General features: G+C 38.0%; 29 protein-coding genes and 4 long non-coding RNA genes across 39 annotated transcripts; 21 read left to right on the top strand and 12 right to left on the bottom strand.

Annotated features, from left to right (window-relative positions):
* The first annotated feature begins 86,812 nt into the window (after positions 1-86,812).
* rgs18 (regulator of G protein signaling 18) lies at positions 86,813-92,883 on the top strand. 2 transcript variants are annotated; one of them, XM_084120542.1, is made up of 6 exons: positions 86,813-87,025; positions 87,175-87,266; positions 88,168-88,260; positions 88,403-88,464; positions 90,013-90,179; positions 92,360-92,883. In XM_084120542.1, the coding sequence occupies exons 2-6, from the start codon at positions 87,214-87,216 to the stop codon at positions 92,600-92,602; spliced, it is 618 nt and encodes a 205-aa protein (XP_083976668.1). In that variant the 5' UTR covers positions 86,813-87,025; positions 87,175-87,213; the 3' UTR covers positions 92,603-92,883. The 2 variants fall into 2 exon arrangements, with proteins under 2 accessions (XP_083976668.1, XP_083976667.1); XM_084120541.1 differs by lacking the exon at positions 86,813-87,025 and having other exon boundaries at positions 87,084-87,266.
* A 10,785-nt stretch (positions 92,884-103,668) lies between these two features.
* Positions 103,669-108,353, top strand: rgs1 (regulator of G protein signaling 1). The gene is made up of 4 exons (XM_084120544.1): positions 103,669-103,732; positions 103,957-104,036; positions 104,664-104,830; positions 106,939-108,353. Exons 1-4 carry the CDS (start codon positions 103,698-103,700, stop codon positions 107,113-107,115), a joined length of 459 nt encoding a protein of 152 aa, XP_083976670.1. The 5' UTR covers positions 103,669-103,697; the 3' UTR covers positions 107,116-108,353.
* Positions 108,354-149,850: 41,497 nt separating this feature from the next.
* On the top strand, positions 149,851-153,321 carry rgs13a (regulator of G protein signaling 13a). Its single transcript, XM_084120543.1, has 5 exons — positions 149,851-150,134; positions 150,253-150,294; positions 150,398-150,459; positions 151,738-151,904; positions 152,014-153,321. The coding sequence occupies exons 1-5, from the start codon at positions 150,064-150,066 to the stop codon at positions 152,197-152,199; spliced, it is 528 nt and encodes a 175-aa protein (XP_083976669.1). The 5' UTR covers positions 149,851-150,063; the 3' UTR covers positions 152,200-153,321.
* A 13,165-nt stretch (positions 153,322-166,486) lies between these two features.
* Positions 166,487-166,924, bottom strand: LOC311087733. The gene is made up of 3 exons (XR_014607358.1): positions 166,874-166,924; positions 166,706-166,756; positions 166,487-166,586 (listed from the first exon to the last, which is right to left on the bottom strand). It is a non-coding gene; the product is annotated as an uncharacterized lncRNA (long non-coding RNA).
* Positions 166,925-169,351: 2,427 nt separating this feature from the next.
* Positions 169,352-170,981, top strand: LOC311086486. The gene is made up of 3 exons (XR_014607083.1): positions 169,352-169,516; positions 170,342-170,442; positions 170,848-170,981. It is a non-coding gene; the product is annotated as an uncharacterized lncRNA (long non-coding RNA).
* A 1,887-nt stretch (positions 170,982-172,868) lies between these two features.
* On the top strand, positions 172,869-173,891 carry LOC311086487. Its single transcript, XR_014607084.1, has 3 exons — positions 172,869-172,993; positions 173,268-173,332; positions 173,757-173,891. It is a non-coding gene; the product is annotated as an uncharacterized lncRNA (long non-coding RNA).
* Positions 173,892-174,908: 1,017 nt separating this feature from the next.
* On the top strand, positions 174,909-178,577 carry LOC311087566. The gene is made up of 4 exons (XR_014607302.1): positions 174,909-176,559; positions 177,477-177,651; positions 177,782-177,946; positions 178,143-178,577. It is a non-coding gene; the product is annotated as an uncharacterized lncRNA (long non-coding RNA).
* Positions 178,578-189,510: 10,933 nt separating this feature from the next.
* Positions 189,511-198,545, top strand: LOC311086681 (uncharacterized protein). The gene is made up of 18 exons (XM_084119681.1): positions 189,511-189,623; positions 189,741-189,807; positions 190,011-190,146; positions 190,253-190,342; positions 192,785-192,859; positions 192,966-193,022; positions 193,189-193,272; positions 194,252-194,344; positions 194,524-194,619; positions 194,710-194,802; positions 194,887-194,973; positions 196,304-196,408; positions 196,651-196,803; positions 196,911-197,018; positions 197,192-197,287; positions 197,460-197,546; positions 197,744-197,839; positions 197,941-198,545. Exons 2-18 carry the CDS (start codon positions 189,756-189,758, stop codon positions 198,008-198,010), a joined length of 1,578 nt encoding a protein of 525 aa, XP_083975807.1. The 5' UTR covers positions 189,511-189,623; positions 189,741-189,755; the 3' UTR covers positions 198,011-198,545.
* Positions 198,546-202,463: 3,918 nt separating this feature from the next.
* On the top strand, positions 202,464-243,778 carry LOC311086676 (structural maintenance of chromosomes protein 6). Its single transcript, XM_084119676.1, has 27 exons — positions 202,464-202,529; positions 205,658-205,795; positions 205,973-206,090; positions 209,257-209,362; positions 209,448-209,584; positions 212,053-212,114; positions 212,209-212,289; positions 212,379-212,480; positions 212,622-212,741; positions 213,360-213,458; positions 215,240-215,386; positions 217,623-217,711; positions 217,812-217,976; positions 219,923-220,101; positions 220,413-220,614; positions 221,593-221,707; positions 221,791-221,951; positions 230,455-230,590; positions 230,682-230,762; positions 230,839-231,009; positions 231,622-231,759; positions 231,843-231,988; positions 232,821-232,946; positions 241,384-241,489; positions 241,707-241,859; positions 243,241-243,338; positions 243,433-243,778. The coding sequence occupies exons 2-27, from the start codon at positions 205,667-205,669 to the stop codon at positions 243,515-243,517; spliced, it is 3,252 nt and encodes a 1,083-aa protein (XP_083975802.1). The 5' UTR covers positions 202,464-202,529; positions 205,658-205,666; the 3' UTR covers positions 243,518-243,778.
* Positions 243,779-246,777: 2,999 nt separating this feature from the next.
* On the bottom strand, positions 246,778-251,586 carry otol1a (otolin 1a; the record flags this gene model as incomplete). The annotated part of the gene is made up of 4 exons (XM_084121118.1): positions 246,778-247,953; positions 248,539-248,610; positions 250,960-251,049; positions 251,142-251,586. The coding sequence occupies 4 exons, from the start codon at positions 251,584-251,586 to the stop codon at positions 247,070-247,072; spliced, it is 1,491 nt and encodes a 496-aa protein (XP_083977244.1). The 3' UTR covers positions 246,778-247,069.
* Positions 251,587-256,327: 4,741 nt separating this feature from the next.
* On the top strand, positions 256,328-266,351 carry ppm1la (protein phosphatase, Mg2+/Mn2+ dependent, 1La). Its single transcript, XM_084119576.1, has 4 exons — positions 256,328-257,217; positions 263,314-263,488; positions 263,559-263,720; positions 265,193-266,351. Exons 1-4 carry the CDS (start codon positions 256,819-256,821, stop codon positions 265,540-265,542), a joined length of 1,086 nt encoding a protein of 361 aa, XP_083975702.1. The 5' UTR covers positions 256,328-256,818; the 3' UTR covers positions 265,543-266,351.
* A 4,118-nt stretch (positions 266,352-270,469) lies between these two features.
* Positions 270,470-271,325, top strand: arl14 (ADP-ribosylation factor-like 14). Its single transcript, XM_084119205.1, has one exon. The coding sequence runs from the start codon at positions 270,588-270,590 to the stop codon at positions 271,188-271,190; it is 603 nt and encodes a 200-aa protein (XP_083975331.1). The 5' UTR covers positions 270,470-270,587; the 3' UTR covers positions 271,191-271,325.
* Positions 271,326-271,939: 614 nt separating this feature from the next.
* Positions 271,940-276,716, bottom strand: zp3b (zona pellucida glycoprotein 3b). Its single transcript, XM_084119204.1, has 8 exons — positions 276,147-276,716; positions 275,251-275,366; positions 275,065-275,168; positions 274,816-274,996; positions 274,135-274,252; positions 272,709-272,794; positions 272,370-272,632; positions 271,940-272,292 (listed from the first exon to the last, which is right to left on the bottom strand). Exons 1-8 carry the CDS (start codon positions 276,549-276,551, stop codon positions 272,021-272,023), a joined length of 1,545 nt encoding a protein of 514 aa, XP_083975330.1. The 5' UTR covers positions 276,552-276,716; the 3' UTR covers positions 271,940-272,020.
* Positions 276,717-277,471: 755 nt separating this feature from the next.
* gng5 (guanine nucleotide binding protein (G protein), gamma 5) lies at positions 277,472-279,064 on the bottom strand. The gene is made up of 3 exons (XM_084119207.1): positions 278,889-279,064; positions 278,037-278,188; positions 277,472-277,952 (listed from the first exon to the last, which is right to left on the bottom strand). Exons 1-2 carry the CDS (start codon positions 278,967-278,969, stop codon positions 278,063-278,065), a joined length of 207 nt encoding a protein of 68 aa, XP_083975333.1. The 5' UTR covers positions 278,970-279,064; the 3' UTR covers positions 277,472-277,952; positions 278,037-278,062.
* A 3,143-nt stretch (positions 279,065-282,207) lies between these two features.
* Positions 282,208-292,290, top strand: LOC311086684 (uncharacterized protein). The gene is made up of 10 exons (XM_084119684.1): positions 282,208-282,259; positions 285,773-285,986; positions 286,359-286,499; positions 286,585-286,651; positions 286,922-287,151; positions 289,244-289,292; positions 290,653-290,719; positions 290,874-290,972; positions 291,186-291,283; positions 292,101-292,290. The coding sequence occupies exons 2-10, from the start codon at positions 285,840-285,842 to the stop codon at positions 292,172-292,174; spliced, it is 972 nt and encodes a 323-aa protein (XP_083975810.1). The 5' UTR covers positions 282,208-282,259; positions 285,773-285,839; the 3' UTR covers positions 292,175-292,290.
* Positions 292,291-292,514: 224 nt separating this feature from the next.
* Positions 292,515-300,133, bottom strand: LOC311086686 (uncharacterized protein). Its single transcript, XM_084119686.1, has 5 exons — positions 299,957-300,133; positions 298,322-298,591; positions 294,992-295,267; positions 294,334-294,500; positions 292,515-293,470 (listed from the first exon to the last, which is right to left on the bottom strand). The coding sequence occupies exons 1-5, from the start codon at positions 300,018-300,020 to the stop codon at positions 293,426-293,428; spliced, it is 822 nt and encodes a 273-aa protein (XP_083975812.1). The 5' UTR covers positions 300,021-300,133; the 3' UTR covers positions 292,515-293,425.
* A 68-nt stretch (positions 300,134-300,201) lies between these two features.
* On the top strand, positions 300,202-320,465 carry ipo13a (importin 13a). The gene is made up of 21 exons (XM_084119677.1): positions 300,202-300,559; positions 309,731-309,856; positions 309,945-310,561; positions 311,646-311,786; positions 311,936-312,077; positions 312,192-312,358; positions 312,956-313,076; positions 313,178-313,325; positions 313,580-313,761; positions 313,860-313,886; positions 314,687-314,821; positions 315,144-315,284; positions 315,417-315,497; positions 315,582-315,719; positions 315,823-315,919; positions 317,496-317,548; positions 317,745-317,811; positions 317,891-317,949; positions 318,143-318,232; positions 319,482-319,663; positions 319,770-320,465. The coding sequence occupies exons 1-21, from the start codon at positions 300,512-300,514 to the stop codon at positions 319,864-319,866; spliced, it is 2,859 nt and encodes a 952-aa protein (XP_083975803.1). The 5' UTR covers positions 300,202-300,511; the 3' UTR covers positions 319,867-320,465.
* A 519-nt stretch (positions 320,466-320,984) lies between these two features.
* Positions 320,985-339,167, bottom strand: fzr1b (fizzy/cell division cycle 20 related 1b). Its single transcript, XM_084119682.1, has 15 exons — positions 338,933-339,167; positions 338,270-338,414; positions 336,889-336,990; positions 336,698-336,761; positions 335,649-335,776; positions 335,407-335,483; positions 333,339-333,444; positions 331,827-331,904; positions 331,680-331,745; positions 331,482-331,584; positions 330,797-330,978; positions 329,076-329,309; positions 328,891-328,995; positions 321,525-321,617; positions 320,985-321,438 (listed from the first exon to the last, which is right to left on the bottom strand). Exons 2-15 carry the CDS (start codon positions 338,342-338,344, stop codon positions 321,397-321,399), a joined length of 1,455 nt encoding a protein of 484 aa, XP_083975808.1. The 5' UTR covers positions 338,345-338,414; positions 338,933-339,167; the 3' UTR covers positions 320,985-321,396.
* A 5,515-nt stretch (positions 339,168-344,682) lies between these two features.
* On the top strand, positions 344,683-345,678 carry LOC311087214 (serine/threonine-protein kinase pim-1-like). The gene is made up of 3 exons (XM_084120485.1): positions 344,683-345,102; positions 345,214-345,390; positions 345,607-345,678. The coding sequence occupies exons 1-3, from the start codon at positions 344,844-344,846 to the stop codon at positions 345,669-345,671; spliced, it is 501 nt and encodes a 166-aa protein (XP_083976611.1). The 5' UTR covers positions 344,683-344,843; the 3' UTR covers positions 345,672-345,678.
* A 1,824-nt stretch (positions 345,679-347,502) lies between these two features.
* On the top strand, positions 347,503-350,942 carry prdx1 (peroxiredoxin 1). 2 transcript variants are annotated; one of them, XM_084119386.1, is made up of 6 exons: positions 347,503-347,639; positions 348,359-348,470; positions 348,668-348,821; positions 349,541-349,663; positions 350,346-350,476; positions 350,636-350,942. In XM_084119386.1, exons 2-6 carry the CDS (start codon positions 348,365-348,367, stop codon positions 350,719-350,721), a joined length of 600 nt encoding a protein of 199 aa, XP_083975512.1. In that variant the 5' UTR covers positions 347,503-347,639; positions 348,359-348,364; the 3' UTR covers positions 350,722-350,942. The 2 variants fall into 2 exon arrangements, with proteins under 2 accessions (XP_083975512.1, XP_083975513.1); XM_084119387.1 differs by having other exon boundaries at positions 347,532-347,639; positions 348,362-348,470.
* Positions 350,943-353,505: 2,563 nt separating this feature from the next.
* zte38 (zebrafish testis-expressed 38) lies at positions 353,506-357,322 on the top strand. Its single transcript, XM_084119685.1, has 11 exons — positions 353,506-353,775; positions 353,862-353,925; positions 354,093-354,129; positions 354,213-354,233; positions 354,326-354,352; positions 355,332-355,399; positions 356,079-356,227; positions 356,363-356,601; positions 356,688-356,727; positions 356,805-356,848; positions 356,937-357,322. Exons 1-11 carry the CDS (start codon positions 353,694-353,696, stop codon positions 356,988-356,990), a joined length of 825 nt encoding a protein of 274 aa, XP_083975811.1. The 5' UTR covers positions 353,506-353,693; the 3' UTR covers positions 356,991-357,322.
* Positions 357,323-357,324: 2 nt separating this feature from the next.
* Positions 357,325-369,006, bottom strand: aldh9a1b (aldehyde dehydrogenase 9 family, member A1b). The gene is made up of 12 exons (XM_084119679.1): positions 368,635-369,006; positions 368,156-368,367; positions 367,845-367,990; positions 367,605-367,734; positions 367,195-367,329; positions 363,573-363,769; positions 362,408-362,548; positions 360,872-361,060; positions 360,681-360,768; positions 360,415-360,556; positions 357,954-358,066; positions 357,325-357,846 (listed from the first exon to the last, which is right to left on the bottom strand). Exons 1-12 carry the CDS (start codon positions 368,676-368,678, stop codon positions 357,752-357,754), a joined length of 1,632 nt encoding a protein of 543 aa, XP_083975805.1. The 5' UTR covers positions 368,679-369,006; the 3' UTR covers positions 357,325-357,751.
* A 1,001-nt stretch (positions 369,007-370,007) lies between these two features.
* Positions 370,008-377,566, top strand: uck2b (uridine-cytidine kinase 2b). The gene is made up of 7 exons (XM_084119687.1): positions 370,008-370,214; positions 372,037-372,196; positions 373,557-373,653; positions 373,745-373,887; positions 375,191-375,288; positions 376,310-376,358; positions 376,446-377,566. Exons 1-7 carry the CDS (start codon positions 370,107-370,109, stop codon positions 376,577-376,579), a joined length of 789 nt encoding a protein of 262 aa, XP_083975813.1. The 5' UTR covers positions 370,008-370,106; the 3' UTR covers positions 376,580-377,566.
* Positions 377,566-380,891, top strand: czib (CXXC motif containing zinc binding protein). Its single transcript, XM_084119688.1, has 8 exons — positions 377,566-377,709; positions 377,795-377,878; positions 378,418-378,474; positions 378,932-379,013; positions 379,181-379,212; positions 379,374-379,451; positions 380,495-380,560; positions 380,640-380,891. Exons 1-8 carry the CDS (start codon positions 377,704-377,706, stop codon positions 380,715-380,717), a joined length of 483 nt encoding a protein of 160 aa, XP_083975814.1. The 5' UTR covers positions 377,566-377,703; the 3' UTR covers positions 380,718-380,891.
* A 327-nt stretch (positions 380,892-381,218) lies between these two features.
* On the top strand, positions 381,219-404,493 carry scp2a (sterol carrier protein 2a). Its single transcript, XM_084119680.1, has 16 exons — positions 381,219-381,392; positions 382,284-382,338; positions 382,415-382,486; positions 386,648-386,779; positions 387,202-387,266; positions 387,338-387,464; positions 387,549-387,612; positions 387,714-387,800; positions 388,769-388,919; positions 392,394-392,541; positions 392,647-392,754; positions 397,226-397,379; positions 398,452-398,548; positions 398,974-399,103; positions 399,540-399,619; positions 403,763-404,493. Exons 1-16 carry the CDS (start codon positions 381,342-381,344, stop codon positions 403,856-403,858), a joined length of 1,617 nt encoding a protein of 538 aa, XP_083975806.1. The 5' UTR covers positions 381,219-381,341; the 3' UTR covers positions 403,859-404,493.
* LOC311086999 (uncharacterized protein) lies at positions 383,516-386,166 on the bottom strand. The gene is made up of 2 exons (XM_084120256.1): positions 385,355-386,166; positions 383,516-385,252 (listed from the first exon to the last, which is right to left on the bottom strand). Exons 1-2 carry the CDS (start codon positions 386,122-386,124, stop codon positions 383,641-383,643), a joined length of 2,382 nt encoding a protein of 793 aa, XP_083976382.1. The 5' UTR covers positions 386,125-386,166; the 3' UTR covers positions 383,516-383,640.
* A 1,758-nt stretch (positions 404,494-406,251) lies between the features above and the next one.
* On the bottom strand, positions 406,252-429,827 carry slc1a7a (solute carrier family 1 member 7a). Its single transcript, XM_084119678.1, has 11 exons — positions 429,432-429,827; positions 427,010-427,089; positions 418,137-418,352; positions 414,902-414,944; positions 414,097-414,328; positions 413,916-414,015; positions 412,660-412,893; positions 412,016-412,210; positions 410,484-410,618; positions 410,297-410,396; positions 406,252-407,552 (listed from the first exon to the last, which is right to left on the bottom strand). The coding sequence occupies exons 1-11, from the start codon at positions 429,564-429,566 to the stop codon at positions 407,283-407,285; spliced, it is 1,740 nt and encodes a 579-aa protein (XP_083975804.1). The 5' UTR covers positions 429,567-429,827; the 3' UTR covers positions 406,252-407,282.
* Positions 429,828-440,390: 10,563 nt separating this feature from the next.
* LOC311086309 (uncharacterized protein) lies at positions 440,391-445,225 on the top strand. The gene is made up of 3 exons (XM_084119121.1): positions 440,391-440,477; positions 440,846-440,961; positions 442,460-445,225. Exons 2-3 carry the CDS (start codon positions 440,856-440,858, stop codon positions 442,846-442,848), a joined length of 495 nt encoding a protein of 164 aa, XP_083975247.1. The 5' UTR covers positions 440,391-440,477; positions 440,846-440,855; the 3' UTR covers positions 442,849-445,225.
* A 134-nt stretch (positions 445,226-445,359) lies between these two features.
* Positions 445,360-448,982, bottom strand: tmem125b (transmembrane protein 125b). Of its 3 annotated transcripts, none has more exons than XM_084119118.1 (3): positions 448,806-448,982; positions 448,561-448,655; positions 445,360-447,230 (listed from the first exon to the last, which is right to left on the bottom strand). In XM_084119118.1, the coding sequence occupies exon 3, from the start codon at positions 447,194-447,196 to the stop codon at positions 446,531-446,533; it is 666 nt and encodes a 221-aa protein (XP_083975244.1). In that variant the 5' UTR covers positions 447,197-447,230; positions 448,561-448,655; positions 448,806-448,982; the 3' UTR covers positions 445,360-446,530. The 3 variants fall into 3 exon arrangements, with proteins under 3 accessions (XP_083975244.1, XP_083975245.1, XP_083975246.1); XM_084119119.1 differs by having other exon boundaries at positions 448,561-448,643; XM_084119120.1 differs by lacking the exon at positions 448,561-448,655 and having other exon boundaries at positions 448,806-448,925.
* A 1,436-nt stretch (positions 448,983-450,418) lies between these two features.
* On the bottom strand, positions 450,419-476,264 carry cfap57 (cilia and flagella associated protein 57; the record flags this gene model as incomplete). Its single annotated transcript, XM_084121123.1, has 22 exons — positions 450,419-450,629; positions 450,792-450,918; positions 451,202-451,345; positions 451,432-451,566; positions 454,236-454,352; positions 454,644-454,787; positions 456,120-456,278; positions 456,395-456,568; positions 457,438-457,628; positions 458,501-458,594; positions 460,470-460,625; positions 460,950-461,111; positions 461,210-461,386; positions 463,138-463,350; positions 464,649-464,762; positions 464,903-465,068; positions 466,097-466,236; positions 467,872-468,024; positions 468,112-468,277; positions 473,459-473,709; positions 474,804-475,114; positions 476,108-476,264. 22 exons carry the CDS (start codon positions 476,262-476,264, stop codon positions 450,469-450,471), a joined length of 3,612 nt encoding a protein of 1,203 aa, XP_083977249.1. The 3' UTR covers positions 450,419-450,468.
* A 1,846-nt stretch (positions 476,265-478,110) lies between these two features.
* On the top strand, positions 478,111-484,448 carry ebna1bp2 (EBNA1 binding protein 2). The gene is made up of 9 exons (XM_084119480.1): positions 478,111-478,301; positions 478,464-478,547; positions 479,276-479,451; positions 480,653-480,776; positions 481,531-481,620; positions 481,705-481,780; positions 481,903-481,990; positions 482,621-482,786; positions 483,942-484,448. The coding sequence occupies exons 1-9, from the start codon at positions 478,227-478,229 to the stop codon at positions 483,987-483,989; spliced, it is 927 nt and encodes a 308-aa protein (XP_083975606.1). The 5' UTR covers positions 478,111-478,226; the 3' UTR covers positions 483,990-484,448.
* Positions 484,449-484,770: 322 nt separating this feature from the next.
* LOC311086549 (uncharacterized protein) lies at positions 484,771-514,109 on the bottom strand. 2 transcript variants are annotated; one of them, XM_084119482.1, is made up of 4 exons: positions 513,905-514,109; positions 487,483-487,721; positions 486,260-486,377; positions 484,771-485,313 (listed from the first exon to the last, which is right to left on the bottom strand). In XM_084119482.1, the coding sequence occupies exons 2-4, from the start codon at positions 487,666-487,668 to the stop codon at positions 485,291-485,293; spliced, it is 327 nt and encodes a 108-aa protein (XP_083975608.1). In that variant the 5' UTR covers positions 487,669-487,721; positions 513,905-514,109; the 3' UTR covers positions 484,771-485,290. The 2 variants fall into 2 exon arrangements, with proteins under 2 accessions (XP_083975608.1, XP_083975607.1); XM_084119481.1 differs by having other exon boundaries at positions 485,149-485,313; positions 513,940-514,069.
* On the top strand, positions 491,965-571,124 carry LOC311086547 (low-density lipoprotein receptor-related protein 8-like). 2 transcript variants are annotated; one of them, XM_084119478.1, is made up of 18 exons: positions 491,965-492,104; positions 492,621-492,752; positions 517,724-517,846; positions 531,540-531,662; positions 547,091-547,483; positions 551,013-551,135; positions 551,581-551,703; positions 556,069-556,188; positions 556,710-556,835; positions 558,740-558,911; positions 561,542-561,769; positions 563,067-563,185; positions 563,324-563,463; positions 566,098-566,239; positions 566,586-566,738; positions 567,825-568,073; positions 568,684-568,752; positions 570,144-571,124. In XM_084119478.1, the coding sequence occupies exons 1-18, from the start codon at positions 492,038-492,040 to the stop codon at positions 570,473-570,475; spliced, it is 2,934 nt and encodes a 977-aa protein (XP_083975604.1). In that variant the 5' UTR covers positions 491,965-492,037; the 3' UTR covers positions 570,476-571,124. The 2 variants fall into 2 exon arrangements, with proteins under 2 accessions (XP_083975604.1, XP_083975605.1); XM_084119479.1 differs by having other exon boundaries at positions 491,972-492,104; positions 570,162-570,950.
* The last annotated feature ends 5,592 nt before the right edge of the window (positions 571,125-576,716 follow it).

Genomic DNA, 576,716 nt, shown 5'->3' with positions numbered 1-576,716 from the left:
TTTTCACAATCCAATCAACATCTGATGTATAAAATCAAGTCCTGTCTTACGATTTTGTTCTTGTTCACTAAGCTTCAGTCTGAAATAAGGAGGAGAGACTCAAGAGGACAATGGAATGTTTTTAAAGTACAATTGCTTAAATGGTATGATTTTTTTCACCAAAAACTTGGAAAAAAATGTTTAGCGAGTCTTTGCTGACACTCTTGAGGGTGTTCTTAACCATTAAATTGAGACACAATGTACCGTCAAAGTATTGGATTCACCAAAAGCGGATTTCCATATAGGAAATTTGGAAACATTTTAACTTGAAACATTTTTCACAGCTTTTGGACTCTGACCGTGTTAGTTAAGGGTATCAAGGTTTTCATGGCCACTTTTCCATGAAACATCTTCAGATTCTTTATTTAGGCACTCAACAAAATCAATTAATGCACTTTCACCGAATGACTGGGACACCAACAGAGCTGGAAGAAAGAACATACAAAGACTTGAAAAACAGCCAGGCGTCACTGAAAATCCTGCTAGGCTTATTCAGAAACTCATGGATCTTTTCTCAGCAGGTGGGTTTCTCTGAGTAGTAGATACAAGGGGACTGGTCCTAATACCACGCTGTTCTGGGAACAGTTTAGTCTCTGCTGGATTTAGATTACAGAATGTTTGTCTATAGTCTTTGCCAGCAAGACTGCAGCAGAACTGAGGAAATACACCTAATAATATGAGGATTACTGAGTTAAAAAACCTAAAAGTACAGTCTTATAATTATTGCCAAGGTAAAAGTTTCTTATCACATCCTCCATGGCGTCATATAAGCTGCCAGTTTATTTTACTTGCAGGCATGTTCTCACTTCACTTCAAATCTGAAGGACATGTCAAAGCAGAGTCATATTAATGAGTGATTTGTTCCCCAAGGCTTTTGCTGTTAAAGAGATCCTCTAAATAACTTTCAGTATTATCAGCAAATTAGTATGTTTATTATAGTGCTCACGTTATATTATAAGCATTAAGGAATAGTTCACTCCTAAATCACATGACTATCTTCTCAAACAAACATTTTGAAGAATGTACTTTTTCTATTTTCCGTTCATTTATAATGAATGGGGACTGTCAATGAGGCTGTCAAGCTTCAAAAAGTAGCATGAAAGCAGTATGAAATCATAAAAGTACAGTGTGACAAAAGTAGTTCATATGACTTGTGATCTAGTCTTCTAAAGCCATATGATAGATATGTAAAGCAAGGATAGAAATTTAAGGGCCAGACACGCTAAATCGACATCTGGTGATGAAAGCCGACTGAGGTGTCGCCTCAAGTCGTCTTTATCTTGGCTGAAAAGTTGAACTTGAACACACTGCAAAGACTTCAGCCAGCATGTCATTCAAAAAGAAAAACCAGATGGACAAGGACTATGGACATACAAACCGTAAAGAAAGCAGTGGTTTCTAACCATTTTCACATCAATCTTGCTCACCACTGATGGATTCGATGAAAATCATCACAGATTTGATGAAGATGAAAAATGAGAAGGGCCTTCTGTGTGCACGCTTGACTTCATGATTTGCTTACTTTTGGGATTTACCACTGATTCAACATGCTCAATTGATCGAAAAACTGCTGTTAAACACACTAGAAACAAAACTAAACCAAAAGACGCTCAACGCCCAACCGTCGGTGGGGTGTGTCACGGCTTTTAGTCACTGAAAACCCTGATATAAGTCAGATTGTATCAATGAAACATTTGATTCAGTTCACAAAACTGATTCAGACTTTCTCTCATGAAATTTGCTTCAAGGAGAGGCCGGATGTCAACATTATAATTGAATAATAATGTAAATTTGTATCTAATCCTCATACAAAACTATCCTTTACCTTGGAACTTGGAATATATGGTACAAGTTGCAAAGATGGCATTCTAAAAACGCAGTGCTCAGGTTAAAAAAAGTACTAATTAAAAACAAAAAACATGTCTCTAGACCCTGGCTCATTTGAAGCATTTGTTTCGGAACAAGGCATGTTTTTTTCCCTTTAGTTTGGTTAGTTTAGGCATTAATGAACATGGCAATTGTGCTCAGATCCGAAACAAATAAACAGTCTGAGATAGCCTAAATGAGGTGGTCTCAGCCTCATCTCTGGAGCTGTTTGGATGTGGTGAGAAAGCATTCTGACCCAGCGGACCAAAAAATCATAATTCATAATGGGAAACGCAGTGTCTGATTCTGTGGGTGAGCATATTAATTATGGCAGTTGAAAACCAAAGAGTGCCTCTTCATCTTAAAAAGTTAAGATGGTTAAGTCTAATTTCTCATCTCCGAAACAGGCGTATTGCAGGAATGCTGTCCAGACAAAGAATTGATTCCTGTTCTTACTGATCAATTATATATAAAAATGATGGCTACATTCGTATAGTGTGTGTGTGTGTGTGTGTGTGTGTGTGTGTGTTATGGGTTGAATGACTTCAGATTTTTTTAAGTCAACATTTACATGACTAAAGTCAAGTCGACGCTGACCTGTCACTGAATGAACAATAAACCTGAACCTCGAGCTGAGACTCGAATGCGGGTTGCCTTGTTCCTTGTTCTCCCACAAGGCTATTTCTCCTACATAACAGCTTATTTTTATCAGTTCTTTTGTCTTTGGGTCTTTATATTTCTCACAGATGTCTGCTCTTTCTAAATCAAATACAGATAAAGTAGCACAGTAAAGTTTACATTTATATGAATGCATTATGCCCAGTACACATTGTGTGATTTTGGGATGTCCCAGTGGAAAGATGACCAATTTTGGCAATTTCTGTGGCTGTGGCTCCTACACGGTGGTCTTGCGTCGTACAGGGTAGAGGTTCAAAGATGGCCTGTGATAATTGTCTGTCAGTGTCAGAAATGTAGCATGATCATCATGACACATCACAGTGTGTTTGCTGCTACGGCCTACGTCCACTGACTAGCCAATAAAAATGCATCATGAAATGCGAATTGATAAACGCGACAAGGCGCTAAAGTGTGATTCATCTTGCTCTATTTGTTTATCACTAGCGCTAGCGCATGCTGATGACATTTTATTCTGCTATACTAACTTGTGTCGTAGAGTGCGACAGGTGTCATCATCGTACAGTCTACATAGTATATGTATCCAAGTTTATTAGATCCATGATCAAGTGTGATTTGTAATGATCTTATAGAGATTGCCAAAATCGCACAGTCTGTAGCAGGCATAAGTGAGAGAGCGATTGCGTGAGAATTAATTCTGTGTGTGTGTGCGTTACAATGCAGCAGTGCATTCGTTTAGAATGGCGATTAACTTACCTGTACAATAAGCTGTTTAAAACGTGCATTCACCTGATCAATGTATGGTATAGAAAGGTATGAAAACACCTTAAATGATGGCAAATTATTAATTTCTGAAGGAACAGATCCTTAAGTGTCTTTATTCTTCCTTGAATTTCTGACAGTAATGAAACAAGATTATTTTGAAATAATCGTTTTAGGTCTCACTACCCAGCTACTCGTGAAAAAAAGATGAAGAAAATCATTTAAACCTCACACAGCTAATTACCTAGGTGTCATAATGATGCAGAATGACTCATACATTCCCTGCACTGAGTGAGAGTGACGGAATGGGAAATGCTGGAAAACAAATCATATCTGGTTCTTTATCATGCAGCCCCATCGCTCAGGTGAAGCGATAAAAACCTCACTCTCTCATTCTCTATAAAACTCCCTTCAGTGGCCTGGCCCACAGACTGCCGTTAAATCAAGCAAACAGAACCATGCTCTATTGCTGAAAACTCCTGAATAACAGTGTGCCAAGTCCTGGGAATGAGAATAGTGGCATTTAATTTGTGGCAGCCAGATTAAAATACACTGAGTAACCTGTTATTTAGTATGTAAAGTGTGACACTTCTATGCCACTTGTATCACCAAAAAATATATATAAATAATAATTTTCAAAAAGGTTTTCTCAGCACTTTTCCCATTTTCCATTGGTCAAAAACACATCGTCCTGCCTCCAAACTCACACCATTGGTTTGAGCCAATGTTGTAATGCTGTCTCTGTTGTCTCTACCCATTAAGATGCCTTAAGAGTATTTTAACACCAATAATACACACTTCAACTTGGAAAGACATATCCAAGTAATAGATAAATTAATATCTGTAATAGATGCAGTTCTGGCTGATTGAAAAGACTGCATTCTCATTACTGAAAGTCCAAATTCATCAGAATTATTGCAGCAGAAAACTAACAAACATGCAATCATGGTCTATTGTCATAACTTACAATGATAAATGATTAGCGATGAAACCCTTTCAGTTATTACCTTTTGTTCAAGGCCAGTTTCCTGTTGATTAATCATTACTTATTATAAGAACAGAATGAGAGTAAAAAAAAGAAGAAGAAAAATCTGTAGGCTCTCATAAAAAAACAGCTTTGCCAGAAGCACTGAATAACTTTTGTGTAACTGTCACTTTAGACTCTGAAATGGGGCCTCTGAAAAAGAAAACTTTAAGATGAATCAAGAGAGATCTTTCATTTAAAAGGAAGAGAAAAGCAAGTGGTGCGCTGTCAAATGAATTAGAAAATTTGACAACAAGAACAAAGGTAAAAGCAGTGAGCAACCCTCAGGGGTCGGCATACATCAGTTCCTCGCTTCGCTCTCTGGTGTTCTGGCGCAGGTGCTCCATAGGCAGACTGCCAGCGGTACGTCAGTCAACTGAGCTGTATTAATGATGGAGTTACACTCTACACACTTTTGGATGCTTTGGACAGATCTAAAAAAAATATATAAAAAAGCTGGTAAATTGCAGTCACATTTGCCTCTGCACATCAAAATTCCACATGCGAAGTGCAGTCATCACAATACGAATCCACGCCATGCGGAATTTCTTGTGAGGAAAACCATGTGGATTTTGCATCGGATTCAAGTTTGTTTACAAATTCGTCACGTTTACCAATAAAAACCTGCTCACTACACTATTAATAATGGACAATAGACCTAGTCTGGCTATCACCAGACCAAGCTCAATCTTTTAAGATTGAACATTAGTCTGGGGAGTCTGCTCTGTATTTTCTACTGCACAAGAGGCGTGATCAACGGGCATAGTTCAAATGACTCTGTATGCAATTGGATAGTCCTTCAACCAATCAGACCAATGTTCCGGGTGACGTACTTTGCAGTGAAAACTCCAGGCAGGAAACGTGTCAACAAACGTGTTGGTTTGGAGCATTGATCAGTGGTTTGCAAAAGCAGCAATGGAGTATAGTATAGTATTTACACCCACTCGAGCGATTTGTTTGCTAAACTAAAGAAGCCATTGAGCATCGCCGAGAGGTTAAAAGGAATTGGATTGGATTAAACCCGCCAATAAAGCGCCAGGTGGATAAGCCAGTTTGTGATTGGTATGATATTAGTTTGTAAGACCTTACGTAATCACGCATTCTGATTTTCGGAAAAGCAACATGATTTCGAGTGTGTACTTTTATACCAATTTTTTTCCAATAAACATGAAGGTAATATTGGCTAACTTACATTTTATGGCCAAATGTGCCATTTACTTTGTCTATTTTTGCACTATCAATGCAAACAGTTCCAAATAAAAGGTAGCAGAGCCCTTGCGTATCTCCAAGAAACACACAATAGTGGCATTTCCTGAATGAATCAGTGTTTTGACTGAATCAGTCAATTGTGTGAATAATTCAATGTCTCCTTCATAAAGCCAGCCTCTTGTTTTGTTCCCGAATGAATTGGGGTTTGGGAAGGAATAATTTGAATGAATGATTCAAAGACTCACTCATAAAGGCAGCCTTTAGTATCCTGCAGAGAGAGTCGCTGAAAAATCCTCACCGCAAATGCATAGACCAATAGTCTTAAAAACAGACAAGCGAATTCCCACTATATGCATGGATCTGTCTACACTACAAGACCATTGATATGATGGATTTCTATTTTTGATCAGCTATTTCAGCCATGTTATTTTCCCTGTTATTATAAAATAATAAAATAATTTTATTTACAAATGTGTGTTAATCGACTGATGTATTTTAGTCCTGACTCCTTATGTAAATAACTGATCATTACATTAAATGCCAGAGACTCACTTTTTGTTCTCTGAGCTGCGACCTGCCAACCTATGGAGAAATTGCAGTTCTCAAGAAATACAATTTCAGGAGTCATTAGTTCACTAAGCATGCAAAGCAATATGGATGAGGGAGAGATAAATTGCTCAACTCCTAAAAGTCTGTCTTTACAAATAACTATGCCAACTATATATAGTTAAAATTCATGATTGCAATGGTTCTCAAAGAATGGTTTTATATGTTTGACTGCACCCAATGGAGAACAACACTTGGCTAGCGACTCTCCGATAATTTGAGACCCTTTGTTGAGACTTACAAACATTACATTGTCAACAAAACAGTATGTCGAGACTTTTGAGAGTAATTGGCCACCTTGCAGTTCAAGCAGAGTATGTTGGAAAATGTGAATGGTTGTGAATCTACATTCAGTACAAATAAATGTTCAACCAACAATATCCTTCCAAATTTTGGCCCAAATTGCCTGTGGGGTGTTGCTGTATAAATATATATATATATATATATATATATATATTTGCTGTTTAGTTCAATGCAGTCATCGTTATTCTCTCTCTCTCTCTCTCTCTCTCTCTCTCTCTGTCTCTCTCTCTCTCTCTCTCTCTCTCTCTCTCTCTCTCTCTCTCTCTCTCTCTCTCTCTCTCTCTCTCTCTCTCTCTCTCTCTCTCTCTCTCTCTCTCTCTCTCTCTCTCTCTCTCTCTCTCGTTTTTCACTTTATTGATGTTTTTGTTGATGGGCACCGTTATTGAGGTTCATATGTTACGTGTTGAGGGTCTGTTTGTCTCTTATTAATAAAAAAACTTTTAAATGGAAAACCTCTTTTTTATATGGTGCTTTCTCTTTTAGAGTCAAACAATAATTTGAAACTGTGCCTGATGCAGACAACAGCAAATCAACGTTTCCTGTGTTGCTAATTGAAAAACCGCTGAACAAGACTGCTCCAAGAGTTTATTAGCTGGAGACATTTAACATTTATTGAACAAACAAATCCACACACAAAGTAGTGTGTTTAATATATTGTCTCACTGAATTTAATCAGACTTTCAGTTGCGTCAGAGGAAAAATAAAAAATGAAAAGACAGCACTTTATAAACTGCATGTGGAGTGCACAAACACAGCTCCCGAATAACAGTGGAACTGTATATACGTATTATGCGAGTTCTTAAACTAAAATATACATTTTGCATTTTGTAACATTATGGAATACTATATTGTGCTGCATAAATGTGTTTTGGAATCTCACTGCGGCAGTGAAGGGACTTAAACACAGTAGGTCGTATTGCATTTCATCCATCATCTTTTGGTGTTATTGACGATTTGGCGGGGTCTTATCACATTGACCAGACTATTGTTCTGTGCAGAGACAATCACTGTAATCTGCCCTGATAATCTCAGCGCCTGCATAAACCTTTTTCCTCTGTCTAAGCCTGAGAAACCCAAGATACTGTGTTCTGCTTGTGGAAATCCTCCTGGGCATTTGAAATATCCTCCTGTGCATACTTAGCTTCAGAGACTGTACAAAAATAAACCTGAGCGAGCTGGATAAGATCCCTATAAATGCGACTCGTTTTTGATGTTGGAATGGATGTGCTGTTCTGTGCATTTAGTGACTGCTATTAGTATTTTCTAACTGTTATTGTCTTCACCTCCTTATTTATTTATTTGACTGTCCAAGATGCTTCGTCACAGTACTCGGCATCTTTTAGATGTACTTTTAGACAAAAGCGCTGACATACTTTGAATTTGTTTGTACTGAAGGATGTAAAAAAGTGAAATATCCCACATCAGCCGACCAATTTAGTTTGGCAAATTCTTCATTCTTTTTATGATTTATTTTTTGCTTTGTGGCCAGAAAACTTGATAGGATATGTGATATAGGTATAAAAAAGCCATCCCCTTCTTCTTTTTTTACCTGCTTTGTCGCTTACTTGCCGCAGTAATAATTTTCTTTTAGAACTTGACTTCCTTTCAATTGGGCAATTTGGTGAATGCTGTGAGCCCATTTGAATGCTTTGTATTGTATCCTGCAGCGGTGCTTTAAAGGCCTCCCTGCTCTTTCATTACCCCTTTGATTCACCTTCCGGATCACTCGGTTAAGTTCTGGGCTAATTTTCAGGTGACACTTTCAAATATCAGCAATTTTTTTAAGGTGAGCACTTCAGTAAAGGGAAAGGTTGCCCTTTATTAACAGCCATATAAAATGTTCTGTCTCTAACTATAGCTATGTTGTTGTTGTGATATGTCAGGGACTGCAAAAGTGATCGAAAATCACAACTAAAGAGCAATTTCCACTAATGCACAACACATCTTGATGTAAAGCACAGTGGGAAACATTTCATTATCAACCATTTGTGGGAAGACATCACCGGATGCACACAAATGTCAGCTTTTCTCTATATTCCAAGAAAAGTGTGAATGGATTGTTTTAACACGTTCTTGTGTCCTATGCATATTTAAAGTCACCATAAATATTTTATATTTCCAATTTGGAGAAAACATCTTTACTGATGTTATATGGTGTTGCTTGAGATCATTTCACAATAATACTTATATAGTAATGCAATAGATAGTAATGATTTCTAAAATACTTCTAAAATACAGACATAATTGATATGACAGTGTATTTACAAGCAATTGTACAAAATAATTACATCCATTAGATGATGGATTTTACATGTTATATTATACTTACTGTATGTAACCGATTTAAGTGAAACCGTTTTATGGACATCTGTTCTGGGCTGCGTTTCCTGATAACGTTGTCTCTACGAAGACTCTTAAGGTATAACTTAACTAAAGATATACCATTTCTAGGCGTGTTCCCCGAACCATACCTTAGGAAGCTGCTTAAGATTTACCTTCTTACGTGCGACGTTACCGGGTGCTGTCCGTGGCGATGCTGCTGACGTGGTTGATATCTGTCAGGGAAGCGCAGGACACAGACAGGTAATGCACAATAGACTTTATTAAGAGCACATAGTGGATACGGCAGATGATAAACTGGAAGCAGTAGTGTAGGATTCGTGAAGTTCACTGATGGTCTTATCTGTATTTTGTGGTGGATGAAGAACCGGTGAGCCAGGAACCGGACAGACGAGACGGGGAACCAGATTGACGAGACGAGACACAGGATGAGACCAGGACCAGACGGGAACAGGATAGCTGAGCAGGTAAGTAGATCATGAGGAGGCGGGTATCTCGGTGAGGTATTGACGAGACCGGACAGTGAACTGAAGTGAGCGTGGGTCTTAAGAGTGCTGGAGATGATGGTGATGAGTGAGTACAGGTGATGAGGGCAGGTGATGACAATTAGAAATCCGGGGATAGTGAGCGAGTGGGTGGAGTGAATATGTCTGGAACTGGTGCTGACGAGGGTGTGTCCGTGACAATATCGATGGCTCGAGAATCAATTATTCTCTCGTGCAGGGGCTGCTTCACTGCATTATGTGAGAAAGCGGTGTTCTTTATTAAAGAAGCACTTCAGAAATAGTTGAAATTGCATTTATTAGGACTCATGGGATATTATAAAAAATAATCCAAACTATAATAGCCTAGCCTACATATTTTAAAATTGTATGATATATTGCTGCCATAATAACCATTTAAATTTTTTACGTGCTTTCTTCTCTTTCCCATTTTTGCTGGCTCAGGTGGAGCTGCGATGCAATATTGTTCTTGTATTGTTCTTTCCAGCATTCAGTAATAAAAGTGTACATCTTACATACGGTGCTCGGCAATGATCAAAAAGGTTTCAAATTTTGAATCTCTTCTTGTAAACTCAGAGATGTGGATTCAGACGGCAATTAAATTACCACACGACCTGTTTGTCAAAAAACAGTAGGTATAATTTGGCCAGGGATTTTTACACGGGTTGGGTGAGAAAAACACTGACATTATGGATTCGGACGGCAATAAAATCACAGACTTACCCCTGCAAATGTTTAAAATAGGCTACCGTACGAGCCCATGAGAAACAAGTAGCATCCAAATAGAACTTAAATGACAGTCTGGCCTTCACTGGCCTTCAAAAGCGCTCCGCGGACGGCGCCGTCTTTTAGAACAACTATTCGCTGTATCGCTGCCATAGTTTGAGCAAACTCCTTTGATGTAAACAACCATTCCCTTTAAATAGACTATTAAGCCTTTAATGGTTTGCCAGCTGATGTACCTTTGGATAATATAATTAAAAATCTAACAACAATCAGTGTAATGACAATTTTATTCTTTGCATGAAAACACTTGAATTAGCCTAATTGAACACTGTCTTGGTGTATTAAAACTTCAGAATTATATTCGTATAGACCTGCAACAGTGATAAGGTAAAGCTAAGAGTGGTCCAGACCAACCTTCCGAACGTATGACTTACTGAAGGTATACTTAACTAAGAACGTTTCGGGAAACACGTATTAACGATAAGGTACAGCTTAAGGTGTAACTTGAGAATGACGTAGCGTTGAGAAGGTTTTGGGAAACGCAGCCTTGGTCCTTACATGATGTTAGTCTGAAGAGACAAGCACACAGTTTGACAAATGGCATTGTAATCTTTGCATTGTATGCAACTTGAAATTAAACTGTGTGCCTGAAGAAAAAGTTCTGCCTAAGATAAAGTTCTGTATAATTTCCAAGTGAGTTTCCAAGCTTAAATTAAAAAATGGCAACGTGGCAGTTTTTGATAATGCTGGACTCACGCTTAAGTTTAATTATATCTCTTATGGATTTGGAAAGGATTTTCTTTGTGAACCCTAACTGACGATCGGCTGTGGGGTTGGATTTTCTTCTTCTTTTTTCTCAGAGAAATCTACAGGGAAGAGCCCAGGCTGACAGACACGGCAGGGTCTCTCTGAGGGCTGCTCTTAGGCTGATCTAGCTGAAAAACATGACACATGCTCTCCTCAGAGGCACACTGCCATTTTCTGTGTCACCTTCACACATATGGAAAGGTTTACATAATGTACAGGATGCAAAATTAGCATGGTGCCAAATGGGAGTAAAAATCAACGCAAGTGAATAAAACGTCTGATAACTTCTGGTCCGGTAAACAAAACTAGTCTGACTCTTGCTGTTTTTGTATCTGACATATAGGTAATGCTGGCAATTAAAATCAAAGACTGCAGTACAAATACTTTACTAAAAGCTCTCTAAATTTTGGCACTATTACAAGTTTATCTGGATTTTTTCCCCTTATTAAACTTTGTGACAACACACATTAAACACATTAAGCCACTGAAATATAATATTAGCAAAATCAAAACATATCTTCAGTTGCACTGCAGGACTGTACACACCAAAATACAACGGGGAAAAATGCGGTAACTTTGATAGTCCACTTCATACATTCTACTAACTATAAGTAACTTTGCAAGTACATGTCAACTTATCCCTAAACTAACAGTATACTTAATATACTACCATCTACTAATACTCTAATAAGAGTCAGTTGACATGTAGTTGACAAGTTACTTAGGCCTATAGAATGTCTAAAGTGGACCATCGAAATAAAGTGTAACCAAAAATGCTATAAAAAATGCGTTGTCTTTTATTTTACCATTCAAAAGAAGTCTCTAATGCTCACCAAGGCTGCATTTATTTGATCATAAATAATATTATTCCTGATGGCAAATCTGAATTTTCAGCATCATTACTCCTGTCTTCAGTGCCACATGATGCTTCAGAAATCAGTCTAATGTGATGATTTGCTACTAAAGAAAACAGTTGAAAACAGCTGCTTTTTTGTGTTAGATTGTGAGTCTTGTTTTTGTTTTTATGATTCTTAATAAATAATTAATAGAAAGATGAAAAGAACAACATTTAGTGGAAATAGAAATCTTTGTAACATTGTAAATTTATTTAGTTCTACTTTTGATCAATTTAATGCCTCCCTGATGAATAAAAATATTAATTTATTTCAAAATAAAATCTTACTGGACCCAAACGGCAGTGAACAATAGTGTGTATATACAGTGAGTAAAATAAGTATTTGAACACCCTGCTATTTTGCAAGTTCTCCCACTTGGAAATCATGGAGGGGTCTGAAATTGTCATCGTAGGTGCATGTCCACTGTGAGAGACATAATCTAAAAAAAAAAAGAAATCCAGAAATCACAATATATGATTTTTGAACTATTTATTTGTATGATACAGCTGCAAATAAGTATTTGAACACCTGTCTATCAGCTAGAATTCTGACCCTCAAAGACCTGTTAGTCTGCCTTTAAAATGTCCACCTCCACTCCATTTATTATCCTAAATTAGATGCACCTGTTTGAGGTCGTTAGCTGCATAAAGACACCTGTCCACCCCATACAATCAGTAAGAATCCAACTACTAACATGGCCAAGACCAAAGAGCTGTCCAAAGACACTAAAGACAAAATTGTACACCTCCACAAGGCTGGAAAGGGCTACGGGGAAATTGCCAAGCAGCTTGGTGAAAAAAGGTCCACTGTTGGAGCAATCATTAGAAAATGGAAGAAGCTAAACATGACTGTCAATCTCCCTCGGACTGGGGCTCCATGCAAGATCTCACCTCGTGGGGTCTCAATGATCCTAAGAAAGGGACCACCATTTCCAAGGTTACTGTTGGTAATACACTAAGACGTCATGGTTTGAAATCATGCATGGCACGGAAGGTTCCCCTGCTTAAACCAGCACATGTCAAGGCCCATCTTAAGTTTGCCAATGACCATTTGGATGATCCAGAGGAGTCATGGGAGAAAGTCATGTGGTCAGATGAGACCAAAATAGAACTTTTTGGTCATAATTCCACTAAACGTGTTTGGAGGAAGAAGAATGATGAGTACCATCCCAAGAACACCATCCCTACTGTGAAGCATGGGGGTGGTAGCATCATGCTTTGGGGGTGTTTTTCTGCACATGGGACAGGGCGACTGCACTGTATTAAGGAGAGGATGACCGGGGCCATGTATTGCGAGATTTTGGGGAACAACCTCCTTCCCTCAGTTAGAGCATTGAAGATGGGTCGAGGCTGGGTCTTCCAACATGACAATGACCCGAAGCACACAGCCAGGATAACCAAGGAGTGGCTCTGTAAGAAGCATATCAAGGTTCTGGCGTGGCCTAGCCAGTCTCCAGACCTAAACCCAATAGAGAATCTTTGGAGGGAGCTCAAACTCCGTGTTTCTCAGCGACAGCCCAGAAACCTGACTGATCTAGAGAAGATCTGTGTGGAGGAGTGGGCCAAAATCCCTCCTGCAGTGTGTGCAAACCTGATGAAAAACTACAGGAAACGTTTGACCTCTGTAATTGCAAACAAAGGCTACTGTACCAAATATTAACATTGATTTTCTCAGGTGTTCAAATACTTATTTGCAGCTGTATAATACAAATAAATAGTTAAAAAATCATACATTGTGATTTCTGGATTTTTTTTTCCACTCTCACAGTGGACATGCACCTACGATGACAATTTCAGACCCCTCCATGATTTCTAAGTGGGAGAACTTGCAAAATAGTAGGGTGTTCAAATACTTATTTTCCTCACTGTATATATATATATATTTTTTTTTTTTTATGAATTTACTTGGCAAAAATGAAGACACGGTTTATTTCTTTAGCAGGAAATGCAATAATTGCATGTTATTATCATTGTCTTCATACCAGGTTTAGACCTATTCAAATGACTATAAAAGATTAGTGAAGAGAAATTATTCATACAGTTAAAAGGTCATCATGTCTGGACAGAAGTCACTGAGGTGATGCTGAATTTGACACTGCAGGCTTGACACAAAATTAAATGAAAGCTAATATTATCTAAAGGTGACAAACTGCAAAACCATGGCATCCGACAGACATATTTTTCTGCCTCAAAGCCTTTGACTAATAAAGTCTCATCAGACACATGAATTTTACTGCCATCTGCTTCACCATGTCAGTGTGGCAGTAAAAACAGACCCCCTTCCGTCTCATAAATATGCTGCTGAGTTATCATCACAGAGGGACTTAGGGTGAAAGAAATGAGATTTGACTTGGACCGGAGCCTTATCTCAAAGAAAGACTGTGTATGCACCTACTGACATCATATCAGTGCCGGCGGAGGGGGATCTCATTAAAGATCAGCCCCCTGAAAGTCTTTTTTAACACAAGATCAGGGCTGCCGAGAGCCAAGAGACTGTTCAGAAAAGAATAGACTGTGGCACATTGTGTGGGAATCAAAGGTGTCCTTATTGACGCAAATGCTATCTTTTGTAATTTTGTTTTCGAGGCATGCCTATTAAAGTAAATGACTTCTTTTCAAAGTTAAATTAAAATATAGACACCAACATGAAATACAATTATAGCCTAGCTGCTATTGAGCCAAAAGTTATAAAGGATTTGCATATAGTGAATGCTTTAACACTGTACTGACTAATTGGCATCCAAATTAGTCGGTTTTATTAAGAGAAGCATCTGTTATACGTTCAAAGACAGAAATGAATCCGTGTTTGCAGGTGTGTTGGAGTAGTTTTGGCTTCGCTGAGCACATAAACCAAAAATGCCAACTGCAGTGCCAATCCTTGGCCTACTTTTCTTAAAGTTGCGGTGTCTTGTGAGTATTAACGGCCCTATGATTGATGCACCTATCAGTCACACCAACATTCAAGTAGGCCATTGCACACGTTTGCCCTTCATCTGTCACAGAGCTGGTGTCATTAGGTCTCCTGGAGCAGGGAGGGGATTCGGTTCCTGTCATTCTGAGGGGGATGCTTCCCTGGAGGATGAATTCCCCCAAGAAAATGTACTTACAGCAGCTAAACTTTACGCGGTAAAATGCATCAAAAAGAAAATATTTATTGTATGTTTTGGAACTGTTAACTGTGGCAACATACACTGATAAAAATGATTTTGTGGTGAAGTAAATACTACAGAAACATTTTTACATGAAAAAGTAAAATCTATATTAGTACTCAATTCAAGCATGTAGAAATGAAAGTGTAAATATCAACGTTACAAAATTAAGTAAAATTACTTAGTTCCCATCATGCACTGGGCCTTGAATAATTAATGAGGATGATTTTTCACTGTTTTATCATTGCTTTTGTTGTTAGGATTAGTAACTTGCCATTTTGTGTCATTTGGAGTTAATTTTCTACTCAAAACGACACATTTAAACACAAAAACGATCCATCAAATGTTACCGTCATTGAGTCTTGTCTACCAAGTATTGAGGTCTCTGCATTCACATGACAAAGAACGTCTGAAATGTTGATATGGTGTCTCACACAATATCTATTAAATTAATGACTTAGATATTTCTAAGTAAAGCATATACTTTAACAGTCTGGTTTAATTCAATATTATATTGTTAGAGTGAAATGTGTTGCAAAGGAAACTTCAACTAAATAGATATTACTCACCCTTTTACTAGCCAAGTTAAAATGACTTATTTTTTTTTTGTTACTTTCACTTAACTTAGTTAAGTAGAGTTTACTTAATTCCATATGTGAAATGTACTTAAAAAATATGCGTGTGAAATTTACTTGCCAAAGAAAAATTAAGTACATTTTACTTATTGTTTTTTAGTGTACGAGATGCAGCGGTTTGTTAAAAAATTATCCGCCCATCAAAATCCCTAAAGAAGTTCACGTTACACTTGCTCTGGAAAAATCATTCAAGGGACTGGCCATTTTATGTACCATCTAAACTGTTTTCATTTGCACAATTTAACATTTCACCTTGCTACTTAACATTATTAATTACCTGCAAATCAGCAACATCAAACGCTCAGCGGGAAGACATTAAGTTAAACCATCTACACAACAATGTCAGGTTATGTTACTCTCCTGGTATGACATTAAACTTCTGACCCATGAGCTGTTAACATTGTGTCCTTGAGCAAGACACTTGACCTCACGTTGCTATAGATTGATTGGTTAAATAAATGTGCTCAATCACTTTTTAGCTTCTTACAGCTGGTTTACAGATGTGTCATTTACTCAAGACATCTGAACACGATGATAGTGGAACATAATTAAATGTAAGAGAGTCAGATTTAATAGCAAATAATAGTAAGATTTAACCAAATCCCTCCATATCCTATTAAGCCAATTCAATATATAATCACTTTTTTTATTAAAAATACAATTATTAACTCAGTGTCCTTTGAAAGGTTATACGATGTTGGCCTAATCTGTCAGATGATTATCCGTACTCAAAGCCCATGAGGTTACCATGACTTGTGATGGTTTCTCCTCGATAAAAACCTGGATGACTGTGGCAGTGCAGGCAGCGTTTATGAGGCTGTAAAAGCTGCCATCTGTCATAGAGGTATGAAATTATCCTCTTTGGTGTGTTCTTCACATACCTTCCTGAATCTCTGAAATGAAAATGAGGTTCAGCTTCGCTGTGTCTTATTAGTTGTGTCTCCAAGATATCTATCTTTATTCCTACTTTAAAAGGGGGAGATCTCTTGAAAGAAAAAAGACATATACTGTAGCAAAGACTTGATATTGCTTTAATGAGCATAATCCTTTTCTCCAAATACCTGTTTTTTTCTTCAGCTGTTAAAGAACCTCATGTTTGCTCTGGGTGATATTTTTCAGTATAAGGGAACCATCGTTTTAACCACACAGGCAATGGTGCCTAGATTCAATGTTTCATGCAAGAAGTAAAATCAAAATAAAGGCATCTCCCCAGACAATTTCACAACAGAAATGCAAGGAAAAATGTGTGTATAATTATTTCTATTTATACCTTAAATTGTAACATCTACCTATATACTGTATATTTATACTAATACATTTTAATACCTGAAAAATTATATCGTAGAACATTGTGAATTATGATTTTGAATCTCTTTTATCATTAAAACTGACAGTATGAACTGATGAAAATGAATCGACTAAAGGAACACTGAAATGAATCGACTAAAGGAACTAACGATTACATTTCATAGCTATTTGAAATCACAAATGAAATCTGAAAACAAATCCATGTATCATTCTTTCAGTCGTGTTTTAAAAATAAAAAAAATTTATCATTTAATATGGAAAGAAGAAAAAATTAGAAAACAGCTCTTTTTTAAAGAAAAAAGAAAACCAAGATTTCAGCTCGATTTTTCGTTCAGGGGTAGAAAGATGAATAAACAGTTCTCTGCACGTTGCCGGGAATGAAACGTCGCTGGCCTCTGATTGGTCAGCCGAAGATCAAACCGTGCCATCATCAGTTGTTCCTCAGTTATACTTAACTTTGAAGTACACTAAAAGTGCACATTCAATACAATTGAGCCCACTTCATTTCATAAGGTTTTATGTGTAAGTCATTCAATTATTCACTTAATCAAGTCTTTTTAAAAAACACGGATTTGGTCAGGAACGAAAAACCATGTCGTTTAGAAATGTGACAGCTTCTGCTTAGCTTTTTTTTTGGCACTATTTTTGTTCATATATAACTGGCAATGCACTGTATCTCTTAAACTTTTAAAAACTGTGGGCCAGCCAAAATGATCTCTAAGATTCCACATATGGAACCAAGAATGACACTCTCTCAGTTCTCAAAAGAACAGCTGGGTGGTGTGGCACTATTTTCAGCAGGTTGTGGGTTGAGGTGCACGTCCTCCCACACCTGTCACTCATAGTGGGTGCAGAGCTCACTTCAAGCTGTCCTGAGGGGCGATCTACTTCAGGCCATATCTGTGTGTGGGTCGTATCTCATGCACATTACACGAAGGTCACGTCTGCTGCGTGTTTCTACCTAACACAAAGACCCACCAGATGGTCCCACATAAAAAAAAAAATATATACAAAAAAGAGAGAGAGAGAGAAATCATTTGCACTTAAACCTGCCTGCTGTTCCATATTAATCTTGTGTGAATACATGTTATATCTTTGGATTATTTTAGCTGAAAGGGATCAGAATTGAGTCAGTATTGGGTTTCATCCATATCTAAACATTGCAGTGGCGAAGATTTAAAAAGTGATGTGAAGAATTATTATTGTTTCCTTCTGGCAATCCTGCTCACAGTATGTGAGGATTTCCATATTAGCCTGCAGCAACGCATAGTGGGATTTACAGCATTTTCATTTCACTATCTAACACAAACACAGCAGACTAAAAGTGTTTGAGTTGAGCAGACTTGCCAAAGAAAACAACATGATATGGAGTTATGTGCAGTCAGCATACTTAAGTTTATCCCTTTTTATATACTTTGTTCATTTTATTTTCATTAAAGGCACAGCCTCTAACTGCTACAATTTAAAAAATGGATGACAGTAAATCTGCTCACAGAAGCTCCCTCAGATGATAAAAAACATTCTCATATACTCCTGTGTTGAACCCCTTTGTGTGCAAAGCTGTGTTTGTAGCTGCAATGCCAGTTTTGGGGCAATAGTCTTGTCTCGGGAACTGAAAAGTTTGGCAGCATCTGAGTCTTTGAAAAGTACAACCTTCTCTCTTTAAAATAATGGTTCTTCAGAGCACCTTAAGGAACAGCCAAGAACACTGGTTGGAAATTAAATAAGTGTTGCTATAAGGTTCTAAGGTCTTTTCACCTGACAATGCAGGAATTCATTAAGTAAAGTTTTCAAATTTGTTTTCATAAATATTCCTTATATTACAAGGGAGCTTACTTGTATGTCAAAGAAAGTATTTTTCTATGTTTCATTTGTTAGGTAATTTATAATCTTAAATAAATAAAAAAAGATTGACACATTTTTTTTAAAATCCATTCTGCAAAATTCGGTAAATTTTTTTCCTGAAAATTAGGGCAGAAAATGTATATATTATATTAGAATAGATATATTTGATATAATATATATATATACACACACACACACACACACATATTAGAGAGAGAGAGAGAGAGAGAGAGAGAGCAGCAAAGCTAATATAAATGTAAAAAATTGTGAATAAAATAGCCAATGTTGACTGATATGTACTGTGTCCAATATCGTACGTTACTGCTTACAGACAATGTTTGATATCATGGTTTTCTCCTATAGCATTACCCAGTTTTTAATAATAATTTTCAAAAAGTTGATCATTCCTGTTGGTCACTCCAAGTAATTTTTTTTAGAGCCACTGAAAGATTCAATTTAAATTGCTATTTGGCAACCAAACCATGGTCTGTCACTGTCATTTGAATCAAGACTACAGTAGCATCCATCGGGAGAATAAGAAAGGCCTGTGTGGACATTTGGTCACGTCCTGCGCCACCTGGAAAGAAGTCATAAAAAAGAGAAAACTGTCAAACGTGAATAAGAGAAAAAGACACATGGCGGTGTGTTGGCCAGCTCAGACACACAGAACTCAGGGAACACAATGCTATCACAGATGCTGTGAGTGTTCGGGGACACGAGCCTTTAGCCTGGGCTGTCAGTTGTGCTATCTCTTTCCCGCAGCTCAAATAAAACCTTTTCACCTTTGCTCTTGCTCCAGTCAGGAAATGTTGGCAATCTCAGGGGGCTGTACTTGAGGACACTGCAGATTTAGCACTGTCAGTTTGAAGACTGCAATTGTAGTTTTTGTCATTTCATAAAAGCATTTGGAAAGGCAAGCATTTGCTAGAGCTACCTTGTAAAAGTAATGTTAAAACCCTCCCGTTGTGTTAAAAATCTTGGTACTCCGTTTGCGTTGGGGTCAAATTGGTTTCCATGCATTTTGCCAGAAATCGACATTATGAAAAACACTAAAAACCTTGAAAAACCTTGGAATAAATTGAAACCTTTGAAGCTTTTCAAAGACTAAATATTTGACACATATTTGTATAGTGGTGGGAGAAGCAACATTAGACAAAGTGGATGATGTGTCAGGCCTTGGAGATAAAACGTCCAAAAGAATAGTGTAAATGGGGGTGAAAGTGCCCTCGCTGTGACTGAGAGTCGTGAAGGCAGGGAGTTTTTGAGGGGATTCGATCCAGGTAAGAACCTCTTCTTACCTGGGCCGAATCCCCTCAAAACTCTCTGTCCCAGTGGCTGCACATCATCGCCTTTCAGTCCGGAGAATGCGGGGCAGCAGCTTCTGTAGCAGCTCGGCTTCCCTGGGAACGTGGCATTTTAGGGGCAAGAAAGCCCGGCGAATTCCAGCTCGACAGTGTGTTGCATGATCCTACCTGGGAATTTGGATTGCTTTCATAATGTAGTCATGTGGACGAATGCGTTCGAATGGCCACAAAAGACGCCTACTCTCCGCCTACTGACTTAATTTGTAAACATTATGGGAAGCGCTAGACAGACGGGATTTTGTTTGGTTTGAAGATGAAAAACTTGCCAAGCACAATGTTCTCTAACCATTACTGATTTCTAACACGGACTCACTGCATTCAGGGTGATCTTGTGGCTGTCAGAGCAGAAAAGAAAGCTGATGTTCTCTGTATGTTTTTCAGTCGTCTCTGGATAAGTTCATATTTAAATTGCTCAAGCTTATTTTGTCCATTAGATCGAAACCCCCCCCAAAAAAATACACTAGACCCTCCCCTTGAAGAAATCAGGGCAGAAGTGGTGGAAAGTGGACAAAAGAGACGAATTAAAACATCAGGTATAAATGGGATTGTGTCTGCCTCATCTATTTGTGATTCGATCGACCAAAACGCATCTTAATACCAAGTGTAAACAGGCCCTTAATGAAGGATGGGGATGTTAAAAAACAATATTGGAGGTCTTTGTGACGTTTCCTCTTCCACTTGTTATCCTTAATTCTGATTTGTGGTCACTGTCACCTGTTGCTAATTAGTTCCTCATTATCTCCCATATTTTAGATCCTCTTGTATTCAGTCATTTGTCAGACCGTTGTTGTACATAAGTGCAGTGCTATCGTGACCTATTTTCTATTTTGCCTTGCCTTATCTTGCCGTGTCGTATTTTTCAGGCCTCAAGTGCCGTTTTGTTTTTGTTTTGTTTTTCCCGTCCTTCACTCCTTCTTGCCCCTCCAGACTTTACATCCTCTGCTCTCTGCCCCGGTGATTTCTGATCTGTCGAGACTCGGCTCCACGGCTCCAGCCCCTCTCAGCCACTCATTGGGGAATTCCGCGCTCACCACGATATTGTGCCACTGGCGACACGTGGACTCGTCGTCCCTCCTTTGCTGTGCTGTGCTCTCCTGGCCCAGTGGATGTTAGCTTGGACTAACATCCAAGTTAGTTGCACTCTACATTCGGTGTTCCTGCCACCTTTTCTGTGCTCATTGAGAGCAAAACTTTTCTGTTGTACCTGCATCTGAATCCGTGTCTCTCCCTGACAACTAGCCTACTGGTTATTAAAGTACATAAAGTGGTTAACATGTTGCTTGTGACTTGCAGTTATCTGAGGCTGACAATAAAGTTAACAGGGCATTTTCATTTTTATTTTAAGTGTATTTCGTATAAATTACAGATGCAGTATTTACTTCATCTATTAGAAAGCTCCAATTACTACATCCTAATGATGATGAAAATATGCACCCACAGAGCTTAAGCTTGATTTATTTATTTTTCATAAATGTGACTGGTGCCTCATGAAAATAAATAAATAAAAGGCTCAGACAAAGTGGTCATGAAAACTATAAATATAGCCTTAGTCGGACCTAGACTGACTAGATTTCCCTGAAGAGTTCAGGTACATTTCTTTCATAGATGTAGTTATAAATTTAATCTCATCCAAAATTTGCTTTCACTGCCTTTATTATAGATATATACACTTTTTCAAACTTTCTTGGTAAAATAACAGTTGGTTGTTACTGCTGCTGTAAAAATGTATGTTATATACATGTTACATATATGTTATAATAATTGTATCTGAATAGTGCTGACTTTAAAAAGAATAATTAATAACACTGTACAATAAGGTTGCTTTTGTACATTAGGTAACATGAACCAGCCATGAAAAATACTTGTTAATCTTAATGTTATTTACAATATTTCCTAAAACATCATTAAAATCAAAAGTTGAATCTGTTAATGTTATTTAATGGACCTGAGCTAACACAAACTAACAATGAACAGTATTTTCATTAAAACCATTACCAAAAAATAACAGTAACATACGGTTCTCTTTGAAGTTTTTTTTTTTTATCTCTCAGCGACCAAACTCAAAAACTACATAATATTCTGGGATATAAAACCTGAGCATCCCAGATCTTTATGAAACATATTCACTAGTTCAACAGGATTAAAAGATAAAAGAGGATATAACTACTGTTCAGTCTTGTGATGTTGCTTTGTCCTGTAGAGGTACTGTGGGAGTTTGCGTTCATCCTTGTATGACAGAAGAACAGAGGCACAACTCAGTCTGAGAATACTAGAAGAGCAATAATGAGGAGAGAGACTATACAGGTCCAGAACTACAGGGGCTCTGAGAGAGAGATGTGTATAACAGTAATGAGTCTAAGGGGAAGAGAAGAAGAGCCTGAGAGAACAATTGTGTGCTGGAGGGAAGAAAGGATAGCAAGAACAAGCAAAGAAATGAACAATTGGGTGAAAATAAGAGAGATGGAGAGTGAAACCTTGAGGAGTTGTAAGACACGGATATTGTCAGGAGAGCTGCTCCATTGGTGGAGTGTGAATGTAAGGGAAATGTTGTGTGGGAGATTGGGATCATGAAGGTCAACTTTGTGGTTATTAGACCTCACAGGTTAGCGGTGTGATGGGTTGGCTTCATCCTTGGAATACGTTTCGATGGCTCCCAAGAACCCAACCTTGTCGTGTATACTACAGGCATGGGATGTAATGCAATAAACCTGAAGCTAGAGAATGACCGGTGGAAATGTGTACTGATATGTCTTTCTTTAAAGAACCATATAGCTCTCCATTACGTTTTTTTTTTTTTTTTTTTACTCAGTGATACTAGATCTTTTAGTTTATTAATGAAAAGCAGTTTTACATAGTGGTAAAAAAATGTTTGTTGATGGAAATCGTTCAACCAGTTCGATTGACGTCGAGACCGGCGAATAGGAATCTCGCTAGAGAGGCCAATCTACTTCGAGTGAAACTAAAACGAGCCAATGCATATTGGCGTGCAATCGTTTGCATCAGCTGTTCAGCCACACAGCGCCGGTATATAATGAGCAGCTGGTGTGATTGCACTTTAGTTTTTTGCTGAGGAGCCGAGCCGATGAGCTGGCTGCCCCGGCGGGTCGCAGCAGATGTGGCGACGGCACGTGGCGTCTCCGTTCCCTCCTTCAGGGAACGAGGGCTACCATATGTAACCGAGATGTTCCTCTTCATTCGGTCAGTCGATGCCACGTCGAGACCGATGAATAGGAATCCCTACCAACGGGCCACAGTTGCTGCACCCCATCCAGCGCCCTGTGCAAGCCTCTACCCCTTCTTGCCTGGAAGGACGATATGAGGAGGCTTACACAGAGTGCATCTGTCACTGTTGTTCTGTGATAACCCATACAGTGAGGCTATTGGATAACACTGGGAAGCGTGCCCTTTCTGTTTAGGAAGGAGAACGCTGCGGAAGCCACTTCTTCAAAGAGTTATGTGAAAAATGCATATGGACTAGCCCGAAGGTTGTACATATAAAAATACTGGGTGACTTAGCCCAAGGGAAAGACACAGGCTTCCGTTTAGGAGCAGCCGTGGAGAATATACACATATGGGATCCCCATAGGGTCACACATATGGGGCCCAGCCTAGACCAAGGATTCAGTGGATAAAGGCCTGGCACCGGACGCTCCGCCATGTCTGGGCTGAGAGTGTTGGAGGACTCAACAGGTTTTGACTCTGGAGCAATAAGGGTGCACAGTAGGGTGCAGCAAGCCGACAGAGCCGGTACTCACAGTGCTTCTACCCGTTTAGGGTGAGAACACGGGAGGACACCGGCTCTACACGTAGGCTATAGTATCTAGCGAACATGTTAGGTGTCGCCCAGCCCGCAGCTCTACAGATATCTGTTAGCGAGGAGCCACGTACCAGTGCTCAGGAGGATGCAACGCCTCTCGTGGAGTGTGCATGCAACCTGAGCGGGCAGGGCACGTCTTGTGCTTGGTAAGCCAAGGCGATGGCATCCACTATGCAGTGGGCCATCCTCTGCTTGGAGACAGCCTTTCCCTTCTGCTGGCCTCCGTAACAGACAAAGAGCTGGTCTGAGGTCCTGACACTTTGAGTTCTGTCCATGTACATACGCAGAGAGTGAACGGGACAGAGCAAAACCAGGGCTGGGGCAACGCTTGCAGGTTCACTACCTGGTTTCTGAAGGGAGTGGTAGGAAACTTGGGCACATAGCCAGGCCGGGGTCTCAGTACGACACCCGGCCGAACTCTAGGCATGATTCGTCGACCGAAAATGCATGCTTGATAGAGGCCAGAGCTATCAGCAGCAAAGTCTTCATGGAGAGAAGCTTTAAATCTGCTGACTGCAAAGGCTCAAAGGGAGGATTTAATCGTCTCGCCCCCCTAAGGAACCTGACGACCAGGTTGTGCTTTCCAACTGTTTTGCCATCAATGTAGTCGTGATAAGCTGAAATAGCGGCAGCATGTATTTTGAGGGTGGAAAGGGTGGAGGGAGACAGCCTTCGCTCCAATCCTTGCTGCAAGAAGGAAAGCACTGACTCTATTGAACATCTTCGGAGGTCCTCTCGGCAAGAAGAACACCACTCGATGAACAGTTTCCACTTCAAGGCGTACGCACATCTCGTAGACGGCGCTCGCGCAGAAGTGATGGTGTTAAGTACCTCTGGGGGTAAGTCACCTAGAAACTCTGCGTCCCGTTCAGGGACCAGACATGGAGCTTCCAGAGGTCCGGACGCGGGTGCCATAGGGTGCCCCGTCTCTGAGTCAGAAGGTCCTTCCTCAGAGAAATGGGCCAGGGAGGGACTGTCACGAGGAGCATGAGTTCTGGGAACCAGGTCCGGGTGGGCCAATAGGGAGCCACCAGAAGGACCTGCTCCTCGTCCTCCCTGACTTTGCACAGTGTCTGCGCAAGTAGGCTCACTGGGGAAAGCGCATATTTGTGGAGGTCCCGGGACCGGCTGGGGTGCCAGTGCATCCGTGCCGAGTGTTCCCTCGGTCAGGGAGTAAAATAGCTGGCAATGGGAGGTCTCGGAGACGTACTGATAGGAACTCGAGGCAGTTGATGTGCCAATGCAGTTCTGGGCCCGTCCACACCCCTGACACTGCATGCCCATTGTACGTGGCACCCCAGCCGGTGGCAGAGGCATCTGTGAACACCACAGCATACCTGGACACCTGTTCCAAGGGGACTCCTGCCTGCATGGCTGAAGGTCTGGCGGCACTCCGGTGTGATTGTCACCTGGTGAGTGCCGTGATGCCACGCCCATCTTGGGACTCATATGGAGCAGTCCAAGCGGGGTTACCACTGCTGCCGCTGCCATATGCCCCAGGAGCCTCTGAAAGAATTTCAGTGGGACCGCCGTCCTGCCTTTGAACGTGTTCAAGCAGTTCAGGACCGACTCAGGACGGTCTGTGCGACCGAATCCAACTCCATACCGAGAAAAGAGATCTTCTGCACGGGGGCAAGTTTGCTCTTTTCCCAGTTGACCTGAAGGCCTAGCTGGCTGAGGTGCCTGAGCACGAGGTCCCTGTGTTCGCATAACTGATCTTGAGAGTGTGCAAGTATGAGCCAGTCTTCGAGATAGTTGAGAATGCGAACGCCCTGTTCTCTCATGGGAACAAGGGCCCCCTCCGTGACTATTGTTAAGACACGGGGAGACAGGGATAGCCCGATGGGCAGGACCTTGTACTGATATGCTCGACCCTCGAACGCACAGTGCAGAAATGGCCTGTGTCGAGGAAGAATCGAGACATTTATGCGTCCTTCATGCCGATTGCTGCAAACCATTCTTGTGGATGGATGCATTCGAAAATGTGTTTCTGCATTTATCATTTTTAACTGTAGCTTGTGGAGGCTCTGATTCAAAACTCGCAGGTCCAAGATCGGTCGTAACGGAGTCTGAGTGTGCTGAGCAACACTTACCTAGTTCCACGGGGCAGGAGGTGCAGGAGGCGGCTTGGTTGCGTTCTCGAACCGCACACTGCTGCCCGCTGGCGATAGAAGAGGCAGATGAGAGTGGTGAGGATTCTCTCCTCCCACTGCTCTCCTGGCCCTCTTCAGACCCAGGGAAGAGGAACTGCTTTTTTTTGCTTTTTTTTGTTGAAAATTTAGGTACCACTGTGACTCCAGTGGTGGAACAGAATTTTGACTCAAAAGATTTGTCTTGGGGATCTCCGGGTCACCCATCTCAGGGGTGATTGTTTCACCGACCACTTAAACAGCGGCTGAAATGGGCGGTGTCATCCTCCTGCAGCAGACACAGTAGAGCAGGCTGTGCCGGAGGGGGGGGGGTTTTGCAGGGGATGACACCCTTGGTGACGAGTAGACTGAGGGGCGGCCCACGAGGCACTCTGGTGGTACGTTGGGGGAAGCGCTTCAGTCTGCTGCTGACTGCGGAGAACTGCTGTGCCAGTTCTCAACAGTGTCGCCGAAAAGGCCACCTTGTGAGATGGGAGCATCGAGAAAGCATACTTTGACGACCTCTCGCACCTCGCACCAAGGTGGACATCGTCTGGCCGAGGGCCTGCGCTGTGACTTAAACACGGTCAGTCGACAAGTGCAGCTCAACCCCAGCTCAGAACTACCCTCGTGCAATAAGAGTGCCTTGGCCTCACAGAGAAAGACCCGGGAAATCATGGCTGTCAGTTCTGAATCTGATTCAGCATAAGCACACACTATTACAGTGGGAACTCAGCATCATCATTCTTAGAACGAAACAACCCCTCTCTTCGATGCAGCAATCGACTTCTGCCCTCAGCTGGAGCCCTGAATGAAACGCTAGGTTCCTCCATTTTTGAAGGACCAGCAATCCCATCCAGAAGCTGCACAGCTTGTGATGCGCTAGAGAGGGAGGGGCCCTAGTGGGTTGGTTCCAAGAAGGAGGAGCCATCAGCTCTCAAATCACCCAAGCCATTCTACTGAAGTAGACCTCTCCTGGTGGCCACCAGGGAGGGCGCTACAACAGAGAATAGACAAGAAGACCGTGCACCTAGAGCGCCGAGCGAGCGCTGGGTTGCCGTGACAACCCACGCTGTAGCCCGGCAGCTCGACGGCACACGACACGCTGAGGAGCGAGAGACCTGTCGGGTTTTGCCCAGCGGAAGCTCTCGCTGCTCTCCATGCTCTCCCAGAGTGTCGAGCAGACCTGCAGCTGTGCTTTTACACACAAGCAGCGGCTGGCCAACAGTGGGGACTCAAGCTTTCCAGAGAAAGAAGGGTTGACTGGCGTGCCGACGTGATCATGTTCCCGTGCAAAAACATGAACCACCTACGAACACAGTCTCACATGTTTCCCAGGCATGCGAGATAGTGATCGTAGCCGTCAGTGAGGACAGGAAACGACCGCAACCAGAAACACACGGATGGAATGTCATCTTTAGAAAGACGCAACTCACACCCATGTAAGCTCTTTCAGGGGAATGCTCTCCTTGGTACTGAAGCACGCAGGGGAACGGTCGCAGCGAACACAGACAGGAAATGTGCAAACTGTCGTGCGCTGTCTCTCTTCACGGTGCCTCTCTCTCTTTACCAGCCATAAGAACGGCGATTCAGCGCTCTTGGCGCACCGTTACCAGCTGTGAAAACAGCCTTTTTGTTTTGCTCAGTAACACAAAAACAAAAGAGAGAGAAAAAGAAAGTTGACCCCACTGCTGCGCTGTATTGCCCGCACCAGACACGAGAGATCATCTTGAAGAGCTTGCTCGTTGTCACTCAGTAGATTAAACAGCATCAAAACGCTCGGCTCCAGAGCAAAAAGCTGAAGTGCAATCACACCAGCTGCTCATTATATACCCGCGCTGCTTGGCTGAACAGCTGATGCAAATGATTACATGCCAATGTGCATTGGCTCGTTTTAGTTTCACTCGAAGTAGAGATTCCTATTCGTCGGTCTCGACATGGCGTCGACTGACCGACTGAAGAGGAACTACTTTACGAGGTGGTGATTTGAATTTGTATGATGTGAATTGTTAGAAAAAAGTAAGCATGAAGGTCCTCCCCTAACCCCACCCCCATACCTAAACCCCACCTATGGCTTAAGCAGATACGCATGAGATCATACAAATTCATACAAATTAGCCACCAATTCACCAAAACTTAAAATAGACCCAAAGGTTTGTTAGATTTTAACTGCTCCTAAATTTGTATAATTACTAAAAAATTAGAGTAGATAGAACTAAAATTCATAAGTAAATTAGCACAATTTTAGTGTTTGTATTATTATTGTGGTGATTGTGATTTCTGTTATGATGATAAATACTTAATTTAGAGGACCACAATGGAAAAAAGCCTTCGGCTTTTTTCTGTATATTATCTTCGACAGTTTTTCTTGAAATAAGGTATGATCCCTATTTGTACTTAATTTCTGATTTAACATTGTCAAATAAAGCAAACAAACAAATATATTCAATTTATGACCATATTTAATTTTATAGAAGTGAAAAGAAAAAAAATGTTGAGTGCAGTATGACAAAATTAAAATCTGTTTGATGGCTGTGTTAATTATTTTGACTGTGTAAAACTTTGTTTAAAGAATTTAATGTAAATGATGTATTCAAGTTTTTAAAGGTTTTTATTATCGCATTTCTTAGGACAAATTTGAAGCATTATATTTGTGCAAGACATTTCACTTCTCATTAATTGAGAATCTTTCAAAAGAAAGCCTCCAAACTCCCCAAATGCAAGATTCTTTGAAATGAAAAAAAAAAGAAGAAAATGCTCTGAATATCTCAGACAACATTAGGATGAAAATATAATGTGTTTGAAGTTAATTTATGTTGTTGTTGAATGCAGAAGACAAAAAGGGATTGTGTGCTTTGAGATTTTGAATGAAAAGGATTGCCAGGATCAAAAGTTTTCTTAAGAGAAAGTGTTGAAATGTGTCTTTGTGGATAATGAGAACTTGCACCAATTCACAGTCAGATGCTATTTCTGTGAAATTGCCGCATATAATACATAAGCATTCCATCTCTGATGCAAGAAATGGTAAAAAGCAAGGTACAAATGCATTTCGATGTTGTTGTTTTCTCAGAACTCTTTTCAAACCTTCAGACTCGTAGTGCGCTGTGTAGAAGGGTATTCAGATTTCCCAAGACAGGTATAAAAACCAATACGAGTTATGAGTGTGTGTGAATGATTCATGAACAGCAATCTTGAAATACAGAGAAAAACAGCTCTGTTCAGTATGACTCATTAAGTGTCTTTCTCCAGTTTCCTTCAGTGATCACTGTGTTTTTTTTCTTTTTCTTTTTTTTTTCTTTTTTCTCACAAAGTGTATTATGCATACATAAATACATGTACTGTATGTTGTTGACTGTTATAGAAGATCATTTTATGTTCCTTGTGACTGGCAGATCAGAAACCACAGCAGAGCTCAAGGATCTAATACCGGCAACATCAAGGCATGTGCTGTTGAATAAAATAATCTCTTCTAATTGATTTACAGGGTAAATAAAGAGTGTGTGTGTGTGTGTGTGTGTTTTTTTTGTTTTTGTTTTTTTTGTCAAATACAGATCACGTGTGTGGCAAGCACGACGAGGTCGAGGGCCGTGGGAGGACGGCGCGAGGCCGGTGGCGTGATTGATAATGAGCGACACGTGCGCGACGCACCGGTCTCGCATCTCTCATGGAGGAGCGGAAGCATAAAGGAGGAGCGACGACAGTGAAGAGCGAGAGAGGAACAGGCCTGTGTTTTAGTTGATGTTTTGTTTCTGTTTTTATTTTCATTTTGTATTTGGTTTATTTTTATCATTAAAATGTTGAATGTTCGCCAGTTCCCGCCTCCTTCTTCCCGTAACATCTGAACTCCGTTACATTGGTGCCGAAACCCGGGAAGAAGGAGGGACACGCTGTCGGAGAGCCCTCGCTGCTGGGGGGGATCGCGGTGCTGAGGAGGTCGGGCAGCACGAGGGAGCGATGGCCGCCGATTGCTGCCCGAGGCGATGGTGCTGGAGCGATGGAAGAACTGGTGGGACGGAGCTCGAGCTCGCTGCCGTGCTCCTGTGTCGAGGAGGGGTGGCTGCCGTCCGAGAGGGAGCAGAGGAGTCCCGTTCGCCGTGGGCCGGAGCCTGTTGCTGTCGGCCATGATGGGGGCGGAGCAGGGAACGGGAGACTCGCTGCCGGCTGCCCTCAACCGGAGGAGCCATCGCCGTCCGCCAGGAGGCGGAGGAGCGTCGAGCCGTTCCCCAACGGATGTCCAGTACCATCGCATGGCACCGTGAGTGACTCTCAGCTGGTTGAGGACCGAGCGGCAGTGTGTCTGGGAACCGGAGCAAGAATTTTTTTTTTTCTCTCCCCTCTCTCGTCTCTGTCGCTCCTCGTGCTTCCGTTTCCTTTTCCCTCACCTCGTCTATCCATATCCCCAGCCCAGGTACAGCAGCCGCCGTGATCGGTCCCCCCCAGGGAGGGGGGGAGGGGGAGTAAGCGCAGTCTCGTGGGTGCCCCCCGGCCTGCGAGGGGCGATTGGGGTATGTGGCGAGCACGACGAGGTCGAGGGCCGTGGGAGGATGGCGCGAGGTCGGTGGCGTGATTGATAATGAGCGACACGTGCGCGACTCACCGGTCTCGCATCTCTCACGGAGGAGCGGAAGCATAAAGGAGGAGCGACGACAGTGAAGAGCGAGAGAGGAACAGGCCTGTGTTTTAGTTAATGTTTTGTTTCTGTTTTGTGTGGCCAGCAGTCGTCCGTGAGGGGCTGCTGGCTTTTATTTTCATTTTGTATTTGGTTTATTTTTATCATTAAAATGTTGAATGTTCGCCGGTTCCCGCCTCCTTCTTCCCGTAACATCTGAACTCCGTTACAACGTGTATATAACCTCTGCATGCATTTATTCAGGTTTTGTCAGTTTTAAACATCCATCCATCCATTCAGTTTTAAGATTATTCAGTGCCATAAACTGCCTCATATTACACTTAGGATTTAAACAACAGTGGCCAGAAAAGTATTAGCAAAAATCATTTTAAAATGTGTCAATGCCATTATTTTAGATAAAATATCAAACTTTTCCAAACTAAATAGGTTCCAGCTTTGCTCAGAATGATCATCTGTGTGTATAAACATGGCTTTTACCTACTATCTACCACAAAGCAAAATTAAAAGGTTATTATATTTATCAAAGAATAAAAAACAGAAATATTTAAAATATTATATGTAAATATATAGTTATGTATTGTATAAACACTCAATGAAAATGAAAATTAAATACAAACCTTATATAGGCTATAAAAACAAAATACATCTCAAAATATGTCTTAGGAAATGTGTATGTAACTGATAAGGGAACGAAACGCTGCGTCAGTTGCGTCAGGTATGAGGGATGCATTCTTGTGGAAACACAGTGTCTGAGGCACGGTTAAATTCACGGCAATACTACAGGCCGATAGTAGTGTGTAAAAAGGGTGCCTGCAAACACATCATCAGATTCAAACTGTCTGAAGGAAGAAGAATTCCCAGCTTCCAGACTAATGATACAGGGAGGTAACAGAGAACGGGTCGCTGACCACTATACAAACCAACTGTCAGCCAACATTCGAGTGGCCTGTCAGGATGGGGGCCAATCCATACACAAGGAGCATAATCCTACTTCACTACCCAAAATGACAATTGGGGAGGATGACAAGCAAGAGAGTGGGAAGTCCCACACTCGATCCCAACTGCCAAGCTCTATTCATGCCAGCCCCTGCCAGGGAGCTCCACCCTACTTCAACTACCAGTCGATGAACTGGGGTAGGGATAAACTTGCTTAAATACCCGACCAGACAGGATGGGGAAGGTGAGATTTGAAACTGGACCACCAGGGAGATCCACCCTACTTCAACACCCTGTCAGTGACTGATTTAATCTGACAAGCTCAATCTAGGGAGGATAGCCTTAACCAAGTAGAATGGGAAGAAATTAGGCTGTCAAGGAATACTATCATATTTCAAAAAGAAAACTAGGGAGGGCAACAATTTCGTCTACCCAGCTGAACCCTGCAACCACCTTCAGGAGCGCAGCCTTGCTTAAAAACCTCAGTTGAAAGACTGGGAAAGGCGACAAATAAAAAAGTAGCTTTCGCCACACCTAGCTTTCATATATCATCTCTATCACCAAGGAGTATAATCATTCTTCATTACCCAAGTATTGGGGACGAAAACGAGTGAGAGAGTGGAAACAATACACATACCAGCTCACCCGTCTAGCTCTACTCAAGAAGATACATGGGTGGGGGTGGGGCAATATACTTTGTATGTCAGGCACTACCTTACAGATCTAAAACGGAGCTTAGCCTTGCTTTAACATCCAATCTGGAGAAGGCGACAGATAAGGCATTGAGTCCATCTGTACAGCTCTACTTTAAAAAAAAAATTAACCAATTAAGTATGGAAGAATGGGCCAAACCACAGCCTGGGCCACATCAACTCACCTACTCCATCTCAAGTCCCAATAGAGACTGGAGAGGACAGGCCTTGGGTATCAAGTTCAACCCAACAGATATCCACAAGGAGCATAGCCCTTCTTAGAAACCCAACCTGAAGGACACATCAGCTACAGCTTGACTTTGTAGTGGGTTAACAATAACTGGGATACTAAGGCCGTGTGTCCACCAAAGCATTTTTTCACGCGACTGGCGTGTTTTTTTAATTGTTTTCAATGGGAGCGCCGCGTTTTTATAACGCCATGAGCGTAACGAGGCGCTGAGCTTTTTCACGCTGAGCGTTCGGTGTTTTTTACAGGTCGCCGAGATTTGAAGAATGTTCAACTTTGGGTAAAATGCAACGCTCATCACTGTCACGTTTTACCCAACCGTCCAATCACAGTGGAGGAGGGGTGGGACTAATACCACACCGACCAACCGCCACATTCTGCTTGTACAACGTCAACAGATGACAACAACAAGCATTATAACGTAACAAAATTATTTAAACCAAGAGTTAGAGAAAATACATTACATGGTATTGACATTTTAATATAGAATCAACACAGATACAAAATATGTGTGAAATGAGATACTAGTAACACTTTCGCGGATATTCCGTATCATAACAAGCAAAGCGTCTCAACTGAAAAAAACGCAACGCTGGCAAAATGCTCTTAAGCGCCTATAGCGTTTTTAGCCAGCTTTGGTGGACACACAGCCTAAGAACAATAAATCTCACTCTATAACCCAACATCTGCACCAAGACCTCAACCTTGAAACTGGACGGAGAGACTGAAGCAACCGGGAAAGGAAACAGAAGGGCAAGAGCCCGTGTTTTACTTAGCTCTCCCTTCTTTCCCTTCCTTCTCGCCAAAATCACAGCCCTCAGACCTGATATCGGTTTCCTCCCAGCAGGACGCTTCTTCCCCATACTCCTCAGAGGAGGGGTTTGAACAGCCACACTTGCCTTCTGCTCCTCTCTCCAAGAACTCATTCCCGGAGAGGGGTCAAAAGACTTAGGGGGAGCCTGGACCTGACGAGGGATGAATTTTTTTCATCGAAAGGCGACTGACTGAGCTCTTGCCTCTATGACCTTTTCTACCACCTTCTCAACAGCAGTGTCAAAAAGTCTAAAAGACGAGACTGGGGCTTCAAGGTAGACAAACTTTTAACTCTCCTTAATGGCCAATAGATTAAGCCACATGTGCCTCTCTGTAACCACCATGGATCGGCCAATGGAAAGAGCCGTCTGCTTAGTGGCTCGAAGGGCCATGTCTGTGGCTATGCACAGTTCAGCGACATCTCCTTTCAGTTTTTCTCCTTTCTTTGTTATCCTTTTTTTCTTTTTCCACACACACTGCTTCTTTTACATAACATGAACTCAAGCTGTTTCCTGAAGACAATGAAGCTGATGACACGTTTGCAGGCGATCTTTTTATATGCTTGGGCACTCGTGCCTCAGACACCGGGTTACGCAAGGAGGTGTCCCCTATCGCGTCAGCAACTGATGCAGCATTGAGTTATTTTATCATTTAAAACCCAATACACTTTGTTTTGTGAATTAAAATTCTTTTCTTTAATTGTGGTTAAATAACAGATATTTCTAATACAAGAATAATCTAATTTTGTGGAGATTAAGCATAGACTTTGACATTATCAAAATGAAAGATAACAATTGGGTATTTGATTAAATGGATTTGTTTTGTTTCAGGGAGCAATTCTGCTGAGGTATTAAAGATGTTTTGCTTTTTGATTATTGAAGTTTGCCCTGTTGTTGTTTGATGTATTTTAAAAAGTCTCTATAATCCTAAAAGGCTTTCAATCAAACTAGGAATACATTTGAAATTAAATCCAGTGCAGCCAATGCACTAGATGCGAGTGATGTGATATACTGTATAGTTTCTTTAACAGAGGGTACTTTGGCCCTCTGTGCTTTAAATAAACTCTTTTAACAAAAAAACATTTCCAACAAAGTGTAAGTTCTACCACATCTTAAATAATTTAAAGGAAATTACATTTTAAAAATGAAGTACTTAAATAGCAACTTCTTTAAAAAGGGTACCTTTAGATGACATTTTATTTAAAAAAAATAAGATATTTAAAATAAAGATATTTTTAACAGCTCACAAGTAATATTTGCAAGTAATCTCTTTATTGACACTGCAAACTAGCCAACACTAACTTTTGGCAAAACTTTATTAAAATTATGTTAAGATTAATATAAATAATTAACACGATAAACATTGAACCAAGTTATTTCACTTTGTTTGGATTGGATATAATGTGTACGCTTAGATCCGATGAAGACAGTATAACACAAGGTTAAATAGATAAACCCAAATAGACAGCCAACATGCGAGACAGCGTGTAAACATAAACATAAACACGAACACTGAACAGAACACAGGAAGGAACTTAAATACACAGTGATGATTAACTAAAAAAGAACAGCTGTGATTAGTGTCCATGGTGACTGATGAGTGGTGGGAAACTACAGAACAAAGGAACACATGTGACTAATGAAAACAAACAGAAAGTCCATGAAAACTAAAGCAATCTGAACAAGACTGTGACATACTGATGCATGTATTTATGATGTATTGTCATTGTTCTTGAACAAGGGTACAACAATAAAATCTATAAAAGGTTTGTTAAAGTCACACAAAAAATAATAATGATGAAGATCTGGTTAAAAAATGTCCAATACAGTTTTAATGTGACCTTAACAAAAGAAAACAGTTGAAAGTTTGTTATTTTTAATAAAATTGAACCTCTAGGACAGGGGTGTCAAACTCAGTTCCTGGAGGGCCACAACCCTGCAGAGTTTAGCTCCAACCCTAATTAAACACACCTGGGGCCTGTACCATGAAGCCGGATTAGGTGGCTAGCCAGCTATGTTTCAGCTTAGTTTCCGCCAACCCTGGGTTTTAGGTACTATGAAAGTAGCTCGGCCTTAATCGGTGTTCGTTGCCATGGTATCTTACGCTGCACGGCTAACCTGCTCCGGGGCAGGTTATGTTCTGGATTCAAGATCTCAGACCGAAGTTTGACCAATCAGCTGAGAGCAAAGAAACATATAGGTGACGTAACTTATTCCAAGTGTCTGTTGCAATGACTTCACCTTTTCTTCCAAATCCGGTGGACATCTCAGCGCAAATTGTTTGACGAGCACTTCGTAGAGAAAGAGTTTTTAGCCAGACAAAATCCCCTTGCCTTAACTGATAGTTACTTGTATGAAAGATACAGATTTTCCGCGGAAGGAATGTCTTATCTTTGCGAACTTCTTGAGCCGCACATAAAGAATTTAACACGTCGAATTCATGAACTTACTGTACCGCAAATTGTATTACGTTGCATTTTTTTTTTTTTTTTTGCAAGTGGTACATTCTTGCACGGTGGGTGACGCATAGAAGCTAGGGGAAAACATATGTTTGTCGAACCATTCGCAAGGTGGTCCTCGCTCTGCAGGAGTACATGAAAAGTTTAATTAATAATGTTCCCCGGACATTTATCGACCATGTCCATAAAAGAGGGCTTTTATAAAATTGCCGGTAAGATATATTGATAGGGTGACATCACATGAACACTTTTTTTTTTTTCTCAAAAAGCAAATTTCACAAATGTACTATACAATATAATACATGTTAAGAATTATTTTGAATCTTTTTTATTATTCTTCTGATAATCTAATGATAGGATTCCCAAGTCATTGCAACATGTATGCAGTCTACTGCTCCAATCTCCACTGCTCTAGGGGAACATGAGGCAGATTATGTTAATAGGAAGTCCTATCACAGCCTTAATGTTCAGGTAGAGATGATGTGAATATGTGAGATGATTATTTTCTGTGAGATGAATTTTTAAATTAATAGTAACTTTAACAGATATAACAATGATCTACTAAACATTTCATCTGCAGACGACTTGTGGTCATGAACATATGATCAAGTTTGGATGCCAAATGGCCTGGCTCCAGTGCTTGTCTTACAAATTTTCCATGAGTCTGTGTTGTGTCAGCGCTTTGAGGAAAGCAAGTTAAATTTGGTACAGTACAAAACACTGTTCATTTAAACTGAGATAGAAAAACCTACACAATAACCCCCTATCATGACCCTCAGACAGGGCCACAGCACCGCTTCAGTGTGGCCCTCAGTAAAACCAGAGTGAAGATAGCGATGACCTTTGGCATCCTAAAGGCACATTTCAACTGTGTTCGGCGCTTCAGAGTCACCAGAGCGGGCATCACAGATAGTGGCTGCATGTGCCATTCTGCACAATGTAGCCACCAGTAGAAAGGAGTGAGAAACACCACAAAACCAGCTTCTCCCCGATGAAACTGACCCGATCACACTTGACCACCCAGCTGGTGCAGATGTAGATGCAATCACCATACAATATTACACTTAATAAAAGCACATTGAAACTGCAGATATGTCTCAAACTGTTTTATTGGTTTTGTGGGATGGGAGGGAGAAAGAGAGCAAGAGAAAGTTGCATTAATAAATATTCATACTAAAGTGTTACTTGGTTAAATAAGTTATACTAATATATATATATATATATATATATATACAGTGGTTAAATTGGGCCGGGGCTCTCCGGGGCTCAGCCCCGGCACATAAGCCTGCTCGTTTGCAGTCAGTTGCCTACTGGAAATTATGTCACATAAAATTTGATGAAAGTGATGCTTTTGAAAACATATTTCTGATTATAAATGAAAGATTTTGAAATGGCATGTCTATTTTGTCTCGGCGGAGCTGAGATGAGAACAATCGGGACACGGCCGTACTCTTGTTCAGCTGCTTAATCTCGTTGTCAGTCGACCATGATCGCGCCATGCGCATCTAGGTAGGCTACTACTCAGAACTCCGACATGGATAAATGTACGCAGCAATAATGAATGTTCCTGGGAGATCCGTAGTTGCGCGGGATGTGGAAGCGCGCAAAAGTTCCAGAACCTTCTACTGCTTTGAACAACAACAAAAAAAAAAACCCGAGCTGCTGGCCGCCGCTGCAGCAGCAGATCAATTTTGTCAAGTTCAGCTCAACGTTGGTTGTACAAAAAGTGCCCTGGCCTTGAATGACAAGGTAAGGAAAAAATGTTTGGCACATTGTATGGGTCACTATCATAACAAGGTAATACAGTGTGTAATCAAGCGTTTTATATTTAATATGAGGGAAATAGGCTACACATGCCGTGGCCGTGACACAAAAAATCTTTAACTTTTAGGTGGCAAAATATTTTTTTGTAATTCTATGAATTACACTGCAAACCAAAGTAATACTACCCACCGGATGAAGAAGGGTTGGCTCTCCACAGAACATAACATATTCATTTTATTTTATTTTTCATGTTCGCATTTATGAGGAAAAAACAATGTTACGGACGGGACCCCTCTGAAAGCGGCACTAATAGACTGTTTAAAACTTTCACTGAGACCTCAAACAGAAAACACAAAGCCTTTCTTTAAAATGAATTTCGTTTTGTATTAATTGTATCTTAATTTTAATCAATGTTTCATCAACATAAATAAGTAGTAAATATATATAGACAATAGATAATCACGACACGGACGCGCCGGCGAGTGAACTGGACTCTCGTCTCATAAATGAACCGAAACTCAGCGTATAAGGGAGCCTACTTGCCTGACAGACATGATAAATATATCTATAGAAAGCTTGGAAGGTCTTCTTTTAAACAGAACAATTCAAAACGAAAGAAAACAGACCGCTGCTTGTGTAGCCTAATCCGTATGAAATGTGCATTTCTCTCTGGCGAGTTCACTACTGCGAAGATTGCGAGGATAGCATCGTCAACTTCATCTATGCAGGGCACTGACACAGAAAACACTTGTTTATTAATAAACAATTAAAATGTCTCCTTGCTATATTTTACATATTCATAATCATTACTTTTGCCGGTTCTTTGTGACAGCTTTTAGGTGCTTTTTTGGCAGCGCCACCCTTACATGAACGCGTCACCACCGCATCAGCACCGAAAACAGGACATTTTTTCAATCCCTGTTTTGGCAGGGGAAAAACTGATCAGAAAATGTAACGAAACGTTATAGAAATGTAGTGGAGTAGAAAGTATAATAATTGCTGCAAAATGTAACGAAGTAAAAGTCAAAAGTATGCACTATTGATTCTACTTAAGTAAAGTAGGCCTACAGAAACGAAGTATTTGTACTTCGTTACATTCCACCACTGCTGATTAACAGTAATGTAAATGCTAAATGTCCTAATAGCCTACCTGTTGATACTACAACAATGCAAATATGCTCTTAACCTTGCAGTTTTTCACATATCATGTAAGACTCCATTTCTCCATTTCTTTGCACAAAACTCTCCAGAAAATGCCATTTAATAGTTTATTTTTCAAAAAAAATTCCCGGGGGGGCATACCCCCGGACCCACCTAGGGAGAGCCCCCCCACATAATAAATCCCAATTTAACCCCTGTATATATATATATATATATATATATATATATATATATATATACTGAGATCAGTTTTATCCAGCTGTTTGATTTTGTTTGGAGCCTCCTCAGCTCACAGTCAGCTCCTTTAGTGTGCAGTCTAGTTCAAGACTCCTTTAGTGTGCAGTTTAGTTCAAGACTCCTTTAGTGTGCAGTTTAGTTCAAGACTCCTTTTGTACAGGGCCCTGACTGAGCCTACTCAGAGCCAACTCCTCCGCCACAGTGTATTCTGGTTTTCTGAATTTAATTCTTTATTTCTGTTTGCTGCAAACAAGTGTGATAAAATGTTCACAAAAGTAATAAAAGGTTGTGGTAAATACTCTTTGAATTAACTCCTTGAAATAACCACTTTGAATTATATTTTTATATTTTGTCTTTATCTGCTGCCAAGAACATTTGGAGTTGGGGTTGCATCTAAAAATCAATGAATATTAATCTTTCTTAGTACATACATGCACATTTTTTATATATTATAAAAATAGGCTATTGGCTATATTACACGTATAGGCTACACATACATATATACATACATAATTTTACATAAATATAGAACGTATTTGTTTAACTTACACATTAACAATCAGCAATCGTTCTCCAACAGTCTTCTCTTGCTTTGGCAGCAGAGACCGTATTGTTTCGAGGTTGAAATACATATTTAAATTAATCGTAATTATGAATGATTATCTCTTGCTCCTCCGCGGAAAAATATATCGCTCTCGCTCTACCCGCGATTGGTTGTTCAGTGTCGACGTCACTCTTTTATGTGCACGCGCGCGTGGAGTAATCATAGCTTAAGGATCAAGCCTGAGTTGACAGAGAAAGTTGATGAGCTGCATCATGGTACCAATAAAGCCTGATTGCATCGGTTTGGTTTTGTCAACTCAAAACTAATCCTGTAACCCCGAGTTTGTTCAGCTACCTTCATGGTACAGGCCCCTGATCAGCTAATCAAGGTCTTCAGGATTACTAGAAACTTCCAGGCAGGTGTTTTTGGAGCTGGTTGGAGCTAAACTCTGCAGGGTTGTGGCCCTCCAGGAACTGAGTTTGACACCCCTGCTCTAGGACATACTCATTCCCGTAGTTGAAGAAAACCCCATATTCATTTTAATTGTGTCATTAATCAAAATGATCAGCAAATTAGCAGTAAGACATATCCTAACAGAATTCTATCAGTTAAATGTGGTCAAACAAATTAACAGCATTTCCATAAAGCTTTAATGTCACTGCAGTATCCACTTTAAAGAGCACTGTTATATAACACATTAAAAGTTACATTAAAAACCTGTGTGTGTTCTACTGAAGTGTGTTCTGTTGCCTATGGTTCAGAAAAACACTCACTTTTTACTGAGCGGCTCCTCATTTTCAAGCTGACCGCTTGCTTGCAGACTCAGAGGGAGACATTGATTGTCTTGCATTCACCATTCGAGACAGCTGTTCAATTTCATTGCTGGCATTTTGTAAAAGATGAGTGAGGCAGCATTGGGAAGATGAAATGCTGATATAAACCAGCAATATAGATAAAAGGTTAGAAAAACAAAAAGAGAAAAAAGTTGACTTCTGACATTCTAAAATCAGCAAACTCAAGTCACAGCCAAATTGAATCGTAAAATGTCTGAGCGCATGAAGTTCTTTTAAAGTGAGTTTTTAAAACATAATATTCTTCAAAGGATAAATAACATGGTGCTGTGCACTGACATGACAGCATTGTGGAGAACAAAAGAGGCTCTCCCGGAGTTCTCAGAGAATCTAAATTTAATAGGGAATTCAAAACTCGGTAATTCTTTGCAAAAAACATCGACTTAATCAAAGAAGTCAGCTTAAGGGCATCAGAAATGCTTAATTGGTGGACAAAAAAATCGTCACAGCTTTGCCTTCATCAGAAAAGGTTCCAGTCAATAAATCTCTGTGGTTTTTATTGATCATAATCCTCACGGCAGTAAACCGTTCTCCTGTAAGTGTTTCTAAAACATTTATTTATTTGTGTGAAACATCAAGCATTGTGGCATGTCTCGTTCCCTCCATCGGAGAACATAGATTAAAACAGTAACTGACGTTCCCTATCTGTAAGTCACTTCGATGTGGTGTTGAAGACTGACACTAGGGGCCTCAATGGAAAGCACCACAACAGCTGAATTACAAGCTACTGCGTGCTGGGTAACAAGTATCGTAACCTACCCCACACCCCATGTAAGCCATAAAATCCTTCATACCACTCGGGTACTGAAAGAACAGTACTTACAATGGGAATAGGTCTCTCCAGCCAGACTTCCTTGACCTTTTCTGGTCATTTTTTTTCCTTCTCTTTTTCTTAGGAAGACAATCAAAGCTGACCGAGTGCTGACGAAGATGAGAGAAAGGACATTACGGAGACCACATCCTACCCTAGGGGAGGTTAAAGGGATAGTTCACTTTGAAATTAAATTTTGGTATGTTTTAGCTTACCTCAAGGGCATCCAAGATGTAGGTATCTTTGTTTCCGCAGTAGTTTCAATTTTGATATTTTTAGGTCAAACCGTTCTTGTCTGTCAGTCATATAATGCAGGTCTATGGTCACTATCTCAAAGAGTATGCACAGTGAAGTCCAAATTAAACAATTCCCCATCGTAAGTACACATTGATGGCCTAAGACACGAAACGAGCGGTTTGTGTGAGAAAACGAACAGTATTTATATCCTTTTTACCTCTTGTACACAACCACATCCAAGTGATCTGAGGGCGCGCGCGCTTCCTGTTGTGTGACGTGTGCGCGCGTTCTGGCTTAGTCTGCGCAAGCGCCGGAAAGTGTACAAGAGGTAAAAAGGATATAAATACTGTTCGTTTTCTCACACAAACCGCTCGTTTCGTGTCTTAGGCCATCAATGTGTACTTACGATGGGGAATTGTTTAATTTGGACGACGGGGAATTGTTTTAATTTGGAAATTTAAATTTAAAAATTTAATTTGTGCATGCTCTTTGGGGTGGTGACCATAGACCTGCATTATATGACTGACAGAAAAGAACGGTTTGACCTAAAAATATCAAAATTGAAACTACTGCGGAAAAAAAGACACCTACATCTTGGATGCCCTTGAGGTAAGCTAAAACATACCAAAATTTAATTTCAAAGTGAACTATCCCTTTGATATTTGGAGAATACATCACATTGACTTACCTCCAGGGATGTAACACACGTGGAAAGAGTGGAGCACCTAGCTACAGTTGAATCAGATTCAAGAACCAGAAAGAACTGTTGTATAAACCAGCATATCCATCACAGCCAGCAACTTGATCAGCATGGTTTTGTATAACTAGTAAATCTTGCTGATTAAGCTTATAATGAATCATGTGGTTCTTGCAGGTTAAAACATTTGGACAAGCAGTTAATCCCTCTTCACCCCGACTCCTCACTCTTGGCTTGTTCTTTCACAGCCAGGAATACGGGAAATACTCTGGGTTCAGGCCGAACAAACAGCACGCCAAATACGCATTTATTCTATCTGACTTATTTGTAAGTGTGATCTTGTGAATCTTTGTTTAACCTGCCTGGTGGAATAAAGCCCTCCCCCAACATCCAAAACACGTCATATACCGGTTTTCTAGCAGACATAGTTGCTCACTTTACATGATATGATTTGCTTATGAATTATGCATTACGAAATGGGCCATTTTCCAACATTAGCTATTTTCAAAAAGAAAAATGTGTGTGCCATCATACATCATCAATGTTTTCAAAGCCTTGAATATTTCATGAAAACAACTAAACATGACAAACGTGTCTACATCAAAAGTCACAAACTTCACCAAAGCCTAATAAACATTTTAGATTTTCTGAAGAGCCATGGTTTATCCAGAAAACCTTTTTATAAAAAAGGTTGATAAAATGATTTTTTTTTTTTTAAAGAGTAATTTGCATTTATCAGTGATATATCACCAAACAATACAATTACAGAAGCAATAAACGCACTGAGAGTCCCAGGCGTGTTAATGCAAACAAATATTTTTAGGTCTAACGAGATTTTAAGCCTAATAATCACATCTCTCATAACTTCATCCTTATAAAAACAATTCTAAAACACTGTTTGGAGTTCATGCTTCTGTAAATACTTCCAGAATGCAATATTTCTGTGCCTGATAGCTTATGCACTCAGGAATGAATACACTGCACCAAATTAAGGAAGAAAGATGTTTGAAATTATGACCAAAATAACTGGAAGCAAAGGAAATAGAAGCAATCAAACACTTGACCTTCAGACAGGCGTTCATATCCTCCATGAAGTCAAAGAATTGCTTCCTGATTGTGAGTTGTCCTCACAATGTGCTCAGTTATAAAATACAATCTTTGTAAAAAATTTATTCTGTCTCTAATTAGTATTTCTTCCAGTTTAAGGTTGCTAATGATCGTCTTGCCGATAAACGAAGCTCTCCTCTGGCTGGATATGAAAGGTATTGTTGAATGTTGCCATACGATGCAATCGAAGTGGGTTAATTAGGGTAAAACCGAGAAAGCGAGGACTGCGGGGAGAGTGCTCGCGTTGATCTATTTCCGAGGTCGTGGTTTTTGAAGTTGCGTGGGTTTTGGGGGCTGACCTGAAGAACAACTTCAAAGTTTTGAGACACAAATGAGATTCTGATGGGCATGAAGATGCAGGCACATCTTGTTAGCGAGCGCACACACCCCGCACTAAGGGTCGATAACAATGAAGGAAATATCTAAATGACGTCAGTGCCTGGAGCTGCAGAATTCTTTTAGTTTAATCTTTTGCGCAAGTTTAGGACTGGGCTTGCAGTATATTGTGCAACTCAGGGTTGATATTGTGGATCCGATATGGTACTGTATGCCTTGAAATCTTACATTTGAGTTCTTAGAATTTGGGGGATCCCTTTATATTTAGAGATACTTGGTTTGCTCTAAGGATTTATGCAGGGCTAACGAAGATTTTGCCTAAATTAGTGTAGAATCAGTTCAGATAGAAATAATCTCTGTTTTCTTTTAGTAGCGGGAGACTCTATTGAGACTTAATGTCAGTGAAGGCAAACAAATTAAAACCTATAAACCAGAGGGGCAGTTACGTAATTACAAGTCAGTTCCGACATATTTATTCAAAACCAAAGTAGGAGCACCTAAACTCGAGTTTAAAAGACAGTTTGAGGACAACAGGCTGATAAGATTGAGTTGAACAGTGTCAAGGTCACAGGGCCCTTGATGACGTGAGGATGAAGCAATCGCTTGGGTTTTCTCATAGAAATGATTGCCACTGGGACTGTATGCTGAGGTCCCCAAAGGTGGAACACTCTATCAGTGCATATTTCTGCAGATGGGAATGCATATCTATGAAGCCCACGGACAGCATTTTGATTCGGTTCAGAGAGCATTTATACCTTTTTATTTTAGGGTTCCATGTAGGGTAAAAATAACAACCTTGCTTCTGTGAGTACATTTAGCCTACTGTATATCAACCTTGCAAAAGAACAACTTTCAAGGTTCATCAAAACAGTTTTTTTCTAGTTAGGATGTTAGAAACACAACTTCTAGCAGAGCCGCTTGAATTTCCAAAGCGCCACAGCATTCATAAAATAGTAGGCACAAAGTACCAGGGTGACCTTCTGCTTCCGGCAGTGTTGGGAAGATTACTTTGGAAATGTAATAGGTTACAGAATACAAGTTACTCATTTAAAATTAAAATTTATTTAATTCAAATACTTAGTAATAAAGATTTAAAATCACAACAAGAAATAGTTTAATGATAACAAGAAATAGTTTTATGAAACTGTTTTTGCAATTAATTCTTTGCATAGCTATGACAGGAAACACTGGCATCTAACAATGTCAATAGCATTGTTAGCCTTCAGTGTCAATACCATTTTAATATTGGCAAACATATTTTGCACTGAACTGTTATATTTGAGCCATTTTCTGATTTCTGGATGAAATTATTTTAAAATTTCCAGCACTGGAATGTATTTTTATCACTCGCCATGGTGGCAACTCTCAGACAGGTTGTAGCCTAAAGTTTCAGCAGCAATGTGGACTGATGTAATTGGCGGACATGGTGTGCTGCACATTCAAACAAGAGAAACTATAAAAAAGCTTCAGTAACCAACTACACTGTTGGGCATAAAATCACTTTAGTATGCTTTGCCATAATACTAAAATAGTTCAAATTGCAGAAAATTCTTCAGATTATTCACATACATATTTGCAGATACACTACGCTGTAGAATTTTTTTTTTTTTTTTTTTCACCAAACAAGTCAGTGCAACATATGCACAGCAGATATATTTACATTGGACTGAACAAAAACATGCTAAAAAAAAAAAAAAAAAAAAAAAACAGTACACTGAAAACCATGGTTCATTTTGTAGTTACTATGGCTTTACTACAAAAACGTTCTCAGGTTACGCATGTAACCATGGTTCCCTGAGAAGGGAACGAACGCTGCGTCACTATGACGACCTTTAGGGAATCCCTCCAGCGTCAGCGCTCCTGAAGTCACATGTACAACTTAGTCCAATCTTGATTGGTGCGACGTCAAACCCGGTGACGTGAGCCGGCGGAAAGCGGAAGCTATAAAGGGAGCCGGCTTCACAGTAGCTGTCAGCCTTCTGATCGACTGAAGCAAGCCGCTCTCAGGTGTACGGAAGCATGGCATAGGGACGCAGCGTTCGTTCCCTTCTCAGGGAACTATGGTTACATGCGTAACCTGAGAATGCTCCCTTTCGAGGGAACTACCGCTGTGTCACTATGACGACCTTTGGGGAACGATATGCCCACTTCGCCATGCTGACGAAAAAAGTCTGTCCCGATGTGAAATGAGGCACACCTAGGACATGACTGCTTGAGACCCCGGGGTCGCCGGAAGATCCAAACTATAAAATCTAATAAAGGTATGTGGTGAGGACCACCCCGCTGCATCACATACGTCCTGGAGTGAAGCCCCCGACCACAGAGCCTTTGAGGAGGCCATGCTTCGGGTGGAATGCTCTTTAACTGACAGAGGTGAGGGGAGCCCGCTCGCCTCATAAGCCATAGAAATGGCTTCAACAATCCACCTGCTTAAGGTCTGTTTAGTAGCTGGGCAGCCTTTCATAAGGGGCCCAAAGCATACCAAAAGCTGGTCAGATTTTCTCCACTGGTATGTTTTTCTCACATACATCTCAAGAGCCCTGACCGGGCAAAGCAACCTAAGCTTCTCTAATTCCGCCGACTCCTGAGGAGGATGGAAAGCCTGGAGGACAACTGGCCTGGCCACATTAGAGGGCACTTTAGGAACATACCCTGGTCTTGGGTAGAGAATTACTTTCACTCCTCCCGGGGCAAACTCTAAGCAGGAGGGAGCGACGGACAAGGCCTGCAGATCTCCAACTCTTTTTAGAGATAAAATAGCCAGCAGAAACGCCATTTTTAAGGCTAAGCACTTGTCTGATGCCGTGTCCAAGGGCTCAAAGGGTGGTAAAGATAATCCTTCTAAAACCACAGCTAGATCCCAAGTTGGGGTTCTAACCTGAGCCGGAGGCCTCATCCTCCGAGTACCACGAAGGAAACAAATAATAAGATGATGCCTTCCCAGTGAGGTGCCATCCAGCGGGGCATGGAAGGCAGCCACTGCAGCCACATACACCTTAAGTGTAGAGGGGGAAAGGCCGGCCGAGAAACGACCTTGCAGGAACTCCAGCACTGAAGCCACTGGGCAGTTAACTGGGTCCAGTTGGTGTTCTGTACACCATGAAGTGAATACCCTCCACTTCAAAGCATATAGTTTCCTCGTGGAGGGAGCTCTAGAGTTTAAAATGGTCTCCACTACCTCAGTAGAAAGACCAGCATTCAGGAACTGATCCCCCTCAGGGGCCAGACCCACAATTTCCACATCTCTGGCTGGGGGTGAAATATTGTGCCCCCGGCCTGAGTTAGAAGGTCCCTCCTGAAGGGAATCTCCCACGGGGGACCGTCTAAGAGGGCTATAAGGTCCGAAAACCAAACCCGGGCTGGCCAGCGCGGGGCTACCAACAAGACTCGATCCCCGCCCTGGCAAATCCTCTCTAGAACTCCCGGGAGCAGAGCGATCGGGGGAAATGCGTACAGCCGAAGCCTCGGCCACGACTGTATCATGGCATCCAGTCCCAGAGGAGCTGGATAAGTCAAGGAAAACCAGAGGGGACAGTGATTGTTCTCTTGAGACGCAAACAGGTCCACGTCCGCCTGGCTGAACTTCCTCCAAATTAACTGCACCAACTCGGGGTGCAGTCTCCATTCCCCGGGCCTCAGCCCCTGCCTCGACAGAATGTCTGCTCCCACATTTAAATGGCCCGGAATGTAAATTGCTCTCAGAGAGAGAATCTTCCCTTGGGCCCATAAGAGAATCTGATGCGCCAGTCTGCAGAGAGGGCGCGATCTCAGACCTCCCTGATGATTTATATACGAGACCACTGATGTATTGTCTGTTCTCACCAGAACATGATGGCCTCTGAGGTCTGGGAGAAAATGCCTTAAGGCTAGCAGAACCGCTAACATCTCTAGACAATTTATGTGCCATGATAGATGATGTTCTTTCCACAGACCCTGGGTTGAACGGCCCTCCATGACTGCCCCCCACCCTGTGCAGGACGCATCTGTCGACACTACTCTGCGCTGACATGGTGCTCCTAGCACAGGGTCCTGGGCTAAGAACCAAGCCTTTTTCCACATGACCAAGGAACGAAGGCATCTGTGCGTAACCTTGATCAGGCGAAAAGGGTTGCCCCTCGGGGAAAACCCCTTGGTTCTGAGCCACCACTGCAATTCTCTCATGTGCAGCAGGCCAAAAGGTATCACGTTGGACCAGTGGCAGCTCCAGACAATTTTGAATGGGGGGGCAATGGGGGGTCCTGGTCATTTCAAGAGGGGGTCTCATGAAAACCAACAAAAAATACAGTCGACACGGCTAATAACTGCATATTACTGCTACTAAACAACAAAAACAACAGAGCATATAAACTACTTTGTTTTTAATTAATTAATCAATTGCAGTTTGCAAACAATATGCTCGAACTTTAATTGCCATAGCCACACCCATGACAGAAAACATATTTACAAAATAGTAGGCCTATCTATTCTTTATGGAAGCTTGCTTCCGCCACTGAATAATAAATAAATAATAATAATTGCGACTTTTTCTCTCACAATTCTGACTTTTTTTCTCACAATTGCGATATATCAAGTCAGAATTGTGACTTTTTTTCTAAGAATTGCGAAATATGAAGTCAGAATTGTGAGATATAAAGTCGTAATTATGAGAAATAAGTCGCAATTGGGAGATATAAAGTCAGAATTGCATGATATAAAGTCGCAATTGCGTGTTATAAAGTCAGAATTGTGAGATATTTACTATTCTGAGGTAAAAAAAAAAGTCTGTCTTTTTTTCCTTAGAATTGGACTTTATATCTCCAATTCTGAGAAAAGATGTCAGAATTGTGAGATATAAACTCGCAATTATGTGTTATAAAGTCAGAATTGCGTGATATAAAGTCGCAATTGCGAGAAAAAAAATCAGAATTCTGACTTTAAGACGCAATTGCTACTTTATTTCACGCAATTCTGACTTTATATCTCGCAATTCTGATTTTTCAACACGCAACTGCGACTTTATTTCATGCAATTCTGACTTTATATCTCGCAATTTTGAGAAATAAAGACAGAATTGCGAGATGTAAACTCGCAATTGTGAGATAAAAAGTCGCAATTATCTTTTAAAATGTTTTATTCTGTGGCGGAAACAAGCTTCCATAATTCTCATACTCTCACCACCTTTTGATTGCCCTACTTCTGTCCAGTTTCCCCCTGGCATCTTCTCTGTTCCTCTTTTGTCCAGCAAAGCGATCCATTTTTAGCTTCAAGCTATAGCTGTAGCAGCTCTTGCGGGCTTGCGGCAGCGCCTTGAACGCAATGACGCAAGGCGCAACCAACGACGTTCATGGGGCGTCGCAGTGATTCTTATGTTTATATTTTTTTATATGTCGAATAAATTATTAATTATTATTGTTCTGCGTAGTTTGAAGAGAAACATTTTTAAATCTTTATCCCGGGTATATATATTTTTTAATCAGGAAGGGGGTGGGGGGTCAAATGGGGGGGCAAGGTAATTTCTGGGAGGGTCTTGAGACCCCCCAAGACCCCCCCTGGCGCCGCCGGTGCGTTGGACGCTGCCGCCATAAGTCCCAGCAGTCTCTGGAACTGTTTTACAGTGATGCGTTGGCCTAGCTTTATTCTGGAGACCATAGCCAGAATCGACTCGACACGTGCAGGAGACAGCTGTGCCCGCATTGTGATCGAGTCCCACACTACTCCTAAATAAGTTGTCCTCTGGACCGGAGTAAGCACACTCTTTTTCGCGTTGAGCCTCAGCCCCAAACGCTTCATGTGATCGAGCACGACATCTCGATGCTGTGCCGCCATTTCCTGAGACTGGGCCAGAATAAGCCAGTTGTCTATGTAATTGAGGACCATTACACCCTGCAATCTCAGAGGTGCCAGGGCTGCATCCATGCATTTCGTGAATGTGCGAGGAGATAGTGCTAGGCCAAATGGAAGAACCCGATACTGGTACGTTTTGCCCCCAAAAGCGAACCTCAGGAACTTCCTGTGTTCCGATAGGATGGAGATATGGAAATACGCATCCTTCAGGTCTATCGTGACAAACCAGTCCTCGGACTTGATTTGACTCACGATAATAGGAATCGGTAACATCTTGAACTTGTACCTCCTCAGAGATTGGTTCAAGTGACGAAGATCTATAATCGGACGTAACCCTCCATCCTTTTTCGGAACTATGAAATACCGGCTGTAGAACCCGGAGTTCCTCTCAGCGGGAGGAATAAGATCTATAGCCTCCTTTGCCAGAAGGGACTGAACCTCCTGCTCCATAACCTGCACGCACTCTGGGGCTACCATTGTTTCGAGAACGCCCCTGAATCTTGGTGGTCGAAACCCGAACTGCAGTCTGTACCCCTTGTGGATTGTGCGCACTACCCATTGTGATATATTGGGTAGTGTTTCCCATGCGTGCAGGAAATTCACTAACGGAATCAACCTCTCGGTGCTGGAATTCATAGTTTCTTGAGGAGCAGCTTCGGTGTCCTGAAGCGGTTGCCCGGCAGGAACTAACCGATTTAATTTTTCTACAGGCCTCTGTATAGATAACGAACTCCGTCTCTTTGGTAGCGCGGAGAGATAGATCAGTTGCTCTTCTTAATTCTTTGATATCTTCGATATCTATATTTTCCCTTTTATCTAATTTGTCCAGCAAATCCGCCTGATAAGCCTGCAAAATAGCCATTGTATGCAGATAGGCACCTGCCTGACCTGATGCTGCATAAGCTTTACCCACTAAAGAAGATGTTTGACGGCAGGGTTTAGAGGGTAATAATGGGGCTTTAAATGAGGATGCAGCGGAGGGTGAAAGATAAGCTGCCAAAGTATCCTCTATTTTAGGCATGTCGCCATAACCGTTTTGTTTCCGTCCTAAAATAGATGCATAATGATGTACATTAGGACTAGAAAGCCTAGATGAATATGGCTTATTCAAGGATCTCGACACCTCAGTGTGGAGATCCGGAAAAAAACGGTAAACCCCTGCGTGGTGGTTGTGGTACAGACTGTAAGAATCGTTCGTCTAATTTGCTTTTTGACTTTGATTCATGCTTCTCGTCCGGCCATTCAATATTCAATCTAGCAACGGCACGAGTTAAAACATCTAACAGCTCCTCATACTGTGGAGACTGGGCTGGCGAATCACCCATTTCACCACCCTCAACGCTGAGCACATCAACTTCCTTGGAAGAAGATAAACTCAGCGCGAAGCTCTCGTTCGGGGCGGAAGAAGCCGTGGAGCGGGCTTCCGGATCCCGAGCGGGAGAATTAGAACTAGGGGATGAGGGCTGAGAAGGGGCCGCAGCCGTCTCAACCCCCTCCCCTAGATCCATCTGTGATCCCCACGCGTGAAGGCGCCAGGTTGCCTCGGCAACCGCAGGACCCGCACCGCGTGGGGCGCAGAGCTGGCCGCTTTGATCCGCTTTCCGCCGGCTCACGTCACGGGATGACATCGCACCAATCAAGATTGGACTAAGTTGTACATGTGACTTCAGGAGCGCTGACGCTGGAGGGATTCCCCAAAGGTCGTCATAGTGACGCAGCGGTAGTTCCCTCGAAAGGGAACCATGGTTCATTTTATGGTTACTATGGTTTTACTACAAAAACCATGGCTAAACCAAGGTTATTGTAGTAAAACCATGGTTCATTTGTAGTTACTATGATTTGACTGCAAAAACCATAGTTAAACTATAGTTCATTTTGTAGTTACTATGATTTTATTACAAAAACCATAGTTAAACCATGGTAACTACAAAAAAAACATGGTTAAACCACGGTTATTGTAGTAAAACCATGGTTAATTTGTAGTTACTATGGTTTTACTGCAAAAAACATAGTTAAACTATGGTTCATTTTGTAGTTACTATGGTTTTACTACAAAAACCATAGTTAAACCATGGTAACTACAAAAAAAAACATAGTTACTACAAAAAAAACATGGTTAATTTTCATGGGAATGTCTCGTTATTCTCCTCAAATCCTCACGTCTCTTTTCAGGTTTGTTTTCACAGGTAAATGCAATTAATAATCTGTCAAAATGACGGAAATCACTTTGAAATAGTATCACGTAATGCTGAAGTTAATGAACATTTTTGATTAAGGCAACATTTACATAATACAGATATACCACAGTGATATTTAACCCGTCCGTTATTGCTGTGGAAAGACTCACGCTTTTGGGGTTGTTTGTTCTGTTGAAAGTAGCCTATACCTTGTTGATGCTTTTACACTTTTAAATTGGTTGAAGGGTGAGTAGATTAATGTAATTTCATTGTGATACTTTTTTTTTACGTATTGCGTTCATAGAGCGAGACAATTCACTGATTGTTTACAGCTTAATGGAGGTTACAGCATTCGCGCAAAGCATCATGGGGCGTAGATCAATTGATATTGATCAATAATATAAAATATACAAGTTTTTTTTTTTTTTTACAATTTATGTTAGGAAGCATAGTGTTAAATCATTTAAATAAATAAGCCTCCTTGACAATAATTTCCATGCATCAGGTGGGGTCGCGAAGCGCCAATAAAAATAAAAAACCCCCCAGCTGTTCCGACCTTTGGATGCATGTTCGAAGCTTCAAACCTCATAAATCATGTGGTATTGTCATTTCGATACAGGCTGTGTGTGATAGCCTACAATAGTGCTTTGAAAACTGCGTCGGAGCATCGGAGCCCTGGAGCCCAACCGTCCCATCACTAGTGTGAACTCTTCATCTTCGTTGTTGTGCGTTTATATGCAGTATGACCGTGAGTCATTGAATCATTATTCCAAATTATTATTTTGAAAATACAAGACCACTGTTGTTTCAGCAGCTCTGCTGTAGCTTTGTTTGGAACTATCTTCATTGGAGGAGAGAAAACAGCTATGGTAACTGACAATATTGTGTCTAAAATGTAAGTTAGTTAACATTAACTTTGTTTTTATTTGAACTAGCAACAGCAGATCCTGAATTCACGGTATCATTTTCTTGATTATTTACTTACATTTCCATTCAAATGCACACAGCCGAATCACAGCCACACTTTAATAATGCACAGATGAATTACCCCCCATAGGTAGGCTATAATACACTGAATAAACCATAACCACAGGATATATATGCATCCTGTAGTGATATGACAGGTCACATGACTTGACTTCTGTCTACGCTGAACTACTCATCTGGATTCTGTCATTTGTCTCTGTCTTGTGTAATCTGCAGCATAACGGATAACCTTTTCTTAAAAACATTACATTGTGATGCATGAGTTTTTAATAAGCTTGTATGTTGATTGCACTATTATCACAGATTATAAATATTTTATGTGTATAAATTTACGTATTATATGTTCCTCTGTGCAAGCTACCACATTGAAATTATTAATAATTGAAATAAACTGTCAGTGGTTTGCACGTATGACCTAGACACCCATCTGAATATATTATTCATACATCAAACATATTTGTGCTGATTATGCAGAATAAAAACTCAAGGGGTGCAGATGACACAAATCCCCTGTTTGAAGTCCATTATAGAATCAAATATAGAAGATGTGTCTTATACTTGTGTTTTTAATAGAATATAGTGCTTTTTGGATAGTTTATGATTTATAACAGAAGCCGATATCTGGCTTAGCACAACTTTAACATCTTTTAGACATCTATTTCATGAATTATTCTTCAAATATAACTTGGGTTATATTTATATATTATATATTAAATGTTTTTAATGCCCCCACAAAAACAAATTCAAGACCCTTATGTTAAAAGATTAGTTTACTCAGTAAATCAGATATATTTTTGGTTTGTTGCCTGTTGCCAAAAATGAATGGGGGGTGGGGGTTATGTAACCAATTAATTTGTTAATTAATTATTTAATTAGAAGGGAAGCTATATTGGATATTTTCTATGTCTTACGGGATACCGCAGAGTGTATGATTATGGCTCTGATAGCTGTTATTGACTCTAGATTCTCATAACACTGACAGCAATATTTCAAGTGAATAATGTATTCTCCTCTGTTCCATTAAACTGTTGGATTTTCTTGCAAGCGATTATATATCAAAGTTGGGGGTAAAGCTTGGACAGCTATGAAATATGGATCTCATGGATTGATTTTAAAACATCACAAATGCTCACTTTTGCTAAATTAAAGCAAGATGGGCAAATTAATTTTTGATAAAGAAATCTGCCTGCCACACAAATGTGTGAAAAATTAAATGTTTTTTCTTTTATTTGAACTGTCAATCAGTTACAAATTTAAATCAAATGAATTAACATAATATTGATCAAATAATTAATAATGAAATGAATATGATATTGGTTTACTTATGCCCTTTTTTGAGCACTTGAGCTTAACTGAGACTTGAGTGTCTGTAGACGTTTAAGAGGCTGTTGTGTCGATTGAAATATTGAGATGTTCAGTTTTATTTTAACTTTTAGAAAATAAACATGGGGTCGCTCTCCTCACAAATAAACTGTTTCTTGTTTTTCACTGGCATGTGTCTTAGGTGTTGAGGATTAGTCAATCTTTGAGACACATTGAGTTTTAAGTAAAATGCTTAAGTACTGTTAAAATCACAACCTCTAAGACTTTTACTCAAATGGTATTAAAAAAATGGTGACTTGTAATGATGTAATTTTCGTTGTAAGGTATCTGCACTTTTACAAGTATGGTTTTCAGGTACTTTACACCTTAGGTAGGTGATATGTTATGTTCAAACACGAAAGTACATTAAACTTTTAGCACCACTCACATTTTGCCACGATACATACAACAACCAACTTTGCCAGAATCTGTTTTGGATAAAATTGAACTTTTGGTTACACTTTAGTTTAGGGTCCAGTTTTCACTATTGACTAGTTTCTTATTAGCATGCATATTACTAAGATATTGGCTGTTTATTAGTACTTACAGTATAAAGCACATATTAATGCCTTATTCTGCATGACCATATTCTACATCCCTTAATCCTACCCAATATCTAAACTTAACAACTACCTGTTAATAAGCAGTAGAAGTTTATTGAGGCAAAAGTCGTAGTTAATAGTTAGTAATTGTGACAATCAGATCATAATCTAAAGTGAGGCCGAACATTTTGTTGGAAAAATTCACTCTTACCAGAATAGTTATTGACTTATGTGTATTTCAGTTAAAGCTGTCTCCAATGTGAATTTCTTTTCTGGGTTTTGATGGTGTGACCACTGGGGGAGCTCTGGGCATATTTTTGTATTCTGTTAGTTAGCACTGAAGAAGGGCTGTATACGTTTTGTCTGAACACTCAGTAAAGGAGGACACACTTTTTTGTTCTGTGCGTTTGACTGAAAAATGAGTACTCTGAGTCTTTATTAAAAACCAACACATTTTACAGCACATTTTTCAGCGTCTTACACCATGAATACAGGAATCCTCTGGTGTTGTTTGGTCATTTTAGAAAATCGCTACTTCATCGGCACGGTGCGAAACTCTGTGACTTTTGTGGCAGTTGCTATGTGACCACAAAAAAAAATCGTGGACTTGATTTGAAAAAGCTACATGTTTGTAAAACAAAGTTGTCACATTTGTGTTGTTCGCGGTCAGAAATGACTAGCCTGGTCCTACCAGACTCTCCTACATTTCATCTGAGAGTACAGAGAGTCTGGCCACTCTCCATTGACAAGCATTAACTTCCTTGAAGGCGGGTTCTCTGTTGAAGTTTAAAACTGTTGGATCTGCCCAGAGCCACTCTGGATCTGCATTAACCAATCGCTAGCGTTTGGTCGTGACGTAACCCTACAACTCAAACTAGCGCACGACCTCAACGTCATCGTTCTCAGCCACTCCCTCTGTTCGCTGATTGGACCGCCAAAAATTTGGCCGGAGAAAACCCAAGAATATACCGCAAACCCAGACGGAGTACTGAAGGAAAATGAAAATTGAGCGTTTTAATGTCTAAAACCAACTATAGAATTTAAAAGCCTCTTTATAGAGCTAAATAGGAATCCAGTGGTTACACCATGGTATTACAAATGTTTTTCTTTTTTTACTCCCATCAGATGACACTAATACACCTTTAAAAATTGGATTTTAAATGCCTTGTCTCTTTTTTTAACATGAAATCCCCAATTACAGAATTTGCATAAAAGGTAAGGTGAATTATTTCCTATATCTTTAATTGTACTAAAATAATGTTAATTTGACAGAATTCGTTCAGCATATGTTTGTGTTGTGTTAATACAGCCACCTTCCTCCTGTTCTTTCTTCTTTTTTAGGTGCCATAAAGTCAACAGAAAAAGGGATGTTATATAGGTGCATATATATCAAAGCCACGTCCCCTCAGGAGTTGCAGTCTGTTTTTGAGAGCCCTTGCTGTCTGAAATCACACATCAGAGTGAGGAATGCTATACCATGTGTCGGTTGACCTTCCTGATTTACATTATGGTCCAATGAGACCGAGCGCCTAGGGGTGGAGGCACGCAAAACACAGCACTAATGATCTATTTGTTTTCGTCTGGAGCTGTGGACACTCTCCTCACCCCTCTGCGAAGAGCTTCCTTTGATGAACCGATTCCCTGTGAGATGTCCATAATGAGCACCGGGTCACTCCGTGAAGCAGGTGATTTAATTCTCTATTAATTAATGTTTTCCGAGGGATGAGAACAAAGTAAATTATAATGCATAGGCAGCAGCAGTATGTCTCTTTTGTGTGTATGACGAAAGGTGTAATGGAGGAGGTTGCTGCCTCATGACTTTTTTCCCATTCTGCAATGCATGTGGAAATGAGGACATGGGGGAGGGGGAGTCTTAAAGTTTTATTCACTTTGTTTCTAACTTTTACCCTGCTTGTTAAAAGTAGCAAGATTTAGAATACTCAGTACACAAAGGATCTGATGTTTGTCATCAACAGACCAGCAGTTTGATAATAGAATAATGGGTAACACTTTAGAATATTGTTCCATCATTAATGAATAACTACACAGGAGTAACATTCAAATATTAACATTCTAGTTATGCTATTAACTAACAAGAAACTTTGATTAATTAATTAGTACGATTAGTAGATCTACTGTGTACAGTTTCATAATTAATGTGAATGATGCAAAATGTATAATTAATTCTAAAGTGAAGATCATGGCAGCCCACTAATAATAGCTTAAGTGTTACTGCATCCTTCTAAAGGTATACTAATTATTGTGAAAAGCAGAACTCTTGGTAACACTTTAGTTTATAGGGTCCAATTCTCGCTATTAATAGTTTCTTATTAGCATGCATATTACTAGGATATTGGCTGTTTATTAGTACTTATAAAGCACATATAATGCCTTATTCTGCATGATCATATTCTACATCCCTAATCCTACACTCTCAGAAAATAAAGTACATAATTGTACCGTTAGGGGTACAATGGCTTGTCACTGGGACTGTACCCTCAAGGGTACAATATTGTACCTTAACCTTTAAAAGAAACGGTACATATATGTACCTTTTAATGCTTTTTGACCCTCAACAATATGTACCTTGAGGTCCAATAATAAGCCCTATGGGTTACGTTAGTGTAGATTGTACCTTGGGGGACAGAAATGGACTCCTACTGTACACCTATTTCTGACAGTGTACCTAAACTTAACAACTACCTTAACTATTAATAAGCAGTAATTAGGAGTTTATTAAGACAAAAGCATATAGTTAGTTATAATTGTGAGAATTGTAATCATAGAGTAAGCTTTGGGGGGGGGGGGGGGGGGGGGTTTGTAAGGTTTTGGATAGTAGGCTAATTCCTTCTGATGGATTTGGTAACACTTGAGTTATTACATGAGTTATTATGATTTTCACTTTAAAAAAACTGATCCAAATAATTAGTAGTCCCTTTAGAATGATGTATTAACACTTGAGTCGTAACTATACAGTACTTTACCAAAAACCTCAAAAGCTTACAATGGCTTCAGTCATTACGAGTTATCATGTTTTTCACTTCTGAATACTGTTCCAAATAATGAATTCCCTATGAAGGATTTGGTAATACTTGAGTCATTACTAGTAGGTTACCATGATCTTTACTTTAGTGTTAGTTACACATTCATGCATTATTCATGTTAATTATGAACCTGTATATACTGTAGTAGTTCTAGTAGTATATAGTAGTATACTATAGTAGTATATACTGTAGTAGTCCTCTGGGAGGTATGAGGTATGTTACTGATTAGCTAATAGTGAACTACCTCTTTCAACTGAGCGCCATTACTTACTAATTAGTTAATCAGTTTCTTGTTAGTTATTAGCAGTAACTAGAATGTTAATATTGCATTACTCATTTGTTCCTGTCTAGTTATTCATTGATGACAGAACAGTATTAAAAAATGTTAGCGAATAACGTAATAACCCCCTTGTCATATTGTATGTATGTTTGTATGGACAGGTTGATGGCTAATTTCGCTGGTACTTGTGACTAAGTGACAATAAAGGCTACTACTACTACTACTATTAATAATAATATTTGCTCTTCAATAAGTGCTCCAGTATCCCTATAGTCTCATGTAAAGCATCTGAAAAAACATGGCTCTGTTTTTCAAATACATTATCAATACTTAAAATAGTTTTCCCACAAACAAGCTAGCAACACTTTATTATAGTGAAATATGTTATATTTAGCTACTGTATGTACTGTTGTTCATCAGTGTGTTTGAATCTCTTCTTTAAATTCGGTTATATAGAGTGCTGCCGTGATGATGAGTTTTTAGGGCAACCTGAAAGTTAGCATCACCCTGTTTCCCTCGACAAACAGCAAATAGAGTTTTGTTCCTCAAGATAATCTTCCCAAATGAACACCAATTTTTTTTACTAAATCGACAGAAGCAAAAAGCTAAAGTTAGGCTATAAGCAAACTACACCACGGTCGCAAGACTTCAACATCACCCAACTTCCGAAAATAGTATGTATTTAAAATCTACAAGTTGGAAAGTTTGAGAATAGTTTGCAAGAGTGCGAGTATAAACACAACGAGGCTGTGAAAGTGGACTAGTGAGTATATGAGTTTAGCTGTTCGGTGTGACAACCTCTGTAATCCTATTTAGCCATTGTAAAACATCGTAGAATGAAATGTGAAAATATCTTGAGCTTGTGTTAGCAACATAGTTTATTTCAGGCGTTTGACCAAAAACCCTTTCAAAAAGCCCATTGACTTTAGGAAGATTTAATGTTTCTGGGTTTTGCTATAGGCCTGTTCTTGTTTTTGGCATAAATGTCTAAAATGTATCTGTAAAAGTTTAAATCACCTTAACTGAGATCATTAATTCAAAACCCTCATTGTTTTTGTTGTTGTTATAAAAAAATATAAAAAATAGCTATAACAATTAAATTATATCTTTGGATAGTTCAGTGTTTAAAAAGATCCCTATGTATCTATCTTCACTTTAAAGTAGGAGCTGTTAGCTTAGCAAGCTACTCATCTAAAGCAGCTTCTCTGACATTGGTTCATAGCGAGAAAATGAGGCTGAATCATTATGAACGAGGCCTTAATGCGATGAAAGTGATAATGCACCTCATTATCAGTGAAAATGCAGTGAAATTCAGTGAAAAAGATAATGCACTGGTGTCTGCCTCTTGCGCTAATGCTGACAGCTTCTCTGCTGTGTCTATTGATTAGATGATGTGGTTTCTCAGGGAACAGGGGCTGAGATGTGATACTGTAATGAATCACGACAGTCGGTTTATTTTGTTGTGACCTGGTTTTGCTGCATGTTAATTTCGTTGCTCAGCACAGGCTGCAGAAGCAAGGGAATTTCAAAGATAACGGTCTCATAATGCTGATATGATGCGTTTAAAGAATTATGCTAACAAAGTTATGCATCTGACACTGGGGTGTATTGATTCTAAAACATTCTGTTCACTATGTACGATTATATAGTATAGGCTACATATGTGTTTGTGTGACAAGAAAATAGCTATGCAATTTAATATTAAAGGGATATTGTTCTCTAAGTTCAATATTTAAACTCAACCGAATGTTGATTCCCACGAAACATTTTTTTTTTCTGTTAAAAAAAAGAAAAAGAAGCAGCAAAAATCGAGGTTACAGTAAAGCACATACAATGGAAGTGTATGGAGCCAGTTTTGTTGGATTTAAAAGCAGAATTTTGAAGCTTATAATTTTATAAAAGCACTTACACAAATTTTGATGGTAAACCTTGTGCATTACTTGAGCTGTAAAGCTGTTTAAACTATATTTTTTACAGCCATTCTAGAGGTTGTGGCATCACTGTCATGGCAACTAAAAAATTGTTAGTAGGCTAAGCCATTTTATTTAATGTTTAAATAATATTTACGAATTGGCATTTACTTCTATTGTAGGTACAATGGTAACCCTGTAACCCAGATTTGTTTGTTTTTTAACAGATGGAAATTGTGTGACATTATACAAACAGTTCTGTTGATTAAGCTTAAATTGTACCCAGTATATTCCTTTTATATAAAGATTAGAATTTTTACATTTAATGAAAAAAATATTTGGTGTTTGCAGTATTCTGAATTTGTGTGGATAGCTTGCTATAGCTAAAAATCGCTGATCCATAATTTGACTATGAGGTATTTCTGTGCTAAGAATGAACTTATAAATTTGAATATATATTAATGGTCTCAAAGGCCTCAGAATGCGAGAAGATCAAAAACTGTGCTGGTGTGATTTTCAGACAGAGCTTTGATATTTGCAGAGATTTGATAATGATTATCTGTGTTTACCCAGATTAGTAATTCATATTTGACCAAGTCAAATAACCAGGTCCCTTTAGTGAACTTTAAAGCGTTGCACATGAGCTGAATCTGTGGCTTTGTTCATATAAAGTTTTATCTGAACAGAAGTTTTCTTCAGCATTCCACATCTTTTGCACTAGCGGCAAAGATCAAAGTGAATCACAATTCAGAAGCCAACAAACAAAGTAACATCCCTGCAGCAATTTTCTAACCCATAAATGCGAATAAGAAGCTATAAAACCAGAATTCCTATGAGACGTAGCGGGGAAAACAATACTCTGTAATATACAGAAACAAAATGAATTGCTGTCTGTTCTGCAGCATGCAAACAATGCAGATCTAAACCTGTGTGCAATGAGAACGCTCGATCCAATTATAAGTGCGTCTCGCAGATGTCCGTGATGTTTGTGGCTCAGTGCTCTGGGAACACCTGATGTAGGGTTTAAAAATTGTTACAATACATCATTACCATTTCTCTGGAGGGCGAGGATGTGTATTAGCAATTTTCACTTTAACCACGTACATTTCAAATGTCTCAGATGGGAGCAATTATGCACAAAAGGTGGTTTCAGTACTTTTTATTCATACTAAGTGCTTCTTCTGTGTGCATTTTACAGCTCATGTTCTACATTGCAGTAATCAAACACTGCACACAAAAAAAGGAACAGACATTGGGCTAAAATTGCCTTGTGTTCTTGGAGCAAGATTACACATCTTGTTACTGAGTGAGACTGGCACTCAGACTGGCGCGGTGAAACATCAGTCAGTTGAAACTGATCTCCCCTCATCATCCGCTCTGTTCTGGAGCTGTGTCATCCCGTCCGTCGCAAGCCCTCCCTGCTCGCCACCCTGTCCGAAAAGCGCTGAAGTGAAGCCAATTGCTGTCACAACTCGGACCGGCCATTTCATCATTCTTCAAAGAGGTGTGAAACATGGAGTGATGTCACTTTGCAGAATTGACCATGAGGACATCTCTGGGCGAGAAGATATTTCAGGTGTCAGTGTCTGAGGGTTTGGTTTTGTGCACCAGCAGTGTCCAAAATGATGAAACGGCGATGTAGAATGAAATTGTCCTTGGGGGAAAAAATGTAATACACATTTTATAGACTTTTAACTGGAGAAGATCATCTTTAAAGAGGACCCGTTATGCATTTTTACAATTTCTTTAGTGTGTAATGTTGCTGTTTGAGGATGAAAAATGTCTGATCTAACGCCATAGATCTAACGCGGTCATGGTAAAGGTGCGTGACATTTCCGAAACACGCTCAAAGCAGTTGACCAGTAAGAACACACTGATCCAGCCGACCAATCAGAGCACATTGTGCTTTTCAGAAGGAGGGGCTTCATAGAGACACTAAACAGAATGTTACTGACAGACTGTGAAGAGAGGTGCTGCAACAATTTCAAATATGTGAAAAATTATGTGGCTTTTGAACAAGCATGAAAACCTTATATAACCTCAAAAACAAAATCAAGAGTTTGGAAAAGGGCGTAATATGCATCATACATGTTCCCAATGCAAAAGTTATTATTGTTAACTAAAACCATAAAAAAGAGTTGTTTCTCTGGACTAATGAGGTGTACAACCTTATTCTGACTGATATAATCAAATCAATAAATTACAATTTTTAACTTGCATCCATGCATTTATTTCAGTTGTGCTAATAGGTCCCCTGAATTCCTTTGTAGAGTGTAGAGCATTTAAATTAGTCATTAGGTTCAGTGGTTTGCTGGTCCCCCTGGATGGACACTTGTTAGCTGTTCATGCTGGGAGATCAGATAAACCAGCTTTAACCAAGTAAGACCAGCAAGTCATTTTAAAATATATAAGATGTTTTTTCATGGTTGTTCACATTCTTATTCATTCTTCATTCTCTGCAAGATGTTGATTTGCTACTGATAAAAAGCAGGCCCACAGCTTGACGCCACCTCCACTCCAGCACTTCACTGCAAGTATGGTTTTTGAAGTATGAGAAAGACTAGTTTTGCACTGCATGGCTTTGAATTCTTTTAATCTAGACCTAACAAACTCCTTTCATGCATATAAATAACCACAAATGCTTTTTGGCAAACTCCAGTTGAGCTCACATAGGGTTCATAGGTATTTTATCTTTTCTAATTACTAATTCTAAATGTCACTATTATGCACTTTTCCAAAGTCTTGATTTTGTTTTTGGGGTCTACTGGAAGAGGTTTTTTGAATGTTGAAAAAGACATTATTTTTCATATATTTTACAATATTGCAGCTCCTCTCTTCCTAGTCTGTCAGTAACGCTCAGTTTAGGTCCTGTCTCTATGAAGCCCCTCTTTGCACAATGAAAAGCACAATGTGCTCTGATTGGTCGGCTGGATCAGTGTGTTGTGATTGGTCAACCACTTTGAGCGCGTTTAGGAAATGTCACACCCCTTACCATAACCGTGAGTTTCAACATGCGACTAACGCAACTCAACCAGGCCTCGCCCCTTTATTTTGCGTATGTCTTGGGCAGGAATTATTTAAATGAGGAATATTGTGAGGTGTACGTTTCTGGAAGAAAACTCAAGACTACAATGGAGGCGTTTCAAGGAGTTCAGAAACAGTGCGCACTGATACAGAGAATAACTCCCTTTGGAGTGGACTTTGTGTTTTGTAAATTTGTTGATCTTTTTCCTGCTCAAAAAGCAACATTTCACACTGAAGAAAGTTAAAAGTGAAAAAAAATAGGCAATAATTGGACCCCTTTATAAATACGAGTGGTGCTTGTCTGTGCGAAACTTGGCACATTGCGAACGTGCCTGGGTGTTGCTATTAGTTTCTAGGAAGTCAACCCAGGCTAATTGGAAACATTGTGGAGACATTTCTGAATTGAGTAGAGTCTTGGAACCGGAAGCAGTATTCCTCACATAACGACTTAACAAGTGGATGGAACTCTATGTGATGCAAACATCAAAATGTATTAGTTTACAAATCATGCACTATGGTAAAAGTGTTTTGAGGCCATAACATAGTGTTGTGTAAGGAACAAATAAATACAAATGTATCCATTCTATCATCAGCCTGACAAAAAATAGAAAGAATGAAGTTCTATTCATCAAGCCACACAATTTGAGTTATCATTCATGTTTGTACAAACAATACTAATTAGTAATAATAGGTTTCAGTACTTTATACTATTTTGAAGACAGCTTATTTTCAATGTATAATTTGTAATTCAGTACTGGTTAGCAGCTTGAAAATTTCATGAAATTTGTTTTAATGATAAAAAAGGGCTCTTTATAGAACAACAGTGCACATATACCACAATAAGCTGCTCTTGCCTGATGAGACAGTCCATGACCAATTAAAGAAAAAAGCAGAAAGAAGCATTCAAAAGAGATAAGGATGCTGGGTCTGTAATTGAATTCTCATTTTATAATGCAATTCTGAAGGCTTGCAGCATCTTAACAGCATGATGCATGGTTATGAATGAGGGGAAAATCATCAAAATTTAATTATGCATTTTCAATTGTGTGCCGAAACAATAACCATTTCTAGAGCAGCCGTTAGTCTTGACTTTTAAAATGCTTAAAAATACAACAACTGTGTGTCTGCTGAGTGCATCATCAAATATAGTCTATTTAAGGTCTGTTCGTTTGCACAAGCCGAAAAACTCTCTTAACACTCACAATTTAATTAGCAAGGATGTGCAACAACAGGATAATAAAACCCTAATTAGAGATGCATTGGAAACGTTGGTTTTATTGGAAGCTTCAGGCTCGTTTCTCAGTGTGAGATTTTCATGACATGTTCCAACCTACTTGCCCCAAAGAGCTGACCCACCCAGGAACTCAATTTGTGAAAAAGTGGCATTCAATTTCAGCTGGATGAGAGAAAATGAAGAAGGCTCTGTTTTAAGGGGAAAATGTGCATTGATCAAGGGAACTTGGCATGTAAATTCTGATTTGTATGGGTGCGCTGTCCAGGCCAGGGGCCTTTCGGTTGCAGGAATCCATCACTATTGGCATCTGTATCTGATTACCACAGGGACTGTGAAGCTTTCATAGACCAGTAATAGAGAAAACTGTCCCAACCTTTTTACTAGTGCATCACTCAGCAGGTCTGAAGAATGGGACACTGCTAAGTGACAGAGCGACCAGTACTCTGTCCTTTTTATGCAGACATCTCAGCTTAGAGCATCGGATAATGTGCTGAGCTCTCACTACCCTACATGTCTGCTTGTCCGGTGGAGATGGATCTGTATGCCATTCTCTACCAGTCTAAGTAGAATAAATGTACTTAACAAGTGCACGCTGGACTGAGGAGCTTGTTGTTAATTTAAGATCAATCCTCTTTCTTATAGACAATGTATTTAAGTGGCTGTCAGAATTCAAAATCACTGATTATGAGCATGAACCCTTTTCACAGATTGTGACGATGCATTTCTACAGCTTTTAACATTGTAAATCTGTAAATTGTAAAATTTTCAATGAAAAAAATGTTATGTATTTAAAAGACTATACTTAGTGTTATATCTGGGCTTTAAACGTCAGAAATCTAACTGTGATTGTGGCTAATCTAGGCTGTGTGGATGTTTTAAATACAATGGCTGAGGAAGTGACGGAAAATTCAACACTATCTCACAACCAATTTGTACAATTCATATGAGTGAGTAAAAGGTGGCCAATTCGTACGAATTTGTACGATTTGTCTAAACCCACATGATGGGTAGGTTTAGGGGCGGGGTCAGGGGTAGGTCATTCGTACGAATTCATTCGAATTGGGCAACTCGTAAAATATGTATGATGTAGCAAAAATCGTACGCATTCGTACGAGTGAGGTCATATGAATTCGTACGAATTAGCCACATTGGAAAATTTGACATCTTCTGACCAACGTAGTCAATCTCTCAATATTTTTTCTCCTTTGAAAAGTAATAAAAAACACTATTGTTGATTTTTATCTTTTGCTATTGGAGCAAATGGGAATGCAAAAGCTATATTTATTTTGTTGTTCCTATTCAAGGGAACTCAACGCTTCGTCAGATTGACGCTATGAGCCGGTGTCTGAAGCACGTGTGCCAACACACCAGTGAAATTGGCCTTTAAAGTAGTCAGGTGACCACAGGTTTCGAGCCACCTGCACTGTGAGCGTTTCACGCTGGAAAAGCTCCGCTCTCACAGGTCTCTTTTCAGTGATGATGGTGTCTATGCCCTATGGCTAAAGAGGCAGCTCGGCGATTAAGATCATGGCTTACTTCTCCAAGGGCAGTGTCGATATAGGGCAGTGTTGACTGTTGTGTGCACTTGGGCATCCTGCCCCCTGCCCCTCCAAGCTATGTTGGAGTGCCAGTGTAAAGTTTTATGCCTAGAGCGTCCTGCAGACTGACCTGCTATCACTGAATGTGACAACCACTTTGGAACCTTCTACTATTTGTCCTTGGCTGGGGCTTTTGAATGAGAGTTGTAGTGGTCCCTTGGGGGTCGGTGGTAAGAGCCTTTAAGATGACGCCCAGGGAAGGGCGATGGATAAAGGAGAGAGCAGTTTGATTGCTGCTCTCCCTGTTGCCCCCCTCTACCTCAATGGAAAGTGCTTTGGTTGACGCAACTGTAGTTGTAATATAAAGTCATATAAATTAAGGTGACTTGACTTGACTAGTTGACTCAGTTTCCACTTTCGCTGTTGCCCCCTTCAGCATTGTGAGCTGAAGGTGAGAGTGTGCTGTTCATGATTCCCTGTTACAGGAATGGCAGTAGAGTTAGAGGTGTTGCAATCTATGCTTAGTCTGAAACTTCTACTGAAGTTGTTGGCGAATGCAGTTGCAGCTGTAGCCTCCTTAGGGAATGAAAAAGGGAAGGCCCTTCTCAGCTACCCTTTCCTTCCTGGCTTGTTCATAGACTTGTGCACATCTTCACAACCTTTTTATTGACCGGGCATTTTGCAGTATGAGGTATCGACGTTCCCATATCGTCAATATGACACAGCGTTGAATTCCCTCGAAAACGTGAAAAATAAATACAATTATTTATTTGTTGTAATTTATTTATTTTTAGTTTCAGTTTTAAGAAATTCAGCACTTATTTTGGATTTCAGTTATTTGCTGTATTGAAACAAGTTTTATGTTTTTCATGTAATATTTATATTTTATATTATTTCTTTATTTCAATGAATAGAAACTATTTTTGAACAGTTTTAGTTAACAATAACAACACTGCTAATTGTCACCACATTATCTATAAAATATCTGCTGTATGTTTTGGGGTTGGTGTATTTCAGTTAAGAATTAAATGAAAGCATGACATTTTTAATAAGAACATTTTATTTTGGCATAATCTTTTATTTATCTAAGTTTTTTTTTTTTTTTAAAGGAATGAATAAATATTCATGATTTGTAATATTTTAAACTAGATTTTTCCTTAACATGGACGCACTTATTTGTTTTTGACCCTAAAGAAAGCACGGATCTTTGATGTCAGTCTCATTCTATAAACACCTCACATATTGAGTGCGTCATTTTATGACTGCAGCTTGAACTTGTCCATTTAGTTTAATATAGTGTAGTCAATCAAACGTAACACTGTTAGTCAGTATTTCACAAACAATTCATTTCTATCTGTACATTCACTTTTACATGGCCCTAGCAGACACAAAGATCCTTGTAATCAATGCCCTCTGTCTCTTTGGCTCTGAACAGAGACGACTAAAACTGAACTGGAATTCACCTCTGCTAGGATAATGTTGCTGTTATTTCAGAGTATTCCCAGTGGTATATTACAGTGGCACAGTCTGTGCTGAGAGAAAGACCGGATATAAAATGGCCAATCATCTCCATTAATCGCCCCCGAGTGAATGCACTGTTCGTGCAGCAGCAATTCAATGCCTACTGAACAAGAGAATCTGTTCTGAGAAAGAGGGACACCAGCTGTCAGTGAGAGGAAACGATGAGCTGCTGAAATGCTTTCCACTTAACTGCATGCTTTTAATGTGTTTTTCCCATTTAAACTCAATCTTTGATTGTCTGAGGATTGTCTCGGCTGATAATAACACATAAGCTTTCTCCATTAGGACCATTCTTATTAGTTTAGTTTCATAGAGGAACAGCAAAAATTGATCCAGCTATTATTTACTCTCCCTCATGTCGTTCCAAACTCGTATGCTGTTATTATTGTGTGAAACAAAACAGTGGATATTTTTGGAGAGCCCCTACTGCCTAAACAGCTCTATTCCATAAAAGAACACTTGAAAGTGACCATGTCTGCAAGTTGGGAAAAATAAATAAATAAAAACACCATAAAAGTGGTCCATACGACTCAAGAGAGAATTCATGAGAGAGAATTGTCAAGTCTTCTGAAGCCGTTCGATAGCTTTGTGTGAGGGACAGACAAATTGATGGGTAATGCTTTAGATTACAGCCCGGAAAGTACTGGGTAAGTAAAATTAATTTAATATGTACCTTTCGGTAATCAGTGTACCTATAAAGTATGTTCGTGTCAGTATAAGGGAACAGTGTCAAATTTGGGGAATATGGGGGTAAAGTGTTGTAAATTTGTTTTGAATTAAAGTCGACATGAAATCAAAATTTACCCTATTTACTTTGTCACGATCCATCACACGGGAAACAGAGAGAAGATCCAAAAGCAGTATAATTTATTAAGGGAAATTCGTTACTCAAATCCAGTCCAGGCAGGGGTCAAAACCAAAGAAGCAATCCAAAACATAAAACAATCCCAAAACAGGCAACAAGGCAGAACACGGAAGTGGTGTGATAATAGACAAGGACTCCGTGACAAACACTGAAACAGACAGGGTATATATATACACAAGTGCTGACAAGGTGACGAGAAACAGCTGAAAGACAATGAACAATCAGTGACAGACAGGATCATGGGAATTGTAGTGAAAATGCATAGAAACCGTGAAAACTGAGGACCTCTAGTGTTTAACCCAGGGAACCACCAGACACTGTGACACTTTGTTAGAGCATATCTTGTGGTGAACAATTAATCCATGCAGAGTTAATACACAGAAAAAAAATGGTTTGCCGTGGTAATCTTCAATGAAAATCTGAAAAGTTACTTCCGGTCTGGAATGGCGTTCCTTTTTTGATGACGTCAGTTTGACGGCTTGGGTTGAAAACGCTAAACCACTCCCCTCAAACCGTTAGTCTGCTATGAGCAGAGATGGAGAGGAGGAGCGTTAAAGTAAAACCCTGCCCTCTGTTCAATATTCCGTTTCACTTGGAAATACGTCACAACAAGTTGTTTGCTACTTCCGGTTCACCGGGACTTTAAGTTGTTTTTCAAATAAAGGTTTCAGAGTCAATGAAAACAGATTGTATATGTGTTTTTATTGTACTTACCCTGTGACTTCATGGAACTAGAGGGTAACAAACACCACTTTAATTTATAGCCCGCAATGTCACACTTACACTGTAACTACATGGAACAAGAGTATTTCCCCAGTATTTAAAAAAAGTAAATAAACTTGCAATAGTTTTACTTGGCTTGAAACACGGAAGCCAAAACTTAATCAGTGCACTTTTGCAATTAAAAAGAAAAAAATACTGTATAAATGCATTGATATGTACCCTGTAATTTAAAAAATGCTTTTATGTATTGGTACACTATAAATAAAAGCTACGCAGTCTATTCTCAATAAATTGCTCCTAAACGTAAGATTGTTGCCTATTATAGTAGAATAAGTACTCGTACATTATAAATAATCTGTTAGTTTTCCTGGTTGTTACCCCTTTATTCCCCAAACTTTACATATTGTTCCCTTATACTTACACGTAAGTACTTTATAGGTACACTTACCGAAAGGTACGCTGTAAATTTGTTTTACTTACGCAGCACTTTCTGTCACAGGATGAGGATGAAGGACTGAAGACAGGATCAAATTATTAACATTTTAATAAAACTAAAGACGAACTGGTGTAACAGTGTGTACTGCTCACACAAACAACGACCAACACTGAAGACTGAAAACAGAGAAACTAAATACACAGCGATAACAAAATAAATGATGAGCAGCTGTGGTGGAGGATTAGTGTCCATGGTGACTAATGAGGGAAAAATAGAACAAAGGAACAATGTGACTGTAGACAAACAAACTAAAAGTCCATGAAGGTGACGCTAACTGAACATAAACGTGACATTCTGGGCTGTAATCTAAAGCGTAACCAGTTTATGTTGTTTGCTGATAATATTCTGCCACTTTTGAATTCAAGAAGCTTCAGCGTGTGAATAACTAATAACAAATAAGTGGGTTAACTCATGTGAAAAAGCAGTAGCCTACTTACTATGGTAATAGTATACTTTAAAAAAATATTAAGAGTAAAATGCAATGTGTGCAATTAAATTACATTTTATTATAGTTAAAATGTATACTAAATGCAATAAGTTGAACTTAAGAGGTCTTTTTGACCCATTTAAGTAGGACTTAAATACATCTTTATCCCCCAGTTTCACAGAACAGGCTTAAGCTAGTCTCAGACTAAAATGCATATTTGAGCTGTTTTAACATGCACTAACATACACTCACCTAAAGGATTATTAGGAACACCATACTAATACTGTGTTTGACCCCCTTTCGCCTTCAGAACTGCCTTAATTCTACGTGGCATTGATTCAACAAGGTGCTGAAAGCATTCTTTAGAAATGTTGGCCCATATTGATAGGATAGCATCTTGCAGTTGATGGAGATTTGTGGGATGCACATCCAGGGCACGAAGCTCCCGTTCCACCACATCCCAAAGATGCTCTATTGGGTTGAGATCTGGTGATGTGGGGGCCATTTTAGTACAGTGAACTCATTGTCATGTTCAAGAAACCAATTTGAAATGATTCGAGCTTTGTGACATGGTGCATTATCCTGCTGGAAGTAGCCATCAGAGGATGGGTACATGGTGTTCATAAAGGGATGGACATGGTCAGAAACAATGCTCAGGTAGGCCGTGGCATTTAAACGATGCCCAGTTGGCACTAAGGGGCCTAAAGTGTGCCAAGAAAACATCCCCCACACCATTACACCACCACCACCAGCCTGCACAGTGGTAACAAGGCATGATGGATCCATGTTCTCATTCTGTTTACGCCAAATTCTGACTCTACCATCTGAATGCCTCAACAGAAATCGAGACTCATCAGACCAGGCAACATTTTTCCAGTCTTCAGCTGTCCAATTTTGGTGAGCTTGTGCAAATTGTAGCCTCTTTTTCCTATTTGTAGTGGAGATGAGTGGTACCCGGTGGGGTCTTCTGCTGTTATAGCCCATCCGCCTCAAGGTTGTGCGTGTTGTGGCTTCACAAATGCTTTGCTGCATACCTCGGTTGTAACGAGTGGTTATTTCAGTCAAAGTTGCTCTTCTATCAGCTTGAATCAGTCGGCCCATTCTCCTCTGACCTCTAGCATCAACAAGGCATTTTCGCCCACAGGACTGCCGCATACTGGATGTTTTTCCCTTTTCACACCATTCTTTGTAAACCCTAGAAATGGTTGTGCGTGAAAATCCCAGTAACTGAGCAGATTGTGAAATACTCAGACCGGCCCGTCTGGCACCAACAACCATGCCACGCTCAAAATTGCTTAAATCACCTTTCTTTCCCATTCTGACATTCAGTTTGGAGTTCAGGAGATTGTCTTGACCAGGACCACACCCCTAAATGCATTGAAGCAACTGCCATGTGATTGGTTGATTAGATAATTGCATTAATGAGAAATTGAACAGGTGTTCCTAATAATCCTTTAGGTGAGTGTATCTTAAGATGTGTCAGTGCCATTGTTTTGTCTCAAGATTCACACCAGTAGTGTTTGTTTTTTTTTAAAGCACGTTTATAGAAGCTAAAATGCCCTAATTGAACTAAGGCCTAATCCTGACTTAAAGGACAAATCCAGTGAAAAATGAACCTGGGGTTAATTAACACATGGTTACCGAGTTGATCGTTCCCTGCGATGCGTTTTCATGAAAATCGAATGTAAAGAGTTTTATCTTTAAAAACAGATTAGCTCATAACACTAGTATATGGGGCACAGAGTAAGTAAAAGTAAATCGCTAGTTAATACCACTAACAAGGCTCAAAATAGCCTCACACTAACACGGTAGCATAATGAGGGTCCCTACATGCAAACCGAAGCATTGAGAACTTTGTAAGTGTACAGACAGTTTAATAAGAAGATACTTTATAAAGACAGTACATTACGCGTTTACATGCAGGAGCCATCTTGGAAAACAGTCTCGACTAATCGAGCCACAAATGCCGTGCTACGTTAGATTTCACAAACGTAATTCCTATCAACAAACTCACTTAGCACGCCGTTCGTGGCTCGATTAGTCGAGACTGTTTTCCAAGATGGCTCCTGCATGTAAACGCGTAATGTACTGTCTTTATAAAGTATCTTCTTATTAAACTGTCTGTACACTTACAAAGTTCTCAATGCTTTGGTTTGCATGTAGGGACCCTCATTATGCTACCGTGTTAGTGTGAGGCTGTTTTGAGCCTTGTTAGTGGTATTAACTAGCGATTTACTTTTACTTACTCTGTGCCCCATATACTAGTGTTATGAGCTAATCTGTTTTTAAAGATAAAACTCTTTACATTCGATTTTCATGAAAACGCATCGCAGGGAACGATCAACTCGGTAACCATGTGTTAATTAACCCCAGGTTCATTTTTCACTGGATTTGTCCTTTAATCTAAGCCCTGTCTGTGAAACCGGGCCTACAAAGCTCACTTTTTACTTAAGTGAAGAAACGCATGATCACAAAGGATAACAAAAGGAGTCTTTCATAGTATTTTCAAATAGTAACACATAGGAGAATTACAGGGAAGAGGCTCAGGAAATAACCACGCTGAACATAAACAATACCGGACAAAGAAACTGAGGAAACTGAGGGCTTAAATACAAGGGAGAGTAATCAACTGAACAGAAACAGGTGCGTACAACTAATTAACAACCAAGGAAATAAGAATAGGATTGCCTTTATGATTGTCTCGTTTTGACCTTGACAGATGTCAATTATGTATTTGAAAATAAAAATAAAAAAACTTGTTTTGTGTTCCACAAACATAGCAGCATATGGTTTGGAACAACAAGTTTGCAAATAATGACAGAATTTTTATTTTTGGGGGAAGTTTGCTACTCAATGTTGACTGTGTTTTCTGGACTGGCAACAAGCCCAGACTACAGCTGAGTATCTGTAGCTGTTTAAGTGACTCACTGTGAATTATGATGTTTGAAATTATTCTCTGACCTCTTGGTAAGCGTTGTAAATGACAGTGTGGTGTCGCTGGCCTGTTCTTCACAACAGATGTTTGGCAGTGCAAATTAGAAACATCCTATTGACTCAGAATTGAAGAAAAACATTCATTTGAGTCTTAAAATATTACAATTTTGTTTGCTCTAGCTCTAAAAACTCTCGCTGTAGCACTCTGGGCCATCCTCTTCATCTGAGGTATAATTTGCAGCTGTTAAGGTGATCATTATATGCAGAAAAGCATTATATACAGATGATTTCACATCGCATATGAAAATTACAGAGCATTTTCTATGTTGCTCTGGATAAGAGGTTATGTTAAATGCTTTGAATGCAGATTTTACCAGGCTTATAACTGATATGCCTGTCATTTTATTTCCTTGAGGAGGGAAAAGTTGTTTTTGTTGTTTTTTCTGTGCATATAAGAATAATTTTCAGAAGAGTGAACATTAATGTGTCTCAGCTGTCAGATTAGTCAGCCAGAGTTGGTCTGGTTTTAAATATGGGAATGGATTTAAGTTGTTCATTACATGCTCTGGTCAAAAAAAAAATCTGACTTTAGTTATTCCAAATAATGGCATTGCTCACATCACCTAATTTCTTCTCTCTTACCTCTGAGCAGAAATTCCACATCTATATCTACAGTGTTTGTTGCGCTTCTTGTTGCCAATATCCATCTCTTGCTTCACAAATTATTCAGTGATGGTTATCACTCTTCGAATATGATATGAATTTATTTTAAGGTTATCGCCTATATACAAGACCCTATTTATAACAACCCTCTTTTTCAAACTTCTTGTGGGAAAGCAGCAGTGTTAAATCTTTTAAAGACCTTTTTGTGGTTCATGTTTGCAACGTTCAAATCAGGTCGTTTTATGCATTTTATTTCCTTATCATTGGTCTAATCCTGGAAAAGCCTGTTTAAAAATCAAATCAGCAAGGATTTATTTTCCTGTTGCTCCATAGAGTTTTACCATTGAACTACCATTGAAAAATTTGAGGTCGGTTATCTTATTCTCACCAAGGCTGCCTTTATTTTTGTTAAAAAATACAGTAAAACTGAAATTTGTTTATTTGTTCGTATTATATTACTGCCTTTTTACTTGTTTTTTTAATGAAAATAAAATTTTGCATTGAAGAAAAGTAGATTTTTGTTTGTAAAAGAAAGAAAGAAAGAAAATCGGAATGGGCAAAAATTGGTATCGGCTGGTCACACTTACAAAAAAAATCGGAATCAGCCAAGATAATTGCAATCTGTGCAACTTGTTTATAACATTGATTTGAATAAGTTAATTTTGTACCATTGACAAAAAAATACGAAGAGAAAGAAAAATGATTCCTTTTTTTGTTATGTTCAACATGAAGTGCATTAAACATTACATTATTGTCAGGGTTCCCTTCCGAGGGAACTCAATGCCGCGTCAGCTGACGCTATGGGACACGTCTCGCAGAACCAGGTGTCTGAGGCACGTGTACCAACACGCCGATGACGTCGCAAGGTGCGCCCCAGCTTATAAGAAAGGCACCTGAAAACATGTCATCAGCTTCATTGTCTTCAGGAAGCCGCTTGTCTGTGTGCTGTGTGCAGATTGCAGAGTGTATCAAAGGAAGAGAAGGTAAGAGAACAGAATTATGGCGAGCAGACAGTTCAAACAGCAAGTGGGGCTTATGACTCGTGCCACAGCCCGACAGAGTTTGGAATGGTCGGCTTGAAACATGAGACCGCAGACGGTCGTTTAGATGAGCGATATCTGCAGAGTCATAAGTGCACAGCTCTGGTGAGCCTTCCATTTCTTCCAGACCTGCACACTGAGGTTTCAGGTGCATGGAGATGTCCATACTCTGCTCACATGCCTCATCTGGTTTTGAATTATTAGAATGTGGAGGGGCTGAGCGAGTGGGGTTATGGGAGGATGCCCCGTGTGAGGATTTGGCGAATTACCTTTCCCCGGGGACATCCTCATCAATGAAGGCTCCCGTTTAGCCCGCTTTTTCATTCTTTTCTTCTTAGCATTCCTTTCTACAACCTGAAACATATCCTCCCTATCTCCTCCCTCCCCCTCTGAGGAGGGTGTTGGGGTACAGTAGGTTGTTTTTAAAGGATAGTTAAAGCCATGATATACTTTAAGCAAAATCGAAGAACGAACTGATAGACGTCATTTCGAACAAAATCAGGCCAAAATGAAGTTCGTTTTGTGTTCATTTCGAAGTGTTCGAAGAGTTCGAAGTGGCTTACCAAAGCGAACTTTCCGTGAAAGTTCGCTCCGGCTGGTAAACACCTTCAAACTCCCATTGGTCCGTGGCGATAACGTAATAGTTAGGTGTGCGCGGAGGCTCTGCCTTTTTTTAACGTGGATATTTTTCTGGTTCATTTCTCCTGTTCAGTCGGTCGAGGTCAGAATTAAACATTTTATACACTGGAGAGTCGCTTTTTAGTGGAAAAAGAAGTTGTACTTCAGATGAAATTCTAAATTCGTTTTACCCCTAAGCGAAGAACGAAAAATAACTTTGCCGTGAGTATATCGGGGCCTTAAACCAACAACTTGTTTTTAGAGGAAAATAAAATCTCGTCCCTCCCCTTCTAAAGAAGGTGTGGGGTACAAGTGAATGCTTTAGAGGGTGTTAGATGTGGTCTGGAAGGGGTTATGGCTCTCCTGGAGCGTGGACTGGACTCGTTGGAACTCCAATTTGAGCATGTGAAGCTAACGTCACTTTGATTACTGGGAGCAATGTTATGCAAGGTGTGTATCGCTCACTGGCTGACACATGATCTGAGGCCTTGGAGTTTCGGTGCCTGGGGTTTCAAAATGACTGACTTCGGTACCAAGTCGGTACTGAAATTTAAAAAATGGGACTATATACGCATTTCCCATTTTTAGCACTGTTGAATGGATTCTTAAACACCTCTGATATGTCTTGGATTGACTACAATGATCAACGCTTCAAAAACATGTTGTAAATAGACACTCTTCCCCGAGCGCTTACACAGATACACATGGGAGCGTTTGAAAGCAGGCGACAGATCCGCTGATAGACGCCTGCTTTCAAATGCTCCTGCCTGAATGTGTAAGCGCTCGGTGAAGAGCATCAAAGACGTCCATTTACAACATGTTTTTGAAGCGTTGATCATTGTAGCCAATCAGAGACATATATGTTGAGCACGTCAACACAATGGCCAATCAGAGACATACATGTTGAGCATGTCAACACAATGGCCAATCAGAGACATATATGTTGAGCGCGTCAACACAAAGGCCAATCAGAGTCATATACTTTGAGCGCTTGAACAAAATGACCAACCAGAGGTGTTTAAGTATCCGTTCAACAGCGCTCAAAATGTTTGAGGGAAATGCTGATATAGTCACATTTGTAAAATTCGATACAAGACGTGATTTTAAAATCAGTACTGAAGTCTGTACCGGTACCGAAGTCTGTTACAGTCGTAAGCTAGACGTTTCCCAAACCAGATTTAGGGAAGGAACTTCAGGGGGTTCGTAAGTTGATGAGAAGCTAATAATAAATGAAATCATAAAAAATATAAGAAATAAATCATATAAAAATAAAACTGATAAAAACGTTTATTTTTTTGTTGTTGCTGTTGTTTATGCTGTGTTTCCATGTAATTGTAGTCACCTGAATAGTGGCCAGTCTGTGTGTTCAATTCCATAAAGCTTTTGAATTACAAGTAATTACAAGTATTTCATATTTGGAATCTGATTATGGAATCCAGAATGATATACTCAGTTACTACCCAACACTGGCCACAGAGCTACAGTGTTTACACTTTTTGAGGGAATCAACCTACGCATGGCTTACAGTTTTCTCTGCTATTAAGCTGGGATAAAAGCAAGTATTGAAAACTGACACACATCACCTTTAACTCCTCTACAGGCAGATATTTTAGCACTTGAATCACTTTGCGTGTGTCACTTGAATGCTATACCGGATGTTTCTTATTCTCCTAACATTTTCCCAGAGGGAGACCTGAGCATTGTTTGACAATACTGATACATGAGGTAATACAATGTCAAGCTTTTTGACTTGAATAATTGTGTTTACAGCAAGTTTTGATAGCTGATTTTATGTTCAGAATAACAAATTTGAGACAAAAGATATTCTGCCGCTGTTGACATGGCAGATAAACACATTTTGCATGCATCTTCATCTGTCATCTAACACAGCTGCACAACAGAGATAAAAAGCATTACAACTTGAACATTTATGAAAATTTCCCTTCAACATTCAGCATTAGCAACCAAATTTATGTTGCTAGTAAGTAGAGGTTGAGCCACTTAGTATAAAGGTATACATTTTTTACATTTTGATTTTATTTACTTTTTGAAGTAGCAAGAAAAAATATGTGGAATAACATGCATCATAAAACCAGTGCACCACATATTAAACATGTACATTTTCATGTCATGTCAACTTTGGGGAAAAGCTCAGAATATGACAACTGCGAAGATGTGCTTTTTAAATTTTAATAACATCTTTTCAACTGAACATTTAAGAGTAATGTAGTGTTTAGGAATGATATTTAGTGATTCAGACACATAGCTGTTGTGTTGAAGATGATGAAGTGAAATTGCTAAGTTGTTTACTTGCTCGGGAGGTGAAGAGTGTTTTCTAGCAAACTGCTTCTGTGAAAGCTTTTACATTTAGCAAACAGATGAAAGAACATTTTTACACTTCCACAGTAGAAAGGTCAATAATTATAAAATGCTTTATGTGTTAGCCCAAAATTTTCATGTCACTTTTCAAGTTCAAGGAGGAATACCTGAACAAAGCTATCTGTTATCATTCAATAAAAGACCCACAAAAGGATGCAATTTGAAATTTTTCTCTCTTTGCACATGGGCACATAGCTAAATAATTACAGTGGAGCCACAGGAAAATGACATCATGACATGATGTTGACGGTGAAAAGTCCATTGCACACTTTTAAAAAAAGAGTTGGGAATACAGATTCCAATATTCATAAATCAGCAGACTGAGAAACTTGTGTCAGGTCAACCTGTAGTGGGCAGCAAAACTCTTTTCAAGAGGCAGAAACAATGGCCTTAAATTAACTAAATGAGACTAATACATTAAAATAATGGACATTATTCATGACATACTCAGTCCTAATTCTCTCATAATTGATATTTTACCTAAATGTGTGTTTTAATAATATGTATAATTTTTAATTCATATCTTATGAAGTTTTACTTCTCAAGGGCAGTGAACGACGTGAAAAAATAATATTTTTGGATGAACATTCATTTATTGTCTGCCTGTTTTAATGCACTGCATCGGTGTGTAACTGGAGGTTTTGTTGAAGAGTCCCTGACACATCAGGGTCCTTGCTAAACATCAGCCTGTATTGATGGTGTCAACCAGTCACATTAATAAAGTTGGCCTGTATTTGTCAAGAATTTGATCTGTTCCAGTAAATTAGCAAAAAGGTGTTTTTATCAGGTGTCATATCCCTGAAAAACCCCTACTCATGTGATATTGACAGTGGCTTTCATGGTGTCTTTTAAAAACATCTCTATTTTTTCACAGTTTTGTGAGAGAAAAACCCTGCATCCTGCCTAGTGCGGTTTTTTTGTATCCAAATCTGTCAAAAGTGTTGGTAAGGAAGTGATGTCACTTGAATTTGAACACTGTTGTTAAGCAGGTGTCTGGGGTTACTTTGAACTGCTAGGGAAATGAATTTACTGGAAGTCACTGCTTTCTTATAAGCACACTGAGGATCATAACACAACAAACTTTTTTCTTTTTTTTTTTTTTTAATCTGATGTGATAATATCTTATGTTTTGTTATGATTTTGCTGTAGCTGAATCAATGCGCTAACAAAAAGTACCTTAGCAGTACCATGGTTTTTTGCATATTGGAATATGGTATCCTTTGTAGAAACCATAGTAACGAAATATGGTAATCATTTAGTGCAATTTTAAATATCATAACATTATTTTATACCACTATAAGACATTTTTATAAGGGTATGGTGAGCATGAATTCAGTTTGACACATGTCATTTTCCTTATAGCTTTGTGTTGAATTGGAATGAACTGAAAAGTCCTATGTGTCTTTTGCAGAGAATCGTTTGTTGTTTCAGAATAATGAATGGCAAATAATATTTAAAGCAGCTGATGACTCATGAATGTAAATGCTCGAGATTCCCTCGGCCGGGGCTGAGCACCAGCAGTGAGACACATGCCCTGTTTGCCTTTAATCAGAATGTGCAACTAGGAGAAAGGGAATGCTAGAACAAACGTATGATGATAAAGCGTTGTCTCCTGTTATGGTGACAGGAGACAGTAGGAAGTCTATGATCACAGATGTTGTAGTGCCCTTGAGTAGATGAGAGCAGTTGGCCAGACTCTACCACATGAGGGTCCCTTTAACCACAGGCCAGTAACCATTCGGTTTGAAGCCACTTCTGCTCTCGGAGGAATGAAAGTGTTCCGCTGAGGATGAAGATCTGCTAATACAGAATTCTCAAGCTTCAATATTCCAACTTCAAGAATCGGCTTCCTGTCAATTCATGAATCTGAATTTAAATTTGAATTGGCTTTTATACACATCCAAGCTGAACTGGAATGAAAAGTAAATTACAATTCAAAATTTCAATCCAACACAAACATTAAAAGCTATTAAAACTAATAATAATGGTAATAATACTAGTAATAATAATCCAATATTATTATTATGCATATGTATTTATTTAAAGGTCCCGTATTATGCCCCTTTTCACAAGATGTAAAATAAGTCTCTGATGTCCCCAGAGTGTGTATGTGAAGTTTCAGCTCAAAATACCCAACAGATCATTTTTTACAGCATGTTTAAATCAGAAAAACGCGCTGTTTTAGTGTGTGCCCTTTAAATGCAAATAAGCTGCTGCTGCACGGCCCAGGGGGCGGAGCTTCATGAGCTCGCGCTCAGTCTCTCAGGACAGTTTCATCTCACGGAATGATGATAATATCAGAAACTCTCAGTAACGGTGTTCATTTCGAGTCGGACAATAATGCCTACAGAGTCAGAGTGCTGTATAGAGATGGAACAGGTATAGTTTAGTAGTTTAATTACGGTTATAACGTATTTGTCATCTGCTTGTATGTATCCATTATTAATAGCCTACAAGTCTGCTGTTTCGGATCAGGTCCTAATGATGATCAAACATATACTGAGTTTAATAAAGTTTATTGTACATCACACGAAAGATGAAGCGTCAGTTTTACTTGAGAAAATCACTGTAAGAGCTGAGTAAACACAGTAAGTTATAAGAAGTGCGCAAGTACATAAATGAATTTCGGTAGAGTTGAGGGAGCATTTTCTTTAAAAACAAAATAATTCCACCTCGTCTTCAGCGGCTGCCTCAGATTTTCCGAGTAAATAGAGAGAGCTATGTGGATTAATACATCCAGCCACACAACACCTACAACGCTATGGCTGTGAACTCGATGAGGGCGGGTCTATGTTGAAGCGGCAGTGTCTGTTAACACTCGTGGGCGGGGCCTGTGCTTAGTGACGTCACTAAAACAGCATTCTGAAAACAGGTCGTTGGGAGACACTGCTGATGATTTATGGGGATTAATAAAAAAGGAGTGAGTGGATTTTTATCACTATTGGCTGGTTGTGTACACACACTGCCAACACACATTTATGTCCAAACAGCATGCAAAAGTGAATTTTGCATAATAGGGGACCTTTAAACTGATTAACTTACCATACTATAAGTCCAATACTAACCATTAATACTAACTCATATTTAAATTTTCTCATGCAGCACCACAAAATGTCCAAAAATATTGACATCAAAAGTGTTCTTTTTTTCACCATGGTCTTTAGGTTTATTTATTATGTAATATGTCTCTATATATACAGTATATATGGACAAAAGTATTGGGACATCTGACCATTACACCAACAGATACTGTAATGACATTGTTTTCTAAATACATCAACAATAATATGGAGTTGGTCCCCATTTGCAGCGTTAACAGCTTCCACTCTTCTGGGAATTCTTTCCACAAGATTTTGGAGTGTATTTCTGGGAATTTTTGCCCATTCATCCAGTAGAGAATTTCTGAGGTCAGGCATTGATGTTGATGTTAGACGAGAAGGCCTGGCTCGTAATCTCCGTTTCAGTTCATCCCAGTTGTGTTCTATCCTATCCTTAAATCTTGTGGAATAAACACAAGACATTAGCTTGACCACTTTGTAATGGTAATATTCTCCCGCTTATATTTTTAGCGCGCCAGGCTACTGCTCACACGTCGTGGAGCAAACGTAGGTGTTTTTGTTAATCCTGTCGACATTTAGTTGTGAATGGGGTCTCCCACACTGCTTGATCCATGCCCGGCGTTTCTCCCCTTGGGTTTTAGGTTTCAGGAAGGGAAAAAATTCCACCCCCTGTCCGAACTTTTAGGATACCGAGTATCAGATTTGCACAATCCATACGCACAACGCTTCAGCATGTTTCCCTCGCTCGAAAGCTTGCCAGGCGTGGCTTAGCTACCTTACGGTTGCTAAGCCACGATTGGCCTGTGGTGGTTTTCGGGCGTGGCTTAGCGAAGGGTCAACTAAAGTTGACTGAAATTTCACAAACTGACTTATTGCAAAGGTGGCATGAGATCCTATCACAGTACCACGCTTGACTTCAATGAACGCTTTAGAACGACCTTTTTTTTTTCATAATTATGAAATTTAAATGCAAATTTCTATGGTTGGCATATCCCAAATTCTAGAAATTCCCCCTTTTGTTGCATGACAACATATATACATCATGTTTACGGGTAATTTTGTACTGAAAGGAAATATTATTAATTATATTATTGTTATCAATGTATAGCTGCTTTGAAACAATCTGTATTGTAAAAAGCGCTATTTAAATAAAGGTGACTTGACAGCAGATATGTAATGATTCATGTCTGTGTTCCTCTGTCGTGTTCCTCTGTCTTGTCCCGGGTTTAGCGGTTCCCCGTTATGTTGATTAGTCTCCCCAGGTGTTTCTGATTAACCACGCCCCCTTGTTATCTTGTTTAGCTTGTTTGCCTATGTATTGAGAGACTCGTTCCAGGCAACCTGTAACCCGTGTTTTTCCAACCTTATACCCGTGAAAGTGCACTGGAACGGCAGTCAAACCCGTGACTTCCCACCCGTGAACCCGTACTAGATCGATGTACTCCCAGTTACGAGTTGGAAAAACACGGGTTACAGGTTGCCTGGAACACGGCATAAGCCCTGTGTCTAGCCTCAGTCTTTGTGAGTTCTTGTTATTGTATGTTGGCTGTTTGGTTCCGGTGTCCCGTTTCCCTAGTCGGAGTTGGTCTAGTTTTGGGTTTATTTAATAAAGTTTGCTGCACATGGATCCTGCTTCCTCCTATCATTCAACCACAGCATTACAAGATATCTGTAATTCTTTGAATTTCAACCTGTCACGTTAACTAAAGAAAACTAAGGGAGAGGACTCAAGTGCAGAAAGAATGATTTATTAAATAAAAGAAACATAAAATGAAACAAAAACCCACAAGGGGGGAAAACATGATAACAAACAAAACAACAACTTCAAAAACAACACATACCTGGGTTTCACAGGAGAGCGGGAGACGTAAACAAGACAACAATCCAACAAAGACTGCAAACACAAAGGAACTTATAAAAGGGACAAATCAGGCAGGTGATGAGGGAGCAACAGGTGGGACAAATGAAACCAATAATGAGATAACAAGGAGGGTGGGGTCAAAACAGAGACAGGAACACAAACACCACATGTGCTACACAAGACAGGACAGGCATGTGACACAACCATTTTATTCCTACTTCCTTGAATTCAAATTTAAATGAATGCATTGTTTTTTTTTTTTTTCTGACTGAAATCAAATTCAATTCAGGATGTGAACTGGAATTTTGAAAGGCATTCATGATTCGCTTTTGGATAATGCACAATCCTGAAACTGCAAAACTCACTGCAGTTGGAATGAAAATCAGGTGTCAAAGGGCATTTGACAGTGTCAGTAGATGTATTTTCACCAGCGCTGAAGACAGGAAGTAGCTCTTCTCGTCAGCACATTTCAGTTTCAATTTCTGTCTCTCTCGCATTTCCCTTTTTTGTCAAGAACTTATGAGAATCTGACAGCTGAAACAAATGAATCACACTTGAGTAAAAGTTTGATGTAAAAGACTGATGAACAACATCCTGAGAGGAGAGCTTCTGAATAACTCCGTCTCAAGCATAAAAACACATTTCTTATGGTAATGCACATTGACAGATAAAAATGGTTCATAGCTGAACCATACCAGTCAAGTGTCAAGAAAAGAGATGTTCTCTTCACTGTGTACATAAACTTTACTTTGCAATCTTTTCTAAATTTGAAGGTGTCACTTGTCATTCACAGCTTAAATCTATTTGTTTTTCAGTTCCTCACGAAAAGCTGTTTTATGGTAATAGATGCTTTTAGCATGGAAATCAGGAAGATCTGACTGTGCCAAAAGCAGCGCATTGTTTAATATTTGACATGAAAGAGGAATATTTGCATAGCGTAGTATTTTCACATGACAATAAAATGAAACGCTGCAGTAAAACGTTTTTTTGTTTAACAATAATTTTACCAAAGAGGGTTTAAACTCCTAACAATAAAAAATAAATAAATAAATTATATATATATATATATATATATATATATATATATATATATATATATATATATATATATATATAATAAATATACATTGACCCAAAATTAAGATTTGAAAAAAGAAATGTCTTGCATTTTGAAGTACATTTGGGTATTTAAACAAAATATATGCACTGTTTACAACGTATATGTTATATTTGAATATATTTTGCCAAATATTTTGATGAAAGGGCTGGCCTAGCCTGGAAGCAAATAAAGATAGTTACGGTTGTCAACAAACAAGAAGTGTTTAATTCTGCTCATGCGTGAATGGTTGATGTCTATGTATGCAAATTAAAACATTTTACTAACCACTACCCAGAGCCTTTAAGTGATCCACTTGAGATCCTGCCCTCAAAAGGACACTGAGGATTGTGTGGTTTTGTCAGTGTGCCTCTACGGCGGTTGATTAAATGAAGATGTCTCCCTTGTCTCTGTCTGAGGACATTTCTATTCCCTCCTCTCATTTATAGAGCTGAAATGGATTTGTCCATCATTATAATGGCTCTGCTGAAGAAACAGCCACAGTAGGTATTTGGAGAGTGTCTTTCTCTTCAGTTTCTTTGATCCTTGAGAAACAATATTCACTCAGAAATTGGTCAATTTCAAAAATATAACAAAGAAATTTGTGAAATTTTGAAGTAGATAAAACTGAGATAGCATTTTCTTGTGAAACATTGTTTTATTTACAAATTGGAAACAAATCATTTTACAGTGTAGAGTTAGTTCCAGCTTACTCTGAGGTCTGAGCCCTCAGCTGCAATTTTCCATCCATCCTTCAAAAAAACGTTGCCGGGTCTGATGAGTCTTTCAGATGGTCGGGTCAGAATTTGGCATAAACAACATGAAAGCAGAGATTCATCCTGCCTTGTATCAACAGTTCAGCTGGTGCTGCTGGTGTTGGTTTAATGGTGTGGAGGATATTTTCTTGGCACACTTTGGGTCCCTCGGTACCATTGAGCATCGTTTAAACACCACAGCCTTCTTGAGTATTGTTGATGACCATCTCCATCTCTTAGTGTTTCCATCTTCTGATGGCCACTTCCACAGGATAACACACGTCACAAAGATCAAATCATCTCTGGTTTCTTGAACATGACAGTGAGTCACTAAACTCTCCACAGTCACCAGATCTCAATCCAATAGAGCAGCTTTGGGATGTGGAGGAACGGGAGATTCTCATCATGGATGTGCAGCTGACAAATCTGCAGCAACTGAATGATGCTTTCATGTCAATAATGTTTCCAGCACCTTGTTGAATCTATACCACAAAGAATTAAGGCAGTTATTAAGTCAAAAGTTGGTCCAACCCAATGGCCGGTGAGTGTATAAACATATCGGGCCCTATTTTAACGATCTGAAACGCAAGTATCAAACGTGAAACGCAAGTAAATTTGTTGGCGGATCTCGGGCGCTGTTGCTATTATACCGGCGGGATAAATGACTCTTGCGCCTGACACAAATCTAAAATGGGTTGGTCTTAAGTAGCTACATTACTCATAGGTGTGGTTTGGGCATAACGTGAAATAAAGCAATCAGAGCGACATCTCACATTCCCTTTAAGAGCAGGCACGCTTGTTCCATGGCGGATTGCTATTATAACGGCGGATTTGCCATGCGCACGCCAGGAGCGGTTCACAGCCGAGGAGACCGACGTTCTTGTCAGGGCCGTAAAACACAGAGAAGTGACATTGTATGGGGATGGGAGAAACCCACCAAAATTAGCTTCGGTTAAACAGGCATATAATAATTTTGGTAAATGTGTAAGCTAGATTTATGCCTATTTTTTCACATCTTCATAGACACCACAATGATTTCCCTCATGTGGAATATTTTTCCTTGTTATTATGTATGGTTTGCAGAAATGGCAAATGCTGCGTCTGTGTGTAGATGAGAGAACTGTATGCGCGTTGTGCACGCTACATTATGGCCAAGCATGCACCCTTAAAATAGTATCTGAACGTGCCACTGAAAACGCGCCACTGACTTTAGACTAGGTTTTTCCTGGTCTGTGGCGGAATTGTTTTCTGGAACTGCAAAATAGCACCAGGCAGCGTTTGCGCTGGAACACGCCTCCTCTTTTCACTGAACTGCTCCCGGGAGCGCAAGTTCATTCCCTAATTTACCGACGTGCTAGCCTGGATGCCAGCCGAACTTAGCCCCGCCCACAACATTTTTAGGTCGGGAAGTTCGGTCTGGACTTGATCCGTTGTGGAGCTATTATGCCCGAACCAAAGCTGTTCGGACCAATCAAATTGTCAGGGCGGGCTTTATACGATGATGGACAGATGATCAACAGTAACGTAATCATCCACGTCACCAACGAGCGCTTGGGTTGAATTCGTTTACAACAAAGATGACTGCCGCTGGAGAATTGAGATTTCACACTTATACACTTACAAATAAGTCAGATAGAATAAATGCATATTTGGCGTACTGTCCGAGGAGAGGGCTCCGGGATCGGTATTCGGCCCGAACCCAAAGTACTCCCCCCGTATTCCAGGCTGTGGAAGAACAGGCCAAGAGTGGAGGGATGCTGAAAACTGTCAAGGAATGTTAGGTGAGTTGACAAGAGTGAATAAGGCCCTGTCCCAAATGGCACCCTAAGCACTCGTGGTCTTCCTATGAGTCCACACTTTCGTGACGTAATGCCGCTTTGACTGTTGGGAAGTAGTCTGCTGCGGAGCCCACATCAGTGCGGGCTCGGCAAAAGTGTGCATCGAGGGCGCATATCGACCGCAAAGGGGGCACTTGCGAGCACCCTTCTGAGACCTAAAATGACAAATGGGACACCCTACGGTCTCACAGACTTAACGGACACGCGCACGCGGCAGCCATTGTAAGTCCACAAGACCGAAAGTGCATATGAAGTGTGCCATTTGGGACAGGGCCTAAATATATGCTTCCTCTCATGCTGATAGGGTAGACATGGTAATTGTTTGATGACAAGTTGATTGGATTGATTATTTGAACGTGCTCCTCCCGAACTTTGTTTATGAAACATCATGTGTAGATTCCACCATCGCGTCTGTTATAGAAGATATCGACAGCACATTAATTTTAAAATAGGAACAGAGAACCGCGATCAAGGCATTTGTCGTTCGGAAAGATGAATGAAGAACATACGTCACTTACTCCGTTGCTCTGATTGGTTGTAGGTCTATCCAATTGAGTGCAGAGGCATTTTCCTTCCTGGTTCGGTTGAAACACGTCCCATAATCAAAGCTCAATGGAGCAGTATCAGACTCACATTCTGACTAGAATCTGAGCATGACGACGTCAGGCTACCGACGTGCGTCTGTGGAGGGAAAAGTCCACTGTGCGTCGGGTGCAAAATAGGAATGATACATGAGTCCGCTGTGCGCTGGGTGCAAGATAGGGCCCTTGATAATAATTGTATCACGATTTTTTTCCCCTTGGATTTTACCATTTGAAAGTAATATGTTTAATATAATTAAGACTGATAAGATATGAGTCACACTAAAAATGAGTCACATTTGACTACTTTTGCAACTAACATGAATATAATGCTTTTCTAAGAACAGAAAAAATGACTTTAACTTAGATTGTTTTCAGACATATTATTAGAAAATACATTTAGTACTACACCAATCCTTGTGTCTGCAATAGATAGGCAGTATATATGCCGTGAATAGAATAGAATAGAATAGAAGCCGGTTGTGATGAAGTATGCTGATTTATTATAAATCCTAAAACAGCCCTCAGTGTCTTCGGTCCTCCCCCTATACATCAGAAACCTCACACTGACCACATGGTGACACAGTCCACCATCCTGCTGTTGCTTAGAACATATTTAAGTAACTTTACCAAAGCATGTGCCTGAAAATAAACAAAAACAATACGTAAACTTTACCAGTAGATGGATATACTACAGCAAGAAAACTTGAGAGATATTACAGTAAACTGCGGGTAGTTTCCCTGACAGGAAGTCATCTTGACAGGTATGGGAAATGACCTCTTATCACACTTAACATACAAATATGAGCTTCAGTTTTTGGTAGTTTACACTAAACTGAGGACCTGCTGTGTTGATCTATGAGTGTCAACTAGAGGGAAGAGCATGAAGATTTTTGTGTTTCTGTTTCCTCAGTTCAACTTCTCGGCCCCCAAGGAGGAAGCATATTTCAAAATGCTCAGTGAGGACGAGCTGCTTGCCTGCGGAATGAAAGAGAACCACTCGAGGTACAGTTTTTTCCCCCTACACTTTTCTCAAATTAACACCGAAAGCATTGGAAGGGAGAGATGTTATCTTGCACATTCACCCTCTGGGTTTTTTTGAACATTCTTTTAGCAAGTACATTGAAATTAAGTTTGGGTAGGTTTTCTCTTCGTTGTGTGTGACTTCCTTTATTTATAGAGCTCATCGTTGTGAGCAAACACAACTCTATTTGTCTTTTATTATTGTAATTTCGCTCTTTTGGGATGTAGTAAAGCAACATTTTATTCACCTCAGTGTAAAAAAGGCGAGAGAATATCGTCCTAAACTAAAGATTGTAGATCAGTGCAAAATGCACCTGTTGTTGTGTCTACTTCCCATGTTAGACTTATGTACCTTGTTTTATAATTATATATTATATTAAGAATACTTGTGGTAATATCTAAACCACATCTCTGTCTAAAACCTTTTTTTTTTTTTTATCTGAGATGAAAACATGTTAAAAGTCAGAACCAACAGTAAAACTATTGCTATAACTAGAAATGCATGTAAAGCCATGAGAGTCATGTATAAAAGCAATATACATTTTGTTTGTCTGTTTTATGTTTTGCCAGAACTCTTATTTACTCTTTTATTTTACGGTTTTTCTTCATAGCTGTTGATCAGACTGACTTTTGTGCTATAGCTAGCACTGTGGTAACACTTCCCCTTATAGTTGTCATGTGTTGGCACGAATCTTCGTTTAGCATGTTCCTGGTGGAAGTAACACATGCGGTATCTAATTGCATATATATACATCTATGCACAATGCAATATGATGCCTTGACCTAATTTACTAATACTTCCTAATATCATGAGTTTGGGTTTGTTGTAGATAGAGATGACACACAGACAGATATTGATATATTTTGCTTATTCTCTTTGCAGGAATAAAAAAAGTCGACTCAGTCTTCTTCTGACAAAGTCTGGGTCACATGAAAATGTCAGTCCTGAGAAGAAGCCACCAGCTAAACCTAACCAGTAAGCCTTTATGATGTTTACACATTGATTCGGTATGGAAGTGTCACTCAGATAGGATGATTCAGATGTATCAATGTGACACTACTCATGATGAAGCACTTTTCTTTCACTAAAACACTTCACTAATTTGTGATTTTAACAGCATTGCACCGGACATGGCTATGAGATGGAGTGATTCATTTGAGGAGTTGCTGAGTCACTCAGGTATGATCACCTCATCTTAGCATTATACTGTAGTTAGCATATTAAATGCTTCTCAGTGTCATACTGTGTTAAAGAAGAAGTAAAGTAAAGTGGTGTGCATCCCATTGTAACCACATTATGCGAAAACCTGCTTGTGGCAACATAGTGTTCTTTCTAGTTTCCATGTGATTCTAACCAATGAATAGTTCAACACACACGCAATGTTTTATTTGTGCCACCTAGAATGTGTTTTGTCTGTGTGGGTGCATGTCTATGTCTACGACCATTGCTGTATAGATGATAATAGTAATCCAGTTGGACAAGATGTGCAGATTTAATCATATTAATACCAAGTTCTGTCATGAAACTCTAGATGGTGCAGACTCGTCCTCAATTTGGTAGCGATCGCATCGTCATCTACACAGCGTAGATGATTGGTTGCTGTTGCATCAGCGGCCAATGAGCTGCGGCTCAACATTCAAATACTGGTAGTGTTTCTGTTAGCAGTCTGCAGGGTAACACTTTAGTTTAGGGTCCAATTCTCACTATTAACTAGTTTCTTATTAGCATGCATATTACTAGGATATTGGGGGTTATTTCATGTATGTTATATGTGCAGCAGCATGTCTTACTTGCTTACAGCAATATCTGTGAATGTATTGGTAGTAGCAAGTCTCAGTACTTGCTCTGCAGCAGCAGCAACGTAGCAGATCTATTCCACCGAGACCAAATACATTAACATTGCCATATCCATTACAGTTAACATGCCAGTCTCTCATGACAGAACTGCAGGTGGTGAATTTATGAGAAAAACTTCAAAGGCTGTCAGGAAATATACCATTATTCAAAGTTTTACAATCACTGCAACCACAATTTTGTTGTATTATCATGGTAATGTGACAACGATTTTTAGAATGTTTTTGTTTCACCTTTTCAAAAGTGATGTAGATATAATGCCTCAGACTCTGAAAATCCATTAAGGTTTTTCTGGAAAATCATGTCAAATACCAACAAATTTTATATGTGACATTTGAGATTTTGTGCGAATTCTGTGCTAATTTTACTGAAAAACAAAAATTCATTAAATTATGTAATGCTGTAGTATTTTGCAGTCCTCCAGAATTACAGTGAAAAGCAAAGAGGCCTTACTTTTACAGTTATTCCAAAAAGAAACTAGTTTTTCTTGTGGTTTGTGTTCTTTGGCTTGTACTGTAGGTTGCAAATGTAACAACTGTAGGATGAACTTGAAAAGGCAGACATTTGATCATTGAAATCTGCATAATTCAAGGAATTAAACTATTTAGGCTATTCAGTTCAATAGTTATAACAGGGGTGGCCAACGTCGGTCCTGGAGAGCCACAGTCCTGTAGAGTTTTGCTCCAACCCTTTTGCTTGCTGTGGCTCTCCAGGACTGACGTTGGCCACCCCTGAGTTATAAGCAGAAACAGCAACTTAACACTTTGGTTGGTAACACTTTATTTCAGTAGACCATTTGCATGCGTGTGTGTGTGTGTGTATAAGTGTAATCATGCATTTAGCAATGAATATTTCTTTGGCATCTTGTTTCAGATGGGGTTGAAGTCTTCACGCGATTCCTGCGTTCTGAGTTCAGCGAGGAGAACATTGAGTTTTGGTTAGCCTGTGAAGACTTCAAAACCACTGAGTCTGCAACCAAACTGCAGACTAAAGCCAAACAGATACACGCCATTTTCATCGATAAAGAAGCCCCCAAAGAGGTATGCACACATTTGCATCATGAACAGTGGATACCATATTTAATTTTGCACAAATGAAAAAAACTTTAGAAAACCATGTCATTCCAAACTTTCGTGCTTCTGTGGAACACAAAAGGAGATTTGTTTTTTGAAGAACGTCCTGGTCTCTCTTTTCCATACACTCTTATAAATAAAGGCTCTTTACTGGAATCGATGGTTCCATGAAGAACCTTTAACATCCATGGAACCTTTCCATTCCACAAAATGTTCCTTAGATTATTAAAATGTTCTTCACACTGAGAACACTTCGTTCTTTTTAGAACCAATGTTCTTTGGGGAACCAAAAATGGTTCTTCCATGGCATCACTGTGAAAACTCCCTTTTGTAAACTTTATAAGTGTGTACAATTAAAATAAATTGAGAATGTAAGTGTTCAAGCTTCAAAAAGCACCACAAAAGTACCATAACAGTGCAACAATGCAACTTGTGCACGAAGTTCCAATTCTTAAGAAATTTCCTTTTTGAGTCAACTTATTTAAGACACTACAACACATTTATCAGACCCCACAAAAAATAAACCAGTACCTTTGTGGAAAACACCTTCTTGCTGGCGACGAACGACAATACGTTGCTGTTAGCAGCGCTTTGGGTAACCTCAATGGGGGGGTCATAATAAAAACAAACAAGGCTCTGTTAAATTATATTTGCGGTGTAGTGCATCGCTGCATCAGAGACCTACCATTGTGTTTGTGCAGAGGCCATTGTCAGCCCCCGGCCGCATGACTGGGGGCAGATATGTGACCGTGTGGTTTTCCTGCTTTTGGCTGCAAACTCCCCCTCAGACGCCCACACAGCTGAGAAAATAGACTCTGAAAAACTGAGAAGTGAAAATGAGGCAGTGGGACCACTCGCTCTTGTCTGACCAAAGTGACAGCGAATAAACAACTGAAAGACTGAAATGTAGCACTGCTGAAAGACAGCTTTTTCTTATCAGTGCTGGGAAAGGAAAACCTTAATATTGTATCATAAATGAGGAGCAGTGCCTGCATAAAATTAGCTTCTAACGCCCTATATTAAGATCTGAGAGAATTCACCACTGCAGAAGTGCTGTTCAACAGACACGTGTGTTAGCCTGATGTAGTACTTGGAGAAATGCTTTTTAAGAAGTAACTGTGGCCTGGACAAAGAGAGGGAGAATGAGTCAGTGGAATTGCTGTGGTCAGAAAAGAATAACAAATGAAACCGACACACTGTACAATGGAGTGCAAAAGCCTGAGACTACTAATTAAAATGCAGCTTTTTTTTATTTATTTTTTACATTTGGCATAAATTATATCATCACCACAGTATTTAAGTGTTAATTAAAAATGTGCATGTACTTAAGAGTGTCTTAGTATTTGGTTTTGCCAGTGGATCAATGACATGACACTCTTATTTTGGGCTGATCTGTTAATTTATCAAAATAAAATAAAAACACTAACAATGCATATAATAATTTGACATTTTTAGGCAAATCTAGTTCAGGTTGTAAACTGTCAGTGTCCACTCCCAAAAATGTAATCATATTATGAATTAATAATTTGAATAACTTGTGATATTATTTGTGAATTATAAGTAATTTTTTATATTAAAATCCTAAAATATATTGCTATTATTATTACTAATGATATCTTATGACTAAGATAATGTCCCTGTTTTTTATTTTTAAATTGAAAATTATTAAATTGAAAATATATTTTTTAAAGATTTTTCGGCAGATCTTTCAGAATTGCAGATCATCATGTGCCTTAAAAAATCACAAATTTACTTATTTGTCAATATCTTTTCTTTCTTTCTTTTTTTAACAATAAAACCTTTTCTTTGTTTTGTTTTTAAAATACTAAAACTTTTTCTATTTCCAGGTTTAGTTTTTTTTTTGTAATCCAGATTGTCAGTGTTACAGTAGACTTTTTTTTCACATGGAAAAAAAAACAACTGAAAAATAGACTTAAAGGACTGAAAGGCAAAACACTGAGAATCTCCTGCTCATAGCATTTTCATAAAGCAGAAGAAAACACAGATCAGCCATATGGCGAAATCCTAGTTGCCCCACAAAAATTATTGCATCACTCCAAATATGTTGTCTTTCATTACAGTGTGCAATACCTAAAAATTGAATTTTAGATGGCCTCATGTTTTACGTTTTGCACTTTACCCCTTAGATCAACATCGACCACTCAACCAAGGCCGCCATTGAGAAGAACATCCTCAAGCCGACTAGGTCCTGCTTTAATGTAGCACAAGATAAAATCTACAGCTTGATGAAAAGAGACTGCTACCCACGATTCCTCACTTCCAACATCTACTTGACCCTGACCAAGAGGACAGGCCCACCAGCTATGACCAGGAGAAGGTCCCGCTCCTTCGTTTTCAATGAGCGCCCTGACAGCACAGCGGCCTGGTAGATTTGTACTGTAATGCTAGTTATTTGTTGTATATTGTCAATAGCACTTGATCAAGTGACACCTTATACTGTAGCTATTTATTAACATTAGTTCCTATGGGCTGGTATTTAAATACTAATCATTCTGTTAAGATTGTCAAACTTTTGGTTCTGCTTAAAAGATGTCATGCCAAGCTTAATTTAATCTACATGTTTAAAATGCCTAATATTGTAAATATCTGTTTAATGATAACGGTCTGTATAATAAACTGTAAATAAATGTCATCTAATTATAGGCCTACAGCCAGTTGTGTCAGACTCAACGACAGTAAAGAGCAATAACTTGGAAGAATTGAAAAATAAAACCACATTTTAGAGAAAAATGTGAGGTGGAACTCAATGAAGTTTGATTCACATTGCCAGACTTTTGATTATCAACTTTGAATCTGGTCCAATAGAGTGCAACAGTCAGGTTCCGGAAGTAAAAACTCTTGTTCAAATTGATTTTAGTTTATAAAGACAAGACATACTGTGAGCTACGAGGTTGTTAATCCATTGTATTTGCATCTGATGAAGACGTCAGCCCACATTATTTCAGCGTATTTTTAAAATAATCGTGTTTAACAGTGGAATTCCTGGTGAAAAACTACATTACCCATGATGCTGTACAGAAAATTACACCAATCAGAGAGTCGAATGACATGATCTAGTCAATCTTCCTAAACTCTCAAAATACTTAAATTTGTGTAGATATATATGCATATTTTACAATAAATTTAAAATATATTTAAGTTTATATATGTATTTATAATCAACATTTGTAAATGAGTAGTTTTAGATTTCTCCATCTTTATTAATTCAATTATGCTGTTCGCAATGCTTCATGGGATTGAAGTTCTTTCTCTCACTAAAGTCGTTAAGTACAAAATCTTGTACTTCTGTCTTTTTGTTTTTAGTGTTATGATTCACCTCGTAGCTGGCTGGCTTTCTTCATGGCTTATAACTCTTTAACAAAGACTTTTTCTAAATCCCTATGGGAAAAATTAATGGAAAAAAATACTTCCGGAGCCAGCGTCGCTGAAAAGGGGGTCAGTGCTAATGCGCCTTATAGAGAACTGCAGTGATGATGTGTTTTTGTAGGCCAACCTGGAAGTTAGCATCAACAAAAACCCAATAGGATTTTCAATTGGCTTTTGGATTATTGCAGAAAATAAGCTCCGTAACTAACAAAAGTTTATGATTCTTGGTTTTGTTCATCGTGATCATGACCCTCTTGGAATTGTTCAGTTTATTATTATTCCACTTCTTCTTCTTCTTCTTCTTCTTCTTCTTCTTCTCCGAAATAAATCACATTTGTGAGGGCCTAAACATGCTCGAAAACGCGTCAATTTTAAAACTGGCGAAAATTTACATCTAAAATGGGTTTCAGAATAGGTGTGGCAAAATGGCTTGATAGCGCCACCTATAAAATTTCAACAAAGCACCCCCTCCCGCTATGTTTCATGTACGTGTATAAAATCCCGAATACCTATAAAAATGTATCTTGGAGCGAAGCCCTAAACGCAACGCGATTTTTGTGCCTTTTTTGCCATTTTCAGGCGTTGTACTTCAACAATCTCCTCCTAGAATTTTAATCAGATCATCTATAAATTTGGTGAGTATACTCATAAGGCCTTTGCGATGCTAAATTGCAAAGATCTTGAGTTTTGTCAAAGGTCGTGTCCCTGGTGGCCTGCAAATTTCGATGTTTTGCCATGAAGTTGCTGTAACTCAGGAAAACAATGTCCAATCTGCCCCAAACTTCACACGTTTGATAAGAGTCCTGTCCTGAACACATGCCCTTGCCCATATTCAGTTATAGTCATAGCGCCACCTGCTGGCAACAAGAATGACATGTTTAACACTGCTATGGACTCCTAACAACATATTAAAGTGTCAGCAAATGTTAAATAGGTTAGCAACATGCTAAAACTTTCTAGCAACATTTAGCTAAGTGCTAAAGCATGCTATTAATGCAATGAAATAGGATGTTACTGTAACTCAAGCATGCAATGTCCAGTCTGCCCCAAACTTAGCATGCAACATGCTAGAAATATGCTAAAACATGATAGCAACACTTAGCTGAGTGCTAAAGCATGCTATTATCGCCATGAAACAGGAAGTTGCTGTAACTCAAGCATGCGATGTCCAATCTGCCCCAAACTTCTCATGTTGGATGAGTCCTGGCCTGAAGACATCTACGCACCAAAATGTAGTTACGGTCATAGCGCCACCAGCTGGTAGGAAGAAGTGTGGCAAATACAAATGACTTTGACGCAGTCCTCCTATATTTACCTACTTAAATGCATATTGCCCACCCATGGTCTGTTTTCCTAAATCCACTGGGTGGTGGTGGCACGGGTGTGAGGGCCCTATCATCACTGCTTGCAGCTTTTATCTTCATAAATGTAATTTTGTGAATTTTGAAGGCTAAATACAATAACCAGAAGTGAAAAGCTAAATATAAAAGGAACACCACCATTAATCTTCTGACAGCTTTATATAAAAACATTTTCCCTAAAAGTTTGAGTTAGAATAGTTTGCAAGATCACAATTATGAACACAATGCAGACTAGTGAGTCAGTGTGATGATGTTTAATGTCCAATAACCTCTGTAGTCCCATTTAGACACTTTAAGCAAACAAGACAAGTAAAAGCTTTAAACACACACACACACACACACACACACACGCACACACACACACACACACACACACACACACACACACACACACACACAGGGGTTTATTGATGTATTTTATGTTAAAAATGTAAAATATCTTAACCACAGACCTGTTTTCAGGCATTTAAACAACAACAACATAAAAAAAAAAAAACACTGACTTTGGAACAATGCTAAAATGCTAATTTCCAGGGTTTGGCCTACATAAATACATCATCCCTGCAGTATTCTATTGCATCTCATTTTAGCCAAGAACTGGCTACTTTTACCAATGAACGAAATCTGACTGGAGCTCGCAGTGGTTTTGTGTCTAGTTTGTTTTGGGGCGGTGTGCAAGTGTGCCGCCTGAGGCTTCGACTAGTTGTGCTGTGCAAACATGGCTAACAGGTACTCAGTGTTTGCAATTTGTCCAGTGATTTATTCTTTCTTTCCTACAAATCATTTTCTTGGAGATGGCCACATCTACCTCCTGATGTGAATCATTAGAGCTCATGTCAGGCTTCCAGCTGTCTTCAGCGAGACCCACGTCTGCTCCACTGTCATCCTATCAAATCAGACTGCTAGTGTCTCATAGCAGATATCAATTATGCATGCGCAGACAGACTACTGGAATGCATAATGTCTAACTTTGGGTTCCACCAAGCAGAATGGAATTAAAAATATTTATATTCAACATTTTACTATACGTTTCTATTTGCAGCATGAATCTGCAGAATAATTTTGCAAACCATTTATTTTGGAAAGAGTGCATCATGGCCTCAAGTAAAAGGTGAATGCCAAATAGTACCAACCCGATCTCATGGGAAAAATAAATAAGCATGAAGACCCGCCCCTAAACCCATCACTAAACATAACTGTCATGGGGGCATACGCAGATCATACAAAAATGAATTAAATAATTCAAATTCATACAATTTACCCTTACGCTGTGTTGAAAGCCCTGTAACACCTTTGATGTTCCCGGTCAAAAATGACTGGCCTTTTAAAAATTGCTTGTAAATCGCTCGCTATGCTATATTATCACCAAATATTGGATTAAATCTTTTTGTCAACTTGTTTTCTTTCAATTAGGACAGGTTTTGTATTCCTTTTTGGAACTGATTGATCGTAGGCCTCATTGGTCTGAGGATAAAGTTCATCTCTGTGAAAAAGAATGTGCATGTATCCACACAGGTCCGAGGCCTTTATCTTTTGCAAGCACACATGATCATATGTGAACATGAACATGCTCCTGAACACTAAATGTTTCTCTTATTTTTTTAACGGATGGTCATTTTTGACTAATATAAGCTCAGATCAATGACACCTACAATCAGTCAGTTTCAAAAAGAAATACAAAACCTGTGCTAATTGAAAGAAAACAAGTTGACAAAAATATTGAATGTAATATTTGATCATAATATATAGCATAACGAGAGATTTATAAGCAATTTTTTTGTAGGCCTGTCATTTTTGCCGGAGAACACCACAAGTGTAACAAGGTGGAAAAAAATCCCAAAAAAGAACAAAAATTATCCTTAAAGTTTTAGTCCAATGTGATAACATTAACATTTTCAGGTTACAACAAACATAAGTGTTATTGTTGAACAGTGCATTTACAATTTCTACTTGTCCCCTATTAGAAGCTTAAAGAAGCTTAAAAAATTCCAAACCTGTATGAGTGTCTTTCTTCTGTTGAACAAAAAAGAAGATATTTTAAAGAATGCTGGGAACCAGACAGTTGACGGCACCCATTGACTTCCATTGTAGGGAGAAAAAAACTATGGAAGTCAATGGGTGCCGTCAACTGTCTGGTTCCCAGCATTCTTTAAAATATCTTCTTTTTTGTTCAACAGAAGAAAGACACTCATACATGTTTGGAACAACTTGAGGGTGAGTAAATGATGACAAAATTTTCATTTTGGGGTGAACTATCCCTTTAAAGATGCAGTCTATAAAAATTTTAAAAATCCTTAAGCATTATCAATCTTAAAGTTAATCAGACTAACACCATAAAACCGTAATGATAATAATTAGCCCTAAAATCAAGCATTTTGGTAGAACGATTATTTTAATAGCTATTAAAGTGAAAGAACTGAGGTTTCATGAATCATAAATGGATGTTGACTAATGAACTGTTTCATGAGCTGTGTGAGATCGGGCAGAAATGTGTCGTCAGTACATAAACAGAAGACTGATTATAGCTCAGACTTACCATAAGGTAACCTAAATGGATGTTTGCTCTAAGTGGCCATATTAAAACCAAAGCTTTTTTTTTGTTGCGTTCGAAAGTGGCAAAACTCTTGTTGTGGGAAGTGTAATAGAGAAGAGTGTTACAGTGCCATGATCAAATGTGTTGTTGTGTTTAACACCCCACAGTGCTACTTTTAGATACACCAGATGTTTCTGCAAAGCATTTGACCCTGACGGGAAAGAGAAGCTATACACTTAAAGTGATAGTTCACCCAAAAATACAAATTCTGTCATTTACTCACTCTCATGTCATTCCAAACCTGTTTGACTTTATTTCTTCCTTGTAATATGAAAAATATCTTAGTGTTTGTTTGTTTTTTTTCTCCATTAAATGTAAGTCAATGGTGTTGAATATTGCTTGGACCCCATTGACTTTCATTGTATGAAAAAACGATATAACATTTTTCAAAATATCTTCTTTTGTGTTGAAACCGGCATGAGTAAATTATGACAGAATTTTAGTTTTTGGGAAGAATGGGTTTCAGCAATATGACTTTAGTATGTATTTACTCCTCTATATGATGTTTAAACCACCATCATCTTGCTAGGCTGCACAAATGACAATGTGGAAAGGATTATGGGTGTTTTTGCTGTCATCCTAGAGCAGACTAATAAACACTTACAGCACTTCATCTCTCCATACCGCCATTATACAGCCATGCAACAGAATATAGTCAGTTAATGATATCTTTTAGCTGACACTAACAGAAAATCAACACACAAGAACTTGAACCTTATGTTTGTTTGTGTGTCACCATTACCAGACAGATGGCATGGCAGTGAGTGAAGATTTTTTTTTGTTTGTTTGGTTTTTTTGCCCTGATAACACAAATTCATCTCTGTTGATGCTTGTAAGAGTGGTGGGGTGCTGTGCACTGGGACGCTTACTGTGCAGCAGGTCAAGAGGAACAGAGAGGAGAGGAAGTTAATTTAGAAACCACAGCTCCCCCTGTTGGATGACAGAGTATGTACACTTTGACACATGACATGAAGGTTGTTCAAGTTAGCAAATACTAGGTAAACTGCGATAAACAGGAGTTAAATGGGATTTTGAAGTTGGGGAAATCCTTTAATCTGGTGGTGGTTTATACAATCCCATTTCCAGTAAAGTTAGGACATTTTGTAAAATGCAATAAAATCAAGAATCTGTGATTTGTTAATTCTCTTTAAAGGGATAGTTCACCCATAAATGAAAATTGTCCCATAATTGACTCACCTTCAAGCCATCTAGGGTGTATATGACTTGGCGGAAGAGTGACCTCTGACCTGACGGATGACATATTGACGAACACGGAAGCGCAGAGGATAGAGCAAAACAAAACACCGGTCACGAATTAGAAGTCTAAAACGAGAATTTTTAAAGAGAAATGTCGGAGTAGCTTGAGTTTGTTGCCCAGCCCTGTTTGTTTGAACCGCGAGAGGCGTCAAAGCTTTCGCTACTCCTACATCCTACGTCATACATCGTCAAGTGTTACTCTTTTGGCGTAAACTGACTTGCGTAGGCCATCTGCCGGAAGCTAGTTATAGTCGATAAAGTTTTAAAAATTGATGTTTTTCTTGCACGAACGTATCGCTTCGCTTCAGAAGGCCTTTATTAACCCCCCAGAGCCGTGTGGAGGACTTTTATCATAGATGGATGCACTTTTATGGACTTCAAAACAGAAACGGCCATTTACTGCCATTACAAAGCTTGGAAGAGCCAGCAAATTTTTTAATAAAACTCTTGATTGTATTTGTCTGAAAGAAGAATGTCATATACACCTAGGATGACTTGAGGGGGAGTAAATCATGGGCTAATTTAAATTTTTGGGTGAACTATCCCTTTAAGGTTGAGAAGTGGCTGGACTTCTGCGTTGGTCCATCTATTACTTTTTATCCATGTTCGTAGAGTTCGTTGATGGAGTAAGTATAGGTAAACTGTGTGTTTACACAGCTTTTTAAAAATGGCGGATGCTGTTTCGTATGGCATGCTTTCGGACAATCATTGTATACTTACATCACTGGTAGTTCCTATTGTGCTGGGATAGACCCTACTCTGAAGTAGAAGCTAATTTAGTTACCCCAAAACTAAATCGTTCCTAGCTTCCATCATGAAGATGCCAAAAAGTGAGTACTTCCGCCAATAGTTATAGGAATTATGAAAACGTTCCTCCGGTGTGAAAGCACATCCACTCTACGGTGTATATTGTCTAAGAAGGCACTCTGTTGTAGCATGTGCGAAATGAGGCTTGGCATTGTCTTGCTTCCCAGGAAACATGTCATCTTGATGGCAATATACTGTTCGTCTCCACGTCATTGGTACCATCACGCATTATGCAAGTCACCCATGCGGTTTGCACTAATGCACCCCCATACCATGACAGATGTTTGCTTTTGCACCTGTCGCTGATGAACAAGCTGAAATGTGGACTCATCTGACCACAGCACACATTTCCAACACACTACTGTTAGACTATCTGAGATTAAATATTGTGAAAAGGTTCAAGAGAATTAACAAATCACCGATTTTTGATTTCATTGCATTTTACAAAATGTCCTAACTTTTTTGGAAATGGGGTTGTATATGCATTACCATTCAAAATGTGTGGTTGATAAATTTGTTGTGAAAGATCATTTAATGAACACCTGGTTAGAAATCCTTCAAAATTGCTTTATGATGTACATCACCTGAACTGTTAAATAATAGTATTGGACAAAAGCTATAGATTGTTTATTTTAAATTAAAAATGTCCCAATCATCCACAGCTAGTTTATGTTTTGCAAGTTATCAACATATACCACTGTAGCCAATTAGGCTTTTAGCTTAGTCTTTTTAATACGCAAATTCTCAATTATACATTTGTATGCAGTTTTGTTTGATCAGGCATTACATATGGCTACCCCTGGGGTCCTAGACTGAACTAGATAGACATATTGAACATTTCATGATAGCGGATCATTCCAGCCCAACTTTACTTAATATTACCACCCAACATTTGGCAAGCACAGCTTGATTTTTATCTGGATTCTCACAAAGAGAATTCTAAATTTAGTTTCTTGTTTTCAAGCTTGCCAAAGGGAATACCTGATCTCCCTGACCCTGTCGAACACAAAAAACACACAGACGTCAGACACACACATGGGTTTACACAGGTGCTACAAACAAATGACTTAGACAAATGAGTGAGTCTCCAACAAGACACTTCACAGCCCAATGTAAATGTAATGATGTATTACAGTCAATTCTACCCAGTCTGGAAATATGAAAATGTGAATTATTAATGATGTTACAATTTCTGAAACTGTGCACATCTCAGCTTTCAATTTTGTGGATGAACCAGAGTATGAAAAATATGAACAATAGGGAGATGAGCACAAAGTAGACTGAATACAAAGCCAAGGGATAAATAAAGCTGAAGGTGTATGTTATTGTGTGTCAGAGTAAACGAATATCTTTGATTTCAGCAGTCAACACAGGTGAGCATGTCCTCACTCTTGCCAGCTTTTTTGGAAACCAAATTCTCATGGCCATGTGTAAGTCATTATGCATGCAAATCTGCCAGAGGATTTTCCATTGCTTCTAGAGATTTACATGGCCGCTGACAGACTGAGACAATATTAAAGGAGAGCTCAGAGGGGATCAACTAGAGATTTCTCTTTTTTTATGTGATGACATTCAGATAAAGGTTAGATAGGTGATTTGTTTGCAGTTGAGACACTTTGTTGTGTCCAAAAATAGAAGAAAAAAAAGAAAAAAAAAGGGACATTCATCTGTTCCCTAACCTTCAAATGTTGTGTTACCCATTAATCAAAACCATAACCTGTGGTAGGAAGTTTAAATACCACTTTTCCACTGGCCGCCCATGACCATCACTCATCTTTTCCTGTAAAAAAAAAAGAAAAAAAAATTTGGTGTAGCAACCCCTGATCCCACAGTATTCAAAATCGCAGCTCGTTATAGTAAACCAAATAGACACACGCAAAATCAAACAGAAATGATTATTGAACTGATTTCGGGCACCCTCAGATCAAGATGACAGTGGAAGAAGTAGTTGGAAACTACTAAAAAAAACTGTGAAAAAAAAAAAATTTCAAATTTCAATTTCAATTTGTTTGTAAATTTCAAAAACCGAACAAGTACACTTCTGCATTATTAAGCACTAAAGCATTATATAAAAATAAGATTGTTGTTTTAAATGATTAAACAATAAAACTGTTAAAAATGATGAAGTATTGATGAAGTATGTACACTTTCTGGATGTCAAACATTGGTGGATCACGTTCACAGTTAATGTGATGAAGGTGTGAACTTAAAGAGATATTTCACCCAGAAATTTAAAAATATAAAGCGATCGAGTCTCTTCAGAAAATTTGGACAAAACCACTCAATATATATGGATTTGTTTTACAATCTCTATGAACTTTTTGAATGTCAAAGTGGTAGTTGCATAGACTGTCAATGGAGGGACAGAAAGCTCTCGGATTTCATCAAAAAGAACTTTATTAATGTTCTGAAGGTGAATGAAAGTCATATGGGTTTGGAACGACATGAGGGCGAGTAATTGATGACAGAATTTTCATTTTTGGGTGAACTATCCCTTTAAGGAGAACTGACTTCAAACATCTACTAAAATCACACCGAATCCAGTTGGTTTCAAATCATCGCAAAAATGGCTTGATTTACGAGAAAAGCTCCAGCATCATTTTGTTTGCAGATGCCTCTTGGTTTGGTGTTTTTGTGTCTAATGCAATGACTTTCAGAAGTGCTTCTCAAGTGTCCAAATACTTTTTGCATAACTGTGTGTTATGATATGATATTTGAGATGTCTTACGTTTTGTAGCTTTGACTATGGGGGAATGATGGAAAATTGAGCAGGAGATCCTGTATTCAGGTATCATTGACAGGATTAGATCATAAACAGGCAAATACTCCAATTTAGGTCTATTTCAACCACGCTATTTGATTATGGCAGGATTTCCATTCTGTGATTTCAATATTGTGGATATATGTGGTGATGACCTAATGGAGACCCACCTGGACCATCACACAGGCAGGTGTTGATGTGGTACCAACCAGATCCAGCGGTGGGCAAGTTCAAACTTGTGCGCTAGTATCTGAGCATAATTGAACTTATTTGAAACATTACCCAATGTTCAAATAAACATTTATGGATTACATTAATGAGCTCTTTGTGACCAATACTTCAGACGTTGAAATTTGCAGTCAAATACAGAGAATAATATGTGGATGAATTATTAGCGGCTATTCAGCACAAATCTAAACTGCTCTTTCCCACGTGTCACCCTTTGTTACTTTTGCATAGCAGGTTTCAAGACGATCAATCAATCAATCAATCAGAAATGTTACATCTTGAAGTATTAAAATGCATTAATTGCCCCTGACTAATTTTAGATACAGATACTGAATATGCATTATTTGCATATTTAAATATACTCTTTAAAATATTAACATTTTATATATTTAATACATTACAAAAATGATTTATTACTATTGACATTTACTGTACGTAAAGCAAAAGAAGCTTGAAACATCAACTAACATTTTTTTAAACTACACATTACTTTATGGAGGGCTTACGACCTATTACCTTCACCTTGGGATAGTTCACATAAAATTGTAAATTCTGTCATTATTTATCTTTGTGTCGTTCCAAACCTGTATGACTTCCTTTCTTCTGTGTAATGTAAAAGAAGAATTGTTTTTTGAAGAATGTCTCTTCTTTGTAATTTAGAAACTGCATCACCATCCATTTCCACCAAGAATTTTCCCTGCCTCTTATAGATATTTAATGTCATTTTAAGTATTTGATCAATTTATTATTTGTAAAAAGTGCCACACAGCTAAATGCTGAGAAACACGGTGAAGCAAGTTCATGTTTTTTTTTTTTTTTTCACAGATTTACAAATGAAAGCAGGTATCAACATAATGATGCTTTCTCATAAGCATCACTTTACTTGCCTTATCTCATAAACCACAGTTCATTTTTTCAGTGATGAGCAGGCCATCACCTACGTGGTGAATATGTTTTCTACATGACCTTACAGACTGAGGAGGTGACCCTGCCCAAAGCTTTGCATGCTGATTTCCATGTGTTCCATTCATGCCAGTAAATGTGTTTAGACCCTCCAGAGCCAGAAAGAGTCAGAGAGTGAAGGAGACTACATGCAGAGGACACTGCTGACAGAGATGGCCATAAAGTGAGTCCCTGCGTATTAATGCTATTTTTAAATGATATTCAAGACTGCTACGCCTGAATTTACTGGTCACGAGGAATTTCAGATTCGAAGGATTTGAAGTTAGGAATAATTGTGGCAGAATGCAATTGGTTTGAAATGCTAGGTGTTTTGTAATCAATATATTTGAAATCTGTATCACAATCAGCTTCACCAGTGAAGGATCTCCATGTAATTTTCAAGGGTAGATTTTGTTGCTTTTCTCAGGAACCTGTTGATGATGTTGACTCCTGGGGCGAGTCCATCGAGAAGCTTCTGTCCTGCAAAGGTGAGAAAATTCAGTTCTGAATATTGTGGATAGAATATCCTGTGCCATTCACAAGAGATCCATTAAAGAAAAAATCAAGAAAAATCTTAAATATTACTCTTAAAGGTTTTGATTTGTTCTTTATCGGCAATAAACAGTGTTCACATTTGTTTTTAATGGTTATCCCATAATAATAACATAACATATAAGACATAAAATAGAGCTATGTGATAAATATTTTGAAATACCTAATAATGTTTTATACAGGTAATATATTTAGAGAATCATTGCAGATTTATTACTTTTTGTTTATTGTCTGTATGGAAAGCATAAGAGGATACTTGATTATTATGCAGTTGATGATTGATGATTTTTAATGGCATAATGCAAATAAATAAAGAGTGGGTCGATTGTAAAGACTAGTCAAATCATGTTTGACTGAAGTCAGTGGTTCATGTTGAAGTGAAGTCATCTCAATCTCATTCCTGTATAAAGATGTATCAAATAATTGTAACTTATATGCAATTTAGCTCCTTGAATTGTATTCAAATGTTCAAACTTTTCAAATTTCAGTTTCGTCATATAAATTGGAGAACGAATACTTAACTATTTTCCATAATAAATTCTAACAATGGTATCATGCTGCAGCGGGACAGATGGCTTTCCAGGACTTCTTGAAGTCGGAATACAGTGAGGAAAATATTCTGTTCTGGCTGGCATGTGAGGAATACAAAAAGATCAAGAATGAACCAGAGATGATCAGCATGGCAAACCAAATCTACACTGAGTTTGTGCAAACGGAAGCACCTAGACAGGTGAATTACAGCCCTCTGACTGAACTGTGCTGAGCTCTTGTAATGTCCTACTGAAGAAATCTATTAGTAGGTCCTGCTGCTCAAAAGTTAGTTAGAAAGTCCTTTGCTGCAAGTATCACTTTCATCCTTTGGGGTTGCAAGAATTCAGCATTTAAAAGAGAGCATTCAGATAAAGGGATAGTTCACCCATAAATTAAACTTCTGTCATCCTTTACTCCCCCTCAAGTTGTTCTAAACCCATGTGAGTTTCTTTCTTCTGTTGAACACAAAAGAAGATATTTTGAAGAATGTGGGTAATCAAACAGTTGCTGGACCCCACTGACTTACATATAATGGAAGAAACTGTTTGGTTACATGCTGCAGGTTTCATTCTTTTGTGTTCAACAGAAGAAAGAAACTCATGCAGGTTTAGAACAACTTTAGGGAGAGTAAATGATGACAGAATTTTTATTTTTGGATGAACTATCCCTTTAATTACATAAGTCCCATTATATCCACAACTAGTGTTGGGGAAAGTTACTTTTCAAAGTATGACGTTACAATATTGCATTACTCCATAAAAAAGTAACTAATTATGTTACTTAGTTACTTTTTGTGGAAAGTAATACAATAATATTCCTTTAATTACATAAGTCCCATTATATCCACAACCAGAGTTGGTGTAAAGTTACTTTTAAAAGTAATGCGGTACATTATTGTGTTACTCCCTTAAAAAGTAACAAATTGTGTTACTTAGTTACTTTTTGTGGAATGTTATACTTTACTATCCCTTTAATTACATAAGTCCCATTATATCCATAACCAGAGTTGGTGTAAAGTTACTTTTCAAAGAAATGTGTTACAATATTGTGTTACTCCCTTAAAAAGTAACTAATTGTGTTAACTTAGTTACTTTTTATGAAAAGTAATACGTTACTATCCCTTTAATTACATAAGTCCCATTATATCCATACCCAGAGTTGGTGTAAAGTTACTTTTAAAAGTAATGCGGTACAATATTGTTACCCCCTTCAAAAGTAACGAATTGTGTTACTAAATTACTTTTTACGGAAAGTAATACGTTACTATTCATTTAATTACATAAGTCCCATTATATCCACAACCAGAGTTGGTGTAAAGTTACTTTTAAAAGTAATGCGGTACAATATTGTTACCCCCTTCAAAAGTAACGAATTGTGTTACTAAATTACTTTTTACGGAAAGTAATACGTTACTATTCCTTTAATTACATAAGTCCCATTATATCCACAACCAGAGTTGGTGTAAAGTTACTTTTAAAAGTAATGCGGTACAATATTGTTACCCCCTTCAAAAGTAACGAATTGTGTTACTAAATTACTTTTTACGGAAAGTAATACGTTACTATTCATTTAATTACATAAGTCCCATTATATCCACAACCAGAGTTGGTGTAAAGTTACTTTTAAAAGTAATGCGGTACATTATTGTGTTACTCCCTTAAAAAGTAACAAATTGTGTTACTTAGTTACTTTTTATGGAAAGTAATACGTTACTATCCCTTTAATTACATAAGTCCCATTATATCCATAACCAGAATTGGTTTAAAGGTACTTTTAAAAGTAATGCGTTACAATATTGCATTATTTAGTTCACACACTGCAAACAACGCCTCTGTACTTACTTCTGATTTCTCTGTCATTCAATCAATGGGAAAGCAAAGTAACTTGCGTTACTTATTTGAAAAAGTAACTCAGATATTTTGTTTTAAATTTTAAAGTAATGCGTTACTAGTTTCTTGAAAAAAGTAATCTGATTTCGCAACTCACGTTACTTGTAATGCATTATCCCAACACTGTCCACAACAATAAAAAAAAAATAATCACAAATTTTAATTTGATCTATTAACATTCTGAAATAATGATTAAACATCTTTAGCCCCATCCTGACATCCCAAACTCCAGCTATGTCTTTGAGATGGCTAAAATTGAACAATACACAATAATTTATTTTTGTTTGCTTGCTTGTCTGTTTAGTTATTTAATTAGATTAGATTTATTTGTTTCATCCGTTCGTTAACTCATTTTTATTTTTTTAAGAAAAAAAGAAAGAGGGGAAAAAAAGAAAAAATGTATTGCCGTTATTTTCAGGTCAACATTGATTCCGGGACTCGCACAAATATTACAAACAACATCTCGGAGCCGACCCTGAGCTCATTTGATACTGCACAGAAGATGATCTTCAGTCTAATGGCGAGAGACTGCTATCCCAGGTTTCTGAAGTCCGACATCTACCAGTGCATTCAGCAAAAGCGTGGAAAGAGCTGATTTCATAATGACTAATGGTACATTGAGTTTAACTATTACCAGCAACACATATTTTTTAATGATTTTATATTTGGTAAGCAAGACCTTTTTAGTTTTGGACTGCTCTTAAATAGCTCTATTTTCATCATGATGTTGCCATATAAGTTTTTTTTAAGGAAAAACATGTTTATAGTGTCACATTAGGATCTATTCTGATGTTCATGCACTGTTGCCTTTTGTTTTATTTCTCCTCTTTACAGAAAATCAAACCATTTAACTGCATCTCATATTGTACAATAACAGAAAATCATGCATCACAAAAAAATGTTAGGAATCATCCCATGTGGGATTCGAAGGATCTGTTATGGGCTTTAATGAATTCAGTAATTTCCTGGTTATCAGCATACTGTTGAGAAATCAAAAATCATAACACATTGAGAATTTGAATACTGCTTTCTTAACACAACTTGTACAGCCAATTTATCTACAATTCATAGTGCAACCTATCGGTCACACATTTTTTCAAACAATTTATTATTTTTATTATTAAACCTTATCCTCTCATCCCGTACCTATAACAAATCTTTCCCTCGCGGGTAAGAATGACCCGAAGCCCTAAAATTATTCTTATTAATTTTTTTGTGCAGAAAGCTTATATCAATTAATTTAGGTGTTTTTTTCTTCTATTTTTTAGTGCAGTTTTTTGGGAGATATTTTGTTATTTTTCATTTTCTGCATTGTAAATGTGTCCAAATCTAACCTAAAATCGAAAAGTGTAAGTGTGTGTGTGTGTGTGTGTGTGTGTGTGTGTGTGTGTGTGTGTGTGTGTGTGTGTGTGTGTGTGTGTGTGTGTGTGTGTGTGTGTGTGTGTGTGTGTGTGTGTGTGTGTGTGTGTGTGTGTGTGTGTGTGTGTGTGTGTGTGTGTGTGGTGTTCCAAGTTACAAGTCTAAGTACGACAAATCTCCCAAGGTCTTGGACCACTCCAATGAACACTCTTTTTAAAAATTAAGAAAATGAATGTCAGATCAAAATGACCTGATGGAGGATGATGATGTAAATCTTTTTTGTTATTAAAATATGTTTTGTTTAGGTTTTCTTATGACTGATGTTATGACCATCAGGAGGAAATTTGTCAAATGAATTTAAAGAACCATTTAAATATGACCACTTTATAAAGGAACATCCTGGATTCCTTATATAAAAAAAGTGAAAATATATATAAAAACATTTAAAATTTAAATAAATGAACATAAAATATGAAAAAATGTGTGAGTACTTTATTTATTTTTTTCATAGAGATTTTTTATATGTGTATTCTTTTATCTTTGCAGTTTTGTGGACCATGAGTAGATGGCATATTTAGTTTGACAATGAGGAACAAAAGTTAATGGGTAACAACTAAGGTCCATTCTTGACAAGAACTTAAGACAGAAAAAGCATAGACGGACATGTAAAGTGACCAACCACACTTAGTTTTGTTTTCATGTGATATTTAAAGGCAGTTTTATCTTAAATAGATTATACCATAATAATAAACTATGGAGCTTAAAATGTGACAATATGATTTGAATTTGAATTGTGTAAATTTGAATTATTTACAAGTGAAATCTAACAAAATTTAATTTTAGGTGGAAGTTTAAATAGTTCTGAATTTGATTTTTTTTAAACGAATATTGAACATTTGAAATTTAACAAATTGAAATGTTTTTATGGCTGAATTTTATAGACATGTATTTTCAAACAGCTAGGTTTTTTTTGTTCTGAATTCGTATACTGCAAATATTCAGTTTAAAAAAATACAGATTCAAGTTTTCAAGATGAAGAAATTCGGAACTTCAAATTCAGTTTTCTAAAATTCAATCTCAAAAATTCAAGTTCAAAAATTCAGATCTTACAGAAAGTAGGTCACAGGTCATCCACAGGGAAGAGTAAAGGATCTCAGATAAGTCCAACAGAGCATTTTGGCTGCACTGCAGTAGTTTTCTGCCGCAAACGCGGTGGTGGTTCAAGAGAATCCGTGTATCTTTCGTTCAGTTGTTTTTTTTATTTAATATTAAGAGTAGAAAAACGAGAAAACAGCTTGAGTATTAGATTTCTAATATTCTAGTAATAATAGTCCTCTGCAGCAGTTGCACGGAGCTTACAAAACGCGTGTATTGCAACTATAGGCTACATTTAATTTTCTCATCAAACAACTAGACTAACGAATGGCTCGGTACAACAGAATAGCCTAGAAAGGGCTTTTTCTCTGTGTAGACCAGCAGTTGGTCTGAATTTGCTATAACCTATAGCCTATTTTCTGGACTTTATAGGCTAAGTCACGTTTTTTCATGAAACACGCTGTGATTTATTTCAAAGTGACTCAGGCATATATAATGCATTTAACGTTAAATAATCTAAATGTTGACTTTCAAAAGTAGGCGCGCCAAGAAGGCTATTCTCTGTATTTTGGTTCATTTTTGGTGAGCGCCAGAAAGATCTAAAGAGACCGAGACGCGCTAAAGCAGCGCATCATGTTGTTTTATTTATTTTTCAATGACATGATATTTTGTAGTCATTTTGAATGTACACAAATAAAAATATACATTTTACTGTTTCGAATGATGTCATATTATCTGTATGACTATAAATAACAGAGTATTAAGTTATTTTCCAGCAGTGGAACAAATCCAAGTGATGGCGCTCGCGAATCGCGCTCTCACACAACATAGTAGGCTATCAGTTCTGGCGTTGCTTCATATCGCAGACTGTTCATTATCAAAATGAAACACAGTCAACCAAACAAATAAAAAGTTATTCTGCCTAATTTAATTGGTCTGCTGTACAATATAAAGGGCAAGCTGTGCGGCACACAAACATTTCCCTTGCTGTGAAGACGCTGATTTAGCCTATAAGTGTATTTTGGGACTCGACTGAAGTATGACGCCTTTTTATTTGCATTATAATATAATATATTAAAATACATAATCTTCTGAGTTTTATGATGTAGGCCTTGTGTGTTAAAAATGTATTATAATTTACATCTCAAAAGGATGTGCTTTGTGCATTCTCTGACATTATATTTATTTATTTAATTAATATTGAGTATCAATTGATGTTAAACAAAACGGTGTTATTTTCTCTGGCAACTAAACTTCCAAAAAAAAAAAAAAACTTCCAAAGCAAAGCCATTGTGCGTTCTCTCCGCGCTCCGCAGCTTTTACACACAGTTTTGAGAACGGCCAGCTAAAAAAAATAGGCCAAAGAAGTAGACTAACGGCTAGTGTCCGGGAAATGCGAGGTAGGCTACGTTCATATTTATAAATAAACATAACTGATTTTGTCTACACCTAAATACATTTCCTAATAATAACAGTGATTAAGCCCAAATGTGGGTGGGGGTAATGAACACAATATGTTTTTGGTTTTTTGCCCAAATGGTCTCCACTCTATGCATTTTGTAATAATACAGCAACATTTTTTAACTGACCATATTTGCCAGAAAATAAGTCGCATGCACATGAGTGCAAGTCACACCGGATCATGTTTAGAGAGAAACGCGTCATAAAAAAAAACATTTTAATATTAGCCTATTCAGCAATAGTGTAAAAGACCTGTAAATAAAATACAACATTTACATGATAAACACTGTTAACATGTAGGCTATGTGTTGCCTATTTTACTTTCCCTTACTGTATGACAAATGAATGCAGAAAACAACAAGAATGAAAAATAAGTAGCCATGTATAATAAAATAATATAGGCTACATAGACTATAAAAATAGCCTATACTGTGCCCTTTATTACAAACAACATTTAGCCTATTTTAAACGCCAAGCCTAAACAAATTTATTTAAATCGAAACGGTCGCGCATCTCTCATTCAGTCAAAAGTTTTCATATTTGCAATGTAACATGTGGATGCTAACTATTAATATAAAGAAGGCTTCATACTTCAGTCGAGTCCCAAAATACACGTATAGGCTAAATCAGCGTCTTCACAGCAAGGGAAATGTTTGGAATAACAAGTAGGACTGTGTGCGGCACAACTTGCCCTTTATATTGTACAACAGACCAATTAAATTAGGCAGAATAACTTTTTATATGTTTAGTTGACTGTGTTTCATTTTGATAATGAACAGTCTGCGATATGAAGCAACGCCAGAACTGATAGCCTACTATGTTGTGTGAGAGCGCGATGCGCGAGCGCCATCACTTGGATTTGTTCCACTGCTGGAAAATAACTTAATACTCTGTTATTTATAGTCATACAGATAATATGTTATAGCAAATTCAGACCAACTGCTGGTCTACACAGAGAAAAAGCCCTTTCTAGGCTCTTCTGTTGTACCGAGCCATTCGTTAGTCTAGTTGTTTGATGAGAAAATTAAATGTAGCCTATAGTTGCAATACACGCGTTTTGTAAGCTCCGTGCAACTGCTGCAGCGGACTATTATTACTAGAATATTAGAAATCTAATACTCAAGCTGTTTTCTCATTTTTCTACTCTTAATATTAAATTAAAAAACGACTGAACGAAAGATACACGGATTCTCTTGAACCACCACCGCGTTTGCGGCAGAAAACTACTGCAGTGCAGCCAAAATGCTCTGTTCGACTTATCTGAGATCCTTTACTCTTCCCTGTGGATGACCTGTGACCTACTTTCTGTAAGATCTGAATTTTAGAAAACTGAATTTGAAGTTCCGAATTTCTTCATCTTGAAAACTTGAATCTGTATTTTTTTAAACTGAATATTTGCAGTAGGCTCATGACAAATCATATTGTCATATTTTAAGCTCCATAATAAACCAGCATTTAAAATAATAATAATAATAATAATTCATTATGCCAGAAAAAGTCTTTATGAAGTGGGAAATCTGTATAGGCTTTATGGACCAGTGTCCTAAAAGTTTTGTATTAGCCATCCAATCAGACTAACTTGCACATTTTTGAAGTTCTTGTTTTTTTGTGTGTGTGTGAGAGTAATACTTATCAAACTCAAGTGTCTGAAAACAGTTATCGTTATGCCCTATATAATGCCACATACAGTAGGCCACTGTAGTGCACTATATAGTGAAGGAGTGAATGACCCAGAGAGGGCTCTGCACAGTTGTGAAACAACTTCACATATATGTACTTTAGTTTAGTGTACCTAAGTTTGTAAAATGATAATTATAAATAATAATATATTACTTAACTATACAATATAGTAACTATTCACCTTTGTGGATGGCATGAAAATAATATACATAATTTTTTTTTTTTTAACAAGCCATCACTGAACTCTTCAATCCCCGCTGGGAAATTTTCTGTACATGATTCATAGTCATGAACTTGTGTGGATGATAAAGTTCATGGACAGTTAATACTATAATTTATACGAATTGGTTTAAAACTATGCAGTCCCATTCGCATTGCATTAGGCCTGTAATACTTATGCAAGTGTTCATAGATGTTACACAAGGAGGTCTATATTAGGCTACCTGGGTAAAGCTGTCAGGGAGTAGTGCGTCGGCTCTTAGAGCCGGTTCTTTGTAGCGAACGAGAAGAGCCGACTCCCGTTCGCGGAGAGCCGAATCTTCAGCTGCAGGCAGCATGGCAGGCAGGAGCGGGACTTTTTTTGGGATGGACACACCATGCGGCTAATCACATGGGCAGACAGACTAGGATCATACCATTATGTGAAAGGAAGGGGGACACACGCTCCCAAGATAGGCCAGGTACACAGAGCGACAGAGAGAGGCGGGGGAGCCGGATTTAAATGCTAGCGCGTTGGGAGAGAGTGAAGAAATGAAAACCAAAAAAGAAGCAGCTTCTGGCTGCATTTCAATGATATTGGAGACCTCTCAAAAACAGGACAAATAATCACAGAGAGGAGAAATCTCATCAGCCCATCCAAGCTGAGGCATTTGATATTGAAGTTTTATTGAAATGTTAAATGTGTATTTTTTGTAACGGAAAAAATGCATAAAAATAAGGCTTTTATTAAAACACTGAATAAAAAATTGCTTACCAACACACAAATCATTCACAATTGCTAAATTATGCTAAAATAGAAGTCTGAGTGATACTAAATGAAGAGCCATTTGGCAGCCGTAAGAGCCGGCTCTTGTAAGGGAGCCGAGCCAAAAGAGCCCGGACTTCCCATCACTATCAGGGAGTGACAGCTACGGTCAGTGTATAGTGTTGGAGGTCTGAGACTAAGGTTAGAGCAGCAATTTATTTTTTTATTTTGCAAACTTATTGCATATACTTGACCACTTGGTGGCGACAGAGTACTACAATTAATCAGTTCTGTAATACAGCAACATCAAACTGAAATTAATCACACTCAAGACACCCATACACTGATAATTCACAAAAGTCAGCATATTTAAATAACCTGTTGTACCGGTTTACATGCAAACCAAATACCATGCAACGAGTTTTTTTTTAAAAGTGGCAACAACACCTAATCTTCATTTGTGTATGCGGTCTGCATTACATTTCACACACATGCGCAACTTCAATAAACCAACTGAAAACAGGTGTGTTTGCAAATTCGGCACAACACCGGGCGAAATCGGGGTAAGGGGGAAAAATCTAGCTGTGTAGATCGGTTTATGTTTTAGTGGGCTCGGATATGATTTTTCTACAGTAGGCCCGAAGAAAACGGGTGTTAGATTAAGAACGTGCATGTGGAGTTTTGAAGTTAAACTCCTAACAGTCTCATCCTAGCAGTCAAATTGTGTCAAATGTGGGTTCTTTGTTATATTTTCTTGCACTTTTAAAAATTCTAGCACAAACATTTCAAGTGGAGAAGATGCCCTGTTGGAACTAAAGGCCTGGTGCGTGCTATTTTTAGCGCAAATAAAAATTAGCTTGTTCGTTTCACCCATTTAGAATAAGATATCAGTAAGAGCTTTACTGCCATGCTGCTTGTACACACACACACACACACACACACAAGGAATTTACTTTGGTATTGAAGCTTCCATTACACACATATAACATCACGGCTAAAGGCACACCTTGTGAAGGAAAAATGTGCTTTTCACTATTCTGATGGTGTATGATAGCAGAAAAATATAGCTATATATGTTTGAACTGAACATTGATGGAGCAACAGATTTTGTGTAAAAAAAAAAAAAAAATCATAAAAGTGGTTATATTTTTGTTTGTTTTGTCTTGCAGTGAACCAAAGACAGTCTCAAAAACGCGGTTTGAAATCGCTGGTGTTTCTGACGTCACAAACTACCTTGTAACCAATCAGGTCAACGTGTGATCGTCAACGAGTGGATCTCTGAGCTGGTGTGAGTGAGTGAAGGCGGGGCTAATTTGCATATTCATAGAACCGCGTATACTAAATGAGGCAAGGCTGTAGACCAGTTACATTCAGGCTATTTTAAAGCATGAAGAAAAAAAATTTCAAGGAAAAAACTTTTAAATATGTCATTTTGGTGATCAAAGAGGAGTTTTAGGGATTACAATTATTGACTACAGGGGGACTTTAAAGAAATGTGATTCATTGTAAGGTTTTAAAATGTAGTCTCGTTTAACATTATGTAATCCTCTGAAACGAGTTTGCAGCAGAAGTCACGAACAGAGCGAAATGTTATTATTTCTTGTAGAAGAGTACTCTGCATTTAATAAATGCAAATGAAAACATGTCATTGATATGACCATTGAATACAATAGTGTCAAAACATTAATGCCAAGATTTTTATATTCATAAATAGGAATATATTTGTACATCAGTCAATAAGTTAATATTATACGTTTCAGTGTGTATGAAAACATAAGTAAATGTATGTGAGGTAGAACTACTCTTTACGTAAAAATACACACATATTTTCATGAGATCACATTGATCTTTCAGTAAGGCTAATGGTTTGACCTTGAGATTAGCTTTGTGCACAAGCTAATAAAACTCATCTTTCCATTTAAAGGAAAATTATATAAAATGATAAAGTACTACACAAAAAAACAATACATGTATCTCTTATTTGACATAATATCAACGTACTTACCAAAGAAATGGCTGAAAATTGCAGAAATGTGTTGATTTCTGAAGGGTCCCGAAACACCAAAGTTTTTGGGTGTCTTTGCATGAGGTCCCCTGAGACAGCATGCACATGAGTGGGGCTAACTCAACATTGCCAAATGTGATTTGTATGCAATAAAGAAATGTCAGGGAAGTAATAAATCACTGGATTGGTTAAAATAATGAGCAGCATAAAATATGATTTTCTCTTTTTTAAATTTGACTTCAAAGTTGAAAGTGGGCTTAAAGGTCACATGGGTTTAATGGGTACACTTACCCTATCATGTTAGCACAGAATCATCTTTGCGCTGCGGCCCCCGATTGCGTCAATAATCAGCCAAATTTTCACATGCATCTTGAAAAGCGGATGTTTTGGAAAGTGCTGAAGCAAGTTTTTGTGCCATCTAGTGGTTTAGAGGAAAGTAAAATCAAAGGCGCCTTTTAGCCTAAATATAAAAAGACGCATTATAACATTCAAGAATAACAAATATAAAGAAACTATAAAGACATGGATAGGTTTAGTCAGAATAAACATTTACAGATAATGAGCATATTTACAGTACGGTAATATGAATAAATAGGACTAAATTAATTTACACGAATGTTGCACAAAAAAGTGGGGTATTGCACTTGGAAGGCATTTAACTGTTCAAGAGGGAAATAGCCAGTGGGAAGAAACTGTTCCTGTGCCTAGATGTTCTAGTGCCCAGTGATCTGAATAGCCGTCCAGACAGCAACAGTTAAAATAGGTTGTGGCTGGGGTGAGTGGAGTCTGTGATGATTTTACCTGCCCTCTTTCTCACTCTGGAAAGAGTATAGGTCCCGGAGGGTGGGCATGGGAGCACCAATAATCCTCTCAGCAGTTCGGACTGCCAGTTGTAGTCTCCTGATGTCTGATTTGCTGAATCAAACCAGACAGGTATAGATGAATACAGGACAGAATATGTGACACTAACTGTGTCAGCAGCTTCTGTGGCAAGTTGATCTCCTTCAGCTAGGAAAGGAAGTACAACCTCTACTGGGCCTTTTCCACAATGGAGTCAATGTGATTGACCCACTTTAGGTCCTGAGAAATGGTGGTGCCCAAGAACCTGAATGACTCCACTGCTGCCACAGTGCTGCTCATGATGGTGAGTGGGGAGTGCTGGGCTGTTCCTCCTGATGTCCACAATCATCTCCACTGTTTTGAGTGTGTTAAAGCGGTGCTATGCAGTTTTGGCAATTTCTTCGCTTTTTGCTAGCAGGTTTCTCTATAGAGATCCCCCTACAGCTTCGGAATAGATATTTGACAACACTGTCGTAAAAACTCGTTGGCATCTCTCCCCCCTCCCATCTTTCTCCCTCTGGTCATGTGCATTTGTTTTCAAAGAAGCCGGCAAACGCAAAGTTGCAACGGTGGTTTTTCCACTCACAGGCGCTAGGGGGGTGTGAGAAGACCACCATTCAACCCGAAAAAAGTCATATAACCATTCCAATGACCCCGAAGCTGTTCAGTTAAGGTAAATTAAGCTAAAAAAAACCCTGCACAGTTCCCCTTTAAGCTTTAGGTTGTAATGACTGCGCCAGACAGCCAGTTCGACCTGCTGTCTGTAAAGTTCACACTACAGGATTTTAAGCCAGATTTAAGCCCGATTTGCAAATCGTTGAGCTCGCCGACAGGTCGGGGTGTTATCGCGTGCAAATCGCAGGGGATTAGCGGGCGATGAACGCTCGCCAATTTGTAACGGTGCGTGTCCATTACAGCAGCAAAACTCCGCTCAGTGCCGCTGGCAACGCTGTAACGCTTTTGGGTGTGTCTGTTGCGAGTGTGTTTAATCTAAGTTTTTTTCAACATCACCATTCTCTGTCCGCCTGAGCCCCGTGAAGAGAACCAGTTCAGCTTCGCTGAAGAAGCCACCATTCTCTGTCCGCCTGAGCCCCGTGAAGAGAACCAGTTTAGCTTTGTTGAAGAAGCCATCATTCTCTGTCTGTCTGAGCCCCGGTGAAGAGGAATAAGCCAGTGCAGTGTGGGCTAACTGCAAGAAGTCGAAGCACTCTTTATTTTTAATTAGTATTTTTCAATTAAATAAAACCTTTTTAAATATTATTCATTTTGTTGGTCCTTTGTCTGCCTGTGTGCCTGTGGTATCGGCTCCTCACAGTGGTGTCCCAAATTCAAGAGGGGTGTGGCCGGGTCATCTCCTTGTAGTTGCCCACCCCGACCTTTGACAGTAAAGTGGCGTAGTCGGCAGGGTACCCACTGTGAGTTGTAGCGGTGACGGATTCGTCATGGCAGACGAAGAGGTGAGAGCCGTAAGACCTCAAGTTATGCCGGTGTTTATGGGCGCCCCCTGGGCACAACGTTATGGAGGACCGGGATCTGAGTTGAGTCTCCCGGACTGGAAAACACAAATGGAGTACCTGGCAAGTCTCCAAGGGTTGAGTGACACACAGAAGACCCCGCATTGTCTTTGGAAGATCTCAAACAGGAGGCCTTGGCCTTAGAAATGGATCAAGGTGAGACGGCCGACCCACCAGTTTGTACAGCTGTTAGTAGTGCATGTGCTTTGACCCCCCCTACACCAGTCGACTGGAAACACGAGCTGCGGACAGAACTTCTGGAGGATGTTAAGGGACAGATGGTTGAATTGTCTAAAACACTCTTGGAGGAATTACGTTGAGGTCAACGTAGCAGCATGCCAACCACACGTGAGCGTTCTTACTCGGATGGGAGTCGAGAGCCCAGGCGTCATCCTGGACCACCAGTTCGTCTAAAGTTCCAGTGGGATGATCAAGGGTGGCCTATTTGTAACAGTTGTGGAGAATCGGGGCACATTAGTTGACTGTGTGGTTCCCGACGTAGTTCTCAAGGGGGTTTTTAGTTTCACCAGCCACTGTGGGTCAAGTGGTCGGGACCCCTTTGAGTGACCCCCTTTGTATGCCTACTCCCAGAGATGACTGGGTTGGGCATTGCCCCACTGTGGAGATCCAGGTTAACGGGGTGAAGATTGAATGTCTGGTGGACACAGGCTCACAAGTCACCTTGTTCTCCGAAAGCTTGTCCAGAGAGCTTTTTCAAGATCAGCGGCTCCAGGGAGCAAAGGCTTCGCGACTTATATTATGGGGAGCGAATGGACTCGGTATCCCTTACACTGGGTATATGGTCGTTGACTTCCACATCCAAGGAGTCCCGGTACAGCAGAAGGGAGTTGTCATTGTCAGAGATCACTGCCTGGGTACTCATCGAGCTTTGCTCGGTATGAATGTCATCTCTAACTGCTGGGAAGAATTGTTCAGGAACAGGCCGGCTCGGACATCCCCAGCATCCGAAAAACGAGAGTGGGAGCGTATTCTGACTGACTGCCGTAGGATTCATGCAGCTGGCCGCGAAGAGGAGCTGGAGAGTGTCGGTCGAGTGACCTGCCGGTACGCTCTATCTGTTCCGGCACAGAGTGAGACAGTTATCTGGGCCAGGCTGCCCACGAGGACTTATGGGCCTGACGACTGGGTTCTTATTGAACCCCATCTGGACTGCCAGTCCATTGAGGTGGCCCGAGGGCTGACTGTAGTCCATCGAGGTAGAGTCTCCGTACGAGTGCGGAATGTCAATCCTTATCCGGTTACGCTTTATCGCCATCAACGTCTGGCCCGAGTCACTGCAGTGCACTCCCAGCAAGTGAGGGAGGGTAAAGATGTCTGTTTTAGTCAAGTGAGCTCTGCGGTCGTGGAGGTGGCTGTTCGGCAGGTGGGACCGGGAATGGATCCCCGGGGGAACGGGGTGCCGGACCATTTGATGGGGGACTCCCTGAAAGGAGAGGGCTTGGAAGAGGGGCATCAACTCCAGCTCTGGGACTTCCTGAAGAAATGGCAGCATGTATTCTCTACTCATGACGAGGATTATGGTTGTACGGGGGTTGTGAAGCATCAGATCCCCACGGGTGATGCAGAACCCCGCAGAGAGCGATATCGACCAGTACCCCTCACTCTTTATTCTGAGGTTCGTACTTTGTTGAAGGAGATGTTGGATGGAGGGATCATCCGGGAGAGTAGTAGCCCTTGGGCGGCTCCAATTGTTCTAGTACGGAAAAAGACCGGTGCTTGGAGATTCTGTGTTGACTACAGAAAGTTGAATAGTGTGACCAAGAAGGATGCGTTTCCACTGCCGAGGATCGAGGACTCTCTTACCAGTTTGATGCAGGCTGCCTGGTACTCAACGTTGGATTTGGCCAGTGGATACTGGCAGGTACAGGTGGAGGAGAGGGATCGAGAGAAGACCGCCTTTACCACTCCCTTTGGGCTCTTTGAGTGGGACAGGATGCCTTTCGGGCTGTGCAACGCCCCCGCGACCTTCCAGCGGCTGATGCAGCGGTGCCTGGGGGGACAGTTAGTCGATACCACTCTTGTCTATCTGGACGATGTGATTGTCTTCTCTCCAGATTTCGCCTCGCACCTGCTCCATCTAGAGAGAGTGTTCCAGGCTATGGAAAAATACGGGTTGAAGTTACGTCCAGACAAATGCCAGCTGTTTAGGCGAGAGGTGATGTTTCTGGGGCATAAAGTCAGTGCTGCAGGAGTTTCCCCCGATCCAGAGAAAGTGTCCGCTGTCCAGAGTTGGGAACCACCAAGAACTGTCCGCCAAGTAAGGTCCTTTTTGGGCTTCGTGGGGTACTATCGACGCTTCATCAAAGGCTTCTCTGGGATCGCAAAACCTCTAAATCGCCTTCTCGAGGGCACGGGACACCCTCGTGGTCGAAGATCTCCATCCGTGAACTGGGATGCAGCATGTGAAGCAGCATTTCAACACCTCAAGCAGGAGCTTTTGCAGGCCCCGATTCTAGCCTACGCTGATTTCACCCAACCGTTCGTCTTGTACACCGACGCCAGCAATGCAGGATTGGGAGCAGTTTTAGCGCAGCGGCAACAAGGAGTTGAGAGAGTCATTGCCTATGCCAGTCGGAGCCTTCATCCAGCAGAACGAAACGCCTCCAATTACAGTTCCTTCAAGACAGAGCTTCTGGCAGTAAAATGGGCTATGAGTGAGAAGTTTAAAGATTACTTGTGGGGAGCTAAAGTGACGGTGGTGACCGATAATAATCCTCTGGTCCACCTACGGACCGCTAAGTTGGGGGCAGTGGAACAACGCTGGGTGAACCAGTTAGCCAACTATGATTACCAGCTTCAGTACCGGCCTGGCAGAGAGCATACTAATGCCGATGTATTGTCCCGATTTCCGGCGGCTGGTGAGCGTAGTCAGATGTCGCTCTCTTCTTTTGAGCCGGAGGAAGGACTGATGGTGGGGGTAGTAGAGGCCCCTGGAACCCGACTGGATGGAGTGCCCGCTAGCTGGGGATGGGACCCCGAGCAGTGGAAGGAGCTACAGAGTAGAAACGGAGATCTGGTAAAAGTGCGTTCTTACCTGCAACGAGGCTTCATGCCTGGAGCTGTGGAGAGGCAGGCTCAAACTATGGTGGTGAAGAAACTTTTGGGGCAATGGAAGAGACTCAGTCTACGAGAGGGAGTGATTTGTCGGTCAGTTCAAGACCCTGTAATGCAGGAAATGATATACCAGGTGGTAGTGCCAGAAGAACAGCTCCCGATTTTGTTGAAAGCTTACCATACGTACACTGGACAGCAAGGACAGGAGAGGACGTTGTCCTTATTGAGGAGGTACTTCTACTGGTCTGGAATGGAAGCGACGGTTGAGGCATTTGTACAGAGCTGTCCTCGATGTATGCTCTTTAAGAGAAGGGAGGCAAAAGCTCCGTTGGTCTCTATGCGCCCTAGAGTGCCGTTACATATTGTGGCGATGGATTTCTTGACGCTGGGTCGACCGTTGGACCGGTTTCAGAACGTCTTGGTGGTAACGGACTTGTTTACCAAGTACGTATGGGCCATCCCTACTTCAGATCAGACAGCTGTGACAACTGCAAATGTGTTGTGGCGAACAGTAATCCAGCCCTTTGGATGCCCCGAGACCCTTCACTCGGATCAGGGCCCTAACTTTGAATCTAAGGTCATCCAAGAGCTGAGCCGCCTGTATGGGTGCCGAAAGACCCATACCACTCCGTATCACCCCCAGGGCAACGGGGGATGTGAAAGGTTCAATCAGACCCTGCTGGGTCTATTGGGAACTCTGGAGGCCGAGCAGCAGAGTCAGTGGATGGAATGCCTCCCCTCCTTGGTACAAGCCTATAATAACAGCGTGCACAGTACAACGGGGTATGCCCCGTCATTCTTAATGTTCGGGAGACACATGCGCTTACCAGTTGATATGCTCTTGGGGACACAGCCAGTAGAGGGAGCTCAGAGTACGACGGAGTGGGTGGGCCGACATCATTGCCAACTCCACTATGCTTATCAATGGATCACGGACCAGCAGCAACCAAGTGCAGCAGCAACCAAGAACAAATGCTTGTATGATCGAACAGCCCGAGAAGCTCCTTTGTTGCCCGGAGAGCGGGTCTTGGTGAGAGATAACCGACGCCAAGGGAAGGGAAAGCTCAGTGACCGATGGGAGAACACGCCGTATGTGGTGGAACGGCAGCAGGGGCCTGACTTACCTGTGTATACGATCCGTCCCGAAGGAAGGCTGGGTCCGGAACGAGTGCTCCATCGAAATTTATCCGGCCTTGTCCAAATTATCCAGCACCGGTTGAAAAGGCCCCCGTAGTTCCTGTGGCTCCTGTATTCCCGCATATAGGATGGGCTGTGCTTCGTAGAATCCCTGAGCCTGAGGCAGTTGAAGCAGCCCCGCCATCGCCGGCCACAACGTGATACACGGGGTAGACCCTCTGAACGGTATGGTGAATGGTCTGAAGTTAACCGGTCCTAGGGACTAGAACCGATTGGTGGGGGGGGATGTCACGGGTGACAAATGAAGAGGCGGAACTTTTGTTCGAAAGGGCGGAACCTTTGTGCACGGTCATGATTTCCGGGGGGAGCGCTTTCGGTGTGGGACCCGAGAACGCTCTGGTTCCTGTAACTCCGGGCAAAAGCATTAACTGACGATTGATTCCAGGTGTGAGAAGAACGCAAATCAGCGGTGATTGGAAATCACAGTGGGAGGAAGAGATACAAAAGGGCTTCATCTTCTGAACAGAGCATTGGTCTTTCTTTTCGTGTCGTCTTCGAGGTTAGTGTTGGCTGGAAGTTGTTCGTTTTGGATCGTCTTCTGTGTGTGTTTTCCAGTGTGTGCTCCAGCCGTTTGCGTCTCCACCAACGTGGGTTCGTCAGTCGGGTGCTCCAACTAGTGTGTTTGTTCTAGATTGGAAGAAGAATTGGATACTTGGAGAGTGGAGATCGAATTATCAGTGGGAATTCATCATTAAGGAGAGATAAGTGTTATACATTGCTTAGATTGTGATGTGATGGATGTTTTGGAAGATACAATGGAACTTTATGACTTATAACTTATCTTTTGGAGAGGATTGGACACCTTATGCTTTATTGTGGATGTTAAGGAGATTGTATTGAAGAATTGAGGATTGGAAGTCCCTGCAAACACTCTAAGCTGTGAGTTATGAAGATTTGCAGTGCTATACATTGATGTAATCACGTGTGCTGTTCTGTGTGGATTGCAGTGAATCACGAGTGGGAGTGCATAGCGAAGGCATGAGGAGATCCAGCCCATTTATGAAAACAATATCTTTTCTGTCTCGGAATCCGATGAACGAGATCAACCAGTGGTGAACTCCTTTCCATTACTTCTTTAACTAGATAAGTCAGTGAATGGTTTTCTTTTCACTGCTTCCGGTATTATTATGTCTCCAGCAGTGTCCGCTTCAGCGTTGTTGAAGCAATGATATCCATTTCTGTCTGTCTGAGCCCCGTGAAGAGAACCAGTTCAGCTTCGCTGAAGAAGCCACCATTCTCTGTCCGCCTGAGCCCCGTGAAGAGAACCAGTTCAGCTTCGCTGAAGAAGCCACCATTCTCTGTCCGCCTGAGCCCCGTGAAGAGAACCAGTTCAGCTTCGCTGAAGAAGCCACCACTCTCTGTCCGCCTGAGCCCCGTGAAGAGAACCAGTTCAGCTTCGCTGAAGAAGCCACCATTCTCTGTCCGCCTGAGCCCCGTGAAGAGAACCAGTTCAGCTTCGCTGAAGAAGCCACCATTCTCTGTCCGCCTGAGCCCCGTGAAGAGAACCAGTTTAGCTTCGTTGAAGAAGCCATCATTCTCTGTCTGTCTGAGCCCCGGTGAAGAGGAATAAGCCAGTGCAGTGTGGGCTATCTGCAAGAAGTCGAAGCTCTCTTTATTTTGAATTAGTTTTTTTCAATTAAATAAAACCTTTTTAAATCTTATTCATTTTGTTGGTCCTTTGTCTGCCTGTGTGCCCGTGGTATCGGCTCCTCACAGTGGTGTCCCAAATTCAAGAGGGGTGTGGCTGGGTCATCTCCTTGTAGTTGCCCACCCCGACCTGTGACAAACACATCCAAAATAAAATCTTTAACATATATATAACAACTGCAAAGCGTCTAATTTGTAAACAAAATGATTTACGCACTAAATCCAGCATAAACTCCTGCACAATTTGCATATTTTTAAACTCGCACCGTGCCAGTGGACACGCACTGTAACGGTGCGTGTCCACTGGCACGGTGCGAGCGGAGCGAGCGTTTTCAATTCATTCCTATGGAAGTCGAGATTCACGCTTGCGCAGTGCATTTTGGGATTGACAGTGGACCGGAGAAAGCGTTGAGAGCGACCGAGAGCGTCAAAAGGTTGGGCAGTTCTCGACTTTATGCAAACATCAAGCGAAAAACGCGGTCGGCAGCCAATTGCTGTGAGGTTCGGGATGTGACGTCTGTTTTGAGAGTTTAAAAATATGCAATTTGTTCGGAGTTTATGCTGGATTTAATGCGTAAATCATTTTGTTTACAAATTAGACGCTTTTCAGTTGTTGTATGTTAAAGATTTCATTTTGGATGTGTTCATTGTGATTATATTGGCTGGGTTTATAAAAGTTTATAAAATTGAAAGGATCTTTGCTTGGTGCATTTGGAAACAAAGCTTGTCTATTTCTAAATGTAATCGCGTGCATCGCTGATTATACTGTCCGTGTGTTGAAAAAAACTTCGATTAAACACACTCAACAGACACACACCAAAGCGGAGACGTTACAGCGTTGCCAGCGGCACTGAGCGGAGTTTTGCCGCTGTAGTGGACACGCACCGTATGAAACAGCCAACAACGCATCAAAGACGCTCGCAGACGCGTCGCCGAGCCCAGAAAAATATCTAGCATGCTAGATATCCGGAGCTGTCGGCCGACTGTGGTGTCACGTGTCGCGACGAGCAACAGCCAATGATCAGCTTGTTATGACATTACATAAGCTCTTTGTATTTATAACCATCGTTGCCAAACCACAACAGGCAGCTGCTTTTTCATTATAATGTTTTACTCACTTCCAACTCTCTCTGACAGACAATCCCTGCTCCCCGCGTGTGCTTATCCATCCGTTCACCCATAGACCTATTCTTTTTTTTTTTTCGGGGTTCTAAACAGATCATTGTGCAAACAATACATATATATGTGTGTGTGTATATATATATATATATATATATATATTGATGGTACTCAACCAGAATAACACTTAACTAATAAAACAGTCTCAACTAATCGAGTCACGAACGCCGTGCTAAGTGAGCTTGTTGATAGGAATTACGTTTGTGAAATCTAACGTAGCACGGCGTTCGTGACTCGATTAGTTGAGACTGTTTTCCAAGATGGATCCTGTCTGTAAAGGGGTAATGTACTGTCTTTTTAAACTATCTTCTTATTAAACTGTCTGTACACTAACAAAGTTGTCAATGCTTCGGTTTGCATGTAGGGACCTTCATTATGCTGTTAGTGTGAGGCTATTTTGAGCCTTGTTAGTGGTATTAACTAGCGATTTAGTTTTACTTACTCTGTGCCCCATATACTAGTGTTATGAGCTAATCTGTTTTTAAAGATAAAACTCTTTACATTCGATTTTCATGAAAACGCATCCCAAGGAACGATCGACTCAGTAACCATGTGTTAATTACCCCTAGGTTCATTTTTCACTGGAGTTGTCCTTTAAATATGTATCTATTCTGTTTATTAAAGTCAAGCATCTTGTTTAATTATCAATTGTACATTACAACATAAATTTGCTTTAATCTGCTATTTTTTCATTTTTTTATTTTTTTTTGTGAATCATTCACGAAATTGAGATGACTGACAGACAGTGATACCCGGCCACAGCAACAGAAGACATTTTTCAAAACAGATCGAACAAATCAGAAAAAAATACTTTCAATACAGTATTGCTTTCAATTAAAAAAATAAACAATGAAATTTTAAAATAAAAATAAAATTAAGTTTGAAAACCCATCGCACATTTCAAGGTATAAATAAACTGTCGGGATAGTTTATTTATTTAAAACAGGGTTGCATCGATAGAGTTTATTCCCTTTGCGATGCAAAATAAGAAACACAGAATCTTATTCTTGCACCATTTTAAATTTCTATTGTCAAAGAAATTGCAGCTAAGTTAAAAAATTAAAACGGTACAAAACGAAGCAACATAAATTAAGAACAGGCGTTTTTCTTTGCCTCTCTCACGCGCTGAATCTTTTTTTAGTAGGCTAAGTTTCTTTTGTCTCCCTCACTGCGCGCGCCGGGTCTTTCTCGAAATTAAACATTTCAGGGTAAAAACACATCATACAGCTGATAATACTGTATATGTCGCTGCGTGTCATCCACACAAATCACAAAGGAAGAAACTGTAACAAATAGCCTTGTTGCTTCAAAAATATGCCTTGCTGAATTCACCTTAAAACGAGATTGATCGCGAATTAAAGAGCTCTGTATCTGCTAAATTGAAATTGTGTGTGTGGAAAACCTTTAAATACAATAAATAATTTAATAATATATAGGGCCTACATATAGACTTTTGGAGATTTATCCTTAAAATAATTTTGCCTTTGCCTGCTCATCAGGCTGCAATGCGACACTCTCCATATGAAAGACGGAACATTAACACCTCTTGTCCTGCACCCCCATGATAAAGCAACTTCTGCGTTCTCCAAACCCCCCACAGGCTATCTGAGTTTGAGACTGCAAAACAAAGAGTTTGCAATTCACACTTAAATCGCTGTTCTAGACATTAGCAATAGGCTATTAAAGTGTTGATAATGAAGGAATTAAATAATTTAGGCTATGTAGTAATTAGAAAAAATATTTCTGTCATAAATGTTTATTACTAAATTAATTATTTTCAATAATTGAAGAATTAAAACGCTCAAATGTTAAACTCAATATTAAATTCCACAGGGATCTTTGAATCCTTACAACCAGGGTGCGATTTGTGAATTAAAGTTTTTTCAAATAAATCTCGAACCACAGTGCTTCGATCTGCTGTTAAACTAAATAACATTTCTAGAATAATTATGAACTTAAATAAAACAATATCGCAACATTGACAAATACATTTATTTGATCTGTTTTTACAATCAATTAGAGCGAGATTTTCCCCCTTTCGTCCTTTCCTCATTGGGAAGCGCTCACATGATAGCTAAACATGTTTGAGTAGATCCTCTGTAGCCTACCTCTCGGTTTCATATGGATTTCATAATCAGGCTTTAGACATAGCCGATTAATTTCGTATCGTGACTGAGCTGAGGCAAGTGGCTTTCGGTTCATTTTTGTGACGCCGTAGTTCCAGGAGATAGACGAGCCTAATATGAATAAAGTTTACAGTTTTGAACGATGTAGGCTACTCTACTTTTATCTGTATGACCGAAATGTCACTAATAAAAGTACTAATAAAAGTTCATTAATTTGAACACTAATTCAATATAGGCCTATAGCCTATATACATATAGGCTATATATATATATTAACAGAACTGCTTTTGAAATTACGATTGGAATTATTAGGCTACATAAGTAAAGTCATTGTATATATTTGTTCCTTAGTGTAAAATGGAAATGCATGGTAATTTTATTTCATAAATAGGCTATAAGTAAAAAAATATGGTGTAACAGAGTTGTAGAACTAGACAAATCACTCTGCATCAATAATAGGCTATAAAATGCATTAATATAGGCTAATATAACAATTTCAGTAGTCCAAGTTGGTTCGGGATTTGAACCCGTGATGACGTAAGTTCTACCACTCGGCCATGACTTCTCGTTGCGAAATGCCCTAACGTTCCAATCTGTGTTCGCTCACACGAGCGAGAAGCGCTCTTCATTCAAATGAACGCGCCGCCGCGTTTGTCGAACACTAATTCAACATGCCAGAATAAAACCTGGCTTTAGAACAATGCATAGCGCGGTGTGTCCCAGCCAGGTCCGTCACTTATTGGGTTCCCCGTAAACATTTCCGTTGTGTTCTGTCCTGTTTGCAGCGCGTTTCTGTATTTGTTTGTGTTGTGAACTTTTGCAGCGCGTTTCTGTATTTGGTTGTGTTGTGAACTTTTGCAGCGCGTTTCTGTATTTGGTTGTGTTGTGAGTATTTGGAGCACACATGTGTTGTGAAACTGATGAAGATGTTTTCTTAATTTGCAGGTGTTTTTCTATTTGCATGTGTTTTCTTCAGCTGCAGCCATTGAGCTCTCTCGGCCACCGTAGCATAGGCCTACGCTGAGTTTCATTCATTTACGATGAGATGCGCACTAGTTCACAATACAATGCAAGTGAACGCGGCGCACTGGCGCCTCCATGTCACGGTTATTATATTGTCTATTTGCTTTTTATTTATTAAATACATGCAATTGGTTGATGAAACATTTATTAAAATTAAGATACAATTTGTACAAAACGAAATTTGATTTAAAGAAATGCTTTCTACAAACCAAAACTTAATGAAGTGGTAAAAATCATGTCTGACGATTTACAAAACAAAACTTCATTAAGTGGTAAAAACCCTATATATTGCGCATCTTATGATTCTATCCTTTATGACAATTGTTTTTGAGCTAAAATGTAATACACATCATATATACACACTGTATATGTTTCTTTTATCAAACATGTTTGGGGCCAGTCAAGGGGTAATTAAACTGCACGATCAGTTATCGGTAATGATACATTGTTTATTATTGCAAATGTTTATTGCTAATTTTTATTATTGCAAATGTTTTTCATTTGTTTAATAAATCTCATAATGATGGCACACTATATCATAATAGCTATATCATAATAGCTATCAAATACAGTTGGAAACGATGTAGACCAATAATAACACAGACTGTCAACAATTGTTTTTAATTAATATTTAAACATTCTCTATGATAAAAATATTTGTAAAAAATAATTTAATAACACGGTTTTGGCAGTTATAGAGTTCTAATGACGGTGTTCAACTCTAACCGTCACACCCCTAATATATATAATTTTTTTTTTACTGCCAATTTTGTCCCGCCGTCCATTTTCAAATAGACTATGCGCCATTGGAATGCGCCATTTCCCATTCCACTTCTTGCGCATGTTTTCGTGACAAAATGTGGTTTTGGGACCGGATAGAGTCGTTGGGTGACAGAGTTGTTGTCAGCTCGTGTAGTGTATAACCCCCTGTTGCAGAAGATTTACGTAGTGTCACATAGTGTGAACACCACAACGACTTCAAGACTCCAGAGCAAGTCATGTAGTCTGAACAGCACAGCGATCTAACGACGTTTAAAGTTGTGTAGTGTGAACTAGGCAAGCAGACTCGTCACCATCCTGGATAAGGCTGATGACAGTGGTGTTGTCTGCATACTTCAGAATCTTGACTGAAGGGTCTTTAGAGGTGCAGTCATTTGTGTATAGGAGAAGAGCAGTGGGGAGGGGAGGCAACCTTGAGGAGCGCCAGTGCTGATAGTGAGAGTCCTGGATGTGAGTTTCCTTGCATAAGTCCCAGGTCTGTCGATAGGTTGCAGGAAATAATGCAGTCCCATGTTGACTGCATCATCCACAAACCTGTTTGCTCTTTTGGCAAACTGAAGAGGATCCAGCAGTGATGTCCTTCAGGTAGGCCAACCCCAGTCTCTCAAATGACTTCATGACCACAGATGTGAGAGTGACAGGTCTGTAGTCATTAAAGGCCCGATATACTCACGGTGAAGTTCTTTTTCGTTTTTCGCTTAGGTTGTAAAAGAAGTTCGAAATACGTGACCAGCGATATATGGTTAGTGACCATCCGACACTGCCCACACTGCTGAGAGCAACGGTTTGATGAATATGTAAATGTGCTGTGCGCTTTCCTCTCAATGACAAAAATTAACACAAAACAAAATTGAGAAAACAAAGCATTTTTTAATAAACAACAGGAAAGCACCTGATAGCAAGGCGGATATGTTTGCTCGAGCTCTATGGCACTCTATTAAAGTCACGTCACGTTTATTTATATAGCACTTTATACCAGGGGCGTATAGAATTTAGTACAAATATATATTGTACAAATATATATTGCCCCTAAACATGAACAAAACGAACTGCCTCCTTGTCATTATTTGTTACCTGTAACATTACAGAATTAATTATTGCATTACACTATAAGCGGAGTAAAGTTAATAACTGCCTCCTTGTCATTATTTGTTATACCTGTAACATATCATTACATATTAATTAACATATTCAATGTTCAATTAACATAGGTCAATGTAGACTAAAAATCTTAATACATTATCCTATTAATTTCCTGAATCCTCAGCTTCCGGGGATGTCCCCACCAATCTCAAAATCAAACCTACGCCTCTGCTTTATACAATAGATTGCTTAAAATCAAGCAGCTTTACCATATTAAACATGAAAAACAGTGTCAATGTCTCGTTTCATCAGAAGTACAACTTCATTTTCTACTATAAAGCAGCTCCTCCAGTGTGTTCATGTTTTTGCTCACGGACGTCTGATCTCGATGGACTCTCGATGGACTCTCGAGGAGAAATGAACTGGAAAAGATTTCCACGTGGAAGAAGGCGTATATAAGGCGTTTTTTTGGGGGGTACCGGAATGATAGTGGAGTGTTTAAAGCAGCAGGGAACTTCACACAAAAAGCTTCAGTGATCTGTTGAAGATCTGCATGAAGATTGGGGCCATTTGGTCAGCGCAGACTTTTAAACAGGCAGGTGAAACACCATCTGGGCCTGAAGCTTTCGTGGTCTTCTGTTTTTTGAAGACCCGGCACACGTCCTCCACACAGACCATAAACGCAGGTTGAATAGCAGGAGGTGGGAGGAGGGGGGTTGCAGGAGGTTTCGGTGTATGTGTGAAATGTGCAGATCAGAGCAGGTGTGGGGTATGAAACTGGTCTTTTCAAACCTAAAACACATTCAGATCTTCAGCCAGTTGTTGATTCCCCACATATCGGGTGGGGAGGGGGGGGGGTCTTGTACTTATGGCGCTTTTCCACTACACAGTACCAGCTCGCCTCGGCTCGCCTCGGCTCGACTCGACTCGGCTCTGTTTGGTTTTCCACTGTGTAAAAGTTGTAACTGTACCTGCTTCCAGGTACTTTTTTTCGTACCACCTCCGGCGAGGTTCTAAGCGAGCTGAGGCGAGCTGAGGCGATACTAAAATGTGACGTGAAAACACTGCAGACTGCTGATTGGTCAGAGAGAATCGTCACTATTCACTGCGTCATCATTGCACACGCCAGACGGAGTATCCTGAATAAAAAAACAGCAAAAACAAAAACATCCAAAAACAGCATACACTCGATTTCCTCCATTGTCCTGTGTGTGTGGGTAGCGGGTGTGTCTCGCGCGTCTCGCGTAAAAGATTAAGGCTGTTTCTCAATTCCAAGAACGCAGAGAACGGACTTGTGTTCTCGTGGAGACCGGTCTTGCCAAGCTTCCTTGGAAGAACGAACTCGGAACCGGCCGCAATGACTTCTGGGACACCAGGCGAGTACTAGCTCAAGTCTGCATTCGATGCATCCTCGGTATCAAGAACACATCCGGGTTCTTTCATGCGTCCTCTGTACTTGCGTTCTTGAGAATTGGGTCTGAACTTCGACGGTTAATGATGACGTAAAACGAGAACACAAGGACGCAAGATCGCTGAAGAACGCATATTGAGAAACACCCAACGTCACGGCAGTTCCCTGCGGCGTCGCTATGACGACCAGGTACTATTGTGGAGGTACTATCTGCAATGGAAAACGGAGCGAAAAGCAAGCCGAGCCGAGCTGAGGCGAGGCGAGGCGAGTCGAGTCGAGCTGGTACTGGTAATGGAAAAGCGCCATTAGTGATGTTCCTCAGGCCTGTCCAGACTGACTTTTTTCAGCTTTTTTCAGAGTAGCTTCTTTTAGCCACTCTGATCTTCTTTGTTAGTCTGTTTCTGGCCTGGTTATACAATATTTTATCCCTACTTTTGTAAGCATCCTCTTTGGCGTGATGAAGCTGTTTCCCAGTAAACCATGGTTTATCGTTATCTGTTCAGCCAGCTGTTGCAGCGCTCACACATACATTTGGAGGGACGTAAACATTCACAAGAAGACTTGCATGAATAAAAGGCATGAAGACAATTGAATATAATCAAGAACAATGGTCACGTTATCAAACTTCCCTATTCTGATGTATTTTAGGAGAAAACAAATACTTGTTTACGTACATTTTTTTTTCTTTAATTTGCATTGGTTACAATATTGCATTGGCATGCAAAATATGTGGCTGTTTTTACATCAGCACACCTAAAGACTGCAGAACAGTCTCATATGAAACCAGCAACAACGTCATGTACTTTCAACCTAAAAAGAGAACATAACACCATCAAGGTATCTAAATTAGGTCCAAGTAGCTGGTGTTTCATTTACAACTTGCATGGTTTTTATGTTAAAAAGTAAGCAGTCTTATCAGAAACTTCCAAAACAATACTGCTGACAGTAAATAGGCCTGTGTATTTTAAAGGTCCCATTCTTCGTGATCCCATGTTTCAAACTTTAGTTAGTGTGTAATGTTGTTGTTAGAGTATAAATAATATCTGTAAAATTACACTGTAAATGATTTCTGTTGTTTTCACAGCATTATACTGTTTTTCTCAACAGTTTCTTGCTGTATAACCTATGTACAGTATGTTACTGTAGATTTAGTTGCTTTCACAGTATTATTTTGTATTTTCAGCAGTTATGTACTGTGCACACAGTTGACAGTATGTTACTGTAGATTTTCAATGCATTCTGGGAAATTATTAGTTACTGTAAATCTAAATACAGCAGTGCAAATTGACCGCGAAAAACACCACACACAATTCCACAGGACTACCCTTATATTACATAAAACATTTCCAGAACTGGGTGACCATTAACAGTCTTAATTTCTGTCAGTGGGGGGCATGAGAGCGCGTTTGAAAGAGTTTTTCTTTTGTGACTCAGTGCATCGTGTAGACCACGTCTTTTCTGCCGACCTGGAACTTCGTCATATGGCAAGTAATAAATCTTAATATTTGTGCATGGATTCTAGCTAATAACTTTAAAGTTATTTACCATGATTTCGATATTTAATTTATTCTCAACATTTTACTATAGGCTAAGCTGTGTACAATATGATAGGCTACTCTATGTTTCAATGTAGTTTGGGACATGTTACTGTAAATTTAAATACAGTAGTACGAAATGACCGCGGAAAATAACCACAAGCTGCCATTTTATGAATAAATCTTAAGTTCCCTGAGTAGCCTAACTTTGAGAGCGCAGGCCTTTGCGTCGCTGTGTCTGTCGGCGAAGTTTTCGCCATAGATATCTGGTTAGTGATGAATCTTTATATTTTTTTATGGAAACTAAATAGTAGCAGGTTAACGTTAGTTAGAAGAACTGCCCGAGGCTTATGTTCTAACGCCTCGTTTAAGTCAGAAGCGGATTTCCTTCATGTTGATAGCTAGCCTACTTGATTAATAAATGTGATTTTATTTACATATATTGCATATGTAGCCTCTTATAAGGTCAGAATGATCTAATAATTTTGTTATTTACCATTTTAAGTCGGTGGAAGCGCCCGCACGTTTATATATCATACGGTTGGGAATTGAAAATCGATCAATGTATCCTGAAATCGGATACACAAGGTTAGGATTCGGATTCTTGTTATAAAATTAAATTTTCAATTCCTCTTATTGATTTATTCGCGCTTATTTTCGTCTAAATCAGAATTTTCTTTTACACGTCTATGAGGACCTGACCTGGCGATCTGCCAGGACCTTGTGCAGTTGCCTCAGTCTATGTTCATTCATACACTTTTGTTACAAATTGATTTCTATTAGTAACACCAATGGGTTTTTATTTTGCACAAGTGATGGTTTAGAGCTTATCCCCTATTGTGATGTGACTTATTACAGATGATGCTACATATTGTGATCACTCTTGATTCAGTTGGAAAATATTTTTTATTTTTTTGTAGGTTTCTTGTCAGGATAAATCCTGAAAATTCGAAATGCACATCACAGTTCCAGGTGAGCAGAAAGAGTGGGAAGGTTGTTCGGAGGAAGACCATGGCCTTGAATCCACACGTTGCATCTTACATCAGGGACTTTGCAGAATATGATTGGCAAAATCATTAAGGTAAGAGTAATATTAGGGATGTGCAGTGGAGCCCATATCTGTAGAAATGATTTGTGTCTGAATCTGTATTTAGAAAAATCCAAAAAGGGTGGAAATGACTTAAACCATATATTTTTTCAAATTTATAGTGTGTTGTAAAATATAATTATGTTCCCTTCACAGTTTCCATTTTAACAAATGTGCCTTGTATAAGTCAAAGAATTCACATTTTTATATTATAATTGGAACATATCTTTAAATAGGTTTTAATTAAAACATGAAATGGTAAAAATAGGGTTGAGTGATATGGTCAAAAATCATCTTGATAAAATGTTTCATATCAGTCAGTGTTGATCATTATCACAATCAATGTCAAATATTTATTTATTTTAAGTCTTAAATGTTCTCAAACATACATTAAATAATGAAGACAACAGGTAAAGTAAAAATATAATGAAATGTAATAGGGGTGGGAATCGATTCTTGGGGTCACGATTTGATTCAAAAGAGGCGGTACTTTTGAAATTGGGAATTCTCTTTTGAATCAAATTTCAATTTGATATATGCGTAGAATAGATTTAAAATCTATGATTAAATCTAAAATCAAATCTATGCATATATCTAAATGAAATTTGATTCAAAAAAGATAATCGAACAGCAGAGAAATGAACAGCAGCTAATGTTAGTCCCAAATGAGTGGGAGTTATTTAGTTTAAATTATACACACCTCATATCTGCATTAATTTACTCTAACCCGCTGCCGCTCAGGTTCATATTCGCCTCTCACAGCGTGAGCTCGCGTACGTCTTTTTCATCATTAAAATGAGTAAGCATCAAGTCGACAGACATATATGAAAGGAACTGACTATCGTAAGCATCGTAAGCCTAAATTGATCGTAGAGACCATTGGTGGTAATTGCTCTATAAGGTTACAATGCTTTGGGGAAACGCAGCCCTGATCAGTGGCCGATTGTTTGGAGTCAGAGATATAGAATATGGGCCATTGCCTTCTCAATATTTATTACTTTAGCTTCTGATACAGGACATGTTCATTCTCTTTTATAGAGTATTTGTTTGTTACCACAGAAAACCGCTTGCGTGTCTAAGTTGAACGTGTTTCTTGTATGTAAAAACTAAAGTAGCCTACCTAAGCTATTTTCTGTGAATGTGCGAGACTTCCGGTTCATTACCCGCTATATGGAAATAACGAGATGCATAACAAAGTGCTGTAAATGATAAAAATATCTGTGCTACAAACTAGTGTTGACAATTATGACAAATTCAATACATCAAAATATCAAGAAGCATAACAAGCTTTTTTGTACTGCTAGAAATAACTGTAAGCGGATGACACCGGAAGCCAGACACATTTCATTTATAAATGGCCGTGCCCACTCTTCTGTGAAAGATAAGGTGGATACCATAGGCAAAAAAAATAATTCTCCTAAAAAGGTGTTGATAATGTGAGTTAGGTTTTTTTGATTATTAGTTGTATGTTTTGCCTCTGATTGATTTGTGCTTATCATTCCTTGCAGGATTATCAGAAATGCTGTCGCTCTTCTTCCACTTGACACCATCACTACCCTCCTCACCTGGCCTTCGTCCTCACCTGTCTTGCTTTCTTTCTAAGTTTCTTTTTTACCTGTTCAGGATCATTTTTGCATGAATTGAAATACATGAATTGTTCACTGATTTTAATTATTAATTATATATTGTTCATTAGTCTTCCTTTAAAACAGATTTTTATTGTTGTGTTATATTACATTATTATTACTAATGTATTGTTTAAAAATACACAATAAACCTTGTTGTGCAGTTAAAGCTTCAATTGTTCTTTTTTCTATTTCCCATTAACAGTTAAAATAATATTCCTATGGATTTTCTACCTATTCTAGGTTACACAGTAGCACTATAAAAGTCATAAAATAACATTTCATAACTGTACAATACTATACAGTATTATTAAAAATCAACGGTGTAATACTGTGCTTTAACATGGTAAAACATTACAGTAAAATAATGCATTTAATTTTACAGTATGCTTAACAGTACTGTATTTAGTGTTACAGTAATTTTACTGTTGAATGAAATACAGCAACTACTGGATAATTGTTGCCAGTAAGTTACTGTTGATTTGACAATACATTTTTTACAGTGTATAAAGCTCAAAGTTCAATGCCAAGCGAGATATTTTATTTAACAGAAGTCGCCTACATCGAACGGCCCGTTTGGACTACATCCCTCTACTTCCTTCTTTAATGACGTCACTAGAACCGTTTTTTGACTAACCTCCGCCCACAGGAATGCTCCCTCAACTCTACCGAAATTCGTTTATGTACTTGCGCACTTCTTATAACTTACTGTGTTTACTCAGCTCTTACGGTGATTTTCTGAAGTAAAACTGATGCTTCATCTTTTGTGTGATGTACAATAAACTTTATTAAACTCATAAGTATATGTTTGATCATCATTCGACCTGGTCTGAAACAGCAGACTTGTAGGCTAATTATAAATAATGGATACATACAAGCAGATGACAAATACGTTATAATAACCGTAATTAAACTACTAAACTATACCTGTTTCATCTCTATACAGCACTCTGACTCTGTAGGCATTATTGTCCGACTCGAAATGAACACCGTTACTGAGAGTTTCTGATATTTATCATCATTCCGTGAGATGAAATTGTCCTGATAGACTGAGCGCGAGCTCGTGAGGCTCCGCCCCCTGGGTCGTCCAGCAGCAGCTTATTTGCATTTAAAGGGCACACACTAAAACAGCGCGTTTTTCTGAGCCCCAAAAAATGACAATTTAAACATGCTGTAAAAAATGATCTGTGGGGTATTTTGAGCTGAAACTTCACATACACACTCTGGGGACATCAGAGACTTATTTTACATCTTGTGAAAAGGGGCATAATACGGGACCTTTAAGTCAGTGTTATTATGCATTAAACGGCATTTTTTATTATTGCCCTAATAGGCTATTTAGTCAACATGCTTTTAAATTGTTTTACGATTCAATCAAGATGAAAAAAGTCTGAGGCAACAAAAGCCTTATTCGCACAGGATAAGTATTACCTGGTGACATCATTTGTAATAATTGCGGAGGTTGTCTGTGATCTTAATCCCGTGCGAATCAGCCATGTCTGTAATTTGTAAAGTAAAAATTCCCCCATAAATGACCTACCATATTTCGCCGAACACCGAGGTCCTGTGATAATATTAGTCCCGTGTGAATCGGCATCTCTGTGATTTGGCGGGGTCGTATATAATTTTTTCAAGGTTTTTGTTTCCTGTGCGCTTTTTTATCTATCTTTCGTGAAGAATGGAGGCTGCGTTGGAGTGTTTTGATAGTATTTTGGGTGCTGGGTCATATCGCTATACACCATACAACTAGCCTGACAAGCCACACCATTGGCCGGGCTCAATCCGAGGGGCGGGATAAACGGTTGTCTTTCAAATTCCCCCTGCACGCAATAGGACAGCGCTACAACCAACCAGAGAGTTTTCCCATCAGCGGAGCTAGTTGATAGATTAAACTTTTGCCGTATCCTGTCGGCAAAACTCCGAACACATCTTCCTTTTTTTAAGAATGACTTCAGTGCCTATCTTTGTTCTTTTCTCAAAGAAAAGCTTAACTCCAAGTCTTCCAGAGTCGCGGCCAAAGCCGATTTGAAAGACCCATCTTCTTTGTTTTCAAGTTGCATGGAATTCACCCGTTGCAACTCTGCCGTCATTATGTTAAGCCCGCCCACCGACTCTTTACACAATGTGATTGGCCTGACTTGAGTTTGGTTTTTCCAGCTCGCAAGCCAATGGAGAGTTGCTAGACGACCCTGGCTGCAAATTACATTTGCTGTCGCTAGGGTGCGTCTAGATTTCTAGGCTACCATACAACTATACAATTTGCAGAAAGAGAAAGCCGAAAACCACCAGAAGAGCAAAAACAAAAAGAATGATTAGATCGAGATGAATGACTATGTATAGCAGCATGCGGTAAGGAACATTCTTTTGTTTATGATATATCATACAGCTAGACCTATAACGACAAGACTTTTCTAAGCAATAGCCTATTGACATCATATCCGGGAGATAAGTCAGTAAATTCGAGTAAAATCACAGGCTTTGCTTATCCCGTGTGAATGCGCCACACGGAAATTCAGATGTGGGTGGGTAATTTCTAAATCACACGTGGTCCCCAGATAACACTAACCAAGTGCGAATAGGGCTTAAGACAGATAAGTAAGGGTTTTTTCGTTGAGGGTTTGGGCAACGCTAAGTGGGTTTTGGTTTTCACACCTCTTTGTTTGCTCTTTTGATCTTTGGATGTCTTTGCCTCAGGTTGACATGGTAACAGACAGACGTGTCCATGTCCTTCTGCTTGTGTCACGGTTCATCAATCCGTGTGTTCATTTTGTGTATCTGTTGGTTGTTGTGGGGTCTGAGTGTGTAGTGCTTGTTTGTTGCTTAGTAACCAGCTGATCACTTAATCAGTCCGCAGCTGCAGCTAGTTACTTCTGTTGTTAGCTGCCTATATCTCATCAATCGGCTGCGAACAGGGTAGGTTGACAGTCGGTCACTAATTTTGTCCATTCCTTGCGATTGCTGGCAACTTCTCATAGTTCGCTCGCTGTTGCTGGTACGTCCTTATTGATGAGTTCGCTGATATATTGATGGTATAGCTTTCGTGCTCTGCCTCGACTTCTTTTGCCATGCCGCTGTTGTGGTGCGTACAAGACATACTTGCTGATCAAGTCGCTCTCATGTCTTCTTAGGCAGTGTCCTACAAATCTTAGCTGCCTCTGTTGTACTTGAAGAACGAGTTGGTTGCGGCCGACTCTTTCATAAATCTCTTTATTGCTTTTCTTGTCCAGACGCTTTATGCCAAGCATGATTCTGTAGCAGTTGGTGGCAAAACTGTTGAGTTGGTCTCTGAGTTTGCTGCTAAGGATCCAGCTCTCGCAACCATAGAGCAGGATTGAGATACACGCAGATTCAAATATGTTGATCTTGAGTGTAATTGGAAGACTTCTTGACTGAAATACGTTCTTCATCTTCCAGAAGGCCCCCCATGCTTGGCCTTTTCGTATTTTGACGTCGGATTCGCTAGAGGCGATGTGGGAGCCAAGATATTTGAAGTTCTTGGTCCATTCGATGGTCTGTCCATCTAGCTCTATGTGCTGATGATTGTGTATTGCCATGTCCAGACCGGCATATTCTTGGTTACTCAGTGCTTCTGTTTTACCTATATTGACTTGAAGGCATATACTGTATCTAGCGGGAGTGATTATTGCTTGGTGTCAGTTCGTCACTCTTGTTTGTGCTCTCTTACCCAGTTCCAGTGCCTGAGTTTCCTTACGGAGTTATTTCCTCGATCTCGTCTGTGTTTCCAGACTTCTGGAGATCGTTTGGAGTTCTCTTCATCCAGTTCCAGTTTGGCATCCGCGCTGGATTTATTCATATCACTCATCCTCTCCTGTGAATTTGTATCCTGGTCGCCCGCCTGCTATACGTGGTGTTTTGAGTATAATCACTGTTTCAACCTGTCTTCAATAAACTGCTTGCTTGCATTTGGATCTACGACTCTCATTCTGACAGATTGTGTGTGTGTCGTACCCTCATGTGTACCACAGTGACTTCCTCTTCTTTCTTTTTTTTAGTGTACGCTCATATCCAAAGAGGAAACGTTCGCTTCATCATCATGAGAGCAAGTTGTTTCAGTAGATATGATGTCATGCGTGCTTTTTCCTGTGTCCTATTTTTTATCAGTAATATTCATAGCATTGTCTTTTGGCAATGGCACATTAAACTACATTTTTACACTAAGTTTACACATTGTTTTACAGAAAATGTGAGCGGTACTTGATCCACCACAATGCTAGGGTGTTGCAATGTGTTTGCTAAGGTTTTCTGATTGATTTTTTTGTTTAGTTTTTCAGTGCAGTTGCTTGGGTATTCCATGGTCTCTCTATACCTGTTATGTTGTCAATGGTATTTCACAGTTCCCTTTTCAGCTGTTGCACCTTGTTTGAAGTTTCAGGGATCTCATTTTTGAATCATTGAAAATGTGGTGATGTGCAATGTATATTATGAGAAAATGAAAGTGTTTTTTGACCTTTGATGCATGTAAACCTATTGTAGGAGACCTCCAAAACAAAATCAGGAGCCTTTAAAATAGCATAATAGGAGCACTTCAATGCACAGCTAGCCGTGGACTATCCCTTACTTATTTGATAGTGTTCATTTAAAAAAGTTTTTTGTCAATTATAATTATTTATAATTATCTTTTTTTAAATCTCAAAAAAAACCTCACAGAAACTGTAAACTCTTGCCTACCCAGATTGATCACTTTTCCTTCCAGAAATAATAAATGTGAAAATAAAATGAAACACATATGGTGTGTATTTTGTAATGTGCATTTTTACAAATATGTAATCATAGAGTCGCGACTACTATTTCTCATTTGATAGTGTCAGTGCAGTCAAATTGATAATATTATAAATATTAAGTGTATTTTAAACCCCAAAAAAGCAAGCCAACGGCGACAGTGGCACAGAACCAAAACTCTGTCGTGACAAAAAGAAGAAAAACCACTGGGAGACCAGTTTTCTTCTGGCCAGTCGAACATGGTGTGATTTATGATTCCAGGCTGCATCACAAGTCAGATTTGTGGATTGATATTATTCAAACATTTTCCATTCAGGTCTTTCGGCTTGAAGATCTGGATATGACTGACCTACATTAGGTGGACAAATACAATTGAGAGGTCAGTTTAGGAGGAACTGAATGACATCAGACATTCCAACGCTCAAGAGAGAGAGAGAGAGAGAGTCGAAAGTATGGTTTCGATTTACTAGAATGAATCTGATTTGCAAGAGAGTCGAAAGTATGGTTATTTACCTCCACCTGCTCGGCAGTAAAGTAGTAAAAAAAAAAAAAACAGCGATAGTTTCGCTACACCGCTAATTGTTCTGCTGCATTCATAGAACAAAACCTGAATGGAATTGAGCTGAATGATGAGATTATTGTGCTCTGTAGAGCTGCTTTATAGCTAAATCGAATTTTGCAACATTAAAGGAGCTGTATGTAAGAAATGTATTTCAATTAATCATAAAATGGCCCTGATAATGTCACTAGACATTAAGAAATCATGTTCATTTCAAATACTTATATCACTGACAACAGTAGTCCGGCCAGGATATTGTCATTTAAAAAAGTGAAGTTGCAGCCCTCAACTGATGTTGATGTTGTCATGTTGTGTTTTGGCCTGATGCTCCACCCTCCACCTATCTACCAATCACGAAGTCAGTAGTGTTTCGGCATCCGGGTTGCCAGCTCTGCTCTAGTTTCCACAGCTACATAGCAGCCTACGTTCCTGCTGGATCCTGCAGCCTATCTGGAAACCTCGAGTCAGGGGGGAGGGGGAGGGGATACACCGCTCTACAGTAATTTGAAAGTGATTGCAGTACCAGTTTTGTCCACAATCTTACATACTTACATACTTTAACACTTTTATTGAACTAAAGTAAATCTATTGCTCCCGAGAAGCTCCAGGACTGGTCCAGATCCTTCAGAAGTTCAGTCTGGTAGGCCTGCAACATTGCCATAGTGTGCAGAGCCAGGGGTGGCAAATGTCAGTCCAGGAGAGCAAGAGTCCTGCAGAGTTTAGCTTTAGCCCTAATCAAACACACCTGAACAAGCTAATCAAGGTCTGGAGTTACTAGAAAGCTACAGGCAGGTAAGCTTTTTATCAGGGTTGGAGCAAAACTCTGCAGGACTGTGGCTCTGCAGGACCGACTTTCGCCACCCCTGACGTAGGCCTTGCCAACCAGCCTAGATGTCATCTGGCAACAACATGCTCTCGGACAGATTCGAAGAGGCAGCAGAGCGGGCTTCCAGATCTGAGGGCTTCCGATCCGGCCTGAGAGCACTGGAGCTAGTGGGTGAGGCCTGAGAAAGGGAAATACCTGGCTCGAATTCCTCCGCCAGCTCCCCAAGATCGAAGCCACCTCTGCAGCTGCCTCTGCTGCAGTAGGACCCGCACCACAAGGCGCAGATGCCTGGTTCCCATCCCTCGCGAAGAGAGCCAGGTGAGAGTAGAGCTTCCTTACTGTGAAATGAGCACAGTGAGGGCAGCCATCTCCCCCTTAAGAGCTAAACGAGCATGCTCTGCTCCCAAACAAATGACACGGAGCTCATGCGTCATTCCCCGTAATCAAACTGGGCCACGGTGAAGCACTAGCTCGAAATGTGTTACTAGTGCTTGCCATTCTGTTTCTTTTTTCAAACAAACTAACACACACAATCCATTTTCTTTCTCTCAGACACACACTCAAACAAGCGGCTTCCTGAAAACAAAGAAGCCGATTAGTTTAATGCCGGTGCCCTTTTATAGACATGCCGGCGTGCCAGTGATGTTATATGCCAATGGCACTGGTGTGATGTCACACGCTTCAGACACACTGAAGGTGTTCCCATAGTGTCAACATCATGACGCAGCGTCAAATTCCCTCGAAAGGGAACTAATTAACACTGCTGCGTAAGTTCCTAACACTACGGCTGAGGGAGTGACGGAAAATTTGAAAGTATTTCTCTCTTCTGACGACCGTAATTAAGCTCTCGATTTTGCCTATTTTATAACGTCATAAAACACTGTCATGTCTTTTACTATTTGAGCAAATGGGAAATGTTTTCCATTCGCCACAACTATAGAAGTTTACCCAAAAATTAGGACTTCCACATCTGAGAGCCCTGGAAGTCTGAACAGGGTCCATTATAAATAATATCATTTGATAGAGCCATAGAATAGAGGTCCACTGTTTCACCAAGATCCACTCATTCAAATATATATATATATATTTTTTTTTTTTTGGCCTCACCACTGGTCTATGGAGTTTAATATATTTTTATGATTTATTTATTTATTAATTTAGCTTCTTGATTGTTTACCAGGCGAAAAATCTATTTTTGTAAGTTGCAGGTTGAAGTTTAATACTTTTTATACAACCCTCTAAACTCTGAACAATAGTAATAGTGATACCTGCCTTAGTAAGCACCAATACACACATACAGTATTTGACGTAATTTTCTGAAATGAACAGAGAGTGCTGCTTTGCATCAAGTACAAAGAACATTTCCAGGCATGTGTACCCCTTAGGCAAGAACATTGTCACGTGAAACTGTCTGATACATTATGTGATGGACAGAATTATGCAAATAGCATCCAATACCAGTGATCTGACTCTATCTGCTCATATAACTTGTACTGAGATGATAGAGTCATTGAAGTTTTTTTTGTGAGAAATATTCAATAAATGATATTTAAGAGGGCAAGAACAGGTTACAATGATAATGTAAGTCTAAATCCATGTCAAATGGATTTGCAGTTGCAATTTCCTGTCTGACACTTTCATTTTTACTCATTCTTTTCTCAGCCCTCATTCTTGATTAAGTAGTGATGCATGAGAGGAAATGACTGTGCATGCATTAGGATGTAAATTGTGAGAGGTATGAAACTTAAAGGGTGTGAAAATTTTGAAAAGTTTCCCAAACAATGATGCTTGCTTATATTATGCATGTAGTTTTACAAGAAAATCTGGTCTTGCATTTTAAAGCACCAAGGTGATGGTAACTGACTGTCTAGCGTAGCTAGTAGTTTTTTGTCTCATGCATGTTAAAGACATCCTGGTGTCCTTTTCATGAAAGTCATGTAATTCAAGATGTATATCAGTTTCCATGTGCGAGGTCAAACCAAATGATTTGTTCCTTTCCACACTGGAAACATTAGTACCACATATTGTATATAGCATGTACAAGAAAAGTGTACTGCAGGGTCCAAAACCCACACACAACTAAAAATGTTTCTATTTTGAATTAATTTGCAGTGTAATACTAAACATTTCATTTTAATTGATTTCTGAGTAGGGTTGGGTATCGAGTTTGATACTTTTTTGATACTGATAATTGCCTCGATACCATTGAGTATCAAAAAATCTCTGGTCATTCGGTACCAAATTTTGATACCTAAAGGGTTAATCTCGTCAAGCCCAGTTCCAAGTCATCTCAGTCATCCCTGGAGAAGCCCAGTTCCAAGCCAGCTGCACGGATCCACCTGGGGCTTCTGGCTCCATATTGGTCCATCGTCGTTCTGGCTCCACCTTGGTCCATCGTCGTTCTGGCTCCATCTTGGTCCATCGTTGTTCTGGAAAGTTGTGCTTCATTCATCACAACATTATTGACAATAAATAATGGGCCTTTTTTGCCCACAGAATTTTGTAGAAATTTCACTAATATGAACGCACCTTGATGAAAATAGAAATATACAGTCAACGTAAAATAAAAATTGCCCCTTAGTTTCATGATACACATTTTGGACCCATTTTGCACAATCTATTATTGCATGTTTAAAAAAAAAAACTTTTCAGCTGACATTACTGACTACACAGGCAGTAAAATAATATTAATTAATAGACAAATAGCTGTTGTAGCTACTGGCCTGGTTGAAATACCTGCTCTACCTGTTCATATTAAATATCCTGTTTCACTCTGCCACATATTGCATTGTGGAAATGAAATGTGTTGCAGATGCTGTTTCACTTAAAGTTTGACCTGCTGTGAAATGAAAACTGGTGTCATTCTGGTTGTTTCAGACATGGTTGCATCTGAAGGCCTTGCATCTGTCGCTCAGTGTGAATGTTTTATTAATAAAGCCTTAATTATGTTCTCCACACATTTCACATAAAATTTTTGTATTTTTGAACTCGCATAGATTAAGGATGCAAACACAAACACAACTTTGCTGCAAACATGGTGCTCCAATAATCTCTTTAATGACAGCCTGTTACATGTATACAACAGGTGCATTGAAGCAAATTGCGTGTTTAATTGCTTGAGATAGATTTGAATATGAATATGCAGAAGCTGCAGTGTGCCAGTTGTTCATGATATACATCTCATATTTCCTTGTTTGTTTGACAGTAGTAACAGTAGGCTCTAAATCTCTCTCTCTCTCTCTCTCTCTCTCTCTCTCTCTCTCTCTCTCTCTCTCGATATATATATATATATATATATATATATATATATATATATATATATATATATATATACACTGTATATACACTGTATGTGTGTGTGTGTGTGTGTGTGTGTGTGTGTGTGTGTGTACACTCACCAGCCACTTTATTAGGTATACCTGTTCAACTGCATTTTAAAGCAAATATTAGAACAATTTGGTTACCGTTGAAGTCCATTGTGTGGAGAAAAATGCTGAAATGTTTTCTTCAAAAAACGTAATTTATTTTCCACTGAAGAAAGAAAGACATGAACATCTTGTATGGCATTGGGGTGAGTAAATTATCAGGAAATTTTCATTTTGAGGTGAACTAATACTTTTATCACATTGCAGCAACTAAATACATTTAGGCATGAAGACATGGTCAGGATGATCTGCTGAAGTTCAAACTGAGCATCAGAATAGGGAAGAAAGGTGATTTCAGTGACTTTGAACGTGGCATGGTTGTTGGTGCCAGACGGCTGGTCTGAATATGTCAGAAACTGATGATCTACTGGGATTTTCACACAGAACCATCTCTAGGGTTTACAGAGAATGGTCTGAAAAAGAGAAAATATCCAGTGAGCGGCAGTTCTGTGGGTGAAAATGCCTTGTTGATGGAAGAGGAGAATGATCAGACTGGTTCAGCTGATAGAAAGGCAACAGTAATTTAAACTAGAACGTACATTTCCTGAAGAAAATGTGAGTGGTGCTTGCAGTGGCAAAACTCGGCACTCGGTTGCTAGGGTGTTGTACATGATTGCATACGAGCCAACAACCATGTCTGTATGATGTTGTGAAGCTGGAATATGGCTTCTATATGTTGTAATATGGTTGCTAGGTGGCTCTAAGCGGTTGCTATGGTGTGGTTACACAGTTACCATAGTGATATTAACAGACTGGTTTCCCAGCCGAAACAAACGAGCCCACCTCCATGTCTATAAGATGTTCTGGTGCTGAGATATAGCTTATTCATGTGTTTGTACGGTTGCTAGGGTACTCTTTATGGTTTCTTGGGTTTGCTTATACAGTTATGGGTTGATATTTAAAGAATGTTTGCCAGTCTGAGTCGAAAAAGGCCAACTCTGTGTTTCTACAATGTTCTGAGATTTTGCTTGTTAATGTTGTTTAATGGTTGCTAGGGTCCTGTAACTGGTTGCTATGGCGTGGCTATGAAGTTGTTATGTCACTACTTATTGGCTACTTGATAGGCCGAGTCAAAAGAGCCCAACCCCAAGTCTCTCTGACCTTCTGATCCAAAGATATGATCTTACAAATTTTGTGCCAATGTTAAGTATATGGAACTTTTTCGGACAAACATCGTACACCTGATCACTTAGAAAAGTCATAGCACACCTCTCCTCAATAAACCGGTCGATTTGACACCTCATTCATGGGTCTACGACAAACGGTGCAGGAGGAGTAGCGTGCCGAAGTTTAAGTATGAGCAATAACAATAGTTATGTCTTGCTCATGGCAACCGAGGTCTGTAGAAGAGCATCTCTGAACATGTTGAACCTTGAAGCAGAAGAGCTACAGCAGCAGAAGACACACCAGTGACACTCCTGTGAGATAAGAACAGCAAACTGAGGTCTGATGAGTCTCGATTTCTGCTGCTGCAAATTCAGATGGTCGGGTCAGAATTTGGCATAAACAACATGAAAGCAGAGATTCATCCTGCCTTGTATCAACGGTTCAGCTGGTGCTGCTGGTGTTGGTTTAATGGTGTGGAGGATATTTTCTTGGCACACTTTGGGTCCCTCAGTGCCAATTGAACATTGTTTAAACACCACAGCCTTCCTGAGTATTGTTGATGACCATCTCCATCTCTTTATGACCACAGTGTTTCCATCTTCTGATGGCCACTTCCACAAGATAACACACACGTCACAAAGATCAAATCATCTCAAACTGGTTTCTTGAACATGACAGTGAGTCACTAAACTCTCCACAGTCACCAGATCTCAATCCAGTAGAGAACCTCTGGGATGTGGAGGAAGGGGAGATTCTCATCATGGATGTGCAGCCGACAAATCTGCAGCAACTGAGTGATGCTTTCATGACAATATGGACCAAAATCAAAGAGCAATGTTTCCAGCATCTTGTTGAATCTCTGCCATGAAGAACAAAGGCAGTTCTGAAGGCAAAAGTGGGTCTAACCCAGTACAAGCAAGGTCTACCTAATAAAGTGGCTGGTGAGTGTATATATCCATATATTTTTTCATATATTTCCAATTATTAAAATATATATATTGCTTAAATAGATTTTAAAACATATTTACATGGTTTGAATAAGTTTTAGTTACTTCCCAGACAGAAACATAGTGTCGGCCCAGATCCGGCCCACATCTCTATGGGTTGAATCCACATGTACCAGATGTGTTGCTGTGTTGCTGTCTAGGTTATATCCATCCATCCATCCATTAATCAAACCTGTTTTCTTTTTTTCTTTTTTTTTGCATATATGTATAGCCGTATGGGTAAACAAATGAAGTCTCAGAGAAAACATCAAAAACAGAAGTGAAACTGTTGACTTGAATGGGGCTTTCTGTTGTGTTACAGTGACTTGCCTCAGTAGACGGTACATTATTTTCCTCAGCAAAAACCCCTCAAGCATTTTACAATTTTCTTGACTTTCTGCAAAATCATATTTCTTATGAACCACAAGCAAATGTCCCTACAACTCCAAGTATTAGCTAACCATCTGTTTATGTTGTTACCTCTTTACTAACTATGGTGGAGCTCATTACTGAATAAGCACAATTCTTGAGATAAAAAACTGGGATATCAAAACTTGGGATAACAAAACTTGCAGAGTTTTTGCAGAAAGTTGAATTTGAAAATGTTCCCTAATTCATACATGCACATAGATGGCATTAGCTATAGGAAATAGTGAATAAGTATATATTTGGGCCACAGCAATAGCATCAGTGCGCACATGTGACCAAACATTTCACTTTCTTTTTGTGTTCCTTATTCCTTTGGATAGCAAACGAACACCTTAGCCTATACTAGTTTAGCATAGCGCTAAATGCTTAAGAGAAGCACTTTTGATTAACTAGAAGAAGATATCACGGGACGCCTATTACTAAGGGTAAGTTTACACAACAACAAAAAAACTAAGTTTTTCCTTTTCTTTTTCGTTTTCGTACAGACTGTCATCATTGTCAAAATGATCCCGCTCAAAAGGATCCGCAAACACGACTAAAAACGCTGTATTCTGCTGCCAGGCCAGTAGATGGCGATGTCACTTTGTAAAGAAACACTATGGGCCCTATTTTAACGATCTGAAACGCAAGTGTCAAAGCGCAAAGCGCAAGTAACTTTGTGGGCGGGTCTTGGCGCTGTTGCTATTTTCCCAGCGGGATAAATGACTCTTGCGCCAGGCGCAAATCTAAAATGGGTTGGTCTGAAGTAGCTTCATTATTCATAGGTGTGGTTTGGGCGTATCGTGAAATAAACCAATCAGAGCGACATCTCACATTCCCTTTAAGAGCAGGCGCGCTTTGTTCTAAAGCGGATTCCTATTATAACGGCGTATTTGCCAGACGCGCGCCAGGAGCGGTTCACAGCCAAGGAGAGCAACGCTCTCGTCAGGGACGTTGGGGATGGAGAAACCCACCCAAATTAACTTCGGTTAAAAAGGCGTATGATAATTTGGGTAAATGTGTAAGCTAGATGTATGCTTTTATAATAAATTGTCTATCTATCTATCTATCTATCTATCTATCTATCTATCTATCTATCGTAATAATATATGATTTGCAAAAATGAAAACTGCTGCTTCTGTGTAGATGAGAGAATCAAAGTGTATGCGCGTTGTGCACACGCTACATTGATTATGGCCAAGCATGCGCCCTTAAAATAGCTTATGAATAACATGCGCAACGCGCCACTGACTTTAAACTATTTTTTCCTGGTTAGTGGCGCAATTGTTTTCTAAACCTGCAAAATAGCATGAAGGAACGTTTGCGCCGGAACACGCCTCCTTTTTTGCGCTGAACCGCCCAGGGAGCGCAAGTTCATTCCCTAGTTTAGCGACGTGCTTTTGTGGAGCGAAAAGCGCGCTTTGCGCGGGTGCAAAATAGGAATGATACATGCGTCGGTGTACAAAGTCAATTGCGCTGGGTGCAAGATAGGGCCCTATGCGTTATGCGTTAACACTATATAGACTGAACACGTAATACACACGCGCATGATGTCACCGTTTTCACAAATTTGCGTTTTTGTAGTTTACACGTAGACAATAACGGTATCGTCTTCAGAAACGTGCACTTTGAAACCCGATTTCAAAAGCTTGAGTTTTCAGGCCTCCAAAACGCTGTTGTCGTGTAAATGAACAATCAAAACGCATAAAGTTTTTAGTTAAAAACGGTATCGTGTAAACAGCCCTAAGACAATATTAACATTCGAAAGGTCTTATGAAACTATATTGTTGGCCCTTTTTCATCTAATTAAGAAATTTGTTACGTGCCCAAGTGAAAATAAATATACTAAAATGTATTTGAAATACATTTATTTTATGCTACAAATACATTTACATATTTATGTAGGCCTGCTAATTATAAATACCCTGCAATTGTACTTTTAGCGTACTAAACTGATATAATTAAAGTCTGCTAAATTGGAACAACTAATTTTGTTCTTAATGCACTTTAGTTATCCAGAAATAGTGCTGAGGTCCAACTAAAGATACTTAAGTATATTTGATTGTGCTAAATTGGACTATTTTATACTTTAGGTACAATTTAAATATCTTGCATTTAAAGACTGATATTATGCAGTGATCATACTATCCTTACTAATAGTGATATTAAAACACATTTTAGGTTTAATATAGGTTTAATGTCCATTGTGCAATAAAGAAGTACTCCAAATAAAGTTTAATTAAAATATTTATATCACTAAGTCTCAAGCTATATGTCAGTAAATATGTTAATGGATTTGTAGTATACTTAGTATGAAATAAATTTATTTTAAACACATTTTGGTATAGGTTTGTTTTTTTCACTAGGGTGGTTACATGTTATATTATAGCCATCAGTTCAGATGACTTTATTTCCTAAAGTACACCACATGAAAGTATATTAATGATCAATGGTTTGTTTTCTAAATACAAACACAAAAGCTTGTAAAAAAAAAAGATCTGATGTAAAAGTCAGCATTTGCTTATCTGTCCATGAACTTTCCAGTCTGATTTGCATATCTGCAGATGCACAGACCTGCTGTAGCTGGTTTCATAGACAGAAACACCATTGCGCCTGTCTCAGCTAGTTAGCGTCACCCCAAAAACTTCCTCTCTCTTTTTTTTGCTTTTGTGGTTTGGTGATTCTAAACTGATGACGCCAATGCTGCATAAAAAGGGTTGTGAGAACAGCCCGCTCTTATTAACTGAAATAACTGAAGCACAACAGCACAGCAACACGTATTAGCACCAGACAAGTTTTTGTTAAGATGCCAACCATATTGTCATCTTCAACTGAAATAAAAAACATGAACCAGGAGGATAAAACAGTCAATCCCCGGTAAGTGGTGTTTGTTGTAGTATTTACTTTTAAAATGTATGTGTGGTGAAAACAGAATATATCATGGAATTGGAGCATTTGTCTTAGAAATTTAACCAAACAAATTCTCACTCCTCAGGAGACTAGACAAGTGGCGGTTTCGTTGCCATTTGACAGACAAGTAAGCTACTTTGACTTTTTTCTTGTGAAATATATAATCACAACTGTAATCAACTATTGTTGATTGCGTTTGAATGTAAACTAATTATGATTTATTCAAACAGACTGAACCCTGGTGAGACCCTGCTTTGGTCCCAGTCATTGGAAAATCTCCTAAGATCCAAATGTAAGTGGCATATGCATGTATTAATTATTATACTGATGTTCTTATAGTTATTAATTAATGTATCGAATCTAATACGCTTGACATTGTGCACACATGTCTGTGAATTTAATATTCACAAGAACATTTCATCACAGCATTCAAAACCACTTCTTTTGCATTGTGGATTTAGTTGACGTCATGTAGGGCAAGGCAAATATACACAAACAAAACCTGCACTGTTTACTAGATGGTCAGATAGCTGGATCAAGGAACTGACTATATGTATGCAAAGCAAAAGAGAAAAGCAGTTTTAGTTATACAAAAGTTATTAAAACACGTAAGCTACACATGAAAATTTACAATGTAAGGATATAATTGCAATTAAAAAAAAAAAAAAAAAATATATATATATATATATATATATATAATATACTTTTTTCATATACAAGTCTTGCTTGCCTTTTTCCATTATTAATGGAAATAAAGTCACCTGAACTATAAATATAGGTATATATAGATATATATTACCATAGTTTGGCATTTTTATGATTTTTTTCAAGAAATTACTACTTGACAGTAAAGACATTTCAAGTGTTACAAAATGTTTCTGTTTCAAATAAATGCCATTCTTTTGAACTTTTTAGCCATTAAAAACCCTAAAAAAAAATGTATCGCACAATGTATAGCATATTCAAATGATTTCTGAAGGATCATGTGAAATTCAGCTTTGCATCACATAAATAAATTACATTTTAAGATATAATAAAATTGAAATCAGTTATTTTAAATGGAAATAATATTTCACAATATTACTTTATTTCTGATCAAATAAATGTAGCCTTGGTGAGCATAAGAGACTTCTTTCAAAAAATAGTTCAATAACATTAATATATTTCAATGTCCAAATAGTTTTTATAAAACTAAAGCTGCTTTTGGCTATCAGTTCGTATAGTAGAAATCACTTTTGCATACATACATATTTTGTGGCTAGGGAGAGCAAAAAAATCTTAAAACCAAAGAATTTATTTTAATATCAAGACAAGATTAATATTATAAAGAATGACTACCTTGGCACCAGCTGGTTGAAAGTCATTTTAAAAATTGCTCATAAAAGCATTTGCTCTTAGAAAAGCAAACGTTTTTGCAGCTGCTACTTGGTTATACTCATATTTGGTATCTAACACAATGAAATTCAGTTATTCAGGGGCATTTAAGTGTCCAAACACAAGCTGCCGCACTGACGCAAAACAGGTGCATTTGCATTGAGCCACAGATTAACCCTGCGGTTTGTTCTTGTAGATGGCATGGCAACATTTCACACCTTCCTCAAGTCCGAGTTCAGCGATGAGAACATTGAATTTTGGCTGGTTTGTGAAGACTACAAAAAAATCAGGAGTTCGTCCAGGCTATCCTCAAGGGCCAAGAAGATATTTGAGCATTTCATCAAGGCAGAAGCTCCCAAAGAGGTAAGCACACTAGCACAGTCTGAAGATCTCTATGTGGTTTTATTGAGCGATGGAGCAATCGATCAACGTCAATATGCTTCTCACTGCTTCTCCGTCAATCTCTCCTCAGATAAACATCGACCACGTCACTAGAGACCTCATCAAGCAGAACGTCCAAGCTCCAACTAGAGTGTGCTTCGATGAGGCTCAGAGGATTGTCTTTGGTCTTATGGAGAGGGATTCCTATCCCAGGTTTCTTCGCTCGGACATGTACAGATCCCTTCTGGAATCAGTCTCGCATAGGATTAAGGTCTGAGAACATCGTAAATGAAGGACTGTAGGACTTCAAAGACATCTTTGGGACTGTTGGTGCAATGGACATGATGGCCGTGGCATAATCAGGCTTTGCCGATATGTAGGCCTGGACTCAGGTTGCACTGAACATTGCGATCTACATAAAAGCTTGAATAAGCTACTGTTTATATATGTGCCGTGGTACACTGCTCTATTGTCCCACATGGCTGTGGGATACACAAAGACAAAAGAGCCTTCTGTGAAGCTCACCTGTGATGAACCACAGGAGATCTGAAACGTGCTGCAACCAAAGGAACACCATATGGACCTTATTTAACTTTCATTATTTTCAATTCTGGATGAGTGTCATATCTGGTTGGCATGAGATGACTTGGAAATAATACTAATGACATAATATGAACAATTTCATGTGACGTGAAATGATTTATGGACACACAATGTACAGAGCAAATGTAAATCTGACTGTTTTTGTGTGCGCAGTGGGGAACTGATGGGATATTCTCACAATAATCTGTATAACACACCTATCTATTTCAAATTGTCTATTTCCTCAGTTGGATATTACTTCATCAGGCCAACAAATATAAAAAAAAGGCTTGTATTTCCTGGATTCATCACACAATACCACTGATTTCTTGCTATAGAAAAACACTGATTTAAAAAAAAAAAAAAGAAGTTGGTTGTCAAGGTTGACTGGATGTTAATATTTAAGAGCCAATAAATAACTTAATAAACACAACTGCAAATAGAAAGTCGTATGTTGTTGTTATGGGGAAAATTTACATTCAACATTCAAAAATGTATTTAAATGTCACTGCATTAGATTCTGAACCGAGTGACATTTATTTTTTAAGGAAGGAGCAAAATGGAAACACTTTATTTTGATAGTCCACTTTAGACATTCTATATGTAGCTTTGCAACTCCATGTCAGCTACCAGTCATTAGAGTATTAATAGACTTTTCCTAACATCTGCTGACACTTTATTGTGATGATTCCTCTACAGACGTTCTACTGACTATAAGTAACTTTGCAACTGCATGTCAACTTATTCTACTAACCCGAACCCTAACACTTGTAACATAAGGAGCCATTTTTATGACACCATTTAACTTAACTAAACTAAAAACAGAAAACTTTTTATGCGTTTTGGTCGTTCATTTACACACGACAATGGCATTTTGGGAAAACATGATGTTAGCAAAAGTGCAAGTTTTTGAAAATGATGCCTTTATCCTCTCAGTGTAAACTACAAAAAACGGTGATGTCATGCGCATGCGTATTACATGTTCAGTCTATAGGCGCGTAGTGTTTCTTTACAAAGTGACATCGCCAACTACTGGCCTGGCAGTAGAATACCGCGTTTTTAGTGGTTTTCGTTGCCGTCTGTTTGCGGAAACTTTTACGTTTCTAGTACATCGTTATTGTGTAAACTTACCCTAAGAGTCTACTAATACTTTCAACCAGGAGGCCGGGGGCCTCAAGATGACTTACAATTATTTAAAATAAGACAAAACCAGTATTGAAATAAGTTAAAACAACTAAAAATATCTAAAATATTTGATTTTACCCTTAAATATTGTTGTGGACAATAGTTCAACTCAAAAAGTTTGAGATCAACTGCTCTAATGAGAGTTAGTTACAGTTAGGTAGTTGCAAAATTACTTTTACTTTATAAAATGTCTAAAGTGGACTATCGAAATATTGTAACCCAAAAATATGTTTGTATGGTCTTAAATGATAAAACAATTCTGTTCAAAATGGAAACTAAGTTAGTTCTAAGAAAGATTTGTTGATGTCACTTAATATATTGGTCTATATTTTCCATACAAATCAGACATTCAATGCAAAGTTCTAGGGACTTTTCTTTACAATTAAAAACATCATCTGAATTATAAAACACAGATGTAGATATAAGAAATTGATATTGGACATCCCCTTCAGCATGCTGCTTTCTGTTTCATGACCGGCGGGGGGGGGGCCGAGGGTAACATCACATGGTGTACTGAGTTTCTGTCACCACTTCCCTATTTACACAGACAGTGTGATAGTCATCGTGCTCTTTTCAAATATCACAGACAGAAGGGAAGTTGAGGTGACTACTCAGTACCCCTCACCCAGGACAAAAATGATCATATCACACGTAATATAGTTCTTTTTTTGAAAAGGAAAATTTGTATTTCCTCTGTGAGAATATTGCAGGTTTCATGGCCGGTCAGGTGCTCTGTAAAAATTCTGCGTAATTTACTTCCATTGTCTTGTACCTTTCACCTTTCACCACAATAAGCAGCATAGTGTAAATTACTATTAATTAGGAAAAAACTGTTGATGATACGTGTACATTGTACCAGTCAGAAAACTCCACAATCACCCCAAATTGTCATTTGTTCCTTATTTTGAACTTCATTGTTTTTTAAAAATGAATCCAGTAATGCTGTCAACTATATGTTTGAATGTCAATGTGATCTGAAAGACACATTTAAGTCAATATCACCTTGATGGCAATAAATCTGTGATGTGATATCTATGATATAAGAGTATATGGAGTAGGTACCATTAACCATCACTCACTGTAAAATATGTTAGTAATTTTTACAGAAATACAACTGATTTTACAGTAAAAATGCTACAGTAAAAAGCTTATTAAAAATAAAAATAGTAAAAAATTAAAAATGTTTTAACTTCACATTATATGTAATTTTACTGTAAAATGTGTGTTTTTGGATATAAAAACTATGTATTAACAAATAACTTACAGTAAAAAAAGAAATAAAAAATCACAGTAAAATGACTTTCCCAGAAGTCCCTGCATGGCACATACCATGTTTCTTCTTGTTTTTGTTATCAGTAATGTACATTCAGGTGTTTTGTATCACACTTTCTGTTATTTAATTAAGGTTTATGACATTATTTTAGCATTTGTGTACGACCCATGGCCAAGTGAACAGGCCACTCGATCAACTCTTGGTTCATCGTGTGGCTTTCTGTTAAACCTCCTGTATTATTATGGTGGTACAATTTAAGGTAAAAAGCAGATTTAGTACAAGTAACTTTGTATATTGACATTACATTTTTTTTACAATCACTATAGGACAACTATAGGAGTTTTTCAAAACCCTTCACACAGTGAGCACAACATCAATCTACTGTATGTGGGCTAAACTGTGGATTACTGTATTTATCATTGCATTGGCACAACATGCATTCAGTGACACATCTTTCAAATGACATGAATACATTTTCACTACACAAACACCACCAAAACTACAGGCCATTTTACACGTTTACATACTCTTTTTAAATCCTAACAAAATATGTTCAAATCTTAACATAATACAAAATTGAATAAGGCAGCAATTTGCTACATTTCTACAGTAATGCCATATTGAAATATATTCAGAAAAAAAAAAAAAGATAAATAAAACATAAAATATGAACTACAATCAAAACAATAAAATTTTTGGCCCAAAAGAAAGCATGAAGATCCACCCATTACCCACCCCTAAACCTAACCCTCAGTTGGGTGTAAGCAGATCCTACAAAATGTATGAATAAGAACTTCACCAATTCGCCAAAATGTAAAATAGTTACGAATAGCCATGAGAGTGTGTTGTTAAGTGAAACAGAATGAAATTGTCACGGACTGGGTTGGTGAAAGGAGCGAGGACTCAAGTGCTGAAAACAAATGGGTATTTATTAACAAAAGAAATAAAACAATACTACAAACAAAAACTCCCCGTGGGGGAAAACAAGACAGGCCTCTGGCATCAAACAGGAAACACAAGGGAACATAGACAACAAACCAGCACAGGACTGCAAACACAGGGAGACTAAATAGGGAAGCAAACAAAAGAGGGTAACGAGGAAAGCAGGTGGGGCAAATTAATCAATAATCAGGTAACAAGATGGGAGTGGCTAGACAATTGACAGGAGAGCACATGGCACAAGGAAATACATGACAAGCCATGTGCTCACAATAAACCAGACTATACACAAACACATGACAAACCGGGAATGCCAGAGCTCTGTCACCAACCCAAGATGTAACCCAAACAGAAGTGACAGAACTCTGACAGAAATAGGAGTTAATCATTTTTTTCTTTTCACTTTCGAGTCATTCAGCCCGAATTCCATACATGACGCGCTCACTGAGAGTGAAAACACAGACCATTTTGAGGTATAGAGCCGTCTAGTAGACGGGCCCTAGCCTGCATGATTGTGTTTAGCACTCCTTCTGGGAGGCTAGTAGATACCCGTTGATGGTCCAAGCATGCAGGGACCAGAGCTCCGGGCGAGGATGCCAGATCGAGCCCTTGGCCTGTGAGAGAAGATCCCTCCTCACCGGTATCGGCCACGGGGCAGCGTCTGCCAACTGCATCAGGACTGGAAACCAGGACTGGTTTTTCCAGAGCGGAGCCACAAGCAGCACTGGGTATCCGTTTTCCCTGATTCGCTCTAGCACCTGAGGCATGAGCGTGACTGGGGGAAAAGCATAGAGCAGACGGCGAGGCCAGACGTGGGCCAGCGCATCCCTGCTTCTGGAGAAAAACTCTGGACAGTGAGCGTTTTCTTGAGACGCAAACAGGTCTATCTCCGCTCTGCCGAACATGTCCCACAGCAGCTGGACTGTTTGTGGGTGTAGAGACCATTCTCTTGCCGGAACAATGTTCCTGGACAGTCTGTCTGGTCCAATGTTCAGGTGACCTGGCACGTGCGCTGCCCTGAGCGAGCGCAAATTGTGCTGGGCCCAAACCAAGAGGCGCTCCGTCAACCTGTAAAGGTTTCGGGACCTGAGACCTCCCTGGCGATTTATATAGGCCACCACCGACATGTTGTCCGAACGGACCAAAACGTGGTGTCCCTTTATCCGGGGACAAAAACACCTCAGCGCATAGTCGACTGCTATCATTTCCAGGCAGTTTATATGCAGAAGCTTTTCCCGTTCCGACCACTGGCCGAAGAACGGTCTGCCCTCGAGCAGCGCTCCCCATCCCGAGGTGGAGGCGTCCGTGGACACCACCTTCACACTCGAGGAAGTCCCCAGGCTTACACCTGATCTGTACCAATCGGTCGCTTTCCATGGTTTCAGAGCCGAAACGCATTCTTTGTTGACCTTGAGGCGAAACAGACCAGAGGTCCACGCTCGACGTGGTACTCACGCTTTTAGCCAGAACTGAAGTGGGCGCATGCGAAGCAGACCCAACTGGAGTACTGATGATGCTGAGGCCATGAGACCCAGCATTCTCTGAAACTTCCTGACTAGACTGTAGTGCCGCAGCGGAAGGATCTCGTCATGCTCTGAATATCCAGTCTGCGCTGTGGCAATAGTTGCGCTGTCATAGACAGCGAATTCAGTTCTGTGCCCAGAAAAGATATCTCTTGACTGGGAACCAGCAAACTTTAGAAAATACGCGTCCTTTAGATCTATTGATATAAACCAGTCTCCTTGGCGAATTTGCAAGAGAATTTTCCTGGTTGTGAGCATTCTGAATCGACGCTTTAGAAGCGCTTTGTTCAGTTGCCTTAGATCTAGAATGGGTCTGAGACCCCCGTCTTTCTTCGGGACCAGAAAATATCTGCTGTATAGACCCCCTTTGCTCTGAGCTTGAGATAAAGGCTCTATAGCCCCTTTGCTCAATAATGTCGCTATTTCGGCTCAAAGTAGATGTGCTACTTCCCTCTCCACCGTAGTTTCGACTCGTGTCATGTAACGGTGAGGCTACGAGGGAATTGTAGCGAGTAACCTCTCTTTATAATGTTCAGCACCCATTCTGACACCCCGGGAAGCTTTGCCCACGCGTTCGCATGAATAGCTAGGGGTTGAATGATATCTGGGCTCTGGCCGTGACACAGCGGTGACCGGAGAGCTTTGATATGCTGTAACATTAATGCCGTGCTTACGGCATTCGAGGCGGGGGGGGCGCGCTGATTGCAGCGGGCAGCCTGCCTGCGCTCGACTCTGCTACGGCTTGTTGAGAGAGTGGGGAAAGGCTTGTAATGTCTGTCAGTGCATGTGGGCGCGGGACAGCGGGCACAATCTCTGCACTTAAGACATCGCTGACATGTGCTGGTTTCGTTTTTACAGAAACTGTGAGACATGCAGTGTGTAGCGTTTGTGGGCACTGGGACGTGGGCACATTCACTACATTTAATGCACAATCGACGTGAGTCGATTTTATGTGTGCGAGCCCTGTGTGGCGGGCTGTGTTTGTGTGTAGGGATGAGCACTGAGTCGTGGGCATTTTTTCTACACTCATAACACCATCGGCCGTGGCCGGAACACCAGAAAATACACTCTTTATGAGATTTATCTGGGTCGCCGTAAAAACGGCGTTTGTGTGCAGGCAAACGGGCTGTGGAACCGGCTTGTTTTCTGCAAAATACACTGGAACAGTCACATTCACTGGAACTGAACGAGCGAGAAATTTTGGTGAAAATCCGGCCGCAGCAGGATTTGAACACCGTCGTTTTCCTAGGCGGGCTAGGAATGAGGCCTCGGGCTTTATCTCGATCCTAGGCCGGGGCCCACGTGGCGGGGGGCGGCGGCTAGTAGAACGAGAGCGCGGTCTCGGGTCTCTGGCCTGTCGATGCTGTGAAGTGGCGGCAGTGGGCGGAGGCGGTTGCTTAGAGCTACGAGCAGGCGGCTGCTTCGGGCGGCTTGCTGTAGAGCTGGAGCGTTTTGGCAGAAAATGCTTCATGGCCTGAGACATTTTCTGTACCTCAGCGAATCTATCCACGAAATCTTTGACGGAAGATCCGAATAGGCCAGCAGATGAGATGGGAGCGTCGAGGAATGCGGTGCGCTCTGTCTCCGACATCTCAGAGAGCGTCAGCCAAAGATGTCTCTCTGCCACAGTGGGAGAAGCCATAATCCGCCCAACGGCCTGTGCAGCAGACTTAGTGGCATGAAGCGCGAGGTCCGTGGCGCTTCTCAAGTCTGGCACGCTGATAGCTTCCAGTCCCTCCTCATCAAACTTACGTAACAGGTCGGCCTGGAAGATCTGTAGGATGGCCATAGAGTGCATCGCAGAAGCAGCCTGCCCAGCGGCGGTGTAAGCGTGACTGTGCAAGGCTGAAGTCATGCGACAGGCTTTAGACGGCAGCGCTGTCTTAGCCCGCCGTCCAGCAGAGGGCGGGCAAAGATGGGCCGCTACAGCATCTTCCACAGGAGGAATGGAAAGGTATCCTCTGTCTTTCGCACCGTCCAACACGGAGAATGCAGCAGAGACAGAGGTACGCACTCTAGCTGAGAAAGGGGCTTTCCAAGACTTTGCGACCTCTTCATGAAGCTCAGGAAGAAAGGGCGCGGGTCTTGAAGATGGCGAAGCGCGTTCCCCTTTAAGAAAGCATCCATCCAGCCGATTGTGTGCAGGCTCCTCGGGCGCCGACCACTCTAGGACGAGGCTCGCGACGGCCTGCGCGAGCAGACGCATCAGCTCTGACTCAATGCTGGCTCTCTTCCCGGAAGGTTCGCAAGCAGGGGGGGCGGGGTCCACAGAGCCCGTCCAATCCTCACTGCCCGACGCCAGGATAGAGCAGCTGTCATCCTCCACAGATACAGCTTCCTTGTCGTCATCTATGAGGGAAGCTGGCGGGCGAACCGGCGAGCTTTCGCGGGTTGGAGGAGATTCCGGAACCTACTGAGCACAGCGCTTTTTACGGCGCGGCACCGCAGCAGGTGGAGGTGCAGTCTCGGTGAAAGTCGCCAGGCGAGTCCTCAGAGTCACCATAGGCAGAAGCTCGCAGTGAGGGCAGCCGCCATCAGCGAGCGCGAGAGCTGCGTGATCTTCACCCAGGCAGGAAACGCAGATGACATGGCGGTCCCCGTCGCTGAGTGGGGCTCGGCACGAGCCGCAGAAGGAACGAGGCATCTTGAAAAAGACGCTAGCTCTTTTAGATCAGAGTGTGAGTCGCGGCGGGGAACACACACAGGCAGGAACGGCGACTGAAGGCAACTGAACGGCGACACCTAAAAAGTTTGAAACCTACACATTTATACATAGCTTATTATAACACTGTACACATTCTTGACTGGTTGTTTATTGTTTGTTTATTGTTGTTTTTTTTGCCAACAAAGCTTTAAAACACATTGGATAACCATCCAAAAAGGAATTAAATCAAATTAAATAAAAATAAATACAAATTAACAGAGCACTATAAAGCCACAGAGCATAATAACCATAACCATATAACTTAAATCACAATATAAAGCCTAAAAACAATATTTCACAACAAGCCAGGCTTTTCAAATAAATGAATAATTGTAAAACACACTGTGGCTATATTTTAGGGCCTGCTTTAAGGCATGTTTGCATTAAAAAAAACAAGCTCCCGGACCTTGGCTGGGCTGAGCCTGTTTCTTCTGTCCGAGATAATGACCCCATCTTAGAAAATACTCTAAAATATATAGCCACAGTGTGTTTTATGGTTATTATGCTCTGCGTAAGCCGACCGGTCTCCACCGGCACCGAGATCAACGTTACCTACTGCCTACTATACGCTACTATACAGTACATCTACTTCCGTACCGTGATTCCCACAATGCATTGCGGCGTGACGCAACGATCCCGAGCTCTATGGGACTGACAGGAAGAACGAAAGACTCGGACTCGAACCCGAAGACTCGAGAGATGAACTAATCATTTCAGTTTCCGCTACTGACAGCATAGCCTCTATGGGACTGATAGGAAGAACGAAAGACTCGGACCCGAACCCGAAGACTCGAGAGATGAACTAATCATTTCTGTTTCCGCTACTGACAGCATAGCCTCTATGGGACTGACAGGAAGAACGAAAGACTCGGACCCGAACCCGAAGACTCGAGAGATGAACTAATCATTTCTGTTTCCGGAGTCCGGACCGGACCTGTGTCACACGGCCCGGCCCAGCCCCGGCCCAGATCAGAGTCAGACACAGACGAGTCGACAACTAACGTCTCGACACGAACCCGAAGACACGAGAGGAGGAGAACAAACGTGATAGGCCTAAATATGAAGTTGCAAAAGAAAGAACATCTCAGATCAGGAGGTGAGGTCAGATGAACTAAAACTGCAATAGCCTGAACTTAAGACTCAACAAACTAATCAATTAATTAAACATTTCAGTTTCTTATAATTCTTCTTCTTATTTTTTACAAATGTAATCAACATTTTCACAAGTAGGCTACTATATGTGTTGGGCTATTTAACATGTAATTTTAATTATATTCTGCTGAAATGAACGAAATGAACGAAATGACTCGAAAAAAGATTCGTTCATTTTGCTGAACGAGACTCAAAGATCCGAGTCAGTAAAATGATCCGAACTTCCCACTACTAGCGCACAGGTAGGTTAACTACTGAGGGAAAGAAAAAGATCATCACATGGGGATTTCTTGCATCATGTATGTATCTTACTGTGTATTTGTCTCAAACAGCTGTCCCTTCACTGCAAACAAGTTGAAATTGGCTAGCCTAAATCCCTGATTGCAGTTAAGCCTACGAATCTCAGCATTTTTGGAGAGAATTAAGGAAATGTAAGTATTAAAATTTAATCTGGCATAATTTAGTTTACAGTTCAACTGAAATGTTTGAATGTGCTGACAAAAGGGTATTACTTACAAATATATATATTCTGAATTATAGTATGATGGCATATATCATCATTGTCACGGCATACAACTGTGACAATGAGCGCTTACCAGGGTCAACTAAACGCTGGATTTTCAAAAGTATTTGAAGTTCGCGGCTCCATTGTTGCCGTAAAATTGCTTAACGTTCTTGAATGAATAATTTATTAGATGCAGCCAGTCTGTTATTGTAGGGACATCAACATCATATATTATCACGCCCCTAAACATGATGCAGAACAAAACAAACTGTGATTGGTTGCGTTACATGTCAGTCAAATGTCCTCTTGGGTGGTCCTTGGTCAAGAAAAGCTGCAATAGAGTCTAGTGATAGGTCTGGCTAAACAAGACTAAGTTCTGAACAGGATAAGTTAATTTAGGTTTAGGTTCATTTATGTATTTTTCCCAAAGGTGAACAAAATGCTTATTCCCAAAGATTGGCTTATTAAAGACTGATTTTATGATCACTTTTACTTCAATGCTGTGAAAAAGATGGAGGAGTACAGACATTGATAATAATAATGAGAACTGTTTCTTGAGCATCAAATCATCGTATAAGAATGATTTCTGAAGGATCATGTGACACTGAAAACTTGGAGTAATGATGCTGAAAATTCAGCTTTGATCACATGAATAAAATAATATTTTTTAAATATATTCAAATAGAAAACAGCTGTTTTACATTGTAATAATATTTCACAATATTTGCTGTTTTTACTGTACTTTTGTATCAAATAAAATATTTGGTGAGCATAAGAGATTTCTTTCAAAAACATTAAAATGCTTAATATTTTCTAAACTTGGCCACCAATGTACATCAAGCCAAAAATGTTTTGGTAATAAGTGAAATTATTTTGAAGGTGGGGAAGTGTGTTATGTTACCTAATGAGATTGAGAAAATAACTGTTTTATCCTATGTTGGACATTTCCTTTTTGACTGCTTTAAATTGTATTGTTCTATTCTGGATTGAATTTAATTGTTGATATGTCAGTCATAATAAATAAGATAATCAACCACAGACTTTATTTTTAGATGCCTTTCTTAACACAGTGTGTGTAGCCAAGGATAGCACATAATGTGGTAATGTTACACGTTTACACATCTTTTACACATATTTTACACATCTTTATGTTAACCTTTCTGACACATTTAGTGTGTTAAACTCATTAACACAGTGAATGAGTTGAAATTAACACAAAACTAGTAGTCCTGGAGCTCACCCACAAATGTGTTAAAATTTAACACAGGTTGTGTCATTTTTGACACATTCTTTCTAAGAGTGTACATGGAACAAGAGTATATTTCCCAGTATTTAAAAGAAATTGCAATAGTTACTTGCCTTGAAACATGTAAGCCCAGACTAAAACATCTGCACTTTTGTTATAAAAAAATAAATGCATAGATATGTAAAATTTAAAAAGCCTATACAGTATGTATTGGTACAGTATGTACCATTATTTCCTAAATTGCTCCCAAATGTAAGATTGTTGTATCATAAGTACCTCTTAGTTCTATAATACTTACAGTATAAATAATTTGTAATTCTCTTGGTTGTTACCCCTTTATTCCCCAAACTTTACATATTGTTCCCTTATACTTACATGCAAATACTTTATAGGTACACTATAATTACCGAAAGTTACACTGTAAATTTGTCTTAATTACGCAGTACTTTCCGGGCTGTAATCTAAGCGTTACCAATACTTTTTATGCTTATGTAAATGACTTTTGTTGTGTTCTTTTATCCTGTTATAACTTTATAAACTGTATAAACTTTAAAAAAAATTTGTTTTTAAATATGGCTTTTGACAGTTTGTTTGAACCTAAGTGTAACATCCATTGTGATGTCTGTGTATACAGTTCTACAGTAAAGTAACATTCATTCAGCACTGAGGGTGATTTTAAACCTGTACCTTGTATTATTTGCTACTGAATGAACTGATTGTTAAAAGTACTAAGTTGAAAGAAGATCTAACTGTTGTGTTTTGGTGATTTAACCAAATGTTCTCATTACATATCACAATGATCTTGTGTTTTGAAACAATGATTATGTGAAATGAAAATATGTGCAACTAGAATGAAAGCATGAGATCAGGTTTTGAAAGAATGATCAGTGATCAGTTTAAAGTTTTGTACAAAGAGTTTTGAAAATGTACCCCTTACATGTGAAAATAGTACCAAATAAAAGCAATTTAAAAAAAAAAAAAAAGTGAAAAGAAAACAACAATGTGCATGGATAAAACATTTTTAATAAATAATAATACAAATTAAAAAAGGAATAGTCAGATTTAATGGTGATTTTAACAATGCTTATAATTGTGTTAAATCAGGCTCTACTCAGGCATTCACATGTAGTGTGAATCAATCTAGTGCGTCATAATACACGCTCAGGCTGACAAGATTCATGTGGCTGAGACGTCAAAGCAGAGGTTAACAGTGTATAAGCACACATGCAAGCCACATCCTTTCATCAATTCACTCTGTTCGGTGATGTAGGTACTGATACCAAAACAGCACAAATGGAGGTCGCAGGATTTAGAAAGGACAGCACATTTAAACGTTTCGAAACACGTAAGCAAAACATTTGAACCACAAATACACTATCGTTTTAGCTGTCTCATTCACAGATGCATATCTTAGACACAGAAATTGCACCTACTCTGGGAAAACCCAGAAATGGCAAAGTCACTTCTTAGGAGTAAATCAAGACGGTACAGGAAGGTATTGATTGACATCTGTTTTAAACTATAATTAAGGGCTGTGAACTTCTGGATATAAGGCCTTGTGTTTGTTTTCCTTCAGACTGTCTAATGCTAAAGTGAATCAGTGCATTCAGTCTCTTGAGAAACTATCTTTATGTAGCCTAAGTTATGACTCTAAAAATTATAATAACAGTATTTAGAGTCGACATTCAGTCACAACACAAAATTCTGTCCAATTGCACACTAGACAAATGTTTGCAAAAATAGCATGACATATATAGCATGTCACACTCTGCGTCGTCTTTTTTTAAAAACATAGGCCACAACCTATAATAAACCTATAATACATCCAAAATGTAAAAATATGCAATCTACTCCTCTAGATGTAAAATTCTCATAAAGGTCACATATCAATCCACTATTGGTCACATGCCTTCACATGACACAAATTGAGGAAACAGTTCACCTAACTTGAACTTTTCCTGTCTCCAATATTCACATCAATGGAATGAAAAGTGAAGTGTGAATGTGATCACCCCTTTAAAGGGGTCTTCAACAGGGGGTCCTTAAAGGGGTATTCAGTAGTACCACAATGGTGTTAGACACTGCACTGCTATCTCTCTTGTCTCTGAGTTTTATGTAATTTACAATGATGCTAGTGAGTTTTAGAGAGAAGTCTATACAATAATTATTTCCTTAATCTGTCCTTAAAAAAGAAACAACTTGCATCACTACTCAGGATTTTCTCAATCATCAAATCATCCCATCTTGTGTGTGCTAGTGACAAACAAATCCTTTGAGCCAATTGATTGGTAAAATGATTCACTGTTTCGAAGGACTCGAAACGCCACACACTGGTGACACCTGCTGGTCAGAAACAAGCGATAGTGCAAATAAATACAATAGAACCCAGATACAAAATACACATTTTCTCTCTGTCTTTTGTTCCCAAATGAGGGATGGAGAAGCTGAGACAGGAATCTCTGTCCCGGCCAACGCAGGAACCTCTGGAGCAGCTGTGGCAGGAACAGCTGTCACAGGGAACCTCTGGAGCGGCCATAAGAGCAACTTCTGGGACCCTTATGACGGTTGACAGGGCATTTTGGGACTAGTGTTACCAAGGCTTGCCAGCCCTGCAAGATGATAAGGTGTGGGGGGGGGTCAGTGAAACTTTTCAAACCATGAATGGTTAAGAATTTCATCCAGTTCAATCCGCCTGCTTGGGTTCTGCTGCAGGAGCGATCCAATCAGATGGCAGCATTCTGTGCAGAACAATGGGAGAGCAGGAGAGATAAGGTCAGAAATTCTTGGAAAATTCCAACCACTTGGCTAAGATGTTACTTTTCCCGCCCTTTTTTTGTACGGTTTAGAATCACAATTGGTCTTCTTTGTTGTGATGAATGCCATCTTACCATCTGACAAGCCAGGTTGAAACCATTTCCCCCGATCGATCGCCAGCAGGTCGTTGGTTTCTGGATAGCGTCCACACACCATTACGAACAATAGCACTCCCAGCGACCACACAGTGGCAGGTTTCCCGTGGTACCTGCCCTCCATTTTGTACTCAGGGGGGAAGTACTTTCGTGTGCCTGAATGAAAGACATTTTGTCTGAAGGGTAAGCTTCCAAAACAGTGGGGTATAGTTGAACTCGTCACAAGAATAGAAGTCCTAAACTACAGGTTTGATGCATAATACATACCACAGAAGACGTCATAACCAGATTCTCTCAGCAGATCCCTGCACCCGAAGTCAATAAGCTTGACTTCAAGGGTTTCTGAATTGATCAACAGGTTGTTCAGTTTAATGTCTCTGTGAAAGACTCCACGGCGACAGCACATGTCAGCGGCGTAAGTTGCCTGCCACATGACAAGCCACGCTAAGTCCTCAGCGAGGGTCCCTCCAAAGCGATGGACATAATTCCCCAGATCTTGACATGGCGAGGGACGTTCCAAGACCATAATATACTGGTCAAGCTGCTCCTGCCATTCCAGCAGCTCAATGATGTGAGGAACTTTAGCATCCTGACTGACCAGGATTAAAAGGCCGACCTCTAATGGAAGGGGTGTGGGATGGCCAGGCTAGAGGAGAGATAATTTTTAGGACTGTTCGATGGAGCTGCTTTCTCAAATAAAGATTTAGACCTGTCTTGGACTAATTGTTTACAATGAAGAACTGTGAAAAGAAGTAGTCTACTTACAATCTTGATGCGTCGCGTGTTCCTCTTCTTTCTGGCAAATTTTATGGCCACCTGTCCAACACAACAAATACTGGTTACACGTGCACAAAATAGTGGACTTGAAATGGACAGAGTGAGATCAAACAATTTGCTAGCTAAATATTATAAGTAAAATTACGATTACGATACCTCAAGGCCATCCTCCAAGCGTGTGCCTTCATAGACGGCGCCGAATCCTCCCTTCCCGAGCATTTTGCCAATTTCATATCGGCTTAAAATGTTCTGCTGATTTTCATGGAGAGGGAGATCAAGTCCGATAGAAAGAGGCTCCTGATGACCATGATCTGCCACAGCAGAGACAATGTCCTGTAGAAGATTGGGATCTAAAGCGGGGAATATCAAATGATTCTTCAGTTAGGGGCATTTTTTGATTATGATTATTCTCATAACGAGGTTATTTGATTTACCTTCAATGCCTCTCTCATATAATGGCACAGCAGTTTGGTCCTGCACTTTCTCAGCCTGACCTGGGCTGCCTCTGCGGTCGAAGAAAAACAGAGAAGACTCCTCCTCAACACTATCAGTCCTCCTCCTCTTTCTCTCCGGCCTCTCTTCCTCCTCATCAACAGTAACGGGCTGATGGTCCTCCGCCACACTGCTGCTGGCTGTACTCTTATAAAACTTGTGCACCTGATTCCATTTTCTCTTCCAGCTGGTGGAACACTTGGATTCATCTGTGTGGAAATATTTTAACACATACAGGGTTTGAAATTAACACCTGCAAGCCCACCAAATGCATGCAAAAATGTCTTCATTTCAAGGTTCATTTCTTTTCTTTTCATTTTTGGCTAGTAGAAGTTCTGAATGGCCGGTAACTTAAAAATGTTGTAGCCAAATTGGCCGGTGAGTGAAAAGGTTCATTTCAAACCTTGAACTCATACATTAATGGCTAGACAAAATTAGATGAAAATGCTGTAGAGTTTTTGATGCGCAGAGCTCTAAATATGATTGATTTACCATCAGCGCTTCTTTCATACACTGGAGCAGCAGTTTGGTCCTGAACTTGGCTGTTAAAAAACAGAGAGGTCCTCCTCTTTCTCTCCGGCCTCTCTTCCTCCTCATCAACAGTAACGGGCTGATGGTCCTCCGCCACACTGCTGCTGGCTGTACTCTTATAGAACTTGTGCACCTGATTCCATTTTCTCTTCCAGCTGGTGGAACATTTGGATTCATCTGTGTGGAAATATTTTAACACACACGTCCTGGAATAAAAATCTAATCATGGCCTTAATCAAACTTGAGTTAAATTTTGATATAATGTGTGATAGAGTGGATTATTTTTGCTTATGGTCATTCATGTCACATAATGAGAAGGTTCCCCTAATTAAGTCATCCTTAATGGAAACCCATATTTAGGTGAACATTTAGGTTCTGCATTTGCTGACCTGAGCTGCTTTTCGTGTCAAAACTACTCTTCCTGCTCTTTCTCTCCTGACTATCATTTCCCTTACTAACACTGGAGAGGGGCTAATGGAGCACAAAAATCAGAAATCAGGGTTGTTGTTTACATGCATTACACTTAGAAGATATTTGACTTCACACTTCTTTCCATGTCACAATACCAAACATAAAACAGTAGGTAAAAAATAAGAAAGAGAAACAGTGAGCTGGTCAGTCACATTTTAAGCATGTAAAATGCACTGAATAGTGGACTTATACAAAAAGGACCGGTTTCACAGACCGGGTTTAGATTAAGCCAGGATTAGGCCTTAGTTCAATTAGGACATTTAAGTAGCTTTTATAGACATGCCTTGGAAAAAACACTACTGTGCATCTTGAGACAAAACAATGTTGCACTGACATATTTTAAGATATCTCAGTGCAAGTTAAAACAGCTCAAACTTGCATTTTAGTCTGAGACTAGACTTAATAACTTTATATATATAAATTAAACAATTAACAATAAGGTAAATTTGAGATTTGCAACTATTTCCTAGCTAAACATTAAGTAAAATGTGTTAACTTACCTCAAAGACATCCTCCAAACTTCTGTATCTTCCCTCACCAAACACTCTGCAGTCATACCGCTTCAAAATGTCATCTATTAAAAGATAAATATTTCAAGCACTGGCAGCAGTGTGTGTAAATGTTTAAAGTTATGGCAGTTAACTCACCCTCAACTGTCACGTCCACTTCGTTGTTGTCAACTGGACTGTCTGAACTGTGGTGGACTTGAGCTGGAGGGGTTTGAACCTGCTGCTGGTTTTCAAGAGGAAGAATTTCAAGACCACTGAAAGTAGCCTGGTCAAAACTCTCTCTCTTCATCCTCTTTCTCTCTGGCATCTCATTTCCCTCACATCCACTAACGGGCTGACGGTGGTCCTGCGCCGCATTGATGCTGGATGTTGAAGGTGAACCGGTACTTTGATGGAAGTCGTACACCTGGGCACTGCGAAAACTCAGTTTTCTCTTCAGTCCAATCATGATAAACGCTGTCAATTAACCCGATAAATCGATATTAGCAACTGCAGAATGAGATATAGTAAACTATATGCACTACTGTGAATTTTACGGCTTTAAAAGTCTGTGCGCGAGACAATGTTTGTAATATTCACCTCACTGTGACATCATCGCTTTAAGACGCAGCCACAGATCTAGTTCAGAGCCATAGAGAGAGAGAGTTGCGACAACTCCATTGACAACAATGGAACGCCTTTTTTTACAGCAATGGCGGTTCGTGGAGCCTCTCAATAGTTCCCGGAAGTAGCAGCAAACACATGCCGCGCTATAGAGATGCAGCAGAACAAACCGTTTGCGACGCACTTTTGAAAGGTGAGACGTTTAAAGAATAAGATTTAATATTATCAGTACATCTAAATAAAAATAACTTGTAAATTAAAACCTCCTAGTAGATTATTACTCATTAAATTAGTAGATTTAAGGGATGTTATCAGATAACTAACAGATTAGGCTAGGATTGGCTACTGGAAAAGTTAGTAACGAACACCCTATTGTAAAATCTATTCTCTAATTCAGTTTCATCCATCGTTTTTGGAATTAGAGTCTAAACATATATTTTTTTGCAGGTTGGGGTAAGTTAGCTACATATTAGTAATAAAATATAACGTTTGACCGCGTGTGACAGCAGTGGTGGGTGGAACTGGTAAACATGAGAATATCAAGTTTGTTCCTTATTACACGTGTTAAATAATAAAATAATAATAAATAAATAAAATGCACCCTACTGATATACATTTAGAATGAATTGAGTTTGCAAAAATATATGGGTGGAGTGTTTTTAGGCATTTTGATTCAATTGACTATTACCTGTCTAAATTTCAGCTGAGCTGATTTTTGGATTTATGTCAGAAGGAGGTTGATGGACCTAAGTGAGATTAAAAATAAAATTAAAATAACTTAAAATAGGGGAACAGTTTTGAAAAGGGAAGCATGCTAGGCTAATGGGGAATCATACTAGCCTAAATACCAGAACTGTATTATATAATACTACTGTATTATAGAAGTTATAGAAAAGAATAGAAGTAATCATACCAGAGACAAGGACTTTGATCATACTTAACATGTATTTTATTACTGTATGATATACTTAAATGTGTTAGTGTATATCAGTAACATATATGCACTGGGTGTTGGTAGGAGGAGGATTAGTGATGCCACAGGACTGTTCTGTGATGGAGCATCAGTGATGATGCAGGTCAGGAGTGCCGAGGGGACCATGGTGATAATGAAAACAAAAGGTACGTTTCAAATAAGCCAGCAATAAAGTATTGTGCTAAATGTGTATTGTACTGCTGTATTAGTGTTGGGTGGTTTGCTGGTAGGTGGAGGAGGAGGATTAGTGTTGGCTGGGTGCTGGTAGGTGGAGGATTAGTGTTGGCTGGGTGCTGGTAGGTGGAGGATTAGTGTTGGCTGGGTGCTGGTAGGTGGAGGAGGAGTGATGTTGGCTGGGTGCTGGACTGGTAGGTAGAGGATTAGTGTTGGCTGGGTGCTGGTAGGTGGAGGATTAGTGTTGGCTGGGTGCTGATTGGTGGATGTTGAAGCTTGGCTACTGTTGGTCCTTTTCCTCTTTTTAGATTGGCTCTTGCTTCCAAGATGTCCATCGTTTAAGTGTTGTTTTTTTCTGTCATTTCGTATTTTTTTAGCCTCAATCCTCAACCTCAGCCGTATAAATCTTTTGGAGATTTTTTCTTGAACTCCACAGCATGATGGAAGCCTGCTGGAGAGTGACTGCGCTTCTTTCTCCAAGACATCCACTGCATTGGGAAGCTCCATGAGGTAAGAACTAGTCTTGGTACTAAACAGTTTCTCAATTTGTTGGGTTAAGTCATAGACTTCTTGTGATGGACGACAAAGAGCACCTACCTTGAACTCTTTTAAGTTCACTAAGATGCTGTTATCTCCAGCAGGATTGTCATCAGTGTGCCGTGTTGCAGTTTTGCATTTTCCACAGATGTTGGCAAATCTGGTTAATTTGTGGACAATGTAGCCTGCAAGATGGAAGAGGATACATTTCTCAGTTTTTGTGAGGTCCGGTGCTGTTCTGTTCTCCACCATCAGCTGTTCCACTCTGACTGATGGAGTGACATTTTGTTTCACTGTGTCCAGGAAGTCTGCCATAAAGCTACTGTCATCTTCCTGGTAGCTCCCAGACCTGATGGTGGTGAGGAACTGCCCTACTGATATAATTCTCAGTGCATGGTGGAATTCCACTGGAGTTGTTATGGGATTTTTAGACCTCACACAGCTGAATGTGTTTTCAAGGCAGTCTTGTGTGAACCTTGAAGTTAACACAAACCTGTGTCCTCGTTCCAGCATCTCTTCCTGTATGCCCAAAACTGAATTTGTTGCCATTATCACCCCTGTTTGAACAGGCTTCCAAACTCCCTTATGGCCAATCTTCATCCCATGGAAGAGATGGATGAAATCCTGTAGGAAGATGATGGCCTTTTCATACTCCTCCATCTTGACCCTGCTCAGCGCTGTAATTGGATGGCGGGATGACATAAGATCAAACCAATGATCCACTTGCTCCAGGAACCACGCTGTAGTCAGGTAGGAGAGAGGGCGGTTTTCTTGCTGCACCATATATTTCAGCGCAGCACTTGTTGCCTTACTAAATACATTAAGAGCTGGACCAACCTTCATTTTTTCAAAGTGGCTTGGCTCAATGGCTGCAGCTGATAGATGGGGAGCTAATTTTAATGCCGTCCCTTCTTGAAAGGACAATAAGTCCTTAATAGGGACCACTGAAACCTCGTTGGAAGGTAGGTTCTCTTTGTTAACCACATACTCTGGAATTGTTAACACCTGTCCACGGACAAGGGCACTTTTTAGATTTTTTACCAGATGAGGGACATCAGGCATGAAATAGAGACGCCTATCTGGTGTTGTTGGATGTGGCACAGATGTTTTGGTGTGGTCGACCCCAAAGGATTTCCACATGGCCTGGTTAGGGCTACCCATATCGGTGGTGACATCAAGCACATGTAGCCCTATGGATGCTGCCCTCTCTATTATTTCAGTAATTATTGGCTTGTACTCTGCTCCTTTGGTAGAATTACCACTGTAATGATATGCTACTACTTGTTTCCACCGAGTTGTGTTTCCAGCCAACATAAACACACAAGCATGTGTTGCTACTCCTGTGTGACCTGGCAAAGTGACATCACCATAGAGTTTGCCTGTGAGCATGTGCAGCTCCACACTTGGAGTGATTACCATTTCGTCCAAGGACAGCACACACTCCCTTTCAAGGTCTGCCAATCCATCTACCTTCAGTTTTAAAAAATCAAATACCTCTGTCAACACACCAGGCTCAAATTTAATACATTCCATCCTTCTTTGCAGGGTTCTGATTGCTGGCAAGGGAATCTGCAATTCCTGTAGGGTCTTGTAACCAGTTGGACCGGCTGCAAAGCGGATTTTTAATGCCTTCTTAATTGTGTCATTGCTCCATTTCATCCCTTTTGTGGTTCGTCTTCCTAATGCCATAATTTGGTCTTTTGACAAAAATTTCTTTAAATTTTTGTCCCTAATTTTAATTGTTTTCTTGAGAGCTGCATTTTCAATCTTTATTTTTCTTAGTGCTGCCTTTGCATTTTTTGATATTTGTTCTTGTCTCTTTAATTTTTTTAATAAACACAGGTGACTGGCTGATGGTTCACTGGTATGCTGACTGGCTGATGGCTGACTGGCTGATGGCTGATGGCTGACTGGCTGATGGCTGACTGGCTGATGGCTGACTGGCTGATAGCTCACTGGTATGCTGACTGGCTGCTGGCTGACTGGGTAGTGTCACCTGTCCCTGTCTCTCCTCTCTAGCCGTGTCCTCTCTTTCTTCACTGTCACTTTCCCTTCTCTGAGTGTCCTCATCCCTTTTTTCCTCAACCTTTGAAACTGATAGAGGCAGAATACATGGTATTGCTAATTTTAAATATTGAAAATATCACATCACTTCAAAATTTGAAATATTTCTTCAAATAGTACGAGTTTGTTCTTATTATATATGTGTCACCTGTAACGCTATAGCTGTGATCAGCAGTGATGTGTTGTATGTTTACAGGTCTAGGGGTGCATCGTGGTGCAGGGGCCCTCCTCTTTTTGACCACAGGACGATGCACAAAGATGGTGGGAATAGCATCTGGTCTCAGCCTACTCTTGAAATTTTTGTTCATGACAAATTGGTTTGCCTCAAAATGTGCCTGCAGAGTGACTTGAGTTTAGTTTCACACACACAACCTTTTTTTTGTTTACCCACATACTGTACATATCACATGGTGTTTAAAGGCACAGTTATAGGTAACACTGATGACTCCCTGCTATGAGACTGCACCGTCACCATGAGTCTCAGCTCCCTGGGTTTTGCAAGGCTTTTCTTGTTCCTTATTTCTAGTAAATAATTTTCCCATTGGGGTGTTCTTTGTGAAAAAAGTGCAAATACATTAAAGTATAATTACCTCACAAATTTTTTTTTTGTTGTAATTTTTATTTATGTTTAGATTGCTCCTGCTGACTTGAGCCAACCATTTTTTCCTCCTTTCCATGTCAGCAGGGAATCCATACATTCGCACAGCTTTCTCTGAACGATTGGAGCATCCCCATGCAGCACAGCAAACCATGGTGGAGACTATGCAAGGACAACATGAAAGAAAGGACACATACAAAATGCTTGGCATGCTAATCAGTTTATTAGAAATGTATTCATGAATTGCTGTAAATAGTTAATTGCATTTATTTGAATAAAAAAAATTTTTTTTTTAATATATTACAATTTAAAATAACTGTTTTCTATTTTAATGTATTTCAAAATGTAATTTATTCCTGTGATACCAAGCTGAATTTTCAGCATCATTACTTTTGAACGCAGTGTACATGTTTATATAAGAGTATGCTTAGGCTAAGTTGTTTTAAACCTGAATATATTGTGTATATGAATTATAAGTATTGTAAGAATTATACATTAGATACTGTATATAATATTTATAAAATATAAATAATTATATTACTATATATAATTATAAGAATTGTAGACAATAAGCTTAATTTCACTAATTTTTACATTTATTTAACATCATGTTACTGCTGCTAATAGTTCATTGACCCATTGTGCGGTGCGAGCTGATAATCACCTGTCACCTTGAGAGTCTCTGTACTATCTGAAAGTCATAAGGTCAAATATGAGATTAGTGAAAACACAATGAACATGAGGTAACATAAAATGGCAACAGCAACCCGTGTTTATACAAGTTAACGTTGGCCTGAAATAAGTGAAGGCAAATAACGGTAAATAACGGTAATCGAACAATATTCCTCAAATATTAGCTGATTTGATCTTTTAAAAACAACATCGCTGTAACTACATACATATGTCAGTGTGTTATATAAATATATAAAATAAATGCATTTATTGACTACTAATTACCAGAAATCGCAGTTCTGTCACTCTACTCTAACAGTTTGAATTGGCCGCCAAAGCACTTCCTGGAACTATCTGAGATCTACGCGAATCACGTGACACGTAAGCATTTTGAACTTCCGTTGTCGCAACTCTCTCTCTCTATGGCTCTGATCTAGTTGTGTTTCGGTTACTATAGTAATCCGGTTACTATAGTAACCTCGGTTCCCTGAGAGGCGGGAACGAGACATTAGGTGTGTTCGACACATAGTTCGACCATAGATTCGACATCGGCTGCGGCTAGCCGCGTGCAGGCGGGGAAGAGCTGCAAACGGAGACGTGAAGTCGGACACTTTCTGGTTCCCGTAGTGACCGCTCGCGTGGTGTTTGCATACTTTACCACAGCTGAAGTGAAATGAATGCAATATTTGCCAAATAATACACAGATGTTTCAGAGACATTTTCATTCAATACTTTATGTACTGCTTCATACAGCGTCTGTTTGAACAAGAATAAAGTTCAACATAAGTAAGCTAAAGCTACTATCAATGAAGTGGAGTCTACGTTTTTTAATCAGTTTTAATCCGTTTTTTTTTAATCAAATTTAATGTCAGAGTGGAATTTGAGCGAACGCCGTTTTACTGGTGATCATGAGGGGAAGGGGTGCGTTTTTTGAATAGCCTAATAATCAAATAATTCCCAGCAATCGTCGAATATTATTTTTGCTTGAAACGCCCATCCCTACAAAATACGAAATTTCTTAATCAGACAAAGCATCATAGCATAAGAAAGAAAATATAAATAGGCCTAAATAAAGAAGTAAAAAAAAATGAAAAATGAAATAAAAATACATTCAAGTAAATAATAAATAAATAAATAAATAAAAGAGGCTCAGTAGCTTCTGCAGCACGAACACAAGCATGTAGTCGGCAATTGTTGCTGTAGGCTTGTTCGACTTCATGCAGCTCTGTGCAGACCGATCGGCGGCTGTGTGCCATCAAAGAAGCGCGAGAGCGATTTGAGAGTAGCCAGAGCCCGTCTACGGAGAGCCTTGGCACTCCCTATTAGCCCCATTGTATAGATCTTGGTTGCAGTTCCATTAGAATTCCACTGGAGGTGATCGCAGGCGAGTGCAGACTGAATGGGAGTCTATGGGGCTATACGGCTAAATGTGTATCTTTCACCCGATTGCCGTTGAGAAATCTCAGATTTGATTGTAGGTTTTGCAAGTTCAACATGGGTTATAGGTCGAAAGTTGAATGAACGAGTACTTATGTCCTTTCGATTTCTTACAGGTTGAGTTGTTGTTGCCCATAACACGCTAGCATTCTGCTAATGAACGCTGATTGGTCAGTGAAGGACTGATTACGACCAGAGATACCGCTTGATGGCATCGTGGCATCCGAAGCGGGACCAGAAACAAACAAAACAAAAACTCTTCTAGCACGTGTATTTACCTGTGTCAGCTGTGTTGTCGATGCCTCGAGAGAAAAGAAAGTGCAGAGCGCGAAAGCACCAAAGTGACTGAAGGATTTCCGTAAAGCTGTATGTCTGGTCGTACGATGTGTATGACGTCATTGACATTTTAAAAGACTTTAAATAAGTGCAAATAAGTGACTCTAAAAAATCTAACACCCAGCAATGTGTAATTTCTTTGCATCTCCTTTCGAATACAACATTCAAATTACTAGACAAAAAATTATATCCTGAGAAAAGTGGATTTTGAGGGGTATTTTGCCATAGACCTCCATTCATTCTGCACTCGCCTGCGAGCGCCCTCATATGGACAGAGGCGTGTTACTGCAGCCAGTCCAGAAACCGGAAGTAAGCAGAGAGTGCCAATTCTCTTCCTATTAGACATTCTCTGGAGTAGAATCTCTCTCATCGGCCGTCCTTGTTAGTAGCCTACATAAATTAATATTCAGTGACATGTAATGGGGCGATAACGGGATGGAAATAGGTAAGTCTTATACTTTTATTGGCATAATCATAACTAACGTCAGCTTCTTGTGATTACAGGCAGCCAAATAAACGACAGACTTCACCCGGATTTTGTTCCGTCAATTTTCCCCCACCGAAGACAGGCCGTGTCTGTTACAACACAATCGAGTCGTTTTCATAACTTCAGGTCAGCCTGATGCCTTGGCGGTTGGATTTGAAAGACCCTTGGGAGAGAGTGAAAGGGCTCAGATGATGGCAGAGATTGATATGTTAAGGAGAGAGAGAGACGAGGCTAGACAGCAGAGAGACACTGCTCAGGAAAACTTGTCAAGACAATGCCTTAGTGTCAAATCAGTAGAAGGAGATGACTTAAAGTGCAAAAACATGACAGGGCTTAGTTGGGCAGTGTTTTCATGCTTGCATGAATACTTAGTCCAGTTCTGTCCAGGGAGGCTGTTTAAATTGCCCACGCAGGACCAGCTCTTTCTGACCCTTCTGAAACTGAGGTTGAATCCATCTGTTGCCCTCCTTAGCCAAATTCTGCACATAGGACACTCTACTCTCCAGGACATGTTTGTGAGATGGATCAACATCATGTATGCCAAAATTACATTCCTTATCCATTGGCCGGACAGAGAATGTCTCTTCACTACAACCCCACCACACATGAGCGCAAAATTTAACCATCTAACCTCAATAGTTGACTGTTTCGAAATTCGCATCGAATACTAACTAAAGGCAACTAAAGGCAAGGTAAGTAGGGCCTACAAAGAAAAACAGAACAGTGAAAAATGCATTATATTTATTATTATTATTTATTATGAAACAATTCATACTTTTTTTAAACAGTGTCAGACAAGATGGCAACTTATACAGTCCATCATTTAACTGATTGATTTATATTAAAACAATGTAACACTTTTTTGCTTAACACAGGGCAAAGACTTACTCGCACTACAAGAAATGGACAACTGTGAAGTACTTCATTGCCTGCAGCCCAGCTGGAAGTGTCACATTCCTATCAAAGGGTTGGGGTGGCAGAGCATCTGATGTAAAGATTGTCAGACAATCAGGATTTATATCCCCACTGTACCACCAACCTGGAGATCAGGTAATGTAGACTATTTGATTTAAACCTTTCATAAATGTTGGGAAATGAGGCTAGGTGGTGGTGCTCTGGAAATCCTTTATACTGTACATGTATAACAAATAGTTTGGATTTTTCTATACATGTGTTACAGATCTTGGCTGATCGGGGATTTACCCTCCAAGAGGACTTTGCACTGTTAGGTGCCAGCCTAATTACACCAGCGTTATTACACCAGCGTTCACAAAAGGGAGGAAACAGCTGTCAGGGAGAGAAGTTGAGGAATCCAGAGTGAAGTCCAACGTTCGAATACATATTGGTAAATTTACCAGAAGAAGGAATCATGTATGATTTATTAACTATACTGTATATAAGGAACAACATTTCAGTAAACAGTGCAATATTATATGGCAACCAAAACAAAATATAACAAGTATAAAGATTTTCTTCCCAGCCCCGGTCCTGTTAATTTCACAAACAAGCAGATGGTGTTATCTCTGTGCTTTTGCTTGTAGAGCGTGTGATCGGCGTCTTGAAGAACAGGTATCACATCCTCAATGGCCCACTTCCTGTGCAGTTCGTCAAGTCCCTGAAGGATGAAATTGAAGACAAAGAGGTGGCAACAATAGACAAAATTGTGCATATCTGTGCTGCTTTAGTTAATATGTCATCAAGTGTTGTATTTAACCATGACAGAGTGGGGGATGAGAAATAATCAATATAAAGGCTATAACATCTTAATGATGTAGTTTCTTGGTTTATACACTGTATCCCTTATCTACCTGCATCCACCTCAACATAAAGCTGTCCCTGCACTGTCTGTAGCTTCTGCCTCCATCATCTGAAAACATGCATTTAGCATTTGAACACTTAAAATACATTATTGTTCTTTGGTAATATTATTATAATATGTTATTTGTAATGTATTATTTATTATATTAAATATATGTATGCACAATACCCACTGTCTCTCTGATTAGTGTTTAACAGTGATTTAAATCAGTTGGTTTACCTCCTGGTCCATCCTGGTGAATGAGGCTCCTGTCAGAGCCTTGCCCAGAGCCGGGTATATCTGCCTTGCCCAGAACCTGCTAATTGTATCTAGACTTTTAAAAATAAAATCCTCATCTCTTGAAACGCGGAAGATGGTGCTTTGCTGTGGGGTCCAAGTTATGAAGTCAGCATAGCTGGCATGACAGGTAAACATCTGCATCTGCACCTATAAAACATGTTTATTTTAGTTATAGTGTCTTCTCAGATTGACATGTATACCAAGGTTTTTTTATATATATATTGTAATCATAATGTACCTGTGTGTAGTATGAGTGGTTCTTCTTCAAGGAGAATAAAGTGTCCAGATGTCCTGTACCATCTTCTGTCCAGTTGATGGTGGGATCGTTTGCCCATTTAAAGGGACACTTGGCTTCAAGTACTCCTTTACCACAGCATGTGCATGAAACATACCCATCACAAGACATTCCAATGTATGGCCTCTCTTTAGAAATTCTAAAGCCTGCTATAGCCACTTTTAGGTTGATGTGGGTCTTGAAAATGTCCTCGGTCACCATTACGGAAGCTGAGGTGTTGGATGTAGCGCTGCACAGGCAGAGAGCATATTTATAGGTGTCTATGGCATCCACCTCGTGGTCCTTGCCCCACTGCAAAGACGGCACTCTCAGTGTGACCGATGAGTGACTACAGATTTCGTTAATTAAAGTTTGTGATGGTGTTTCCAGAGATGTGTGCAGGACTCTGTGTGCAGTAGAGCCTGTGATCCGCCCCACCCGATGTTGATGCCAAGCCTTGCAGGCAGCTTGGCCTTTAGTTTCCTCTTCCACTTGGAAGCACTGCTCTTCTGTAAAGCCTTCTAAGTTCTTGTACCAGGGTTTGGGGATGAAAACATTAGCATGGCTCTTAAAAGTGCTTAGCCCAATGGGAAGCTCCTTAGTGTTAGAGAGCATTTGCAGTAGCTGATTTTGCTGTGAGACCGAAGCTTTTGGAATGGGTCTCTGGTTCCTGACACTTCTTTTTTTGGCATGCTTACTATAGAACTCAATGTCTTTAATCATTGCTGGCTCAATGGTTTTGGTTGAAACACCATTCCAGGCACAGGCGACGCTGGTGCATGCAACTTTGTTGTAACCCAGGCGGACGCAGTTTAAAAAAACGCAGTTTACTGGCCAAGTACATGATTTACACATATTTAGTTTGGTGCTTGTTCACACAAATGAGACAGAGCAGAAGAATGGCAGTGTTACAAGGAGCATACATTTGTTTTGTTTCTATAAGTTCGGTCTTACCCTGCCATGCAGTCACAATGGGCTGCCAGGATATTTCCATCACTTTTGACAGCAACCCAGGTGTTGTGAGGCTTCTCTGTGACCCTATAGGATGGCTTAACTTGGGTCTTAAAAATGGTATTGTCAGATTCTTCAGATGATGGATTTCAAATGATGGATTGTCTGCACCCATCCATCTGTAAAAAAAATTGTGCGCTTCTAATGAATTGAAGTTTTTTATTTTGCTTGCCGTGTAAATTCCTATAAAAGAAACAACACCATCATTAAAAAAATGTTTGATACTCTTCACTGTACAAACAGGCTAAACATTATTGAACAATATTATCTCAATAAAGATGTATTGACATCTCAAGCTTGATTAGAAAGAAAGCAGGACAATAGCAGCCTTAAGCATACAGTTTAAGTTATGTAAGCTTCCCACAATTCCAATATTTTACAATATTTTACAATATATCTTGATCATCGTGTTATATTAGATAACTGCTGGGCTGTCTTTAGTGTATGTCTGTTATCATCTAGCCCAGGCTACCTGTCAAGGATGGGCAGTATTTCAGAAACATGTATGTAAAATATGTATTTAAATACAAAATACTACTTTGTATTTTGTATTTTAAACCCTTTGGAAAAAACAAATGTAATTTGTATTTAAACATTTTTCACACAGTAGGCTACCCCTATTATGTATTTGTATTTAAATACATTTTCCCACACAGTATTTTGTATTTTTATTTTAAATACATTTCCATGTATTTATGCCCATCTCTGCCTGCCATCATCATCCATATCTTGCTGTTATGGAAATATCATGAATTACGGATGATGCTATCGAAAGCTAAATCAGGCTAGTTGTATGGCTGGACAGAAAAGTGCACTCAGTTCTAAATATAAAGACATAACATATACATTTTAACATGTTTACTTCTTAAAACCTAAGTAAAATCATTCACTGGCTACCTGGTGACTCGATGAGGTACGAGTAAATGTCCGGGTAAGACACTTCTGGCCACTGGGTCAATGGATGTTCAAATCGTGCCGGAGGTTCAGTTAAATTTGGATTTTACAGTATACCCGTCATTAGACTTCATGAATGTGACAAGACGAAGCTTTTGTCAGAACAACGATGGAGGTTATGGCTGGCGAGGATAAACAGGAAAGAAACTCCCTCAAAACACGCAAGAATTTGTTGTGTTTTATTGCGAGTGTACACAAATATAAGTTAACACTTTGCAGTTTGAATGATGTCCTGTATGTACAAAATGACGAAGTATTAAAAACATACAAAAACAACATTGTTTCCACTGTTCGATCGCGCCCACGACTCTCTCACTCACACACACACACAGACACAGACTGACGCACACACACACATTCCAGCCTTGCAATCTCAGATTATGTCCCTAAAGAACCCGCGTATAAAGTAGTTCCGCATTAACTGTTACATTAATTTGCACGCGAGTTTTATTTATTTTCATACCGTGTATATTCATATTCATGCACATATTTCCAGGCTCGGAATTGCTTACATGTGTTAAAACTCCTAGCCAATACCAGATAATGGTAACGTACACATGGATAATACAGTATCTGAGCCAAAGCTGCAAAATCAGTGCTCAGTTTAGCGCATACGGATCCACACCATTTCTGACTGAAATTTTCGCATTGTACCTCTCTCTGTCTTGTGTTAATAGAGTGTCTTTATAATCTCTGTCATTTTGTCTCTTCATGATTTTCGTAACATTATAAATAGGAAGAAATCTTCGAAATTTGCTTGTAAAACTTTGTAAACACAGCAGCTTATGCCCTCAAAGATGGCGTCTCCGGGGAGGTCACGTGACATTAATTGGCCTGTGGGAACTATGTATAGGGCGCGCAAGATGGTGGCCGAGATAGTTGGCAAATACAAGGCTAAGGAAAGATAAATGATTTTCTCACCTTAAACGTTAAATTTGATCAGTGCAAACAACTGGAAATATATACTTATGTTGTGGTCTTAATAAGAGTATGATTCTGATTCCTTTTTCAAGCGTGAGTTTTGATTTAAACAGACTATCTAGCACAGTTGTAAAAAAAAAGAAGAAAAAAAAGAAAAGATGACAGACAAAAGGCCAAGAGATCAAGGTAAAAAGACAAACAAGACGATTTCATTTACCACCGAGAACAGATGTGAATGAGGACGTTATGGAAGTTGTCAAAGCAGGTGATATACATACCTACACTAATTCAGACGGTGTCCCTCTTCCTGAGTCAGCTCCGTGCACTCCAGTCGCAAAAAACACTACACTCTCCGAATTGCAAGATAACATCGTGAGGCTTGTAGCTGAAAAAATAAAAGAGAATGCGGACAATCTTGCAGGCCTGATAAAGAAAAATGCGGACACCATCGAAGCTTTAAAGGAATCATCAGAGTTTCTCTTCAACGAAGTTCAAGACATGAAAACAGAAATAAAAACGGTTAAAAATATAAGTGATGACCATCAGAAGAGAATTACAGGCCTGGAAGACAGATTGAATGAAATGGAACGCTATCACAGAAGATGGAACTTGAGGCTGTATGGCTTGCCAGAGCAGGAAGGAGAAGATGTTAAACAACGTGTGATTGACATCTGTAAGGCAGTCATTCAAGATCCTGAAGAGGATCTTCGCTCCCAAATTGATGTAAGCCACAGGATTGGGAGGAGAGAGGATGGTAAAACTCGACCGGTTTACTCGACAAGATTTACATCAAGATCGACCAAAGAAAATGTATGGAAATGCGCAAAGAATTCGGAATTTCTCAAAATAAAGAAGATAAAATTGACTTGAGCTAAAAAGACTTGACCACGAAAGACAAAGAGACTCGCACCAAACTGTGGCCACAGATTGAAGAGGCACGGAAGCAAGGGAAGAAAGCCTTCTTCGTCGGAGCTAAAGCCATCATTGAGGGTAAAGAAATAAAAATGTAATGATACCTCTGATGTGATCTAAAAGTGAAGTTGCCTATGGACTTTCGTTGAGAAGTTCAGTTGTATTCTAAAATACATCTAGTGATGTGCTGTTATATTTAATGTTTAACTGTTAAAGGGTCAGATTTGTAATCCCAAGTTTGCTTATTCTAATCAGTATTCAAAAGGTGAAGAAAATCATTTTCCCTCTTTGTTACACTTAAAGCTCAAGGTTTTTTTTTTTTTTTTTAGTTAATTTGTTCTACTTTTCAATTTGTCTTTGTCATTTGATTCGCTTAATGTGAGGGGTTTACGAGAACAGACTAAGAGGAAAGCTGTATTTTTATTTTGTAAAACTTTCAAGGCAGATTTTTATTTTCTACAAGAAATGCATGCCTTAGCTTTAGATTTTAATTTCTGGAAAAATCAGTGGGGAGACAATATCTGGATGGCTTATGGAAACAGTAAATCTGCTGGCGTTGCCATATTAAAGGGCTCCTTTCAGGGAAAAATCCTTAAAAATGTTGTTCATGATTTAGGAAGATGGGTTATTTTAGTTATTGAATTTATGGAGAATATTTTCATTTTGGGTAATATATATGGTCATAATAATAGTCATAAAAACACAGACCTTTTTCTAGAATTTGATGAACAAATAAATGCCTTATTAAATTCCTTCATCAACGCTAAATTAATTTTGGGGGGTGACTGGAACTGCATAAGTGACCCCATCAAAGACTGTCAACCTCAAAGATCCTTAAGAGGCAATTATGGAGAGTTTAATAATCTTTGTATGCATTTAAACTGTTGTGACATATGGAGACTAAAAAATCCACAGCAAATCCAGTTCACTTGGAATAACAAAGATTTATCTAAGAGATCCAGGATTGACTTCTGGCTTGTTTCAAATGAGTTGCTAGACAGTGTGGAAGAAACCAAAATAGAGCCCTCAGTATTTTCTGATCATAATATGATTACTTTAGTATTATGCATAAGGGGTCAACCAATAAAATATAAACCAAATTATTGGAAATTAAATAATACACTTTTGAGTGATAAAATCTTCAAAGAAAAAGCCAAAAAAATCATAAATGAAAATCTGATAGAAGCAAAAAAAGACAAAATATATGGCAAACATTGGGAATATACAAAATTTCAGATCCGTAATATGGCCATTGAAAGGGCAAAATAATTATCTAAGGAAAAAAGAATGAGACAAGATAGAATACTCAAGGGAATAATTTATATCTATGAAAAAAATGAGCAATCACAAGCTGACATCAATACTTTATTTGAATAACAAGCTGAATTGGACAATATTTATAAAAATTTGGCACAGGGAGCCTTTATTCGTTCTAGGCGAAAATGGATAGAGCATGGTGAAAGGAATACAAAGTATTTTCATAATTTAGAAAAAAGAAATGTTAGTGTTAACAGTATTTATAAACTTAAAATTAATGATCAGATCTCTGAAGACTCCTCAAAAATTTCAAATTTTGTGGAAGATTTTTATAAAAAACTATATTCCGAACAGAACAGTTGTCAGAGCTCATATTTCCTCTCCTGTATAAAAAGTGTGGCTCAAGGTATTGATGAAACTCAGAAGGACATTTGTGATCAAGACATATCCCTAGAAGAACTTAAAAAGAACATTAGTAAGTTAAAATATAATAAATCCCCAGGTAATGATGGCCTAACAGGTGAATTTTATAAAGCATTTCAAGATTACATTTCTGAATTCTTATTATTAGTTTTTAAGGAGGCTATAGAAACCTGTAGGCTTCCTCCGACTATGTGTCAGGGCTTAATTACATTATTACCTAAACCCAATAAGGATTGCTTGCTTCTTGACAACTGGAGGCCTATAACCTTAATTAATAATGATCCAAAATTGTTGGCTTATATTTCTGCGCAAAGAATAAAGTTATGCTTAGATACAATAATAGATGACAGTCAGTCTGGTTTTATGCAAGGACGGCATATTAGTAACAATATTAGATTAATCTTAGATTTAATTGACTATAAGGATTACATAACCAATAATAGTTATATTCTATTTATAGATATATACAAAGCATTTGATACTGTGACACATGATTTTTTATTTGACGTATTAGATTTTTTTGGTTTTGGTCAATACTTTAAAAGGGCAATACAAACTTTATATAGTGACTGCAATAGTTCAGTTAAACTTCCATGGGAACTACTCGTAGATTTAGCATCTCCCGGGGCATAAAACAAGGAGATCCGGCAGCTCCGTTCTTATTTCTTCTGGTCATGCAAACCATGGCTCTATGCATACATAACGATATATATATTAATTAAAGTTTATTAGTGATCTGTTGAAAGTGAACTCTTTGATTCTGTTTAATGTATGCAGAAAGGCAGAAGTGTATCAATACCAATACCCTCAATAGGGCGCTAGAGAGTGTCGCACTTTTCCAGAACAATGTGACTCGTGGGGACGGCAATACTTTGTGTGACCACCAGGGGCGCATAGATACACACTAACACAGATTTTTGTCTTGAAAATGGTCTTTATGAGGACTTCAGAAAAAACTGCATGGGGCGTGTCCAGACACTGTCTGGGAGGTGCCTATGGGGCTTTGCCCGTGGGGACCTCAATTTAGGTCCCCACGGTGACACGAGTCCCCACGAGTCTGTGTGCATTCAGGTTGAAGTCCCCACCGGGATAGAAAAACAAGAACACACACACACACATACACACACACACACACACACACACACACACATATATATATATATATATATATATATATATATATATATACACAGTATATATAATTTTCAAACTACAATATATTTAGTTTTTTGTAGTCCAGGAAAAAAAGTAAAAAAAGTCAAAAAAATTATTATCTTACAAAACAAGATTCGTGAGACAATCATCACCATTATAAAAAAAGTTAAATTTGCTGTTTCGCCATTGTTCTGTTCATCTCAGTAAATGAATGGTGGATGAAACACCCTTGATACCACCACCAGAATATCTGTTATAAAATGTCAAACCAGCATAACAGTTCTACAGACAGTAAAATTTACTTTTCCAGGAGGAAAGAGCATTATGGTATAACATTCTGACTTTTACTAGTAAGAAAGCCATTTTAGATATCAGAAATTATATTGATATCAGAAATGCATTTTCAGTTATCAGAAATAACAAATGTACTACTTCTGTTTTTTGTTTTGTTTTGTTTTCTTGACAAGAAGTGCATTTATTCAGTCACAGAGCGTCTTTTCGAGCACATCAAACCGGAGATGTTTCAGACGCGCGCTCCAGCTTCACTTCAGTCAAACGAGCATGGCAACGGTAGACTACTGTGCTCGGATTGCGTGCTCTTCAAATGCATTCACAAAGGCGACGGTGGGCATTGTATCTTGTATGGTTTCATATCAAAGTGCAAAAAACTACAATTCATGATGTCGTGACTCGTGGTACGTTAAAGGGTTGGTGGTCTTGGTGTGGTCGAGAGTAGCACCTGGGCAGAGATACCTCTTCTAGTCTACTCAACTTCTTTTCCCATTCGTACCATGAGGTAAGCAGATCCTTAGGCAACCGTGGGTCGTCCCAGTCATGCTTCTTGTCCCACAGGCACTGTACCAGAATCTTAGCCCGGGTGGTGTAAGGGATAAGATAGCCAAGAGGATCATATTGGCTTACTAGCACTCGGTAGATCTGATGCATCTTTATGGGGAAGAGTGTCTGGCTCAATGCTTATAACGGAGAGTGTGAGACTGACAATGCCACTCGTGGAAGTCTTGTTGGCCTTGACTGAGCCAGAGGTCACAGGTACTGGATCTGGATTAAGTGGGGAGATGAGTAATCACAGACGGACAATTGCTGGCTCACTGCTGAAGCTTGAAGCCTCCAGTGGCTAGAAGTGCTTGAAGTCGATCAACTAGGTCTTTAGCCACTTGGGGGAAGTGAAGACTGTGCTGGCAATAACTGCCAACAAAAAATGATACTCAGTTACCTCTCTGAATTGGTCTCCCAGCTGACTGTGGTCCATCACGTGTCTCTGCAGGGCATACGTAGCATGGATTGCACTTGGTGCCAAAAGGGGAGCACCTGCCACTGGAACACATCAGAACGGTCGGCATACAAGATGCCTTTTGTCATCCTCACAAGACACGAGTTCTCCTTGGGTTCAGTCTCAGCACTGGTATTCACAGCTCGCTCATTTAGGTCATGCAATATAAGCAGGTGTTTCCTGTTGCAGGTCTTGCACAGAGCCTTCAGCGTGCATCTGGATGCATGATGATTGCGGCCACACTGCCAACACCTGTTGTTCTTGCGGATCCATGCCTCTTTCTGTTCTTTAGACAGCTCATTGAAGTTGGGGCATCCATTAAGGAAGTGACTAGAATTGTCACAATAAGGACAGTAGGCACGTGACTTCTCTCTGTACCTGACCGAGCTGGGCCTGTAGCGGGTACTCTGCAGTCACTGTCAGCAGTGGGCTTCACAGTACCCAGCAGGATGCTTGTGAATCTGCCTGGAGGCTTGGTGTCATGACGACCTTCTCTTTTCCTGGTAGGTAAGGATGGAGCATACATGACTGATTTTGCGGTGTCATCTTGGACCTGATGCTCGTACTCTGACCAGTTAGCAAAGTCGAGAAGGGTAGGAACTCTGATCCTAGACGGGTGGACGTATCTCTTAAAGCTGATCTGGAGCTCATGGTGAAGCTTGCCTTGGAGCCTGGACACATGTGAACCACATTCTAATTCAGCTGCTCCTTCTGAACCCAACTGCTCCAACATACTCACTAATGAGTGCACTCGAAGAGCAAAGAGCTTGAATGCCTTCACATCACCTGGCCCAGATGATCAGTCAGAATCTGATACTTGATGATACTGATACTTGATACTGATACTATGACCTCTGAAGTGGTGCGTGATGACCATAGACTGTAAAAAATATGGACAAAGCGTCTGTGACGTCACCCATAGACTTTCTGAAGAACGGTTTTGAAGCCGTTTATGGGGGGTATGGGCGGCGCCATCTTGGAAAATCTTGGGAAATCCTAACCCCGCCCACCTTCTGGCCAATCCATATATGGGTAAAGGACGCAGCGCGCGTCACTCAGCTCGCTCTGCTACTCCGGTTATCTCTGTATATTTTAGGCAACGAAATATGTTATAAAACACCATACTAACTCTTTTCGTTTTCATTTAAAGAAATCTTAAACATTATAGCCACACAAATGTGGTTCAGGCAACGCGTATTGATTATATTCACTGCATATAACGTTTGCCTATTTATAACAAAACGAAAAATAAAACAGAAAAATACAATAAAAGTCCATGGGACCAACCTGTAAAAACATGAATTTATGCTGTGAAAACGGACATTTTAACATGGGGTCTATGGACATTTGCTCCCTTTTGGGACCTTCCTCTAGCGGATTTTCGATGTATTGCAGTTTTTTGCACTTCCGGGTAGGCTTCATTTTTCAGATTAGAATGTTGCCGCTTGGTGATGACCCTCAGCAGCATGTGGCGTCCTAGGTGAAATCGTAAGGTCCTCCATCTCTCTCGTCAGCTGCTCACACTGGGCAGTTCGGGGTGGAGGAACTTCATCAGCATACACTGCAGAACTTCTCCGACTACAGACAGATGGTGGCAGATGACTGCGAGGGGCTGGTACTGGTGTCTCAAAGCTGGTGCTAAACTGCTGGAACGTGATCCAACTCAAAGTGAAACTTTGTGTATAGTTGTATACAAGAATTTCTAAATCTGTTAAATTTTTCTACGCACTTTTTTTTTATTTATGATGTTCTGTACGTAATAAAGATAAAGATATTTGAACAAAGTACATTCTTGATTTTTTTTGTTCTAAATATTTTAAGTTGGCATGAAAACAAAATTGATCATGTTTAACTGTATTACAGCATGTTATACTAAATAAAAAATGGCTTCCGTTCTGCCTTGAAAGTGAACTTTAACTTGATTTGACCCATTAAAAATCTTGCAAATAGTTAATTTGGATTTATTAACTATTTATTTTGACTTTCATCGGAACATTTTTAAGATTTATTATTTAGTAATGGCGGATTTGTGGGCAAGGTCAATTTAAATTTGGGGGCGGGGGGGGGGGGGGGGGGGTTATTTCTCTTAATAATATAACAGATGGCACAACCAGATTCATTATTAACTATAACTAAAACCATAAAAAACTAAAATAAACCCTGGTTGCCAAGACCATTCTTATTTTTGTTTAGTTGAAGTACTACAATAATTAAAAATTATTGAACAAATAAACTAAAACTTTTAAATATAAAACTGCAGACATTCTTTTTTTAAAACTAATTTTTTAAAAACAACTACCTTCGTCAGTGTGCTTACTAATAATGACATAAACACAACCAAATACAAATTCAAAATATTAAAAAAGCTATTATAGTATGTCATTGATCCTAAAATTCCTCTGAATAAAACATCATATTGTCCATGCTAAACTAATCTCTATACTGTATGTTACAATTTAGTTCCATGTACATTATTAATAAGGATTTCACCCTGGTACATGTATTTTTTATTTTTATTTTTCAGTTTGGAAATGTAACCTGAAATGACACCAACAGTAAGATGGACAAAACACTCAAATATTAACAGATAAATGTTTGTTTAGACCCATCTAGCTACCCTTTTGCCCTGCTCGGTTGCTCTGCTGTGGACGGTTGACCATGTAATGACCCATATTAGACAAGAGTCAGACAGTGAAGGATATTTAGTGTGACTCGCAGATCAAAAAGTAAGTGTTTGTCTCTTCTGTCGTCAATAATATTCAGTACAAAGTACACATCCATTGGTTTTTGTTCCTTTCTGGCATGTTTAGTAGCCTACTTAGATCTTTTTTTCTCTCTTTTAGCATAAGACGGAAACAATGTATAAGCTTTTGGCTGTTGTAAGTTTAACTGCATTGCTCTGCTGCTACGGTACGTTGTTTTCCCTCTTATTGTTGTCGAACAATTAAAATCAGCCTTTAAACTTTAATAGACAAAAGCAGCATTTATGTGATAGCTCTAACAATAATGTTCTGGATATATTGACAACTGTTGGCATTGTCTTTTGTGGTAGTAATTCTTTCCCCCCGGTTTCTCTGTAGTTTTTAATGATTCTGTCTTTGTTTTGAACAAAGATTGTGCTGAACTATCATCTCACAACTTAAATGAACAAATCCTCAACTCTGGGACTGTAGTCTTTTTAGACTTCCTGGACAAAGTCAGAAACGTTACAGAGAAAATAGTGAGAGATGATCAGTTCAGGAAAACTAGGTAAGACCAGCAGTGGATAATGTACCTTTAAAGTGTCTGCTACTGATATGTAGGTTCAACAGTTTCCTGATTAACCTTTAACCTTAACCTTTTTCTGTTTTTACAGGATCGCTGTCCAAAGTTGGGTAAAAAAATTAACAGACTTTGTAAAACCAAAGAATGCTACCCCGAACCAGTATGAGTCAGAAGCAATACAGTAAGTCTGTCCAACGGTCTCAAATACTGTGTAATGATAGTAATGTTATGTTTATTCTAAGCACAAGTCATGAATACAAATCTCAGAAGAACCAGTTGAAAAGTTAGCATGATTCTTAATACTGTCGTTACCTGGATGTTTTATGATAGATGTTAATGAGTCCTTTGTCCTGAGCAGTGAAACTGCCTGTTCTACAGAAAAGGTCCTGCACCTTCTTTGTTTTTTTCCCTGCAACTTCTGCATATTTGAACCCCTTCCAACAGTAAATGTATGATTTTGGGATCCATCTTTTCACACTGAGGACTCGAACTTAACTATTACAAAAGGTGCAAGAGTTCATTGATGTTCAAAAATGCAAAACGGGGGTGTAAACTTTTGAACAGAATGATTGGTGTGAATTGTTTGTGTTTTGTTTACAGATCTTTTTTGCTTTGTTTAGTACTGCCCTTAAGAAGCTTCAGAAGATATTTATAAGTCTCACATTTATTTAGGTCACATTTATTTATATACAGCACTTTAAAGATCGTCTCAAAGCAACTTTACGTTTTAATATAAAGTTAATGTAAAGTTAATCAATTATGAAACCAATTCAATAGCCGATAGTGTCAGAAATCGATAATGTCCCTAAATTTTACAGTTTTTTACGATTGTTTACACACTAAAATAAAAATTTCCACACAATTTGCAAAATTCTACTCCAAGGAGCAAAACACCTCCACAGATTTGCACAACATTACACACAATGTCTGCTTCACCCTTTTTGCAAAACATTACACACAGTGATTTGTAAAACTCTACACACATTTTCACACCTTAGACACAGTTAAGGATTGTGAGGTTACTTCCTTGTCATTACAAAGCCCCGGATTGCCAATGACAACACTAATGAACGAATTGGATAAACACAACCACCAGGTGTGGAAGCACACATGTGCTAATTTGAAAACGCAGCACTCAGGTGTGCTATAAAAGGCAGCAGGTGAGTTCACCTGTCTTCAACAAAAATGGAAGGAGCTAGAAGAAAAAGAAGAAGAGTGAGAATGAGAGGGGGAGCTCAAAGAGGAGATGAAGGAGGTAGAGGAAGAGGAGAAGGAGGTAGAGGAAGAGGCCCAGGTAGAGGAAGAGGAGAAGAAGGAGATAGAGGAAGAGGCCTAGGTAGAGGAAGAGGAGAAGAAGGAGATAGAGGAAGAGGCATTCAAATCCAGACTCAAAACACATCTGTTTAGCTATGCATTTAATGAATGAGCATTGTGCCAATGTTCGTCCGACTGTTTGTACTGTACTGTATTTTATTTTTATTTTTCTAAACTGTTTTAATTATTCTTATTTCTTTTTATTATTTTAATTTCTTCTATGTAAAGCACTTTGAATTGCCACTGTGTATGAAATGTGCTATATAAATAAACTTGCCTTGCCTTGCCTTGCCTTATGCCATTGAAGACATAGCCTGTGATGTGGATGAAATCTTATGGCCTGATCCAGCCAGACGGAGAGATGATGAATAGTTACAGTATTCTTGTTGGTTTTACAGTAGTTTTTCTTCAGAGTCAAAGTGTATGTACTTCATGCAGTAATTTTTATTTGTCTACAGATTTTATTTGTTTCATTGATTTCATTGTTGGTTGATTACTGTGATTAACTGATTATGGTAAGAAATACTGTGTAAGTATTGAAATAAATACTTGAAATATTCAGTCTGCAGCATCAGTGTTGTGCAGTGCTTTGTAAGTTTATAGTAGGCCTATTTGTGTACATTCTCCCTATATCTCAAACTAATCATGAAGAATGTTGTGGGTATGTCACTATTTTTTTTTTTTTTGTCATCTAAATTATCTCTTACATAACAATGTCTGGCCAAAAATCTAGCACATGCTATTTCCTAAAATTAGTTTTTTTACAAATGTGTTTTATATTTATCACAGCTGTGTGTAACTGGCTGCAATAGTGTCTGATCATTGAGGACTGTGTTGGTTAAATAAAAAACTAATAGCATTTTCACAAATATGTGTGTATGTTTTGACTGAAGTGTGTATGTTTTGACTGAAGCGTGTCATTTTGCAAACAATCTAGGAATTATGCAAATTGAGTGTGGTGTTTGGATAATTGTGATTCTGTTTTGAAAAAAAGAACCCGGTTTTCAAAATTGTGTGTAAACAATTGAAAAAAACTGTAATTGTTGTTTAAACCCTGATTCCAGAAGACAAAATAAGAATAATTTAGACCAATATCTTTCTTCTGTTTCCGCTATAGTTGTGGTGTGGACTCACTCTGATATTCAGTTAGAACAATTAGAATGAGTTAGAATGATTTTTAGAATCTCACGGTTATAGTTAGAACTGGTCAAAGTTATTAGATAAAGAACAAATTTGTCTTATTTTATTTATGTAGGATTTTTGGTGATTTAAAAAAAAAAAATTATATTGCCTGTTCTTTATTTCACAGGAAATTATTTCCGATGGAGGCTACTAGTATATTTATTATAACGATCAACGAGATTGCTGAAAATCTTTTCTTTCCGTAAGAGCTTTATCATCTTTACACATTCTTAAAACACTAAAAGATCTCGTTTACTTCTGACAAGTTCTCTGAAACCCAATATAATACCTATGAATGTGCTCTACAGGTATTTCAACATTTACCGCCAGATCTTTAAAAACGAGACGATGGTGGAGATCTTGAAGTAAGCATGTGTTCATTGAGAGTGGAGAACAAAAGATCCAGTGTTCCTTTGTCAAAGTGCTTGTCCAAGATGTGATGGTGCACTGGCCTTACAAATCCACCATCCACACCATATACCTTTTGTTTTGCTCATAACTTGATTTATTCATCTGACTTGTTTATTACAGAGAAGTGGAGTCATACTATCTTCCAGGAGCCCCTCCAATCTACAGTAAACCCATGGAGTTCTTCAGTTTCCTTCTGGCCAAGGCGTAGTACCTCTCTATAATTTAATTTAAACTTGTTTAATGTTGTATTTAAAATATTATCAGCAATAAGCAATGCGCAGATTCTACGGAGCCCCTAAAGGGACATGGTCAAGGAAAACCTATGAGATGGGAGGAAAAATTATGTCAATGCTTTTGCGTTCTCTTCCAGAGGTTTTGCAAGCGAAAGCAACGTGTCTTGAAGGAACACAAAGTTTCTCGGGGAAACGCAAAGCTTTTGCAAGGGAATGCAACAGTTTTGCGAGCGAAAGCAAAGTTTCTTGGGGGAACACAAAAGTTTTGCGAGAGAATGCAAAGGTTTTGCGAGCAAATGCTGAGTTTCTCGGGGGGACGCAAAACTTTTGTGAGGGAACGCCAAACTTTTGTGAAGGAACGCAAAGGTTTTGCGAGGGAATGCAAAGTTTCTTGGGGGAACGCAAAGGTTTTGTGAGTGAAAGCAAAATTTCTTATGGGATAACGCAAACTTTTCTCGGGGAACGCAAAACTTTTGCGAGGGAACGCTAAAGCATTGACATATATTTTTTTGACACATTGACACATATCTCAATTTTTTTCCCATCACCATGTCTCTTCAGGGGCTCCATGAGATTCTGTGATCAACACCGGACGCAACCGCTGACGTGTTGCATCTCGAAAAAGTGACCGTTACAAATCCATTTGTCATTCCTCTGAGAAATATCGTGGGTGCATGGAGTATGTCATAAATTGAACGAGGCATTAGTTTACTGTTGTGAATTTGTCGTGTCGTGTCGCGCTGTGCTGCGCCATATCCATTGTAGACAACACCACTGATTTGAATGGTTTCTGTTGTCGTTTGGCGCTTCGCATTGCTCCGTTCGCATCCAGTGTAGACACGTACACACGTGTGTTAGTAAAACATGCATTGCACTACAAAATAATTTTACTTGTAGTTTTTAAGTATAGCATATTAAAAGGTGACATTCTGTATTTTGACATTTAAAAGGGTGGTGAGATCCCAGCTGGTGAACATGCTCGAAGCTGGGGTGGATACTGTTTTGGACATTGGAAAAATAGATTTGAACCAACTTCATGAGGAGTAAGAGCTGTTTTAAAGCCATGCTGTTAAAGCAACTATGGATTAATGATGCAATAAAATGGATGCTTTTTATATTATTGTCCTCCAAACTTAAGTGTTGGGCTAAACACATAAGCTCATGACAAAAAAAATATTACATTTCATAGTGTAATTTTAACCACTTGTTGTCTCCTCCAAAGAGTGCAGATGGTTATGGATCAGATTAGAAACAAAGCCTTTGAAATTTCAGTTTTGGAAAGGCAAAAAGAGAAGAATGATTTCCTTATATCATTAAGGTAAGAACCTTTGTTAACATCAATTCCAAACTTCAATATTGTACTTAATGACATCTCTAAATAACAATTTTTCTCTTCTGTGTTTCCTAGAACCGCATCTGGACTGATTGTTTTTTACTGGGATGAAGTTTTGAAACACACTGAAAGTCCGTCGTTCCATGCGAAATACTTGGATTCTAAGAAGTAAGACTATGCTACTGATTGACAGGTTGATAAATATAAAGTAAAATTAGCATTAAAAAAATGCCTGAATTTTGTGTGTTACAGGCAATGGGCAGAGCTGACTGAGTTGAGAAACGCAAGTGAAAAGTATCATGTGCTTTTAGACCCGGATACAAGGCATGGTCTTTTGAAGTAAGGAAGACATGATCAAAATGTTGAATATTACAAATATAATTCAAACCACTACATAATTAATAGTTATACCGTGGCATTTCTCATCCTTTCAGACAACTAAAACTATTTCATAATTATCATTAAAACCACTTGAACGATCATGAGCTTCTGTGTTACCCCGAGAAATATAGTTTTTCCTCCCCCCTCATGTCTTTTACATCACAAAAGTTTTGTGAGTTAACGCAAAGTTTCCCTGGGGGATGCCAGAGTTTTGCGAGTGAAAGTCAAGGGTTTTTTTTAGGATTAGTGATTCATGAACGATCAAATGAACGAAAGATTCGGAAGGTAAAGTAATTATTTATGTTCCCTGTAAATGATTTTTGACTGCATTATAATGATTTCTTAATTCAGAATATGATCAAGATTGCGTAGGTGGATGTGTTCGGGGGAATTTGCCTGTTAAAAGTATAACATTTAAAGCCCCTTAAATGAACAAAATGACTCAAAAAAAGATTTGTTCATTTTGATGAGAGAGAGTCAGTAAAATGATTCGAACTTCCCGTCACTGGGAGGAATGCAATACTGTTGAGAGAGAAGCAAAAGTTTTGCAAGCAAACACAAAAGGATTTAAATTTATATATATTTTTAAACCATTACCATGTCAATGTATCCCTCATGGAGTGCCATGGTCCTTTGTATTAAGCACACCTGAACCAGCGAATCAAGCTCATCCAGCCATGTGTTTTGGAGCTGGTTGGAGATACGCTCTGCAGGACAGTTTGACACATGTGATTCAGGGCTTCTGTTGAATGTTGTTAAATAAAGCAATAGACCTTTTTCAGAGCATGACAGGTATGAAAGCGAGGCTGTGAGGGATAGGCTTACTGTGTTATCAATGGCATCCGCTGTATAAAGCTCCCAGATCTCATGTTGTCTAGAGTTTTTTCATCTACTGAAATTTCTTGGAAAGATATTTTTGCAGTGTTTTGTCAGCTGAACAATCCAAAAACGCATTAAATAACAGTACAACCCACTGAAGAGATGTAGGCCCATCCCTCACAGCCCAGCTTTCAGTCCCATTAAAAATCAAAGATGGCGCTGTTGTAAATAGGCCAACTGTGGTTTACAGATCTAAATTCACTGTAAACCACAGCTTCTCAGGGCTTATTGATTTTATAAAACGGTTAGTCCATAAAAAAATACTTATTTCAATATTAAGTAATGAGGTCACGTGTATCCTTGTAGAGTAATGTACATCGAACGTGGCTCCACCAATCAGGATCAAGGGCTGGGATTTTTATTTTTACTGTACCTTTTTACTGTAACTGATTCCAATTTTCTTTTCTAGTTGGACTAAACTTCATTTTGATAAATTCTTTGACGACTTGACCCTGGAATATTACAGTCGTGGAAATGAAGCTCTTGGTTCGGACAGATTCAATCAGTCTAACTGGCAAGTGATCTATACTGTATGAAATTAAACATGATTTATGATTAATGTGTAAGTATCCATGTATCTGATACTTTAGATTTTGTTTGTTAGTAGCTTAAGGAAATAGCAGTTTGTGATTCAAAAGTTGTTCATCTGTTGTTTCAGAAAGGAATGACATGTAAACATGTAGATATACATAAACATCTGTGAGAATTTAAAGCGATATTATGGTAAAACAAAGATGATCCCTCCATTTTGTTCAGGGCTATTGGCAAAAGCGCTGTTGTTTACTCTCTTCCTGTTTATGGAAAACTTTCTGAAGTCGGCTTTGGAATTACCGAGATCAACAGGTTTCTGCACAGAGTAAATCACATAACCCTTATTCTTGAAGGGAATGATGTATCACCCACTCACAGGTAAGGGACAAGAAACATTTTCTCATGTTTAATTATATCGTATTGAATTAATATGTAAATCTTAAAATAGTAAGACATTTTTTTATATGTTTTTCTCTATCTTGCAGAAAGACCTTTTTGGAGGACATCATTAGGGGCATTTTGTATCTGCTTAGTCCAGTTATTGAACGTGAGAAAACCAAGAGCGAAGATAATCAACTATTACTGCCTTTGCGGTAAGACAAAGTAAAAAACCAAAAAAAACAATAAAACAGTGAATAAATTATCTTGCTTTATGATCACCTTTCAGTAAAGACAAGTTGTGTGTTCTTGATATATTTATCTAGAAGACTAATGCTTTGTGCTCTCTAATATATTCCTCTTCATAATCTTCTTTTGTTTGCTATAGTGTAATTAGGAGTGTGTTCCTCGGAATTTTGGAATTTTTTGTCATCATTGAACAATACAGCAGTTTGGATGAGACTGAACTCCAGCAATCAGTGAAGTAAGAAATGGACTTTTATCCTCTTTATTTTTCATTTCAGTAAAAAATCTTGGAAATCTGGTTAAAACACTGCCTGGTTCTGAAACACTGTTGGCTGAAATTTAGCATGTTCTTGTGTATGATTTCTGCAATCAAATAATCTGTCAGAAATGGTATAACTTATATTTGACAGTGAATGGAATCAAGTGAAGAGCGCTGTCATTAATGAGCTGTTGAAAAGTGAAGCATTTACCCGAAAACAGCTTGAAGAAGCACCAAAGTAAGAGGAACAAGAAAGATCAAGTGTTAGGAACAATGATTTATTTATGAATACTTTGCTCTAAATCTGAATATGTTGAGACATGTATTCTCTTCACTCCTCTTTTTGATTTAATGACTTCATCTTTGTTTGATCTTTTTGAAATCAGTTCATATTTGACAAGTTATTTTTTGTTTTTCGTTGTTTGAATCATAAAGGAACTTTATTCAAGCCATTCATCGGATCCTGAAGAAACTGAAGGAGTATACTGATCTGGTTGATGGTTTTGATGAAATGATTGATCCAACTGCTTCGTAAGATTTGTCATTTTCATACCATATTCGCATTTGAACAGAAGCCATGTAGATAAATATACATTTTTATTCAATCTTCACAATTTTTATTTTTCCCACAGAGTCTTCGAGAAGTCAATGCATCGCACAAACATCATGATTCATGAAGTCTGGGATATGCTAGTGGAGTAAACTCTCTCTATGAATAAAATGTCAGGATTGTATAAAGGCTTGTTTCCGCCACAGAAAAAAAAAAATGAAAAAAGGTAATTACAACTTTTAATCTCACAATTCTGACTTTTTTTTTCCAGAATTGCAAGTCCAAATTGTGATATATAGCCTTAGCTCACAATTGTGAATTATAAAATCAGAATTTGCAAGATATAAACTAATATTTATAATAAATAAAGTCAGAATTGTGAGATATGAACTCGCTATTGTGAGTTATAAAGTCCCAAGAATAAAAGTCAGCTCACTATTCTGACATTTTCTCACAATTGCATGTATATATCTCGCAATTCTGACTTTATAACCTGCAAATGAAAAAATAAAAAAGTCAGAATTGTGATATGAAAAGTCGCAATTACCCTTTATTTTTTTATTCTTTTATATGATTGCAGCTGCTGTCAATAAGTAGGATTATACCAGCAATGTATTATTAACAGTACTTAACATGCTGTTATTGAAATGAAAAATAAAATACATTATAAATACTGAGTAAAAAAAAGGTTTGTTCCACTGTAAACTTTTTTACATGATAAAAACTGTTTATTTAGATTTGTTATACATCTTCCAGCATCTGAACACATTAATCAACAACATCTGGATCTATTTACATGTGTTAATTTTCACTTAATTTAAATTAATCATTTGATACAGTGCACTTATCTTACTAGCTGGCCTCCGATACACAACTGCAAATTAAATAAAAATCAAAAATACTCATCAAAAATGTGTCCTTGCAGTATGAAATGGCAACAATAACAAAACTACAAAATTGATTTTATATTGACATATATTGGTGAATACTTTTTTTTGTTACACTGGCCACATCAAAATGACTTTTATGTGATATCATTTTATGTAAATTTAAGACAAATTGATCTTGAAAATGATGCAGGATAAGCAGGTCTATTTTATCGGTATGTAAAAATAAACAATATTAATACTAGTGGAAAAGAGAAGGAGCATCCTGATTGGCTGCCTTTTACTGACCCTAAAAACTGCTGTTGATAAGAAATATTGATCAGAAGCACACACAAACCATGCAAAGTGCATTGAACTCATGGCCTACATTCAATTTAATATTGACAGTGCATTTCTTGCAAAAAAAAAAAAAAAAAAAACGAAAAAAAAAGTGCATAAGCCCTTGCAATCTGACATTGTACCATATTTACTGTCAAATATCCATACAGTTTACTATTTACTATATTGTTACACTTTATTTAAATTCTTCACTTCAATTCTATAACTATAAGTAACTTTTCAACTACATGTCAACTTTCTCATTATAGAATTAATAAACTGTTCGGGTTGGTAGAATAAGTTGTACTTGCAGTTACACATAGTCAGTAGAATGTCTGTTGGGGTTTTGCAGATATTAAGCAGACAGTCTACTAGTACTTTAAACGTAATTTAAAACACGAGAAAAACGCTTGTGAAAAATGTAATACAGAATATGTCTTCACATTATAATTGGACCATGTTTTTTCCGATTTTTCTCCAAGCCTGGAGTGTAAATTCAATCCCTCAGTATTTGCATGCTTCGTGTCAATTGGCCAGCTGTCCCCATAGACAGTAAAAGAAATGGACACAGCGACCCCATTGGATTCAACGGAGAAAAGTGAAGTCAATTAGAAGCACTCACTTCCTGATGACTGACCGTACTGCGCAGACTCAAACTGAGAATGAATGGGAGTCAATGGAAAGCTAACAGCAGGTGATGGTCTGCTAATCAATGGCGGCCCCCGGGGAAGCTTCAGTTTTTTCTGAAAGATTACCCCCTTGGCTGTCCCCAGCTGGCGTTAGCCCATAAGACTTCAGCAAAAGTGGAGAAGGGAGGAGTTCCCATATACGTCACGTGGACGTAATGTTGAAGTAACCGCCTCGAAAGGGAATAAGTAAAAGTGAAATACATGAATATTGTAAATGATAATCTTTACTACTTATACTGTTCTTAGTCTCTTTTAAAAAGACACTGTTAAATTATGTGTTTGTCTGTTTATGACAGCAATCAAGAAAAAGGCTGGGGGAAAAACAAAAAACACGTGGTGGTCCTGCACCCCCACGTTATACCCCGGCAGTGGCCCTTGGGTTGAATGTGAACCGACCCATTGTGCAGGGCATCCCGGCCTGGGTTCAGCTCTTCCTTAGACCCACATCCAGGGACCAGTAGCAGCAACACCTTCATTACTGGTAAATGAGTTTTCAATTCTCTCAGTGGTAAAATAATTTGTTGCTGTAATAAGTATAATCCAAATGGCTGCTATCATTTCAACTGTTAAATCTGGAGTAGTGATTAATTGCTTTGACTTAAACTGCTAAACTTAATTAGAGTTAATGTAAAAATATGTTGCCATGAGTTATTGATCACTTTTTTACAGTGTAGTTCATTGTGATGACATTGTGTTTTCCTCTTTTGTGCAGTTTTACACAATACACCAACACTTTTACCTGTTCCCAAGCAAGTGCTGGCTGAAGCATGTGCAGTAAGTGGACTTTTTACATCAGAAGGGAAGAAAGTGCAACACTTTGTAATGTCCATTTGTTTCCATTGCACAGGACAGTGAAGAAACCCTTCAGATGACTGTCCTTTGGAGGAAGTATACCTGTAAGTGCATAGATAACTTGACTTAATTTGTATATACTCATGTACCTAGAATTTTCTTACTGCAATATGAGTGACAGGAGTCCGGAAAGGCCCAGAAGTGATACAGAGGGCGGTGTTGTGCTTTTACTTTTTATTTTTGATGAATGAGAGGGAGAGATGAGAGATGTTTTGAGGGCACAGGGTGACATGTGTTCCCTATATAAACCGAGTCTTAAACACAATAGAGTATTTTCCCTGAAAAAAGGGGAAAAATAGAACTTGATGAAGTTCTATCAGTGGCAAAGATGACTTACTGTTTACATTTTTTCCCCAAAGAATAATTGCAATAAAACTCTCAAGGCACTAAGCATATTTGTCTTGTCTTTTATTAAACACTATGTTGGTCCAAGTGCACTGGCTGGAGGTCATCATCAGATTGTACTCCTCCACCACAGGGGTCCTCTGCTTTCTGATGGGGGCAATGTTGTGTAATACGGCACATGCAACAATAATGTCGCAGATGCAACCCTCAGACTTTTCACACTGAAATCTTTCCATTTCAATGCATTCCCTTGTCCTGGCTATAGAGCTGCATCGTAACGGGTTTGGGTCAGGGAATGGCGTCATAAAATAAGTGTATGTAATACAGTGAGCTTGACATTTATATTTTCCCTTACCATGTTCAAATAATGTGCATGAATGTGGCTCTGGAAATTCTTGAGTCATGCACAGATCCTGGCTATTGTGCTTCCACATTTGTAATATGACACATTGAGTCACACACCATCTGAGAGATTTTAGTCAGTCAACTGCATACGTTTTTATTCCATTTCTTTATTAATTTGATATAATATTACTAATCTGGAATTTTAAGGATCCTAATAGTAACTTACCTGCACATGTACTCTGTGAACCCCTTTTGGTTCACACAATCCCCTTCACTGGGGCCTGGTGGGGCCTTGATGGAGATGTGTGTGCAGTCTATGGCACTTTAGGGAAGCCTGCGGGACACATAAGCCATATTGGCATGGTTATGATAGCATGATCTTCATTAACAATTGTAAAGTACCTGCTTTCAACCTTATTGGTGTGTCCTTTAATTGCATCGTAGCTGGTTTGTGTAAACCAAAAAAAATATTACTTAGTTTACTTTAAACAAATCAATATCTGCAGGCTGCACGTTAAATGATCCCATCACGTTCAAAGGATTGGGTTAAAATAAAATATGGTCAATAGCGTCATCTTGTGGCGAGTGGCTTAAATTTTAGCATTTGCAAAACACTGTCAATGTCCATACATTTTATCAGTTCATTTTTACCAGTTTAATTATTATATTATATTATATTATATTATATTATATTATATTATATTATATTATATTATATTATATTATATTATATTATATTATATTATATTATATTATTTTTCAACTCATGGAGTAATCTGACATTCCAAACGTCTTGCAAGCTCATTGTTTTATGTGTTGTGTTATTTAATCATCAAATGATGATAATGCTCTCTATAATACTCGTTTTAAAGAAGCAGTCTTTAAAGTCTTTTTTAATGTTTGATAAAGAGGTTGCTATAAAAGTCAGCTCCAGTTCCAGCGCAAACAAACTTTATGAATACACAGCACACGATTGCCAAATGCAATAAAAACATTAAAATAAATAAAAAATGTGAGCTCTCTGTTGGGTAAATATAAGAATCGCTCTTAACATGGGCATTTGAACATAATTTATACGGATAATATTAAAATTATTTAAAAATAAAAAAGTGGTATAATATCCACCAATCGCTTGGCTGTTATCTGATTGGTGGGCACAAGCCGGAAGCGACCTGACGCCATCGCTCACTGACGCAGGCTTCAAAGCGCGCGCGGAGGAGCAGGAGGGTTTACTGGTATGTGTCGCCTGTTTCACACACTTGACATATTTACTGACATATATTTAAAATAATAACATTAAAAACACACACATATAGCTCCTTCTTATCCTGTTGTTATGTCTGTGGTGGTTTTGAGGAATGGTTTAAACTTTTAAGGTCTTTCCCCCGTTCGCTAACATTTTAGCAGAGAGCGAATTTCAACGTGACATACTTGTTAGTTAACGTTATTTATAAAACGTAAGCAACTATGTAAATGCCAGTCACACATAGTAAGTTTGATGTATTAAAGTTTCCGAACTTGGCTCTAATAATGTCACAAGTTTCGTTTTCATGTTTTGATTTAATTTGACTTTACGTTACATTTCATTGTCAGTTAAAAGTGTCTGTTAGTATAATTCATGTATTATATGTGTGGGATTGTGTTACTCTTTATCTGATCATCCGTGATTCAACCACCTTCCGTACGAAAGAGGAGAATGGTTTTCTGTGGTGCACACAGTGATGGCATCAGTTATGTCACATTTCCTTTAGTGGTTTTACCGTCTTGATTTCTGTGCTCGTGATTAATCTGGTCTTTGTATGGCCAGAACCGCTCAATGACAAATCAAAACTAGCCCAAAACCAGCTTAATGTCCAATCAAAGCTAGACCAATACCAAAACATGCCACAGTCCATGTTATGCATTTTCAGCTTTCCTTATTTGTCGCCCTACTGTGTAATGCAATAACTGCATTAAACATCTTTAAACTGCACTACACATACACTATTTTACCTGTAAATTTGCCATGTTGTAATCAGAACTTCTACAAATGATATCCATCCTACATGTTCTGACTTGCCTGTTGGTCAAAGATTCTTAAAAGGATATAGCCTAGTTCACCCAAACCCATGAGACTTTTGTTCATCTTCGGAACCCAAGTGAAGATCTTTTTAATGAAATCCTAGAGCTTTCTGTCCCTCCATCAGCCATGTTTCCATCCACCTGTTTTTAGGTGAATTTTGGGATATTGCATAATAAAATGCTGGGTGGAAACGCCAAGATGCGAATAAAGTCTAAAAATCTGCCTATAAAACTTATGCGCTTATTTGAATGATAAATGATAATACATAAGTTTATGTATTATAAATATCAAATATAAAGAAAAAGGAGTGACAGGCCATTTAGGCCAAAGTAGGGGTGTGTGAAGATGAAAATCTTTATTATTTTATCTTTGTTATTAAAAACAAGAACAAAGATTCACATTACAAATACAATATATAATACAAATTAAATAAACAAATATTTCACAGTAGGTGTATATAACAGTAGTATTCAAGTAAGAAATTGAATAAACAAATGTAAAAATAAAACACTACTAGGGGTGGGCGGTATGACCAAAATTCGGTTTCACGGTATGACTAATTTTATTTCACGGTAACGATATATTTCACGATATAGTTATTTATAGTTGTAGTTGTTCTCGAAAAATCGACAAAAAGGGCTTTGTATAATAAATAAACCCAAATACTTTAGAAATGAAAAGTACTTCACTTTGTTTGAGTTTTCTTTTTCTTTTATTTGGTAAATTATTTCTTTGGTAAACTATTTTTAATAGCTAAATATAGTAAACAAAACACTCTCATCAACTTTTAGATGAACTGCCCCCAACTTATTGATATTAAATACAACTCATAGGTGCAATTCAACTTTAAATAAAGTGTTGCTGAATAATTTTTCAATCTCATGTTATTGCTTTACTTCATAAATCAGTTTATAATATCTGAATATTTTATATTGAACTATTCTATTCATAATAAATGAGTTACTTCCTTTTAATTTGGTAGGATATTAGTAAATACTAGTTATGTTTAAAAAAAATTAAAACATTTTTGCCATGTCTGCTTTTAAAGGGCTTGTTTTGTTCTTTTTGTGATATCTGGCAACCCGTCACCTAAAGCTTTAATCAAGAGATGTTCAGAAGCGTCAAGTTCATAAGTGACTCATAAGTTCATAAGAACAGCAGTATGAAAACCGACCAGCAGCTACTGTTAGTGTTGACTAAGTAAGTTAGTGTAAATTATACACACCTTGTAACTGCGTCATTATTTTACATAGCTCGGTGAACACCGACACACCGCGCTCCCTCTCAGTGCATGTGCACGCGCGCGTCTTTTGCATCAGTAAAATGCGATCTTCAATGAAAATCGGTTAATTTGAGTGACAAGTTGTAATCACGCATTGAATCGAAGCAAGATTTTATCAGCTGTTTTAGTGGCCAATTGTTTGGAGTTAGAAATATATAACTCGCGCTGCATATTTAGTAATTTTGGCTCAGATACAGGATTAACATGTTATACATTTGCTTTAACAAGCAGATTGTTCATTACCACGGCAACCGCTCTCGTGTCATACTGAATGCGAGTTTCATGTTTAAAAAGTAACTATACATAAGCGACAGAAAGATGATAACTATACATTATTTAAGGTTATTTCTATTCGTTACGATATTGATATATGAACTGTTGTTGTCAAGTAGCTTCATGCTTTCCCCGTTGCGATCGTGCACTCCTCTAAACTGTAGCCTACGGGTGCCGCACTGCTCTAGTTGACTGCTGCGCCTTTCCCCCAAAAAAATATCACGTTAACAACAACCCTTTAGAAAACGTAATTCCTTTGTGGATCCTCTTGATCTGCTTTCTCCATGTTTCTTTGACAAATCTCAGTGTCTCAGTCTCTCGCACGCTGCATGTGAGTTAACCACGCCCACTTATTTACATGTTGCGGTATCACGGAATGAAAAAATCTGTTACGGTTGACATTTTCTACCGCGGTAACGATATTTGGTGTTCCCAAACACCAGCATCCAAACGCAAGATAACGTCATTAAAGTTATTTATGATGGAGGAAAAACAGCCATTTTTATTACAGATATTTTGCCCCAAATTCCCAGGAAGTGACGATATTGTTCTCTTGAACACGTGGGATGGAAACAAATTCTTCACAAATGTTTTATGGGATATTCCTATTTTTGCACACAAGTTAAATTTGTAACTTTAGATGGAAACAAAGCTACTGAAAGTCTATTCACACAAAACTCTGATGCATGATATGGGAGTATATGACTGTGTGTTTATTGTGAATGATAAATGCTTGATGTGTGTAGAGGGAGAGCATGTCGAAGAGGAAGGGCAGTAATTCAAGGCAAACGCCTGACAAGAGAAGCCGGTTTTCTATACCCGAGGAGGAGGACGAGGAAACGGGCAACTTCAGTTCAGGAGATGGCACAAATTCATCACAGAGTGTAAGACATTCACAGCATACAACAAGTGTATTATCTGATATTCTTTTGACCTGTAAAATACCCTACTTGTACTTTATTGTCCTAATAAGAGAATGTTTGCTAGTGGCTGTACTCTTATTGTAAGTATGCACATTGTGCATAGACTTTGCTTACACATGTGCGTATGTATGTTTTCAGGCCACAGGTGAGGTGGGCATCATAGAGAGTATCTCTCTAAAGAACTTCATGTGTCATTCGTTGCTTGGTCCCTTTACGTTTGGTCCAAACGTCAACTTTGTCGTAGGAAACAATGGAAGTAAGTTGTTCTTCATGTTTCTTTTTTTGAATGGCATTAAAGGGGTAGTTCACCCCATAAAACTTTCAATCATCTTTGAAACACAAATGAAGATATTTTTAATGAAACCCTCCATTGAAAGTCTATTCACCCAAAACTCTTGATGCTTCAAAATGTTTCTAAAGAGATCGTAAAACTAATCCAATTGAAGTGGTTTAATCCAAGTCTTCTGAAGAGACCCAATTGCTTTATATGATGTACAGGTTTAATTTTGGCTTTTATACACGCATAAACATTGATCATCTAACATACATAGAGCACGTCAAATAAGGTAAACAGAAGCTTAGCCGTACTTGCTTGATGTGTGAGAACAAATCTCACTGGTTCTTGTGAAAGCTCAAATGTGGTGGAGTGACATGCAAGAATGAACGTTTGGGTGAATAGACTTTCAATAGAAGGACAGAAATCACTCAGATATCATTAAAAGATCTTCATTTGTTATAAATATAAAATATAAATATGCACATATAAATGATGACAGATTCATTTATTCTGTTGGTTGTAACCGTAACAGTGTGAAAAAAACCAAGCCACATTTTAGCTGAAATGTAGCCTCTAGTTAGTGAACATTCAAGCAAAAACGCAGTGTAACTAAAATATGGTTCAGGTTCCTTTATTTTATACCCATAGGTAAATTAGGTTTCAGGGAACAAATTCATGCTGTTTCTCATACATATCATTGACAATACTAGGGCTGCATGATATTGAAGAAAATTGCGATATGCCATAACTCATTAAATAATGCGATACAATAATGCTTAAAGTGTGTAAAATAAACTTAAATTATCTTTCAAATATATTTAAAATTATATAACCTACATGCATGTGCCACATTCTTTTTGTGACCAGAAAACATCCCTACAACTTCTGAAAGTGAACAGCAGTGTTTTACTGTAGCATAAGAAGTGTTATTTTAACATCAGCGTAAACCACAGGGTTCAGGGTTTCAGGTAGGCCTACATTAGGGTTATTTAACAATAGAAACTAAATAATCAAATGTAAAAATAAAAAGCACTGCTTAGTTTTTACTGTATGAATTAAATATATACTGATTCTTATTAAAGCTACAAAAGTTATTTAGCCAAGAGCAGTGAGTGATTTTCTCTTTGTCTTTTGTTCATGACCCCAGTTATTGCATGCCGTTGCGATATGCATATCGCGATATATACATTTGCGATATTTCGATAATTTCGATATATTGTGCAGCCCTAGACAATACATAAGACAACACTATAAAAACAACACTAACCACTAAAACATTATAATAAACCCACTACTTCATCTTATTACTACTTGTATGATTAATCACTACAGGGACAAAGCTGTTCTTATACCTTTTTGTTGTACACTAAACCACCGATTAAACGGAAGGTGCTGGAACTCAATACAGGGGATGATGCCTGTCACTTGAAATTGAAACACCTATTCACTGTACCTGTAAGTAGCGACTCCCCAATCAACCTACTGGACCATTTCACAATTTGGTTAAAAGAGTTCAGGCTCTTCAAAGATAAATTCCCATACCAGGACACCAAAGAAAAGAACAAAATTGATTCGTTAAAAGCATGATAAAAAAGAATCAACAGTGTTTTGTCAAGTGTAATTAAAATGAATTAAAAATGAATCTCACCCTCAAGTTGTTCTAAACCTGTATAAGTATAAGATATTTTGAAGAATGTTGCTGATCAAACAGTTGATGGTTCCCATTGACTTCCATAGTATAAAAAAAACTATGGAAGTCAATGGGGTCCAGAAACTGTTTGATTAGCAACATTCTTTGAAATATCTTCTTTTGAGTTCCACAGAACAAAGAAATTCATACAGGTTTAAAAAAACTTGAGGGTGAGTAAGTGATAACAGAATTTTTATTTCGAGATAAAATGGGGACACCACAGTCCAGACCACTAGAGGGCCACAGACCCCTGGTTGAGGAACACAGCAGCTCTTTAAGTGTGAAATGTGGCTCTCAGGAATGTTTCTTGCATTAATTATAAGAGCTCTCTAGTTTGAACCTTAATCAGCTGACAGCTTTTTGAAATAAACTAGTGCTGTCAATCGATAAAAAAAATGAACTAGATTAATTAATTTTTTTCTGATTAATCACAATTTAAAAAACACTTTTTACAGTTTTTATATATTTTTTTATACATTTTATAATGTAATCATTTCACAGTAAATCTCCAAATTAATGTAGAGACAACATAAAGACAGTATATTTTAAATAGGCTACTTGTTTAATGGCATCTTTTTATGAATGAAGGCCAGTATCACTGATACTAATAAAGCTACTAATGCCTCATGAAAATGAATTTTTTCGCCCAATTTTAAACATTTATTATAGCCATTCAACAATACAGTGAAATTGAAAGCTATAATTTTTTTTAACATTCATTAGGCTTCAAAAAATATAACAACTTTTAATTTAAGTGAACTTCAAACAATCCTCACCTAAACCCATAATAAATGCCTAACAGGTAGGACATATACTGAAATTGAATACTTTAAGACCAGCCTCTGCTGCACATGACACACGTCTCATTCTCTCACAACTCTTTACGTTCATTTAAGACTTTATTTAACTAATTTAAGACTGCTCTTATGAGGATACTCGACAAAACATTTTGGCATAATTGTGTGTGTTATTGTTCGTTCAAGCGCAAAAGAGAACTCGTTTCTGGCACGCTGTCTGTGCGCACGATACTGGCACATGTCTTTCTGTGCGTCGTGCGTGTGTGACACATAGACAGGACATTCACAGACAGTGCATTCTCTTTTGTCTTGTCGCGCTTTAAAGGTTTAAAAGCATTTGCATGAAGAAGAGCGTGATCATATAATATAACACTAGCCAAAGGATGACATAAAAAAACAGATGCTACGTTAATTGCGTTAAAGTTGACTGCCATAAAATGAATATTTGTAATGGCTGGTAAGGGACGAATTTAAAATCTTTAGATTAGCTTACTACAGTTTTACCAAATGTGAAGAGAGATTACATAATCATAGATTTTTAAATAAACCTATCAAAGGTAATAATAAGAAAACAACCTATTATGAGTTTTGTGAAAGCTTGTTTTACATTGTCTATGCTGGAAAGTGTTTAATGGCTTCATGTGTATTTGTGTGTTAGGTGGGAAAAGTGCAGTGCTGACGGCTCTGATTGTGGCCCTGGGCGGTAAAGCTCAAACCACCAACAGAGGCTCCTCACTCAAAGGATTTGTTAAGGAAGGAGAAAGGTACAGCTCTCATATACTGCTTTTTCTGCATGTTGTCACAGTCTGTTTATAGTCTCTCACGCTGTTTTGTGTCTTTAATGTTCAGCTCTGCAGACGTCTCCATCACTCTGAGAAACAGGGGTCGTGATGCGTATAAGCCAGAAGTTTTTGGCGAATCCATCATCGTAGATCTTCGTATCTCCAGCGAGGGACTGCGGACTTATAAGCTAAGAAGTAAAACAGGTATACTTACAATTACAAAACCATTTTACCTTTGGGCACTCACTTACTTTGGGTAGTTTATTCTAGGGCTGTGAGATAACGTTAATTTAGGACTAATTTCAGAGGAATTCATTCTTCAAGAGGCAAATTTTTTCAGCAAATATTGATTTGTCTGGTTAATAGTGATTGATTAATCATGTAACAAATACAATTGAAAGTGGTAATCAGTTGATATAAGTCCTTAAACAGGTTTAAACCTGGGATAAGTAGTGCTGAAATCAAAATAAAACCAAAATTGCCATTATGGCTTAGTGTAATTATCATGAGTCTGTATTTTCAGCATGTTGTCTGTTGTCCTTTTTTCATAAATTTTAGATCAAACAGCGCTGACGTGGAAACCAGGTGAAACATTGTGCTGTGAACTAAGAAGTTAGGCTTTTCAGTCCACAAATCAGAAACATTCACCATGGATTTAATATATTTGCGCTAACTGTAACCATGGTATTATGGCAGAATTAGTCAAATGTTTTTTACATTATTCATTTCAGGGTTCGTACAACCTTTTGAGAGTGACATTTGTGCACTTTTCAAGGACTTTCAAGTGCTTTACACTTTTTCCAGCATTTCAAAGCTCTAAATATAATCCAGTCTAAATGTTATTTTTTAATGTGATGACCAAAAACATTATTTGTTCATCTATCAAAGATTGTCCCCATTTGTAAAACTAAAAGTTTAAAGATGTAGGAAAACTAACACTTGCCAAACAAACGTTTTTATTTAAAGGCACACTATGCAAGATTTGTACCTTAATATAACAGCTTCGAAATCATTTAGATGGTAAACGAACTCGTAGTGGGTGTATCATTCCGATAGCAAAGCGGCAAAATCAGCAATGCAAGTTTGAGAGGTGGCGCCCCGACAAATCTCGCGAGAATCACGACTTGCTTTACGGCACAACGTCACATACATCAACAACATATGAAGCAGCCTCTATGGAAGACACTAACACGCATTTCAGACGTGAATCATGGCAGAGTCGACGAAGAAAGCGCGGTCTGAAGAGTGCGCGCTCTGCTTGAGTGTTATTTACGCTCTGCTTGAGTGTTATTTACGACTGTAACGTTAAATACAAGTACTCCACAGCGACTCTAGAGGTCGCTGTTTGAGAAAAACGGAAACTGCATAGTGTGCCTTTAAAAATTAAAAAAGTAAGAAATTACCACTATAACCAGTAGATGGTGGCAGAGGAGCACTTATTAGCCATTTCCACTCCCTAAAATAGTGTTTTTCCCCACGCTTTGCTTTTAAATTGATGTTTAGATATTGTGAATTCCCTATTATGAGAAATCTAATCGTCAAGAAATCAATTTTTGTCAAGGTTTGACACTTTTTGTACTAAACTATGAAGTAGGAACAGTCACGAAGTCGCATAAAAAAAACTTCTTCAAATTGCGAAGAAATACACAGAAAGTAAGTAAAGAGTGCTCCTTTTATAATCAATGAAGATGTCGGTCAGTTCAGTATGATTCTATAGAAGAACAATGGTACATTTAATTAGAGTAGAATATAAAAAATTTCCCTATAAAACTTAGGTTGTTGTTAAAAGTTAATTTTATCTGCATCTCAACTGAAGCTTAGTGCTTTACTGTTCAAATGTGCATTTTCAAGAAATAAACATGTAACAGTTTTATATGCAGTTACTAATAATATTATTTTTATGATTAAATTGCCTTTTTGATTAACAATCCCCCTTAGTGCAACCAAATCAGGTTCTGGCGCCACCATCTGTAGAACCTAGTGCTCATTGTTCTCAAATGTTAGTCTGGAGCCCTGTGTTGATTTATATAATTACAACATTTTTGGTCAGATTGTGTAGCCCTACAAGCAAGCACAGCAAACCTGAAGCTTTTTATTTTTGAAGGAATTTTATTTTTAAAAAGCGTTCATCTCAGAATCAAAATCTCAGTATGATTATTTTTTTTCTCCAAACGATGGAGCCCTGAACTTTTAACGTCTGTGCTGTCGTGACAAAGGCAAGTGAAGATTTGCTGAAGCGCTCGTAATTAAAGCCAGAATCTAATTCTTTCCTGATGTGTAATCGACAGCCAGTCGAGTTAGATGTGCACATATGCACAACATATGTGACATCTGTGGTGCTCCACTGGTTTAGATTGGTTTTGACAATTGCAGTGCTACGTTGGTACTTCATATTTAATCATACCAAATTCAATAGTTTCTTGCTTAGTAATTCACTGCAGAAACCACATTGTGGTTGGTTGGTATGAACCATGTTTATACTCTTTGTTGTAGACTGTTTCATATTTATTTTACCTTGCACAGTTTTATTCATGGGTTTTGTGGGAAAGGGCATGTCACACAACCTGTATGTGTTTGCATCTGCCCGATTTGCTTAGGTTCTACCACATGACAGATAAATCAGCACAGAAGTCTGACTATTTGATTTATTATGTGCCTCCCTTTATAATTAGGTCACCTAGTGTCGTCCAAAAAGGAAGAACTGATCTTCATTTTGGATCACTTTAACATCCAGGTATTGCTCAAGATCTTCTCAGTTTTCAAAATGCTTGCTCAAAACTATTTAAGGAATCTGTTTTGATGAATCTGTTTGGTTCTTCCGTCCTCAGGTGGACAATCCGGTCTCTATCCTTACCCAGGAAATGAGTAAACACTTTCTCCACTCCAAAGGAGAGGGGGACAAATACAAAGTGAGTCTTAATGGTTGTGTGTACGTGTGAATTTGCTTCCCTTAAGACAAATGCAAACTTGAAATTTGTATTGCTCTTTTTTGTTGTAGTTTTTCATGAAAGCCACTCAGCTTGATCAGATGAAGGAAGATTACAGTTACATCATGAAGACCAAGACCATGACCCATAATACAGTGGAGAAACACAGGGAGGTGAGTGCTAAAATAATCACACTTTTCTATGCCTTGGGTGGAGCAGCTTTGGAAAACAATATGTGATTTGGATTGCTAAACTAGTTGTTCTTTGAGACGACTGCATAGTTTATTTCTGACACACCCTTTTCTCTCACGTAGACTCTGCAAGAACTAAAGAGAAAGTACCACGAGAAAGAAGAGCGCTATAAAAACCTGGCTTCACTCGATGAAATGCAGCAGAAGTTGGATGAGCTGAAGAATCAGATGGCCTGGGCTCTGGTCAGGAATCACCGCCAGCACAACATGAGCTCTGACTGCATGGATCTAATCAAAATTCCAAATTCCGAACCAGATTTGATCGATTTATTAATCGTATTATATTTGGAGTGGCTTTGTCATTTTTTTACGGTGTAAAGAGTTTTTTGTACTTTTAACATCCTATTTCAATTAAGTTGCACACAACAACAAAACATACAGCCTGATCAGTGTAGTCTGATTCACAAATTAATTTGAAAGAAAACCATAACCGCAAGTTTCAACACACTATTAACACAACTCAACCAGGCCTCGCCCCTTTATTTTGCATATGCCTTGGGTAGGAATTATTGAATTGAGAAATATTGTGACATGCACATTCTCAGAAGAAAACTCAAGACTTCCAATTGAGGCATTTCAGGGAGTTCAGAAACAGTGCGCACTGATACAGAGAATAACTCCCTTTGGAGTGACTTTGTGCTTTGCAGAACTTTTTCATCCTCAAACAGCAACATTACACACTAAAGAAAGTTGAAAATGTTAAAAGCTCTTTAAATATCTCATATTACTGAAGATTGTGAGTTGCTTTTGCTGTCATTGTCATTGTCATCTCATACTGAAATGTATGTCTGTGCACATCAGGTGGCAGAGATGGAACAGGAGGTGAAGCCCATGAGAGAACGAATCGCAACTGAAGAGAAATCCACCGTCAAATATGACAAGAAAGTGGAAGAGTGGGAGGTGATTGAATATTATCTGCAGTTCCTGTGGTCCAGTATCCTCTAGTGTCATGTAGCTAGACATTTGACTACAGGATACAATCTGGTCCAGATTTCAGCTTTTAAGTAGGCGTTTTTTGGCTAGAATGAGAATGACGTGTAAAGCCATCTCTTACAATTTTTGTTTTCACAATTAAGGGTCGGTTTTTTCTGAATTACATTATTCCACAATACAGATTCAGAGGTAAAAAAATCTTTACATTGACAAAGCATTGGTAACATTAAGTTGAAGACGTTTACACACAATAAAAATAAAAGTTTGATAAAATAACAGTGAGAAGGAAAAATATAGTACACAATGATTTGGTTTGTTATTCAGTTTTGTTATTCCCATTCAAATGTGGGAGTTTGTTCTTGCCTGACATATAGATTGTATGTAGCCCATCTCTTTTCAGCGCTGCGCTCATTGTGTTCTGTCTTCAGGTTTGTATTTCCACAGGGTTTATGAATGAACCGCTCGTTTAAAAAAAAAAAAATGTATGCATAATTACAAGCAACTAATCCTGAACCATACTCATAATTATAGTATTATGCATGTTGATATAGCAAGTTGTAATTCGTATATCGTAATTGATTAGTGTTATTCAGTACTTATTTGTATTATTACTGTATTCAGGGCACCTTAAAATAAAGTGTAACCAAATGGAATGTAAGTAATAGCACAACAGTCGCATGGTTGTATTGAAAATACCTCAAATTTCTGGAAATGATTTTAAAAGAAATTGCTACAAAGTGCATCAAACACAAAAGTCTGTAAAACATTCAAAATTTGATGCTGCTAACCATTGAGTTCTTCCTCAGAAGTGCTTAAAAGCAAAGTTAACCCAAAAATCTAAATTCTGTCATTTACTCACCCTCAAGTTGTTCCAAACCTGTATGAGTTTCTTCATGTATGAGATATTTTAAAGAATGTCAGTAACCAGACAGTTGATGGTTCCCATTGACTTCCACAGTAGGAAAAAAATACTATGGAAGTTAATGGGAGTCCATCAACTGTCTGGTTACTGACATTCTTTAAAATATCTTCTTTTGTGTTCAGCAGAAGAAAGAAACTCATACAGGTTTGGTACAACTTGAGGGTGAGTAAATGCTGACACAATGTTTCGGTGAACTTTCCCTTTAAAGCCGGCCAATCAGATTGAAACAGCCTGTTTTGCCTTTTCTTTCCATCTAGTTTTACTATGATTAGTTTGTTGACACAACGCCTCTGAAGAAAGCACAGGCACATTTTTCTATCGGGCTGCAAATTTATAAACACAATGATGACATGACTTCTGTTTTTTTTCCCGGCCCATTAACATTTAAAGATCACAATCAGGTTTGGCAGACCAAGATTTCCTTATTCTTATTGTGTTTTGATAACAATGAGAAACACTCAGAAACCCAAATGACAAAACACAGTTATTAATGCTCCTGTAACATGCATAAATTTTTTTCATAATGACATAGAGTAAGAGACCATTTGTAACAGGAGGCCATTACTACCAGAATATGCTCTTGGGCACAGTACATCAGGCCTGCAACCTCATTGATATTCCAGTTGCGTTCATACTGTCATCTTTTAGCAACCCTGGGCTCCAGCCTCAAAGCTTTCATTCTGCCATTGTTACAGAGCTCTGTTGAGTTGTACACAACCAGCAGCCCTAATAGTTCTTTCATTGTGAAGAAAATGCTAATTCAAATCGAATTATGTTTGACTGATAGTAATGTGCGGTGTCTATTTTGGGTTTTGTTTGTTTGTAGGGGAAAGTTCAGGAGGCCAACAGGATATTCCAGCAGTTGCAGGATCAGCTGGAGGGTGTGACGGAGCGGATGCAGCAGCTGCAGCCACAGTGTGCTGAACTGAAGAGCCGAGCACAGGAGCGCAACCGAGATCTCAAAGCAGCCGAGGTGCAAAATCAAACTCTCAAAATCTCACAAACATGCATGCACAGCACAATAGGTTGGAAACTCTAGCCTTGTTCAGACTGTTAGTCCAGGTCTGATTTTTGTGCATATACGATTGGAATCGGATCATATTTAGCAAGCAGGCGTGAAATACGATTTTTACAAATCATTGAAATCCTATTCAAATCACACTTCTGGAAATCCATTTCAGTCTGACCGCTCTGATCTTATTTCACATAGCTTTGCTTTTTTTTTGTCTCTTTTTTTTTTTTTTTTACCAAGTGAAACCTAAACATGAAGGACTTTGTTGGAAACATGCTGAAAGTCGCTGCAGAAACAAGGTTGTATTGTTGCTGCGAAGTGCAGGTTGAGTGGAAAATAACAATATACTGATAGTCGGCCTGGTCTACACACGATTAAGCGATGCGAATGTACAATGCGATGACTCTCTTGAATCAAAACAATAGATCCCTGTGGAGCTATTCACACTGGGTATTTTTTTCTGACTAGTTTTCTGATTATTTTCCCTGTCGCCCTGTGATAAAATGGGCCGTCCAATTAGATTTGAGCTTTAGATCACGTGCATGGAGCAGTTGCTGTTGCACAAATAGAAATAGAAAACCAGTGTAAACACAGAATAAAAGTACTCCGGAAGAGAGAAGAGAATAGATGTTGAGTTCTTGTTATCGTTGGTGCCTGTGACAGAGAACTTTTTGAGGTTCTCACACATTCAATTGCATCTGCTCCAGTTTATTTGAGTTCACATGGCTTCTCTTCTTCCCATCAACTTCCAGTGGTGATCTTAGTTGAAAAGTGTGCACATCTGGAGAAATATTGATTTAATAGGAGACGTAACACAAGAGAGGGAGGGAAAAACACATACAGAAGCAAAGCAACAAACACGCATAAAACGTAACAGTCTCACATGTTTACTTCATATTTATTTTTTACAGAATATAATTTCTATTCATTTTGCGACCTGTTTTCTTCCAGGTGCCAGTGTGTTATGAGTCAGAGAGTGCTCATTCAGTCTAGATCTGTCAATCATATTATGTGATCATAACTTCTTTCCCTTCTGGATGACGACGTCCTGTATTCTTCCTCGTTCTGAGTTCCATACATAAACAACTGAGAGAAACGTTTCTACAGATGAAACATGAAGCAAAATAGACTTGTGATTACAACGATGTAAAATGTTCTGTATGTGGGTCGGGTATTTTTATAGCAAAGGATGTTTACATTAGAAATGCTTAGAAGGTGTAGCGTTCAGTCCATTATAAAACACCAAAAATAATGCATGTCTGCCCATTATATAGAATTCAACTTTATTTCAAGACTCAAGGTCCATTAGAAAAGAAATGTATTATAGACAATACAAAATATTTAAAAGAGACATTTATACCAATATTTTCTCATAGTATCAAAATCCACTTTAGATCGCAATCGGAAGTTATTACAAGCACCCGATGGTTTAAAGTGGGTTTTGAGCAAAAACAGTAATCTTATAAATTGTGTGTAGCTTGATGCTAATTGTAGGTCTAATGCACCTGTTACTTAGCTGATTATATTGTATGATGTATTTATTTAAATAATTATTGTAAGGTCTTGTAAGCATTATAGATAGTTTGTGTTGCTGGTGTAGTAACAACATTTATTTATCTCAATTCAGTGTTGTATGTTGTGCAGCAGATGAGCTTAAAGCCATGTGGAAAAACCTACAAGATACATACACAAGAAAAAAAGGCATTCTTGGTCAGAGCCAACTATTGTGCAGGCGTGAATTAGCCGAAGGCGAACAGTCGTTTCACGTTCGATGTGAAAGCACCATTTGTCTATGATTTGCTTCACTTTATCACGTCACACTCTGTGTGTGAAGGCCTTAAAGCAGCGCATGCCAGCCTCCTACGTTCTGCTGCTGCTTCATTAGGCATAGTATTCCAGTGCCGTGGCCACACATCATGTTGTAAGACAACATCTCAGAAAGATGCCGTATACACAAACCTCTCCATGTTGCTGTTGTGTTTTTAGAGCTGGGCATTGACAAATTCCACGATTTGATTCTGATTCAAAATCTTGTGTTTAAAATTCAATTCGATACTAATGCTGTAAACCTATTCATTAAAAATGTATCCACGGGACACACAAATCAGATCTGAACAGTTGCCTTTATGCTCTCACATCTCAGTGGTGATTGGCTGACGGAAGAGAAATTCTCTTTGTTTTTGTTTTTCTGGCTTAGGCTGGACTTCATCGGAAAAAAACTAATTTAAGAGACCTTGAGAAGGATAAAGCTCAGCTCAACAAGCGTATCCAAGAACTCAAACGGAGGTACTTGAAAAGTGCACCGAAAGGAAACAGTGTTACACAACATTATCCTTGTACCATTTCCAGCTGTTACATTATGACCCTTCCCCTCCTCTCTGTCCAGCATAAGTCAGGCGAACTCAGCTGACACTCAGGCTCGTGTGGAAAGGATGAATCACATTCAGGCTAAGCTGGAAGATCTTAGATTCCAGGACTCCACTCTGGCTCAGCAGATCGATCAGTTTAAACAGGCCTGCGCCTCTGCGAAAGAAAGGCTGGGCAGTATGAGGTTAGTGCAGATGTTGGTAAATGGCTTCACTATATAAAAGTCTTCCATGATCAAGCCTTGAAATATCTGGGAAATTGAAAATGTTCATGTCTGGAAAAGTCACACCATTTATTTTTATTTTTTTAATGGAAATTTCCATGTTTTTTTATAGATTTATAATTTATAATACCACATACCCACTTTTTCAGCAGCCTTAGTTCTGGAAATATTTTTTCCAAAGGGATTCTATAAAAGTCTATGTTTAAGAGTTATAAGACATAACATATAATACATATAAGAAAAACACAGCATTGCAAATTTTAATTTAAAGCAAATTTTAAAATTGAACAAAAAGACAAAGGGACAAGCCTGTACTTTTATGGCTTTATTGAGGGAAAGAACATTTAGTCCCATGAACAATCTCATGAAGCATCGCAAATGACATAATCGCATTAAAAACAATGGAGAAATATATTTATTCACAGATGTTGATTATATAGAAACAATTTATTTTACATTGATTCCAAAACATGTATATTATGCATACAAATATTTAAAAAGTTTGAGAGTGTAGGAACTCATTCGCAGAGCTTCATGGAAGTGAGTGGGTGCAGTGTTTCCGCTACATTCATTCTGCCGTGGTGGCCACACCAAAAATCATCCCGCCACGGCTGCAGCTTCTCAGTGAGGTACTACTATTGTGTTATTGTTAAGCCCCACTAAAGGCATAAAAAACATTGTAAAGTACCATAACGTTTTCGTGCACTATATTCCAAGACTTCATTCGATCATAATGTAAGGTAAAAATGAATATTTAAGTCGTTAAGTTAGAGTGAATGGAAACTCATCTCTCCTCAGTCATTCTCCATTCAGCATTCAAACAGCGCGTCGCGTTTGGTTACGACAGTAACGCGATGACACTCTCTCCAAGATCAATGTTCCCTTTATTATACTTTATTTGTAGATAAAGGTCTATGGTTTGCATAAAATGATTTTATCTTGCTGGAGTTTATTGCGCTTTCTAAATCATATTCCTTTCTCCCGGTTGTCTGTTAGATTACAGCACTGGAGTAGAGAGCACTATCAATTGTCCTTCATGCGCACTGTAACTGAAATTTAAAACTGTTAAAAGAAAAGGCTCAATAAACTGTTGCATAGATATAATACACTAAGCACCAAATATCTCTTCGCTTTGGGGTTTGAACTTTTCAATGCGAAGCGCTGCACGCTGTAACTTCACGTTGCTTAAAGTGCATCATTCTGCGCATGGGATGCGCATAATCGCTTTGCTGCTCTAAATTGGAGCCTATCATATTATAATACTTAGGGGAGGTTTAAACACCTAGGGCAATTCACCTAAGGGAATATCACTCATGGGTGACGGGCCTGCCAACACAGCTGGAAAAAATCCTAGAGGAAACACTGGGGTGCTAAAAAAAAAAAAAAGATTTTGGTGTTACTTCTCTGATTGGTGGACATTTCTCTGCAAAATAATGGGTTATGTAGTTTTTCACAAGGAATTCTGCTTTCATATGATTATAAAATAAAAAAAGCTGAAATAAAGCAGGCCGATGCCTTTAACAGAAACATAATACCATATTTTAACAACCTCATAGCTCACAGTAAGTCTGTTTTTAAAGGTTATCGTTATTCGTTATCGTTCAAAATAATTTCCCCTATGGAGAAAATGAATGGGATTTTTATTGACTGTGGCTTTCTATTACTGACACTGACCATGGGAACTCTTTATACAGACAATCCCAGCAGAGTTTCTTGCTTTTATTGAAATTCTGACCACATAATTCATAATGAAACATGTATTAAATTTGGGTGGGAAAAGGGTCAAATAGAATCATTTCTAAAAAAATATGTGGGCTCCACTGGATCTTGAACAAATGCTTCTTTTTGTTTCTAGTCTAGTCTAGTCTGTTGACTTATCTCACTTTTCATTTCTTTTCATTCTGTAGCCGTGAAAAGCAGGACCTGCAGCGTTCGATAGATTCTAAGCAACGTGGCCTGGCTGCTATGGAAAACAGTCGAAATAACCAAATTTGTCGTTTTGGAGAAGACATGCCAGCACTGCTGAGGGGTATAGATGAGGCTGACCGCCGGGGTCAGTTCAAGAGGAAACCTGTTGGACCACTCGGTAAGTATCCTGAACTTTACAGCTTGGACAAGCTACTTCTCTCTCATTTATTTCAGGATGTAGTTTAGCTCTTAAGCCCAGAGTATACTTCAGTTTACGCATACTCATGCCGATGCCCATGTTGACACGCGTTTATGTGAAATGATCAAAATATACCACAACTCTAGTTTAAATTAGTATAAAGACAGTTTTATTGATCATAACTTCTGGAGAGAAAAAGTACAAATACTAGACAATGATGAAACTCACACACACCATCAAATGGAGTATACTTTGAAAAGCAATGTCGTATGGAATTCTTTTGTTTCTAGGATTCTGCATCCGACTTCGGGATCCAGAGCTGGGTCTTGCAGTGGAGAGCTGTCTGAAGGCTCTGATGTTAGCTTTCTGTTGCGATAACTACGCTGACGAGAGAGAGTTGCAGAAAATCATGAGTCGCTGCTTCCCGCCTGGCAGAAGACCTCAGATCATCGTCGGCACATTTACTGACACGCTCTACAATGTCAGCAGCAGGTAGCTGAAGATCACCTGACCTGCAAACTTATTTAGCAATGGTTACCAGTGTTTTCTGTTATTCGTCTTTTTCTGCTTTATTTTCATTTCCTGTAAATGTGTTGTGACAGTATTAAATGCTGTTAATATACTGGTAAATCCACATTTGGGTTGCATCTTGAGTTGTTTTGTAAAAGGTCATATTCGCAGGAAAAAACCCACTCACCCAGGATTTTTTCTTTCTAATGTCACCTGGAAACATGACTACATGTGCACCAGTAATGTGATTATTTCTAATAATCAGAGTAAGAACTTGAGCACAGTTAGATGCTTACATGTCAAGAGCAAACCTCTTCACTCTTTTCATTATTCAGATTATTCACAGAATTGTGGTTATTTTTACCACCATTATTCACTTACCCCAAATGCACATTAATATAGTTGTTTAATCTCCTTGCATCAAATGGAAAACACATTTCTATAGGCGTGTCTAAAATGTCTTCATTTCGATATTTTTGACTATTAATATACTGCATTATATTCATGTCGTGCAACATTGTTAACATGAACTTCAGCACACAACATTTTTTATGCCTTCACTGCTATGTTTACAAATCTACACATGAAAAAGTCATCTGTGTACGTCACAAGCACATGCTCACTTTTGTCAATGAAATAGATTCAATTTAAGTGTTTAAATGCCTGTTTATTACTGTGATTTAAAATCTGTATATCCCACATTTTATCACGATTATGGTGGTAACTACAAGTATGAGCTTAATCACATCAATTTGATACGCAAAAAAAGTATTGTGTTTACATGAGGTAAAGTTTAATCGCAATATTGCCTAAATCTCATAATAATCACATTATGAGGGTGCATGTAAATGTAGTCACTGTTGGGTTGGTTTCATCTCATGCTGGTTTTTCCTTCAAAGTACCAAAGGAAACTTGTCTGATTGTGAAGATGGATGAAATATATTTTTCATTTGTTTTCAGGGCTGTCAATCACCCTGAATACCCATCAGTCCTCCAGGCTCTTGACATAAAGAATCCAGTTGTGGCCAACTGCCTGATCGACTCGAGGGGAATCGAATCCATTCTGCTCATCAAGGTGAGACTGGGAGGAGGACCACAAGCATTTTACTGCTTTTCCACGTCCTGTGAAGTGAAGGACTTTGTTAATCTTTTCCACAGAACAAACAAGATGCGAGAAGGGTCATGACAAGTGGACATCCACCACGCAATTGCAGGGAGGCTTTCACACAAGAAGGGGACCAGGTCTACTATAACCGTTACTACTCCTGCGAGCAGAACAGAGCGCGCTACCTCAGCAAAGATGTCGAAGAGGAAATCAGGTTTGAAAACGTTCAACTCATTTTTTAGATGCATGGCTAAAAACATATATGGTTATCCTAGTCTTTGATCTTTCAAAATCCTTAACTTTAAATGAAAATTTCTACATGTAACTAAACCGCAGGGCGATACTAGGGCTGTCAACGAATATTCTAAATTCGAATATATATTCGAATAGTTTTAAAAAACAGAATTTCGAAGGTGAAAATTAATATTCGAATGTGGAAAAACACGCCCGCGGTAGCAGAGGCGCGGCTGTCTGCTTTGCGAGTGGGCGCGCTGCCACATTTGTTGTCACATTTCTCGGAATTGTGTGCCTCATTTTATTTAACGTTAAACAGAAACATTACTAAAGTGTAGGCTACTGTACTGACTGAATAGATATTGCATGAATAAGGTAGGTTAGATACAGCAGTTTCATGCACTGCAGGCTTCCACTGGTTTGATTATTTACCGTTTCATGTCAAGGAAAAGTTCCATGTTTACCACAGCACAGCTCGCTCGGAGCGTTCAATGTCGGTTCTATATACCAGGGGTGGGCAAACTTTTTGGCTCAAGGGCCACACTGTGTTTTAAAATTTGACAGAGGGCCGGCCCAGTAGCAGATTATGAAACACAATCTCATGAAAGTGCGTATCTATACCACAAATTTTATTTCTCAATTTTAAATTCAACAACTGAGAGACGACATTCTGACAATACATTTTTTATGCTAGATAACTGTTATATTTAGCATGTTATGTTTTGAGGTTAATTTTTAATTAGTCAGATGTTAGATCATTATAGCCTATACTTTTTAAATATTGTTTATCCTTATTATTATTTAATGGGCCTAACAGTAAATTAGAAACAAAACACCTGCAAGTGTACACTTAGAAGAGTAAAAATGACAGAAGGTTACGTTAATTCAACTTTATTAAAGGTGCCATAGAATGGATTATTTTATTATTTTATAATGTTTCCTGGGGTGCCCTTATAATTTTAGTATGTTTTTTAGATCAAAATTTGTTATAATTTAGAAATAAAAGGCATATTTCCTAGCCTGATTTCATCCATTGATTTGAACACTCTGTTTGAAGGGGCGTGTCTGCTGTGAGACTTCAGTGTTGTTGCCCACTGCTGTGATTGGCTGACATGCTTGCATATGAAATATCTGGCATTACATGTAGAGCTATCTGGAAAACTTTTACTATTACAGCTTTTATATGTTTTTACTATTACAGCTATCGGGATTAACGAATCATGAGAAGTTTTTTTTTAAGTATTTCGATCTATTCCCATCACATAAAAGGTTTCAGTGATGAGCACTGAGCAGATGACAGCCTGTTGATCGCGTGAATGAAGATCTTATCACTGCAACGCGATATACTGATGCATAAACAGTGTTGAACGACTTTGAAAGAAAGATTATCTGTCTGAATTTGAACAATTACACATCAGAAATTCACATAACCCACTGGTTCTCCAGAGGCTCGGATGAAGGAGCAAAAAAATATTTTTGTGTTCATTTGTACAACCAAACACTGAGCAACTGCCATGCTTCGTTCGCTCGTTTGCAAGCCATGATGTCTCTCGAGGAAAAAACAATATCGCGCTGGATCTAGATAACACAATGTAAATTATCGTTAATAAAATCCCTACTTGCCGCTTGCGGGAATATAACGTTAGTTGAAATTGCCCCCTTCGTCCGTTTGAGACGCCGAGAGAAGCCTGGCTGCTTGATATTGTTGTAACAGTCCGTGGTGAAATGGGCAGAGCAACTAAACAACTTCGAATTAAACTGTAGCGGTATCCGATTATAGATAGATAGATTATAGATAGATCTGCCATTTTCCCTATGATCCTCCTCCTGCTTGTTTCTTCACCTGCAGAACTTCTGATGATTCGGCTGTGCAGTTTCGCCTGGCACTGAGCATGGGCTGGCATATGCAAATTTTTAGAGGCGTACATATTAATGATCCCATCGGTTTCGTCACAGTTGGTGTTATGTGGAGATTCGCCCGTTTTTCAGGGGTGTTTTTCAAAAACGAGATTTAAATAAGAAAGAGAAAACTATGGTGTTTGAGACTCACTGTATGTCATGTCCATGTACTGAACTCTTGTTATTTAACTATGCCAAGATAAATTCAATTTCACATTCTATGGCACCTTTAAAACTGCATATGGCAATCAATTTGCACTTACAAAAGTCATACATTTGTGGAAAAAACGAAATAAACGAATATACAAATTTATTTTAAGTAAAATAAAACATAAAAAGCAAAGTCAGATCAGAACATTTAATGAACAAAACCGGGTTCTGTAACGTTACATGGCAGACAGGGGGGCGTAGTAAACGGAATCAGTCAGGATACATCCACAAATCCAGAGGAGCAAAGAAACTAAATAGCAGACAAATCAAAGGAAAAACTAAACGGGTGTACAAGCGGTTACCAAACATTTTTTTCTCTGCGAGTTTCCAAAAAAGGAAAAAACATTAACGTGCAACAAGTCTATGCGCTTAAGTCGCTGTCTGTTTGGTTTCCATGGTGACGCGTCATTGCTTGTTACGTGACACACCGCAGCCACAACAGCGCTGAATGAATGATGATCTGCTTTCATGTCATTTTTCCTTTTTTACATTTGTTAGCTATGGCATGAAATATCTGATATTCCGATTGTCAAATATATGCAACACAATATATAGGCTATATATATATATATATATATATATATATATATATATAACGCAAAGTATTGCAAGAAAAAGGCAAAATGAATGTGATCTTAAGAAAAAAAATTTAAATACTCGACGGGCCGGATTAAACAGCCTAACGGGCCGTATGTGGCCCGCGGGCCGTAGTTTGCCCACCCCTGCTATATACTGTAAAACTTCAATTAATGTTAATAATATTTGTTTCAATCACTGAATGAAGCCTGCTATATTTGGGACAAGAGTCGCGACCTTAAATTGCTTGCACAAAACTCTTGATCAGCACTCAACATTTGTTTATTGTTGTTGTTCATTAGGGCTGGGACAATAAATCGATTCATCGCGATTTGTGGATCGATTCCAATTTTTTCCGAATGCATCGCGATTCTCTCTCGAATCGATTCTGAGCTTAGTTTTCAACAGCAGATGGCGCTCTAGGCTAGTTTTTAACGGCACGCTCAAATGCTCACGAAGAAGAGCGCTCGTGCGTTTGGTTGAGTCTGAGAATATACTTGCACCTCAGAATGCTTTTATGACGTGAGATTAATCTATACAGCCTACTGCAAACACCCTTGTAATTCGCTTCAACCTTTTTGAACTTTATGAATGATTATTTTATAGAAGGTTCAAGTGGTGTGTGTGTAAGGAACTGGAAGCCAGCAGATTACGGCTGTTTCCAAAGCACGCAGTGCCATCTGCTGTTAAAAAATAAGCTCAGAATCGATTCAAGAGAGAATCGCAATGCATTCGGAAAAAATTGGAATCGATCCAGAATCATTTCTCGATTCACAATGCATCAATTTATTGTCCCAGCCCTATTGTTCATTTAAACCGTTATGAACTGCAGAGAGCGTGAGGGTGAGGGCGAGAGAGAGATTGAGTGCCTGCGAGTGAGCGAGAGTGAGGTCTGCGGTCTTGGCCATTAGTTGATTTACTTGTTTTTGTGTAGGTAATACGTTGTCAAATATGTTTAAGCTTAAATAAACTATCTATACAAGTAGTTATGTCTCTTTGTATTAATTTGTCCTGTTATTGACGTAATGCGCGTCATTGACAAAATGCGCAACCAGTGTTCGAATAGTTCGAATATAAAGTGAGGAAAATAAGTATTTGAACACCCTGCTATTTTGCAAGTTCTCCCACTTGGAAATCATGGAGGGGTCTGAAATTGTCATCGTAGGTGCATGTCCACTGTGAGAGACATAATCTAAAAAAAAAATCCAGAAATCACAATATATGATTTTTTAACTATTTATTTGTATGATACAGCTGCAAATAAGTATTTGAACACCTGTCTATCAGCTAGAATTCTGACCCTCAAAGACCTGTTAATCTGCCTTTAAAATGTCCACCTCCACTCCATTTATTATCCTAAATTAGATGCACCTGTTTGAGGTCGTTAGCTGCATAAAGACACCTGTCCACCCCATACAATCAGTAAGAATCCAACTACTAACATGCCCAAGACCAAAGAGCTGTCCAAAGACACTAGAGACAAAATTGTACACCTCCACAAGGCTGGAAAGGGCTACGGGGAAATTGCCAAGCAGCTTGGTGAAAAAAGGTCCACTGTTGGAGCAATCATTAGAAAATGGAAGAAGCTAAACATGACTGTCAATCTCCCTCGGACTGGGGCTCCATGCAAGATCTCACCTCGTGGGGTCTCAATGATCCTAAGAAAGGTGAGAAATCAGCCCAGAACTATACGGGAGGAGCTGGTCAATGACCTGAAAAGAGCTGGGACCACCGTTTCCATGGTTACTGTTGGTAATACACTAAGACGTCATGGTTTGAAATCATGCATGGCACGGAAGGTTCCCCTGCTTAAACCAGCACATGTCAAGGCCCGTCTTAAGTTTGCCAATGACCATTTGGATGATCCAGAGGAGTCATGGGAGAAAGTCATGTGGTCAGATGAGACCAAAATAGAACTTTTTGGTCATAATTCCACTAAACGTGTTTGGAGGAAGAAGAATGATGAGTACCATCCCAAGAACACCATCCCTACTGTGAAGCATGGGGGTGGTAGCATCATGCTTTGGGGGTGTTTTTCTGCACATGGGACAGGGCGACTGCACTGTATTAAGGAGAGGATGACCGGGGCCATGTATTGCGAGATTTTGGGGAACAACCTCCTTCCCTCAGTTAGAGCATTGAAGATGGGTCGAGGCTGGGTCTTCCAACATGACAATGACCCGAAGCACACAGCCAGGATAACCAAGGAGTGGCTCTGTAAGAAGCATATCAAGGTTCTGGCGTGGCCTAGCCAGTCTCCAGACCTAAACCCAATAGAGAATCTTTGGAGGGAGCTCAAACTCCGTGTTTCTCAGCGACAGAGAAGATCTGTGTGGAGGAGTGGGCCAAAATCCCTCCTGCAGTGTGTGCAAACCTGGTGAAAAACTACAGGAAACGTTTGACCTCTGTAATTGCAAACAAAGGCTACTGTACCAAATATTAACATTGATTTTCTCAGGTGTTCAAATACTTATTTGCAGCTGTATCATACAAATAAATAGTTAAAAAATCATACATTGTGATTTCTGGATTTTTTTTTTTTAGATTATGTCTCTCACAGTGGACATGCACCTACGATGACAATTTCAGACCCCTCCATGATTTCTAAGTGGGAGAACTTGCAAAATATCAGGGTGTTCAAATACTTATTTTCCTCACTGTGTGGTTTTTTTTAGAGGGAATATTCGAACGTCATTTTGGAGCAATTTTGACAGCCCTAAGCGATACCCACAACTGTAGTTTAAAAAAGTAAAAAGATATTTTTACATCAAAACATTTGGAGAGAAAAGCCCTGTTCATACAAAGGAAGATGACTATAATGATCTTTCTAAAAAAAAAACTTTCTAAATGTAAAAGAATAGTCCACTCCATAATGATAACAGCACATTGAAACAATTAAATTGATTAAATTGACACATTAAATTGATCAAGTGACAGTAAAGACATTTCTAATGTTATAAATTAAATTTTAAAGGGACTGTGTGTAGGAATTTCTCCCATCTAGTGGTGAAATTGTATTTTGCATTCAAACGAATAATGCTCTTCAGCGCCTCACTTTTTCAAATGCGCGTTGCATCTATGGTAGCCGTTATGTACCAAAAAGCTATGACAGGATGTCTTATAATAGCACTTCGAGTTTTTCTTCGGGTGAACAGGTTTGTTATTTAAAACAAACTGAAACTTGAAACAACGGAAAAAAGAATGCTACAGTATGAATTACTGACTGTGAAAAACATGAACTATGGTAATTAGTAGTAATGCCTTCTTTACTCATTATATTTTTTGAAGTAGGCCTACGTGCATTGTTAGATATCATCATCATCAGCGCATTCTCTAACATTACTTTACTCAATAGCTGCTATTCATCAAAGAGCCTGTTTAACTTTTAACTATAAATGTTCTACTGTCTATATAATAAAGTAGCCTACACAACCAAGCAATGTTTAAAAAAGCTTGTAATTAAGACCGTAACATTGACTTACCTGTCGAGAAGAAAGCAGGCAACTTCAGCGTCTCTTTTGAAAGCTTTCTCCTGCATTAGCTATCCCGACATTAACCCTTGTTTTTGTAATCTCCGGTCACGTTTCCTTTTACGGTCGATTTTGGACTTTTCTGACGACGAGGACTCATCCTGTGACTCAGCATATGTATGAATGACCGGTGTATAAATAACCTTGCAGTGCAGCCTTTTAAACTTGCCGCGACAGTGACAAGCACCTCTCACTGCTCGGCTCCTCCGCTTCTACTGGCTTCAGTCACGTGACGCTGGTTCTGAACGAAAACGCGTTGTGGAAACGCGTTGGCCTAGTACTTTTTGTCCCTCTCTGCTATTATAGTTTTTCAATATGGCGGAACTACATGGAAGCCTCCGTGAACCTACCCGTCCCATGTATATAAAGATAATAAATTCTTCGTTTACGAGGATTAGTCTGATCATTGGCATAGGTATTTGTACACCATTGAGGGCATATTTATTAATAAAAATATTGATTTTAGATAATAAAATACCTAAAAAGCTACACATAGTCCCTTTAAAGGTAGGGTAGGTAGGATTTTTATAAAAAACTTTTTTTCAAATTTGTTTAAACTGTCTTTATATACCAATACATAATTAAAATGTAAGTGCTCTGAAAAAGAGAGTTTAAAAATCGAGTGACTGTAGACCTTTTAATCTGCAATAAACACAGCTCATTATTTCCATTCGGGACGAAACAATTGATTGGTTTGGGCGACTGTCACTCTCTCTCGCAACCATGGCTACCACCACTGTTGCTACAAGATCTGCCCATATACGCGCACCCGTTTGATTTGAGGAGCGCAAGAGAGGCGCGGAACCTACGAAGAATAAAATTATGGCAGAGAAAGAGCATTCAAAATTCAAAGCACCTGCATATGCAGTCAGCGAAGGCAAACAAGGCAAAAACTACTTCCTCGGACCCTGGTTGCCCGCACTCTTGAACGACCTCCTCTGCTTCGCCCTCGACCCCGGACCTGTCCTCGAACCGACGATGCAGTACTTGTCTCCGGAGTGTAACGTTAGTCCTCATCAGAGTCAACAATGTTTTCATCATGGAAACTCTTACATGCAAAACACCGTATATGTTATGAATCTTACACGGAATTCACCTTCATCACAGTTTAACTGATGGTAATGGAAAAACGTGTATCAATGCAACCTGTTTTTAGCTTTGCCTTATAAATATAGCTCGTTACCTATAGCCTAAATATAGCTCGTTACCTATAGCCTAAATATAGCTCGTTACCGAATCAAACAAAATATATTTTAAACTTTACCAGTATCGATATGCTAGCTTGATAGTGAGTACTAAAAGCCATCTTATTTGTTTATATTTATAGTGATAAAGTTAGGTATTTTATTACATGTGATTCTGACATGATGTCACTGCATGCACTGCGCTCCTTCCTCTCCACTCGTCTCAGGTAAATAAATGCGTCTTCCAGCTGAGCCTGAGCGTTTGGCGTCGCGCGTTCATGTGTTTTGGGGGCGTGGCTTTGGAAGGATCCCAGAAGGGAGGGGGTGGGAGTGAATGGAAATAATTAGCTGTGTTTACAACAGTCGTGAGAGGTCTACAGACACTCGATTTTTATACTCTCTTTTTCAGAGTACTTACATTTTAATTATGTATTGGTATATAAAGACAGTTTAAACACATTTGGAATGTTTTTTGTTTTTTTGAAAAATCCTACCTACCCTGCCTTTAAATTGTGATTTTCTTTCTGTTCATCAAAGAATCCTGAAGAAATATATCAAGGTTTCCACAAAAATATTAAGCAGCACAACTGTTTTCAAAATTCTCTTAAAACAAGACTTTGCACTGATACTTTGTGTGTGTGCGTGCGTGTGTGTGTGTGTGCGCGTGCGTGCGTGTGTGTGCGTGCTTGTACAACTATCTTTGTGAGAAACAGTTTGAGTTTTAGACCATTGGAGTGAGGAAATTTTGGCCTGTCCTCACTTTCTGAGACCCCTTTAAAGGCCTGTTTGAGGGTCAAGACTTGGTTTTAGGGATAAGGTTATAGTTAGGTTAAGGGTTGGGGTTAGGCACTTAGTTGTGATGGGAAGGTTAGGGTAAGCGGCTAGAGATTGCATTATGTCAATGAATGTCCTCATAAAGATAGATGTACAAGAGTGTGTGTGTGTCTGCATTTTTGTTGTTATTTTACTTGGATGTTTTTCATTAATTTGATGGTGACTTGAATTTGAATATCATTATGGACTGTTTTCTATTGAGCTTATAAACTATCAAGAAAGCTCAAACCCTTTTTTCTTTGTTCTGCAGACATTTGCAGTCTGCCTTACATTCCCAGAGAACACATCTGGATCGCTTTCAGCAGGACATGCAGCAGATTAGTGAAGACGAGAAACAGAACCAAACTCTTCTTCGCAGAGCCTATGAAGACCAAAAGAAGGCCCAGGTCACTAAATACCAGCCGTGCACAGACCACATCCTAGTGTTTGACAGAATGTGGCCTAATGTGTATTTTTTTTGTCTATTTTGACTAACAGGAACTTTGTCGGAAGCTTCAGGCAGAGCTGACAGAATTGCAGAATGTTGAGGAACCACAGTCTGAGGACTTGAAACCTTTGGTAACAAACATATTCCCTCATTATGAAGATAAGTGTGATGGTGCATTTCTAAGTCTCATTATGTCTCTGTGTTCAGGAGGAGGAACTGGAGGAGCTCAACAGCCGGATAAGTGCGTGTCAAGTGGAATTTGAAGCAGCGCGGAAGCAGATGCTGACTCTCAAGAGGGAATATGAGGAGGCTGAGCAGCTCTACCGGCAGCAGAGGGAAGCTATTACCAGCATCGCAGAGGAAGCTGAGCCCATTAAGGTCAGAGAAGTTTTATTCAAGAGTGTGTAACATCATTAGTTCCTCTTGACCAGACGCTTCTGGACAACTTTTAACCACCAGATTCCTCTCAGCTAATGTTTAAATATGTCAAGCTTCAAGCCATATTATGCCCTTTTCCAAAGTCTTGATTTTGTTTTTGAGGTCTTTGTTTTTTACTAGAAAAAAAAGCCACATTATTTTCACATATTTGACATTGTTGCAGCACCTCTCTTCACAGTCTGTCAGTAACACTCTGTTTAGTTCCTGTCTCTATGAAGCCTCTGAAGCGCCTGTCTCTATGAAGCCCTCCATTGCAGCCCCACGCCCCTGCAATGAAGGCGTTTCAGGGAGTTCAGAAACAGTGCGCACTGATACAGAGGATAACTCCCTTTGGAGTGACTTTGTGCTTTGTATCTTTGCAGAACTTTTTCATCCTCAAACAGCAACATTACACACTAAAGAAAGTTAGAAATATCAAAAAGCAGAATGAGTCCTCTTTAAAATGAGGCTCATGATTCTCAAGTTCACTTAATTCTGAATGAAACTTAAGTATTTATTAAATATCAATGTATCCAACCTAGTAAACAGTTTTGTTTTTATGTGATTGTGTAGGAGCAATTGAGCAACAGCGATCAGGAGCTGGCGAGGAGTAAACACCACAAAAGTCACTATGAAGACAAACGCAAAACTCATGTGGAAATGATTGAGACACTAAAGAGGAACCTGAATGTCAAGGAGCAGGAGTTACAAGTGACCAAACATTGACATCTTACACTAATTCATTAGATATGAAAAGATTAGCGTTTGTTTGACTGAATCTGTTTTTTCGACAGGCATCCATTGCAAAAGCCTCTGAAATCTGCCCTGACCGCTTGGATGTGAGGAGAACGGCTAAGAGTTTGGACAGTGAAATCAGCCGCCTTAAACACAAGATTAACACACAGCAGGACCAACAAGGACACAGAGACACTATCGTCAGGTACAGATCTCAGAAAACATGTCAAAAGAATGCGACCGGATGATATTTCACCTCACAATCAAAGAAAGAAACAAGAAATCATATTTGACATGAAGAAAACAGTAGCCTATTTTTAGTTAACAGTTAAGATCGGTTTGAATTGAGACTATTTGTATGACATTTAAACACATTTCCTCTCAGATCTTAAAATGAAGTAATCCTTATATGAAACTATTTTCTTAAACATATTTCTATAGATATCAAATAATTATGTCCATGTCCAAATAAGATATCAAAAAATTTACATTTTCAAATTTGGTTTTTTCCAAAATGTAGATATTTTAGGATTGTTGACACGTTTTTTTCCTCCATATGTATGTAATCTTTTAAAAAGGAATAAAAACATTATGAAAAAATACCAAAATGAACAAAAGTAGCTAAAAGTATCAGGCAAAAACATGTTTTTGGACATGTAACATCACGGTGTTGTGGTTTTCTTTGAAGTATGTTGGGTTACTATGTTCATACCATGATAAATGAGTATGGTAATCATTCATATTTTCCATGGTATTATCTGAGAATGTACTATGGTGCTGACACAGTAATTTTATTTAAGGGTTGTTTTGCCTGCATATTTGTGAAATGCATCTACATTTATTGTTTATCATATATACAGTGTGTGCAGAATTATTAGGCACGTTGATTTTCTGATCATATTTTATTTCCAGGAACATTTTGCCAATTCCAAACCATATTATAATGCCTAATAATTCTGCACGGCCTGTACAATGCAGGTGAGGTTTATTTGTTATGGCATTATAATGTTTAAGTGGTTGGTTATTGAAACTTCTAGGCAATACCATGAGGCGAAGGAAAACTTCAATAACATCGCCCGACAGGTAAAGGGTCTGGAGGCTTTCATCTGCCAGTTGTCTGTGATCATGAACACCAGACACAATGTCTACGCTGAAATGCGAATGTAAGTTTCACTTTTGTCTTCATCACAGGCTCTTGGTTGATTCTTGCTGACTGATTTGTAGGGGTTAAACGGATCGTTGTTGTTCCGTACAGAACGGGCCCCACGGTTCGGCATGCATGTGATTCACGGATTATTTGCAAAGTTTAACCATCAGGCCATCCTTAAAAATATTCTTGTTTGCCGTAACCCGACCGACCCTGTCAATTTAGGACCGACCTAATTCATCTCTTCATCGGTTTAAATTACAACAACAATAAGCACATGTTGAGTGCTGATCAAGAGTTTTGTGCAAGCAATTTAAGGTCGCGACTCTTGTCCCAAATATAGCAGGCTTCATTCAGTGATTGAAACAAATTTATTAACATTAATTGAAGTTTTACAGTATAGAACCGACATTGAACGCTCCGAGCGAGCTGTGGTAAACAACTTTTCTGTTTAACGTTAAAGGGACACTTCACCCATTTGCATTAAGCTTTGCATTGTTAGAAACCCAGTCATACTATTGAATGGTCGTGCAACACTCTCTCATTTTCCCCTGATACGGGAGAAATCCGTTATTTACCTCTTACACTTCCTCCTACAATGACGCAAAAATCGTCATTTTGCGTCATTGTAGGAGGAAGTGTAAGAGGGGGGGATTTCTGTTGAGACTACAGACACGTTCCTCATCTTTCCCAGGGGGCGGGACCCGCTCACGCTACAGACCTATTACAGATCAGTGGGTGGGACTTTACTCTCTGAAACTGAAAGCAATATCCTCCATCTTGTTTGAAGCTAAGCTAACAGGCGCTGTGGAGACAGATGTACAGTTATGACAATAGCGGAGGAGAGTGCTCAATATGATATAGAGGAAGAGGATTTCGGAAGTCTGATGCTTGAATCAGGTGTTTGTGGCTACCTTTACAAGCCGCATTATAGCGAAGAGCTGCCGAGGCAGAAGACCTGCCTGCCGCGGACGAGGAGCCCGGACTGGCTCGAGTTAGGGCGGACCGGTGGCGCCGGTGATCTCACTATGCAACTACGAACCGCTACGAACACAGAGATAGAGTCCGTCTGCGGCAAAGAATTTCAACGATGACAATTTCTCCTGGACGAAATCTCTGAATCAGACGAGGACACGGACGTTTGTGTTGAGAACTATCCTAGTTTCGCACCGCATATGTTCTGACTGAACATCCAGGTACCATGCAATAATTCACCTTTTCGAAAGAAATACAAACGTGGAGTAATGCACTAATGAGTTCGCCAACTAACTAGACATTTTGTGTGAATGTGAAATTAATTTCAAGCTCTGGTGGTAGCTAGCCTTGTAGACGGAAGAGTGATTTCTCTTATAGGCAGATATGCGCTTTCTGGATTAGTGGGAGTGGCTTGCGGAGCTGTGCAATGTGGTGCATTGTGGGAGTTGTTGTCTTTCATACAAATGCGTCCTGAAGTTATTTTTTGTCTTTTCTCGGTCACAAAGGCACCAAATTCAAAATTTATTTTACATTTCGACTACATATATGACCCACTGTAAATAAAAAACAATGTTCAAATGGGTGAAATGCCCCTTTAAATAAAATGAGGCACACAATTCCGAGAAATGTGACAACAAAGAACTTTTACCCTGAGGTTCATAAAAAATAAAGTGCTATTAAAAAAGAAAAAGGCTACTTACAGTGGGGAAAAAAGTATTTAGTCAGCCACCAATTGTGCAAGTTCTCCCACTTAAAAAGATGAGAGAGGCCTGTAATTTTCATCATAGGTACACTTCAACTATGAGAGACAAAATGAGGGAAAAAAAATCCAGAAAATCACATTGTAGGATTTTTAATGAATTTATTTGCAAATTATGGTGGAAAATAAGTATTTGGTCAATAACAAAAGTTTATCTCAATACTTTGTTATATATCCTTTGTTGGCAATGACAGAGGTCAAACGTTTTCTGTAAGTCTTCACAAGGTTTTCACACACTGTTGCTGGTATTTTGGCCCATTCCTCCATGCAGATCTCCTCTAGAGCAGTGATGTTTTGGGGCTGTCACTGGGCAACATGGACTTTCAACTCCCTCCAAAGATTTTCTATAGGGTTGAGATCTGGAGACTGGCTAGGCCACTCCAGGACCTTGAAATGCTTCTTACGAAGCCACTCCTTCGTTGCCCGGGCAGTGTGTTTGGGATCATTGTCATGCTGAAAGACCCAGCCACGTTTCATCTTCAATGCCCTTGCTGATGGAAGGAGGTTTTCACTCAAAATCTCATGATACATGGCCCCATTCATTCTTTCCTTTACACAGATCAGTCGTCCTGGTCCATTTGCAGAAAAACAGCCCCGAAGCATGATGTTTCCACCCCCATGCTTCACAGTAGGTATGGTGTTCTTTGGATGCAACTTCTCCTCCAAACACGACGAGTTGAGTTTTTACCAAAAAGTTCTATTTTGGTTTCATCTGACCATATGACATTCTCCCAATCCTCTTCTGGATCATCCAAATGCTCTCTAGCAAACTTCGGACGGGCCTGGACATGTACTGGCTTTAGCAGGAGGATACATCTGGCACTGCAGGATTTGAGTCCCTGGCTGCGTAGTGTGTTACTGATGGTAGCCTTTGTTACTTTGGTCCCAGCTCTCTGCAGGTCGTTCACTAGGTCCCCCCTGTGTGGTTCTGGGATTTTTGCTCACCGTTCTTGTGATCATTTTGACCCCATGGGGTGAAATCTTGCGTGGAGCCCCAGATCGAGGGAGATTATCAGTGGTCTTGTATGTCTTCCATTTCCTAATAATTGCTCCCACAGTTGATTTCTTCACACCAAGCTGCTTACCTATTGCAGATTCAGTCTTCCCAGCCTGGTGCAGGTCTACAATTTTGTTTCTGATGTCCTTTGACAGCTCTTTGGTCTTGGCCATAGTGGAGTTTGGAGTGTGACTTTTTGAGGTTGTGGACAAGTGTCTTTTATACTGATAACAAGTTCAAAAAGGTGCCATTAATACAGGTAACGAGTGGAGGACAGAGGAGCCTCTTAAAGAAGAAGTTACAGGTCTGTGAGAGCCAGAAATCTTGCTTGTTTGTAGGTGACCAAATACTTATTTTCCACCATAATTTGCAAATAAATTCATTAAAAATCCTACAATGTTTTTTTCTCTCATAGTTGAAGTGTACCTGTGATGAAAATTACAGGCCTCTCTCATCTTTTTAAGTGGGAGAACTTGCACAATTGGTGGCTGACTAAATACTTTTTTTCCCCACTGTACATTATTGGTGCTTGTATTAAAAAAAGAACTGGGGGAAAGGGAAAGAAAAAACTGACTGCAATTTATTCCATTGTCTTTTTAGTGCACTGTCACCGTCGGGTCTTAGGCCTGAAGGCCTACAGGTTATTTGCCAAAAACACAAGATAGTCCACATTTGAAGGGGCCAGTGCTGATCTCTTTTTATTTACTATATTCCCAGCGGAGGAAAAGACGCGTTCAGAGCGCACTGAGGATCCGGGGATGGAAAGATATTTCTTTGCCATCTGGGTGACGTGAGGGTATCTCCCAGAGCCCAAAGTTTTCCACCACATGAGAGGATTTTGTTCAGCAGGTATTGGAGACTCTTGTTCATACATCGACATCTCTTTTTGAAGAAGCAGACTGATGTCCTGGTTTGGACTGTCCGTGCAATACGTGTCTCCGAAGAGACACCCCATAGTAGATAACGCAGTTTTCTCAGCGGGTTGCTGATCACGGGGTTGTCCGGCAGCGGCCTCACTGCCTGTGCCTCCTGCCACATTCACTTGTTTCATCTCCTCCAGTATAGTCACCTGCACCTGCCGTCTCTGCTCCTCTTTCAAATGAACGAGGCGATGAAAGCGTGGATCTAGGTAACTCGCTTTGTTAAGCAGCATAAATGCGCCCTTTTCCTCACTATAACGCTTCTCCAGATCTGTGACGATCTTTGTCTTCATCTCTGACAATGCAGCTGGTTCTGGTTCGTCTGGCGTTCGCTTTTTCAGTTGAGCAATCAGAACATGTATTAAAGGCAGTACAACCGACGCTGTTGGATATTTGTCAGTTGAAAGTGCTTCTGTTGCCACTTTAAAGGGTTTAAGGACCTCTTGCACCTGCAATAAATAAGTAAATATAATGTTGATATTAGTACAGGTTTGCATTTGTCCAGCTTATTAACATTCACAAAGTAAATTAGGGCATTCTACCTATTTAAAAAAATATATTAGGACAGTTTTGCATTTTGTCCAGCCTATTACGGTACATATTTCATACAATATGCTCACCTTTTCCATTTGGGACCATTCGCTTGTGGTCAGCTCCATTCTTGACAGTTTTTTCTCGAAGATGACAGCAGACACAGCTGCTTGCTGCTCCGATGCACGGCAGATCATTTCATATGTGCTATTCCATCGCGTCGGACAGTCGTTAATCAGCTTCTCAGTTTTCAATCCCAAAAGTTGTTGTTTCTGCTGAAGGAGGTAGCTGTCAGCGGAAGATTTGCTGAAATGTGAGGCCGCCACTTTCAGCCTACTAACGGGGATTTCAATGGCTCTGACCCCGAGCCCTTTACGCACAGCCAAGTTTATTGTGTGCGCCACACATGGTATATTTTCTGTTTGAAGATGTCTCTCCACTGCATTGACGTAATTAGTGGCATTGTCCGTTGTGATGGCAATCACAGATCCCCTTTCTATGCCAAAAACGTCCAAGATCTCTTGAATGCATTCGCCTACATTCTCTGCAGTGTGGCTTACCTTAAGCTCTTTTGTTTTTAGCACATTGTTAAGCATTTCCCAGTCATCATTAATCCAATGGGCCGTTGCTGTAACATAGGATGCTGTCGCTATGGATGTCCACCCGTCCGTGGTAAGAGCCACATCTTTGTCTTTGATTGAGTCCTTTATTTTGTCTAAGGTGCTGTTATACACTTCTACGATTCTATTGGTGACTGTTCCACGGCTAGGGATACGGTACCTCGGTTCCATTGCTTGACAGAACTCCCTGAAGCCTGCCCCATCCACAACACTGATCGGTCTCATGTCCTTACAAATGAACGAAATTAATTTCTGCATGATGGCCTCTTGTGTTGCAGACAAAGAGCTTGTGGCGGTCGGTGTAAAATAAGTGTCAAGACGTGGCTGTTTAGCTGGAGTTCCACACATTGTGCAATGCTCATTTGGGTGCACATTTTCGAGATGTGACCTCATGTTGCTAGTGGTCGAATGGTATGCTAGCTGTATCTTACATAGCTTGCATACTACTTTATCTCGCGGCTCCACAATTTTACCTTCTACCGACCAAAATCCAAAGTACTTCCAGACATGGCTTTTTAGATTTTGGGGGGTTAAAATCACTTTCTCTGCTGCGGTCGAGTTGGGCTCTGCACTTTCTGCCATCTTCCATAAGTCAACTTTCAGCAGTGACGCTGTGCTAGACAGTGCGACTCGTGTGAACTGACTCTGACGCCGCGCGCGCGCCCACTCGCAAAGCAGACAGCCGCGCCTCTGCTTCCGCGGGCGTGTTTTTCCATATTCTAAATTCACATTCGAATATTCATTTTCACGTTCGAATTTCTGTTTTTTAAAACTATTCGAATATACATTCGAATTTAGAATATTCGTTGACAGCCCTAATCGCAACACACCCCTTCCAACTCCCAGAGTTATCCTTCCCATCCAGATCCAATGCTATCACATCTTTAAATTACTTGGGCAATTCCAGCGTTATGGACGTGACATTTGCAGTCAAAACTTGAAATATAAATTATCAGAAAATGCGTTTAATACTAATATATTGAAACGTCTGTTTATACATCCATACTCCCTTAATAAAGGAGTTCAGACATTAGAGAAATATCAGTATACACATGCGTTTTATATTTAATATGAGGGAAATGCGTTACGGTCCGGACGTGACACAAAAAATCTTTAACTTTTAGGTGGTAAAATATGTTTTAGTTATTCTATGTATTACACTGCGCAAACCAAAAGTAATAATACCCACCGGGGTTGGCTCTCCACAGAACATAATATATTTATTTTATTTTATTTTTCGTGTTCGCATTTATGAGGAAGAAACAATGTTACGGATGTGACCGCTCTGAAAGCGGCACTAAAAGACTGCTTTAAAACTTTCACAGAGACCTCAAACAGGCATTTAAAACACCAAATATTAAGGATTGGCAAGCAAAATAATATTCGATGATTGATCGAAAATCGTATCTCTCCCCCCACATGCTCACCGGCAAGACACTCCGACATTAAATTTCTCTGTACTGTAGGCTAATAGGCCTATGTGTTGTACCCTAGTCATTAAAAAAAACGATTTAGTTTCATATTCATGTTTAAATAAAATAATATATTTTTTTAAATTTCATCTATGTTGATTATATGAAAAGTGAAAAGCATGAATAAGATGATCCCGAAAATATCGAGAGACAAAATGGAGTGGGCAGACATGATTTTGACCACTTCATTAAGTTTGTTAACCAATTATTTGTAATTTGTAAATGTTTGTAATACCAACCATTAACCAATTTCCTGGATTTAATAAATAAGAGGTAAATATAGCAGGCAATATAATCAGGACATGGAGGCGCCGGCGCGTGAACTGGAGCTCGTCTCTTAAATGAACCGAAACTCAGAGTATAAGCTACTTGCCCCACAGACCTGTCAAATATATCTATAAAAAACTTGGAATGTGTACTTTTAAACAAAACAATTCAAAACGAAAGAAAACAGACATGTGCATTTCTCTCCGGCGCGTTCACTACTGCGAAGATCGCAAGTCAGCATCATCAACTTCATCTTTGCAGCCGACAGTGACACAAAAAACACTTGTTTATTAATAAGCAATTGAAATGTCTCCTTGATATATTTGACATTAATAATCATTAATTTTCACATTTCTTTGTGACAGCTTTTAGGTGCGTTATTGGCAGCGCCACCCTTACATGTTACATGAACGCGTCACCACCACTCAGTAGTTAAAGGCAGGGTAGGTAGGATTTTTCTAAAAAAAAACATTCCAAATTTGTTTAAACTGTCTTTATATACCAATACATAATTAAAATGTAAGTACTCTGAAAAAGAGAGTATAAAAATCGAGTGTCTGTAGACCTCTCACGATTGTTGTAAACACAGCTAATTATTTCCATTCACTCCACCCCCTCCCTTCTGAGCTCCTTCCAAAGCCGCACCCCCAAAACACATGAACGCGAGACGCCAAATGCTCAGGCTCAGGAAGACGCATTTATTTACCTGAGACGAGTGCAGAGGAAGGAGCGCAGTGCCTGCAGTGACATCATGTCAGAATCACATGTAATAAACTTTATCACTATAAATATAAACAAATAAGATGGCTTTTAGTACTCACTATCAAGCTAGCATATCGATACTGGTAAAGTTTAAAATATATTTTGTTTGATTCGGTAACGAGCTATATTTAGGCTATAGGTAACGAGCTATATTCATAAGGCAAAGCTAAAAACAGGTTGCATTGATACACGTTTTTCCATTACCATCAGTTAAACTGTGATGAAGGTGAATTTCGTGTAAGATTCATAACATGTTTTGCATGTAAGAGTTTACATGATGAAAACATTGTTGACTCTGATGAGGACTAACGTTACACTCCGGTGACAAGTACCGCATCGTAGGTTTGAGGACAGGTCCGGGGTCGAGGGCGAAGCAGAGGAGGTCGTTCAAGAGTGCGGGCAACCAGGGTCCGAGGAAGTAGTTTTTGCCTTGTTTGCCTTCGCTGACTGCATATGCAGGTGCTTTGAATTTTGAATGCTCTTTCTCTCTGCCATGATTTTACTTTTCGTAGGTTCCGCGCCTCTCTTGCGCTCCCCTCAAATCAAGCGGGTGCGCGCGCATATGGGCAGATCTAGCAACAGTGGTGGTAGCCATGGTTGCGAGAGTGAGTGACAGTCGCCCAAACCAATCAATTGTTTCGTCCCGGATGGAAATAATGAGCTGTGTTTATTGCAGATTAAAAGGTCTACAGTCACTCGATTTTTAAACTCTCTTTTTCAGAGCACTTACATTTTAATTATGTATTGGTATATAAAGACAGTTTAAACAAATTTGAAAAAAAAGTTTTTTATAAAAATCCTACCTACCCAACCTTTAATATTATTATTTGGTATTCAGTTTATACAGGTTTTCTAAATGTTATTTTATATATAATTTATTTTTATTTTATTTTTATTTATTTTTTCTCGACACCTCTTTAACTTGGCACTAAGTTCTGGAAAACTGTTGGTGAAGTCCCGATATGCAAATTTGTTTAAATTCAGACTTTCGTAATCCCCATGACCAAAATTGTACCTACCGACCTTCTTTTTTTTTTTTTTGGGCTATTATGGCAAACCAAAATATTTTTAAGGATGGCCTCATCAAGTGAAATTTGCATGTGTTTTTCCTATTAAATCAGCAAGGGCTTGTGCATTTTGTGTTTCCAGGTATCTCTCTGTACGCTGCAAGTATTACTTTGACTCCATGCTGTCCCAGAGAGGGTACATAGGGAAGATGGCGTTTGATCACAAAAATGAGGCTCTCTCCATCTCAGTAAGACTTTGCATGATAACATCATGAATGTAGTTGTTTTCTTGATGAATTAGCACTGGATGACTCAGATAAAATATTCATAGATTCATGCAGTCTAGTATTATTGAATTTTATTAATTGGCCCATGCTCTCAGTGTGTCTTTGGGGTCAGTATTTTACTACGCATGAAACCGTGACAATACTTTTCCCTGATGATTGTCATTGGTCTCTTCCTCAGGTTCAGCCAGGAGAGGGTGGGAAGGCTGTTCTGAGTGACATGCGGTCTCTGTCTGGAGGAGAGCGTTCATTTTCTACCGTGTGCTTCGTCCTATCACTGTGGGCCATAGCCGAAGCTCCGTTCCGGGCATTGGATGAGTTCGATGTTTATATGGTAAAAAAAATAATAATAATCATTTTACTGTATTTTCGATAAGAGAGATCTACATTAAAAAAATCTTACCAAACCCACACTTCTGAATGGTAGTTTAAATACATTTTGGCATTTCGCACAATCCTTTTTTCATCACAGAAACAAGTATATTGAAAATAACACCTTGCTGAAAAACACATTCTCCAGCATTTAGGTAATATTGATGTATATATATTTTTTTTGTCATGTGTGTATGGTAGGTGCTGTAATTGGTCACTATTTCTTCACAATTTAGCTTTTTTGTAGTTTATTTAAAAGCTTCTACAATGTTAATAAATTATTTTTTACACATACAAAAATTAAGTGTAGTTTAATAGGTGGCAGTAAAGTGTGCATACATATTAATTATACCAGTAGAAAAATAAACTCTATAGTTGTTTTGAATTAAAGTCCCACTATTATGCTATTTTAAAGGTTTCTAATTTTGTTTTGGAGGTCTCCTACAATAGATTTACATACATCCAAGGTACATCCATTATTTAAAAAAAATAATTTTCTCATAATATACATTGCACATCACCTCATTTCTCAAAAAGTGTTTGTTTGAAGATTCAGTCTCTCTAAACTAGGGCTGCACTAGATATATCGTTTTATTATCGATATCATGATGTGTGCAACCACATTAGTCACATCGCAGGATGTGCAATGTCAGGTATCGGGATTGTAGTTGATCTGTGATCTGTACAGGCCAGCTGCTCCCTGGTTCGCGGATTAATTGCAAAGTTTAACCATCATAGAGTGAAAGTTTATCATTTGCATGTGTTTTTAAGTTCTGTCAGTTTAAACATCAAGCGCAAGAAGACTGTAACTCAAATATTTTAGGCCTCATCTACAGTTTTTGAGGGCAGATCAAATCAGACGTTGTTCTTGGTTCCCAATGAAGACCATAGACTAGCATTATGCAAATTTGTCACATTGTTATGTAGGTTTGTAACAGAATTGCTGATTGTTTCATCAGTTCAGAATCGATTCTTTCTTTTTGAAGACATTAACTTTGTTGTGCACTTTGATCTTTAAAACTTTGCAGACCTTCACAAACAGCCATTTTACACACTGCATGAAAGGGAATATTCAAAAAAGTATAATGGGGCACGTTAAAAACTGCATGTCACACTGAAGGACTGCTTGATGCGTCAAGTACCCAATAACATGTCGAATTAATGTCATGCTTAAAAAGATATTACATCCAAATCAAAATGAATTTGAATTAAGTCTAAAGAGCATTGTGTGAATACAAAAAGACATTTGTCATGGCTACTGATGAGAATCATGTGACTGGAGTCATGATGAAGAGTGTGCAGCCAGTCACTCTAGTGTGTGTGTGTGTGTGTGTGTCTCTCAGGATATGGTGAACCGGCGAATATCGATGGATATGATGCTGAAAGTCGCTGCCAGTCAGCGGTACCGGCAATTCATTTTCCTTACGCCGCAGAGCATGAGGTGAAGAGCTTCTCTGGTGTTAATGTAAAACTGGAGTTGGACATTGCCTTATTCTTACACTTAATAACGTACTGTTCTGCTTTCCTTTTCCCAGCTCGCTTCCTGTAAACAACATGATCCGCATCCTGCGTCTCAACGACCCTGACCGTAGCCAGTCGAGTCAGAGGAACTCAGAATAAAGCTGCTGTCTGCTGAACTGTGGTTTACACCACTGCACTTTACAGTTCCATCTATACCATACATGTTTACAGTTTTCCTTTTCAAAGTTGTACATTTATAAACTAATTTAGTTATTTAAGACCAAAATTTGCAGGTTCTGTTTAGTGCTGCACTTTAAATTTTTCTAAAAATAATAGTTTTTAAGTTTTATAATACAAATGTTATTACAATGTTATTTGCATTGGTTGTTAATTGGTTGAATAAACCTTTTGAATAAGTCATTTTTTACTTCATTATTTTCAGTCTTCCATTGTTTATTTTATCAGTTTAGAAATTAAAATGTTTCCTATTTGAACTTTTTGTTCAAATGGAAAACATTTTAATTTCTAAATTGCTAAAACTAAAACAATCATCTGTCACTTTATTTTATTCATTCATTGTACCACTGTGGTCTATTTCATGAAACTACCTTAACTCTTTCCCTGCCAATGACGAGATTCTCCGGCTTTCTGTATTTCACTGTTCTACGGTAGGGGGCGCCATTACACTTCTGAAAGAGTACTGAATCTCCTGATCAATACACTGGTGAAGAAGAAGCAGAAGCAAGCCATAGAAGCATTGCTTACGCACATGTGAGCTAACATGTTTATCAACATTAAAGGGATAGTTCACTTTGAAATTAAATTTTGGTATGTTTTAGCTTACCTCAAGGGCATCCAAGATGTAGGTGTCTTTTTTTCCGCAGTAGTTTCAATTTTGATATTTTTAGGTCAAACCGTTCTTGTCTGTCAGTCATATAATGCAGGTCTATGGTCACTGTCTGAAAGAGCATGCACAGAGTCCAAATTAAAACAATTCCCCGTCGTCCAAATTAAACAATTCCCCATCGTAAGTACACATTGATGGCCTAAGACACGAAACGAGCGGTTTGTGTGAGAAAACGAACAGTATTTATATTGTTTTTACCTCTTATACACAGCCACGTCCAAGTGATCTGAGGGCGCGCGCGCATCCTGGTGTGTGACGTGTACGCAGACTGGTGCATAGATATATACACTAGATGTCGCCTTAAAGACATTCGTTCCAATGAACTGCCGTAGACAAGGCGACATCTAGTGTATATATCTATGCACCAGTCTGCGTACACGTCAGATCACTTGGACGTGGCTGTGTATAAGAGGTAAAAACGATATAAATACTGTTCGTTTTCTCACACAAACCGCTCGTTTCGTGCCTTAGGCCATCAATGTGTACTTACGATGGGGAATTGTTTAATTTGGACGACGGGGAATTGTTTTAATTTGGACTCTGTGCATGCTCTTTGAGGTGGTGACCATAGACCTGCATTCAATGACTGACAGACAAGAACGGTTTGACCTAAAAATATCAAAATTGAAACTACTGCGGAAAAAAAGACACCTACATCTTGGATGCGCTTGAGGTAAGCTAAAACATACCAAAATTTAATTTCAAAGTGAACTATCCCTTTAAAATTCAAAGTTACAGAATGAAATGTCGACCCAGGACGAGCTATAGGACTGTGAAGTTTTAGGGGTGTTGATGGACTCGATCTACTCCATCTGTGTTTTGATCATCGGTCTGAATCTGATCCAGACATATTTTTGACACATACTATTTTCTCTGCGTTTTGTTCAAAATGTTGCTTTTTTACCCACATTCAAGTGTTGATACAAATTTATTTTATTTTTAAGCAGAGGTTCTTTCTTTTGACAACAGAATATTCATGGGCCATGATTTTTTTTTTTTTTCTGAAAATGATCAATAATCCTGGTGCTGGCTGACAGCTTTATAAAACAAACACTGGCGGGGAAAGTCAACTATTTCATGGCTACCCCATGTAAGGTTGAGTTTAGATGGAGCAAACTAAATTCAAGGTTTTTTGGCTTCAAGAAGATTGTTTTTTTATGCAGTAAAGCCACTCCCTTTGTATCTCTATCTCAGCAAATTGTTTGTTTATTTGATACATTAGAATATATAAAGATTTAAAAATTATTAAATGTACATATTTTCTTTTAAATTCAGTTGATTTAGTTGCATTAATATAGTCATAATTTCTTTCAGCTGCATTCTCAAACATTTGTGGCTGCAGCTGTTTCTTCCTGTAAATGTGTTTAGAATCATTTTCATACCGATTTCTTAATCTTCAGCAGAGAAGCGAATTGTGCCGACTCGTGAGAAGTGAATCATCTGATGATCTCCATGTTTCATGGTGGTTCTGAATGGGCAGAATGCAAATAATGCTGTGAATTGTGGTTTCCCAGTGCAGTTTATGATACAGTCACAATGGCACTGATTCAGTTATGTGGCATCTATCTCTGTCAGTGAGTCTCTTACTTATTTCACTGATCAGTTCCTCTTTGTTGATTCAGCTTGTCATTGGTTAAATCCTGTCATTTCTTTGAGGCGGTTCCCCTTGATAAATACATTTGTGTTTTTTGTGATTGATGGTGTGTCAACTGGCGACTGAACATTTTGCATTATTTGTTGCCTGGTCATTGTTCAAACATGTTAACCAAATTATTTAAAGTGAAATCAAAATTAGAGCTTTGTGAATTTTTGTCTGTGTTATCTTTATTCAGATATATCTTTATAGTTACCAAAGCCATCTTTTAGCAGAAACATGCATTTAATAATTTTATAGTATTTCTTCTCTGGAAAAAATAGACCAAAAATAATGATGACTCATCATGCACTACACAGATCGTTGTCCAATCAAATCCTCCCTATAATGAGAATGGCCATCCCCCCAATACAACCTGCGACCAACAAACATACAATACAATTTTATTTTGTTGGTCCCTTTTGAACATTCTGTTGACTATAAGTAACATTGCACCTACATGTCAACTAACTCTCATTAGAGTAATAGTAGATTGTCTGCTTAATATCTACTAACTCTTTATTGTGATGCTCCTCCAACAGACATTCTACTGACTATAAGTAACTTTGCAACTACATGTCAAGTTATTCTAACCCTACCAGTCTACTAATACTCTTCTAACACCCTAATGAGAGTTAGTAGACATGTAGGTGCAATGTTACTTATAGTCAACAGAATGTGTTAAAGGGACCATCAAAATAAAGTGAAACCCAAATCAGAAATCATGGCTGTGATGTAAAGCCTATTTGATATATACATTTAAATTATCACTTATAATCAACAAAACTAACACTTGTATTTATTTAAAAAGAAATTAACAAAAAATATCACAAATCATAGTGTGAACTTTAGATAAGAAAGCAAGACCAAAATAAAGCATAATTTATTTTATTGCATAAGCTGCCAGTTGTATAAATATGTTAAGACCTACACAAATAGCTGCCACAAATCATCAGCTTGTTAAAAAAAATAAACACAATCAAGCAACGATTGTTCTGGTGATAAAACAGGTAGCATAATAATTAGTGGCTGTACAATTAACTGTTAGTAGACAAATCTAAGTTCAAGGCTCAAGTATTTAGGTAATATAGGTGTCTTCCAATTCACCCCTACAAAACAAAGTCTAAAGGTCTAAAATGGTTCATCCAGAGGTCAGTGCGATTCCTGGCCATCAGTCCTTGGTGGCATCAGCATAGAGCAGGAATCCAGAGAACGTGCTGTCGTCCTCGCTGCTGGAATAAACACCGTTCCAGTCCCGCAGAGTCTCCAGCCATACCTGGTCTCCAGATGATAGGCGAAGCACTGCCATGTTGGAGGCCTGGTCAATGTCCTGGCCATAAAGGGAGTCGCGAGTTCGCAGTTTCCGAATGCCGTTCACCACCAGGGCTGCGCGCAGGGGGCGATTGCGCACGGTTATGTAGTAGGAAAAGACGTAAACTCCCCCATGAGTGCAGTTGAACTTACTGCCGTGGGGGTCCCAGTGGCCCTCCTCGTTGTAAATGACTTTGTCAAACTTGATAGGCAGGCCAGGTGGCGGGAATGATCGGCTAGGAAAAAGACCAACGCTAAAGGCTGAACGCTTCTGAACGGCAGGTTCGCCTGGAAGGCCTTTGAATCCCCTAACGCCTCGTGCTCCCTTTAGGCCTCGTGTGCCTTTCATCCCAGGCATCCCCCTCTGCCCTGGTGGTCCATGAGGTCCTGGAGGACCAGGCTCTCCCTGCTTACCTGGGGGTCCTGGGTCTCCCTTCAGCCCCTTAGCCCCAGGAAGCCCATCTGTGCCATTCAGACCTGGTGCACCCATGTCTCCTTTTGGCCCTTGAGGCCCTGGCTCCCCCATACTGCCTTTCTGCCCTCTCTCTCCAAATGGACAGTCTCCTTTGTCACCCTTCTCCCCCTTGATGCCATCTGGTCCGGGGAGGCCAGTCAGTCCTTGTATGCCAGGCTCACCCACTTCTCCCTTTGTTCCATTCCAGCCGGGCTCTCCCCTGTCCCCTGGGTCTCCTTTCAGCCCGGGTAAACCGGTATCTCCTTTGTCTCCTTTGAGGCCCATTTCACCTGCACACATTAACATAGACTAGAATTCGAAATTTAAGGCCAATTCTTTACTGTTCTAAAAGGCTACTGGTGAACACATTTACATTTTTTATGTATTTAGAGAATATAGTATCGCTCAGTTTCAGTGTGCCTGGTAAGAAATTACACATTGTAATTAAAAAGAAGGATTATCTTCGCCCTTATTATGGATTCACCATAACAGAGTTGAAGTATTAAGCTTGATAAGGTCAATGTAAATGTAATGAAAGACTGTAAAACAAACCTATATCAGTTAGAAAGGTGTGGTCAAAAAGACTGATGACTTTGAATATGATAAAATATATAAATTTATAAAATAAATACTAGTAGTTAGATATTACTTGTAACCCTAAAGCTCTATATTATTTCAACCCCGTCACAGTTAATTTGCATTTCTTATACTTTGATAACTGAGTAAATTCTTATAGTACTTCTATATATATGTAGTAGTAGTAGTAGTAGTAGTAATGGCACAGTTTCCTGATAACAGTCCATAAATCAACATAATAGGCATATCATAAAGTGCATCAAAGACTGGGTTAGAGCTTTTGTCACAAATGAATGTACCTTTCTCTCCTTGTTTCCCAGTAACACCGGGAATCCCAGGTAGCCCACTCACTCCGGGATCACCTTTCTCTCCTGAAGGAGGAAAGGAAATCTGTCTACAAATGTTTTGCACGTCTACTCTTTACCGACACAGTGATTTTGAATAGATCTCAATCCTTAAGAATACACAAGGCTCACAAGCAAACAAAAACCCTGAACACTGGTGTGTTTATTAACTTCAGTGGTTACTCCAGCTTGCTCAGGCTAGAAAGAGGGACGAATCAGAGATAGAGAGCTCTAAGCACACAATTTTGCAGACGACCTTTTGTGCAATCTCAGGGTACTAGCATTGCCGGTTTCAAGACAAACGGTTGGTTTTGCCAACTTGTGTGAGCATGCAGGACTACAAGAAAGGGAAAGGTTCAGTCTGTTTGATCTAGGCGTGGCAATTGTTTTTTTTCTAATATGGACATAGGAGAAGCCTTAAAAATACACACAAACTCCATGTAATTCTCCTTAGATAAGGTCAAGGTCTTCTCTGGTGTTTGTCCTTGCAAAACAAAGATATTTGTATACACATTCAACATGATTTCCCTAATCCTTTGTTTATAACTTTGGATAGACTAACTACAGAAGATGTGAAAAAAAGAATGATGGTCCTTATGTAAACAGTATTTGGCTAAATTCCTTTTGACTCTTTTATATGGAATCTTAAATGTAAAACTTACAATTATAATATCTAATAAAAGATCTAATATCTTTGATACAACAGTTATTTCCAGTCCTTGAATTTGGTTGCTGAAATACAGTCCAACTACACTGGGAATTTTCACTGATTGTATTACTCTTCTTGTTTGTGCTGGTGTGTTCTAGACAGACTGTCAGTGTGTGTATTTGTGGTGGGGATTTTTCAGGTTAGATCGTTACCAAAGACTATAGAATTACACTTAAAGGAACTTTGTCGTTACACAAGTAGTAGGTCATTGAATCAGTCCCTTAACCTTTTAGTTCAAAAACAGTCTCTGCATCCAGATACGCCTACAGCCCTACTATATAATAGGAGTAAAACAGCACGTGAAATGAGTAGTGTGTCCAAATTTGTAGTATTCATAAAACAGTGCCCATGTGATAAGTACCCAGATATGACATACTTCTGCTGAGATTCCAAAGTTCACATCCACATTGTCACGACATTCTGATTTCGTTCATTCTACAGGGTGGGCCATTTATATGGATACACCGTAATAACATGGGAATGGTTGGTGATATTAAAGTCCTGTTTGTGGCACATTAGTATATGTGAGGGGGCAAACTCCTCAAGATGGGTGGTGTGTACTAATATATACTAATGTGCCACAAACAGGACTTTAATATCACCAACCATTCCCATGTTATTACGGTGTATCCATATAAATGGCCCACCCTGTATATAGAACATACATTTTTAATGGTCGAAAAGTTCATTCCTTGTCAAATGTATGCGATTTTTGCGATTTCAGACGCAGTCACTAATTTATTTAGAAACAAACTAATGTATTATGAGTAATAAGAAATGTTTCCATCCAAAGTTGCAAATTTAACTTATGCGCAAACTTGGAATATTGCATTAATCATTTGCATCTAGTGAGTCGATAAGAACAAAATCGTCACTTTCTTATAAACTGTCGCTAAATATCACTAAGAAAAATGGAAGTTACTACAGTTAGGAGAACCCAATTTTCATATATAATAAATAACTTGCGCCTCAGAGTGTGCATACGAAATGCAATAAACACAGTCTCTTGCTTTCGGAGGCGGATGTCTGCTGTTTGGGGATGCAGACGGTGACCCAAGACAGTTCTGGGAGGTAATTATACCGAACCACTTTGGAACCATGACAGATTTTGCTCAGGCATTTCAGATTCTGTGCAATGAGATCGGTCTGCGTCCGCTGCTTGGTCCAGGTATCCCGTCCCATCGCAAAGTCACATGTCTTTTTTGATGCGCATCAAAGAATTTATTCGGTAAATGTGTTTCCATTGTAGTTTATGCGCAGGTTTTCAATTGGCCGATGGATGGAAACGCCATGATGCGTATACGTTTTAGAAATTCATACGCATTATGGCGTTTCCATCCATTTTTATGCGATATCCCAAAATGTGCATAAAAATAGGTGAATGGAAACATATCTATTGAATGGTTCACTCAACCAAATTCGTTCAAGTTCAATGGTTCATTAGGGAACCTAAGGACCTACTGTTTGTTGCTCGGAGACACAACAGTTGATTCTGCTTTGGCTTTGTTATGGGACGATTTTATTCGACAGAGCAAAAACAGACAAAGTGCCAATATTGTGTCTAAAATATAAAGTACTCAACATTTACGTCTTGTTTACTGAACTCTTTTTATCATCCCTTGCTCATACTTAACTTAAACACAAGCACATGACATTACCATACTGACCATTTTCTCCACGTGACCCTGGAGCACCAGTGAGTCCATCGTGACCTGGAGGTCCAGAAGGTCCCATCTCCCCCTTTTCCCCTGGAATGCCTTGCAAGATTACAAATGTGCGTGTTTAGTTTAATAGTGTTTCATTTGATTCAGATTGCGATCCACTAGGCAATTACCATTCGTCATCTTACCCGCCAGTCCCTTTTCTCCTACCGGTCCTGGAGGACCTCTCTCTGGTGGACAACACTCACAGAAGTTGAAAAAACACTCGTTGTAGTCCAACGTGTAGTTCCCAGGGCCCGCCCCAGGAGGAACCATGGCCTCCGTGTGGTAGTCAGCAGAATAAGCATCGCTGGAGTAAGTGGTGCTGTCGGTGGGGGGAATAGAGTACGCATCCATCATGGAGTCTGTGACTTCCTCGGTGACGCCGATAGCGGTGGGGCTCACAGTGGTAGTGATCGAATGGGACCCCAAGCCGGCGGGCGGCTGTGGAGGACCTCCTTCATCTCGAGGCGGAGGCTTCTTAGTTGGTTTCAGTCGCGGCCACTGTGTGGTCTTGGATAGTGATGCTTGAGTCCCTGTTGTTAGCTCCAGCAAGGCCATCAGCAGGATGACAGGGTGGAGAATACTGGGCATTGTACCAATAGCTGCACACAAACAGCAGCTTAAATGCACTGAGGACAAGTGGACACTAAATGGACGTTGATAAACTAGGTCTTTACATTTTCTAAAAGAAAAACGCTGTGCTAATACTTACCTAGTCGTCGATCTTCAGTGCCGCTTCTTCGTTCCCTTCTCTAAGAGAAATCTGCATCCAGATCACTAGCTTTTAACAACCTGTGCCTCCCCGTCCCCCCTTAGTCCAGCCAATGAGAGTGTTTTCTGCACCATGGGCAGGTGACATACACTTGGCACAGACCGGAGGATTTGATACCTGAGGAGAAGCTAATGTGATGGCTTTAGAAAGTAACATATCAGTCCACCTCATTCTCATGCATCTGTTTCCCTGGTGGTGTTATATCACGTAGAAGGACAAATTAAAGTGCAGATGTTTACACATCATGGGCATACACACACACACACACCTGTCTGTATCCTCTTCATTTTTCATATGACTAAGAATCAACAGGAATTTATTTGATACAGTAAAAATGTAATGTAATTTACAAAGCTGAATTTTCAGCATCATGAAATCATTCTAATTTGCTGGTTTCTTATTATTATCAATGTTTAAAACATTGGGTTTTTTTTGTAGAAACCATGATACATTTCTCTTCAGGATTCTTTAATCATTAGAAAGTCCAAAAGAAAAGCATTTACTTGAATTAGACTGAATATAATTTGCTGTAGGATTTACTTTTAAATGATTTTCACTCAGAAACTTCTAGTAAATTTCACAAATAATTACAAAGAAATCATTACGTTTTGAAGAAGAAAGTGATTTACAACGTTTTTACAGTGTAAATAAGACTTTGTAACAATATAAATGTATTTACTCGCACTTTTGATTAATTTATGCATCATTGCTGAATCAAATTTTTATTCCTCTCACAAAAAAAATGTATGGACCCCAAACTTTGAATGGTAGTGCAAATGTTTATGTATTGTATATTATAAAATATAACTGATCATATCAGCCCGTGAACACCGATGCTCTCCTGCAAACTTTCAGAAGCGAAATTGTGTGTTCCACAATGTGAAACAAAAGTTGAGTAAGTCATGATTTTCCCAAGGATCAAAGAGAATCAGAGACTTTTGGGGGATTTTTGAACGGTCTCAGCGGAGAAAACACTAACACTTGGGGGGCGAATGGTCGTGTATCCTAGACGCCTTCAAACCCTTCCATCAGACACACAGTCTACTTCCTAACAGTATAAACGTACAAAATTTGAACGAAGAAACCCTGGGTCAAAACTGCCTTCTTCTGAAATGTGGCCTGAATTCTGTGTAACTGGTCCATTTGGCCGAAGCTCAAAGGGAAGCTAAATAATCAAAGCAAATGAGACGTTGGCCCATGAAACAAAGTCATGGCAGTCATTCTGTGGCCCTCCTTCAGGAAATCCAGCACTAGTGACTTTTATATCTCAGGGGGTTACTGACCAGAGTAACCCCAGAGTTAAGATGTTCATCTCGTACATCGATGGGATATGATGTCTCCCAGGTGCAATGACATCATTCAAGGAGAAAACTTTTCAATTACACCTTCAGTGTTTGTTATATCAGCAGAGTGTGGTTAAAGCCTGACTGTGTTCATGACCAAGGTGTGACATCTGGGTATAGTCAAACTCTTCAACAATACACAGGTTATCTAAACTTTTAGGAAGAAACTTGCTAAATTTCTATGTGTAACCAGTTCTACTCGACCCGAGCGGGATTCGAACCTTGGTCTCCGGCATGGGAGGCAGGCGTCCAGCATCAGTCCTAGAGCGCCTCTTGAGATCAGGAGAGTGAGGTTTACAACAGTTACATACGGATACTGTAACGGTTGTGATATGACGTCACACTTTGCGTCTTTTTTATAAACATGAATTCAACATAAAACAAATAGTAATACTTTCAAAATGTAAATATATGCAATCTACTTGACTTTACTGCAAAAATATGCATTAATTTAATTCAGCCAAGAGGTCACGCATGAGGTGACGTATCGATCTTCCACTGGTCACACAACACACATCTTCACGTGATGCGAATTTGCAGTTCACCAAACTTGAACTTTTGAATGCAGCGAAATACAAAACTTTTCAGATGAGCATGCATTGCATTTCCAGTCTGATGCATTCAGATGCTTATGAATGGAAGTCAATGGAACGAAATGTGTAGTGGGATCGCCCCTTAAGGCATTTAAAAAATAAAGGGGCAAGACCTGGTTGAGTTGCATTAGAAGTGTCGCCATTTCCAAGAGATGCTGTTTTAGTTCCACCCATAATCAAATTTGGTTATGGTAAGGGGCGTGACATTTCTGAAACACGCTCAAAGCAATTGACCAATCACAACACACTGATCCAGCCGACCAATCAGAGCACATTGTGCTTTTCAGAAGGAGGGGCTTCACAGAGACAGGAACTAAACAAGTGTTACTGACAGACTGTGAAGAGAGGTGCTGCAACAATGTCAAATATGTGAAAAATAATGTGGCTTTTTTTTCTAGTAGACCTCAAAAACAAAATCAAGACTTTGTAAAAGGGCATAACAGGTCCTCAGCAATGACACAGAACAACCATTTTGGGTTCCCCAAAGAACCATTCAGTGAACCGTTTTTAAAACAACCATTTTTTTTCTTAGAACATTTTAACTAACCAAAGACACTTTTTCCACTTTAGGAATGGAAAGTTTCCATAGATGTTAACGGTTCTTTATGGAAGCACAGATGCCAATAAAGAACCTTTATTTTTAAAAGTGTATGCACTGAAATTGAATACTATACAGGTTTATTAACAGTAGTAGCTAATAGTGATGCTTTCCTTAGCAAACAGCACAGTTTTAGCAGGCATTACCCTCTCCACTTACAGTGCCCATTAGACTGGTCTGACACTGTTTCTGTGTACACAAGGGCACCATTTGGGAGAACGAGATGAGAAGTGTGGGGGGATGCAGTGGGTTGTTACTTGAGCCTGAGATACACACCCTCTCGTTGCCTTTACAGACGCCATATTGAGGCTCAAATGCCCTGTGCTAAATGACCAGGTAGGCAAAATGGAAGCCATTAGTCAAACCAAAGATCTGCTTCCAGTACTAGTGCACCACAAAATAAATCCCATTGGACTTCTATGATGAAACTGAAATCAATAAGATGTGCATCCATTATTCAGCCTCTAGAAGGCCAGCAGTATGCTAAGCACTTTTCTGAATCAGTTTTGCATCAATTTATACATAATGTTTACTTGCTGCATCCCTAAATGGATCCTTCACTTAGATAAGTCATGCAACTTCATGTTAGGGCATGATGTAAAATAACTGGTTTCAAAGAGTTAAAGGGATAGTTCCCTCAAAAATGAAAATTGACATAATTTGCTCACCCTCATGTTGTTTCAAACTTGTATGAGTTTCTTTCTTCTGTTGAGCACAAAAGAAGATATTTTGAAGAATTTTGGTAATTAAACAGTTGACGGCACCCTTTGATTTTCATAGTAGGAAAAAAATACTATGGAAGTAAATGGGTGTCGTCAACTGTCTGGTTTACAACAATCTTTCATCGACAAATGTGTAAAACGCATAGCAGTTCTAAGTTGGTGGCTGACATGTACAGTAATATGGACATTCATCTTATTTAACATATGGGAAAAGTGTATTTAGGACATAATTGGTCACCAGTTTTTCCACAATACATACAAAATAATAGTCAGAAAAACGTTTTAATGGAACTATATAAGATATATAATGAGAAAAAAAAAAGTTTGCATAGGCCTATATGTTTTATGTATTGTATGATATTTGATACATAAGGATATTATGGACCATATAGTGATATTGGAGAATAGATGGTGAAAAAAAAACATCAATTTGATGGCCCAAACTGAGGATAAAAATATGCAATTTGGTGCATGTGTTATTATTTAAATGGCCAAAAAGTGAGATGAAATTCTGATAGCTTGTAATGTACAAAAATCTAAAATAACAAAACATATAATGCAATGCAATACAACGATGACTGAAAGATGTACAAATAAATGTTCCTCAAGAGAGTGTTGTATCATTTTATACATTTTTTTAAAAAAATCTAGAAAATGATATATGGATAAAGTAAAAAATTACTGCAAAATTTTACGAAAAAATTGTTTGACTACTTTTAAGTGTGCTAAAGAATACTTTAGTATAGCTATTAGCAGTTTAACTATTTCTTCCTTTTAGCATTTTCATTTGCCTTGGTTTTGACAAAAATAAAAAATAAAAAAATAATAATAATAATATAGCCTAATTACAAAAAAAAAACATCATCTAGATGAAAGAAATATTAGGTCTAAACCATTCTTCTCTAATTTGTCGTACAAACCCAACAAAAAAAACTACTAAAAGTTCTAAAAATAAATAAATAAAAATACTGAAAATAATTTACATTTCACAAGACAAAATGTACAAAACAAAACCTCAATTCTGCAGCCAGTGTCAACAGCCTGGCCCTGTTTTGTTGTTGTTTTTTTAATGCATGAAAGAACAGTAACACCAATTGTCCTCACTGTCGTACCATAACAATATAACAATACTCCAGGGTCCTTCAGTCTCTGCGTGGCCCTGTTTTTCTCCTGAGCACAGCTACCCGTGACGTCACGACCTTTCATAGTCATCGATTGGTACGTCACGTTGCGGCATCGGTAATACAAAAAAAAACAAAAAAAAAACCGTTTGTTGAAATGTAGTCTGACGTAGGCTAACGGACAGATATGATGTAATTTCTCCAGCGTCTGTCTGTTTCCCGGTGCTGCTGCAGTCAGTCGGTCGGTCGGTCACGCAGCGCGCGGAGGAAGTCCGAACAGCAGCATGACATGTGCAGTGACGAATTAGCGATATATAGAGTGCTTTGAAACTGTCAGTGACGCACGCGAACGGGCAAATAACAGTCGGTCTGGAGCGGAGAAGCGTTGAAGACGCTAGCTAGCGGCACGGATGGCTTTATGGGAGGGAAGGGATTCGCTGTTGTTGGGGGTAATGGGATCTGTGCGGTTATATGCAGCCCGTCGGTAGGGCAGAGCAAACTCATACTGCAACTGAAAGCACCGGGATCTCTCTCTATCTGCAGATTATAATATAACCGCTGGACATTTAGGCGTTTGCGTCGCTGTGGTCGGGCTGCAGATGGGCTTTAATATTGGTCAAATGAAGTAATTTGAAGCCCATACTCCAGTCCCCGTGTGCAGTCTTGAGCGTGTGATGATAGGAGACACAATGACGCTTTTGTCTCTTTTGGGTCGCATCATGCGTTATTTCTTGCTCAGGCCAGAGACCTTGTTTCTGTTGTGTATAAGCTTGGCCCTTTGGAGTTACTTCTTCCACACGGACGAGGTGAAAACCATCGTTAAGTCCAGCCGGGATGCCGTGAAGATGGTGAAGGGGAAAGTGGCGGAGATGATGATGAACGACCGGCTCGGCGGTCTGGATGTGCTGGACGCGGAGTTCTCCAAGACATGGGAGTTCAAGAACAACAATGTCGCGGTGTACTCGATACAGGGCCGAAGAGACCACATGGAGGACCGCTTCGAGGTCCTCACCGACCTGGTCAACAGGAGCCACCCTTCAATCTTTGCCATTTTTGACGGACACGGCGGGGAGGTAAGAAGTGTGGATGCTGAGGAGAGTCGTCGTGAAAGATTTACATTCGAAACGTCCGTGGTTCCCAGGACGATACGTTACCATTGTTGACATGTTAAGCATAAAAATAATGTTCGAGTAACGTTAGGAATTGGTTCCCAAAATAACCAAACACGTTCTGTGTTATTTGGGACGACCTTCAAAGGAATAGTTCATGCAATAATGTGTTTACTCGCCCTCGTGTTGTTCCAAACCCGTATTACCGACTCGCATCTGTGGAACATAAAAGGGAAAAATACGAAGCAAATCATGGACACTCTTTCATATACTGAAAGCGGATGGGGACTGGATTCCCAAATGTCAACAAATCTAAAAAGTTAATAAATTACCAGAGAATTATCACAAAAATCACTTTGAACAGGTGCCGAAGTAGTAGCGAATAAGAGAGTGGATATTCTTAAAGGAGTAACGTTAGCCTAATTCGCAAAATGTTCACACGTTCATGCCTGTATAACCTTTTATTTTACTTCTGGTGTAATTTTACTCCATACAATGAGTGAATTGTCTTTTGTGTTAGATGGAAGAAAGAAGGTTGTACAGATTTGGAACAACATGAGTGAGTAAATAATGGGTGAACTGTCCCTTTAAGGCTGACTATTTTCAAGAGTTTATGCACTAATTCATATATCAAACCGATGGGCTAATTAACACAAGTTGTCGTTCTGACTTGAATTAGTACAAAAATTTACTGTGTAGGCATTGCACGTTTTCTGTTTACTTTTTTTTCTTTCTTTTTTTTCGTGCTCCCAAACACAGAACGTGTTTGGTTATTTTGGGAACCAATTCCTAACGTTACTCGAACATTATTTGTATGCTTAACATGTCAATTTAATTGTATCAGCAATTAAAAATATACTTTTGGTTGACCACAATTTACACCCCCCTCGAAATACTTATGTTTCAGTATTGCTTCCAAATAATAAAGGTTAACCCACAACATTTTTTTGGTGTGTTAAAAATTAGAAAACAAATTGCCTTTATAATGGTTATATGAGTATCTAATGTAGCCAATTGAGAACACCCCCCCCACCCCAGACATCTGCTTCGACCAGCCTTATTCCCAAGCCTATATGGAGCTCAGACAGATGTTCATGCTTTTGAGTAATGAAATTAACAGCTCACATGAAACCTCATGTGGAAAGCTATTAAAACCTCAACCTAACATGTGGAAACCTATTAAAACAGTTCAGAAACCGCTTTCATTTGAATTTTACCGATCCACCATTTCCTCCGCTTTCAAGTCTGTTGTTTCTGGCTCCCACGATCATATATGGAATGCCTAAAATCTATTTATAGTGGTATTTGTTTAAATGACCAGAGGCCTCCCTGCAATCCAGGCGGTTAATAGATTAAAATGTGCCAACCTCATGCTCTTCGGCCCCTGTAAAAGGTCTTCTAATCTACACTATCTCCTCTCATTAATGTTTGCTGACTCAAACATCCTGACATTTTCAGTCTAATCTGTATGTTGATACTGGCTCGTTTTTTGGTTGTGAAAGCTCATGATGATTATTATTTCCTGAACTAAACTCTTAATGTTGGGTAACTTGCACATCCACTTTTTTTTTTTTTATTTTATTTATTTATTTTTTTTGTTATGAGCAGGGCTTCAAACACTGTAGACTTTAATAGGAAAAGAGGGATGAGATGGATTCAGAAGAGCTGACCAGATTAGGATTACCTTTTCTAATTTTTTCTCTTTTCTTCACAACAGCACCAGAGGAGCAGAATAGCAACACTTTTAGGTTTAATTATACATTTATTTGTCCAGAAATTATAGAGGGAGTCTTTTTCCAGACTCCCACGATGTTCAGTGCATAAATCTGATACCCAAACAAAACTATGAACACCCAACTCAGTCAAAAGTCTGAGCCGATTTTTTGGATTGACTTTTTAAGCTGCTCGCAATTAGCAATGATCTTTTTTTATTATTATTTATTGCAGCTGTGAAAGAGCTGCAACTGGCTTGAACAACAGCCGACTGATCGAGACACCTCAGCGATAGTCAACAATCATACTTTGGTTAGAATTTGCATGTGTAATCAACATGTATGCAAATATAAGTCGTGATTTAAAATGTCAGAAGTGAAAACTAGGTCTGGAAATATTTGATCCAGGGGGCCTGTTAAAAATACCCTGTTAAATAGAGTCTTGTTACATGATTTTGCCCTGTGGTGACTGCTAATGATGAGAGCTCTCGCTAACAGTGACTAGCACAGTCGGCCTAATCAACGCCTCTCTTACTCTTCTGTCACGTGCTCGTCCTTTATTCCCTGGTGCTCTGGTTTTCTCCCCGTTCGAATCTTGAATTAGGCCTGGTAAATTGAGCTTTTAATTAGCAATGGTAGTACAAAATAGTGTGAGTTATTGTACACTGTACAAAAAAAAGATCAATAAGTTATAACAACATGTTTTTACATTGCCTTAACTCATTAAAATAAGTTAAGCGATTTTCAACCTTTTTTATAAGTTATATAAGATTATATAAAATATAAGATGAAATAGGCTAACTTAAACATCCAAGTTGATTGTACCTACAAATTTAAGGCAGCATTGTTCAAAAGATTTATGTAATGTTTTTGAAAGAAGTCTCTTATGCTCACCAAGGCTGCATTTATTTGATGGAAAAATACAGTAAAAACAGTAATATTGTGAAATATGATTACTTAATTTAATATTCAACAATAATATTGATCTGCCTGCATTGACACATTGAACTGAGCTGGACGATGACATCATGGTTTACTCCAGAGCGGATATATATATCTATAAATGAACTAAATTAATAACTTTTTTACAACAAAAATGAAACATCCGATAGCTAAACTAATTTCTTCTGGAAACGTTTTTTTGCATTATTTTCCTGTTATCTCTTTAAAGCTGCTTTGAAACAATCTGTATTGTAAAAAGCGTTATATAAATAAATGTGACTTGACTTAAAAACATAATTACTCCAGTCTTCAGTGTCACATGATCCTTCAGAAATCATTCTAATATGATGATTTGCTGCTCAAGAAACATTTCTTATTATAATTAATCAGTGTTGAAAACAGTTGTGCTGCTTAATATATTTGTGGAATCTTTTTTTTTTTTTAACAATTCATTATTTTTGGTTTTTGCATTGGGAAATTTTGATTACAATAAATCCAATGCAGCAAAAACTGCCAAGATGAATACTTGTAGTAATTTACTATTTATTTAAAAACTATATTTGTGTAGGATTGCTAAAAAAGCTTGTTTCCGACCGCCACAGAATAAAACATAAAAAAGGTAATTGCGACTTTTTATCTCACAATTCTAACTTTTTGTCTCAGAATCGTGATATATATATATATAGAGAGAGAGAGAGAGAGAGAGAGAGAGAGAGACTTGCTTTCTTTAAACTTTACATGTTTCATGAGATTGACAGGAATGCACTGGCGCTGCACTATGTTTGAGTTAAACACGTTAAAGCCCTAAATCTTCCAACAGGTGCGTAACACCAGTAATAAAGCACTCATTGTGTTGGTGTGTGAATGAAGTAAAATGGCTGCTCGACTGTAGTGTGTTTGCGATGGGAGGGTCTTGAGCGGAAAGGGGTCGCTGCGGGTCACCCCCGCCCCACTGTCTTTGTTCCTGAGACACAATGATGAACATACTTTCAACAATTCAGACTGTGACACCCTGCAAATTGTGCTATTGCCAGGCTCACGATATACTGACGAACATAATTGTTATTGGCTATTGTGGATTGACTACTTTGCCCTTTTCAGATGGTAGCTGAAGTCTAACTATGCTAAAGTAATTTATGCAATTGCAAACATAATTATTTTGATTATTGACATTATATACCTACAATCTGGACAATTTAGGAGCAATATCAATTCTTCATAGCAACTCTGAGCTATTTACGGGTTTAAAATCACCGCTATGTGCAAAGCGCCCCTGAGCTGTATGCTTATTCTGTAAGTGTTGTGCGTGAGCACTGCTTCTGTGTAAATAATGCATGGCTTCATGAGGAGGCTCTGCCGTGTCTTCTCTGAAAAGCAGCAGCCCCGTGTTGGCCGGGAAGTGTGTTTGGAACGAGACTGCAGCGTTCTCTTGGCAGACAGGTATTATGTTTGCTTCTCTGGTTTCATCACTGTATTTATAGCGTGGCATTGCTGAGTCACTGGCGAAGGCTTACAGTTGAAGATGCACAAGGCTGTAGTTGCTGAGAGGAATCCAAACCATCCTGACTGATGATGGTGACAACAGAGTTAGGCGATGGAATAATGCTCTCTGCCTCTGTTTTGGTGATCTGGCAGTATTTGGAAAGGGCACTCGATCTCTAGAGACTTTCTGTCCCTTCATCTGTATTCTGCTGCAAACTCCATCTGGCAAGAGCTCTTAGGCCTCTTTTAAAGCGATAGTTCACCCCCAAAAAAAGAGTAAAGTTCTGTCATCATTTACTCACCCTCATCTGTCTGTCTGTCTGTCTGTCATCTATCTATATGTCTGTCTGTCCATCTGTTTGTCATCTGTTTGTTTATCTATATCTGTCTCTCTGTCATCTATCTATCTATATGTCTGTATCTCTGCCTGTCTGTCTGTCTGTTTGTCTTTATCTATCTGTCTATCTATCTATCTATCTATCTATCTATCTATCTATCTATCTATCTATCTATCTATCTATCTATCTGTCTGTCTGTCTATATCTCTGTCTGTCTGTCATCTATCTATATGTCTGTCTGCCTGTCTGTCTGTCTGTCTGTTTGTCTCTATCTATCTATCTGTCTGTCTATGTCTATCTATCTATCTATCTGTCTGTCTATCTATATCTCTGTATGTCATCTATCTGTCTATATGTCTGTCTGTCTGTCTGTCTGTATCTCTGCCTGTCTGTCTGTCTGTTTGTCTCTATCTATCTATCTGTCTCTATCTATCTATCTATCTATCTATCTATCTATCTATCTATCTGTCTGTCTGTCTGTCTGTCTGTCTATCTGTCTGTCTGTCTGTCATCTATCTATATGTCTGTCTGTCCGTCTGTCTGTCTGTATCTCTGCCTGTCTGTCTGTTTGTCTCTATCTATCTATCTGTCTGTCTATCTATATCTCTGTATGTCTGTCTGTCTCTCTGTCTGTCTGTCATCTATCTATATGTCTGTCTGTCTGTCTGTCATCTATCTATATGTCTGTCTGTCTGTCCGTCTGTCTGTATCTCTGCCTGTCTGTCTGTCTGTCTGTTTGTCTCTATCTATATCTCTGTCTGTCTGTCTGTCATCTATCTATGTCTGTCTGTCTGTCCGTCTGTCTGTCTGTCTGTCTGTCTATCTATATCTCGTCTGTCTGTCTGTCTGTCTGTCTGTCTATATGTCTGTCTGTATCTCTGCCTATCTATCTATCTATCTATCTATCTATCTATCTATCTATCTATCTGGCTGTCTGTCTGTCTGTGTCTATCTATATCTCTGTCTGTCTGTCTGTCTGTCTATCTATATCTCTTGTCTGTATGTCTGTCATCTGTCTTTTTATCTATCTGTCTCTCTGTCTGTAAATCGCATTTCCATAATGAAAAAATCATTTGATTTTTAAATAATCCTATTATTTAATATTAAACTGTAATGAGAAAGAATATGGTGTTTAATGTGTGTGGTATTTGTTTTACTGCCTTTCATTTACGCTGATTTAAATATAAAAATCATTATTTTGCAGTAATTCATCATTGAGAATATAATGAGAATCACAATGAAGAATGGAAATTTCAAAAATTGAATTTTCAGTTGAATTATAAATTATATTTACCAGAATCCACTTCAAAAAGACAATTTAAAATAAAAAAAGATCAGTAAATGGATGAAGTTTCCGGAATCAATGAGTAATGCCTCTAAATAAGTGTGATCTCAGTATATTGACCAGAACTATAGTGACTTATAATACAGTGGAAATAGGTGCTAAATTGTCATGAAAATAATGTCCCAAAAAATCTTAATGATCTTTAATAAGCTTTGGGGGTGAAGCGTGACCTGGACACTTCTGTGAGATTCCTGTTCCCCCGTGAGCTCATCTGCATTTGTTGTTGTTGTCTGTCTCTCAGGCGGCTGCTGATTATGTGAAGGCCCACCTGCCCGAGACTCTGAAACAGCAGCTGCAGGCCTACGAGCGGGAGAAGAAAGACAGCTCTCTCTCCCATCCGTCCATCCTAGAGCAGCGCATTCTGGCTGTGGACCGGGACATGGTGGAAAAGTTCTCCGCCTCTCATGATGAAGCAGGTGAGCAGGGGATGAGCGCGTGTTTTAGGGAAACGGTAAACCATGCTGAACTCCTCCCCTTTGTTTTCAGGCACAACATGTTTGGTCGCCTTGTTGTCAGACCGTGAACTGACCGTGGCGAATGTTGGAGACTCGCGCGGCGTTCTCTGCGACAAGGACGGCAACGCTGTGGCCTTGTCACATGATCACAAGCCTTACCAGCTGAAGGAGCGCAAGAGGATCAAGAGAGCCGGTGAGTTTGCCCACTTCAAGGGAAGACGCTACAGGCAGAAGAGCTGATTTGGACTTTAGCAACAAACAAACAAAAATTACTCAGCTACCAAACTTTCAACAACAAAAAAAATAACTTTTTGACATTTTTGAAAATGTATTACCTTCTTCACCTTGATTTTGTCTTATCAATGATTATGATCATTTTTCAAAGGCCATTTTCTTAAAAGAGATCATATAGTAAAGGGTGTATAATTGAGATCCCCTAGAGATCTCTATTTTTAGACAGATTACTTCTTAAATGATAAAGCTAATAATTGTTTTTAGAGGGGTTTTTGAACATGTATCATTTTGTATTTTCTTCTTCTTCTCATTATTATTATTATTATTATTATTATTATTATTAGTATTATTTATTTGTTAGAACAACAACAAAAATCATTTTAATTTATACACATTGATTTCCAGTGGTTGGTAATTTGATTTGACAGTTGACATTTTATGGGCCATTGCATCATAAAGGCTTTTTTTTTTTATTTGCATACATAGTATTATTATATATTTTTATTATTATTATTATTAAAGAAGATGATGATGATAATAATAGTAATAACTTTTTTTGTTTGTTAAAACAAGTTCTTATTTTTTAATAACATTTTGATTTATAAAACTTGTCAAATAAAATAACTTATTATCATAATCATAACTTATGTTAAAACGGCAATATTTATTTTTAAATTAATTTATTATTAATAATGATGATAACTTTTTTTGTTTGTTAAAACAGCGTTTATTTTTTCAATAACTTTTTGATTTAAAATCCCTGTAAAAAATGTAATTATTATTATTAACATTAATAATGATAACTTCTTTGTTTGTTAAAACAACAATAATATATATTTTTTAATAACCTTTCGATTTTAAACCCCCATAAAATAACATTATTATTATTATTATTATTATTATTAAGGACACACCAATAGTATTATTACTATAGTAATATTTTTCTTTATGGGCTTGTTTAATTTTTGTAATTTAATCAAATAAAAGTGTTATTTTAATAATAATCACAATAACTGCCCCCAGAGCCCGCTATGGGGTTTTAGTTTTTGTCACCTTTTTCTGATGAGTTTGACCCCTGCATATTATAATAAGAGTTGTGACATTTTCTGTAGTGTACACAATCATATTATTATTTTAATATGCAGATGTGTGCAAGTTTAATAAGCTTGATCATTGACCTTTTTTTTTTAATTGCATATTTACAAAAGTTTAAATGGGGAAAGTCACAATACAGGAGTCTTTTGTGTATTTTAATATAAAAATTGGTTAGTCAACGGACATAATTCTACTTTTCAGTTTAATACAGTTATCAGATCTGTTGTTAAGACTATGATTTGAACATTTTAAGTTTGCACTTGTGGTGGCCTTTCTGGCCGTTCCCGATGACTCGACAGTGTGAATATAACACGTGTCTGTGATCTCATCCATCAGGTGGCTTCATCAGTTTCAACGGTTCTTGGCGTGTGCAAGGCATCCTGGCCATGTCGCGCTCGCTCGGCGACTACCCTCTGAAGAACTTGAATGTGGTCATCCCAGACCCAGATATCTTGACCTTTGACCTGGACAAGCTCCAGCCGGAGTTCATGATCCTGGCCTCGGACGGCCTGTGGGACGCGTTCAGCAACGAGGAGGCCGTGCGCTTCGTGCGGGAACGCTTGGACGAGCCGCACTTCGGCGCCAAGAGCATCGTGCTGCAGTCGTTCTACCGAGGCTGCCCTGACAACATCACCGTCATGGTGGTGAAGTTCAAGAGCAGCTCTGGGACAAAAACTGGAGAGTAGTTTTACTCCACCAATAAACAGCCTTGATTGTCTTTCCATTAATGCATATCGCTAGATGGTGTAATGTAAGAGACAAACCTTTTTTCTCACAATTACAGTAAACCGGCACACATACGCATGTGCAAACACATGCATTCCCAGTTTTCTTTTTTTCTTTTTGTGTGCGTGCCAAATGGACACTTAAAAAAAATGATTTGACACTGTAAAGATGACGTATCCTGGCGTTCCTTATATAGAGCAATATTATTTGTGAAACAGCAATTGGCATAAATGGCAGAAGGATGTTTATTGCCTTGAAAATGCACTCACTCAATGCAATCCCCCCTTGTTTTTGTGAATTAAAGAGCAGATAAATGTATCCAGCTCTTGAATTTGGATGTGCATGATCCATTCATATCAGTACAGGGCATTTATGCCGATTTACACTGGTGCTGCTCATCGGTTAGTCTAAATGAGGGTGGTATAAGTTTGTGTTAGATTAAGAATGTTAATCTTTGATTAAACTTCATAATTGGTCTATGTCCCAGTCATTATTGTGAGAAGGAAGAGTTTTCAAGTCAGTCCTGCTCTTTTAAAGTCACTGTTTTAATGGTTATGTGAATACAAATGTGGCCGGATTGAAGACAGTATGTTATGTCATTCATTTGTGAAGACTGTTGAATTAATTCTGGCGGACAGTCCTCCGAGTTTCCTCCTAGTTTACTGAGATTGGCACCAGCCCTGATCTACACAAACGTTGAATTTCTTGCACTGTGTGAAATGTATGTGGGAGATTAAAGCGATAAATAAACCTAACAAGTCAAAGCTCATACTGCTTGTCTTTGTTCTCTCTGATATTTATATGATATTCAGCAAGGACACATAAAATTAAAAAAGTAAAAATTAAAAGAAAATTCAAATAGTTGCTTTTGAACTTTCTATTAAAGAGTCCTGAAAAAAGTAGGCTATAACAGTTTATGCAAAAATATTAAGCAGCATTTTGTCAACATTGAAATGTTTCTTGAGCATCAATTCATCATATTAGAATGATTTCTGAAGGGTCCTGTGACTGACGACTGGAGTAATAATGATGCTGAAAATTCAGCTTTGCATCACAGGAATAAATTACATTTAAAAGTATATTCAAGGTCAGCATAAGAGACTTCTTTAAAAAAAATAATAATTTAAAACTCCTACTGACCCCAAACTGAATGGTAGTGTATATACACTATAAGGACAAAAGGACACACCTCTTAATTACTGAATTCAGTTGTTTCGATCAGACCCATTGCCACAGGTGTATAAAATATATATAGGGGGACAACTGGGAAAATGCCCCTTTCCTCCATCAAATTTCTGCTGTTGTCTTTAACCTTTTTATAAGCATTTCAATAACTGTAAAATAGTTTAAATGGGTTCAGTTTGTGGTCAAACCTTTGGTACTTATGTTAATTTATGTACCAGTAACGGTTTAATGATTTCCTAGATAGGTCTTTGTAACAAAAATACAGCAGAACAAACATGTAACGATTCATAAGACATTTTGGTAACACTTTACAAAAAGGTTCGATAGTTAGCATTAGCTAACTACATTAGTTAGCATGAACTAATAATGAACTGCACTTATACAGCATTTATTACAGTTTTTTACGATTGTTTACACACTAAAATAAAAATTTCCACACAATTTGCAAAATTCTACTCCAAGCAGCAAAACACCTCCACAGATTTGCACAACATTACACACAATGTCTGCTTCACCCTTTTTGCAAAACATTACACACAGTGATTTGTAAAACTCTACACACATTTTCACACCTTAGACACAGTTAAGGATTGTGAGGTTACTTCCTTGTCATTACAAAGCCCCGGATTGCCAATGACAACACTAATGAACGAATTGGATAAACACAACCACCAGGTGTGGAAGCACACATGTGCTAATTTGAAAACGCAGCACTCAGGTGTGCTATAAAAGGCAGCAGGTGAGTTCACCTGTCTTCAACAAAAATGGAAGGAGCTAGAAGAAAAAGAAGAAGAGTGAGAATGAGAGGGGGAGCTCAAAGAGGAGATGAAGGAGGTAGAGGAAGAGGAGAAGGAGGTAGAAGAAGAGGCCCAGGTAGAGGAAGAGGAGAAGAAGGAGATAGAGGAAGAGGCCTAGGTAGAGGAAGAGGAGAAGGAGGTAGAGGAAGAGGTAGGGAAGGACTTATGCCATTGAAGACATAGCCTGTGATGTGGATGAAATCTTATGGCCTGATCCAGCCAGACGGAGAGATGATGAATAGTTACAGTATTCTTGTTGGTTTTACAGTAGTTTTTCTTCAGAGTCAAAGTGTATGTACTTCATGCAGTAATTTTTATTTGTCTACAGATTTTATTTGTTTCATTGATTTCATTGTTGGTTGATTACTGTGATTAACTGATTATGGTAAGAAATAAATACTTGAAATATTCAGTCTGCAGCATCAGTGTTGTGCAGTGCTTTGTAAGTTTATAGTAGGCCTATTTGTATACATTCTCCCTATATCTCAAACTAATCATGAAGAATGTTGTGGGTATGTCACTATTTTTTTTTTTTTGTCATCTAAATTATCCCTTACATAAAAATGTCTGGCCAAAAATCTAGCACATGCTATCTCCTAAAATTAGTTTTTTTACAAATGTGTTTTATATTTATCACAGCTGTGTGTAACTGGCTGCAATAGTGTCTGATCATTGAGGACTGTGTTGGTTAAATGAAAACTAATAGCATTTTCACAAATATGTGTGTATGTTTTGACTGAAGTGTGTATGTTTTGACTGAAGCGTGTCATTTTGCAAACAATCTAGGAATTATGCAAATTGAGTGTGGTGTTTGGATAATTGTGATTCTGTTTTGAAAAAAAGAACCCGGTTTTCAAAATTGTGTGTAAACAATTGAAAAAAACTGTAATCTGTTTTAATGTTAATTTCAGCATTTACTAATACTTTATTAAAATCTTGTTAACATTAGTTTATGCACTGTGAACTAACATGAACTAACAATGAACAGCTGGATTTTTACAGCATTTATACAGTAACAAATGTATTGCTCATGGTTAATTCATGTTAGTTAATACATTAACTAATGTTAACTAATGAACCTTATTGTAAAGTGTTACCGACATTTTTAATTTTGTTCGGTTTTAATTATGTGTAAATTTATAGTTTTCCTCATATTTGTGCATCAGTTTAAAAAAATGGGACACCAATTTACGTTTATATCTCACTTGCATTCGACTACTTCATTTTGTGCAATTTTGTATTTGCCTTATACCAGGACCTAACACATTTATCCAGTTATAAATCCAAGTAGGCCCTATATGTAAAGCACTTTGGCCAACATGTGGTGTTATGCTATATAAATAAATGTGATTGACCAATTCGTACCCTCTTCCAGGCGCCAGGCCAGGGGACAACTAAACCATTTTACACCAGCTGAAATATGGCCAAACCCCTCTAAAAAACCAGCCTGAGCAGGTTGGTAGACCAGCAAAACCAGACGTTCAAGATGGTCTTTTCAGCAGACAGTGACTTTGTTTTCATGTGGGAAACTGGTACAGTATAAGCCCATAGATTAAGAGGAAAATAATAAATAAACAAACAGAATAAGCGTATGACGCATGGTTGCATTCTTCCAGTCAGAGTGACATACTGATCTGCACACGTATTACCACAGTAACCTTACACTGCAGTGCAGTATTCCTGAAGCATGCCGAGCTTTATGATGCTGAGCAGTCCATCGTGACAACAGAGAGCAGGTGTAAAGCCTCAGAATAGCGCCAGCATTGTGGAGTCCAGTATTAAAGCCCCTAAGTGCCCGTTGTCACTGAGTAAGCTTTCTATAAATCTCCCCCTACACACTCTTACTGGATCTGACACTAGTAGTTAAGTTGCCGTAACGTATAAACGTACGTTAGGGGTCCACTTTGGCACAGAGTTTACAGAGGCCTATAGTTGGATTTTACCACACGCAGCCGGAGCACAAGAATGGGCCAGTGCAGTTCAAGGACATCCGAGCAGTTTAACGAGTTCACGTCACTTACATCTATAAAGATGTGTGAAAAACGCACTCCTGTCATTCCGCACGGGAAATGGCGAACGGACGTCTCTTCGTATGAAGCGGCCGCGGACCGACGACGCCGCGGGCACGGGCACGGGGACTGCTCTGGACTGGTGTTCGTGGCAGATACAACGGGCGGGGTGTGGATTGATAAAACCCTTGGAAGACAACGGTGAGCCCGTGGATGTGAAGTTATGGTCGCTGTTGTTCTTGTTGCTTCATGAAATCTATCCTGAGGGTTTCTAAAGGTGACGCTGATACAATCAATAATCCAGTGCTGGAATTGGAAGTATCTGGAAGGCTTGGGGTCATTCCTGCATATCTGAGGGAGACAATACCATTCACTTTTTTTTTTTTTTGGTTTCCATTTACTGGAATGGAAAGATTGAAAAATGTTTATTTGAAGACTTTTTCCAAGACATTTATCATCAAATGTTCTTATATATATTTTTTAACTAGTCCACTTATGACATCATGCCAGGTCATGGTCATGCATGTGGTCAGCTGATAAAAGTAATGGGAAGTCCATACTTATTTCTTTAAACTTATGGTCACATATCCCAGTCTCAGGGCAACTTAACTGAGAACCTTTATTTCATATGTTTTCATTTATTTATTTCGCAGGAATTTCAAGTTCCTTCATGTAGGCTATGTCATTTGACATCATCTTTATTTTCTTTTGGATCTTAAACTAAACTGTGAAAGAGATGCAATTTAATTTAATTTATTTGTCATGGAATATTTTATTCCGTTTAAATGTTTTGTACAGTGATGAATTCCACAGGACACCGTTCAGGCATTCTTAGCATATCATTTGGGAGGTGTCCTGTGATACTTTGACCCATTATTCATAAAGCTCTATGTAGATAAGCAAGATATAATACATCACTGAGTAACGCAGGTAGACTCCATCTTAAGTAAACTCACATTTGCCAAGAGAAGACTGTAAGAAACATTGGTGTTTGTAAAACATCAGACGTTTACAATGGGCCTTTCAGGATCCAGACACAAACCTGAAGCACGTATCCTCCTCTTAGGACTTGACGGAGCTGGAAAATCAACTCTTCTTTACAAACTGAAATACAATGAGGACTTCCACACAGTTCCTACAATTGGATTTAATGTAGAAATGATCGAAGCCAAGAAGAACAGGGACAAAATCATCCTGACCGTGTGGGACGTTGGCGGTCAGATAAAGATGCGATCGCACTGGAGGAATTTTTACCAAGACACAGCTGGAATTGTGTTTGTGGTGGACTCTTCTGATATTAAGCGTCTGGACGAGGCCAAGGGCATCCTGGAACAGACCTTAAAGAGCGAGCACCTCAGGGGACTCCCGGTGGTGGTTCTTGCCAACAAGCAAGATATTGTAGGAGCTGCTACAGTAACAGAGATCACAGAGCAGTTTAACCTGAGAAAGAGTTGCAGTGAACGAGACTGGTTCATTCAGCCGTGTTCGGCGCTGACTGGAGCAGGTCTAGTGGACGGCTTCAGACGAATGGCACACCATGTGAAAAAGACACCCGAGGACAATAACATCAAAGAGACTGTGAAGCATATAAGATCAAAATCTGTTATGAAGAAATAGCCCACATGGTAACTTATTAATCACTTTTATGGAAGGTTGTGTATACTATCCTACTAAATATAGTTGGACAGTTCATAATCATGTGCAACCCTATAAGGTTTAAATGAAGAATTGCACATTTGCAAGATACTGAAAGCTACCTTGAGATGTTATAAATGAATTCAGAAGAACAGGGACAAAATCATCCTGACCGTGTGGGACGTTGGCGGTCAGATAAAGGCTATAGCAACCAATAGCCTTTGAAGGATATAAAGATACAAAATCTTTTACAAAGAAACAAATGCCTATGCAAACATTAAAACCTGTTGATGTAACTCACAGAAAGTTACATCATGTTCAGTCATGTGATTTGAATGACAAATTGAGTTAAAAGGCACTGTAAAAGCTGCTAAATGTTACCTTGATTTAGAATTTATTAATATATTTATTGATGTGAAGTTTTATAATGTCCATTTTCTTTATTTTAAAACAAAAACATGTTCACATTTACACAATGTAATTATAGTTCACAATTATGGGATTTGAATGAGAAATTTAAGGTACCATAAAGGTGCTAAATGTTACCTTCAGTTATAATCCATAAATGTATTTGTTACAGTATATGCTGTGAAATAAACTTACTATTGTGCAATTTTACTTTTTCTAGTACTAACTTTGTGCCTTTATAAATTTAAACAAATTCAACAAACTAGCTTGCATACTTTTTCTGTGACCACAGCATCCACAGTAATGGCAAGACCAAGACTAGATGTGATAAAACGTTTATTTTTAGAAAAGGTCACGTTGTCAGTTTCCATTTTTATTCTTGGTCATTTAAGTGGAAGGGTGGGTCATTTTTCAAACCCACTTCCCTCTTCTGAAGAAAAAAGAACAGAAGCGTCAAGGAACAGGCTGTCCTCAAATGGACGGAAGCTTCTAGTCTCCGGAGCGGTTTTAAACTCAAGCTCATCTTTCACAGGACTCATTTGAGTCAAGTTGAATAAGAACTCCGGCTCCTCGTTAACAGACGTGGAGAAGACCTCAGCTGGGCGTGAAACTGACTGGGTTGTGGTTTCTTCCTTTGGGATCAGAAGCAGAGGACCTAAGGTAGCAAGCTTCCAGTCTGTTATAAAGGGAGAAGGGTGTTTGATTGCCACATAGCTTAGATTAATACGGATGAAGAATGAAAATCATGCAAACCTTTGTTCATGTCGGTTCCTCTCTTTGATGGAGCACCATAGGCATTTTGCCTTAATTTCATGAGAGCTCTATAGGGTTCCAATGACTGACCGGGTATCACTTCAACAAAATCGGCAGGCCCAGATTTGTATCCCACCTTTGGCTGCATGACAGGAGGGGCTTGTGTGATGTGGAAAGGCTTGATTTGTTCAGGCTCGGCCGCACCTTGTCTGGATGGCTCACAGCTGTTACACACCCCATCATTTCCATCCACAGACTGCCACCTGCAGAGTACATAAGGTTCTTGCATAAAGAACCACCGATTGATATACCAAGTTTTAAATATGAGCCAGTCATTACCTTCCATCAATAAAAGAACATGCTCGATTTTGAGTGCTCACAGAATACGCAGCAGGGATGGCCTTTAGGTAACATGTGATGTACACCTGTTTCAAATAAAACCAGGAAGCAGAAATCTGTATGACCTGTGAAAACTATTTAACAGTTTGTCCATTCAATGGTAATCAATGGGGTAAAAAAAATAAAAATGCCACACTGACGAATTTTGTGTTTCACAGACCAAAGGTCACTAAGGGTTTAGAATGACATGATTCATGACAATCACTACACTCTTAAAACACTAGGCATCATACGTTTGACGACTTTGTAAATTGTTTCAGAGAAAAATCTGGGCATCATACACTAAACGACTGAGGATCAAACACTACGAGATTTAAATTCATTCTGAACACAGAAACCGGGATGCATGGCAAATGAAACCAATGAGCCCTTAAACAAGCTCAAAATATCAAACATGTTTTATATCCTCCAACTGGATGGAACTAAAATCTAAAGCTTAAAAACTATTCCAATTATAAGCACTGCACAATTTACATCTGCCAACTCTGCAGACTGGCAACTAGTGCCAACTTGTCAAGACTGCAAATGTGGGTTTAAAGGAGAACTCCGAGAACTTTACAATTTTTTTATAAATTTGGAGTGCTGTCAGTACAGAGAACGACAAAAATCAGTGCCTACACCGTGTTATCCTCTTTAAAATTTGCACCCTGTTGACTTCAATGGGGCAAGTTTTAAACCTGCTTTTAGCCTCTTAACATCCTTGATGTGTCATTACAAGTGCCCAGCCATTGTGAGCGATTCCTTCAGAGTGAACACGTTGAATCTGACTGCAGTAGATGTGAAAGATATGAATAAAAATGAAGTTAATTCAGCCAGCGCTCATACCTGTATTTCTTTCCTGTTTTCGGTCGAAGTCCACAGTAGTTGATTGTCGAGTTCTCCACTGTTGCTTAGTTACCTATGATCACGCGCGTGAACTCGACAATCGACTACTGTGGACATCGACCAAAAACAGAAATAAATACAGGTATGAGCGCTGGCCGAGTTAACTTTAAATTCATATCTTTCACATCTACTGCAGTCAGATTCACCGTGTTCACTCTGAAGGAATCACTCACATGACCTGTGCACTTGTAATGACACATCAAGGATGTTAGGAGGCTAAAAGCAGGTTTAAAACTTGCCCCATTGAAGTCAACAGGGTGCAGATTTTAAAAAGAGGATAACACGGTGTAGGCACTGATTTTTGTCGTTGTTCTCTGTACTGACAGCACTCCAAATTTACAAAAAAATGAGCTCAATGTTAAAATTGACCAGAGTTCTCCTTTAAAAAAGCGCAAGTGTCCCATTGTGTATTCTAGCTTTAAATTACAATATTCATTCTTGGGTGAACTAGCCTTTTAAATTAATCTTAAGTTCTGCTCACCATGTTGCTCGTCAAGTTGTAGAACCTGAAGGCATCCAACAGTAGGTTTAACTTATTGCCTTCACTCCTCTGCAAGAACTTGGAGTGGGAGTATGAACTCCTACTGTCTGAAAGACATCTGAAAGCAGTCTACATGATTAGAAGCTCAAAACACTGAATTCAAGTGTACTAAAGGGTTTTATATTGGCGATCCATGGATGTTAAATGTTCAAGGAACCATGAAACATTAAGGTGCGAAAGGTTCTTTAGATTAAAATGTTTTCCACACAATGAAAATGGTTCTTTTAAGAAAAGTTCACCAAAAGGTTCTTTGGGGAACCCTCAATTTTATACATCCCTTTGAATGTACCATTCATTTACGCCACAGGACCAGTTTCATTCATCATGAAACTGGTAGTCACAAGACCAGGGCCCGGTTTTACAGAAAGGACTTTGATTAAACCAGGATTAGGCCTTAGTTCAATTAGGACATTTAAGTAGCTTTTTTTAAACATGCCTTAAACATTACTAGTGTGCATCTTGAGACAAAACAATGGCACTGACTGACATTTTAAGATAAGTTTCTTTCAGTTAAGAGTCTTAAGCCTTGTCTGTGAAACCAGGCACAGTTTTTAAAGGAACAGTTTGATTAAATCTAATTGATGTAATAAAAGCAACACTGCAAAGTCTAAATCAACTCACCCATAAGAATCTACAATGGAATATTTGATGGCATCAGCATCAAAGTTGAATGTTGGCGTAGCCACACACCAGTCAATATAAAGAAGTAGGGGCAAGTGATGGGACAAGGTAACTGATGCTTGAAGGTGTATCGCATCCCCAAGAAAATAGACGTTTGAGCCCCTCTCATACTGCCAGTTATCTTAAAAACAAACAAATATTAGTGATAAATAATTCTGAAGCCAAACTTGGCAAATTTAAATACCATACCACTCATCAGTCGGAGAGCAAAGTCCAGATAATCTGTGGACGAAACAGTGGAAGCAAAGGGAACCCAAGCAGGCCCCACTGCCGCACTGTCGACATTAAACCGCCTTAAGAGGATTTGAGAAAGAAATAAAATAAGTGTTAAGTGCTCAAATCAGTCATTAACTAATCTGAGTTTGGTCAGCTTACCTCTGGAATTGGCACTGAACCGGTATGACTGCACCCTCCTGGCGAAGCACACCATCAGGAGATGGTAAAGGAGAGTACACAAGGACATTTGAATACACCAGAGAGTCAGCAGTTACCTGTGAGAAGACAAATTAAACCCATGAGCCTGGTTTCACAGACGGGGCTTAGATTAAGCCAGGATTAGGCCTTAGTTCAATTAGGGCATTTAAGTAGCTTTTATAAATGTGTCTTAAATAACTGGTGTGCACCTTGAGAATTAAATGGCACTGACTGACATATTTTGAGAAATGTCAATGCAAGCTGCTGTCAGTTAAAACGGCTTAAACATGCATTTTAGACTGAGACTAGACCTAAGCCTTGTCTGTGAAACCAGGGGATGATGCATTTGTAACAAACTATTTAGGCCTACTAGTAGCATTATTGGTGTAGCTCAGGTTTGGTTGATCAGATCACAACCCAGACAGCAAGTGTCAGCCCAGATTTGGCCCAAATCTGGTGCGCGTTGAATCCACATGTACCAGATGTGGCCCGAATCCATGTTGTGGTCTAGGAAGTAGACAAGGCAGACACATTCCCATTTACACATTTTTAACCACTTTGGATTTCTTCAAGGGGAGGGCCTATGGGTGGGTAAATGTATGGACGTTCAGATCTTTCAAACAAATGGACTAAATAAGCTCACATTTCACATATGAACACGACTGGAGAAAACAAAAAATAAGGAGAGCATCAGCTTTCATTTTTGCTGACACCCACAAGATCTCACCAAACACCAAGTGCCAGTTAAAAATCAGAAATGGGGAGAGAACATTGTGCTTGGTACATTTTCATCTTCAAACAAAACTTGGGTCTTCAACAAACTCAAAAACAGACAACCAGAAATTGTTTAAACTTACAGACAATTTGGTTCCACAATCTTTGAAATAAGCAATTATGGTAAACACTAATTCTCCAGTTTGCACAGCTCCACACGATGAAGACATTCCAGGACCTAACCACAGCTCCCCTGGGTAGACAGGAAAGCCCGAGGCAAACAGGTCTGCGTTTATCACGACCTCGATCGTTGCGTCATGGCAAAGCACGGACACCTTTTTCTCACGTTGTTGTGGAACAGGGTCGTTTATTTTAGGCTGACTTTGAGGAATCGCGGCCTGAAACTGACTGTCCAACAGCTGCTGGTTTGCCGAAGACCATCCTCTTTCCTGGAATGTACGAGGGTACATGCGAGGATAACATTCAGTGCGGAGGGATATCATAAGAAAGACAGTTATCCACCATATTAATGTGCTAGTCAGACACATCACGCCTGCTAAATAATTATATCACACCCAAAACCGGCTTCTCGGACGTACAAATGAAAAACCGTGTTGGTCGTCGTTTTTAACACGTATTTATGAAAACTTTATCTTGCTTGAGCAGTTAATGCTTTATCACTCAAACCAACTACACCTGATTTCTATTTATTCACGCCAATTAGGTTCCATGCATATTTATAAGCAATTATTGTGAGATGACGCACCTGTGTCGAGGATATCGGAATATGGCGTGATTTTAAAATATGAATAGCCTATATTTTAAAACTTCTGATGAAAACTAACATTACATTGAAAAGCAATTTGATTTTGAAAAATGTGAATTTTGTGCGTTTTAGATTAGTACAGCTTTTAATCTTCACATGCAGTGTGACAAATGAACTTTTAAAAATACAAATATTCAATGTGAACTTCGAACAACTATGTACATTAAAAATAAGTTTTAGGTGGGGTACAGGATGTCACATAGAAACTGAAACTGCTTGCAACACACTGACAATAACTTATGAAATTATGTAAAATATGAATAAACACAAAGCCTGCCAAAACACCATGTCATTTTGTGTGGTATAATAGTCTCATAAAATTATACAAAATCACACTCTCATAAACAAAATGGCACAAAAGCTGTCACTGGGACGGTACCCTTTAAAAAGGTTCTAATATGTACCATTTAGGTACCAATATGTGCCTTTGATGTACTAATATGCACTCTTTAGGTACAAGGATGTGTCTTCTTAAAGTGTACCGCCCTATAGTGACAGCTTTTGTACCTTTTTTTCCTGAGAGTGTATATTCACAATCTATTAAACAAATAAGTGAATTACATGTAATTTATTTGGTTATCAAGTTAACATATCCCGAGCAAATCTTTCACAGTAATCAAGTATTAAAACAATAGAGGCATGTAGAAATCAATGGGTTTATTTGGGGTTATAAAAAGTCTAAGGCAGAGAAGATAGAGAAATAGACTACAATGTTAAAAGGCACAATAAATTACTAAGTTTCCTCTGCTGTGCCACATAAAAAATACAAAAGCCTTCCCTCCAAAAAACTGGAGCGTTTTTTTATCACTCATTAAGGCAGACTTTTTAGTTTGAGGTCTTCAAACAGAAATCTGAAGGTTGTGAAAGAGTAAAAACACAAGTTGAGATATTAAAAAAAAGTTTCTTGTTCTACAATGAAAACTTGAGAAAGAAAATGCACCATAACAGACATAAAGCGGCCAGATCGGCAAAATCCTTTCAGTTCTTATTTCGGTGTTTATGGCATGAGGTATTAACTGGCAAGTGGACAGCTTTTATGCTGTTGCTTTTTCGATTACACATCATGGCAGTGGTTTTCTTATTTTTCCCCCAGCGGAATTGTCACAGGAACAGGAAAAAAAGCCTGAGAAGACATATTTTAATTGTTAGTTTCAATTTTGTAATGTTTAGGCTTTTTAATCAAATGCAATTTGATAATCATCCTCACCAATAGCAGACGGCCGCCATGGACCCTCACAAGAAGGAGCAAACCTTCTGTGTCCTGAAGGGGTTGGTACTTGAAGACACACCGGTCAGCAGCGGATCCTGAACGGCGTTTTGAACGCAGAACTGCTGAAGCTCTGCAGCCGCCTGAGAAACCTAAATGGCCAAAATTACACAACAGGTCAAACATCTGGAAACTAACAGACAAAAACATTTGCAAATAGATGTAATAGAGAGTGTGTATTTCTTGCCTACTTGTATAAAAATAAGAGAGAAAATATAAATATATAACTACATTTAAAAATAAAAAAAATAATTAGATCGAACTAATTATATAAATAATAAATTCAGATTAAAATAAATTACATTTATAATTATTAAAACTAATTGTGATTCAAATACATAGAACCGTACTACAGAGAATAGGAAAAAATGATAAGCATTTAACGTTATACTTTTGAAATCTATAACTGCCTTTTAAATTTTAGGGATGCACACATTATGATGATCCTTTTTGTGGGTACATGATGGGATCTGAAAAATTGAAAACCTCTGGTCTAAGTTAGATAAACAAACTAACGTTAACGTTACCCGTCGTAGTTAAGTTAGCTAGACCTGGTAACTTATAGATCAAATATTCAGTATTTTTCCCCCGAGAGCGTGTTTAATATTCAGTTTGTTTAGTAGATATCTGTACTACTTCACTGGAAAATAAAACTATTTTAATAAATAATCTGAGAAGCCGATAAAACAAAGCTAACGGGTTCCAGGTCCACGCCCAAGCTCAACCCGGCTGCTAACTCACTAGCTTCGGTCTCATCCGTGATTAAACCGCTAACAACAGAAACCAACCGACCTTTACTCTGTTGATGTTTGCTTCGAAGCGCAACTGCTGAACGACTTTCTTCATCGCAACGATGCTTGATGAGCCCGACATGTTGTCTGATGATATTTCCAAACGATGTGCAACAGCGAAGACAAAAGTTGTAAGTAGGCAGTTTCCGGTTTGATTCAGTCCGGAAGTGTGCACTCGTGAAACGATTCCGTTCGCGTCAATTCGAACCCTGCTATGGCGAAGGCTAAAATCATTAATATTAATAAGGCTAGGTTTTTAGCATACTATGATTGGTTCATGCGTCAGCTGCTGTAGGCCTACAGCCATTCAGCAAATCAGTTAAGGTTACTGGGCGAACGTAATTAATATTCATGAGCTAAGTATTCTTATTGGACGTCATGGCTTACAACAACATACGCCACCTGATGGAGATTAGATGCAATTCACTACTCATCCTTTTTTGCTTCTTTATATTTAAATTGTAATAACCTATTTATATATTTGTCACCCGCCCTTAATGATGCTGTTTTATGACTAGAATGCTGTAAATATTGGAATGCTCCTCAATATTTATGATGTTGTAACGTGTATAACAAAACTGGAATTATTATGGAAACAAGACAGTCCAATAAAATGCTTCCTAGACTAAGTCTTCATAAGATTGGTTTGTCTTATTCACAAAGCACAACTGATTGGTAGAGCTTTCAAAACAATTTCCCCCACAGCAACCTTTGAAGTAGCCTACTATATAGGCTAGTCCCCATTTCCAATCAAAACAGTTTGTATTTCACCTCAGAGGTTTCATTTGTTTCATGATCACTTTATTGCTGTTTTTGCTGAACCTTTTCTTTACATTTGCCCTGTCTTTATCAACCTGTTCACAATGTTTTTCTATCCTACGGTGCTCAATCATCGGACTGGGTGCTTTGCCACGATATGGTGAGTTTTCATTTCTTTCAGAGAGTTGGGCCTATTGACTGTTTGTATGAGAAGGTGAGCTCAACATATACATTGCATGAAGGATACATTTTATAATCTGTCCATTTAAAAGGTCTAATCCTAAAACTGAGGCATATCAATTAATATCTACCCAAATATATATATTTATTCAGGTTGGCGGCCACTAAAGGACGAAAGATCAGTCGCAGAGATATGCTTAAAGTCAATGTCCAGCGCACTTGGTTAGTACTAGCAGCCCAGCCTATCCTTTCAACGAAATGAAATAAATAAATGACTTGTCAATAATGTTCTACATGATCGCATTTAAAGACAACAATAAAGTTTTTATTGAATAAAATTCATAATAATAAAAAAATTAATGAATGGCGTTATTCTCAAACAGCGATGACATCATGGATTACGTGTTGGTCAGAGTCCCGCCCCCGCTGGCAGGATTGCCCCGCCCCCGGTTCTCCCTGTACCTGTCCTCTCAGCTGCAGTATGGAGTGGTGCTGGTCTACCACAGACAGTGCCATTTTTTGTTAGGTGGGCTGGGTCCATTTGTCAAAAATATACAACATATTTTACATATAACAATAATGTTTTTTGCTGTTTTGACTGCATATTTATTCTTTAAAATGACACAGTGGGCTGATAAGGATTTGTAGCATTTAGAGATTTTGTGTGTGCTTTTCTCAGAGGACACTCAGGGGGCCATTGATAGACTCTTCCGCCTTAACCGGAAGGCTAACATCGATTTGATGGATGAGGAAACCAGGTCAGACACTACTTCATTTCTTAGACACATTTACATTTACACATGAGCATCCTTTATGTTGTCATGATATCAATAGTGCTAATGCAGATGAATGGAACCATTATGTCTGATGAACGTTGTCTGTGATCCTTTTTAAACAATGACCTTTGGATTCAATACTTCAGATTCTTTTATTTACTAGTTTATTTAACAGGGTACATTAATAAACATTACTGTAATAGTGTCAGAATTGTTTTTCATCTGTAGTCCCTGGACAGAATGTCACAGCATCAGCCTGAAAACACATAGCCTACAAAAAAGATTAAAATGAACATTTCATGTTATTTTTAGATTACAAAACAACATTGTTGACACAGCATTTGCAACCCATTCTAACTTTAGTTAGAGGCCTTTTTCAAGGTTAAAATTAAAGAAAAAGTACAGTTTTACATCCAGAATTTTAGGTGAGAGCAGCAACAGGACAAAGATTGGGAATATGAATGAAAAAGAGATTCAGAGCTTGATGCATATAAGATGTGTTTCCTTTTCTTTCCTTTCAGGCAGAGTCACATGATCCCTGATGCTGCTGCGCTGTTTGATGAAACCGAGGGGGCGAGGGATCCGTTCTTCGGGGTTATGGAGAGCGGGTACAGCCTGCCGAGTCCAAGCAGCCTCATTCAGGTGCGATGCAACTCACAATTTCAAAGAAACACTAAAGTTCTGCCATACGTACACTACCATTCAAAAGGTGGGGGCCAGTAGGATCTTTTTTAAGGAAATGCTTTTATGGGATGCATTAAATTGATCTTAGTGACAGTAAAGACTCTTATAAAGTTATACAAATTGTATAATAGTTTCACAACAATATTAAGCAGCACAACTGTTTTCTTCATCAGCAAATTCAGCATATTAGAATGATTTCTGAAGGATCATGTGACACTGAAGACTGGAGTAATGATGCTGAAAATTCAGCTTTGCATCACAGGAATAAATTACATTTTAAAATATATAAAAATAGAAAACAGTTCTTTTAAATTGTAATAATATTCCACATTATTACTGCTTTTACTGTATTTTTAAGCAAATAAATGCACCCTTAGGGAGCCTTTCAAAAATATAAAAAACAATCTTACTGACACCAAACTTAATTTCTAGGTGTTGTTCATTATTTTATAATTTAACAACGAAGTGAAGTCATGTGTAGTCTAACCTGTCACACTGTGTCTCAGCGAACGGAAGAGGTTTCACGAGAGCACGTCTCGCCCGCTAGAGAAACAACACCACCTTCAGATGGTGAGCACTTATTACTTCACACTGAAAAGTGATATGTTATCATCTGCAGCACATAATTACATGTATCCATAGTCTTTCAAGTAATGCTATGGGAATTTACAAATGATAAGCACCAATAATATAAATAAGGATATAGAACTGTAAGTGTATTTTTAAAGCTCCTTGTTTCCCCTCTAGGCATCACGGCCAGTCAGGAGTCCATCACTCTGACGGAAAGAGAACCAGTCGTCATGCCTGAGCCAGAGGTACAGCTGTCACTCAGTCACTGTCAGCATCACTGCCTGAACTCCAGCTGTGTGTCTCCACGGTGTCGTCTCTCTGTTTCCTCAGTTTGAAGGAGCAGATCTGCCCGAGTCCAACCTGGTGGAGCTACTGCTGGAGCAGCCCGAACACTTTCTTGAGCGTGAGTGCTGCTTTCACTCAAACCCAGAATTATCCTGGCGCCAGAATGAAGAGGCAGATTATACTTGCACAGATATATAATGAACTTTAAAGGAATAGTTCACTTCAAAATGGAAATTCTGTCAGCATTTATTCACCCTCAAGTTACCAACCAGTTGACGGCACCCACTGACTTCCATTGTAGGAAAAAAATACTATGGAGGTCGATGGGGTCCATCAACTGTTTGGTTACCGATATTCTTCAAAATATCTTCTTTTATTTTTTATGACAATTAAGCACATTACTCCCTGATTCTCATTACTTTAATACAAATACATTAATGCTAAAAATAAAGAATAAAGAGTAATATTTATATTTCATAAGAATGTGAAATATTTATACTTCATTGTAGTTTTTGTGCTGGCTTTAAACTATGCTCATTTAAATAAAAAATTTAAGAAATTATTAAAAAACACTATATAAATTGTATTTATACTAGTATTGTGTTTAAAAGTATTTATACTTCACTGTAGCTTATTGTGCTGGCTTTAAACTATGCCTTTTTAAATAGAAAAAATTAAAATAAATAAATAAGTAAAAATGCTATAGAAAATGTCAAGTATTTATACTTCATTGTAGTTTTTTTGTGCTGGCTGGCTCATTTAAATTAAAAAATATATAATTAAATAAAAAATTACTAAAAATACTTTATAAAATGTCAAGTATTTAAACTTCATTGTATCTTTTTGTGCTGCTTCAAACTATCCTCATTTAAATATTTTTTAATACTTATCTACTTATTTTTATAAGTATTTATACTTATTTGTAGCTTTTTGTGTTTGCTTAAAACTATACTTATTTAAATGAAATAATCTATAATGTAAAATAAATGTAAAAAAAAAAAAAAAAAAAAAAAATTATTTACAAAAAGACTCTTTTGTTATTGCAGTAATAAGAATCTAATAAGAATCACCATTAAGAATAATGAGGCAACCCAAAAATAAAACATCCACATCTGTTATGATAATGAGAATTTGTTGATGTCAGGTTTGGCAAGATTTGACCAAACACTCATTATGAGTCAGTGCTCAGTTCACGTGGTTTTATCTCTGCGGTTTCTGTCACGTTGTATCTTGCAGACATTATAAATCAGTTTCAGGTTCAAACTTGAGAAGGGACTGTTTTTTGCAGGTGAAGATGAGAGGCAGCTGGAGATAGACAGAGAAAGAGAGCAAATAGAGAAAGAGACAGAAGAGCCGAGGATGCCTGATGAAAGAGAGCAAGAGAGAGCAGCACTTGAGAGAGAGGCAGCAAGAGATCTGACAACATCAGCCTCTTTAGATCTGTACGTTTAGACAACTACACTTCAGAAACTTGCTCTTACGCTTTTAAGTACGCTTTCAGTAAACAAAAGATACTAAAAATGGAAAACTTCCCAGTTTTGAAAAGAAAGCTTTTAGGGTTGATGGCTTTAAAGTCCCCATGAAATCAAAATCTTGAATCCAGAAGCTGTAGTTTTCACCTTGGTTAGTCCATAGATAGGGCTGTACTATTAACCATGATTTAATTGTGGTCATGATTTCTGCTTCTCTCGATTAACTAAGCCTAATCGTTATATAATCGTTAAATATATCCTTTTTGATTTGATATTTCATGATCTTGTACTGGTATAGCAAGCCTCCGCAAGCTTTCGAACTTTGGCTTCTCAGATGTCAAGTGATTCATTTCCACAGTCAGAAATTTTCTCCTAAATGGATGCATTTTCCACCCAGACTTTGATGATTTGAAACACCAACAAACATGTATTTTTAGCAACCTCCACTGCGATATTCTGCTCAAATGAAGGTTCAGAATAACCAATCTGTGTTTCTTCACTATTTTCTGTGAATAAATCTGCGATCAAACCTTCTCAGTAGCTGTTTCCATCCACCTATTTTCATTCAAATTTTGGGATATCACATAAAAAAGCTGGATGGAATCGCCAAGATGAGCATAAAAAAACGTATGTGCTCCATTGAGGCGGCTAATTGTTTTATCCGATAAGAAGACATGCGCTGAAACTACGATGGAAACACATTTACTAAATAAATCCGTCAGCGCGCTACGAAAAATCTCACGTGACTTTGCCTCAACAGAGGATGTGATTGGATAACTGGACTAACCAGCAGATCAGTTTCATTGCACAGCATCTCAAATGTTGGTTTGATCTTTCTGAAATGCGTGAGCCAAAGTGTGTCATCAGAATGATTTGGTATAATGACCTTCCAGAAGTTTCTCGCATAATTGCGTTCCCAAACACCTGCATCCAAATGGAAGATAACATGACAGCATTTATTGCGTTTCGTCTGAGACGCTTCCATTTTTATTACATATATTTTGATTATTTCACTGTTTTAGCTTTTGAGAGAAGTTTCTTAAGGGTTTAAATTTCATAAGAGAGTGCGTAAATGTATATGATAAATATAATAAATCAGGAAACTACACTGTAAATTTTTTTTGTCAAATCAACTTAGATCATTAATGTGGTTCAGATAACATATTTGGAGTTTCTATTGATTAAACGAATCTCCTTCATTGCACTACCTTACATTTTGTAATTTCAATGAACTAAAAATTTTAAGGTAACCAGGTAACTTACTTTAAGTTAAACCAACAAGATTTTCTTACATTGTAGATGAGGTCAAATATACCCTACGTTTGAGTTCACGTTCTCGTGATTTGTGTTTCCGTGAAAGTGCAATAATTCCGATGAAATTTAAAAAGAAATTTCTCAAATGAGAACAAGCGTGATTTAATAATTGCGATTTATATCTTCTAACCAAAATAATCGTGGTTATCAGTTTAACCATTATCATGCAGCCCTATCCATATAAAAGCTGTCAAGTGTGGTTTTATCTGGCAATGACATAAATTTAAAGTTATTAGAAAGTTGTAAAAAAAAAAAAGCAAGCTCTTTAATATGTCCAGCCCCTATTTCATGTTTTAAAATGAAATGCATTAAATGTATAAGCAAAAAACATTTTTCACTTTTAGGGCCAGATTTACTAAACAGGGTAAATTAGCACGAGAGCGCAATCCCATAAAAGCGCAGATTGGAGTGGAAAGTTCTGCGCGTGATTTACTGACGATGAGCAAATTAAAGAACAAACGCAGCAGATCATTTCAATAATGACCAACGCAATCTACCAATAAAATTATCGTCTGGTTTAAGACCTGCTTTTTTTGGGCGGTAAATAATGGCGCAAACACCAGTAAATTGACAAGCGCAAACCTTAGTAAATAAAATCACCTTGCATGATTCATTTAAATACTCTCCTCCCGTAAATGAGCAACAAGCAACAACATATGCAACAAGATCAGCCGCAAAAATAACCCTGTCCACGCCTTTTCAGCGCTAATTTTTCTTTAGTAAATCCTGACAGTAGTTTTTTAACGCCAAAAGAGCATTTTTACCCAAGCTGTTAGTAAATCTGGCCCATAATGTTATACCGGTTTAAAAACACCAAGTTATGCTCTAAGATTATGAATTCCCAGGGCACAAATCACTGGCGCATCAAGCCAGGAAGTTGTCCTGCTGCCTGAGGAGGATTTGGGGCTTCCCATGGAGATGCCTGTGTTAGAGGAAAGAGAAAGGACGCCAGTATCTGAGGCTGTACCCATACCATCCCCTCCGCCCATCGAAGAGGAGGAAATGGCCGTCGAACCCGAGAGAGAGAGGGCGGTGAGAGAGAGGAGCCCTCTTCTTCAGGTGTGTTAGGATGTGAGGTCTGCACAGGTCTCCCTGTTAGGATGTGAGGTCTCCCAAGGTTTTTTTTTCTCCATTAGGTCACCTGATGGAGTTTTTCGGTTCCTTGCCACTGTTGCCTTTGGCTTGCTCAGTTTGGGATATTTGATTTAATTAATCAATCAACAATACTATTGATCAGCATTACCAAACGTGGACGTTTTCCACTAGAAACAAGCATTGATGTATTATTTTAATTTAATACTGTGAAGCTGCTTTGATACAATCTGTATTGTGAAAAGCGCTATATAAATAAACTTGAAGCTTGAGGTCTGTCTTGATGCTACATTAAAGCATTTGACACATTTGTCATCAAGCCATCTGTCCCTCTGTCAGCCTGCTGTAGTGAGGCCTGAATCTCCTAAAGAGACGAGGAAGAGGAGGAGACAGCTGCTCTTCATCGATGAACACACTCAGATATCTCAAGAGGAAATGAAGGCCCAGATCGGTGATGCGGAGACAGAGACCAGGCCTTTCGTAAGTCCAGAACAGTCTGTATTCAAGTCGGCATTATTTTTGTGAATAAAATGGTTGTCAGTGGTGTTTTTTTCTTTTCTCCTAGGCGACACTCATCAAACCACGCTTTGAAAAAAAGGGTGCTAAAGAACTGCTCGGGAACCCTTGCATGAGTAAGTCGGTGAATATCCGACTTAATGCAACCATATTGCACCCTAAAATCATAATGTTGCTTTTGAAAGAAACTAATACTTTTATTCAGCAAGGATGCATTAAATTGAACAAAAGTGACAGTAAAGACATGTATAATGTCATAATATGACCTTTATTGATATTTCATGATAGCTTCCATGATATTCACCTAAGCTTTATCCCTGTATAAAGTCCAGAACTAAAGCTAAAGCGCATATTATTGACAGTTTAGTGTTATGCTTTCTACATAGGCCTTCCACCTGAAATCCTGGCACTATGGAAACAGGCCGCGGTCGTGAGGCCCATCCCTCCATCCAGGCCGCGCTGGGACGTTCCCGCAGCTGAGGAGATGCCAGAGAGAGAGGAGGAAAGACCAGAGCCAGCAGAGAGAGAGGAGGAAAGACCAGAACCAGCAGAGAGAGAGGAGGAAAGACCAGAACCAGCAGAGAGAGAAGAGGAGAGAGAGCTCAGCCCAAGAGAGGTCTACTTCCACTAACACTAACTATTACATTTTAAGATGTAACTCATCCCACACCATTTGTGTTAATACCTTAAAGGGTTTGTTCACCCAAAAATGAAAATTCTGTCAGTAATTACTCACCCTCATGTTGTTCCAACCCCGTAAGACTTTCGTTCATCTTCGGGACACAAATTAAGATATTTTTGATGAAATCTGAGAGCTGGCTCACTCCTTCATAGGCTGCTAGGTGACTGATATCTGCCATCCCAGAAAAGTTAGTAAAGACATTGTTAAAATAGTCCAAGTGACTACAGTGGCTCAATCTTAAGTTTATTGAGCGACGAGAATACTTTGAGAAGATGACGCTCGCGATCATTTGATGGGAAAGTGTGAAAGGTAAGTCATTCATTTTGTGGCATTGGTAAGGCACTTGGACATATAGGAAATGCACACTTTAGAACCATTTTAAAAACTATATCGAGACCCATCTGCGTCATCTTCTCAGTTCTCGCGCATGCCTCGTGGCGCTCTCATGAACTCACTCAGAGGCCCACACAGAAGAAAATGAATAGTTGAATAAAGTCGTTATTTTTGTTTGTTTTTGCGCACAAAAAGTATTCTCGTCGCTTGATAAACTTAAGATTGAGTCACTGTAGTCACTTGGACTATTTTAACAATGTATTTAATAACTTTTCTGGGATGGCAGATATCAATAACCTCGCAGCCTATGAAGGAGTGAGCCAGCTCTCAGATTTCATCAAAAATATCTTAATTTGTGTTCTGAAGATGAACGAAAGTCTTACGGGGTTGGAACAACATGAGGGTGAGTAATTACTGACAGAACTTTTGGGTGAACTATCCCTTTAAAGCAGGGATTCCCAAACTTTCTTTTTTTCAGCTAAAACCCCTTTGACCTAAAATATTTACTTGTAGTACCCTGAGATTTTGAGTTAATATTTGAATAATTTAATAACACATTTGCATGTGGTCACATGACATGCAAGTAGAGAAATAAAATATACTTTTAGTAGGTGTTTTATTTTAAAATTATTTATTCATTTTAATATTGAATTTTTATGAGTTATATATATATATTTATATTATATTTAAGATTTGCGTTCCATCAACTCACAAACCCCCTGCAGTTCCCTGTTTGGGAAACCCTGTCTTGGGTGCATACTGTGCGATTTTGGCCACGATTTGGCCGTCTGCAACAAATTTAGCAAATCCTAAAAGATTCCTCTAATCCTAGGCTAAAATATGAAGTCTTTGAACGTTAGTTTGACATGTTCACCGACAGCTGAAGATGTCAGAAGATTTGACTCACAGTACTGCAGTGTGACTTCTCCTACAACGACCGTCAAATTCTCTTCGTTTTTCAAGACAAGCCGTGACCAAAATTAAGGTTAGAGGTTTCTTTGCAGCTATCATTTAAATCCCACGTGTAACGCAGCTCACAGTCACCGAACGTGTCATTGATTGATGATGTAAAACTCTGGACAAGTTTTCTTGCGTGCGTCCGTTTTTAACGCGTCTTGACTGTCATACAGTCTGACATTAATGACAACTGAGATCTTACAGTGTGACATGGCTTACAGCGAGGATCATGTTCGTACAGTCTGACAAGTAACAAAGGGCGATAATAAGTCACACAGTGTGCACCCGGCTTTAAATCAGTGCTACCCAACCACCTAGCATCACCCTGAACACCCTAGAAACCACACATCAACCACCCAGAAAACTTTAGCAACACCCTAACAACCAGTGCCAGTGACATCAAAAGTGTAGAAATTTAAAATGTTCCAAAGATTATAGTTTAAACATACTAAACTAATAAACAGAAACTAATAAACAAAGTGGGCCAGATTTACTAACAGCTTTCATCAGTGCGAACCCTCTTTTCACTCCCATCGGCGTTTTTTTGGAATTGCGCTCTCACGGTAATTTGCCTACTTTAGTAAATCTGGCCCCTAGTCTATTAGTTTATGTTAAAACTGTGTGATTCAAATGGATATTCTATATGCATTTCAAATGCATAAAACTTAAATAAAGTGTATAACAAGTGGTTCTGTTTTAGTGACTGATCTTTTTTCCGGCATCCTTACTACTGTAGATTCCCAGAGAAATGGTTGAGTCTGGCCTCCTCCAGCAAGAAACACCAGGTAAAATATCAGTACATTACATTAGAACAGATCAGCCAGAATTATTAAAAGCACCTGCCTAATATCATGTAGGTCCCCCTCGTGCTGCCAAAACAGCTCTGATGCCTCGAGGCATGGTCTCCACAAGACCTCTCAAGATGTCCTGTGGGATCAGGCACCAAGACATAAACAGCAGATCCTTTAAAGGTCCCGTTCTTCGTGATCCCATGTTTCAAACTTTAGTTAGTGTGTAATGTTGTTGTTAGAGTATAAATAATATCTGTAAAATTATAAAGCTCAAAGTTCAATGCCAAGCGAGATATTTTATTTAACAGAAGTCGCCTACAGCGAACGGCCCGTTTGGACTACATCCCTCTACTTCCTTCTTTAATGACGTCAGTAGAACCGTTTTTTGACTAACCGCCGCCCACAGGAATGCTCCCTCAACTCTACCGAAATTCGTTTATGTACTTGCGCACTTCTTATAACTTACTGTGTTTACTCAGCTCTTACGGTGATTTTCTGAAGTAAAACTGACGCTTCATCTTTTGTGTGATGTACAATAAACTTTATTAAACTCATCAGTATATGTTTGATCATCATTCAGACCTGGTCCGAAACAGCAGACTTGTAGGCTATTAATAAATAATGGATACATACAAGCAGATGACAAATACGTTATAATAACCGTAATTAAACTACTAAACTATACCTGTTTCATCTCTATACAGCACTCTGACTCTGTAGGCATTATTGTCCGACTCGAAATGAACACCGTTACTGAGAGTTTCTGATATTATCATCATTCCGTGAGATGAAATTGTCCTGAGAGACTGAGCGCGAGCTCATGAAGCTCCGCCCCCTGGGCCGTCCAGCAGCAGCTTATTTGCATTTAAAGGGCACACACTAAAACAGCACGTTTTTCTGAGCCCCAAAAAATGACAATTTAAACATGCTGTAAAAAATGATCTGTTGGGTATTTTGAGCTGAAACTTCACATACACACTCTGGGGACATCAGAGACTTATTTTACATCTTGTGAAAAGGGGCATAATACGGGACCTTTAAGTCCCGCAAGTTGTGAGGTGGAGTCTCTATGGATCTAGTTTAGCCACTATTTTTTCCTTTTCCTCACCAGTTTTTTCCTGGTTCCAACACATTAAATTCAAGACCTGACTGTTCACCAGGTGCTTAATATATCCCACCCCTTAAAATCTATGTTATTCGCTTCACCTGTCTGGAGTTTTAATGTTGTGGATTTTCTCAGATTACAGTTGATCGACTTTATTTCAATAATGAGTGGCGTGTTTTGAAGGGAGGGGAAGAAAGAGAATAACAGGTTTAGCTGCTACAGTATGTTCATTTTTCATTGTATTTGCAGCCTCTTTGGTCATTTTGGAGACACCAGACAAGGATTCTTCTCCACTCGAGACACCTGAGATGAGACGGTGAGAGGAGAGATGGTAAAAGAGAGACAGAAAGTGTGAGACGGAAGTAGCTGTCGCTCTCATTAGAGACTGGTTTGACAGGTGTGAGTTTCACACTCAGTCGCTGCATAATTAAGTGCCTTCTGAATAATTACTTCTGCTTTCATGGGTTTAGATCCCCTGTTCCAGAAATTCAGTTCGGTCTAGAGGACATCCCAGAGGAGAGAGTGCCAGTGATGGAAGATATTGCAATGGATACTGAGGAACAATTAAGGTAAAGCTTAAAACTATCTGCTTCTTTTTGATGTCAATGTAAAAAAGAAATCAGTTCAGTGTTGATTCAGTTCAGTTCAATAACAGTGTAGAGTTCGTCAATTATGAAAATATTCTGCTATAAAGCTCAGTATCATTATCCAGCAAGTTTTGTCCATTTCAGTGGATTGTTAATCTGAACACATTTCTAATGTATTTCTTTCTTCTGTTGAAGGCCGCAGGATGTCATTGAAGATTTAGTGACCTTTCGCTCTCTGCTGCCCATTCAGGCCAGCCGTAGAATTGTTGCCCGAATCTTTTGGAGATTGCTAGGTAAGATTGTGGCAAGCCTTGTTTATACTTTCGTCTCGCTAAACCGGATGAGGCGTTTATACTTGACGCGCTCGCCGTTGTACTATTCTTTGAAACGACAGGGGGCGACTCTGAGTAATTGTCCTCTAAACCATCAGGAAGCAGCGGTGAGAAGAATTACACGTGACGATGTTTGTTTTTATTACACTTCACCAATCCCACGCTACAAAAGAACCAAATAATCGTGTTAAACCCGATAAACCTTGAGATTATTACTTGTGACATTACAACAAAATATATGGATGTGAGAACATATGTATAAAACTAAATTAAACAACAATCAATAAATGATTTTATTAGGCATTTTCAGTTAATTTCATGAACATTTTTATGAAACATAGACCTTTATTTTCTTTAAAAGGCTTATTTCTGCCAGGACATATGTACCTGCTCGGCCAGAATCGCCTCTCGTCCATCTTCGGAAGCGGAGCCGCTGGCAAAAGATACAAAAAATGTTGTGCACGCTGCCAAGCGAAATGGGGTCTCATGAAAAAATGAACATAATGAAATTATGAAACCAAGGGTTTGCCTCAAAAATTGGGAGCAATTTTCCCGGTGGGATGGTCGACTTGTGGGCCAATTAATGAAACCAATTTTATTTTCAACATACAAAGATTTAAATGGAGAAAATCACCAGCTAGAGGCCAATAACGGTGTGAGAAGGAACACAACGATCAACAAAATAAATGTAATCAAATGCTCCCCAGTTCCTAATTTATTGAAAAGTTCAGTCGCCTGGGAATTTATGCAGTCTTGTTGTTTCGTCTTGTGTTTACAGAGCAAACGGTTGCAAGAGAGGTCACAGTGCGACAGGACGAGCCGTATGGTGACATCATCATTTCACAGCCATAGATCGATCGTAAACCGATGACGACCTGCCATTATTTTCAGACAAAACTGGTATGACTTATTAAATCAGTGTTCATGTTTATGAATTTTTAAACAACTGAAAGTCCTTTAGTGTTATTAACATGTTATTGATGGTTTAACAGATTTTTGTCATTGTTTATTTAATATTGTGATATTTTGTAATCTATGATAAACAAGTTTCGTCTTAAGAATGAAATTAACTTATGCAACTTTTCAATGTTTTCTATATTATTCTGATGATACCATGTTTGTTACAATACTCCTGTTTTTATCATAATATTAAATGTTGTTCTCGGTGTTATAGCACGAGGCATCACAAAATAAAGTTTTCCTCTTTTATTACAAACTCTTATCTTTACAGGTTCAACAACACAACTATGCAATATATATTTATCAGGTTGTTTTGGCACAAAGTACATTAGGCACTAGGTTTACCACAAATACCAGCATAGACAGAAGTGGATATGCTAAAATACATTTCAAGTTATTTCACATACCTTCATTAGTGATCGAGACAATCAACCTTTGTCATAAATATCAAAATCACAATTCAACCGAACCCCAAAATTGCACTCATTGTAGAACACTGTCACATAAAAAGCAAAATGTTCCTCACTACACTGTCTTAGCTCTAAATATCAGTGCAAAAAGTCCAGAGACATGTATGCTAAACCCAGGGAACTTTTTTTCTCCAAAAAACATTTCTTGGAAAATAAGCCCCTGAAAAGAAAAACATGCAGCACTATTTGCTCGTGTAGATTCAAGAAATGTAGACCTTTCATAATAAACCGTTCTATAAAAGTCACTGTTAGAGTGAAGCAGATTAACCAAAATAATAGTGTTATAATATTGAGTACAACTATAGTGTCTAAAAAATGAAAAACATTATCTTCGGCAAATGCTCTAATTCACTTTAAAATACTACATGCGTATCCTACTGTACATGGTAAAAATTTGCGTTGAATCTTATTCCCTTCTCTTAACTAAACTGTTTTATTAGGGAACTGTGCAGATTTTAGCAGCGAATAAGACTGAATATCTTGTTTTATTCTATCTTATGAAACCCTTTTTTTCTATTATTACGCAACCACTTTTCAGCATCAAAGCCTCCTGAGAATCATCGAAACCCATAATCAGAGATCAGTTGAGAAAGCTGACTTTCAGGGGAATTGCAACAATAACAACACTGGCTGCCTGAGGAATCAAATAATGAAATGGTGGAATTCAATCTTTCTAATAGGTGTATCTTGACAAAGGCGTGTCTTCTAGGAGATCATCCTGCAAAAAAAGCAATTAGATTTTTTACTTTAGATGCCTGTGGATTTGCAAAACATGCCACATCCAAATCAATACGGTAAAACTGACGCCATCGTTATTGTTCGTATCGCTGTGCGTAAAGTGCTGAGGAAGCACTGCAAGCAGTCGCCCAATCACAACAGACTGTACCATCTGTCCAATCAGAGCAGAGTAGGCTCTCAGAAAGGAGGAGTTGAGAGAAACCGAATCATTTATCGTTTAGACACCGTGAGAAAAGAGGTGACGCTGCAATGTATATTATGAGAAAATTAAAGTGTTTTGTAAAGTGCATGTAAACCTATTGTAGGAGACAAAACAAAATTAGGAGCCTTTAAAATAGCATAATAGGGGCACTTTAAAGGAAGTAGGTCACACAAAAATGAAAATTCAGTCATTATACACTCACCCTCATGTCGTTCCAAACTCATAAGACTTTTCGTTTCTTGATTGAAACCCGTGTTTCAATACGGGTTTGGGACGATATGAAGGTGAGTAATTCATGAAGGCAAAAGAGCAGCAAAACCCGAGAGCACGTAGATGTGAATCTGAGAACTTGTACAATAAATATTCGTACTTGTACGCTAATATTTACACTCACAGCGCCAATGTGAAAACCTGTCAAATTAAAATCTGAAGTTGAATGTTGAGATTTGCACTCCCAGACAATAGTCACAAACCTGTATTCTGAATTTGAAGCTGCAGACAAGTAGTGACAAATGTGTAAAATGCCATTCACAGAAATACAACGGTTGAACTATCCCTTTAAGTATTACGACTTTCTGCCCAAATGCTGTGTGCAGAAATCTGTAAATATCCAAGATATGTGATATTGGCATGAGACTCACCATAGGGAGATCTTGAAGCCGATGGAATTCTGGATGCTCGTTCCGCTGGCGAAACCTGAGGAAGAGGACGGCCGAGACCATGGCAGTGCAAATGATGAAAATGGTGACCAGAGCCGCAAGCAGGGGGTCCAGGGGTGATGTAGGGCGGTGAGGAGCCTTGCCTGATTCTGGAAGATTGTGAAAGAGTGGAAACTAATTATCACTATCACAGGAACTAATAAAACCGAAGGAACATAATGGAGCTCTGCACAGACCACAGAAGTAAATGTAGATGGAAAAATAATTCAATTATCATCCATCATGTGCTTATTAGACCTCTACTGCAAGACCAAAGACACCACTCAAACCTATCAAACGTTTTCTCTCTCATACTTCAGTAGAGTATCTTTCTAGCTTTAGTCAAACAGAGCATGAAGGGTCAGTTCAACCACAAATAAAAAAAGCTTGAAATGCATTTTAAAAAAGGCAGAGCTTCAATTGACCATATTTGAGTGAAAAAGCCCAAATTAAATCTGTTCATAATATAAAGCGATCGTGTCTCTTCAGAAGACTTGCATTAAACCGCTTGATTCATATGGATAACTTTCACAAAAAGTTATTATTAAAGTCTTATGGGTTCGAAATTACATGAGGATGATTATTTTCGCTATCCACACACCTTGATCACCCACGTCCAGTTCAGAGGGCTCGTCTTGGTCTTCCGAAGGAGCGGGTCCAGTGACCTCTGAACTGCTGGTCAGGGCAAACTGAGATGTCTGAGGGTAACTGGGGGTGAATGGTGGAGCTGTTTGTGTTGATTGGGACGCACTGCTGGTTGAGGTGGAGAAGGTCTGATGTCCTTCACTTGGACTGATGGATGATGCAGGAGCTGTGGCTGCTGAATCTGAAACGGTGCTCTTCACATAAGGAGATGAGCTGCCGCCAACAGAAAAACCTGCTGGAGAAAGATTGGCACAGAAACACAAGCTTTGAACATAGAAGGAAAAAGTAGTGAAGGTAAGATGAGAAAGTATGTGAGTGAAGTGAGAAAGTATGATTTAAGGATTTGAAGCTTTTTAAGAAGTTGTGAAAAGCTTGATAGAACTAGAGTGTGAGTGGTGCTAATCTATGCAAAACTGCCACAGTTCAAAACAGGAGTGTGTGCAGTGTTGATTTCATGAAAAGTTCATTAAGATGAATAACAAAGATGAATCTAATTAGCACTATAAAGGATGATATACAGATTTATTTGAGATTTTCCACTAATTCAAATACTTTTAAAATTTTTATCTTTTAAATGTTTTTCTATAATCACAGACAGATGATAGATAGATAGATAGATAGATAGATAGATAGATAGATGATAGATAGATAGATAGATAGATAGATAGATAGATAGATAGATAGATAGATAGATAGATAGGCAGACAGATGATAGATAGATAGATAGATATACGGATAGATAGATAGAAAGAAAGACAGACAGAGAGAGAGATAGATAGATAGATAGATAGACAGACAGAAAGACAGATAGATAGACAGACAGATGATAGATAGATAGATAGATAGATAGATAGATAGATAGATTGATAGATAGATAGATAGATAGATAGATAGATAGATAGATAGATAGATAGATAGGCAGACAGATGATAGATAGATAGATAGATAGATATACGGATAGATAGATAGATAGAAAGAAAGACAGACAGATAGATAGATAGATAGATAGATAGATAGATAGATAGATAGATAGATAGATAGATAGATAGATAGATAGATAGACATACAGACAGACAGGCAGACAGACAGACAGACAGACAGACAGACAGACAGACAGACAGACAGATAGATAGATAGATAGATAGATAGATAGATAGATAGATAGATAGATAGATAGATAGATTGAAGCAACAACCTTTGGGCTAGTTTTGGCCATGATTGGGCAGGTTTTGAATAGCAATTGTGCTAGTTTTGGTTCGCAAACCTGGCAACCCTGGTCACGGCTCCCTCCTTCAGTGTAGATCTATGGTATTTTTTTACCCGTTTTATTTTCTGCCAGGCAAGTTTCGAAGAACTACTGTTTTGAAGTTGTTTTCAACAGTCATACTTAAGGTCTGGCATAAGTGCAGTAAACCAATAAGTAGATATTCAACTGCCCTAAATATAGCTGTGTTTCCAGTGAAATGACAGTATGAGAGAGGGATATTATTTACAAGCACAGTCGTGTTCCAAAATGTTACGCCCACGTCCAGCCATTATTTACAGATAGACGTCTGATCAAGTGGGTGGAATGTGGCACTTTCCCAGAGAGTCTCATGAGTTCAGTCTTGATTCTGTCACATTAAGCCCAGTGTTGTATCTCTAAAGTGGAACACAGTGATGTACACACACATGAATCATTGTATTCATACAACGATATGCAAGTAATGCCACTATCTTTACTGTCATCTCAGCTCGTGTTTGACCAGTATGGGTTTTTAAATGTCGGACACAATGGCAACATCTAGCGAGCAGCGTGGAAGATGACTGTGATGAAGCCAATATATAATGATGGCAAATGCTTGAAATTTCTGAAGGAAAAAAAAATCAAATGCAAAATATTCCTAAAAAATGTATAGCAGTTTTATGGTTTAGTAATGAATCTAACCCACATTTCCTACATGAGCACTAACCAAAAAGCCACAGCTCTTACTAAAGCAAAGTAAAGTAAAACGTTTAAAGCAAGTAAAAAAAGAAATTTGCAGTATGTTTTAGAAAAAAATACAGTAACACTTTATTTTTACATATGTTACATGTACTTACCATAGTAATAACAGTAAATTATGCATAATTACATGCAATTAACCCTCAAACAAAACCTAATCCTATCCTAATCCTATAGTAAGTACATGTTGTTAATTATTATTACTCAGTCCTTAAAGCTACACTGTGTAGGATTTTCTCCCATCTAGCGGTGAAATTGTTTATGACTACCAACTGAATATTACTTTCTAGCCCCTCCCATTCCGAGGGCGTTTAACTCCTACGGTGTCCGTATTATTTCAAATCTGCCGGCAGTCGCGAGTAATATCCCCCTCGCATTCGTCACGGTGCCACTGAGTGAAAAAACGTGAAAGGCGAAGCTTTAATTTCCAGGTATGTCCCTCTTTGGCTAATGTATTTTCAAGATGGAGGCGCAACATGCTGCCGCCATTCGAGCGACTGGCTCGTATGTATTCTGAATGGCAGATTCTACGCTTACGAGAATACTTGATTAGTTGGTAGAAGTAATTACACATTAATGAGCACATTTTTGCTAAGAATCAACTTTAAAAATTACACAGTGTAGCTTTAAAGCAACACCAAGCACTTTTCCTCTTCGGTCCCCCTACAGGTTGGATGCGGAATTGTCCATTACCGCTGTCGTAAAGAATTTAGCCTACCGTCGCACGCACGCTATTTGTTTATCCAGCACCGGCTTTGGAAATAACGATGTCCAAGGTAGAGTATGTTGCATGATTTTATGAAAGTATGATGTATTGCGACATCAGAAACGGCTATTTTTTATATAGGCTCCACTTATTGGCTATAGTAACGCTTGCCATAAAGCAAGTCAAATTTGTAGTTTCTTATGTCTCATTCGAACTACAGATCCGCTACCCGATCTGGCAAACTTGCATAGTGCGGTTATAGTTGATGAACCACTGAAACGATTTTGGAAACATTATTTTTGCATTTGTAATTATTTTGTAATTATTTGTGTAATTCACTTTTCTTTTCAGTGCAGAGCTTTAAAATTCGATCTTTTCAACTGAAAGTGTTGATGGTTTGAACTGAAGTCTGTCTCAGTATTAAATGTTAAACCTCTTTAACTCTTCATAACTGTTAATTTTGCAGCCTTATCTGCCCCTGCCCATGTTGTTGTTCCCAACCCAATGAATGGCAAATTTGTTTTCAAAGCCAAGTTAGACTGATTAATGACAGATAGCGTTTGCAATTAGATTAGGTTTAATTCGATTAGTCTTGCCTGGCACTGAGGCTGTGTCCGTGTTGAGGGTGGTGGTGGTGGTGACATCTTGTAGCGCAGGGGTCTGTGTGATGGCTGGTGACGGAGAGCTGTCATTGGATGGCTGTGATGGAGGAGCAGCAGTAGGTGTGACCTCACCGCTTGACAAATCAGTCGGAGGAGGAGGAGAGGCTGTACCGGGTCCTGATTCCAAAATCTCACTTTTTGAAGTGACGTGATCTTCAGGAAGGACTTCATTCAGAAGGGATGGGGATGAATCTGTTGTCTGACCTTGGGGAGAAGTAGAAAGTATCTGAATGAGCAAACCTGTTCATTTAGAATGTGTTAATTACAAATGTCTACATTACAGTCTACAACTGTGCTTGTAGATCTAAAAAAAAAAAGAAAAAAAAAAAAAATGTCATGTTTATTTGCTACAGGAAGAGCGCTGTGTGTTCTCATGCTGAATCGGTTACGTGGGCGTTCCAGACCGGATCTGTACAGCCGAGTTTAATGGTCGCACAGTGAATCCACAGAACAAAGCGGTTGTGACCTTTATGTGTCAAGAAGGAGCAGAGGAACAAACAAAACAGATAAAATGTGCACGTGCACAGGTTTTTGAAGATTTAGAAGATAGAAAAGATCACCCTATCACTATTCTCTGCTACATCATAAACCACTTAGTGGCCAGTTAAACTATAGTTTAGATGCATAAACAAAAAAAAACCAATAAAACAAACAAACAATTTTTGTTTATACAGACAGGAGACAGGCCAAATTCGAACCCATGTCTCCCACATCAGCCTATACGTGTTCCAAAAGTGAATGAAATTAACACCATGAACGGAGATCTCGCTTCAAGAATATAATTAGCACTTAAGGGGGAGACACAAATAAATGCAAATTGGAGACCAAAAACATTTTAGTTACAAAAATGTTTCAAAATATAATAGATGAACTGTTGTTGTTTTTTCTGTTCCCAAACATATTGTTACTAATTTTATCTTTTCCGTTTACAGTATTGTAACGTGCAAATTGGCAATGACACTTTCAAAGGAGTGATGAAAGATAGATATAGATAGATCTGTGTGTATGTGTGTGTGTGTCACCCATGGATGTTAAAGGTTCTTTATGGAACCTTCAATGCCAATAATGAACCTTTACTTGTAAACCATTTTTTTTCCACTAAAGAATCTTTTGTGTAATGGAAATGTTCCATGTATTTTTAAAAATAAAGGTACCAACTGTTTTAGGTTTTTTTTTTTGCAGTGATGCCATAGAAGAACAATTTGTTTCCCCAAAGATCCTTTCAGTGATCAGTTCTTAAAAGAACATTTTTTTTTTTAGTGCTAAGAACATTTTAATAATATAACATTTTCCACTATAAAGAATCCTTAGTAGGTTCAATTAGAGGTTCTTCATGGAACCATCAATGCCAATAAAGAACCTTTACTTTTAAAAGTGTAGATAGATAGATAGTCCCATAATGTGCTTCACGTATAGGCTAAATAATGTAATTAAAAATTAGGACATATATAAATTAGTAATGATGACTACTCCGAAAAACCATGCGAGCAAGACAAAGCCTGCAGAGACTGTAACATTGCAGAATCATGTTGCTGGTTTCATCAAGTAAATCATAAGCCATGTGCTTACCTTTTATGTCAGATAAATGAAGAACCGTCGCAGTCCATATAATAAAAGCGCTTTGAGTCCTCATGTTAAGATAAAGCGACTCAAAGCGAGCGCGCGCAGACAACGTGTAGATTCGCTCTGTGATTCCCGGGATGATCTTTCCGTTAGATGACAGCGGACATCGTCACTGCTAAAAATATCTCGAGGGGTCTGGGCTTCAAGAGCGGGGTGTGGTTGACCGCAACCTATGGTCTAAACGACAGCTTATTTATAAAGAGAGCGACCACTAGACCGTTTGAATCGCATCGAATCGGTTGTGAAGTAGGGACCGAGTGATTTGAGTGAACTGGCTCGAGACAGTCAAGTGAATGACGTGTAGCGTCAGTCCTGTCAGCTGTTATTTAGCGCGACCCACGTGTGTGTGTGTGTGTGTGGTGGTAGACCATCCCATCAGAGCTGCCCATTACACACACATGAGCTGACGAGACTCCATTAACACCCCCTCAAAAAGTAGCCTACCACTGAATACTGGCTGTCACAGAGCACAAGAATAGGAGATAAGGAACTTAATTGGGAATGGAGTCAGTGAATGCAGAGGAGTTCACGGTGGAGGCGGTGGAGAGGGTGAGTATGTGACATATAGCCTACAGGAGCTGTGTGGCCAAACTGACTCACAGAAACACAACATGTCACTCAGCCGTTTGTGTATGAGCAGACAAACGGTGACTAATAACTTTTTCCTTTTAGGCTACATTTCACGTAATTGTTATATAATAATTGTTACTATATTTTAGATGGTCTACCATTTCTTTCACTATTGCAGCTCACTTAAAGGGATAGTTCACCCAAAAAGGAAAATGTTGTCATTACTTACTCCACTTAAAGTTGTTCCAAACCTGTATGAGCTGCTTCTTTCTTCTGTTAAACATAAAAGAAGATATTTTAAAGGTAACCAAACATTGGGACTTCCATAGTAGGAAAAAAATACAATGGAAGTCAATGGGTGCCGTCAACTGATACCAACATTCTTTAAAATAAATTATTTTGTGTTCAACAGAAGAAGGAAACTCATTAAGGTTTGGAAGAACTTGGTTAAAAAAAAATGTCAACATGATGATACACAAAAAGTCCTTATGCACTACTTATGTTTGAAGTATCATAGACCCTAGATATAAAACATGCAAAATACTAATATTCTCTTACTAGAAATAGCCTACACTCATACTAGTTTATATTGACTTTTTTATTGTTTTGTTCTGCAATGTGCTTTTGCCCCAACAAAAACAATGCTAGGATTCCAGCAGAGTTCTGAAAAGAGGAGTCAAAGCCCAGTAGCCTTTAATTCTCATCAAGTGGTTGTTTTAAAGTCAGCATGAAACAGAAGTTGCAATAGTATTTGCTTCCCTATTGTGACGTATGAAACGGCTGCACGAGTGAAACAGCTCCTCGAATGAACAAATTTAAGGCGGGATTTTGATTTTGTCCATTGGGAATTGATTGGATGGTTTTGGTTTGCTATTGCTGTGATCTCATGTGAGCGACAAGTTGTCCCAGCCTTGCGCCAGTAAACATGTCAGCATTCATTTGATGAAAAAATTTGAAAATCAGACCCCAAAAAAATAACTAACATACAAAAAACTACAATCTCATGTAGCATTCGGACGATATCTATATTGTGGAATATATTGTAAGATGACTGCAACACTGTATTGACCAATCAGAAGCCAGGAGCAAACTATCCATTTAATACTATACACTATACTATACTATACTACTATACTATAGTTACTATACTATTGAAAATTGTGTTTAAAGGTTTTGGTGGAATATCACATATCACTCTGCAGAACACTTCTGTCACTGTTTGACATTTCATGAAGCTTGTGAATAACAGTTATTTTTTGCTTTTCTGAAGAGGCACTTAAAGGTGCTCACACTTTGTAACACATCTTTCCCTTGCCGGTCAAAATGACCTGAAGCCCTAAAATTATACATACTTTTTTTTTTTTTTGTCCAGAAAGCTTTTTTTTATTTCATTTTGATGGTAGTTTTTAATTTACCTTTAAATTACTAGATTTGATCAATAAATAAATAGTAATTTAAGCACATTCTTTCAACTTAAATTTAAAATAACAATTTCATGCTTTTTAATTCTGCTCAAAATATCTTACATTGGGTGTCTTTGCCGACCTCTTGTGGAAAAAAATAATATAACATGATATTTCATGACTCTTGCCACTTGTTGGCCTTATAGCTCTATTTGGAGCAAATGAGCTGTTCCGCTGGGTCCTAAAGTAATTTCTCTTCAGTATGCATTCAGATACACATGTAGACATTATAAAATATTTTTTGGTAAAGTTTTAGCATTTTTAGTTTGAATTTTGAGCATTTTTAGGTTTTTCTGTGTGTACTGAAGCATTCCTTGCATTACATTCATTCTTAAGGGGGTCAAATGGACCCGTGAGGGAAGGATTTGTTTCTTTTTTTTAATAATAAAAAACACAAAACTCCTCGAATCATTCAGGTTTTTTCATGTGTGTATTCGTGGTTCAAGTGCGACAATAGTCCTAGGGTCTTGGACCCCTCTGATGAACACTCAATTTTTAAAATTCAAAATGACCCGAGGGAAGGATGAGGGTTAAGCGATTTTTGAAAAATGCTGTTGAAAGTGGATCAGACCAAGCACCACAACACACTTGTAGCCAATCAGCAGTAGGGGGCGTGTCCACTCATGATGGGGGATGAAACTAGAGAGTGAGCAAGATGGAGGTTTGAACAAAGACTGTAGAGATGGCAAGTGCAGAGAGAAATATGGCAGAGAGAGAGATAACAAAAGAGTAAAGGCCCCTTCACACCAACAATGATAACTATAAAGATAACTATTACGATAACCATATTAGCATCCACACCAATGGACAATATCATTCTGTTTTTGATACTTTAAATGCTTGAGGTCACTATAGCAGGTTTGATTCTGATTGGTTGTCAATGTTTTAATCGTTCATCAGATAAAATGAAAGTGATTCCAACTATGTAGTTTCTCTGTGCATTTATCTTTATCGTTATCTTTATAGTTATCGTCCTTGGTGTAAACGGGCCTTAAAGCTCAGAGGAATATCACTGGAAAAAGGAGTGTTATGATCAGGCAAGAGCTTTAGGACCCACGTTATTAGAAAAGATTTCCAGCGCTGGAGAGACCTAAAGTAGCGGGAAGGCCTGAAAACGGACGCCGAGGTTGCGGTTTTACCATACATGAGTAACATTGGTTTTGAGTGTGTGCTGCTGGTGACTGACAACAAACTCTTGCTTGTATACACTCCTGTACTGTATGTTCAGTTGTTCATTGTTCATCTTCATGCATCCTTGTTGTTCGTTCTTCATCTTCACTTTATTTTTCGCGAAGCATTATTTTGCTTCACTTCTGTTATGATGTTTGTGCATTTTAGGGGCGGAGCAATGAAGTGAGGGGTGTGTTTGTTTGGGTTGATTTTAAATATCAACAATGTTCAACAACGATTTTGAAAAATTGCATACTGCACCTTTAAGGGTGAGAACTAGTCCTATCACTGAGTTTAAAGATATGTGTGATAACCATACATTTTAGTAAGCAGATATTTTCTTTTCTTCAAGATCACAAGATGTAAAACTGCCAAAGTCTAAAGTCTCAAAATCTGAGTAGTAAAAAGAGCAGTATCTTTTGGTTTGGAGAATGCTTTCTCTGTAGCCTCTGTTCATATTCCCATAATTCCACTAACAGTTGAGCAAAGCCATACACACTTGTAGGTGTTTGTTCGGGACAATATAGGAGCTTCTGGAAGTGGAAAGTAACTTGATATCCTCAGTAAGCTGTTCGAGTCTAATAATAACTGTCAGCATGTGGGGGATTTGGTGGCTGGTTTATATTATGCTTCTCCATTGTGTCCTGTGATTTCTGTTGCATCTTATCTATGCACTCAATACACATTTTTGGGGAAAGAATATGGCAATATTACTAGGGATGCACCGAAACGAAAATTTTGGACCGAAACCGAAAATTCTGGATGCACCGAAATCGAAACAGACTTTAAAAAAATAATTATTAATTTGTTATTTTAAATTTGTTTTTAGTTTTTTTGTATTATTGTAGCCTATTATTAGACTTTTTTTATTAAATTCAATAATTTGAATGAATCTGAATTTTGATTTTAAAAATACAAGCCAATAAAATAACCACACTTTTGTTTAAAGTAACACACAAAAATATTAAATATTATATTAAAAATCTATATTTTCATATCTATATATCAATATTATTCTTAATTAAGATCTATGCAACAGAATAAGATTTAACAGCTTTATTTTTTTGACCAATTATCAAAATAATGTATAGTCTGTCTTACAAAGCTATTATTATCAGAGCATGTGAGCAGATAGCAGGGAGCGGATCAGTGAACAAGAGGGTAGAGTCATTTTACCAGCGTTGCCCACACGGCGATACCACACCATGTTACAGCACAGTAGGGACATTGGAAACAGAAACAAGTCCAGAGAACTTGGAGCACAACAGAACACTTAGCAGTCGCTTCGAAGTTGTGCATCTTCAGAAGTGGAGCCGCTCGCAAAGTTACAAAACATGCAGAGTGAAACCTGATCGCTGAGGGGTGCGGCGGCATATTTTCGGATTTTATTTTCAGCCTATTTTCTCTTTCGGCCAAAAAACGAAAATGCCATTTACGACTGATCATTTTCGGCAGCTGAAATTTCGGTGCTCCCTAAATATTACACTATCATTAAGATTTTTTTTTATATTTTTGAAAGAAGTCTCTTATGCTCAAAGGCTGCATTTATTTGATCAAATATACAGTAAAACATATTATTATTGTAATTGTAATTAAATATAAATGTTTTGTATTTTAATATTGCCAGCTGGAGTGCCCATGATCTCCACTAGAGGGCACCACTCCGACTCTTGTGCTATTTTATCATGGATTACATTTCCCATAACCCACTACCTGGACTCATTAATCTTGATTACAGTCAGCTGTGTCTCATTACTGTGTTAACTGCCTTTATAAGCCATTTGTGTTCTGTCATTCTTTGTGAAGTCTTGTATGTTGCTACACTACATTTCTGAGTGTTTCCTATGTCTTGTTTTTTTTTATTCTCTGCCTGTATTATGGATTATTCTTTTTGCCTGTGTTTTCTGCCCTGTTGCTTATTTGGATTGTTTGGCCGTGTGTTTGACCCTTTGCCCATTATATGAATTACGATTCTGGATTGCAGGGATTAAAGTTCTCCGTCGCTACGACGGATTTCCGTTAATTGCAGCAGGTCTATGACGGATTTCCGTCAATATGGTTCCAGTCTGTCTTAAATTCACTTTTAATAATTTTAAGGCCGTAAATAGGATTTCATTTCTCAAAAAGTGTAATAAATGTCTTAATTTTAGTTTGAATAGTTCTTAAATTAAGGAAAGACGAGATGTATTAACCCTACTGAGGGGGGTGTGATCAAAGCCTGGAGTGGAGCAAAAGCACGTTCCTCTCTCCATTCTAAGCGTTCTGTAATCACTTCGCTCATGATCCACTCCGGGTTTTCAATTACCGCTCACGGAAAGTGCATGTCAGGCTACAGTTGCGCGCTGAGTTAGAATAACTATATTTCAGTTACCATGGACACACTTATAATGCAGGTAGGGCTAGGCGATATATCGATATAAAAAATATATCGATATATTTTTGAAATGCGATATGGAATTAGACCATATCGCATATATCGATATAGTTTGCGCTGTAATCCTTGCTCCCCGCGCCTCCGCTCCTCCTTTTCCACTCTGCATGCGTGTTTATTAGAGCATGTTATGAGAGGCGAATCATGACTACTTCAGAAAACCCAGCACAATAGGAACTACCAGGCAGTGACATGAGTATACGCTGAAATATAGTTTTTCACCTCAGAAAAACGGACTTTCTTGTCCTGTCAGCCGTTATACTGTTCTCGTAGCGCACACTCAATTGCACGCGCAAATGCAGCGGCGCGTGCTGTATCGCCTCACTGATCAAGCTAGTGCAAAAGAAACTACGAGCATGCAACGCCGTTACGTTGTAAATTACCCGAAATAAAAGTAATGCAGGGATGATTTTCATTCTATTCACCAGGAGCAGTTTCCATGTTTCATTAACAGTTATTGTTAATATTGTGTATTCGCCATGGTAACTGTCGTTTCCATATTAACCCCAAAATGCCACTATTTTTCTTTGTATTATTTTTTATATTTTTAAATGACTGTAGTGGCTCATACCAACTTTGTATTAACAAAAACTAGTTTGGGACTGCTATTTAATAGCTTTAGCATAGGCCTAATGTTTATTTACTAGTCTTTATATTCTTACAATTTATGTTAAGTAAAGGGGAAAAGTACTTGTGTGTGTTAACAAATTTTGTGTTAACGTGTTATAATTTGCCTATATGTAATATTTTCCCCTTTACTTAACGAAAGTTTAAGTAAAGGGGAAGGCTTAGCGAAATGGGGGGAGAATGGCAAGCCTTTTAGTTTGTGGACTAAAAAAATCAAACAGCCAGGTACGTGTCTTTGCACAGTATGTCACAGGAGACTTCAATATGGCAAAAAAGTGCTAGGTCACCATCAATCAGAAGCTAGTCACAATGCTGCCGTTCGTGCTCTACAGTAGCCTACATGCTCCCTGCCTGGTTTTCATAGATTAAAATAGCTTTTAAAATACGCCTACTGGCAATATTAAAGCGGTTTAAAACGTCTCCCCTTAAAACGCTATTGGTCTCGACTATGTAAAAAGTTAAAGGAATATGACTTGGCCTATAAAAAAAAATTCAGTCAGAAGAATTTTTTTCACTTTAATCCCTGGGATTGTCCCAATAAAGCTGCATTTGGTTCTTCAACGCAAGCCTCGGAGCAGTTCTTAACAAATTATTTCAAAGGTAATTTATTCCTGTGATGCAAAGCTGAATTTTCAGTATCATTACTTTTTAGTTTTCAGTGTCACATGATCCTTCAGAAATCATTCTAATATGATGATTTGCTGCTCAAGAAACATTTGTTATTACTAATGTTGAAAAAAGTTTTTGTTATTTTTTGTGGAAATGTGATACACTACCATTAAGGATGCATTAAATTGTGACAGTAATGTAATTTATAATGCTACAAAAAAGGATTTCCGAACAAAATATCCCGTTACAGTTTAGTAGTAATGATTTCATGAACTTCTTCACTGAGAAAATAGAAAACATCAGAACCACAATTGTAAACATTCAATCCTCAATCGCACCTTATAATTCAGCCTCAATTTTCCCCCCGCAAGAACAATTACAGTGCTTTACAACTATAGAACAAAAAGAGTTAAATAAACTTATCACTTCATCTAAAACAACAACATGTTTATTAGATCCTATACCAACTAAACTACTGAAAGAAGTGTTACCTGTAGTAGAAGAGCCTCTCCTCAATATTATTAACTCGTCTTTATCTTTAGGTCATGTTCCAAGAACATTTAAACTGGCAGTGATAAAACCTCTCATTAAGAAACCACAATTAGACCCGCATAATCTAGCAAATTATAGACCCATTTCAAATCTACCTTTTATGTCTAAAATACTAGAAAAAGTTGTGTCCGCTCAACTGGGCTCTTTCTTGCAAGAAAATGACATCTATGAAAAGTTTCAGTCTGGATTCAGGCCGCATCATAGCACTGAAACTGCGCTCGTTAAAATCACAAATGATTTACTTTTAGCTTCTGACCAAGGCTGTTTCTCAATACTAGTTTTACTTGATCTAAGTGCTGCGTTCGATACTATAGATCATACAATACTCTTAGATCGACTACAAAATTATACTGGTGTTCAAGGACAAGCATTAAGCTGGTTTAGATCATACTTATCAGACCGCTACCATTTTGTCTATTTAAATGGAGAAAAATCGATCATAATTCCAGTAAACTATGGAGTGCCGCAGGGATCTGTGTTGGGCCCTCTATTATTCTCAATATATATGATACCACTTGGAAATATTATAAGGAAACATGGAATTAGTTTCCATTGTTATGCTGATGACACTCAAATATATATTTCATCACGGCCGGATGAAAACGCTAAATTATCCAAATTGACAGAGTGTGTTAAAGATATAAAAGATTGGATGACGCGTAATTTTCTATTATTAAATCCAGACAAGACAGAGGTAATACTTATCGGTTCAAAAAACCGCCCACAGAACCTCTCACAATACAACTTTGACATCGTAGGATGTCCTGTTACTTTATCCTCTACAGTAAAAGACCTGGGTGTTATACTCGATTGTAACCTGTCTTTTGAAAATCATATTTCGTATGTTACAAAAACAGCCTTTTTCCACCTTAGAAACATTGCTAAGCTACGTAACATGCTATCAGTTTCTGATGCAGAAAAGTTAGTTCATGCATTCATGACCTCGAGACTAGATTACTGTAATGCTTTATTAGCCGGTTGTCCTGCATCCTCAATAAACAAGCTACAGTTAGTCCAAAATGCAGCCGCTAGAGTTCTTACTAGATCAAGAAAATATGATCATATAACACAGATTTTATCATCACTACATTGGTTACCTATAAAGTTCCGTATTAATTATAAGGTATTGCTACTGACTTATAAAGCCCTAAACGGCTTAGCTCCAGTCTATTTAACGGATCTTCTATCACCCTATAATCCATCGCGCTCTTTAAGATCAATAAATTCAAGGCTTTTGGTCATACCTAGGATATCCAGATCCACCAAAGGAGGGAGAGCATTTTCACATTTGGCTCCAAAACTCTGGAATAGCCTTCCTGATACTGTTCGTTGCTCGGACTCACTCTCCCAGTTTAAAACTAGATTAAAGACGCATCTTTTCAGCCAGGCATTCATATAATATTGTTAATCTCACAGTTTCAAACTACAATCCGGCCTCTAGTTCATAAATGCCAGAGGAGAACTGGCCCCCGACTGAGCCTGGGTTCTCCCAAGGTTTTTTTTTCTCCATTAGGTCACCTGATGGAGTTTTAGGACACCATTAGGCCGCTTGATGGAGTTTTTTCGGTTCCTTGCCACTGTTGCCTTTGGCTTGCTCAGTTGGGGATATTTTGGGGATATTTAATTTTATTCTATCAATCAATAAATTCCACTAGAAACAAACTTTGTTGTATTATTTTATTTTAATACTGTGAAGCTGCTTTGATACAATCTGTATTGTGAAAAGCGCTATACAAATATACTTGATTTGATTTGATTTGATTTCTATTAAAATAAGTGCTATTTATCAATGAATCTTGAAAAAAGATGAAAAGCCTTGGTGAGAAATAGAAATATTTTTTAACATTATAAATGTCTTTACTGATCAATTCGATCCATCTTTGTTGAATGAATATATTATTATAATGTTTTATTAATGGTAGTGTATCATGTTTTCAACTAAAATATTAAGCAGAAAAAACTGTTTTCAGCATTGATATTAAGACATTGTTCTTGAGCCCTAAATTCATCATATTAGAATGATTTCTGAGGGATCATGTGACACTGAAGAGTAATGATGCTGAAAATTCAGCTTCACCATCACAGGAATAAATTACATTTTAAAATAAATTAAAATAGTAAATGGTAATGTTTTACAATATTACTGTTTTTACTGTATTTTTTGATCAAATAAATGCAGGCTTTGTGAGCATACAGACTTCTTTTCTCTTTTTTTTTTTTAAGAAAAAAATTATATTTTATATATATATATATATATATATATATATAATAGAAGCAATCTTTCCTGGTGTTCTTTAGGCTCTTCAGCAGCTCTACTATGATCCTGATATGGGAAAGAAGAATGTGGCCCAGAAGTGGCTCACACAAGCCCAGGAGTCACCACAAGCATGGCACTTCTGCTGGGCTTTGCTCCGGTCAGACAAAGTAAGCAGTATGGGCGACTAAGGCCCACTTTAAAATGTATGAATTTCCCTGCATTAGATTTACAGTCATTTATTCCGTTTCACATTAGGTTCCAGAGATCCAGTTCTTCGGGGCAAGCACATTACATGCTAAAATTTCCCGCCACTGGTCTGACCTCCCAACAGGTCAACTAGACTCTCTCCGTTCGCAGCTCATCGCCCAGGTCGGCCAGTTCGCGTCAGGTCCTAAGATGGTGCTGACGAGACTCTGTGTTGCCCTGGCCTCTTTGATCCTTCACGTCCTACCCGAAACATGGCCAACCGCAGTGCCTGATCTTCTGTGTGCCTTCCAGACAGGGGAGGGTGTGACAGAGGCTGACGGTCAGGCCCGATGCCTCGCGCTTCTAGAAATCCTTGCCGTTCTGCCCGAGGAGCTTCAGAGCAGCAGGATCGCAGCCTCTCGGCGTTCACAGCTCAGAAGTGCTCTGGCCGTGGAGTGGAGCTCCGTCTGCTCCCTGCTCCAGCAGTTACTACAACGGGCAGACGCTCCCTGTGGGGTCAGAGAGCGGGTGATGAGGTGTGTGTCCTCCTGGCTCACGCTGGACATCGCTTTGAAGGACAGCGAGGGGCTGCTGCAGAGCTGCTTTGCCCTACTTAAGGAGTCTGAGCTCTTTGACATGGCTGTGGAAACCATCGTCAGCATCATCTCACAGCCTGACTGTCAGAGGTGAGATACGCCATATAACACACAATATACTGTCGAAACAAGCACTATTTCCTGTCATGCATTAATATTTCTTAGCATAGCTTCCCTGTATAGAGGGTATGCATTGACGTCATTTTCCCGCCAGAACACACACCCTCAATCGGACTGAGTGGCAAAAGAGCCTGCTTGATTTAATAGGGGAAACTGCAAAAACATGAGTAAAACAAACGATCATCAGTTTAAACTAAAGGTTGGACTCGATATAGTGTTCCTTACAACTTACCAAAGATCCAGTGATCCATGGATACTGACATGCAGCCAGGAATCGTGTTTCCTGACATGTACATGTGCCTGATTTCGACGATAAATGAAGCAAATTTGCTTGTGAACGTTTTATATAAATGCAATATAGGTAGGTCTAAATCCGGTTGATAACTTATTGTTATATATCGTCTTATTGTCCAGCCCAGTGTTTATTTAAAAACCAACCATCCAATTATACAAAATATAAGATGGTAAATATTTTATTGATGAGTTGTCAATACGATATATAACAATACAATACAATATATAGGGTATGATTTTACCTAAATTCAGGCACTTTAAGATTTATGTATTTGAATATAAAATTTCTATCCATTTGCATTATGCAGTTTTAACATAAACAAACCAAATCTATATTTATCAGCAGGGCTTGACATTAACACCCGCAAACCTGCCAAGTGCGGGTGGATTTCGGGGAATTTTCGAGGTAAAATGTAAAAATTGTAAAATTGTTAAGTATGAAATATTCATGAGATTTTTCTTGAATCGTTTTTCATAATCCTTTAGATACAAAAAAAGAATTCAAATAACATCCCAGCAGAGTTGAGTATCTTAAGATTTAAATGATTAGTTGGGTATTCAGTTGGTGTACTTTTCTTTAAGAAATTAACTAATTTTATACTAAAACAAAACAATTAATATTCAATATTGGCTGATAATTTGACAAAAAAAGTGTGATTGTATAATATCTGTCCATTTCTGTATGTCACTTTAAACACCTGGTGCACAGAAGGTTAAGCATAAAAATTCATTGTTACTCTGTGTGTTTGTTGATGTGGAGGTTTGCAGACAGTCTGCAGAAGGTTGTTCCTCAGGTTCTGGGTCTTCAGGAGCAGCTAAAGAAGGCGGTGCAGGATGGAGACATGGAGACGTCTCATGGAATCTGTCGCATTGCTGTAGCTCTGGGAGAAACGCATTGCAGGTTGGGCATAATGACTTATATGCATCATTAATCTCCCATTAATAATAGTCTTATGTGACCTCAGATGGCCTGGGCCTATTCATCATTCGACTGCCCTTGTCTGTTTGATAAAACCTCTTCTTCCTCTTTCTGTCCCTCTCGTTCCCCAGGACTCTTCTGGAGCAGGTGGATCACTGGCAGGGCTTTCAGGCTCTAGTGAGCATGATTATGTCCTGCACTGGTACACCTGGACGTTACCCTGTGGATGAGACCTCCAGCTCTCTCACACTCACATTCTGGTACACCCTACAGGTACAGCAGGTCCAGCCAGAACAATCACTCAAGTGTGGTGCCAAGTTCCAACTGGTATTGCATTGACTTGTGCAGATATGAGGTTTTGAGTCGTATATCGGCTGCTTGTTTCAGGATGAGATGTCGTCATTGGATGCTGAGAGGCAGACGCTCTATCTACAGATCTACAGACCTGTGTACTTCCAGCTGGTGGACGTTCTGCTGCAGAAGGCCTGTTTTCCCAGAGATGAGGACTACGCCACATGGTCCGCAGATGACAAAGAGCAGTTCAGGACCTACAGGTTAAACTAGATTTTTAAGAAACTGCTAAATTATTTATATATTTGTTATAATTATAAAAAAAAAAAAAAAAAAAGAAGAAATCAGGGTTGCAGTGAGACACACTGTGGAAGTGAATGGGGCCAATCCGTAAATGTTTAAATGCTCACTGTTTCAATAGTATATCCACAAGACAAAAGGTTAGGCATTTTTTTACACCAAAATTGTGTTGACATTACTAAAATACTGAAAAAGGTTTTAAAAGAAGAATTATTGTAATAGTCTAGATGGGATGTACCCAAAAAGTGAACGTGAGGAGCATTTATGGGTACAAGTCGTTGATTTGATCTGCTTCCATGTGATTGGCTGATTAGATATTTGCTTTAACATGCAGTTGAACAGGTGTACCTAATAAAGTGGCTGGTGAGTGTATTTGAAATGTATTGTGGCCAGAATTTATTTATAGATTTTTTTGTTACATAGGAAAAGGTTTAATACTTAAAAACAGGGGTGTATTCACTGATCCTCTGGTAGAGAACATTGATATTTCAAAGCAGTCTGATTAAAACCATCATGTGCACACTTAAAAGCACTAATAAGCATGTTTAATTGGATCTCAGGGTTGACATCTCTGATACTCTGATGTATGTGTTTGAGCTGCTGGGCCCAGAGCTCCTCAGAAACCTATATGATAAACTAGGCACACTGTTGACGGACACAGCACACCCCTCCTCATGGCAAGTCAGTCCTGATGTTACTTACATATGGTGTGTATATATAATATAAATGTCATGTATTATATTGAACAATATCTCTCTGTCATCTCGCTCTCTCCTGTGGAGGATATAGAGGCTCTGCTGTTTGGTTTTCAGTCCATTGCTGAGACAGTAGATGTCAGTTACTCAGACGTCATTCCAGGACTGATCGGTCTGATTCCTCTGATCACAGCCAACAATATTCAGCTGGCTGAGACCATCATGTTCACCATAGGTACACTAATTCATTTGTAAACACACATTTGGTGATGTCAAATGCTGAGAAAAATACCTGCATCATTTTGTGTTTTAGTAGTTTAGTTGCTATGGCGATCAATTGATTTTGGTTCATGTTAATTTAGAGATTTTTCATTATTAGTTCATGTTTATTTCATAACACATTAACGTGAATTTGTGAATGTTGATTTCATGTCTGCACAAATGGTGAAGTTGAAAGTAATTGACTTCTGCTGTCATGATTTCTTGTAGGCTCTTTGGCTGAGTGGCTGGCCGATCATTCGGTCATGTTGGCGAGTGTCCTGCCGGTGGTCTTGCATGGTCTGTCCAACCCGGATCTGTCCGTGTCTTGTGTCTCAGCTCTGAAGAGAATCTGCCGAGAGTGTCGGCCTGACCTCCACCTTCACGCCAGTGACATCATTGCCGTCTCACAGGTTTTAAAAAACGTTTCGCCTAGAAGTACCGCTGTTGTTGAACCAAACCAGTGTCAGTGAGTAGTGTACTAAACTCACTGTGGTCTTTTCGGTTTCAGGCGGTGCTTGTCAAAGAGATCCATAAAGTAAGTCCAAGCCATGTGTGTTTGATTTGTTTTGATAACACAGTAACTGTAACTTACACTAATAACATGATTACATCGTATAATGCTCAACCCTCCTAAGCTTTTAGAAAAAGAGTCACACCTTGGCTATTCACACCACGGTCATTTTTGACAGTAAGAGTGTAACTTTTCTCACTACCTTCCCTGGAGTAGTAACAACCTTTTGGGATTTTAAGTCATTTTGATATAATTTAGATTTTAGATTTATGTATAAGTTTGTCTATTTCGCTATTTGTTTAAGCAAATACGCAAAACTAAATTTGGAACATACATTTTTTTTGGTCCCTATGAGGAAAAAATCTTATAGATCATAGTAAATTATGTTTTTTGAAAATTCAAAAAGTGCAGAATGTTTTCTGTGATAGTTGTGTTCAGGGTTAGGGGATAAAACATACTATTTGTATATTATTAATATGATTATGTCTATGGAAAGTCATAAAACATGGAAACGCGTGTGTGTGTGTGTCTTTTGCACTCTGGATTTTTTATAATCTCAACCCCTTCATTTCTGTTTGTTCAACACTGGCTGATATATATTTGGATTTCATTCAACACATATTTAAAAAATTGCTCTGTGTTAGGGTCTTTCCCATTTATGTCCTACGGTCGGTCAATCTTGACCATAAACAGGGTGTGAATTTTTTATGAAGTTTTTTTCTTTGGTTGTTCAGATTGAATATCTAAATGATCACCAAGCTTGAACTCTATACCATGCTTAATAGTTATATCCCAGTAGGATTGACAGTAAGTCTTCTGTTCAGAGCCCGCAGTGCATGTGGATAATGCAGGCACTGGGTTTCCTGCTCTCAGCCCTGCCTAGTGAAGAGATACTGGGGAAGCTGCTCTCTCTGGTCACTCCCCACATCCAACAGCTGGAGAAACTGGCCAATGAGCTGGTGAGGTGCAATAATGTCAGCGTATGCTTGATTCACATACTATTAGAGTTGTCCGAAACCTGAAAAGAAAATGTATTTTTGTATAGTACACAATAAGTACAGTTCCAAAAAGGTTTTATAGTTAACTTCCCAGACAGCAACATTGTGCCGGCCGAGATCCGGCCCATATCTGGTGCGGCATATCTGTACCAGATGTGGCCCGGATCTGGGCCGACACTATGTTGCTGTCTGGGTTTAAACCCTCATGTCATTCCAAACCTGTGGTGGAACACAAAAGAAGATATTTTGAAAAATGTTTTTACTCTTTTACCCTTTGATGCAGCCCAGCTCCGCTAATAAACTTCCTACTATCCACATCCTTGGCCTGCTGTCTAATCTCTTCTCTACATTTGATCTAAACAAGCAAAGTGAAAGATTGGAAGTGATGAGGCCTGTCCAAACACAGCCACGCAACAACAACCCAGTACGACAACATACCACGGCTCAACCTCCAATCAGTTTTGTTTATTAGCAAGCATGTTTGAATCAGCACAGACCTGTAAAATGAACACTCAACAGTACGTGTGGTTTGACAGCTGTTCTGGTCATTCCTCAGGTGGTGGTTGTCCTGCAGCAGGCCTTCCCTTTAATCCAGACTGTTCTCAACAAGTGGCTGAATGAACCTGAGGTGGTAGAGGTCAGTGTAGGTGAACGTGTGTGTGTGTGTTTGCGTGTATCTGTGAGTATATGAAAGATTCACTTTTCTCTCACCTCAACTCAGGCGGTGTGTGCTGTCTTTGAGAAATCACTGAAGACCCTTATCCATGAATTTGCACCGCTGGTGACTCAGCTCTGTGAGCTCATTGGTCAGATTTTCAGCGCTTACCCACAAGCCTCGGCTTTAGACCTCACACGACAAGTAAAGACACGGTCTTAACCCTTCACATAAAACAAAACATTTCTGTGTTTACTTCATAAGTTGAGTGTCATAATGTGTTCATGCCTTACATATTTCCCTCTAGTTAGTTCACATTTTTGGCTGTGAGAAGGATCATTTTACTCCAATCACTGCCCTTTTAGAGCTGATTACCAACATCACCATGTCCATTTTTCAGCTAGGTAAGAGATAAGAGTCACTATCAACAATGAGTTTTATCAAAGTCTGTATTTTAAGTGACCAATCGAGAGATTGCTGCAGTGATAACAATTTTTTGTAGACCAATCCGGAAGTTAACATCACCTTGGTTTCCCTGACAAAAACCCAGAAGGATTTTTCCATTGGATTTTGGATTATTGCAGAAAATGAGCTCTGTGACCAACAAAAGTTTATGATTTTTATTGTGTTCATTGTGATAATCTTCACAAATGAACACATGGCTGCATTAGAAATCGCATACTTCCCTACTATATAGTTGGCAAAAAACAGTATGTGACAAAAGTAGTCCAAATTCACAGTACTCATAAAAGAGTAGTCAAAAATAACCCGGATGACTTGTTACTTCCTGCGAGATTTTGAAAAGTGCCTCCATTGGACACTTTACTATCCCATGAGGCCACGGGAGAGGATTTGGGAATGGCAGTGAAGTGATGCAATTGACTCTACACACAATCATAATATAAAGACAGGGCTTGAAAAGAACACTCGCCAAGCGCCGGCATTGGTGACTTTATGAAATTGTCAATCACCAGTTGGCTGGTAATATTTTTATGAATTCTAACAATGCAATGTTGTGAGAACATGAACGTAAACAAACGTGAACTAGGCCCGGGACAGTTGACGGGCCAGCGCTGCATCGTCACGCAAGTTTAAGCCTTGCCAATTTAAAGAAAAAAATCACTCACTGCTCTTGTCTGAATAACTTTTGTTACTTCAATAGGTATTAATTAATTTCAATAGGTCACAAAATAATTACTTGTTCAAAATGAGTACCTACTCAGAAAGTATGCGATTTCAGACAGCCAACTTTTATGACCTGAAAAATCACTAAATTTAAAAGTAAAATGTAGGCTGTAAACAAACTACACGACTTCAAAGTCACCATCAGTAAGCTTTCGACAAACCTCTGTTACTTTCTTTCTTCTGCGGAACACAAAAGTGTTTGACAAAGTGTAATTTTGTCCTTACAATGAAAATCAATAGGAGCCAGTGTTGTTTTGGACATTGTATGGACAAAAACAGTTAAAACATTCTGCAGAATATTTTCTTTGTGTTCCACAGAAAAAATAAAGTCATACAGGTTTGGACCTACATGAGGGAAAGTAAATGATGACAGAATTTGCTCGATGGTGTTTTAAGCCCCCAATAGCTCCTTAGAGGCAGCTAACCCTACCCTCAACCTTAAACCTACCCATCCCCTCGCTGCCTGGAAGGCACTGTTGGGGGCTTAAAACACCAAACACCACAGAATTTACATTTTTTGGGGTGAACTGTCCCTTTAAAGGTATATTAAGTAACCTTAAATTGTTTTACCCCTAAAGAAATGAATAGTACATTTGAGAAATAGGTCTAGAAAAAGCTTGGTGGCTGCCATGTTAAGATCACATGACCAGAATTTTACTCACTTTAACACTTTTGTTGGCTAGTGAAGAAGAAAAAAGAATACCTTCAATATGGAGACGTTGCCCAATTTTACAAGTATTGTTATGATATTAACGTTTGACTTATAGTCATTCTAACTATATAGAAATGTTGTAGGCTCCAGAGATCATCCAGATGTGGTGGAGTCATTTATGCAGCTTCATGCTCAGGTCTGTGCTCGTTTATTTTTGCCTTAGTCTTCAGACTTTAGTCTACACATTATCTCAGATTTAATATTTTACATACATTTTCATGGTTCAAAAGAACCGTTTCTTTAAAAAAAAAAAAAAACACTTAAAGAGGTTTCCCATGTTTCTTTTTTATGGTAGTTTTTTTAGAATAAGATTTTCTCTGATGTCTTTGCAGGTTTTGAGAAGAAAGTCTGAGCTTTATCTTTCAGACCATCTTGATATTAAAGCTGTATTCTACTGTGGTGAGTGTCACTTCAGCAAGCTCATTTAACAATGCTCAACATTTATTCATTCATCCATTAACTGTCAATGTGTATGTAGGAATCTTATCATTCAAATTCCCTGAAACTCCAACACTGAAAGCAACCTGTCTGCTATTTGTAAGTACTGTACAACACGTTTAACATTCAGTTCATCTTTACAGAGAGCTGTAGTGGAACATACAGCCCAAATGCTAGTGCTTATACTGGAATGAACCGTTTCTGTACCATTAGTAATTGTAATATTAGTGACCCTGCACCACAGCCACTTGAGTGGAGTATATAGTAACCAGACTGAGCTTTCTCGACACAGACGGAGCTGATCTCTCATTGTGAGGATGTTCCTGCTGTGAGGGAGCTGCTTCAGGATGACGGAAAGCTGCTCCTTCAGACCCTACTAGAGGTCAGACATTTCTGCATGTAATTCAGTCATATAGAAATCAGCGGTTTCAGACAGACTCTCTGTGCATTAGTGGTTGGGATTTCTCATCATTCCATTAGTAACTGACAGGTCAATGAATCATTAATTTGTCTGGTTCAATCATACTGATTCACTTAGTATGGAAACAAGACTCTCCTTATGAGTGAGTCACTGAACCATTCACTCTAGCTAGTTGTATAAAAACACTGATTAATTCAGGAACAAATGAAGTGAATGTCTTTATGAGTGAGCCATTGAATCATCAATTTAACCTATTTGTTCAATCACACTGATTCACTTATTATGGAAACAAGTTATTGTCTTTATAAGAGGTTCACTGAATCTTTCACTAGGCTGTTTCGTTCAAAAGCACTGATTCATTCAGCAACGAAATAAGTGACTGGCTGCATCCAAAATCGTATAGTAGGCAAAAAACAGTATGTGACAAAAGAAGTGTCAGAATTCACAGTACTCATAAAAGAGTAAGCAAAAAGTACCCTGATGACCTGCAACTTAGATTCTGAAATATGCATACAATGGACACTTTACTATCCCATGAGGCCACGGGAGAGGATTTGTGGATGGCAGTGAAGCAACGCAACTAACGCTGGTAGGTCACATGAGAGTGACAATGTAGTATGTCCTGAATACATTCATACTAGACACAATCATACTAGAACATACTTTTATAGCAGCCGTGATGTATTTATTTATTCAAAATAAGCTCCTAATCAAGAGAATATGCGATTTTGGATGCAGCCACTGTGTTTATGAGCAAGTCATTGAATCATTCACTCAGCTGATTCGTTCAAAAATGCTGATTAATTAAGGAATGAAACACCACCACTGTGTTGCTCGAAGACCAGAAAACTCTTTACTATTTTCGTTGGCAGCCAAAATAATTGTCTAAAATCCAAGATACTCAATATTAACCTGTTTATTGAACTTTATACAAGCAATATCATACTCACCAACCAGTTTTATTTAAACTGTATTTAAAAATATTTGCCCTGCAGTCAGTTCCTGTTTTGAAGAGTTTTGGAAACAAAGTTATGGCTACTTTTTATTATTTTAATCATTCATTTTATAAATTATTATAAACCGTATAAACAGATGAAAGTGCTTTGGGACCAAGCACCTCATATGGAAATGTTACATAGGAATATTTAGCCATAAAATACTGCATAGATTGTATAGATCATGTAAGGATCAATTTCATTGTCCGACACAGGCAATTGGGGGTCAGTGTCCGAACAGTCTGGCTGAGCACTATGCGGAGGTCTTGTTCTCAGTGAGTCGAAACTGTCCCAGCGTTCTGTCTCTGTGGCTCAGAGAGGCTCTTCTGCCCCCTGGCTTCCCCAGCTCACACCTCACCGCTGAGAACAAAGAGCACTTCTGCCAGCAGATCCTCAGGTAGGGCCACGACATTAGCATTAGCATTAGCACCAGAACACCAGACAGGCACTTTGCACCTTACAAACATTTTTTATTCATTTCTTCTGTTTAACTATTCGCACAGGGAACAAGTGAGTAAGCGACGGATGAAGGACATTGTGAAAGAGTTTGCTCTGTTGAGTCGAGGACTAGAAGGGACCGAGTACACAGCGAGCTACTAAACACACTCTTCATGCAAGAGATTGGATCTCGAGACATCTTTGCTTTAGTATCGTGGGGTCAAAAGATACAGTGCACTCTTTAGAATACAATAAAGCTAAATTGTCAACATGTTATGATTGAAAAAGCAATCTGAATGACATAATTAGATTTGATTTTGATTTTTGTAATACTGCCTTATCATCTGTAAACATCAAAACAGCACTGATTTCACCGCGCAAAAAAACCCAAAAAAACTATTTTTGTCTTGTTTTCTATTAAAACAAGTTACATTTACTTACAACTTATTTTCAGAGAATATATCTCTATTTTTCTTTGCTTGATGAAAAATGTTTTAGGATAAAGCTCACTTGTGATTATGCAAGTCTTATTATCTTAAGCAATTTGCTCCATTTTAAGGATGTTCGGAAAATTGTAACGTTTTAAGGATTTGTGGATTTTTATTAATGATGATTGTTCCAACTCTGCGGAAATCTGTGTGAGCTTTATCAGCTTTCACTGAAACTTAAACATTTTAAATCTTGAATAAATCCCTACATATTTACACTACAAAATTTCAAAGGTTTGTTTTGTAAGATAAAAAATAAAAATCTCATGCTCACCAAGACTACATTTATTTGATCAAAATACAGTAAAAAAAACATGAAATATTATTAAAATCTAAAATAACTGTTTTCTATTTTGATATATTTTAAAATGTAATTTATTCCTGTGATGAAAAGCTGAATTTTCAGCATCATTACTCCAGTCTTCAGTGTCACATGATCCTTCAGAAATCATTCTAATATGATGATTTACTGATCAAGAAACATTTCTTATTATTATCGGTTGAAAATAGTAGTGCCGTTTAATATTTCTGTGGAAACCGTGATACATTTTTTTCAGGATTCTTTAATGAATAGAAAGTTCAAATAAAAAGCATTTATTTGAGATAAAATTCTTTTGTAACATTATAAATGTCTTCACTGTCACTTTTGATCAATTTAATGCATCTTTGCTGAAAAGTATTTAAAAAAACATCTTACAGACCCCAAACTTTTAAACAGTAGTGTACTTACAACTATTGCTAGACGTACAGTAAATATAACCTTTAGTCTGTTAGTCATAAAAAGTCACAGGATTAATGTTAAGTGCATTTATTTCTCACAGATTTCATGATCTGTTTTGATACACACATATAAAATATGTAAATTTTCATAAGCCATTTCTGTATAACCTCATGACTGAAATCATGATAATGACAATATAGGTCATATAGGTTCATTTCTCTATTAATACTTCTACTTATACAATAGCACATCTGTTTGGACATCCACAATGTACAATAATAAGAAGAACTGACTGAATCTTAACATAAACAACAAGCTCACTCAATTTTCATGGGGTAAAACAGAAATCTGCTCAGTAAAAAAGAGTGGAGGAAGTGCTAGGGTCTCTCTCTCTGTCGGAAGGTCTGGAGTTGATGCAAGGACACAGAACAGAGCGAGTTCAAGGCTTTCATTCGTTCACGTGATTGGATGGACTTCTGTGAATTACCGTATCCTGGTGAACAGGTTCAACACTGATTTGGATTCCTGGAAACAGACGAAAAGAATGTGAAACGGGTAACAGTTGAGGTGCAGGATGAGCTACACGTCCGAATGTAACACCTCAGCCTGACCTTGGTGCAGCGTGTCTTGCTGAAGACATTCCAGAACCTCAGTGTCTCGTCTCCTGCTCCCGTTACGATGGCCTCACCGTCCGGAGACACCGCCTGTACACAACCAAGACACGTACATTCACTTCTGATGTGTGTCTGAATTAACACAGGATAACATTATTACATTACAGATCTCAGATTTGATTACTCATTGTCTTCGTCGGTCATTTGTACATAATTAAAAACTGGATCCGGAGACAACCATGACAGCCACGGTGTCTCTTAACTACGCTATAAAGTGAGCTTTCCTGGTACACTTGGAAAATGTTCCCAGTTATTGGATTCGATTAAACATAAAAGGTAAGAAGATAAGAAACGTTAAGAAAAAAGTACTTTTTCCTTCTTTTTTTTTAAACACACTCACTGGCCACTTTATTAGGTAGACCTTGCTAGTACCGGGTTGAACCAATATGTTGTTTACGGTAATTTCTGACCCAACCATCTGAAAGACTCCAAACATATTTTTCCAAATATTTCTTGTCTCATTTTGTTGAGCCCGTGTGAATCGTATCCTCAGTTTGCTGTTCTTATCTCACAGGAGTGTCACTGGTGTGTCTTCTGCTGCTGTAGCTCTTCTGCTTCAAGGTTCAACATGTTCAGAGATGCTCTTCTGCAGACCTCGGTTGTCACGAGTGGTTATTTGAGTTTCTGTTGTCTTTCTATCAGCTGAACCAGTCTGGCCATTCTCCTCTGACCTCTGGCATCAACAAGGCATTTTCACCCACTGAACTGCCGCTCACTGGATATTGTGGATACTGGATCACTGGATATATCTTTACCATTCTCTGTAAACCCTAGAGATGGTTGTGTGTGAAAATCCCAGTAGATCAGCAGTTTCTGAAATACTCAGACCAGCCCGTTCGACACAAACATGCCACATTCAAAGTCACTGAAATCACCTTTCTTCCCCATTCTGATGCTCAGTTTGAACTTCAGCAGAACGTCTCGATCATGTCTACATGCCTAAACACATTGATTTACTTCCATGAGATTGGCTGATTAGATTAGAACATGCAGTGGAACAGGTGTACCTAATAAAGTGGCTGGTGAGTGTATTATGAATACATAAAGATTATGTTTTTGGGAAGTCGCACCACATGACATTTTACAACAGGAACTAATCTTTCCTTGCCAAAAAAATCCATAAAATGATCTGATATTTTAAGAGACTTGTTGACCTTGACATACAGTCATGAGGGTCTGCAGGTGTCACTCCACTCCATGACATCATTTCCTGTTTGTTAGATTTTTTTCTGCATATTGGTCGCACCACATGACTTTGATTTTTGATTTTTCCAAATATTAATAACTTGTTAATATTTAATATATTGAAAAAATATATTTCTATCAAGGAAATAAAATTATGCATGTTTTTTTTGTTTAGTACCATATTTGATGTATCAGGTTTTTGTGGCCCATATAGTGATGATGTGAGAATATGGAGCTCATACTTCAGAAAAATGCACCTTAATTTACTCGGAGGCCCAAACTGAGTAGAAATATGCAAATTGGTGCAGTTGCTGATATTTATATGGCTAAAATGTAAGATGAAATTCTTATAATGCAAATCAATAAGATCTTTATAACAGTTTAGCAGAGTACTGACATAAAATACATATAAATATCAGTTGTCACTCTATATCTCCCAATAGTACATGATCTCACTACCCAATAGTAGTAAGATGATATTTAAATGATTAATTTTATGATAGTTTTTACTGTGGGGGCAAAACATAAAACACAATGCAATACAATGATGATTGAGAGATGAACAAATAAATGTTCCTCAAAATCCTGATGTATCATATTTGAAATTTTAACATAAACATGTATGTATGGATAATCCATTAAACGTAAGTTGCTTCACTCCAGTATATCTTCGTTTTAAAATATTACTAATAATATAAAATATATTCTTACGTTTCCACCTCCAATCTAATCCACCTTTATTTATAAAGCACCTTAAAAACAGCACTGTTGACCAAAGTGCTGAACACAGTCTATAAATAAACAATAACATACCACAGAGGCGCAAAAAAAAATATATATAATAATAATAATAATAAAACAATAAATAAAAATAAAAATAAATGCAACAGTAATACAAAACTAAAAGTCAACCCTCAAACTGAGTTAAAAGCCAAAGAAAATAAATGAGTCTAAAAGGTCCCGTTCTTCGTGATCCCATGTTTCAAACTTTAGTTAGTGTGTAATGTTGTTGTTAGAGTAGAAATAATATCTGTAAAATTATAAAGCTCAAAGTTCAATGCCAAGCGAGATATTTTATTTAACAGAAATCGCCTACATCGAACGGCCCGTTTGGACTACATCCCTTTACTTCCTTCTTTAATGACGTCAGTAGAACAGTTTTTTGACTAACCTCCGCCCACAGGAATGCTCCCTCAACTCTACCGAAATTCGTTTATGTACTTGCGCACTTCTTATAACTTACTGTGTTTACTCAGCTCTTACGGTGATTTTCTGAAGTAAAACTGATGCTTCATCTTTTGTGTGATGTACAATAAACTTTATTAAACTCATCAGTATATGTTTGAACATCATTCGGACCTGGTCCGAAACAGCAGACTTGTAGGCTATTAATAAATAATGGATACATACAAGCAGATGACAAATACGTTATAATAACCGTAATTAAACTACTAAACTATACCTGTTCCATCTCTATACAGCACTCTGACTCTGTAGGCATTATTGTCCGACTCGAAATGAACACCGTTACTGAGAGTTTCTGATATTATCATCATTCCGTGAGATGAAACTGTCCTGAGAGACTGAGCGCGAGCTCATGAAGCTCCGCCCCCTGGGTCGTCCAGCAGCAGCTTATTTGCATTTAAAGGGCACACACTAAAACAGCGCGTTTTTCTGAGCCCCAAAAAATGACAATTTAAACATGCTGTAAAAAATGATCTGTTGGGTATTTTGAGCTGAAACTTCACATACACACTCTGGGGACATCAGAGACTTATTTTACATCTTGTGAAAAGGGGCATAATACGGGACCTTTAAGACGGGATTTAAAAACAGGAAGAGACTCAGTCAATCTGATGTGCAAAGGCAGCTCATTCCAGAGTCTCGGAGCTGCCACGGCAAACGCACGGTCACCTCTGGATTTTCGTTTGGTCTTAATAATTTAAGACAAATAATTTTAATATCAGTGCGAAAGTGCACAGGAAGCCAGTGGAGGGATTGGAGGATGGGTGAGATATGGTCAAATTTTCAAGTTCCAGTTAAAAGACGAGCAGCTGCATTTTGGACTAGTTGTAATCGTGCCATAAGTGATTTGCTAAGACCAGTGTAAAGTGCATTGCAATAATCTAAACGAGTGGTGATAAAAGCATGGATTAAAATTTCAAAATCATGTCGAGATAAAACCGGTTTTACTTTGACTAGTTTTGGGATAGTCCTAAAATGGTTCAGGTCATACTTAGATGGGAGAGGTTATTATGTGAGTATAGGAGATCATAAGTCTGAGTGGACATCCATGACATGCGGAGTCCCTCAAGGCTCAATCCTTGCGCCACTCCTGTTCAACCTGTATATGCTCCCAATGAGCCAAATAATGAGAAAGAACCAAATTGCTTACCACAGCTATGCAGACGACACACAGCTTTACTTAGCCCTATTGCCTAATGACTACAGCCCCATTGACTCCCTGTGCCAATGCATTGACGAAGTCAACAGTTGGATGTGTCAAAACTTTCTTCAGTTAAACAAAGACAAAACTGAAGTCATTGCGTTTGGAAACAAAGATGAAGTTCTCAAGGTGAACGCATACCTTCACTCTAGGGGTCAAACAACTAAACATCAAGTCAGGAATCTTGGTGTGACACTAGAGGCAGACCTTAGTTTCAGTAGTCATGTCAAAGCAATAACTAAATCAGCATACTATCATCTGAAAAATATTGCAAGAATTAGATGCTTTGTTTCCAGACAAGACTTAGAGAAACTTGTGCATGCTTTCATCACCAGCAGGGTGGATTATTGTAATGGACTCCTCACTGGCCTTCCCAAAAAGACCATAAGACAGTTGCAGCTCATACAGAACGCTGCCGCCAGGATTCTAAGCAGAACCAGAACATATGAACATATCACACCAGTCCTCAGGTCTTTACACTGGCTCCCAGTTAAATTTAGGATTGATTTTAAAGTATTATTACTGGTATATAAATCATTCAATGGCCCAGGACCTCAATATATTGCAGATATGCTCACTGAATATAAACCCAACAGATCACTCAGATCACTAGGATCATATCAGCTAGAAATACCAAGGGTTCACTCAAAGCATGGCGAGTCCGCTTTTAGCTATTATGCCAGCCGCAGCTGGAACCAGCTTCCAGAGGAGATCAGACGTGCTCCTACAATAGTCACTTTCAAATCCAGACTCAAAACACTTCTGTTTTGCTATGCATTTAATGAATGAGCACTGTGCCGCTGTTCGTCCGACTGTTTGTACTGTACTGTATTTTATTTTTTATTTTTCTAAACTGTTTTAATTATTCTTATTTCTTTTTATTATTTTAATTTCTTCTATGTAAAGCACTTTGAATTGCCATTGTGTATGAAATGTGCTTTATAAATAAACTTGCCTTGCCTTGCCTTGCCTTGCCTTGCCTAGTTGCCTCAGCTGGAAGAAACTGGTCTTCACCACTGCACTAATCTGGGCATCAAGTTTTAAACGAACGTCCAACTTGACTCCCAGGTTTGTAACCACAGGGCTAATGTCTCGGGTTAGACAACCCAAGTCAACAGGAACCGCAGCAGCTGAGTCACTAGGAGCAAATAACACAAACTCAGTTTTGCTCTCATTTAAATACAAAAAAATCATAGCCATCCATGCTTTCACTTCATTCAGACACTCTAAAAGGGTTTTTGACTGACTTAGCGGCACATATATTTGGCAGTCGTCAGCATAAAAATGGAACGAAACATTGTGACTTCTAAGAATTGACCCAAGAGGCAGCAGGTACATTGAAAAAAGTAGCGGCCCAAGGACAGACCCTTGAGGAACTCCGCACGACAGAGGAGCCGAAGAGGACACGGCATCACTGACCTGAACTGAAAAACTTCTGCCTTCCAAATAGGACATAATCCAGGCTAAGGCCAACCCCTTAATGCCCCAGTTTTGAGGGTATTAAAAAGAACTCGAGGACTGTGACCATTAGAAGAAATAATGTTAGAAACATGCTTGGTCTTTTCAGCTTTTACAATTTTTTGATAAGAACACCAACTCTCTCTAAGTATCTGAAATGACACTTGGAGTTTATCTCTCTTCCACTTTCTTTCCACCCTTCTGCACTCGCGTCTGGCAGCGCGGGTGACATCGTTCAGCCAAGGGTCAGATCTCGGTTTAGACATCCTGGTTTTTACGGGGGCGACCATGTCTAATGCTGCTAGGCAAGCAGCATTAAAACCAGCGCACAGATCTTCAACAGTTGTGTTAGGACAAAGAGACACAATTTAGATTAAAAACAGAGGAAAACTGAGCAGCAGTGGAAGGGTTAACTATCCGACCACGGCGCACAGGAGCACACGGTTTAACTACGACACAAGAGAGGGAAATTTCAAATACAACAGGCATATGATCAGAGAAAAAAGCATCACAGACTTCAAGATTAGAAACAGTTAAGCCATGAGTTAAAACCAGGCCAAGAGTGTGCCCACGTTCCTGCGTGGGGCCAGATACACACTGTACAAGATTAAAACACTCAATGACATTTAAAAAGGCTCTTGCCATTGGCTTTTCAGGAAAGCACACGTGAATGTTAAAGTCCCCTACAATAAGGAGGCAGTCATACATTGGCACAAACTCAGCCAAAAATTGAGAAAAGTCTGATGAAATCCTTGTTGTATTTGGGTTGCCTATATACGAGTGCGCACAGCACTGGAGATGCACCGCTCAGTTCAAACAAATCCACCTCAAAGGTGGCAAAGGATACAGCGAGTGCGAGCCGTTTACACTTAAAATTTGTTTTATAGACTGTTGCCAGTCCTCCTCCACGACCTGACGTCCTCGGGGAGTTAAAGTACAAACAGTCAAACGGTAAAAGTTCACAAAAAGCACTCGACTCACCCACTGGAATCCACGTTTCCGTTACACAGAGAAAATCCAGATCGCGCGACTCAAAGAAGTCCTTCAAGATGAAAGTTTTGTTTGCTAGCGATCTAGCATTCACCAGGGCAAACCTAGCTGGATCCGGGGCTTTTGCAGCCAGTGAAATCCGAGCAAGCGGCCGGAGATTCTGCTGATTCACCCCGCGCCAGCGGAGGCGAGGAGCCTGAACACGGCGAGCAGGGAGCCCCACGTCCAAGCCAGCCACTGGAACCAAATAGGAGTCAATCGGATCCGCAGAACGCCACGGCGCGAGGCGACGAAAATCCGAACAGATTCCAGGCAAAGTCATAGTGGAAGACGCCAGCCTAGTCCTCAATTTCACCAGCCAACCACCGCGTTTTCCCCGGCATCTACGGTGCGCTCTGCGCAAAAGTGGAGCTGACACACGGCGAAGGTGAGCTGGTATTCCCGTAAGAAACGGAGGACAGAAAGTTTTTTGGCCATCATGCTCAAATGGCACCAAGTTTTTAATCAAGGGTCGAAGGTCTAAGAGTATTTGGCGGTCATAGACCAGTAGAGAGTTGACATTTGCAATAATAATTGACAAAATAACGTAAATACAAACAAAGTGCGCAGAGACAGACGGCAGGCCATAGACACCGGCACCACCTTGAAACGTTTACTTAAGAAAAAATTCAGTAAAGATTTCACTGCAAAAAGACGTGTGCCACAAGAACACGTGAAGATTGTGTCCAACAGTTTTTTCTTAGCAAATTTCTGATCATGTTGATAATTTAGAGGCGCTAGGAATTTGTGTTTGTTTCATATTTGTTCAAGTATGATATAGTAGGCTTTATAGGGTTAATAAAGTTTCAAGAATTGTACTCTTTTAGTCTTTTTTTCTTCATTATAAGGACAGTTGTTTCACCCTGAGATTTATGTCTGTATGTAAAGTCACTGCATGTACGAATGAATTGCATTTCTACATTAGGTTACACTTTATTTTAAGGTGTCATTGTTACAGTGTAATTATATTATATATTTAAGTACTGAGTAATATTAAGCAACTACATGTACTTACTATAGGGTTAGGGTAGGATAAGGATTTGGTTGAGGGTTAGTTGCATGTAATAAGGCATAATTTACTGTTATTACTATGGTGAGTACATGTAACATATGTAACAAGGACACTGTAAAATAAAGTGTTACCCTACATTTCAAATAGATTAATAGATCCGATAAAACACTTACCAAGTAGAGCACTCGGTACGAATGTCCTGTGAGCTTGGCTACCTGGGTGAGTGATGGGTATTTCCACACCAGGATCTGGTTCTGGGAGTAGCCGTGTGTGCTGACCTAATAGACATCAATGGTGAAAGCCAGCATGGGGGAAAAAAACCACATGACGTGACTGAGGTTGTAGTTGCGTTTCTTACCAGCTCGTTGGCGTGTTTGGACCAGGCCAGGTTGCAGACCTGTGAGCCGGTGTCGGTACTCTGCAATGCCTGTCCGGTCAGAGTGTTCCAGAAGCGAAGGCAGCGGTCAGCCGTTCCCCCTCCCGAGGCCAGCAGGCCGTGCTGGTGAGGGGACCAGGCGATGGCCTTCACAGCCGCCAGATGATCGCTGTACTGCTGCACGGGGAGCAGGCTCGAGCTGTTCCACACCAGCAACTGAAGCAGAACAAAACACACAGGTTCCTTTGTGTCATGCTATTTAGACAGAATTTGATTAGTTCTTTTTCAATTTCTTTTGCAAAGAAATTGGTCTTGATTTTGATCAAGTTGGGCTCTTAATAATAATAATAAATCTGAAATCGGTGCTCTAAAATCGGTGCTCTTTTTTTGGTTTAAAGGCACACTATGTAATTTTTTGCCACTAGAGGTCGCTTATTCAAAACAAAAGCGTAGCTTGATGACGCCTTGATTTCGGGGAATCATGGGAGTTGTTGTCTTCACCTCTACAGCCGGTGGAGAATACGACGGGACTCGGGCTGAAATCATATTCATGGATGATCGGTAATGTATTAAAGATTTACTAACGTTACGAAAGCTGTTGGAGCGGAACGAGACCGCTAATGAGAGACGAGCGCGACACACGGCTCGAGAGCAGTGGAGCTTTTATTATACACGCTTCTTCCAGTCATGTGTATGTGGGGTAACACAGCGCTGTTTTATCATATTATGCCGCTTTTCCATTACCAGTACCAGCTCAACTCGACTCAGCTCGACTCGCCTCGGCTCGGCTCGCTTTTCGCTCCGTTTTCCATTGCAGATAGTACCTCCACAATAGTACCTGGTCGTCATAGCGACGCCGCAGGAAACTGCCATGACTTAATCTTCTACGAGAGACGCGCGAGACACACCCGCTACCCACACACACAGGACAATGGAGGAAATCGAGTGTATGCTGTTTTTGTTTTTGCTGTTTTTTATTCAGGATACTCCGTCTGGCGCGTGCAATGATGACGCAGTGAATAGTGACGATTCTCTCTGACCAATCAGCAGTCTGTCGTGTTTTCACGTATCGCCTCAGCTCGCTTAGAACCTCGCCGGAGGTGGTACGAAAAAAAGTACCTGGAAGCAGGTACAGGTACAACTTTTACACAGTGGAAAACCAAACAAAGCCGAGTCGAGCCGAGCCGAGCCGAGCTGGTACTGTGTAGTGGAAAAGCGCCATTAGATACATTTGAGTGTGTTGAAAGGTGTTATAATGCTACTCTGTGTGTTCGCTCGGCGACTACTATATGAGACACTTGTTACACGCTGCCAGTGAGCTAGATCTATATTAGACATGGTAAATATGGTTCTCGCGGTAAATCAAGAAAACAAGATTTAAACAAAAACACTAACTGTGTTGAGCTGTATAACAATGATTAGTTTTCTGTCGATGAATGTATCCTCACCTGTCTAATAAAACACATCATATATTAAAGCTTATTTGGTGTTTCCATGGTTTCTACAAAATAAAAATTACAAGGACACTGTAAAATAAAGAGGACACTGTAAAGGACATTGTAAAATAAAGGTGAAATTTGGTGTGAATGCAACATACACAAACCTAAAATCTTTGATTAAACCATATTCCCAGCAAACTTAGTCATGTCTTGCATGTTCAATTATGTCTCCTTATTAGATAATCCCGTTTTATTGACACTGACCTTGTTATCGTTCCCTCCAGAGGCGAGGTGCTGGTGGTCAGGTGACCACTTGAGGCCACACACTTCCTGCCTGTGGCCCTGGAGGCGTCTCTCCACAGGAGGAGGTGCCCTCACGTCCCTTTGTAGAATCACTCTGTCCCGGCTACCCGACGACAGCTGCTCTCCATTCCACGCAAGCGCTCCTGAGAGACACCAGAGGAGGTGAGACTCAAACTCTTATAATGAGAAAAAAATTATAATATAAAAAAAAAAAAATCTGATAAATTGTTCTGAGAATGATTTAAAGTTCCAAACACGTAAGACTTTTGTTCATCTTCGGAACACAAATGAAGATATTCATTATGAAATCTAAGAGATTTCTGTCCCTCAAAACTCTTGAAGCTTCAAAACGTAAAGAGGTCGTAAAAAAAATCCATATGAATCGATAGAGAGAAGAGACTTGATCGCTTTATATGATTTATAAAGTTTTTATTATATATGTTTTTATTTACATATAAACATTGATACATAGAGCACATCAAATATGGTGAATGTTTCGAAGATGAACGAACGTTTATTGGGTTTGGAACCACATGAGGGCGATTCGTCATTGTAACTAATGACAGAATTTTCATTTTTTGGGTAAGCTAACCCTTTAAACCAGTAAAAGTTTTAAGTAAGTGAGTGATTGTCACATGACACAAACCTACGCGTGCTGAATGTCCCTCCAAACTGGTCAACTTCCTCCCTCCAGCTGCATCCCAAATCTGAACAAATCCCTTATGGGTCCCTACAGCCACCAGACTTCCCTGAGAGAACGACAAAGAAGTAAATATTAGCCTGGATATATACAAAGCACACACGTTAGATATTTTTATATAACATGTAAGAGGTTTGTGCTGACCCTCTCATTCCAACACACTGATGTCACAGAGTCGCCATCCACAGATAAGTCACACAACCGCGTCACCTGTGTACGTTTGGAAGTGTAAAATGAAACGCTCATTTACTGACAGTCAGACCAGATCACGTCTTAAAGTCTGTCTCATACCTGGCTGGTACAGGCACTCCACAGGTAAACACAAGCCCCCAAACCAACACTCAAGAGATTTCCAGCTGACCAGTCCACCTGTGTTCACAAACATTTTCAATCAAATTACTACTGTTAACATGCATATTATGGAGTACAATTATGCCATGTTCTAACCAGACGGGGTGCGATAAGATTCCAGCGACAAGCAATTAGTCTGTCCACACCAGATGCGACAAAATCAATCAAAAATCACAGCCAATCAGAACAGCGTGTAGGCGGAGTCTCTCAGCAAGCGCACTGCACTCGCAATGAAATGGACACGTACACAATCAAATTCATAAATATTGAATTATCCATTGTGGATTTCAGTATGGCTATAAAGGTCAAGCATAATGATATACTCCCATTAAATTATTTTAACCCTTTGGTGCTGTTAGGTAAAAAAAAATCGGAATGGAACGAAACTTGGTAAAGGTTTCGGTACTTGCTACGTGAACACACACACACAAAAAAAATCATGGACATGATTTGAAAAGGTTAAATGACCCTGAAAAAACAGTCACACTTGTACTGTTGGCGGTCAAAAATGATCGCACTGAAAATGAATAGGAAACTAAATCTACTGGAAACGTTTGGTATTGCGCCCAAACAAAATCTTACTGAAAGCTCATTTTTTGAGATATCAACCTAAAATTTGGATCACAACTGTTTTAGATTTATGGCTTTGATTTTCTCGCAGTTTTAGTGTAAAACATGTTTTGCTAAATATATATTTCATGAAAGAAATTGTTTATTTTAAATGCATTTTTCATAATAATAAACTTAAACTACTATAACTTTATTTTAGTTTTACCTTTTTAACTATTTTACTTCAGCAATAATCTACCAAGAGTCGTCTTTAAAAAGAGACCAAACTTATGTGCGCCAAAACATTCTAGAGTTACGAAGTTGGAAATTTCATTTTCAGGTCTATGTTCAAAAAGTGGTCAACAGGTAATAAATGGATCATAACTCTTCCGTAAATATAATCTAGAACCATAAAATCCCCTTAAAAATACAAAATGTTAAATAAAAAACATCAAACTAAAATTCAGTACATTCATTTTATTGAATTTTTTATTTTTTTCGGTCATTCAATTGCAGAAACAGAAACCGTTTCTAGAATATAAATGTTGCGTATCGCTGTCGCGATTGGCTAGGACAAAAACTCTGATTAACTAATCTTTTATCGCCTGTCGCTGTGTCACGTCAGATCTGAATAGTGCTAAAATAGTATTTTAAAGAGCTTTCTGAAATACCTCTGACTTCTGATTGGTCAATTAACACATTCTCCAGTTAAATATTTTTCTACAATGACAGGCAGACTATATAACTGACAGCTGTCCCAGGCAACCAATTTCTTACAGTCAGCTGGTCATTATTGCAAAATGAAAGTAAAAATAATGTACCTTCACAGTGACACTTTCAGACCTCTATCCCTTATTTAATACCTGTAAAACTAGGATATGGAGCTTTGTAAATGAAGTGTACCAGGTTGAGGTAGAAGTCATCCTGCAACTCTGGGGCATCAAGAACCTTGAACGGGATCTTGGAAATCTTGCGTGCTGGCTTTCGGGGTGAACGCAATAGTTTGTGACTGCAGACAAAAAAGAAAAATTTGAAGAAAAAAAAAATCACATATTTTTAATCCCAGTTAAATTTTAAAGAAATTCACAGGCACATCTATAATGTGAATCGAATTAATAATATTGTAAAAAAAAGTCTGTGTTACAAACAGCAAAAACAAAATCATTTTCTTAAAGGGGTCATGAACTGAGAATTCAAATTTCCCTTGATCTTTTGACAGTTAAGAGGTCGTTATGCAATAAAAATATCCTGTAAGTTTCAAAACTCAAAACTTCCTTGTTATTCCAAAAACAGCTTTTATTGAAACCAAGGCCAGAAAACCACAGGACCTGAAAAGTGTGGAATTATGACGTCATAGAGCAGCGAAAGAGCGCCTTTGCATATGCAAACGCCTACGTCTACATCACCGCGTCTTTGGCGCCGCCCACTGAATAGTGAATAGTTACAAAACGAGTAAAAAATCGACACAGGATCAATACCATTATCTTCCAAACAAGGTAAAGTTTTCCACAAGGAAAGTGGGGTTTTTTTCCAACAATGTGAATGTCTCAGCAGTGCATTATTTGTTTGTATTCGGTGCATTTCACTTTGGATTATATATTTGATATTCAAATTTATTTATTAGGATAAACCCCTTGAGATGCACCATCTCATTTTCGAGGGGGTCCTAAGGTTTGGTAAATCAGTCGCAATTCCGACGCAGGCTTTGCAAACAGACTTTTACGATATGGATCTGCCAGCAACGCCAATAAAACAGCAATGTTTATTTTAATGCCTGATATTTGATCAGTGATTTCTGAATTATTCAAGTTCAGACAGATCTTCCTCTCAAAATCGTTCAATACTGTTTATGCATCAGTAAAACAAGCCAGTGACTAAACGATCAACTTCACATCGTTTCTCTTAGTAGGATGAAAATAATCTTATTTAAACTGTGATTAAATATACAGAAAGCAATCAAAGAACGCCCCCTTTCCAACTGCCCAAGCTGTCAATCACACAGCGCGAGTTTATCTGGACACTTGCCAAAACTTGTTATAAACTCAAAGATGCTGTTACACTGCACAACAAAGCTCTTACTGTATTTACATCGTGTTTGCATTGTTATTTGGTGAAAGCATTCGTGAGAGTGCAGAAATTGCGTTGCAATGATGAGATCACTTCATTCACGCGATCAACAGACTGTCTGTCATCTGCTCAATACTCATCACTGCAACCTTTCAAGTGATGGGAATAGATCTAAATATAATGCTATAATCAACACTTTTCACAAATCGTTAATCTCGATAGCTGTAATAGTAAAAACATAGTAAATGTTTTCGAGAAAGTTCCACATGTAACTAGCTATTTCATATGCAAACATGTCAGCCAATCACAGCAGTGGGCGTTTACACTTAAGTCTCTCAAAGACACGCCCCTTAAAACAGAGCGTTCAAATCAGAGGCTAAAATCAGGCTAGGAAAAATGCCTTTTATTTCTAAATTATGACTATTTTTGATGTAAAAATCATACTAATAATATAAGGGAACCCCAGGAAACATTACAAAATAATAAAATAATTTAGTTCATGACCCCTTTAAACAGTATATTTGTACGGAGCCCCACACACGACATGCGAGAGGAAAAATCGGCCTTGTTTTATTCATTCATTCTCTCGTTTAGTTAAATCGAGGCAATGTTGTACTAATTTATTCCCTCATTTTAGGTAAATCGTGGCCACATTGTACTAATTTGTTCCCTTATTTCTTAATTTAGTTTTAGGAACGAATTCTTAATTTGTGGCCGCTAAATCTTGTAACTTACTAAAAACAAATTTCCAAAAAGGTGATAAAAATAAACTTAATTCAATATACATGTCTAAACATTTTGTGTTTTTACTTTTCAAGTAACTGAGTTTGCAGTGCAAACATAATAAATTATCATTTGCTCAATTTTATTTTGAATTACTGCAGAGATTAGAGAAGAATGATACCTTTTGTTACTGAGAGGAGAGAGGGAATAGGGGGAGATTTCATTGTCAAAAGGCACTCTCTTTGTGAGGATGGTGTACTGAGAGACACAAGAAAAACAAGTTATACAACAAGAGTCAAGTTCTAAAACTTATATAAACTAAAATGTGAGAAAAAGCAGAGAACATGCAGAAGACAAACATGCTTCTCCAGTGAGCTTTTTACATGGCAATGAATCTCACATGGATCTGCCATGTAAACTCACCCTGAAGAGGCTGTGTGTGTCCTGTGTGAGGATGGTGTGTCGACGGTCATCTGTGTGAGGATCAGGCACGGTTTCGATTCCTGCTCCCAACAGCTCATTCCTTAGCAGTGCAGCATACGCTACAGCATCTGTAAAACAATAATATTTTTTTTGTTATTTTCTTTTATATAAATATATAAATATATATATATATACACACATACATACATACATACACTTCTTTTACGTTTAATACTTTTATTCAGCAAGGATGATTTGTAAAAAAAATCATCAAATTATCAAAATAAACACTGTTCTTCTGAAATTCTATTTCAGTTTTTCCCTCTTTTCCCATCTCGCTTTTAAATCGCTTGCAGATTTTAAATTGGCGCACAGTGTTTTCAGTTATTCCCTATGGATGCTCAACTTCCATAGAAATGAACTGAAAACTCCTGTGGACACGCACCGAATTAGCAGCAATTGAGGGATGACAATTGCTTGAATGCTGGGTTCATTATTATTCTTAATGAAAAACACAACAACAAAAAATTACAATGAAAACTCGCTTAAATGGCCACTTTTACATTTCGCTTTGAAACCAAATCTTCCGCCATCGTCTTGTCAGTCAAGTGCGAGGCGAAATGGGCGAAGTGAGGTGAAACCTGACTCCTGCGGCTGATCCGTGCTGCGACTCTTGTTCGGCTCACGTTGCATTGAGCAGACATGTTCAGTTTTTAATCGTAGAGTCTGTTCTCTAACTGACCTAAATGAATTTTATCACTATAAAAAATCTAAGTGACGGTGCGGGGGAGACAAGTGATATAACCGGTGTTGCGGCTGAACACCATGTAATACCGGTAACACAGTCTATCGAAGCAAGCAATCTCATTGGCTGCAGGATCAGCAGAGGCCAATCAGCTTGTGCCATGAGGTAATGATGAGATTGCTTGGAGACTGCATGTAAAGTACCTATCAGCCTGCGCCCTCTATAGTTTCATGACTGAATTAGATATATATTGTTTCGCTGTGAAAATCGAGGGCATGTAAAAGATGATGCAGAATGACTTCACCTTTCCCTGTGTCTGTACTAGCATCCTTCGCCCGCTGATTCTGATTGGGTGTCCAACAGTTCTCCTACAAACAAAAAAGCAAAAATGAACGTGAGTTTATAGCAGTGCAATGACAATAATGCACTGGCTTTAATATATCATTCTTTTTTACTGTGGATGAGTGTAAACTGCTCAGATGAATGGTAACTTACATTGGCATAGTGGAAGTTTATGCTCCAGTTGCTCCCGGCACGCGTGGGGATAAACCTGTCTCCTGATTTCACCGTAACTGGACTGCATGCTGCATACCCTGACTGCACAAACAGTAATACATAACTGGAACTGACAATCATCATGTGTAACATTTATGTTTTGCTAAATACCATTTTTCTCTCTTTAATGAACACATTTAATACAAATCAAAAGTGGAATTAAAAAAGTCTCTGAAATCCATTATTCAGGTGCAAAAATGTGCTGTAATGTTGTTGTGTTTTTTTTAAACAAAATATATTTCTTAATATTCTAGATCTAATCTTATTATCAAATACCAAACTGGGGTTTAAAAGACAATTAATATTCATCAGTTTGACTGATTCAGTTGTACTGGCACTATCAGATGAGAACAAAATTTAAAAGTGAATTGAGCTGGATAACACTAACATTGTAACATCGACATTAAATAAACACTATATATAGAGATATAGATGTAATATAGATGTAGATGTATATGTAAGATATGCTGTTGCTGCATAAATAGACAGACATAAATAAATCTCATAGCAGATCTAGGCAGGTGGAGCCGGGGGAGGTGGAGGGTTTCAGAGGAACTAGCCTACAGCAAAACACTGAACCAGACTATTTAAATGTTGAGCAAGCAATCTCATTGGCTGCAGAATCAGCAGAGGCCAATCAGCTTGTGCCATGCGGTAATTTTATTTATTTATGATTAAATGCCATATCAGCCGCAATGGCTATATTCATGGCAAAATCAACCATATTTAATTTATATATATATCATTTCAATACAGTTTACAATAATTTAACAATTTTGTCTTAAAAAAACAAACAATATACAAAAACATTAATATACAAGAATAACAACAATAGTAACAATAACAATTATATAGAATTTAATTTTATCGAAAAAAATCTACAATTATTTCAGGAGAAACCATTTTAAAGATGTCCATTAATATATTATTTTAATAAAAACTTTAGAAAACAATAAAAACAAATCTGACTTTATAACTTGCAATTGCGAATTTATATCTCACAGTTCTGAAAAAAAAAAGAGTCAGAATTGTGAGATAAAAAGTCACAATTACCTTTCTACACTTTTATTCCGTGGTGAAAACAAGCTTCCATATAAATCTTATTAGAAATTTGGCATATATATATGTGTGTGTTGGCATATATATATGTGTGTGTGTGTGTGTGTGTGTGTGTGTGTGTGTGTGTGTGTGTGTTTTCTTTTTTTCTTCTTCTTCTTTCTTTTTGCTCACAAAGTAAACAAAAAAAAAGTCTAAATGTCAAAAAAAATGTCATGATCAAGTTACAAGATAAACAGAGTTCTAAGGGTCTTTTCATGCTTACCTTGGACGGGTGGCCCTCTGGGACGTTCTGGTGGTTGATTTGCCTTAACAGGCGTCTCTCATACTCCTGGTCCATTTCTACTGTAAACTACATTTAGACTCTCTCCATCAGTCTGCAGATGGGGGTCCTCCAAGGTCTCCCATCCCTACAGAAAAATGATGAATGCATGATTGATAACAGTCATAATGCTTTACTTATTTTCTAAACATCTGCTCCAATGACAGCTGTCAGTGAGTGTCAACCTCTCATCAATAAAAGGTCTGTCATTTCTATATATCAATACATCACATTGATTGTATTCACACCTGAACCGGTTTCTGACCTGGTTTATTAAAAATAATTCTAATTTAAGTCATTACAAATTCTGATAGATAACAAGCATAACACTACATGAACAAAATTAGCAATCTAAAGCACACGTTTTTAAGTAATTCATAATGGCTTTATTAAAAAGACCGAGTGTTAATAGAGGAAAGAGCGCATTAATGCCAGCAGGAGGGTTGTAAACACGCGAAATGTAATCAGTTGCCATGGCAGCTCGCTAACAGCGCTGATCTAAATGAAGATTTACATCTTGCATTATGACAAGATAACAACGTTTTTCCGAGTTTAATAGATGCAGAAGACCTTGAAACCTCGTATTAGAAAAGAAAACCATCTTACCTTTGGCAAGCGCTCAGGAAACCCACATTATACTGACATGTGTGTTCAGCTACGTGCGCAATGATTTCCTAAACATCTAACGTTAGTTCGCTTTTTCCCGATGCTGCAACAAAGGATTAAGGCTGTTTTGGTAATGTGCAGTAAATTTTTCGGTCTTTGGAGATAATAGTACGATCATTGAGCAGAGGGTATCAATGTTTATGTTCATGTCAAGATGGCGAGCAAATCAGCTGTGAGGTGAAAGAGTGTAATTCCGCGCACGTCCAGAAGAGGCGCAGTGAGAGAAGAGGAGAGGAGAGGCTAGATTTAACACTGAATCTAATACTACACATATTTAACTATTCAAAATGAGTATTGGTCAATCTCAGGTAACTGTATTTCATTTTTTACAAGGTTTCTAAGCAGAAGATGGATGCATGTTTTCTCAGTACTGTTACCAGATCTCATGTGCCATTTAAAAAGCATGTTTAAAAGCATGTCAGTTAATTCCTTTGTTTTGTATGTATATGTACAATGTTATACAGTTCAAATAATTGATATATGTGATTAAAAAATCACTATATATTAAGGCAAGATGTATTTTAATAAAACACAAAGCCCATTTTTTCCATTTTAATGACGACCAAAGCCTCAAGTTTATCTTTTTTATATACTTTCATTTATTAAACAATTGTTTTAATGATGGACCAAACAAAAATGATAAAAACAGTGGTTTAACTTTATTTTTTAAAGGTTGTGGGTGTGTTTCGCTCCTTCACTTGCAGCGTGCCATATGTTTCTGGCAACTGCATAGTATGGGTTCTCTCCATCTTCTACAAAAGATAAGAAAGACAAAGACAAAAAGTTTAAGTCAGTTAGTGGTGCACTGGCTCCTTGTAAGTATGGTGCTATTCACATTGTAAAACTAATCCCAAATGTCTACAATTTAAGTAATTTCAACTGTAAAACTCGTAAGGTGAATAGTATTATCAACTAATATTCACACTAAATCAACAAAACAGAGGACTCTACTCACTCAGTTCTGTTATTTTTCATGTGAGTAACAGGACTGAAAGTAACAGGATTGAGTTTTTCAGCAAAAAATATCAAATACATGACATATGGCCAGATGGCATAGGCTACATGCTAATAGCATGAGGACACTGAGCAAATTCTAGTGACTTACCTAAAGTTAATATTTTTAAAATAAACAAATAACATCTAAGAGATCATTTAGGTAACAGGACATTACATTGAGATAGACCTTCTCAGTATAGTGACAATTTCAAATATAGAGAGGACTATACTTTTGGTCTTACTGAATCTGGTTTTGTGCAAGTGAGATGATTAAATACATGCTCACATTTAGTCTAGGAGTACAATAACCATCATGTTCACACAGCACACACAACACCTCTGCACTTACTCACGATTTCCCTTAACATGAGGACAGGAGAGCTGCCAGACAATAAATGCTGGAAAACAAACAAAAAACGATACTTACTTGGAAAAACGTAATCTGATTACGTTACTCACATTACTTGTAATGCGTACGCCCAGCATTGCTCATGATTACGTCAATGATAAAGAATGTCTGAGATGATGAATATACACACACACACACATATATATATATATATATATATATATATATATTCTATTAGAAACATGTATGTCAAAGTCAATACAAAAAAGGCCTTTTTTGCTTATTACTTTGTATTGTGGAAAACATGGCCAACATCAGTAGAGCCTTCAAGGCTTAACACACAGAAAACAGTTGTTGTTTCTTAGATGTGCACATGGTGAGAAGATGGGATTTAACCATTTCGTAAATAGTTACATGGTTGTTCATTTGGTTTTGTAAAGCTTTACAACAGTTTTTTTAAGGGTAATGATAAATCCAGAAGCTTTATTGTGCCCCGTGTCTGTTTTACATGAATGCTTATATTCTGTGCATAACCACAATCTTTTTTTTTAAATCTTCACCACTGCAAGGTGACAAAATCCTTTCAAATTAGTCACACAAAAATAATAATAATAGCATTTAAGAGAGCATGGGGAGATGATGGAGCGTCTGCAGTATGAAGGTTTTGGTTGTGTTTCAGGTCAGGAAGCATCAGCTCATCTGCATGATTCGGCACTAGAGCCGCAGGGTCCCTGTCACATCACATGGTTTATCCTCCAGCCAGTGTCTGTCCAGCGGTTTGCCGTCCAGAGGAACGCACAGACCTCCACAGGGTCAAGAGCGGAGGATAATTTGATTACAAGTAATTCACTGTGTCTGACAATTTTTTTGTGAACACCCCAAAATATATATTTTCTTTCATTTTATGTAAACATGAAGACTGAAGTCTTTGGATGACTTCATGAGTTTGAAGTGTTTAACTCAAGACAACAGCAAGGATCATGAAGCTCCAGCTCTGAAAGTTCTCTCTAATCAAATGAGCTTTAGTGATTTATAGGGGTGTAAACTCGGTCCTGAAGGGCCACTGTCCTGCAGAGTTCAGCTCCAACCCCAATTAAACACACCTGAACCAGCTAATCAGTATCTTATAGGGCCTAGTAAGAATTAGCTGGTTCAGGTGTGTTTAATTGTTGGAGCTAAACTCTGCAGGACAGTGGCCCTCCAGGACCGAGTTTGGAGCCCTTTTGTCAGTCACTGGATATGTAAATAAGTCCAGGCCTGCCTAGTGATGTAAAACAGGCTGCGTATGTATGGATGATGAGATGGCATGAGGGAAAAATAAGAGTTTGCCATCACAGCAGGCACTGACAGCACGGCTCCTCAAGACAAGCAGTAACAGAGCCTGTTGCTGTAGAATAACCCCTAGTGAACGCCTTACCTAGTTGTTTTGATATGAAGCGGTGCATGAAGAATTTTTTTAACACGGGTCATTTTGTTTCCTAAATTCCATTTGAAATATAATAAGCAAAAAAGCAGTGTATTCCTGTATTTGAATGTACAAAATTTCAAACCCATAGTGAATGTACAACATCTGAATGAAAATTAAAAGTATTGCAGTTTTCATTGATATTTAATTTCAAATAAATGTTTTGCAGCCCATCCTCTACTGGCTCTACTCTTCACCACAATGGTTACTCTACAAAACTTCAACATAACAGAAGCCCCTGTGAATCCCAACATAACAGGACACTGAACACTAACACATCTCTCCCTATATTAATCTTGCGCAAAAACACACACAAAATAACACTTAATTTCAACATTTATTCTCTTTATTCAGTCTGACGCAATGCATGCTGATGGAAACTAGAAATCTGCTGCAACTCAGTCAGTTTAGGTTCCACTTAATACAATCAGATTTTGATTTTAAAACTTTTTCTATTAAATATAATGTACTTTCAGTAATATTTGCGTGAAATTAATTGAATTGAATTAGTTCAAACTGTTCGGTTTGCATTCACATGTCAACATCCCCAAATTTTAAACATTGCTCAAGTCTAGTTTTCCCCACTTTGAAAACCGAAATGCGCTTAATTGTAGTGAATGTGCACTTTTGTACTTCAAATCTTAAAAGCATATTTTTTAAAAACCTGTACTAATAAAATATTAATGAAATAAAAGGGCACTTATGTTTACTTAAAGAGAGTACACTTTCATTACTTTTTAAAAGTGCACTTAGTAATAATGTCAATTTAAAGTTTTACATTTTTAAATCATTTTTAAATTTTTACATTTAAATATATTTAAAATGCACTAAATTGCAACTTTATCATTACAGATGTGTAATCAGAAATGTTATGATTCAATAACAGAAATGTTATGAAATCAAATGATTTTCAATTGAATTGACATCAAATTGTAGTTTAGCATAACTGCTTGACAGCTGCAAGTGGTGGCGATTTTGATTCATACCATAAAGTTATTTAAAATCTTTTGAATTTGTTCAAGTTGTCATTTATCTCCTAAACAAGTTTTACTGTCCATGTGCACGTATAGATTAAAATAAGTGTTCTCTCCATAAATTACAAGAAATAATGCTTTCCTCCATTTTGTCAGCTGCTGGGCTATATACAAAAAACTAAAAAGATAAATGAATAATGACTTTAAATCAAGTTTATTTGTGAACAGTCATGAGTAATTTCATAAATAAATTTGGAATTACAGGTTTTTTTTTTTTTGTTCGCTTTGGTGCTATTTTCACAAGTAAGGTGTACATTTTCAAAACTCTTAGTGCTAATATCACAACAGATCATCAAAAGTGCACTTTTTTCAGACATTTCATCATGTTTCCAATTGTGTTAGTACAATACTCAAAATCACAAAGTATCCTTCTCACAACACAAAAAAAACTGTTTCATCTATATAAATGTTTCATTCACAGCCTTTCATAATGCCATTTCTGTCAAACTTTTGATTTGGATCTCTTCTTGTTCAGTTTAATACATTTGTCTGTTAATTAATCCAACTGATCTTAATGGTTAATCAATGAATCATTTGGTACACCTATAGATTTCTATAGTTTCTGCTTTGTTTGCAATTCAGATTGATCAGAGATGCATCAGAAGAAGGGAGACAGATGGCATAAAATATAGTACATTATGTATGCCATGTGATACTGTAACCTGATTACCATGTACATTACTGTAACTCACCCTTCATTTGTAAAGGTCAACTACAGTATACACTCTAAAAAATAATTCAAAGGATCTGTTACCGCTACATAATTGAATACATTGTTGTAAATGAAAAATTCTAAATTGTTAATTTGATTAAACCTTTTAAGTTGCCAGAATTATTTTAATGAGTTGTCATGACAGAATAATGTTGATAATTACATCAACTTAATAATGTATGTAATTTAAACATAAATATATGTGTTGATTAGTTTAAAACAATATTTACGTTGTAGCAACTCAATGAAATTGGCTTGATAACTTAATTTTTCCACTCCATTTGAGTTCAGGATTTCAAAGCTCCTCCTTGACACTGGCCACAAACTGGGTCTACCCAGGTCAGTGATATCATAACAATGGGCTATTTAGTTTAATAAAGAGATTTATGGAAAAAGACTTGTAAAAATGTGTATGGCTGTTGCTTTTCACTTAACCATTTGAATTATTTCATGAAACTTATTATTATTTTTACTTAAATTATTTTTATGATAAAATATTTTTGATCGTTACTTATTGATGCAACCTATTTTGGCCATTTGAGTAACTAGGTGCATGGTCATTAAAAAAAAAAAAAAAAGTTAAAATAGAGTTAAAGTTAAAATAGAACAAAGTTTCCAGTGATTAACTGAATTAAGTAAGATTAACTTAAAAAATCAGCAATAATAATCCAATTCATTAGCTCTAACATGCTATCTATATTTTCTCTTGCTTTACAAGAACACACGAGTTTGAGGAAGACATTGAAAGGCAAGTGATGACAACTGCCATCATCGGTGATCAACCTACTTCAGGATTTGATCACAAGACGGCAACCATTGTGGTTGAGGGCATCAAAATCCTGAATGGAATGGATATCTCAAGGAGCTGTGCTCTGCTGATGGGCATAATATATGCTCTGAATCTGAGTTACCCCAAGGAACTTAAATATACCTGTGAAGTGTTTCAGAAGCTGTTTCTTGAACTTGATGGACTGAAACCCAGTGCAAAAGTAATGCATCTGAAGAACAGTATTTTCTGAAATCTCTACTTGTTCCAGAGGAAATTTTGTTCACTTTTTTTTTTTTGTAATTTGAGTGTAGGCTGATCTTTGTGTTATATTTCATACTGCTTGAAAAACAGGTTAATATATGAATGTCGCTCCATCGAACAGTCCTAAAAATGATCTCTCCTCTAGCCTGGCCATCCCACACCCCTTCCATTAGAGGTCGGCCTTTTAATCCTGGTCAGTCAGGATGCTAAAGTTCCTCACATCATTGAGCTGCTGGAATGGCAGGAGCAGCTTGACCAGTATATTATGGTCTTGGAACGTCCCTCGCCATGTCAAGATCTGGGGAATTATGTCCATCGCTTTGGAGGGACCCTCGCTGAGGACTTAGCGTGGCTTGTCATGTGGCAGGCAACTTACGCCGCTGACATGTGCTGTCGCCGTGGAGTCTTTCACAGAGACATTAAACTGAACAACCTGTTGATCAATTCAGAAACCCTTGAAGTCAAGCTTATTGACTTCGGGTGCGGGGATCTGCTGAGAGAATCTGGTTATGACGTCTTCTGTGGTATGTATTATGCATCAAACCTGTAGTTTAGGACTTCTATTCTTGTGACGAGTTCAACTATACCCCACTGTTTTGGAAGCTTACCCTTCAGACAAAATGTCTTTCATTCAGGCACACGAAAGTACTTCCCCCCTGAGTACAAAATGGAGGGCAGGTACCACGGGAAACCTGCCACTGTGTGGTCGCTGGGAGTGCTATTGTTCGTAATGGTGTGTGGACGCTATCCAGAAACCAACGACCTGCTGGCGATCGATCGGGGGAAATGGTTTCAACCTGGCTTGTCAGATGGTAAGATGGCATTCATCACAACAAAGAAGACCAATTGTGATTCTAAACTGTACAAAAAAAGGGCGGGAAAAGTAACATCTTAGCCAAGTGGTTGGAATTTTCCCGGAATTTCTGACCTTACAGTTTAGAACAGTCAAATCTTGCAGATTATTACAAAGACAGCAGGTGTAAGGTTCAAGTCTCTCATCTCTCCTGCTCTCCCATTGTTCTGCACAGAATGCTGCCATCTGATTCGATCCCTCCTGCAGCAGAACCCAAGCTGTTCTCCATTCATGGTTTGACCCCCCCCCACCCCTGGTTTGACTAGCTGTGTTACAAGTGTGATCAGTTTGGATTTTTGTACTAGGAGAGTTTTGAAAATGTACACCTAAGCGAGAAAAAAAAAACTGTAATACTGTGTACATTTCTATTAAACCTGTTTCATTGCACAATTTCCACCTTCTTTCTTTCCTTGTTGAACAAGACTGACTCAGAATATTGTATGTCGCATTTTGCTCAGTTTGCTAACAATAGCATGACTTATGACTCAATGTACCAGTAAAGTGACACAAAAATGAAAATGTTTTGCATAATTTACAGTGCATTGAATCTGAATTAGTGTGTTTTTTAACAACCGCAAGGATCAAATAGCATGATTATAACATGATTTATGACGATATCTTGATGTTACTTTGCTCTTATCAGCACTATACAAACTCGTCAAACATTTCATATTGACACATGCTGTAGGTCTGTTTAGATATGTAATCCTGCTAAAGCATTCCTTTCATGATTTAGCACACTGAACCTACTTTCAAGTAAGCAAAGCCTGGGTTATGGATGTTGTTTGTTATACATTTTCACTAAAACCTGTAACCGTGACACAAAGCAGTAGAGACGGTCATTACTAATGAGAGATATGCTGATTATGCCAGTGTTTGTTGGTTGAAAGCAGTTCTTTTTTAAAACACACGTTTGAGGCATCATTTGATCTGAAGCCCACAGCTGCGTTTTTAATATGATCTCTTTGTGTCCAGCCGCCTCTTATCAGACCCTTCATTTGGTGGCCATGACAACTAGGTTGAGAGACGGGACGCTGAAAGAGAGGGGGAGGTAGAGGTAAAAAGATGAAGTCTGCAAATGACAGCTACTTTTACACGCTGCCTAAAATCAAAGAACATGCGATAGCTTAAACATAGGCCTATACTAGAGGAAATGTTTGGAATGCCAAGCTATTGTGTGTGTTAAGTGTATCCTACAAAGATTGATGTATGTTTGGATGAGTGCAAATATTTACTCCCTGTGAACTGCAGCAGATAAAATGGAAGAGGAAATGAATATGAAATATGAGTAAACACTGACAGACCTTCTGGCAACCCAGAAGAATGTTAAAGCATCAGTCTGACACAAGACAGCACGGAAAATCCCACAAACTAGGTTTCCTCCTCCTCCATAAGGAAACAAAGTGCTTTTACTTTATGACATAGCAATTCAGTGAATGTGTAGGGCAGGTAGAAAGATTATAATAATCTGAGGTCAGTGAGGGTCTTTATGTAATGTCTATCGTGAAGTTGAGGAAAATCTAGTGAATTAAGAGTGTCAAAACCTTTGGCAGAAAGTCACATTGCAGAAGCCCCATGACATGAAACGGTTGCTTAGGTTGATTAGGCCAGTTGTATTTGAGGAACAAAGTTCTGTAAAATAAGTTTTGCTTCAGGCAAAAATAAAAGTGTTTTGCCTGTAAGTTCATAACTGTAACCCAAATGTTTACACCATTTAAAAAAAAAAAAATATTAGTTTTAAAACAAATGGAATCTCTTAGGAGCAGTTCACAAATATTACTACTTACTATATTACTAATTGTATTACTACAAATAGACTCGCTAAAAGCAGATATATGGTCATAGCTACATGTTCTATAGGCTGTTGCTTTATAGCTACTAAAAATGAATGAGCTATTTTCGTTGGAGTAAGTGCACTGTATTAGTATTTGGCTAATTGTATAACAGTGGTTTTAGACACAGCACATCGCTTGTATATACGCATGTGTTCAGCACAGAAAATGTGCAAAGTCATGCTGGCATAAACAGATCTCAGCGGTCTGGTCACTCACCACATTTACTTTTGAGTCGAGCCAGTGGATCTCACGGAGTATCGCGATACTTGAGCGTGACCTATTTAAACACCAACCACCACACTGACGTGGGAGTTCACACACTCATTCATTAACAGAGAGTCAGAGACAGTAGGATTGTGGAAGACAGCCGAAGGTATGAAATACTCAGTTAAAACTTTTCTTTTCTTTCTAGTGAATATGCGTTTTATGAAAAGTAATCGAACACAGAGCTGCTCTTGTTTTACCATGGAAATTTCCATGTAATTTCGTTACTGCTTTTGGTGGGAGAGTTTCGTTTTCCGTAATTGCGATATTTACATTTTATGCTGTCTTTATATACGTTTGAATTAATAATGCATTGTGAAATACTAATATAGTGCATGTTTGTAAGGCGCCCACCTGTTGCAGTTCGATCATTGTAAAGTGATTTAGAAAACTACGTATAAAATTATTATAATGCTGAATTTGTAGCCTATATACATGTAAATATGGTTACGTCAACTTTAAAATAACTTTACTATTATACTATTACGTAAGTCAGTAACTAGTAGTAGGCTACATGTGCTGCAATTTGAGGAAATAGTGAAATAACGAAAGAAAATTAGCCTACTTCCTGAAGACCAACTTACATATTCTATTCTATTCTATACTATTCTATTCTATTCTATTCCTAATAAGCAATTAATCATATAGTATTTTGCTCATTGATGTGAATGCTCTTTATACTGTTCAGGTTTTTTCCTTTCTGAAATATGGCTTTAATGTAACATATAGTTGTTGTTGTTTTTTTGTTTTTTTGTTTTTTTTAAATAGTTCCTGTTATTTCTTATTTTACTGTTTTTCATGAAACATATTTTCTTTTCTTGAACCTAGCAGAAAATGGCAGCTGGAAAAGCACATATTGGCAAGCCTGCTCCAGACTTCACAGCCAAAGCTGTGATGCCAGATGGACAGTTTAAAGATCTCAGATTGTCTGACTACAAAGGTATGACCTTAACATTATCTTTTATAACATAAAGAATATTTAACTGTAAAAAAAAAAAAAAAAACTCTGCAAGGAAGCATTACCAGGAAACTCAAGGGTGTGACTTTGGATCGCACAAATATTTTATTAGAGATAGCATACATTGTGTGAGTGTCCTTGTGCACTTGTGACAAATGCTTTATTGCTCTTGTTTCCAGGAAAGTATGTTGTATTATTCTTCTATCCATTGGATTTCACCTTTGTTTGCCCCACTGAGATCATCGCCTTCAGTGATGCGGCCGAGGAGTTTGGGAAAATCAACTGTGAGGTCATCGGTGCCTCTGTTGATTCCCACTTCTGTCATCTTGCCTGGTGAGTGAAAAAGATGAAGAAAAAAGGTCAAACTTTAAAGGGGCCATATAAATATTTTTTCCCCTAATGTCAATGCTGCTAAAGTTTTTTTTTGCCACAAAAACCACCCTCTCTCAGACTCTTGCAAACACACCCATTGCATGTGAAATGAACATTTGCGTGTGGACGCAATCGTTTCTCATGGGAACGCAATACTTTTGTGAGAAACTGCAAAAGCATTAAAACATATTTTGATGTCCCATCTAATTTTTTTTTTTTTTTCCATCACCATGTCCCTTTAGGGGCCCGTAATTCTCTTCTCCGATGACGTGTTTACTGGCGCGAGGGCGGGACAACCTGTCACTCTCATGACATCTCAGCAATAGCAAACCACAACCATCCAATCAAGGATGATCAAGTCCCGCCCTACATTTTTTTTTTCTTGTTCGAGAAGCCATTTCACTCACAATAGGGAAGGAAAGACTATCGCAACTTCTGTTTCATGCCGACTTGTTACAGTATATGATAATTGATGGTTTCAGTTTTAGTTAACAATAATAACCCTGTCTCACAATGGCATAAAATGTGTCACACTCTACTCTTTGTAGCGAAAGTTACTCTTTGCCTAAAAACCACCTTGTCTTTAGACGTTTTAAAGTGCTATTCTATTGTACAGAGTTGACAGACTTGTTCAATATTCATGAACTTACCAATGAATGACAATGTTTTTACCACAACAGGATAAACACACCTCGGAAACAAGGTGGTTTAGGACATATGAAGGTCCCTCTGGTGGCAGATTCCCTCCGCTCCATATCTCAAGACTATGGTGTACTAAAGGAAGATGAGGGTATTGCATACAGGTATGGAGGGATTACCTAAATAAATATATATATATATATATATATATATATATATATATATATATAAAAGTACCATACACACTACCATTCAGTATTTTTTGAAAGAAATGAATACTTTAATTCAGCAAGGATGCATTAAATTAATCAAAAGTGACAGAAAAGACATTTATAATGTTACAAAAGATTTATATTTTAAATGAATGCTTCTTTCTATTCATCAGTGATCCCTGAAAATAAATGTATCACAGTCCCCCCCCCCCCCCAAAATTAAGCAGCACAACTGTTTTCAACATTTAGAATAATAATAATAATAATAAATGTTTCTTGAGCATCAAATCATATTAGAATGATTTCTGAAGGATCATGTGACACTAAAGACTGGAGTAATAATGCTCAAAATTCAGCTCTATCACAGGAATAAATTATGTTTTGAAATATATATTTAAATAGAAAACAGTTATTTTGAAGTGTGATAATATTTCACAGTGTTGCTGTTTCAAATAAATGCAGTATTAGTGAGTATTAGAGACCTAAAAAAATATTTTAGAAATCTTACACACTCTTGAACAGTATTGTATCTTTGTACTACTTAGTGATGGATTTTGGCACAAAATATTAGAATAAAACAATTCAGATCTCCCGCTGTATATTGTTATTAACTTCTTTTATTTTTTTAACTTAGAGGTCTTTTCATCATTGATGACAAAGGCATCCTGAGGCAGATAACCATCAATGACCTGCCAGTGGGCCGCTCTATTGATGAAACCCTTCGCTTGGTGCAGGCCTTTCAGTTTACTGACAAACATGGAGAAGGTATACAGCATATTCTCTTGCCTTTGGACTGAAAGTTCTTCTTGATTTTACATACTATTCCTTTTATACAGTACAGTGTAAAATGGGTTTCCATTTTCAAAAAAATATATCTGTAATATTTAATATAAATTTGCCTTTTTGTTGTCACTTTTATCCTAGTTTGCCCAGCCGGATGGAAGCCCGGAAAAGACACAATCAAGCCCGACGTCCAGCAGAGCAAAGACTACTTCTCCAAACAGCACTAAAAAACACACTAGACTGTGCAGCATTGTGTAAGAGTGGTAATAATATTATTTATAGTGATATTGTGGGTAGTTATAGGACCAAAGTGTGTCATACTCAAAACTACCCGAAATATACTGTAACATTTGAGCTAGTATGTATAATGTGTCTTTTTGTTGTGAAAAGAGATTGTATTGTAAACAATTTTTTCCATTTCAAACAATAAACCATTTTTAACTATAAACAGTTTTTTATTTAAATTACGGTTATTTTCTTGTATACTTTAATGAACTCAGAAGGCTAAATAAATATGTAGAAAATAAATAAATATTAGTAAATATATTAATCAAATCATTGTCTGTTCTTTGTAAATGAGGGCTTTGTGTTTGCCGCCAAATGCGCGTGATCGGTGACAAGTGACTCGCGCGCGCTCACCGATTTGTCGCGGTCAGCGTCAGCGGTTTACCTTAAAAAGTTATAGCTGTATTCTTATTTCGGTTTTTAACAATAAATTATTATTTTAATCAAGTAACACTTTGTCTTACATAAACATCGATATATTTATTGAATTATCAACTTGTTGAATTGTTTATTGAAGCCATAACAGTTTTTGAGGGGATCATTTCAGTGTGAGGAAGCTAACCTTAACATTAAAGTTAGCGCAAACATGACAACCAGACAGAAGAAACTGACTCAAGAAAAACAGGTGATTGCTGAGGTGAGATAATAAATCAATGACATTTAAAGTGTGAACGTAAATAAAATATGCCTTTACAAAATATTCCATGCTTTCAAATAAGGAGATCAATTCAACTTTAAAGTGGTTTCCGTTGTGTTAACTTACAACTGTAACATCATACTAGTATATTAATTTGAGGTCTGCTTCATTCATTATAAGAGGCTGTCAGAATCATGATTTCTTTATTTTATTATTGTTGTGATTATCAGTGACAGTGGTCGCAAATGCAGTTACCACAGTTTTACTGTAAACACTCCTTGAGGTAACAGTTAACGTTAGGCTAACATTAACTGGAAATATGGACTAGCGTAAGACTAAACGGTAATTTCTGTAATAAATAGCAGGTCAATACCGTAACAAAATATTATTGTAATATTTCAGTTGTAATGCTTTAAGACCCATTATTAGTGCTTTTATTTAACTTCAGTCCTTGTTTGTCTGCACTGCCGTAAACCGAGATGGTTGTCATTCATATTTCTGTAACGTTCACGTTACATAAAGACCAATTGATGTTCAGTATATATTTGACTTATGTTCTCAGTTCTCACAGTTTATCATAGTCATGTTTGACAAGGAACTGTCATTTGATAGTCATATTTCCAACGAGAACAACATTCTTTTCCTTCGGAAATCTCGCTAGGTTACAGAATATTCTAACGTTAATCTATTAAAGATGCAGAAAAGTTCCTGCATTCATAACTTGACTGAATTATTGTTGTAATGCACCACTGGTTGGATGGAACAGAATTCCCAATGTCTCCATAAATAAAGTGCAGTTTGTTCTGAACGCAGCAGACAGAGATAAATATATCTAGGCTATATCATCATAAAAATCATTATGTAGGTAACTTTATATATTATAAATTATAAGGTATATTTTCGAAATCTTAAACACTCAAAATTCATCCTGTGAAAAGAGTTTTGAAATTAGACGTGTTTTTTTTTTTAAATTTGACAAAATTTACTGCATTATTTTATAATCAAATCTTTTTCTAAGCTTGACAAAACATATCGTTGGAAAGGTATGGGTCTCTCAAGGTTCCATATTTATTGTTTTGTGACAGTAAAATGATGCATCAAAATAATTTCAATGGAATGTGGGTGTCACCCCGTGGCTATTTTTGGTACAGCGCCTAAACAAAATCTCACAGGAACCTTTTTGTGGTATCAATTTCAAATTTGGAACATAACTTGGTTATACATGTTATATGACTTTGATTTTCTATCAATTTTAGAGTCAAATTATATATTATTTTGTAAAATATATTTGGTATAAAATTAAGCAATAAGCCCCGCGAAGAACAGGGGAACAGCTAAGGGGGTTTTAGGCACTCCCTCCGCGTCGTGCCTAACAACTAGCTGTTCTAAATCCACTGTAAAACATGGCTTCAAGGGGATTATTGCTTTTATAAAACGGTTACTCCATAAAAATATGAATTTTAATATTTATTTTATTCCTAAAATAATCTCCAGCAACAAAAAAATATAACGTTATAACACATTTATTCCTCCGCCAAGCAATGTAGTTCCAAAGAGGTTACTAAGCAACACATGCAGCAACAGAGAATCACAAACGGCAGTTGCGCAGTAACACTAATGTAATGCGGTCACATGTTTGTTGACCAACTTACAACGGCTTCGAACGCGGCTCAACCAATCAGTATCAAGGACTGGAACTATCCGTTAATAAAAAATGTACAGTAGTACAGTACATTTGCTGTACAGTAAACTTAAACGTCAAAAAACAGTTTTAACACTATAGTTTTTCGAAGTGGTTTTACTTAAGCAGTGTCTTTTAAAAAAGAGTTCTGTATTCCAAAGCTAACTATTTAAGTTTGGATAATGCATTTTCACATCTATGCTTAAAAAGGTCCCAAAGCTACTATTCTATTAGATCAGTGGTTCTCAATTCCAGTCCTCGTGACCCACTGCTCTGCACATTTTGTATGTCTCTCTTATCTGACACACTTAGTTCAGTTCATGGAGTCTCTCCTAATGAGCTGATGATCTGGTTCAGGTGTGTTAAATAAGGGAGACATACAAAATGTGCAGAGCAGTGGGTCACGAGGACTGGAATTGAGAACCACTGTATTAGATGACAAAGCATTTGCCATTCTGTGTCATTTGCGAACATTTGTGGATATAAACTTCAAGGCACTTTTCTTTGTAAAGCTGTGTTAATGTGAATTGAACTGAACCGGTGTATTTCATCAGGCGCTGGATACTGAGACTCAGTCACTGGTGTTTGTCAAGCGCATGGTGGTTATAGCTGTCTCCTCCATCACCTATCTGCGTGGGATATTTCCAGAGGACTCCTACAGATCCAGATACCTGGAAGGTATAAATGTACACACTGGTTTATTAATGGCCAAACATTTGAAATATCTCATACAAGTTTGTTCATTGATGAATGTTGTTCTTCAGATTTGTGTATCAAAGTCCTAAAAAAGGATTGTTCTTGCCCTGGAGCCCGCAAACTCGTCAAATGGTAATATGTTGCATATAATGAATTTGTACAGTAAATTGCCATGTTTGTTTATTTGAATGGATATGTGGAAATATATTTGTAATGATTCACTGAAGTGTAAAAAATGCTAAGATGCTATGAAAAGTGATAACCAAGTGATAACCATAACCATATTTCTGTCCTTCAAGGCTGATGGGATGTTTTGATGCTTTGGAGAAGAGATATGTAAGTCAAAAGTACCATATTTCGATAGAAATCTATCTTTCTATTATTTTTGTCACTGTATTAATTTACTTTATTTTTTGCAGCTTCAAATGGTGGTCATTGGGGTCAGTATGTCTAAGTAAATGTGTGTTTTTATTTATATAATAGTTTTTTAAAGAAATAAACATATAAATTCACTGGGTTTTTTTATACACAGGTACACACAAGCCCAGATGACAGTAATGTAAGTTCCAAGTTTCAATCTTCCATGGAGTTTTTAGATAAGGTTTAGTTTTTTTTATTTGATTTATGCCAAGGACCCCCAAATATACTTTCATGTTCAAGACTATTTATACTGTGTGAGGTACTGTGTAAGTGGAATTCCTTTTTGGAATTGGCTTTTATATTTTATTATACTAAAGAAAATCCCCCAGAAAATATTTAGTTTCTATTTAAATTGACTTTTAAGTTTACCCTTTTTTTTAAATCTGCATTAGAATATTGTTAAACGCATAAAGCTGGAGAGAAATAATTTGAGATTTGTGGAGCACTGGAGTATAAGTTGAGGCGTGGATCTAAACGCAAGATGTATATTTATTTAAAGAGACCAAGCAGAGGAATATAGACACAAGAGAAATGCACAAACAAGACACAGGTGAACATAATCAGAAACCATGCTAACTAATAGAAAGAGAGTGTCCTTAGGGTACGTTTACACGACAACGATGTACTAAAACCGGAAAGTTTTTCCTTCACGTTTCTTTATGTAGAGACGACAACGTTGTCAAAATGATCCCAGTTCACACAGATCCACGAAAAACGACTAAAAACACTGTATTCTGCTGCCAGGCTAGTAGTTGAAACACTACGCACCTATAGACTCAACATGTAATACTCATGCGCATGACGTCACCATTTTTCACAAATTCATGTTACGATAACCGTATCGTTTTCAAAAACTTGTACTTTGAAACCCGTTTTCAAAACTTTGTGTTTTAATTCCACTGTCAGTGGAATAAAATGATTGCGATGCAATTAATCTCATAATTTACATCTTTAGTGGAATAAAATTTAGCAAATGTGTTAATTACTGCTTTACACATAATTTGTTAATTTTTCCAAGTGCTATACATTTTGAAACAATAAAAATAAAAATGTGGACACCAGTAATATGACTTTTCCAAACCTGCTGTTTTGTCTCTTGCATGTGTCTGTGTTCTCAGCACGTCATTGAGTCCTATCAGTTTAAGTTCAGATACTCAGAGTGTGGACCACAGATGGACATCCTGAGGTGTAGTACTGTACATTGCTCTATCTGTAAAACCAGATTTTTTGTATAGTTTGCATTTCCTGTATGTCCTCAGTTGATGATTACATAACAATCATTCTGTACACTACCGTTCAAAAGTTTGGGGTTTGTAAGATTTTCTTTTAAATAAATGTATTTTTTATTCACGCATTTAATTGATCAAAAGTGACAGTAAACACATTTATAATGTTAAAAAAATATATATTTTTCAAATAAATGCTGTTCTTTTCATGGAATGCTGAAAAAAAAGTATCCGTTTCCACGAAAATATTAAGCAGCTCAACTGTTTTCAACATTGATAACAATAATAAATGTTTCTTGAGCATCAAATCAGCACATTAGAATGATTTCTAAAGGATCAAGACGGGAGTAAAGTAGTAGTGCTGAAAATTTAGCTTTATCATCACAGGAATAAATTAAATTTGAAGTTGTATTTCTGATACTGTATTTCAAATAAATGCAGCCTTAGTGAGCTTAAGAAACTTCAAAAACATTAAAAATCTTACTGACCCCAGACTTTTGAACAGTAGTGGATATAGTTTTGGACATTATGCTGCTAATTTAGTGTAAATTAATGGGGAAAAAAACAACAAAAAACACATCTATTGAAATGTCCATTCACTTCACACACACTAGTCCTCACCACTTTTCTTCATTTCAGTAATGTGACTGGGACCATGAGAGTGACCTTAGAGGACACTAGGAAAGCTTCAACGCTCCTGATCAGGAAGCTGTTCCTCCTCATGCAGAATCTAGAAGCTCTGCCCACTGCCGTTTACCTTACTATGAAACTCTACTACTATGATGATGGTACTATATATCCTTCTGCAGTATGGAGAGTGAAGTGGACAAGAACTGTTGATTCATGACAAATAATTGTGTTTTTTGGGATCAAATGAACGTGCTTAGTGAAATATCAATGCTTTTGTCTCCTTGCAACTTGAGTCACTCCACCTGAATACGAGCCTCCAGGATTCAAGGCAGGTGTAAATGACAGTCTGTGGTTCGAGGGAAAGGCAGTGCACTTCAGAGTGGGCGATCTGCAGTCTCGCTTCCACACCATGAAGTTGCGTGTGACGGCAGCACAGAGCCGACTTGGGAAGCTACAGGACGGGGGCCAGTTGAGCGAGAACGACACGGAGATCGAGACACCCTCTCTCTCTCAAATCAGAGCTGCAGAAACGGTACAAAGCAGATTGATCTTAATGTACAGGATAAGCTTTGATATGTGTTCACCAGACTGGATTCTGAAACATTTCTCTTGTGACAGATGGCCAGAAACTCTGACCAGGACCCGCCATCTGATAATGGTAAGTATCTAAAACTTTGTTCAGAAGGTCAGGCCTGCTTTGGAGAGTGTTTGCTGAAATGTCTTGACCTTTTGCAGAATCTCTTGCACAGTTTAAACAGCCCAGAAAAGCTATAGCAAAGGTAAGCAATTTATGATTTATATGGTGATAAAGTGTTTTTTGTTTATTAAAAACACATTTTGATGCCTTTTCATTATATATTTGCACAGAGGAAATGTGTGAGAAGCAAACTTACAAGGAGGAAAAAGAAGAGATGCTTTTAAAACCCATAACAAGTTCACATCAAACAAACATGTTTTTAAAAGGGTTTTTTTTTGCCAATATTTTTTTTTCAAATATAGTAAAAATGGCTTTGTACCAGGTAGAAGTTTAAAAAGTGTTTGACTAAGTAATTAGTTCTAGAGAATTCATTCTCAAATTCTAAGATAATTTATTATTTATTTCTAATTTATAATGAGGCGACTTCCTGTTTGGTGTTGATGAAGAAGGGCCGAGATATTTATTCGCTGAATGTAGAAAACAATGTTGAATGAATGACACATCAGCTGTATGTACAAGAGTATGCACATAAAATAAACAATACTTCAGACTACCATCTTAATACACCAGCTCCTTTATTACAATTATTTACCGCCTTTTGTCATTCATTAAAAAATATTACCATATTTGCATAGTGTTTCCTTGAGCGAATGAATAGGAAAAGCATACATTCACAGCATGGGTAAGATCTGATACACATGTACATCAACCAAAATATTACATTGTAGCTATTTAACAATCAAATAAATGCAGTTTACACTCTCTTACGCTCATTAAGAACAGTGCAGGCACTTGATTGTGAAATATTCACAGACAGCTGCCGTTACTTGATAGAAATTATGTTGGCAGGCTAAACATGGTCCATTAGTGGTGAACATTGATACATTTCAGTAACTGTGCGTGTCAGTCTTTAGGCTACGTGGTTAATGCCACATTGAGATCTTCCAGTAGGATCCAATCATTAATCTGGGACCAGAATACGTGTTTAAAAGAGACTATCCACATCACCCATCTCCACCACCACAGTCTTCAACTGAGAATAAAATTCAATGGTCACCTGGCCATTTTCTCTTCCAATACCTGAAATCAGAGATAGAAGGTTGTAATTTGAGAGTATTTAGTGTTATAGAGCCAACACACACACACACACAAACAAAAAATGTTTTGTAACTCCTATTGTCACCGACCTGAGGCCTTGTATCCTCCAAATGGCACCTCCACAGGTGTGATATTGTAGTTATTGATGAAGCAAGATCCAGCCTGCAGGTTTTCTATAACTCGATGTGCTCTCTTAATATCTCTAGCGAGTCAGAAACAGACAGGAAAAGAACATATGAGCAAACGGGAAACTTTGAAACATCAACCAATCACAAATACCACCGTTCAAAATGTTGGAGTTCGTGAAAATATTTTAGAAAGAAATTAATACTTGTTCAGTAAAGACACATAAAATTGATCAAATGCAACAGTAAAGACATTCATAATGTTACAAAAGATTTCTATTTCAAATAAAAGCTTTTCATTTGAACTTCCCATTCATAAAAGAATCCTGAAAAGAATGTCACAGTTCACAGAAATATTAAGCAGCACTACTATTTTCAACATTGATAATAAGAAATGTTTCTTGAGCATCAAATCATCATATCAGAATGATTTCTGAAGGATCATGTGACACTAAAGACTGGAGTAATGATGCTGAAAATTCAGCTTTTCCATCACAGGAATAAATTACATTAAAAAAATAAAATAATTTAAAGTCCCCATACAATCAAAATTTAATTTTTTTGGCTTTTAGTATGAATGTGTTGGCCTTTCTGTTATCTATAAGCTAGTGTGCGCAAAAACAATGATAAAATCCACATTTAGAAGATCTAAGCATTCAAAACAGTCTCTCATTTCCACCAATATGGATCAATGATTTTGATGACATCACTCTGCACTTCAGCTTCTCATCAGATTTTCTGTCTCTCTAGAATCTAAAGTGAAGGGTGTGAATTTGGAATCCACTGTTGCTTCAATGTACATGTAATGAGTGATTATGATCAAAGTATTAATCAATATTTTTCCTTCTAAACATCACATGAGTGAATGACTTTTCTAGACTTGTGAGATTTTACTTTGTTATAGAAGTTACCAGTGTGATTATGTTCTTTTCATGTATTCTCTAATGTCTGTATTTGATAACTGAACGCAGTAACAGTGCTTGCTTATTTAGCCCGGCTTCCAGAAATGAAATATGGAAAGATGTTTTGTTTTGTTGAGAAATGTCTTCAATGTGTCAATACATTCATATGTTTTTCTAGGGCACTCTGACAGCAATGGTCACAGGGGTCATTGAAGTCTATAGTTTAAGGGACCATTTCTTTGTTAAAGCTTTACTACGGTATACTGCGTTAGACTAAAGTGTCCTCTCCTTGAGAGAAAGAACGCATTATCTTGATGTTTTGAGACGACTCTCCTGTTTATAGTTAGAGCCTAGCCAAATCCAACCTTGGAAAAGCTGTGTATCGGTGTGTGTTAGTCTTCTTGATTGCAGGTTAAGGAACCACTGGCACTGTTGTGGATTGACTGAGTTGTTGTTTGGGACATGTTGGCGCTGAGCATCTCAAATCTGCGCCCTGGAAGGTCACGACGTGCCAAACTTCAGGGTCCGAGTGTCAGCTGCCTAATCAATGGAGATATGCTTCCGTCTATCTGTATATGTGTGGAAAATTACTATGTTTATCTATTTCTTAGCCAATCAGAAACTGCAACCTGAAGCAAGGGACGTAGCTTAGACCTTGGTGATGGGAATAACTGCTGTGTGTGTGTGTGTGTGTGTGCGTGTGTAGGGTATAACTGCTGTGATGTTTGTAACTGTAAGCGGGGCGTCCTACAAACTCATTGTGAGTCTTGAAGCTGACTTCTGCTGATGAAACTGCAAACTATCTTCAGTAAAACTTTTCTTCAATTTATTATAATTCTGACTCCGGGTCTTCTTTCAAACATCTGGTTCTTGGGTCCTAAACTGTTACCCCCTAACAAAAGAGTCCCGCCCCCTACACTATAAATAGAAGCTGAAGCTGCGGCTGAAACCAGTCACTTGTTCACACACGTTGGCTCATAGTGCACTATGTAGGGGATAGGGAAGGATTCAGGTGTAAACATGCTTTCCATTGGGGCGAATGAAGTCTGGTTTCATGTTAGTGTCACGAACCGCTGCAGGCCGCACACAGTCTGCTCCGGTCCAGAGACACGACAGCACAGAGCGGATCATACGCGCAGACCAGAAAACGTATCGGAACCATTTGAGTTCTACACAGAATGCTATTTTAAAGCGATATGGAGGAGATTAGAAGGAGAAATGGTTAGAGATTAGGAGGAAACTGCGGCTTTACTGAGCTCAACAGCTCTGGCTGAGCTGTGATATCAACTAAACACTATTGGCAATTAAAAAGGGGAGGAGCTGTTTGATATGCCCCGCCCTGTCTTCCTGTTTCAGTGGTAAGCGTTTCAAGGCACTTCAGTGGGCCTTTACAATAGAAAACATTTTTTTACTCTATATTGGATCAAATAAATGCAACTCGGATGAGTTGAGATAACTTTTTTAAAAATCATACCGACCCCAAATGTTTGAACGGTAGTGTATAAAACTAACTTTCACTTTACTTAGTAAAGACCCCTGCAGCCAGACCCAGAGAGCTGTCATTGGCTCTCCGAAGAACCTCGTCCTCGGTGTCGAAGGACAGTACTGACATCACAGGCCCAAAGATTTCCTCCTTGACACACGTCATGTCATCAGTGCAGCCGTCTGGAAACAAGACGTGAATGAACGGACTGATTTGAGGAAGTGAACAGAATGAAAAATAAACCATTGAATGTTTCCACAACACATGACCTCAAAACATCAGGTGTCAACCGTTTTTCTAACTCACCGAGCACACATGGTGTCATGTAGTATCCATCTTTTAGTTTAGGATCTGTTGGGATGAAGGGCTCCCCTCCACAGAGCACTCTGGCTCCCTGTCAAGACAAAGCAACTACTTTACCAAGCCACATAATATCGTAAACGACACAATCATGCTACTAAATGAATATTTTCTACTAAACATACAGCTATACATACCTCTTTCTTGGCTTGGTCCACGTATCCCAGCACCCTCTCCAGGTGTGGTTTGCTGACCAGGGCTCCCATACGAGTTTCCTCCAACAGAGGGTCTCCTATCAGGATGGCTTTAGTTCTCCTGACCACCTCTTTCAAGAACTGAGGAACAATTGAGCTTTGCACAAAAACTCTTGTTCCATTACTGCACACCTACACGTGAAAAAAAAAAAGGAAATATTAAGGAATGGGATAATACATGTTTGTATGAATATGAGGATCTTGGAGAGTGTATTTATAGATCCATAGTTGACCATAAACGGTATATTTAAAAAAGTTTTTATTATTAGTGTCCAGTCTGATACTATTAGTGAATAACTGCAGCCAAACTGTTTAATTACTAAAAATAAAATAAAAAATACTAAAAATAAAAATTGGTGGAAAAAAAAGGTATGAGGTGTACACTACCATTCAAAAAATTTGTGGTAACACTTAAGAAAAAAACATTTTTAACTTTCGATTCATTAAAGGATCCTGAAGAAAAAAAAATGCATTATTGGTTTACACAAAAATATTAAGCAGCACAACTGTTTTTAACATTGATAATAATAAGAAATGTTTCTTGAGCATTAAAATCATCATATTAGAATGATTTTTGAAGGATCATGTGACACTGAAGACTGGAGTAATGATGCTGAAAATTCAGCTTTGATCATTTGAATAAATTACATTTTAAAATATATTACAATAGAAAATAGTTATTTTAAATAAATATTTCAAATAAATGTAGCCTTGGTGAGCAGAAGAGACTTTTTAACGGTAGAGTATTTTCTGCTTTTCGTCTCTGCCTTTTTTTATGTCTGATTTATTTAAACATTTATTTTAGAGTGAACACATTTTTAATCAGACAACTTAAAATATTGTGTAAACTAAAATACTTTATAAAGCAATATTATTGTAATAATTATACGTTATAATATTGTTCATAAAACGGATAGTGCCAGTCCTTGATTCTGATTGGTTGAGCCGCGTTCGAAGCCATTGTAAGTTACTCAACAAACATGTGACCGCATTACATTAGTGTTACTGCGCAACTGCCGTTTGATTCTCTGTTGCTGCATGTGTTGCTTAGCAACCTCTTTGGAACTACATTGCTTGGCGGAGGAATAAATGTGTTAAAACGTTATATTTTTTGTTGCTGGTGTTTATTTTATGAATACAATTATTTTTAAATGAATATTTTTATGGAGTAACCATTTTATGGAAGCAATAAGCCCCTTGAAGCCGTGTTTTACAGTGGATTTAGAACAGCTAAGGGGCGTTGTTAGGCACGACGCGGAGCTGATCTAAATCCACTGTAAAACACGGCTTATAGGGGCTTATTGCTTAAATACATATTGTCTAAAGCAATATTGCAGTTGGTCTATATCAGCTTGACTGTGATCATCTGTGACAGGTAGATTGAGAAGGAGCTTATTACTGGCTGGACATGGCTAATATATTTTACAGATTGCAAAACGCTGTATGTCCATACTTTGACTTGATCTTTCAATACAGTACCTGGCCTTGAGACAGGAAGTTGGCCATGAGTGCTCCTCTAACAGCGTTTTCTAGATCACTGTCCTCAAAGATGATCACTGGAGATTTACCTCCAAGCTCCAGTGTCACTGGTTTGACCCCTCGGGACGCCATTTCCATTATCTGTTGGGACAAAACATGCATTTAAACACAGGTTTAAGTGCATTACTACTACTATTAGTAAACTTCTCAATAGACTGTATAACGTCATATATAACATACACAACTTGTATTAAACCAGACACAATAACCAATTGCTTAAAGGAGCAGTTCACCCAAAAATGAAAATTCTGTCATCATTTACTCACTCTCATGTCATTCCAAACCCAAGACTTTATTTTAGTTTACTAACTGTAAAGCAGGGTTGTCAAACTCACACAAGCCCTGCAGAGTTTAGCTTCAACCCTTCACCTGATCCAGCTAATCAAGTTTTGTTGAAGCAGGGTTGGAACTAAACTCTGGAGGGCTGTGGCCCTTTGTTCTGTAAAGTGTTACTGATATTTGAAAGAACTCTGAGAGGTTTCTGTCTCTTCATTGACAGTCCGGGCCAGACTGAAGATCCAAGAAGTCATAAAGGTGTCATAAAATGAATCAAGCACTTTAATCCAAGTCTTGTGAAGAGATGCGATCTCTTTATTTGATGAACAGATTTAATTTAGTCAAACTCTTTTTATTGATGCTTTTCAACAAGAGATATTCTGTTTTTCTTGTGCTCTTTGTTTATTAATAAAATCATGGGTGAGGGAAAAGAGCAACAAGGACCAAATACTCTGTTACGTATACAAGAAATGACTAATCCATTGAGTTGTTTTTTAAAAGTATGATATAAGAGTTATAGTTTGACGCTAAATGTAAAAGAACAGAGTCCAGACCATAACAGTTGTTGGAATCAAAATGATTTTTTCCCCAGCAGATAAATCATTAAAAACACTGACAGCCAATCAGAATCCAGGACACTATAAAGAGACAGAACTGCATATATTTTTGGTAACTTTGGTTACCTGGGCTTACAAATGAAAATGTTTGGAAGATTAACCAAAGCCTTATGGGTTTGGAATGACATAAGGGTGAGAGAATTTTGGTTTTTGAGTGAACTAACACTCTGTGATAGTCAGCTACTGTATTATTACCGCTGGAGACCTCTTACTTTCTTTCCCGTGGGCACACTTCCCGTGAAGGAGATCTTAGCCACATCCGGGTGATGACACAGGAGAGAGCCCGTCTCCTCTCCGCCCTGCACCACATTGAACAGGCCCTCGGGAGCTCCGGCCTGGGAATAAATCTCAGCCAGCAGCACTGCAGTCGCGGGGGTCACCGGAGACGGCTTGAACACCATGGAGTTGCCTACGATTGGACCGTAATAGCAGACTGTTAAGATAATCATTTCAGGCACAGATCAAGAGTGAAAGAAGAGGGTATTAACCTAATACAGCTCAATAGCCTTTCACTTTTTTTTATATCTAGCGTGAATAACAGTGGAGACTCGGCGGATTAAGGTCAGAGATTAGGTTTTAAAATCCACCAGGTAAAAATCATAAGGTTGTTAACTTTAACAGTTTTGAGGTATCATTCATATCCGTGGCAGGACATGTTATGTGCCGCAGTTTAATAGTCGAGTTTAGGGGTTTGCTCAAATCTCTAACCCCTAAGAGCAAAACTGATGATGAAGTCGGAATGAAATGGACATCCGCCCTATCTATTCTCTAAATGCATCTTAATTATTATTTTTGAACAATTCATGCATACATTTCATTTTTAAAAACTGGCCTAGATTTTACCTAGATAACTAGATTTTCGGGTGAAACGACAGGCATCATTCGTAATGCATGTCGGACTTCTGTCGGAGAAAAGTTCTGGGCCCGGTTTCCCGATAACGCTCACTCTTAGCGCGCTAAGAAAGCTCGAAAGATATATCTTACCAAAGTTGTTTATGTTCCTAAGTGTGTTCCCCGAACCATACCTTAGGAAGCTGCTTAAGATATACCTTCTTACGTGCGACGTTACCCGGCGCTGTCCGTGGCGATGGTGCTGAATTGTTTGATATCGATGGCTCGAGAATCAATTATTCTCTCGTGCAGGGGCTGTTTATGTGAGAAAGCGGTGATCTTTATAAATGAAGCACTTCAGAAATAGTTGAAATTGCAATTTATTATGATTATTGGATATTATTAAAAATAATCCAAACTATAATAGCCTATAATAGCCTAGCCTACATATTTTAAAATTGTAACATATATTGGTGCCACAATAACCTTTTCAAAAATGTACGTGCCTTCTTCTCTTTCCCATTTTTGTTCGCTGAGGTGGAGCTGCGATGAAATATTGTTCTTGTAAATACTTTCTAGCATTTCAGTAATAAGTTTACATCTTGCGTACGGTGCTCGGCAGTGATCAAAAAGGATTTAAACCGTGAATTTTGAATCTCTTGTAAACTCAGAGATGTGGATTCAGACGGCAATTAAATTACCACACGACCTGTTTGTCAAAAAACAGAAGGTACTAATTTGGCCAGGGATTTTTACGCGGGTTGGGTGAGAAAAAACACTGACATTATGGATTCGGACGGCACTAAAATCACTGACTTACCCCTGTAAATGTTTAAAATACCGGACGAGCCCATGAGAAACAATATTAGCGTCCGAATAGGACTTAACTGACAGTAGCCTATGCTTTCACTGGCCTTTAAAAGAGCGTTTTAATTAAATTAACTAGATGTACCGCATGGCGGTACAAAATATGACCGCCGCTCAGGCCTGCACTGGCTTTCCACAAAAATAAATGACGTGGAGCAATTTGGCTGTATTGCGTGTTTATGTATATACCTAAAAAAAGTACTAGTATGTGCATGTCTGTCTGTGTGTGTGTGTATGTGTGTGTGTTTGTGTATGTGTGTGTCTGTGTGTGTCTGTGCGTGTATGTATGCGTGCGTACATGTGTGTGCGCGTGTGTGTTTGTGTGTGTGTGTCTGTGCATGTGGATTTGTATGTGTGTGTATGGGTGTGTGTCTGTGCGTGTGGATGTCAGTGTGTGTGCATGCTTGCGTTTGTTTGTATTCCTGCATGTGTGTGTGTGACAGTATCATCCTAAACCAGCAACCCTTCGTTCAACACCACCATCTACAGGCCGATGAGTGTACAGTCACTAAATGTGCACATAAATGAATTTATTTTATACCCCCCCATGGATGAAATTCTACGAAACTTAGCATACCCCCAGAGGATGTCAAGTTAATCATACACATGAAATATGGTGCAGTTCTGAACATCTCAACTGAAGATAGGGGCGATTAAAGCAGAATAATATTGCATTTTCATTTTTTATGGGAAGGGGCGCAAATCACAAATGAGTGATTATGGGCTAGGTTGATGTGGGCCCTTAAGACCAACATACCATAAACATTTCTTCATCCTCGGTGCCACGGTTCAGGTAGTTATTTAGGAAAAACTGCATTTTTTGGGTTTCGGGGGGCCCAGCGCGGGGGGGGAGTGGCCCCCGGGGACCAAACGAAATTTTTCCGTAAAAGTCTAGTGGGGCTACATGCCCACCAAATTTCATGTTCCCCGGTGTTTCGGTGTCCCTGGTATCGTTGACGAAAAATTCAGTAGATGACGAAAAAAAAAAAAAAAAAAAACCTTTGACAATCCCTATATGACCGCTTTCGCTAGCTATGCTAGCGGCGGTCATAATAATATTGTATAATAATATAATTAAAAATCTAACAACAATCAGTGTAATGACAATTTTATTCTTTGCATGAAAACACTTGAATTAGCCTAATTGAATACTGTCTGGGTGTATTAAAACTTCAGAATTATATTCGTATAGACCTGCAACAGTGATAAGGTAAAGCTAAGAGTGGTCCAGACCAACCTTACGAAAGTGTGACTTACAGAAGATATACTTAGCGAACGAACGTTTCGGGAATCGTGCCATAAGGTTAAGAGAGAGGTTAAGGAATAGGTTAAGAACTGCTTAGAGATAAGAACGCTTTGGGAAACCGGGCCCAGGATGTTACGCTGCAACTTTAGGCAAGCTTTAACAAACTTCAACAAGACTTTAACAGCTTGTCTAAACTAAGGCCAGGTACAAACAGAGCTGATATATGCCAGATAAGATAGTGAACTACGTTTATTTATTTACATTTATTAAATTGGTAGACACTTTTATCTAAATTGACAGTGTTTTCAAGTAGGGAATGAACAATATATTGGTACTATATCAGTTATCTGCCGATATTACCAATTTTCTATTTATTTATTGGTATCGGTTATTGGATAAATAATCGTGCATGCTCATTTCCACAACTCTAACATTTAGATTATCTTTAAAAAAAAAAAAGGTTAAATGTAATCTTTAGCAAATGTAAATTCACTTGTAGCATTTAAAAATGTAATTTTTATTTTTTTATTTTATTGTTTTATAAAATCATCTAGGCCTGGTTTCACAGACAGGGCTTAGATTAAGCCAGGATTAGACCTTAGTTCAATTAGGGCATTTAAGTAGCTTTTGTAAATGTGCCTTAGGAAAAAACATCACTGGTGTGCATCTTGAGACAAAACAAGTACAAGTTGCTTTCAGTTAATACGGCTCAAACATACGTTTTAGTCCGGGACTAGACTTAAACCTGGTCTGTGAAACCGGGGGATAGAATTTTAATTTCCATTTACCAGCTGCTGGCCATAATATCATCAACAACAAATTATTATTATTATGTGTGATTCCATGGAAACTTTGCTAAGCCACACTTATATCATTTATATAACACATACCACATGCGATGGCAGGGGCAGATTTCCAGGCCGCGATCTGGATGGGATAGTTCCAGGCTCCTATTCCCACACACACACCCAGCGGCTCCCGACGCGTGTAGGCAAATGAACCTCCGGCTAGCTGAACGTGCTGACCTGAGAAAGAATAGCCGGTAACCCATCTGTACAATTATCATTTTAATTCGATGTACATTACCAGTCAAAAGTTTGGAATAACTAAGGTTTTTTCATGTTTTTGGACCTTTTGGTCATCAAGGCTGATCAAAAATACAGTAAAAACCATAATATTGTGAAATATTATTTCAATTTAAAATGTCATTTATTCCTGTGATAGAGCCGAATTTTCAGCATCATTACTCCAGTCTTCAGAAATCATTCAACTGAGAACGATCAACAACAAACCAACTAACCTGAAAGGACGGTGGCTTGTCCTGCAAAATACTCAATGCACAGTCTGGCTGAGTCCACATCTAAACGGGCTTCAGTGATGGACTTGCCATTGTTGACTACCTCTATCTCAGCTATCTCCTCTCTTCTCTTCTATTCTCGACAACAGAAATAACTGAAAAGATCAGACTCGGCACTTCTCGAATCAAAGCAGCGTTATTATGTAATGCCTTAGGATGTCGGATCAATGCACTCCGGTCTACCTCAATGAGTCTGGCCGCCTCCAGCATGACTCTGGCTCTCTCCATGCCTGCCAGTTTCCTCCACACTGTGAAAGCAGCACTGGCGCTCCTGACAGCTGCATCAACCTCTGTGGCCCCACAAGCTTGCAGCTGGCAAAGGACACGACCTGGGACACATCCATCAAGACACGACAGGATCAGAGATGGTAATGTTTTTAATCATAGAACATGCCGTATAGAAAAAAAAAATCAGTGCACAGGCATAGCCAGATGTGACTGTGATCATGTGACGGGGCAAAGTCTGATTGGTCAATGCCTAGTAAAAGCATTACCCGTTGCAGGCTCATATACTGGTTCGGATTTGGCTTTCACATCTTTGATGTTGACTCGGCCACCACACCAGAAGTTGAGTGGCTCTTTGATATGAAGGGTTCCTGAGGATGAGCTCCTGGTCCCGGTGTAGTGAAGGGCCCCACGGAGTCCCGGGGTCAGGAGAGAGCACAACAGGGCCATCTTCATCTCCCTAACACTGAACTTTGACCCCCTGGACGAGTGTCAACAAACGAGGTCTTTTCAGATATTGCACCAAAACAGCGTCAAACACAAATTAGAAGAGATCTACAAAAACAGCTATCACAACTTCTTAAAATGATTTGTGTATGTAAGTTATGTTTATGACTATTTTATCGCAATAAAAGTCTGTAAAAGTCGATGGCAACAACATAAGCTCTCCGATTAAATGCAGCCTACTACAGAGCAAGCGTTATGTTAAGGCTTGAAAACTGAAAAACGCTAGTAAGCGTTCACTCACCTTTCGCTTCTGATCTGCTGTAGATTTCGGATCAGTCCAGCCATGTTCGATCATTTTTAGGGCGGGGCTTACGCGCGAGAACGACTTCCATTGGTTTGCTCTCGATGATGTCGTGTGACGTTTCCGGAGATAAAACTCAATGAAATAAGGCTTGTTCGACTTCATGCAGCTCTGCGCAGACCGATCGGCGGCTGACTTAAAGCAGTGCATGCCGGTTAGAAATTTTGTCCGACTTGATACAGCGCCGACGCCACGTGACTGTGACGTATGCCATCAAAGTACCGCGAGAGCAATTCGAGAGTAGCCGGAGAACTCAGCCAGTGCAGCTTCTCAAGAGCGGCTGCACTGGGCTGCAGGAGCTCTGATGACGACACAGCTGTTCCACGATTGGCCGGATTCACCGCATGACAACGATCACGTGTGTTTCGTGTTTATTCGAAAACCTTTAGTTCCTCTAAAGCTCTCAAATCAGTTTATTATAACAGTGAACACTCTTTTCATGTCGTTGCATGTTATATTGTGTCATGTTTATCAAATTAAAACTGCTTAAAAAACGTAGACTCCACTTCATTGATAGTATGATGAACTTTATTCTTGTTCAAACAGACGCTGTATGAAGCAGTAAAGAATTGAATTAAAATGTCTCTGAAACATCTGTGTATTATTTGGCACAAATTGGCAGTACTGCATTTATTTCACTTCAGCTGTGGTAAAGTATGCGAACACCACGTGAGCGGCCACTACGGGAACCAGAAAGTGTCCGACTTCACGTCTCCGTTTGCAGCTCCTCCCCGCCTGCACGCGGCTACTCTCGCCGATCGGTTGCATCCAGCCGCAGCCGATGTCGAACACACCTATAGTAAAATATAGCATAAAATATATCGTCTCCAAATTTGTGGAGGTTGACAGCACGACTCATTTTGTGAATTTATATCATTGTGAAATAAATCTAAAATCATCCAATCCTTTAATCTGAAAAATGTAATACATAAGATAAATCATTGTAACATGTCATTTTATTTTTTTTATATGATACATGTTAATACAGGGATAACGGAAAATCTCTTTCAGTAACTCTACAATTTTGGCTTACTTCTTTGTAATGGGAAATTCGGTTTTCTTTTGTAAATTATATTTTAATTTGTATTACGTTTATTTGAATGGACTTGAAGACAGACAGACAGATAGACAGATAGATAGATAGATATTCGGCTTTAATGCTGCTCATTCGTGACCTGAAAACGTTTAAATGCTATTTCATGTACGTTTACTTCAATAAAAAGTATATCGATGGCTAATTGTTGGATAAAAAAAAAATATCCTTGGAACAGCTTACAATGTAAGCATTATTTTCTTTGTGAGAGCAGTGAGTGAGTGCGTGGGGCAGTAAAAGAGGAGGAGCACGAGCACCGTGTGTGTGTATTATTAGAATAGCGACACACACACGTTGTGCTGCTCCACTCACTGCAAGCATGGCTGGCGACTCTGAAACACATCTCCAGGACAGAGAGGAGGAGAACGGCCACACCATCCGACAGCCTTTCCTCATCGGTGTGTCTGGAGGCACCGCCAGTGGAAAGGTTTGAGCTTTAGAGGATTTATCAGTAAAACCGCACAGACTCCGCTATTATCATGTCGGTTAACGGGGGTTTTCTATGACGCCGGTGCCTCCAGCGACCGCGTGGCTTTAGTCAACTCACAATGAAATATATAACAAAACACATTATAAATACGGCATCGGGGATTTTAAAATGTATTCACATCTTATAGGTCAAAATCCTTACACCATTTTGTCATTCGACAAGTCTTTTGTTATTCATCAGTGGAAACAGTGAGTAAATTTCTAAAACGCGAATTTAAAACTTAAACTAAACGACGTCCCATAAGTTGTCCCGTTAAGACGTGTCCAGATTTCGTGTTTATCGTCGTAATGAATGTCGATAATGTAATGTTTTAGCTCCACGTGGCGTAATTCATTTCGAATTATCACCTTTATGTTGTCGTTTATTTGTCTGCGAGCCACCTTGAATGTCTAAATCGGATGTTGACGTTTGCTACGTGTTTATTTCTCGCCAGACGTCTTTTAAGTCGCAGTTAAAAAAAGAAGTAAAAAAAAAAAAAAGAAGTGCCACTTCCTCTTTGTAGGCGACCGAAAGTTGCGGGAACGTGACGTCATAATAGCGGAGGATGTTTACATTGTCCCAGTGACCCCGTTTTAGTAACGCGTCATTAATCTTCCGCTGACCTTCATGTGCAGGGAATGTAACTCCCACTGCGAAAAAATTACAGCTGAACTTCTGAAGTGTCTCTTAAACCATGTTTCTTGCAGTCAAAATGTGGTTTGTCCACACTTTGTGCTGCCTTGTGTTCACTGGTGTCAGTGTGTGAGGGGAATACACGCTTCTCACCTGATTACAAATAATGACTGACACAAATGATAACTGTACAGTTGGCCGATGGATAAAGCCAGGCCATGCTTCCCTTGCCGAATTTCCTTACATGGGAGATCTGACCCACCCCCATGGCATTATACCACACCACAGTTCACAGCACGTGTCCGCAGAGACGCCAAGTCGTCTTTATCTACAGTTCAAGTTGAAGGGAAGGATCACCCAGATATGGAAGTGTGGTCACCATATACTCGCCTTCATGTTATGAAGAACATGAAGATATTTTAAAGAATGTTGGTAACCAAACACTTCTGGTGTTCACTGACATGACAATTTTCATTTATAGGTGAACTATCCCTTTAACACTGTAAATATTTAGATTATATATATATATATATATATATATACCCATACTGAGCAAAAGCAGTTGTCGATATTTATGTGGCAAACTAGCTTGTAATAAAATCATTGAATACTATCATAAAATGCATATAAATATCAGTTGTCGCTCTATATCTCCCAATAATGTCTTAGTAAGATGATATTTAAATGCTTGGTTTTATGATCAAGGCTCTGTAGCTTTTATTGTGGGGGCAAAACGTATAATACAATGCAATACAATGATGATTGAGAAATTAATAAACATTCATCAAAAGCCTGTTGTTTTATATTTGATACCTGATGATATTGGTATTGGTAATTGTTTAACTAACAATATCAAATGTATTCTTATGTTTACTTTATAAAAGTCACCAAAACTTGAAGGTGGACATTTTCACAATCATACTAAAATATATTTTACTAACTAAAAAGAATAAACCGTCAATCAGACGGCAGAATGTAGATTGTGTACGACAGGTTCTTTGGTAATTTGATCATTTAGAGGCCTCAAATATGTTACAGTACGCATTATAGGGTTAATAATACAAAACCTGTGGCTTGAGGATGTGTATATGTGAACTGGGCATCTTAAAGAGTTTGGCACTTACTAAGTCCTGTGTCCTGTCTTCAGTCTTCAGTATGTGAGAAGATCATGGAGCTGTTGGGCCAGAATAAAATTGACCGTCATCAGCGGCAGGTGGTCATCCTCAGTCAAGACAGCTTTTACAGGGAGCTCACGCCTGAACAGAAGGCCAAAGCACTCAAGGGCCAGTTTAACTTCGATCACCCAGGTACTATAAGGTCTGAGGGCTGTTCAAGCAACCCTTTTTTTTCTTCTGTGGAACACAAAAACACCATAAAGGCCCTGATATACTCGCGGAGAAGTTCGAAATACGTGAGCAGCGAACATCCTGATGCCGCCCACACTGCTGAGAGTGGTGTTAAAATGTGCTTTCCTTTCAGTAACAAAAATTGACAGCGGTAATTAAGAAAGCATTTGATCACAGTGATGTGGATTGTTTGTTAGGCAATTCGGCACTCCAGTTAAGTCACGTTTATTTATATAGCACTTTATACTATTGTTGTCACGATACTGGAATCTCCAACTTTGATACGATACCTTGAAAATATTGATATTTGATACCACAGGTAAAACTGCTATGTATACCTCCTTACAGAAAATTGATCTCATAATTTTTTGGTAATTTTGTTGAAATGGCCTACACACAGCACAGAGGGAGGCTTTATATGAATCGTTGAACTACATTTACCAAAATGAGTAAACCGCCAGTAATAAAATAAGAATAAACTATTTGCAATAGCACAGATAAATACAATAGAATAAAGAGACAAATGAAATAAACATGGCTTTAAGTTTTTCAGGTGAGTCTAACAGTATTATTCAGGTAAGAACTACTACAGTAATCAAATGTAAAATAGCACTAGATAGTTTACATTGTAAAAATTAAATACAGATTTGTAAATTTAATTGTAAGCATTAAAGTTATTCAGTCAAGAGCAGTAAATGATTTTCTCTTTCTTTTGTTCTTTGATGAACATTAATGACAGACAGCAGCAGGTTTATTAGGCGTCTGTCACTTTAAGAGCGTATGCACTGATCCAATATACTGATACATGCCTTTTCTCTCAACTATTTACCTTACGAAACTGACTGAATTTACATGAATACTCGGCAAGACGGGCATTTTGACATAATTTTGTCTGTATTTGACCGTTTAAGCGCAATAAGCCATGAATAAGTAGTCAATTTGATACTCGTGAGCTGTTTGTGAGATGTGAGAAACCCACGGGAATTACAAAAATTATGCGCAAAACAAGCACTATTCAGCCTGAGTGAGTCTCGTTGATCAACGTAATAATGTTTGATTTTAGACCGGTTATAGTCAGGTAGACAGCACGTAGTAGAGTTACGTTACTGTTCGTTCCTGGCTGAGAACAAGCTCTGGCTCTAGAACGCAAAACATTCTGGTGGACAAGGGGTACAGGTCTTAATTTTTCGTTTGATCTAAAGGATTTAGAAGATGTGTCATATGGACTACTACTTTTAAGGATTAAAATTGCATTGTCTCTTTGACTAGCTTCTTACTGAATAGAGAATAATCTGTTCATCACTGTTTCCATAATTCTTAGATGCTTTCGACAACGAGCTCATCATGAAGACTCTGCGCGACATCATTCAGGGGACCACTGTGCACATCCCAGTTTATGACTTTGTTAGCCATTCCAGGTCAGCGCTGCTCTCCCTGTCGTTTCTGAAGGTGCTGTTTTGGGCGCTCTGATGTCACTGCTGAATGACGTGTTCTCCAAACCTCTTGCAGGAAAGATGAGTTTGTGACTGTGTATCCAGCGGATGTGGTTCTCTTTGAGGGGATTCTCATGTTCTACTCGCAAGAGATTCGAGATCTGTTCCAAATGAAGCTGTTTGTGGACACGGACCCAGACACGCGCCTCTCGCGAAGAGGTACATGCATTGTGTGGCATTTTCATTGATTCATTTCTGGAGCAATTTGGTTTAGTGTGTATGTGTATATATATATATATATATATATATATATATATATATATATATATATATATATATATACACAATGCAATGCATAAGTGAATACACCCATGCTAAAGTTGACTAAAAAGAGGAATAAAAAATCATATTTTGGAAATTGAACTTAATGCCTTAATTTAAAAAATTAGGAAAAATCCAACCTTTAAGGACACCAATTTTCTTTGTGAATGAATAATGTATCGTAAGTAAATAAATGTTCTTCCTTAAAATACATGGTGCATAAGTGAGTACACCCCTATGTTAAATTCCCATAGAGGCAGGCAGATTTTTATTTTTAAGTATTTTTTTTCATTTTTTTTTAGGATACTATGCATCCTGATAAAGTTCCCTTGGCCTTTGGAATTAAAATAGCCCCACATCATCACATAGCCTTCACCATACCTAGAGATTGGCATGATTTTATTTCAGTTAGCCTAATAGCTAGTTTGATTTGCATTGAGAGATGATCTTATGGAAAGTACCCCATGCCAATCTCTAGGTATGGTGAAGGGTATGTGATGATGTGGGGCTATTTTAATTCCAAAGGCCAAGGGAACTTTATCAGGATGCATAGTATCCTAAAAAAAATACTTAAAAATAAAAATCTGCCTGCCTCTATGGGAATTTAACATAGGGGTGTACTCACTTATGCACCATGTATTTTAAGGAAGAACATTTATTTATTTACGATACATTATTCATTCACAAAGAAAATTGGTGTCCTTAAAGGTTGGATTTTTCCTAATTTTTTAAATTAAGGCATTAAGTTCAATTTCCAAAATATGATTTTTTATTCCTCTTTTTAGTCAACTTTAGCATGGGTGTATTCACTTATGCATTGCACTGTATATGAAATCCATTCTTTTAACTTGTAATATTTCACAATATTACAGTTTTTTTTTTTTTTCTGTATATTTGATCAAATAAATGCAGGTTTGCCGAGCATAAGGGACTTCCAAAAACACATAAAAATAATAATGTTTCCAAACTTTTGACTGGTACTGTGTATATATACGTCAAAGCACAATACTGGTCTCGGCTTGTTGGTAACTTGGATAATTAATAATTTTATCACTTAATCACTAGGCTGTACTTCTAGCTATAATACTGTGTTGAGGTAAAATGACCGTGAATGTTTAGTCATATCGCCCAGCGCTGTCCCTTAGCATTAGTTATGTAGACTAGCACAGACCAATCATGCATATTTTCATGTTTCACTCAGTGTTGCGGGACATCAGTGAGAGAGGCAGAGAGTTGGAGCAGGTTCTGAACCAGTACATCACCTTTGTGAAGCCGGCCTTTGAGGAGTTCTGTCTTCCTGTGAGTATCTCCGTAAACGTCTTTCTATATCCAATCCTGACTGCACTGTTTTGTCAGGACAGGCATCACGTATATTAAAGCGTAACTCTCGCCAAAATGCAACCTGGGGTTTGTTTGTGAATCTACCCAAATTAGAATGGAATCGCCACTTTTAAGTTTGACAGTATTTTAGTTTTCGGTCAAATTGCCTTTTGAATGGGAGTGCTAGGGGCACTACAATGATAGCATCAAAATCGCTATTTTTTTACTTTGCTAACTTTGCTCGAAGTATCACCAGAGGCTCTACACATGAACTCGAGCATTGAGAACATTGTGTACACAGAGTTTACTAAAAAGAAAGATTTTGAACAACTCACTGAAGCTGTGTCCACCGGCATTTTGACAGTCAAAAATAGTCGATCTCCGAATGCAAATGAACTTACTCTGAATTTTAGTATTGTTTGTTATATGAGGATCCTTTTTCAAATACAAGGTCAATATTGATTTTCACTAACGACAAAACAACATATCCGTGAATTTATATGGAACTAAGCTTTAGGAGCTTTCCATCTTTACTCTCCTCCCTGTTACGTTGCATTCGGAGATCGACTATTTTTGACTGACAAAATGCGGACACAGCTACAGTGAGTTGTTCAAAACCTTTCTTTTTAGTAAACTGTGTACACAAACAATGTTCTCAATGCTGGAGTTCATGTGTAGAGCCCCTGGTGATACTTCGAGCAAAGTTTCATGTTGTGTCGAGCCTTCATAGTATTTTAAAAATAGCTTTTTTTGATGCTATCATAGAAGTGCCCCTAGCACTCCCATTCACAAGGCAATTTGACCGCAAACGAAAATACGGTCAATCTTAAAAGTGGCGTTTCCATCCTAATTATGCTTTTAAACGAAAGTTTGCCTCGAGTAGATTCACAAAAAGACCCTAGGTTGCATTTTGGCGAGAGTTACGCTTTAACTTGATACTTTCCATCTGCTTTCTCTATTCTTAATGCCCTAAATTATCTTTACCATTTATTTTTTGCAGACCAAAAAGTATGCGGACGTCATCATCCCTCGAGGAGCAGACAATCTCGGTAGGATAATAAGAGCAAGTTTATCTTTTTAATACACACTATGGAGAGAGATTTAACTTGATGTGCTTGCATTCCATTTCTCTCTAGTGGCAATCAATCTGATCGTGCACCATATTCAGGATTTCCTGAACGGAGGATTCACCAAACGACAGAACGGTTTACAGAACGGCCACGGGACACCCAGACAAAGGAGGACGTCCGAGTCGAGTAGACCTCACTGACCTCGCTGTGACCCTTCCCTCCATTGAGGAGAGGGCAGAACTGAATAATTCACAGTGGCATCCCGTTGAGAATAAGGGGATGCAGGAGCTGAAATGCCTTTGTTATTGTTACTATTATTTGTATTTGAAATGTTGTTGTGGATAATTGTTTGCTTTTACAGTTTTTCAGAGGGTTTTGAAGGTGCTGTATGTTTTTTGGAAGATTTGATTACACACTCAACCTGTCCTGTCAGTGTCTATGCTTTCTCAGCTACTCAGAAAATAAATGAATAGTATGGAATGTTTTGTAGAGACGACATTGATCACTGTGCTATTCGCACACATACTTGAAGTCAGAGCTCAGGTTGGGTGGGTTGTTCCATCCACAAAGAAAAAAAAAAACCCTACTACCTCATATCTGAGGCCCTTTTATGCGTATGAGTGAAGAGATGTGTTTTTCGTAAAGATGGCATTATGATACACTAGTATTATGGTACACATGTCATTTAAGTTTTTTTTTTTTTTTTTAGCTTTCTAGTTGAATCTCACTGTTGTTACATGGTTCTTCTAATTGTAGTCTTTTGTACATATAACGTGACCCAATTTGTCATGTTTTGTCTACTATATTTAGTGTTACCAGAAAGGGTTTTTGCCCACAGTATCTCAGTGTGCATGGAGTGTAAGATTTTATGCCAATTATACCAGTAATAATACCTGATTCAATGTAAAACCAGATTAAAATCAGGGATTACAGTCAGATATGTTAGTTTTTGTAACAAGAAATACCTCAAATCCTTGTATCGTTAACACCAAGAGATTGATTACCAGAATTTTACTTTAGTAACCCTGTGCACACTGCTTCAATGAGCCTGTGTTTCCTTTCCCCTTCATGACTCTGTTCCACGTTTTTTTTTTTTTTTTCTGGGAATTATTCATCAGATTTATATCTGGTTTTGACGAATAACCCACTATGTTGTGGTGGAATAAAATAATAAAAATTAAACTCTTTTTGCTTTGTACACCTCTCTTCCATCGTTTCATGCATGTAGTACCACACATGTCCGCTAGGGGAGCAGCTGTCGTGGCATCCGTCGCAGTCTTTATGCGCAGTTGGATGACGTAGAGCAACAGAGGCGTGGCTCAATATGGGGGTATGTGTGAAAGCAGTGCATACTTGCCTTTGATAGAAAACCAGTGAATTGTTGCTCCTCTAACTATTTATTTTTGTCCATGTAGAAATTTGGGTTGCAGTTTAAAGCGACTTTGGAGAATGTAACAAACGTGAGGCCGGAGGGGGATGATTTCCGCTGGTATTTAAAGGTAAAGTGTTCATGTCGCTGCTAGTATGCAGCAGTGTGACAGGCTGCCAGTCAAACAGTGTATTTAGTGGCTCACTGTTTTAATGGAAATTGAGAAATAACTAACTTTCCAGCATATATAATTGCATTACATGTTTAAAATCATTCGTAAATGTGATGAATACTGATAATTCTTAATAGTGTTGAAGTTTTAAGTGGCCATGTGTGTATAATGACGTAATTTAAAGGGATAGCTCACCCAAAATTTTTAAATTGTCATCATTTACTCACCCTTAAATTTGTTCCAAACCTGTATGAATTTCATTCTTCTGCTGTACACAAAATAAGATATTTTTAAGAATGTCGGGTACCAAACAGTTGAACAATTGACTTCCATAGTAGGCCATGGAACATTTTTCACTATGGAAGTCAATGGGGCCAATCAACTGTCTTCAAAATTTCTTCTTTTGTGTTCAGCAGAAGAATGAAATTCATACAGGTTTGGAACATTTTCATTTTTGAATGAACTATCCCTTTAATTACTGACTCCTGTCTTTGCAGCTGAAGTGTGGGAATTGTGGCGAGGTGTCGGATAAATGGCAGTACATCACCTTACTGGTAAGTTGCAAAGTGTGGGAAATATAATGTGAGGAATTACAATGATAACTGCATATTCCTTTTCAATATTTTATGGAATACTGCATTTAATCATGAAAGTTATTCATTGACATTTATTGATTTATTTTCTAGTTTCTTTCTGTTGAAAAAAATGCATAAAACATAATAGAAAAGTGATGATACTGTGATAAATGATAATATGCAGGGACAATATGGAATAGTTAACTCAAAATTAAACTTTTGTCATCATTTACTCATCCTCATGTGGTTCCAAACCCTTAGGATTAAAAAATAATAAGATAATATGATGTTATTCATTCCAAATCTCACTAATACAAGCGCAATTTTGCATTTGTGTGACTTTGTATGAAAAATCGCTGTGGAATGTTTAATAAATGGCTTAAGTACATAGAAGTCAAGGTCTGTATTGTGATCGCTGGCCCTTTCCTCCCCTCAGGACAGCATGCCACTGAAAGGAGGACGAGGGAGTGCTAGCATGGTGCAGAAGTGCAAACTCTGTTCTCGGGAAAACTCAATAGGTAACCAACCTTCTAGCTAGTAAATGTGCTGAAAATATGCTTCCGTATGAGCCAAATCTCCAGATAAGTTGCACCATAATATCTTCTTTATTGTTGTTTCTACATTTTTGGTTGTGCCATGGGTCATGGCTCTTATTGGACTTAACTGGATGTCTTACTGTTTCCAGATATCCTGAGGGACACAATTACACCTTACAATGTACGTAAGGCAGATTACATTTATTTTGAGGATTGTTTGTTACTTCAAAAGCCACATTGTACCAAGTGAAGGATGCAATTGCATATGAATATTTACATTTGCATATGTTCATGTATTTTTTTGCTCAGTCATGCTGGTATTATGTATGTTCTCTCCTTTAGGCAGAAGACAGTGAAAGGTTTAAGACAATGGTGCAGTTTGAGTGTCGAGGCCTGGAACCAGTCGATTTTCAACCTCAAGTGAGATATTCCAAGTATTTAAGTAGTGTGTATATATACACTGCCTGACCAAAAAAAGGTTGCTGTTTGGATTTCAATTGGTAAATGCTTAAAAGTCTATGACTGGATCATTATTGCAGTGATTATGATGTTTCTAGCATGTAATATGTTTGGCAACAGTTCTTCTAACCCTAATTGATGCAGTGTGTAGCTTTTAATTTCTTAAACAAACATGTAATAAGACACATCATGGCCATATTCCAGGATCACAATGTCAAGATTCATCAGGTTTAAATTGTGAAAGAATGGTTGGGAGGGAGCATGAAGAATCATTTTCACACATGAATTGGCACACACGAATCCAGACCTTAAATTCATTGCAAGTCTTTGGGATGTGCTGGAGGAGACTTTACAGAGTGCTGGACTCTTGCATTGGCAATACAAGATCTTGACCAAACATTGATGCACATCTTGATGGAAATAACATCAGAACATTTCCATAACCCATCATTTCTTTTTTATTTTATTTTTTGGCCAGGCAGTGTATATATTGCCATTCAAAAGGTTGGGGTCATTTAAGAAAAAAATCAGAAAGATGCATTAAATTGATTAAAAGTGACAGTAAAGACATGTTTAATTTTTTTTTTTTTTTTTTTTATAAATCCTGTTCTTTAGATCGTTTTATTCATCAAAGACTCTTGATAAAAAATGCATCAAGGTTTTCAACATTAATGAGAATAATAATGATAAGAAAGAAATGTTTCTTGAGCAGCATATCAGAATGATTTTTGAAGGATCATGTGACACTGAAGACTGCAGTAATGATGCTGAAAATTCAGCTTTTCCATCACAGGAATAACTTGCATATTAAAATATATTTAAATAGAAAAGTTGTAATAATATTTCACAATATTGCTGTTTTTACTTCAATTTTGATCAAATAAATGCAGCCTTGCTGAGCATAAAAGACCTTAAACTTTTGAATGATACCCTACATAATTATATAATAGTCAATTATCATAAGCTTTATAAAATGCATAAACATTCATCTTGTTGCTCTGCAGGCTGGTTTTGCTGCTAGCGGAGCGGAAACCTCCTCTCAGTTCCCTGAAATCAACCTGCAAGAGAAGGTAAGAATTCTCTCAGTCATATCACACCTTTGTTCAGTTCATTCAGGAGGTCACAACACTCTCTTTTAACATGTTTCAGGACTGGACAGACTACGACGAGAAAGCCAGCGAGTCTGTGGGGATCTACGAGGTCACACATCAATTCATCAAGTGCTGAAACAATAAAGAGGCCAGAGTGAAAAAGAACTGACTGGTTACTGAGTGAAGATTTAAATCGACTACACCACACTCTTGATTGATGATGTTGTGTAGTTGGTAAAAGAACACTTTTTTTTATGCGCGAGATGGACAGTATATTGTTGGTGTAACAATAATAAAGTATGGAATTGTATGTTGTTGTTTGTCTGCATGCATGTGGAAACTACATTTACATTTCCTTTTATAAATAGCAGGGCTTGCAAACCAGCAAACTATTAAAAAAAAAAAATAAATAAAGTTTTTTGGTAAAATGATCCAAAAAAAGGAGAACCCAGCTTTGACCAGGCTGGAAGACCAGTCAACCATATTAGGCTGAGTTTAAGGTGTTTGTTTGTTTTTTAGCTGATTAATGTTGCAATAAATGATAATCAAGTATCCTCAACAGGTATTTTTTTTACCTGTTACTTTTTTTGTCGTAAATATCGAGTTGACTGATCACTGAGGATAGATCGCCATCTGCGTGACACTGGCTACACTGCACCCAGTGGTTGGTGTGTGTGTGTGTATTAACCAGCTGCTTGCTGTTAGTTAGGCTACATGCTGTCTTGAAGTCCAGTTGAGCTGTCACAACGCAAACCTGAAGATGGCTACAGCAAGAAACAGGGTTTTTGTTGTCGGGGTGGGAATGACAAAGGTAAACGCATCTGATTGGCCTTATATTAGCGATCTGTTATTGTCTGGTTTGCTTTTGTAATGCTGCTCTTACTGATTGATCATCATACTGTGGTGAAGTTACAGGCAAATCCTGTTGGAGTTTTATAAAAAAGTATAAAGTTATTTGATATCTTATGTTTTCGCCGAATATCATGTTTGATTAAACTATTACAGTTAGCATGGTGTTTGGTTAGTAGCTGTACAGTAACTAGCCTTATTGCTATTACATAGTGTGGAGGTTTAGTGCTCAAAATAAGTGTTTTATCTCCATTAAAAAAAAAGATTTAACGTTATGCAAAGTTTCTTATCAGAGATTCACTGTGCGCGTGTGTGACTCTGATCTTTGTTTGTTGAGTAACTGCAGCACTAAGTGTCCTTTAGACTTTCACAGAAACGCAAAGAGGATAATCTGTAAATATGACCCTGAAATATATGTGTCAAGGGTTACTGTGCAGAATGACAATGAACGTACTTTACGCAATCATGTGAAAGCTCTGTTCAACGTTACAAACGGTCGTTGTATCAAAGTAACATTGATAGAATAAATGATTATTATTATTGCGGCCCCTAGTGACGCGGAAGTATGAATTCAGTGGTGGTAGCCTACTTTTTTTTGTTGTTGCAACTTTTTCCATTTAATCAACCATAATTATTTGTATATCACATCCCTTCATAAATAAGTTTAATATAATAATAATAATAATAATAATATATAATACATTTTTAATAATAAGTAAGTATATAATACGTTTTATTAGGTTTGAATTGTCCCAATAATACAGAATATGCACTATTTAAATTCCAGGCAACTATTTAAACTACATGGCTTCAAAGTGTCATATTTCAAAGATACTTTTGTCCTGTTTTTCAGTTTGAAAAGCCGGGTGCGAGAGACATCGATTACCCAGATATGGCCAAAGAAGCAGGTGCAGTTGATGAAGCTCGTTGTACTGTAGAAATTTGAATGTTTTGTGTTCTTGAATCATTTCTGTTGTGGCACAGGGGAGAGAGCGCTGAAGGATGCTGGAATAAACTACACTGCCATCCAGCAAGCATGTGTAGGCTACGTGTACGGTATGTCATTTTTAAGTCAGTAATAGATATTGTATTTTTCTATAACGTCAACATGGTTTTAAAGGGGTAGTTCACCCAAAAAGGAAAATTCTGACATTAATTACTCACCCTCATGTTTTGTTCCAAACCTGTAAGACTTTCGTTCATTTTCGGAACACACAAGAATGAACATCATTGGTTCTTGATGAAGCTCAAACGTGTTGCGTAACACGAGAATGAACCTCATTGGTTCTTGCTGAAGCTCAAACTTGTTGCGTAACACGAGAATGAACCTCATTGGTTCTTTTTAAAAACATTTTTTTTATTATATTTATTGTAGCATTTTCCAATTTTCAGACAAATAGACAATACAATCACAGGACAGGACCAAACACAACTACACATCAAAAAAACCCTCCTTCAATTAGATTCAAGTTTGCAGATAACCACATCACCAGGCACAGGCAAGGAAGGTCAGAACAGATTTTTGCCTAGTGTGACATTATAGACCAGGTGAGATTGTACAACTGGACCACATGAGATATACATAGGTATCTTTACATTGAAGACAGAGGTCAACGGAAATGACAATAAAATCCTAATAAAAAAATAAATGAATAAAAATACATTTTAAATAGCTTCATCATTATTGATTTTTAACAAGTGATTGAAAAGAGGCCTCCAAGAGGCTTCAAATTTATCTATATTTCCAGAAATACTATATCTTTCCACATGCAGAGTGGAGGAAAGTTCTAACAACCAAATCTTGAATAGTGGCTTCGAATTTTTCTTCCACATGTAGAGTATACATTTTTTGGCAATCATCAAACCATACTGTATAGGCAATCGGGTGGCATTATTAAGGCGCAGCAAGGAGGCCGACCAGCCAAGAACGGCAGTCACGGGATCTATGGGAAGCTCACAAGCATAAGCTTCAGAAAGAAACTGAAAAACTTCTGACCAGAATTCACCCAGTTTTGGGCATGCCCAGAAAAGATGACCAAGAGAGCCCTCCGCAGATTCACACTTATTGCAGAGAGGGGAGATAGTAGGATAGAAAGAATTAAGTTTAACCCTTGAGTAATGTAATCTGTGTAACACCTTATACTGAATAAGTTGGTGCCTGGCATTAATAGAACAGGTGTATATTTTTAAGACATTTTTCCCAGTCCTCCTCAGAGAGCTGAACATCTAGTTCCTTTTAACCTCATTGGTTCTTGCGGAAGCTCAAATGTGCTGCTTAACACGAGAATTAACCTCATTGGTTCTTGATGAAGCTCAAACGTGCTGTGTAACACAAGAATGAACATCACTGGTTCTTGATGAAGCTCAAACGTGCTGCGTAACACGAGAATGAACCTCATTGGTTCTTGCTGAAACTCAAATGTGCTGCGTAACACGAGAATGAACCTTATTGGTTCTTGATGAAGCTCAAACGTGCTGCGTAACACAAGAATGAACATCACTGGTTCTTGCAGAAGCTCAAACGTTCTGCGTAACACAAGAATGAACCTCATTGGTTCTTGCAGAAACTCAAATGCGCTGCGTAACACGAGAATGAACCTCATTGGTTCTTGCAGAAACTCAAATGCGCTGTGTAACACGAGAATGAACCTCATTGGTTCTTGCAGAAACTCAAACGTGCTGCGTAACACAAGAATGAACCTCATTGGTTCTTGCAGAAACTCAAATGCGCTGCGTAACACGAGAATGAACCTCATTGGTTCTTGCATAAACTCAAACGTGCTGCGTAACACGAGAATGAACCTCATTGGTTCTTGCTGAAACTCAAATGTGCTGCGTAACACGAGAATGAACCTTATTGGTTCTTGATGAAGCACAAACGTTCTGCGTAACACGAGAATTAACCTTATTGGTTCTTGATGAAGCTCAAACGTGTTACGTAACATGAGAATGAACCTCACTGGTTCTTGCAAAAGCACAAACGTTCTGCGTAACACGAGAATGAACCTCATTGGCTCTTGTGGAAGCTCAAACGTGTTGCGTAACACAAGAATGAACCTCATTGGTTCTTGATGAAGCTCAAACGTGCTGCGTAAGACGAGAATTAACCTCATTGGTTCTTGCTGAAACTCAAATGTGTTGCGTAACACGAGAATGAACCTTATTGGTTCTTGATGAAGCACAAACGTTCTGCGTAACACGAGAATTAACCTTATTGGTTCTTGATGAAGCTCAAACGTGTTACGTAACATGAGAATGAACCTCACTGGTTCTTGCAAAAGCTCAAATGTGCTGCGTAACACGAGAATTAACCTTATTGGCTCTTGATGAAGCTCAAATGTGCTGCGTAACACGAGAATGAACCTCATTGGTTCTTGTGGAAGCTCAAACGTGTTGCGTAACACGAGAATGAACCTCATTGGTTCTTGTGGAAGCTCAAACGTGTTGCGTAACACAAGAATGAACCTCATTGGTTCTTGCAGAAGCTCAAACGTGCTGCGTAACACAAGAATGAACCTCATTGGTTCTTGCAGAAGCTCAAATGCGCTGCGTAACACGGGAATGAACCTCATTGGTTCTTGCAGAAGCTCAAACGTGCTGCGTAACACGAGAATGAACCTCATTGGTTCTTGCTGAAGCTCAAACGTGTTGCGTAACACGAGAACGAACCTCATTGGTTCTTGCAAAAGCTCAAATGCGCTGCGTAACACGAGAATGAACCTCATTGGTTCTTGCAGAAGCTCAAATGTGCTGCGTAACACGAGAATGAACCTCATTGGTTCTTGCAGAAGCTCAAACGTGTTGCGTAACACGAGAATTAACCTCATTGGTTCTTGCAGAAGCTCAAACGTGTTGCGTAACACGAGAATTAACCTCATTGGTTCTTGCAGAAGCTCAAACGTGCTGCGTAACACGAGAATTAACCTCATTGGTTCTTGCAGAAGCTCAAACGTGCTGCGTAACATGAGAATGAACCTCATTGGTTCTTGCAGAAGCTCAAATGCGCTGCGTAACACGAGAATGAACCTCATTGGTTCTTGCTGAAGCTCAAACGTGCTGCGTAACATGAGAATGAACATCATTGGTTCTTGCAGAAGCTCAAACGTGCTGCGTAACACGAGAATGAACCTCATTGGTTCTTGCAGAAGCTCAAATGCGCTGTGTAACACGAGAATGAACCTCATTGGTTCTTGCTGAAGCTCAAATGCGCTGTGTAACATGAGAATGAACCTCATTGGTTCTTGCAGAAGCTCAAATGCGCTGCGTAACACGAGAATGAACCTTATTGGTTCTTGCTGAAGCTCAAATGCGCTGTGTAACACGAGAATGAACCTCATTGGTTCTTGCTGAAGCTCAAATGCGGTACGTAACACGAGAATGAACCTCATTGGTTCTTGCAGAAAATCGAACGTGCTGCGTAACACGAGAATGAACCTCATTGGTTCTTGCTGAAGCTCAAACGTGCTGCGTAACACGAGAATGAACCTCATTGGTTCTTGCTGAAGCTCAAACGTGCTGCGTAACACGAGAATAAACCTCATTGGTTCTTGCTGAAGCTCAAATGCGCTGCGTAACACGAGAATGAACCTCATTGGTTCTTTCTGAAGCTCAAATGTGCTGCGTAACACGAGAATGAACCTCATTGGTTCTTGCTGAAGCTCAAATGCGCTGCGTAACACGAGAATGAACCTCATTGGTTCTTGCTGAAGCTCAAATGCGCTGCGTAACACGAGAATGAACCTCATTGGTTCTTGCTGAAGCTCAAACGTGCTGCGTAACACGAGAATGAACCTAAAAAAAAAAATAAAAAAAATAAAAAAACCTCACTGGATTGTGTTGTGTTGATGAATGTTTATATGTGAATAAAAGCTTAAATTAAATTGGTTCATCATATATACAGTGATCATGTCTTGGACTAAATTTGGACTAAAACGCTCAATTCATATGGATTAGTTTTATGATCTCTTTATGAATTTTTTTTAAGCGTCAAAGTGGTAGTTGTGTAGCTGTCAATGGAGGGACAGAAATCTCTCAGTTTTCATCAAAAAAGTCTTAATTTGTGTTCCGAAGATGAACGAAAGTCTTACGGGTTTGGAATGACATGAGGGTGAGTAAATAATGACAGAATTTTCATTTTTGGGTGAACTAACTTTTTAATGCCTTGCACGTTATCTGATATCAGTGTTGGATTAATGTGGGTTTTCTGTATTTCTCCAGGTGACTCGACATGTGGCCAAAGGGCTATTTATCACAGTCTGGGTCTGTCAGGGATCCCAATAATTAATGTCAACAATAACTGCTCGACCGGCTCCACAGCGCTGTTCATGGCCCGTCAGCTCATTCAGGGAGGTGAGATGTTCATCATAGCGCCTGCCTATACTGTACTATACTAAGAGTTCAATAATTACTTTTAATATGAAATTTCATGGTTGATAATGTCAATTTTGATACCACAACAAATGCTATGATAATAAACATACACTTATTTTTTTATAGTAATATTTTTGAATGTTTAGTTTTTTTTTGTTTTTTTTTTGGGTTTGGTGCTTTTGAAAAAGTCTTCAACTCAACAAAGCTGCATTTATTTGATGAAAAATACAGTGAAACTGTAATATTGTGAAATATTGTTACAATTTAAAATAACTGTTTCTATTTCAATAGACTTCCAGCCAAAAGTTTGGAACATTAAACATTTTTAAATGTTTTTGAAAGAAGTCTATTATGCTCATCAAGACTACATTTATCTGATCCACATAAAATCTTGCACTCAGGTTTGGCTGATTGTGTTCTTGCCCTGGGCTTTGAGAAGATGGAAAGAGGTTCACTATCCTCAAAGGTACAGTACAGCTCACAGCTCTTTTATAATAGCAGTGATGAAGCGTCCCATATCATCTCATGGGTTTGCAGTACATGGACAGAACCAACCCTATGGACAAGCACATGGAGGTGATGATCAACCGTTATGGGATGGCGGCAGCACCAGCTGCGCCTCAGATGTTCGGCAACGCTGGTAGAGAACACATGGAGAAGTACGGTAAGATGTGGGTGATATGTGGACTTTAGATTGATCCAAGAAACTGCAGTCTGGTTTGTAACAGAAGCTGTCTGTCATCTCTAGGCACAAAACCGGAGCATTTTGCTAAAATCGCTTGGAAGAACCACAAGCATTCAACCAATAATCCGTAAGATTTAACTACAGGTTGTTATAAAGAAAATACTATGCAATTATCCCAGATAACAAAAGACTTCTGTTCTCTTTCTTCTCCTCCGCGTTCACTCTCAGATACTCTCAGTTTCGGGATGAATATAGTCTGGAGCAGGTCATTAACTCCAGGAAGGTCTTTGAGTTCCTCACACTCTTGCAGTGTTGGTAAGTTGAGAGCCGTGGCGATTGAGGTTGTTGCTAAAGTTTGAATATCCACAGAAGCATGGCGATAATCAGTATTCAAGCTCAGTTAAGCTCAATAGACAACACTTGTAGCATGTTAGTGTTTACCACAAACATAATTTCTACTGTTCGTCTTTTTCTTCAATGAAAGTGAATCTAAAAGCTTTAAAATACATGCTGTTTCAACAGTATAGCCACAAGACACACGCAGTCTGTGTGTTTATTGGTGGTTTTTATTGAAGGTTTAAAGTTCCAGATTTAATTAGTTAGTTTGGTCTTTCCTACTGTTCAGTGACTGTCTATTCTTTGGCACATTGGAGATGTGGTGGCTATTAAAATTTAGTTAAAAGTTGATTTGCTTCTCCAATTGGTTGATCGGTTTTGCATCTGGCATTTTGACAACAAGCAAATGCTTTTTTAGAATACAATTTAAAATGTGCTTTTAAAATTCTATAGTAATGTACTATATTATTGTTGTACATTTGAAATTTTATTCTATTATTTTTTCAATTTATAATGATTTAATTGATTATTTTATCATTTTATTTATCTACATTTTAAAATATGAATTGAATAAAGTTTTGAATATATCTATTTTTTCCATTGAAAAATTATTAAATAATTATTAAATTGATAACTTATTCCTTATCCATTTCATTCAAGTGTCACTCCTCCATACAATTTTGCCTTTTTTTCTGTAGTAACCTACAGTATATAATACCACAGATGCTGTTGGTTGAGCTTAATATATGTACTGAACCCAGTTCAAACTAATTTTCCGTTTTATTTTTTTAAAAAGCTTGTAAATCCTTTCCACGGCAGTAATTATTCTGACTCATAAATGTTATTATTTTTATTTATTATGTAAAAAAAATATTTTTTTGGTATTACTACAATACAGTAACTTGTTATACAGTAAAATGTTTATATTGTCTCTTATTTCCCCGTAGCCCGACGTCAGATGGAGCAGGAGCTGCAGTGCTGGCCAGTGAGAAGTTTGTGAGGAGGAACGGATTGGAGAAAAAGGCTGTAGAGATCATAGCTCAGGAAATGATCACAGACCTCACCACTACCTTTGAGGAAAACAGCTGTATAAAAATGGTAATAGTAGCTGATACTGGCATCTTGTTGCGCAGCACTCAACCTCCAAAACAGAACTAAAGCTTCACTAATAAAAAAGTTTTTCCCTTAAAAGGATAGTCTACCCCGCAATGCAAATTTGGTCATCATTTATTCACCCTTATGTCAGTCCAAACCTGTATGACTTACTTTCTTCTATATAAAGAAGATATTTTGAAGAATGTTGGTAATGTTTAATGAATGTTTCGCTTTCTGTTGACATACATTATATGGACAAAAGAATACAATGTAAGTCAATGGGAACTGAAACTGTTTGGTTACCGACATTCTTAAAGATCTCCTTTTGTGTTCAGTACAAGAAATAAATTAATACAGGTTTGGAACAACATGAGGGTGAGTAAATGATGACAGGATTTTCATTTTAGGGTGAAATATCCCTTTAAAGTGCACAAATGTTCTAAAACAGTGAAATTAAAAGATCAAATTCAGTATCCACCTTATTGATGATGCACACTATATATAGGCGAGCAGAAAAGTGTTTTCTTTATAATGGTTTTCTATGTAAAAACAGCCAGGTGGGCGTTCCAATAAGGTTGTGACGTCTCATGAAAACATCTAGGTTACTAATGTAACCCCTGTTCCCTGAAGGAGGGAACGGAGACGCTACGTCAGAAGTAAACTGATGAATTGGGATCTCGCCTGAGAGCCCAATCACTTTTGAGTGATAACAAAACACGATCGCTGCAAACCAATTTTGGGGTTCAGCGCATTCGAATATGCGTTTCTGCGTAATCATATTGAGCGGAAGCTTGTGCAGTAACCTTTCTCCTTTCTTGGGTACGATGAAGAAAGGGCTGTAAAACCCTTACGTCGTGTTGACTGGAGGGACCGGCTCTCACTCTGCAATGTTCATTGACTTAATTTAAAGGTCCCCTATTATGCAAAATTCACTTTTGCATGCTGTTTGGACATAAATGTGTGTTGGCAGTGTGTGTACACAACCACCCAATAGTGATAAAAATCCACTCACTCCTTTTTTATTAATCCCCATAAATCATCAGCAGTGTCTCCCAACGACCTGTTTTCAGAATGCTGTTTTAGTGACGTCACTAAGCACAGGCCCCGCCCACGAGTGTTGACAGACACTGCCGCTTCAACATAGACCCGCCCTGATCGAGTTCACAGCCATAGATGAGAATGTCTCCCAAGCGTTGTAGGTGTTGTGTGGCTGGATGTATTAATCCACATAGCTCTCTCTATTTACTCCCGAAATCTGAGGCAGCCGCTGAAGACGAGGAGGAATTATTTTGTTTTTAAAGAAAATGCTCCCTCAACTCTACCGAAATTCGTTTATGTACTTGCGCACTTCTTATACTGTGTTTACTCAGCTCTTACGGTGATTTTCTGAAGTAAAACTGACGCTTCATCTTTTGTGTGATGTACAATAAACTTTATTCAGGGGTGCAAACACATGTATGGTCAAAAAAGAGAGAGGTAATCGAAGCCCTCGTCCCGCGGCAAATATCCAGATACTACATTGTCACCATCCCCAACCCACCCCTATATGCACATAGAGTCAAATGAAATTTAGAAAAACTATCTTGCACTTCTTCTTCTTGCTTTACTGCTACTTCCTGAAAACAATTTCACCTGATGATTTGAATAGCTCTTTTTGTAAAGAATTAATAATTCTAGGATGATTGGGGTAATTGTGTAGGGTAGGCCTAGTGCATCTGCATAGAAACTAATAAACAAAATACAAATATAAATACAATAAAACACAAATACACGAGAAATAAAGCAGTGCTTTATGTTTTTCAGGTAAATTAACTGTATTAAGTATTAATACAGTTTATCTTTTGACAAAACGTGATTTTTCTCTTTCTCTTTTGTTGTTTGATTAACTTTGGTGACAAAAACAGCTGCAGGTATATTGGGTGCTGTCCCTTTAAGACGAATGCACGTATCTAATACCGGTAATGACACGCATCCGTTTTATTTTGACTGCGTTTACGGGGAAACTCGTTGAGACGGACACTGGCTTATTTTTTCGTGCACATGTCTGTTCAAACACAAATAGATAAGAAATAAAAGGGAATTCGGTGTTCACGAACTTCACGTGCTGTCTGCGACTGCGTGGCTCTGTGCGCCGACAGACCATCTACATTTGGATGTTAAACTTAATATATATAGCCTGATACAGCAAAGACAACGTCGGCAGTATTGACGGCAAAATAGGCTACAGAATATTTCGTTCTGTAGGCCTATTGACGGGCAATATTTGAAAATCGATAATTAGGCTTATTTTTTAAATTACAATTATATATGCATTTGTCAAAACCGAGAGACTTTCAAGCATCAAAATGTAATTTATTAATATGTATTTGCGCCTTCTATTTTGTCTGAAAACTTCCAACACTCGTGCGTGTCGCGTGAAAAATAGGCGTCGGTTGCGGTTCTATTTCTAGCACACGGTTTCGGCGCGGCTCGAGAAGTGTGTGTGTCACGCAGGCATTGTGCTCTAACACAAGCTCTAACCAGTTAACATGAGAGCCGACATAAAAACGGACACTCCACGCCACGCAGAGAGAAATGTGATGCAGTGGCAGATCCAGAGTGAGACAGAAACACTAGTGGTTCACGCTTGCGCACATACTGCTTGTTTGGCGCGCAGTGTTCTGATTCGCTTATTTCCGATTTACTTGTTGGTGGACGCAATCCAGAATTACTGTTGGTTAAATTATAATCAGACCCTCTCAAACCACCCCCCCTCCCCCTCCTTAAAAAAAACTCTTTGGATCTGCACGATTCATACAAGTCACCCAAACTGACGTGAAAAAAGCGGGAGGCGCCGAAAAGCGCGCTGTTTGCACCCCTGTTTATTAAACTCAGTATATGTTTGATCATCATTCGGACCTGGTCCGAAACAGCAGACTTGTAGGCTATTAATAGTGGATACATACAAGCAAATGACAAATACGTTATAACCGTAATTAAACTACTAAACTATACCTGTTCCATCTCTATACAGCACTCTGACTCTGTAGGCATTATTGTCCGACTCCGGGTCGAAATGAACACCGTTACTGAGAGTTTCTGATATTATCATCATTCCGTAAGATGAAATTGTCCTGAGAGACTGAGCGCGAGCTCATGAAGCTCCGCCCCCTGGGCCGTGCAGCAGCAGCTTATTTGCATTTAAAGGGCACACACTAAAACAGCGCGTTTTTCTGAGCCCCAAAAAATTACAATTTAAACATACCGTAAAAAATGATCTGTTGGGTATTTTGAGCTAAAACTTCACATACACACTCTGGGGACATCAGAGACTTATTTTACATCTTGTGAAAAGGGGCATAATAGGGGACCTTTAAAGGCTCTCAGGCGAGATCCCAATTCGTCAGTTCATTTCTGACGTAACGTTGAACGTGAGACAACTATGAATTGTCTTATCTCTAATGTAATGTGTTTTATTTTTCCCTCTGTCCACTATAGGTTGGCTATGACATGACCCACCTTGCAGCTAAGAAGTGCTTTGAGACCTCCGGTCTGAAAGCTTCAGATGTCGATGTCATCGAGCTGCATGACTGCTTCTCTGCCAATGAGCTCATCACGTATGAAGCTCTGGGACTGTGTCCAGAGGGTGAGATGGACGGCTTCACAAGCACACTTTTCTTGCATCTATTTTTATAAACAGAAGTTTAGATTAGCAGCGTGTTGACGATATGATCTGTTTTCTGATTTGTAGGGAAAGCTGGTGAGCTTATTGATCGGGGTGATAATACATATGGTGGCAAGTGGGTGATAAACCCCAGTGGAGGACTCATCTCAAAAGGACACCCGCTTGGAGCTACAGGTATGGTTTACCTAAAACACCTGATGCCATTAAAGGAATAGTTCACACAAAAATGTACAATTAGACATCATTTTACTTACCATCATGTCACTCCAGATCTGTTTAAATTGGATTCTGCTGTGAAACACAAAGGAGAAGTTTAGCACCGTGTTCATGCTAGGGCTGCACAATTTATCAAATTTCTAATCGCGATTACGATTACGGATGCCATGATTACGTAATCATTCAAACTTGCGATTATAAAAAAAAAAGTCCACTTTCATTATTCTGCGTGCTTAAGAGGTGTGTTTGGAGCATGTTACGTTGTGAGAGGCGAATCACGACTACTTCAGAGATCCCAGCACAATAGGAACTACCAGTGACGTAAGCGTGTGCTGAAATAAAAAGTCTTTCCATATATTACCAAGTATTACCATATATTTTACTTGTTTATTTAATGTATGTTTACATAAATCTATCATGAAAACAAGTGTTTATTACAGACACTGTTTAAATGTTATATTTCAACAACAAATTGGAGTAGAAGCATAATTATATAATTAAAAAGTTGATATAAAAATGGCCTTGTGTGCGATTTAAATGTTTACAGCTTAGTTTTTATTTGAGTGGTGATTATTAAATAAATGTGATTTATTAATTGATAAAAAACAGTTATTGTCAGTTTTTGACTAACTAAAACACTTTCAATTTCGGTAAAACATGACTGTGGCATTCCACCAGTAGAGGGAGTCACGTCTCTTAACTAACTCTTAATCCTTTAAACCATCCAACCATACATACATGCACACATAGTGCCGGGGGGAAAGGTTAAACTCACCTGATTTCATCTTTGGTCCTACATATGTATCCTCTAAATCTTTTCATCATCTTTTTAGTGGTCTCCAATCAAGGGGTGGATCTACCGGGGATCACCCTAAGGAAAATAATTTCCACCCTAGAATTATCCCAGTACTAAATATAAATGAAAGCAGTGTTTCCTGTACTGATTTTCAGCAATGGCGCTTCAATGTGATGACATTAAAAAAGTAAGCAAAATAATGCCAATAATACATGTCTTTCTAAAGGTTGTCCTTGTGTGCTGAGCTTGATGAACAAATGACTCCTATGAACTAATTCTTGGTGACTCAAAAACACACAGCACAACAAGTGTAGCCCAATTCATGAACAAATTGGCTGTTTTTCCATTTGTTTCTGAATGGGAAAATTACTGCTTTCCAGCTAATTCAGAGGTCCTCTGAGAAAGATATGTCTGGGTTTGCGTATTGTTTGGTGAGCCAATTCTCCAACTGCCCGCTCCACTTTCATCATGTATAATAGACCATTTTGCCATCCGACGAAAAAATAAAATGAAATCAATAAGAAAATCCCAATCAACAGATGATTACTTTCTGGTAATGCAGCAGTTTAGCATATTCATGGAAACGAATGTGAATGTCAGGTCATAAATCCACAGGAACTATGCATGGACGTTTGCTTTTGTGTTGCCACCCCTCATAGTACTAATGCCACCCCCTTGCCACCCTATAAATAATTTTATAATAATTCCTAGATCCGCCCCATGTCCAGTTACAGTGATTTGACAGTTTTTCCTGATCCTCTTGACTCTCACCTTTTCAATGAGGAGTTGGGAGTCACAGGCTTGCACTGGCTGACTGAAAAGGTCTTATTCTAAGTCCCTTATCCTGTAGGGGATAATGAGCAAAAGTGCAAGCAGTTTAACCCATCAGGATAAAATGCTCAGCCTGAGCGTTAACTCACGAGTCAGGACCGATGGATTAAGGTGGGGTGTCATGTCATCGGCCGTCCAGCGCTGCAGGGGGTCTTGACCTAACTTGACAGTGTGAGATCATAGAGTTTAGAAGGTATCCATCATCATTATTATTAAACATTATCTACTTCCAAACTACACTGCAATCCACAGAGAAAGACATTGTTATTACGTTAAGCTTTTTGACTTCTTAGTTAAAGTGTCCCTATTATTTTCCTAATTTTGTTTTGGAGGTCTCCTATAATTGGTTTACATGCGTCCTCATTTCTCAAAGAGTCTGAAATGGTGCTTTCGAAGATTCAGTCTCTATAAACCCCTCCTAACCGAGAGCTTACTCTACTCTGATTGGTCTGCTCGCCCTGTCTGTTGTGATTGGTCTACTCCTTACAGCGCGTGTCTGAAATTAAATGGCCATTATCTTAATTTTAGCTATGGAGCTTCCTCGGAGCTTGGAAATACAGTGATATGAACAGTAACGATGGCGTCGGTTTTACCGTATCAATTTGAGCCGAGTTCTCATCCTTTGGAAATGCATGCAAAATTGATTTGCTTTCGCAGCATGACGATAACACGAACTAAACTTTTCCACGCCTGAAGCCCAATTTATACTTCTGCGTCGAACTCACGCCGTAGCTACGCCGTAGGCTGTGTGTAGCGTGCATACCCTTCGGCGTACCCTGACGTGCACCTCTCCAAAAATGTAACAACGCGTCAACTCTACGCGGACGCAAGCGCTGTGATTGGTCTGCTAGGACCGCTCCCTCGGGTTTCACATGCTCCCTCTGCGCGCATCAACGCGGACAACGACGCAGAAGTATAAATGAAAACCAACGCATTGCCTACAGCGTAGAGGCTCCGGCGTAGGTCCGACGCAGAAGTATAAATCAGCCTTTAGTGTAACCGGTCCTACTCTGCCCGCTCCGAGCGGGATTTGAACCGGGGTATCCTGCGTGGGCGCTAACAAGGACGCTAAAGACCACAGCGCCTCTTGGTCCTCACTGCAGAACATGAAATCCAGGGGGAGGAGTTGGATCTGGATTTCGTGTTCTCCCACCTTACATATACCTAAACCTACCCATCTCCACCCCCTGATCCCTAAACCCACCCATCTCCACCCCCTGATCCCTAAACCCACCCCTAAACCTACCCATCTCCACCCCCTGATCCCTAAACCCACCCATCTCCACCCCCTGATCCCTAAACCCACCCCTAAACCTACCCATCTCCACCCCTTAGATCTGGATCCAACTCCGCCCCCTGGATCTCGTGTACTGCAGTGAGGTGCTACTGCCTCTTGAGGCCAGGGGTGTGAAGCTTGGTTTATAATCGGCGCGTCCGCACGAGCGAGAAGGTGCACGGCATTTTTTTGCAACTTTACGCGCGGCTCCGCTTCTGAAGATGCACGACTTCAAGGCGAACCTAGCCGTGCATGTACGTCTCATCACACCGGCACCCCGTTTGCGCTAAATTAGTTGCTTACGTTGAGCCTACACTAGCAGAAATAAGCCCTTTTAATGACAATAATGGTCCATGTTTAATAAAAATGTTCACGAAACAAAATAAAAATGTTAAGTGAAATATTTAAGAGTTCGTTAATTTACTTGTATACATGTTCTCATAGCCATATATTTTGTTCTAATGCCACAAGTAGTAATCTCAAAGTTTACTGGGTTTTTTGGGGAGGAGCGTGCGCAGTCAGCGGAGTCAGGCGAAAGTATGAACAATGCTTGAGGTGCACAGCTCTTACTGGCTTACGTCCGTTACATCAGCCACAACTTCAGTGTTTGGGGGCGGGACAAAGTAGACGTTGTTCGCAGGCAGCCAATGAAGACCATAGACCGGAACACACTGGAATTGCTGACGACTCGTTTCAGGCAGTTCAGAATCGATTCTTTCTTTTAGGAGACAATAACTTTATTTGTAATGCACTTTGAGCTTTGCAGACCTTTTACATTCTCAAAAAGTTGCATTATACACGTGAAAGGTAATATTCAAAAAAGCATAATAGGGGCACTTTAAAGTAATTATTTAACATAAAAATGCGTGATTTTAGTTTATATAAAAAAAAAAAGATAAAAGTTATTAACTGGTTAAAAAACATTTTCACTCTGCAACAATAGACCTTAGTCAGGGTAGCGGCGTTTTTTAATTTTATCAGGAATGAAAACGAGATGGTGAGAGAAAGAAATAGTGTTTTCAATTGAATGTATTGTTTGTAACAAAATGCCAATTGTTCATCTTTAATCTCAGTAGACAAAAACTTAAATGACATGTGATCTAGGACCTTGCATGCCATTATAAAAACATCTCTCCCTCAGCGGTTTGAAATCCAGTATGGTGTCACCCCAACCAAGATCAGTGCAAACATTTCTATAACCTTTTTTATATATTGCATTCTCCAAATATATATTTTACAGTTTTTGTACAAGAAGCTGTATGCCGATGACAAATCTTCAGAGGGTTTTCATTTAAACGTATTTATTATTTTTATTTATTCGATTTTATTAAATGAAATTTTGGTCAAAGACCTTCAGGACAGTTCCTGGTCCACTTTATTCCATTTTTGCAGTGTTTTTATTTATTGAATTATTAGAGGACAGAAAATCAACAGGTCACAGAATAAAGGAGCAATGAAGGCAAGTTGGCTGTGACATACAGAGCGAGTGTGCGGTGGATGAACTCTGGCCTGTTTTCACGGCTCAGGTCTGGCTCAGTGTGCAGAGCTGTGCTGGCAGCTGAGGGGGGAGGCGGGGCCTCGGCAGGTCCCGGGGGCAAAGGTCGCCCTGCAGCACAACATCGGTCTTGGTGGAGCAGTGGTGGTCACTCTCTACAGGATGGGCTTCCCTCAAGAAACAAGGTATGTTTAAACACGTCTTTTAACAAGCATTGAGTATCTGGCCCAGATATAGCCAGCTCGCCCATATGATCTATATATTCATAATTCTGTTTTTCTAATTACTTTCCAAAATCCCAAATTATATTTGTATTTATAGACCACTATTTAAAAATGTTGGGTTTGATAAGATTTTTAAATGTTTTTAAAGGCTGCATTTATTGTATGAAAAATACAGTAAAACTGTTATATCGTCAAATATTATTACAATTAAAAAGAATTGTTTTCGATTTTATTTTATTTTAAAACATAATTTATTCCTGTGATGAAAAAGCTGAATTTTCAGCAGCCGTTACTCCAGTCTTCAGTGTCTTCACTTCAATATGCTCATTTTTATTATTAATGTTGAAATCTGTTCAAGCATGATATATTTGTTTTCAGAATACTTTGATGAGTAGAAAGTTAAAAAACAGCATTTATTTGAAACATAAATATTTTGTAAAATCTTAAATGTCTTTACTGTCACTTTTGATCAATTTAATGCATCCTTGCTGAATAAAAGTATTAATTTCTTTTTTTTCTTTTTTTTTTAACAGTCTTTAACCCATGGTAGTGTACATTTTATTTAGGATTACATTTATTCATTTTAATATGTATATATCTTTGGTTTCCTTGCAAAATATCAGTGTTTGTTGAAGTTTATCCATTATCATGTATTCATGGCCTTTAGTTATATAGGAACATTTACAGCAAAAAAAAATCAACAGTTCAATTAGCTTTTGAAGGTCTAGGCTTGTACGATTCAGCTCTATTACATGTTTGTTTAAGCATACAGAAGGTGTGTACAAAATCCAAGGTACAAAAGACTGTATTTCTCCTACACAAGTACATATGAGTCTATATGAGTATTTATGTGAAGTTTTCAGTTATTAGAGTAGCTATTCAATAAGTGATTTTCTTTTCTCTCCATGTAATATTGTCAAATATCACACTTTGTTAAATGCTGTAGTTCTTTTATATACATTATAACTAGACTTTTGGACTTGGTGCACACCATATATGAGCGGTGGTGACCTTGCGATCTATACTTTCCCAGCTCTCGGATCGCTGCAGTTCCCACCAGCGCGTCCAGTGACCTCGAAGGCTTCAAAGCTCACACCGTCTTTAAGGAGATCGAGAAGAAGCTACACGAGGTAATTCATCAGGAATGAAGATCTCACCAATTATACCATGCAAATAAGACTTTTAAATTAAATTGTTAAATAATTTGTACCAGTGTAAGATTAAAAATGACTTCACTTACAGTGTTACTGTACTATCTTTAATCTTACACTGGTGCAAATTATTTCTACAACAATTGAACAATTTGAGCTGTGATTTAGACATCCTCCAGGAATATCATTTTTTCCAGTAAAAGAGCCACAAGGCATTGTCATTTTATTTTGTCAAGAATATTTATATCGCAATTTCAGTTATTTTTGTGACATTGTTGTTTAGCTTGATTCATGAGTTGTTTGTTAACAGCCAATTTCTGACATTATTTTCTCACTATTAAAGCAAATTTAAAACAATCTGAATTTGCTACAGAATTACTAAATGATGTCATTATTTTTAACAGGAGGGCGAGGCGTTTGTAAAGAAAATTGGAGCTGTTTTTGCCTTCAAAGTGAAGGATGGTCCAGGTGGAAGTGAAGCATTATGGGTTGTGGACGTAAAAAATGGCAAAGGCTCGGTGACCAACGATGCAGGTGTGTTCAGATTTTTTGTCCCACCTCATTGTGTATTGCTGTACTATCAGAAAATGCATTTTATATGAAAAACCTACATAGTGAAAGCATATTATTTCAAATTTCTATAAAAACAAACTTTAAAAGTTTAGGGTCAGGAAGATGTTTTATTTATGTATTTAGCAATGATGAATTAAATTGATCACAAGTGAGTTAAGGCATTTATAATTTTACAAAAGATTTCTTTATAAAAAATAAATGCTGTTCTTTTCGACTTTCCAATTATCAAAGGTACATATTGTATATATTAAATGGGCTAGACATCTTAGTTGGGACATGCAAATTCTAATAAAATTTTTTTTTTTTTTTGTAAATAGTCTTTTTCTTTACACACCAAGCAGTCATTTGATAGACTGAGCTCTATTTTTCCAAACAGTCTGATTTACTTTCCACACAGGTAAGACGGCTGACTGCACCATCTCTATGGCCGACTCAGATCTGCTTGATTTGATGACGGGGCGAATGAATCCACAAACGGTACGTTTTAATGATGTTTTATTCTTAGTGGTCTGTTTAAATCTTGCGCTTTTTTTTCATTAAGAAAAGAACATTGAATCTGTTCTGATAAGCTGCTGTGTGGTCAGTTGGTCAGTGTAGTTTAAGGGCTGAACAAGGTTTGTGAGCGTCTTGGGACAGAGCCAGCGTTTCCTGGATTAGTCCCTGTTAAACCTTGTTCCATGACCCACAGACACACTGACCATTCGTCTGGCCCGCTAATTTAGCCTTCTCAATGCATACGGCCAACACAACATTTATAATCTGTTACATCAATATTGACAATGTACGTCTAAATAATCTGACTTATGTCTAAATGATCTGTTTTTATGCCTAGTGGATGATAAAAGAGCCAAATAAATCCCATAGACCGGATGAACCCGAACCATATCTAGAGATCAGAACGCCATATCTTGGGGGTGTTTTTTTTCCTTCATTCAATTAGATTCCGATTCAATTTTATTCCGATTCATTTGGTTATAATGTCCATTTTGCTTCAATTTGAAAGATATTCTCTGTCAACTAATGCTGTAAATTATAGTTAAACCTTGGAACATTTTGAAAATATTTTTTTTTATAACAATTTGTTCGTGAATCATACTACTTCGATTGCGCTATAAGTTTTTGATTCATTAAAAGAACCGGTTCATAAGAGTCATTTGTTCGTGATTTTGGCTACACTGATTGCGCTATATGTTTTTGATTCCTTAAAAGAACCGGTTCATAAGAGTCATTTGTTCATGAATCAGGCTACTCAATGTATGTTTTTGATTTGTTAAAAATAACTGATTTAATAGAGTCATTTCACTGTAAATCAGACCACACTGATCACCTTTTTTTTTTTTGATTTGTTAAAAAGAACGAGTCATTTGTTCGTGAATCGGATTGCGCTGTATGTTTTTGTATGCAGCCCAAAAGATATTTGTATTTTATTTTCTTGCCAATATTTTTGCGGTGTGCTTTTTTTTTTTTTTTTTAGCTTATGTTCAATTTGGCCTGCAAACTTAAAATATGACTTAAAATTTGGCTGTGGGGTTGTAAATTCAGCATCCACTGCTATCCAGATATCCTTCAAATGATCATGAATAAAGAGAAGTTCTAGAAATCTAGTTTTAAAACCTTTCCAATGTTCATTTTTAATCAAAAGTTGTGTCTTTGCACCATAATGTAGCCTTTCTGATTAGTCTGATGTCAGAGATGACCTTTAACCTGTAATGTGCAGTCCATAAAAGTTAAGTAATCTCTATGGAAAAAGATTAACATTGGAGTCACTTTGACTTTGAATTGACCTGGCTTTAGCTATCATGACATGCATACAGTATTATGTTGCAGATTTATTAAAAAAATGTCCTGTTGCGTGTCCAAACATCTCTTTTGACATAATCATACACCAAATACACAAAGCCTCCTTACACAAAATGTTGACACTGGAAATCTTTTACTCAATTCCAAATTAGGCTAATGCCGTCTAATGTTTCCTCCGCATGGAAAATAGATAAGTCCTTTGAAATGTTTGCACCCTGTGATTCACACCCATCTGTGTTGACTCTTATCATGTCTGTCCATCTGTGGAACTGCATCAGGCATCAGATTGTTGGACAGAAGCTTCATCTAAAAATTAGCCACTCTTTTTACGGTAATCCTCCATAAAGGGAATCGTTTTCAGTTTAATCCGAAATAGAAAAGCTGAACCATTTAGAGCTCAAATCCATCATGCTCATCATGACATGGAGAAATGGTCAAATGTAGAAAAAGTCAGATTAAACATTGGGGGAGCAGTGATAAAATAAACGTATTTTTATTTTTATCCTTCATTTTTGTTATAATGAGAATAATTTTAAATAATATATTAAAATAAAATATTTTATATTTATATAAAGTGTATATAAATGAAACATTGGAAAGTGTTTCTGTTTTTTTAAATGTCTATAGTTTTGATTTTATTTAAATTTTAGTTTTAGTTGACAACTGAAAATGGCAGATGTTGCACTGAGCACTAGCTGACTAACCATGGCTCTGTTCACATCTGGTATTAAAGGATTAGTTCCCCCCAAAATGAAAATTTCCTAATAATTTACTCACCCCAATGCCATCCAAGATATCCATGTCTTTCTTTCCTCAGTGGGAGAGAAATCATGTTTTTTGAGGAAAACATTTCTGGATTTTTCGTCTAACAATGGACTTCATTGGTTACCATCGTTTTTAAGTCCAAATCAATGCAATTTCAAAAGTCTTTGAAGTGTTTAAACGGGCTGTACACGATCACAGCTGAAGAAGAGGTTGTTATCTAGCGAAACGATAGGTAATTTTAAAAAAAAGAAGTATAATTTATAGACTTTTTACCTTCAATAGTTCGGATTGAGCTGATCAACAAACGGACAGGGAACTACGTCATCACGTTGAAAGGTCACGCCGGCGCCGGCAATACTATTTGAACCACTATTCATATTCATCAGAATGTTATTCATATACTATTCATATTCATATTCACTGAATACTATTACTATATATATAATAGCAAACAATACTATTTGAACTATCCTCCTACGTACGGTTGCATTGTAAACAGTGGGGCGGTACTTCTGCCGGCGCCGGCGTGACCTTTCAACGTGATGACGTAGTTCTCTCTTCCCCCCATCGGATCACAAGTGTACGACAGGTGTAAACAAGGTCTAAAACGTTTTGAGCTTGTCCACTTTTGACCACTAGCAGAGGTAGTTGAAAACACATTCGACCCGATTGCTTTCACAGTGTTGGTTGAATGTGTTTGAACAGACCAAAAGACCATCTACTTTCCGTCTACTGACTTATTGTGTAACCATTATGGGAAACGCACCAAACAGACGGGATATAAAATTTGTCGGCTGAAGACACCAAGTTTGGTTTGAAGATGAAAAACGTACCAAGCACAATGTTCTCTCACTATTCCTGATTTCTAACACACACTCCGTATGTTTTTACATTGTCTCCGTTCGCGTTCATTCGTCCATTAGATCAGGAGATCTGAAGAAAAAAACACATTTACACACCCATACCAACCCACAACTTATTCTCCTAACCCGAACCCTAGCAGTCTAATACTCTAATGAGAGTCAGTTGACATGTAGTTGCAAAGTTACTTAAAGTTTGTAGAGTGTCTAAAGTGGACAATCGAAATTAAGTGTAACCTTGTATTTTAATTTAACGTTTATTTCATGTAACAAAAATGTTTTGGTTGTTATGGTTTTAAAGGTCCCGTTCTTCGTGATCCCATGTTTCAAACTTTAGTTAGTGTGTAATGTTGTTGTTAGAGTATAAATAATATCTGTAAAATTATAAAGCTCAAAGTTCAATGCCAAGCGAGATATTTTATTTAACAGAATTCGCCTACATCGAACGGCTCGTTTGGACTACATCCCTCTACTTCCTTCTTTAATGACGTCAGTAGGACAATTATTTGACTAACCTCCGCCCACAGGAATGCTCCCTCAACTCTACCGAAATTCGTTTATGTACTTGCGCACTTCTTATAACTTACTGTGTTTACTCAGCTCTTACGGTGATTTTCTGAAGTAAAACTGACGCTTCATCTTTTGTGTGATGTACAATAAACTTTATTAAACTCATCAGTGTTTGATCATCATTCAGACAGCAGACGTGTAGGCTATTAATAATGGATACATACAAGCAGATGACAAATACGTTATAATAACCGTAATTAAACTACTAAACTATACCTGTTCCATCTCTATACAGCACTCTGACTCTGTAGGCATTATTGTCCGACTCGAAATGAACACCGTTACTGAGAGTTTCTGATATTATCATCATTCCGTGAGATGAAATTGTCCTGATAGACTGAGCGCGAGCTCGTGAAGCTCCGCCCCCTGGGCCGTCCAGCAGCAGCTTATTTGCATTTAAAGGGCACACACTAAAACAGCACGTTTTTCTGAGCCCCAACAAATGACAATTTAAACATGCTGTAAAAAATGATCTGTTGGGTATTTTGAGCTGAAACTTCACATACACACTCTGGGGACATCAGAGACTTATTTTACATCTTGTGAAAAGGGGCATAATACGGGACCTTTAATAACCCTTATTTGTAAAGCCCTAATTTGTTAATCTTGTACTCTTTATTTAAAGGCATTTTTCCAAGGAAAACTAAAGATAACTGGAAATATGGGAATGGCCATGAAACTTCAAAACCTTCAGCTGACACCTGGAAAAGCCAAACTGTGAAATCACGTCTCTTGAACAGGAAAGTGGCACAAATTCATCCAAATGTGTGGAGAGGTGCTAGAATAGTTAATTTCTAAAAAATAATGTTTGCTAAAATTGTTTTTTTGTGTAATGTTCCACTATAACAATGAGTCTGTTGGTCATTGCATAAATGTAACTGCAATAAAGCATACTGTATGTTAGTAACATTCAAGCAAAGCATGTCAAAAATGATCCTGTACAACAAGTAAAGCTTATTTGGATGAAGACTGATAATGTTGCTTTTGTAAAATCATAATAAAATTTGGCAACCACAAGAGTGATAAAAGTACAACTCAGGTAGAACTAACAAAAACTATTTGAATCTTGCAGATTTACCTCTTTCCCCCCTGAATTTTATAGTATCGCTTGCATTATAATGTGCATCTAATTGACTAATATCAGTTTAATAGGTGGAATTCTGCAAAGACTTATTTGGGACCTTCATATCTACTTTTTAGTGTCAATTCAGTTAAAATACAAGTAGAGAGTAACAGACCTTGATTCTTAAAAGGTATATTGGGTATACTATACATTTTAAAGCATTTTGTATAATTGTATATTAATCAAGTTTGTAAAAAGACACATTTCTAATAAATATTCAATTTACTTTAAAACATGCTGTCATTTTATTATGTTTATAATATACAAAAATGTAATCCAATACAGGTCCATCCATTGACCATCTATCGCTGCGTTGATCGAGTAATAGCTTTTCACTGTCACTTGCCACAACTAAAACGTGGCCAATTTCATTCATCCAGGTCATTCTTGGATGGCAAGCAGTGTTCATTTGCTTACAAGTGCACTTTATTTCCCGTAAGTTGAAGAAGATTCATTACTCACCTGCTGAACTTTCTTCTCAGAGCAGTTTGACCTACAACTGCTTGCCTAAAACTTTGACCCCCTTATGGATTCATCCTTCAAATCTGCAAATGGCATGAGATGTGGGCTATTACAGTCTTGACTGCATCAACTCTACCCTCCGTTCTCAAAGAAACGCTCATTAGCAAACTGCACTGACCATACACAACATAACCACCATTTGTTTAGAAGGAACAATAGGTGTTGTTTCCCTTTTCCTCTGGTTTTGTCACTTCTTCACCCATGACTTTGAAGATGTAATTGCAAATTTGTTCATTTCAAAGTATGTGAATGGTAATATGTCTACTATTCTGTTCTTTCCTGTTCTTAAACCCAAGTAAAGCGGATTAGTTAAGCTCATCAGTAATTCGAACACAGTCTGAGTCTCCGAGCATGAAAATCTCCATGTTTTTTTTACAGATTACCCATTACCCAGTTTGTGAGTCCTGCAATGTAACGGCCCAATGGCAGCTCTGTTTCCTGCAGGGTTTCAGCTCGTCCATGTGGCCACACAAACCTCTTTCCCTCCACCTTCTGCTCATCTCTGCAATCGTTCCTCATTACACATCCACATGCTGCTGTTCTGCTCTACTATCTGGATCTTACAACCAGTTAAACAACCAGTGATTGACTGGTTGTAGATCATTTTCTCCTGTTGGGCTACTGGCTACTACTTTCTATTCTGAACAATTTTCATGCAGGAAAGTATTGGTGAATTTTAGTTACTTTTATACTCCATTTCCTAAAATTTAACCCACTGGATATGTGCATCTACATAAACGTCTCGTCTTTGAACACTGTGGAATGAGAAGACATGCATTGCTTTCATCAGGCGTACCAAGTGAGTCATGATTTTATGGAATTGCATTTAAATCACAATTAATACATTTGACATTATTCATACAAAGAATCCATACAAGTTCTGTAAGGCTTTGGGAATGTGTGGCATGTACGTGTCAGTCCATAAATCCCACTTCTGACAAATTTCAGAGAGGTTTGCAAAGGAAGTCCTTCCCGCTTGTTCCTCTCTTGGTTTCATTTTAGTAGCGATTGACCCAAAAGAGGATTGTGTAAAGATGTTATACACTAGAGCAAGGGTAAGAAACCATGGCCAGACAGCAACATAGTGTCGGCCCAGAACCGGCCCACATCTGGTACGTGTGGAATCCATCTGTGCCAGATGTGTGCCGGATCTGGGCCGACACTATGTTGCTGTCTGAAGAGCTGCAGGTCTGGAAGCCTTTGCATAATAGAAAATTGTGTTTATTAAATTACTTTTTATATACATAATATATATACATACACACACCACCCTTTCAAATAGGTGCTGTGTGTGTGTGTGTGTATATATATATATATATATATATATATATATATATATATATATATATATATATATATATATATATATATATATAATTTATTTATTCCTGTGATGGCAAAGCTACATTTTCAGTGTACAACATTTCTTATTATCAATGTTGAAAACAGTTGTGCTGCTTAATATTTTTGAGGAAATGGTAAGTTATACATATTTTTCAGGTTTCTTTGATGAAGAAATTTAATTATTTTGGAACATTATAAATGCACTGCCACTTTAATGTATCAATTTAATGCATGTTTGCTGAATGAAAGAATTTATTTTTTAAATCTTACTGACTTTTTGAAACGGTAGTGTATATTGCAAACCTCGCTCATTTGCAGTATCCCCAAAAATATTTGGACACTTAATTCACAAGTAATTTATATAGATAATCAATAAATGTCATCGCATTAGATAACAAAATATTAAACCAAATGATGCAGGAGCATTTCTTACAAGCTTATAAACATCTTCTCTGAACTAACTTTTAACCAACTGTTTTTTTAAATGATTTTTAGACATATTTGTAAATGTATTTTGAAGGTTAAGCCCTATATAAGATAATAATGTTTAGTTATTAAACTTTTTTTTTTCCAGGGGGTTTCTGGGTTGGCTGTAGGTCTGGGTGGAGGTAATGGCTGAAAACCTCTGATCTGATGCATTGACATTCTGACGCTCAAATTAAATCAAATACTTTTAGCTAATACAAGTGTCCAAAAACTTCTTGGGGCCACTGTATGTGATCACTGGTGGTTAGATCTTCTGGGGACAGTTTATTTCTCTCCCTGTTAGTGAAAGAGAGGATTTAAACGGAGAAATATATATGTATTTTTAAATAATAAAAAAAAGATGAAAAACAATCTCAGCAGCAAATTACGTATAATATAAACAACACATATCCAAGCTGTCCATGCAGAATGTTGTTCTTCTCTCCAGTAGATCACATGGAAAGGACACAACAACAGCACTCATACGTACACCGATCTTTCTCCACACGCTTCAACGAGGAGCTCAGCCATCTGGAGGTCAACAGGGTTCAGAAAATCCCCTAAGAAGGTCCTGATCGGCCCTGATCGCTTCAGCTTCCCTACAAAGACATTCGCACATGTTCTCAAAATCCAAAGGTAGAGAAAGCGAACGGCTGGCATCTTGCAGCTCTGTTTTGGTCTCTGACGGAGTCTAGACATTGGTCTCCAGACCGTTCATGTCAATGGTACAATGTTCTTTGTCTTTATGGTCTCTTTTATAATGGTGTGGAGACAGGTGAGGGGACTTCTTGTCGGCTGGCCTGATGCCCTCTTCCAGCTGCACTAGACGGGCCACGTCAGGCGACAGGTGCTCGGGTTTCCTCATGGGGCCTATAGGAGGGGGCTGGAAGCAGCCGTTTTTCTGATAGGACATCATCTGCTGGATGCTGATCATAGGCTTGGTCTCACAGATGAGAGGTATCTGTAAAGAGAAGACAAAGTCGTCAATCTATAGCTACTGCTGAGTGAAATGGGCATCGGATGCATTGGGAGGCCCCAGTATACTTCAAGCGAAATTAAAGAACATCATTCTGAACAAATTCAGGTCAAAAACGAAATTCGTTTGGAGTTTGTTTTTGGTAATCAGAAACTGTTTGCCAAAGTTTGCTCCAGCTGGTAAACAGCGTTATCATTGGTCCGTCACGAACATGTAATTGTGTGGCTCTTTTCCTGTTCATTTCGTCGAGGTCAGATGAGTGAAATACACCGGAGAGCTGCTTTATTAACCTTAGTTATTAAAACTTAGTTTTAAGTTGCCAGTCAGCACCAGCATTTTTTTTTTATCATGTTCAGAAAACTTTCATGGCTCCCAGAATATTTTGTTGTATTTAAAAGTAAATAGGCCAATATGTCAAAAAAGAAAGCATCTGCTTTTTAACAACAACAACAAAAGACATTTTATTCTAGCTTCATTCATTATTTTTTATCAACACTTAAATGTGCGCAAGTTTCACAAAAAAACAACATTTCGAACAAACTTTGTCTGGATCGATGATCAAAACATTGATCGAGTGAACACATTAGTTTATTTGTGCGTAAACGACTTCTATCAGCTCCTTCTGGGCTGCATCCGAAATCGCATATTTCCCTACTATATGGTAGGCAAAAAAAAGTGTGTGACAAAAGTAGTATGTCCAAATTCACAGGACTCATAAAAGAGTAAGCAAAAAGTCCCCGGAAGACCTACTACTTCCGGCTAGATTCTGAAGTGCGCATACGATGGACACTTTCCTATCCCTTGAGGCCACTGGAGAGGATTTATTAATGACAGTGAAGAGACGTATCTGACGCTGGTAGGTCACATGATAATGACAACATGGCGAATGTAGTACGTCTGGATTACGTTCATACTACACACATTCATACTATATAGGACGTACTTATTTAGCGGCCGTTAAGTAATTACTTATTCGAAATAAGGACCTACTCAAGACAGTATGCGATTTTGAACACAGCCCTGCTTTACGCAGATCTTCTTCTTCACAGGTTTTTGGATCTGGAGATGCTGTAGATTTCTGAAGATGCGTAACAGCGCCCCCTACCGTATAACAGTGAAAACACGGATTGCCGGATCATTCCGTGCCGATCCGGCCCAGCCGGTACGGATGTGGTTTATTTTTCCACTGTGGGGTTGATAACGGCCACTCTTTGGAATGTAATACAAATTCGTCAGTCATTTCCTTTGTAACGCAAGAGATTTAAATAGTGACCACATTATTGAGGATGGTCAGATATTTCTTTTAATTTTATTATTAATTCGTGTCGCTCAAATAGTGCACTTAGCCAGCAACAGAAAATCTTGTAGCCAGACAAACAGACAAGTGACCAATCCTGAGTAGCGACATCACTACACGGATTCTGAATACTTAGCAAAAGTTTCTCCTGCTCCTAGCTCATGGACACCTCCTACTCACACTCTCCGTCTCTGCAAGTTTCGGAAGGGAATGTTTCAGATTTCTCATGCCACAGCTACTAGAAGACAGACGGGTTGCTCACGTCACATCTACGCCATCAAGCTCAGTTTGAGTCTGCGCAGTACGCTCAGCCATCAGGAAGTGAGTGCTTCTAATTGACTTCACTTTTCTCCGTTGAATCCAGTGGGGTCGCTGTGTCCATTTCTTTTACTGTCTATGTACTTGACAGCACCATGGAGCGCCGATGATATGTTGTATTCAACAGTAGAGGATTTTTCTCCGCCACATTCTCCGCTCGATGGTGTTTTAAGCCCCCAATAGCTCCTTAGAGGCAGCTAACCCTACCCTCAACCTTAAACCTACCCATCCCCTCGATGCCTGGAAGGCGCTGTTGGGGGCATAAAACACCAAACACCACATTCTCCTGCACCAACGGACTTAGCAGAATCGTCTACCGATGACGAGGACGAAAATGAACCAGCCGTCTTTGGAGTAAGATCCTATCAGTTTGAGCCAAGTAACGTTACAGGGCGGGACGCTTTAGATTCTAGAGAGCATTTGATTGGACAGAAGATGTGAGTCTGCGGTGATGTCATAAAAATCTGTGATCCATTTCAGCGGAAGTCAGAGACTGTAAGTTTTGAATGCTTATATCTCCTAAATGCACATTTTTCAATTCATAACCTTAAGGCTAACATACTGTGTTCATACTAAAAGCTAAAAAAACGTATATTTTGATTTCAGGGGGCATTGAAGCTGCTCGTTTCAAAGTTAGGGGTCTCCAACCCTGCTCCAGTCCTGAAGAGTTCAGCTCCATCCCCGATCAAACACACTGGAACCAGATAATCAAGGTGTTCAGGGTTCCTTGAAACTTTCAGGTAGGTTGGTTTGACACACTGAATCTTCAGTAAGGAAGCTGTTCAGGAGTAGAGACATAGACATGACGTGACTGGAGTGATGAATTGCAGAGCTGGTGCAAACATCGCCATGATCAGATGCTTTCTTAACTGCTGTTTTCTCACCTCAGTCATTTTCGTTGTGTGTTTATTTTGTTATTGAAAGGAAAGCATGCAGTACATATTCATCTAAACCGCTTCTCAGCATTGTGGACGGCGTTGGGATTGTTCGCTATATCACTGCAAAGGTATTTTTAACTTCTTTTTACCACCAAGTGAAGAACGAAAAAGAACTTTGCCGTGAGTTATCGGGGCCTTTATTGTTTATAAGAACCTATAAATAAACCTATTCTCACCTCCTCGCCCTCCTTCACAAAGTCTTTTCTGCATATGTGTGCCATGATTCCTGTGGCCAAAGCATCACCCATCACGTTCACCATCGTCCTGAACCGATCCCTAACAGATACACAAGATTGTGAGGAAAACTCTGCATTTATAGTGGAAATGTATGAGAGAGAGAAATTCCTGTGTCTGATTTCTTACAGCGCCCAATCCACAGCGATGATTAGAGTGATGTCATCTGTAGGAAGTCCCACTGAGGTTAACACTATCACCATGGTTACCAGGCCGGCCTGTGGGATGCCGGCAGCACCGATACTGGCCGCTGTAGCTGTGATGCTGAAGTAAGAAGCAGAGAAATATTATCCTTGAGGAAGAACTTACTGATATCCGATCTATGAATTAACTTGGTAATTTCACTATACTGGGGAATTATGACATCTGTTATCTGACTTTTGCTAGATAAATAGAATATATTTTTAATCCATCATAATGATTTTTCTTTTATGTTAAATGCTCTATCAAATTTTCCTTGAATGCATTTTTTTTTTGTTTCAAATGGAATAAGTATTTAAGTTGAACAATGACAGATAAATCAAATATCAGAATCCAATCAAATATAGCAAGATACATCTGTATTACACTATATAATAATTACATGAATATTTTAATATAATATAGTATTACTTTGGAAAGAAGTCTCATGCATTTGATTAAAAATACAGTAAAAAGTAATATTGTGGAAAAATTATTACAATGTCAAACAACTGTTTTCTATGTGAATATATTGTCAAATGTAATTTTATTCTTGTGATCAAAGCTGAATTTTCAGCATCATTACTCCAGTCTTCAGTGTCACATGATCCTTCAGAAATCGAATATGATGTTTATGCTGCTTAATATTAATATTTTCTGGAATTTTTTCTCTGTATTCTTTGATGAATAAAAGAACAGTTTTTATTTGAAGTAGAAATAATTATACGTAAATGTCTTTATCACTTTATGCGTTTTTGCAGAATAAAAGTATTGATTTAGATACTTTTTTAATAATATCCTACTTTCCCCAAACTTTTGAGTTGTAATGTATCATGATTTACATAAAAATATTAAGCAAGTACAACTATTTTTACCATTGATAATACTAATAATAAATAATAGTTTCTTGAGCAGCAAATCCGCATATTGTAATGATTTCTGAAGGATCATGTGACACTGAAGACTGGAGTAATGATGCTGAAAATTCAGCCTTACCATCACAGGAATAAATTACATTTTAAATAATATACAAATAGAAAACTGTTCTTTGAAATTGTAATAATATGTCATATTTTTTATCAAATAAATCAATCTTTAGTGAGTATAAAAGACTTCTTTATTCAAGACTTCTCAATTATTCAAAACTATTGGCTGGTAGTGTATAAAAAATAATATACATTCATATATTAATTAATTAATTAATGTATAATTAATATATGAATTCAATAAGTGACATTATAATCATTTATGAATAAATTGGCCTTATAGATTATGATGTTTGAATTATGGAATTATTAATGTCTAAATAATGAAAACTGCTCAGATGGAATAACGCTCCAAATGTAGACATTCAGATGAAAAGTCAAGATTAATAGGAGCATAACCATTCAATAAATGGGTTGAGATGAGATTTAGTGACATGTATGGTCTAAAGGAAAATGAAGGGAGCATCTACCTCATCGCACCCCATCGCACCCTACCTGATGGTGATGATCTGGCCGAAGTCCAGCTCGTAGTTGTTGACTTGAGCGATAAAGATGGCGGCCACGGCCTCATATAGGGCAGTGCCGTCCATGTTGATAGTAGCACCCACAGGAAGTACGAAGCGGATGATGCGCCGGTCGATGTGGTTGTTCTCCAGCAGGCACTTAAAGGTGATAGGCAGTGTGGCAGAGCTGTAGTAGAACGCAAGAGCATCAAAGTTTGTGGTTTACATCTGTGCTATTTTCAAGGCTGGAATACACTACTAGAACCTTTGCCCAGATTTGTAGTTTGTACATTTCAGATTTTGAGCAAAATTGCCTAGTGTGTGATTCTCTGCAGTTTGAGAATTTCAAATACCTTTGATATTTTAAGCTGATTTTAGAAGACAAATTTTTTCCTTTGTCATGTGTCTCCTAGCAATGTGGCGCATGTTTCTGCGTGAGTTTGTGCAAGTGTTGGCACTTGAAAGTCTGGTAGTGTGTGATTCTCAGTCATTTAGTGAATGATGCTGCCTAGTTTTTCCACTATCTATTAACAAAGCTGACAAGTGTATGATGCCTAGTGTTCAAATACGGTTTCGTTTATTATAATCTAGCAGGGCCTAGCTCAAAAAAAAGAATATGCATAAAATTACTCTTACCTGGAAGAAGTAGCTAATGAGATGAGAAGGGCCTGTAAAATCCCTCGGATGTAGACGATGGGGCTCTTTTTCGTAATGAAGAAATACATGGAAGGCAGGATGAACAGGCCATGAAGCACAAGCCCCATGACCACAGTGATGGCGTAGAAGCCCAGTTTCTTCCCCATAGCTGAGGGGTCGTCCATTTCCAAGATCTTTCCAGCCACCAGAAACACAATCCCAAATGGGAAGTACCTGCAGTGTTGCATCAGAAACACAGCATTCTTAGGGGAGAGTTCACTAAATTCAATCACAACACACTGATCCAGCCGACCAATCAGAGCACATTGTGCTTTTCAGAAGGAGGGGCTTCATAGAGACAGGAACTAAACAGAGTGTTACTGACAGACTGGGAAGAGAGGTGCTGCAACAATGTCAGATATGTGAAAAATAATGTGGCTTTTGAACATTTAAACACGAAAACCTGTTCTAGTAGACCTAAAAAACAAAACCAAGACTTTGTAAAAGGGGATAAAATTGCCTCTTTAAATGAAGTCATTGGTATTTCTTTCGCACTAACATGCCTCCTTTCTATGTAAATTAACTCATTATAGATTGTGCTTCATTCACACAAATTGCCCGGTGAATTTCGCATCACACTTTAACCGCCAAATGAATGTAGTCTAGGTTGTATTAAAGAGATGTTTAAGTCGGGCTAGTGATCATGGCAACCGTTGTGTTTGAAATAAAGGATATTTTGAACAAGAATATCATAGTTTCAGGTAAATGAGACTGAAATGATTCCATTTATATGTACATTACATTTCATGTAGTGAATCGGGCACTAAACCAGTGCAGTTAATGCATGTGAAAAAACGCAATTAGGCACAATTTTCATTCAAAGTGAATCTCCACTTTATAGTGTTTACAATGGGGAGCCTAAAAATTGCGTCAAATTATCTTTTTGACATGTTTGTGGTCTTGTATAAATATTCAAATGCCCAACTTAAAAAACAAATAAAATTAAACAAATTACTGCTTTTCACTTTATAATAATAAATAAATAAACAAAATGCTTCATACATTTCTCAAAAATGTAAATATATATATATATATATATATATATATATATATATATATATATATATATATATTTTAATCTAATTTTCAGGCACAAGTTGGTGAGCATGAACCAAACATACATAACTCTCAATGTAGCGGCTCTAGTTATTTGGTTTACTGTCATGCATAAGTTTTGGGATCATGCTTGTCATTACCATATAACAATGGCCACAATTTTCAGCACAGCTTCATTCAGACTCTGGCAGAAGTTGACGAGAGCGCTGCCATTTGGTCCCATTCTTCCAAGCATGATACCTAAATGACAAGAATACTTGAGTATTTATTAAAAAGACTGGATTAAGCTGTGAAATTCCAGATGCTGACGCTACAACTCACCCATAGTAGATGAGAAGATCACGATACCGAGGACGTTCATGCCTTCACTGGTGCCAGGAAGCGTTCGGAAGACCACATCGGGAGGAGGCGTCAGTTCAAGGGAGAAGTTCTGAATGTCTGTGCCATTGTCATCCTGGATTCCATAAATGAAGTTCCGTCTGGTGGTGGTCTCTTGCACGTCCTGACTGATGGTGGGTCTAGGCTTCATGATAGGGATGCTTTTTGTGCGATACTGCAATTCAAATATAATTCATAATTAAGATGGCATATGAAACTAATTTACAGCAAAAGTCACGGTATACAATACCAAAAGTACAGGGTTATTTTAAACATTACGCATGCACCTATATTAAAATCATACGATACGCTGATAATTATTTCCATGTTATGGCCGATAACGTTAAATAGCTGAAATTACAATTCTTAACTAATTTGTTAAGATTAAATAAAACACTTAGTTTCAAAAGTAAATTCAGTCATCACAACATTATAATTTACAGTATGAAAAATGGATATTCATTTTGAGAACAATAAAGAATATATTTAAGTGTTCTTAAATTATTAGAATAACTTGAATTGAGCAGTAGATGTATTCTAAATGGGCAAAATGAGCTGCACAATACTGACTGATATGAACACAAATTTAACATCAGCCAATAACAATACGCATAAAATGTGTATCTAAAATGGTTATGAATAATAGATATATTTTGGAGGCAAAAATACAGATGTTTGGTGTCATGCTCCTGTGCCCAAGCTTTGCAGGAACAGGGCATAAAACTAATGGAAAAACATAAAAACTCACTTGTTGAAATGTTGCTTGGACCAAGTTGGCTGGAAACATGTTGCTGATGGAGGAAAGAAAGTTTTTTATGAACATAATAATGAATACTAATGTTGGTTACACAGATAATTCAATGGCATTCTGAATTTTTCTAACCTGCTGAAATTACCAAACTGGTGGTTTATTATGATTACTGATCTGGTAGACAAGCAAAACTAAGCCGGTGAAGTTGGATGAAGAGGAAGTTTTGCTGATTAAGCTAATTAAGTTAGCCATGGGACCAACGTTCCAAAACATAACATTGCTGTTGACCAGTCATGGTATTTTTTTGCACATTGCACAACAGAAGAAGAAGAAGAAGAGTAAATGACAAGTCTCCTCAAAAACAAAGTCCAACATTGTCATTGCAATTAAAATGTATAAAATGCTGTAATTATATTTAATTTTTAGGTTAAGGTAAATACAAACAAGTACAATTAGAAAGGTGTAAGCGTATGTTCTTTCCATCACCAACAAAACGCATTAAGAGCATTGCAAATGAGTCCACATTGTGACACACAGCCAACTAATCCTAATCCAAGTTTTACCAACACACTGTCTAGTTAGCACAGAGGGACCCAGAAAACGATGATCCAAATAGCCTCCCAGTGGAGGTCACAAACATCACGTGCTAATTTGGTACATCTCTTAGTCTACCTGACTAAGACTTTAGTCGTGAAATGCGCCGTTAATAAACTGAGCTAATCTTGTGGCTGAATGTAAATAGTTTCCTCCTCTTTTATCACCTCAATAAGGGCCATATGGTCTCAGGCTCAGGTCAGTAATCAGTTTAGGCTTCAGTCTTCAGCACACACTCCAATGACACAGGGTCATGCTCTGTCACGCAGCACAGGTGACAGGTGGGTGAGAAATTCTCCATTCCTTAGTCCTCAGCCAACCCTAAACTGAGCCATGTCTAAGCTATCCTGATCCCTCAACATCACAGCCACTAACATCTCCATAGACATTCAGGCTGAAAGAAATTCATTATGCCTGGACATCAACATAGAACATGTGAAGGTGCAATTGCCTTTATGTATAGCTAGGTTTATGTGTAACTAACTAATGGTCAAGGATGGCGGTAGGAATGTGAAAATCTAGGGCTGTCTTTCCCCTCCTGAGAATGGGGACTCACTGACTAACTTACGAATGTGGTGAAAATTTGTGATGGAGAATAAAATGAGTGAGTAATGGATGTGTTTTAGGGGATATGGAAATCAGTAACCTTTTATTTTACAGTGTCCTTGTTACTTAATGTTACATTATAATAGTAATTTTAAATTGTGCATAATTACATCCAACTCACCCTAAACCAAACCCTAACCGTAGCACTAACCTAAAGCATGGTGGAAAGAATGTCAATCTATCTGGTGAAAGGAATGTCAAGGTGTGGGGCTCTTTGCCCTTTTGAGGACTACATATGAATTAACTAACTAACTAACTGACTGACTACCCTCCAAACAACTAACTAACTAACTAACTAGCATATCTGGTGGAAGGAATGTCAAGATCTCGGGCTGCCTTTCCCTTCCTGACCTATGAGGACTACATAACCTCAATAGTCAAGGAATGATATGGTGAAGGAATGTTAATCATTGGATGCTTCTCAATTCTTATTTGTGCATCCTCATTTCCTTTCCTCGCGTCTCAGCTCCACCCCCTGTAGGATGCGAGGGAAGGTTGTAAGGAAAGAAAACGAGGACGGAGGAATCGAAGGAAAGCTTATTTATACATTGGAATACTTGATCACTCGAGCGTCACTTCACAGCGTCATCAGCTGTGCTCAAAGGATCTGCCCTTATGTTAAAGTTTGTTTATTTAAGAAATTCATAATAAATAATAATAAAGCAAGTTACCCTGTTGAAATATGTGAGATGTGTGGTTTATATAAACTGCAAAGGTAAAGTATAAGTAGAATTTAGAGTAGAATTTATACACATTTAGTTGATAAAACTCTTCCGCAAAGGATACACCCGTGTATCCTCGCTTATGACTCCTCAGGAAGCCTCCTCACTCCTCGACCCTTGCCTCCTCATGGTGCAATTACAGAATTGAGATGTCCTTCAAGATGGCTGAGCTCGATCGGTTTCCAAGTCATAGGATAGAGGACGGAGGAGCGAGGAGACGAAGAGGGATATTGAGAAGCATCCCGTATCTATTTCCCTGGAAATCCAGAGTTCTAGCGAGAGCACAAGTTGAATTTGCTCACCGAGTTTACTCTGGCGTCGAGTAATGATGCTCATTAAATATGCCCCTCGATCTGAGCTGCACCAATCACATCGGGTTATCTGATATAGGCGGGCCAGAGGCGAGCTAAACAGATGACGACAGCGCTGTGACGTCGAAGTCATTAGTAAACATTGCAAGATGGCTATGGATGAACACCAGTTGTTTGAAACGGCTTTGGCCGCTACAATGAACGAGTTAGACTTGGCTTTTTATCTAAAAGAGGAACAGAAGACGCCGCTCGAATCATTCCTTTGCAAGAAGGGCGTTTTTTCTGTTTTGCCGACCGGATACAGCAAGAGTCTAATCTACCAGTTAGCTCCGCTGGTAGCTAAGTGTATGGGGCTTGTTGTGATTGGTCGTAGTGTTATCCAATTGCGTGCAGTGAGATTTTCAAATGCATGCTTGGTACCGCCCCTCGAGCTGGCTGATTTTCATTAGTCGATGCCAGACCATTAATCTTTCAGATTTAGGTCTGGATTTCCAGGCTACGCATCTGTAGTTTTCTGTAGTCCTTTCTGACACAGTACCTGTTTGTGAAAAGCTCCTGACTAACTGTTCCACTGACCAACTGGAACACTGACACAATGTCACTGGGGCAAACTTCATGCTCATTTACTCAAGCAAACACTAACTGGCTTATCGTGAGCTTTACTCATTAGGTTTAACAGACAGTTCAAAGCCTCAGCAGGTGAGAATGCGTCTGGAACCCTTTATATTCTATCACTGAAAACAGGAGAGAAATAACAGCATATTTCTGTAGATAGTTAGCTGAAGCATATGCAATAATTACCTTAGCATATTCAGCAAATACAATAGGCTGATGTGATGTATGGATAATACCTGATTAGGTACTCATATGAAAGCTAGGAAAAATAAACTTCTCAAACTGGTTTCCTCTACTTAATCATAGATTTTATGGAAAATACCATAATGTGGTTGTTGTTGTTTTTTAGTGTTGATACACAGATACACAATAGCACAGGCTTACCGGATAAGGTCCAGTAGCGCATCAGCAGAGCTCATGATGGGCTTCCCGCTGTCCTCCGAGTCCTCCTTCTGGGCAGCTCCACCCGGGTGGATGATGATGACCATGACGATGCCCACCACCACAGCCACAAAGGTCGTCCACAGATAATAAGAAATTGTCATGATGCCCAGTCGACTGGAACATTTAGCATCCAGTGCTGCCAAGCCAGACATCAAACTGAGGAGAGAAAAACAATTTTTAAGGAATACATAAAATGACTCTTCAGTTGAATGCAGAGATGATTTAAAAAAACTATTTGCAAATTATTCCAAATGCCATACATCTAAAATACCCACACCCAAAATATTGCAGTAGCTAATTGATTTCATTTTTTAATTGATCATGCTGAAATACTGTATTTATTTACATTGAGTAAAATAATTAACATGAATAAAATAATTAACATGAAGAAAAGAAAGAAGTGCAACCAAAAAGGCATACAAAGCATTGTTTAAATATTTATTGGATATTTGTGTTAAAATTAAATATATTTATTTACATTATTTTTCTGTTATTCATTTATTTGTTTGTTACACCAACATCACTGTCTCTTAATGACAATCTTAGTTTGTTTTCAGAAAGTTCAGAAAACAACCCAACTCACTCTGATGGGCTCAACCAGAGCTCAGTCTTTCAGGTTTTGGGGAACAGTCATTGTTCAAACATCAAGTACAAAGATGACACAAAAAAGACATAATATATTGTATCATGTACCTCTAGAGATAGCTGAAAGAAACAGGCGAAGCTTAAAATCGATGTTGCCATCACTGATTCTGTCATTCTTTTAGTTTTTGTCATTCTTGAATTTTTTGTCATTGTCATTCCTGTCTCTCCCTCTGACCTATTCGGTTCTGCACGGCTTTGATGAGCCTCTCACAGCGGCCTATAAAGCGTTGAAGGTTATGCGTCACTTCCTACTAAAGTAGGCAAGCTCTTCTACTGCTTCTAGTTGCCCTAAGTCGTCGTCGACTCAGCAGCACACCAAGCCAGCTCCCGTGCAAGCCCCAGAGGTGCAGCAGTGCTACCGCCCAGCTAAGCGCTTCCCATTTTGTAGCAGCCCAAGCAGTCACTGATGCTTTGGCCACAAGGGGAGGGGACTAAGTCCTGCCAAGGCCAGACCACCCTTTAAAGCAACCATGTGTTCACCTGCCATCACCCAGAACTGAATAGGGGGTTGGGAGGTGAACACATGGTCGCTTTAAAGGGTGGCTCACTCCAATTCGCTCTCAGACCCCCGCTTCAGGGGTGTGACTCACACTTCGGTCTTGGACGCCGACGCTCACGTCCTCTGAGACAAAGTACAGGTTCTGCTAGAAAAGGGTGCAGTAGAGCCTACAGCGATTCAGACTTTTACAGCTGCTACTTCCTCGTCCCCAAGAAGGAAGGCCACCTCAAGGCAGTCCTCGACTTGTGATGTCTGAACCGTGCTCTGATAGGACGGCCGTTCAGAATGTTAACTATGAAACAACTGAAAGACGCATACTTTCATATCCAGATAGCTCCCCATCATCACAGACTGTTCTTGAGATTCACGTTCGAAGGGGTGGCTTACCAATATACAGCCCTACCATTCGGACTGTTCTGACTTTTATGAAATGTGTGGATGCAGCCCTCTCCCCTCTGAGGCAAAAAAGGGGTTTGTGTCCTGAATTACCTCGTCGATTGGTTGCTTTTAGCCCAATCGAAGGAGGAACTGTCCACGCACAGATCTCTGCTCCTCAGCCATCTAGAAAGTCTGGGGTTCAGGATCAACTTGAGCAAGAGCTCGCTGTCCCCCAGCCAAAACATCGCATTCCTGGGGGCAGTATTCGATTCGTCCCAAATGTAGGCCTGGATTACGCCGTAAAATGCCAGAGCCCTGGTCCCCTGGAAATCACCCCATCTGTATCAGATGGGAGTGGACCTGGGCTTGGTTTCCTGAAGGAAGGTAGTCGTGACAGACGCGTCCAAGACGGGTTGAGCCGAACTGTGCAACGGCAGGCCAGCCTTTGGCTCTTGGACAGAGCCAATATCGAACTGGCCCATCAACCTGCCAACTGCCTAGAAATGAAGGACATCACACGTCATCAGCGTGTTTCATGCTATGCAGAGTTAGACAGCCGTCAGTCACAGAGCACCGCAACCGAAACAACAGCCACTTTTTACAGTTCCTCCTGATCCAAAACAACCAGCTTATGCTGCGTTCACGCCATAACTACTGTAATTTGGAAGAGATGGAAACCTGTGACGTTATACTAGCAGTGGCTTGTGACGTTTCAATGGCAATAATATCAATGGCAAAATGAAACTGCTTGAATTAATGAATTTGGTTTGAATCTCTTTAAGTTGTTTATGTTCATTATTATTGTAATGTCATGTGCTTTGATACATGAGGTAATTTAACGACTCTGCTGTGCGCATTCATGTGTTTTGAAGGAGTCGTGGCTTTGGAGAGGATCTGAAGGGAGGGTGGGATCTCATGCTTGCAAAGCTAGCTCGCTATTGCCAGCCTCTCCGAAAATTGCCTACCCTACCTTTAAAATGTGTTGTTACCATTTTAACATTTAAATTTATGTATTGTTTATGTCTTGAAAATCAATATCAGTATTTGAACTTTAATCACTCTACAGTGTTGTGCAGTGTCTAATAATACATAGTCATTTCCTTTTATAGTTTAGTATACAGACTGTTGGTTGTGCACAAGCAAACACTCATATACGTCATTTGTGTATGTACATGCGCCTTAAGCCCCTTGTTGTCTGACCCTGCATGTGTTCCTGCTATAGGCGGGCAGCAGGACTTCCAGACCATCTGGAGCTTTCTGTGAAGCATCTCTGTTTGACAAGAGCATTACCCTAATCCTGCCTGGAGATGGGAAAGTCCAGATAAAGTCTCTATGCCTAGGCCTGACCCCACTGAAGTCACATGGGTGCCATATTTCTTAGGTGGGACGAAGCAAAATACAAATACCTGTTGGAAATGTGCACAGACATATAGCGGAAACACTCGCACAAAACCAAGTGGGTAAATCCCATGAAAATGTTCCCAGATCCAGTGTTATTTTAGTATCTTTGAGATACTATTATAGTTTTTATTAATATTTTGAATCAGGTTTTATTTTTTATTGTTTCTGTCATTTTAGTAATGTTTTTAATTTTTTAATTATGTCTATATAAAGTTCTATCTATAGTTGTATCAGTAGCCAATGAGCTCGCTGCTCAACCTTCAAATACTTGGTTAGCATTACCTTAGCAGTGCAGTGAGCTTTTAGAAATCCTCCACCTTCCCCAGCTCCCCCTATCATGTACGCTATATTGTACAGCAGCAGCATGTCTTGCTCACAGCATCGTGTAGTGTGTTTTTTGGCATGAGCAAGTCCTGTACTGATCGATTATGCCAAGACCAAACATATCAGCATTGTCAAACACTCCAAGAGTTGTCATGACATAAATATAGTTTTTAATGACTTTTATGCCAGTTTCAGTTTTAGTTATTTTAATTATTTATTATTAATTATATATATTTTTTTTAATATTTATATTATAACAAGTTATACATTTAATACAAAAACATATAGATGTTTTAGTAAATAGATGTTTAAAAAAAATCTGTACAAAAATACAAATAAACAGACAAGTAATCATGATATTCATGTGTAAATCACTAATTACTGAAGCAAATGACTCAATAATCATCACTGATCACAAATGATTCAAAATGAACTTGTTGATTACATGAAAAAAACGGAATTAAACATTTGTTAGCAAGTACATAAAAGCTGCACCTAACTGTCACCAACGGTAACGATGGATCTTATGATCAATAAACTGTTAACAATTCATTACAGTGGCCAAGCAACAGTTTGTGGTAAAAATTAAAGATAAACAAAATATTCATGATTATTATTATTGTAGATATAATTTGGCAATTAAAGCATAAAAAAGCATTGATGCTCCTTGGCTTTAATTTTAAGTTAACATAAACATACAACAAATATTACAATATTGGTTTCTTGTTCAGAGTGTAAGTTAAATTGCTTATTTTAAGGGCCATTTAACCTGAAAACCATTCAGTCATCAAATATTGTTGGAACGTGGCTTTAAATTGGACATCAAAAAACAACACACACAAAGGGAGCATTTTGTCTCCTCGTCCCCATATGCCACTGATGAGAATATATTTTAAAATTAAAATAAAAAGAATAAAAGCACACAACAGTAAGACTTGAGAAATTAGATAAATGTCAGGCAGTCTACTTGAGGAACGACCACTCCCTGAGAAGACAATGGAAATGAACATTTTTACTCTCTCTTGTGAAACTAGCACCAACATTCGAGAAGCAAGTCTCACCTAAGCAATCCTAATCTACATCTTTTTCCCTTGACCCCCCATTCCCCCGTTCCCTCTTTCTATCATGCTGAGATCACCTGAAATTCACCCAAAAATCTATATGGTTTAATGTGAATAATTAGCATACAGTATTACACATGTGGTATCATTTGAAATGTCTCAGTGCGACTGGTACAAAGGTCTCATTCCCAAAGAAGTGAAACAAAAGGTAATAAAGTTTTAAAGAGTTTAGAGATAAATTCCCATTGTTAGCAAATGTTACCATGTAAATCAACTTCTGCCTCCAGTAAGTCTGGGACGGTGATTAATGTAAATTCCCACTGTGAACTCATGATTACTCAAAGAAATGCAACGAGAGGATCAGCGCGATTCTGTAACCCAGATCAGACCGTGAAGCGAAGTGTAAGCAAAACACTTCGCTTCATGTATTTTATAATGTCAAGGTATTGAATCTTCTCTCTTTATTCCAGAGCATTTGATGTTTTGTATTGATTATCTTTGAACTGATTATGTAATTGGCATCATAATTTTACCTGACATAATAAATTGTAAACATTTGATTTTTTTCTAACGGAATCTGACATTATTTTCAGTAAAGAGTTAAAAAGAATAGTCAAACATTCATTCACATGATGCACAGATATCACTAAAACCTTTTCATCAATCTCAAAAATCTCAAAGATCTCATCAATCTGCCACCATATGAGAGTCAGCTGAGCTGAAAAAAAGACATGCCTTAATCTTGCAAAAGGTCGATTGATTTTCTCCATATAGATGAAATCATTGCGCAATGACAACAGCATCCAACATGAAAATTGAAAAGATGTCTTAAAGCAGACTTTTTTTTGAGAGGATTATCTGTCCTGCATTAAGTCTATGTATTTAAATGTAAACTCCGAACGACAGGAAACTGAGATTTGGACTTGATTGGGACTCAGTTATCAGGCAATATGCCTACATTTAAAGCATCTATCCTGCAATTGCCTATAGTAGACCAATGAGCTACATCACGTCATATCCTATAAACTTCATTCAGAACAACAACGTGCATGGCATATTCCCATGGTGACCTTTTGAAACTGTCCCGCGTCCCTACGGTTGCGTGTCTGCATAGACATTGATCAAAGATCAGCTTCGTATTGAAATGCACACAGGGATAATGAGAAAGTGCACGGTTGCCTTTGATTGTAGTGCGCTCGTCAGATAATCTGGTTTCCGCTCTTGCCTGTAGGCAGATGGCGTTGAAACGAGGACAGTACGCAGACCCTGCTTTGGGCCTAAGCCCTAGCATACCATTTGATTAATATGTCAGTTTCATTCATTTTAAACCAGCCATGACATTGGCAGACCCCTTGAAGTGCATCTTGAATCTGCAATGCTGTGAAGAGAACCAGTTCTTTTACAAATATGTAACCCTGGACCACAAAACCAGTCACATGGGTCAATTTTTTGAAATTTAGATTTATACATCATATGAAAGCTGAATAAATAAACTGGAAAGAATAAATATGTATGGTTTGTTAGGATAGGGCAATATTTGGCCGAGATATACAACTATTTGAAAATCTGGAATCTGAGGGTGTGAAAAAATTGAAACATTGAGAAAATCGCCTTTAAAGTTGTCCATTTATGTTCGCGATTGTGCTGCATTCACTCACAAAAATAAATGTTTTATATATTTACGGTAGGAAATTTACAAAATATCTTCATGGAAAGTGATCTTTACTTATTATCCTAATGATTTTTGGCATAAAAGAAAAATCAATAATTTTGACCCATACAATATTTTTTTGGCTATTGCCACAAATGTACCCGTGCGACTTGTGACTGGTTTTGTGATCCAGGGTCACATATCTTATTCTGCTTTTCATTCTTACTTCGGTTTGCCGCTTACTACAGTTCAAGCTCTAGCATTTAGGTCAACGTTAACTTGTTTATAAATAGTCATTGGCCATTTTGCATTGGGAAGTGCCTGGGTCTTGGCTACTGTACATGTGCAGTTGGTCCTTAGCTTCCTCAGATTAGAGGTAATTAACAACCCTGACCCTCACGTAATGACTCCCTGGACTGTGTGTGTGTTTGTGTGTGTGTGCATTGGGCATCTGGAACACTGACCCAGACAGAAGTGTGTGTGTGGAATGAGGATCAACTTCCTCTCAAGACTTTGCTTCACCAGAAGTTGCACGTTCAGCATGTGATCATTTGGTTTGGATAGTTTTATTCCATCTTTGGGGTTGCAAGTTATAAATCTTTCACAGGCAGCATGTGGACTGTGGTTGTTAAATCCTTATCTATACTGGCAGTTGACCCACCGTTCACTTATTTCATGTTATAGGCGGTTAGTTCACCCAAAAATGAATTTTCAGTCATCATTTACTCACTCTCATGTTATTCAAAAACTCTATGAATTTCTTTCTCCTATGGAACACAACATATTTTTTGCAGAATGTCTGAGGTAATTTTTGACAATGAAAGTGATGTATAATGTCAAAATTAGTTAAACTATCATAAAGTGCTCCATGTGATTAAATTCTATGCAAGCGCGTTGACTTTAGTAGGGATATTGGTCCCTATACAAATATCCACTGGCAACTGAATTGTCCCTAGGATTGTTTTGATCAAACAATTGAAATATATTTATATGTAACCATTGTTGTAATTTTGGCTGCATCCGAACAGGGTCACATACCATTGACATTACCTGAGAAGTTAAAGCAAATATGCTAGAAAACTGCTCTCTTTCAATGCATGGATGGAGTAAGAACATAAAGTAAGTGTTTAAAACAAATGTGCACAGTCCAGCTGCATTATAAAGTCGACCTTCTTGACACTTTCAACACTGAAATAAGAGGATTTTAATATTAAAACTCAGCCTCTCCAAACATTATGTATATGTACTGTACTCTGATGCTGATGTATGAAAGATGTGGACGATTGCACTATGGACAGGGTAAAGTTCAAGCTAAAGGGATAGTTCACCCAAAAATGAAAATTCTGTCATCATTTACTTATCCTCATGTCATTCCAATCCAAACCCATAAGATTTTCGTTCATCTTCGGAAAACACAGATCTTTTTGATGAAATTTGAGAGATTTCTGTCTCTCCACTGACAACTACGCAACTGACTCTTTGATGCTTCAAAAAGTTCATAAAGAGATCGTAAAACTAATCCATATGAATTGAGTGGTTTAGTCCCAGGGGTAGAAAGCTCTCAAATTTCATCAAAAATATCTTAATTTGTGTTCCGAAGATGAACGAAAGTCTTACAGGTTTGGAACAACATGAGGGTGAGTGATTAATGACAGAATTTAAATTTTTGGGTGAACTATACTAAGTTTCTGTTAATTATAGCCTCTGCTAAATTGTAATGTTGTTGGTTTACATAATCAAAATTGTGTAATATTGTCCATTAAACATACTGAACAACTCTCATATGGGCTATGCTTGTTTTGGCTACCATATACAGTATATATAAATATATATATATAAGAGTGCCACACTCTTAAAAATAAAGGTTATTTATTGGCATCGATGGTTCCATTAACCTCAAACATCCATTGCACAAACGGATCTTTGGATTAGAAAAAGTTCTTCACACAAAGAAAAAATAGTTATTTCAAGAACTGTTCACTGAAGGGTTCTTTGGGGAAACAAAAAATGGTTCTTCTGTGGCATTGCATCGGAAATCCCCTTTTGGACCCTTTTATTTTTAGGAGTGCATATTTGAAAGGGCATATGTGCATAATCATTTACATTTTGCTCTGTATCCACCAATGCTGTTTGGATTCAGGGGAATTGGAATATACCGTACTCTATGGTGCTCTTACATTGTATGGAACAAATCAGACATTCTGCAAAAATAGCTTTTTTGTGTGTTCCACATAAGAAAATAATATGGTTAACATTTGAAAAAATTCCTGCAGCTTAAACAGTAGAGCATGGCACTTGCAACCCCAAGGTCAAGGATTCAATTCCCAGGAAATATGTGAAGTTAAAAAAATCGATATCTTGAATGCAATGTACTGTAAGTTATTTTGGATAAGCATCTGCCATATGTAAATACAATGGGAGACTGAAAGCTCTAAAAAATGAACATTCATTATAATGGATCTGTTAGTCTATTGAAATTATTATTTGTTAATGTGATAAGTGCCTGTTTAAGTATATTAAATGTTAAAATTATGGCTTTCAACTATAATTTTAAATGGCTATAATTGTCCATTTTATCCTTAGAAATGTCCTATTTATTTAATTCAAGTATTGGTATTATTATACACTATTGGCTTTTGACACTTGGTAAATATGGTTGTTGACATGTGACATGGTTATGGGACTGGGTTTGGCATATTGACAAAAGTTTACCATTATAAACTAATTCTAAAGACAAACTTCATGCTATCTCATTTCAGAAACAGGATACATACAGACGCTTATCTCACTTGATTGTACCAGTTTCGTACCAGAAGTTATTCATGTTAAAAATCTTGGAAAAATGAACTCTTACCTAGAGACCACTAGTGGCAGGATGAGCATCTTCAACATCCGCATCAGCAACTCCCCAGGGAACTGGAAGTACTTCACCTCCTTTAGAAAAAAACAGAACATCTGCTTTGATTCACTGTACAGAGTTGGGTCCCACAGAGTGGAGAGAGAAATATTCTCTAATCCTTGACTTTATCTGTATATCTGTAATAAAAATGCTGCAATCTGGGAAACCACTGTGGCTCTTTTTTTCCAAGCACGCAGACGAAATAAACATCATGTTATCTTGCGTTCAGATGCCGGTGTTTGGGAACGCAATCATGCGAGAAACTTCTGAAAGGTCATTCTAACCATTGGGCTCAAGCATTTCAGAAAAATCAAACCAACATTTGAGATGCTGTGCAATGATATCCAATCACATACTCTGTTGATACGAAGCCCCTAAAGGGACGTGGTGATGATAAACAATATGAGATGGGAGGAAAAATTATATTTAAATGCTTTTGCGTTCTCTCACAAAAGTTTAGCATTTCCCAGAGAAACTTTGCGTTTGCCTGTTCAGATGTTATAGTCTTTCATTTCATCGTTTAGTTCTTGAAAATACATTGCTCTTATAATATTAACGTTTATTGTCCAATTATAGTCATGTCTTTGAGACAGCACTATTTAAAAAAAAATAAAAAACTGCTGCCCAAGGAAATAAGAAGAGCCCTTAAGCAAGAGAAAGACTTTTTGAAGACCATATTGGGAGCTGAGAGACATGATGCTGGTGTTAAAGCGCTTAAAGGCCTGCATTAAGGAGGGGGCAGGGACATGTGAAGCTTAGATCAGGGCCGTTGTCCAAGCAGCATCAGGATCAATGCTGACAAATGGCCGTGAATCTCTGGCATTCCTGTGCTACTTGCTAATGCTAACCTAAAAACAGCTGGCATGGAGCCGCTACATCTGCCACTGGCATTCCTGACTTGGGCCATGCAAAGTCTGAAAAAGCTGCCATGTGGCGTAATCTAAACGAGGCTCATTGTTAAACATTTGTGTAATGGCTGATCGAAAATAGTGAAACACTGCAACTATTAAACAATCAGTTGCCAAAATTTAATGTGGATAATTGGTTAGTTAAGTTAAGAGGTTAACTCGAGATGAATGAGAAGATGTGATGAGATTTTCAACTTCAGATCCTCAATGCAATAGTGCTTCGACAGTTCAGTTGATTGACTGGTAATCCCTCAGGACAACTAGATGTCTGGTTTACTTGTGTCATAATGACAGAGCTTTGAGGGAACACACATCTCACTTAACCAATGAATCGGCTAATGAAATGAAAAGACTATAGACAGAATATTGTACAATTTTATAGGAAATGTATCATTTTATTTAGGTCAAGTTTAAGATCTCTTAGGGGTCTCAAAATTGATCGAAGATGAAGATTTCACTCCTCACAGCTATATGCAAGGATTGAGACGGTGATCAATGACAAATAGTGAGTGTCCATGATAAAGCAAAGGAAAATCTTTTTAAATCAAAGGAAACACATTTGCCAAGTTCTTAGTAATGCGCTCTTTGTATTTATGTTGGTTTTATTTGGTTGTGAAAAACTTTTTTAGCATTTTCAACAAAAGTTTCCATTTAAACGTAGTATGGTGTAACCATCAAGTAAAAAAAAAGTTTTTAAATATATACTGTATATATTGTCAAGGTATTATTATTATTATTTCACAAATACCAAGTTGTAGGGATGTTGCACCACATGACAATTTTACAACTGGATCTGGAAAAAAATATATGATTTTTTAAGAGAGGTATTGACCTTGACACACAGTAATGATATCATTTCCTATTTTTTCTGCATGTTGGTTGCACCACATGTTTGATTTGGTGGACAAAAGTAAAAAATAATAATAATAATAAGCAGTGAAGCAATGTTGGGGAATATATATACACATATATATTAAAATTATAATTCAGAGCTTAAAAACATGCAAGTAATTTTATGATTTGCATCTTAATTTAATAAATCCAGACCGGCATCATGTCAAAGAGAATACTTGCTACCTGGATCTCCAACTGCTGTCATTCTTCAGCTATACAATTCATCTTTGCCATTAACTAATGAGGATAAAGTGTACTCTCTCTCTCTCTTTTTTTTTCTTCAGATGCACCATTGAGGGACCATTTTTGGTTCTCCAAAGAAAAATTCAGCAATCAGTTCTTAAAATAACCATTTTTGTAAAAAAAGCTTAGTGTGAAGGACCTTTTCCACTATAAAGAACCTTTTGCACAATGCAAAGGTTAAAGGTTCTTTAGGGAATCATTGATGACAATAAAGAATCTTTATTTTTTCAGAGTGTGTGTCAGATGACAGGAAAGTTGGGTCATTTCAGGGAAGACAGGGAAATTGTTATTGGTAAGGGTTACACCAATAAATAGGGGAAACCAAAACTAACCTGCTCAGAGAGGTGTTTGGAGCGTAGGAAGAATCCCAGCAGGCATCCGATAACCACGGCCAAGACTGACAAGATGAGGAGGCCGTTCTGTTGGCACACATTTTTAACGCGGTTCCACACCGCACCCAACGCCATGGTGACCTGTCCACTTCCCAATCAATCAGCCATACAAACACCCTTTTACACCCGAATGCCTTCCGAGGGGGCAAAAAGAAACATGCAGAGAAAGCAGCAGTGGGAAGGTAGAGCAGCTTGTAGAAAGGGTGATAATGAAGGTCCCTCCAAGAAAAAGCACTTGTCAATCCACCGTTGGTCACTACTAAAGCCCATCACCCTTTCCGGTCACTAACACACTCTCCTTCTGTCTCTCTCTCTCTCTCTCTCTTCGTTCTGCCCCACCACACCCCCTTACCCTGTACTTCAGAATGGCCAATAGGGGGCTCTGGGACAGCTGGCGGTATTGTCCCAGAGGTTAATACCAGCGATCCTATTAGAGCCGCACTGCATTAAGCCGATCTGAAGATGGATTAAAGATCTCTGAACAATTGGAAAGGGGATTTCTTCATGTATGTGTGAAAGAAGGACAAAAACATAAAGATGAAGCAACTGACATGACTCAATGTAGATGTCAAACAGTGAGGGGGTTTAGACATGGGTCGCTGAGGCTCTACCAGTGTTGGCAGGTGTGTGTTTGTCAGTGTGCTTTTTCACCCTCCAGTGGATGATGGCCAGTCTAACGCCTTTATCTCAGTCTGCTAGGGTGATTTTTAATGCCAATCTCACCACCTGATCTTGATTCAGGGGAAATGTACACAAGGGTTGTTAATAAATGCCTCAAATTAATAGTAGTAAGGTAGGCTTCTATATAAATTCCCCAAATTTTGTCATTGTTTTGGAACACACCAGCTTATTTATAACATTAAGGCTAACATATTCATCCAAAGAGCTAAAAAAATTACATTTTGATTTCAGGGGGCCTTTAAAAGATATGAATGACAGCTTTAATTAATCTAGTCTATCTGTATCTTGATACTGATGAAACTTGCTCATTTTGTGGTCTTGTTAAAGAAACAAGTGCTCATTTATTTTGTGATTGTAGTATAGCCTAACCAATAAGTTTTGGGTTGAAGTTCTTATATTTTCAACCCTTCTAATGTATTATCCTTATAGATATTATTTTTTATTACGAAAACCCAAAATCGTTACCTCTTGAATATGTTGTTAATTTCTTTAAATAATATGAAAAAAATTTCATCCACAAGCAAGTGGCTTAAAATCTGCTTCATGTTTTCCTCTTTTTCTGGTTGAATTTAACTCTCTTGTTTCATCCCTCAGACTTATAGCAATAATAACAAACAAACAAAAAAATCACTTTTTTATGCATTATGACGAATTATTCAAAGATATTTATCCTTGTCATTGTGCTTTTTTTTCTCATACTCATACTGATGTACGCAAAACCATGATATATTTATGTTTTTTTGGGGGGGTTTTTTCATTATGATTGTTTGGGATGGGATAGGATTGTTTGGGATTCATTATGATTGTTTGGGATTATGATCTTGCCCTGATATTGTATGTAATTATAAGTTCTGCAATAAAAAAAGATGTGAATGACAGGTGCACTAACACACCTCATAGCATCAGTAACTCGACAACCCTATAAAGGTTTTCCTCAGCATTTGCAATGTTTGTATCTGCAATGTCTGCACAAAGAAGATATCGGGCCGCTCGAAGATCTCGCCTTGGAGAAGATACTCAAAGTATAATCTGGAGAAGATACTCAAAAAATTTAAGTAGACCTATCACTACTTAAAAATGAAGATTACCCCAGAATGAATTGCATTGCAAGCCCACCCCAACACTTACGCACAATAATAATGATAAATGCTGACCTATAGCCTACTTAACTACTTTTTTTTCTTTTCTTTTTTTTTTTTACTGAAAATTATGTTTTAGTAAAACAAGCTAAATGTAATGTTCTGTCATATGACATAGCTATGCATGAATACACAAGACAACATGCAGCCAAGGTGAATACATCTCTATTTTCAGTCAAGTTTATTTTCTTTTTTTTCTATAGTCATGTCTTATCTTGTACTCACTCCAGATTAATTTTCAGTGGAGAGGAGAGCAGAGGGTTGTTTCATAAAAGACGCTAAGAAAAGCGGGGATTAAACTCCAACACCTGACTTAAATGAACCTATAACAAATAAGTTGGGGCTAAAGCGGTTTCATAAAATTAATTAAAGTTCACGCAATCCAACTAATTTGATCCAGGTTGGTATAATTGCGTGTGCACGCGTTTCTTAAGCAGCCCTAGAGGTCGATCGTGGATCAAATCGATCCACCGTTCAAACAGCATATTATTTTGTGCTGTTTTGTGCGTTTGAGACATGGTGTTTTCCTCAGTGCAAAACTTACATTTCACAGGTATATTGTCCATCTGTAAATGTGGGAAAGTCGTGCCAATATTTCCACTTTGCTGCTAAACTTCACGTTGAACGAGCGCTGCTGCGCGCATGCGCGCCAAATAATTCTGACTAAAATATACATTTTGCTTTGAAAATTAATATGCGATATTTTATAACATCAGTAATATCTTCTAACTATAATATTTTATCTTTAGGATGTTGGATAAGTTGCAGTGAACTTATAGCTAATTACACTCATAGCCTATATTTTATACTTACTTAGAATAAAATATTGAAGTACGGAACTAATTCAGGGAAGACATTTTTAAGCAACCAAATATAATAAAGATAGATATAGTTATAGATAGATAAATATAGTTTTGGGTATAGGACCTATGCTACTTAATAAAGATGACTTATACTTATTTAGAATGCTGATAACTACAGCTTTTAAAGCAATTTTTTTTTTTTTTTTTTTTTTTGGAGAAAGCAAGAATCCCCAGTTTTAAAAGATTGGTTAGATTTAGTTTCTAAAGTACACTATAGAGAGGATAACGTGAAATTAAGAGCAAAAGTATACATTTTGAAAAGATATGGGCAACTCTAAAATCAAAGAATATTCCATAAAATAAAGAAATAAATATTAGTTACTACATTAATTCCTACATTAATTACTTTTTTGATATAACCCTCCCTCCCTTTTAATTGTTTGTTATTTTATTTATTTACTTATTTAATATTGGTATTATTTGATATTTAAATAATATTACTTGAATAACTTATTAGGAATTATCATAAGTGTCATTATAAGAGTTTGATATAAATATGTGAATGTTTAATTTGTATTTATTTATATCTTTTTGTCTTTTTTTTTCTTTTTCCTTTTTTCATATGTAAAAGTGTCTAACTATGTACTTATTGGTTATTGTTCTAGAAATGTGTTATTGATGTGTGGGTAGGTATGATCACAAAAGGAAAAAAAGAAAGGAAAAAAGTAGAAGGAAAAATAAGGAATATTTATTGGGGGGAAATATTATGTCTTTAAAACTGTCCATTTGTATAATTGTGTTAAAAGTGTTTGAATTGAAAGACATAATAAAGTACATAAAATATATATATGCTAAAATATTTGTTGTTGGACATTAGATGTGCCTTATTTAGAATTTTAAACCTACAAGTAAGTGTATTTTTATGATAGGAATAACCAGGGGCGGACTGGCCATCGGGAGCACCGGGACATTTCCCGGTGGCCTGACGGTCGTTCTGGCCTGCCGGCTGCCGCTGTGCAGACCATCAGCCTGGCATGTGATAGGCTGGTGTGCAACTACGAATGCAGACGCAGCAAGCTGCTGCAAAATCCCAGCCATGTTCGCCAGTAAGGGAACAGGTCGGTCAAGATTACATTTACATTATATTTATAATAATTTGGCATTGGGGTGTGCGATATGACGATTTTTGATCGTGGACGATTAAAATGTCTCCATGATCTGCTTTTGAAGAAATATCGTAGAATCGTGGTGAATTCTATCAGTTGCTGTTCTGGCGCCTCTGTCCCAACATCCTGAACAACGCGACGTACACGCTGCGGAACGGGACACTGCAGTTTACAAAAGTTCATAATTTGCATGTGCTTTAATGCCTTGTCGGTTAAACATTTAATTCGCGTGCTGATGCGCTGTTCTAACGTGTGCGTTTCTCAGCGCGTACATGTGAAGTTCACATGCACTAAAAGCCTGCAGCGCCTGGATACTGGACAAAGTTATCCTTTGAGTCGTATTGTGCTAATACTGTCAAATACACACAAGGTTTACATAAACAAAGTCGGTTATGTCTAAAGTGAACGCAAACTTGAGAAAATTTAGAGAAAATCTGCTTGTCAAATGCGTGTATAATAGACGCGTCGCGCGCAACTCTTAAAGAGACAGTAGTAATAGTAAACACGATGCCGCTTCTCCTTAAAGGGATAGTTCACCCCAAAATAAAAATTCTCTCATTATTTACGCACTCTAATGTTATTCCAAACCTGTATTAATTTCCTTTTAATATTTTCTAATATTTTTCTAATATTAATATTTTGAAGAATGTGGCTATCCAAACAGTAGCTGGTCCCCATTGACTTCCATAGGAGAAAAATATACTATGGAAGTCACTGGGGTACATCAACTGTTTGGTTACCCACATTCTTCCAAATAACTTTTATTTTCAACAAAAGAAAGAAACTTATTCGAGTTTAAAACAACTTGAGAGAGTAACTTATGACAAATAGCATTTTTAGGAGAACTATCCCTTTAATGTTAAAAAACAACAAAATGCAAAGAGAAAATCACTCACTGCTCCTGACTGATAATTTTTAATAGTAGCTTTAATAAGTATCAATGTATAATTTATACAGTGAAGTCTATGTTTTGTTTTATTTTCATATTTGTTATTTTTGTTATTTTAATTACTTTCTTCAATGCTACTGTTAAATACACCTACTGTAGCTGAAAACATAAAGCAAATGTTTATTTAATTTGTATATTAAGTTGTGTATGAGTAATGTGTATCTTTGATCTTAATATTTAATAACAAAGAAAATGACAAAAAAATATCTTCGCCCCTGTCTGCTATTCTTTTTTATTTTATATTTTGTTACCTAAGGCTTTGTTTTTAAAATATGGACATTAGTTTGGCTGTAATGCTCAGTCACAAAATAGTAAAACCAACATTAAAAAAAGAATCGTGATAAAATCGTGATTTTTCTGAAAAAAATTGTGATATTATATTTTTGCCATATCGCCCACCCCTTTTGAGCACTGAAAATACATAAAATGTAAATATTTCAACATGTGAATGTGTCTCTTATTATCTCTTTTAAAAAGCCAATTTTCTATTTGTCATTGGTTTGGTAGTATAAATGGTGTATTCCTAGTGAGTTTTTAAGGGTTATTTTTTTATTCATTTATATTGCATCTGGTAGTCTACCTGTTACATTAATAGGGTTAGCCTACAAGTTTATCAGTCCAGTAGATTACATGAATAGGGTGGTGGTGACTGCAGCAGCAGAGGTGGCCTGGCAGTGGAGTCAAATTCCCGGCCTGAATTATTGTCCCAGTCCGCCACTGGGAATAACTGTAAAGGGACTATTGTAATGGGGTTAATCAAATGCAGGCTAATATACTGTAGGCCAATTACTAAACTCAGATTAATCTTACCAGTGCTTTTGTAATTATTTATTTTAAATTTTGTGATTCAAACAACCTGGATTTTATGCTTCTAAATGAAACCTGGCTAGAAGACAGCTGCAGTGTAACAATCCTCAATGAAGCAGCCCCCCCTAACTTTACTTTTATGAGTGTCTGCAGAGCTGTTAAGAGAGGTGGGGGTCTAGCTGCTCTTTTTAAAGATATCTATCAATGTAAGCAAATATCATTTGGGAATTACCCTTCTTTCGAATATCTGGGTATTGTGTTAAAATGTGCTCCACGCATTTTACTTATCATTATTTACAGGCCTCCAAAATACTCTCCAGCCTTTGCTGAGGACTTTACAGAACTGTTATCAACAATTACCTCAGAGTTTGACTGTTTTGCCATTGCTGGAGATTTTAACATCCACATAGATAGTGCAGAAAACAATATGGCAAAAGAAATCAATACTGTTTTAAAAACTTTTGATCTGACTCAGCATGTAGATGGACCCACACACAATCGCGGACACACTCTAGATTTACTTATCAGTAAGGGTCTAAACATTTCACTGATTGTTATTAAGGATGTAGCACTGTCTGATCATTTCGTATTTTCTTTGATATATTGATCTCTCCTGCCACTAAAGCTAGATCTGTGTCTGTCAAGAAGAGATGCTTAAACGAGAACACTAGTGTACTATTTATGAAGGCTATATCCTTAACACCAAGCATATCTGCAGACTCTGTTGATTTTATCCTTGATTCTTTTAACTCAAAAGTTAAAAGTGTAATTGATGATATTGCTCCTGTTAAAGTCAGGAAGAAGAGTGGCAGACAAAAAGCACCTTGGAGAAACTCAACAGCAGTGCAAAATATGAAAAGACAATGCAGAAAAGCAGAGCGCATGTGGCGGAAGACAAAACTTGTAGTCCATTATAACATCTACAAAGACAGCATCCATGCTTTCAATATGGAACTAGGCAAAGCTAGACAGACTTTCTTCTCAAATATTATAAACAGCAATTTACACAACACACGCACTCTTTTTGCTACTGTAGAGAGACTGACAAACCCCCCAAGCCAGATTCCCAGTGAAATGCTCTCAGACAACAAGTGCAGTGAATTTGCTTCTTTCTTCTCTGAGAAAATCAATAATATCAGAAAGGTGATCAGCACATCCTTGAGTTGCACTGAGGTCAGACAGATCAGACCACCTGAGAAAGTAGTTACTATGTCTGACTTCAAAGAAATTGATGGCAAAATTTTGGAAGAAACTGTACAGCACCTTAAAACATCAACATGCGCCCTTGACACACTTCCCATATCTTTCTTCAAAAGTGTGTTAAACAGTTTAGAAGCAGATCTTCTAGAAGTGGTAAATGCCTCACTTCTCTCTGGGACTTTTCCAAACTCCCTGAAAACTGCAGTTGCAACTGCAACTATAGACCGATCTCAAATCTTCCTTTCATAGGCAAGATCATTGAAAAAGTTGTCTTCAATCAGCTGAACAAATTCCTGAGCTTGAATGGATACTTTGACAATTTTCAATCTGGTTTCCGACCGCACCACAGCACAGAGACAGTGCTCATAAAGATAATAAACGATATTCGCTTAAATACTGATACAGGCAAATTATCGGTGCTGGTACTACTCAACCTCAGTGCTGCATTTGACACTGTCGATCATAACATACTTCTTGACAGGCTGGAAAACTGGGTGGGGCTTTCTGGGATAGTCCTAAAATGGTTCAGGTCATACTTAGATGGGAGAGGTTATTATGCGAGTACAGGAGACCATAAGTCTGAGTGGACATCCATGACATGCAGAGTTCCTCAAGGCTCAATCCTTGCGCCACTCCTGTTCAACCTGTATATGCTCCCAATGAGCCAAATAATGAGAAAGAACCAAATTGCTTACCACAGCTATGCAGACGACACACAGCTTTACTTAGCCCTATTGCCTAATGACTACAGCCCCATTGACTCCCTGTGCCAATGCATTGACGAAGTCAACAGTTGGATGTATCAAAACTTTCTTCAGTTAAACAAAGACAAAACTGAAGTCATTGCGTTTTGAAACAAAGATGAAGTTCTCAAGGTGAACGCATACCTTCACTCTAGGGGTCAAACAACTAAACATCAAGTCAGGAATCTTGGTGTGACACTAGAGTCAGACCTTAGTTTCAGTAGTCATGTCAAAGCAATAACTAAATCAGCATACTATCATCTGAAAAATATTGCAAGAATAAGATGCTTTGTTTCCAGACAAGACTTAGAGAAACTTGTGCATGCTTTCATCACCAGCAGGGTGGATTATTGTAATGGACTCCTCACTGGCCTTCCCAAAAAGACCATAAGACAGTTGCAGCTCATACAGAACGCTGCCGCCAGGATTCTGAGCAGAACCAGAACATATGAACATATCACACCAGTCCTCAGGTCTTTACACTGGCTCCCAGTTAAATTTAGGATTGATTTTAAAGTATTATTACTGGTATATAAATCACTCAATGGCCTAGGACCTCAATATATTGCAGATATGCTCACTGAATATAAACCCAACAGATCACTCAGATCATTAGGATCATATCAGCTAGAAATACCAAGGGTTCACTCTAAGCATGGCGAGTCTGCTTTTAGCTATTATGCCAGCCGCAGCTGGAACCAGCTTCCAGAGGAGATCAGACGTGCTCCTACCGTAGTCACATTCAAATCCAGACTAAAAACACATCTGTTTAGCTATGCATTTACTGATTGAGCACTGTGCCGCTGTTCGTCCGACTGTTTGTACTGTACTGTATTTTCTTTTCTTTTTCTAAACCGTTTTAATTATTCTTATTTCTTTTTATTATTTTAATTTCTTCTATGTAAAGCACTTTGAATTGCCATTGTGTATGAAATGTGCTTTATAAATAAACTTGCCTTGCCTTGCCTTGATTGTAACTTCGGCTTTTAAAAGCTTTTTCTTAAGATCGTAATGTTCTAATGTTCTTCTAATAACCATAAAAATTTACTACAGCTGCCAAACAAAACCAGAGAGAAATGTATTCATAAATCTTGAAAACAATTAACAATTAAATCTTGGGCACAAAACATTCAGCCAGAAAAGAAAACCTGTAGGATATATATTGTATATATATATAAACAGTTGGGAGAACAAGTATTTGATACACTGCCGATTTTGCAGGTTTTCCTACTTACAAAGCATGTAGAGGTCTGTAATTTTTGTTACACTTCAACTGTGAGAGACGGAATCTAAAACAAAAATCCAGAAAATCACATTGTATGATTTTTAAATAATTAATTTGCATTTTATTGCATGACATAAGTATTTGATCACCTACCAACCAGTGAGAATTCCGGCTCTCACAGACCTGTTAGTTTTTTTTTAAGAAGCTCTCCTGTTCTCCACTCATTACCTGTATTAACTGCACCTGTTTGAACTCATTACCTGTATAAAAGACACCTGTCCACACACTCAATCAAACAGACTCCAACCTCTCCACAATGGCCAAGACCAGAGAGCTGTGTAAGGACATCAGGGATAAAATTGTAGACCTGCACAAGGCTGGGATGGGCTACAGGACAATAGGCAAGCAGCTTGGTGAGAAGGCAACAACTGTTGGCGCAATTATTAGAAAATGGAAGAAGTTCAAGATGACGGTCAATCTCCCTCGGTCTGGGGCACCATGCAAGATCTCACCTCGTGGGGCATCAATGATCATGAGGAAGGTGAGGGATCAGCCCAGAACTACACGGCAGGACCTGGTCAATGACCTGAAGAGAGCTGGGACCACAGTCTCAAAGAAAACCATTAGTAACACATTACGCCGTCATGGATTAAAATCCTGCAGCGCACGCAAGGTCCCCCTGCTCAAGCCAGCGCATGTCCAGGACCGTCTGAAGTTTACCAATGACCATCTGGATGATCCAGAGGAGGAATGGGAGAAGGTCATGTGGTCTGATGAGACAAAAATAGAGCTTTTTGGTCTAAACTCCACTCGCCGTGTTTGGAGGAAGAAGAAGGATGAGTACAACCCCAAGAACACCGTCCCAACCGTGAAGCATGGAGGTGGAAACATCATTCTTTGGGGATGCTTTTCTGCAAAGGGGACAGGACGACTGCACCGTATTGAGGGGAGGATGGATGGGGCCATGTATCACGAGATCTTGGCCAACAACCTCCTTCCCTCAGTAAGAGCATTGAAGATGGGTCGTGGCTGGGTCTTCCAGCATGACAACGACCCAAAACACACAGCCAGGGCAACTAAGGAGTGGCTCCGTAAGAAGCATCTCAAGGTCCTGGAGTGGCCTAGCCAGTCTCCAGACCTGAACCCAATACAAAATCTTTTGAGGGAGCTGAAAGTCTGTATTGCCCAGCGACAGCCCCGAAACCTGAAGGATCTGGAGAAGGTCTGTATGGAGGAGTGGGCCAAAATCCCTGCTACAGTGTGTGCCAAGAACTACAGGAAACGTATGCTCTCTGTAATTGCAAACAAAGGTTTCTGTACCAAATATTAAGTTCTGCTTTTCTGATGTATCAAATACTTAAGTTATGCAATACAAAGCAAATTAATTACTTAAAAATCATACAGTGTGATTTTCTGGATTTTTTCTGGATTTTAGATTCTGTTACTCACAGTTGAAGAGTATCTATGATAAAAATTACAGACTTCTACATGCTTTGTAAGTGGAAAACCTGCAAAATCGGCAGTGTATCAAATACTTGTTCTCCCACTGTATTTATAAATTATATTGTATAATATCAATTGTTATGTAAAAGAAAAAATATAAATATAAAAACGTTAAAATAAACATTTCATATACAATATAATTTAACACTTTTGTAGGTCTATATTGTCTCATTTTATCATTGTATCATGTGTATCATTATCAATGTTGATTTTCTGTATACTGTATATTTATTTTTGGACTGATAGTGGTTAATAAAGTCAAATAATGGTATGAGAGTGCCAGTGGTAATATCATTGTGTTCCTGTCGGTCAGTGTTAGAGGATCTGTGTAACAACTCAGGCTTAGCCTGACAGTTAGCCTGCCCTGGACCAGGCTAGTTCTCCTGTAGTTTAGAAGGTAGTTTCTGTAGACTAAAACATTAGGTCACTCTTAAGTATATTCTTTTGCATAACAAGTACTCTTTGTAAAAGTATACTAAATTGTACTCCTTTTTCACAAGGGAAAACTATTTTTATTTATTTAACTTTTTACAAACTATAAGAGTCCAGTACTGTATTTAAATGTCAAATGTAGATCAGATGATAGCAGCAAATACAGAAGGAAATAGAAATGAGTTAACAGATAATAAACATTACCCATTAACCTAGCTGAGTTATACCTCTTTCAACCTTTGCTCAAGATGCCTTCATTGCGATTCACTCCGCACTTTTCCAACATGATGCAAAAATAATAAATTACGCTGAATATATTGTATTGGACCAGGTACCAGGTATGTATAAAACATTTCTATTCATTTTACTGTTATTTCAATATGTTTTTGACTATATAATAATGTACTTCTCTTTTCAAATGATCACATGATGGTCATACGACTATTGTGCATTGCAGTGCACTTGTGCACATTCTTGTATTTAAGCATTAATGCTACAGTAACATGACATAACATATTATCAAGTAAGTTCTTGTCTATTCTGTGCCTCAAAATGAGTTATTATTGTACTTCTAATTTAGACAAAATGTAATGCTTTGACTGTTTCACCATGTGAGTTCATATCAGGAAATTGATATGACAGACTAAGGGTGATTTATGGAAACAACAAAAATGTCATGATATCAAAATTATTTTGTTTCTTCTAGATAGGGCATCATGGGAAATATCATGCACCACAGAGTTAATATGGTTCTAATGACATATTTGGTTATGGCAATGTCTGCACATGAATGTCTAACTTCTGAAGGAAAACAAGTAAACGGTAATGAACATTATCTAATTAATGCCTTAATCACTGTTTAGCCCTGCCAAACATAAAACATGCATCATATATATATATTCTTGTCAGATTATTTGCATGGCAAAAACTGTGTGAAATTTTATTTTTTTTAAAAAGCAAATCAACCTCTAATTGAAGCTGATGACAGTACCAAATTGAGCATTAGTGTTTATTTTTTAAATAACACATAGACATCACATTACACCTCTTAAAATCAGCACATAATAATTAAACAATAATGTTCTGGGTTAAAAACATTGATATATTTTTTTTTACTTTACACAGACAATAAATTATTATATTATATTATATTATATTATATTATATTATATTATATTATATTATATTATATTATATTATATTATATTATATTATATTATATTATATTATTTGGTCCATACATACTATGTAATACTGCAGTTTAATTCTTTGGTTACACATTACCAATGTATTAAGCAAATGTATAGGTCTTGTGGCTATATTAATGTTTAACCTCATGCAATGCGTTGGACCTTAAGCTTCCATTGAATGTGAATTATGTTTCATATATATATATATATATATATATATAGTTTGTACAGTGTAGCCCTCAAACCGTATTAACTTTATAGCCCTTAATTCTGTAATTGTGGACAAATGTGGGCACAGAGGACTCAGATGTGATCCTATTTTTTATTTATTATAAATGTTATATCACTGTCTTCGATAAAATTTTGTCTATCCATTTATGGTGTGTTTTTTTATTTTGGGGATATGAATTTATTTACTTCAAAAAGTACCATATTTTCTATGTAAATTATGCTTATTTTTTTTGAGTGTGAGTTTTTGGCATGATGAGAATGTTGTACAGGATCAGCCCTTCATTGTGTATGTTAGATATGCATTGTATTGGATCTATTGATTTATTTTTACAAAAAAACAAGAAGAATGCTCTAAATTACAGTTTTTGCTCTAAATTACATTACTTTCACTTTCACTTTCACTGTCACTGTCACTTTCACTTTCACCCATTCATTTCTATGGGTGCCCATTTTTGACCCAAATACAAGATTAAGGATTTTTTTTTTTCACCCACTTAACATTGTAGAATTGAGTCAAAAAAAATTGTGTGTGTTCAGGAGGCAAACTTAGGAAAAGTGGCCAAGTCTTGTACCGCTCAGATCAAGGGAAGTATTTTTTAAAAATAAATCAAAATTATTTTGCCCACATTTGTCCAGAATACGGTTTTAGGGATAAAAATCATTATGTCTATGGAAAGTCCTCATAAAAAAATGGAAACTCAATATGTGTGAGTGTGTGGTAAGGATTCTGTCCATAGAGCTTTTATTTGACTGAAACTTGACCTGAACCAAGCTCTGAAATAGTAAATATTCCAATATGTTTCAATGTATGGTTTTGTGAATTCATAGAGACACAAGCCACTGCCATCAAAACCAATATACACTATGTATTCCTAATGAACTGTAACCTCTTTCGTCAGGCACAGCAGGAGTCGCTGAAGGGAACTCCAGCTGGCCTGCTGTGCTCGGTGCTTTGACAGCAGTGCTTTCCATCGGACTCCTCATAGCACTGGCCGTGAGATACCGTTTCTTCCGATGGTGCCGGATGGCCGGAAACAGTCACGCTTTATTACTGGACCAAGAAACAGCCAGCCAGATCAACCAAGCCAGAACGCTGGAGGGAGAAATCCCAGTGCGTGGCATGAGGGGTAGAATGAGACATACAAGTTCAGATGATGAGGATGATGATGGCTTCATCGAGGACAACTACATCCAGGCAAGTGTGAGAGAGATAGAAGAGGAAGAGGAGAACCAACTGGAAGATGCTGAAGACAGTGATGATGAACTGGTCATTCCAGAAATGATATAAACTGGTTTTGTCCGTGTACTGCTATGTCCCCATAAAGTTTGGAATTACTATGACATTTTTTAAATGTATGCTTTTATTAACAGTAAAGATGTTATATTGTTACACATTTCTATTTCAAATAAATTGTTCTTCAAAGAATATGCATTCTAGCAGTCAGTTTATTAAAGCAATATTCTGAGCTCAGTACAAGTTAAGTTTAATCAACAGCATGTATGGCATGATGTTCATCCCTCCTTTTGTTTAAAAGAAGCAAAAATATGGCAGTTACAATAGAAGTAAATGGGCAGCAGCAGAAGCCCACATTAAAGTTCCATGAAACGGATGTTACAATAGTCTTTTTTTTTTATCCACATTTTGACGTATATCTGAGTGAAATGGTTTATCAAAAAAAGAAAAAAAAAAAAAGTAGGGTGGGACGTGATTTTGATCATGGGGAATTGATTGGATGGTTGTGGATTGCTATTGCTGTGATGTCATGTGATTGACAGGTTGTCCCGCTCTCACGCCAGTAAACACTCATCAGAGAAGAGAAGAGATGTGCTGCAAGAGGAAGCGGAAGTTATTTTGATTTAAGATTACGAGGACACGTGAAAAATGTTGTGCACAGATAAAACATGTATAGGCCAATAGTGCAATATTCCATAAAAAATAGGATTAAAATTGTGCTTTTTACAATGTAGCCCAATTGCATTTGGCATTATAAACACTCTTTGTGGATTGGTGGCCTTTGTACCAGTCGCACTGAGACATTTCTAATGATATTGAACATGTATAGTGTTGTATGATAGTTGTTCACATTAAACCATATAGATTTTTGGGTGAATTTCAGATGGTTTCAGCATGTGGATAGAAGAGATGGGGGAAGAGGGGGTGAAGGGAAAGAAATGTAAATTAAGACAATACCGAGGTGATTGACTTGAGTGTGTTTTCGTCTCGGATGGAAATGATCATTTCGCAAGAGAGAGTTAAAATGTTAAATGAGACGGCACGACATCTTCCAGTTTTTCCAGCCTTACAACAGAGAGGAAGTAGTAAAAAAGGAAGAAGTTGAGGATCAATGAGGATGGAAGCAGAGAGGGTGATGGCAGAGATAAAGAATATAAGTTATAGATTGCTGTGGAAGTCAGGCATTTTGTTACATTATCCTATGCCAGATTGGAAGATGTGATCCATACTACAGCCAGAAGTCAGGAAAGATGCCACTATGGCCTCACTACACTGACAAGCAAATGCTCCAAAAACTTTGCTGATGATACTTCCTATTCTTTTGTTTTCTGCTTGTGGTAACTATGAGTGAAATGTCACTTCATCATTGAGTATCAGACATTGACACCTTGTGGAATAAAGGTGAACTGGACTTATTCAGTCAAGAAATGTATGTTTAGTGGTAATTAACATTAAGTTTTGCCACAAATGCTGTTGAATAATCTTAACTTTTCGAATAATCATATTCAGGTGAATCCCCAAATATTTGTTTTCTTATGATCACACACAGTTCAAACAACAGCTCAACACCTCAAACTTAATTAATCCACCCATAATAATTGTATGCCATACAATTGTTAAGTTATTTAGCTCACTCTTCACTGTTTGTTTTATTTTCAAGTGTAGATTTTCCTTTAAAAAGTTTAAAAAGAAGAAGAAGAAGAAGAAGAAGGTAACTTGTGGTGTCTTCAATTCAGCAAATGAAAAAAAAAAGACATTGTCATTCCCAATGGAACAAAGATGCTTACAATGCTTTGTATATACATAGATTTCACAATAAAAGCGTTTCTAAATTAATATAACTGCTAGGCATAACATTTTTGTAAAATTGATAAAGATCTCCTAACAGTGTGCATACTTAAAACATTAGTCATTCAACAAATGTGAGTTGGTTCAATGAACAGCTAGTCTGGAAAAGAAATATTAATAGAATATGTATATGTAGACATAAGTTTAGACTTTTAGCTTTTTGCGCCATCTGTAGTCAACTGTGTGGAATGACAGACGCAGACGCACAGTAGACATAACAGCATCACTTCAAGTCAAGACAGAGGATGAATTCAGTATAGTACAGGCATTTTTCCACAGAAATAGTATGAGTAGTGTGCCAGTACACTAGCAGTTCTGGTCCATTCATCAGATTGGAATTGAAGGGGAAGTCGAACACATTGCATTCTGTGATATTATTCCAATGAGTGTGTGCTCTGCACGTTTTGTCAAATGTCATTCAGTTATTCCATTCCTGCCTTCCATTCAGTCTTTTAATTTCTTTCTCTCTTTTTTTTATATTATTTTTGCAGCATTTAGATTTGTTTTCTTAAAATCACAAAGGTCACATGACAGCACAACACCTCCAATTTATGTAATTGATCCATCCATAATAACTGTTTACCATTCAATCTTTATTTTCCATTGTGGCATTTCTTTTGCATTCATCTGCCTTAACGTCTTGTAAAATAAATAAAAAGTAACATAAATAAAAAATAAAATAAAAATAAACTTTTTTCAATGAAGTATTCAATAGGCTACTTCAGACATGAAAAATGACACTGGTTGCATCCGAAATCAATACTTCTCTGCTATATATTTGTGGAAAAACAGTAGGCTATGTGACAACTGTGTCTGAATTCACAGTACTTAATAAAAGAGTAGGCAAAAAGTACCCAGAAGACCTACTACTTCTGGCGAGATTCTGAAGTGTGCATATGATAGACACTTTACTATCACATGAGGCCACGGGAGAGGATTTTTGAATGGCAGTGAAGCGACGTATCTGACGTTGGTAGGTCACATGATAATGACAACATGGCGAATGTGCGTCCAGATTACATTCATACTATATACACACATTCTATTTTAGAACACATTTTTTTTAGCGGTAGTGAAGTAATTTATTCAAAATAAATAGGATGCAGCCTCTGTCGTTTCCACACTTAATAGAACAAAGATGCTTATGTACATAGATTTCACAATAACTGCGTAGCATAAAATTAAATTAGAATGTATTTAGTTTATGTGAATTAACATAATCATGAAGAGCACATTACAATTTACTTTACAGCTAAACTACATCACATGTTGACTACCACTTATATTTTATAGAGCTGTATATAGATTTCATAGATTTATTCAGCAAAGTGTGCATACTTGTTATTGTTTTGGCCATTCAACAAATATGAGCTGGTTGATTTACTCTGGAACGTGTGTAGAAATAACTGTTGACACTGTTGGTTTTGGTGCTATCTGTAGACAACTCTGTCTTCATGTAAACAACAGCATAGTACACTTACTTTTTTGCCACCGAAATAGTGCGAGAAGTAGGCCAGAATTCATCAGATGGACGGTGAAGTTGCATTGCATTTTGGGATACAGTATTCAAAGGTGTGTGCTTTATTGTAATCTATTGCACATACTGCTTTCCATTCAGAATTCTTCCATATGGATATGGGATTTTCCTACTTGTTATCTTTGACTTCCAACTATAAGGGCGTTCCATTGCCTGGCGCTCAGAAAATACAACATAAAGCAAGAAATGGCAATGCTATTTGCTTTGGAGGTGTTTGATTGTCAAAGATGTCTTCTAGACAAACTGCAGAGAATTCATGATGCCATTTTAATTTTGCACGTGTAAAATTAACAGAACAATATGTGGAAATAAGTTTTATCATCATGTAGGAACCAGGGGCAGAAGGAATTCTCAATTTATCTCTCGTAACAAATTCGACTGACTAGATGTTGAATCCCTCCATGGACGGTTCCTTTGTCCCGTCACTGTATACACTCTCCCCCTTCTTCGCCTTCGCCTTCTCGCATTTCTCTTTCCCTGCACATAAACTATCACTCCATATGCCATCACACCTAGCACCACAGCACCCCCACTGGCCAGGAGGGTCACACCAGAAAGCAGCATGTCTGACTTGGTGAGACTGAGAAGCGTAGTCCCACAGACCACCAGCGCCAGGCCAGTGAAGAGCAAGAGCACGGGATCTGCCGTTCCTCCACTCCGCAGCTGCTCGATGCGTCTGCGGCTGTGTATACAGCCCATGTCTTGCACAGCAGAGCTGAGCAGCTGCTTCATGAGGACCACCAGTGCCAGGAGACAGAGAGTAGATCCTACGCCCAAGCGCCACAGTACCGAGGGCCCAACAGCGGAAGAGGCGGTGGAGAGGAGCCCCACGCCAGCCGAGCCCAGGCTCAGAACCATGGCCACTGAAAAGCAGTAGCACACAAGAGAGACGTGTGGCTTTTTGAACCACCACAGCTCCACCTGGTCCTCCACGGCTTGGCGCTGGAGCCACAAAGGGTCCGCTTGCAGATGAAGGTGAGCTCCAGGACTCATCACACTCAGAGGGAGAAGCTCCATCTCAAGGGTCGTCTGGCGGTATGCTGTCTCCACGCTGTATGGTCAGACACAACACATTTTACAGTTATTAACACTTTACAAAAAGGTTCAATGCATTAACGTAAGTTAAGTTTACAGCATTTATTTATCTAGGTTGTTATTAATTTATAAGTATATTCATTATATTATTATATATATTAGTTGAAAATAGATTATTAAAAAAAATTGTACTTCAGTTTTTCTACTTCAGAATTTCATGTTTCAAACAATGTATTATTTGTGTCAAATCGATTAATTGCAAATAATCACATCTAACATAAAAGTTTGTAAATATATAATATATGTGTGTATATAGGCTACACACACACACACACACACACACACACACACACACACACACACACACACACATACACACACACACACACACACACCTTGACTTGGTTTTGATCTTATTTTACAGGTTGTACTTAATTTGTACAAGCAGTTTAGATCAAAGCCTTCGTACATCAATACTGGTGTACCCCAGGGCTCAGTTTTGGGTCCTCTTTTATTTATTATTTATCTTTTACCCCTTGGCAATATTTTTAGGAAATTTTGTATTCAATTCCACTGTTATGCCGATGACACCCAACTTTGACTGTCCTCCAAACCTACCTCTACTTTCCTCCCATTTATCCTCTCAGATTGTTTAGCTGAGATTAAAGAGTGGTTTGCATCAAATCTTCTTAAACTTAAAACTGAAATACTTGTTGGTTAAAAAACCAATCTGGCCAAATCTAAATGTTCCTCTGTGAATATTGATCATTTTCCAGTGTTTGTTTCTAAACAGGTTAAAAGTTTGGGTGTCATCTTTGACATTACTTTATCATTTGAAGGTGAAGCCCATATAAACATTGTCATTTGTTTGGAATATTTCCACATACGTAATATTAATCGACTTCGTCCGGCTCTCTCAGTAAAGACAGATCCAGTAAACGCTCTGATTCAGTTAATTCCTTCAAAGCTCATGAGTTTGTGAGTATATATGATTAATTATAGGAACATTTGCAATCTGAAATTATAAAGGCTCTATTCCTACACAACCTTAAAAAGCATAAAAATGTCACAAACTTGTGGAGACACTGCCATTTTACAATGTCTCTATAACAACTCAATCTATTTTTTTACTTATTAAAACAATTGTGTTACTTAAAACAGTTAAATGCAAAATGAATGCTTCAGTATGTGTAACCCAACCTGTTTTTTAAGCAACTTTACCTATGCCTCCATTACTTAAATTAAGTGTATACTATTGAAATAGTTTTTCAACACGCTGGAAGAAATGATGAAATCCATCATTATAAACCACAGAGATAATTGTAAATAATGGAGATTTTCCTCACCTTTCCTCAGTGCATGCTTCCAATCCTTGATTCAAACTTTTGAATAAACATCATAAAATTTCCAAATGTGATCCTCTTGTATCCTGAACAAAAGACTTTCATTCATAGTCCTGCTTTAGAAAGTGATATTTTAGTAAGCTTAATTCTGACAAACACACACACACACACACACCATCCTCATTTGCTTTGGCTGTAGCGCAGGACTGCTAACTGTCACATCTCTCTTTCTTTGTCATTTTGTTTACCTGTCTCTCTCATTCTGTGGTGTGTCACAGTGCAAGCTGACTGGACATTGGTGCCAAGCACTCGGGGCGATGACATACTTCTCCCGTTGTCTTCTGCCACATTCCACCAAGACAATAAGAGGTTTCTCATTGTCTCCTTAGCGAAACACTAAACAGCATGTCCGCAAATGGAGAACACACACATGTGTGCGCCTAGCAGGCAGGCTGACTGACACTGAAAAGCAAGGATGTCTTTCAAAGCATTGTGGGAAAGACAATAGGCCGACTTGAGGGACATCCCACAAAGTGAATCTCTGATGTCACGCTTGCAGCATAATGGATGTTTTGTGACTGTAAGGATGGTGTAATTCACATGACATAAGTTTACTTCGCCTCAGCAACAATAGAGCCACTCTTCTCAGTGTTTATATGTGCTGATTATCCAGAAAAGCATGTGTGGCATGTTATTCTTCATAAACCTCATTTGAATAGGATCATATAGGAAATTCATACCATAAATTCAGTGGAGGACTCCGCATATCATGTATACATGCCTGAAGAAGCCGTGCCCTAAATTTTAATATTTCCTGCACACTTTATTACTTGTATTTAAGTAGTATTTAAGAATGTTGAACACATTTACAATTTATTATTGATTCAGTTTATAGAAGTCTATGTTTTGGATGAATATTTTATGTACAGATGAGTGGCTTGGACCTTTGCTTCTGCGTCGGGTCAGAGGTCGACTCGGGTACGGCCGTTACCGGAAGCCAGTGATTATAGTTTATAAAAGTCATAAATCTGAATATTTTTCTTACAAAAAAGCATCACTCTGCTTCAGAAGACCTTTATTAACCCCCTGGAGCTGTATGGATTACTTTTATGATGAATTGGTGTGCTTTTTGGGCTTCAAAATCAGTTCCCATCTCTCAGTTCTCTATTCACTCCCATTATAAAGCTTGGAAAATCCAGGATATTTTTTTAAATATAGGGCTAACTCCAACTGTGTTTGGCTGAAAGAACAAAGTCATATGCACCTAGGATGGCTTGAGGGTGAATAAAGTATGGGATAATTTTCATTTTTTGGTTTATTTATACAAAGTGTAAGGACAATGAAGGACAATGACAAAGCCTTAAGGTCGGATGAGGGAAGCTATAGGTAGCCAGTGATTTTCTGATGTATTGAAATGAAACATGTTTTATTGCAATAAAATTCTGGGTTGCTTAATTTACCGTGTTAATGTTGTCACATGAGCATCTTTTACCATTGTGGCGGTTCAAGCTTATCATATAAAAATATTCAGGCTGAATGTTTGGATCCGAACACAAGAGGCCAGCAGAGCATCAATGAAAAATAAAAGACCTATAAACTCCATAAACATTTTAATTAGTAATAACAAATGAGTTTCTATGCATTTTTAAATTACACGTGAAACTATTCTATCGATGGATGATCATTTAGAAAATGCTCTGCGTGTATTTGTTCAAATTATTCTTCATAAACCTCATCCATACAGGTTAATTCACGGAATTCATAGAGTACAATTGACAAACCCTAAGTTGAAAATATCTGGAACATTTATTTAAATCTGTTTTTCTCGTGTTCTCCGTCGTTTCATAAAGTAACACCCATATGACATATATTTGATACACTTTATTCAGGCATGGAGAACAAGAAGTACATTCAGTTGGCAAGCGGCGGTAGTTTTATTCTGGATGTGGGTGTCTGGCCGAGAATCTCCTGCTTGAGTCTATGGATCTCCTGTCGCTGAAACTGGATGATCTTCTCCGTTTCTTCAAAGCTCTGCTCCGTCATCAAGCCAGCCGTCCCTGCTGAAGCTGCACCTGAAGCAGGACAGAAAAAGGGCAGCTTAGAACCTCCAACATGAACATCTGAGTTGGTCCATTATTATCCAGTGGCATTTTGTTTCAATCCTGAAAGGTTAACATTTGTAAAGATGTAAAAAACGCACCAAAAACCATCAGTTTCAAGTCAACATGGGTCACCTCTTGTGTTAGCAGAGCCCTTGTTCTTGTTGAAGTTGGTTTGCTTCTCGTAGTTGTGCAGCTGCGTTCGGACCGTGCGCAGTTCCTGACGCAGATCATTGACCTCTTTCATAAGAACAACGTTGTCCTGGACACAGATGGCAGATGTGAGAACTTTCACACAAACAGAAACAGTGACTTAGGGAAAATCCGGCCCACATCTGGTACACAAGGAACCCACATGTACCAGATGTGGGCCGGATCTGGGCCGACACTATGTTGCTGTCTGGGATTGTATTTCTATAGGTAGACGTGGATCAGCATTACTGACGTGACCCTGCCAGAACTAACGCTACGCTTAATTTCTACATGCACGTGTCCGATTTAGACTGAAGATACTCAATTCCACAGTCATTTTTTGTTCCTCTCACCTTCATGAGCTTCGTGTTGTTGGCCTGGAAGACGTTTGCATCTCTGCTAATCTGTTTCTTCATAGTAGTGACAATTTTCTCATAGTGCTCCCTCAGTCTGCTGTTTTCCCTCTGCATATCTGTGTGCACTGACACTTTCTCCACCTACAGACAAACACCACACAAGCTCGCTTCACTGGAGGTCAAAACAGACCGAAATATGAATAATAACCCCAATGTCTTGAGCTTACCATATCTGACGGCTGAACGTAACATTTATAGAGCTCTCGAATGTTGTCCTTCAGTCTTTTTGGGTCCTGAATGCATTCCACACATGTGTGAATGTCAGCTTTAAATCTCTGTACCAGAACCCCAAAGTCCTGCACCTGGAGAAGACAGCAGGACAGGCACTCATTTAAAAATTATAGTACAACTAGGACATTGGTATATTTATATATTTAATCGTCAACTAATGTTCCCATAAAGGTCAGCTTTAAAAACAAAAGAAACTTTTCCGTACTGTATATCATAATGTAGAAGTTCACTTTTATTATTCACTTTTAGTACTAATTTTAGTTTAGGTCTGTAAAGAATATGCTGTACAAAACAGCCATTTATTGGTTATTGGCAATAGCATGAAAATTATTTCTGTCAGGGGTGTAAAAGTACTCAAAATAAAAGTATGGATACTGAGTGAAATTTTTATTTAAAGGTACATTTCTGAGAAACGCTGTTGAAAGTGAATGGTGCAGCAATTACAAAACACTTGCAGCCAATCAGCAGTAGGGGGCGTGTCCACACATGATGGGGGAGGAGAGAGAGTGAGCAAGAGAGAGATTTGAAGAAAGACTGTAGAAAGGGAGGTGGCTGAGAGACATTACAAAAGAGAAAAGGTGAGTGGAAAAAGAAGGGTTATAATCAGGCAAGAGCTTTAGGACCCACGTTATTATTAGTAAAGTTTTCCAGCTAGAAGGCCTGAAAACAGACGGCGAGGTTGCGTTGTTTCTGCTTTATACGCGAGTAATTGGTTTTGCTATGTTTCACAGAAAACAAGATATTCTGTTGTTTAGCTCTAGTAACAGGACAGTTTTGAGTGTCATTGTTTGTCTGGAGCTGCTGTGCTACTGGCGGCTTACAACAAACTCTTGCTTGTATATACTCTTGTGTACTGTATGTTCTACCTTGTCGTTCGTTTGTCTTTTCTTTATTTTTCGTGAAGCATTATTTTGCTTCAGCTATGATAGAGAGACATCCACTCTTATATTGCGTGTTTGTGCATTTTGGGGGTGGAGAAATGAAGGGAGGGGTGTGTTTGTTTGGATTGATTTCAAATATCAGCAGTGTTTCTCAGAAACTGCTTACTGCACCTTTGATTAAAAATATCTAGTCAAAAACATAAGTGAAAGCAAAACTGTAAAATTTTACATTGTACACGAGTATTATTAAAATATAACTATAGCCAAAAATCACAATGAGAGAAGAGTCTCCTGTTTAAGCATTTTGAATCATATTTATTTACTTTAATATAATTACAATACTTTATCCACTCCCTGGTAAAAACATCAATAAATATTCACAAAGGACTTAACATTTTATAATGTTCATTTAAATGCTAATTGTTTTCAAGGTTCATAACATCTAATAAAAAACATTTAATAATGGCCAATATGAATTTTTGGTAACACTTTAGTTTAGGGTCCAATTCTCACTATTAACTAGTTGTTTATTAGCGTGCATATTACTAGGATATTGCTGTTTATTAGTACTTATAAAGCACATATTAAAGGGATACTCCACTTTTTTTGGAAATAGGCTCATTTTACAACTCCCCCAGAGTTAAACAGTTGAGTTTTACCGTTTTCGAATCCATTCAGCCGAACTCCGGGTCTGGCGGTACCACTTTTAGCATAGCTTAGCATAGATCATTGAATCGGACAGGACCATTAGCATCTCTCTCAAAAAAATGACCAAAGAGTTTTGATATTTTTCCTATTTAAAACTTGACTCTTCTGTAGTTACATCGTGTACTAAGAACAACGGAAAATGAAAAGTTGCGATTTTCTAGGCTGATATGGCTAGGAACTATACTCTCATTCCTGCGTAATAATCAAGAAACTTTGCTGCCGTACCATGGGTGCAGCAGGCGTAATGATATGACGCAGCGCCATGTCTTAGTACATGATGTAACTACAGAAGAGTCAAGTTTTAAATAGGAAAAATATCGAAACTCTTTGAGAGAGATGCTAATGGTCTTGTCCGATTCAATGATCTATGCTAAGCTATGCTAAAAGTGGTACCGCCAGACCCGGAGTTCGGCTGAATGGATTCGAAAACGGTAAAACTCAACTGTTTAACTCTGGGGGAGTTGTAAAATGAGCCTATTTCCAAAAAAAGTGGAGTATCCCTTTAATGCTTTATTCTGCATGATCATATTCTATATCCCTTAATCCTACCCAATTCCTAAACTTAACAACTATCTTACTATTAATAAGCAGTAATAAGGAGTTTATTGAGGCAAAAGTCTTAGTTAATAGTTAGTTAATAGTGAGAATTGGACCCTAAACTAAAGTGTGACAGAATTTTTATTTAAAGTAAAGTAAAATTACCGATTTAATTGTCATTCACAATGTAGTAGACAGTTACCACTGACCAATCAATTTTGATGTTATAAAAATAAGTCAAATCTCAAAACACCATTGCAAAAATATACGAGTGCTTTCAAGTCAAAATAAAATTGTAAGGAGTAAAAAGTTTAATTTTTTTTTCTTTGAAAATGTAATTAAGCTAAGCATTCAGATAAAATCCCCCAAAATAATACTTAAGTATAGTAATCAAGGAAAATACCCAAGGACGGTATTTTACACAATTGACAATCCCTAATTATGTTCTTAATAAATTATTGCACACTTAATGTATTAAGTCTGTAAAAATTCTAAATGATCAACTTATTTTATAATTCTTTTCTCATTTATGACTTATATTACAAATATTAAATATAGACAGTGGGTTCTAAATTTAAGGAACAGTTAGTTCGCAGTACAAACACAGTACTAACCTTTTTCATTTCTTTGTGTAATTCTTTGTCTTTGGTTTTCAATTTTAAGTTCAGTTCATCAATTTTAAATTCCAGTTCTGTGTTCGTCTTATGGAACTCCTTCAACTCTCCCTCCATCTGGAACACACACACAAACATCTTTTATCACACTGTGTTCATAACAATAACCTGGTTTATATAAAATGACTGTTTTTATTTACATCTGACAATGTATTCTGGATACCACTTTATTTCGATAGTCCTCTTTGGACATTCTACTAACTATAAGTAACTTTGCAAGTACACGTTAAATTTCTTCAACTAACCCAAACCCTAACAGTCTACTAATACTCTAGTGATGGTTAGTTGACATGCAGTTGCAAAGTCACTTATAGTTGTGTGAGACATGACATGTATGCAGTAAAAAACCTCCTGGATCTGCTCCTTCAGCTCTTCAATTTGATTATCTTTTGGTGCAATCTCCTCCTCCATAAATTCAGCCCTGTGCTTCATCACTTCGAGCGCTTTGGTAAGTGTGTTATTCTGCTTATTCAGATCATAGATGCTCTTTTCCTGTTGAGACAAAGCAGATATTCCTTTCATGTACAGTCCATTGGACTCAGATGGCATGAATACAATACTAAATCCGTTTTTGCCAATATTAATTAAACTAATTGAGGCTCTGTGATTGATTTTCTTAAACCATAATAAATTTATTTATCAACCATGTTTACTTCAAATTCACATCTTTCACTCATTCACGCTTTTATCTTCTCTCATCTTGATTATTGTAATGCTATGTACACTGGCTTGCCTAAGGGTTCTATAGCGAAGTTACAATTGATACAAAATGCAGCAACTAGAGTACTAATGAAACTAAAAAGGAGAGAGCATATTACACCGGTTTTAATGGAAATACATAGGTAACCAGTTCATCAAAGGAATGACTTTAAGGTTCTTTTATTGGTTTATAAAACACTGCATTTCTGGCATCTTTATACATTTCAGACTGTCTGTCGAGATACGTTCCAATTCGTAGTTTACGATCCTCTAGCGCTAATCTTAAACAATCTGGTGGTACTTCTTTTAGCCACTGTGCTCCAAAAAATTGGAATCGTCTACCAAATGAAGTGAATACTAGCATTCATATTTTTAAAAGGCGGGTTAAGACATATCGGGTTAAGACATAGTTGCTTATCAGTATAACAATATTTTACCTTCTGATTCTCTTGTAGTTTTTTTTTAAATATTTTATCTATATTCATTATATAAATTGATAATGAGGTGAAATTATGTGGCCAATTCCTTTATTTTAGATTATGAACCTTTTATAGTTGTTTTCGAATATCTTTATATTGGCATTGTGTGAATTCGTATTCCCAATATTTGTTTTTATGCTTGTGAAGCACTTTGAGTTGCATTCCATGTATGAAAAGTGCTATACAAATTAATATGTCTGTATTAATAATAAAGATGATAGATGAATTACTTGGAGTGGTTTCTATGACTTTGGAGGGTGCAAAATTAGCAATTTGTAATCCATCTACAACTGCTTAGAAAGGCAAATGTTGTTTAAGGAACAGGGATAAAAAGTGACAAGAGAGTTAATGTGAATTTTAGTTCTAATCAGACTCGACCGTTAGTCACTTGATTTCTACAGGATTGCGTCTGATAGCGGTGCCCACACTGAAATCTCACTGGAACAAAAGTGCTGCTCCTCTTGAATACTGATCATCAAATATGGACGAGGAGAGACATAAGATTTGTGATTGTGTCTGACATTCAGAATCATCAACTTCAGCATAGAAAGACAAATTGCTTATTACAATATGAAAAGAGCTATATGTAAATAAAACTGACTTGCTTTTCCTCATGTCATTATGAACAGGGTTCATGTGTGCTCACCTTGTCCTGCATAATTCCATCTTTATTCCGAATTGTGGACTTCAGGTCAGAGATGTCTTTCTCCAGTGATTTGATCACCGACTGTAGCTTCTGCACTTCCTGCTTCAGCTTCTCGATCTCCAAGTTCCTTTTATCAATTTCCGTCTGCAGGCCATGAAACTATACGACACACAACCCAACCTACATAAGATTCAGCTCACTGCATATACAGTATGTCGTCTTTTATACACTGTGCTTTGCAGGATTGAACTCAAAACCGAATTATAGTCACTGACCGACTTTGTTGTGGTATCTAATTCCACTCTGAGCGTAGCATTGGCCTTTTTTTCTGCCTCAAAGTTTTGCTCGTATTTCGTGCGGATATCATAGATTTCGATATCTGTGTCCACCTCCTGTTTCTTTATGTATTCTTCAAATTCCCGAACCTTCTGCTGGGATTCATCCTGAAACTGCAAGGTGGAAAGAAAAGGGCAAGATATTATTCTGTTAGCAAATTTCAACATGCCCCTCACACAATCGTAGGACTTCACAAGACTTATATAACGACAGTCACACTAATATGGATCATATGGTGGTCTTTTTTTCTTTTGGAGGTTGACAGCCAAAGACTGAATAATTAAATTATTAAACATACAGTAGTGGTCAAAAGTGATGTCCAGAAAGGATTTTTTTTTATTACCCTACAATTTTGATTAAACCATCAAAATATGGGGAAAATATTTTAGATATATATATATATATATATATATATATATATATTTTTTTTTTTTAAATATGAGTGAAGAACAAAACACTAAAATTGGTTAAGATATTTATCTGACTAAATGATTTGGCAAAAAGGCTAACTACAGTAACAGGTTTTATTTTACTATGCAAACAAAAAAAATGCATAGAAAAACAAAAAGCTCACAGGACAAAGGATACACTGACTACAACATAATCAGTGATTAATATATCATTGGTTATCTGTTGTATTTGCATGTGTTCATAATTTCTTTGTATGACAGCCTGGCCAAAAATTACATCCACACAATTTGGCATGTTTCATTGCGTTATCACTAATAAAACAACACATTTTTCAATAATATTTGAATAAAGGGTGAAGATGTCAATTTTCCTAGGCCGGACATCACTTTTGGCCACTACTGTATCTCCGTTTGTGCTTCACATGGTTTGCTGGTCACCAGCATGGGAAACATTTTTGCTTGAGAACAGACCAGCAAGACCAGCGCTATAATAAATCAGCCTGGACCAACATGGAATTCATGCTGGATTTTTCAGCAGAGAATGTGGCTTAAGTGTTCGTAGTTGCCTTTACCTGGTTCAACAGCATCACCTTCTCCTCCAGCTTGGCCTCATAAGACTGCATCATCTCCTCCAGGGCTCGGGTCTTGCTCTCCTCCATGCTGTGCAGCTGCTGCTCACATTCCTGCTGAACGTTGTGAAGCTTCAGTTGTAGCTCATGGTATTTCTCATATTCCAGCAAGAGCTTCTGGTTATTGGTTGACTCTGTGAAAAGCAGCTTCAGTTAGCCTGGATAACTCTGAGAGGGGAACCGGCTGCTTCTGAAGATAGTAAACTGGTTAACATTACATTAAACATTACAAGCACAATAATAGCATCATTATTTTAATTCAGTCTTGATTTAAGTTGTCATGAGCTTGTCGATAAAACATTATACATAGGAATCTTCCAAAAAGACCTACATATACCAACATAAATACTACCAAAAAAAGACTTTACGAAGCCTAGAAATTAATAATAAACCAAACAATTAATAGAAGAGTAGAAGCCTAATTCATTAACTAGGAATTTAATTTTTAACTAGGAAACTCAAAATAATTCCGCTATCAAGCGAAGGCAGCATAAGCTAAAACAACAAAAAATGAAGACATACTTCTTATTTTAATTTGTTGCCATGGTTTTGGGAAACCTATTGACTGTATATGAATTAGGTCAAGCAGGAAATTTCTATTTGTGCATACATTTTTTTTCTTTTTACATTGATTTACATTAAAAACACAGACAGCAGCAGGAATATTAGGTTGCTTTCACTTTAAGAGCTAATGCATGGATCCAATATACTGTTACACATTCATTTTATTTCTCAACTGTTTATATTCAGTTAAGGCATAACTGACTATGTTTACAAGGATACTTGCCAAGACGGGCGTTTTAACAATTTTGTTTGAATATGTCTGTTCAAACGCAAGAAGATGTGAATGTGAGATCTCAATTCAGTATTTTCACGCTGTCTGAACCTACAGTACATGGGGAACCTTCAAATACGTCTTGAACAATGTTGAGATCCACTGCTGTATCTGGTAGTGTAAACGTTTATCATTAAGATTGTAAATATGAATGAAATATGTTTTGTTTACCTATGTCCTGCAGCTCTTTATCATGTTTCTCTAAGATTTCTGACAGAGCTTTAACATGGGCTGCTTGCTGTTTCTCTTTTTCTGTCTTCAGGACCTGTAATAGAAAATTAACTTTATGAGTTTAAAAGGATAGTTCACCCTTGTCATCATTTACTCACCCTCATGTTGTTCCAATTCGGTAAATTATTGCCCCCACATTTTGCCCCGGCTCTAGGTTTCATGTACAGATATGAAATTTGGTACATACATGTAATGACCCAATACCTACAAAAAAGTCTCTTGGAGCATAGCCCTAAACACAACAGGAAGTCAGCTATTTTGAACTTCCTCCTAGATTTTGTGCATTTTTCGTAATTTCCTGATGTTGTACTTTAACAAACTCCTCCTACAGTTTTGATCTGATCCTCTTCAAATTTGGTGAGTGTAATCTTAAGGCCTTTGCGACGTTAAATTGCGAAGATCTTGAGTTTTCGTCGAAGGGTGTGCCCTCGGCGGCCTGACAAATGTTCACCCAATTTCGGCCTTTTGGTGATATATCCATGATCAGATAAAAATGTCACTGAACTTTGCTGTGTAATTGTAACAATGTGCACTCAAACACCAAACCAACAATGACTAAAAACACACTTAAAAACTGATTTTGCACGGGCAATTTGCGTGTCTGTCTGTCTGTCTGTGTGTGTGTGTCTGTTAACCACATATCTCTCGAACCTGACATTAGAGGGTTGTATCGGTCAAAGAAGCCCCAAGAAGGTTGTGGTTTAAAAATAAACATTCTGACATAAACACTCAGTCAGCTACACTGTTTACTTCTGAATATTATAGTTTGGTTCCAGAACGGTGATAAATCCATCTATCTATAAATTACAGGAACGTCTGTCTGTGTGTCTGTCTGTGTGTCTGTCTGTGTGTCTGTTAACCGCATATCTCTCGAACCGTTAGTCCGATGGATTTCAAACTTGACAGGTGTCTCGCTACGGGCACGAGTAAGTGCAGTGCCAAGTTTGCCGTTGTTTGGATGAGAAATGCTAAAGATATCGTTAAATATATCATTTTTAAAAGGTTGTGGTTTAAAAATAAACATTCTGACATAAACACTCAGTCAGCTACACTGTTTACTTCTGAATATTATAGTTTGGTTCCTTCTGAATATTATAGTTTTCTTTACCAAGAAACCAACAATTACTAAAAACACACACAAAAACTGATTTTGTTTCTTTACCAAGAAACCAACAATTACTAAAAACACACACAAAAACTGATTTTGCACGGGCACTTTGCACTGCTCCCTGGATCGACGGATGTGGATGTAATTCATTGTGGATGTAATTCATATTCATTTGTGGATGTAAACTGAATCTATAAGTCAGCTATGCTGTTTACTTCTGAATATTATATTTCATTCTGGTGTGTTTAACGTTATCGCTACTGTGTAAATGCTATTCACCAACTAAACATATCCTATTCAATGCGTTCACAGTCTCTTTCACGGGCATCATTTGTAGTAGCCTTTTCACAAACTGTTTGCTCAAGCATAGCGTTTTCTCGAGTTCACTGTGTGCTTTCTACCATGCACAAATAAAAATGTCACTGAACTTTTGCTGTGTAATTGTAACAATCATGTGCACTCAAACACACCAAACCAACAATTACTAAAAACACACTTAAAAACTTATTTTGCACGGGCATTTTGCACTAGTTTGAAAGAATGTTGGTAACCGGACATTTGACGGCATCCATTGACTTCCATAGTATTTTTTTTTTCTAATATGGAAGTCAATCAGTGCCGTAAACTGTTTGGTTTCCAACATTCTTTAAAATAACTTTAGTTTGTGTTCAACAGAAGAAAGAAACTAATTCAGGTTTGGAAAAACATGAAGGTGAGACAACATTTTTAGATGAACTATTCCTTTAATAAGCCATTTGTGTTATGAAATAGAAATAGAATTTTGGGTCTCTTGAAACTGACCTCTTTCTCAGTATTTAGTGAACTGATCTGTCGGAGACATTTTTCATTGAGTTCATTGATCTTCTCCTTGTAGGTCATTTCCTTGAGGCTGAGCTGGTACTTGTTATCCTCCTGGAGCGCATCCACTGTTGTGCTCAGATCCAAAATCATTTTATTCTGCAAGATGGTCCAACATTTTGCCATTTAGCTTCACCATATCAATGACATTACAAAATATTTCCTAAACTTTCTCTTAAACGCCCCGTTTTATGCATCATTGAGATGGTTCAAGAACACAATTACTGATTTGAAGACCTAAAAACTTGAGCTTAATGTTATTATTTTCATTTAAGCATAATCAATGCTACTTTACATCAACAAAGTATTACAGATTTTGCTGATTTTTTTAAACAAAAAATACAAATGACCAACACAAGGGAAAATAATGACCAACATAAAAATGATATGATCAACACAAGGGAAAATATTTCATCAGGTTACCTTTTCTTCAAGGTCTGATTTGGTGACAAGGATCTCTTCTGCGTATATTAATTCCTTCTCTCTTTTCAACCCTTGTCCCTCTTTATCAATGATTTTCCAGATGAAAAGACAACCGTCTTCTGAGACTGTTAGGAGGAACTGGTCATCAAAAGTGATAATCATCTACAGACAAAAGATAAAAGCATTAAAGAAAAACATGCTTGACTTCTGACTAGGAGCTCAAAGGAAACTTAATTCCAATGAATTTTAGCAGTGCAAACCTTAGTGACAGGTCCAGCATGGGCCTGGTACTCTAGCCAGGAGGCATTCTTGATGGGTAGAGGGTATTTGATGGCCCTCACCGTCCCAGTGGAGGTTCCAACGAAGAGCGCTCGTCCTGAACGAGACATAGCAACAGTGGTGCAAACCACATTGCCTGAAGGAACTTCCCTAAGGATCTGTAGCAAAAATATGAACACAAAGTTTTATTTTGAGGGATCATTGATAGTTTTCGTTTAATCCAAAAGATTCAAATATGCTGCGCCACAATTGTTCACAAGAAATGTGATGTCAAACCTGGTGCAATGCGCTGTGAGGTGCTATATTTAAAGGGGCACTATGCAGGATTTAAAAAAATAATGAAGTATAGAAAAATAATCATTACTTATGGTCTACTAGAAGCGTGTGGTGGTGCAACTGATATATCATGTCAGGGGCAGGGGGCGTGGCTTCTGGCGGTGTTCCGTCTGTGAGGAGGGGCCCAATTTGAATGTTGAGTTTACAAACAGTAACTGAAAATCATGCATAGTGCATCTTTAAATATGAAATTTCTGGTTAATTTGAGCTTTTTCCTCACATAAAGCTATTGTAAAGCAATTTGTCCGTCCTCCCCAATTAATTGGACGAACTGGAGCTAAAAACAGGGCTATGCTCCTTTGTAAATATCTGTATTGGTGTTGAGCTTGACAGTTAAGAATCTGTCACACTCCCCAATTTGTTGATTGAGGGTTAAAGCAGGGATATGTTCCCTGGCAGATATCTCTACAAGTACAGAGCTGGAACTGACTTATTTAAGTTGCAAAAAGTGGCCTACTCTCTCCACTGTTACCCTCCTCAAATTTTCAGATTAAGGCTTAAAGCAGGTTTACATGCTCCCCTCTCAAGGGTTGGTCGCAGTGTACTCAATATCATTGTAGAGCTTGGCAGATGAGAACTCAGGTGGTCAAAGTCAAAAGAAGTGGGCCACTTTCTCATCTGTCACCGTCCCCAATTTATCCCATTGGGGATTAAAGCAGGGTCATGCTAATTTGTCAAAATGTTCATGAGTGTAGAGCTTGATAGATGAAGGCTGGTGTGGATTAAACTGCAGTAAGCAGTCAGCACTCTCTCTATCTATCTTATGGGTATTGACCTTCGACCTTGGACTACTGTATGTCGCATCCTCCCCATTCATCAGGCGGTGCTTTAAAGCAGAAGTATATGCTCCCCTCTGTAGGTTTGAATATGGTATACTCTTCTGCAATGTGAGCTGGGCAAATGAGAGTTAAAGGGGTTTAGTTGCAAGAAACGCCCAATTTCAATTTGTCACCCTTCCCAATTTATCAGATTGGGGTTAAGCAGGGTTAGGGCTGGTTCACACAGAAAAGTTGGAGTTCTTTTAACTTGAGGGCCGCATTTTTAAGACGCCTCGGACTGGTCTAATGCAAAAGTTCCCATTTCAGAAATACTGAGTTTTCTTGGTAGCAAGGCTAGAGAGTCACAGGAATGCATCCTATTGGGTACTAATGCTTATGTTTAACTCTTGGTCAAGGCCAATTAAGTTCTTCAGTGCTTGGCCTGACAAGATTGTGCTTGGTGACCTCACAGCTTACAGGAAGGCATTGGTCAGCATGGCGTAGTGAGTATTAACATACCCATAGTGTCAACAACTGATGCAGCATGAGTTCCCTCGAAAGTGAACATCTTAGGGTTACATATCAGGGAAGGGAACAAGATGCCTTGCATCAAGCATGCCTGCACATCTTCCTTCAGACAATTCATATCTCGTTCCCTTCACATAATAAATAAATTCTGATATATAGTGAAAACCGGTTGAAAACCCTTGATTTAAAGGACTACATTATACTGAATCAAGTTCTGTAATACAGTGAAAAAAAGTTGTTTTGAGATGTCAAATGAGTCTTTTTTTAGACTGCATTCATGTGCCCACCTGACAGTCTTGGATTTCCTTCAAAGTGCAGTCTGTCCCGACAGCAAAGAATGTCTTTGCATCAGGGGAGATGGTGACTCCTGTGTAGCTGCAGGTCTTGAGCACGCTGTCGGACTCTCGGGTCCCGCTGAGAGTATTCCACTCGTACACCGCCCCGTCCATGCCACATGACACAAGGCGACTGTCATCTGCACTGAACGCTATGGCTCGCACCTAAGGCACAATAACATGGACTGTAACACTCTTTAAAGAGCCAGGTTTTAATAAGGCAACACTACATCTGTGGATTTCCTCCTTCAAAATATTATATTCCACATAAAGCCCCGTTCACACTACAAGCGACTTTGTCGCTGCATGTCGCCAGTGGCTGGCGGTGAGGTCGTTAGTGGGCGTTCCCACTACTGGTTGCCTAGTAATGTTTGTGAGTAACATTCACGGATGTTACTCCATGTTGTAGACAACTATTTAACTGCAGCAAATGGGCAAATACTGGTCTTTCTGAGTCCACGAAACCATTCAGGCTCGGAGTCAGCACGGCGAGTACCACTGTATGTACATGGAGACATATCATACATTATAGGACCGTTTCTGACTGCTAAAATAAACTTCTCATTCATCTTGCCTCGGTCGGACACGGCACTGAAGAGTGACGGATCACGTGTGCTCCACTGACTTCACTCCTATTGGTTGTCGCTCCCGAAAGTCGCTCTTCATTTGCATAAAGTTGAACAGATCTCAACTTTGTCGCGTCGCTGGACACGCCCCATCAGGTCGCCAACGGTCGTTGTCGCGCATGTCGCCGGAAATCGCCCGCTCCCCATTGAAATGAATGGTATCGCGTCGCTTTGTCGCTTGTAGTGTGAACGGGGCTTAAGAAAGAAATAGATTGGAACAACATGAGGAATAGTAACTGCCCTAGTAAAAAATAAATATACCAAAATGTATTTATGAAAAACATTTATTTTATGCTAAGTATACTAGAAATACAATTACATATTTATGTACTTTTTAATATATTAATATAAATACCCTGCAGTAGTACTTTTTTAGTATACTAAACTGATATACTTAAAGTCTCCTAAATTGGAACAACTAATTTTAATCAGAAGTTATCCTTTAGTTATCCAGAAATAGTGCTGAGGTATATCTAAAGCTATACTTACGTTTATTTGATTGTGCTAAAGTGGAACTGTTGCAAGTATACTTTAGGTACATTTGAAATATCTTGCATTTAAAGACTGATATTATACAGAGATCATACTATCCTTACTAATGCTGATATTAGAAATGTGCATTGTGCAATAAAGAATTACTCCAAATAAAGTTTAATTATAATATTTATATCAGTAAGTCTCAAGCGATAAGTCAGTAAATATGTTAATGGATCATAGTCTACTTAGTATGAAATAAATGTATTTTAAATAAAGTTTGGTAAAGGTTTTTTTCACCAGGGTGATTTCCCAGGGATAGATTTTCAAATCTAGGTGAACTATTTCTTTCAGAAAACATACTTTTTCATTGTGACCCTTCAGATTCAGGACGTCCTCAAACGTGGTAGTGGAGTAGATGTTGATCACATTTCCATTGACAGCAGCAAACAAGTGTCCCCCATTGCTGAACACACACTGGGAACAAATGTATGGAAAATTAGCCACCACAGCCAATCAACAAGGTGTATAGGAATGTTGTGAATGAGAACAATGCTTACTTTCTATACATTAATGAATAGATAATAGCAAATTTGAACGGATATGCAGAGACGCACCTCACGGCAACTGCGTACAGTGAACTCCTTCAAAGTCCTGATGTCATCGATGAGCAGAGTCATGAAACGGAGTTTGTCTGAGAATCCCACTAGGATGTAGAGTCCAGTGGGATGAAGAGCTACGCTGTAGGATTCCTCCTGGAACTCCTTATACATCTCTAAATCACTGGACAACAAACACTAACATTATTGGATATATCCAACAGTATCCCTGCTAATAAAGACCTGACGGCTTAGACCTGGGGCTAGTTGCATAAACTGCTAAGACGGGGACACACTTAACGACTGTAAGGCCGATTATGGATGTGATTTGATACTTATGACTGATCGTGCCCAAACGCGCAGAGTCAGAGACAGTTCAGTGACGAGTCTGTGTTCACAGTCAGTGTTTAAAATTTGCTCCAGTCATTGGAAGCAGTCTGTAAGCAGTCCGTTAAATGTGTCCCTGGCATTAGTCATAAAAAAATGTCTTTAAGACTGGGCATAACTGCTTTAAGTCAGATACATAAAAACGTAGATTGGTCTAATTTGATACCCAAACGTAAGACTGATTACGCCTACCTAACTGCTAGTTGTTTGTACTAGTTCTTAAGACACGATCTTAACATAATGGCTATGTTCATGCAACTGGCCCCTGGAATTTAATAGCTTTTTAAAAACTTTTTAAGGCTGTCAAAGTCAACTTAAAATATTATTTAAATATGTTAAATAACAATGATATTTTAATATAAGTATTAAGTTAAATAATATTAAATACACTAACATTCAAAAGTATTTCAGTAAGAGGTCAGTAAGACTTTTCAATGTTTGTGAAAGAAGCTTATTATGCACACAAGGCTTCATTTATTTGATCAAAAAATACAGTAAAATTGTAAAATATTATTAGAATTTAAAATGACTGTTTATAAGATTTGTAAGATTAACCAAGACACAATCTAAAAATGTATAGATGTGGATATTTTCGCAAAGTGACCATTATCAATCATCATATTTTATTATGATAAATATGATAAAAATATGATAATTTGTAAATCTTGCTTTTACAGACTCTTCCAAGAGCATAAAGAGCCTAAATGAAAACAATGTCTCTTTAAACAAAACTATGAGAAGAATAATGCTTTAAAGCTCACTGTGAGAGATAATAAAGCAGAAGGACACAACACCTTTGTGTCTCTTTAACAAAGCTAAACATACTTGGTCTCAAAGTTCCAGATGCGCACTGAGCGGTCCAGGGAACAGGTGGCAATGAGCGGTTTGCGGATGCAGGTGGACAAACCGGTGACAGTGCTGGAATGGAACGATTGAGACAGGTACTCAAAATGAGCACGATCACCCTGATAAAACAATGGGGAAAAGAGCTAAATTAATCATGACTGGTATAATGGATAAATACAGAACTATGTGTAGATCATCTCTTAGATCGGCTGCTATTACGGGATGATGTGAGATTTTGCTCTTGCTTCTCACAATAGCTCTCACAGTAATAAAAAGAGCAGAAACTGATTGTTTGCTCATTTTAGTAGTGAAGTTTTATTGAATACAAAACTACAGTAAAGATCGGGGTAATCATTGTGAACTAAAACTATTAAAAACAAGTTTGTTCATTAAAGGGGTGGTATAATGCCCTTTTCATAAGATGTAAAATAAGTCTTTGATGTCCCCAGAGTGTGTATGTGAAGTTTTACCTCAAAATACCCCACAGATATTTTTATATAGCATGTTAATTTTTGAGGGTGAGCAAAAATGCACCGTTTTGTGTCTGTCCCTTTAAATACAAATGAGCTGCTGCTCCCCGCACAGTAGGCGGAGCTACAACAGCTTGCAAAAATTCAAAAACTTTTAGCCTTTTATGTTCAAACCGGAGTCAGAAAGATGGAGAGACTCAAGAACAACATTTCTGAATGGTTAGTTGATGAATTTATGTAGCTTATGTGTAGTTATCTTCTAGTCATTGATTAGCATATTCTGTCTTGATCATCTATAAATCGTGTCCAGGGGGCGGGGTTTATGTAAATTTTAGGGTTGGTTAGCCAGTGAATGATTTTACTTCGGTTTTAAGAAGTAAACATCTTTAAATGTATAATATTATGTCTTTATATTTAGAGTAGCTACTGAGTGCACTTTTCTGTCCAGCCATACAACTAGCCTGATTTAGCTTTCGATAGCATCATCCCCGTAATTCATGATATTTCCATAACAGCAAGATATTGATGATGATGGCAGGCAGAGATGGGCATAAATACATGGAAATGTATTTAAAATAAAAATACAAAATTCTGTGTGGAAAAATTTAATTAAATACAAATACATAATAGAGGTAGCCTACTGTGTGAAAAAATACAAATTACATGTTTGTAAGGGTTAGTACACGTCCTCAATCCGATACTGTGTATGGCGCTCGCCGGTTTGTTTTCCCCTAAAAGTGGGCGTGAACCTTTTCAGAGACGTTCTATGACGCTACGCCGGTTGTATGTATCTTCTAGTCATTGATTAGCATATTCTGTCTTGATAATCTATAAATCGTGTTCAGGGGGCGGGGTTTATGAAAATTTTAGGAGGAATGACGTGTAGTCCCTACCAGCCGTTTGTTATAGTCCTTAAAAAGCAATTTCTTTAAAATAAAATATCTCCCTTCGCTTTGAACTTTGAGCGTCGTAACTTTGCAGATGTTGTTTATGCTCAAACAGCAACATTACACACTAACTAGAGTTAAAAAAGTGAAATCATAATCAACCACCCCTTTAAAATATACCTGGAATAAAATAAAATGTAAATATTAAATTATTTATTTATTATTAAAGATAAGATCAAAATAAGTTTAATTTAAAGCCTAACTAAAACTAAAATTGGAATAACATAAATAGTAATATTTAACTGATTATGTGCAATACCTACAATCCTACACCGAAATTCATGCCCTGATAGTATATAAATAACATTAAAATAACACTGAGACAAACAAACGGCACCTTTTCTAACTCCACTATGGAGAGCTGGATGCTGTAGAGCTGCCCGCGGTCTGTGCTGGCGGTCAGGGTCTCTTCTGATGGACTGATGCACAGAGTGCTGATTTCCTGATGCTCTGCAGAACTGGAATCATTACTGAACGCCTCTGGAGGAATCTGAGGTGACAAGACGAGAAAACAGTTTCAGGAACAACCAACCCGAAACACTATCGTGATCATATGAATGGGAAAATGTCAAGGCACCTTTATGTCTTTGGTCTTCTTGTACTGGTCCTCGTCCTCGATTTTCTCAAACAAACACACCGTTCCAGGACCAGCGGAGCAAACGAATCCACTAGAATAACCTACAATGGCTGTCACCCGCGGCAGGGCGGACGAGGGCTCATTTGAGTCCTGCTTTTCTGACTGACTGCAAGATAAAGTCAAGAATAGACAACATGCAAAAAGTAATCCCCATTCATAGCATAATATATGCTAGAGTTTAAAAATATTACAATTAGGCCTACTATAGCCATTGTTTTGCCAAAACAATGTCATAAGGAGACCTGGTGGTTATAGATCATAATTAAATGTACCAGAAATTTAAAACACTGATAATAATCAAAACAATCAGGGCTGTGTTCCTCTAAACTGGTATAAGACTGTCACATGACATATTAATACTCAATAAACCTATGTAACAATTTTTTTAAAAATCTTTTCAACTTTTGTGACATTTTGTGACACTTTTATGTCCCAGGGTGTGATTTTTAGGCTATATAACAGATTTTGACTGCTTTCTTTGGAAATTTGAACATCACATTAAAAACGTCTTAGAAACGTTTCAACTATTTCACACGTTTCTAATGCCTTTTCAGTGTTTCCCCTAGGTTTACAGGTTTTGGGGGGGGGGGGGTTGGTTGGTTGGTTGGTTGGGGAAAATTGACACAGACACTATCTATCTATCTATCTATCTATCTATGTGTCACATTAATTGGTTGTCTGGGAGGGTAATGCTTTGTAAAAGTTAACATAAAACAAATGTTTAAAAAAAAATGTTAACATAAGATATCTCTTTAAAAAAATAAAAAACCATATTTAAATCTTTTTAAAATTGACTTTTGCAAATAACCTTTGTTAAATTTATAGAAGTATTTGTTAATATTAATGGACCAGAGCTTAAATAGTTTTATTTTTAACAACTAAAAAAAGATTTATAAATACTAACAAATATATTGCTCATTCATTGTTCGTTAATGTTAGTTAATACATTTATATGACAAACAAATTTTAAATGGGCTTTTTTTGTGAGAAGTTTTTATTTCTATGATGCATTTATTGGAGAGAATAATCCTGTCAGACGCAGCACTGCTGTGAACGCGCGTTCACGTTTAAACACAATTTAAACAATGTATTATTCAATGCATTACTTCTATATAATTATATATTAAGTTGCTCAAGCAAGTGGTAAAATATTTAACCATGTATTTATATTAAAATCTTTTGCATTTAAATTTTAATACAATAAATCTTGCATGTCACAAAGAACCTCCACGAATGTCATTATGTCGCCTTGTTGAGGTAAATTGTAGTTTTCCTTGCTTTACCCCGGTCTTAAAGTGAAAAATTAAATAAATGTATGGTGAGATTACTACATTTTATTTAATTCATCGCACTTATGGTGAAATTACTACATTTTCAGGTCAATCTGTGTTCATTTTGACCACGAAACATGCGCTGTCACTTTAATTCAGCGTTTGCAGCACAGCAGAAATCATAGACCGTATATAAACGGCAAAAGTAGACTCGGTGCGGAAACGATCGCTGCACTGCTGTATACGCACCGCAACTGGAACGGATCGATCATCGACGGACTGCATCCGCGTGCAGTGTGAAAGCTCTGTAAACATGGGTACGGAAAAAAATACTCACCGCACACGCACTGCAAACGAAATATGTGTGAAACGGGCGTAGACTTGGAGCAGGAGAGCTACTCCGGCTGCTACTCGCAGTAGAGCGAGTGCTGCTATCTTCAGTTCAGCGACATATTTCCCGCCGCGCGCTCTCTGTCCGCTAGTGCTCATCTGTATTTGACGCAAGTGTTTGTTTGTGTGTGAGTGTGCGCGCTTGCGCACTCATTGGGATAATTGTAAACGCGCAAACACAGACAGAAAATACATGCCATCGTGGAAATAAGATAAATAACTTATTACTTAAGGGCTATTTAGTTTTTTTTAATAAAATAACAAATTGTAATCTGGCGCTAAAAAGAAAATCAAATCAAATTTACTTGACTTCAAGGGGGGCGGGGGGAGCCGTTAGGAGGGCGGGGCGCCCCCCTTATATAATGGTAGGGGAAACACTGCTTTTATATATAGATTTTATTGCTTTCAATCTTAAAATAATATTTCATATTTCACAAATATCCGATTTATAGCACGTTTAAAAACAATAACAATATGAACATTTACTGTTTTGAAATGATTTACTGTATATCTATCTATCTATCTATAAATTACAGAAACGTCTGTATGTCTGTGTGTGTGTCTGTTAACCACATATCTCTCGAACCGTTAGTCTGATGGATTTCAAATTCGACAGGTGTCTTGCCACGGGCACGAGTAAGTGCAGTGCCAAGTTTGCCATTGTTTGGATGAGAAATGCTAAAGATATCGTTAAATATATCATTTTTAAAAGGTTTTGGTTTAAAAATAAACATTCTGACATTAGAGGGTTGCATCGGTCAAAGAAGCCCCAAGAAGGTTGTGGTTTAAAAATAAACATTCTGACATAAACACTCAGTCAGCTACACTGTTTACTTCTGAATATTATAGTTTGGTTCCTTCTGAATATTATAGTTTTCTTTACCAAGAAACCAACAATTACTAAAAACACACACAAAAACTGATTTTGCACAGGCACTTTGCACTGCTCCCTGGATCGACGGATGTGGATGTAATTCATTGTGCATGTAATTCATATTCATTTGTGGATGTAAACTGAATCTATAAGTCAGCTATGCTGTTTACTTCTGTAATTTATAGATAGATTCTGGTGCGCTTAACGTTATCGCTACTGTGTAATAGTAGCCTATGCTATTCACCAACTAAACATATCTTATTCAATGTGTTCACAGTCTCTTTCACGGGCATCATTTGTAGTTGCCTATTCACAAGCTGTTTGCTCAAGCACAGCGTTTTCTTAAATATATCGGTAAAAGAAGCACTTAGAAGGTTGTGGTTTTAAAAATAAACACTCTGTCAGCTACACTGTTTACTTCTGAATATCATATTTTATTCACGGCCATCAATTGTAGTAACCTAGCCTGCTCCCTGAATTCAATGCGTTCACAGTCTCTTTCACGGGCACCAAACCAACAATTACTAAAAACACACACAAAAACTGATTTTGCACGGGCATTTTGCACTAGTAGGCTAAATGTTATAAAAAATCTTTTCATGTGGGTCATTTCCACTACAACTTTTCCCATAATATTTTATTTTTAAGTAGGGCCGGGACTCAATTAAAAAAATTAATCTAATTAATTAGAGGCTTTGTAATTAATTAATCGACATTAATCACATTTTAATTGCATATAAATTAGGGCTGTCAATCAATTAAAAAATTGAATCTAATTAATTACATGCTCTAAATTAATCGCATACATATTTTTTGCTGTGAAAGTATTAAATATTTCAATTCAAATGAATCAATGAATAATCAGCATTAGTGACATTAAAGTTCAAAAAGTCTTTTATTATTATTTTCACTGTTCAAATAATTGAACATTATTATTAATAATTGTGTTGAACATGTTATTGGAATAATGTTCAAATGTTCAAAGGGTGAGCATTGAAATAATTGTGCCTAGCAAATAATCAATACAATACAATTGAACATTATTAAATTAAATTATTGAACATTATTAAATACATTAAATATTAAATTATAAACATTATTTACACTTGCTTTACAGGTTTTTAAAATTCTGCAATTTAAAGTTTGAGATGTTTTTCATCTGTTTTAGAAAGTATTTTTAGACTTTTGTTTTTTCAGAATAAAACTTGTTTTACAATCTTGAGCATGTGTTATATTTTTATTAAATGTGTTTAATTAAGCCATTGCTGCAAGTAATTTGACAGTTAACAATATTTTAGTGTACAGTTAATCACAAATTCAGTCAGCATTGTCATGAATCATGTTCCAACTGCAAACTAGGTTGTAATTGAATGTACAATTGTATTATCCCATGATGAAAGGTAAGACGGTGAAACAACGTCACGATATCAACGTTGATTCAATTTGCAAAACCGAAGCATAATTCAACATTGGTTCAACGTCGACATACAATCTTTATTCACCCAAAGAAGAGACGGTGAAACAACGTCACGAAATCAACGGTGAAACAACGTCACGATTTCAACGTTGATTCGTTTTGCACAATCGAAACATAATCCAACATTGATTCGACCTTGGTCCCTTACGTTCACCGGTGAATCAACGTTGAAATGCTTTTTTTATAAGTAAATGTTCCAATCAATGATCCAGGCAGCGCCAGCGCGTTCTCGTCTCCCTCCTTCGTTTTACAGTCGAATGGTGGCTAGAACGGCTCCAGGTTCAAAGGTCAATACGGAATGGATTAATCTGCGTTATTTTTTTAACGCGTTATTTTTTCTCAGATTAATTAATCGAAATTAACGCGTTATTGTCACAGCCCTAATTTTAAGGTTAGTGTACTTTTTTTTCTAAGGTTACTTGTACTTGTGTACAGGTGTCAATAAAAAGCTTAAGATGAAATATTACGTCATGTGTGAAGAAAATAAAGAAAAATACCACTGAACGGAATGTTTTTCTTACATATTAAGGTGTAAATTTGTCAAAAGATGCAAAAAGTGTGAAAATATTTAATTGAATGTATTGATACATAAAATGCTAGCTATGAAATTATCCTTAGCAAGACAAAGAAGCCATTTTGTTAAAGAAATGTTAAAAACACTTTTTTCATAACCGTCATTTTCACCGTCAACCAAATGGTATTAACCAATAAACAATAAATTATAAAAAAAAGCTTCAAATTATACATATGAACTATGAACTATAGTAAAACCAGTATGGCACAAGAAAAAAATATTGTATTAATAATTATGAGAAATAAAAATAAATTTAAAATGTAAAATTTAGGACTTTTAATATGAGAATTAACTCTAGTATTATTACTCTGAAATGTTTTCTAACAAAATATATTCATTTTATTTGCAGAAACTTGATACATAAATGATACATTTTTCATGCTGCAATTGTTCATCGATAAACAGAAACAAATAGAAATGTGAACATTTTTCAAACATTTTATTTTTAAATGGTAAACATAGTTTTAAAAGATCTGAAAAAATAAATTAAATGATGTGTATTTTGTATGATATGTATTTTATTTTAATGTACTATTTCCGGTTAAAAATCACCCGGAATGTGTTATAAGGTTTAAGAAAATGACAGGATTTCTCCAGTACTTGTTGCAGGTAATTGTTAGCAGAGTGCGAAAAGAGTGTTTTAGTACGTGTCACTGCTGATGTCATCAGCAGCACATGACCTCACAGCTCATTCCACTCACCTCTTCACCTTCTGCACAGACGCCACATTTATCTCCCAACGTAGGCGACTTGATTCAAACATCATCAGCTGACCTGCCTCTGTCCCGGCCACCACCTTCTCTGTGGATATCCAGGTGTGGCACAGGAAGTTGTGGGCGTCTGTTTTAAATGCGCTGGACTGTTTCAGGGTTTCTCCAGCGTAGCGGAAGATCTTGAACACCTTGTTGCCGCTCACACAGATCTGTGTGTTGTCCTGAGGGTTGAAGCTCACCTGTGAATGGGAATGGATAGATTGTGTTAGGAAAGCTCGATCATTCTGTCATCAAAATAACAGTTTGCTTAATTAAATAATTCTGCGTTACGGTAAGGAGGATATGAAAAATAGGATGTATTTTTTTTTGCATATGGCAAAAGGGTGGTGTGCTTAAACATTATAATAATTTGTAATTTTTTGATGTACGAACCATCATATTTCATCATATTAATATGTGCGTTGCGCTGTTCCTGTTCAATATACTGTTGGATTTATTAAATATTACCTTATTGCATTCGTGTGTTTATATAACCAGCCCTGTGACAGTTATGTGCTTTAAAAATTACTATTTTTAACGCATTTCAGTTTTAGTTTTAAATTTAGTTAGGTTTTAGGGTTTATTTATTTCCCGTTAGTCATTTTAGTGCTTCAATTTAGCATTTCTAATTTCGTTTAGTTAAACTTTTTCATCTAATATTTATATGATTTATAATATCTATGTTATTTCAGCTTCAAAAAAGGGTTTTAATATTTTTAGTTAATGCCGATATCCCTGATTCTCAAATACCATGTGATAAGATTTAGAAATCATAATTCATTTTTAATTAATATCTTGATGACCAATGTCTAGGTGACTCAAACCCATCAAGAAGACACATGTGGGTCATTATATTTCTCCCCAACAATAAAAAGAAATAAGAAATCATATTTTGCTTAAAGAACATGACTAATATTTTTAGGACCATATTATCTCTTTTTATTGTGACATTATCATCATGAAAATTAACCATAATTCTCATGTAATGCAAAATATAAAATATTTTAAATAGCAATGATAAGTAATGGTAACTACCTTTAATTGATGGTGATTTTTAATATATTTGTATTACATTATCACAAATGACAAAATTATTAATTACACAAGCAAACACCATTTGAAGTAAAATGACTTTTGGTTGCTTAGGGTTATGTTCAATCATTAAAATAATGGCACAGTGCCAAAAATATGAATGGTCCTAAAAATAGAATCTTCTTTATGGAAAATATAATGTCTTGAGTTTCTCATTTGATTTCGGGGTGATACATGATCGTTTGAAGTCAGTTGTGTTTACCTGGTTTATGGGGCCACTGGTGCTCGTCTTCACAGTGGCCATCAGCTTCTTCTTTTCCCACATCCAGAGGAAGAGAGTCCAGTCCGGCCCTCCTGCCTGACCGATCAGATACTTCGAGTCAGGAGAAAAGGCCATGCAGACAAACTCATCCACTGGGATCTCTCCTCCAGTCAACACCTTGCTCTTCCTGTTCTGCTCGTGCTGTAGATCAAACACAGTGATGGTGGCTTTCTCTCCACATTCAGACACAGCCAGATAACGCCTGTTTGTGCTGATGGCCAAAGCCTTCATGCCCTGACTTCTCTCGGTACCTGTGCAGACATAGACAAGACAGTAGAACACAGTCACCAACATACAAGACAGGGGTCTGATGGATCGTTCTCACAAAACATGTCCAGGTCAAATTTAATACAATCAAAATAAAGAAACAAGAAAATATATTTTGCATACAATTTTAGAAGCAATAAAGTGATAGTTCACCCGAAAATGAAAATTCTGTCATCGTTTACTCAACCTCATGCTGTTCCAAACCTGTATGAGTTTCTTTCTTCTGCTGAACACAAAAGAAGATATTTTGAAGAAAGCCGGAAACCAAACAGTTGATTCTATTCTATAATATTTCTTCTCTCTCCATACTATAGAAGTCAATGGGGACCATCAACTGTTTGGTTAGTATTCTTTAAAATATATTATTTTGTGTTCAACAGAAGAAAGAAATTCATACAGGTTTGGAACAACTTGAGGGAACAACCGGTATCAATTTGGGATAACTATCCCTTTAAGTTTGTTTTTTTATTTGCCTTGGTATATTATTTTCATGACAGTTAAACACAGATGAAAAAAAAAAAAAAAAAAAAAAAAAAAAAAAAACCTATCCTGTAACACAATTTTATTTTTTATTTTTATTCAAATCATTATAAATTAAAGTAGTAGATTACATTTACTATAATGTAGCACTATAGGCTACATTCATTACAATAATATTTAACATATTTTAAGATTTTATTTTATTTATTTCAAATTATAGTAAAATATAACTTCTTATTTCTTTAATTTCATATTGGGAGAAATATGACCCATATGTGTGTATGAGCCAGATATTCACAAGAAATACAGTTAATAACCAGTAATATTTATATTAAGACTAGTGAGACAAGTGATGATATAATTTAATACTTTTCATATTATGAGCCTATAACGTTAATATAGGCTACAAGACATAGGCCTACTATATATTACATATAATATATAGCCTATTAAAATACGTATGAAGTGTCTAAAAATTAATGTTTACTATAAAGTACCTGGAATAAACTTCTGGCATTTTTGGTTGATGTTATAGCGCACACAGTTGTTTCCGCACGGAAATATGATGGTTTGCTCATCAAAATACAACAAATTATTCCTCACTCCTGTCCGCAATCCGAATATATAATGAGACTGTGCCACTACAGTAGCCATCTTGACAAAATTATTAGCTAACAGTTTGTAGAAAAGTACGATTTAAAACGAGTTGTCTGGTTTGTTTGCTGTGCATCTGTTTAACGCTGCAGTATTGATTAGTTACTAGGGTAACAACCAAGCTAACAGAGAGAGAGAGAGGTCAGACACGCCCGTTACACCACCCACAAACTGTTTTACAGCTAACTAATACTTTAACGGTCTAAATAAATATATAATGGTACAGTAAAATGTGCTAAAAATGCTGAACTCCTAACAGCGCCACTGACATTGAGGAAGCGTCGCGTTATTTAAAAGGGAAAGGTTCACGCATCCTAAATGGGGGATAGGGGAATCTGACGACGTTGGTGTGGTAGTAAGAATCTGTAATGAGATTTTTTTTTTTAAACGAATCTTTATAACCAATTTACTATTTCTGAAGTAGGAATGGTTTTGTCATGTTTCAAGACGATCAAAACGCAGCTGCAGTTCTCCATTTGTACCACATGATGGCGCCCATACAAAGCACGATGAAGTCATGACGTGACAAAAAAGTATCAAAATAATTTATTAATAATTTAAATGGCCTGACATTGGCATCAAAGCTTTAAAATATGGACACAGTTACAGTTCATTTAAAGTGTTAAGAGATAACAGAAAGAAAAAAGTTTTACAGTATTGTTACATTTTAAATGTTCCTCGTATTGTTTTTTGTTAGCCTATTGGTTCAACTCAACTTTTATTTGTAAAGCACTTTCCAAACCATTAGAATGGACCAAAAGTGCTGTCCATAAATAGTAAATAACTCTAAAATACATAGAAACATAAAATAACATCAAAACATGACACCAAGAAATCATTCAACCAATCACTCACAGTTCTCAGTTGAGTTAATTTTCATCAATATCTATATCTAACGATGTTGTTGATGAATGTTGTTGAACATTTTTGTTAGATGTGTTAATAAACCATGTGTTTTTATAATTTCTAATTAAGACACAGGATGACTTTTTGATAAAACATCGATGGCCCATGAAAGAGTGCATGATCCCCAAATGTTTATTGTAAATATAGGCAAGGCAAGGCAAGTTTATTAATATAGCACATTTCATACACTATGGCAATTCAAAGTGCTTTACAGAAAGGAATTAAAATAATCACAAAATAAAAGCAAGGAAAATTAAAACAGTTATAAAAGAAATTTAAAGATATATATGATACAGTTATAAAAATTAATTAAACGAGTAAAAAGATAAACTTCTCATCTGGCAAAACACCGGTGTATCATATTTTTCACAACTCCCAGTTTTACTGTGATGGTGATTACACTGTGTCTGTGGTGTTCTTTTAATAACACATTATATGAACTGAATTCAATGAAAATATTAAAGCAGGACCTTAAAGTTTACAAAAGTAATAAAGAAAAGTATAAATTACACGTTTAACAACAAGTGGCTCATTTTACTTGAATTCGCCCTATTGAAAGTATCGAGCAACTGCACTCATGAGCAACTATCAAGATGGATTTATTTTAAAATGCTTACACAGCACACGCATTTTATACATGTATTATGATGCCATGCTTTAAATTATATAAATATATATATATAATTAAAAAGAGCATTTGGCTATTTGTTCATATAATGATGGTTTTGCAGTAGACGTCCCCTGACCTATTTTACCTGAATACTGAGGGGGCTCCAGACATTTAAATAACTCTTGGGCTTAAACGTTTGTTATTTTGTTACATATATTAATATAAACTTATAAATTATGCACGTATGCCGTAAACTTACAATAAATACGAAAAAAGCAAGTCCCCCAGCGGCGGAACCATTCTTTGTCGTTTTCTGTTTCCGTCAGGATTATAATATTCCGCACACCCACAAGAAGCAGTGCTCTCCACACGTGAAGCGTTTGGATGCTGTGAAGTCCTCTGTTACTGTATTTATTTGTCTCATTTCCGTTCTATATTATTTGATTATGGTAGAAATAGATGAGGATCCCCAGTTGGGGCTTGATTCTGACGAAGACGATGAGGAATTATCAGACGACGAGGTGAGAGTATAGTGCATTTCACGTGTTTTGTTTAGGCAGTTTTACATTAGAACACAATTTCATGCTAGTACGAATTAACAACACAACCAGTGGTTAAGAAATAAAAAGTATACATGTGCGTAATTTAATACACATTTGTGTCATCTAATTTTCTTTGATCAGCTGCAAGAAGCTTTCGCCAAGGGTTTGCTTAAACCTGGAATGAATGTTCCTCTGATTGAGCCAAAGAAAGCCATCAACAATGTGGTGAGTTGACCAGAGCTGCTTTTACACATTAACATACATTACATATGACCAACACTTAATAACTCACATCATTTGTATGTAATACCATGTAAAATCTGACATGAAATAATAGGCACAAACATTTTAAATGGATTTGTTTACTGAATCTTTTGACAGAATATTAACAAATAAAAAAGCTTGCATGTGTTTTAGGTTTTGTATCATATTTGATACATCAGGCTTTTATGGCTCATACAGTATGATATTATGTGCTTTATAGTCTTGTCATATAGGCTACATACAATTATAATGGGAACATTATAATTGTGTGCTTGGGACTTAGCTTTTTATTGTGAGACTTTTGTTTTTGTAATCAAGCTCTCAAAAATTAAATAAAAAAATTGGATTTAGATTCATTGGTTATCGTCGGCTTTAAGTTTGAAATATAAATAATTATTGGTATTGGCCAAAATTTTCATATTGGTGCATTCCTACCGAAGTTGCATTAGTCCAGTAAATCTTAGTATTAAAATATTGCTAACAAGGCAAGTTTTTCTTGTTTACTTTATAAAAATCTTTAAATATTTCACAGCAAAAAGATGTTTACTATGACCTGAAGGTGGACATTTTTAGAATGATACTAAAATGTTCATCTATCAAATATGACATTATTGTACAGATACAGGTTTTATAGGCTTAGTATATGATTTGTTGAAAAATCTACCCCATAATCAATGTTTTTCATTCAGGAGGGTTTGAAGAAATGCCTCGCTGAGTTTAAGAGGAGCCTGCCATGGGCTGAAAGGCTTGACCTCACCAACCTCCCAGCTGTTGACCTCATAGCAAAAGCAGAGGGCAAAGCACAACAATCAGAAGGCGGTGAAGACATCAATGCAGAGGATGACTTTCAGAGGGAGATGTATTTGTAAGTGTAACTTGGTCATGTAGAACAAGGAATGCAGCTTGACTTATTTTGTGTACTTGTATATATGATGTTATACCTTATTTATGTATGTTCCCTATTTGGAAATCACATGCGTTTATGAGAGTACCACAGTTTTAATTCTTGACAGACCATTTCTTTTTTTAATGACAGATGCTGATATCTAGAAAGCTGGGGGGCTTATAGATGATATTCTTATATTCGTGATTCAATTTAATGATAGCAGCCAGCATGCATGCAAAATTTCTGAATTAACACTTATTTTATACTATTTATATTATTTGGAAACAAAATGTCTGATCAGATGCCTGTGATCATTTAGGGTCTTCTGCTGGTGTAGATTTTAAACTTAACTATTTTTTAGAGCTGCACGATTAATCGTTAAAATCACAATCTCGTTTCAAACACCCATGCGATCTCCTTCCTAAATTACAACAATTCGGCTTGGTCTATAAACCTTTGGCAAAATCACACCGGAACATTCAGATCTGCGTTGAGGCAGAGAGAGCAGTTGTCATGCGTAGGTATGAAACAGAGTCTTCAAACACACAGTATCGTTATTTATGCGTTACAGATATTCATAATGATCACAGAAGTACTGGGATAAAAGTTTATAGTTCAGATATAAACACTGATGTCTACGGAAGCAATCAAAATAGAGCAAATCACTTTTTGAAAGTAAATGACGTGAAGGCCAAGTGTGGTAACCCATACCTGGAATTTGCTTTTAACCTTTTAAGTTAGTGTACACACATTAGGAGTAGTGAGTAGTGAGTGAACACACCGCAAATCGCGGATGCCCACTCCTGAGCTTCTGCAGGATCCAATAAGGTTCATTCTCTTGCGTCAAGCAGGTTCGGTTGAGCTTTTGTTCATGTTCACAGATCAACGTATATATGTGAATAAAAGCCTTAATTAAATCTGTTCATCATATAAAGCGATCATGTTTCTTTAGTAAAAAAGAAACTAAACCGCTCAATTCATGTGGATTCGTTTTTGAACGTTTTGAAGCATCACAGTGTCAGTTGTGTAGTTGTCAATGGAGGGACAGAAAGCTCTCAGATTTCATTAAAATGTCTTCATTTGTGGTCTGAAAATTAATGAAAGTCTTTGGAACGACATGAAGGTGAATTTTTCATTTTGGGGTGAACTATCCCTATAACTGTTAACTGTTGTGTTACAGCTACAGACAGGCCCAAGCAACTGTTTTATTGGCGCTGCCAAAGCTGCATAAGTTCAAGATTCCTACCAAGCGACCAGAAGATTACTTTGCAGAGATGGCCAAGACCGATCAGCACATGCAGAAGGTAAGAGAATGAGCACAACTGTTGGTCTGTTGACTTGGCAACTCTGCTTTATAGATATGTTTTGTCCACTGCACAATGAGAATAGGAGAGCCAATAGTCTCTCAATCCCATAGGCAAGCTTTAAAAAGTCATTTGTGATTAAAGAGCCACAGTGATTTCCCCAATTGCAGCAACTTCCATTTCTATTACAAATGTTTTGTGACAATTTTGTTCTCTTGAACACATGGGATGGAAACAGCACTTTATTTGCAAATGAGCTAAATTCCAATTTTGCGCATAAGTAAAATGAGCAACTTTGCTAATTAACGCATAGCTACTGTTTCCACAAAAGTATTAAGCAACGGTTTTCAACATTGATGATAAGAAACGAGCACCAAATCATCATATTAGAATGATTTCAGGATCGTTTGACACTGAAGACTGGAGTAATGATGCTGAAAATACAGCTTTACCATCACAGGAATAAATTACATTTTAAAATGGATTCAAATAGAAAAGCGATTGTAAATTGTATTAATATTTCTGTTTTTACTGTATTTTGATCAAGTAAATGCAGCCTAGGTGAGCATCAGAGACTTTTAAAGCATTAATCATTTAAAAACATTTTAAAAATCTTACAGACCCCCGACATTGAGCAGATAATAATGGCATCAATGGACGCAAATCTTCATCCAAGACGGATGAATTAAAATTCACTGTCAGTGTCAATTCATAATCTAAATTTTCCAGGTTCTTGTTTGTTTGTTTGTAACAGGTTAGGAAAATGCTGCTTATTAAGCAAGCAGCGATGGAGAAGTCAGAAAAGGCCAAGAAGCTCAGAGAACAGAGGAAATATGGCAAAAAGGTCAGTTTTTCTCTTTAAATTATGTTTTTAGGGTTTGTTATTGGGTGCCGGACAGACATTTGTTTTAAATCTCTGGCTCTACAGGTTCAGACACAGGTGATTCAGAACAGGCAGAAACAGAAGAAAGCAATGCTGTCAGCTGTGAAGAAATATCAGAAAGGTACATTTTCATCAGAGCAACATGTTTTCACTTAATCACAGATCATTACCAAGGTTATCTGAGCAAAGTTTTATATTCCTTATACTAGTGGAGACAATTTTCACTCATTGTTTGTCTTACAGGAATGACAGATAAACTGGAATTCCTGGAAGGAGATCAAGATCCGAAACCGAAAGGGCCAGCAGCAAAAAAGCAAATAAACAAAAAAAAGTAAGCAATGACTATATTTGCTGTTTTTAGTAGTATTATAATTCAGCTGTTCAAACTGTATATTGAGGTTATTTTTCAACAGGTTATACAAAGAACTGATTTAAAGACCTCAGAGGCATTACTTTGGGTCTTCATTTTATGGCAAAATATTTAGTTAAATGCTGCTTAAATGCAACGTTTTGTAACTGTATGTGTGTGTATGTATATGTGTGTGTATGTATGGCTCCAGACTAACTTTGAAGCACTTGAAAGTGTTTGAATTTCTCTCAATGAATACTGTAAAAACATTCGACTATTTCTGCCATAATACCATGGTTACAGTTAGCGTTACTACATTAAATTCATGGTGATTGTTGGTGATATGTGGACTGGAAAGCCTTCTATATCTTTTTCGTTTATGGCACATTGTTTCTCCTGGTTCCCACATCAGCACTGTTTGATTTGAGCACTGAATTTGAATGCGCAGCTCAAATGGTGTTTGCCGTTTGATGTTTCTCATATGCTACAGAAATTGCAGCTCTTATCAGTTGGGCAACGTAGTGGTGGCAACCAGTGCGACCTCAACTAAATATAGTCAGTCTGGAGCCCTGTTATCTATTTGATATTAAATGTTTGTCCTGCTGTCTTTAGTCCTAATGCTAAGAAGAAATACAAGGATCAGAGGTTTGGCTTTGGGGGCAAGAAGAAGGGCACCAAATGGAACACCAAAGACAGCCATGATGACGTTTCAGGATTCAAGGCCAGAATGGCTCACGGGAAAGGTGGGAAAAGAGGCGGCAAAGGAGGCAAGACGAATGTAAGTGTTTTGTTTTTTTTAGGCTGAATCTGTTTATCCAGATACTTTTGAAAATGACGTTTTTGTCCACACCAGCATTTTCAAGCGTTTTCCAAACGTTTCTCATCCACACTGAAATGTCAGAAAATGCTAAAATTATCTTAGTGTAAAACATAATAAAAGTTCACCGAGAGGCCGGGGCCTGTTGCATAATCTTAGCCTCTATGTTACGACTGTCACTTAAGAACTAGTCTGAACAGCTAGCAGTTAAACAAGTTATCTCAGTAATCAGTCTTTCTTTTCCTATTCATGTTAAACCAATCTACCTTTTTATGTAACAGACTTTAAAAAATCTTGAAGACAAAAATGACCAACTTTTAAGACTAGTTTAAGCAGTTTATGCAACCGGCCAAAGACAATAAAGTTCTCATGCTGTTCTTTTGGATGATTCATTTTATTAGGAAAAATATCTCACTATTTCCTGGTGAGTCCAGGTCTCTCTCAATCACTAGCCCATGTATGGTGTAAAACACAATCGTCCTCACGTTTTGTTGCGAGTAAATTTGTCAGTCATCTTTGCAGGAATGTAATGAAGATTGTACAAAGTAACATTTATTTTTAGCAAAACAGTTCAAGTGAATAGCGCATAGCAGGCACATACTGGTATAAACATGGATATTCATTGATACAATATGTGTAACATGACTAAACATGCATTGTCGTTTTCACAGTCCACACTACGCGAACACTGCATTTTTAAATCTATCCACTTGGCAGAGCGTCTTCAGAAAGCTATGGAAGCTTGTTTCCGCCACAGAATAAAACCATTTTCGGAGCAACAAGATTATTCGGAGGTAAAAAAAAAAAAAAAAAAACTCGCAATTTATGACTTTATAACTCACAATTGTGACTATATCACGCAATTCTGACTTTATATCTCGTCAGAAGAAAAAGTCTGGATTTTGAGATAAAAAGTCGCTATTACCTTTTTTCTTTTTTCTGTGGCGGAAACGAGCTTCCATAACGCTCCTTTTTAGCAGGACAAAAACACGTCTGTGTGGGTGAAAGACCAAAACGTGTAGAAAAAGTTTTCAAATGTAGATGTAGCCTAATTACTATTGTTTCGTTTTAACATTTTTAAAGACTCCACATTTTCATCTCTTTCTTTTTCTATAGAAGCGGCCAGGGAAGGAGACGAGGAGAAAAATGAAGGCACGCAAATGAGCTGTATCTTCCCATCAGTAGCTCTCACTGAAATGGACTGTGCCATTAAAAGGACTTTTTTTAATCTCCTCTATTTCTTATTACTTCGGTGAAGTCAGGGCTCTGTTCTTTTTTCCCCTGTCAAACACCTGTGTATGTTTCAAAAGACTTCGTCACCTGAGAGGAATTGTTTCCGAAGATTTTTTTAAATGTTTGTATTTAGCAGACTAATGTTAACACCATAAATAAAACCCTTCAGAATGGTGCCACTGGAAACCATTTATGATCACCATAACATAATTCTGAAAAGTATACCATAGATTTACATTATTTTGCCCTTGTAATGTTTTTTTTTATGTAAAGAGACGAACAAACAGTGACTGTAAAACTAGTTTTACCTAGAGGTCCTGATCCAGCAAGCTGTACTCTCTTTTCGTACTGATGTTTGTATTCACAATGGGAATAAACATACTGCTTGCATTCTGTACACACATTTGAATTTGGCACTCGCTGGATCTGAGTTTCACATTCAGCAATGCTCTGTACCAGAGGAGCACATTAATATTCATGAGATTGTAATTAGTTTATCTGCTCACTGGTCCTGGTTGTAGTATTCTGACGGTGTCGTTCCTGTGCCGTCTGGGTTCAGATAAGCAAATGAAGTGAGATGTTCATCCTGGGAATCTTAATGTCTCTTTTCAAGAGTACAAACGGGATCTCTGAGATGCAGAGTGGAAAATACTGATTTAAGAGTCGAGAGCCGCTTTGGTTGAGTTTTACGAAATCAGAAAGACAGTGAATCTTCAGAATGGAACCGTTTATTCATTAAATATTTTTAAAGATTTGGGGAAAAACATCCTAAACATCATTACTTCATTATAAAGTCTAAACAACAGGACAAAATATATAAAAATATCAAGCATAACTGCTTTTAACATTCAACTTTCCAATCGAATCTATTGGAATTATAGGCGTCAAGTTCAAAAACTGCACAACAACACATGAAGACTGATACCATAATCGACTGTAGTGTAAAAACAAATGTCAAACTGTTGCCTTGGAACTGTTACTGGAACAAAGACAGCAGTGCTTTCAGCTGTATCTTCTGAAAATCATGAATACAACATGTCACTGTAATGAACTTGCGTCGTAACTGCTATTGATAATAGAAAAGGAATATGAGAAAACTATTTTTGAAAAGGATGTATTGAATGCATGTGTTATACAAATGATGTGGTATCAGTCGAAGAGAAACTGAAGGGCTCATCTTTTCAGGGTGTGTTCCTTGAGGAAAGACTTTCAACATGCACAGCATCTGGTTCCTAGTTACCACCAACTTGGCTTTCTGTATTGAGGAAGCAGAACGGACATCTGTATGAACAATATGGAAAACTAGAAGAAAGTTTTGACCTTTTTTCCCCCACTCTGGCACCAAAGAAATTCTTTTGTCATTAAAAACGACACCAGCTGAATGTATTACAACATGTAGGCTATATATTTTTAATCTGTAAAATATGTAGTGTGTATTTCTTTACAAGGTTTTGCTAGATATCATGCACTGTCATCAAAATAATCCATAATATTTTAGCTGCTGAACAGTTAAAATCACTGATTATTAGTGATATTTAAGTTTGTTGTTATACATGCAGCCAACAACTGGTCATATATTGATACTGAAAAAAATATTGGGCCACATTATGCTATTTTAAAAGTTAATTATTTAGTTTATTGGGTGTGGAATAATAGGTTAACGTGCTTTAATGCCATTCTGAACATTATTGCAGCACCTCGATTTCCAGTCTGTCTGAAACGCTCTGATTATATTCACGTTTCTACAAGGCTCCTCCTTCCGAAAAGCTCAGAGCGCTCTGATTGGCCCGCTGACCTAGTGCGTTGTGATTGGTCAAAGACCTCAGGTGTATGTTGGAAATGTAACAGCCCTTATAATGGCAGGTTTCAGAGTTTATAGCTGTTTTCAGAAGGCCAAACAAAGGGATTTTGCTTTTGCATCCAAACCTAGCGTCTCCACGACATGATGACAACAATTCAATTCACCAATTCACCTCGCCTTTGGGTGAGCATTATGCTAATATTTCACATTGACGTAGACGTTTGAGGAAGTAATATATGAACTTCGATTGAGGTGTTTTAGGCAGGTCTGTGGGACACTATGAGCTTTGTAACTGCAGATCTTATACATGCAAAGATACAGTCAGTTGGAGTGTTTTTCCTTTCCCCTAGTATTATCAGAATAATCAACAATACATAATACATGTTTTAATCTTTAATACCTGGGACACTTCCAGCTTGAGGAGGAACCTCAGATCTCCCTTGCTCTCCGTTCATGTGACACTGTGAATGCTGGGAACGTTCATCTCTCAGCCCTGGATATGGGAGGTACGGATTATACTGTGGAACATTGAGCAAACAACAACAGGACATTCAGACTTAGCATAAACAGCAGGGTTTGGTGTGAAAATCTGGAATTGACTGAAACTAACAAATGTTGATAAACATGATCTTCCTCTTGATTTACACTCTTCCCCAATGTTAGATTTATTCAGCTGTGGCCTGACGCTACAGGACTGTCGTCTGCAGATTATGGAAAATGAACTTAGTAGAAAAAGGACATCAAATAAGTTAAACTAGCTTTGGGGTTTCAAGTTTTTTCTTTTTTAAACCTCTCACATACTGTAAGTCGACTGTAGATAATGGGGAATAAGAAATAGACATAATAAGAAAAATCCATAATTTCTCTTTTTTTCTTAGAAGCGAGAGCAGCCCAAAGTATTCTTGTGACAGTGAAGCCCTTTGATCAAAAGTTTGGGTGAAGAGATTAAAAAGTTATATGTAAGTGTAATAATAAAACATATAATAATTACACTACGATTCAAAAGTTTGTGGTTGGTAATGTTTTTGAAAGAAGTCTCTTATGTTCATCAATGCTGTATTTATCTGATCAAAAATACAGTAAAACAGTACTATTGTGAAATATTACAATTTAAAATATCAGTTTTCTATTTGGATATATTTTAAAATGTAATTTATTACTGTGATGTCAAAGCTGAATTTTCAGCATCATTACTCCAGTCTTCAGTGTCACATGATCCTTCAGAAATCATTATATTATGATGATTTGCTGCTCAAGAAACAATTATTATTATTAACAATGTTGAAACCAGTTGTGCTCGTTAATATTTTTGCCATGATCGCTTTTCTCCAAGATTCTTTGATGAATGGAAAGTTTAAAAGAACATTTATTTGAAACAGAAATCTTTTTGTAACATTATTAATGTTAACTGTCACTTTTGATCCATTTAATGCCTCCTTAAGGAATAAAAGTATTCATTTCTTTAAAAAAAATCTTCCTGACCCTAAACTTTTGAATGGTAGTGTATCAAAAGACTTAAGTCACATTACAAATTTTGTGCTAACTCTCACATTGTGATTACGAACGTGATAGTTTGTAGGCATTTTCATGAGTGCCACTGCAGAACAATCCTGTGGAACATACTTGCAATTCCCGACTCTCCAGTGGATAAGACAGTGCTCCTGGTGGAAAGGGAACAAATCCAACATGTTCCCTGAAGGCTCCTGGTGCAGGTGGTCTCAGGCTCACCAGCACCGCCGGGAACATGTATCGGTCCGTGTACTGCGGGTGCATGGGAAGAGGGATTGCGAACATCTCTGCTGGATACATTTGCCCAGGGTATGCCTCTGTAATTTTGTACTCTCCAGGAAAAGGTGGTGAATCTGTGGATATATCCAGTATTATACAATTCTCGGTTATGCTTTCAAATAACTTTTAAACATTTACACACATCATTCAATGCTTAGAATATGTATTCGTTACACTGTAAAAATGTTTTGGCATGTAACAAAAAATAGCTAATTTTATGCAAATAAAAAGTTAAATGGATGAGACTATACAGCCAATAGACCGGAAGTCCCGCCTTACAGTTACAGAGTCAGCCAATCATCTTTTCTTCATAGAGACAATGCCTGTTTGTTTCTGGAATGTAGTACATATTAACTCCACTTTTAAATATATAATTAAGTCTTTTCTGACCCTACATGTGATCAAACTGAATATAAGACATTTATAATACATATTAAGGACTCGCATGAACCCTGATTAGGTTACAAACAGTCTTTTTTAAAGTAAAAATTCCTATTTATGTATTTATTTTCAATAATACTATAAAGTGTATTTGCAATGCATGAAAAGTTCATTAGATTTTGATTAATTTGATTTTTATTATATGAAATTGTACATGGAATGTAAACTATACTGATCCCTTTTTAATTATAGTATTAATGTTTCCAATAATTATTCTGGTCTATTATGTTTTATTAACAGTTACAGATTTAGAAACACGCTGTACTTAGAGTCGCTGGTTAAGTGATATACATTGGTGCAGCCTAGTGGTTAAATAGAGTGGTGCAGGTATGACATCACTGTAGGCCAAAACCAAAACGCAGAAACGAGTAGGTAGCTTGATAATTGACTAATGTCAATTGTATGCTTTTCTGAAAGTTGAATAAAAAAAATAACATAAAAAAAAAAAAAAAACAGTTAGCATTTTAGCACTTCAGGCTAGCGATAATCCGAAGCCTATGGGAAAATCCTATTGGGTTTTTGTGGAGGGAACCAGTGTGATGCGCACTGCCGGTTGGCTTACAAAGTGACGGCATACCTGCACTAGGCTATTTAAACATAAAGTTTATAGTTGAAATAAAATAAGTACTAATTAGACATTAAGGTTTTAAAGCTGCACAAACCTCCAAGAGCGCCGCTCGGTCCCGCGGGTGCCTTCAGATCACTGTAAACCGCGCCCGAGCTAACCGGACCGCGGAGGTCAGTGTACGTTTGATCACTTGTGCCTTGTCGACTAACGGGCGCATTGAGAGCACTACCCTTTCTCGCGCTGAAGTCGGTTTCTCCGCTCACTCCGTTAGTTGAACTATTATTACCCGTTTTTCTGTCAGCTAGAGCGGTCTGCTCGGGACGGTCGGTAGCCGGTGACTCGTGTCCCTGAACGGATTTAATTCGTCTTTGAGATGCCAGGATTTTCGTCCGCTCGTTGATGAGAGCACACTTCCAGCACACGCACTGCCTGAACTGACATTTTCCCGAATGGCCTTTTAACAGGACTGCGAAGCCGTGGTTACGGCATCTCGCGCACTTCGGAGTGCGCGCGGCTTTCCCTGCCGTTATTCGATCATTCGGTGCCGCTGCTGAAACATTTGCCATCGCCAAAGACACGAATATCAATATCACTGAAATATCAAATAAATGTGTCTCATTTGAATAAATTTCATTTGCAGGGGTGTGTCCTCTAAACTCTTACATTTGGCTGAAACGATTCACGTCACGTGATGCTAAGTGGCGTGAGAGAACTTTCTCATGCTCGTCTAGACTCTGCGGGATTCCCCTAAAGCCAGGTGCGACTATTCAAATACAATACTTTTGACTTGCAATTTTTACCACAAGAAGCACATTTATAACAAACTTACAGAAATTAAAGCTTTTCATATTATATTCAACAAATTGGACAATTGTGCATGTCCCACCAAACGTTTAATGAACGTTGAAAAGACGTCCCTCCAACACGTCCCGTCATGGTTGAAAAATAGTTCCAAAATGAAAGTTGAACGGACGTCTTTGACGTATCTGTGTTACATAATAGATAGGCCTATAGTTTATTTATTTATTCATATCGATTTATGCCGTCCTAACGCGACTATTTTTGGCAGGGACACGAGGTTGCCGTCGGACCAATGTTTGCTGGTGTAACCTATAATATTTAGAAATATCTGACATATAGTGGTAGTCAAAACCAAAATTGAAAAAAAAGAGTGTTTCCAAGTACAATGAAGAAGCTCAAATATAAGCTTTACCATTTTTTAAATATAGGCTAGATAGCAAACTTTTGTTCAGATGTTCTGTCAATTAGAATTCCGATATCGGAAGTGGATTTTGTTGAAATTTTTAATTGTTTGTGTTGACCACTAGTCAAGGCAGATGTTCCATAATGTGTGAAAGAAAACAAAACTGTAAACAAGGATTGATGTAGGCCTACAATATTTTACTATGGACCCCATAATCCATTTGTAGCAATTTGTAGCCTAATCGGAGTAGCACAGTCGGAAGTCACATGTAACCACGTCAGTCGGAAATAATTGGCCAAATCGGATTGAAATTTCAATCGGATTGGAAATGGTGGTAAAACATTTCCTAATCCGTTCGATAGGTCATTGATATTTTAAACAATGTTGGTTATCAGACGGTTGACGGCACCCATTGACTTCCATAGGAAAACAAATAGGCTACTATATGGAAGTCAGTGGGTGCCGTCAACTGTCTGGTTATTTTTTTGGGAAAGGGCAATCGGGCAACCCTGAATATTCAAATCATGACATCTTCATCTAATTCCTCTGTTACATCACAGCTAGAGTTTTAAAAAGGTAACCGAATCCAGTCTTTTGGTTTCAGTTTGGTTTCACTTACTCTAGTTCACACAATGCAGAATTGTTCCTCATTAATTGACAAAACATCACATGATTTATTTGAATACATGTGTATCTAGGTGTATCTTTTTTTTAAAGCATCTGCTCAAACATTTTTTAAAACTTGTTCTACATTTTCTTTCAGTGGCATTTTGTGTGTATCCCTAAAGTGGATTGGCAGCCACCTGCTGCCAGTTTACATAATCTGGGTACATGCCAGGTTCATGACAATAGGGTCTTTGCCCCTGTCCATTTTTTTTCCCCTTTGAATACTTTGTTGTGGTTGGCTACATTCACAGTTAAGCAGTCGGGGGAGGGGTTGAGTTCAGCCCCATCTTACTGCTATTAAAATGACTGATTATCCTGTCAGGGTCGCTCTGGCCTAGTTTTGACTGACAGAATTGTTCATGCTGGCACAGTGCCACAGATGCAGTATATATATTACTGTAACTCTTTTACAAGGTCACCTAACCCCATTATCCTAATAAGGGTTATAATTAATGCAATTTAAAAACTGATCATCTCATACTTTTTCTGCCTTGCTTCCTTTCTGTATATTGCTTCAGGGTGATTCGCTTTTTGAGGATATGCACATGTACCGGAGGGGTGGTGCTATGTTTCATGAGATTTTTTAGGCTAAGGGGGCGGGGCGTTTACACAACACCGTTTTCAACTAAAGACTTTTTATGCGTTTTGGGCGTTCATTTACACGACAAGCGTTTTGGAGGCCTGAAAACACAAACTACAATAACCCGAATTTTTGAAAACGGTGATGTCAATGTGCATGCGTTTTACGTGTTCGGTCTATAGGCGCGTAGTGTATCTTTACAAAGTGACATCGCCAACTACTGGCCTGGCAGCAGAATACAGCATTTAGTTGTTTCGGGATCTGTGTGAACGGGATCGTTTTGACAACACTGTTGTCAGTACACAAAACGCAAAGGAAAAACGTTCCTGTTTTTAGTACATCGTTGTCGTGTAAACGTACCCTTATTTGTCCATGCACTCAATGTCTGTTTTCAATGTATCTTTTTGGAAATTCACAGCAAAACTAGATTAAATGAAATTTAGTCACTTTAGCATCAGTCAAATTAATAAATACAATGAAATGTATTAGTCTTGCCAAAAATCTCTAGACCAACCACTCATTTTAACATTTTATATATATATATATATATAATAAAGACGTAAATGTAAATAATATTTCAAATAAATAAAAAATATTTATTTTATATAAAATATATACTGGCTGGCTAAATAAATAAATAAATAAAACTGGGGAACTTGTAAAAGATTTTAAATGATGATTAAAAAAAAAAAATCTCTACAATATTAATAATACCATGATTGTTATTGTTTTGATTCCATCATGCCTCATATTCTATCTAGTAATTAGTGTTTGATGGCACACTACCCTTCAGTGCAGTTATTCATACTCGCTTACGTTTGATGTCGTCATTGATTCAAATTGCCAGTGAATCTATTGGAGATTCAGTGAAGGAGCGACGCCATCCGGACACGCTTTTGTTTGTGGATGAACACTCCAACCCGTTTCGGAAATGTGGACAGCAATTGGGAAATTATTATTTTTTCATTTCTTACTTTCGGAATTATACTTAGCAAAAGGTTTGTTGTATTTTCTCTTTTTTTCCGGACATGAAATTATCAGCGTTTTTAATAGACTGTGTGAATGATGCTGTGTTGGTTATTTCGTGGATGCGCGAGACTAAACACTTGTTCTACGCGGGCAGCCTTACGTTTACACATTTCTATAAACACACACAACACTTGATTAAAAATCTAGTTTGCACGAGTAAAATATTAAAGGTTGATGATGTGGCAGCATGGATTTATTGTTTTATATTCATACCCATCCTAACAGAAACAAATAGGAATGAAAGAAAGAAAGGTTTGAGTGTGTGTGTTTTTTTTTCGTTTTCTTTGTCATGGCTTCATTGAAGTGCGCGTGTAGTAACATAATTGCTGGTCACATTGTGTTTGGATTTGCTCGGTTCAGGAATGTGTTATTGTGCAGTAGTAGATATATTGCTCTCCTTTCATGTAATGGTTGCAGGTTATATTGGTTTGAGTAGGCTAGAAGAGGAAATGCACGACTGTAATTCTCTTCACTGTCGTTCTCAGGTACCGAAACTGGCACTGAGACGGAGTGCGAGGATGGACAGTTTCAGTGTAACAACATGAGATGTATTCCCACCATATGGAGATGCGATGATGATGATGACTGCTCTGACAACAGCGATGAGGAGAACTGCCGTGAGTAGCGTTTACTCTCACTGACACATGTGTGTGTGTGTGAGAACAGCAGCCGTGCATAACGAGATGTCAAAATCAGCCCTCCCACCAAAGCATTACTTCTTTGTTTGAGTGACTTTTGAGCTTTTCAAATAATAACTGATTAGCATCAAAAGCTATAATCAATTATTTCAAACGCCTTTTGAAATTATTTTCACGTTTGCGAATTGGAGTAATAGGGGATTGTAGTTGTCACACTCTTCACTCCAGTTATTCTTCACAGAATATTTGTTAAATGTCGATTCTTGTAAATGTAGAGACATGTATACAATATACACCACTTTTCAAATGTTTGGGGTCAGTAAGATTCTTTAATGTTTTTGAAATAAGTCACCAAGGCTGTATTTTTGATAAATATAATACATTAAAACAATAATATTGTGAAATATCATCACAATTTAAAATAACTGATTTCTAATAGAATAAATTTTTTAAAAATCTAATTTATTCCTGTGGTGGAAAAGCTGTGATTTCAGCATCATTACTCCAGTCTTCAGTGTCACATGATGCCCAAGCAAACAAACATTTCTTATTATCAATGTTGGAATCAGACAATTGTGCTGCTTAATATGGAAACTGATACTTTTTTAAGGATCCTTTAATGAATAGAAAGTTCCAAAGAACAGCATTAATTTGAAATAGAAAACCTTTGTAACATTATACATGTCTTTACTGTGACTTTAGATCAATTTAATGCTTCCTTACTGGGAAAAAAAAGTGTTAATTTCTTTAAAAAATATATTACTGACCACAAACTTTTGAACAGTAGTGTATATATAGCAATACCATTACCCGTATGCATGTTCAAATACCAATATCACACACTTTATTTCATAGGTATTTCATTAATGCAGAGTAACTGTAACTGAACACCTCGGTTGAGGTTCCAAGCGAGCCGATACTAAAATGTGACGTGTAAACACTGCAGATCACTGATTGGTCAGAGAGAATCGTCACTACCAGCGTCACAACTATAACTGTCAGTCTATAATCCCACCCACTTTGAAGCGATACTACAGTGGAAAAGCAAACAGATCCAAAGTAAAGCTAGGCGAGTCGAGTCATATGACGCAGTGGAAGAGCACCTAAAGTGTACCCCCATTTTAAACTTATTGCATCTGATTTGACTGTTTTTGGAGCATAAACTATGCAAACAAAAACGGTGGAATTCATCCAGCAAGGCATTTCATGCATCATTCTTTCATTAGGTGGTTAATTGCAGTACAAGAACAATCCATGCATATGTGCTCTGTACAGCAACTTTTTAGCCTTTTTTATCAAGTGCGTCTTGCCTCATTGCATCGGGTTATTTCTAGTGGCTCTAAGCTGAAGACAGGCCAAAAGGAGTGCTGGTTTTCTTAAGCAGTTTATGTGTCACCGCATCATGCGCCTGTTGAGTTTACTGTTTTGACTGCTCCTTCAATTGCTCTCAACAAAGGGCAGTCATGCAGTCTGAAGTTATTGTATCCAAGCAATGCAACACGTCCATGTGGGATCCTATCTGTCATAACAGGAAATGGTTTTTTTTCTCCACTTTATTCAATAACCTGTATTACAATATTAGGTGATATATTTATTATTTTATTTATATTTATTTTATAGAACAGAGTGAAAATGAAGCTATTTAAAAGCCTGCTTGAATTTCTGGCATTACATCCAGATAAATAGATTCCTGATCTATAATTCTACACCTTGTTCCAACAACTATTGGCACAGACAGAGCTGACCTCCGCCCTAACGGATTCCCCTGATGCTCCTCCGTCCTTCCCCCCCCCCCTCCCCCCGTGCCCCTTTTATCCTCCCCCTTACACCACCATCCCAACCCCCATGTCAAATCCAACAGATACATCCTCACACTGTCTATACATCCGCCTCTAATGCATGACAAGGCCATGCGTATGCGTAGAATCGTGTGCTGTGTTCCTGATTAAAATGATTCGTGACCTGCCCTCTCCATAGTGCAGATGCAGTTGTTTGATCATGTGTCATGAAGATGAGTCATATTTGTCAGGCTTATTGAGTGCTGAACTGTATTTCTGCAGTATGAAATTATTAATATGAAACTAAGAGCGTAAATAGCGTCAGAAGTGATAATTGTGATAAGCAGCACATTTGGTATAGAAGCGGCTTTGCTTTAGGACCTTTACTTTGCGTATCATCGAGTGTACACAAAATAAACAAAAATGTCTTAGTCAAAAATCCAACATAGAAATGTATTATTATTACATTTGGCCCATTTTTGGGTCCCGAAGCACCATATGGTAGAGTACAGTAATAGTGATTTCTGCAGCTTGCTCAGTTTTTTAGTCAGAATATTATATATATATATATATATATATATATATATATATATATATATATATATATATATAAATTCTGTCATGAAACTCTAGATGGTGCAGGCTTCTTTTCTTAATCTGCTTACAATCACATCATTCTCTATTGGGCACAGCTGATTGGTTCCTGCTGTATCAGTAGCCAATGAGTTGCTCAACCTTCAAATACTTAGTTAGCATTAGAAACTAGGGATGTCCCGATCAGGTTTTTTTGCCCTCGAGTCCGAGTCCGAGTCATTTGATTTTGAGTATCTACCGATACCGAGTCCCGATCCGATACTTCTATAATACATAAAAAAAGAATAAAGAAGAGCAAAAAACAGATCCAGGATGTTCCTTATTTTTTATTTAATTCACCTTAATTTAACATTCAACAACTCTGTTAACAAACAGAGCACTTGAGGTAGCTTGAACAATCAAGTAATAAATAACATAAATTCTTCACTTTTGGACTTAGTGCAACAGTAAATATAAAAAAAAGTCTAATATATAAACAAATAGCACCTCAACTTAAAATACCCAGCAGGCATGTAAACAAATAAAAAAATAAAGTGCCACAGTGTTTGCAAAGCCAGTAATGTGCTTTTAGGAGCTGCACTCGCCGGTTTCACACTGCACGCGTTAGCAGAGCGTGCAGCGCATATTTTTTTCGGCGCCCATGTTAACAGATTAGAGCATTCACCGCACGCAGAGGCGGCGCGGCAGCGCGTAGCAGGAGCAGAAGCAGCAGTGCCGCGATCGTTTCGGCGCAGAGTCTATTTTTGCTGCGCCGCTTACGCTGAATTAAAGTGATATGCATTGATCATGGCCAAAATACACGGCAGTTTTATCCAAAAAGTGCATTGATGATATCTATTGTGTTTTAAACAGTCGATCAAATGACCAACATCAATTTAAAAAGAAAACAAATGTCCAAAAACAAACTTGTTGCCAGAACAATAAAAACAAAGATGAACCAAAAGTTATATTTATGAAATTATTAATAAAATAAGCTTCTTGACAAGTATTTTCTCTTAAATGTATTTGAAAACGAAATAAAGCAATGCCAACTTATCCATTATAGAGTAGGCTACTCTGTCTGTACACAACCCGCGGTTCAGCCGCGCGTGACAAACGCTGCCAGTGTGAAAGCAAAACGCGCGTGTCCTGCTCCTGCTCACCATACGCACTGCTCCTGCGCTGCTTACGCTCTGCTAACGCGTGCAGTGTGAAACCGGCGTAACTCTGTGCCACCGCATAACTATAGATGTGTTAAATAATAATGAGAATATATATACATATATATCCGAGTCCTGATCGGGAGGTAACGTCCGATTCCGATCGAGTCTGAAACCACGTGATCGGGCCCGATTTCCGATCATGTGATCGGATCGGGACATCCCTATTAGAAACGTCTCGGTTACCAATGTAACCCTCGTTCCCTGAAGGAGGGAACAGAGACTTAGTCGATCGTATACCGACTATATGGGCTCACTAGGCGTTATCCCATACAGTCGGTATACGATCGACTAAGTCTAACGTTACCCGACTGAAAGGGAACCTTTTATCTTCCCCAGCTCCACCTGTATAGATCTGTTACGGATAATTCATGTATGCTAATTTGTACAGCAGCCGCAGCATGTCTTACTTGCTCACAGCAGCAGCGTAGCAGATCTATTCTGCCAAGACCAAACATATCAGTCACGTTGTCATATCCATTACCATGCCAAACACTCCGAGAGTTGTCATTACAGCAATATGTATATACACTACTGTTAAAACTTTGGGGTCAGTACGATTTTTTGTTTAAGGAAGTTAATACTTTTATTCAGAGGGATGCATTAAACTGATCAAAAGCGACAGTAAAGACATTTATAATGTTACTTACAAGCGATTTTTATTTCAAATAAATGCTGTTCTTTTGAACTTGCAGCAGCCATTTTCAAATGTGTGTGATAATAAGAAATGTTTCTGCTGAAAATTCAGCCTGGCCATCACAGTAATAACTTATTTATTTTTATTTATTAAAATAGAAAACAGTTATTTTAAATTGTAAGAATATTTCACAATTTTACAGTTTTTTTTTCTTTTTGGAAGATGATAATATAATGCATACTTGGCAAGCAGCGAGAATGACCCATAGTTGTTTATCATACAAAAACATTGTAATTTATCACTATTACTAGTTTTGGCACGTTTTTGGTTCCTGAAGCACCATACGGTAGACTATAGTAATTTCTTCAGTAATATACTTGCTCAAGTTTTTTCTTATCAGATTTTTTGCCGATATGACTGGACACATGGCCATTTGATCCTGATCCTGATCCAAATTTCAACACCTTGTTCCACTAAAAACTGGCACAGAAACAAAGTGTTGAGCTGTGCCAATATTGTTGATCCAACATATTCACCTCTTTTTATTTAATTCCCTCAAAATTTTCTCCCATATTTTCCTCCTTTTAGTTTCCTCCTTTTATCATCCAAGGGGAAGGAAACCAGCCAGAATTATTCATAAAACAATACATTTTCACACCATACGTGTTGCGTATACGGAAATGAGCATTCTCTTTTGGTCAAGAGCAAAGTGTTTTAATGTATTTTAAAGCTGTGCCAATTTTGGGAGGTGATTTTGTATGAACAATAACGACAGAGGAGGCAGGAAGGCTGCCTTCGTCTCAGACTCAGTGGCAATCATACTGTGAACGTTCATATGCGTTTCTGTGTTTCATGCTGCGTCAGAAAAACAGCATTTCCAAACGATCCTGAATGTGAAATTTAACGGCACTGATTGGCTGTTTCAAACAGGTTCACAGGAATCAATGCTTACAAAGAAGTCCAGTGATACACTGTAACTAATAGCGTATGGCAGGTGATACTGAAATACAGCCCTTTTACTATCACTATAGCACCGCAACCCCACACGCCCTCAGCACAGCTGTAGCCCCCATCTGTGGGCACCTCAAGAGGCTTTTCCCTCCATCTACCGAAACCCAGCCCCAAAAAAACGTTTGTATTTGGCTTGAGTGCGAGCCCTGTTTGTGTGCAGACTCCCACTCATGTAGGGACCAGCAGAATAAAAGAGCAAAACCAGAGGAGAGTAAGACGTAAGATTTGATGTTTTGAAGAGAATGAAAGGGAATAAGAAAACAGGAGTTATTCAAAACAGAGCGGACTGAGAAATAAGAGAATTTTATTTAAAAGAAAGCGTCTCTGAAGGATTTCTGTAGAAGATTGCGAAGAGCAAAGATCCTAATAATGATAAAAGGCTCATGGGATGTCTGCATTCTTATTACAGAGTTAGGAGACGTTCCCCATCATTTTAACTTTACTGAAAAGGCAATTACCAAGTTCCAACCCTTTCGCCTTCTGAGCATCTGAGAAATTAAACCATATGATTATATTATATATAGCTTAGACTTTTTATGTTTTTTGCTTAAAGACCACATATAATTATAGTGAAGGTTCTGCACTTGTAACAGTTATATAATTTAATATACATATCCATTTTCCACCCTCATGCTCTCATTATAATTAGCATTTAGAACATGAAATCACAATTTACACTTTCTTAATGCATGTTCCTGGTTTATTGTGCACAACGTGGTGCACATTATTTTAAAAAAGTCTACTATTAGGAGCCTTAAGATGTTTAATGTTGCGGCATTATTTTTAGGACAATTTATTTTACCCTCAAATTCCCATTAATGTAATGCAAAACACATTGTCTCTGATTATCCTGCTTCAGTTGAAACACGTACCTGTATTATGTTGACTTCAAACAGCCTGCTTTTTGCTGTACCTTTAAGATTTTCTATATGTATATGCTCCTGTTATTGGCTAATATTAGCATACAGACAGTTCGCATTGTTGATCATCTGAATGGGCCAAATCTGTAAATATAGGGGGTTTTGTGTTATTTGCTCATGGCTGTGATAGAATCATGATGGTTTGTGAATGATCAGGTTTTTTTCAGGCAGTTCACCCAAAATTTAAATTCTGTTGTTTATTTATCTTCAAGTTGTTCCAAAATTGAATGACTTTCTTCTGTGGAACACAAAAGAAGATATTTTGAGAAATGTCGCAGTGTTTTTTGTCTATGCAATATGCTAGTAGGGGCTTTCGCACCGGAGGAACCTTTTCATGGTTCCTAGAACTATTGGCGGAAGTACCCGGATGTCGGCGTGTTCGCACCGCAGGAACTAGGAACGATTTTAGTTCTAGGAACTCCTTTTGGAGGAACTAATTTAGCTCCTACTTCAGAGTCGGGTCTAAACCAGCACTATAGGAACTATCCGTGACGTTAGTGTTCGCTGATTGGCCGAACACACGCAAAACACCGGCACCCGCCATTTTAAAAAAAGCTGTGTAAACACAGATTATAGCCTATATTTACTCCAGAAACTAACTCTACGAACATGGAAAACAGTGATAGATGGGCCTCTTGACCTTTACACTGAGGAAAAAATCCAACGCAACTTTGAGTGGACCAAGCGAAACATGATTATGTATTTCTGCTCAGCTAGCAACTGGACATTAACCACACGACATACGCTAATAACTTTTCATTACTGTCTACTTTCTATGTATAACAGTTCTATCTAATAACGCATTAGACAGGACTGTTAGACAGATTGTAAACTAATGAACACGGAATGCGAGCACTGTGTGCTCAGGCTCTGGCTGGTGTTCTCAGCACCGTCAAAATAAAGGTCTGCCGTGCTGTCAAAATGAAAGTCACAACAACAAGCTTGCGTCACTTTAGAGTTCCTACTGGCGGTGCGAATGCAACCAGGAAAACGTTCCTAGGAGAACCATTAGTTCTTGGGGAACCACCCTGGTGTTCCTAGAACTACCGTTGCGAAACTACCGGTTTGGCTATCAACATTCTTCAAAATATCTTTTTTTGTGTTCTGCAGAAGAAAGAAAGTCATAAGGGTGACATCAAGGTGAACAAACAATGACAACATTTTCATTTTTGGGTGAACTATCACTTTAAACTTCCATAAATAGTCTTAGTAGACTGAGGCTCTGCTTTTTGAACTTTAGTTTCAAAGCATTGTCTTTTAAATGAGAAAGGAAAATCCATGATATGTCCTTTACCCAAGTTTGAGAGACACGGACGTTAGGCCTCTGTGGGGTTAGTGTCTTGAGCTAACCAAGTCTCCTTATCCCTACGGCAGATTATCCGTCTGAGAGGTGTCTTCTCTCTTCTGTCTTCCCCTCCTGTGTCATCTGGGTTCATAAGCCAGCGCCCCGATGTTGCTATTAGGAACTCAGTGGTTCAAATCCACACATTATCTGTGATTAGTCAGGGTGATGCTGCGGGAAGATTAGTGGATGCTGAGCAGGAGAGCTTAACGTTGACATCAAGGAATAGCATGGAATCAGCTCATACCAATTTACCCAATGCATACAAACCAGGCTCTTTGGAAAAACGTGCCTGTGGCGACATTTCTGCTCAATGAAATTACGTTGCCTCATGCAAACCTCTGCTAAAAGAAACTGATGAACGTGAATCTGGCAATGTTTGATTATTTATGTTGGTTGTTGTTGCATGTACGGCAGAAAAGTTAATGCTCTATCGCGTTTGCAAATAACACCTACACTGAACCCAGAAGATACCCGATAGTGTTAACAAAAGTAAATGTGAGATAAAAACGCATTTGCTGATGCAATCATGCCATTTTAGTTTGCTCTTTTTACCGTGGCACCACAAGTGCAATTCTGTACCAGCTGAGCTACTGAGCAAGTTGACCGCATTAGAAAAGCCGTATATAAGGAGCTGGTTATGTGACGCAAACATCAAAATGTATTAGTCTACAAATCATCCGCTATTGTAAAAGTATTCTGAGGTTATAACATAGTATTATTCAAGAACCCGCGCAAAAATATGTCTTAATTAATTGATAATCTACCTCTGGAATCATAATTTTGTGTGAAAAGAAATAAAAGTTGTGGTGTTTTACTGCCTCTAGTGTTCCTTTCACCTGGAAACTGCAGCGGTTTGTATGTACTGTATTGGTACGTCTGTGGAGTTTTGCAAAAGTGTAGGTAGAGGCACGTTTTTCCAATGAGCCTATGTTGGATGCACAACACATATCTATTCACGTAACTGAAAAACTCTGATATTGTTTGAGGGCAAAGTGGAGATGCATGTGTCGGCATTTTTATTCTAGTTTCCCATATGTTAGTCAAATAGTCTTTCTTAAAGGTCATCATTTACTCGCCCTCAAGTTGTTTCAAACCTGTATGAGTTTCTTTCTTCTGCTGAACACAAAAGAAGAATGTCGTTAACCAAACAATTGATGGACCCCATTAACTTCCATAGTATTTTTTTCCTACTATGGAAGTCAGTGGGGTCCATCAACTGTCTGGTTACCAACATTCTTCAGAATATCTTCCTTTGTGTTCAGCAGAAGAAAGAAACTCATACAGGTTTGAAACAACTTGAGAGTGAGTAAATGATGACAGAATTTCCTTTAAGTAACACTCTCCTTGAACGACACCACTGGATAAAGTTTCTAGGTGTGGTAGCGGCGAGATACAAGTCAAAGTTCACCTTAAAACCTGTCAATCACGCTATGTCTGGCTCATTACCCTGCAATTGTGATAATGCTCGCCTATCATGTTCACAAAGGTTCCACAAATCTGGGTCAGACTGTTGAAATGGACAGAATAATTGCAAAGTAAACTGCTCATCCACTCATATATCATCATCACTTTCGGTCACATGAAAATGAATCAAAATGATCTTGAAATAATGATCTGTGAGAGAGCTGGCTTTTAGAGTATTTCATTCAGCTCTGTTAAATGAAAGCTGCACCTCTGTGCCCGTGACCATGGTTGTGTTTACAGAGGCGTTATTGACTAATGGGCCAAAAATAAGGGGACTATTAAAAATAACAGATACAGATACAGTACATTCAATGCATTTAGGCATGTAGACATGGTCATGGTCTGCTTAGAGCAACGTAAATGGAAAACTAACATCATATGGAAATTAACATGAATTTACATTGAACTAAAAATAAGTAAAAACACACACACACACACACACACATACACACAGTGGGGACCACCACACGCCCCTGCTTGAATGCCCACTAAGTCGCTTTGGATTATAGTGTCTGCCAAATGCATAAATGTAAATGATGCTGTTTATGCTGATGGAGCAAAGGGATGCTGTTTATGCTGTAGGAGAAAATCTTTCAGACAGTAGGCGTCTGTTTACATTTAGGATTTTAGTCTTGTGAGAGACCATTTAATTCAAATGTATGTAATCTTTTCTATAAATCAACTTATAGTTATTGGTGCAAAAACAAAAAAATACACAATGGATTTTGTGTGTCTGGCGACTGGTTCTACGGTCAGGTCCACATGATGTGTTTGAGGGTGAATGTCATTAAAACACGTGTGATAATCCATCACTTAAAATGTAAGAGAAATAAAAGTTAGAATGAAACCTATTTTTAGGACCTTCAAGATTTTTTACACTGTGACATTACTGTCTTTACAGTTAGGCAATTTAAATTCCCAAATTCTCATTACTGTACTGCATCTGGATATTTTATTTGTATTTTTTGTAATTTTCATTATTCTTAATGATGTTTCGTATTATTATGAAGTACTTTTTCTACTGTATTACAGTAAAATAACTAATACAATATTTTTTAAATTAAATCAGCATAAATCTAAGGCACTACAAAATATTAACATGATATCTAAACATGTGTCTTTTTTTCCTCAATAAGAATTCTATTTTTTTACATTACAATAATGAGAATTTGAGAGGGAAATGTGCTTCATTGTATTGAAAATAAAGTAACTGTCACCATCACGATCTTCGTCACTGTCATTGCCATCTTCACTGTCACTGTCATTGTCTTCTTCATTGTCATCTGTTAGTCTCCGTTTGCAGTACATTTCCCAGCATCCTCCTTGGCCCACACCTGCCAGTCATCATCGTCATCATCAATCATTGTCTTCAGCTGTTGTCATCATTGTTCATCTGTGTATTTAAGTTCCCTTCATGTCCTGTGTTATTGTCGGTTATTGTTTGTGTTGGATCACACTGTGTTAACTTGTTGTTTAGAATAAATCATCTTGTTATTTTTTTGTATCCATTGCCTCCATCGTCCTTTTTGAGAACCACAGCGTGACAGTAACACTGCAAAAATTAGGCTTTATTTTTTCTTTCAACAAAATATTGTTTATTTATTTTGATATTGGTTTGAAATATGCTTTGATTTTGTGAAAGTAAAGGAATTTCTTTGAGATGGAGTGTGTTTTGAGGTAAATCAGGTTATGATTATAGCTTTTGTGCCGTTTTGCCGCTCACATGTAATTGCAAAGAATTTGCAGTGATTATTCTCTGATCCATGTTATTAGCTTTTGCCATTCAAAATCAATAAAACTAAGAGCTTCATAACGCACAGATCAGTGTAGCTATGCTGAACGGTTGTGTTTTTAGCACCACTGACTAGGCCTACCATCTGTGTTATTTCTCCGATTTTATTAAAAAATGGAAATTTAGCTCAAAATAGCATTATTATCTTCTGACATTGATTGTCCCTCTTGAAATCCATTGTTTCGTTACTGATATGAATTGAAATGAAACGATAGAGATTAAACTGCCGAAAGAGAGAATGTAATATCTCAGTGATGACAGAATTTTTCAATTCGTTTGAGATAAAGAAAATTAGAAGTGTTCTCCACAACAGAGCAGACATCAAAGACTGACTACTGCAGTCTTTTATCTGATGGCTCAGTCTGTCCATTCAGTATTTGTTAACTGTTGCGCTTAACAGGAATCTATAATATTGTTCTGCTTAAATGCTTTTTCTGTCACATTATTGAAGAGCTGCAGCAGGTTTCTGGCTACGAATTAATACACGCCTCTTATTGACATTTTTGCTTTTGGTGTAGAAAGGTAAATTGCTTCTCACTGAAAACGTACATGTCCCATCGGGACTATTTAGAAAAGAGTTTTATCATTGTAATGCCTTCTCTGATTTTTGTGTGGCACAGCAGCACACTGGAAAGCAATCTAACTACTTATTGTCTCTTTATTTTCACAATATTGACTTATTGTGCATTATGCTAATGAGGGTCTGCCGGAAAACTACATTGCTTTGCACATCTGACTTACTGTGACTCAGCAGAACATAGCCATATAAATGGCCTAATCCTGACTGACCCATTTAGTATTAATGCTAAGTGAACGGTATGTCTGCGACTGTGGTACATTGTTGCTAGCGGGCTTAATTATGTAAGTGAAAAAGAGCTTCTTGGTTTGCCAACATTCTCTGAAGCTAAGTCAGCCATGCTAATTCTAATTGTATTGTTGTCTAACTTTAAAAGTGTACTTGTAATTATTTGAATGCTAGTCTTGCCACTGTCCCTCCCGTCCCTAGTGGAGCGTCTGGTAGCCGCTCCTTAAGGAGGGGGTAATGTCACATGCCTGTCCTGTCTTGTGTAGCACATGTGGTGTTTGTGTTCCTGTCTCTGTTTTGACCCCACCCTTATCTCATTATTGGTTTCATTTGTCCCACCTGTTGTTCCCTCATCACCTGCCTGATTTGTCCCTTTTATAAGTTCCTTTATGTTTGCAGTCTTTGTCGGATCGTTGTCTTGTTTACGTCTCCCGCTCTCCTGTGAAACCCCGGTATGTGTTGTTTTTGAAGTTGTTGTTTTGTTTGTTATCATGTTTTCCCCCTTGTGGGTTTTTGTTTCATTTTATGTTTCTTTTATTTAATAAATCATTCTTTCTGCACTTGAGTCCTCTCCCTTAGTTTTCTTTAGTTAACGTGACACCATGCCACGCTCAATTGCTTAAATCACCTTTCTTTCCCATTCTGACATTCAGTTTGGAGTTCAGGGCTGCGTTCAGCCCCGACAAAACGTTGCACAACGTTTTTTAAACAGAAACGGTGATGCGTTGAACACACTGTTCTGATGACGCAAGAGTTGCAACTATGGCAGCTGAGAAGGCCATTCTTTGTGTTCTTTGTGAAGAATTATCGGAGCCTGATGAAGTCGGTATAAATATGTGTTTAATACTACAAAATATGCCCGATGTTACAGTAACTGCACTTGCCGCCCAGAACAAAAGAGAACATCCCAATCGAGTGAAGGGATTGCTGAAACTGAAATGGAAGCACACATCTTACCTAATTCAGACTAAAACACATCTATTTAGCCTCACTGACTTTATTTGTAGTTCATACTGTTTTAATACCCTGTATTTTCTTTCTCATTTTTAGGAACAACACTTAATTACCATTGTTTATTTCTATACTTGCAATGAAGCTAAAAATATAAACAACTACATCATCATTTTGTTGATATCCTATATTTTTTACAATAAAACTTTCGACAAACATGTCTTCTAATATCCTCAGTTGTTGCGTATACCGAGCTGCATCAAACACATTTGTAAATTACTTTCCTTGAACCCATTTTGCGAGTTCACTTTAATACCAAGTGCTTTATATACATGTTGATGCTGATTGGACTGCAGTTCTGACACACCCACCAAACAAGAGAAAACGTATCTCAAACCCCGTTGCACACCGGTGCACGCCGTTTCCAGGAAACATGACGTTCAACCCGGAAACCGTAGCAAAACGTTGCGCACCGTTTTGAACTTGAACATGCCCCAGGAGATTGTCTTGACCAGGATCACACCCCTAAATGCATTGAAGCAACTGCCATGTGATTGGTTGATTAGATAATTGCATTAATGAGAAATTGAACAGGTGTTCCTAATAATCCTTTTGGTGAGTGTATATATCTTTTTTGTGATGCTAATAAGTGCAATGACATGACGTGAAGAGTTAGCTGACGGCCACTGCGCTAATAATAGATAACTTAGTGGTGGGGGAAAAAATCGATTCTGTTCAGTATCAAGATATTTTGCGCACGCAATTATATCAATACTGTTGCGCAAAGTATTGCAATATTTAGGCTAATTATAAAATAATTATACTAATAATTATATTATTAGTATAATAATATACTGTCTAATATATTACCCACCCCTAATAATAGATCCATTGCCACTGAGTAGCTGACGGATGTATTCCGTCAAAATGGCTGACACGCGGTTAGGGGTCACGTGACTGGGAGATCCCTATACTACGTACACAATACTACATTACATGACCTCAAAACACTTGTACCATAACTCATGATTTGTAAACTAATACATTTTGATGTTTGCATCACATAACCAGCTCCTTATCTACGGCTTTTCTAATGCGGAAGACTTGCTCCGTAGCTCATCTGGTACAGCATTGCACTTGTGATGTGGAGGTTAGATTCCTGTGAAACATGAGTCACGATAAAAGAGCTGGAAAAATGTCATGGTTGCTTCAGAAAATGTGTTTTTAACTCATGCTTGCGTTCACCTTTTAGCACCACTCGCCAGACATTTCAATTCCAAACTGCTGGGATATGTGCATTAAACCAACCTATTAAAATGTTGCCACAGTCACATTCAAATGTTTTACGCCATGGGCGAGGCTAGCCCCTTTTTAGGGGTGCTTCAGCACCCCTAAAAAGGAGGTCAGCACCCCTAAAACTTGGAGTAAGAAATGTTGTTATTCTAAAATTTTTGTTCGTCTTTGACAAGGTTAAATAATGTTCTTCATCTTCAATCCGCAGCAGCGCCAAGCAGAGCGCAGGTCAGAAACAGAGGCGCGCGTGTGTGTGTGTGTGTGTTTGTTCATCTGAGCCTCATTGGTCTTTCACTTCTCGTCAATGTCAGAATATTTGAGATGACCAATCAAATCAAAGTAGGCGGGCTTTATGTTCACAGAAGCTGCTGAGCGCGAATTTTACATGGAATTTTAGCAGCACGACTGACGCTTCAGTTTATAGTTCGAGTTAAGATGTAAGTAGCTAAACTAAACATTTTATATTTGACAGTTTTTTAGGTCATAAATGTTAAACGAATGACAAAAATAATTAGAAAACTAATAAACTTTTGTCTATTTTCGCCATTTTGAGCTGAAAATAGGCCTATATAACGTGTAATTATGTCATTGTGAGGGGACAAGAAACATTAACAAAGCCGTTTTCATAGGCACAAGATTAATAATGCATGTGTACATGTTGAGAATTAATATAATACAATTTGTAGCCTTCAGTAAATTAAAAAAGTTCAGCTTTAGGAGGGGAAGAGACAGGGCAAGATCAGGAGACTGAGAGAAAAGGACAGAGTGATGGAGATGAGGAGAGAGCAGGTTTTAAATCTATTTCTTATCCTTTTTTGGCCTTCAAACGTCTTGAAATGCACATATCAGAGAAATAAAAATGTTTAACCCCATAACAACCTCAAATTTATGACCTCTTTGATTATAAAGCCCTGTCTACGGCCATGTATTAGGCCTAGATCAATAATGAATGTGTACATATTGTGAATTAATTTAATAAACTTAGTTACCTAGCTTTCCTGCAGCTTTGTCTAAGAAAATGGTTCATAAATCAACCTATCAGTTGACCCTATGTTTACTTTCTTCACTGACAGACAAAAATGAAAAGCCTATATCAGTCAAAGCTCAGCTTTAGGAGGGGAAAAGACAGAGCAAGAGAAAAACAAAGAGAAAAAGAGTGTGATGCTGATGAGGTGTGGAAATAAACAGCTGCCCGCACATGGTTTTAAAGCTATTGTTATCCAATTTTTTTTGGCCTTCAAAACATCTTAAAATGCACATATGTAGATCAGAGAATCAAAATTTTCTCGGGGGAGCATGCCCCCGAACCCCCCTAAATACCTCACATTCGGTACCTCAGTGATTATAAAACAATGCCATATGCATGTTAATGGATGAATGAATGAAACTAGTTAATAATGAGCATTAGACCATAAACTAACTTTTTTTTCCCCTCATTGGAGGCTGAGCCCCCCTAAAATGAAAATCCTAGAATCGCCCCTGTTTTACGCTTTTATCCAAAGCGTCTTACAAATGAGGAGAGAAATAGAAGCAATCAAACCAACAATAGGGCAACAATATGCAAGTGCTGTGACTAGTCCCAGTTCGACCAGCATATATATAGAGAATAATGCTACTACTTCTTTCTACTTAACTTTTCATGAAGACCAATCTGAATCTAAACTGTACAGAATTGTCCCAAACCAAATCCATCAAGTGATTGTGGCAAATTCCTATAAAGTAGAGCCTTATTAGAAACCAAGTCTAGAAGGTGAGACACTCCCTCCTCCACCTGGAAAACTATCCTTAATCCACAGTTACAGGTTAAATCTAGCCTTGAGGAGCAGAACAAACATCAGTACTGACTTCTGAAGCTTCACTGTAGTGCATCTCTAATGTTTGAGCTCTAATACCAGATGGCAGCGTGCCCCCTGCCAAGCACCGCCCGACCCCCACGAGGCTTGTGCTCGGTGATCAAAGCTGCACTGAGCTCTGAGTCCAAATGCATCATTGTTGAGGAAAACTGGGCTGAAACCTGCCCAGAGAAGAAAGGCCGTTAAAAGCTGTGTTTTCATCTAGTGTCACGCTCAGACTCGACAGAGCATCTGTGGCAGAAGAAATGGCGTTCTTCAACATTTATCGCAAACATATTGAGAGGATGAAAGAAAGGAGAGTGCAGATTAACAATTACCATCAATTTGTCAACAGTGAAGTATTACACTGTGTAGAAATCTAGCATTGATTGAGAGACAAATTTGTTATTAAGAATACGGAGGGATCTTTGTCAGTTGTGAAGGAGGTGCTCTGCTTTTTGAGAAGAAGGCTGAGGCTTTTTTTATGTTTGCACAATGCTGTTTAAATGATGTCTGTTGGAAACAGCCTACACATTTGTGTGTACTTTACTAATCAAATGTGTACACACTGCACATCCACACACACACAGACTCTTTATTCTGAGGTAGCATGAGCACTCTTATGTGTTTGATCAAAAACGTGTAGGCTGGAGGTCTCCAACCTTATTGTGAGTGAGAGCTACTGCTGATTCTTTACCTTATGCTTCAGGCTGCAAATATATTTGGTTTCATATCATATTTCCAAGGAATAATAATGAAATATCTTTTTTATTATTGAAATATTGAAAATATTGTGAATGATTTCTAGCAAGCATTATATAATTTTTTTAATTTCGTTGTTGATATTGATTCTTCTGATTGGTTCCTTAGTTCCACAGGTATTTTTCCCATTCATATTTTTATTAGACATTTGAAAAGAGTAAAAGGTCTGTGTACTTTTTCTTTCATTCATTATTCTATTTCGGAATGAAAGATGAAATTTAAAAAAGGGTGCAGCTTGGTTTTTTGTTTAAAAGAAAAAAAGCAGAAATGGCTGTATTTTGTTTTCCAAATGTATTGTTGTCATCAAATAATAGTAATAGAAAATTGGACAACATTTCCAATCGTTTTTTAATTTGTAATATTTATTTGTACGTTTATTGTATTTCATTTGACTGATCCTATCTTTACCCGGAAGTAAATTACACCGTCGTGCGAAGTCATAACGTGTAATTAAACGTTGCATTCATATTCTGGGCTCATCTGATTTTTTGTACATAGCATAGCCTACTTTGTTATGATTTTAGTATCATAATGATTAATAAATGCACACACAATTATCCGTGAACTTGATTTGAACAAATGCCTTTCAACTTGTGTGTGCAAAATTCAGAATTAAATGAATGTGCAGCAATTTGTACAAATAGAGAGTCTGTAGGCCTACTATACTGTTGTAGCCATTAAATAAGCGCATTTAGTTTCATATTTGTTAAAATATTATAATGTTATTTTTTTCCATTTATGTTGATTTATGAAAAGTGAACAGCACGAGTAAGATAGGATGCGCAATATATATCGAGAGACATGGAGCGCGTCAGACATGATTTTGACCACTTCATTAAGTTTTGTTTTGTAGAAAGCCTTTCTTTAAAGTGAATTTCGTTTTGTATAAATTGTATCTTAATTTTAATACATTTTTCATCAACCAATTGCCTGGATTTAATAAATAAGAAGCAAATATAACAGACAATAATAATCATGGAGGTGCCCGCACGGTCAATTGCATTGCAAGTGAACTGGAGCGCATCTCATCCTAACTTAACGAAACTCAGTGTATGCCTCACACAGACATGAGAAATACATCAAATACACAAAGCTTGAAATGTCTTTAAACGTAAACGAAATAATTCAAAACGAAAAGAAAAAGGCTACTCTCTGATTATGTAATCCATTATGTGCATTTCTCTCTATAGGCGCGTTCACTACGAATATGGCGATCGTCAACTTCATCTTTGCAGCCGAGTCGACACTTTCAGAAAACACTAGTTTATTAATAAAAATCAATGCACGCGTCACCGGATTTACAAATGCACATCTTGCTTGTTGCACGCACACATATTATGTCGAAATAACAATGTATTATGTTGAAATAACATTATTAATAATAATACATCTTTTAGATTATTGATTGAATGCTGAATGTTGCACTTGTTCAATTTAATAAAATAAATACTTTAATTGTGATCATTAAAATGATTTAACTTATTAAATATTAAATATTTAGTCGCCAAGTTTTGCTCATTTATATATATATATACTAGTAGCGATAGTTCATTCTAAGTTTACTCAAGTGGAAGAATGTGACTAATAAACTTAGGCCTACTAGCACTATGCATTATATTTTGAAAAAGAAGTAGATTATCTTAATATCAAAACCTTAAATTTTCTCTGGACTCAATGATAAATACATGTCTGACCATTGGAACGAACCAAAAAAACTAGAAAATCGCATTCATGCCGATTTATGGTGATATTATTTCCGTTAGACCTTTGCCTACATTGATGCTGATGCATTAAAGAGGAGGGGCTCCCCTGTTCCAAGATGGCGGCTCTATTGACGCATTCGTTCCAATGAATTGCCGTAGCCAAGGCGACATCTAGTGTATATATCTATGACTTCGCACGACGGTGTAATTTACTTCCGGGTAAAGATAGGATCAGTCAAATGAAAAACAATAAACGTACAAATAAATATTACAAATTAAAAAACGATCGGAAATGTCGTCCAATTTTCTAATACTATTATTTGATGACAACAATACATTTGGAAAACAAAATACAGCCATTTCTGCTTTTTTTCTTTTAAACAAAAAACCAAGCTGCACCCTTTTTTAAATTTCATCTTTCATTCCGAAATAGAATAATGAATGAATGAAAAAGTACACGGACCGTTAAAGAGTTATAAGCCAAGAACCAAACCAACCTATGAAGTGAATCAGGGGCCGTATGTATAAAACTTCTCAAAAATCCTCTTAATAATAGGTTGAAGCTTTGACACAAGTGTCAAAAGATTCGTAGTAAAAAGTAAGACTTGTTTAAGAGTAGGAGCTATTTATAAAGAAGTTTAGCAAAGTCTAAGACTCTTAGGTGCTAACTGAGCTGACATGAGTGAGTGGAGGCGGGGCTAATTTGCATATTCATAGAACTGCATATACTAAATGAGGCAAGGGTGTACAGTTACATTCAAGCTATTTTAAGGTATTATGAAATGATTTTTCAAGGAAAACCGTTTAAATATGTAATTTTGGTGATCAAAGATGAGTTTTAAGCCAGGGATACAATTATTGACTACAGGGGGACTTTAAATGTTTTTTTTTTAATGTCAAGCAAGTATTATGAAATAAGTTTATTTATAGAATGCACTCTGGTTGACTCACATGCTCCAAACGATCACCAGGTGCCCGTGGGCACTGCATTGGAGACCACTGTTGTAGTCTATGTATGACTCCCCATCCACAGAAATCTAACCAAACTGACTATTTGGTGTCATTCAGTGATCTCGTAATTTTCTGTCAACGTCTCCTCTGCAGCACTTACTGACACATGTAATTCGTACTGCATGTAAATGTAAATGAATTGATACCATTGACAAAATTGATACCATCAAGTCAATCATTAGGGCCAAAACAATTCATAATTCATAAAAATTAGTTGGTGACCAGTTTTGCTATTTGACTTGATTACTTCTCATAGTTATTTTAGTTTCCACTGATGTCACTACATAGTTACAGCCCGTAATTAATTAATTTAATGACTAGATGTATCCATTGTGCACATAAAGTTTTAAGTTCAGTAATACTGAGGAAGGAAATTGACTGCTCAGTGAAGTGTAATGAAGTTGGACCTGTGCCAGTGCAGTTATAGCACTTCCTTGGACCTACTACTGCACTAGCGCCCATATAACCGACACCAACTATTTGACTGGCCATTTAGAGAACCCACTGACTAGTTGATTATGAAATTGTGTAGTTTTACACATTCGTAGTTCAGTAAACTTCAATAAACATTAGAATATTTGTTAAAGATATTACTAAAAATATTACTAAAAATGTAAAAATACATTTTTAAATATCAGTATAATAAATGGTTTGATGACAGTATAGACATCTTTGTGAAGCTCTGCAAAAAATGTGTATTTTATTATAACCTCCCTTGAGAGACCATTAGACAGCAGCAGAAAACTACCACTGAGAGTATTAAAGTACACTCATTATCAAATCCTTATAGTGCTATAGTAGAAGATATATCCCTCCAACACTGTTTTACTAGTGGCTTTAAACTCAAATACACAATAGCAAATAGTAAAGTAAAATAAAAATTGTATCAGCATCTGTGATAATGACCTATAATTTTTTAATTCTAGCCAGTCTGCCAAATATTGATTTTCCTTTGTTGATACGAGGATAAAAATAAGAGTGAATCTGGATTAGATGTGAAGGCATGTCATGGGTTTATATTCTGATATGTGAAGCATGTCCAATCGTTTGATAGAGACATTTATTTGAGGATTACACACATAAACATGATTGGGGACAGGCTGTTCTCTGGAGCGCGGGTGTTCAAAGCTCCAGGTATTTCAATTTGTCCCTAAGCCCTAATTCTGGATCAGACTCCTGTTGAAATCCTGTAGTATTATATGAAAGGGAGAGGAAATGAAAAAGAGAGAGAGATGTTTGTGTGTTTTGTGTGATTTGAGCATTTCCTCTCATTTAAGACTCATGATTACTTAATTAAACGAGTACTTGATTTAAAAAATCTTGTATTACAATTTATATTATTCTCAATTAATTGGTAATATAGAGGGACAATCCATAGACAAGGGTCTGAGCAAGAATACTGTAGGTAAAAAAGTTAATAAATAAAATGATTAAATCTGCAGTACACCATAATGATACTCAATTAATCTGCAAAAGTGTTGGTTGCTAACTGTTACTTGATTAATCATCAAAATAATCAGTAGATTGTTTACACACTAAGGTTCATTGCTAAAAAAACACTTGCTAAACACAAATAGCAAGAGGCACGACACAGAATACTCAAAATAATCGGCAGATTACTCGATTACCAAGATATACAACAACGGTTAGTCGATTAATTATCAAAAAAGTTGTTATTACTCGATTACTGCAGGTTACTAAATTAAATTAATCAACAACAGTTGTCAGATTACTCCCTTTCCAATCTGTATAATGCAGATTACTCAATTATCCACCATAATTTTCATCAAAAAACTCGATTACCAGGATGTACAACAAAAATGTACTCGATTAATCAAGAATGTTGTTGACAGATTACTCAATTACCAAGATGTGCAACAAACAGTTACTCGATTAATTATCAAAACCTTTGGCAGATTACTTTTTGTCACAGACTGCTTTCCAAACCGTACAATGTGGATTACTCAATTAATCGTCAAAATTGTCATTAGATTAGTAGATTTGCAAGATATACAAAACATATTACTTTCTTACCAGACTGTATGTCATCAAAAGAATCATCAGCTTACTCGATTACCAGCTCTACTCTGAACCAGGATCTGTGGTTTGCCATAAAATAAGCATTTACTGTCTGACGCACTTGGATTCTCAGAGAGTCCTTTTGATTTTCGGGATTTTAGCATCAGAAGAGATGCGGGATTTTTGAACTGCAGAAGCTCTTCTCACCCCACTTCTCACTGACGCCCAGACACACTGCTGCAAATCCTGCCTAATGTGATTTCATTTCCCAAATGCACACTATTTAATTTCAAGGATGATATTTACCAATGAAAAACTAATCTTCCATTTGCTTGAATGGGAGACTCAGAAATAAACAAATCTCTCAACAAAATTATGACATAGTGTTTTGTGGGTGTAAGTTTGTGTGCATGTGTATGTCCTTACTTTGTGTGGGAGTAAAATATTTATATTTCCATCATGTCTCAATCCTGTTTTCAGGTATTTCTCCAACTTTATTTTGTGCTTGAATCAAGTTTAAAGCAGGTTAGATAGTCTTTTGTCACTGAGGCATATTTTTGTGCCTGTGTTGGTCAACCTTTGACTTTTAAATCACACTAGAACACAGTGATGGAAGACTGCAGGACCAAAACAAGATGTAGAGACGGATAGAAGTACGCTTGTCTGCCCTGTTCTGACAGAAAGGAGAAGCATATCTGGTTTATACTGGGCAGGCCTCGGGTGATTACAGCGTCCAGATTGAGCCGCTCGAGCTGAACTCTATTTCTTATCTGGAGGTGAAACTCAAAGGACTGGAGCACATACAAACTATCTTGTTATTGGATTATGATGTGCAGGACTATTACATATCTGATCTGATCCAAAACCTACCAAGCTGCCTTTCTATCTAGTGCCTTTACACAGTATGTGGCAGCATCCTAACCAAAATGAGACCGTTTTGAAACATCTTATGCAAATCACGATGAACCTTAGTTTGGGTAGATGTCATATTAAATTTGAACAAGGCTGGTGTGTGATATATTTTTAATAACACATTTGTCATGATTAAATTAAACCAATGATTTAAAATGTACTTTAAAGTAAAACTTTTAATCTGACATTATTACAGTGTGCACTTTTAAGTGTGTTAAGAAACGTCATGAAAGTGTACACTTAAGTGATATCTGCATATACAAATACATAATTTTTTTAAAATATATTTTTAAGAATTGAAGCACATTAGTGCACGTTCAATATAATTAATCCACAAGGGATAGGCTTGTTTTCATTTGCACCAAATTAAATATGGCATAGCATGTTGCTAAGCTAACTAAGGGATATTTTTAATAGGGGGAAAACACACTAATGTGTTAAAATAGTTATTAATTCATTATTAATTCAAATTGTTATCAATACTTAAGTATTGAAAGGAAAATTAAATGTAATTTACACTGTTTCTACTAAGTAGAAACCAAGCTATTGTTCAGATGTCCTGCCACTCATCACAGCTATTTGAGTGGTTAGGATCATTTTTTGGTTATCTCCTTATCGCATCACATCTATTTACGGCACATTGTTGCTTACAACTAGATTTCAGATGAAGTTTTACATTCCTCTCTTTTTCCATCTCTTTCTATCCCTGTTTTTCCTCCCTTTCTCTGTCTCTGAAAGTACCATTCTGTCTTAATTAAAAAAAGCAGCAGTGCCTCCCTAACAGATGGCACTAGTTGGTGAGAACCGTTATTAGTGAATAAACAACTTTAAAGTGTATCACTGAATCTTAGTGCAGATGTCCTCATTGTCCTTGAAACGTCAAACCATTAGAGTTTCATCCCACTGAAATTAAATGCATCACAATTTCATCTGCGTGCAGGCATGTGCACATGTGCAGTGTTTCATTTTTTTAACATTATCATTATTAATAAACATAATAATTTTGCTAATTAGTTCACTCTAATCCTGCAATTGCTATGTTAGTCGTTGACTGATAAAACTGAGCATAAATTATCATAAAAGAAACACTAGATAACTTTAGTCCAGCTCTTTCCGTTTTCCGTTTTTCTCTTTACTCTCGCATCTCGCTTCAGTGGGGGAATACAAATAAAATGTTATTGAAGGAGACATCCAAGCCATATCAAAGAAAAAATGCATCATTGTGCAAAAAACATGCAGAACACCTTGGCAACTACAAAGAAACATCCTGGCAAACATCCAATACTATAGTCAACCCAAGTCACATTTATTTATATAGCGCTTTATACAATACAGAGTGTTTCAAAGCAGCTTCACAGTAATAAACAGGAAAATAAGAGCGTTAATGCAAAATTCAATTATGAAACAACTTCAATTTCAGTTGTAAAGCAGCTCTACCAATGGAAATATTGTCATTATTCAGCTCATTTTAGTTCAGTGTTGATTCAGTTCAGTTCAATAACAATGTCAATGTTGCGAAGTTCATCAGTTATGAAGTTAATAATGATTAATAATTGTTAATTAATGATAAAATTAATTTAATTCAGCTATTAAGTGTCGTTATTCAGATCACTCCAGTTTAGTGTTGATTTAATTCAGCTAGCAGCATTGTGTAGCATTGTGGTGGTGTTTTTGACCACTCACATTTTGTTAAAAAAAAAGTAACATTTTCTTTTTAAACAGCTTATAGTACAATTTCCCAATTTAACAGCTGTGCCTGTAGTCATAGAAAAAAACTAAGCTAAGCTCCGCTTTCCTTGTTTACAGTTCCGACTCAGACAAGCGTTACAATAGAGACTAAAGTGCACAGTGTGATTTTTAAGGAAAATGTACCAATTTAATTAATCCAAATGAATTACTTTTATGTGGACTAGAAGGAATTTTTTTTTTTTTTTATAATATAAAATTACATAGTAACATGGACAAAAACGGCAGACTAACAACTTTTTTTTATAGGTAATTCCTGTCAAATTTCATTTTAAACTGTCCAAACACACAGATCCTCAGACTTGCATTAAAAAGAGCAACCGGCAACAGTTGCTAAGGTAGGATTGGTCAGCAGCAAAGTGGGGCTTAGCGAAGGGTCTATCATGATTACAATCTGCTCAATAAACTGGTGTTTACTGTTGTGAAGGAGAAGAGAGAGCTGCTGATGTAATGTTCCTGTTAAAAACACAATCTCAGATGAGTCAGATGCACAGCTTGACGATTCGGGGAGGGCTGCGGGTGCATTCCATTTGATTAGACGCATCCCTGTTGGTTGGTTACTGGCCCACACCACGCATTGCCTTTACCAGAGTCCAAGGACAATAGGAGGCCTTACAGAGCTGTGGGGAATGAATATGATGCAGCATTGCCGCAGTGGATCCTTCAGGTTTGTCGACAGGTTTTGTGGAGTGTTAGGGTATTGTGATTGCCGCCCACTGAAGGTCTGTGAGAGTTTGTAAGTAACTCGGCAGTGTCTCTGCATATAATATCTGCGGCTCCAGACTGTTGTCCATGCTCTATTGCTTACAGCTCCATCTGCTCTGATCAGTGAGTTCAGCAGTATTACAAAAGCTGTAAATCTGTTTTTTAGGCATACTGTACCTTTCATCCCCCCCCCCCCCCCCTTCATTTTATTACAAATTTCACAACTTGAATTTTAAGTGAAATAGACTATAGAAAAAGACAATTGGCAAGTGCACTTGCTTTCCAGCATTAATATTAGGTATAGCAACATTTTTGTTAAAAGGATAAATGAAAATTCTGTCATAATTTACTTTCTCTCATGTCATTCCAAACCCATTAGATTTTCATTCATATTCGAAACACAAATGAAGATAGTCCTGAAATTCTGTTCTGTACAAGCATTTAACTCTCTCTTTCTTTCTCCATGTGCAGTGAAGAACACATGCGCACCCTTAGAGTTTGCGTGTGCGAACGGTCAGTGTGTTCCTGGGCGTTGGCGTTGTGACGGAGAACCTGAGTGTCCAGATGGATCAGATGAGGCTGATGCCACCTGCAGTAAGTCACATCACATCATAAAACTCTTACTGGTTCTGTTCATTTCTTGGTTTAACTGTTTGCTTAAAGCAGTGGTTCCTTTTTGACTCCAAGGTCCTCCTATATGTAAGCTATGTACCTCTGGTACTTCTGTTGTAATAAAAATACATAAACTCAAAAATAAGCCAGTTTAATATTGTACATCTTTCAGTGAATTTTTTTTTTTGTGTGCATTTTTTAGATTTCTAGTTCAGTCATGAAACTCTAGAGGGCACAGGCTGATAGGTCCTTTACATGCAATCTGTAAGCAATCTCATCATTACCCAAGCGGCAACATTCTAATCTGAAAAATGAAGCCTACCCGGAAGTGCAAAAAACTGCAATACATCGAAAATCCGCTAGAGGGAGGTCCCAAAAGGGAGCAAATGTCCATAGACCCCATGTTAAAATGTCCATTTTCACAGCATAAATTCATGTTTTTACAGGTTGGTCCCATGGACTTTTATTGTATTTTTCGATAGCTTCCGAGTGCCTGACAACTGTGAGGGGGGTGAATTTTTTCTAACTTGTTAGTTTAGATCGTATTTAGATATAAAATGTATGACAAATAAGGGCGTGGTTAACTTTGATTGACAGCTTGATTGACGGAGAATGACAACATAAGAAGCGCCATTTTTTAACACAGTTGAAATATAATACTACTGTTTCTGTATCATGAAATGTAGTTTTAAGAGTTTTTCAGGCGAGAATGTAGTTGTTTAAAGCTCAAATCTGTGGTTTATTTAAAGATTTATGAAAATTTTATCCAGTTGTGAGATCCAGCGATGACCGGGCGCTCGGCGCTCATGTACCCCGCCTGGAACAGCTTTTCCTCGGCTAGTCGTTCTGGCGTTTGCCGCGGACTCTGGCGTCTCTGTAGTGGTTAAACATGAGATATAATTCGTCTTGTCTATATCTAACGGGCGATTTTTGGTCTCGTGAATCTATAATTTGTTCCCTGGGCAATCGTTTTGGCTGAGGGGAAGTTTCATAACTTTATAAGCTATTTAACTTTACCGTTGTATGGTTAGACTAGAGCGCTGACTTTGTATGTTTGACTGAATTGTTTGCTTTATTTGTATAGCTTCTTGTACCTTTTACTTATACTTTTATAATGGCTAATATTGATCAAAGTGAAATTTAACAAAAAGAGACTGGGTTGAGTTTTGTCATTTTAAATTTTAATACAACGAAGATGATCTGTAAAGTTGTTTACTGCAAAATCTGTTGTTTAGTACAAATGCACATATTGCCTGGACCATATTAAAATGTTTAATATTTTAATATTATATTAATTTATTATATTTAAAACGAAAAGAGGCAGGTTTGTTTTATATTTAGTTTTTTTATAAATAGGCAAACGTTATGTGCAGTGAATATAATCAATGCGTGTTGCCTGAACCACATTTGTGTGGCTATAATGTTTAAGATTTCTTTAAATGAAAACGAAAAGAGTTAGTATGGTGTTTTATAACATATTTCGTTGCCTAAAATATACACAGAGATAACCGGAGTAGCAGAGCGAGCTGAGTGACGCGCGCTGCGTCAGAAGGTGGGCGGGGTTAGGATTTTCCAAGATGGCGCCGCCCATACCCCCCATAAACGGCTTCAAAACCGTTCTTCAGAAAGTCTATGGGTGACGTCACAGACGCTTTGTCCATATTTTTTACAGTCTATGTCATTACCGCATGGCACAAGCTGATTGGCCTCTGCTGATTCTGCAGCCAATGAGATTGCTTGCTCAACAATTTAAATAGTCTGGTTCAGTGTTTGCTGTAGGCTAGTGCTGTATCACGCTATCAGAGTTCCTCTGAAATGCATAAGGTAACTGTGCATAAATGTGCATAAGGTAACCCGCTTTCGAGTCTCAGCTCAAGATTTAGGCTTATTGTTCATTATTGACGTCAACTTTAATCAAATAAATGTCGACTTAAAAAAATCTGAAATCGTTAAACTCCTATCATAAACATGGCAAAACTATTCCGTGAGTTGTTGTGATTTAACTAATTTTAAATAATACCTATTGGGGAAGTTTGCCGAGGCCCCTGGTTGAGAATTTATGATTTAAAGGATTGTTACAATTTCAATTTAAGTTAAGTACTATAAATTGCGTCTGTGATAGGCCTATTCTGCAAAAGAAAATGATTTTGACTCAACCCTCAGTTTGTAAAAACAAGCACAATTGTTTTTACAGTATCGCTCTAATGGAAGTCAACAGGGCAAATTTATCCACATAAGAAATCTTAGCATTAAAGGGATCACATAGATAACATTCATCAGCTCCAGTTACATACTTTTTGTACAGACGAGTTAATATACATGCTGTAATTTTAATACAAGCTTCACATTTCAGTTGTTTAACCTCCCAGAATGCCTTATTCATTATGAATCATCCATAATGCAGTACTGTGAAATGTGGGACGAGTTTTTTTTTTTTTTTGTAAGCCGAGTGATATAACTTGCATTGAACCCAGAACATTCCTTTAGGCTACTAATATTAAACACACTCCTATAAACTGCACCTGAAGTCAGGTTGGCCTCTCAGTTGAAACACAGTCACTGATTGGCCACCCAGTGTGTTTGTTGTGCAGAAACATGATTGTGTTTGTCTGATGTTTGGTCTGATTCATTTATCCAGTTAATGTTCTTTCCTCTCTGTGGGAAAATTAAATGTGACAATGTTGTAGAGTTCATGTAGATAGCATCACGTAAACTCTATGTACTCACGGCTTTGTGATGTATTCAAGGCTGAAATTCTTTTCAGTTCCTTTTAAATGTATTTTGTACCCATGGATCAAATTATAGGAATGTTATTTTATTCAGCGGAAGTTATTTCAATGCCCATCAGAGAATCTCATCTAGTATTTAATTACATTTTTACCTTCTGCTATCGCGTGTGCACTTTTATCATGAATGATTCAGTCCCCATCCCCAACCAGTTCAGAAAATGTGTGTTCAGGGATGATGTTCAGTGGGAAAACATGAGAGACATCTACAGAAAGGGCTGTTTGTGCTAGAGTTCCACTTTAAAGATGAATGAGTCCACAGTTCAATTCTGCCCCAAGACAAAACTTCACCACTGTACTAAATGATAAAACAGAGAAAATAGAATGACTGGAAGTTTTTGTCCTGTGGATTGTTCCTTCATTCTTCCTTTTTAGTATGTAAATATGTAATAAAGAATCCAACTGGTCTGAACAGCATACTGAAGCATAAGTTATTCTAAACATGATATTGGACCAGTTTCTACTGGCATACCTCAGGGCTCAATTTTAGGACCGTCTTTATTTATTCCCGCTTGGCTCTTCTCAGCCTGGCATGTTGGCTGTCCATCAAGCACAGTTATATTCCATGGGTGACAGAGCTTTTTCTATAGCTGCTCCCAGGTTGTGGAACCAACTTACTGTTGAAATTCAGTAAACACAGTCTCTTGGAATTAATTATTTTCATAACAATTTTAAAAACATTTCGGTAACATTGTCGATTTCTTATTGTTTTAATACACCAATGTACTATTGTTGATTTATGTTGTATTTTCCTTGTATTTTTACCTTGTGAAACGCTTTGAGAAGCTCCTTTAAAGGCGCTATAAAAAAAGTCTAAATCTAAATTCTGAATATCAGCTCAAAGTTATTGTAAACGCACACCTGTGACCACACATTAGCCGGATTCAATATTAATGTGCCGAGTTGCTGCATGGCTTGGCAGCTGTAAGCAGTCTAATGAATTAATGAACCAGGCAGACAAACTACAGTCTTTACACTGAACATATGGGACTCAAAATCTATTTCGACACTGGAAGAAGACAAATCTTTTAGGAATAAAAAATGTCTATGGTTAATATGGACAGTACCAACGTTAATATCAGTAAGACACCATGTCCATTAAATAGTTACATTTATTATTGGCATTAATAATAATGCTACTTATTATTATTATTCTTTATGTTGTTGTTAGAGTATTATTATAAATAATAATATTATTGCTAATAATAAATGTAGCTGATTTTTGGATGTGGTGTTTTGATGTTCTGTAATTTTTATACTGGTGCCTTTTTATAAAAGCATTACATCACTCAAGGCCATTATGCTTTTGGCCATATTACTTTCTCCAGCCACCATAGTGTTTCAGTTGTTTCAATGTGTTCAGCTGAGCACATGGGTACTCAGTAAATCAAAAACAACATGTTTAGTCTGTCCAACAGGCCTCTTGTTGCTGTTTTGACAAGTGAAAAAATAGACAGTGATTATATTGATTTCATGTGGCCAATATGAGCATTTTGTGAGTTGCACAATAAAACCATGGCTCTGTTTCCATGACTACAGTATACCGGCATCTGTAGGTGAGGAGCACAGCTGTGGAACATGAAACGTCATATTAGATTGACTGCAGCTCAAATATGAGAGCTCCCTGCGGCATTTCTGCTCTTTCCGCTCCATGTCTGCATTAACTTCAGCAGAAAGAGACAATCATGTTCAATTTGTGTATGCCAGTAATGTGGATTTAAAAAAATAAGTCATTTACTTCCAGCTAATGCATGGGTATATTATTGTATTTATTTATTTCATCAGTATAGGCGACTGTTCATTTCATGAGTTTGCATGCTAATGGGATTTCATAATCTTTAAGAAGCATCTTCAATAGAAATGCCAAACAAAAGAATTATCTAATGCATTTAAATGGAATAAATACTCAAGGCACATTTCAACAACTGCTCTTCTAATGAATTCACAAAGTAAGACCGATGCTCTGTGTAAAAACCATTAGCTGATAGGCAAGATATAAGAACCAATTAGATGCTGTTTATTTGGAGGTCTGTTCATTTGCATAAATAGTTGTTATGCATTTTAGTTATATAGGGTTTTTCCCGGGTCAAAAATGGTCTTCGGTGGTGGCGGACAAACACACGGTCATCAACAAAGTACCTTATACCCAGCCCAGTATACTTATAATAAATCCAAAATAAATGCAAAGAAACAGTTTGTAATATTAACTTATCCTATTATACGTGAAATGAAAAATAATCACTTAGGTAATTTATACTATAGTCACTGAGGGACAAAGTAAAACATTACATGAAAAAGTGGCAGGTCTATTCTTTTGCATTTACACTCCAAGATTAAATGCACAGGACATTTTGACGTACAGTATCAGATTGTTTTGTTCCGTTATTGGTACTGTCACATTAAATGATCAAAATAGATCAAAATAAATCTTTGGCGGGACAAAGATTAAAGATTAAGTTCACAGGTTTCTAGTCCAACTTTTTGGTGATTGTTTTCATATACTTTTATAGTCTTACCAAAATATAAAAGTAGACATATGTATTTTAATATATAAAGACCAATTTTTACAGTGAGAAAAATGTTTGGGGGACCTTTTTTTTTAAGAATTTTATTATTAAAAGAAAAATCTATAAATATTTACTTTATATTAAATATTCTCTACCCATTGTATGTTAAATGTATATGATGTATAAATGTAAATGTATAATACTAAATGTAAAACCTTTGAGTATATATATATACTCAAAGGTTTTACATTTAGTATTATACATTTACATTTACACCAACTTTCCAATCCTGGCTGGCCATCATTTATAACATCCAAAATAGAGCATATGTTACAATATTGTATATTTTTATTAGAGATATAGTATATATTTGTAGAATAGCCTAGTAAACAAAAGTAGGGAACTGTCGGCCTCAGTTAGTCCTATAGGTCTGGATGGAAAGTACTAGTACGAGACAAACACACTGAGTATAAACATGCACCAGTTACTCTATGGTACGATTTAAATGTCATATGCTGTTTTGACATTTTTTTCTTAATTTTTTTTTTTAAATGGACCAGTTGTTGGCATGCCACCTTTAAAGAGAAGCCAGACAGCCTCAGTGAAATGGTATAAAAGAGAGTTATGCGATCGGGATTGGTAGATGTACAGCTGGCATCTGCAACTTCTTGACTTGAGAGATTTCTTGCAAAGAAAGAAGACCTTTTCTACAACACTCATAGCAACTGAATAATTGGATCTAGTAAATTGTCCCCAAAAGCACTATGACCGCGCTGAACCTGTGTAACTTAACAAAACCTCATTCGTGTTTAAATTGTATAGCTGCCATAAACAATGAAGCATGTCCTTTATCCAGCAATATCTCAAAGACTTTGTTTAGCATTTTGCCTCAAACGACTTACTTCAGCATTCAGGTCTTGTCAAAAAAGTGTTATGAGATGGCAACCCTGAGATTGTGCCTAGAGCTGTTCAATATCCTCAGAGTTTCACCATGTCCAAACCAGGCTTGCTGCAATCTGTCTGTCCACGCTAAACGCAAAACGCATTACATTAACTGCTCTAAGCTTTGAATCTGCTGTCATTTTGCTTTTTTTGTTTGTTTTTTAGTTGTGTAAAATTAAAAAAAATTAATGTAATTATTTGGGCTGTCGGTCTATTAAAAATAAATCATATTAATACACTACCAGACAAAAGTTTGGAATAATTCATATATTTTTTTATGTTTTTGAAAGAAGTCTCTTATGCTCACCAAGGCTGCATTTATTTGATCAAAAAACAAATTGACAGCCCTAATTTTAGTTGGAATCTTGTAATGAATTCCTTATTATTTAAATGAATTTCATTGCTTATCTGTATTTTTTTCTAACCTGTCCTCCCAAGTAGGATCACTGATGCTCACCTTCTATTATGATGGCTATATAAGCCAAGCTTTACACACATGCACATAAACCTAAAGGTACAGCATGAGTACATTCCTACACACACACACACACACACACACACACACACACACACACACACACCTTCGCTGTCTGTCACGCACAGATTTCATGCTGGAGTAACCTTGTGCTCTCACATTAGTGAACACTATTATGGATGTCTTATTTAAAAATGAATGATGCTTCCATGGTCAGCACATTTAAAATTTTCCTATTGCAGAAAAACACACAGGAATGATAAAAGCCGATTTAACGGCTTTTAAAAGGAAAAGCTAAACATTCATAAGGAAAGCATTAGTGTCTGAAAGCTGAGAATGTTTGTGATCTCTACCATCAAAATACAGCACAACCAGGGCTTTGCTGCCCCACTTTATGTAATTGACTGCCATATGTTGTCCAATATGTTTAAATCACTGCTGGACTAGTGCATGACATCTTTTTCTTCAGTATATCGAAGCCTGTCCGGCTGTAATATTACCCAGTTATAATCAAAGGATTATTACTAGTTCGCTGATCTGTCTATGAAGTGAACTATAATACCAGCTGAACTAAAACAGTGCTTAAATAATTTATTTTTTTAGCTTTCTGTCTCTTTAATTTGGCCCAGATCTAGAAATGACCTAGTTTGTTCCTAAATAACATGTTAACAATGGAGCTAACAAGAGTCAAGCTGTACTAGTGCTCTTGTTTAATAAAAGTAAAATTGAATTGTGTTAAAGGGATAGTTCATCCAAAAATATGAGTTGTAATCTTTTATTTATACTCGCGCTCAGTGTGTTTTTGTACATACACCACTATTCAAAAGTTTGGGGTCAGTACATGTATTAATTTGATCAAAAATACTGTAAAAACAGTAATACAGTAGTGTGAAATATTATTGCAATTTAAAATACCTGTTTTCTATGTTAATATATTTTAAAATGTAATGTCAAAACGGAATTTTCAGCATCATTCCTCCAGTCTTCAGTGTCACATGATCCTTCAGAAATCATAACAATGCTGATTTGCTGCTCAAGATACATTTATTATTATAACTCGCAATTCTGACTTTTCTCCGAATTGTGAGTTCTCAGCACGCAATTGCAAGTCATAAAGTCAGAATTGTGGGATATAAACTCGCAATTGTGAGATAAAAAGTCGAAATTACCTTTTTTATTAAATTTTTTTATTCCATGGAGGAAACCAGCTTCTATAGTATAGACATTTTTTTAAAGTGTTGTTGTTGTTGTTCAGAAAACACATATTCAGCTCCAAAACTCAGTTCATTGTTTGAGCCAATAGGGGCTTTCGCACCGGAGGAACCTTTTCCTAGATGTCGGCGTGTTCGCACCGCAGGAACTAGGAACGATTTTTCTTCTAGGAACTCCTTTTGGAGGAACATATTTACAGTAGCTCACTTCAGAGTCAGGTCTAAACCAGCACTATAGGAACTATCCATGACGTTAGTGTACACTGATTGGCCGAACGCACGCAAAACACCAGCACCCGCCATTTTAAAAAAGCTGTGTAAACACACAGATTATAGCCTATATATTTACTCCAGAAACTAACTCTACGAACATGGAAAACAGTGATAGATGGGCCTCTTAACCTTTACGCTGAGGAGAAAATCCAACGCAACTTTGAGGAGACCAAGAGAAACATGATTATGTATTTCTGTTCAGTTAGCAACACTGGATATACGCTAATAACTTTTCATTACTGTCTACTTTCTATGTATAACAGTTCTATCCAATAACGTATTAGACAGGACTGTTTGACAGATCGTAAACTAATGAACACGGAGAATGCGAGCACTGTGTGCTCAGACTCTGGCGTTCTCAGCGCCGTCAAAATAAAAGTCCCAACAACAAGCGCGGCTTACGTCACTTCAGAGTTCCTACTTGCGGTGCGAATGCAACAGGAAAACGTTCCTATGGGATCCATTATTTCTCAGGGAACCACCCTGTTGGTTAGTTCCTAGAACTAAGTTCTTAGAACTATCCGGTGCGAAAGCCCATAATGTAAATTGCTATTCTATTTGGTGTCGCTTGTGGCTTAGAAATGACACACTGCAGCTTTAAGTTAAAGGTGACTACATTAATGTTCCGGCACATGATTTTCCTGTACTCTATTTTCATATGGCAGCTCTCCTGACAGCAGAATTGACTATGAAGTGGGGATCAATTTAATGTGTTTAGAGACTAGCGGCGATATTTGACTCTGCTGATTTGATGAAGTGGAGTTAAGAAGTCCTTGATCAAAAAGCCATCAGCAAAGCCCAATGTCTCCTCTGAGTCCACCGCGACCTTTTCACGACACCGCACTCTCTTACCTCACACCTCTCTGCAGACAACACAAGTGTGAGATTACATGGGGCTGAAGAAAGCTCTTCTGACCTTGCTGACATTCTCACTCTCCTTTTCTTCCCTTTTCCTGCTTTTTAGCAGAAATAGCAGACCGTACCTCTTAAAACCAAATCCTTTTAGGGGGCTTTCACACTGGTAGTTTACTTCGAACAGAGCACAGTTTGCATGAAAAGCTGGTAATGTGAAAGCTGTCATGCGGACCTGGGAGTGGTCAAAATATATGTCAAAATATCTTGTAAAGTGACTGATCTTGACTGAATAACTAGTTTTATATATATATATATATATATATATATATATATATATATATATATATATATTTTTTTTTTTTTTTTTTTTACTATATGCAGTGTTATCTTACATTTGATTATATTTGATTTCTTGCACTTTGTTCAGTAGAATTAATTTGTGCTACTGCTAATTTGTTTATTTTTTCTTATTTTATAACTAATTGTCTTTATTAATGTTTGAAATATATGTTAGTAAGTTGTTTTTTCTGATATTTTTTATACAAAGTTCCTTGTGAAAGTGTTTTTGAGGCTGCTGATTTTTGTTCATGCTATTTAGTGTGACAAAATGTTTTGCAAAAAGACACAGTATAAATATGTTTGATATTTAAATGGTTGGTTTATTTATTTATTTACTTATTTTTATTTTTACCTTATTGGAGTCAAAATTGGGAAAAGGAATATTTTTATTTTCATACAATGGAGTCCAGTGTTGTTTTGATCTTTTGAAGGAAAGAACGTTTGGGATGACATGAGGATGAGTAAAGGATGAAGATCATTTTGCAGCATTGCATGTGTTCTTCACAGATAAGGCAATCCCAGAATACTCTCTGATTATTAAAAACAAAAACAATGTAAAACCTGGTCAATAATAAACATACTTCACATTGTTATTTTAGTATTTTTATATACAATTATAGCATTTATTAATTTTTTTAACTAGTTTTTATTTTAGTTTTAGTCATTTTATGTAATTTTGTAATTTTTTATAATTTATTTAGCTTTAATAAGGCTTTAAATTTTATTTCGGTTTTAGTTTTAGTATTTTTAGTACTCTAATTTTCATTTCGATTTTCTTATTTTATTTATTTAATTTAATTTATATATAACATTTTTCTTTCAGCTTTATTTCAATTAACAAATGTTTTTTTTTTTTAAACATTTTTTTTTTCTATTTTCAAAGAACAATAACAGCACTTATACTTAGAAAGTAAAATTATTAGTTGATAGTTCCATCTAATTACCATTAGCAAATATCTGAGTGCTCTGTGCTGCATATTTTATGCTTTTTCTTGTGCCTTTACCTTAGCGACATTCTACCGTTTGACAATTATGTACCAAGTCTCCTGTGTGTTTCACATGATTGGTGCTACGTTGTGTGGCACACATGCTGTGAAGAACGTTCCAAATCTGTCACTTATTAGGTTCCACGTCAGATAGATGCTGTCAGCTGATGTAGGCTGTAGACAGCAAGACAGCTCATTAGGTTTGGGAACAAAGCTCCACATTTAATGTGTCCTGTTGATGTTTTCAGAATTAGTCTATCCTCTCTTGGTGGCTTATGAATCTCTGAAGCATTACAATTGTTTCAGTTATGAATACTGACACACACCCTCCTGCACACTAAAACACTGCATTACTGCATTGCAGATCCTTTGTATGCCATGAAGTGTTATGACATGACACTGTTGGTTCACCCTATTTCAATAGCAAGGCTGGCTTGCATTCAATATAAGCATATTTGAATAAAGTCAGGAAGATTAATGACAGCCATCTTGGTTGATGAATGAACTGTAGGGTTGGACAAGTGCTGCAATAATGCAGAAATCACTCCCCCATTTGATATGTATCTCTCCTTTAAATGATGAAACAGATCCAGCGATGGATAATAAATTCACTCAAGTCAAAACTGACTGCTTCAACGGAGCTGCCATTTCAGTGTATACAACATATCCTTGGCCATGCTAATTGGTACAACTTGTTGGGCCCCTGTGAATTCTTTCATGATATAAGAGCAGCTGAATGGCCCCGGCAGACTCATTGACTGTGGCGGCTCTCCAGGCCTCTGTAGCCAGAGATGATTTATTTATGCCTGCATTTCTGATACTTCTCAAACTGTTATCTAATATCAACAGACATCCATGCCAAATGGAGCAGATTGACCGTGACTGTGAAGGAGAGAGGGGGACAGATCTGCTAAAACGAGGGCCACGGGCCCTCTGATCTGCCGCCTGACCCTGTTGACTATCACTTAAAGGGATAGTTCACCCAAAAATGACAATTCTGCCATCATTTACTCACCCTCTGATATTTTCTTTTGTGTCATACAGGTTTGGAACGACATGAGGGTGAGTAAATAATGACAATATTCTTTTTTGGGTGAACTATTCTTTTGAAGGATGCCAGGAGAGAAAAGCTCTGAGACTCTGTTTACAGCTGTCATTAACATTGTCATATACAGACCCTTTCCAAAAAATTAGAATATCATGGTGGAACAGTTTATTTATTTCCATAAATCCATTCAAAACATTAAACTTCCATAGATTATAGATTCAGGGCCCACAACTTAAACGATTTCAAGTATTTAGTTGTTTATTTGTACATAATTTGGGCGTCCAGCTCATAAAACTCACGAAAAACAGGATTTCAAAAAATTTGAATATTACATGAAATCACACAGTAATTACACAGTGATACCATGGTCATTGAACCAGGTTTTGGCTCTTTTGGCAGTGTGGGCAGGTGCAAATCCTGCCTGAAAATGAAGGAAGCATGAAGTGCTCTGGAAATGTCCTGGTAGACGGCTGCGTTGACTCTGGATTTAATAAAGCACAGTGGACCAAAGTCCTCTTTTCTGATGAGAGCAAATTTTGCATCTCATTTGGAAACCAAAGTCCCAGAGTCTGGAGGAAGAATGGAGAGGCACACGATCCAAGATGCTTGAAGTCCAGTGTGAAGTTTCCACAGTCTGTGTTGGTTTGGGGAGCCATGTCATCGGCTGGTGTTGGTCCACTGTGCTGTCCACTCAACGCAGCCGTCTACCAGGACATTTCCAGAGCACTTCATGCTTCCTTCAGCAGACAAGCTTTATGGAGATGCTGACTTCATTTTCCAGCAGGATTTGCACCTGCCCACACTGCCAAAAGAACCAAAACCTGGTTCAATGACCATGGTATCACTGTGTAAATACTGTGTGATTTCATGTAATATTCAAATTTTTTGAAATCCTGTTTTCGTGAGTTTTATGAGCTGAAAGCCCAAATTATGTACAAATAAACAACTAAATACTTGAAATCATTTAAGTTGTGGGCCCTGAATCTATAATATATGGAAGTTTAACGTTTTGAATGGAATTATGGAAATAAATAAACTTTTCCATGATATTCTAATTTTTTAGAAAGGGTCTGTATATAAATATATATATTTATTTTTTAATTTTTTTAAGAGGCATTTAACAGTTTTTTTTATGATCAGATCCCATGCAAGATGAAATCATTTATTGTTACTGTCACTTTAGTTTTAGTTTCAGTTTAGTTTTCAAGGTGTGCCCAAAATGAAGCACTTAAACCTCAGTTTTTTCTGTTCTTTGTTTGGCGTTGCTTGTGTTTAAGAGCACTCTGTTACATTTAATTAGCATTAATCCTTGCTTGTTTCTTTGTTTTATTTGTTTATTAAAGTATACGGCTGCATTTAGATCCACTTGCCTCATCTCATCCTCATTGCCCGACCAGAACGTTACAGTTACAATAAGAGTTTATATGGAACTAAAATAATTAGGATCTCAATTTAAATAACATTAAAATTGAGCAGATACTCAAAATACAACCAGTAAAAAAGGAAACACCCTAATTTATACAATTCAAACATGGTGATATGATAAAGAGCAGCAAATTAACTACATAATTTGCTACAAAAAGGACATTTCTGCAGTGACTCATAAAATGGATCATTTACTCTTTGAACTAATGAACTGTTCAAATGAATTAACTAACTGAATGAACTGATTCACCAATTCAAATGATCTGTACACTTATGCTGCTTTAAAGGTATACAGTAGTTCAGCCCAAAATAAAACTCTGTCTTCATTCTGTGATCATTTTGTTGTTCCAATTTCAATGTTGTTTTGATATTCTTTGGAACGACTTAGTAAGTAAATGAGTAAATGGTGACAGAATTATGGTAAATGGTGAGTAAATGGTGACAGGTGTCCTTCATGGACAAGACAATCCCAGAATGCACTGTGATGTGAAGAAAAAAAACTGATCAATATTATATATACTTCATTCAATACTGAAAAGTATTGATTAAAAAAAGTACCAACTAATTACTTTTACCAAATATTTGTGGTGTGTATTTTCATGCTTGTATTTGTGTCATTAGCTTAGCAACATGCTAATATTCAACAGTTGGAATCAATTGTGAAACAAACCTACTTCCATACTATATAGTTGTCGAAAAACAGTACGTGTGCTGAGTAGTATGTCCGAATTCATAGCATTCATAAAACATTAGGCAAGAAGACACAGATCAGCAGAACGATTTGACGTTTTAGGTGAACCTGTTCAAACATCTGCTTCTGATCCACAGCAGTCAAACAGACGTGTCCACCAGAGAAGTTTGACTGCGGAGGAAAGTGCGTGTCGCTGTCCTGGCGGTGTGACGGGGAAAGAGACTGTGAAAACGGCGAAGATGAAGCGGACTGTGCAGCAGGTGAGTCTGCTCTCTTTCTCTCAGACTGTGTGTTTGATTCTCCACAGGGAGTTTTGTTCAAGGCTGAGGTGATGCAGACTTTGAACAGACTTTCACCCCAGTGCTGTGGATCTGCTTCAGTCGAGGCTCTGAAAGGCACAGAGAGGAGAGAGAGACCTAGTCAATGGTTTATTTCCTCAGCACAAGTCTATGTTCTGTCTTTTATTGAGACTCTCTAGTACTGGACAATTACGTGTTGTTTGGACAATTGTAGTACTAGACAGTTACAACTGAGAGTCAATTATAGCAATTAATTTAGATCTGCGCCTGTTGTGTAATTATTCTATTTGCAAAGTGTTTTGCAGAGGTTGAGCATTGTAACCAATCACAGATATGCCAGTTGTACGCATGAATGTAATAGTGAGACATTTAGGTTAGTCTACAGGTCATTCAGTGACAGTCCTTTGAGTTTTAAACAGTCTGATCCATATTGAAAAAGTATGTTTTATTTAAAGTCCCCCTGTAGTCAATTTTATTTCTTAAAACTCATCTTTGATCACCAATATTACATATTTAAATGTTTTTTCCTTGAAAAAATTTAACTTTGCATTCATTGCATTTCAATGCAACCCTTGCCACATTTAGTATACTCAGTTCTATGAATATGCAAATTAGCCCCGCCTCCACTCACTCACACCAGCTCAGAGATCCACTCGTTGACTGTCACACGTTGACCTGGGGTGCGTTTCCTGTACAACGACGCAACTCGCTCCTTAACTACCATAGTACGATGCATCGTTGAAGAAATCAACTAGCTAGTCACGACTGTTTCCCGAAACCGTATCGTCGCAAATTGGTAGTTCAACCACGTTGGTTAATGATGTCACGCAGCAGGTGGTGGAGTATTTAGTATGGACTATTTCAAATTTTTCTCAGCTATTTTGCTTTATTTCCAGATTCAATCATAGGCTCGTTCTTACGTAGTAGAACACGTTTGCACATGCGCACTCTTCAAAAACGGTGCTTTAAATCTCTTGACAAACTAAAAGACGTAAATGACATTTGTATGTATTATAAATAAAAGATACTGATTGTACTGAATGCCAGCTTGCTTATTTTGCTCAAGATAAGGATTTAATAAGTCCACATGTCATGCAAACATGAAACTATGCTTCTAACCACAGGTCGAGAGCTGTTGTTCCAACCACACAACTTTGCGATGCTGACATTGCCAATGTTCGTTAGAACGATGGTTTCGGGAAACACCGACTCGTTGAACTATGCTGATAACGACGGAACTTGTGACCATAGTTGGTTAACGATGCTTTTGGGAAACGCACTCCTGATTGGTTACAAGGTAGTTTGTGACGTCAGAAAACCTTGTTTTTGAGACTGTCTTTCTTTCACTGCGGTTTTAAGGAGAAAATACTCAGCAATGGTGTTGACTTATGAATTTGCACATGGTTTGTCTTAAAGCATATTAAAAACACCACATAGACATATAAACAACATTAAAAGCTGGATTTTCATCACAGGGGGAATTTAACACTCTGCGCTCTCATGCTAATTTGCCCAGTTTAGCCCACTAAATTGTCTTCAGTCTGTTTTAACCAAAGGACGGTTTTGGTTCCAAACCAATTTTTATAACTGAACAAAACTGCAACTTCCTCATAAATCAAGGCGCAGGCAGTGTAAATAAGAGTTAATTATGCAGTGTGGACAGCTTCATTTATTGTAGGAGTGTTTGTGAGGGTTCAGGCAGTGAACTCTCTCTGAACTGTGGAGCTCTAGCCGTCATGTGAAACTGTGTGAGCAGCTTCAGTAATTATTATGGGATGAGACCATTTTAGTACTCCAGTGTTACTCGCATTCTGCATAATTTATTCAGCATTAACAGTTTTGCTTGTCAAGCTGCTAAAAGTGTTCATGTGAATCGTCTTGATTGAATATTTAACTACATAAAAACAAAATATTTTTTATTATAAATTCTATTGATTTAAATAGGCTAATTGTTAATACAATATCAATGGAAGTATTAACAATTGTGATTTTTGTCATAATTTATGCCCTAGTTTTTTGTGTTGGTCAGACATCAATTGACTGATTATCTTGTATTTACATTTAAAATGAATGAAAGTCATTACATTATATAGCAGTATATCAAACCAAGTGACATTTATTTGAAAGAAAGCACACTTTTGGTTTTCAGGGTGTATTGTGGGGCTTTTTTTGTGAGCAAACGTTTCTGTGCACTGGTAGGATTTCGCGTTTGAGGCCCTTAAAATGGCCGACTAGTCACGACTAGGGAGCTGATTGAGACACACTCATAGATACTTTTCAAAATTAATGAAAAAACTCTGGTTAGTGGATCATGTTAGTTAATGTGATGAACTACACCTGTGGTTTAGGTGTGAACACGAGGAGGCAATGGCTTCAAATGCAAAAACGATTTAAAAAGTCAAGCTAGTTCTAAGAAATAATGTAATATTATTTGTTTGTAGATGCAATTTTATTTATCTAATGCATTTATTATTTAAGTGTGGCTTAGGTGTCCAGAAACTCTTTGGGCCATTGTATAGCTTAAACTAATAATGAATGCTGAATATAGGCTGTGGTACCAAGTAAGTATTCTTAAGGAGAAGCAGATCCGGCAAAAATATGTCCTTGACGTCCTCGCCCAAGGTTGTCTTGATAAATTGTCTGGACTCTTGGGAATTGATGTTAGTGGAAGGGCTCATACTCATGTGTCATGCTCATTGAATGTTTCAACACTTTTGGTAGGAGGTGCTTGAGCTCTGCTTATTAAACATGGTTGTTTCACCTCAGCCAATCAGGTGTCTTCACAAACCCCCACTGTGAATCTCACTGCCCTACTTTTGAGAAGCTGTGAAAATTGACTCTTTCTCTAGCTTCCCTTTCCCTTGCTCTTCGTAATAGTATTTCTCCACTCTCTGTCCCTCATTAATGGCTTCTCACACTCCGTCATTTTCCACAATCTCTCTTTCTCATCTTCCAATTCTGCCTGTTAAAATAAAGGATAGTCTCGCAGGTGATAAAATATTATCATTTTGAGCTACATATTTTATAAACCACATATAAATCACATTATAAACTTATGATAATAATAATAATAATATACAATTAATACAATGACTAAGTAAAATTATATTACTATACAAAATAGGTAACACTTTACAATAAGGTTCCAATGGTTAAAATTATGAAAAAAAACTCCTAAAACATTTGTTAATCTTAATTTCAACATTCACTAATACATTATTAAAATCAAAAGTTGCATCTGTTAATATTATCAATGAACAATGAACAGTTGTATTTTTATTAACTAACATTAACAAAGATGAATAAATTATGTAACAACTGTAACACTAAATTATGCATAATTACAAGTAACCCTAAACCAAACCCTAACCATAACTCTATAGTAAGTACATGTAGTTAATTAATATTACACAGTACTTATTTGTGTAAGTACAATGTAACTTCATCACCTTAAAATAGTGTAACATTATATTAGATTATTATGAAAAATCGTTTTAATTTTATTATATTATTATAGGAAAAATATGAAATTGTAGAAAGTCTGTCTGACTGTCTACATTAGTGATTGTGTCCCTGAGTTATTTAAATTATTTACAGCCCAGCTATTATTTTATTTAAACATCCAGGGCGCATTTTCTGGAGTTATCTTTAGTTAACTTTACATCATTTATTATTTCTTATCTGTCTGTGTTTTGATTAATTTGTTGTCTAGCTCGTTTCTGATTATGATCTGGTCCTTTACTAGCCTACACCTGTTAATTGTAATTAACCTGCAGGTCATCTCTGTGGACACACTCTGAGGAAGCATTAGTGTGACAACATTTTTAACGCCATTGTAAAATCCTTTCCTGAAAGGCCATTTAAATAAAGGTTTGTTTTTTTAATTAAACATAAGACGTGCCTCGGATATAGTTTAAATAATATATTGAAAATTGAAAACCAACCTGCTTCTGATCCTCCTTTGTTGCAAGTCAATTCCATCTGACACATTAAAAACTCTTGCAATGTCACAAGATATAAATCAGAATGTTAATTGCCCTATTAAGAGCAAATGAAACAGCCTCCAACCATTTTTCACGCTAGGCGGTGGGAGATGATAATTCATATGTGTTAAAAGACCTGGCGAAACACAAAGGCTAATTAATCATTATGCATCTTCAATAACAGCCATAAAGACATTTTGGATGGATGGATGGGCTAGTATGGTTGTATGTTTTCCAGATTATTTTTATTAATCAGTGTTTTATTCAGCCGTCCTCATCAGAGGTTCAAGTCTTGGCAGCACTGAGACATTCTTTCCTTCTGTAGAGGTAATCATGATTCTATTTTCATCAAGCTATAAACCGAGAGCCCAGGCATTCTCTCACCACTCAGACTCCTGATCAGTTCATCCGTGCCAGTGTCAGAGTATCGAGCCAGGAGAACGGGAGCCCTGGCTCAAAATGATATTTCACCTGGGTCTGATGATAATTGATTTCCTGCCTTGCTTTGTGAGGTATGTGCCGTGTAATACACCTCTAATTATCCACCATTGAAAGCCTCATAACTCGAATCTACTGCAGTGATGCTCAGACGGGATACGTCTCAATGCATTCACACAAAGTGCTTACTGAACGTGCTTGTTTCTCAGTATTGCATCATTTCTTTTCCTGTTGTTTTGACATATAGTACCATAGGGTAAGGCTAAACATATAATTGATATAGGTTATTTTTATCTTTTTGTCTATGTTCGATATGAGCAATGGTTTGATTCACTTTGTTTAATCAGAATTAATGTTCATGGCAGGCGCTTTTCTCATAAAGAGGCTTTGTTCGTTTTTAAATTTTGAGTTCATGCACTATGAAGGATGAGTGAGGGAGTGAGTGAGTGAGTGAGTGAGTGAGCGAGCGAGTGAGTGAGTGAGTGATATAAGTGAGTGAGAGAGAGAGTTTAGTGCGTGATATAAATGAGTGATTGATATGAGTGAGTGAGTGAGTGAGAGTTCAGTGAGTGAGTGAGTAATATAAATGAGTGAGTGAGTGAGTGAGAGTTCAGTGAGTGAGTGAGTAATATAAGTGAGTGAGTGAGTGAGAGTTCAGTGAGTGAGCGAGTAATATAAGTGAGTGAGTGAGTGAGTGAGTGAGAGTTCAGTGAGTGAGTGAGTAATATAAGTGAGTGAGTGAGTGAGTAATATAAGTGAGTGAGTGAGTGAGTGAGTGAGTGAGTGAGTGAGTGAGTGAGAGTTCAGTGAGTGAGTAAGATAAGCGGGTGAGAGAGAGAGATAGTGCAGTTAATGAGTGAGTGAGTGAGAGTAAGAGGTGAGTGAGTGAGTGAGTTAATGAGAGTGAGAGTTCAGTGATTGAGTGAGTGAGTAATATAAGTGAAAGAGAGAGAGAGTTTAGTGAGTGAGTAAGTAAGTAGAGTGAGAGTTGAGTGATTAAGTGAGTTGAGTGAGTGAATGAGTGTGAGTTCAGTGAGTGAGTGAGTAGAGCGAGAGTTCAGTGAGTGAATGTGAGTTGAGTGAGTGAATGAGTGTGAGTGAGAGTTCAGTGAGTGAGTGAGTGAGTAGAGTGAGAGATCAGTGAGTGAATGAGTGTGAGTGAGAGTTCAGTGAGTGAGTGAGTGAGTAGAGTGAGAGATCAGTGAGTGAATGTGAGTGAGAGTTCTGAGTGAGTGAGTGAGTGAGTTGAGTTGAGTTGAGTTGAGTGATATAAGTGAGTGAGTTGAGTTGAGTTGAGTTGAGTTGAGTTGAGTTGAGTTGAGTTGAGTTGAGTTGAGTTGAGTTGAGTGATATAAGTGAGTGAGTGAGGTGAGTTGAGTTGAGCGAGTAAAATAAGTGAGTGAGTGAGTGAGTGAGTGAGTGAGTGAGTGAATGGTGTTCCAGAAGAAGGCCAGATCTCAGGGACACAAACACCAGTTCACGTATAAAGAGCAGGTCCTGCAGCACAGCACTAGCTACAGTCATCTGGGCATCGACATCAGCGCTTCGGGACACTTCGGTCTGGCTGTCAAAACACTGAGCGAAAAGGCTTGGAGGGCTTTTTATGCTATAAAGTCACGATGCGGTCACTTAAAATTACCCATTAAAATATGGATAAAATTATATAATTCAATAATAAAACCAATTCTTTTATATGGATGTGAAATTTGGGGACCAGTACTAAATAAAAAAAATTGCCATTGGGATAAAACTTCAGTAGAAAAACTACGATTGGGAATTGCCAAAAACATTTTAGGGGTTCACAGAAGCACGTCCAACGACGGTTGCAGGGCTGAATTAAGCTTGTACCCGCTGAACATTGAGATCCAGAAGAGATGTGTTCAGTTCTGGCATCACCTCCATCAGTCCGATCCAGATTCAGTCCAATATAAAGCCCTCCTCGCCAATGAAACCTCAGCAGAATCTCATCCTCTAAACACACTCGCTCTTCAACTCGTCCATGAAGCTCAACTCCCCTCTGACTACAGCTATAACCCCAAAACTATTATTAAAGAAATCGACACAAATCTAAAAGACACTCATGATGAATCACTAAAAGCACGTTTTGACCTCCAAAATAAACTCCAATGTTACTCGACCCTAAATAGAACCACTAAATTGGCCAATTATCTATTAATTAAACAAATTACTAACACAATAGCATATCTAATATAAGATTAGAAAGGAACCTATGGTTTGAATGCTAATTGTCTTCTGGCTTTTCGGACTGCAAACTGAACAGCTCTGTACATTATGCTATGTTATGCGTCACACACACATTGTGTAGGAGGTGCTAAACTGCAGTTCTCTGACTTATTTCTGATCGTAACTCTTTTGTCATCATTCAGTATCCATCATATCCCTCGCTGTACATAAATTAGATTTACATGCACTGTAACAGAAATACACTCCTTGCCAGTCATTTATCAAAAACACACTATGCTGGGACCATGCTTCCCTTCCTCCTCAGATCCTTCCTTATCACCAGCGTTAGCAAGCAGTGGGTAACTTATTAAAGTCAATCTCGTTTTGGCGTTTGGTTAATTGAGTCTTTCATGTATTGAATTATGCATGATTCTCCTGAGCAGGTTTGATTATCAGCCCCTCTAGAAGCTCAAATTGCTCATCATGTAAAATCACATGCAACAACCCTCTCAGCATCAGATCTAGTCACAGGCGGTGTGCAATAAATTACTGTTTACTGACATTGTCACAGTTCAGCTCTTTTACCTGATCGATTAGCTGTTCAAGACACAAAAAGATATCTTAGGGTATATGTTCAGAGTACTAGCATAATACTCACTGCATACTGTGCAGTGTACACTGCTTACTATACACTATTGTTCAAACGTTTGGGATAGGTAAGAGAAGTCTTTTATGCTCACTAAAGCTGCATTTATTTCATAAATACAAAATACAATAAAAGTGTAATAATTTTTATTTATTTTATTTCTGTGATGGTAAAGCTGAATTTTCAGCATCATTACTCCAGTCTTCAGTCACATGATCCTTCAGAAATCATTCTGATATGATGATTTAAAGCATCCTTACTGAACAAAAGTCAGCAACTATTAATTACTAATGAATAGTAGCCTAATTAAGTATTTATAATTACTAGTAATTAATTAATAATAATTATTAAAATATTAACTTATTTGAAAAAAATGGTAGTGTATTATTAAAAATAATATGCAACAATAAACATTTCTAACACTAATATGCTACATTATTGTCACATAACCTTATTACGTCTGACACAAGACCTTTTTAGATGCATGTTTAATTCTGTGAGTGGCATCCAGGTGTAGTTTAAAAAATATATATTTTGCATTTCAAATCCAGTTTAGTATAAAAATGTCTTTATTTTTGACAGTCAAATCAAATGAGTTAGAAACAAGAACTTTTGTGGTTTATTCATCACACAGGAAATGGAAGGTCAAGTGCAATGCATTGTGGGGTACAGTATGTTATTCAATATTCTTTGTTGTATACTGAACATTTTGTTTAATTAAGTTATTAGTAGGGGTCGAACAATATATCGTGTCACAATATATTGCAAAACAAAAATTCAACAATATGTATTGTGGATAGTGACAATATATATTGTGTATAGTTCACCCAAAATAAAAATTACTGTGTGAAAAAAACCCTCAAGTTTTTAGAGTTTTAATGTCAGTAATACATTCTTTAACTATATATATTGTTGAATATAATGTATAATAATGCAATGGGTGAATATTTGTGGGTCCTGATAATGCTAAATGTCTTATGTTACCAGTAAAAAGTGGCCTACATTATTTTAAATAGATCTAGTCAGTGACAGAGTGCAAGCATATTCGTCTAAAATATATTCATAATTTTCAGCTTCAGAATCATGAATATTTTTATTCTGGTTTCACCATTGTCCTGTGCATTGGGTATCTAGTCCAAGCCTATTCATTTCCACCCCCAATGTAATACCAAATTTAGCATTTTAATCAACAGTACATTTTTTGTTAACCTTTTATTATATGTCTTGGAGCATCGCGATAAAATAGTATCGTGAGTTCAGTATCGTGATATGTATCGAATCGTGACATGAGGGTATCGTTACACCCATAGCTATTAGTATTATAGAATTCCATGCAAGGTTTCAGTGCACACAGTATGCATACTATATAATACAGTGAGGAAAATAAGTATTTGAACACCCTGCTATTTTGCAAGTTCTCCCACTTAGAAATCATGGAGGGGTCTGAAATTGTCATCGTAGGTGCATGTCCACTGTGAGAGACATCATCTAAAAAAAAAAATCCAGAAATCACAATGTATGATTTTTTAACTATTTATTTGTATGATACAGCTGCAAATAAGTATTTGAACACCTGAGAAAATCAATGTTAATATTTGGTACAGTAGCCTTTGTTTGCAATTACAGAGGTCAAACGTTTCCTGTAGTTTTTCACCAGGTTTGCACACACTGCAGGAGGGATTTTGGCCCACTCCTCCACACAGATCTTCTCTAGATCAGTCAGGTTTCTGGGCTGTCGCTGAGAAACACGGAGTTTGAGCTCCCTCCAAAGATTCTCTATTGGGTTTAGGTCTGGAGACTGGCTAGGCCACGCCAGAACCTTGATATGCTTCTTACAGAGCCACTCCTTGGTTATCCTGGCTGTGTGCTTCGGGTCATTGTCATGTTGGAAGACCCAGCCTCGACCCATCTTCAATGCTCTAACTGAGGGAAGGAGGTTGTTCCCTAAAATCTCGCAATACATGGCCCCGGTCATCCTCTCCTTAATACAGTGCAGTCGCCCTGTCCCATGTGCAGAAAAACACCCCCAAAGCATGATGCTACCACCCCCATGCTTCACAGTAGGGATGGTGTTCTTGAGATGGTACTCATCATTCTTCTTCCTCCAAACACGTTTAGTGGAATTATGACCAAAAAGTTCTATTTTGGTCTCATCTGACCACATGACTTTCTACCATGACTCCTCTGGATCATCCAAATGGTCATTGGCAAACTTAAGACGGGCCTTGACATGTGCTGGTTTAAGCAGGGGAACCTTCCGTGCCATGCATGATTTCAAACCATGACATCTTAGTGTATTACCAACAGTAACCTTGGAAACGGTGGTCCCAGCTCTTTTCAGGTCATTGACCAGCTCCTCCCGTGTAGTGCTGGGCTGATTTCTCACCTTTCTTAGGATCATTGAGACCCCACGAGGTGAGATCTTGCATGGAGCCCCAGTCCGAGGGAGATTGACAGTCATGTTTAGCTTCTTCCATTTTCTAATGATTGCTCCAACAGTGGACCTTTTTTCACCAAGCTGCTTGGCAATTTCCCCGTAGCCCTTTCCAGCCTTGTGGAGGTGTACAATTTTGTCTCTAGTGTCTTTGGACAGCTCTTTGGTCTTGGCCATGTTAGTAGTTGGATTCTTACTGATTGTATGGGGTGGACAGGTTTCTTTATGCAGCTAACGACCTCAAACAGGTGCATCTAATTTAGGATAATAAATGGAGTGGAGGTGGACATTTTAAAGGCAGACTAACAGGTCTTTGAGGGTCAGAATTCTAGCTGATAGACAGGTGTTCAAATACTTATTTGCAGCTGTATCATACAAATAAATAGTTCAAAAATCATATATTGTGATTTCTGGATTTTTTTTTTTAGATTATGTCTCTCACAGTGGACATGCACCTACGATGACAATTTCAGACCCCTCCATGATTTCCAAGTGGGAGAACTTGCAAAATAGCAGGGTGTTCAAATACTTATTTTCCTTACTGTAAGTACAGCAGTATGCTAGCATGCTATTCCAAACATATATTGTCAATAATACATATAAAACATATAAGTCAAGCTCTATTGACAGCGTACAGTATGTGACATCCTAGAGCTTGTACTGTATATAGAATAAACTTGAATATTCCTTCAGTGTTTCATATGAAACCTGAAAATGAATGCTTTTTATTTTGTTGTTGCATTATTTATGTATGCGTGTAGTTTTATATATATATATATATAAAACTAAATATATATATCTAAATAAATATATATATATCTTTCCACTGGCTACATCATTGTAATAATCTACAAAACCTTCTTAAAATCTTGTTGAAGACTAAAGGATTTTGTGTCTGACAGTTGCATGGAATTACTGAAATATTTTAGGCCCCACTTTTGAGTATACTTGTGCCCAAGAGCATAAACGTTTGTCCATCTTCTGGTATATATATATATATATATATATATATATATACACATATAAACCCACAAAAAAGATTCACTGTGGTGAATTCTGTGTTCTTTCAGTGGGCACTATTAGACACTAATGTGGGTGGATTGGTCCACCATACCTCTCTCTCCCCTCAGGCTGGACACGGCCCACAGCTTCACCTCCACTAATCAGAACCTCTCATCATCACGGGCACGGCAGTGTAGTTTCCAGGGAACTGGGTCAAACTGGCTCCGCTCCAACATTCACCACTCCCGGGTCTCCATAGAGGCACTGCTGACTGGGTTCAAGCTCAAAGCTATAGAAAAATCAATTCCAAAACCCTGCCAAGCATATTCATAATTTTCCCTTGCCTTTTTACCCTAAATACCTAGTATACTAAACGCATGTCATTCAAAAGAAAATGTAATAATTTGGTTCAGTTCTGGAATAACTTTCCTTCCTGAGGTCACTTTTTGTTTGGTAACCTAAAAATGTGCTTCATTTTTTTCTCTCTCTTTCTATTTCCAATGGTTACTCCAATTAAAGTAATTTTTATGTCATGGGTCAGATAGAAATAGCTCCTTAAAATTTCTTGTGTATTAGTCATAATTAATTATATTATAATAAAAGAAAAACAATTTTTATAACCTTATACGTTAATAATATATATATATATATATATATATATATATATATATATATATATATATATATATATATATATATATATATTAATTTTATTCAGTAAAGATACATTAAATTGATCAAAAATTTAATTTCTTTTGAACTTTCTATTGATCAAACAATCCTTTGATTTCCTTCCATTTCTTATTATTATCAACAATATTGATGATAATAATAAGAAATGTTTCTTGAGCATCAAATCATCATGTTAGAGTGATTTCTGAAGGATCATGTGACACTGAAGACTGGAGTAATGATGCTGAAAATTCAGCTTTGCATTACAGGAATAAGTTACATTATATACAGTACACTATTTTGAAAAGCATTTTAAAATACAAAGAAAACTTATTTTAAATTGTAATAATATTTTATAATATCACCTTTTTTTTTTTTTAAATAAAATAAATGCAGCCTTGGTGAGCATAAGCACTATGTACACCTGCCTTTATGTGTAAGCTGTCCCCCATGATAGAATCTTCATACTCTATGACAAAAAGTTTTCCGCCGTTGTTTCAGGAGGGCAGTAATCCTCCAAAGTTCACTGCATAATTGCATTTAGATCTGATGTCAGTCTGGAATGGAACGCTCCCTATAGTGTACATCAGTTGTTTTCGATCCTGGTCCCGAGGACCACCGCTCCGCACTTTTTGTATGTCTCTCTTTTCTGACACACTCAGTTCAGTTCACGAAGCTCTCTTCTAAGGTGTGTTCCAATTGACAGCAATGTTGACAGCAACCCTACGCAGTGTTCACTGCTCCCTACTCTGTTGAAGTGGACTTCACTGACAGTAATCGCTCATTTGGAACTCCATACACTGTTATCAAAGAAAGGCAACGACGGGGTCACGCAGATTATGATAAACATAACATAAATATTGTAATTTACTTTACTTTAAAATGTATCATATCAAAATCATAATATAAATATACAAAACAAACATTATATATGTAATAAATATAATTAAAATATGTTTATTACATAGACTACTTGTATGTTTAACTGACTATTGCATCTACTAATTGACTCTCTTAAGAAGGCGGTCCAGAATACTCTGTGAAGTTCACTTCGCAGTCCACTTACGGTCGACTGGAACGCACCTCAAATGAGCTGATGATCTAAATCAGGTTTGTTAAGGGGGAAACACAAAATGTGCCGGACCAGGATTGAAATCCGCTTGTGTACATCAACCAATCAGTTTTCAATGGAATTAAGTCTTGGCCTGTATGTTTCACTCAGAAATGCTTCACATAACATTAGTAAAATGGGATTTGCATTGTTTTACTTTGACGTTAATGGGTGACTGCAAATTAAATGTAAAGTCTATTTAGAAATAAGCAAAGGTTAAATTTGGACTGTTCTGGCCTAGAAAAATAAGGCAAATTCTAATCTGAAACAGTGTCAGACCATGAGGAGTATATATCACTGTTTGTTATACTATATGTCCAAGAGCTGTAGGGATTTTGCTTCCTGACTGGAATAAATGAATCATCTAAATGGAGGGAGTTTTGGCACAGTGATGATAATTGCCTGTTCCCACACATTAATCTGCACTTAATCTAGGCTAATCTCAAGCCAGAGGCCTTTATACTGGAGCTGCTCACATGATTCACAAATCTCTTGTACATACATTAAATAAAGGACTGGGAGATAGGATACATCCAGTTGGAGTCTATAGAAAAATTATTAGTTGGATTGCATAGACAAATAATAGAGATTTGTTTAAATCTGTAAACCTATAAGTATGAGCTATAGTAGTTGACGCTTACCTTAGTAAACACCTCTAACTATTATAAAACAATCTGTCAATTAAACTGATATTTGTTAAAGTCGATTTTTCTTTTTGGTGAATATGACCACACTAACTACAAGCAAAATGCCTGCAACCGTTCGGTAACCATTGTTCCTTGTCTTTCCTAATTTCATGTCTCCCTCCCTATGTGTTCCACTTATCGTTACCTTCAAACCGGTTTCTCAGAGATCCCATTAAAATCTTGCCTTTGATCTGCAGGTCCTTCACTCTGTCTTTATGTGATCTCTTAAGACCCCTTTATTAAAAATAAATAAAAAAAACATCTCTACTGATCTCTATTTGAATTCTTTTAATTTGAATTTAAATGGATAGTTCACCCCAAAATGTAAATTTGCTCACCCTCATGTTGATCCAAACCTGTTTGACTTGCTTTCTTATGTGGAACACAAAAGAAAATTATTTGAAAAGTATCTCAGTGTTTTTTTCATAATCAATAAAAGTAAATGGGGCCCAATGTTGTTTGGATTCCACTGACTTTCATTTTATGCAAAAAAAGAAAAAAACTGACATGAGAGTGAGTAAATGATGAAAGAACTTTAATTTGGGGGGTGAAATATCCATTTAAAGATGCCATTTTATGCCGTTTTACAAAGTCTTGATTTTGTCATTGCGTCTACTAGAAAATATTTTCATGTTTGAATGTTCAACAACATGACATTGTTGCAGCACCTCTCTTCCCAGTCTGTCAGTAACATTCTGTTTAGTTCCTGTCTCTATGAAGCCCCTCCTTCCAGAAAGCACAATGTGCTCTGATTGGTCGGCTGGGCCAGTGTGTAGTGATTGGGCAATGGCTTTGAGTGTGTTTCGGAAATGTCAGAGTTCAGAAACAGTTCAGAAACAGTTCTTGCTGATATACAGAATAACTCCCTTTGGAGTGACTTTGAGCTTTGTAACTTTGCAGACAATTTTAAAAAAACAGCAACATTGCACTTTAAATTTAACAGGCACAATACGTGAGTCCACTTTATAATGAACAAATCTGTAAATTAAGTGTGACTCTGTTTGCTTTGAGTTTGAGCATTGCCAGATCCTGGCAAATATTGAGATGTGCCCCCTGCTTTGCAGATATCTGACGTGCGCTCAGTATTCACGGGGTCGCTCTCCGTTTCTCTTGCCCCTCTCATTCCTAGCGGGTAACTTTCTGTGAGCCCCCCGCCCCCTCTCACTTCAGCTGCTATCTGTCTGCTCCACAGACACAGGATAAATGTGTGCCGTTGGAAAGTCTCTAAACCTGTTAGAAGCAAAAAATGTGGGTGGGATGATAATAACATCTTAGAGTACAAGTGAAGTTAATTTAATTTGCAAAATAAAATATAAAATATACTTTCTTCTAACATACAGTTACTGCTATATTTTCATCCAGTGTTACTGTTCACCCTGTTTGCCTTTTGTATTTGTAGTTTTGAATTTATTATATAGTATTGATTTTTTTAAATGTTATTTTACTTTCTAGCGAGGTCCTGTCAAAGTACGTTTAGAATTAACTCAAACTAACTCTAAATTAACTAAATTAACTCTAAAGTTTGGGATCGGTTAAAATTAAAAGATGTTTTAAATGAAGGGTGCATAAAAAAAATCTGTAAAAACTGTAATTTTGTGAAATGTTTTTACAGTTTGAATATATTTTAATATCTTTTTTAATTCATTTGTTTTTTACATTTATTTCTGTAATGCAAAGCTGAATTTTCAGCATCATTACTCCAGTCTTCAGTGTCACATGATCCTTCAGAAATAATTCTAATATGATGATTCGCTTCTCAAGAAACATTTCTTATTATAATCAATGTTGAAAACAGTTAATATTTCTGTGGAAACCGTGATACATTTTTCAGGATTGTTGGATGAATAGAAAGTTCAAGTGAATAAAAGTATTGATTTATTTAAAATATAAAAATCTCACGACCCCAAACTTTGCCTTTGTCTCACACGGGACGAAGAGGATAGTAAATAGTAAATTGAATATTAAATTCTTATAGTACCATTAATAACTCAGTTTCAGTGTGTTTTGTAATAACACTTAAAATGTTACGAGTTGGATGGTGAGTGTAAAAATGTCCTCTGTGCTTTCATCTGAATGAAATACAATTTTTTGCACACTTTGAATGAGCTACCACTAAGCAGGACATGTAGTTGATGGCCTGTCAGTCACACGGTCTTTTCCTTTATATTTCTTCATCTATATATTCTTCATCTTCATTGATATATCTTCTTCATTTCTGTTTTCCTGTCCCCAGACGCCCGGTCCTGCTCAGCGGGGGAGTTCCAGTGTCGTAACCGTAAATGTTTAGCACCGGTCTATGTGTGTGACGGCGACGACGACTGTGGAGACGGCAGCGATGAGGAGAAGTGCTCTCCACCCACCTGTGGGCCGCACGAGTTTCGCTGCAACAGCTCCGAGTGTGTGCCTCAGCCTTGGACCTGCGACGGAGACCCCGACTGCTCTGACGGTTCTGATGAGTGGGCGGTGCGATGCGGGGGCGGGTCCGGTCGACCGGCTCCTCCACCCGCCCGGAGACTGCAATGCAGTGCTGGAGAATTTCGTTGCGGCAGTGGAGAGTGCGTGAGACTGACCTGGAGGTGCGACAGGGACCCAGACTGCAAGGACAAGTCGGATGAGGTGGACTGCCGTGAGTGTGCACCATCACTTCTTTCTGTAGGATCTCACTGTACAACTTAGTGGCTCCCTTAATTTGACAATAATTTGGCGGGTTTTTTTATGTCAGCTTGTGTTTTAGTTTTAGATTCATTTCAGCAAATTTATTGGTTCAGACAGTTTACTTTAGGGAATGGGTTCATTCAACCATTCATTCTAACCCTTTTTGACATAGATGTGCATCTTTCCCTCAGACTCATTTGTCACCACACCTACTGAACTTGTTGGATGCAGCATTGATATACAAAAAGCAAACACTCCCAGTGTGCATAAAGGTGCTCGGGCATCACCACCACATTTATGGAAGAATCCTCGCGAGTCACACGACCCCAACAATGTTTCTGAAGGGCACTGACATGCTCCGATGGGAATTCAATTCCCTCAGATAGTGTGAGGTTTCGCCAAAGATGGAAAGCGATAGTTCACAGTAGATAATTTTTTCTGACTGCCTGCCATTTATTAGCAATTCCACCCACACAATGACAATTCTTATTGTGGAAGCCATTATTGCCATGTGAGTCAAAGCATTTGGTGGGGAGACAGGCAGCACACACCTTTTCATGCACATTTGCAGTATATTAGCCAAGTGTTTGTGCATTCATGTAGAGTACGGTATGTTTCTGATTTTACAGTGCACTTAACACATAGAAAGCCCCCTGCAACATCCTGAGGTTAACTGCTGCGCAAGGGTGATGCTCATGGATGTAGCAACTACCCAGCACAACCTATACAGCATTTATAGCATTTCATTTTTCATAATGCGTAAAAAAGGATTTGGCATACAGCTACAGTGGAGGCATGTATAGTACACTGCCTTTGATATTACGCAGTTTGTGTAAAGAAAATGTAATAATTTAATCAAATAGAGGGATATTTGAAAAACCTAAGATTCTTGCATCAGGCAAGCGTGATTGAGCTTTTATTCACCATAAATTAAATCTGTTCATTATACAAAATAATTTGCGTCTCTTTAGAAGGCTTGGATTAAACCACTTGATTCATATGGTTTTCTAAATATCTTAGTGTGTTGAAGATGAAATAAGTTTTAGGGGTTTAGAAGAATAGCCCTTGAAATAACCCTTTAAGTTTGTTCACTAAATTGATTTTTTTCAATTAATAATTCAGTTTTATTAGTTCTACCGAGATATCAGATATTAGGATCATTAAATATTTGCTTGGTTATCACTAAAGTTGACTAACTTGTTAGAAAGTAGTTGAACTTAACCTGTTCATTTATAGTAACCTTCATAGAAATCAAAAACCAAAATCTCATGTCACAGTGATTTGAATAACACGGAAACAGTATATAAAACAATGTTTTTTGGGTTTTTTTTTTGCCAAACATATGTTACATAACCATGTAGTCATTCACATTTTTTGATAAACCCATAAATTGTTTTGTTTTTTCTTTTGGATATTTTAGTTTTTCTTTGCATTTTATGTATACTGATTTGATGTCCACAAACCAAAAGGTTGTGATTATTCATAGCAAATGAAGTATGGCATCATTACAGAAACAGCTGCATCACATTAATTTTCAAAACTCAATCAAGTGATACATGATTCATTTGGTTGGACAAGTCACATATCTGAAGCCGTTTAATTTTCTAAATTAATGCATTTCTACCGCCTGGCCCTAGTTATGGTATCGCACAAGATGGTATGTTCACAATTTAATTTCATATATACCAGCAATGACTTTGATGTGCATCAGAAATCAGATATGTCAAAATTCTGTCACATCATCTCCGCATCACATCATTCCCTCAAAACTTGGAAAATTCAGATGTCACATCTCCGCTGTCGCGCTCGTTCCCCAGGCAACTCTGACAGAATGGAGCTTCCTCAAGGTGTTTGTTATCTGACATAGCAGGAGAGCGTCTTTGGTAAACAACAAGATCCCAGTAGTCATGGGAGAGAGACAAGGTGCCCTGGAGAGGGCCTGATTTTAATTACGATGCATTCTCGTTCTCTGAGGTTGACTTCATGGGCCGGATAAGTTCACAAAGTGCTTGTTTTAAACATGCTTCCTCTTTCTTCATTCCCACTGTCAGGTAACATCCAGGTCAATTACGATGCCACTTTGCCCAGGCCGGAGGGAAAACGGGCAAGAAGAGGTTGCTAGGCAACTTGAGCGCATGTCCTTGAGCATCTTAAAGCCCTTGAAACATAGGGAGGGTACATCTACCACAGACTGCTCTATAATCACATTAATCCCTTGTTCTTATGCCGAGTTTCAGGGGGTTTTACTTTGAACTTCATAATGGGCAATATGGTTTGTGTACTCAGATGTGTTTGCATAATTAAGCCTCTGTAATTCAAAAGCAGCTCTCCAGAAACACTCACTAAAGACAAACACTTTAGTATTAGATTATGTTTTTAAAGATTTTCTTGGACTTTGAAAGTGCCTTTAAACTGTCATGCCCACCACACAAACTTTTAAATCAGGTCGGATTTGTCTCAAATCTTACTGCAAACAGCTTCATGTTGCCTATTGAAAATGTTCTGTGGAGTGTTGTGCCTGTGTGTTTGGGCTTCGTATAAATGCACACACACACACACGTTGGGTTTCCATGTTTTATGGGAACTTTCCATAGACTTAATGATTTTAATACTGTACAAACTATATGTTCTATTCCTTAACCTTAATAGGGCTGGGCAAAATTCACTTGTATAAGTATAAATGTTTGTCCACAGTGTGTGTGGGAATCAGCCAATAATGGTAAAAATCCACCAACTCCTTTTTTTATAATCCTCATAAATCATGACCAGTCTCTCTGAACGAGCGGTTCCAGATTTCCCCCTTTTCTTACGTAAGCTCCGCCCATGACTGGTGACGATCTGCCCTATTAGCATAGACCCTGCCCTGAGTGAGCCGCAGCAGTCCGCCATTTCTGTTTCCTCCCTGTAGCAGCTTCAGATATACAATGTATATCACAGATACACTCTGGGGACAGACTTATATTCCGACTCTTAAACAAAACCTTTCTCAGAAAACTTTCTGTATTTTTACATATTCAAAAAAAAAAAAAAAAGTATTTAGTATGATTTATAAGCTGTTTTCCTCATGGGGACCAAAAATGTCCCCACAAGAAAAAAAATTCTGGTATTACTATCCTTGAGGGAAAATTTTGTCCCCATACCTGAATCACACACACATATATACTGATTGATAGATACAGTACTGTAGATGTGTAAGAATGAGTGAACTATATCAGTATTTTGTGAAAAGACTTTAAAGGGTGATTCTGGAGGTTTTCAGAGGGAGAAGTGTGACTATGCTAGTGACATGCATGTACTTTAATTGATCAAATAAAAAATTGGTTGGATGTGTATATAAAATGTTTATAATTTTTTTTTACTGAGTCACAGACTACATTTGTATTCATAAGGGTTTTACCAATTATGAAGCTCCAAAGCATGTTCCTTAAAGATAAAACCCCATGAAGGTCTGTTTGGAGTCTATGTGTCAGGGTTTGGCTGATGTTTGTGCTCATCTGCAGCTCTGCTCACATGCCGACCTGATGAGTTCCAGTGCGGAGACGGATCCTGCATCCACGGCATCAAACAGTGCAACAAAATACACGACTGCCTCGACAAAAGCGATGAGGCTGGCTGTGTCAATGGTACGTCTTGGTGTGTGTGTGTGTGTGTACTGTATGTGTCCTTTCCACAGATCTTTTCTGCTGCTTATTCAGCAGGGTGAAATGTTTCCCAGAGATCAAATTGGTTCCGCCCTTTAATTCGACACCCTTCAAAGTTTAATGAGTGCAGACCTGTCTCCCCATAGTATAAGCGTGTCCTGCTCAAAGAGGGCTGTGTCTAAGCGGTAATAAGCTTTCATGTGTGGAAATAAATTGGCCAATCCTTTTGAAAATGGCTTTTATTCGGAAGACGTGCAGAGTCTTCACCTAAATGTGTTAAAACGCCAGTCTATATTTGTGCACTGAGGACTTCTGAGTTTTTATGCTTATGTGAGAGGAAACAAAACAAAATTGAAATCAACTTAACAAATCACCTGCCATCTGTTCTGTAAGCATCTTCTGTCTTTTTTTCCCCATCATGCTATAGCCACAAAGTGTGAAGGACCTCTGAAGTTCCTCTGCAGGAATGGGGAATGCATTGACGGCAGCAAGGTGTGTGACAACGTGAAGGACTGCAAGGATCGGTCGGACGAACCCAAGAAGGAGTGCAGTAAGAAACCTATTTGTTGACATACGGAGCAAAGAGCTGTAACATGAATGTGGGTAGTTTATTTGGTCTTGGAAGAATTTGATTACAAATATTTGAGTTCATACTGAAACCTCTGACTTTTGATTGTACATTTGGGACACTTTTAAGTTTTACAATCGTTCTTGGGGTTTGTGTGTCAAGTGTTGAGGGCTACTGTATGTACAACCTTCTAAAATTATTTCCCAGATATCTTGTTTTGTAAGCTGATTGCACCTTCAGAAACAATGATTGCATAGTTCACTTCACATATTAATTGTTCTATAAAGCTATATACACTGACAAGACAAAACATTATGACCATTCACAGGTGAAGCTGATATTGTTGATCATCGCCTAACAAGGTCACATATTAAGGTCTGAGTTGATTAGATTATAAGCAAACATTCAGTTCTCGTAATCAACGTGTTGGATGCAGGAGAAATGGGCAGGAATAAAGATCTGAGCGACTTTGACAAGGGCCAAATTGTTATGACCAAGCAACTGGGTCAGAGTATCTCTGAAACGGCAAGACTTGTGGGTTGCTCCCGGTCAGCAGTGGTGAGAATTTACCAACAGTGGTCCGAAGAGGGACAAACCACAAACCGGCGACAGGGTGTTGGGAGCCCAAGGCTCATCGATGCACGAGGGCAACAAAGGCTATCCCCCGACTGGTCAGAGCCAACAGAAGGTCTACTGTGGCACAAGTCGCACAAAATTTTAATGATGTTAATGGGAGGAATGCATCACAACATACTCTGCTACGTATAAAGTTGCGTAGCCATAGACCAATCCAGAGTGCCAATGCCGCCGGCAAAACTGCCTACAACGGGAAGTGTTGGAACTGGATTTTAGAGCAGTGGAAGAAGGTCGCCTGGTTTGATGAGTCCCTTTTTCTTTTACATCACATGGACTAAGTGTGTGCCATTTACCTGGGGAAGTGATGGGACCAGGATGGACTGTGGGATGACGACAAGCCGGTGGAGGGAGAGTGACGCTCTGGGCAATGTTTTGCTGGGGTCATTCATGAGGACGTAAATTTGACACGTGCCACCTACCTAAACATTGTTGCAGACCAGGTACAGCCCTTCATGACAATGTTGTTCCCTGGTGGAAGTGGCCTCTTTCAGCTGGATAGTGCAGCCTGACACACTGCACACATTGTTCAGGAATGGTTTGAGGAACAGGATGAAGAGTTCAAGGTGATTCCCCAGATCTCAGTTAAACTGAGCATCTGTTGACCAACAAGTTCGATCCACTGCAGCACCACCTCGCAACCCACAGGACTTGAAGGATCTGCTGCTAACGTCTTGGTCCCAGATACCACAGGACACCTTCAGGGCTCTTAAAGTGCTGTTTTGGCAGCAAGCTGAGATCTAACAGCACATTCACAAGTTCACACTTACAAATATTTAGACAGAATAAAAGGTATGCGTATTTGGCGTGCTGTCCAAGGGTAGGGCTCCGAGCTCGGTATTTTGGCCCAAACCCAGAGTGCTCCCTCCGTATCTCTGGTTAGGATAGAAACCAGGCGAGTGTGAGGAGTGTAGGATGCATAAAACTGTCAATGAACATAGGTGAGTCGGCTCTGTATATATATAGGCCTCATTTCTTGCTGATTGGTTAGGCAATTTGAACGTGTTTCTGTTTTCCCGAACTTTATTAATAAAACATAATTTAGTCAGATGGTAATAATATTTTGGCTCATTACTGTATATGGCAAATGATAGATCAGTTTATTGTGTTACCAAGAGAAAACAAGAAATCTGTAGTTGCCTTAAATTGGCTGAATGAGGCATTTAGTGAACGAACAAATTCGAACTGAAAAAAACAAACAAAGTAAGGTTAGTTAGCACATTTTTCAAGACAAATATTTGTCAGAACCTAAAAATCTGAATGCATCAGGTTGCATTGAATTTTTAAGCTTTCTCAACAATTACATTTTTACAGTTTATAAACTTATAACGGGCATTGACTAAAAAACACAAATTTACACACAAATCTTTTTTAATTTTTGGAGTCAAACGTCTTTATTTTCTTTCTAACTAATCTGCTGTCTGTACCACCAGCAAACATCTCTTTTATTATTGCTCATACTTATCATAGGGATATCATTAATCATAGGGATGATACGTCAAATCATTCTGTTTACTGAGGTAAAATAAGCAGATCATTCTGTTTATTTGCAACTTCACAGCAACATGCTAAAAAAGCCCAAAATCAAATGGGTTACCCAGGATGCTGCTGAAGAACTGTTGAAAGTGTTTCGTAATTTATACAGCTGTTCAAAGAGGGAAGAGAAAACAGGATTTTTTTATATATTTATTCTCACACTCATATATCCCCAGCACTATCTGGGGCAGAGCTGATGTATCACCATCTTCCTCTGATGAATAGAAGAAAAGCTTCCCATATTCTCAAAGAATTCATTAGCATCAAAGAGGAATGATGGCCCGTTGTGGCTGTTCTAGAGACGTGTGTGTGTCTCCTTTCCAAACCTGCACCCTTATCCTCCTCCCATAAATGCCACCTTCACCCATGTGCCACAATAATCGCAGTCTCCAGAGAAAGAGCTCATAACTCTGTTTTAATGGCCTCTGTGTCTTCTTCTTTAATCCAGAAGCCTCTGCTGCTCATTTGGCATATGGCTGGCTCCAAGCGACATTGCCTTGCCCTAAATTGTTCACTTCCATGTATTTTGTCAGGATGCCAGCACCTACTAATGAACTCAGAGCTAGAGAGAACACCTGGTTGAAGAAAGCGAAAGCACATTGTTGCTCGTTTCTGGCCCACATAGCCGTCTCCATTTTGCCTCATTAAATTTTTGTCCACAGAGTACTCAATATGTTCATTCAAGCTCTCAGACACAATATGTTCCTGGGATTCAACTGCAAATATTGCAACACTAGCTTCCACAGACTGAGTCATGAGATGAGTCAGAGCCTGAAAGTTTCAACGCCGTCTTAATGCTCTCTCTGTAAAGTCACCCCGCACTCGTGTGTGTTTTTAAAACGGACCCTTGAGAATGTAGATGAGGCATGAAGCTGGTAATTGTGCTGGATGTATTCACTTTTATACTGCCACTCTCACTCACACACAGATTGCTGGATGAAAGAAAAAAAACTTATGACTAATAATATGTTTGATGTTTGATCATGTTTCTAGAGTCAGCATTCCAGGTTTTCCACTAGCCTAATGAAACCCCAATGGTATTAAACAAGTGGAACAAATTGAAGTGATATAAACATTATTTCTGGCAATATGGAAATGTGTTTAAGTTATATTACTACACATACTTAGCACTAGTTATTATTACTAACAGCACGCCTGTTACAAAAAAAAACAAAAAAACGAAATTGTTATTATATCATGGTATATTAACATTGCACTGCATACAAGTGAAATTTGTTTTCAAATGGCTTATATTTCTTGCATTCAATTAAATGAATCGTCATGTGGTAAATCATCTCTTGCATGTGAAAAAGAAGTACACTTGATTAAACTTTTAAAAAGGGCACTTATTACCAAAATATTATACTTTAAAAATATGTACTTAAGTGCAAACTACATTTTATGTTTTCTGACACTCTGACACTAATTGAATGTTAATTGCAATTAAATAAAAAAAGCATTTTAAATGTAAATTTATATTAAATGCAATTAACTGAACTTTAGAGTGTTTTTTCTACCCGCTTAAGTAGGATTTAATTACATCTTTATATGTGAATTCATAATTATTTTGTCTTTGAAATAATGTTAAAAGTATACTCTCGAATTTATGGGAAACTGAAACATACTTTGATGTCATTTGTTGAAACTTGTATGTTATGTATTTCAAATCTGTAATTACACATGTGTAATACTAATGATGAAGTTGCAATTTAGTACATTTAAAATATACTAACTATAAATGTAATATCGAATAAAATTATTAGTATGTTAGTCGACATAAAAATAAGTGTAAAAAAGCATGATGAGAGATTATTAAAACATAATGGCTTAAAGTGTACTTTGAATGACAACTTTCATTTCAACTTTGACATTATTACAAATTGCACTTTTCAAAACTGTTAAGAAACATTATTGAAAAGTGTACTCTTTTTAAGTACACTTAAATAGCGTTTTATTTAATATAGTACAGTTTTTTTAAAAGTACACTACAATTGCTAATTCAGTTCAATTAAGCATACTTCATTTTTACAAGTGATAGGTTTTTATGCTTTAATACAAGAGAAATCTGTTTTTGTTTTTTATTGTGCATTAAATTGATATTTGTGTTGTCCAAAATGTCACTTTATCTAGGGTTATTTACAAACTTACATTTTAACCCATCCCTTCTCTGTTTCATAGGTTTGAATGAATGTTTGCTAAACAACGGAGGCTGCTCACACATCTGTGTGGATCGTCCCATTGGATACGAGTGCCAGTGTCCTGTTGGCTATAAGCTCCTGGACAAGAGGACATGTGGAGGTCAGGCCTGACTCAATGATGAGATGACTTTGACAGTAAAAGTAAAGCTGATATAATAGACTACTGCACTAATAGTTGCACTAATTATTTTCAAATATTACAACTCGCTAGTGCCAGGTTATGTATGTTTCAGTGTGCTGATGCCACTTAAAATAAGTTTCCACGCGAAGATTTAAAAATCTGCTTTCCGAGACAGGAGAAGAGATGTTCTGATGTTTACTATGTACAGAATTTTTCAAACTCAAAAGTACTTGAAGTTTTAATCCAAGCAAAGCTAATCTGAGAAAGCATTTGCTGGTACAGTGAACATACAAAATTATTTCACCACAGGGTCAGTGACAGTGTTGTAAACTAGTCACTGCAGTGTGTGCGAGACCTGATGAATATCAGAACAAACTTTTATTTATTTGTATAAAATGTCTATTCACTATTCTGTATAGTACAGTGTATACAGTGTAGCCATGATATTCACCTGTCTTGAGTGAGTGATCATGCCTGCTGTGTGTCTGTTTACTCTGCAGATATTGATGAGTGTGAGAACCCTGATGCCTGCAGTCAGATCTGCATCAACCTGAAAGGGGATTTCAAGTGTGAATGTCACCCTGGGTATGAGATGGACCCCGTAAGCAAGACCTGTAAAGCTGAGGGTAAGATATATACTATAAAAGCAGATGTTTATGATGGTTTAATAAAAGCCTAAATTAAATCTGTTCATCATATAAAGCGATCATGTCTCTTCAGAAAATTTGGACTAAACCACTCAATTATGGATTAGTTTTACGATCTCTTTATGAACTTTTTGAAGCGTCAAAGTGGTAGTTGCGTAAACTGTCAATGGAGGGACAGAAATCTCTCCGAATTTATTAAAAATATGAAAATGAACAAAAGTCTTATAGGTTTGGAACGACATGAGGGTGAGTAATTGATACAAATTCCCCTTTAATACAAATGTGACAGTAAAGACATTTATAATATTACAAAAAATATAATTTTCCAAAAAAATGCTGTTCTTCCCGTTCATCAAAGAATCCTGAAAAAAAATGATCACGGTTTACACAAAAATATTAAGCAGAACAACTGTTTTCAACTTCTATAATAATAAGAAATGTTTCTTGAGCACCAAATCACTAAACATGTTAGAATGATTTCTGAAGGATCATGTGACACTGAAGACTGGATTAATGATGCTGAAAATTCAGCTTTACCATCACAGGAATAAATTATAATAATATTTCACAGTTTTTACTGTATTTCTTGATCAAATAAATGCAGCCCTGGTGAGCTTAAGAGTATAATATGTGTAATACACAGTATGTAGAATAAATGAATATACAAATGCATGATATATTACATAATTATGTATACATATGTATTTAATTTTTAAAAATAAACTTTGAATTGCCATCAATGGAGAAAGAAGCTCTATGCAGCCCAACATTGACGCTTTACACTGACCCATTTCAGCTGGTCATCTTACATTAGATCACAATGTAGGATATGCGCTCTTTAAATAATTTTGTAATATTTGCCAGCACGTTTCATTCAGCTACCGCAGACAGTCCAATTAGATCTTATCACATGACTGACTGCTACTTCCTGTGCCCTCTACGGCTCATCAGCCTTCAAGTAGAAGACACAGTCCCGGGGCGCTCAGACATACAGTGTGTGTGTGTGTGATGTAGAGATTTAGCTGAAGAAATGCAGTGCTTAACAGTTTTTAAGAAGTGAATCCCACAGAGGGCTATTGCTTCTCTTTGTTATTATGATCTTTATGTATTGCTCTCAATCTACAGAATATGTAAATGTTAAAGATGTCATTCTCTCTGTAAATGGCTTTGTGTATTTGTTATCATTAGCAGACACTGCTTATGCTGACTGTTACATATGAATCATTGTGTTCATTTAATGTAATTCTACAGGAATATTCTGGGCTACATACAGGTTAAATTATATCGGCAGTAACTGTGACATGCTCCTGATTACCTCTCTAATAGTTTCGAACGATTTCAATTTGTCCCTCAGTTTGTAAAAAACAAACAAACTCTCTCTGATCTGTACGATCTCAGTACAGCAACATCTGAAGCACCTCAGCAAAATGGTTTTTTTTTTTTCAAATAATTTTTATTTGAGTTGTAAATGTGAGTTTATAGACGAAATTAAATGAGATGAGATGAAAAGACAGTGTAAATAATTGCAAGATACATCTTTCTAGTCAGTTTCATTAAAGATCATTAAATGTTACCTTCATTTTTATGCATCCTAATGATTGTGAAAATTATGTCAAGTTGCAAGACAGATTATATATATGTATAATATATATATGTGTGTGTGTGTGTGTGTGTGTACACGTTTTGTAATAAATTATTTTATTTACAATAATATTTACTTAAAGAATTTCTTATGTCTTTAATTAAATATTGTAAAAATAATATATTTTATAAAAGTGTGGTAGTCAGCAACCTCAGAACATTTTTTTTATCATTTGCAATTTTCTGAAGAAGTCATCTATTACTCTCTGTGATCATCTGTCTTTGTTTTTTATTTTTTTTAGGAAAAAGCCCTTACCTGATGTTCACGAACAGGCACGAGATCAGGCGTATTGACCTGGTGAAGAGGGACTACACACAGGTGGTTCCTACTCAGAAGAACGCGGTGGCCATTGATATAGACGTCGCCGCCAACCGCATGTTCTGGTGTGATCGTTTTCAACACAAAATATACAGGTGACCTCATATTGACCTTTTAGTTAAGCTGTAAATATGGAAACTGTTTGGCTGTGCACTTATAAGGGAGTCGTGGCCATTGCTATGAGAGCCTGGCTTCATTTAACAGTAAATTGCTGCTTCGCATGCTTGTGATATGTTAATTATTTTCAGTAACTCAGGAGATACGGCTCCATTTATTTACATATCTCTCCCTCACACTTACTCTCTAGACAGCACACCATTGAAATCATTCTGATGAGATGCAGAGAGGCAGAAAAACAGCACTTAAGAAACATTTAAACTGCCATATTACAGAAACAAATATTATGTGGGTGTTCCGTTCAAAAGCCTGTGTTCCTTGGGAATATGTATATGTGCACAGTAATCTTCAAAAGTCCAGGGTCTTATGCTCGACAAAGCTGCTTTTATTTGATTATTGTGAGATATTATTACAATTTTAACAGACTATTTTAATAAATATTATTGTAATTTATTCCTGTGACGGTAAAGCTTAATTTACAGCATCATTACTCCAGTCTTCAGTGTCACATGATCCTTCAGGAATCATTCTAATATGATTTGCTGCTCAGGAAACATTCTTATTATCATCAATGTTGAAAACGGTTGTGCTGTTTAGGGACTGTTTGATTCATAGAAAGTTCAAAAGAACAGAAATAATAGATTTTTTTAAAAATAATAATGATATATTACATATTATTGTTTTTATTTAAATATTAAATATGTGTGTGCTTTTAACACTTTCATCAGAAAATCTTTTTTCAGTGTATTTTCAGTATAATCAAGCAATGACAAGTTATGAAAACAAAATACAGATGGGCTAAAAAGTGTATTAAATAGTTGACGATGGGAAGACTTTTATAATATCGCCCTTTTTTTAATTTAGCAATCCATTGAGAGTCTCTAAATCATCACACAGAATCTTGGGAGTAAAGTGTCCATCATTTGATCCCTTTAAAAAAGTTTTGGCTTCGGAAAAGTTTTTATTTTGAACACGGTTTGAAATGACCCTGCAACATGACTGCCATTACCATGCTTGTTCTCCCTTCAAAGTGCCCTGTGTAGCCATCAGGTCAAATGTAATACAGGATATCTTTTGACTCTTGCCATTTAGCCCTGTTACAAATTCATTTGAAACTCCCAAAAAACCCTTTTGACTAATTTTTCTACAGTCCATCTCTTTCCTCCTAATTGCACATTCCATTTGATCTTGCTAATTGGGGACATTCACTTTCCTAATAATAGACACCTCTGCGGCTGCCCAAAATGAAACAGTATTTTATTAAATGGCAGTACTCTGCCCCTGCACTCTCTCTGTCTGTCTCTTTTGGACGTATAACTGAGGATAAAGTGTAAAGTCATTAGCCGTAACGTCTCCGCTGTGAGCTTGAACTAGTTTGAGATGAAATGGAAGCCGATAATAGAAGGCTATGAGAGTGAGTTGTGGCATTACTTTATTGAGACACCTGTGACACTTATGAACACGTCAGATGGTGTGAAGATCATGTGATCTGTGAAGTGAAGTTTGAGTATTAGAAAGCAATTTTAGACAATAAGAACATATTTGACTATTATAGTACTGTAAATATAATAATATTAAGTAATATAAGTGTTTTTTGGACCAATGAGATTCTCATCAAGTGTCAGACAAAAGGATTATGTTTATAGTTATTGCTGCTTACGGCATTCTACACATTACAGTATGTACTATTTTTTGTAGATGTAAATTATGTGAAATTATGCCACATACAACAATAAACTTTTCCAACCATAGTATCAGTACTACATGATCTGGCTTTCCAATACATATTTGTATGTTATTTTGGGGGTTTCACATTGTAAGAGACATGTTGTAAGAGACTTATTTCCTGTTTTATGATTTTTCTTAATTTTGGTGACTACATGACTTTTATGAGATTATGATACTATGATATTTTTCTAAGAAATAATAATATAGACTACTTAATCAGGTTTTATTTTCAAGAATTGCATTTTAATGAGGCTTTTCTCTCTATTTTGATATGAAGACAGTTGTACCACGCTGACATTTTCAGCTCCTCCCCCCAAAAAATCTAAATCATTAACAAATAATGGTGGATGTAAACACCAAGATGCAAAAAAAAAAGAATAAAATGTGCATAAAAAACATGTAGTCGACTTTCCGTTCATTAGAAGTGCAAACAAACAACAATCGTGTTCGATTTGCTTGTAGTTTTTGTCAGCTTTTGGGCAACACGTGATTTTCAAAAACATTAAAAATCTTACCGACCCCAGACTTTTGAATGCTAGTATTTTGAAATAAATGCTGGATTGGAATGAAAACCACGTAGGAAATACAATTTCTAAACTGTGCTTAAAAAACATGTATAGTCAGGCGGTTCTCAAAAATTCTAGCTTGAATGTTCATTTCTGCAGTGATCCAGCCTCACTTTATTTTCACTGGCATAACTCTGAATATATTTGACTGTTACATGTTTTACAAAATAAATGACAATAGATCTTTGTGGACAGAGGATTTTTCCTCATTCTGTCACGATATATAAAACAATCCCAACTGAAGTTATTTGATTTGACTAGTGGACCCAGTGTGTCTAATAGCAGAACCTCTAATTGTCTGCACGTCTCTGCAGTGCTTACATCCACGAGGCGAGCGACCCGTCTCGACACGTTACTCTGATCGACTCGGATCTGCATTCCCCCGAAGGGCTGGCACAGGACTGGGTTCAGCACAACCTCTACTGGACCGACTCGGGCGACAGAACCATCTCTGTGGCTTCAGCGGATGGCAGCAGGAGACGCGTGCTGATCAACACCGATCTGAGCGAACCACGGGCCATCGCTGTGGATCCAGAGAGAGGGTGAGCGCATATCAGACTCTACACTGCCAGTCTAAAAAACAAAACCACAAAAGGCCAGACTGCCTCTAAAGGTCACTGAAATGATAAGATAAGCTTTCAGTGACATGCTCATGGAGGCTGCAGAGTATAACAGAGGAAATGTTATTGAATTCTACCAATCCATTAATCCATAGAGATAGCTTGAATAACATATGAATAGCTGCAAACATGCTGTTGTTTGCTCACAATAGTGAATGGCACAAAATAGACAAACCTATTTTATTTTAGTCATTTAAGACTGTTCTGCGATAACCTTCACCTCTGACAAAAAAGTGAAAAGAAAAATCTTTTAAACATTTAGTTTCAAATTTATTCAGTGAGTTATAAATTTTATCTTTGTGTTCATGTTGGTTTCATTTGGTTTTAAAAACTTTTCTACCATTTTCAAGAAAAGTTTAAATGTGATGTAAAAATGAACACTCGCCAAGCGCCAGTATTGACGAGGATATGAAACGGTGCCGATCGCCAGTTGGCTGGTAACAATTTTATGAATTCTAAGAATGCAATGTTGTGAGAACATGAACGTGAATAAACGTGAATACGGGACAGTTGACGCTGCATCGTCACAAAAGTTTAAGCCCTGCCAATTGAAATATTTAAGTGCAAGGAGATGCGAAAGGGAACTCAATTGGTTTCTGTTAATCGAATTAAAGCTGAAACTTAAAAATTCTAAGAGAAAATGAGCAATTGGCAACTAACTAAAATTAAAAAAGTTTAAATTGAAGTACTTAAGTTACTAAAACTGAAATACAAAATAAATTATAAATTAACTAGAAATATAAAACATATATATATATATATATATATGTATGTATATATATATGTATGTATGTATATGACAAAAGCACAAACTTAAATAAAAATAAAAATGGAAAACATAAAAATGACAATTCAAAACATTAGTATTTACTATAATAGTGAATAAAGAATTCTAATTAATAAGGTTGTCTTTTCAAGAATTACATTGTTTTAATGATGCTTTTCTATTCATTTTGGCATCAAGACAGTTTTGACATTTTCAACCTTCCCAAAAAATATTAAAATCTATTTGTATTCAAGTCACTGTATTATGAATTGCATTTTTTATGTATTTTTAAAAATCACATGCATTTTTAATCACTGTCAAGGACAACATGCAACTCAAAGCATTTTCACTGTTATCAAGCCGTATTGGATTTATGGAGGTTCAAACTCAGTAGCAGTAATGTTTTTTTTCTTTTTTTTTCTTTTTTTTCTGGCGAACACTTTGTCTTCACAGGTTCATGTATTGGTCTGACTGGGGGATCAGGGCCAAGATTGAGAAGGCTGGCATGAACGGTGTTGATCGGCAGGTGTTGGTGTCTGAGGACATTGAGTGGCCCAATGGAATCACACTCGGTAGGAATTATGGTCCTTCCTTTCTGTTATTTGCGCTCTAAGTCTAAACCATTTGAGCTCTATGCACTCTTATGAATCAGTAAGGGTGATCTGCAGTCTCCAGGCTCTTTGACAGTAGTGTTGTGTGTCTGAATGCAGATGTGGTTGGTAAGCGCTTGTACTGGGTGGACTCAAAACTACACCTGATCTCCAGTGTGGATTTAAATGGGTCCCATCGCAGAGTCATCCTGTTCTCCAGCGAGAGACTCGGCCACCCTTACGCCCTCGCTGTGTTCGAGGTGAGTGAGCCTCCTAAATATTTCCACACAAACTGTATGTGTGTGTTTACATGCCTGTGATTAACACCAGCTAGTCGGTAAATGTGTGTGTTTGGTCAGTATCTTATGGCCGAGTTGGCATTAAAACCTTTCTTATTTTCTACTTTGAGATTTATTTATATGGCAGCATTTTCAGAACTGCAGAACTTGTTTTCTTCAGAATTACAGTTTTAAAGACCAGATCATATTTTTAGGAGATTGGTGGCTAAAAACCAAAAACATCTTTTTTGAGATGATTTTTCAATGACCAGTAGTGATGCAGATATTAGGAGGGCGAATATCATGCTGATATTTATATAATACAGTTTAATGAAAACAAAACTGAAAAAAGATTTTATACAATACTGGCGGTTCAGTGTTTTAATGGATCTTTAATGTTTTTGAAAGAAGTCTCTTAAGCTCACCAAGGCTGCGTTTATTTGATCAAAAATCCAGTAAAACAGTAATATTGTGAAATATTATTATAATTTATATGAACTGTTTCTATTTTAATATACACTGTCTACTTTATTAGGTATACCTGTTCAGCTGCACGCAGATATCTAATCAGCCTATCACATGCTGATAATAAGAAATGCTCAGTAAACGTTTCTGATTATTATCAATGTTGAAAACGGTTGAGCTGATTCATATTTTTGTGGACACCATGATATTTTTTTATATACATACAGAATTTATTTGAAATATAAATCTGTCACTTTTTATCAATTTGATTCATCCTTGCTGAATAAAAGTATTACTTTAAAAAAATCTGACCTCAAAGTGGTCTCAGAATGGATAAATATCAGCAATTAATTTCCCTGGGCGATATATCATCTATAGAAGTGGCATGTGCAGGTGAGTGTCTACTATGGGCTGTGAAATGTTGTGGTAATTGATTGAAGCTGTGTCTGAAGCCACTTTAAATGTAAAACTGAATCATGCTCAGAATTATTCATGTTCAACATCCTACTTCAATGATGTATTGTATTTTAATATGGGACAATTCCCTTTATTGTTTTGCTGCTTAAGCTCAGTGGTCTCCATGGTAACATAGGGATGGGTTCTGGGTGGGGGATATGATAGGAAGAAAGAAGATTATAGTGTTTTCACACAAGCATGGCTCAAGTGGTGGTGTGCTCACTAATCTAAACACAAAAGTCCTAAAACCACCCAAAACACCCTAGTAACGCCTTAGAAACCACCTAAGACACCCTAGCAACCACATAGAACAACCTAACAACACTAATCTAAGATTGACTTGATCTCACAGCAGAGGCGGACTAAATGCTGAAGGGCTGTTATCTTATACACCTACACATCAGCCGCAGAATTAATGGTCTTGTTGTGGCAGCTGTAGTTTGGATAGAGGATCCTGCTGTGGATTTCACCCGAGTAACACAGCTTTCACACAAAATAATGTGTGACTTTTTAATGTTGACATTTTTCTTGGCAGCCTTATTGCTTGTGAGAGACTAGTCACTAGGTAGATATTTGTTTTACCCAGGATGCCCTTTTTTCATTGTTTGATGCTAACTTCAATATCTGTGATGCAAGCAGATTGATGAAGAGGTGCTTTGCCTGGTTCCTCTTATTTTTTTAAGTGGTGTTTGCTGACTGGATGTCTTGCTGACTGTATCACAAGCTATCATGCATGTTGTGTCAGAAGGGAGATTCAATGTCTTTGAGGACCCCTGCCCAAAAAACACTCAGAACACCTTAGCAACACCATAGAAACCACTGAGGACACCCTAGCAACACTCCAAACCCTCTAAGAACACTCTAGCAACCACCTAGCAATGCTCTAGGAACCACCCCCAACACCCTAGCAATGCCCTAGAAACCGAAACCCTAGCAACACTTTAAACCCTCCAAGAACAGTCTAGCAACCAACATAAATATGCTAGTTACCACCTAGCAAAGCTTCACACCACACATAACATCTTAGCAACACCTTAGAAACCACCTAATACACCCTAGCATCCACACATTACACCATAGCAGCACTCTAGCAACCAACCAACAGTGGTCTCACAATCACCCACAGCACCATAGCAATGTCTTAGAAACCACACAGGAATCCCTAGCAACCACATAGCAATACTCTAAAACCTCCCAGAAGCAAGCATTGCTCTAGCAACTGCCCACAAAACCCCAGCTACCAACTAGCAATGCCCTAAATGCCACCCACAACACTTTAGCAACGTCCTAAAACCACTCAGAACACATTAGCAACCCCACAAAAACCACAGAATACTCCAAAGCAACCACACAGAATACCCTAGCAACACTCTAAACTCTCCAAGAACATTTTAGCAACCAACCAGCAATATCCTGGTCTAGCAACCACCAAGCAGTGCCCTAAAACCACCCAGAACACCTTAGCAACACAATAGAAACCTCCTAAGACCCCATAGCAACCAACCAGCAATGCTCTGCTCTTGCAACCACCGAGAACACCCTAGCAACCAACTAGCAATGCCTAAAACCATCCAGAACACCTTAGCAACACCATAGAAACCACCTAGGAAACCCTAGCAACCACTTAGCAATGTTCTAAAACCACCCAGGACCCACTAGCAACCAACTAGCAATGTTGACTCTTGTGTCTCTCAGGATCGGGTGTACTGGACGGACCGTGAGAAGGAGGCCGTTTACAGCGCAAACAGACTCACAGGACAAGATGTGACCAGCCTTGCCGAGCACCTCAATGACCCTCATGATATTGTGGTTTTCCACGAGCTGAGGCAACCTGGCGGTGTGTGGACTTCAGATCAGCTATATTTATTCATTTGTCATCCTTTTTCTTTGACATTTTTGACTAATGGCGTACTAAATACTACGTTTTTAATACACCTTATGAAATCCACCCAGAATCGGATTTCTCCCTTTAGTAATCCATCTTGCCTGCCATTTCTGTTTTAATCTGCATGTAAGTAATTTTGACATTAGAATCTGGAACCAAAAACCAAAAACATCAACAGTTTACTATTGAAAATGAAGTGTGTTTGACCCATATGGCTCAGAGCATGATGGTTGTGTCGTCTCCTGATGGATGATTTATCATTGTGTGTGTGTGTGTGTGTGTGTGTGCACACGCGCAGCTCCTGACAGCTGTAACCTGGGCGGCGTGACTAACGGAGGCTGTGACTTCCTTTGTCTGCGAGCTCCTCAGATCAGCGAACACTCACCCAAATACACCTGTGCTTGCCCTGACGGCGAGGAGCTCAGCCCAGACACACGGCAATGTGTACCAGGTGAGCTCATCACATTGTGCCTTACACTGTGTCCTGGCCAGGTGGGACATGTCCACGTCCATTTTGTCCTAACCACATCAATCAATAGAATGATTTGTTGATAGCTTGATTTCTCACTTTAAACATCAAATGTCTTCTGATTGGCTGTGATTTAGTCACAGTATGCAACAGTTTCAAACAGGGGTGTTTCTAGCCTTTCATAGTTACTTGGGCACAAGCCTCCAATCAAAAATGTGTCCCATATTTTGTTGACTTTTTTTAATACTTTTACACACACACACAGACAAGATGTGAATCTTAAAGATTTAAGCATATTATGTAGTTGTGTTTGGAATTTATTATAATAATATATAACGCAATGAGACATGGCAAAATGTGTGGACATAATTTTTGGCCAGGATGTCACAAAGAAATTATGAACACATGCAAATACAACAGAGAACCAATGACATTAAAAATGGATTATGTTGTAGCCAGTGTATGCTTTTTTTGGTGAGCTTTTTGTTTTTCTATGCATTTTTTTCCATAATAAAACAAAACATGTAGCTGTAGTTTGCACAACAGGGGAGAAACAAGACACAATAACAAAACCATTAAAACATTAAATAAGTACAAGGCAGGGCAAACACTGGAGTTATGTGACTGAAAAACTAAACCTATACATAGAATAGAAGAAAACTTACAAAAGACTAAGGTAAATAACTAAAGTAAAACAAGTCCACGGCTGGAGAAAGTTAGGTATTAGATAAATGTAAACCCAGGCTAAATAAATCAAAGAGAAAACCACAGTAACAGAAATTAAATCTATAAATCATAGTGATGGGTCATTCATAAATGATCCGTTCATTGCCTCATGTGACAAATGAACGAAAGACTCGGAAGGTAAAGTAATTATTTATGTTCCCTGAAAATTATCTTTGGCTGCATTATAATGATTACTTAATTCAGAATAAGATCAAGATTGCGTAGGTGGATGTGTTCGGGGAATTTGGCTGTTAAAATTGACAACTTATTGACAAATTGACAATTGACAAATTGACAACTTATTTTTGTATACTAATGAATAACCTGTCATTGTACCACCAGTCCAGAACGACACTGCCGCAACATCTGCTGTCCCCATCAACAACACCGTGGAGACGGGAGCTGGCTGGGCCCCAGAGTCCCCTGGAGCAGTGACTTCTCAGTCCGACAGTGTGGCTGAAACCACTCTCTCATCACTCCTCACGTCCGGCCCAGAGGAAGCGGCCGTCTCCTCTAATACTACAGCAGAGCGCAGGCCGACACGGGCATCCAGCACCACACCAGGAGACCTGAGCAACCTGTCCCATCACTGTAAGTGTGTGTCTGTGTGATTTCATGCACAGGAGAAACCTTGCTCAGTTGAGCCTTCGCTAAGCCATCCTACTTACTGCTGGTGGGTCGGAGGAATGTCTGTCTGTCTGTCTGTCTACTGCTTTGAAAACAGTGTTATAAGCTGCTTATAAATTAACAGTGCCAATCTTCACTCTGAAATACACAATTTAACAGACTATATACTTCTTTAATTAAATCACAGCCTTTGATTTCATAATAATAATAAAATAATTGCTATTTCTATTTTATTTCGATTAAATGTGCTGTCCCATTTGTTTAATGTTACTATGCTAATGTTAATTATTAGGTTTTCATCAACTCACAAACTCCGGTTGGGGAAACCCTGCTTTAGATGATAATGTGACCAGGACTTCACTACATTAAACGACTTTTAACTTTGATCCTCCCTCCAAACTTTTTGTCCACTTGCGCATACTGAAAAAGCCTGAAAGCCTGTCAGAGGTGTCCTAATTTGTCACTCTGTTTTGGGGTGGGCTTAGTGAATGAGTCAATCAGCTACATCATCTTGTTTAAATAAATAGGTTAAACAAATTTGTAAGTGATGCTCCTCTCTTTAATTTTCTTCTAGCTGGCAATGAGCTGTTTCTCCTTGGCCGTAATCTGACAGTGGCAGTGCTTGGTGTCGTAATTCCCATAGGTATGTACATCCTCAACCTCTCTGGCTCCCAGGGGCCGCTAGGGTCCTGCTCTGTGCTATTTTGAGCACATTATGACACCGGTGTTTCTCACCGATGCTCTAACTGCAAGGTGAGTGAGCCCAGGGCAGCAGACTCAGCTGTATGGAGATGCTTGTGTGTGTGTGGTGTCTGCATGAATTTAGATTTATTCTACTTTATTGTCTTTGTGAACCCAGAAAGAAATTCCCTTGGTAATATTATGACAAATCTGACTAACATCAAGTGTGCTGCATTGCAGATGGAGCAGATGTTAAGATTTTATTAGGTTACATTTCTAAGAGCCATATAAGAATGTTCAAAATTGGCTTCTCTGATGAACATGAAATGTTTGAGTTTTTGCCTGTTCTTCATTCCCTATCAACCCTCTCTCCTCTGTTTTAGTTTTCTTCTGCTATTCTCATTCTCTTTTGCTATCATTGGTTTCAATCCAGGCAATTTAAAGGAACCGTTCACCCATAAATAACAATTCTGTCATCATTTACTCGCCTGCTGTTTCGATCCGTTTTGACTGACTGACTTCTGTGGAACACAAAAGGTGATGTTAGGTAGAATGTTGATGCTGCTCTTTTCCACACATAAAGTCTACAGAGGCTGTCAGTCTTAAAAAATGACAAAAGCACCATAAAAGTGAATGTCATGACTCACTTTTGTGTGATGAACAGAGCATTCAAGTATAAGGCTGAATAAATGCCAGAATTGTTATTTTTGTGTGAACTATTCCTTTAATTTTACATTTTCTATCTATCTATCTGTCTGTCTATCTATCTATCTATCTATCTATCTATCTATCTATCTATCTATCTATCTATCTATCTATCTGTCTGTCTGTCTGTCTGTCTGTCTGTCTGTCTGTATCTATATGTCTGTCTATCTGTCTGTCTGTCTATCTATCTATCTGTCTGTCTATCTATCTGTCTGTCTGTCTGTCTGTCTTTCTATATCTATATATCTATCTATTTGTCTGTCTGTCTATCTATCTGTCTATCTCTCTATCTGTCTGTCTGTCTGCCTATCTATCTGTCTGTCTGTCTGTCTGTCTGTCTGTCTGTCTGTCTATCTATCTATCTATCTATCTATCTATCTATCTATCTATCTATCTATCTATCTATCTATCTATCTATCTATCTATCTATCTATCTATTTGCCTGCCTGTCTGTCTGTCTGTCTGTCTGCCTATCTATCTGCCTATCTCTCTATCTGTCTGTCTGTCTATCTTTCTATCTCTCTGTCTGTCTGCCTATCTATCTTATAGTATATTCTGTTTGTCTCTCTGGCTGTCCTGTCAGTCATTCCACCGCCAGTCAACTGTGTGTTAACATGTCCCCTCACGCTGTATGTCAAACACATGCAGTTCCTATTGTTGCCACAGTGGTCTTCGGGGTGCTGTGTACGGGCGTTTATCTCGTTTACCGCAACTGGAGGAGGAACAGCACCAAAAGCATGAACTTCGACAACCCAGTCTACCGCAAAACCACAGGAGAGACGGAAGAGGACGAGATTCATATCGGTCGGACTGACGGGCTCGCTGGGCATCACCACCCTTACCCTGGGCCCGTGGTCGGCATGACGCCAGTCGGCACCGGGACGTGCCCGCCATTCATCGCTCTGCCTCTGGGGACCGGTTTACCAGACCCTTCCACTCACTGGTACACAGAGCAACCCACCATCTCTAGTACTAAGTGAAAAGGAGACGACTTTAGAAATACTGTGACTGCAGAGAGCAGGACCGACATGTGGCTGCCAAGCTATGCAGGAATAGCATTTTATCGAGCTGAATCATTCTTAACATGGCCAGGTTTTAAAGTGAGCTGCAGAATGCTGGAGTGCAAATACTTGGACTAAAGGAAAGGGTTATCATTTCAGTCCCATATTCATCTGGTCCATTTTATCGTCATTTTATTGCTGGTTGGAACCACCAGGCCAAGCCTTTTCAAACCTCCATTATTTATATTTATCTTATAATCCTAGAGAAATCTAGCACAGTTACTGGCATTAAATTTACTACTGAAATATTGTAACTAGTCTATTAGACTATCAGTGTCCAGCACTTTAGCTAAAGCTGTAGAGAGAGAAAAAAATGGATCCTTATTTCTAATTCTAATCTCTTATTGCTTTGTTTGATTTAGGCATGTTTCCAAAATGAATGAATGAATTAACCAAATAATTAAAATGAAATATTTTAAAACATCATAAAGTACTTTTTATAGGCTTAATAAAAAAAATCAGATGCGATTTCCAGATGTAGACCGTTGATGGTGACAAGCAATGCAACTGGCAAATGCAAACAAGCAATTTGTGTCATCTCTTCTAATTATAGTAATGTTTAATATTGAAAAAAAAAATTATAAACCATTCAAGAAATGTTTCAAAAATGAACTACATTTCTAAAAACCGCTTACCTGTATCACATAAAAGTTTTATTTTAACAGTCATTGACCAGTAGCCTCATAGTTTAAAGTTAACATAAAATGAACGTGGACTTATCTTTCCTATGTGTTTGGTCGTACCACGCGCTACTCATCTGTGCATATTATTCCAAAGAAAAAATATTTTTCCGAACCAACTTTTGTTCAACCACCTGTCATATGGAGACCACTCTTCATGATCCAATCAATTCCCAGTGGATACAATCAAGACCTGCCCTTTATTCCTCATGAAATACTCAAATTTCATTCAGAAATACGTCACATTATGAAAGTAAAATGGGCTGAAAATGTTGTTTCATGTTGAATTTAAAGTGCCCCTATTATGCTATTTTAAAGGTTCATAATTTAGTTTTGGAGATCTCCTACAATAGGTTTACACCATCCAAGGTCAAAAAACACTTAATTTTCTCATAATATATATTGCAGCATTACCTCATTTCTCAAAGAGTCTGAAATCGGTTATTTCGAAGAGTCAGTCTCTTTAAACTCCTCCTTACTGAGAGCTTACTCTGCTCTGATTGGTCAGACGGCCCAGTCTGTTGTCATTGGTCTACTCTGCTCTGATTGGTCAGACGGCCCAGTCTGTTGTCATTGGTCTACTCTGCTCTGATTGGTCAGACGGCCCAGTCTGTTGTGATTGGTCTACTCTGCTCTGATTGGTCAGACGGCCCAGTCTGTTGTCATTGGTCTACTCTGCTCTGATTGGTCAGACAGCCCAGTCTGTTGTGATTGGTCTACTCTGCTCTGATTGGTCAGACGGCCCAGTCTGTTGTGATTGGTCTACTCTGCTCTGATTGGTCAGACGACCCAGTCTGTTGTGATTGGTCTACTCTGCTCTGATTGGTCAGATGGCCCAGTCTGTTATGATTGGTCTACTCTGCTCTGATTGGTCAGATGGCCCAGTCTGTTGTGATTGGTCTATCGCTTACAGCGCATGTCGGAAACTAAACGCCTATTACCATAACTGAATTTCAGCTCTGGAGGCGTCCTCTGTTTGATAAACAGAGATACAAACAATAGTGTAGGTTTTTCCATATCAATTCCAGCCGCGAGTCCTTTTGAAGTGCATGCAGTGCATTTGAAGTGTATTCGCAGCGCTGAAAACACCGTCTTCTTGACATGTAGACAACACGAACCAAACTCTTCCAGACTACAGTCAGCTACAACTACAGTGTTCATGGGCGGGTCAAAGTAGACGTCATTTGCGGGCAGCCAATGACGACCATAGACTGGCATTATGCAAATGTGTTATATTGTTACATAGGTTTGTAACAGGAAGACAACTCGTTTCAGCAGTTCAGAATCGATCATTTTTCTAGGAGACGATAACTTTATTTTCCGTCCACTTTGATCTTTAACACTTTGCAGACCTTTTACATTTACAAACAGCAATATTACACAGTGCATGAAAGGGACTATTCAAAAAAGCATAATAGGAGCACTTTAATACTAATTTATAATAAAATATGCATTATTAACTTTGGCGAAATACATTTAAGATGGTCAAGTTAGAACCTAAGAACTATTAAAAAATGAGCTATAAACAAAGAAAGATATCAATACAAAATTTGATATTTTTTGTCAGTTTCAGCAATATTATCCACTTTTTCTTGGTGTGTTTGCTTCATTCTTTCATTCAGAGACATTCTTTATTCATGACTCACTCGCATGCAAATGAAAAGCCATTGTCCTTGCAATTACGCGAGTGTGTGTTGAGGCTGCGGACGCGTCCCCGTGGGGCTCCACCGCACTGCAGCTACAACTTGGCAAGACACTGAAACTGGCAGAGCACGCTGGTTAGTGGAACAAACCCTATTGTAATCGCACAGTGTCGGAATAGATGCTGTGAGGGTCAGCGCGAGTGCGCTACGCAGGGAGGTCTCATGTGGTTCACACCGAACGGCGTTTTGCTACACGTACACGAGCTGTAATTTCTGAAATGTCACAGTTTCACACGTCTGTTTCTGTTATTGGGGTTGTTGCATGCGGAACAGGTTTGCCGTGCCGCCCACTTGCATTCGCTTTCATGTTGTTGTTTATCTCCTGAGTGGAGAAACGGGGAGAACATAAGCTGATAGTCGCCCCGAGGGTCTAGCATAGCTACAGGCGCTGAGTTAAAGGTTACGTAAGCACTATGTTAACGTCTAAACACATTAGAATCACGTTAACGTTGGAAAAAAAGTATCTCAGACTGGCATATGTGCAGACAGCCTGCTCAGCAGATCTAGTGCTCATGCCTCACTGTAAGAGACGTGGCGACCTTTAATGACGCTCTGAAAGGCCATACATTCCAAATGCTGGACATTTATTCATGCGGTTGTTTTTGACACAGGGGTCCCTCTGCATTCTTCTGTTGTGTGCTGTGGGAATGTTTCGTTTTGTCTCAGGGAGATGGTAGAGAGAGGGATCGGATTACAGTTTATCAATTGGCATCGGAGATACAATGCATCCACTGTCGGAAAAATGTTGAAAACATAAAATGCATCTTGCTTGCCTTGCAGTGACATTATGTACAGTGGGTTGAAGCAGGATTTAATGCAGTGGCTTTGGAAAGAGAGATTTCTTAGAGGGCTACATTGTCAATAACTGTTGAAATAGTAGCTGAAATGAATCGGATTGTGTTCTAGTATTGTTGTCCAGGTCACGTTTCACCCTAAAATGAAAAGAAAGATCATTTGCATATAGATTTTTAATATTTTTGAAAGATTGCTCTCTGATAAATCTGACAATATTATTACAATTTCAAATAACTGTTTTCAATTTGGATATATTGTAATTTATTCCTGTGATGCAAAGCTGAATTTCCAGCATCATTACTCCAGTCTTCAGTGTCACATGATCCTTCAGAAATCACTCTAACATGATGATTTGCTGCTCAAGAAACATTTCTGATTATTTTCAATGTTGAAAACAGTGGGAAATTGCGATAAATGTTTTTTAAGGATTCGTTGATGAATAGAAAGTTCAAAAGAACATTTATTTGACACAGAAATGTTATATCTTATTTTAATCTTATTAATTTCTTTTTAAATATAGTACTTACCTCAAACAAATACTATCATGATACATGAATTACACATCAAATTTGAATGAATACAATTTTCATTGATTTCATGCAGTAAAAAGTAGATTGTCATGAGAATGAGAATTACCAGGGGCTAATGTGTTAAGTTGTCAATGCAACAAATCTTAATAGTCCTTGGTTTTCTTTATTTAAAATCTAATTTTGTTATTTCTTTCTTTTGATTTTGCGGTGAAATATGACTTGGACATGTTCTTGTCAGGTTTCGTGAGATTCACTCACTGAGGCTTTTTTTTCCCCCTTTATACTTTATATTATGAAGGTGTCTTGAGTGTTGTATACTTTGAATAGACAAAAGAACTGATTTTTTTTTCTTTCTCATTAGTGTGTGAAGTAAGATCAGCTGTTCATTCACAGATTCTGCATTCAGATGTTACCTCATTAATATGAAAGAGCATCGCTCTAGGATTAGAATGAAGACTCAAATGAAGACTCCCTCATAAGAGAGGAGCATTAAATATCATGTATGTGTGTGGGGGGTGCGTGCGTGCGTGCGTGTGCGTGTGTGTGTGTGTGTGGATATTAATATGTGCATTCAGAGTGCATGTTTTTGTGGTGTGGAAGTTAAATCTGTGTGTAATGTGATTATGAAATGAGAAGTGTAAATATGTTTTCATACAAATACTTTTGATACACCTTTGTAAAAATGTATATAAGATTTTAGATAACAGTATTGCCTATGAACTAATTTATTTGGAATATATGATCATTGTTTTCTGATGGTAAAATATTATATTCTGCCAAAGTGTTTCTGTGCTGTTGGTATTATTCATTTTTGCTGTTAATATTTTTTTACTTTTCTTTGAATTTTTTTTATTTTTACATTTTTAAATGTTCTTTAATGTAGAACATTTTAATTAAGTAGTTTTATTAAACGACATTGTTATTGCACTATATTTTGCAAACACAAAATTCAATCTTTTTTTCTTTCTTTTATTTGGTGCCTTGTTTTGTGATTTTTACAAATGCGGATTTGATTCTGTCTGATCTCCCACTGCATAAACTTTATTGTGGCATAATGTTCTCATTGTATTTCAAATGTTTCTCTTTATATGTCTCTATAAATTGGTATAAAAATTAATAAAAAAAAATCTGCTGCCATTTGGAGTTTCATTGAATTTTTATCTTTTCAAAGTAAGAAATGATAAATAGCTACCCAATGCAGATCACATATTCTGATCAGTAATTAACGACTGAGCCCATATAGCCTAATTATCGTGATGAACTTACCTCCGAACTTGGCCTGCTTTTAAACCCCATTTAAAACCAACCCAGTCTCATTGGAAAAACAGACATTTCTGCAAAATGACATTATGTTGCTTCTTGCACGTTTGCGCGACTTTTTCAAAGTGAAATGCCCAGTAAGTGGTGCTATAAACGTGTTCACTTTTCAACTGATGAATGTGAATCTGATGTTGCATTATGTTGGTTGTTGTATGTATTGCGGCAGTTCGTAAATTAAATGTTCAATAAGGCCCCATTTACACTGCAGGTCTTGTTTTTGTTGACTATATCCAATTTTTTCTTGACGACCTAGCTGACATCTTTTAAAAGTGGCCCATATCCGATATCTGCATTTACACTATACACAGAGATGGTCTTATTATTGGGAGATACGAGGGTCTGTGGCTCTAACATTGGAAAAAGCGTAACGCCTAACTTGGATCACGTGTGCCTGATGACCAATCACATTACAGCCTCGATGTCATTGAATTTTTTTCAGAGTTCTGTGACAGTCAATCACTGTTTGTTTGCGGATACCATAGAAATGAATGAGAAGTGCCGTAAACTGAATCATATCTGTCAGCAAACAGCAACTCTAGAAATAGATCAATCCAAAACAGATCTTTAAGAGCAAACATGTTGAAGATTAGCTGATGAACTGTCGATTCATTAAAGGGGTGGTTGATAATGATTTCACTTTTCTAACTTTAGTTAGTGTGTAATGTTGCTGTTTGAGCATAAACAACATCTGCCAAGTTAAAACGCTCAAAGTTCAAAGCAAAGGAAGATATTTGCTTTGAAAGAAATCGCTTTTTAAAGACTACAACAAACGGCTGGGACTACACGAGATTCCTCCTGGGTTAGTGACATCACTAACCCTAAAATTTACATAACCCCCACCCCCGGAACACGCAGTCCTCAAGCTGTCGCATCCGTCTTTTCACATGCAATACAGTACGTAACACAAATGCAATAGCATGTCACTCTGTATGCATCTTACAACAGTTCCCACACGAGCGATTTTATAGTTTATCACGACAGAATATGCTAATCAATGACTTGAAGATAGTTAACTCCACATCAGCAACATAAATTCATCAACTAACCATTCAGAAACGCCCTGTTGCATTCTACATGTTGTCACTTAGTCTTGAGTCTCTCCATCATTGTCCGACTCCAGTTGAAACATAAA

The sequence above is a fragment of the Abramis brama genome (genome assembly GCF_963993115.1).
Source record: "Abramis brama genome assembly, chromosome: 7".
NCBI classification, from domain to species: Eukaryota; Metazoa; Chordata; class Actinopteri; order Cypriniformes; family Leuciscidae; genus Abramis; species Abramis brama.
This window is presented reverse-complemented; position numbering and strand designations above follow the sequence as displayed.

What these genes read in the sequence shown, in the direction of transcription:
- rgs18 (XM_084120541.1), top strand. Translation starts at nt 87,145, where the DNA reads ATGAAGATTTTTGTGTTTCTGTTTCCTCAGTTCAACTTCTCGGCCCCC. An exon ending in ATGAAAGAGAACCACTCGAG is followed by an intron (nt 87,267 to 88,167) that starts GTACAGTTTTTT and finishes TTCTCTTTGCAG; the next exon opens with GAATAAAAAAAGTCGACTCA. An exon ending in GGAGTTGCTGAGTCACTCAG is followed by an intron (nt 88,465 to 90,012) that starts GTATGATCACCT and finishes ATCTTGTTTCAG; the next exon opens with ATGGGGTTGAAGTCTTCACG.
- rgs1 (XM_084120544.1), top strand. Translation starts at nt 103,698, where the DNA reads ATGCAGAGGACACTGCTGACAGAGATGGCCATAAA. An exon ending in CTGACAGAGATGGCCATAAA is followed by an intron (nt 103,733 to 103,956) that starts GTGAGTCCCTGC and finishes TTTCAAGGGTAG; the next exon opens with ATTTTGTTGCTTTTCTCAGG. An exon ending in AAACGGAAGCACCTAGACAG is followed by an intron (nt 104,831 to 106,938) that starts GTGAATTACAGC and finishes CGTTATTTTCAG; the next exon opens with GTCAACATTGATTCCGGGAC.
- rgs13a (XM_084120543.1), top strand. Translation starts at nt 150,064, where the DNA reads ATGCCAACCATATTGTCATCTTCAACTGAAATAAAAAACATGAACCAG. An exon ending in CGTTGCCATTTGACAGACAA is followed by an intron (nt 150,295 to 150,397) that starts GTAAGCTACTTT and finishes TTATTCAAACAG; the next exon opens with ACTGAACCCTGGTGAGACCC. An exon ending in AAATCTCCTAAGATCCAAAT is followed by an intron (nt 150,460 to 151,737) that starts GTAAGTGGCATA and finishes TTGTTCTTGTAG; the next exon opens with ATGGCATGGCAACATTTCAC.
- LOC311086681 (XM_084119681.1), top strand. Translation starts at nt 189,756, where the DNA reads ATGTATAAGCTTTTGGCTGTTGTAAGTTTAACTGCATTGCTCTGCTGC. An exon ending in ACGATGGTGGAGATCTTGAA is followed by an intron (nt 193,023 to 193,188) that starts GTAAGCATGTGT and finishes TGTTTATTACAG; the next exon opens with AGAAGTGGAGTCATACTATC. An exon ending in TTGAACCAACTTCATGAGGA is followed by an intron (nt 194,345 to 194,523) that starts GTAAGAGCTGTT and finishes TCTCCTCCAAAG; the next exon opens with AGTGCAGATGGTTATGGATC.
- LOC311086676 (XM_084119676.1), top strand. Translation starts at nt 205,667, where the DNA reads ATGTCGAAGAGGAAGGGCAGTAATTCAAGGCAAACGCCTGACAAGAGA. An exon ending in GAGAGGGGGACAAATACAAA is followed by an intron (nt 212,290 to 212,378) that starts GTGAGTCTTAAT and finishes TTTTTGTTGTAG; the next exon opens with TTTTTCATGAAAGCCACTCA. An exon ending in CTGAGGACTTGAAACCTTTG is followed by an intron (nt 230,763 to 230,838) that starts GTAACAAACATA and finishes CTCTGTGTTCAG; the next exon opens with GAGGAGGAACTGGAGGAGCT.
- ppm1la (XM_084119576.1), top strand. Translation starts at nt 256,819, where the DNA reads ATGATAGGAGACACAATGACGCTTTTGTCTCTTTTGGGTCGCATCATG. An exon ending in TTGACGGACACGGCGGGGAG is followed by an intron (nt 257,218 to 263,313) that starts GTAAGAAGTGTG and finishes TCTGTCTCTCAG; the next exon opens with GCGGCTGCTGATTATGTGAA. An exon ending in CGCCTCTCATGATGAAGCAG is followed by an intron (nt 263,489 to 263,558) that starts GTGAGCAGGGGA and finishes CTTTGTTTTCAG; the next exon opens with GCACAACATGTTTGGTCGCC.
- arl14 (XM_084119205.1), top strand. Translation starts at nt 270,588, where the DNA reads ATGGGCCTTTCAGGATCCAGACACAAACCTGAAGCACGTATCCTCCTC.
- zp3b (XM_084119204.1), bottom strand. Translation starts at nt 276,551, where the DNA reads ATGTGTCTGACTAGCACATTAATATGGTGGATAACTGTCTTTCTTATG. An exon ending in TCCATTGTAGATTCTTATGG is followed by an intron (nt 274,253 to 274,815) that starts GTGAGTTGATTT and finishes GACTGCTTTCAG; the next exon opens with ATGTCTTTCAGACAGTAGGA. An exon ending in AGGAACCGACATGAACAAAG is followed by an intron (nt 272,293 to 272,369) that starts GTTTGCATGATT and finishes CCTTTATAACAG; the next exon opens with ACTGGAAGCTTGCTACCTTA.
- gng5 (XM_084119207.1), bottom strand. Translation starts at nt 278,969, where the DNA reads ATGTCGGGCTCATCAAGCATCGTTGCGATGAAGAAAGTCGTTCAGCAG. An exon ending in CAAACATCAACAGAGTAAAG is followed by an intron (nt 278,189 to 278,888) that starts GTCGGTTGGTTT and finishes TTGGCCATTTAG; the next exon opens with GTTTCTCAGGCGGCTGCAGA.
- LOC311086684 (XM_084119684.1), top strand. Translation starts at nt 285,840, where the DNA reads ATGGAGATGCCTGTGTTAGAGGAAAGAGAAAGGACGCCAGTATCTGAG. An exon ending in GCTCGGGAACCCTTGCATGA is followed by an intron (nt 286,652 to 286,921) that starts GTAAGTCGGTGA and finishes CTTTCTACATAG; the next exon opens with GCCTTCCACCTGAAATCCTG. An exon ending in CCTCCAGCAAGAAACACCAG is followed by an intron (nt 289,293 to 290,652) that starts GTAAAATATCAG and finishes TTGTATTTGCAG; the next exon opens with CCTCTTTGGTCATTTTGGAG.
- LOC311086686 (XM_084119686.1), bottom strand. Translation starts at nt 300,020, where the DNA reads ATGAGGACTCAAAGCGCTTTTATTATATGGACTGCGACGGTTCTTCAT. An exon ending in GGACACAGCCTCAGTGCCAG is followed by an intron (nt 295,268 to 298,321) that starts GCAAGACTAATC and finishes TTTCTCCAGCAG; the next exon opens with GTTTTTCTGTTGGCGGCAGC. An exon ending in GGCTTCAAGATCTCCCTATG is followed by an intron (nt 293,471 to 294,333) that starts GTGAGTCTCATG and finishes CTTTTTTTGCAG; the next exon opens with GATGATCTCCTAGAAGACAC.
- ipo13a (XM_084119677.1), top strand. Translation starts at nt 300,512, where the DNA reads ATGGAGTCAGTGAATGCAGAGGAGTTCACGGTGGAGGCGGTGGAGAGG. An exon ending in GAGCAGTTCAGGACCTACAG is followed by an intron (nt 312,359 to 312,955) that starts GTTAAACTAGAT and finishes ATTGGATCTCAG; the next exon opens with GGTTGACATCTCTGATACTC. An exon ending in TCCTTCAGACCCTACTAGAG is followed by an intron (nt 318,233 to 319,481) that starts GTCAGACATTTC and finishes TGTCCGACACAG; the next exon opens with GCAATTGGGGGTCAGTGTCC.
- fzr1b (XM_084119682.1), bottom strand. Translation starts at nt 338,344, where the DNA reads ATGGACCAGGAGTATGAGAGACGCCTGTTAAGGCAAATCAACCACCAG. An exon ending in ACACACACAGCCTCTTCAGG is followed by an intron (nt 335,484 to 335,648) that starts GTGAGTTTACAT and finishes TGTGTCTCTCAG; the next exon opens with TACACCATCCTCACAAAGAG. An exon ending in CAGTGTGTTGGAATGAGAGG is followed by an intron (nt 331,585 to 331,679) that starts GTCAGCACAAAC and finishes TCGTTCTCTCAG; the next exon opens with GGAAGTCTGGTGGCTGTAGG.
- LOC311087214 (XM_084120485.1), top strand. Translation starts at nt 344,844, where the DNA reads ATGGTCTTGGAACGTCCCTCGCCATGTCAAGATCTGGGGAATTATGTC. An exon ending in TGGTTATGACGTCTTCTGTG is followed by an intron (nt 345,103 to 345,213) that starts GTATGTATTATG and finishes TCTTTCATTCAG; the next exon opens with GCACACGAAAGTACTTCCCC. An exon ending in TCAACCTGGCTTGTCAGATG is followed by an intron (nt 345,391 to 345,606) that starts GTAAGATGGCAT and finishes TGTTCTGCACAG; the next exon opens with AATGCTGCCATCTGATTCGA.
- prdx1 (XM_084119386.1), top strand. Translation starts at nt 348,365, where the DNA reads ATGGCAGCTGGAAAAGCACATATTGGCAAGCCTGCTCCAGACTTCACA. An exon ending in CAGATTGTCTGACTACAAAG is followed by an intron (nt 348,471 to 348,667) that starts GTATGACCTTAA and finishes TCTTGTTTCCAG; the next exon opens with GAAAGTATGTTGTATTATTC. An exon ending in CACTTCTGTCATCTTGCCTG is followed by an intron (nt 348,822 to 349,540) that starts GTGAGTGAAAAA and finishes TTACCACAACAG; the next exon opens with GATAAACACACCTCGGAAAC.
- zte38 (XM_084119685.1), top strand. Translation starts at nt 353,694, where the DNA reads ATGGTGGTTATAGCTGTCTCCTCCATCACCTATCTGCGTGGGATATTT. An exon ending in ATGCTTTGGAGAAGAGATAT is followed by an intron (nt 354,130 to 354,212) that starts GTAAGTCAAAAG and finishes TATTTTTTGCAG; the next exon opens with CTTCAAATGGTGGTCATTGG. An exon ending in ACTCTACTACTATGATGATG is followed by an intron (nt 356,228 to 356,362) that starts GTACTATATATC and finishes TTGCAACTTGAG; the next exon opens with TCACTCCACCTGAATACGAG.
- aldh9a1b (XM_084119679.1), bottom strand. Translation starts at nt 368,678, where the DNA reads ATGGCTGGACTGATCCGAAATCTACAGCAGATCAGAAGCGAAAG. An exon ending in ACAAGCCACCGTCCTTTCAG is followed by an intron (nt 367,330 to 367,604) that starts GTTAGTTGGTTT and finishes ATTCTTTCTCAG; the next exon opens with GTCAGCACGTTCAGCTAGCC. An exon ending in GCTGCAGGGGTCTTTACTAA is followed by an intron (nt 358,067 to 360,414) that starts GTAAAGTGAAAG and finishes CTGACTCGCTAG; the next exon opens with AGATATTAAGAGAGCACATC.
- uck2b (XM_084119687.1), top strand. Translation starts at nt 370,107, where the DNA reads ATGGCTGGCGACTCTGAAACACATCTCCAGGACAGAGAGGAGGAGAAC. An exon ending in GTTTAACTTCGATCACCCAG is followed by an intron (nt 372,197 to 373,556) that starts GTACTATAAGGT and finishes CATAATTCTTAG; the next exon opens with ATGCTTTCGACAACGAGCTC. An exon ending in TTGAGGAGTTCTGTCTTCCT is followed by an intron (nt 375,289 to 376,309) that starts GTGAGTATCTCC and finishes TATTTTTTGCAG; the next exon opens with ACCAAAAAGTATGCGGACGT.
- czib (XM_084119688.1), top strand. An exon ending in ATTTCCGCTGGTATTTAAAG is followed by an intron (nt 377,879 to 378,417) that starts GTAAAGTGTTCA and finishes CTGTCTTTGCAG; the next exon opens with CTGAAGTGTGGGAATTGTGG. An exon ending in ACACAATTACACCTTACAAT is followed by an intron (nt 379,213 to 379,373) that starts GTACGTAAGGCA and finishes TCTCTCCTTTAG; the next exon opens with GCAGAAGACAGTGAAAGGTT.
- scp2a (XM_084119680.1), top strand. Translation starts at nt 381,342, where the DNA reads ATGGCTACAGCAAGAAACAGGGTTTTTGTTGTCGGGGTGGGAATGACA. An exon ending in AGAACACATGGAGAAGTACG is followed by an intron (nt 387,465 to 387,548) that starts GTAAGATGTGGG and finishes TGTCATCTCTAG; the next exon opens with GCACAAAACCGGAGCATTTT. An exon ending in AAAACAGCTGTATAAAAATG is followed by an intron (nt 388,920 to 392,393) that starts GTAATAGTAGCT and finishes TGTCCACTATAG; the next exon opens with GTTGGCTATGACATGACCCA.
- LOC311086999 (XM_084120256.1), bottom strand. Translation starts at nt 386,124, where the DNA reads ATGAGGTTCATTCTCGTGTTACGCAGCGCATTTGAGCTTCAGCAAGAA. An exon ending in CTTCTGCAAGAACCAATGAG is followed by an intron (nt 385,253 to 385,354) that starts GTTAATTCTCGT and finishes AGAACCAATGAG; the next exon opens with GTTAATTCTCGTGTTACGCA.
- slc1a7a (XM_084119678.1), bottom strand. Translation starts at nt 429,566, where the DNA reads ATGGCGTTGGGTGCGGTGTGGAACCGCGTTAAAAATGTGTGCCAACAG. An exon ending in GATCTTCTCATCTACTATGG is followed by an intron (nt 414,016 to 414,096) that starts GTGAGTTGTAGC and finishes CTTGTCATTTAG; the next exon opens with GTATCATGCTTGGAAGAATG. An exon ending in TTGTGAAGGAGGGCGAGGAG is followed by an intron (nt 407,553 to 410,296) that starts GTGAGAATAGGT and finishes TTCTCTTTACAG; the next exon opens with ATACCTCTCATCTGTGAGAC.
- LOC311086309 (XM_084119121.1), top strand. Translation starts at nt 440,856, where the DNA reads ATGGGAAATATCATGCACCACAGAGTTAATATGGTTCTAATGACATAT. An exon ending in TGAAGGAAAACAAGTAAACG is followed by an intron (nt 440,962 to 442,459) that starts GTAATGAACATT and finishes CTCTTTCGTCAG; the next exon opens with GCACAGCAGGAGTCGCTGAA.
- tmem125b (XM_084119118.1), bottom strand. Translation starts at nt 447,196, where the DNA reads ATGGAGCTTCTCCCTCTGAGTGTGATGAGTCCTGGAGCTCACCTTCAT.
- ebna1bp2 (XM_084119480.1), top strand. Translation starts at nt 478,227, where the DNA reads ATGGTAGAAATAGATGAGGATCCCCAGTTGGGGCTTGATTCTGACGAA. An exon ending in AGGAATTATCAGACGACGAG is followed by an intron (nt 478,302 to 478,463) that starts GTGAGAGTATAG and finishes TTCTTTGATCAG; the next exon opens with CTGCAAGAAGCTTTCGCCAA. An exon ending in GCAAAGGAGGCAAGACGAAT is followed by an intron (nt 482,787 to 483,941) that starts GTAAGTGTTTTG and finishes CTTTTTCTATAG; the next exon opens with AAGCGGCCAGGGAAGGAGAC.
- LOC311086549 (XM_084119482.1), bottom strand. Translation starts at nt 487,668, where the DNA reads ATGTATCCAGCAGAGATGTTCGCAATCCCTCTTCCCATGCACCCGCAG. An exon ending in TGGAGAGTCGGGAATTGCAA is followed by an intron (nt 486,378 to 487,482) that starts GTATGTTCCACA and finishes AATGTTCCACAG; the next exon opens with TATAATCCGTACCTCCCATA. An exon ending in TCAAGCTGGAAGTGTCCCAG is followed by an intron (nt 485,314 to 486,259) that starts GTATTAAAGATT and finishes TCCTCAATACAG; the next exon opens with AAAGCCAAGTTGGTGGTAAC.
- LOC311086547 (XM_084119478.1), top strand. Translation starts at nt 492,038, where the DNA reads ATGTGGACAGCAATTGGGAAATTATTATTTTTTCATTTCTTACTTTCG. An exon ending in GGACAAGAGGACATGTGGAG is followed by an intron (nt 556,189 to 556,709) that starts GTCAGGCCTGAC and finishes TTTACTCTGCAG; the next exon opens with ATATTGATGAGTGTGAGAAC. An exon ending in CACACGGCAATGTGTACCAG is followed by an intron (nt 566,739 to 567,824) that starts GTGAGCTCATCA and finishes TTGTACCACCAG; the next exon opens with TCCAGAACGACACTGCCGCA.